The 569214-nt window shown below is 47.3% G+C and overlaps 1 protein-coding gene and 1 pseudogene across 1 annotated transcript; both read left to right on the top strand.

Moving 5' to 3' along the window:
* The first annotated feature begins 94299 nt into the window (after positions 1-94299).
* On the top strand, positions 94300-339903 carry GLI2 (GLI family zinc finger 2). The gene is made up of 14 exons (XM_054575022.1): positions 94300-94438; positions 161292-161472; positions 281322-281427; positions 299292-299494; positions 302795-302980; positions 312517-312718; positions 314112-314325; positions 316002-316124; positions 319354-319488; positions 323426-323575; positions 332428-332592; positions 333881-334162; positions 335637-335973; positions 337469-339903. The coding sequence occupies exons 2-14, from the start codon at positions 161322-161324 to the stop codon at positions 339901-339903; spliced, it is 4689 nt and encodes a 1562-aa protein (XP_054430997.1). The 5' UTR covers positions 94300-94438; positions 161292-161321.
* A 192541-nt stretch (positions 339904-532444) lies between these two features.
* Positions 532445-535607, top strand: LOC129071630 (tumor protein D54-like; annotated as a pseudogene).
* Positions 535608-569214: the final 33607 nt, after the last annotated feature.

The raw sequence follows: 569214 nt of genomic DNA on the forward strand, positions 1-569214 counted from the left end.
CTGGTGGGTGAAAACACTGCTTTGGCCCCTCCGGCCTCTCTGAATACACAGGCAAGCACACACAGAGTCTCTCACAACTATGAACACACATGTACACAGATATATGCACATAGACTTGGAAATTACAACTTCTCCGAATGCTTTTGATGGGTCCATTCTTCACACAGAGCTCTGCACAGCAAGATCAGGGAGATGACCATTAGTCATGAATGGCTCTGCCAGAAGCCATTGCCTGAAAGTGATGGGATTAAGAAGTCCTAATTGTTAGTTACAAAACAGGCACAGTGTTCTGTGTGAGGCATCCTTAGCAACTTCGTTCAACTAGCCCTTCTCAAGGCCAGGTGTATGCTCATCATCATGCTAGTCATCGGGAATCCAGAAACTCACCTGGGAGCCACCAGCCCCCCACCTGCCCATAGCCCCTAACTGCCTAGCAAAGCCCAGCCTGAAGTGTGGCAAACGCCCTGACATTTCTAAATCCTGAAGCCCTGTTCTGGGGACTCCCAGAGGCTCAAAGACCCCAGGGGGCAGGTTGCCCTCACCAAAGTACTCTCAAGAACAAACAACATGCTGATTTGGTGGCTGATGTGGGGAAGGAGCCAGGCAGGAGCGGGTGGAGGTGGGGAGGGACAGGACCAAAGCCACTTGTCCCTGTTTACTCACCACTGAGCCAGAAACTCTCCGAACTTACTGGAAAGCTCCTGGAACTTTGTTTTCCTGAAACGATATAAAAACAGGTTGGACTTCTCCAGTGTTTACTAGGGGACTTAATTGCCTAATAATGAGCTGAAGTGCCTGGCAGGTTAGCAAAGGTAAAGGCGCAGTACATGCGTCTGCTTCTCACTAGGGCCCTGATGAGTCTCGGGAGGTTGGCTGCCCAACTCAAGACAGAAGCAACCAAAAGGAGATGACGGAGTTGGGGCTGGAAGAGACCTGGATGCAGAGTAGAGAAGGCATGCTGCAGGGCTTTGAGCAGCTTACTTAACCTCTTTGATCCCACTATCTTCATCTGCTAAATGGAAATAGTAATCTTCCCTTGCTGGGTTGTTGGAGGATTAGCATGGCTGCCTGGCACTTGAGACTCAGGTGACAGTGGCTGTTGTTAGCAACAAAGTCTTCACTTGGTCAGGCTGGTGGGGACTCAGGTGAACTGGAAGCCCAGCTCCCAACCTCAGTCTCCTTCACAAGTTGATTCTATCCAAATGTATGCCCTCACTGCCCACCCCATATTTCTTCCCAGCCCTGCTGATCCTAGACATTAACAGCATTATTTCCAGATGACAGGCAAGTGATGTGAGCTGGCGGATATGAAATCGCCACTGACAGTGTGGCAACACTCCTCACTGCTGGGAGAAGATTCTCCTAGATTAGTTCTGTCATGTCGTAACTCAGTTTCCCCATTCTTGTCTTCCTGAGCTCCTGAGGAGCTATGTTTCTGCCTTGTGCCAGGATGGTATCTGACTGCCTCTTCCTCCAATCTCCCATGACCATCAAAACTGCGCAGCTTGACCCCAGAGCCATGGATTGGAAAGAAATACACACTCAAGTACCTTGAAATTCCTGGTGGGACTCAGGGCTATGCAGATGGCCCAGAACATGTTTAAGTGCATTTTCAGATTAACATTTTTAAATTCTCGAGAAGCTGCTGACCCTAGTCTGAGAAAGTCTGGATTGTAGCCATGAGAACTTGGCACAATCTTACCCAACACTCTTCCCCACAGGTAAGACCCCTTGTTTCTTACCCTCTGGGCAAACAGGAGGAACAGTGGGTATTGACCCAGAGCCCTCACTGGTGACCAGAGCTAGATTGCAAACAGCAGCCAAAACCTTTAGCCTCCCTGTCTCTGCATAACACTGCAAAGCCCCCAATAACACTGCAGCTCCTTCCTCAAGGGGATGGTGGTATGGGAGTAGCCTGTTCCCCTGCCCTTGAATCCAGGCAGTCCTGAGGTTTGCTCTGACCAGAGCCCACAGCAGAAGTAAAGGTGTCAGGTCTGAGCCAGGCCCCTAAGGTCAGTGGGCTTCTCCTGTCTTTGCGCCCCTCATTCCTCCCTTTAAACCTAGTGTCCTTAGAGTAGCAAAGTGACTCAAGAAACAGAACTCTTTCACTCCATTTGAAAAAGGAACTTGATATTGTTTCCAGTGGGGAGAGGGTATAGAGCAGGTAGGAAGGGATGCAGCAAATTTTTAGGCCTCCTGTTGAGAATGAGGGGATGCAGAGGCACACTGGGCCTCCTTCCTCACTGGAGGGGAAACTCTCGGCAAGTGGAAAAGCTGCAGCGAAGCCCTGGGACCAGGATGGTGAGCTTTGTGCCCTGCATTCTGGCCAGTGAGGAAGAGAACTCGGCTCAGGGTCCCAAGTCCCCTGTTGCTAAATTGTGTCATGCTGCAGAAGGGACATTCCTCGCCCAGAGATACTGTGTCCCATTCCCATGACACAGAGCAAGTGAAGGGCGGGCTAGGACCTTCTCCTGAGCAGACTCATTATAAGCCTCTCACCAGGAAAGGCAGGGCTCTGCAGCCAGCCCAGCCTTCTGCCTTTCCCCACAAAACCCAGAACAGCTTAGATCTGGGATTCTCTCGTGAGGGTGGGAGCTTCTTGACAGCTGGAGCCATGTTTGTTTCATTTCTCCATCTTCCTGCTGTCCAGTACTAATTTGGCCAAAGGGGCCAGAACAGGTTGCTGAAGGAGCTTTCCTGACTCCTTACCACTGGTGCAAGTTCAAAGTCTTAGGGCATAGTACATACACTTCTCTCAGCAACATTTCAAGCTTGTCTACAAGTGATGACTTACATGTGTGCACTTGTGACTGTTCACATACATATGTACATATGTGTATGCATGCCTATCTTTGTCTTTACATGTGTGTATTTCTACATGTGTGTGTATGTGTATGCATGCCCATCTTTGTCTACTGGACTGTGAGTTCCTTAATGGCATGGGCTATGAGAAAGATGATAAGTAGATAGATAGGTCTATCCATTTGTCCCTTATGACCCTAGGGTGGTGATTTGTTCATAACAAACTCAGAATATGGCAGGAAGGACAGCAGGGTCCAGGCCAGTCCTCACCCTAGAGGAACTGAATAGCAGGGAAGAAAACATTGTCACAGCAAAGGCTTGGGACTTGAAACTGGAGGTTCCAGTGGAGCCTTAGCTATTCAGTTTCTCTGATGTTCAGTTTTCTTCTCTGGGTGAAGGGCATGATGACAATAGGGTCTGCCTCTCAGGGATAAGTGGGCAGATACACATAAAAAAAAAAAAACATGCTTCAGTTTCACAGAGTAGACAGACCCAGGACCTTAAATCCAGGCAGCAGCCAATTCCAACTCTGCCACTTACGTACACTCGACCCTGAGGAAATTGCTTGATACCTCCAGGCCTCAGTTGCAAAGTCAGAAGAAGAAGTTTCTCCTTGGCAGGGGTTTGTGAACATGAAGCAAGGTCTGTGTGTGGGTGCAGGTGCTCAGTAATGATGATCTCTGCTCTGGCTGCTGTCAATATCCTTCTTTAGAAGGCCAGCTCTACTGCCTCACAGTTTGGAGGATCAGAGAACTGCATGTGGAAATGTGGCCATGGCAGAGCATGCATGCCATCTGCAGAGAAGGGCTAAGGTGACAATGGCTCTTGCAGGAGGGTGTGGGGCTCAGGGAAGATCAGAATCAAGGAGAGCCACATGGAGGAGGTGGAAAAGATAAGGAAAACCCTTCCCTGCCGACTTCCAGCAAAGGGGGCTGTGGGAAGGAAGATGTTGGCGAGGCAAAAAGAAGAGAAATATTTAAAAACCAAAGACACTTTGGGAGGAGATGCCAATATTTGCTGCCTTGTGGACACGTCCCCTTAGGAAGGGGCTGAGGGCCTGGCCTCTGGAGACGGCTGGCAACAGAAACGGGGTAGGACCTGGCTTGAGGTGTGGACAAAGACCTGGAGTGGGAACAACGTCCAAATGATAGTGGAAAAAATCAGCGTCCAGGGGCTTCTTCTGCTGCAGTTGGACAGAATACAGGTTCGTATTCATTTCACTTCCTGGGTCAAGAAATCAGCAAAGATATTTTTGCACGTGTAGAGTTGGAAAGAAAGGAGAGGATTTGCCTTGATGCACAGGAGATGATGAATGACAGTGCCCGGGCTCTGGAGGCAGGAAGGGTCCAGAAGGAGGAAGTCCTTAGGATGTGCTGAGAAGGGGGATTCATTTAAAGCAAAATGATTTGATGATTTAACTCAGTCCTTTATACAGAAACCCCTTCCAATATCAGGATCCGGGCTTCCTTGTCTCCTCAAGCCAAGTGGGCCCAGTAATGCTCTCCCCATCCAAAGGAGCACCTGGACCACACCTATGAACACTGAAACCCACTGTCTGCATCTGGAGAGTCTTGGAGACCAGTAAGTAGGAGGGAGCTGAACAAGATAGGAACATGTCACAGAGCAGCCTCCAGATAGAAGGTGATGTACAAGCTAACTAACTCCCTATAACAATGTTTTCCAGTCTGTACTTTTGTAAGTGAGCATTTGAGCATCTGGGTTCCAAAGATGGAAACCTGATTGTGTTCCCACACAATTCATGAGTTCAGAGGCTGGAATCTGCTGGTGCTGGGCATGACTGCATGGGATGTGGTCTGTACATCTAAAGGATGGGGACTCAGAAAACCCCATTAGAGGGGCGCAGAGTCCCAGTAGGGCAAGAGGGTAAGTTCAAGAGATGATCTGGATTTGGGTTCTACCCTGACATTGACTTGTTCAGTGATCATTCCCCTTACGGAGGTGATGGCCTCATAAGGGAGGCTGTGGAACTTTAGAGAGTTATGATGATCAGGGCCTTTCCCAGAGGCCCACTGGCTAGCAAGGATTTGGTTGGGAGAGCCCAAAGTGACTCAGGGCCTGGGTCGGAACACCACTCATTGGGAACACCCTCCCTTGTGCCCATTAGCACAAGTTACGCTGGCCTGATTGCAGGGCCTTGAACTCGCCAAGCCGAATCCTGCCTTGAGGCTGTTGTGGCAACTGTTCCCTCTCCTAGAACTCTCTTCCTTGATCTTCAATGATTTCTTCCTCACCATTCAGAGCTCAGGTTAAATATTACCCCCTCTGAGAGGCCTTCCTGCTCACCCAAGTTTCAGTAGTTACATCAGGTCTTTGCACAGCCTGCTGGGGTTGAGTTATGTCCTCTTAAAAAAGATACATTGAAACCTTAACTCCCAGTCCTATGTAACCTTATTTAGAAATAGTCTTTGCAGACAGAGTCAAGTTAAGATGAGGTCATATTGGACTAGGATGAACTAATCCAATTACCAATGCCACAAGAAGGAAATTTGGATAGAGATGCACAGAGAATGCCATGAGACGACAGAGATTGGAGTGATGCATCTACAAACCAAGAAACACCAAGGATTGCTGGCATCCACCAGAAGCTAAGAGAGGATTAAGGGACAGATTTTCCCTGAGATCCTCCAGCAGGAACCAATGCTGCCCACACCTTGATTCTGGACTTCTGGGCTCCAGAATGGTGGGGGAATATATGCCTGTTGTTTTAAGCCACCCCATTTGTGGTAATTTGTTACTGCAGCTCAAGAAAAATAACACACAGCCCTAATCCCAGTCTAGTGCTCTTCTAGTCTCTTTCTTTCTTAATTTGCAGTCTGCCTCTCCCAGGAGAGCGTCAGCTCTGTGTGAGCACAAACCTTGTCTGTCCTATTCATGACTACACCCTCAGTGCCTGACACACTGACATTTTTTGAATGAAGTGACAGTGTGTTAGTTCTGAAGGAAATAAATTCCTATAGGTGGGATTGCTGAGTCAAAATGTTAAGTGCATTTTAATTTTGATTGACCATCTGATTACTTTCCTCCAAATGTTGTGGCCATTGCCCTCCTCCCAGCTGGGCATGTGTGGGCCGTCTCCCATGTCCTCTTCAGTCCTAGACAGCCTGAACCTTCGTAATATACGCCTTGGGAGGGTAAACATGGCATCTCATTGCTGTTCCAACTTTCATTTCCTAGGCTACTGGGAAAAGTGGTCACCTTTTTATAAATTTATGTGCTATTTGCACTTTTCTTGAGAATTGCTTATTCAAAATGTTTGTCCATTTTTCTCTTGGTGCACATGGTAGACAAAATAATGGCCTCCCCTAAATTGTCCATGTCCTAATCCTCAGGACCTGGAGTATATTAGGTTACACAGCAAAAATGAATTAGGGTTGCAGATGGATTAAGGTTGGGAGAGCCTCTCCGGAGGTGGCCTCCTCTACCTCCACCCAGTGGGCCTCACTGCAGCTGGGTCGCCCCACGTGGCCTCGGAAGCCCTGAACTCCTGTGCCCTGACTGCCACCTCCCACCCTGCCAGCTCTTTCTCACTGACTAAGTCTGCTCTTCCATCTTGGCAAGGACACTCAGCTCATCTCTCTTTTCCATAATGAAAAATTTCAAAACCTACAGAAAAGTGTAGAGAGCAAAATAGCTCACATCCATTTACCACCTGCTCAGTAGTGATAATTTTAACAAAATTTGCTTCCAATTATTTTTAAAGACATAAAACATGACAGGTATAATTGAAGTTTCATGTGTAACTCTTCTCAGTTTTTTTTCCCCCTCCCTAAACTTAACTCTTTCACTTCTACAGAAAACCATTATCTCGATTTTGGTGTGTCCAGGATTTTTTCTTTCCGCATATGTGTGCATCCACAAATAATAGATAATACTATTCTAAATGTTTCAAAATTATATACATGATCTAAAGCTATTTATAAATTTACTGCAACCTCCATTGAAATTTCAACAGCACTTTTCACAGAAATGGAAAAGCCAATCCTCAGATTCATATTCATACCAATTGCAAAGGGCCCCAAATTGTCAAGGCAATCTTGAAAAAGAAGAGTAAGGTTGGAGGTCTCACACTTTCTGATTTCAAAACTTACTGCAAATCTACAGTAATTAAACTGGGATGGTACTGGCATAAGGACAGTCATATAGACTAACAGAATAAAATAGAAAACCCAGAAATAAACTCTCCCATATGTAGCTAACTGATTTTTGACAAGGTTGCCAAGATCATTCAGTGGGGAAAGGAGAGTCTTTTCAACAAATGGTGCTGGGAAACCTGGATCTCTACATGGAAAGGAATGAAGTTGGACACTTACCTCACACCATGAACAAAAATTAATTCAACATAGATCAAAGACACACTCAAGAGCTAAAACTTTTTAAATTCAAGAACATCGAGTGAAACCTTCTTGACACTGAATTTGTAACAATTTCAATTTGATACCAAAAGTATAGGTAACAAAAGAAAAAATAAATAAATTGAACTTCATCAAAATGTTCAAATTTCCTATAAAGTTTTTTATAATAATCTCTTTTTATCTTTTAATATCTGTGGAATCTTTTCCATTGCTGATATTGGTAATTTATATTATCTCTGTTTTTATCTTGAGGTTTATCAACCTAATTATCTTTTTAATAGCTCAACTTTTTGCTTTGCTAACTTTCTTCATTGTTTATCTGCTTTTATTTAATTGATTTTGGTTCTTATTTTTCTAACTTTTTTTTCCTACTTCTCTCCTTGGGTCTAAGTTACTATTCTTTGTGTAACTTCTTAAGATGGAAATTTAAATAACTAGGTTTAAACTATTTTCTCTTACCACACATGCCTTTGAAACTATTGCAATATAAAATTATTTCTAGCCACATTATTTCTGCTTTGAATATTGACCTCAGATATTTTATGTAGTATTTTGATCTTCATTCAATTAAAATATTTTCTAATTTTCTGTGTGATTCCTTCTTTGGTCCATGGGTTATTTACAAGTTTTCTGCTTAACATCCAAACATTTGGGGTTTCTAATAAGCTTGCATTTGTTCAAGTCTAGTTAAATTCCACTTTGCTCAGAGATCATACCCAGCATGATTTCACCTTATGGAATTTGTTAAGACTTGCCTTATGGCTCATACATGTTTTAATATGCACTTGAAGAGAATGTGTATTCTCCAGTTGCTGAGTGCAATATTCTAGAACTGTCTATTAAGTCATGGTGATTAATTCGGTTGTTCATGTTTTCCATATACTTATTTTTCTTTTTTTGTATTTTATTTATATTTTATTGATTATGCTAGTATAGTTGTCCCAATTTTTCTCACTATGCTGCCTCCACCCAGTATCCCTCTTTCCTCTAGCATTCTCTCCTACCTCCGCCACCTTAGTTCATGTCCATGGGTCATGCATGTAAGTTCTTTGGCTTCTCCATATCCTATACTGTTCTTAACATCCCCCTGTCTATTTTGTACCTACCAATTATGCTTCTTAATATCTGCACTTTTTCCTCTTTCCCCTTCCCAGCTGATAACTCTCCAAATGATCTCCATATCTGTGATTATTCCTGTTCTGGTTGTTTTCGAGATACACTTTAAGTGTAGGACATAGAAAGGTAGAAAGTAAAAAGACTGTAAAAGTTATATCAAGCAAACATTCACCAAAATAAAGTTGTGACTCCATTAATATCAGACAAAGTACATGCTAGAGCCAGAGTAGTAATGGGGTTTTTGGTTTTTGGATTCAGTTGCTAATAATTGTAAGTTTGTTGTCATTTTTATGTTCATCATTTCTGTCTTCTTCTTTTTCTTAAATAAGTCCCTTTAACATTTCATGTAATAATGGCTTCGTGGTGATGAACTCCTTTAGTTTTAGCTTGTCTGGGAAGCACTTTATCTGCCCTTCCATTCTAAATGATAGCTTTGCTGGATAGAGTAATCTAGGTTGTACGTCCTTGCTTTTCATGACTTTGAATACTTCTTGCCAGTCCCTTCTTGCCTGCAAAGTTTCTTTTGAGAAATCAGCTGATAGTCTTATGGGAACTCCTTTGTAGGTAACTCTCTGCTCTTTCTCTTGTTGCTTTTAAGATTCTCTCTTTATCTTTAACCTTTGGCATGTTAATTATGATGTGTCTTGGTGTGGTCCACTTTGGGTCCAACTTGTTTGGGACTCTCTGTGCTCCCTGGACTTGTGTGTCTATTTCCTTCACCAGATTACAGAAGTTTCCTTTCATGATTTTTTCAAATAAGTTTTTAATTCTTGCTCTTCCTCTTCTCCTTCTGGCACCCCTATGATTTGGATGTTGGTACGTTTTAAGTTGTCCTATAGGTTCATAAGCCTCCCCTTGTTTTTTTGAATTCTTATTTCTTCTTTCTGTTCTGATTTAATGTTTATTTATTCTTTTTTGTTCCAAATTGATTATTTGAATCCCGGTTTCCTTTCTTTTACTGTTGGTTCCCTGCATATTTTTCCTTATTTCATTTAGTCTGTCTTTCATTTCTTCCTTTATTTTGTGGCTATACTCAATGAGTTCTCTGAGCATCCTTTTCACCAGTGTTTTGAACTCTGCCTCTGATAGGTTGGCTATCTCTGTTTCATTTAGTTCTTTTTCTGGGGTTTTGTTATGTTCTTTCATCTGAGCTGTATTTCTTTGTCTCCTCAATTTGGAAGACTTTTTGTGTCTGTTTCTGCTTTGACTCCCTGTCTTAATAGTGTGGCCTATGCAGAAAAGGCATCTGTAAATTGTGTGGGGCAGAGTCTTATGTAATTTCCAGGGAAGAGCAACCCACTTCACTGCTTTGTGGTCCTGTGGAGTAGGGGCTCAGAGAGGGGTCAATGCTGCTGTATGGCTCCTGGAGGCCCTCCAGGCACTTGCCCCACTACCAGTCACCTTACCCACCTCCTGTATATGATTGGCACCCTTCCAGCTGCTGCCATGTAGTTTGTGTATGTTCTAAGCCCATGTAGGCTCTTTAAGTGGCAAAAGTCTGGCAGTTTCTTCAGCTGCCCCAGCCCACACTGGTTTTTACAGCCAGAGGTAATGGGGGTTTATCTTCCCAGTGCTGGAATCCTGGGCTGTGCAGCCTGGTCTGGGGCTGGGGTCACTTGCTCTCAAGATATCCTTCCTGATTTTTATCCACCACACATGAATGTGAAACCATCCATTCCACCGCTGCCACCAACTTTCTGTGCCACACTGCATCCTCTGTGTCCTGGTTCTGCAACTCTGCCCCTCCTATCTATCTGGATGAATGTGGTTCTTTAAATCCTTAGTTGTTGGGCTTCCATACAGCTCAATTTTCTGATGGTCTTGGGTGTTGTTTGTTTTTGAGATTTGGTTGTAATTCTTTCTATGGTTGTGAGAGGAAGAGAAGCATGTCTACCTATGCCTCCATCTTGACCAGAAGTCTTATTGATTTCTTTATTTGCTTTTTCTATTAGTTGCTGATAGAGATTTGTTAAAATCTCCAACTCTGACTACATTTCCCTATTTGTGCCTTCTGTCAATTTTCTGCTTGGTGTATTGTGCAGCTCTGTTATTAGGATATACACATTTATGATTGTTATGTCTTCCACTTTGAACCTCCCTGACTACTCTGGCTCTAACATGTACTTTGTCTGATATTAATAGAACCACACTTTTATTTTGTTGAGTGCATGATATAACTTTTACCATCTTTTTACCTGCTGCCTTTCTATGTCCTATTCTTAAGGTGTATCTCATAAATACCACATACCTGTTTTCTTTTTACCCAGCCTGATATTATTTGTCTTTTAATAAGAGTGTTGACTGGGGGTTTCAATGTAATATCTTGTTTCTTTTTTAAAATGTATCCCATCTCTTCTGTAAACCTTTATTTTTTCACTGTGTATGTGTGTTTGTGTAATTCATTTTACCTCTTCTGTTAAATTTTTTGTTGTATTTCTCTTAATTTTTAGCAGTTAACTCAGACATGCATCATTGACGTTTTTAAAAAAGGTTTTATTAATGTATTTATTTTTAGAAAGAGAGGAAGAGAGGGAGAAAGAGAGTGAGAAAAACATCAATTTGAGAGAGAAGCATCGATCAGTTGCCTCTCACATGCACCCTGACCAAGGGCCAAACCATCAACCCAGGCATGTTCCCTGACCAGGAATGGAAGCTGTGACCTTTCACTTTGCAAGATGATGCCTAACCACCGAGCCACATTGGTCAGCACTGTATCATTGACTTTTGAGACCTACCTTACATTGGTGCCATTACTACTTACAAGTGATAGTAGAAATTTAAAACAACATGCATTCATATATGCCCATCCTATGGTTTATACTACTGTTGTGGGATATAAATCCCACAAGTAATAGTTATTGCTCTTGCTTCCATTGTCCTCTTACATTCAGACAGAAAGGAGGGGCAGAGGCACATAGATGTGGAGTGGCACAGAGAGGTGCGGAGATGTGGAATGGGGGTCCCACATCCATGTTATAGATGAAAATTTGGAGGGACACTTTGGGAGTGAGGGATCCCAGCCCCATACCAGACCACCAAGCCCTGGATTACAGCACCAGGAAGATAAGTCCCCATAACTTCTAGTTGTAAAAACCGGTGGGTGTTGGGGCAACAGAAGAAACTACAAGATGCTCAAGAGATTCTTCTTAAAGGGCCTGCAATGGGCTTAGGACTCACACAGACCCACCACCTCTAGGATTCAGCACCAGGACACATGGGGAGAAAGTGAAGTGACTGGCAACAGGGTGAGTGCTGGCAGACAGCTTCCTCCTCGGAAAAACCCCAGAAGTCTGGCAGCGGCATTGTCCCCTCTCTGAGCCCTCCCCCACACAGATCCACAGAGTGGTGACATGGGTTGCCCTGCCCTGGTGACTACCTAAGGTACTACCTCATACAAATTACAGATGTGCTTTTCTACAATTAGCCATGCTACTAACAGGGAGTCAAAGCAGAAACAGACACAAAAAGTCTTCCAAATTGAGGAGACAAAGAAATACAGCTCAGATGAAAGAACATAACAAAACCCCAGAAAAAGAACTAAATGAAACAGAGATAGCCAACCTATCAGAGGCAGAGTTCAAAACACTGGTGAAAAGGATGCTCAGAGAACTCATTGAGTATAGCCACAAAATAAAGGAAGAAATGAAAGACAGACTAAATGAAATAAGGAAAAATATGCAGGGAACCAACAGTAAAAGAAAGGAAACCGGGATTCAAATAATCAATTTGGAACAAAAAAGAATAAATAAACATTAAATCAGAACAGAAAGAAGAAATAAGAATTCAAAAAAACAAGGGGAGGCTTATGAACCTATAGGACAACTTAAAACGTACCAACATCCAAATCATAGGGGTGCCAGAAGGAGAAGAGGAAGAGCAAGAATTAAAAACTTATTTGAAAAAATCATGAAAGGAAACTTCTGTAATCTGGTGAAGGAAATAGACACACAAGTCCAGGGAGCACAGAGAGTCCCAAACAAGTTGGACCCAAAGTGGACCACACCAAGACACATCATAATTAACATGCCAAAGGTTAAAGATAAAGAGAGAATCTTAAAAGCAACAAGAGAAAGAGCAGAGAGTTACCTACAAAGGAGTTCCCATAAGACTATCAGCTGATTTCTCAAAAGAAACTTTGCAGGCAAGAAGGGACTGGCAAGAAGTATTCAAAGTCATGAAAAGCAAGGACGTACAACCTAGATTACTCTATCCAGCAAAGCTATCATTTAGAATGGAAGGGCAGATAAAGTGCTTCCCAGACAAGCTAAAACTAAAGGAGTTCATCACCACGAAGCCATTATTACATGAAATGTTAAAGGGACTTATTTAAGAAAAAGAAGAAGACAGAAATGATGAACATAAAAAAAGCAATAAATTCACAACAGTCAATAATTGAATCTAAATAACAAACTTAGCAAACAAGCAGAACAAAAATCACAGACTTGGAGATCATTTGGAGGGCTCTCAGTTGGGAGGGGGAAGGGGAAGGTGCAGGGATTAAGAAGTACAAATTGGTAGGTACAAAAAAGACAGGGGGACGTTAAGAATAGCATAGGAAATGGAGTAGCCTAAGAACTTATATGCACAACCAATGGACATGAACTAAGGAAGGAGCATTACTGGAGAGAAGGGCGGTATTGGGCAGAAGGGGCAAAGGGGAAAAAATTGGGACAAATGTAGTAGCAGAATCAATAAAATATACAGAGTCTGGCACAAATAATGTCCTTTTTTATTACAAAATCTTTTATAAAATCATAAGCATGTAATTCTGTAACATAACAATATATCACACTCAAGCACACCATATGACATATTTCTGGAAGGAATAGGGGTATGGGGTGGAGCGGGACAAAAGTGGAAAATTAGGGCAACTGTAATAGCATAATCAATAAAATATACTTAAAAATAGCTTGGGCAGATTTGTCAATTTATCTCCAATCATAATTGACCAAAGAATCCTTTTTATTAATTTTTATTTGGAAATGTTTTTTCTCACATGAAGCCATTGATACACGAATATTTAGGGAAAACCTTTAACATAAAGATAAAATTGGCAGAAATTCAGAAAAAATCTATTTCACAGTAAATTCCAGAAATGAGAAAAAAATAAAATAAAAATGTTTAGCCTTTTAAAATTTTGAAACTATCATAAAGTTATGGGGAAGTATAAAATCCAATAAAAATAACTGTTTTCTCCTGAACCATCTGGGAGTATTTCACCAACCTGATGCTTTTATACCTCTGACTACTTTAGCGTATGTTTGCTATAAATTATTTTCTGGCATAACCACAGTACAACCTTCAAAATCAGGAAATTAATAATGTTTCATTCCCATCTTATCCTAGACCCTGTTTAAGATCTGCCAATTGTCCCAATAATGCCTTTAGGAAAGGAATCATGCTTTAGATCAGGAATTTAGGTGTCATGAGTTATCACACCTTTTTAGTCTCCTTCAGTCTGGACCAGCTTCTCAACCTTTTATAATCTTGATATTTCTGAAGATTGTATGCTAGATATTTTCTAGAATGTCCTGAAGTATGTATTTGTCTAATATCTGATTTGTCAGTATTATATGCAGATTACACATATTTCACAAGAACATCACAGAAGTGATGCTGAGTTCTCACTGTATCCCATCGGGCAGTGCTTAGCTATTTGTGCCATTACTGGTAATATTCACTTTGATCAAGTGATCAGTATTCACAGCTGACCTTGTAAACACTATAAAGTTATTTTTCCCCCTTAAAATTAACAAGTATTTTGTGGGGAAATATCTTGAAACTATGTAAATAGTCCTGGTCCTCATTGAATTTTACTATTTAACTATATCTATTTACTTATATGTGTATAGACTTGTGATTTCTTATTTTATTCACGAGTTATAGTCCATTGTTATTATTTATTTTCATTTTCAGATCATCCCTGATTTGATCAATGTGAGCCACTTCAAGGCAGCTTCTGTATCCTTTTAACATGGCCCCATCAATCCTTGAGCACTTTCTTGTATTTTGTCAAAAGAGATTCCAGAATCATTTTATACTTTTCCTGCTCTAGTCCTGGAATCAGCTATTCTTCAGGGATCCCTGACTTCTTTGTTAGAAACTGTCATTTAGAAACCAAAATCTACATGTGAGATGTGTTCATTGCTAATGAGGTATATCTGCTCTCTGACTTTTGTGAACAGAAATAAAGAATATGTGTGTATATATGTAATACATATACATATATATAATGTATCTATAGTATACATTTATTTTTATGTATTTAAATTTACGCAGATACATTCTATTCCAAACCAACATCACAAGGTTTTTCCTAGTTTTCTCCTTTTCTATTTTTGTAACTCCTCTGACTTCCCAAGCTGAACCTCCTTTCCTGAATTGGAATGCCCTCCTCACCATGCTCTGCTCAGCCTCTAGCCCTCCACATCTGGTTTCCTCTCCATGGGTATGTTCTCCTCATCCTGTTTGGGCTCTGACCTCCTTCTCTGGGCTACTATTACTTCTCCCATTCTCCCTAGCATACAAGCGCACGCACGCGCGTACACACACACACACACACACACACACACACAAACACATCACAATTTGCTCTGTCACACCTAATGGTTTTAGAATTAAATTTTTCAGGAATGAAAGAGAAGAAAGGAAGTGGAATGTGAATTGCCTTCATTTTTGAAGAAAATTTTCACAGAATGTGTAGAACTTCTCTTTCTGTGGTTAAAAATGCCATTCCATTGTCTTCTGGATTTCATAGTTGCGATTGACAAGTCAGCCATAGGTCAGTTTTTTTCTGTGAATGTAATTTGTTTTCTTTTTCCTAGCTGCTTTTAATATTATCCCATTGTCTTTGGTTTTCACAATTTGTCTATGATGTGCCTATGTGTAGGTTTTTATTCCTTTTCCTTGAGATTCATTGAGCTTTAGGATTCTGAGTTGATCCTTGTGTCTGATTTTGAAAATTCTTGCCCTTTATCTCTTCAAATATTGCTTATTATTCTCTCTCTCTCTCTCCTCTCTTTCTGAGAATCCAATTATATACATGTTGGTCCTATGGCTTCTTCATTATGTCTTATACTGTGATCTGTTACTTTCATTATTTTCTTTTTGTTCTTCAGTTTATTTTCTATACACATATCTTTGAGCTCATTAATCTTATCATTTGCTATGTTTAGGTTCACATTAAGGCTATTCAATGAATTCTTAATTTCAGATACTAAGTTTTTCAGTTATTGAATGTCTATTTGAATTTTTACACACTCCAATTCTCTAGAGAATTTTCTTCCCTCTTTTATTTTGTCCATCTTTATATATTCTTGTAATAATTTATTTGTAATAGTTATTTTTCTCTCTCAGTCATGCTAAGGAATTAATGCCCTCTTCCCAAAATGGGAGCTTTGAATTTTAAGACTATCATGACTCAAGCAATGTTTAAAATCAACAAAATAATTGTTAATAGTGATGTTTCAGCCATCTGATATTAGTTGAAGGGTGAAAAAAAGATATGTTTGGGCATGAGGTCTTGTCATACTTCAACTCTGTCTTGCTCAGCAACTACTGCCTCCATCTGCTCCTTGGCTGGCTCAGGATCTGAAGGAACAGTAGAATAACTAGGAAAGAGTAAGTCTGGAGTCAGGTAGAGCCTTGCTCTTAAACTCCTGTGTTACCGTAAGGAACTTACTTGACCTCCCCTGAGTTCTGTTTCCCTCCTCCATAAAAATAAGACAAGCAAAGGTTACTTTCCTGGGCTACTGTGAGAATTATATAAGATATAAAGTACCCCCAAACACAGGCAACACTCTCATTGTTTTCATTACTCTTCACTAATCTTCTTTCACTTTATCCCTCTGAAAAACTACAATCATGCCAGCCTTACAAAGTTTTGCTTCTGTAGTTAAGTGAAACCATGGAGGTGAAAGGATTTTCGAATGTAAAACGCCGTGGAAAAGAAAAAATTGGTGTGTGTATCAGAGGCGGCTCTTTTGGTGGCTGGGTCACCAACTGACTGATCTCATCACAAAGTCTAAAGGCCATTCTGGTTCACTGGTTCTATGGCTTCTTTACTATCAGCACCATCCTCAATTCCACCTCCCCACTGCATCTTCAAAGAGCAACCAAGCACTGTCTCTGCTGGGAAGCCTCTGGGAACTGACCAAGGTAGAACCGAGCGTGCTGGTACCTCGCACACCCTCAAGGCACAGCGGGCTGTTGTCACCACCTAGCCCCTAGGATACACACCTTAGCCCCTTTAGGCTGCACAGTGGTACAGTGCTTAGAATCACACACAACAACCATCCAATCCCACCTCTGCAACTAACTAGCTATGTGACTTTCGGCGGTCACTTTTCTCGATTGAAATAACAGACAGAAGCCTGGTGTACATGTGAGACATCTGTAAATGGCAACTGGCACTCTGAGTAGGTTCCCTGACACCTCCGTCCCCACGTGCCTAGCTCTTTGTTGGGTCAATGGCGGCATTTTAACTTTCCTGCCAGCCTAACCTTCTCCTGGGCCCTGGCAGGCGCTAAAGATGGTGCCTTCCCAGCTTCCCTGCCCGGCAGGCAACAGAGGCACCATTATAAGGGGCTGAGCCAGGGCCCGTGGGAGCCAATCAGAGCGCGAGACTGCCGCCGGGCCGCCATTGGACGAGGTGGTGGGGCCGAGCGGCCGAACGCCGCGGGCGCCTCTGGAGGGCCTGCCTGCCGGGGCTCCTGAACCGGCCTTGGCGTTCCTGGCCTGCGTGGGCAGGGCGCCAGGCCCGTCCCCGGCCTCTGCCTGCTTCCCAGCCCAGAGAGCATGAATAAATTAGGCTATTCTTAGTAGGGCCTGAAAAGGACCCCTTTCTGTCTAATAAAAAAGATGGAGTTTTGTAAGTGTCTATTTCTCAAGCCCAAACAGTACAATTAAGAGGGTCTCCCGGTTCTACAGTGGTGGGGCCTCAGAAGCCCCGGTGCTGGGTGCGCAAAGGGGCCCCACGGGCAGGAACAAGGTGGTTTCTGCTCTGCTAGGATTTGGCAAGTAGCAAAGATAATCTGCCGGGTTGGGGCACCTGGGGGAGCTGGCAGCTGGAAGAACTGCTCCCCTTGGCAGCGCCTGTGAGCCCGCCAAAGGGCCGGCCTCAGGGCCGCCAGTGGGCCCTCTCGGACCTCAGGGCTTCTGCCTTAGCCCTGCCGGGGGTCCCAGGTGCTTCAGGGCCCCTCGGGCCATCTCCGTGTGCTCCTCCCCTGCTACCTCAGCTTCTGGCCTCCTCTGTGCTCCTCACACGCACCGAGTACTTCCCCACATTCCAGCCTTGGCTGCTGCTTCTCTTCCATCCGGCCTTGGCTACCCTGATCATCCACCTGCCGGAGAGCTCTCTCTCCTCATCACACTCCATAACGTCATTCTCCATTTCCTTTGTGGAGCTTATCCCAATATGGAATCAATAATTTATCTGTTCATTGTCTACTCCCAACTACAAGTGTCACCTCCACCAGAGCAGGGACCATGCTGGCTTGTTCACCTGTGTATCCAAGCCCGCAGAGTAGATGCTCAATAAATACGTTTTGAATGAATGAATGAATGAATGAATGAATGAATGAATGAACAATCCAAAATATGGTACTTAGGTGCCAAAGACCCACTGGAACTCTTCTTGTTGCTGATTAATGACTTTAACTGACAGTTTTATTCTCTATACCCACTTGAAGAAAAACGCATCATGGGTGGTGGAGATATTGGGTGATCCTCTACTAAAAACTAGACTAAACGTGTCCGTATAGCACTCTCTCTCACCCACACACACACACTAAAAGAAGGGGCAGCTCATGGCAACACCTCAAACCTTGGGAATTTTCTAAAGCCATCATGGACTAGATGCTCAGAAATCCCTGAATATCTTACTAATATTTCATTTTCACTTGTTGACACTTGTCAAAATAATCATAAAAATGACCATTATACATTGAATTTCTATACCATGTATGTTCCAAGTCTTAACCCAGTCTGCCATAATGAAATCCCTCAGATTGTATGGTTTAAATAAGAGATATTTATTTCTCACAGTTTTAGAATCTGGGAAGTCCAAGATCAAGGTGTTAGCAGATTCAGTTCCTGGTGAGGTCTGCTTTCTGGCTTGCAGATGGCCATTTCTAACTGTGTCCCAACATGGTGGAGAGACAGATCTCTGGCATTTCTTCCTCTTCTTATAAGAGCACTAATTCCATCATGAGGGCTCCATCCTCATGACCTCATATAAACTTAGTTATCTCTCAAAGGCCTCACCTCCTAATACCATCATACTGGGGGTTAGAAATTCAGCTTATAAATTGTTTGGGGGAGGCACATACATGCAGTCCATAACATCCCCTACACCAACTATAATCTCCACAGAAATACCACAAAGTGATTAATCTCATTTCATAGGACTCCAAGGTGCAGAGAGATAATGTGACTTATTCAAGGTCACACAGTAAAACAGAAGTTCAGTGGCCTCCTCCTATAGTAAGTGGTCCCATCAAACTTGATAACTAACCCCTGTCACACTGAGATCATACAATAAGCCCTGGGACCTGGTTTGCCTGTACAGTTAATCATGGAATTTGTTGCTGAAAATAAAAATCTAAGAAAAATGACATCCTCAATTGGTTACTAACTTTTGCCATCAACATCACATTTTGGATTTGCTCATTTACTGCTTCATCCCACAAGGATTCGCTGAGTGTATAGTGGGCCTTGGGATACACCAGTGAGCTAGCATGGTCCCTGCCCTGGCAGATCTGACACTCTAGTTGGGGAATAGACAATGGACCAGTGAATTAATAATTACTTATTGGGATAAACACTGTAAAGGAAACACACAGAAGGATGGGTGTAGGGTAATGGGGAGGGCAAGCTCTCCTGCAAATGGGTGGTCAGGAGGGCTCCTCAGGGCAAGAGATAGGACAGGTACCCTTCAAGGGACATAGCCCGATGAAGGTCAGTATACTTGTTCCTGAACTTCAGAATCACACCTGTGGAGCTCAAGACCTTCTGTTCAGAAGGGAAATCCAGGTGGGGACCACATCATAAGGTTCCAGCGTTGACTGCTTCTCTGGCCACAGGACCTCCCCCTCACCTGCCCCTTCTCCACAACGGCCACTACCACCCCACACCTCGCTTTTGTTTTTTTATTGATTTTACCACATCTGAGGAGTTTTTAATGGGAGAAAGCGCCTACGAATGGGGTTGTTTGAGGACAAGGAAACGAGCCACTTGCTGTGATGAATGTTCTTGAAAAGCAATTTATTTTTCACGGGTAGCTTGCCGGGCTTGGGAACAAAAGTACTTTGGCTGCCTATCAAATATTAACAGAGGCTAACTGTTTTCTCAGCATTTCTCTTTCCCCGCACACGCTCACTCGCGCCTCTCCCTATGCATGACAGAAATGACATCAGGTTCAAGGGTTCCCTGGGGTCCTCTCCCAAGATAAAGAGGCAGCTATTTTCATGGGACCCTGAGACCCTCTCCCTCCTGCCCACCATCTCCCTTCATTCATTTGCTTCCAAACAGTGACTGCATTACAAGGGTATTTTCCCCTCTCCTGGTGTGAAGGGAAGGAGTGTGTCCCCAGGAAATGGGAGATCAAGTGGAAACCCTGAAAATACCAGTGCTGCCCTCAGAGCTAGAAGCCCATCTGTGGTCTCTGCACAGTTTAGTAAGAGGGAAAATAGCCCTACACCTTTGCCCCTAGACTCCAACGCTCCAACGACATCCCCCACTGAAGCTGCCATATGCACAGTGTAAGGCCGCTCTGCCCAGGTGTCCTCAGTTTACCCATGCAAGGTCATTGGCCCTTAAGGATGGATGCTCAGTCATTGCAGTGGGTCTGTAGGGGAGAACTCTCAGGTGGTGATGACAGAGAGGACACTGACACTCCTAATGACTCACTGGAACTCTGCTTTTCCCAAATGATAGTTGTGCCTGGCTGTCTGAAGAAGTCCTTCAAATTCCTGGGAAATATGACAGCTAAAGCAAAACAGGGGATTAGGTTTCCAGCTGGACCCTCACAGTACCGGCAAAAATTCCAGTGTCTGAAACTTACTGATACATGAACCGGAGTTTTAGCAATAATCCCAGGAAGCCGGAAGTCTCCCACTAGAGTATGTCCTGCAAGGGAAAACAGACCAAGCCCTGTGTCTCTCCCCTGCTCAACTTTGAGCTGACTCCTGCTTATACATTTGTCAAAGGGACAGTTGTCAGAAACAAGAGCCCAACTGATGGTGACCCTCAGCCCCTGGATGTCCCTGCCAAATCGTATCGAAGATGTGTCTGGAAATGTAACTAACTTCCCCAGCAGAGGCTGGAATTGGAAATTTGGGTTTGTTATCCTGATATTTCTCATCTCAGTGATTAAGGAATAGAAGACTTTATCTTTTTATCCTGAAAAAGAACTTGAGGCAAATAGCAGGAGGTGGGCTTCTTTCTGCCCACTCTGCTAGTCCCAATTCTTGAGCTTGGACAGGTCTCTGACTAAGACCCAAAATCCAGCTTCTGACAGGGCTGCAGAAGCAGGGCATGGAAGTTCAGACCTGTGTTCTCCTCCTTCCTTCTGGGACTGTGGTAGCCAGGCTCCAAAGATGCTCTCCAATGAGCTTTGCCTTCTGGTCTTTGCCTGCTTTCAGAGTCCCCTTCCCTTAAGTGTGGGTGGCCTTCGGACTCTCTTTTGACGAGTACAATGTGATGGAAATGATATTTGTACTTCCAAGGCTACATCACAAAAAGCCTTGCAACCTCTGCCAAGATCTCTTGGGTTATGCATCTGGAGGTAGCCAGGCTCCATGTAAGGAGTCTGACTGCCCAGAGACCGCCATGCTGGAAGGAAGTCTACCTAGCTAGGCCATGGGAAAAGAGAGCTACCTGCCAAGTCCCCAGATCTCCCAGCCACCCCAGCTGGGGTGCCAGACATGCCAGTGATAAAGCTTTGTTGGACAGCCTGCTCAGTTGAGCCTCAGAACTCCATCTCCGGCCACCATCTAAACTGCAACACAAGAGAGACCCCAGGTGAAAAATACCCAGTTGAGGCCCATCAATTCATGAAAAATAATAAATAAATTGCTATTGTCAGTCACTAAGTTTTGGAGTGTTTTGTGATGCAGTACAACAAACCTGGAACAGAGATTCTGGTGTGGAGAAGCAAGAGTTTTACAGGGAATTCCTCGGCCCAGCTGGTCAATGGCTTCACACAATGGTTTTAAACTCATTCAGCTAAGGAATCTTTTGTCCTTTGGAAATCACAAATAGAATGTTGATATGTAAGATAAATAAAAGCACAGCAGCTCTCTTTTTGAAAAGATGGGACCAGTCTCCTTTTCCCACAAGCCTGTGCAGCAGCCCTGGTAAATGAACAAGATCTCCACCTGATCTCCCAGGGGTCTCTCTTGCTCTCTTCCTTTTTTCAAAAAACAAACAAAAAAAAACCACCACAACAGATTTTCTTTATCCACACTCACTTCCTGAGTGTATCTTGGCCATATCCTGGAGCTGCGCCCACACTGACCCTCCAGGAGCCTCCCATACCTCCAAAAGTTACAAACTCTGAGCATATTCTGCATTTTTAGCAGGTGGAAGAGGCCCTGGGTGGCCCCAGCACCCTTATCCCTTGGTGACACCCTGACTTTCTCCCCAAGGGACGCAGGGGCCATGGTCCAGCCAGCCCCTTCTGAAATGCTAGTACACATTTTATGTCAAGAGACAATGTTATCAAGAGGCATTCTTACTAGCCTCTGCTCCCAGCTCACCTTTAAGGTAGAGAAAAGACAACTACATATAACCCCCATTGTTCTAATGGAGAAACTGAAGCCCAAAGAAGTCCAAGCTCTCAGTAAAGGAAGAGTAGAGATTGCTGCAGCACCAGTCTAAGCCTCTCCTCAGGCAGCATTGGCTGCTTCACCACCTCTGCATGCAGAAAGATGGTGGCCGTGGGCCTGCAAAGAGGGTATGCTTTTCTCTTTCAAAACTAAGCTGGGCTGGACCCCAATTCTTTTCATGGACCTCTCTGGAGTAAAGGAACCCAGCACAGCCCCAGCCCTACCTGGGTTATCCTGGGGGATGTGGAAGGCTGAGTGCCTCCAGGAGATAGTGATTACCCAATAGCCATGGGCCTCTCTGTGAAGACAGTATGTACCGCATAGATCTTGTTCCCTTTTCATTCTTATCGCCAAATCCCCCCGAACTCTTTTTTTGCTCGTCATGCTGACTTCTCCTCAGGGAGAGCAAGTACTTGCATAATAAGCACTTGACTCATCTCCAAAGCCAAGGTTTGTTCTAATGGGTTTGACTTTCAACCTCCCCGTGTCTCCTTGAAAAGATGAACCGCGCTTTTGTACCACAAGACATGCCAGGAATAGCTCACATAGAGTGCTTTGGGGAGGTGGGGATGCTCATGAGAAAGAGGCCACAGATTGGCCAGACATCTGCAAGATGATGGACGCCTTTTTCCATGGTGTCTTGGACAAGCCATTGAGCTTTATTATTCATCTCTTCTGCAGAGAGGTCATGGTGTAAGTGTCCGTGCTCCTTCAGCCAGGACATACACTCTGGAATACCCTTGCATCTTAGGAATAGAGGATGCGGGAGCAGGACCTCAGCATGCTCTTTCCCTGGGAAGCCTGACAGCCCACAACATCCCTACCTGAAAGCAGGGCTTGGGAAAAAAAGATAAAGTTCTCTTCCAGGTCACTCTGGCCATGTCACAGCCACCATCACCTTTCCCCCAAATCAGCAGAGTCTACCAACAGTCTGCAACTTCTCATTGAGGGAAACATCCAAACGGCAAAGCCAGATTTCTGCACAGTTTAGAAATGTCTGAGCACACTACACAAACAATAATAATAATAACAACCCCCAATTACCCAGTCACTATAATGACCAAGGGCTGTGCCAGGTGCCTGATGCTACCTGCAAAGCAGGTTTGGCCATCTCACTCATCCAGAGTCTTGGAGAGGTTAAGAAACTTGCTTCTTAGTAGGTAAATGGCAGAGCTGAGATTCAAATGAGCCTGTGGTTTTCCAAAACCCACCATGTTCTTCCCATTAGCAACACTGCGTGCATGAGTCAGAGGGGCAGAATCTGCTGGGACAAAAACAAGAGGATGAATTCAAGGACTGGGAGGAACCAGGTCAGCCTAAGCCAAATTACAGAGTGTAGCAGCCTCTCTCCCTCCCAGGCTCCCAAGTCCCTGACTCCCAGCCTCCCAGCCCGCTAGCCTCCCTGCATCTCAGCCTCCCAGCCTCCCAGCCTTCCAGCTTCCCAGCCTCCCACCCTTCCAGCCTCCCAGCCTCCCTGTCTCCCTGCTCCCAGCCAGCGCTCCCTGGATGGCTTCCCTGAGGCAAGGGCCAGGTAGACAGAAAGGATGTGGAGCCTACGTGGGCCCTTGGAGAGCATTCAGTACTCCGTTTAAGGACCAGTGGGGGAAGGGAATTAGGAACTGAGGACCCATGTGGTAGGGCCATCCCCACAGGACCTTGGTAATCCTTTGAGAAAGCCCATAAGATGGGTATTGCCTTGTCCATTTCACAAATGGGAAAGCTTGGTGGGGTCACTAGTACCCAAGACTTGCAAATTCCATCCCATGCCTGTGGACTCCAAGGACTCATCCAGCTTTCCCACTGCTGCCCCACACTGCGTTGTCATGGAAAGAGCCTGCTTTTGACCCTAAAGGGACTCAACTCCCTCCCTGTTTACCATCTCTGGGTATCACCCTCTTGGGACACTGACTAGACAGGACCATGTGATATTGACCTAATCACTGGTTCACCTTCAGGATAATATGGAATCACACCTGTGTGATTATTATTAAAAAGAGCAACTTTTAATTCTCTTATTTTCCAGAAATGGGTTCTGTTGTTATACTTAAAAAATTCTTTCTCTCCTTTGGTATGTTAAAGTTTACCTCCTAAAATATTATAATTGTTCTCTTTTTGGATACTTTTTAAAATTTATTGATTTTAGAGAGAGAGATAAAATGGGGGGGGAGAGGAAAATATTGATCCATTGCTTCACTTATTTATGCATTCATTGGTTGATTCTTGCACGTGCCCTGCCGGGGGATCAAACCCACAACCAGACTGACACTATTCCAATCGAGCCATCCAGCCAGGGCTACAATTATCCTTTACTCTATTGGCTAGCTTTTTAAGTTCTTCCTTTGTGACTACAGCAAAGATAAATTTCAGGTGAACGCCCATCTGAATTACTCCAAGCCTGAAAACTGAGGGGACTGTATTAATAGGCTCTGACTGGACCTTGAGTCTGGAGAGGAGGGATACATTACCCCTGGCCTTTCCAAGAGGAACTGGATAGCCAAGCCTTGTCCACTGGAAACAGTCTGATCAGGTGAGCCTTCCCACATTCCCTACCAGGCCCTGGGACCTGAGGCTCCCTCCCAGAGCCTGGAGATGACCTCATGCTCCAAAAAGGGCAGGCCCTTGGCAATGTTCACTCCTGGGTCTGTCTCGGGTTTGCAGCCCAGGGCCACAATTATCCCATCCTGCTCTCTGCCCCAGAACACAACCTGTCTAATTGGATCCAATAGGCCCCCGGGCCCCTCTGCCTTCCTATTGGTTTGGCCGTGGAAGCCCCAGCAGGAGATGGGAAAGAGCAGATTGAGATTGGGGTATTTATTTCTCTGGGGCCCTTTGCCAGCAGGTCCCTCAGGCTAGCAGTTCTCAGCACACAGTTTTCCTTGCTCCCTGGCCTCTGGGTGATCAGGGCCCCTCTGTGACGAGCCTCTGGCTGCTGCACTGGTCCCTGTCATTTCTCTACACCCTGTCCAGTGCCTCCATTAGGCTCTCTGTACATTGCATTTGTCATCTGTTTCCTGGCCCAGGTTGGCCTTAGCTGGGGAACACTGACCATAATAATAGGAGCTACCATTTGCAGACAGTCTTATGTGGCTGATCATTGTACCTGTGGGTCTTGCATAATTCTTATAGCAACCCTTTGAGGAAAGTATCCTTGTTACTCAGATGAAGGAAACCAAAGTGACAGATACTTTTACCTTGTCCGATGTGCTCACTGGTAAAAGGGGAAGCAAAAGAGAAACAGGCAGGTCCTTCTCAGAAGCCCGCAGGCTTTCTGCTGAGCTACACTGCCTCCTGGTGGAACCATGGCCATAGGCGGTAGCCTCTGTGTCCAGTAATAACCGCTGTCCCTGTAGTCCCCTCCTTACCTCAGCACCAAGGTGATACTCCTTTAAGCACTTCTGTTTCAACTCAAGACTCCCAACCACCTGGGTCTTCTACAAAGACTGGGGCCTCCATCCTTGCTCCCCATCAATGCCAAGGTTGGGACCCATCACCTGTTAAAACTCGCTGTCCGACTCAGAAGCTGGACATTTTGATCTCACTTGTATTTGAATTCAGTTGTCTCAGCCCCCGCCCCGCCTCCACCGCCCGCCCCACACTTCTGTTTCTGGATCTGCCTCTCATTTGCTTTTTTGGCCTTTTCTTTTCCTCACTAACCTCTCACCTCTTTCTCTTCCCCTCTTGTTTTCCCATTTTACAAAAATTCTCACAAGTTCCTAATAGATTAACCAAAAAAATAATAGGACTAACTGCTTTTTAGAAAATCAATCAGGAATATCACTAGGAAAAATAATCAACACAAAGTACACAAACACAAGGTTTCAGTCAGCACTTGAGGGAAAAAGTGCAACTGACTAACAAATAATGAAAAATTGAGGCTTCTTTGTGAAGTTTAGATCTGCACAATGTATCCAAGAGAAATTTGACTTGGTAGAAATAATGACCACACACACACACACACACACACACACACACACACACACCCTCGCAGCAGCAGCAGCAGCAGCAGTAAAATTTAAATGCACAAGAAAACTGGTCTATGAATTACTTATAAAATTTTGTTTTAAAATTAAACAAAAAATATCTTATTGGATAAATATAATTCAATAAAACACTGAAGAAAAAATAACAGAAATAAATATTCTGTATAAAAACCTAGAATTTAATTGGGATGGTATTTGTGTGAAAAATAGTTTCATAATAAGATTTCAACACTGTTGACATAATCCTATTAAAATGCAAATATCCAAATAGTTTTAGGGTCAAAATATCCTTAGTATTAAAGGAGTTGAGTCAAAATCTCAGAGTCATAAGACCGAGGACACAATACCCATCTCATCTGCACCGGGCACACCAGCGCCCCACACTGACACTTTCCAAACCTAACCTCCACCCCAGGCCATTTCCTACACCCCAGCCTGTTCCTGATCCAGGACCCATCCCAGTGTCTGACTTCGAGCCTCATCTCCCCTCCACAGCCTCCTCTTACCCTCTTGCCTCCTGATACCTCAGTTTTCCTGGCTCTGATTATGACTGAAGTGTACTCTTGGCGTCTCTCTGCCCAACTCCCCAGAGCCAGACGAGCCCCAGTGACCTCTAGTAATGTTAACCCAGGAAGCTTGATTCCCACCAACTTCAGCCCAGCCTGGCCACTTATCACTGCCCCTAGAAGCCTCCTGGATCTCATGCAAACAAGATCCCCAGAGACCAGTGCAGGGTGCCAAAGCTGCAATGTGGGAGCCAGGCAGACTCACTGAGAATATCAACAGCGAAGCTAAATGTCTTGAGTATCTACTAACCGTCAGGCATTCTTAAGTACATTACATAGATTATTCCTAAACCTCAAATCAATCTTGCAGGGTAGGTATTCACCCCTTCCAGAAAGATAGTGGGGCTCAGGAAGATTGAACAACTTGCCCAAGGCCATGCTTATTAAAAGGTGGATATGAAATTTGAATACTTACTTAACTGACTTTTGAAGTCCATTATGATCTCCACTTTGGTGATGACATACTTTTGCTGAGAACAACCAGCAAATAGAGAGATAGACAATATCTGTTAGAAGGCTTCAGAGAGTTTCCAAGAAGAGGAATTAGAGACTGAGAGCAGAAAGAAGCCCAGAGCAGGGATTCCAACATGAAACTACTTTCCTCCAGGAAGTCCTGAAGAAACTGAGAATGCAGATCAGAGGCTGAGTTGAGACTTGCAGGTTTCTGGGACAAATATTGGAATTCAGGATCCACTAAGGATGTCCTGGTTAACATTCCAGGCTTTCATTTGAGTCCCAAGGGGCTATGCTCTAAGAGTAAAAGTGAACCAGATACTTTTCCCATACTCACTGACTCTGAAGCCTAATATTCAATTGGATTAAAGTGATCTAGGGCTGTGGAGCCCCTGACCTCATAGGCTGCCAGAACCAAATTTAAATCTTTTCTTAAAAATTGTAACATTAGCCCTGACCGGTGTGGCTCAGTTGGTTAGGTGTCCTCTTACACACCAAAAGGTTGCCATTCGATTCCCAGTCAGGGCACATGCTTAGGCTGCAGGTTTGTTCCCCAGCTGGGGTCAGTTGGAGAGGCAACAGGTCAGTGTTTCTCTTTCTCATCTATGTTTCTGATGTTTCTCTCTCTCTCTCTCCCTCCTTTCCACTCTCTCTAAACAATACAAAACAAAAAATTCTAACATTATGTATGATAAATAAGCTCTAGAGATCTGCTATACAACACTGTAACTGTAGTCAACAATAATGTATTATACACTGAAAAATTTAAAATGATAGTGTTCTTACCACAATATAATACATTTAAAATTTTAAATACATTAAAAAATTTTAACATTATCCAGAGTCTCAAATTAACATTGTTTAAAATACAATGTCTGACATAAAAAATGTCTTTAAAAAAAATAATGAGGTATTTAAAAAGGTCAGATGACATGACCAAAAACTGGGGGGAAAATAGACAATAGAAACAATAGGCCCACAGGAGATTCAGATTGTAAAGTTGTCAAGCACAAACTTTAAGTTCCTGTTTAATATGTGCAAGGAAATAATTTATGAAAAACTTGAAATTCTAAAACTGAAAAAAATGGAAATTAAGAGCACAATGGATGGGTTTAAGAGCTAATTAGGCACAGCTGCAGAGAGGATTAATGAATTGGAAAACATAGTGAAAAAAAAATATCCAGAGGAAAGCTTAATGAAATAAAAGGATGGGATAAATGGAAGAGAGCATAGAGACATATGGAATATGGTTAAGATGCCAGGCCTATAATGGAAATGTAAGGAGAGAAGAGTGAAAATGGAACAGGAAACCCATTTGAAAAGAGAGGAACTGAGGATTTTCTCATGCGTATTCTCTTCCCATTTAATTCATTCCAAATTACTCAAGTTTGGGGTTCTTTTGTCTTTGCTTCCCCCATTCTATTTCCCATTATCTTTTGTTCCTAACTGGTAATTTTTTATTGATTTTATTTATTTATTTTCTTATTATTAATTGAATTTATTGGGATGACATTGATTCACAAAACCATACAAGTTTCAAGTGTACAACTCAATAAAATATCATCTGCACACTGCATCGTACGTCCATTGCCCTTAGCAAAGTCTCTTTCCACCCCCATTTCCCCCTTCCACCTAGCCCCCACTCCCTTTTGCAATGACTTTGGAGAGAGAAACATTAATTTGTTGTTTCACTTATTTGTGCACTCATTGGTTGATTCTTGTATGTACCCTGAATGGGATTTAACCTGCAGTCTTGGTGTATCAGGACGATGCTCTAATCAACTAAGCTACCTGACCCGGCCTAATTAGTACTATTTGAGAATGACTATGGTTCAGATATCAGCCACATGCTACATTAATCAGGAATCAGGAGGCAACATTTTCTGGGGGCTTTTGGGAACAATGGAAAGAGACAATCTCTCTTTCCTTGGATAGTAGCAGAATATAAGACCTGGAGCTGTTGCAACTATTTTGTGAGCATAAAAGAGCAGTCTTGGAAGGAAAGTGATACCACAGGCACAGAGAAAGTGGGTTCTGCTCTCCTTAGGTCATCCAATTAAGGCATGCCTATAGCCAACCACACACATACACATGCACATCTGATTAATTGGGGTAATAGTTGAATCAGTTTGTGGATACTTACAACCAAAGCTACCGTACATAATATAAAATTTTGGAAGTGCAACTACTTTTCAGAAAGTATATACCATATCTATCCTGAAATGTATGCAAGGGCTTCTATACACACTCCAACATTTAATTTTGTTATCTTAAAATTTGTTTCCGATTGGAAAAACACTAAAATGTTATCTTTAGTTCGAATTTGCTTCCCTCTGATTTCCATTAGTTGAATTTTTAATATATTAATTAACATTTGAATTTCCTGTCTTGTGTATTTTTTCTTTATACCTATGACTGACTAAGACCTTAGATATCCATTTTCCCTTTGTTTCCATTGTTCAATTTAATTCAAACAAACAAATACTTTTTTACAAGCCCCACCAGACTAAGGATCAGTCTCTATGCTCCATGAGGCAGGAGCCATGAAACTGAGTGAGCCAGATCTCTCTCCTGGAGGGGCTGACCCTGTAGCAATGGTGGACTGATAAGGAAGTAAACATCTGGGCCAAAAGGTGGATGTCCAGTATGCACAAAGACACACAACTTTGCATCTGTCAGGACTTCCTTTTTTTTTAATTTTTAATAATGACTATGTTTTTTTCTTTTTTACATTTCTCTCCATTTCCCTGCCACCACTTTCCCCTGCTCCACCCACCCCCACCTCCCTCCTTCACACCTTCCCCACTTTGGCTTTGTCTATGTGTCCTTTATACATGTTCCTTGATTTGATGCATCCCCTTCCTTTCCTCCTCCCTCTTTCCCTCTTCTTACTATCGGCTTATTTTTTCTGTCAGTGCTGCTGGTTATATTTTTCTTGCTTGTTTGTTTTGTTGATTAGGTTCCACTTATGGATGAGATCATATGGTATTTGTCTTTCGCCCCCTGGCTTATTTTGCTTAGCATAACGCTCTCCAATTCCATCCAGCTATTGTGAAGTGTAGTAGCTCTTTCTTTCTGCTGCATAGTATTCCATTGTGTAAATGTACCATAGTTTTTTGATCCATGCATTATTGATGGGCACTTAGGTTGCTTCCAGCACTTAGCTCTTGTAAAGTGTGCTGCTATGAACACTGGGGTGCATAGGTTCTTTTGAATTGGTGTTTCAGGATTCTTAGAGTATAATCCCAGCAGTGGAATTGTTGGGTCAAAAGGCAGTTCCATTTTCAGCTTTTTGAGGAAATTCCACACTGCTTTCCACAGTGTCTGTACCAGTCTGCATTCCCACCAACAGTGTACTAGGGTTCCCTTTCCTCCACAACCTTGCCAGCACTTGTTTGTTGATTTGTTTATGATGGCCATTCTGACCGATGTGAAGTGGTATCTCATTGTGGTTTTAATTTGCACTTATCTGATGGCTAGTGATGCTGAGCATCCTTTCATATGTCTCTGGGCCCTGTGTATGTCCTCCTTGGAGAAGTGTCTGCTCAGGTCCTTTTCCCATTTTTTTAATTGGATTATTTTCCTTCCTGGAGTGGAGTCATGTGAGTTCTTCATATATTTTGGAGATAAAACTCTTATCTGAGGTGTCATTGGCAAATATATTTTTTCCCATATGGTTGGCTCCCTTTTCATTTTGCTGATGTTTTCTTTAGCTGTGCAAAAGCTTCTTATTTTGATGAAGTCCCATTTGTTTATTCTTTCCTTTATGTCCCTTGCTCTAGGGGACATATCAGTGAAAATATTGCTGCATGGGATATCTGAGAGTTTCCTACCTATGTTCTCCTCTAGGACTATTATGGTGCCACAACTTATATTTAAGTCTTTTATCCATCTTGAGTTTATTTTTGTGTATGATGTTATATTTTATGATCACTGAGTTATTTGTAATTACTTCCATCTGGTTTTGTACTTTATTTATATTTGCTTTTCCTTTGCTTATTTTTTTCTCTCTCTTTCTCTGTTCTCCAATTCCACTGGTCTGAAAGTTATACGTTTTAGTCCTATTCTTCTAGTGATAACCCACTATATTTTAACATGCATATCTAAGGCTAATCAGTGTCTCTATCCTTCAGCCAAATAATAATAGTGTTTACAATTATTTAAATTCAGTCAACAACTGAACATTTATCATGTTATTGCTATATAGTATTTACATTCTATCTGACTTTTAAACCCCTACCACAGATTAGTATTTTTAAAAATAAATGCTTATGTGGACTTAGCAACATGCTTCCTGATTTCTTTGCTTACCTTGCCGCTTTTATCACACCCCTTCTTCTGGATTCAATTTCCTTGTTACTGAAGAAAAATCCTTCACTAATTTTTAACTGAGAAACTGTGAGTAATAAACTCAATCAATTTTTGTTTGGTAACTACTTAATTCATCCTCATTGACCAGTGATTGTTTAGCTGGACATCCATGATCCAGTTGGCAATTTAGTTTTCTTCAGTTCTGTGATGATTTTATTCCATTGTCTCAGGGCATCAGCTCTTGCTGCTGAGAAGTGTCCGCTTCCAGCCCAATTAAATTTCTTTTTCATTATTATGTCTCTTTTCTCTGTCTGCTGTTTACAGTTTATAATGGTGTGTCTAGGTGTTTCCATTTAACCTGTTTGGAATTTGATGTACTTCTTCAATCTTTCTTCACTATTCCGTCTTTCTGGAAAGACTATGTATCTGAACCATTTCATTCTGTCCACCAGTGTCTTAACGTTACTGTCACATTTTCCTTCTTATCTCTTTTTGTTCAAGTTCTCTGACTTATCTACCAACTCTCTACTCCTCTCTACTTATCTGATGCATTGAGTTGTTAATGTTAATTACTACATTAAAAAAAGTTTCTTGAGATCTGTATGGTTATTTTTTCAAATTTCTCCCTTATTTTATAATTTTTTTCTTTCTTATCTTTTTAAATTTTTAAAAAAGATTTTATTTATTTTTTAGAGGGAGGGGACAAGAGGGAGAGAAACATCAATGTGTGGTTGCATCTCGCACACTCCCAACTGGGGACCCGGCCTGCAACCCAGGCATGTGCCCTGACAGGGAATCAAACTGGCAACGCTTTGGTTCACAGGCCAGCGCTCAATCCACTGAGCCATACCAGCCAGGGCTAAATGTATTCATCATATTTATTTTCACAGTCTCTATTTGTTCAGTTATAGATTATTTCATTATTTCAAGTTGTTGGCATAAGAATCTTCTCTTTATTGACTCTATTTAGGACTATTTTAATTGTAAGGGACAGAAAATTCCACATAAAGCAGGTGTAAGTCCAGTAAAAGTAAGCTAATTGGCTCATATAAGAATAGTCTGGAGTTATATTGGCTTTAGTTACAATTTAGTTGGGAACTAAAACCCAGGGCCTAATTTTTCTCCTTACCTGTTGGATCCACTTTCCCTGTGTTTGCTCTATTCTCACAAATATGACTCCTCATGATGACAAGGTAGCTGCCATCTTCTCAGATTCACATCTACCCAGCAAGAGAGAATCTTTTCTCCAATAGTTCCTACAAGAATCGTAAGATTGACTCTGTTTGGTCTAGCTGAGATCATGTGCCCAGCTCTGCACCAATGGCTGTGGTAATGGGAATAAGATATATTGGTTGGTGTAGCTTGGGTGGAGCTCTACAAGCCCACCTTGAATGTAGCAAGAAAGATCACCAAATGGGCCATTGGAGGAAGAAAGAACAATGGATGATGGATGATTCATGAGTCCCTCTATACACACATGCCATGCACATATGAAGTCTGTCTAGAAAAAGTCCAACAACTGTTAATATAACAGTAATGGTTTGCATGACATCAATGTAACCTGGTAGCCAAGGAGAATAGACTGGAATATTCATGTGTGAACAATGATGACTTTACTGTACTAGTCAGTGGGTGTGGTGGACACCATTGAGTGAGCATGTGTACTATGTGGCTCTTACATTAAAAAATGACTGAGCGAGTAGAGCAACAAATCTGCATCAAATTTTGCGTTAAGCTTGAAAGCTCTTTGGGAAATTATTTGGATGATTTAGAAGGCCACAGCTACAGGCAACTGGTGTTTGGTTTCATCATGACAATACACTGGCTCATGCATCACATCTGCAGAGATTTTTGGCGAAACATCAAGTCACCCACATGACTCAGTGCCACTACAGCCCTGATTTGGTGCCCTGCAACTTCTGGCTTTTCCCAAAACTAAAATCACCTTTGAAATGGAAGAGATTTCATACCATTGATGAGACTCAGGAAAAGACAATGGGCAGCTGATGGCAATTGGGAGAGTTGTGTGAGGTCCCAAGGAGGTGCCATTGTCCTAGTGCAATATTTCTTGTATCTTCTTCAATAAATGTCTCTATTTTTTTCATAGTACATGATTGATACTTTCTGGACAGACCTCCTACATGCACAGCATGCACATACACCAAAATGACTAGTTTCCCCAATAGCTCCATCTCCTGTCTTGACAGATGAGCAAGCCCATTTCAGAAAGCTCCTTTCCCAGTGGTTCCCGCTACAGGACTAAGGGCAAGTTGTTTACTGGATTAAACACCAGCCCTTTTCCTGAACTCAACAAGTCACTTTGTCTGGCCATGCCTGAGTCACATCCTTCATCTGCAGCCAGGGACAGGACAACCCACAAAGCCACAAAGTCTGAGAGTGAAGGAGGGATGGTCCCTAAGGAGGGTGGGATTTTTACACTAGAGAAGAACATCAGACAGAAATAGTAGCTGTCCTCTTCAATGAGAAACCTATCAATTCCCAAAGCCAGACAATTCCTATTGGACAGCTCAGCCTGTCAACCCCCAATCTGCCTCCCTCTATTTCCCCCACACAGTCTCACCATGCCATGGACATGTCATGGTTTCTCTGGTATCTCCTACACAGAGATTGATTTTGAAATTCTTCTCTAATTTCAGCCTGTACCATCTTTCAGAGTAGTGATCTCCAGAATGTGTACTTAAAATAGGAATAGTAGTGTTTTGCATCATCAATTCACATTGGCGCCTCTTTGGTCTAGAATATAATGGGATTGATTCCATATTCCTCTGATCAAATGCTTCTACAATCCCAGACCTCAGGCATGTCCCTTCTTTCGAGATGGGCTCTCATCTTCTGAGTCTGTTCTCAGGACACAGACCATCCTCACTTTGCAGTCCTGTCCTCTCACTGTATTGTCAGAGAGACTACTTCTGATCTCAACCCTGCTTACCATTTAGAATGTGAGAATTTTGGTAATTTATTCAACTTCTCTGAGCCTCAGTTCCTCCCCTGTATAGTGATGCTCACCTCTCAAGGTCAGGGGAAGAACTATTAATGGAACTATTGGCAAAGCTTCCCAGGCACATCACCTAGTTCAGAGTTAGCCCCATGAGTGAGAGCTCAACCTTCTCCTCCCTTGCTGGCTGTGGCTCCTTTCTAAAGGCCTTGCCATTCCTCAACCACCACCTTCCCCTGACACTTGCTAACTGGCCAGTGCTTGGCCTCTAGGTTTTAACAGTCACAATTGGTGCCTTGATGTAACTTCCCATCTGAACTATGATCCTTAACCTATGATACCTGCTCTTCCCCTCTCCCTGCCCATCAAGATTTCACCATTGACTCATCCTCTCATGTGACCCTTGACCCCTGAACTGTAGCCCCACTGGAATGGGATAGAGAAAGAAGCAGGTGACGGGGACAGGTGATGTGAAGGAGGTGATGGAGGTCATGTCCCTCATGGTTCTCTTTCATCTTGAGAGAACATCTGTGGCTTCCATGTTGTCACAAAACAAACAGAAGGGAGTTTTATGTTTCACAATCTATGCAGGTAGTTTCATGGATCTTTGACAGTTCTTTCATGTCCCTGAGAGTGGCAAGCTTCCTCCCCTGGGAAGTTAGGGGGCATGTGCCACACCCTCATAGCCCTCCTTGCCCTGATGACGTTATGCTGGCACTCCCAGGCCGATGACACTCTGAAGTCACCTGTCATGTGTGAGCAGCTGTACCTGCATGGGTTTCCAGGTGGCCAAGCCATGTCCCTGCCACTCCCCCCTCCTGCCTCCTGAGGACCCTGGCTGCTGACTCACTGGTTCTCCACCCACAAAGGGCTTCCTGCTCTGCCTCTCTTGGGCAATCTTCCCAGTTTTGAGCAAAAGCCTTTCGCATCACAACAGCCTTTCCTGGGACCAAGGGGGAGGCAATGCGGGGCAGGGACTGGGTCATCTTCTTGCTTACCCTCTTGTTGAAACACAGCTCACAAGTCCCCAGTCTGCACTCTCCCCTGATTTGGGGCTCATTTGTGGATCCAGTGTTCACTTCCTCCCACTCTCCCACACCCCTCCTCACGATTCCTCCTCCAGAGACAAGTGCAGACATTAGCTGGGCAAGCTTAGGCTCTCATGCCCTTCTCTGAGCCTCAGTTCTTTCATTCAGAGAGTGAAGACACTAAAACCCACCCTTAAGAATGGCAGCAAGGGTTAAATGAGAAAAGGCATATAATGTGATAGTTTGTAATACGTCATTAAACCTCAAGATAATAACGGCTAACATTTACAATATGATCACTATGTGCCAGGCACACGTACACAGATTAATTTATTCAGTCCTCACTGACAGCCACCAGGAAGATCCCACAAGATTCCCATCCTGCAGATGAGGAAATCACTGCACAGAGAGGTCAAGTAACTTTCACAAGGTCACACAGCTGTTAAGTGGCACAGCTGGCTGTGAACCCAAGTGTCTACCCCACCTCCGCTCCAGAAAGAAGTCATCCCCATTCTCTGAGAGCATTCCTTCTCCAACTTGAAAGAACATGGGGGAGTCCTGCTCTCCAGAGGCTCCTGCTCCTTCCTGGCCCAGTTTCCTTGTTGCCATCACCCCCCCGGACTCCTATGGTCACTCCCCACAAACCCCTCATTTTTGTGGAGGTGGCAGCTCAGGCCTTTAGGCCTTCACTAAACCGACAGAGGGTGTCCCAGACAGAAGTGGGACGGGGTCCTCCCACTCCCCACACAGGCAGCTTTGGGCTCGGGCTCTGCCCAGGAGCCCGTGAGAGGAGCTGGTGACTGTCTCTGGGGCTGGTCTGGGCTGCAGGTGCTCAGTGGGGGACACGTGGGAAGGAGGGGCAAGATCTATGAGGGGGGCGCCTGCAGGCAAGGCAAGCAGCCCATGAAGGTGTCTGCTGTTTCCTTCTTCATCTCCAGGAACAATTCCCCTTTTGAGCTTCTTGGCTGAGAGAGTTGAGAGATACTTGACAGATTGATTTATCCGTTTCGGTAACTTGGCCTTCCTGAGAAAGGCAGGCTCCGCGCCAGGGCTGGCATTGGGACCAACCTGGGGCGAATGAGGGCCCATTCTCCCTGTCCTTTCAGACAGCGTACCCTCAGCCTGCAGTGCCGATCTGGGCCATCTCCCCGCCCCCACTAGTGACCAAGGGGAGGAGGACGGTGAGCCAGGATGTGCCTCCTGCTGCCCTCCCAGCCTTGGATCCCCAAGGTGGCTCTTCTTGGACCCATTTTATGGATGGGGACATTAACTGATGACTGACTGCCCAGGGTCGCAGTAAGCAAGAGGCAGAGACCAGATGTGAACAGGGAGCTCTGCCTCCTCTGTGCTGGACCTCCTGTGCCCGCATGTTGACACTACATGTAAGTCACCAAAGACGGACGGGAAACCAAAATGGAATACAATACTTTATAGATGAAAAACAGGTCTACAACGAAGGAAAGGGAGGGGAGAGCTCATCTAAGAAACTTCGGGAAATGGTATTTTTATTATATCCTCTAAGGCTGAAGACACAAAAACCTGTATATATCTATTATGTCCTAGTTAGCAGGTGTATTGTTCACAGGGGTATGGGAAAGCAATTCTGAAACCATTTTGTATGCATCCTAGTACTAAGCAAATGAGTTACTATACTGTGGGTAATGAGATCCAAGTTAGAGAAAGAAGTTGCAAATAAGGAAAGGGAGAAGCTAGAAGGAGCCCTGTGGAGTTGGATGTATCATCGGCATAAGCTCATGGTTTCTAATATATATACAGAAAGTACATATATTTATTTATATAAATTATATCTATATATGTATACATTATTGCAGTATCACAGTGGTTGTATCCAAGTCACCCTTGTTTTACTTCATAATGGCCCCAAAGCACCAGAGCAGTGATGCTGGCAATGCAGATATGCCAAAGAGAAGCTGTAATGTGCTTCTTTTAAGTGGAAAGGAGAGTACAGTACAACAGGATATTTGGAGACACAAAGAGAGAACAATTTCACATAACGATTTATTACAATAAGTTGTTATAATTGTTATATTTTGTTAGTAGTTATTGTTGTTAATCTGTCACTGTGTTGAATTTACAAATTAAACTTTATCATAGGAATGTATGTATAGGAAAAAAAAACACAGTATACGTAGGGTTCAGGACTATCCATGGCTTGAGGCACCCACTGGGTGTCTTAGAACATATCCCCGATGGGTAAGGAGGGAATACTGACAGATTTTTTAGCTCTATCTTCTGAGGGGCCCAGAAGAAATGAGACCCCAGAAGCCAAGGGCACCAACTGGCACCAACATCTCAGTTTCTACAAACTGTTCTCAATAAAAGAAACCAGGGCTCCTGAGAGAAATAGCTCATTCCAGGGCCAGGTCAGAGAGTACAAGATGAGCCTGGAACATCTTGCGATGTCAGAGAGCAACGAAATGCTCAAAAAATAATAAGGACATTAACACCAACTTGAAGGAGTCCCCAGTGGACAAATGGGTGACAACTTGAACAAAAAAATCAATAATGAGCCATATAATAAGATAAGAATCCATGAATTACACAGAGATAAATAGGTAAATGAGTAAATACATAAATGGGAGAGAAATGGGGGAAGTTTGTCCTCTCAGAAAAATTTCAAGTGTTAAATGTAGAAGGAATAATGGACATAGAAAATTCACTATTTAGTAAACTCCTCAGTAATAATTGTTTCAAGCAAGAGTTATGAATCAATAAATAATAAAAGTAGTAGGTAAAAATATATGAGAAATAAGACATTCACATAGTTTCAAATCATTTCCCCGCAGGTACTTATTAATGACAAAAGGGAAAAAAAGTAACTTCATAGTAGAGAAATTGGACATCTTGTGCCCCCAAACAATACACTGAAAAGGACGCAGCATCCCTCTGTGGAGTCCCTGCCAAAAAGGACAACCAAGATCCAATCATGAGGAAACAGCAGACAAGCCCAAATCCTACAAAACAAAGAAACTTTCTACAAAATTGCTCGTATTCTTCCCAAAAAATAAAATGCAGCAAGGCTGAGGAACTCTTCCAGATTAACGGAGATAATTGAATTGGCAAAATATAAATAATGTCTGTAGATGAAATAATGGTATTGTAAGCATGTTAATGTCCTTATTTTGATCATTGTACCATGGTTACATAACATGGAAACATTTGAAGAATCTGAGTAAATAGTAGGAATTCTTTGTACTATTTTTGCCACTTTCCTGTAAGTCTGAAATCATTTCAAAATGAAAAGTTTTTTGAAAGAAAGAAGGAAGGAAGGAGAAAGAGAAAGAAAGAAAAAGAAAGGAAGGAAGGGAGGGAGGGAGAGAGGGAGGGAAGGAGGAGAGAACTAGAGATTCCTCACTTAGCCACTCTGGGAGACCTCATTTGGATCTCGACTCAAGCAAACTGAAAAGGAAATTCTGCCCCGTCAGATAACTGGAGGTTGGAACCTAGGTGTTTGATGCTGCTGTGGTGGCCTTGCACCTTTGAGAGACATGTACTGAAATACTTGGAGGTGAAATGATATGACACCTTGGATTTGCTTCAACATATAGGAAGGGGGTGTAGTTGCACATGTGTTGGGCAGACTGGCTGATGCCAGAGGGGCTGATGGCTGATGATACTACAGGGTGGAATTAGGGGTTCCTTATACTCTTCTTTAGTATAAGTTTGAAATTCTCCCAAATAAGAAGTATTTTAAAATGCTGCCCCCAAACTGGTTTCAGCCTGGACAGGGGAAGGAGGATGCACGCCTGCTTCTCCCTCCAATCCCTCCCCTCTCGGTCTGGGCCCTGGTGGGGCTGCCCCAGGGCCCGTTCAGGTGCCTCCCCAGGCTGACCCCTCTGAGCCTCACCTTGGCTCCCTGCAACCTGATTTCAGAGGCTCTTCTCAGTCAGGAGTCCCACTGGCATTCCCCATCTGCCCCTGCAGGAAAGCCCATCCCAGAGCTAGCTCCCCCGACCGCATCGCCCAGAGCACCCCTTCACCTGCCCCCCGAAACATGCATGTTTCAACAACAGCTCGCACTCATCCTTTCTTTCTGGTTTTCTCTTATCAATCTGGGGAGCAACACTGCTGGGTGGGAAGCAAGTGTCCCTGGTCCTGCGAGATGGGGGCTCTATGGACACTGAGAGGAGGCATCTCTTGTGTATAGACCACCTTCTGTATTGCAGGATGTAAGCCACCCACACCCTCAAGTCACCAAAACAATTAAAATGTGCCCCCACCACAGACAGCCACATGCTTTCCTGGTCTTTGTCTTCCAAATGTCCACTGTCACGGGGCAGAGCACATTCCTGGTCAGATAAAATGCTGAAGAAGAGGTAGGGGAACAATGTTACTCTTTTGACCTGCCATGAAGATCAGAAAATGGTTGCCCAGGGCAGGTAAGGATGAAGGAAGATAGGAGCATGGATGCGAGGGTCCCAGAAGGAGAAGTCAAAGATGGCCTTTCAGGACCCTAGGGTGGGGGCACTGAGCCCACCCCATGAAGTGCTCCAGGAGGGCCAAGCTGCATCCTGAGCATCAGTGATTCCTGTGCCCTCACAGAAGCCACTTTCCAAGGGTGGCATAGAAGCTACAGGGAGACCTTACCACCCCAAGGGGCCTGAGAACAGTGACAGAGGGGCCTCACACAGCAGGGCACAGAGGGTATCCAGGACCAGATTCTCTTCTCATACACATACAATACATGCATATACACACATGCACATGCACACCCCACTCTTTCTCCCATACGCGCCCACACCACTAGTCAGTGAGGAATCAGAAGTCAGCATCCTAGTAGAACAGACACACGAAACAGAAATAAGCTGAGACCTGGCCAGTGTGGCTCAGTTGGTTAGAGTTTTGTTCCAATATGTCCCGATATGCCAAGGTTGTGGGTTCGATCCCTGGTCAGGACACATACAAGAATCAACCAATGAGGGTAAAAGTGGAACAATAAATTGATCTCTCTCTCCTCCCCTGCTAAAATCAATAAATTTAAAAAAAAAGAAAAAAGAAAAATCAAGCAAGTGACCCACTTTGCATACTTGAGTTTGTATTTTATAAAAGGTTAAAAAGCAAGAGGCAACAGCATATCATGAAATGCCAGCCATGAAGAGAGAGATACCCTGAGGGCTCAGATTTTCAGGCCCAGGCCCAGAGCCTGAGAATCAGAAAAGCAGTCAGCCTGGAAAACAGGCTGTTCCCCATGGGTCCAGCCATCCACTATCTGGCACACACCTGGTGTAAGCCATGCAGGTAGATTTTCATGTGTTAATATGTGTAAAATTCAATTGAAAGAAGGTAAAAGAGTATAAATAAGTTTTGGGGGTTTCTTTTTTCTTTTTTTTTTCTTTTTTACTATTTTCTCATATATCATATCTTTTAAGTGTCATTTAATGTGTTTGGGGTAGTATGTATGGATGAGAAGTGTGGAATGGTGAGAATCTGCTAACATATAAAACTTAAAATTAATTCTTACAAAAACAATCCCTGTTTTTAAGCCTCCCTACTGTAGATTTCCTAGAAGGTAACTAGGACATAGGCCACTACAGGCAGGCCCTCTGCACTGGATGTCTAGTCTGCACTGGCTCACCCCGCCCAAGCCTCAACTACACCTGGGTTCCTGGAGAGCAGTGAGGTCAGGTGCACAAACCCACCACCCCCTGCCCTCCCAGGTGGCCTTTGATTTTTTTCTGAAGGAAGGGCTTCAACGGGATCAGGTGTCCGTACTGTGGCATCAGGGGGCCACCTGGTGGCCAATATGCACACTACTGTTGCCCCAAACCATCTGCTGTGCATGCATGCATGCATGCATGCGTGCGTGCGTGTGTGTGTGTGTGTGTGTGTGTGTGTGTGTGTGAGAGAGAGAGAGAGAGAGAGAGAGAGAGAGAGAGAGAGGGGACAGGGGGTGGGAAAGGCACCAAACCAAGGAGTGGGTGGTCAGGGGACAGCTTGGGAAAGGGCAGTCTTTATCTGAAAAACTTAGTTTCAGATCAGAACTCTGCACTTAGTTATTGACCTTGGACAAGTCAACGAACTTGTTTCTTTACCTGGGCAATGGAAATAATCTTCCATCCCTTATGCAGCCATTGGATGAGTATATGTGCTATATAGGAGACTGGTCATAGACTGAATCTACTATTGATTCTTGTACTCATGGTCAGCCCAGCAGCTGCCCAGCCAAGAGCCACTCTCCTTACATATCACACCCCACTGAGCAATACTGAGTGCACAGTAGGGGCACAACAAATGCCTTATGGGTCCCCAACATTAGTAGCTCCTGAGCTTGGTCTAGTGTTTTCTTTGCTCCTACTTGAACTGAGAGCAGCTGTCTGTCTGGAGCTGGTTTCATATCAAATAGCACTAATGGAGGCTCACCAGGATAAAGGGCAGGGCCAGGTCAGTGTGAAGGTCAGGCCTGCTTGAGCAGGACCTGACGGGTCCTCTGTAGACACACAGAGCAAGGTGAGAAATGGGAAGCAGCATTCGGAGTAAGGCCTGGGCAGGCAGGTGGGGCTGCCGGGTGAGTCACCTCTACTTGCTGAGGAGCTTGCTGCAAGGGGATCCCCAGTTAAAACAGCCCCAGCTGCAAAGTAGGAGGTGGCGGCTCCTTTCCTGATAAGCACCAAGCACCTTCTTTCTTACACACAATTATGTCTTATTAACACTAGAGGAGCCGGCCAATTACTTTGGGCTCATGCAGAAGAGGTTTTCCTTTGGAAGTGAAAATAACTTTCCAAAGGACAGCAGGCAGGAGCCTCAGTGCACTGGCCAACTTGGCTTTATAGTTTTGGCTGCTGCTGCGACCAATTGACCCTCCACTAACTTCCCAGGGGAAAACTGAGTCCATGCTCTATCCACTGAAGGCCAGGGCACCTCAGGGACCTCACCATCTTGCATCCTCCCATACAACACCTGGTCATGTGCCCTGCTTGAAGGAAGCTGCCCCTTTATTTTTTAAATTTTCTTAGACTATTTTTTAAATTGATTTGAGGGGGGTGTATTTGGTCTACTTATTTATGCACTCATTGGTTGATTCTTGTATGTGTCCTGACTAAGGATTGCACCCGTGACCTTGGCATATAGAGACAAGACTCTCACCAACTGAGCTACCAGACCAGGGCCAGAAAGCCGCCCCTTTAAAAGACAGGTGGAATTTCAGATATTCCACTTAGTGATGTTTTTGCCAATTTATTTCCTAGGGCAAGGGAAATCAAGGGGGAAGAATAAACAAATGGGTCTACATCAAATTAAAAAGTTTCTGTGTGGCTAAAGAAAACATCAACAAAATGAAAAGGGAACCAACTGTATGGAAGAACATATTTGTCAATGATACATCAGACAAGGGTTTAATCTCCAAAGCATATAAACAACTCAATGACTCAACACCAGGAAGATACAGAAACCCCCCAAAAAGTGGGCAAAGGACCTGAATAGACACTTCTTCCAAGGAGGACACACAGGTGGCCCATAGATATGTGAAAAAGGCTCAACATCTCTAGCCATCAGAGAGATTCAAATTAAAACCACAATGAGATATCACCTCAAACGTGTCAGAATGGCTATTATTAACAAATCAACAAACAACAAGTGCTGGCAAGGTTGTGGAGAAAAGGGAACCCTAGTACACTGTTGGTGGGAATGCAGACTGGTGCAGCCACTGTGGAAACCAGTTTGGAATTTCCTCAAATAATTAAAAATGGAACTGCCTTGGACCCAGCAATTCCACGGCTGGGATTATACCCTAAGAATCCTGAAATTCCAATTCAAAAGAACTTATGCATCTTTATGTTCATATCAGCTCTATTTACAATAGCTAAGTGTTGGAAAGTGCCCATCAGTAGATAAGTGGATTAAAAAACGGTGGTACATTTACACAATGGAATACTACCAGAAGAAAGAAAGAAGTCATACCTTTTGTGACAACATGGATGGAACTGGAGACTCTTATGAAAAGTGAAAAAAGCCAGTTGGCGAAAAGACAAATGCCATATGACCTCACTTATAAATGGAATCTAATGAACAAAATAAACTAACAAGAAAAATAGAACCAAAAACATAGAAACATGGAACAGACTGACAGCTGCCAGACGGGAGGGATGGGGAGAATGGTGGAAAGAAGGGGAAGGGACTAAACAACATGTATGAATGACTCATGAACATGGACAACAGAGTGGGGATTGAACTGTAGGTGGGAGGGATGGGCTGGGTGGAGGGGGGCAAAGGGGAAAAAAGAAACTGGGACAACTGTAGTAAACAATAAAAAATTTCTAAAAACATTGTCACAATAGTCGTAGCTATAATTTTTTAAATGTTTATTAAAAGATGTTAAAAAATAAAAATTAAATAAAAGACAGGAGGAAGCTAGCTGGCTAGACAAAACCTGGACAGGCACCTGTGGCAAGGCAGGGGAGACAATGCAGACAGAAGGAAGAGCGGATGTCACAAGGGCAGGAATCACAGGAGAGCAAGGAGAGACTGCAGGTACCCCTGAGAGGATGCAAACCTTGTCGCATCTGGCATCTGCTCAGGATTTCTGCTCTCATTTGATGAGACCCCAGAGGTGAATTTGTTCTGTGAACTGGAAACACTGATCAATACCATCAGAGTATTTTGGCTATATCTTGGGTAGTGTCAAACCATGGAGAATTACAGATCGACTTACCCTCAATTCCTGATTCTTAGATTTTTTTTTTTTTGGTAAATCCTTTGGCAGCAAAGCCTGCCCTATTCCCACCTATGGCTACCTCTGGTCTTTATTGACCCACATCGTGTGAGGTCATTCCTTTGGGTGGAGAATATCAGTGAGTTTGATGAAGGGTGCTTCCCAGGCCTCACAGAGAGAGTGCTGTAGCTGGGTGTGATGTTTAGGATCTGAACGATCTGTATTATTGATCATGGTGAGCCTCAGGAGTTTTGGATCAGACATTATGGGCCTGTGTTAGAAATTGAAAACTATCGGATTGGCCAAAAATGTCATTTGTTTTTTTCCGTATGGTAGTACTAGTAGTGCCTAGTTGTCTTTAACTTCATTCAAAACAATTTTGCTAGATTTTATTGTGACAGCTACTATAGCACCATGTATTTTTTAAAAAAACTTAATAAAATTGGTGAATTTTTGTGCAGCCATTTTAATATTGAAGATGGAAGAAAATTAACAATGTTTTTGATGTGTTATGTTTTATTATTTCAAGAAAGGTAAAAATGCAACTGAAATGCAAAAAATGATTTGTGCTATGACTGATAGAATGTGTCAAAAAGTGGATGATGAAGTTTCTTGGTACTATTAACATTTTGGCCAAATAATGTTCTGCCGAGGGGCAGTCGTATGTATTGGAAGATGTTTAGCAGCACCCCTGGGCTCTACCACTAGAAGCCAATACCAGGAGATATGCGACATGCTCAAAATATCCAAACCAATGAAGTTACTGGTAAAAATGAAAAATGTGTCCTTTATTTTATGGAAAAACTAAATGGGCTTTTTGGCCAGTTCAATGTCTCCTGGTTCATCCAAAGTTTGCATCCCTTAAACTGAACATTCTAATTCACTTCTCACCTCTTTTCAAATTGTTGCACTGTAGTGTGTTCTGATTTCTAGTTGCATATTTACACATTTTTGTCAATTTTCTGGTCACTGTCAATGAGACCATGTTTCTTTAGGCTGAATCTTGGAGATCAATCTTGGGCTTAAAACAGCTCAGAATGGTCCTTTCTCTCTGTGTCCTTCACACTCCCAGGCAGGGCTGTCAGCACTTCACAGCACAGAGGTCACAGCACAGCACAGACTGCGGGTGGTCACTTTCCAGCGTCTTCTCTCTGCCTGCACCCAGGGGCCTGTAGCCTGTCCCGTTTCTTGGTCCTCCCGGCCCCTTCTGTGAGCCTGTGGAGCCCTCCTCACATCGGGTTTTTAGATACTGAAATGAGTAGGGCTGCAAGGGAAACCAAATATCCAGAAAAACGGTCATTGAAACATATAAAACTCGTGGTGTAGTATTGTATATGCAAAGTCATGGCAAAATAAAAGGGTAATTTTTCTCATCCAAGCAACAACTGTCCTGAATTGTCTCTTCAGACCCTCAGGGGCCCAGGAACCCAGATAAAGACGCCCTTGTGCTGGTGATCGCTGACTTGCCGTCAGGATAGTATTGCAAGTGCAGAAATGATAGCTTCCGCCACATCCCTGGTGAGTGACTACAAGGACAGAGCCCAGTGCTCGGAGCGTGGCAGCCTGTTCTCGCACCTCGCCAACGAGATTGCATTGCCACATGCAGCGTAGCAGCCTGTGTGGAGGGGACTTTGTGCCCTCAACATGAGGTGGAAGGGACAGCTGTAACAGGACAGGGCCCTGAGGGCCTTCTAGGTCCTGCTGATGGTGTTTCCTAATCTGTGGGCAGCACTCTTGTGATCTTTGCATTTTAATATAAGTTACACTTCTATAAAAACTTTACTTTAAAAAAAAGGAAGAAAAGGCCAGGACAGAGGGCTGATCAGCAGTGTCCGACATAGCCAAGAATGCCCTGAAACTAAGGCTGAGCACTGGTGCAGACCACTGTGAGTACTTTGGTGAGGTGGTGGAGGGGATACTGCCCAGGGGTGGAGGCAGCTATTGTGAATTATCTCCCAGGAAGCTCATCGGCCAAGAAAAAAGGAAAGGATGAAATCTAGAGGGGGATCTCCAGGTGAGCAAGGTCTTCTTTAGGGAAGAGATAAGCCTTGAGCACGGGGTCTAGGGTGTGTGTCTGGACCTGTCCTTGGAGGAAGTAAGAGGGGAAGCTGACCTGGGACAGACGGCAGAGGGTGGAGAGGGACCCAGGGAGAAGGGACAATGGCAGAAAGCGCAGGATGTAGAGCCCACGGACATGAACTGCACCCTGCCTGGGCAGTCCAGGCAGGGAGGCAGGTGGGCAGGGCCTGCCTGTTCGTGGCTGAGCCGACAGCAGCCTGCCCTGCTTTTGTGTTGCCCCCTCTGTGCTCCCGGTGCTGTGACCAGGGCTGGGGATAAAAAGTGGCGGAGACAGACACAGTCGGGGCCCTCCCAGGGCCCACGGGGCCTCACAGGGGAGAGAGGAGGGAGCACAAAGCCATAGGGCCACCTGACTCAGCCTGGACAGTCAGGGAGGCAGACGTGCAGGCTGAGTGAGATCCCAGGGATGAATTGGAAGTGGCCAAGAAGAAAAAAGAACGTGTCCAAAGCCCTCTGGTGAGAAAGCAAAACAACCTTAAAATACCATTTTACACTGTGAGTTAGAGAGCTTACCTCATCTGCCAATTTGCTTATATGGCCAAAAGCTGTTATCCATCTTAGGGACAATTTGAACAGCAAAATGATAATGGCTAAGCAAAAAGAGCCATCATAGTATAACAGAAGGCAGTGTTTAGGATTTCCCTTAGGGCGGTTGTTTAATTCTGGTTGGTTTTATGTTCTTCAACTCTTGCCCATGCTGTCAGCTCCCCTACACATCGGGGCCTGATCGTTGAACGATTCCACTGAAATCAGCTTCTCTCTGCTGTGTGGAGATGAGTGTGTTTTATTTCACAGGGGCCTGCATGACTTTCTGGAGAAACAGAAGCATTACAAAAAGGAACTGAACCTTGGCACAGCACAGTAAGAGGGGAAAATTCTCACTTTACTCAAATTCTTTCACTACCTTAATAATGACAGTTAATGAACAAAACATGGCCCAGTCATCTATTTATTTGGCTCCTATTTCTTCCACATCTGATGTGCTCCTCTTATACTGAGCTATAAATAAATCGTCATCCTTCTGGTAAAAAAAAAAATCACTTTACAAATGCTCTGTGGAATTGAACACAGGCTGCATTTTTGAAGTGAAATATTTCACTTTATAAACGGCGGTGTGTTATTCATTTGGTTGTTAGTTCATGAGAAGTTCCAGGACATTCCTCCTAAAAGGAGTGACTTTGTAGCAGAAGTGTCTGGCGGCAGCAAGTGGGATGTGGGCCTTATGGCTGGAGAGCAAAGCAGAAGCCACAGCACATGAGGCCCAGGCCTGAGCAGAGACCACGCGTGAGCCCCAGCACTGCTGCACCTTCCTGTCCCTTCCCACCTGACACTATGACAACACACAGTATTGGGGGGGTGGGAGAGGTCCTGGGAGCTTGCTGGGTCCAGGGCTTTCTTTGCCTTTGCTATTCTTGGAGCCACATCGCCAACCATGACCCCAAGCATGCCCAAGTTTAGCCCTGGGCTTTGAAAATTCCAGAAGTGGGTGAGCTGGGAGAAAGTGTAGAGGAAGGCGGGGTTCCCACCTGGGGGTTGGAGAGCAGCCTAGGTCACGGCGCTCAGAAGCACTCCAATCTGCTCATGGGGCCGATGAGCACGTTGAACAGGCTGTCCTGGAGCCAAGCCCAAGGGGCCTCTGTGCCCCTTTCTTCCAGGTCACACCAGAGTGCCCAGAACAAGGCCGGCACACTCAGTGGATCTGGTTGAGTGGATGTGGCAATGTGGGGACTTCATGGCTCCTCCCTGCAAGGAGAAATCAGCAGAGTCCCTAGAGGAGTGGGGAGGAGGCAGGGTTGAGTCCCTACTCCTCCAATGAACGATGAACGGCGGATCCCCACCGCCTCTGCTCCTCAAACCTCATCTCTAATCCCCTCAAAGGGTAAAAAATATCCTCCTGGTGCTTGGTTAGCAGTGTGGCCGGCAAAGTCTCCACTGTCCTTCCTCTGCCTGTGGGGAGGCAGGTAGCAGTTTGTGACCTCCAAGTAGGAACTTCTGCACTGGACTGTTGACTCCAACTGTGTGACTCTGAGGAAACCACCCACCTCTGGGAATTGTGTCCCGCCTACCTGCCAGGTGGTTGTGAGGTCTGGCACCAGGTGTGAAGCCTGGAGCAGAGGCTGGACTTGAGGTTGGTGGGCGCGTGGGGGATGGCAGTGGGCAGAAACAGCTCCTTCCCCATCGCTCGGCCAGCAACTGTGCACTCAGAATGCAGCCTCTCCTCTACACACATTATGTTAAGGTCATTTTATTATCTTTGTCCCCTCAGGCCCATCGTAGTGTCCACAGATCCCAGGTCTGCTCCATCCCACTCCTGCCAAGACACTACTCCACTATTGATGATGACACCCACTATGGAGCACTCATGTGCTTGGCCTGATTCTCAGCATGCGGCACATCTTAGCCCCACGCCAGCTCAGGGGGTAAATACCATTCCTCTTCCCTGTTCGCTGTTGAGAAAACTGAAACACAGAGTGGCTACTACCTTGGCCTGAGGCCTGGGCTCACAGGATTTTCACTCTGAGCCTGAGATCTTACCTTGATTGCTGCTTCCAGCCCTTGCCCCGAAGCTTGTCTCCCCAGCATGGCACTCTCTCTGATCAGCGTTTTGAGGTCTCCATCTTGTCTCTCAACCCTCATCATTGCTGCTTAAAAACAATCATTATATTTACCTTTTTATTTCCTGACAATCAAAGCAGTATGAGATCTTTTTGTGAAAAATTTGGGTAATACGAAAAATATAAAGAAGAAAATAAAACTTGCCCATTACATTCCTTCACGTGTCACTATTACTTGATTATATACATGGGTTGTATGCAGTTTCTCTTACTCTTTTCACTTACCATTATATTGAAGGCAATTTTTCACATCATTAATATTTGTGGCAACATTATTTTCATGGCTGTCAGTGCTCCATCAAAGAGCCAAATTAAATTGTGTCGAATGTTTCAGGGTTATAACTAACACACCGTTCAAGTCTGGTGAAACCACTCCTAGTGGTAAGCTCTTATGCACCTCCTGATGGGAGTGTAGAATTGTGTAACCATTTTAAGAAGTACTGGTATTTGTACATTTGATCACAGCTGAAGATGAGCCCCAGCTACTGTGTTACTACCCAGCAATGTACCTCTTTGGTACACACACCTTAGCCAAACCCCCACAGGTGCACCAGCAGATAAGTGCCCAAAAGGTTAGAGTTTCACTGTTTGTATAGCAAAATATCAGAACCAATCTAAATGACAACTATCAGTAGTCTGGATGACTCAGTTATGCTGTATTCATAGAAAACATTGCCATATAGCAATGAGAGTGAATGAACTGGATTTCTACACTCCAACAAGGCTGAGGCTCTCAAACATAACTGAGAAAGCTGGAGAATAATAAAGGCTATGCCATTCATATAAAATTTAAAAGCATGTGAAACAACAATTTTAGAGATTATGTACCTAGAAGATGCATGAAGAAATTCATATGAATGATGAGCACCACACTTAGAGTGTTGGTTGCCTTTGGAAGGAGGCAACAGAGAGAGAGATGCTTGGAAGGGTGTCAGCTATGTGAGTGGATTCATTTATGAAGTTATATTATAGGTATGTAGATGTTATATCAGCCATTTAACTTTATCTTGTAATAAATTAATCAAGAAGGAGAGAAAAGAGATTAACAAAATTGACTAGATCAACAAAATTGGCTTAGTCCATCTAGCTAGATGGACTAAAAGAAAAAATTTAAAGAAGATGAAATGAATGGAAATGCATCCTATGTTCATGGATTGGAAGATTTAATATTGTTAAGATGTCATTAATACCCAAAGCAATTTACAGACTCAAGGAAATCTCTCTCAAAATCCCAATGACTTTCTTACAGAAATAGAAAAACCCATCCTAAAATTCATATGGAATTTCAAGGGACCCTGAATAATGAAAACAATCCTGGGGTGGGGGAAGAAAGAAAGGAAAAAATACTGCTGGAGGACTCATACTTTGTACTTTTAAACTTACTACAAGGCTACTGTAATCAAAACAATGTGGTACTGGCATAAAGGCAGACATGTAGACCAATGGAAAGAAATAAAGAACTCGGAAGTAAAGTCTTACATATGTGTTCAAATGTTTTTTGATATGGCCATTCAATGGGAAAGAACAGTTATTTCAACAAATGGTGCTGGGAAAACTGGATAACCACAAAAGGATGAAGTTGGACCCTTACTTTACAACATAGACAAAAATTAATAAAAATGGATCAAAGACCTAAACATAAGAGCTAAAACTATAAACCCTTTAGAGAAAAACACAAGGCAAACCTTCACAACATTGAATTTGGCAACAATTTCTTAGATATGACACTAAAGACATAAGCAACAAAAGAAAAAATAGACAAATCGGACTTCATGAAAAATTTTGTGCATAAAAGACAACATCATCACAGTAAAAAGCACCCCAAAATGGAAGAACAAATTTGTAAAACATGTATCTGATAAAGGACTAATGTGCAGGATATGTAGAGAAATCATAAAACTTAATACTGAAAAACAAGTCAATTCAAAAATGAACACAGAAATTGAATAGATATTTCTGCAAAGAAGATATATAAATAGCCAATAAGCATATGGAAAAATGTTCAACATCACTAATATTTAGGGAAATGCAAATCAAAACTATAATGAAGAACCTTGTCATACCCATTAGACTGACTACTACCAAGAAAAAAAACCCAGAAATTATCAAATGTTGGTGAGGTTGTAAAAAAAAACTGGAACACTTGTGTGCTTTTGGTGGGATTATAAAATGGTAAAGCCATTGTGGAACATAGTATGACAGCTTCTCAAAACATTAAAAATGTAATTACCATGTGATCCAGCAAACCTACTTCTGGGTATATACCCAAAAGAACCGAAAGCAGAATTGCAAAGAGATATATGCACACCCATGTTCCCCACTGCATTACTCACAATAGTTAAAAGGTGAGAGCAACCCAAGTGTCCATTGGTGGATGAATGAATAAGCAAAATGTGCTATATATGTTCAATGGAATATTATTCAGCCTTAAAAATGAAAGAAATTCACATGCTACAACATGGATGAACATTGAAGATATCACGCTAAGTAAAATGTCAGTCATGAAAAGATAAACACTATATGATTCCACTTATATGAGGTACTTAGCAGTTTAAATCATAGAGACTGAACGTAGAACACTGGTTGCCAGTGGGCAGGGGGAAAGTGAATGGGGAGTTAGTTTTTAATGGTCCAGAGTTTCAGTTTTATAAGATGAAAAGAGTTCTGGAGGTGGATAGTAGTGATGATTGCACAACAATGTGAATAACAATGTCACTGAACTATATCTAAAAATGGTTAAGATGGAAAAATATGATTAAGATGGTAAATTTTATGTTATGTATATTTCTAACACAGTTGAAAAAGATGTAAGAAAGAGAAGAAAACTGACAGAAAGAGGGATAGTGAGATTAAAATGAAAGGGAAGGAAAGAGAGAGGAAGGGGAAGAAACCATCATCCATCAGACTGTGAGATGAGGAAGGCAATGGGCACCTGCTAGGAAGGCCTGAGGCACCTGGGACCTACGCTATGGGTCTGACTACCGGCTGGACTCCTGGGTACCCTGCTGCCCTTGCCTGATCTTGTTCTGGGTCAATCAGAGTCAGTGAAGACAAAAGAAATAATGTGTGGTCAGTGCCACTCTGCACCCTGCCCAGGGTGAAGGGCTGTTATAGACATAATCAAGGAGACCCTCCTCTAGGCCTGTCTTCTGCCCTGAGCCCCTCCCCCCACTACCAATGAGATGGAATAGAGAGGAAAAGACCCTCTGGCAAAGAAATGTTGTTGGGTGCAGGCCTGCACCTGCCACCCTGGCCTTGTCCCTGGCCTTTAAATAGAGCTGGCCTTCCTGGGCACACACCCCAGGGTATGCATTGTTCTAGAACTCCCCAGCATGCAACATCACTGCCACATTCAGCTTCTCAAAGCCCAGACCAAACTTGCCTGCTCAGCCCAGTGGTTCACAGTTTTGACTCCACATATCACCTGAAGCGCTTGGGCAGGACCACTCATGTCACACCAGCTTCAGGTCCAACCTGCTCTCACCAACCAGGCCCCAACCACCAGGCCAAGAGAAGGGAGGTAGGCAGCACCCAGAGTGGTGATGGCCTGCCTGGGTTAGAGAAAACAAGTCTATGTGAAGAAATGCTAAATATGCGGGATAGAGTCCTACCTCCTCTTCTCTCCTGCACCATTTCACTCTCTGCTTCAACTTTAGAAGAATGCGTTAGTTAGACAAAGGCTGAGTATGTTGAAAGCCACATGTAACAGTTCTGTTAGATTATTCTGCTTGTCACAGAGACCTAAAACAACAGAAGCTAAAATCAGCTAGAGGTTTCTTTCTTTTGTAAATTAAAGTCCGGTGTTGGCAAGGCAGAAGTATTCCAAGTTTTACTAACCCAAATTCTTTCTCTCTCTGTTTCATCCTTCTTAGAGTTCTACCTTATGGACCAAGTTGGCTGCTCAAGCTCCAGCCATCACATCCACATTCCAGCATGTAGAAAGAAAAAGATATCAAGAAAGGTACATTTTTTCCCTTGAAATTACTTCCTGGAAGAGGTACTTTCTGCCTCTTACATCCCATTGAGTCATGTGGCTACATCAAACTCAAAAGCAAGCTGGTTGATGGTCTGTTGTGTTTATTCTGGATTGCCATAGATCCTCTTGTACTGTTCACATCTCCTTGTGTTGCAGTTTGGGTGGGAGAGAGTGGTGGCTTAGCACTGGGCTATGGATTTGTACTCTGGCTTACCACTTGGAAATCAAGAGGAGGAGGCCACTAGGGAGAATTCACTAATACACAGTCGCCATCACACCCAAGAATGGGGTAATGTTCGAGACTGTCAGGTCCATTTGGATTCCAGCAGCAGCTGCTGCAGTGGTTCTCGTCTTTCATGGCTCTCCTTGCCGTCTCTTTTTCACTTCTGGAAACATGGCTTCTGGAGTGGCTGGCTCTGATGCCATCATCAGATGTTCAATGACATAAAGGTATGCAAGCTGTGGACCCCAGAGGATATGAATAAGGACTAGAAGCACTAGAAGGTCTGGGCAAGGACAAGAAGAGCATCATCCTGGAGGAGGGCAAGGAGATGCTGACCCTGGCTGATGTGGCTCAGTGGATTGGGTGCCAGCCTGCGAACTGAAAGTTACTAGTTCAATTCCTGTCAGGGCACATGCCAGGGTTGCAGGCCAGGTCAACGCTTGGGGACGTGCAAGGGTCAATTGATCAAAGTATCTCTTACAAGTAGAGGTTTCTCTTCCTCTTTTTCCCTCTCTTCCCCTCTCTCTAAAAATAATTAAATAAATAAATTCTCTCTCTCTCTCTCTCTCTCTCTCTCTCTTTTTTTAAAGAGGCTGCTGGACACAGTCTGTCACTTGGTTCTCAATGATGCAAACTGGGAGACTGAGGGGAACAAGAAGGGGACCTGCTGTTTCTTTCTGAGACCCTAAGTCATCACCCCTAAGATCACTGTCAGCTCCAAGGATTCCACTGAGAAGCTGACAGGGATCAAGCTAGAACTACAAGCAAGCTGCTCCGAGAAGATCAAGGGCTCTGCACCCTGGCAGAGAAGCTGGGGGCTGTGCCCTCATCTGCTGGAGGGCAAGCCTTTGTGAACCTCCCTCAGCCCCCTGTCTGGAGCATCTGGCAGCCCAGATCTGCCCACAGGGGTGGCAGGTTGCCCCTTCCATCACAGCAGAGTGTCTGGGGGATCCCAGCTGGAGAAGGCCATCCCTTCATCCCACTTGGCCCCCGCACCCTGTTGACCTTCTTCCTCCCTATATCCCTGGCAGTTATGGCCTTCCCAAACATCTTTACATCTTTTGACTCCTCTCAGATTGAAGCAGACCAAGGTTTTCCAAGACACCCCAGTTTGAGGGGCTATATTTGTTTAACCACATCCCACCTTTCCCATGCTGCCAACCTCCAGCTACAGCAGTGATCCTGCTGATCTGTTGAGTTCTTTTCATAGCTGGACTGTTGTGGAGATGATCCCTCCTCTTATTCCTAGTGTCGGCCACTCATGGAAGCAGGGCCAGTAAGGAACTGTCAAGTCAAAACTCATGCACACTGTGGGGAGGTATCCTTCCTGAGGGGCAGGGGACATCCTCAGGCTTTGACTTACCTGAACACAATCTATATGACTACCAAAATGTCCTTGACATCAAATTTGGTGCTTTTTGTAGGAGGATTTCACAATATTTAAATTTTACCTTGTCGTTTCATTAGAATATCCAGTTTTGCAAGATCATAGCAGGAGTAGCTTGGACCATATGAAATTGCTATATTTATGGGTCAAAAACAGTTGAATATCAGAGGTTCACCTAATAGTTACTAAACAAATATCTAGCCATTCAGGCATTTCTGCCTTCAGGAGAGAATGGGGATGGGCTGATACATGTGTTTTCATAGTTCACTTCAATTCCATATCATTGATTTCACACCTCTTCAGCTTTGACTTATATTTCAACACTCGTGTCAAATTTGTGATGGTTACATTGGCTCAGAATAGACTGAACTGAGACATGTTTCACCATTTACATGGCCACTGTCATGAACTTTGGATAATTTGGTCACACGTCCTACTACTATGCTCATCACCCTGGTGTACTGTAGTTTTGATCTCTGGATGAAATGGGGCAGGTAGTTTTCCTGACTACAGGACCCCACCCAGCCAGTGACTCCTCTGTTTTACATTCTCTCTCCTTTTCCTCAAGGGGTGGAGATATGAAGGGATCTATAGGATGGAGATAGTGTGACAAAAGCAAAATCAATTTGAAAGCAGATTGTAGGAATCTTTGTGGGAAACACAGTCTCTAAAAACCTGACCTAAGTCCAATTTTTAAAAATTGAGGGTACAGAACCAGGGTAGGACCAGGAAGTAGAACACATGCTACTAACTGGACTGGGAGCTCCCTGTGGACAGGAACCATATCTGATCCAGGTCCAGCATAGGGCCTGACAAAGAGCAATCTCGTTAAATCAGCCTCTGCTGAACAAATATTGAAGATCTCATTCAATACTAAATCCCATGATTGTACAAAGAAAGAGAGACGTAAGGAACACACTGGATTTTCAGGATATTTGCATTTGTGTTGCAACTCACATCAATGAAAAGTCCTGGATAGATCCGTAAGCTTCAGGTATAGCTTGATCCAGCTATGCAATGGTGTCTGGCACCAGATTCAATTCTCTCCATCTGTGGCTTCTGCTTTCTCCAAATTGCCTTTAGCCTCAGGGAAACTCTTCTCATGAGGAGTGGAGACTGACATCCCAACAACTTAGCAACCCTAATGGAAAGAAAGCTTATCTTCCATCCAGTTCCAGAATAGGTATGTATCAGGAAGTTGAAAATAAAGGAGGTCCAACTTGTAGGTTAAATAAAGAAAAAACAAGTCAACTTTCATGTAAAGCTGGACATATAGATAATTAAGAAAACTTGCCAACGCCTGTGTCTTAAACATTCTGGTCTTTTTAACACAGATGACTTGGGATCCAAAAGAGTTTGGGGAAAGTAGAGCCACAGGACTGGCTGCCACCAAGAATGGCTCACTAAACTGCTCTCTCCATAGACTACTATTAAAGGGATAGCACAACAGAATTTCTTTTCTAGGCATTTAAAATGTCGGTTCTTCCTAGCCAGGTGGCTCAGTTGGTCGAAGCATCATCTCTTCCACCAAAAGGTTGAGGGCAGATTCTGATCAGGGCACATACCTAGCTTACAGGTTCGATCCCTGGTTGGTTTGCTTGCTGGAGACAACCAATGTCTCTCTCTCTCTCTCTCTCTCTCTCTCCCTCCTCTCAATGAAACATATCCTCAGGTGAAAGTAAAAATAAATAAAATGAAATGAAATAAAATATAAGTCCTCTTTAGAAATTACACACCATCATGGATCTACCACATGATGCAAATACATAGAAAGCCCACTCCTATGTATGACTGATGTATGCCCACTCCTACCTGAGCTCAGAGGGAATTCCAACCTGGTCTCACAGAGGTCAGGAAGTGAAACTTTCCTCTATATCATCCCCTGGTGTAGCCCAGCCACTACCCTCCTTTCCCTCTGTCCCTTCTCTCTACTGAGCCTATGTGGCTCCAGGAAAGGCACTTGACTCAGGCTTAGCCAATGAGAGTTCTGCATGTCCATGGACATGGTGATTGGTTCAGAGAAGGACATGATCCAAACCAGGCTGGCCATTCAGAGGCTTCCAAGGCATGAAAGGCAGGCAGGATCTAAGGGCACAGACAGGCAAGCTGCTCAGAGGTCCCTGGGGTGCTGGCTGGTCACCAGCACCCCACAACTGCTGGTCAGAAAGAGGATTCTGTTGGTACTTGGTACTGTATGGCTCCAGAGCTCCAGGGCTTTCCCCCGAACACAGGTTTCTCCGCACCTTTCTCTCCTGGCTCAGTTTCCTTCTCGACCTGCCACCATTTGTTTGCCTCTGGGAGCATTTCATGTCTTACTGATGTCTCCACGGAAAGCACCTGACCCATCTCCTAGGGCGGGAAGAGACTCCAGCCCTCATCGAGTGTGGGGCATGCAGGGAAGGAAGGAGAAACAGCTTCAAATGGTGTGAAGAATATTTAAATGGAACGATTTTGGTTTCCATCTTGGCTGAGGCCACAAAACAGAGGTACCTCATACTAAAAGTGAGGTTCAAGAGTACCCGAAGGTCTTGCAAAGGAGGTGTGGAAAAAGTGGTTTAAAGGAAAACAAAGGTCAGTGAGGAAGGGAAGGAGATTTCTTTGGGAAATGGTGTTGGGTGATGGCCACTCCTTCCCTTACCAACAGTGGAAACCAGGGCTTTTAAGAGGTAGTGTGGAGAACCGTAGTTTGGAGACAGTAGACAGGTATCTGAGCCACACCTCGGGGACCTGAAGGAGAGAAGGCTGCTCCTGCTTAGGCAGGGAGGCGGGCAGGTCGGCGGCTGTGCTGGGCTCAGCCACACTCAGTATTTTGGGGCAAAGGTAGCTGGCATGGGGTCCTCATAGCTCCTGTCCGAGAGGGCCTCTTGGGAAGGCAAAAAATCCTCAGTCCAAGGAAGCAGGACACATGGGTGGAAGCTTGGGAGCCTGGCAGTGATGGGCACACCTAGTGCCTCCAAGTTGGATTTGCAAATACCCTTCTCCTCTCAGAGTGGCCACCTTGGAAAAATGGCTGATTCCAGGTCTGGGCTGGAAGGTGCAAAGTGAACCCAGGATATCTTGTACCAGAAACAAGGAACCTACCAAAGGCTCATCAGGATCCTGTCACAAGGCCATCAGATCTGGCATAAAGGACTTCCATTGACCAAATTTGAGGCCATGCAGGCTCAAAGACAGTGATGATGACAATGGATGATGGTAATGGATATCACGGCCATTACCATATGGCCACACTCAGCATCATAGTGGGACAACCTGGTGTCACATGTCTTCTGAAGAGATACACTAAGAAAGGCCCTCACATCCCCATATGATATTCTTACCAAACATGTTCACCCTAATTCTACTCATAGGGAAAAAAAAATCTGACAAACCCAAAATGAGAGGATTTCTACAAAACAACTTTCTGGATGCTTCCAAAATGTCAATGCCATAAAACACTAAAATAAATAAATAAATGAAAGAATAAAAGCTATGAAAGTCTTAGACATTAAGAGGAGGCAAAAGCCGTAATGTGAAAATGTAATGTGTGATCTTGATTGAATCCTGAATCAAAAATATCAGCTCTCAAGGCATTTGAGGAATAATTTTGAAAATGTGTTCATTTTTTTTAGGTATAGTGATGACATCATGGTCATATAGGAGAATGTCCTTATCCTTAGGAGATGCCTATGGAAGTGCTTGGGGGGGCTTTCTTAGCTCAGGCTGCTAGAACAGAATAGCACAGACTGGGTAGCTTATCAACAACAAAAATTTATTTTTCACAGTTCTGAAGACTGAAAGTTTGAGATCAGAGTGCCAGGAGGGATGGATTTAGGTGAGGACCCTTTTCTAGGTCTTCTAACTATATTCTCACAGGGCAGAAAGAGAGTGAGAGAGTTTTCTTGGATCCTTTTCATAGGGACACTAATGCAGTTCATGGGGGCTCTACCCTCATAACCTAAATATCCCCCAAAAGCCCACCTCCTAATACTATCACACTGGGCCTTTGGGAGTTGGGGTTTCTACATCTTAAGTTGGGAGGAACATAAACATTCAATCTAGAACACAAGTGGAATATTACAAGTCTGCAAATGACAAACTGTTCCACAGGCACAGGTGAGTGCATGTTTCTACATATCTATACCAATGTCTACATCATATATGTGGAGAGACATGGAAGGGATCCAAGTATGACAAAATATTAAGAACTGGTGAATGTGAGTGACAAGTACGTGACTGGTCATTGAATCATTGTTTCAATTCTTCTGTTTGTTAGATTTTTTCAAAATCAAAAGTATTGGGCAAAGCCCATTCTCCCTTCTATGGTTCTTAAGCAGCACTCCCAAAAAGTAATCACAATATTAGGCAATGTTGTCCTTGGCAGCGCACGTAATTTCATTAACATGACATCCTGATGGTGAGGTGCTCTCCAGGTTACCTGGAAAGGGCTTCCTACTCTGAGCAGGGTCAAGTGGGCTGAGCAGCCTCGGCTCGCCCCTCTTCCCTGGGCTGCATCAGATGCCAGGCATCTAGATCCCTCACCAGAGCTCCCCCACACACTCCACTCCCTCCAGTCCTCAGGGGAGATGGCCAGCCAATAATCTGGCTCAGGCGCAGGCATCTTCCACGGAAGGCAGGTAGGTCCAGCCTAAAGTGCAAGTGACCCTGGGACTGCAAAGGACTCCTGTCTCTGGGTCCCGACAATCAGTTCTTCTCTTCACCTGCTTCCCCAACAGAATGGTCCTAAAATACAGCAGAGAGTTGCTGGCTCAGGTCCAAACACTGCCCTCCAGGCACCCCTGAGCTCCTCAGGCTCACTAGCTAACAGCATCATAGACAAGACCCCACAATGCACCAGACAGGGTGTTTCATGACTGGCCCTTCTCTGAGTCCTGCCTGTCTCTGTTAAGGGGGGAGAGTTTCCCATTGCTCCACCAGGTGTCTAGGCCTAAGATGTCTGTTCTGGGGCTTAAAAAGCCTGGGACCCCATGAGGAGGGCGGGCAGAGCCTCTGCAGCACAAAAGAGAGCCTCCAAACCAGGCAGCTGCCTCTCCCAAGGGGAACAGGAAGGTCCTGGCAACATGTCAGCACCCAGAAGGTCCAGGTTTCTGCCTTCTCCAGACCCACCTGGCCCCTGTGTTCTCCAGACCCACCTGGCCCCTTTCCTCTTTCTTCACTCCTCCTCCTGGGTTCTGAGCACAGACAGCCCATGGAGGAAGCACACCCCTAAATGTTTTTGTATAGACACAGCCTCACAGGTGGGGGGTGTTTTCTGGGGACTTTGGGGAAGGGAAAGGCACCAGAGCAGCAACTGAAATTGAGTGGGTGGTGAGGGTGTGAGGACATAGAGCGACACTCCGCCTGCAACTGCACAATTGCTCAATCATCGGACCCCGCCTTCAAAAGTGCATCTTGAAAGACCGCCACAAGGTGGCAGGGGAGAACTAAGAATCGAGTCATTCTGCGGCTGTCCACAGCAGGACTGGTGTGATCCCAGCTTGGCATTTTGTGAAGTATTTGGGACTTGGAACCATGCGGGCCCTCTCCTGGTACAAGGGAACTAACCTGGCTCTACTGGGCCAGAATCAAAAGCCTGCCGCCTACATTAAAAGCTCTTGTTCTTCTGGTACAACATGCTGCCTCCAAAAAACAGGAAATGACAGGGACCATTGAGCTTTCCCTCCTGTGGGAGCAGAGGGGACGGAGCTGGAGCCTGGCCGGAAGTGCAGAGAGATGTGCTGAAGACACTATGAGGAAAACACCCCCAAACAGCTACAAAACCACACAATAAAAATAATGAGGCTTATGTTGTGTCTTTCTCCAGCACTTCACTTTATCTCCCTGTGTTCTCACCATCGCTTTGTACCCCACCCCACCCCACAAAGCTTATCATGACCCAGAGCATTCAGTCCCTTGGACAAATGCCCAAACTCTCACACTCAAACTCAGCCTCCAAGCCTGGCGACTGTGCTTCTGTAGCACATACTTCATTGCTTTCCCTGGGTGGTTAACTCAGGGAGATGTCACTGAGTCTTGACAGAACCTCTGTTCCACCTCTGATGGTCCATGACTTCAGGCAGGAGGATAGGCGCCCAGGTGAAATGACAGAGCTGGGAAGGGGCCAGAGGAAGGGGAATTTCCTAGAAGAACTGGAGAACTGGGAGGGATTATCAGCACCAGCTGGTCCGCACTGAAAGAGACTGGTAACGAGCAGCCCTGGGTTTAAATTCTGGCACCAGCACTTCCCAGCTTCTACACTTCTTCATTTTCTTTTTTTGTAAGACTGGGGATAATAATCATCGTTTGTATCTCAAGAGACTTTCTCAGGATTAAATACAAATAAAATGCATCTAATCACTCACACCCATTAGGTTGGCCACTATCAAAAAAACAGAAAATAACAGTTGTCGGCAAGAACGTGGAGAAATTGGAACTCTTGTGCACTGTTGGTGGCAATAATAAATTGGGCAACATTTATGTAAAACAAAATGAACTTTTCTCAAAAATATAAAAATAAAATTAGTGTACGATCTAGCACTTCCACTTCTGGGTATATCCTAAAAGAACTAAAAGGAGGTTCTTGGAGAGATACCAACATACAGGTGTTCACAGCAGCATGAGTCACAGTAGCCAGAATGTGGAAGCAATCAAAGTGTTTATTGGTAGATAAATGGACAAAATGTGGTATACGTATTTACAATGGAATATTATTCGGCCTTCAGTAGTAAGGAAATTCTGACATATGATACAATATGAATGAACCCTGAAGGCGTTATGCTCAGTGAAATAAGCCAGTCACAAAAAGACAAATATTGTGGGATGCCACTTAAATTAGGTGCCTAAGTAATCACACTCACAGAGACAGAAGTAGAACGGTGATTACCAAGGGCTGGGAAAGGGGGATAGGGAGTTTGTGTTTAATAGGTACAGAGTTTCTCTTTCATAAGATGAAAAAATTCATGACCACTTATCGCAGTTGGTTAGAGCATTTCCCAATATGCCAACGTTGTAGGTTTGATCTCCAGTCAGTCAAGGCACATGCAAGAATCAACCAATAGATCCATAAATAGGTGGAACAGCAAATCACTACCAATCAATGGTTCTCTCTCTTACCCCCTTCCTCTCGCTCTATCTCTCAAAAAAAAAAGAAAGAAAGAAAGAAAAAAAGAAAAGTGTTCTGGAGATGGATTGTGGTAATGGTTGTACAACAATGTGAACATACTTCATGCCACTGAACTGTACAGTTAAAAATGGTTAAGATGGTAATTTTTATGATATATATATTCTACCACAATTTTTAAAAATTAAAAAATGATCACATTATGAAAAGACTAAGTATGATTTTATATATTAAATATATCTATTTAATCAGCCTCTGAGTGAATTGATTCGGAGCTGTTTTTCTTCCCTTCTCTGGCTACATATTTTTTGAGATATGAGGTCTATACTTACTCCCTTCAGCTTGAGTCTGAAGGAACTTGTGACTAGCTTGTCACCAAAACAATGTGACAGAAATGGCACAGAGTGACTTCCACCTCCATCAGAGAAATCCATTCAGCTTCTACCTCATTTGCTGGGTTACTTTTGTTTAGATCCCTGGGTTTTCAAGGAAGAAGTCTGTGCAGCCCCCAAAGTCGCCATACTGTTAGAAAGCTTAGAAGTTGCAGACTGTCCATGCAGAGAAGCTTGGTTCAGCAGCACCAGCTCACGTTCTGGCCAGGAGTCCCAGGCATCATGGACTGAGACAAGCCATTGCCTCTTGTGGCCTGGAAAGATTCTTAACCCACAGAATCCATGAACATAAAGAATCAGTTGTGTCGAGGTGCTAAGTCCCTAAGTTCCTGTTATCATGCAGCAATAGTAACTGGAACACTTATACTTTAAACATATCAGGAAATGGGTATCTCTTTGAAATAGCTCAATGGATAGCACACTCTTTCCTCTCCACACCCACTTCTCCTGGACTCTTCTTCCCTCCTCCCTCTCTACAGAGACAGAGAAGTAAATCTGAAATGTTTTCTGAGGGTAACCTCAGATTGGATTACCAGGGAGCATTCCAGAATTCTCTGCTCTGGAAATATCCTCTGAGTTAGTGCTTGAAAGTAGTTAGGCTCACTCAACTTCATGGAAAGATACTTCCTCAGGAAGGTTGTAAGTAATTCAAAGTTCCGACATCAGAAGCTTCTTTTCCCACTGACTTCCATTTCAGCTGCAGAGATGAGGTCTGTTCCTTTGGCTTTTTTGGACTGAGCTCTACTGGACACGTGCCTCTGGTAGCTGAGCTTTAAGTACAACACCTCTCACATTTGTCTCTCTGTCAAGTAAGAGAAAGGGTCCCAGCCCTTCTCTGGGAGCTCAAAATCTCTCCAGGAGGCATGATGGGCTGTTAAGCCCAAGGTGCCACCATGATTTTGTCGTGGCTGTCGTGTCTCTGCAGAGTGCAGGGCACAGACAGAGCAGAGGAATTTGATGGCACAGGGGCTTCACTCCCCACCTGGCCATGCACTTGTTAAGATCACACTTTCAGTGATCTTGGGCAGGTCACTGAAGCCCTGGGCCTCCCTTCCTTTGCCCTTCCTCCTGCTGTGACCAATGCTGTGAGATGACAAACACCCGCCACTCACAGTGCCTGAAGTGTGTCATTCACTGGACAGATGTGACTGTTTAACACGTGGGCTGGTTGAAGGCAACAAAACAAGCCCAAGTCTTGCCATTTTGAAGTTTAGGTTCTCATGGGGCAAGGCAGGCAATTGAAGTCAACCAAGGAAGTAAGTAAATTTTAGAGGGACTTAAAGCGTGAGAAGCTCTGGGGAGAAAAGGAACAGGGAAGGAAGGGTGATATTTGAGCAAAGACATAGAGGCTTTAGGGAAATCAGCTATGCAGAAATCTGCAGATTTTCACTAAATTTTATCTGGCATTTTAAAATCATCACTATGAGCAGTAATAGGAACGGCCTGAGCTGACTGCCCAACATTTCTGCCAGAATCGAAGTCCTGCTTAGGGATTTAACCCTCGCCCTCTTGTCAGCTCCAATATTTTATTACTACAAAGCTTATATATTATGGTAAGAATAAAGTAGCTTCTAAATTACCTAAACCACCTAAAAAGCCATGTTGTGAATGGAGCCTGAGAGGATCTCACATTGTCATCTGTATGTGTGCTGGGGCCTGGAGGCCACCTCTCAGCCCCAAGGTGACAGAAGTGGTGGAGCCAGAGCCAGCCTCCCTATACAGGGCTCCCGTTTGGGGGATCTTCCCTCCAAACCTTGGTTCAGGCCCTTAATGTTCTGCATCTGGCCAGAGGCTGTCCTTCCCCTGCTCCACTGGCCGGTTCTTATCCTCCACACTCTCCTGTGCCTGGCCCAGGAGTGAAAGCTCTGGAAGTTCCTGAGACCTCTTGGGGACAGACTGGGATCCAAGCTCTGCAGATAGGGCTGCTGGTCTGGAGGTCTGCCTGGACTCAGGCTGCCAGACTCAGGAGCTGCTGTGTGGCAGGAACCTTTGCACACAGACTGTGCCCCACCCATGCCACTGGGCAGTAACCCTGCATTGTCCTGCTCTTACCCTCAGAGCTCCACTTTGAAACCCCTCACTCAGATGGAAATCTGGGGAGGAGGGTGGACTTTTCCCTATCTGCCATTAGCACCTCATTGTGAATGAAGTTCCCCCAAACAGATGTGACACCCCAGAGTGGGGAGGGGACAGTTTTGAAGACTCAAGAAATGCACTTTCCAATAGAATAGCCACTAGCTACCTGGAACTATTTAATTTTAATTGTAAATTAATTGCAAATAAAAAAAATGTCAACCCTCAGTCTTACTCAATAGGCACATTTAAAGTACTCAATAACTACATGTGGCTGGTGGATATCATGTTAGACAGCACAAGCATGGACTTTCGCATCATCACAGAAAGTTCTGCTGGGCAGCATTGCTCTTGAAAGAGTCCCTGACCATCCTGCAAATTGAGGGCAGGATGGTGGACACAAAGGTCCCCTCCCCCCTCCCTGCTTTCCAGCTCCTTCTCCCAGGCTCATCCCTCCTTGAAGAAACTGAAAGTGGCTTTTTTTTTCTTTTTTTTTTAGCCACAGAGGAATCTAACCCTTTCTAACTCAGGGTTTCTCAACTTGGTGCTGTTGGCGGTGAGATCATGTAATTGTTTGTCATGGGGGCTGTCTTGTGCATTGTAGGATGTCTGGCAGCATCCCTGGCTTCTACCTACCAGCTGCCAATAACCTCCTTCTCCCCACTTGTGACAACCAAGAGTATCTCCAGACAGTGTCAAATGTGCTGGAGGAGGAGAGGGGGAAGCACAAAAATTGTTCTGATTGAGAACCACTGGTTTTACTACAAAGACCTGTGCTAATCCTGAAGATGAAAGCATCCTTGGAGGGTAAGGGGGTATAGTTAGGCTGTTTCAGTCATTAGCAACCCCAGAATTAACTGCTTAGTCATTGTTTCTCCCCTCTGTCTCTAGTGTGCGTAGTTGGGTCTTGAGGCAAAGGGACCTTGTTCAGGAGAGCTCTGATTCAGGACAGGAGGATGCAAAGGGATTTCAATAGGGATGGGCTGCCTGGGGAGGAAGAGGGGAATGCCTACTGCAGAAGTAGCCCAGGGTATTGAGCTGCTTTGAGGCCCGGTGCCAGCCTTGCCAGCGTCCCCAGGTCCTGGTGGTCTGAGACCCTAGTGTACACTTCCCAAGAGGGGAGACTATGGAAGAACATCGAGCCCTCTTCTATTTCTCCCACAAGGCAGAGGCATTCTTAGGTGCTGATAAACTCGGAATGCCCACCTCACTCTGTTCCTTTGCTCAGCATGCTGGCTGCTCTGTCGTACAATATCTGCTAAAATAGAGGCGGGGAGAAGTGGTTAATGTACACCCACAATTCTCAAGGGCCCACTTTCAGCATGTGCAGGGCCATCATCAGCGGCCACCACAGCAGATGGTCCTAACAGGAGTGTCTGCAATGACCCAGGTGCCCAGCACCACCTCTGAGTTGTGGGTGAGTGAGGAATGGCTCCTTTACAGCCTAACAATTCACACAGTAATGACCTAACATCACTCCTCTGGGAACTGGGCCCAAGAAATATATTTTTGCAGGTAACGGCAAATAAGATCCAACTCCGCAAAGATGAAGACTAAATAAATCTCCTCGCCCCCAGGAGAATTCACACGTTTTGACAAAAGCAATCTATAAGCACTCTACTGAATCAGAAGTGCCTGAAATGGGGTTGGGAATGGCATTCATTGCCAGGCTCATAAAGCCCAGCAGAGCCCAAGGGAAGCAGCAGCGTGTTCCTCTCCACAGGTGACTCCGAAAGGCCAAGGCTGCCCAAGTCTGCTGCTCCAAATGGGTGGGGGCCTAATCCTGCTGGAATTTGGGTTTTCCAAAGACCTGTGTGCATTTCCCAGCTGGTGTGTGATGGGTGGAAACTTGAGAGAGCAGTTCGAATAATTTTCTTCATTTGGTTCACTGTCAAACTCCTATTTATACTTCAAAACTGCTTAAAAATAGCTTCCTCTGGGTGGCCCTCCCTGAGCTCATGCCTTTCTCACTCTGCAGCTGAGTAGATCCTGATTCCACAGCTTCTCCAGCCTAAAGGGTCGCCCTTCCCTTCTGTGCTCAAGAAGCTTGGGCTGAGACCACAGGAAGACCAGTTATTTGTCCAGTTGCTCTCCCTGCAGTATTTCGCAGGGCCTCTTCGTCTTCAGGTCCCACGCATCCAGCCCAGCTGTTACTGCTGTCCCTGCCATTGGGTGCCACACATTTCTGGAGCCACCTCTCTCTGTCCTGTCATCTCTTTTCTCCTCACTGCTCCTTTTCTCCTTGCTCAGTTGCCACCAGTTAGTGGCATGGGATCCTCTGTGATTCTACAAAGCATATACAGGACCAGAAACAAACTTTTCTAGAAAGGTTTAGGAACGGCAGAGGGAGTTACAATGCAGAGCAGAAAAGCTGCAAATTGGACAGGTACCCACTGCCCGCCCAAAGGGTACTCTCCAGGTCTGCCCTGTGTTTGGGGCCACTCAACCATTTGGTTCTCACCTCCTTGTGGCCAAGACCAGCCTCAAAGATTTAGCCCCCACTGCTGCCCCCAGCCTTCTCTGGGCCCAGGGAGGGTGATAAACTATTCCTCCTTCCCTCCTTCTGGTTTTCTCCCTCGCTGCCCTCCCTGCCACCAGGATCGCCTTCTCCAAAGCAACCCTACTCGCAGTGAGGACAACCATTTACAGCTACAAACAGGACGATTTAGCTCATAGGTGAAATTCCTGGCTTTCACTTTTAAGTATTTTCTCCACACAAAGAGCAGCCTTTTCCCAATTATGAAGCAGAAACTGTCAGAGGCTTAAAATGGGAACATCCCTGGAGCCTCCATGGCTTCAGAAAGGTGGAGTCCAGGCCTCTGCAGGATACTTGGTCCCCTCTTAGGGAGTGTGTACTACAGTGTTGTAATTGTGGGTCAGTCCCTCTTCCAAACTGTAAGTCTTTTGAGGTCAGAACAAGAATAATAATTGTTTATGTTGTTAAAAAACAAGACAACAGGCCCAAAATGGAGTTGCTTATTCCAAGCCCCACATCACTAAACCAAGACTTAATTACAGTTTGGGCTCTCCCAGAAATGGAATCTTAAATCAGTCAATCAGGAGTCCCTGACCAGCACTAATTAGGTCATCTGCCCGGTAGGCCCCTGCTATCCCCTAGAGCCGTGGACCTCCGGGCCTTGGACCAGCACTGATCCAGGCCTGTTAGGAACCAGGCCACACAGCAGGAGGTGAGCTTGAGTGTACTGTGCCTGAATCACCCCGAAACCACCCCCTATCCCGACCCGTGGAAAAACTGTTTTCCATGAAAACGGTCCCTGGTGCCAAAAATGTTGGGGACAACTGCCCTAGAGGGAGGTGACCTCGCAACAACCAGCTTGCTTATTTGCCTGGTGTAGCTTCTTTGCTCCTGTTCCCTTTTGCCTAGAAGAGTCTTGCCTTCTGCACAGCACCTTGAGCTCCTCTCTATCTGCTAGATTGGATTGGATGCTGCCCTATTTGAATCAAATATTGGCTTAAAAATTTTAATATGCCTCAGCTTATATTTTCACAATTTAAGCATGCTATACATGTTAGCTCATTTCTTCTTCACAACCCTATGAGACAGACACTAACATATCTCCATTTACTGATGGAGAAACTGAAGCTGAGTAGTAACTTATCCAAGCTCAAAGAGTTAGCCTATGGCCAGGATTTGGGCACAAAATCGTGCATTGAACCACTACATCCCCCCACCCTCCAGGTAAGCAAGCTTACGCCTCATTCTTGCATTTCTAGAATCTAGGACAGCCTGGCTGTGACTCAAAAACACAAGACTCACTTTTTCCTGGGCCACTCTGAAAAACACCAGGTAACCAGCGGTTCTGCCAAGGGTCTCTCCACAGCCCCGCAGACACTCACTGTGTTCCCCCTTCTCTGTCTGCTGTGTGTCAGGTTAGGCTCCAGAGCAGTGGGGAAAGGGGGACAGCTGAGTCAGAGCTGAGGCTGGCCTTCCAGCAGCACAGGCTCCAGTAAGGTGATCAAAGACCCCAAGTACTGCTGGGTGACAGGATCCCCTGGTGAGCAGGCATTCTGAAGGTCTTAGTGGGCTGACCAACAGGATGGTGAGTATGGGTGGCAAGGTAAGGGGCCTGAAGTTCCCACAGGTATTCTGAGGTCAAACATCTGCGATGTTTTAATGCCAAGCCTCTGAGAGACTAGAGATGGATGAGAGACTTCAATGAGACGCCTCCCCATCTTACAGCTGTGGGATCTGGGCAACTCAGCCTCTCAGAGGGCAGCTTCCTCCTCTGTACGGGGTGGAGGGTAGATCGTCCTCCGGTATGGTGGTTTGGAGTGTTAAATGAAGTGATAGACAAGGGAACCTGCTCAGTTCATGGTAGCAGATGGCTTAAGCCACTGCATTTTGAAAACTTTAGCCTACATATTTGGAAAGCCTCGGCCGTCTTTCTTGGCCTTTGGACATGGAGCATGGGAGTGGCAGTAAGGCAGAGTGAGTGTGAAAGAAACCCCTGATGCTTCAGGCTCACTATCCTGCCTGTTTGGTCATTTCAGTCTTTTCCCCCTTCTCCAGGAACTAATGGAGGAAGCAGTCCTTGCGCCCAGCATGGGTGGTGGGGGAGGGGCACTAGGAGCTAGGTAAGGCTGCCTGCCCTTCCTCCAACACTTGCCCAATTTCAAGGCCATTGTCATTTAATCCCAGCCCCAGGTCAGGAGCAAGAGAGGTATTCCAATTATCCAGAGTGGAAACCCAGTTAGTCTGCTGCCAAAGGCTGACACTGGGATCTTTCCTCCAAGCCTGCAGTCTCAGTACAAATGGAGGGATCCTTTAATATCAAAAATCAAACCTGGTGACCATTCTGGCTTAAAATTCCTTGGTGGTTTCTCATAGCTCTTGGGTTATATTTCAAAACCCACGAGGTCCAGCATCTGCCTATCCCTGAGCCTTATCTCTCTCCCCACACTGTGCACCTTCCTCTTTTGGGGCCTTTGCTGGGAACCTCCCTCTCCTTGTTGTAACCCACCCCAAACTGTATTTGTCTAATGACTCCAACATCCCAAGGGCTAGCACAGTGCCTGTCATAGGGAAAGTGCTCAGTAATTATTTTATGAATTAATGGATTGATTAACGAATGTATATGTGAGTGGAGAAATTTAAGACCACAAAGCAGCTAGTTTGGACTGCAGCCATTATTACTGACACACTGTGATCCTCACCTGCCACATCCTTTCACCCACCAGCTGATTCACATGCACATTTTCTGGACACCTGCCACTTCCAAAGCCACAGAAAGGTCTAAACAAAACCAAAAAGCACGTCAGAAACCCAGCAGGTCAATCAGCAAAACAAAGGGGTTTTTCATTAAATACTAAAGTCCTCAGAGTTCCTGTTGTAATTCCCATCACAGATGTGGCCCTGCCCCCAAAGAAATTCTGGATCCAGGAAGGCCCGAGTGCCCAACTACCGGGAGAGGGAGGGGAAAGCCTTGGGAAAACCTCTGGAAACCTCTATTTCTAGGAGACACTGCCTGCCAAATAGCTGTCTGGAAAAAATGTGCCAGGGCTCATTCCAACAGGTCGTTTCACAAGAGGTGGAAGTGCAAGCAGTCCTTTGTGTTTTGCAGAGCTCTTTGGAATTGCTTTTCAATGTTTAAAGTGTGTATATACCATCTGACCCAACAATTCTACCTTCAGATTTAGATCCTAAGAGCTTCTTCCACATCTGTACAAATGTGTGCACAAGAAAGTTCTTTACACCATTCTCTGTAATAACAAAAGTGGAAATAACCTAAGTGTCCATCAGCAGCAAAGTCATCCAATACCTCATGTACATCCTCACCATGGGGTGTTAGGTAGCTCTTAGAACAGTAGTAAAGAAAATGTTAAATCTGCGCTTGCCAGTGTGGCTCAGTTGGTCAGAGCGTCATCCCCTACACCAAAAATGTTGGGGGTTTGATTCCAGTCAGGGGACATACCTAGGCTGTGTGTTCGATCTCCAGAAAGGGTGAGTATGGGAGGCAAGCAATCAATGTTTCCCTCACCTTTCCTTTCTCTTTAAAATTAATAAACATATGTTTAAAATTTTTAAATAAAAATGTTAAAGGGGAAAATCGGGCCTTAGAAAAATATTTATACTATTATTCAGTTATGTCTATATATATATATATATATATTTTGAGAGGATGGTAATTCTAGAAAATGAAGGAGAAGGTGATGGGAAGTGGGGGCGCATTCGAGGGAATCCTTCCGGGAATGCCAGATGTCTCAGCTGACACCTGAAGGACACAGGAAGAATGGAGAAGAGGATGACTAGCCGAAAGAATGGAGGAGTGAAGGGTCTGAGGTGGGAGCTGTGTGACCTGTTCAATACAGCTGCTGCTGTGCCTGGAGAGGAGGGAGGGCAGGCAGGCACACTGAGCTCACCCAGGGCCTGTTTCAGTGTGTCCTGACAGTATGAGCAGGGCCTGGAGACATGTAAATGAAGGGATGATGGGGTAAGACGTGGAATTGCTAGTGTGTACCTAAAAAAAAAAATTAATTATAATTTCTCTCTGCTAAAAAGGAAAATTCATGGGTATCCTCAGAAGCTGAGGCAGAAGCACTTCCTCTGAGAGGCTGGAATGGAGGGTGGGAGCAGGTGGGGAGAGGGGTGGTTCCAGGCCAGTGGGACAGCCCAGTCCCGCAAAAAGCACTCATTGCTGCTGCTGGCACTGCCTGCAATCCATGGGCCTGCATTGTGGGGCGGGGGGCATCTGTGAGTGGACTTGGCAGATGGGAGAAGAGAGGAAATACAGGAAACTAGGAAAAGTAACTCAAAGGATCAGAGAAGGTTTGTCACTAAAATGAAGCAAGTGGTTTCGAGTCTAACAGTTAAGTCTTTAATCCATTTTGAGTTTATTCTTGTGTATGGTATAAGAAGGTGGTCTAGTGTCATTTCTATTTTTGGACGTCTGTCCAATGTTCCCAACACCATTTATTGAGTAGACTATCTTTACCCCATTGCATGTTCTTGTTTCCTTTGTCAAATATTAATTGACAAATATTTCTTGGTTCTCTATTCTGTTCCCTTTATCTATAGGTCTGTTTTTATGCCAGTACCATGCTGTTTTGATTACAGTAGCCTTGTAGTATAGTTTGATATCAGAGAGCATGATTCCTCCAACTTTGTTTTTCTTTTTCAAGATTGCTATTATTATTCAGGGTCTTTGTTGGTCCCATATAAATTTTTGGAATATTTGTTCTAGTTCTGTAAAATATGCCACTGGTATCTTGATAGGAATTGTGTTGAATCTGTTGATTGCTTTGGGTAGTATGGACATTTTAATGATGTTAATTCTTCCTATCTATGAGCACAGTATGTGCTTCCATTTATTTGTAACTTCTTCAATTTCTTTCTTCACTGTCATATAATTTTCTGAGTATAGATTGTTAACATCCTTGGTTAAATTTACGCCTAGGTATTTTATTTTTTGATGCAATTATAAATGGAATAGTTTTCTTAATTTCCATTTCTGATAGTTCATTATTGGTGTATAAAAATGTAATGATTTCTGGATATTTATTTTGTATCCTGACATTTTACTGAATTCATTTATCAGCTCTAGTAGGTTTTTGGTGGAATCTTTAGGGTTCCCTTTATACACAGTATCATGTCATCTGCAAATGACAGTTTGACTTCTTCCTTTCCAATCTGGATATCTTTTATTTCTTTTTCTTGTTTGATTGCTGTGGCTAGGACTTCCAATACTATGTTGAATAAGAGTGGTGAAAACAGACATCCCTTGTCATGTTCCCTATCTTAAGGGGAGCATTTTAGTTTTTCCCAGTTGAATATATGTCAGCCGTAGGTTTGTCATATATCGTTTTTATGACAAATAAAGGTATGTTCCCTCTATTCCCTCTGGGTGAGGAGAGGCATACCTACCAAACAAGGGGCAGAGGAAGCTGATTTAGATATGCTATGTAGCATCTTAGCATCAGTAAATAGCCGGGAAGTGACAGGTGCTTTCCACATATTCCTGCACACAGATGGCAGCAGTAAAGCAAATAAAAAGGCTTCAAAAGACCTATGATGTGTTAACCCCAGAAGGGCCACACTGTACCCTCCTGTGCGATTCATGAGCATGCCGAGGACAATGCTTAAGTGACTTGCTAAAATCACTCAGCAGATTCTGCACCGAAAAGGACTAGAGGTCAAGAGAGGAGAAATGAAAAAGGGAGCAAACTATGTTAAAGACCCTTTCCCTATTAGATGCTGAGACCTTGGTACTAAGACACAGAATCATGGTTACCACATGACTATTGTATAAAGGGCGATGTGACAGGGTGGGCATAGAAGAGGGTGCCTGAGGCAGAAAGGACAGGTAGGCAAGGCTGTTAGGAGCAATGGATTCTTGAGTTGAGCTTGGTTAGATGAAGAGAGCAAGGGATTACGAACAGGAGGTGTGTCCTGCCTGGAACTCTGTCCTTTGAGAGGGCCATAAGGTTTCCCATGGCCGCAGGGAAGTGGGACTGTGGAGCAACTGGCTCTCACACTAATGCTGTGGGGCTGGACCAGCACGGGCAGGGCTCACCAAGAAGAGGGCTGATGCAAGAGCGACAGATTCTTAGGAGGAAGAGGCCAGAGGACTTGGGAATTAGTTGGATATGGTACAGAAGGAAAGAAAGGGCACTAGGATAACTCTGAATCCACTAATTATTCCACTTGTATTTACCGAGCTCCTACTCAATATTAGACCCTGGATGGCAGCACTGGACTTCTGTATTGAAAGGTTCCAGAACTGCAATCTGGTCTAAGGATGTGGTTAGGGGACTCCATTTGAAGCAAACTTACTGTTTAATTTGAATTTGGGGTTGGAGGGAGCATGGGTGATGGAGACAATAGAAGCCTAAACTCTCCCAAGCCATCCCAAGTGGGTCCTACGCTAGGTCCTGGGGGTCCAAGAAGATTCGGATATTGTCACTGCCATCAAGGGTCTCTCACAATTTAGTAAAAGAGACACACAAACAGATAATTAAAATGTAACATGCTCAGCCCTTACTGGTGTGGCTCAGTTGGTTGGAGCATCATCCCATACACCAAAACCTTGCAGGTTCAATCCTCAGTCGGGGCACATATGGGAGGCAACCAATTGATATGTCTCTCATATCTCTCTCTCTCCTCCCTTCCTCTCTCTCTAAAATCATAAACATATTTTTAAAAATGTAACATGCCTAGTATGTCAAACAGATGCACAAATGATGGCATGGAAGCCTGTTGGAAAGTTATCGAATTCACTGGGAGACGGAAAGTAATCAAAGAAGGCTTCCCGGAGAAAGTGACATGAAATAGTTTTAAAGCTATCTGTCTAAGGCATCCAGATGTGGGGCTTGGCTGATGGTGGGCCCTTTACAGAGGTGGAGAATGCCAAAAGGAAGCAGGTTAGGGGAGAGAGGTATCAAGTTTAATTTTGGACAGATTGAATCTGAGGTTCCTGTACAATCCCAAGGAGTGACATCCAGTAGGTACTGGATACATGGGTCTGAACTGCTATTATTCCCATTTTATAGATGGTTAAGTTAAGGCTCAGAAATGGTTAAGGACCCTACTGACAGTGATACAGCTGATTAATGCAGATTTGAGTTTCAAATCCAAGACAAGTGGTGGCAAAGGCTGAGCAGCTGTTCCATGGCCCCTGCAGGGACAGCACTCAACAAGTGCCTGCTGGCCTAATTAGCTCTTTACCATCCAGTGCAGAAAGGCCTTTCAGAGTCCGTGAAAATAATCAACAAAAGAGAGAGGGTTTAATTGATAGGAAACAAAGGGTGAAAGATGACTTCTATTAGAATAAGCTCACATTCTCTTGTCTGATTTCCTTCCGATGATGAGGTAAGAAAAAAAAATGGCAGAATTTCAAGCTACACCCAAACCACCAGGAATCCTTCCCAGTCTCCAGCACCCACAAACTTCCCCTTAAGCCCCAAGCCTACCTTTGTTCCACTTCCCTCATCGCCCCTCCACCCTGCCCTCCCAACAACACTCCCCCTTCAGGGACCTCCCCAGCTTCACCTCCAGGGGTTGAGCCAGCAAGATCTCAGAGAAAGGCCCAGAGGCTCAGCTGCACCCAGAGCTGGTGAACAGAAAGCTTTTTAATGCCCAGTCCTCTCCAGTACATGTTCATTCGCAGAGATGGCAACTGAAGCCTGCATTATGGGAACTTAAGTTTCACCGCGCCTCCAGGCCCAACTCCAGGCCTTGCTCTTTCTCAGGTCATTAGCCCTCAATACCCAAGTAGGGCAGGCAGGTCACGCATGCCAGTAAATGGAGCCATGTGATTGCACGAGGAAAAGGGACTCGGATTGAGGAACTGGAAGCTAGGACCGTGGCAAAGTCAGAAAGATGGACACCTGTGGACTTAATTATTCCTCTCTTGATGAACACATAGTTCTCCCAAAATTAGCGTTACATTTTTAACAAAAATCAAGTTGTTGGTTCATTTTCCCATGACTCAACTATAAGATTGTTTTCTCTCTTCTTGTCAGTGGTCTCCATCGTATTAAACAGTAAAATTCTCAGGGGACCATGTTTGGGGCTAGGATGTCAGCCACCTGCCTTCAGCAGCAGGAGGCTGGTTTCTTTGCAAGAAGCTTGCAGAAACTCCTGCTCTGCACACATACAAACTTCCAAGCCCTAAGCTTGCCCCAGAGAGGGCATGAGGGCCGCCCAGCCCTTTCCCCATCAGCCAGGAGGGAAGGGTTGGTAAAGAGGGTTTAGAACAGGCAATGACCTCGACAACTGGTGTGACTACTCACCCTGATGTCCTCTAGCCGATGACACACGGGTTCATCCTGATTCAGAGGGTGGGCTAGGGCTTGGGATCTGTCCCTGTCCCCCAAGTTTTAGGGGTCATTTTAATGTAATCACTGTTGGCATCCCCCTGCCCTATGGGACTGGCTTCCTTTCCTGTCCCCTGTCCCTTAGCCTGGGTTCCTGACCCTGATACAAAAATTCAAGTGCAAATACTTTATTTGGCAAGTCTAGAAAACACCATCATGGGGGATGTATTCTTCTGCTAGCTAGGGCTGCCGTAGCAGCTCCAGCAAGTGGGTGGCTTAAACAACAGAAATGTATTTTCTCACAGTTCTGGAGGCCAGAAGTCCAAAATCAAGTCGTCAGCAGGGCTGGTTCCCAGCAGGACTACCTTCCGGTGGTTAGCTGGCCAACTGTGACATTCTTTGGCTTGTGGGTGCATCATCCTCATTTCTACCTCTGTCTTTACTTAGAGTTCTCCTGTGTCCGTGTATCTGTGTCCAGGTTTCCCCTTTTTATGACAACAGAGTCATATTGGATTAGAGCCCATCCTATTGACCTTATCTTAACTAATTATACCTGCAGCTATCTTATTTCCAAGTAAGGTCACATTCTGAGTTACTCAGTGTTACCAGTTTTGGGGGGACACAATTCAGCCTGTAATGGGGGTGCAGAAGTGAAACTGGGAAAACAAGGAAGCCAATAATGAACACATCATCTGACAGGTTTCCACTGTGGGCAACTGGAATCCCATGTGGAGTCCTGGGAGACAGTGGAGAACCCAAGGGGTGGGGGCAGGGGCACTTACCCACCAGCTCCCATTAGTCATCAGTGGAGGCTGCTCCCAAGGGACATAATTTTCTGGGACTTTCCGCTGGTGTGTAGTCAGGATGGTCCCCAGGGCAAACAGACAGGGGGCTGGTAGCTGGAAGTCAGGCCCAGTCTGGAGTGCCCTAAAAGCCAGGACACCAACATGTTACCCTACTCCTGTCCTAACTCACACAGACTTCCTGGTCCCCCAAGCCCTGTCCAAACCTGATAAATACTCACCATCTACTCTGGCCAGACCCGGTACTCTTGTTTCTTCACAGGAAACTGCATCCATAGGGCACCATAGGGTGCAGGACACAGTGGCAGAGTCCAGCCACTGGAGTGCTGGGACTTTAGAGAAGATGGGGGCCGGGGGACTTTGGTGAAGGCTGATCACAGCTACAGCAGGCCTCACTCTCCACATTGGCGTGGCCGTGATGTGGACTCCCCAGACTTCCCCATTTCTCAGCGGCCCTCAGTTCAAGCCAGCAGGGTGTCTCACGGGGCAGGCACGGGAGGGTCTCAGATTCTGCCTGCCCCACCTTTCAGATGAGGTCAGGAACCAGGCCCCTGGATGCTGTTTTCTCACAAGAGTTTCGTCTTAGCATCAGCCTGTGCTTGACACATGCCTCACCAGACTAAGAAGAGGGTGGGGAAACTGAGGTAACCCAGGATCTCAGCGAGAGGCTGCAGTCCAGAGATTGCCCGAGCCAACCTTTTCATTCTAGATGTGGAAACAGGTCCAGGGAGAAAAGTGAGTCATTTCAGCCCTCACAATGAGTTCGTCATGTTTTTATTAATGCTGTAATTACTAATAAAATAGTTAAGATTTATTGAACACCATGATATGCCAGGCCCTGTCATATTAAGTGTTCATTAAAATATTTCTGATTTTATTAACATAACAACCCTCTGAGATAAGTACTATTTACTCTCTTTCTTTGTTTGACAGCTCAGGAAACTGAGGCTCAGCAAGGAACTTGCCCACATATGGCTCCGAGCTTCTGGGAGATTTCTTTCTGAGGAAGGGGTTCGCGCTCCCTAGAGCCACTGTAGGATGAGGTGCACAGTTCTGGCAGGGTGGGGAGCCCCACACAGCACAGGCCTCCCACATTCCACCTTGGCTCCAGTGCAGGTAGAGAGAGGAAGCAGCACCCCAGGGTCTGTCTGTGGTGGATCAAAGTTCCGGGGTGGGAGGCCGTCAGCCCCAGTGCTGCAGAGGAGAGCAGTGCAGGGCAGCAGCCTCCCAGCCAGGGAGGCCCCCAAGTGCCCTACAGCGACCCACCTCATCTCCGCGGCCTCACACCAAGCCCACCCTCTCATCAGTTTCCCAGCAAAGGGTCTGGGAGAACAATAGGATGAGGCCCAGAGGCCCTAGCAGGCCTCTTCCAGGGGTTCCTCCGGGACAGTGGAAACTTACCCTCCCCGTGATTCTCCGTGTTCGCTGGCTCCAAGCCCAGGGCTGTCCACAAACTGTGGGGCAGTCAGAGAGTGTCAGGGAGCAAATGCTGACCTCTTCAGGAAGCACGAGTGCAGAGAACACAAGGCACGGCCAGAAACCTGCAGTCAGAGCTTGCTGGCAGCTCTGGGAACAGGAGGCCATGGGCTCACTCCCCGAGGAGCCCTTCACCCCACCCCCACCCCCACAACCCAGCTGAGGAAGGAAGCGAGCCCTCCTGTGCTTTAAACATTTTTTTAACTTTATTTTTCCCAAGTTTTATTGCGATATAATTGACATACAATTGTATTAGTTTAAGGTGTACAACATAATGATTTGATACATATACATGTTGTGGAATGGCCACCACAAAAAATCCAGTTAACATCCATCACCTCACATAGCTATACAATTTTTTTTCTTGTGATGAGAACTTTTAAGGTCTATCTCTGACTAACTTTCAAATATACAACACAGTGATGTTAACCACAGTCACCATGCCGTGCGTTACACCCCCAGGACTTATTTGTATTATAACTGGGAAGTTTGTACCTTTTCACCCCTTTCACTAATTTCTCCTAGCCCCCAACCCTCACCTCTGGCAGCCGCCAACCTGTTCTGTTTCTATGAGCTGGGTTTTTTTTTTTTTTTTTTAGTTTTCACATAGAAGTAAGATCATACAGTACAGGGTCTGGCAGAAGTGACACCTGCTTGAGTGTGGTTGGTAAGGTAAAAATATGGGTGTAATAATTTATAGTTTTAATTTGAATATTTCAAATGTCACATGGTGTGCTTGTGTGTGACATTGTTATGCTTCAGAATTACATGCTTATGATTTTGTAATAAAAAAGGGACGTTATTCGTGCTGGACCCTGTATTTGTCTTTCTCTGCCTGACTTACCTCACCTAATATAATGCCCCCAGGTCCACCAATATTTTTGCAAATGACAGAATTTTTTTCACTTTATGGCTGAATGATATTCAATTGTATTTACATGCCACATTATCTTTATCCATTCACCTGCTGAAGGACACTTAGGTTGTTTCCGTGCCTTGGTTATTGTAAATAATGCTGCAATGGACATGGGGGTGCAGATATCTTTTTGAGAAAGTGACTTCATTTCCTTCAGATAGCTACCCAGAACTGCAAATTGCTGTCTGGCATGACAGTTCTATTTTTAATTTTTTGAGGAACCTCCGTGGGACCCTGTGCTTTGCAGCTGGGAAAAACAACTTTCCTTTCCAAAATTCAGGGCCAATGGTGTACACGTGCAGAAGGTCAGATCAGGTAAGAGAGCTCCCCTTCCTCAGGAGGAAGGAGCAGCACAGGAGCCAACAGCTCCAGGACGCCCGCTGTGCAGCCAGGCCTGGCCCCTGGCCCGGACCCCTGCCAGCGCCCTGCCTGTGCCTATGTTCTTCTACTGTTGCCATAACAAACTATCACAAACTTAGCGGCTTAAAATGACACAAATTTATCTTCACACCTGTAGAAAATACTGTAGAGCAGAAGTAAAATCAAGGTATCAGCAGGGCTGTCTCCCATTCTGGAGGATCTAGGGGAAAGTCTATTCCCTGCTTATTAAGATTATCGGTAGAATTCAGTTCCCTGTGGTTTCAGGACCCAGGTCCCCATTTTCGTGCTGGCTGTAAACCGTGAGCATGTTCCACTGCCCTTCTTGCCTTGAGCCCCCCTTTGCTGTCTTCATAGCCAGCAGTGGCTGGCAGAGTCCTTCTCAGGGGCATCTCTCTGACCCACTCATGGGTCTCCTCTTCCAGTTTTAAGGACTCATGTGATTAGGTTGGGCTCACCCAGATAATCCAGGATAATCTCCCCACTTCATGGTCCTTAATTTAGCCGCATCTGCAAAGTCTCTTTTGCCGTGTAAAATGACACAGTCCCAGGTTCCGGGGATTAAGGCGTGGACACCTTTAGGGGCCATTATTCTGCCTACTGCGCTTCCCTGCTCACTTTCAAGAACACCAGAAACTTTGACAGCCAACCTACCAGGCTGCTTTGTGCAGCCAACCGGATAGGCAAAGCTCATGGCAGGACAGCTGCCTGTCTGGCACGCCACCCAGGCTCTGCTCACGTGCGGCTCCCTGACCTTTTCTTTGGCTGCTCACTGTGATCCAACAGATGGACTTTTCCATTATGGAAGAAGTACATGAACATTAGAGAAAGTTTGGAAAATACAAAAAAAAAAAAGGAACAAGGGCAAAAATAAGCCCCAGACACTGAAATAGCCATTGTCAATATGTTGCTGAATTTCCTTTGAATCTTTTATTCTATGCATGAGTGGACTTTTTATGAATAAGGTTATAATCATATTATAAAAATGAAATTTTATTTTGTTTTTTCATATAGCATTATATTAGACATATTTTTCACATTGAAATAAATTATTTGTAAATCCTTTTAAAATGACTATCTAATAGTCCATCATGTGGATGGATATATTATAGCTGACTTAATGATTCTCTTAATGTGGGACACTGAGGTCATGGCCATTAATAAATGACATTGTGATGGACAATTTTTATGTAAGTACTTTCCAGTTTGAGGTTCGTTACCTAGAAGAAGGGTTGTTGGATTAAGAGTATGAACATATTCTAAAGGTTTTGTAGTCTACTTGGAGGGTGACTAAATGTCCCAGCTCTTCTGGGACAGTTCCCATTTACATTTGTTGTCCCAGCATCATTATGGAAAGTGCCCCCTCTCATTCTGAGGCCAGCTCAGGTGATAAATCATGCGGTCACCCACCCACAGGCTGCCCTAAGGGTTCAAAGTGTTCCTGTCTTCTGCACCACTGTGTTCAAGTGTAAGCCCCTGGCAGAGCAGAAGCTGCACACTGTTCATATCTAGGCACCCACCAACCTCCGAGGGGCCTCCACCAGGTGCCAGCATTCTGCTGGACACTGTGGTGCAGTGGGGAGCAGCAGGGAAGACACATCACAGGGCAGCTCGGGAAACGTCACTAAATGCATAAATGAGGCTATAGGTTGTCCTATGCCACCAGGTGTTTGAAATGAACAGGGGTTCTGTTCAGGCCCCCATGGAATTAAGAAGAACCTGAATATAAAGGGCTTTTGATGGGACAAGGCTCCTTTTAAAGACAGAGTCCAGACAGGGCATCCAGGTCTGCAGAGGCAACACGGTACTTTCTACAGCTAGCCGGGAGAAACATCTGTGAACGTGCAAAGAAGCAGAAAGAATTGGCAGGTTGTCCCAGTTGCTTATAAATTGTAGACCAAGGCAAGAGGTCCAGCCCCTGCCACATCAGCAAGGGGGTTTCATAGGGACCAGGTGATGGGAGCTATGGAAATTGCTGACTTGAAAGAAAAAGTTTCTAATTCAAAAGATGGAAAATTTCTTCCACACACATAAGTAAACTCTTGGACTTCTTAGACTTTACCATTCACCGCCCCCCTCCCACCCCCTGCCCAATCACTTCAGACATCACAGTTGCCTGGGTAACTGGAAAGGGGAGCATCAGGAAGTGAGGTCCCAGCCTCTGCCAAGTTCTTAAAACCAGTAAGACTGTCCCTCAGGGTGTTGGAGGACCTGCTCCGTGGCCGGCACAGTGACAACTCTCAGAGCTTGTTCTTCTCTCTAGGGAGTTGTGTCAGGCCAGGTGTGGTCAGAAACCCCAATCTCCAGAGACTTGGACTGTGAGGACTGGGCAGTGCACTGGCTGAGGGACTCAGGCAAGGTGGGGCACTGTGATCCCTTCTAAAGGGCAGCTGGTTCTCAGCGCAAGCTCATTGTCATGTGGGGAAGGGGGGCCTAGGGTTGCCAAATCATCTGAATTTTTCAGAAGAATACAGAAATATTTATACTATATTGTATTATACATAAAACGTATTTAATGTTTTCATTTAAAAATGTTGTCAAGAAATTAAAAGTAGAAAACAATTGTTCAATGTTGTCCAGACCAAGCAACACCCACCTGTGGGCCAGGCTCAGCCTGTGGCAGACACTTTGTGACCTTTGAACTATCCTAGCGATGTGACAGATGAGGAAACTGAGGCCCAGAGGGGTGGGGACTTCTCTGATTATGCAGTGAACTGGCAGCAGAACTCACATCCCATTTCAGCACTGGCCCTTCACTGCCATCCCTTCTTGCTATCAAAGCACCCAGAAGGGGAAAGGTGGAGATCTGGAGCCAGATATGCCCATGAAGAGGGACAAGGGCAGGGAGCATAGGTTGCCTGTTTAGCCTGCACAAGGTAGGTCCTACTGCCCCGGTTGTCCTGATCAAGAGCCTTGCATTTGGAAGGCTGAAGTGACCTCAGGCTTCTGTTGGCAAATAATCTGCTCAAAATCATAGACCTAAAATGTGGCTGAGTACCTCCCTGCCCCCATCACTGAATTTTCCCTGTAGTGGGACAGAAAGTTCTCACTTCTCCCCCATCAACACTCTTCTAGCCCTGCTCTCCCAGACTGCACTGCACCCATGACAACACCCCTTCAGATACTTAGAGACAGCTGTCCAGTTCCCTAGGTCTTCCTATTCCAGGTAAAATATCTCCAGTCCCTTCAACTGTTGGCCCTGAGTTAGGGTTTATGAACTTCTTTGTTCCAGATCAGACTCAGAAGACACTCTAATTCTTTACTTTCTTCTTGGAATACAGCCCCTTGCTGAACCAAAGGCCCCTGGAGGCATGGTAGATGACTTGGAGGTGTATAGGGACAAACTTTTTTATAGCTGGTGGTTCTGCATTTATGCATACTGGTCTTACTTAGAGTTTCCTTTATGAGGGATTTAATTGACCAAAAGTTTAGCTCAAGCACAGGTCACCTACTAAAGTCACGGCAACACTATGAAGGTGGTCTGTGACAACCGAGGTTTCACTCTGGACCGCAGCCCATTAGCTTCTGTGATGGCATTTAAAAGTCTTGGCTTAATTGAACACCCTCAGATTTTTCTTTTGTTTCTCTCTCTCTTCCACAAGCATTGCTGCTGAGCCATATGTCTCCTTTCTTTCCTTATGGGGTGGGTTTTGTGAAGCTCAAAATCTTAGATTACATTTTGCCACTTTCTTCTCTTTTGAAATTTTGCTTCTACATTTCAAATATTAGCTTCCAGCTTTGTGTCATCCCCAGATTTGGTGAGATGCTTTGCTCTGTCCCCAAACATATAAGTCACTAACAGAACTGCAGAGTTGGGTAAGGCTTAGCACAGAGTATGGTGACATCTCACTAAGTTCTGGGGCAACAATTCTTTGCCCAGCACTCACCACCTACAGTTGTTAAGGCTTCTCCACTACAAATTGTTTCCCTCCTGATGGGGTTCCCAGCCAGGTGTATGGTCTCTGTGAGGGGCTTACCACCCTGGATTTGCACCAGGACTTTTTATCAAGGCATCCGGTTAGTCTTCCTCAGAATCCACCTTCCTTGTTTGAAGAAGCAGAAAATATTATACTTTTTGGCCCCTTCCTAGATGTCACACCTCTTGGAGAGTTATAAAATTGTATTCACTCCTGCAACTTCTCACAATACTCTGGGCTGTCATTTATCTGGACTTGGGGGCCAGATATTATTTAACCTGGCTCACAGTTCTCTGACTACTGCCTCAGCCACATTGTGGTCAATTGCCTCTTAACCATATTCTTTTCAGAGTGAAGATCATTAGTATTGTTTAGAGCAGTGTGACATCACATATGAGTCAACACCAGGAAGACAAACAACTCAATTAAAAAATGGGCAAAGAACCTTAACAGACACTTCTCCAAGGAGGACATACAGAGGGCCATAGACATATGAAAAAATGCTCAACATCACTAGCCATCAGAGAAATGCAAATTAAAACCACAGTGAGATATCACCTCACATCTGCCAAAATGAGCATCATTAATAGATCAACAAACAACAAGTGCTGACAAGGATGTGGAGAAAGGGGAACCCTAGTGCACTGTTGATGGGAATGCAAACTGAGACAACCACTACGGAAAACAGTATGGAGTGTCCTCACAAAATTAAAAATGGAACTGCCTTTTGACCCAGCCATTCCGCTTCTGAGAATATATCCAGAGAATCTTAAAATATCAATTCAAAAGAATATGTGCACCCTATGTTCATAGCAGCATCATTTATAATAGTCAAGATTTGGAAACAGCCCGAGTGCCCATCAGTAAATGAGTGAATTAAAAAACTGTGCTACATTTACACAATGGAATACTATGCAGCAGAAAGAAAGAAGGAACTTCTGTCCTTCGACAGCATGGATGGAACTGAATACTATTACGCTAAGTGAAATAAGCCAGTCAATGAAAGACAAACACCATATGACCTCACTTATAACTGGAATCTAATGAACAAAATAAATGAACAAGTAAAATAGAATCAGAGGCACAGAAACATAGAACAGACTGATAGCTGTAAGGGGGGATGGGAGACGTGGGGACTGGTTGAAAGTGAAAGGTTTAGTCAAAGAATGTATATGCATGACCCATGGACATTGACAGTGGTGTGGATATTGACTGTGGGAGTGGGGAGCAGGGTGAGGGAGGGGGCAAAGGGGGAAACACTGGGGCGATTTTAATGGCATAAAAAATTTTTTGAAAGACTAAAAAAAAATGGTGTAACATCAGAATCGGGTGATTTTCTGTCCCCCCCACCCAACTCTGCTTTAGTACCCATCATGGAACATACGCTGGGGTCTTTCCAGAAGGCAAAGAGACAAAGATAAATGAGGCAATGTCCCTGCCCTCAGGAGCTGCTGGCCCTGCATTGCTTCTGGCCTTTCCTTATTCTTTTTGTCACCCTGAATATACTGTAAAAAGGCACTCTTCCTTGTCTCTGGAATTTCAAACTATGGTCCTGCTTTATGCATTCAAAACTCCCAGCACAGCCAAGAGTAAAGAAAAGGAGTTTTCCAAACTGGAATGGGATTCAATATAAATGGGCTATCGCATTAAACAATGCAGCTAAAGGAGGGCACAGCTGGGTAACTGCAGTCAGGGTTGAGGGGACCGGGCCGGGTGGGCCGTCTGTTTGTTCACTGAGCACGCACGGAGAAGCTCCTGAGTGTCAGAGTTCTCCTCCGAGTTGGGGGCCTGAGCTGAATGCTAACAGGACCGCGGAGTCTGTCAGCGCCCCCTCCCCAGATCAACGGCACTGTTGGTATGGTCTCTGTAAGGAGATGGGAACTGCCTCACTTTGTCTAGGGGAGTCAGGGAGAGTAGTAGGAAGGAGGTAAAGACCAAGCAGAGTTTTGACGGGTGCATAGGAGCTTACTAGCAGAAAAAGTGGTGAAGGGACTTCCAGGGAGAGGTAGCACACACGTAAAGGTGAGGTGTCAGAGAGATCAGTGCGCTGCAAGCGGGAGCTTGGATCCCATCGCTGCTGGGCTGTAGCTTTGCCTGGCGTGGGGTCGTCCAGCAGCATCGATCAGGGAAACCAGTAGTGAGGCCGCAGGGGAGCCTCAGTTGTGCATTCCTAATTCACAACTCTGACTCATTTTCATTTCTTCTCCTTTATTTTCTTTTTGTATTTCTGTCTTTGAACTCAAGTGTGTATTTTATGTTCAACTCAGATGTTAAATTTTCATCAGAAATATTGGACCTACACTTAGATTTCACAAAATTTATTGAGGAAAATGTAGATTCACATACCTAAGTCGTTCCAAACACACTTAAAAGTTTTTCAATAACTGAACTGAGTTATGGGATTTTACACTTAAAATTAAATAAAATTTAAAATTCAGTTCCCCAGTTGAACTTGCCAAATTTGAAGTGCTCCCTAGCAATGTATGGTTAGTAGTTTCTTAATGGACAGCATAGTACAAGGAAACCAACGAGGGGAGTGTTCTTTCAAGTATCTTTCCATATGAACTGATTGAAACATTCAATGTGTTTTAACCCATTGTCTTTAGTATTGTTATTGAAATTTGAATACCACATATTTGGCCAGGGGAGTCTCTTCATTTGATCCTGAATCCTGTGACACACCTCTAAATGCCATTGACAGCTGCCTTGCTTTGTGATATGAAAACATGTTTCAAGTTTGTGTTCGACATTTTCTTCCCAAGAGCTGGCATCAATCATTTCTCCAAGGAGCCCTGGCTCCTTAGAGTGGGAAATGATGGAAATCAAATTCTAGGCCCTTGGGCTTCTCATTGCTATTAGTCTGGTCATTGTTTTTAGGACTTTTCAGCAGACAGAACCATAGATTTTACTTAACCTTATTTATTTTATGTCTATATCTCCTTTCTCCCATGCGAAATATCCCAGTTTGTCAATGATACCTGCATAGTTACTAACACATTATTTCATACTATACATACAGTGTCTCAGAAGAATACAGGCAGTCTACAAACAATATAATTATTAAAACAATGTGTTTCCCCCCAGTTCTTTTTGTGATAAAGTATATCCCTCCATAGTTGTGCAAATTATTGTTTGTAAGTCACTTGGAATATTTTGTCTCTTGTATTTACTAACTGGAAACATATTTATGCTCATTTGTTTCATTTTACTTCTCACTTTTTGGGGATTACTTTTTAAAAAGGAATTTTTGTGCTATAATAATGTAAACTATTTTCATGGTTCCAAAGTCAAGTCTAAAAAGCAAGGCATATTAAAAGACGCATAACTCTCTTTTTGGTGTTCTGAGCACCCAATTTCAAGGTGGGGAAGGGGAGACCCCTTCCCCACAAACACACACCAACAAACAATTCCCAGTCACTAGCAGTGTCCAAGAATTCAACCCAGTTCTTACACTAACCACCTGGAGACAGCAGATTCAACCCGCTAAAGTTTCAGTTCGGCAAGACTGCCCCTCCTGACCTCAGACACCAGTGGCAAGCCCAGGTTGCCACCTGTACTTCTGACTGACTGGTTATAAATCAGAGGTTCCCATGACCACCCCTTCTCAGGGGGTTCAATTAATTTACTGGCCCAGTCTACAAAACTCAAAGAAACACTTCACTTACTAGATTATCAGTTTATTATAAAAGGATATAACTCAGGAACAGCCACAGGAAAGAGATGCACAGGGAAAGGGCTGTGGGAAGGGAGGTGGAGCCTCCATGCCCTCTTCCCAAATCTCCCTGTGCTCGCCAGCCTGGAAGCTCTCTGAATCTTGTCCTTTTGGGTGTTTATAAAGGCTTCAATCAACCTCCAGCCCCTCCCCCTGCGCCAGAGGTGAGTGGGGGTACCGAAAGTTCCATCCCGCTAATCGCACGACTGGCTCCATGGGCAACCAGCTCCTATCGTTAGGGGCTTTCCAACAGTGGCTCCATTAACATAAAAGACACCCTTCTCAGTGATCTCAACACTTAGAAAATTCCAGGGGCTTCAGGAGCTGTGAGGCAGGAATTGTGGACAATGACCAAATATGTATGAGAAATATATGTTGGTCCTCTGAATGACCAAATACATGTATTTCCTATAAATCACAGTATTGCAAGCTTCTTTCCCTGTCTACTCCATCACATTCCCTACTTGCCCTCATAGATAATTTTATGGATTGTTTCCTTAAAAATAAATCTCGCCCAGGCAACTCAGATGCAAGAGCATCGTCCCCAGATGCCAGGGTTGCAGATTTAGTCCCTGGTCAGGGAACATACAAGAGACAACCAACGAATGTACAGATGAGTGGAGCAACAAACAGATATTCCTCTCTCAAAATCAATAAATAAAAATGTTTTAAAAAATAAACCTTATATAAATGCGTGTGTACATATAGTTGTATCACACTCGTTTTAAGATAAACAGTATGTGCCATACACACTTTGCCCCACCTTGCTTCTTTCAACTAACAACATGTACAACAGCTTAAAAAAATATTCCTCATTCCTTCTTACAGCTACATAATACTCCTTGAAGAGGATATACTGTAGTTGATTCAATCTGTCTTCACATACAGATCCTTGGGTTGTTTCCAGTTTTTGATATCCCGAAATACTGCTGCTATTGATAGCATTCTGCCTATGCCTTTCTGTACTGTGTTTGAAATACATACCTGGCAATGAGATGAGTAGGTGAAGAGGGAAAATGTCTATGTGATTTTTCTAGGTATTCCAAACTTCTCTCTATAGGGTGGTCCATTTTGCATTTCCACAAGCAATGTTTGAGAGTGTCTGTTTCCTTGCAGCCTCACTGTCAGACTATGTTGTCAGGCTTTGGGTTTTTATCAGTCTGATAGGTGAGAAATGATATCTTGGTCTAGTTTTGATTTCTATTAATTCCAATACAACTTAGTAAAAAGCACATCTTTCACCTATTCACTCATAATGCTACCTTTATCAAAATTAAAATTTCTGTACATAGTTAGGTCTTTCTATGGGTTTTATATTCCATTACATTGGTCTATCTTTATTCATCTATCAATTCCAATTTTTTAAATCCTCACTTGAGGATATATTGTATTTATTGACTTTAGAGAGAGGAAGGGAGAGAGAGGGTAACATCAATGTGAGAGAGAAACATCGATCAGCTGCCTCCTCTGCATGTGTCCTGAGGTATGTGCTCTGGCCAGGAATGGAACTCAGAAACTTTTGGTGCATGGGCTGAGGCTCCAATGAACTTAGCCACCTGGCCAGGGCTCAAATTGTTTTAATCAAAAGGCTTTATATTTTAATGTCTTATAGGGTTGCCTACTTCTCTTCCCTGCCACCAATTGCTTTTCTTTTTCATAGTGTTTTTGGCTATCCTTCTTTCTTTATCCAAGTGAAATTTATAATTGTTAACTTATCTAGTCCTAGTTCCCCATGTTAAGAAAAGATGGTATTTTTTATTTGGGTTGCAATAACTTACACATTTACCTAGGAAGAACTAACTCTTCTGTGATGTTGAATCTTTCTAACCAAGAACACATCTTTCCATCTGTTAGAGTCTACTACTGTATGTGTTTTGGTGTTTTATTATTTTTCAGGTTTCGGACATTTCTTTTTATGTTTAAGCCTTGATGGTTTATACTTTCTTTTTCTTTGCTGTCATATTTTTTCTTATCTTCTAACTGGTTTTGCCTATCTGTATTAAAACTTCTTATTCTTCCCTGCCTGGTGTGGCCCAGTGGATTGAGTGCTGGCCTGCCTGCACACCAAAAGGTTGCTGGTTCAATTCCCAGTCAGGACACATGCTTGGGTTGCAGGCAGGTCGCCAGCTGGGGGTGTGCAAGAGGCAGCCAATTGATGTATCTCTCACACATTGATGTTTCTCCTCCTCTCTTTCTCTCTCCCTTCCTCCTCTCTAAAGATAAATAAATAAAATGTTTTAAAAACCTTTTTATTTGTATGTTAATTTGGGGGGAGGCAATATACCTATGTGGGCTAGCATCAGCTGTTCACCAACTCCGGCCCTTGGCCTTCAAGAACTATCATATTTTGCTGCGCACTTTTTTGCCCAACTTTTGAGGGAAAAATAAAGATGTTTATTAAACATGAGTAGTACTAATTCTGTATATAAATACTGTAAATTTGTTACCAGTACATAAAATTTCTTTTACCTTGTATCTGTTCTTGTGTTTATAATTATTCATTACATAAAATTTCTTGTACCATAATATGTTAAAAAATAAATGCTAAAATTCATTTATAATACAAAAAAACCAAGTATCTAAATATAAATAAAAACTGAATTAAAAATTAAAATGAAAGATTTTTTCCCCCTGAAAGTTTGGGCCAAAAAGGTGGGCGCACATTATATATAGCAAAACACAGTAGGTTCCTGCTTCCACTTTGCTGACTCCTTCCACCTTGAGGTCTGACGGGCAGTTCCCCAAGCCATCTCTTTTCTTCTTCAAACTATTCAAAGGCAGTGGAACCTTGCCTCTCTCCAGCTGATTTCTGGCAAAATGAGGCTCACCAAGTAACCCAGGCACAAACAAACTTCTGCCACCAAACATTTTAAAAGACACATTGAAACATTAATAAAATAGATAATGAAAAGAATGTCAAAGAAGAGAAATTATCTATATGTATTTGGGGAAGATTGGAGTTAAATGGTTCTTTTAATACAGTCCACATATGACTTATGCATTTTCTTTCTTCTACTGGATACAATGAAAGGAGTGGATAGAACCCAAGGAAATGATGTCCTAGAAACTGGCCATCAGTATGGATGTACCTGGAGAACATTAGACTAAGTGAAATAAGCCAGTCAGAGAAAGACAAATGCCATCTGATTTCACTCATACGTAGAATCTAATGAACAAACTGAACTGACAAGGGAAATGGGGACAGACTCATGGAGGGAGAGCGGGATGACAGCTAGTAGGGGTGGAGGTGAGGGGGTGGAGGACTTGAGCAGAAAGGAAGAAGGACTCATGGTCATGGACAACAATGTGGTTGCTGTGGGGCGGAGTGTGAGGGGACTAAATGGTAATGGAAAATATACAATAAAGATTAAAAAAGAAAGAAACTGGCCTTCATCTCCTATACCGTCTCTCCATTGTTTCTCCATAACGCCTAAGAGAGATGACTAATTTAAGTTAAATGTAATACACTAAGGCCATGGAGGCTATCCTTAAGATCAACGTGTAGGTCAGTTCAGTATCTTACAATAATTTCATTGTATTTATTATTATTTTTTGAATACTCATCCAAGGATACATTTATTGATTTTTGAGAGGGAGGTGAGAAACATTGATGTGGGAGAGAAACAATGATTGGTTACTTCCCGCACGTGTCCTAACAGACTAGGGATTGAAAACACAACCTAGGCATGTGCCCCAGCAGGGGATGAAAACGTCAGCCCTTTGGTGCACAGATGGGGTGGCACTCCAACCACCTGAGCCATCTGGCCAGGGAGATTTTATTGTATTTTAATTAGGTGTCTGTAATAATTTCTTTTTAAACTGTTTTGAAATAAGGTTCTTTGTAATATGATTGGTGAGGATTATTGATATTTCTTAGACTCAGTAGTGGTTATGAGATGATGTTCTTTTTTTTTAATCCTCACCTAAGGGCATTTTTTTTCATTGCTTTTAGAGATGAGTGGAGAGAGGAAAGGAGAGAGAAACATCAATGCCAGAGAGAAGCATTGAATGGTTGCCTCCGGCATGTACCTGGACTGGGGAACAATCCCACAACCTAGGTATGTGCCCTGACCAGGAACTGAATTTGCAATCTTTTAGTTACAGAACAACACTGCAGCGAATGGAGCCACACCAGCCAGGGCGATGCTATCTCTTTCAAAGTTCTTGAGAGGGTTGGCCCTGAGAAAGAGAAATCCTGACAAACACCCACTGGATCTCTAAGCCCTGCTGATTTTGTCCCCTCCTCTACCCTCCTTAGGAGGGCTACACCAATATCCCATTGTCCGCTTTCAAAGCTCTTTCCTTTTCCAGTCTGACCTGTACATGGCAACCTCCTTCATAGTCCTTACTAGCCTAAGCTGACACAGGGACCTAGCAGGGACTAGCAGGTAGAGGAAGCCAAGGACTGTATCTCATTCATCTTTTTATCTCTAAAGTGTAAGGTACATGGTAGGAGCTCAACAAAGACAAATAAATGTATGAATGAGTGAATGAATGAATGCACATGTGAATGCCTGAACGAATTCATTAGCCAGAGTTTTTATCCTTCTATACTTTAATCTCTCCCAGCTATGTCCTCTACGGCGCCCCCTGCTCCCGCAAAAGGGAAACGTTTTTTAAACTGGTGGTTTCTGTGGGGAGGGATTCCTAACATCTCCCAACTGCACATACTCGGTGTGCATCTGTACATTGTATTACCCTACGATGTTTTCAGGAGGGGGTTCAAGATTTGGGCTGCAAATGAGAATTCTTCTTGGTCTTTGTCCTGCCTGGCATCTTCCCTTTGTGTTCTTGTCCCCCAGTTAGTGTCCCCTCATATACCCTTTTTATTTTTCCTACTCTTCCTACATAAACTTGTTCTTTGGGAAAAAAATGTGATAAATTTCCTCATGGCAGTAAGGAGTATCCCCTAGGAATTTTTTGTGTTAGCCCTCCCAGGTGTATCTGCACCATGACAACAGACATACCCTTAAAACCAAGGAGTCCAGACTTTACAGTTACTGATCCCAGAGAGCTTGTGGGACACACACTGGGATGGAAGGACAAGGAGATGGTTCATCTCAGGATCCCTAAAAGAATAACACACAATCAATCCAGTTGGGAGAATTGGCTCTTGTTTGACACCCGCATTGTCTCTCCTCTATGGACTCTGACTGGCTGTTTAGCCTTTCACCAGTTCCTCTTAATTACAGCCCACTCTTCACTTAGGACGTCATTTTGTGTCCTTCAATTGTCGCCAAATTTGTGTATCTCTCGATGACAGTGTGGACTCCTGGAGGGAAGGGACTGGGTATATCGCTTCTTTCTAGTGCTCCTATGTGCTTACTACTGGGCTTTGTAGCCAAGCCACAAAACACACCTCGACAATGCCGTCTAGCCTTTCCTCTGTCTCCAGTTAGCTCTGTGTGACAGACTGTGTTTCCATAGCACCATTTCTGCCCCAACATGCTATCCAGAATCTTGTCGTTCCCCATTAAGATGTAGAGTCTATTTTCCCTCCCTTTGAACCTAGAACTTTTTGTCTCAATGAATAGAATGGAGCCAAGTGATGCTGTATGACTTCCAGGCTTTCCTAAAAGGCGATAGGGCTTCCTCTCGTTATTTCTTACGAAGCTTGCCCTTGGCACCCAGTTACCACCAGGCTTGAGGAAGTCCTCACTAGTCTAAATAGAGAGAACAGATGGCAAGGCCCCCCGCCCCAGGTATTGACTACCAAGCATGCGGGTGAGCAAACATTCAGAGCTTTAATGAAACATTAGGCTTCAGGAAGAAAAGGGTCCCACAAGTTTCCCTCATTGTGTTGTGACGTCAATTTGCACAGTGTCTGGCACACAGAAAGGTGCTGCTGGAATGGACTGGGACTTGCCCGAGGTCATATATTTAGTACTAGACTTGGGACCAGGAACTGGTTGCCCAAGGCTCATGAAGGCTTTCTCTGCTATACCAGTTTTCCTCTGCTCCAAACCTTCTGTTGCTTTTTCCAGTGCCTAAACTTCTGACCATCTTGAGATTAAGGCATAGTGTCTATAGCGTTTCCTCAAACTGAAAACATTCTGTCTTCATCTCGACAGCCACCTTCTTGCCAAAATAAGCCAGGAACGGTTATGGGAGTGCCTGGATTCCAGCAGGAGTTGAGCTGGTCTGAAAAGCAAAACAGAGAAAAAGGAAATATCCAAAAATGTTGATTTGTTTAAACTTCTTCACAAACTTAACAACACAAGGAAACCAACAGAGACAAGCTTGTAATGAAGTAATCAGCCGACGCTGCTAATATTCCAGTAACATGAAATGATTCCCCACATTTCCTGGGGTAGATATGAATAGGGTCATTAAAATATGGCCAAGGAAGGGAGGGAGAGTTTACTTTTTCTGTCTCCTTAGAGTCTGTGTTCTGAAAGCTCAGCAGGAATTTAAACAAATAGCACGGAGGAATGGTGAATCTGATCATATTTAAAGAAAAAGCCCCTTTCAAATTTTGCTTCCCTTTAATAAATACATTGGCTTCTGCAATGTATTGCTTTTGAAAACCCTGCAGATTCTATCCCCACCTCCCCCTACCCCCAATCTGGAGAGCATATTAGCATCAAATTGCATATTTTTTTCTCTTGGTCAAGAAGAAACTGTTGATTCTCTCATATAAATGAAGGGAAGGAAGGAGGGTAAGAGGTAATGGGAATCATAATACTTCCCCTTTGAATAAAAAGTGAAAAATAAAATTAGAGGAGGGTCAGTGATGAAAGGAAAGAGCTACTGACAAAAAGGAAGTACATCAGTAAAATGGGCCTGTGAAGGTCACACCCTTAGGAGGGTAGCATTGGGTCTCTGAGCCTTGGTTCTCCTGCATTCCAGACTAGATACAACTGTAGGAAGAGGGTCGGAGGGAGCGATGTTCCCACCACCCTGAACTGGGTGAATTCTGTTGCACAAATGGTACAATCTACTGAAACTCATGGAGGAGGGCTTCAGTGCTCTGACCGTGGCCAAGTTTAACTTCTTTAAGCCTCAGTCTTCTCACCTTGTAAAACTGGGTATTAGAGAACCTATTTCATAGAGTTTTGTAAGTTAAATAAAATAAAGGACATAAAACATTCCACCTAGCACATAATAGGTGTTCAACAAATATTAGGAAGAAAAATAAAAAATTCTCTCAATGAAGTGCTTTTTGGGTGAGGACCTTCAGTCCTGGAGAGGTTGGTAGCTCCTGAGGCGCTGGGAGACAATTTGGCCAGCTGTCTCCGTGCTTCTCCAAGTCTGGGAGTTCAGTTCTGGACTGCAGTGAAGTTTGAGGGCCCAGGACTAGTCACCTAGTTTAAGTTCTTTAACACACACCCCCAAACTCACTTTGACCCAAAAATTCTGAGAGGTTTTTTCTTCCTTCTTCTTCTGTTGGGTTCTGATTACTTCCATCTGGTTGCGGCAGCTCGAGTGGAGTCTCTAAAAACAAAACAAAAGAAAACAAAACCAAACCAAACCAAACCAAACCCTTCCCTACAAAACACACATGCACTAACCCTAGAAGGCTGCTTCGTTTTTTGCCAACCTGCTCTCAAGTGTCTACTCACGCCAGCCGTGGCCGCGGGGGTGCAGGTAGGACCCCCGGCACCTGCCCGCGCTGAGTCAGGGACCATCCTCACCCTTTTCCTCGTCCTGGGCTTCTGCCCCGGCGCCCTAAGAAGCGGGTGCACTGGGAGCAGCCACTCGGGCATCTCCCAGAGGAGGAAAAGAGGGAGGTGGGGAGGGCGGGTGATTTCAGAGATTGAAAACAGAGCAGTCCCTGAGCCTCAGCTCCGGAGCTCATCTGACTTGAGTTAGCAACCGTCCCCCACCCCCGTCCCCCACCCCCGGCCCCCGCCCCCGGCCCCCCCCCGCGTCCCCCCCCCCGGCCCCCACCCCCGCTCTCCCCTTCCCGGCGCCAAAAAAAAAAAAAAAGTGTTGGAGACTGGTGCGTTCTTTAGTTCTCTGCTCGAACTTTCCTAGTAGGTGTGCTTTCTCTCCTTTGGGCTGGGGAGGAGCGTCCTCGGCCGTCTCCTCCCCTCTAGGTCCCCAGGGTCCTCCCGGGCGGGTGCGCGCGGCGCGGGCGGGTGCGCGGCGCGGGGTGTGCTGCAGCCGTGCGCGCGGGGGCGCTGCGCCGACCCGGCGGCGCCTGGATTGCGGGAGTGCTGGCGCTCGCCTGCCGAGGCAGCAAGGCTCCGCGGACTTTTTTTCAAACTCCCATCAATGAGACTTCGAGAAGGAGCGGGAGGAGAAGGCGGCGGCGGCCGCTGAGGCAGGGGAGGAAGAGCCAGGGTAGCCGGAGGAGCTGGAGGAAAGAGCGTGGGTCGCGAGGCGCGCCGGAGCCCCGGGGAGCTCCCCGCCCGTCGGCGGTAGGGGCAGCCCGACTCCCGCCCGTCTCTTGGTCCCCTCTACTGCCTGGCCCGCCCCGCTCCGGCCGGACTGAGCCCCGTCACACGGCAGCCCGCGGCGGGTCGCCGCGCCAGCCAAGTTGAGATGGGGGCTCGCAGTCACCGCCTGGCTCTCGAGAGGCCACCTGCGTGCTAGAGGTAAACTTTTGTCTCCCTCGGTAAAGTTGCACTAGTATTCTTTTGCTTGCTTTTTGTTGAGAAGTGCCCCCATCCTGGCCGAACCCTGGCTTGCTGGGATGCTGTGCGGTCTCGAGGGTGCTTCGGCGCGGGTATCGGGGCACCGGATTTAGAGGGGCCCTGGAGCTAATGGGGTGGCCCCGCTTCGGGCTTTGGCCAAGGCGGGCAGAGACTTAACGGGGGAATTTGGGGACTAGGAACTCAGTGGAATTTGGTGGGGGCGATTTTGCATCCTCCTTCCTACTTGGGGGAAAGAACCTCTCTTCTCCGGGTGCACAGCCGCGCCGGCCCTCGCCCCTTCTCCACCGCGTCGGAGCATGGGGCTGTTTTTGCAGGAGGTGTGCGGGGAGGCTTGGCACCGGAGGCTGGGAAGCTGCGGAGCTCCGAGAGCTGGGCAGTGAGAGTGTGCCTTAGGGGTGCTGTGTGTGAGGGGCTGCAGCCAGCCACTTGTGAACTTCTAACTGCACTTCTCCGAGTGACCCGTCCCGGAGCGCTGCCTTTCTTTCTTCCTCGCTCCTTCCTCCCCCTCATCAGGCCTTGCCGCCCCCTCCCCCTCGGTCAGGCTCTCCTCTCCGCTCTCCCTCCTTGCTTTTTCCCCTCCTCCTCCTGCCCTCCGCCCAGAGATCCGCTTGACTTCCCGAAGGGATCCGCACGTAATCCCTGGCTGGGTCCTCGGGTCCCCCCACCCTCACTTTCATCCCCTCCCCCATTCATCGTTTCCCCCCCACATCCCCCACCCCGGGCCAATCGCTCAACAAGTATATTTGCTGAGGAATTTGAAAAATCCACTACTGCAACTTGATCTGTGTGTGATGGATGGGGAGAGGCGCGGAGAGAGTTGGGCGCCAATCCTATTAAGGGTTTAGGGAGGGGAGCGTTTTCCCTGGATGGGGGCGGGGGTGTAGGGAAGGGAGGAGGAAGGAACGCGCGCGTGTGTGTGTGTGTGTGTGTGTGTGTGTGTGTGAGAGAGAGAGAGAGAGAGAGAGAGAGAGAGAGCGCGAGAGAGAAAGAGAGAGAGCGAGCGAGCGCGAGCGAGAGCGAGCGCGCCCGCAGCGCCGGGGAACTGGAAGTCCACCCAACTCGGCGTCTTTTCAGCCTGGCAGGAATTGCTGTCATATCCTAGGAAACCCGACTTTCACTGCGCGAGTGTCGAGATGGAGCCGCTTCATTCACCCTAGTGACCAGCCGCAGAGGCGTTCGCGGGCCTTGGGCACCCCCCAGGGTGCTTCCCCATACCCCTGTCTCTTTTGTAGGATTCTTATGGGGCTCTCACAGTTGATCCCGGCTGGAATAGTAGACCTTTCCCTAGCGTCTGCTGCCGGCAGTGGGGGGTCTTATTCGCTCTTCTGCCCTCCTGCCCCGGCAGTGCGCTCGGTGCACCGCCTCCTGTGCGGACTTTGCAGCCCGGTGGCCACGGCTGACTCCTGGGCCTCCCGCCCGCCGCCCTCACGGGCCATGTGAAGGTTTAATCCCGACAGCTTCAGATAAAGGGAGCAGTTGTAAAACGTTCATATACTGTTTGCAGATGAGGCTCTAGGGGATGTTGGAGAATTTGAAAGTAAACGTTTCCCTCGCAAGCGGCATAAAATAGTGTTTAAACAAATATTGTATTGGCATGCTCAGGGGGCTTGGTGCCAAAAAGTAAAGTAAATAAACTGTAAAATCCAAAATATACAGCGGTGGAAAGCGGGGGAATAGGCGAGTTCGTCACAAGTACCCTTATGAGGTGTGTTTGTTTTCGGGCACCTCACCTACAAGACACCTCCCTATCAATTCCTTACCCTTCCCTCTACCGTGTCCTGGCAGCCTCCTGGGCCTGAGGGTGGCCTTACAGTTCTTCACTGGGGAGAAAATCCATTTTGTGTGGCTACCTAAGCTGCTCTCCTAGAGGAGGGAAAGGCATCTTGGCCAAGCCAGGTTGCTTTGAGTTTTGATGCTCTCTAGGCTTTCCCAGCTCCTCTTTTGCCCTGGGGCAGTAACTCTAGACTATAGGATCTAGAACTGGCAGATGCATCTTCTCCAGGACCTTTCTCCTTTTTGGGCCTCTGACCTCTCCTTACTCTTCATCTTTCTTACTTTCGTTTTCCTAGACTTGCAGCTTCTCCCTCCTGCGGCTGAAGATTACAGGAAATTGTGGAGATGTTCTCACTCAGATTTAAATTCCACTCAAACTCAGACATAGGGAAAGTTGTCACTTGCCTGAGAGTTTCAAGTGAGTTATATTTTGTAATGTGTAGGGTGGTTTTGTATTTTTCCTCTGCTATAAGAAATACACTACTTTCATGAGGTTATTTAGTGGTTTTTGGGGGGGATGTAAAGTATGTGGAAAGATCCCATTCTAGGTGAGGAGCCTGGGGCCCAGCAGATAGCCCTTAGGTGAACTGGCCCTCCCTTGGTCTGGCATCCGAGTAAGAGACTATGGTCAGCATTCTGTTTTTAAAGTCAGTAGGCACAAATGAGAGAGAGACACTCCCAAACCAGGGCCAAGATCACCTAGAAGCAAGGTGGGACTGTTAGAGATGTTTTTATCTTTCATGGGAATTGTTTTGAGGGGATTTCACAGAAGGTTCAGACTCCTTCGGCAGAGCCTCTTAGCCTGCTTGCAAACTCTCACTGTCTCTGGCTGTGTGGCCTTGGAGGGAATTCTTGACTTGTCCCACCTTGAAGTGAGAGAGAGAGTGTGTGTGTGGCGGAATTAGGCTAGGCCCTTCTGGCCTGGTGGCCTTAGGATGGAGTGCCACTGTACTTTCTCATGGATGCTCCAGACCACATGTTGGAGAGCACTGAACAGAGGAGGTCCTCTGAGTTGCCTAGTCAGAAGCGGGGGCCACAGGGCTGTCGGTGAGCTTGCTCATTGCTTGGCTTGGGGGGCTTGGGAGCTGTGTACTGTAGCTGGCTTGTTTGCACTGTGGACTGAAAAATACACAACTACTTCATGCTTTTTGTGCTCCCACAAGTGCCCTGTACACAGTGTAGCCCCCAGGGCTGGATTAACAAACCAGGGGATTCAGCAGGCAGGCAGACAAAATTGTGTATTTGCCTAATAAACACCCTTTATCCATTGGGGCGGGGGAGGTGGGTGGTGGTGGTGGAGGAGGAATTCACCTCACAGATGCCAGCAATTCCTTTTAAATGGACCCTGGAAGTTGTCCTGTGCATTTTGAAAGCTTGTGTAACCCCTACACAGGTGGCTGGCTTGTTAAAGCTCAAAACTCAAGCCTTATGTCCGCGCGTGTGTTCTTGGGGTAGGGCAGCTTGCCGTTTCCTGGCCAAAGTGTGTGTTCAGCAGGGCTTCTTTCATTTGAGTGCTGCTCACTCATGACATTGGCCCGAGGGAGATGGAGCAAACTAGCCTTGTTCCTTCAGGTTGGGGGGTTGTTTCTACCTGAGCCAGGGCCTGTTTCCTGGTGCCTGAGGGCGCTAGGCCACGTGGACCAGGTGGACCTTGGGTGGACAGCTGCAGCTGTTCCCGCTGGGCCAGGGCCCTTTGAAAAGGAACCCCAGGATAGCAGTTCCCCTTTTGTCCTTTCAGTAGGTGTCAGAGACATGGACAAATGAAACGTGTGAAAAATGCCGAAGGGAGAAATTGTATTCTCAGATTCCAGAAAATGCAGAGAGGCAGACTAGGGGATTGTACCTGCAAGCAGAATACGCAGCGGTTTCAGTGAACAAGGCTCATGGCTTCTAAAGACCTCAGGAAGGAAAGCTGCTCTGCGACTATTTCCTCACTGCACATTCGTGTTTGGTAGTGTCTTTGATAAAGAGCAACAGCTTCATGGTTTTCAAGTAAACGCAGGTCTCCACATTCAATATTACTCATTTTCTCTGAAATTTGTGTTTGCTGTGGAATATAAAGGATTTAAGAAAACAAATCATTGATCATTGTTTTTGGATTCTGAAGGTGACAAAATATCCTTAACCTTCAAAAACTATGTTTAAAGCCGTGGGAAAGTATGCCAATGATAATAGCATATTTTCTGCGTGGTTTAATATCTTATTTTCCCTGGTTCCTTCATCAACAAAAGCATCCTCAATCCTGTGTGTGTTCTGATTCAAGTTTCTTTTATACAAATGGGGAAAATAACTCATTTCAGATGTGACCAAAGAGTACATATTAAACTGTCGTGATTTTGGTTTAAGTTGAATAAGTTAATGTGGTTTTGTGTGTGTGCATGTGTGTTGTTAAAAAAAAAACCAGGTTGCTGGGAAGAGTGTTTTAACTGAGTGCCCGGTTTCATGCATTAGCATAAGAAAAAAGTTGTACTGCATTTACTATTGTCTTGAATGAAGAGTTTAGGCAAAGAGAAGGGAAGCCCAAAAAGGGTGATGGTCTATTGAGATTCGTCAGTGGCCCCAGCTGGTCATCTGCTGAAATCGGATATCACTTTTATCTTGCTTTTCCATTCTCTGGCCTTTTTCACACGTTCACTTTTGTCAGGGTTTATTGATTATGTTTTCTTCTCTGCAAATCTGTGGAAAATTTAATGAACCAAAAACAGCAGTAAAATAAAGGGGACTTTTTATTCATTAGCACAGGATTGCTTTCCCCCTTTGGGGCTTGGGCCCCTGGCCTCCCGGAGTGAGTCGGGTGGAGGGTGGGTGGCCCTGCTGTAGGCAGAGGTAGGGCCTCCCCAGTCCGGGGCCTCACTGCTGACCAGGACCAGCTCAGCGCATGGACTCCTGTCCCGATTGAACATTCCAGCCCCGCCCCCGCCCCCCCTCCCCCCGCTCCGCCCCCCGCAACATGGCTGTTCTCAGCCAGCCTGAGTCTACCAGGCTGCGGACCCCAGCCTGGTCCTCCAGGATCCTGGCTCAGTGGGCTATATGGGGGTGGGGGGGTGGGGTGTGTGTGGGGTGTGTGTGTGTGTCACGTTTAAGTGTCTCTCTTTCCTCTAGCAGTGGGCTATATGGTGTGTGTGTGTGTGTGAGAGTGACACATTTAAGTGTCTCTCCTTCCTCCAGCAGTGCGCTCTATGGGGTGTGTGTGTGTGTGTTTGTAGGTGGGATCTTTGTGTTCTCCAAACATACAGATCATTTGAGTGCCTGGGCCTTCCCTGGGACACATTTAAGTGTCTCTCTTTGCTCCAGCCCTAGCTCTCAAACCTGTAATTAAGCAAAGCCCCTGGTGTGATTATGCTTTGCTGACTCGGCTGGGTTTGGAGCTGCTTCCCTCTATGAAACAGGGTGAACTCTTGCTCTTTCCAGAGGCTTCCTGGGGAGCCTGTGGTACAATTCCATTGTACATCTGCTTGTCCGTCTGTTTCCCCCTACTCTTCTCTCCCTTTTTCTCTCTGGTCCATTACTTCTTCCTTCCTCCCTTCCTTCCTCCCTTCCTTACCTTCTTTCCCTTCCCTTCCCTTCCCTTCCCTTTCCTTCCCTTCCCTTCCCTTTCCTTTCCTTTCTCTTCCTTCCTTCCTTTCTTTCTCCCCCTCCCTCCCTCCTTCCTTCCTCTTTCCCACCTTTCTTTCCCCTTCCCCTCCCTCTCTTTCTCTCTTCTTTTCTTTTTATTCCCCTCCTGTCTTCCCTTCCTCTATCTCCTCTTTCCTTTTGTTATCTTTTTATTTTTCTCCCTTTCTCTTCCACCCTCCACCCTCCTCCCTTCCCCCTTTGTTTCTTTCTCAGTCTTTTTCTTTCTCTCTTTGCTCCTCCACCCTCCCACCCCCAATCTGTATTTCCTTTCCCGCTTCTTTCTCTCCTTCCTCCGGTTCCCTCCATCACCTGCCTCGCGGAGGACTGGCCCTGAAGGTCTGCGGGGGCGGGTGCCCAGCCCATGAGGACCGCGCCCCAAGTGCCCGCGTGCCGGCCGCGCCGCTTTCTTCCCACCTGCCTGCCGGCCTGGTCTGTGCCGCCGAACAATGGCCACATTGTCCCGGCCGCTCACCGGCCACTCGCCACGGCCGCCTTCGGCTAGTGGCGGCTGGCCGGACCTTGCTCGTGGCGAATTGGGAAGAAAGCCAGCGGCCAGATTCAGAGCGGCCCGCGCCACCGCCTTTGTCGTCGGGGAGAGACCGGGCGCAGTCTCAGCGTCCCCCCTGGGAGCGGTCCCTGCGAGCCTGCGCCCACCTGGGTAGGGCGCCTTTTCCAAAAGGTGCTCCCACCCGTGTACTGCAGCTGACTCCCCTCCCACTGCGGATTGGCTCGCCCTCCCCCTACCCCGGAGAAGGGGTTTCGAGTTTAGTTTACAATTTGCAGAGTGAATTGAGAGCATTTCGCCAGGGCCAGGAGAGAGAGGGGCCATGTTGCGGAACTTTTCTGTGGCTCAGAAACTTTTTCTGTAAGGCACCCGTGAGACCCAGGATCAGGAACTCTTCTTTATGCCTTGTCCCCAACCTAGTGGCAGAAAAGGAATGGTGGTGTCTCAAAATAGTACCCTCCTCTCCCCGCCACTCGTCTTGACCTGTAGGGATTGGAGACCTCTTAGTGCTCAGAAAAAGAAGGATCTCTGAATGCTTAGGATGTTAAAAGAGCATCCGTCCCGGGTCCAAGCAGATGCTTAGCAATGCTTCTTTGTGTTGTGGACAATGCAATAAGTCAGCTCGACTTTTGAGCCACATTTATAAGGAACTGTAAGGGCCGCTCAAGTACACTTGTGCTAAGTTGAATTGATTGAAATTTAATGGCGGTTAGTGGTGATGAATGGTAATGATTTTCCAGAGTATCTTTGGCATACTTGACATTAATAACTGGAGAGTGTGTGTGTACGCGCACGGAGAGCCTGCCACACACGTAAGACGGCAGCATTATTCATCTTCCCAGATGCCAGTCCTTCGCCTGCTTCCTCTTCTCAAATCCTTTTCCTTCTCACCATAATTCAGTTGTTTGGATGATTTAAAAAAAAAAAAAGGGAAAGAAAGAAAGAGAAAAATCTTTCTCCATTGAGCATGTACATCATGTCAACATAATTTTGAGCTCATGATTTTTTTCAATTCCTACATAAATCAGCTTCTAATATACAGAATGTGATGAATTTGTTTTAGCTGCCATCATGAATTAATGTTATGCAAATAGAAGCTTTGCAGGTGAAATGATTTACTTAATAATTTCAACTTCTAATATTTAAACTCATTCATTATGTTGGGAGTTAAAAAAAAAAAACAAGTCCATATTTTTAAACCTGAGATGGGGAGATTAGTATGCAAGCATTTGCAGTGTAGGCAGACCTTGATGGCCAGGAAACAGCTCTTAATTTGTTGATTCTTTCTTTGAGAATCTTCAGTTCACCAAGCAGTGGTGTAGAGGCAGGGGATAGAAGTTTTACCAGGTTCCATCTGGGGGAGATCACAGATGTATTTAAATAGTTCCAACATGATCATCAAGGTATCATATCCCATGGAACTGAACTAGTTCCACTGGGGGAATGAAGGAAGGCTTGAAGGATGAGAATGACAGAGCCAGGAGGAAAGGAATGAAGGGGCTCTGATGCTTCCTGTCTCCATCTGTGTCATTTGCTAGTTAAGACTGTCCTAAGAGCCAGTCATTAGTAACTTGCCAATGAAGGTGCCAGTGGTATAGAAAGTTGGGCAGACCGCCCCCTGCCCTGACTCCCACACCCCTGCAATAACTGCTAGGAAGACTTTCATATATATCATTCTTTCAGGCTGTTTTCCTCTGGAAAAAGTTGAAGAAGAGAGTAAGAATGATGGATAAATGCACTATGAAGAGGAATGTGCCTGAATCCCTTGGGGTCGCCTTCAGGGAGAGTGAGACTGCTCACTCAAGAGCTGGGTGACCTTGTGCAAACTGATTTACCTCTCTGTGGAAGGAGGGCCTGGCTCTGCCAGGCTCTCCAGCTTCAGAATTCTGGGAGCCAGCACCCCTGACCTTTTGCAGCCCCTTCTGAGAATCAGGGTGAGAAGACCAGAGTCTGGAGGAAGTCTGGGGTCTTCTTGTTGCTTCTGTTTCTGGGGACAGAGTGGTGAAGTGCCTCTGAAGGAATATGCCCCACCTTCCCCTGCCAGTCACTCTGCTTAGCCAGCTGTAGGGCTGGAGGACCTCTGGATTTGGTCACAGCGTGAGCTTGGATGGGGGTGGACTTGGGGACACTGGAGAAGGCCGTGAAAACCCTCAGCGTGTGATGGCCTTGCAGACTCTCCCAAAGGCTGCAGACAAGTTGAAGGGAGAGCTGACACATAAATATGTCTTGAATCTCTGAAGATAAGAGTAGAGTTCTGACTTTACTTCTCCAAAAATTGAGGTCATTGCAGTCTGATGACAGGTTGAAGGCACATCATTCAGACAGTTCGACCGACAGCGGTGGCTTGTGCCGTGGTGATACATTGTATGTCCAGGCACTATTTAGGGCCGATCCTTGCTGTCTGTGGAGATCAAGGTGAACAGACTTCGCTGGTGTTCATTGGCTGAGGCATTGTGCGTGCATTGCCTGTTTATGTAGGGAAAGAAGAAATCTGACTTGGCAGTTTTGCAGCCAGGAGTTTTCAGGTATGCTGATGGTAGGATGGAACAGGGTGGTAGGGTTTGAATGTAATTCAGATTTCTTCACCTGTAAGTGTAGCACATAATATAGTATTTAGGTTAGTCTTCCTGTAAAGTGTGAATGTGGGATATGTGATATATGTATTTAGGCTGATATACATAAATATCAGTAAGAATTTTAACTACCAGATCCCTTTATGCAGTAGAAGAGTTTTTTTTTTCTTTTATGAGGCACTTACACAAAAAAGAGAATGAAGTCACAAATGGGAACGAGTTACAGAGGCACTGAGTTGAAGGCCTCAAGCATCTCTGAGTTGCTGGGCCTCCTGGTTGGGATTTGGTTGGAAAACTTGTTAAAATTCAGATTCTCAGGCTCTAGCAAAAACCTACTGGATGAGGATTCCTGTGGAGTAGGCCCTGAGGTCTGCAATTTACCAAGGAATTTTAGGGTGGGGTGATCGAGATAAGTGTTTTCTTACTGTGATGTCCCTCAGTTCCTTTGTGATGTTTGCATCAACAGAGGAATAGCACTCACATCTCTATAGCTGGATGAACACCAAGGATTGGCCTCAGCAGACTGTAAGACTTCCAGCTGCCTGGCCAGCTATTACTGGATGGAGGTTGGGGCAAAACCAAACTGGCTGAGAACTGAGCTGCTTCTGCTCCAGAACATCACAGAGAAATGGGCTCTTTCCTGGGACAGTGGCCAAGACTGTCAGGTGGCTCTGGCAGTCGCTGGCTTTGCTGTGGGAGATAGCCTTCAGGCCTGGGAGAAACCAGAGAGCTATGAGCATATGAAGCCAGCACCTTAGCTCCTGTGTTGTGAGTTCTGCCCTGAGGCTCCCTAGAAGTCCCCCTTTCTTTTTTTCTGTGTAAGAAACCTCCACATACTGAAGCAGTGATGGCTGTGTCATTGCTTCATGGCCAAAGTGGCCAGAAATTGGACCTTCTTCGGCTCCGGTTTGGTGTTTCACAGTTTGAGCAGGTCTTCTGGTAGCTTGACCCACACTGAGATTTGACTCAAGGGCCTATCTGTGATGTCTTCAGGGTTCCCTAAGAAGGGTAGGACAGAAGTACACTGGTGGGAGGGAGAGTGTGGTGGGAGGAGCTGGTGCCTGCCCTCCTGCCAGAGCTGTGATGGCCTCAAGCCCCGGAGCTGGAAGGAGCCTGCAGGGAGCAGGGAATAGGCTAGGGCAGAGTGCCTCCCTCTCTGCCCACCCCACCCAGGAGGTCAGCCTGTGGTTCATGTGGTCCACAGTCCTGGCTCACATCCTGCCCCCAGCTCATAGCACCATTCCCTGCACCTGGCCTTGGTGTCAGCATATTTCAGGAGTGTCCTGTCTCCTCACTATGACTTGAGTCTCCTTTGGAGCAAGAAAGCAGGAAAGAGCCTGGATGGGTGTGGGACAACTGGAACATCAGAACATGCATGGTTCCTCTCTGTGGCCCTTACATAACAGCTCAGAGGGAGTCCTTACAGGTGTATTGTGTGTGTGTCTGTGTGTGTGTGTATTTATTTAATGTTTTAAAAAGATACTTAATTTTAGACAGAGGGGAAGGGAGGGAGAAAGACAGGGAGAGAAACATCAATGTGTGGTTGCCTCTCACATTCCCCTTACTGGGGATTTGACCTGCAACCCAGGCATGTGCCCTGACTGGGAATCGAACTGGCAACCCTTTGGTTCACAGGCCAGAGCTCAATCAATCCACTGAGCCACACCAGCTACGGCTATTCATTTATTTTTTAAATCTTCACCCAAGGATATGTTTATTGATTTTGAGGAGGGGGGGAGAGGAAAAAAGAGAAACATTGGTGAGAGATGGAAACATCAGTTCGGATCAGATTGGTTGCCTTCTGTATGCGCCCCAACTGGGGGTGGAACCTGCAACCTAAGTATGTGCTCTGATTGGGAATTGAACCCTCAAGCTTTTGGTGTATGGGACAATGCTCTAACCAACAGAGCTACTCATCCAGGGCCTTACGAGTATGTTTTAGTATTAAATAAGGCTCTGAGTGAGAGCCGAGCATAGACCTTGCTCAAGGTCAGGGTCCTGGAAATGGTGATCTTTCCTGTCACTAAAGTCTTGCTGGCCTTGGGGAGATGGGCTCTTAAATGCCTCCAGCTGATTACGAGGTCCAGCTTTTGGTGGTTTTGTGATTTGTACTGTCCTGCACTGCAGACTTTGTTAGCTTTATGCTAATATTTCAAGTACCTGTGGGCAAGGACTTCAAGAGAGCATTAAAAATACAACTTTTGTATGTTTGAACATGGGACTTGTGGAAATGTCTCATCCACTCTGCGTTTGGTTGAGATGGTGGCCATTTGGACGACTGAGCTGAGTATTCTTGCATGCCCATGTTTCCTCACTTCCTCTGCTCAGTCCACACTGAATGCTACTCATAAAGCAGATGAGGGCATACTGCCGGCGGCTTCCCTGGCACTGGGAGACCCCTGGGAAGTGTGGGCTGGTGGCATTTCCATCTCCTCCTGGTTGCTGGTGTGCACCACATGGGTGCTGCATCTTTCGCCAGATCCAGATTCTCAGTCTGAGGACCCTCAAGCCCCCAGTGCCCAACGCATCAGTTTTTCCAAGAACAGATGAGGCCCAATGCTCTGGTGTGATGCTCCCTCATTGCCACCACATGCCCACGTTCAAGGCGCTCACTTGTCAGAAGAGCTGGATTGACATCAGGTCCCTTAGCAGTCTCAGCTGGGAGCCATGGTTTGCAGGGCTTGAGGGTCCTGACTGACATGTCCCCTTTCCATGGTGTGAGTCCAGTTTGCTATGATTTCAGTAGTGGGAATCGAGTTCTCAGACACAGGCATCAGCTAGCCGTCCTCATGCAGCTGCCTGATCTGAGTGTGCACCGTGTGTCCCTCCAAGCTGCCTTGCCACCTGCCCAGCCAGGCCTCTGGGGCACCTGTTCCCCTGCCCAGCCCTACTAACCCTGCTGAGGGTACCTCAAGTTTCTCCAGTGGCCCAGGCCCTGCTGGTCCCTCTCTTTTCTGTTTCTGTTTCCTTGGGTTTCGTTTTACGTAGGTTTAAACATCCTTTTCTTTACTTGGCTTGGGGGCTCTGCATTCAAGTTCTAAGTGCTGGTTTAGAACTTGGGGATTCAAGCAAATGAATTTTCTCTAATGATGTAAAAATAGTAAAAACAGCAACAAAGTTTTTTTTTCTACATGATCTTAAAACTAAAACATGACATTTTTTGCCCCAAAACTTGTAAAGTAGGAAGCAGCATAAAGAGGGAAATTTTATTAAATTGTCTCCCAGTTTCTTTATCTCTATTATTTTGTATGAAATATTATTTTTGCTGTATATTTTCTTTAAAAAATGAAGTTACATCATTTATATAGCCTTGTAACTGTTGATTCACTTAATATTATATCATGAGCATTTTTCCATGTTATTAGTGACTAATTTTATGTGATTTTTTAAAAAATTGGCTATATCATATTTTTTTCTGTGGGTGTCATATTTTGTTTTACCTTCTTTATATCCTTGGACATATAGATTGTTTCTAGTTTTTGTTACTATAGATAATGCTGGAGTAGACATTTTTGTGTGTAAATGTTTACCTGCAATTCTGATTATTTCCTTAGGATAGATTCTTAAAAGTGGAATAACTTGGCTAGATTGTTTGGACAGCTTTTTTGAGGCCCTGATTAGGCCTTGGTGGATTTCCAGTAGTATCTTCCTAGCTTTTGAGGAAAGATTGAAGATGTTAGCTTGAGGTTTCCAGAACAGCTCGGTACAGATCGATGTAAAGCAGTTGAGGGCCTTGTGCATGCCCATAGCGTGCAAGTCACTTGGAGAATATGGCCTCACTTTGCAGATGGGTGACTTGAGTCTCGAAGACCCTGGATGATCTCCAGGTTTGCCTAGCCCGTGGGAGACAGAGCCCTGAGCAGAGCCAGACTTGCGGACACCCAAACCAGGACTCTCTCCTGCAGTTGGCTTCTGAGTGCTGCTGTGGGAGCAGTTGGTCTGCCCTAGGCAAGGACTCCAGCAGTGATTCTCAACAGGGCTGTTTGTTCTCCAGGGGACATTTGACAATGTATGGAGACATTTTTGGTTGTCACAACTGTGAGGTTGCTACTGGCATCTAGTGGGTAGAGGCCAGGAATGCTGCTCAACATCCTGCAATGCACAGGGCAGCCCCCATGACAAAGAATTATCTAGCCTCAAATGTTACCAATGCTGCAATTGAGAAAGGTCCAACAAGGGCATCCCCCCCATCCCTCCGCGCCCCACTCCCACACACCAGGACTCTGCCAGGGGGCTTCCTCTTCTGGCTGGCGCCGTCAAAGCAGGCGGCAGTGCCTTTTTTCACGCATCATTCTCACACAAGGCTGGCAATCTTAAACCTTCTTTCCTGTGCCTTGAATTTGAAACAATGTGGCAGTTGCCATCAAGAGGAATTCCCTGTGCAATCCATCAGTCAATCAGCTAACACTTACCAGAACATCTGTTACGTGCCTGGCACTTATTAAGCTTACTGCCGCAGGTGCACACCTTGCTAACTTGGTTAACAGCTGGAGGCCTCCGAAATCCCAGCAGGTTTCTCAAATGTGCATCTTCCTTGGTTACCCTCCATGCCTGGCAGGGAGGCTACTGTAGAAAAGTCATAAATTGGCCAGCGTGACCTCAAAAGGCAGCTACCTAGGATGTTGGCCAGAAGCACGAATTGTCTGTTTTCCTGGCCCAGGCTGATATGTTCCCACTTCACAGTGAATTTTGTACCAGACTCTTCCTGGCAGCTGTTAGTCAGGGATTACAGAGTCCTGGGTCAGAATAATGAAGAGCCCTGGGGTCTGGGTCTTGGGCAGTGGCTCATTTATTCAACCAGACTGTTGTGTCTAAGTAGCTGGGAAGGTGTCCTACAGGAGTGGACCAGAACTGGATCTCCAGAGAGGGTAGGGGAAGGAAGGGTGGGTGGCCCAGGCAGAGGAATCTGGGCAAATGATGGGCAGAATGGGTCATTTCTGGAGCCTCCAGGGGATTAGTTTACTTGGAAGGCGAAGTGTGAGGAGGGGTCAAGCAGTCTGCAGAGGGGCCCTTTATGAAAGCCTGGGGATGTCTAGAAGGGGAGACTTGGTGAGTCCAAAGGATGGCTCTGCCACCTCACTGTCACTTGTGTGTGGTTTATGTTCAGATCATTGGATAGAAACATGCAGTGGACCCAAATTCCTTCTGGGGCTGGAACATTTGGAATCTTGATGTGCATCAGAGTGATCATCAGCTTTACCTTTTCATTTTTCTCACCCTGTGATTTGGGCTGACTCAATTTCTCAGGTTTTTTTTCCTGTCAGGCAGACCAGGCAAGGCTGTGAAAAAGAGGAAATTCCCAGCAAATATGCACATACCTCTCCATCCTGTTAACAACCCCTGCCCATCTGTAGGCAAGGGGTATGGTATCCGCCCCCAACCTGCTCCCTGGAGATAACTCCCTCTCAGAGTCACCCTTTGGGCTTGTGGCAGGGGATGGCTGGTGGAAAATGGAAGAGAAGATCAGTCTGGTTCTTAGGAACTCTCTACTGTGATCCTCAGGAATACCTTCAGTGACTTAAGGGTAGTAGTGATCATCCATCCATCCTCTTGTCCATCCAACATCCATCTATCTATTCATCTGTCCGTCTATCCATTACCCATCCATTTATCCATTGTCCATCCTCCATTCATTGACTATAAGGATTTTAAAGGCCTCTGCCTTTGGTCTTCGGCATACCCTTCCTCACCTGTCCATGAAACCAGCCACTCAACAGTCACCTCCTCCATGGAGTCCTGCCTGCCTCAGACATAGGTACCACTTTTCCCTGGTGTTTCCCTTGCTCGTGACACTCAGTAATACATTCTTGCCATTGTCTGTTCATTTGAGCTTAGTAAATGTTTGCTGATAAATGAATTCTGTGAAATTTTTTTCCCATTTAAAAATTTTTCAATGGGAAAAAATTTCATTTGTTCTGTTTCTTTTAACACTTCTTTAAAGAAATGAATCATCCAAGTAGTCTCCAGATTGGTTTCCTTGATTTGAGAGAGCAAGAACAATTGCTTTTTAAAATGATTAGTTTGTAATATAATAGAGTTGTATTTTTTTTTTTAAACCCTGCTCCACCCACCCCTACCTCCCTCCCTCAAGCCTTCCCCACTTTGGCTTTGTCCATGGGTCCTTTATACATGTTCCTTGACTTGACCCTTCCCCTTTCTTTCTCCATTACCCCCCTCCCTCCTTCTCTCATGCCGTTGTCGGTTTCTTTTTTCTTTCACTGTTGCTGGTTATATTTTCCTTGCTTGTCCGTTTTGCTGATTAGGTTCCACTTGTAGGTGAGATCATACAGTATTTGTCTTTCACCCTCTGGCTTATTTCACTTAGCATAATGCTCTCCAGTTCCATCCATGCTGTTTGCGAAGGGTAGTTTTCTTCCCTCTCTCTCTCTCTCTCTCTCTCTCTCTCTCCCCCTTCCTCCCTCTCTTTCTTTCTAGTATTCCTGTGTAAATGTACCATAGTTTTTTGATCCACCCATTTACTAATGGGCACTTAGGTTGTTTCCAACACTTGGCTATTGTAAATTGTGCTGCTATGAACACTGGGGATGCATAGGTTCTTTGTATTTTTATATAATCTAGGCATGTATTATAGTTTATTTGGGCCCCTCACATTAATTCTCTGTACCATATTTTATACTTTGTGGGGTTTTGAAGTGAGAGGCATGATGTTTTGATAGAAAAATCATTGAAGCCCTGGCTATTGTGGCTCAGCTGGTAAGATGTTGTCCCGCAAACTGAAACGTTGCTCCTTCACTTCCTGGTCAGGACGCGTGCCTCGGTTGTGGGTTTAGTTCCTGGTCAGAGCGTGTATGGAAGACAACCAAGTGATGTTTCTTTCTCACATGGATGTTTCTCTCCATCTCTTCCTCCCTCCCTTCCCCTCTCTCTAAAAAAATAAAAATAAAAATAAATTAAAAAAAAAAAAGAAAAAACACTGGAGTTGTGATGAGGAACCAGGGTCTAGCCTAGCTTTGCCTGGAAGTTCATAGGAGATGTTGGACAGGCCCCGTCCTGCCCTTCCCTCTCCTAATTTATTCCTTGTCTGTCGAAGGAGGCAGCTGGAATACATTGCTGCTACCACACTTTAAGCCGTGCCACTCAGTGCCTGGGATCACAGATTCTCTATTTCAGTGTTTAGAGGGCTGCATTTGGGGTTTTTAGACACACTGATGGTCATTTCACTGACTGACTTCAGTAAGGAAATAGCCTTGGCCCTATTCTCAGATGTGTTGTCGTATCACCACCATTGAGTATGGGACACCCGCCAGGATGACAACCCGATACAGCAGGAGTTATTTTCACTTTACAGGTGCTATGGAGGCTTCCTGGCTCTATCAGAGTTGCCCACGGTCCCCAAAGTAGGAGAGACAGGATCATAGCTCCCCCCTCTTCCAAAGGCGGGATCCCCATCCACAGGGGGCTCTTCCATACCCTCTGTGCACAGCGTTCATCTCAGCAGAGACCCCCTGTGCCTGGGAGGCCATCGCTGGCAGCTTGGACAGTTGGGAATGTGACCCTGCCATCAGTCACAGCCTGCCTCCTGTTTCCTGCTCCAAGAAGAGATCTGTCCACACTTTATCCCTTCTGTGGCACCCAGCTCTGTGAGGGCAGACAATAAGCATCTTTCTTGGGTTTGTTCTTTCCCAGGCTAGCGCCAGCCTCTTTTTTGACATGTTTGAGTCCTCCATGTTCCATGTGACCCAGCCTGGCATCTGCGTGGTGCCCTGGTACATAGTCAGCGCTCAGTAAATCTTGATCATTATTATTAATAATGCAGCCCTAGTGGGCACCATATATTTGCAGCTACATCACACTAGTGACTCACTGAGACTCCTGTCAACCCCGATCCTAATTCTCATTTAGAGTGTGCTGCTGGTTTAAGCCAGAGTCACCATCCTACTGGACCTTAAAACCACAGTTACTGTAGAAGGACAGACATCTCGGCAGGGCAGAGCCTGTGCTCCCCGGAACCTGGACACATTTGCTCTTGTCTCTGGCCGAGAAAGGCATTAGTCATTAGCAGGGAGAGTTTCTAAGAAGTGTCTTGATTTTGTTGCTGGTCTCAGACCAGTAAGGCAGGTATGGTACTTATCTTTGGGCTGCCAGAGGTTGCCCTGGGCCAAGGCGTGATGACACAGCCACCTTGTCCTCGCCAGACTCTGGAGGGGCCTTTCCAAAGCATGGGTCTTGGTAGCCCTGCTTTCTAGTGCTTTGACCCACTAGAGGCTGGTCAGAGAAGAGATGTATGGCTTCCTGAGGCTGCTGGTCATGTGACTCCCAGAGGGCCAGCCTTCTTCTGCATAGGACTGCGGAGTGGGAGGCCCCTAGCTCCAGATTGTCCTGTCCTCATCCTCACCCACACTGAGGGATCATATATAATCCAAATATTACAGTAACAGATTTGTTCTCCTGGATTTTAAAAAAATTTGTTTTTTGGTGTACTTTATTCTAGTCTTCATCTTTCTATTAATATTTATTCCCTTTCTCCCCATATTTTACATATTTGAGTGTATGGCTTATAGTTTGCTTCCTGTAATTTTCACTTAGTACGTTTTGGTAAGCATTCTTTAGGCCCTGTCAAAATGTGTTTTGATTCCTGTCTTTTGGGCATAAAGTTCTTTTTTTCATTATCATAAGTAATTTTTCTAAAAACATGTTTATATATAAATATTCTAAGAATTCGTATACTTAACTTTCTTCAAAAAAACAAAAACAGATCATTTGCTAAGTAATTATGAAAAAAGATTTTAAAAGAAGAAAGAAAAGCCACCATGGCCTGAGGCCAACATTCCAGTGTTCTCTGTGGGGAACCCCTTAACACCTTAGTGCATGTCCTTCTAGACCCTTCCTGTTTGTTTGCTAATGTTTTCCACTCTCTTGGGATCACATCACACGGTTGTTTTGTAATCTACTTTTTCCACTTAACTACCATGTTTGTGTGTGTATTTTCCCAGGATGTAAGTCTTCGACAGTAACTGATCACATTCTTTGGATAAATTTATGGAGGAAGAATTCACGATCAAAGGTGAGGTCATGTTTATGACTCTTTACCCATATTTCTAGGCAAGTGGTTAAAAACTATAAATGCCCCCGAGGGCAGCCCATGAATCCAGCTTTTTTTTTTTTCCTGACACAAAACTAATATAGATAAAAAACTTAAACATTTAGAGATCCACAATGTGGAGTGAGCAGGTCCCCCCAGGTCCAGCTCCCTGGAGATAACCACTGATAACTGGTATGCCTGTGTCTTCCAGCATTTCTCAGTTGACATAAACCAATATTTTTCATTTGTTTCTATGCAAGTGGGTCGTACTACCAGCTGTGTCCAGCAGCTTGCTTTCTCTGTGCTCACTTAGCGATATGGCTTGGCACTCTTTCCACATCTATCCATATAGATAAACCTTGCTTTGTTTTTCACTTATCTTAAATTTTTATTTACACTTATTTATTTATTTATTTATTGACAAGTAACATACTTACATGGTGAATAATTTCCAAAGGCATAAAGGATTGTATATACATATGTATAATGTCTTCCTGGCACCGCTGTAGTCCAGCCGCCCACATAGTTCTCCCAGAGTAGATCAGTGATGCCAGTTTTTATGTGTATCTTTCCAGAAATAAGTTTGATGCCAGTAGCATGAAAATGAATATATAGTCTTTTTTTTTCCCTTATAGTCTTGTACTGTAACTTGCCTTTTTTACTCTCCATTCTGTGTGAGCATGTAAAGAGTGTCTTCATTCTCTCTGTTAGGGAGGGTACCCAGTTGTGTGGTTATACCAGAGTTCACTTGTCTAGTCCCTAGTGATGGGCATCTGTCATTATAAACAGTGCTGCATTGAATAACCTTATACTATGTCACTTCACATGCATGAGTATATAAATTCCTAGAAATGAAATTTCTGGGCGCAAGGATGGGAGTTTTATAATTTGGATAGATAACATCAAATCACTTTTTGTAGAAGTTTACAATTCCACCAGCAACTGATGACAGTGCCTATTTCCCCATCTCCACGGCAGCAGTATTATTATCAAGCTTTTCAATCTATGCCAATCTGATAGTTGGGAAAGAACATCTCAGTGCTGAGTTTTTTTTAAATGTACATTTGATAAGTTTTGACTTATGTATGCAAACCATCACCACAGTCAAAATAGCAAACACATCCATCATCCCCAGAAGTTTTCTACTGCCTCTTGGTAATCTGTCCCTCCCACCCCTCACCTTCCCTAGACAGCCACTGATCTGCTTTCTCTCTTTGTAGGTTTGTTTACATTTTCTAACTTAAATAGAACCATACAGGATGTACTCTTTTGATATGGTGTCTTCTACTCAACTCAGCTATTCTGAGATTCATCCACATAGCTATAGCCCATCCCCTTTTTGCTGCTGAATAGTGTTCCATCAGATGGATATACCACAGCTAGTTTTTCCAGATGCCTGTTGATGGACATTTAGGTTGCTCCCAATTTTTGCTTGTTAAAATAAGGCTGCTATGAACATTTCTGTACAAGTCATTGTATGGGCATAGGTGTTCTTTCCTCTTGGGTAAACACTGAGGAGTGAAATGTCTGGCTCATAGGTGTATCTGGGTCATGAGTTTGGTGTGATTGAACTTTTAAGGAACTGCAAAATTGTTTAACAAAGAGGATTGTACCATTTTATATTCCCACTAGCAGGACATGGAAGTTTTAGTTCCACCACATTCTTGCCACACTTGGAATGGTCAATCTTTTGAATTTTAGCTATTTTTGTAGACATGTCGTGGTACCTCATTGTAGTTCTAATTTTCATTTTCCAGTGAATGATGTTGTTCTTCTGCTGTGCTTTATTGCCATTGGCATATCTTCTTTGGCGAGCTGTCTGAGCAACTCTTGTTCTCTCTGTCTCTCTCTTTTTTTTAACCTTGGATTGACTTTTTAAAATTCAATTTTGAGAATTCTTGATATATTCCGGATGCAAGTCCTTTATCAGTTATATGCTTTAAAAGTATTTTCTTCCAGTCTGTGGTTTATTTTTTCACTCTCTTAACAGTGTTTATTGTAGAATAAAAGATTTTAATTTTGCTGAACTCCATTTTATCAAATTTTTCTTTTACAGGTCATGCTTTTGGTATCGTACCTAAGATTCTTATTTGCCTAAACTGAGGTTACTGAGATTTTTCTCCTATGTTTTCTTTTTATAGAAGTATTCAAGTTTTAGGTTTTATATTTAGGTCTTTGATCCATATTGGGCTAATATGTTAATACTTACATATAGTACAAAGTATGGATCAAAGTTGCTAATTTATTTGCATATTGCTGTCTCATTGCTCTAATACCATTTGTTGCAAAGATTATTCTTTCTGTACCAGTTACTTTTACACCTTTATAAAAACAATTCTTTTTCCCATCCATTTGTAGGCCTATTTCTGGGACTTCTGTTTTGTTCATTTGATCTCCTTGTCTATGTTGACACCAACACAATACTTTCTTGTTTACTGAGCTTTATAATAAGTCTTGAAATCAGGTAGCATAAGGCTTCTAACTTTGTTATTTTTAAAAAGTTTCTTGGGCTATTTTAGGTCCTTTGCATTTCATATGATTTTAGAATCAACTTGAAAATTTCTTCAAAAACTCTACTTTATAGATTTTGATTGAAATTCTGATGAATATAGATAATTTAAAGAGAATTGACATCTTAATAATATTGAGTACTTTGACCTACAAGCAAGGTACTTAAATTTTCTCAGCAATGCTGAATTTTTTTTAGTGTACAGGTATTATCCATCTTTTTTGGATTCATCCTGAGATATTTTATGTTTTTTCAAGGTATTGGTATTTTAAAATTTCAATCTGCTAGTATTTAGAAATATAATTGATTTGTTCTTTATTAGGTTCCACTTATGGGGAAAGGGAGGAGGGTAATGGGGGAAAGAATTGGGAAGAGTCATCAAGGAACATAAAGAACTCAGAGATAAAGCCAAAAGGGGGCAGGGATTAAGGGTGGGAGGCAGGGGTCGGCAGGGCAGGGGAAAGTGGTGGCAGGAAAATGGAGACAACTGTACTTGAACAACAGTAAAAAAAATACAATTGATTTTTGTGCATTGTTCTTGTATCCTGTTTTGTAAATAGATTTGATAACATTTTGTACATGTTCACATCATCTGAGAATAAACATAGTGTCATTTCTTTACAATCTGGATGTCTTTTATTTGTTTTGCCTTATTTTACTCGCTATAAAAATATCCAGTACAGTGTTGACTAGAGAGAGAGAGTAGACATTCTTGTCTTGTTCTTTTTCCAAAATTAATTAGTTAATTAATTAATTTGATTTTAGAGAGAGGAGATGGGAGGGAGAAAGAGAGGGAGAGAAACATCAGTGTGAGAGAGAAACGTTGATTGGCTGCCTCTTGTACATGCCCCAGTCGGGGAGCAAACCCACAACCCAGTCCTGTGCCCTGACGGGGAATTGAACTGGTGACCTTTCGCTTTGCAGGGCGACACCCAACCAGCTGGGCCACACCAGTCAGGATGAGGGCCCTTGTCTTGTTTTTGGTAACAGATAGGCTAATAGGGGGAATCATGTCGCTTGGCTTTCAAATGTTAAACCAATTCTTGCAGTTTTTACTTTGTGTTTTTGAAGCTCTGATGTTAGGATTGTTATATTCTCTTGATGAATTCACTCCTTTGTCACTATGAATGACTCTTCAGTAATAATCTTTGTTCTGGCTACTTCTATGATTTTCTATACGTGTGTAGTTTTCATCAGATTTGGATCCTTCTTAGCCATTATTTTCTTAAATATTTCTTTTTTTTTACCCTCCCTCTCCCATTTTTCCTTTGGGGACTAGAGTTTCATGTATATTACCTTGGCTTGAAGTTGTTCCACAGCTTATATACTTTTTTCTTTCCTTTGGTAATTTTTTTTCTCTTTTTCATATTGAGTAGTTTCTATTGCTGTTTCTCTAAGTTCATGAATCTTTTCTCAACACTGTCTAATCTGCCATTAATCCTATCCAGTGTATTTATATTTCCAGAAGTTTGATTGGGTCTCTTTATATCTTCTGTGTCTCTACTTAATTTTTGAACATATGGAATATAATCATGATTACTGTTTTAAAGCTCTTATCTACACATTCTAACATTTATGTCAGCTCTAGCTCAGGTTTGATTAATTGATTATTTTCCTCATTATGGGTTGTATTTTTCTGCCTGTTTTTTTGCATACCTGGTAGTCTTTGATGGATGCTAGATATTGTAAATTTCATCTTGTTGGGTGTTTGACTATTTTTCTTTCTCTAGAAATATTTTTGACCTTTTTCTGGGACATGGTTGATTTACTGAGAAGGTTTAATCTTGCTATTAAGTTTAGTTAGATGGGACCAGAGCTCAGTGCTAATTATTCTTCACTATTGAGGCAAAATCCTTGAGTTCTCTACTCGATGCCCTGTGACTGTTGAGGTTCTCCAGTCTGGCTGGTGAGACTAGGCGCTGGCCCTGTCGCGTGGGGCACTGTTCTTTCAGCCTTTCAGCTGGTTCTTCCCCTGGCCCTGGGGGAAACTGCACATGCTGGTAATATTCTGCAGTGTTCCAGGGAGACCCCTGCAGGTCCCCCACGTTCTGTCTTAGTTCACCTTGCCCTCTGACACTTCGTCATGCGAGATCTGGCTGCCCTGTCTCCCTGGACTTCAGCTTCCTCTCCTCAGGTCCAGGAATTCACCAAGTCCTGTTAGGCTGCCCTCCTTGCCTTGCAGCCTGGGGCATTCTGGGGCTCATGCCCTCATTTGTTTCTGTCTTCCAGGGAACACTGTTTCTTTGTTGTGTGATGTTCAGTGTATTGAAAACCATTGTTTCAAATATTTTGTCTGGTTATTTGGTGGTTTTGGGTGGGAACCTGTCCCTGTTATTTCATCTTGGCTGAAAGCAGAAAGCTTAATTTGTATTTTTCTCCCTAGAGGGACTTTTCCCATTTTCCATAGTATAGAGAATTTTACAGTACAGATCGTCCTTACCCTAAATGTGCTCATGACCTGACAGGAAAGTCTAGCTTGTCTGGAGAGTGGCTGGGGAAGGGCCAGTGCCGAGAGAGGCAGGGGCACCTCACTGGTTACGCTGGCGGGTCCCACCTGTTGGGAACTAGGCCTCTGAGGACATTTGTGTGGGCTGGAGGTTTGGGTTTCACTTCTCGCGCCACACACGATTTCAGCAGCTTGTCCAAGTGCTGTGTGCATAGCCGAGCGTGGGAGCCGCGTCCGGGCAGAAAACCCCAGAGTGCTTGGGCTTGCCAGCAAAGGCACTCATTCAAGATGTTGTCATGGGGAGAAAGGGGAAAACGGAAGTGGGAAGGGCCTGCTGTGAGTCACTCTGGCTGGGAGGCCTGGCTGCAGGGCCTGGAGCTTCGACTCAGCCTTTCCGGTGATGGAGCGCTGGTTCCTAGTCACAGATGTTTGGCCTGGGCCTCTGGCCTACCTGTGTGCCCAGGAGACGGGACGCGGGGGCTCAGCCCAAGGCACAGACTTAGGGCTCCCTTTAATGCCTGAACTCAGCTGAGGAGGTGGAAAATGTCGGCTGGGCCTGTAGCCTTGGAAAGTGTGGCTGGAGGAGGCCATAAATCATCCAGCAGGCTGGAAGAGCTGCCTCTGTTCTCTGTCGCCTGGGGAGAGGGCAGTAGGCAGGCCCTGGGGGGCCTACTGTCTAAAGGCCAGGCCGGGCCACTCTGGGTTCCGGAAACCCAGATGGAGAGATAGAGTGAGGGTCAGGGGACCTTGGAATCCTGCCCCTCCAGTTTTCTCCCTGTACAGAAGAGGAAGCCTTTCACTGTACATAAGTGATAGTGGCTGTGCAGGGGCACACAGCCCCATCCATGTCGGGGGTACTGCTGACCCTTCCTTCTCTGAAGACAAGGAAAGAAAGGAGCACAGCTCCTGGGGACTGGGCCCTTACTGTGCATGACCTCTCGTGAATCTCCCTGTCCCCTGCCTCGTGGGCAGCTTCTCTTCTTTGTTCATAGAGATGCCGCTGTGCGAGGCCACATGTCCAGCAAGTGCAGCAGCAGGGTTGGACAGTCTAGCCTGCGTACCCTGGGGTGGGAGAGCTTGAGGGAGCCCTCGGGCGAGTGAGGGGATTCGGTCCTCAGCACTGCCCCTCATGGTCCTGTTGGTCCCCCTGTAGCACTCCTCCTCGGTTGATGTGTGGCCTGCCTCGGAAGGGCAGTGTGAGACATGCATGCTATGCAGCTTTGAGCAAGGCCCCCGCCTCTCTGGGCTTCCGTGGCTATATCTGTCAGGTGAAGGGGATGTGCTGGATTGGTCCAGGGCACAGACCAACTCTAAGACTTTCTGGAGGACCCCTTTGCACTAGAATTTGGGTCTTCTGGGGATGCCAGGCTGGGGACCTTGGGACAGGTTCTGAGGAGGGTCTAGGGACTCTCAGAGGTCATCCCTGAGCCTTTGAGAGGGTGCTTAGAAGTCTGAACTTCCCAAGAATCAGAAGAGGCAAGGCGTCTCAAGAAAGTGAGGTGGAGCAGACCCCTTCCTTGGGGTCTGGACTGACCTTGGGAGGTGGTGGTAGAAGATTTGGGGGACTTCTCTTTGTACTGTGTGAGGAGTCCTGTATTCAACTTATTTTAGGGAGGTGACTCATTTTAATCATCACCTGAGCTCCTTGGTGACTTGTCCCCAGGAACCTAACAGCACCCGCCTGCTTCCCTGCTGGCTGGTCCAGAGACACGCCCCCCTCCCCAATGCCTCTGTTGGCTCCGGGCCCACAGCAGTCAGCCTTTCCTTCTTGGTGGTTTCTCAGATCCACCCCTGTCTCTCTTACTCTGTTCTTACATGCCCTGAAGTTCTGTGTTTGCCTCCTTACAAAAATCAAAACAAAACTGCCGTAATATTTCCAGATCCTTCTGGAATCCCGCCCTTTGGTTCCTCTCCATTAGGCATACTTCTCTCCTTTAAGCCCTGTCCCGGGAAGTTCTGACCCTGAATGCCCTGTTGTATAATCCCGACGGGCGCTGTGAAGTCTGTTGTTGAGACAGCCTTGTCCGGCGCCGGGAGCACGGGTGGGAGGGTGGGGGGCGGTCTAGACTGGGCTGCACTTTGGTTCTGCGCCGGCCAGTACTGTAGCTACATATTTCTTCCCATCCGATCGCTGGCTTGTGTCTTAGTACAATGTCGTTGTTTTTCAAAATAAAGGAGAATAAGGGAACAGCAGAGAGGCAGGTGGCCCAGGAGAAAGCTCACCTTGTGTAGCAGACGTCACCAGCTTCTTTCAGGCAGGACACTGGGTGTGATGGGAAAGCTTTGAGAATAGACTTGGGGGGAGCTTTAGGCTTGTGGGCTTGTGGGGATACTGTGAGGCTCAGAATGTCCTCATCGGAGCACTTTCTCCCCTCGCCTCCCTGCCCTACCCAGGGGTGGTGCCCCCTCCTCTCTCTTTTCTCCCTCCTCAAGTAGGCTCTAGCCAGGGCAAAAGGAGCACAATGACAGTGGGCTGTGAGGGTGGGGAGGTGTGCCAGGGGTGGGCGGGGGGCTTAGGGGGTGGCGCAGAGAGGTGTGGGAGCACTTGCCTCCTTCTAGTCCCTTACCCACTGTTTCCTTTGCTCTCTTCCCCACAGAACCACTGTGGGCCCGGCCCTCAGGGATATCAGCCCCACACCTGCCTTTCCTGGGGTGTTGTCCTCACCTTGAAGAGGGTTGTCCTGCTCCCGGTGTACTAGAGTCCTTGTGGATGTCAGCTCCTCTTCTGACCAGCGATGCCTGTACCAAACTGGCAGGGTGGCATTTTGGGTGGAGCCACCGCCTGTGGGGTCTTTGGAGGGTTAAGGACAGTCTGTAATACAGTCAGCCCAGCGCCTGCTCCTTGGGGCTGTCCCTCCTCCTTCAGCCACACGGGAGGTGACATGTACATGTTGTGCAGGAGCTGGAAGTGGAGGGAGCACCTGGCGCTTGCCTGTGCTTAGGGCCACCCTCGGGAGGAGTCTGTGTGTTACCGTGCGTGGCCCAAGGCCCCCCGTTGGACACTGGTGCCAGAAAGCTGCCACTTTAACCCCGGGATTCTTCCCTCCGTCCCTAGAGGCCTGGTTCCCTGTCCCCAGGTCTGGACAGTGGTCACCATTGCGGACAGGCCAGTGCTTCCTCTTGTGCTGGAGCTCTAGTTGACCCTGCTGTTTATTCTAAAACTTGGAGCTTTTAGGGACCAGAGCGCCTGCCTTCTTGACTTTGGAATCCAGGTGGGGGCCCTAGAGAAAGTTCCAGCCCTCTGGCCACTTCTGAATCTTCACTGTCACCTCCATTGGTCTGGCACCGTCGCCCCTTTCGCGGGCACCCCTGACCTTCATGCGATGCCGTCGCCGAGGGGTGCTCTGTAAGTGAAGGAGGCACATGAAGAGCCACGACTAGAGGAGCAGGAGGAGCAGCCCTCTGCCTTCCCAGGAATGGGGGCCTTCCCTTAACGAGCCTCCGCGGTGTCCCGGTGCAGAAAAACCTCCTTCGTGTGTGACTTGGGCTGGATGCTGGGGTGGGTGCTCAGTTGAAGGAGTGGCCCCCAGAAAAGCTTTGTGTCCCCTCTCCTGAAGGAGAAAATTAGAAAATTAGGGAAAATAGCAGAGTAAGTCAGGCCCTGGTGCCATTTATTTTCAGCAAAGACCATGGCAGAGATTCAGGTAATTAGAGGTATGCAGAGTGGCACTCGCAGTGCTGTGGCACTCTGGTGTCACGCTCTGCTGGAGGCCCAAGGAGGCAGTTGTCACCTGTACCCAGGACCCTACTGAGAGCAGGCAGCCTGCGCTGGTGGAAATCTTGGCCTCTGAGGAGGGGTTTCTGGGTTAGGGAGCTCCATGGGACGGTCTGGACCCTAAGAGCAGAGGGGCTTAAGGCCTGCCTTTCTCACAGAGCTGTTTCAGCAGATGCGGGGAGCCTCCTGTTGGGTGGCTCGTTAGAGATGGAAAAACAGAGGTGCTGTGTCCCTGTAAGGAGCCTGCCAAGGCCACACAGCTTCAAGAACATCAGCTAAGAGTTGAACTCGGACCTGCTCTTGCCAGAGGCTTTGCTCTTTTCCCGCCACCGTGGTCTGTAGCTGAGAGACGAACAGGAACCAGGAGGATCACACATCGGTGGAGACCATATTCCCACTGGGGACTCCTCAGCCACTGTCTTCCTACCTCTCCACCCACCCCTTTCTGTTTCTTCTCTGTCTCCATCCATCCAATGAGCATTTATTGAGCACCACTGGGAACCAGCATTGTGCCAGGCTTGGGGACATGACATTGGATGAGACCACACCCCACTTCCCGGCCCCAGAGGTGAGGCTAGAGTGGAGGAAGATGGACAAACACACAGACCCTCAGAATATCAAGGGGCCAGGATTGCATTGGAGGTGGCATGGGCGAGGGGCAGGGATGCTTGTTCTGGGGACATAGAGGCTTCCCCATGAGGAGCTGTCGGGGCTTGTGTCTCATGCAGACTCAACGCCAAGCCAAGGCCTGCTGTCTCCTGTGTTTGCCCTGCCCCTTCATAAAAGGGAAGGCCTTCAGAGAGCAGAGCCTAGCTCCTCTTTGGGCAGTGGCTCCTCCATCTGCTAAGTGGAGATGTGGGGCTCAAGAGACATCGGAGGGCCCCTGGCTCTGACTTGGAGTTCTAAGCTGAGTGTTGTGGGGCTACAAGGATCTGAGGAGGAGAGACTTACTTGGCTGGGGTCTGGGAAGCGCTTTGAAGCCAAAGTTAAATGTTTGACTGGATGGAGAGAGGAGCAGGGCATTCCAGATGGGGGACCGCGTAAGCAGAGCCCCGGAAGGTCCTGGAGGCTCGCTAGCAGGCTTTGGGATCTGGCCCTGCCCGCTTCTCTGACCTCATTACTCACTAAGCCCTGGTGCCAACCTATTGCTCCATCTGGACTGGTCCTGGGTTCCGTGAATGTACCCCAACCGTCTGTAGTTCCAGTTGGCCACACCCTCCCTTGTTCCTTGCCCCTCACCCAGTCACACTTGTGATGGACTAGCTGGGTCTCCACTCTCTGTCTTCTTCATCCGGCAGAGCGTGTGACATCCACTGGCCATCTCCAACATTTGCTGAAGGAAGGAGGAAGGGAGGACACATTCGTTGGGTTGAGAGGAGATGAAGGCCTAGGAGGACCCACTGTGACCAGGCTGGGCTGCTGGTCGAGAAAGTGAGGGGGAGTTAAAGGAACCTTCTTTTGTCAGAGACGTTGTTTGTTTCTTTTTTAAAGATTTATTTATTTTTTAGAGAGAGGGGAAGGCAGGAAGAAAGAGAGGGAGAGAAACATCAATGTGTGAGAAAAACATCAATCGGTTCCCTCTCACACGCCCCTGCTAGGGACCGGCCCTGCAACTCAGGCACGTGCTCTGATAGGGAACCAAACCTGCGACCTTTCGCTTTGCAGGATGCCACCCAACCCACTGAGACACACCAGACGGGGTGGCATCTTGTTTGTGAAGGTCTCTGATGGCTTGTTTTGAGCAGGAGGCTCAGTGCAGCAAGGCTGGGTGTCCAGTGGGTGCTCTGGTCCCCGGAGGAGAGCTCTCCAGGAAGGATCAGGGAGGGGCTGGCTCAGAACCCCCGTGGTGCAGAACCCGCCTTTTAATTACAGCCTCCTTGACAGAATGACAGGGAGCCATGCTCTGTCCCTTGCATGTGGCTTCTTGTCCCCCGGAGGAAGTTCTGAGGGACTTTCGGGACTATCTTTACTGAAGGAGCAGAGCATGCATTTGGTGTGTCAGTAATGCGTCTGTCAGGTGGAGCCATGAAAGGCAAGTCGGAGTCAAAGCCTAAAATCATTTTAAAAGGTTTTGGGGGCTGGTTCTATTGTAGGAGTGGATTTTATCAATAAGAGAGTCTCCTATGTTTTCCCAAGTCACTGGCTGGCCAGGGCTTTGCAGAGCCATCTCCTTTGGGGAGATAATCGCATAGGCCTGCGAGGACATCTTGCTCTAAGAACTTTCCTGCCAGATCCCAAAGAAAGACATACTGGTGGCATGGACCCTCAGTGTTCCCAGACCTTTGGTGCTGGGTGGAAGTTCCTGGGTTCTCCTTTATGTGTGTCTGCCAATCTTTGGGGCTTCAGGGAGGACAGCCTCTGTGCCCTGATGTCACTGGGAATAGATGAGATGCCAGGGCCAACATGTGGCTCTGCACTGGACGCCTCCCACGGTGCTGCCAAAGGACCTGCTGGGAAGGGGACGCCATGGGTATGGGAGACTGCCCAGGGGAGGCCGAGGGTGCACCCCCCAAGTTGCCGAGAGCAGGGTTTACCTCCAGAACACACTTCCTGACAAAATGCTAGGTATATCCCAGCAATTTGCTTTTAACACAGATATACTGCAGGTGTTTATGTGAGTGTTCAAATTTTTTTAAAAGAACTGATGTCTCCAGGTTAGCCTTTCTGCAGTGTCACCCTCACTCACATGTTCCACCACCCTGAGTGGCAGTGAGGGGCTGGATCACAGCTGGGCATGGTGCTGCAGGCCCCATGGGCGGTGCCATGTGTGGTGGGAGGGAGGAGGGTGGGAAGGGTCGCGAGTTTGCTTTCTGCAACTCCCCTTTGCACAACTCCCCTTGTGCAGGCAAGAAAGGGCTGGTTAGCGCTTTTTGATGAGCTGGGGAGAGAAACCACTTACTCTGGCTTTCCAGGATCTTAAAAGTACATGGTGCTATTTTGAAAGGCTCTGAGAAGTCCTGCACCAAAGAAACTTGTTTATTGTTGACCCACCATGTCTAGAACAGAACGTGGAGTGTTCTGTCTCGAAAAATGTGTAGGTGTTTGTGCAGTAAAAGGCTTCTAAGTCAGCTTTAGTTTGTCTGCTTATATGTGTCATGAAGAAACTAAGAGCTGTGACATTTATTCATTTATTCATGTAGCAAACACCAGGTGAGATGGTTGCTATTCTGCTTTGCAATGTGTAGCAAGTGCCACCTTGGTTTTAGGCACTGTGGCCCCTGTCTTCCTAAAGGCCCCATCTAGTCCCCGACCCTCAAGGGTCTTTCCTTGAACTTCCTTCCATTCTTTCACTGGGACCAAGGGCTCCTCTTGACCAGTCGCACCCTCTCGTTAGACATACCAGCGTGGGACCTCTAGGCCTCTCCCAGGTGCCCTTGGGGTACACACCCTGAACCCAGTCCTGGATGCCACTGGGAGAAGGTGGAAGGTAATCTCCGTCAGACCTGTGCTTTTTCCCCTAGACCTCTGGGCACAGAGGCCCTCTTCTAAAAGGCCCATTGCTGACCTTGGTGGTGGCCTCTTCATATGAGGCATTGACAAGTCATTCCTCATCGCTGTTAGCCCGTGAGTGAGGCCAGTCCTGATGGCTGGATTGAGGTTTGGGGCTATGCTTCAGGGTTTTCAGGGTTTTCAGGTTTTGTATTCTGAAGTAGGGTTTGGGGATTCAGTGGCATGAATCCTCCTGGAGATAAAAAATAGAGTTCTCGCCCCTGGCTGGTGTGGCTCAGTGGATTGAACACCAGCCTGTGAACTGAAAGGTTGCCAGTTCGATTCCTGGCCAGGGCACATGCCTGGGTTGCTGGCTTGGTCCTCAGTTGGGGGTGTGTGAGAGGCAACTGATTGATGTTTCTCTTGCACATTGATCTATCTCTGAAAATAAATAAAATATAAAAAAAATAGAGTCTTCTCCTGTGGAAATATAATATTGTACACTATGCTTACAGTACCCCTAGTTCCTACCTGTCAAGACTCCTGGGGCTTGTAGACTCAGTGTCAGCAGTACCTCCTCCAGGAAGTCTTCCTCTGACAGCCCAGACAGGCTCCTGCAGTGCCCGTTCACCTACATGTCTGCCTTTTGCAGTTAATGTGTGAGCCAGACCAATGGGACTCTGGGGGGTAAGGACCCCCCCCCCCCGGGGCCTCTTGCAGCTGCCAGGGCCTGCGCCCTGGGGTGGTCTGGGCTCGGTGCTGCCCTCACACTGTCTGTGGTCTGTGCGGGGCCACATGTCTTCCTGGATCCAGTATGACTGAGGGTCAAGTGAGGGGAGGGCTGAGGATGGGAAGGAGAGTTGCTTTCAGTCATTACCCTCTAGCAGGGGTGTCCAGCCTGCGTCCCGTGACTCGTGTGGCTCCGGATGGCTGTGAATGCGGCCCAATACAAAACCGTATCTTTACTTAAAACACTATGAGATTTTTTTGTGATTATGGGTCCCAGTGTATTTAATGTGTGGCTCAAGACAACTCTTCTTCTTCCAGTGTGGCCCAGAGACACCAAAAAGCTGGACATCCCTGCACCTAGAGGGTGGGGTGGCCCTCCGGCTTTATTTGTCGTGGTTGCCCCCCTGCCTGCTAGCGTTTTCCTCCTCCCTGTCCAGACAGGGGGACAGGTCCTAAAGTATTTGTGATTCATCAGGCCTGTCTATGCCTCCCTTTGGTTTCCTTTTGGGAAAGAATAGTTAACAGACTGGGGACTGCTCGAGGCAGGAGCCTTCTAAATCTGGTAATGGGTAGTGGGCCCTGGAGGCAGGGGTGCGGGTGAGTAGGGGGTGGACGGGACAGGGTTGGTTGGGGCAGCAGGAAGCCAATGGAGAGAGAACAGGGAATGACTGAAGCCTCTGCGTCCTGGTTCAGCTTGGGCTTCTCCGCCTCAGACATCCCCTCCTCTGGGAAGTCTTTCCAGATTTTCCTCCCCAAGCTCAATTAGGTACCTAGGAATTCCAAAGCACCCCATGCTTCTTCCCACTGGTGCATTTTCTGTTTCCCCACCATCTTCCTTGTTGCTTTTCTGGCTCCCTCACTGTGCTGAGAGCTCCTGGAGGGCCAGATCACTGTGGCTTCTTCATTGTGTCCCCAGCCTTGGTGCTGGATGCACAGTAGGTGCTTAGTAAATGTGGAATGAATGAGTGGTTAGCAAGAGTGTTGGCCAGAGGAACCAAATATGGCAGCAGGGCCAAGGCAGTTGTAGAAACAAGAGGTGACAGGGGAGGTAAATGTCACATGAGTGTCGGGGCACAGGGGCACAGAGAGATGCTGAGGGAGAGGGCCTGGGTTGGCCTTGGGCCCTGGTGGGCTGCTCAGGGCTGATTGGGCAGTGGGCTGGGAGGTTGGGCCTTCTTGGGCCTTCCTGACTGCCGCGGGGTGTGGGGGTGTGGGTGTGTGTGTGTGTGTGTGTGTGTGTGTGTGTGTGTGTAAGCCCTCTGAGCTGCCTCCCCTCCACTGGGGCCCATTAGGGCTTGTTTGGGGAAGAGGCTTCAGGGAGCCAGGAGATTCTGCAGGACGAGAGGGGCCCTGTGGGGTAGCCAAAGCTCCGGTTCCATTAAGTCCACATGGGGGTCATTAGATGTCTTTGAGACCGCTGTCTCCTTTGTTTTTGAAGTTTGCTGCCTGATTTCCTTTTGGCGCGTGCCAGTGTGGGCCTGAGGAGACGCAGAGAGTGCGATAGGAGATGTTGATGTGGAGAGAGAGAATTTGGAATTTAAAAAGCAGCAGGAAAAGTACTTCTGGAATCTAGACAGCATTTGTCACAGTGATAATGTCTGTTTTCCAAACAAAAGTCCCTCTGTGGACAAGGTCTCGGGCACGTCTGGGTCTCCTGCCCAGCTCCCCTTTCGTGTGTGGCTGGGAGGTGTTTTCTTACATCAGGACCTGGAGGGTTCAGAGGCTCATTCTGACGAGGCTGGAGGCTGGGCTGGGCTGAGTTGTTCCTGCTGTTCTCTGCTTGTCTGGAGCCAGCTGACCCCTCCTGATCTCGTGGCCTTCAGTCCAGCTGTGGCGCCTGTCGGGACACCCCAGTCTCTCCGGGAAATGCAGTGGCCTATGCGTGACTTCTGCCCTCTAGGCAGCGTGAGGGTTGTCAATACACCCTCGCAGGCCCTGTGCCCACATGGACAGGATGCAGAGGGCTGCGTGCCGATTGGCCTCTGACCCCGGGCTCTGCACCCGGGGAGGAATGTGGTTCCTTGAGCATCTCCCAGCCACTCTAGAGAGGATCCAGGGAGGAGCACTGCGGTAGGAGGGCATGGAAACTGCCCTCAGCAGAGAAAAAGAGGCAGTGGCCAGGAGGGACCACACCTCAGGAACGGGAAAGTCCCTCCCCTGTAGCATAAAGTTCTACGTTTGTCATGAGGAGGCCAGGGAGGTGTGAGGGCAGTGGAGGAGTGTCTCTGTGCTGAGACTGGCCTGGTGGGATCCTGGCTCTGCTCTCAGAACCTTTGTGCTTCAGCTTCTGCTGCACCTGCAAAATGGGGGTGTTACAGTGCTCACCTGCAGGTTGATTTTTGTGAGTCACTTAGATAATATGACAGAGTTGGCATCTAAAGTACGAATGACCATTCTCATTATATTACTATGTGGATAGATTCTAAAAACTTAACAGCAAAATTCCCTTGGCTTGTCCTTGAGGCTTTACTCACAGAAGTGTGCTGTGTGGGGCCTGTTCCCAGGTCTGTGGTGTCGCTGTTCACTGGGTGGGAGCGCGGACCAAGGCATTTTCGCGTTCACCCACCCAAAAGGTTGTGGAGGTAGAGGGAGGCCCTGGTGGGAAGAACTTGGCTTTCTGAGTCAGACCAAGGCTTCAACAGTGGGAACTGGACACCTGGCTTTCGGTCTCCTTACTTGCCCAGTGAGTGTATTGCCCTTCTCTCGGGGGTCCTGCAGGAACGAGATGCAGGCTCTGCCTAAAGGGTGTCTGTCTTTTCCTTTTGTCCTCTGGGTGCATGGGGCTTGCCCACCTTCCAGGCCATGGGTCTGGGGACCTGGGGTGGTCAGGCCTGATTGCTTGGGGCTGACTTCCTCTGAGGAGCTCAGCCTGGGGCCCCTGAGGAGGTCACCATAGCATGGGGGGCCCAGAGCTTTTCCAGGTTTGAGCAGAGCCTGAGTCTGAGTCCGTGGGTGAGCTGAGCAGGGCACAGGGTGCAGAGCAGAGACTGTCAGCCCATACCCTACCTCTGTCTGGGGCCTGGGGCTGAGCACGTTCAGCAGGGATGTTTTTATCCATGATCAGCCTCTGAGGAGCCAACCCTTTCTCCCCATCTGCTGCCGGTGAGAGGGTCATACAATTACGGGTCTCCTCATTTCCAAACCAACTGGGAAATTAAGTCGCATCCCTATCAGAGCACTATTAGTAATTTTCAAGACGTAATTGAAAAGAAACTTTTTAATACCCTCACTAAATTGGCATGGGGGGCCCAGGAACTGAGGGGGCTTCTCCGTACCTCACCCACGTACCCTCTGCTGCATCTCCTGCTGGCCTTCTCGCCAGCAGCCGCAGCCTGGCTCCCACCCCTGGCCTGGCTCACCCCGCCCCGCTCAGTCTCTGTTGCTTGGCCTCAGCCCTGGCTCCGGCCTGGAGCTGCGTGACCCTCAAGTGCTTCTCAGCTCAGTGCCGCTTGGTCTTCAACTGGAAGAGGAGGTTGTCCAGTTCTATTTCACATGGGTGTTGGAAGGCGTGAGGGGAGTGGTAATACCCAGGGAGTGTGGGGCTGCGGGGCAAGCCTGGCAAAGGCTCGATGCCTGGTGGCTGTCATTCTCATGAGGCTGCCTCTGTCACGCTGCTGGGTGCTCCTTGGGGCTCAGTCTACCACGCCCACTGTGATACTCCTGGAAATTAGAACTGCCTAGACTTTTCTCCTCTAATCTTTTTTTACTTCAGCCTCCATCATGTCCTTGGCATATGTTTTTATTGAGAGCTGCAGCATCCATGGTAGTGGAATTACAGTATTACTCCTAACGCTTATACCCTCTCTGAGCACCAGCTCCTCCGGCCTCCGTGTGCAGCGCTCCCGCGCTTGCTTCCCCACACACCACTCACAGCCGCGTTTATCTCACTTCACGGAGGGAGATGCCGGGGCTCAGAGAGGTGAAGGCCCCCTGAATGGTGTGTGGGGACTCTCCGTGGGAGGGTTGGGTGCTGTTGGGCCTGTTTAACTGCATACGAGAAGACTTGTCTTCGGGCTGCTGGAGCGCAGAGACCACGAGGCCTGCGTCTTTCCCCTGCAGCCGCTGCCTTGAACAGAGGGGCTCTGTCTGCTCAGTGACATGTTGAGCAGTGAGGGAGCCTGCCCTTCCCTGCCCTTGGAGTCAGGCCCACCTGGTCACTTAGCTGTGTGGCCTGAGCACTCTGCATCCTTCTGTGCCTCAGTTTCCTTCTGTATGACATTGAGGTCCTTATTCTGGCCTTGTAGTCTTGTCATGAAGATGAAATAATAGTAGCCGCTTGGATGATACCTGGACCTAGAGAGCATCCCTAGAGGCAGCAGTCCTCAGGAGAGATGGGAGGAAACCCAGTGGCCCCTGCCTCATTCCTGTGAGGGTGGGGCTCCCCTGTTCCAGGGTGTGGATCTGTCAGCCCCTCCTCCCCTGCTGACTGCGGCTGGGTGAACTCCTCCCTTGCACAGGGCCCCGCAGGTCCTGCTCAGGCCTGTGGTCAGTGTGCCAGGACATCAGGGCCTGGGTCTGCCCGTCCCCAAAGGCCTCCCCCCACACACATGTGCCTGGCCCACCTGACCGCAGCCTCCCTCACGCCCAGCCCACCCTGCCCTGCCTGGATGGGCCCGGCTCTGGAGAGGTGGGCCAGGGACAATTGACAGGTGGGTCAGGTAAGGCACCTAGGGAGCTGAACCCTATTCTTTCAGCCATTCATTCATTCAGTTGGGAAATTTGAGGGCTTCTCCCAGGCTGGTGGGCCTTATGGTTTTTCAGTGATGAGCTGTAACAAGGTTCCTCACTGGGCAATGATCTGACAGCACGACACTCTGTGATATGAAGTACCTCCCCCCCCCACCCCAAAGACCACTGCCTGTCTGGCCCCCAGGATCCACTTTGACTTTGAGGCCCCACTTGGCACTCAGCTTGGTGTCTGGCTCTGGCACTCACTCACAACCAGTGTTGATTAAATGAACAGATGGGTCCACAGATGGAGAAATGGAGGAAAATCCGTAGAGGTTTCTGGGCCTTTGGACATTGACTTAGCCCCACAAGCTTCTTTGGTAAGGCCGGCAAAAGTTAGCATGCACTCCACTCACCGGCGCGCCTATGGGCAGTGCTGGTCAGCCAGTGCTGCCAGAGTCCAGTGGACTCTTTCTGCTGCACAGTTGAAGATTCCAGGGCTCCTTGGGTGTCTAGGGCTTGGGGGTGCCCCATAACTTCATGGCCCTGTGTATTTAGCCCCTTCTCTGGAAGATCAGCTCTGCACCAAGTCCTTTCCTTGTTCTGGAGACGTGGCCTAGCCGTCCCAGTTGCCGAGAAATCGTGCATGCCTGTCTTGGGTAACAAGTTTAACACCAGGTTCTGCTGCTGCCAAGGCAGTTGTAAACCATGGCCTCTGAGTTCTGGAGGTCACCTTCTGGGAAATGGTTTCTCTGAGATTTGCCCCTGTGGTGCTCCTGGTGTGTGTGCCTGAGCACGTACATGTGTGAGGGTATGTATTTGGCATGCATCTTGTCTGTGACTGTATTTGTGAATGTAGGAGTGTGTGTTATTGTGTGTTTGTGTGTGCATGCATTTTTGTGTGAGTGCATTTCTGATTGTGCATGGATTTTGAGTATGTGAGAATGTGTGGAAGTCTGCACAAACTGCATATATGCGCACACGTGTGTGCATGTGAGTACACAACCTCTGGCAGTCCACATGACCAGACAGGTCCTGGCTGATGAGTAGGTGTTCGTGCCTCCTGCCCCCTTGGCTCTGCAGAAGAGGGAGCTGCCTGGAGCAGCTGATTTGAAACCAGCTTGGCCAGGGTTCCTGGTGGGTGTTAGAAACCTGGGAGCAGTGGGGTGCTCAGGACTTGGCTGGAAGCCCTGAGAGCTTGGCCTTTGATATTTGATCTCTTGGTGGGGCTTGACTGATGGGAGGGAGCACTGCTGGTGTCTGTGAGTCACGGGGGCCCTGTAACCCCAAAGCCCTCTATGTAGGGGCCGTTTTTCCCCTGGGTTGGGAGCCTCTACTGTGCACTTCCAGCCCCGAGTTGTCTGAGAATGGAGGTGAGAACATTTTCCCATGCCTTTCCACCTCAAGCAGGCTCTGCTGTCTAACTCTAGACACCTCTCATGCTGTATTCCTGTTGGGGCCAAATTTGCATAGAATACATTGTTTGGTATTTTGCAACTTTATATCACCATATGAGGCTCCCTGACCCTCAGCTTCCAGGTTCCTGGCCACCTACCCTCTTGACGCTCGTCCCCTGAGCTCCTGAATTGGCAGCTTCCCATTGTCACTCACAGCTTCCTCCTCTCCAGGCCTTTGCTGGGCCACCTCCTGTTAGAATACCTCCCCACCCCTGCCACCTCCCCCTCCATGCCCCACCTCACGTCCCCCCATGTTGGCGATGGTTCACCGACCTGCTTCCCTGCCAAGCCAGGGGTACATTGAGGATGTGGAGCAGCCCTTGCCTGCGTCCCCAGTTCGTGCCTGGTTCAGACATAAGGCACTCATGAGTGTTGGTGAATGACCAAGTGACACTGGGGAATGTGCTCCATACTTGACATGTTAGTACTAGAGGGTGGCCACGTGCTTTAACGCGATTTGTGGCAAAAGTTGTTCAAGGTGGGGACCTGGGTCCCAATTCTGGCTTGCCCTCTTTCCGTTCTTTGGTCTCCAACAAGGTTGTGAACCTCTGGGACCCTGGGTTTCCTCATCTTGAAAACATGGCTGGTGACCCCCCAGAGTATTTGTTGTGTGGATCAGGAAAGGCTGCCCATGGGGTGCACTCTGCAGTGTGCTGGGTGCCTTGTGGGTGTTCTCTAACAACAACAACAACAACAACAACAACAACAACAACCTAACAACAGCAAGAGCTGGGGCTCTGCCCTCAGCGCTGACTACGTGCCTGGCAGCCAGTAGGGACTAGATGGAGAAAAGCCTCCTCTGTGAGCCTACCATATCCATCCACGCCCCTAAGGACACCCAATCTGAGTTAACTGTTTAGAGCCCAGACACTGGTTATGCCTTTCATCTCTGCCCTGCCTGCCCAGGCCCAGAGTCTACCAGGAACCTTCGTTTTGCCCAGCAACATGTGGCTCCATGGCAGCGAATCAGTCTTTTGGAAAGCACGCCCTAATGAACACAAAAGGGCAGCTGTCTGATCCTGACACAGGGTGCCCCTGTTGGGCTCTGCGTGGGTTCTGGCTCTACAAGGTGTTAAGTCTCTCCCCGCGTGCCCTGTGTGAGGAGGAGGGCTGGTGCAGAGGGTAGTGGCCTTCAGCCTCAGGGCCAGTGCTCAGGCAGGGTACCCAGTTCTACGCTGCTCTTCCTTGCATTCGTCAGCCAGTCAGCAAGTGTTAGTGGGCGCTTCAATGTTGTGTGCCCTGCTGAATTCAGGAGATAGAGCAGTGCAGTGGACAGCACTGGACTTGGGCTTAACCTTGCTTTGCCCCACCCCACCTCTGTGACCTTGGGCAAATGGCTCCGTGTTCCTGAGTCTGAGCTTTCACATTTGTAAGATGACCAGGTCAGGCTGAGCATTTTCCAAGGATCCTTCCTTCCAATTTTGAGACCTATGAGTCTAAGAGGTAAATCAAGGGCCTTTCCTTTTCTCAAAGACTTTTACAGTCTCCCAAGAAGAGAGGACATGTGCCACTGGCAGCTGTGTGTTCTGGGGGAGCAGTGAGTGTGGCTTGGACCACCAGTCTGGCTGGGAGACCGAATCTTCAGGCAGGTGCCGGGCCATCGTGCAGGCCTCCTGCCCATCTCAGCAGTAAGCAGCCTGGTGCAGACCTTCTGTGCAGTCAGCTGCTCAGCCAAGCGTCCGGTCCGCTTCCTTCCAGAGACACTGCTGGGCTTTTTGGCCAGGCCTCCTCAAAGTTAGCAGAGAGGAAGCTGGTGTAGGAGTGGGCTGTGTGGCCTGGCTCCCCTCCCTCCCTGTTCTGCGGGGGCCTTCCGAGGAGGGCCTCTGCACTGCTTAGGGACTTCAAACTTTTTATGCCTCCAGTACTTGGATCTGTACACCTGTCTCAGTCGTGGTCTCCCTGCCGACCACTGCAGTGACTGTCAAATCCTTGGTGGTCATGCCACTCCCTTGCTTAGACGCTGCATTGCCCACACGCACACACGTGGAGGGGGTGTGTGTCTTCCCTGTCAGGGCGTTTGGATTGGGAGAGGCTGTCTGATGTCCTGCATGAGAAGGACCCCAAGGACTGCTGGGAAGTGCTGTGATTGGTTAGCAATACCTGCCGCAGCCCAGGATGGAGGTGGGCACTGTTAGTCTTGTGCCATATGGGATAATGTTTAAATTCTTTGGTAACTCTTATGGCTTTCCTCCTCTAGGGAGCCTTCTCTTGTCCTCTCCACTCTTTCCCCAGCTCCCCGAGACTCACGTCCTGTTCTGCAGTTAAGTACTGTCTCTTGGTTTTTTGCTTCCACAAATCAAAGCCTTCTGAGGATACAGACCACGTGCACTTTGGTATCCATGGGCTGGTGTGACACCCAGCACCCAGGTGCACTCAGTGAATGGCAGAGTAGGTACTTGACTGGAGGTATCATATTCTGAGTCCCAGAAACACCCAGGGTGGCCAGTTCCAGGCTGAGCTGCAAGAGGGAGCTGTCCCAAGTGCTCCAAGGCCAGCCACAGGCTCAGAGGCTCCCAGCTATGGGTACCTGACATCTGGCACTGGGCAAGGAGAAGACAGCATCTTCTGCTATGAAAAATGGTGAATTTTTTGTGTTAATTATAAACAAATAATCCCTATGCTAAGTAATAATGTGGAAGGTTTAGGAATATAAATGAATATATATATATATATGAATATAAATGAAATTCAAATATAAATGAAGAAGGAAAAAGAATCCCTTGACACTACCATCAGCAGCAATTAGTGGCGACAGGTATCTTTCCTGCCAGGACCCACCACCAGTGTTCAAGCTCTGTGAAAGACATCTTGCTGCATTTGCCATTTTGCATCCTGGGTTTTTCACTTGATATTTTCACATGAGCCCTCCCCATGCTATTAAGTAAGTGTGTCAATATTGTTTTCAGTGACGAGTATTCCATCGTTTGGACATGCTGTAATTACTAAACTAGCCCCTATTGCGGGTCATTTGGAGTTGTTTTCACTATTTTGGCGGTCTGCATTTTCCCTGTGCAGTGCAAACAACTTCATAGGGACCAGCTGCTGAAGTCTGCTTGTGAATGAATAACTGGAAGTGGAACAAGTGGGTCAGAGTTAGAAGTGCCGTTATGGCCTGAATAACGTGTTTTAGGATACTTTTGGGGAAAAGGTGAGAGAGATGGCCTCAGAGTGCAGACCCATAGAGTCCGTTGCAGGGTTAGGATGCAGTGTTCCCGAGGACGGTGACCTTCTCTGACTCTGCTTTTTTGAAAAAGAAAGGCAAAGCCTGCTGCTTGAAGGGAAGCATTCTTTGCGTGGCAGCGTGTCTCCAGTGGCGACAGCTCGGACAGGGTGCTGCTTGTCAGATGGGAAAGTTGGTGTGTTCCATTCGGGCTGGTCAGCTTGACATGCCGACAGGTTCCCATCTCCTTCCTGATGCTGTGCCAGCGCCTACTGCTGTCGGCCGCTGCACTCACCCTGGCTGGGCTCCCTCTGTGCCATGCGGGGCATTCACTGATTGGTCCTAAGGACAGGCGAGAAACGTCACTCAGTCATTGTGTGTCCTCATGGAGCCTCCTAGGCCTGCCTTCAGGTGCTTCCCAGTTGGCACGGCGTGGGGGAAGTAACTGCATTAGCAGAACTGCACATGCAGGACTGTAAACACTGCATTTCAGGGCTCGGAGTGGAGCTGCTGCCTTAGAGGAGGAGGAGATGAGTTTGGACTGGGTGGGTGCGGGAGGTCCGCTGGGCCTGCTGGGGCTGGGCTCCTGACCAGAGGTGCCTACCTTCCTTCCTTCCCGGCCTCCTCCCTCCCTTCATCCCTCTTTCCCTCCCATCACCCCACCCTTCATTTACAAACATCCTGAGCAGCCTCCCTGATATAATCTGAACATTTAGGAGACCATTGGAAGCTCTGTTGATGTTGGGTGTAGGCTAAGGGCTCCCCTGTTGTCTGCCTGTCTCCTAACCTTGAGCCAGCCTATTCCAGGCCCACAAGACAGATCTGAGAGAGAGGAGTGAAAGCTGTGTTGGTAAGAAATCTGGCAGCCGTTGGATGCATTTGATGTGAAAACCATACCTTAAAAACAAACAAACAAACAAACAAAACACTGCTGTCTTGGCTGGAGTGGTTCAGTCCATTGAGCACCAGCCTGAGGACCAAAGGTGCTGGTTCCATTCTCAGTCAGGGCAATGCCTGAGTTGTGGGCAAGGTCCCCAGTTGGGGGTGTGAGAGAGGCAACTGATCACTGTTTCTCTCACACATCATGTTTCTCTCCCTCTCTTTTTCCCTCCTTTGCTCCCTCTCTAAAAATACATACATACATACATACATACATAAATCCTTTAAAAAAACTGCTTTATTGAGCTATATTTCACATACCATAAAATTTACCCCTTTAAGTGTATAATTTGGTGGGTTTTTTTTTTTTAGAATATTCACAAAGTTCTACAACCATCACCATTATGTAATTTTAGAACATCTTCGTCACCCTGAAAAGAAACTCTAGGCCCAGTGAGCAGTCAGTCCCCACCCCCTGGCAACCACTAATCTACTTTCTAAGATGATACCTTTTGGTGTGTATTTATTTGTAGAAATTCCTAGAGAAGAGGTCTAATACTGATAACCCTGAGGTGCAGTTCTATATTGTGTATTAAAACTCAGGAAACTTGAAGTGAAAAAAAAAAAACAAAACACCCCACGAAAATGTCCCTGACCCTGTTGAGGATCTATTTGCATAGAAACAGCCAGCCAGTGTGAAGCAGGGGCTGCTTGCGCTCCACAGTGGGCCTCTGTGCTCCAATTTGCCACAATTCTCACCACTCTCTATTGCCTCGGTCCCAGCCGACTCCCCTGTGTGACCCTGTACGCATGGTCATCCTCGCCGTAGACTTTTGTCTCCTCCAGTGAATGGCACGCTGTCAGCTATTCCCTGACCTTTTCACCTTGGACCTATTCTGTTGTGTCGCTCACTGCCCACAGTCAGGGCCCCCATGAGAATTCTCCTGGTTCTGCGATGCTTAAAATATCTTTTCCCAAGGGTGGATCCATGTGGGAGGTGAAGGAATCATCCTTCTCCTCCGACTTCATGCCTAGAAGCTCTCACCCCGTGCCAGGACTGGCGGGCACCAGCATGTGAATATGCCAGGCCCTAGCTGTCCTGCCAGCTTCCCTGCCTGACACCTCCCCTTTCGAGACAGGTCTTCCATTTCACACTAATTCACATTTTGTGTAGACATGAGCCCACTCAGCATCTCAAGCCGTTTAATCTGCTGTGATTGAAGTTGTGGCAATTAAATTTTAATTGAGATGCACGCTGCTTAAGCAGACATAAGACAGCTACAGCTTTTGCTAATTAATTTTCTTCCGAAATGACAACATTTAATAATTATGCTCCGTGATGCTCGTGTTATTTTTATACTTTACCTCTCCCGTGCCGTTCAGGGATTTCCCGCCAGAAGTAGTTTGATGGTGTGTCCATGCGTGCCCGCTGCATGGCTTCACACATGAGCAGACGGTTATGCCTGCAAATGGGCAAAACACAACTCATGGTGCTTGGAGGAGCTGGCAGTGTCTGCCTTGGAGATGGAAGCACCTTGCTCTTCTATGCACTCCCAGCAGAGTGCCCAGGCCTCTCACTGGCCTCTCTAGTTGAATCACCTGATTCCCTGATTCTAGTTAAATCACCTGAATCACCTGATTCTCCCTGAGGCTGGAGAGCAACGAAGTTGAGAGCCTGCAATCTGGAATATCGTGTAGATGTGTGTTGTGTCAATTTGGGCAAGTTGACTGAGCCGCCTCACCTGTAAAATGGGAGTAATAGTCCCTCCATGAGCCTGGACAGGTCATGTATGCCCCGCTGGCCGAGAACGTGCGCCCAGGGCGCACAGACTGCCCTGTGGCTGAGATGGGGCATGAAAGCCCATGAAATAGCAGACCTGATCCTCCTCTTGGGCTCCTGTCACTTAGTGTTCCGTGGCCCTTGGCCCCCAGACCTTCTTTAATGTTCTTGCCTAGGCTGGTACAAATTTCCTGTCTTTGGCTTGGGCCTGCCTGGTGGCTGGGACTGTCCTGTCAGCAAGACAGGGCCCCAGCAAGCCCTCTGAGATAGGGGCTGAACTGGGCACTGGCTTTCCAGTGATAGCAGCTCCTGAGCCCTGGCCACCCCCATCAGGTGCCCCGGCAGGTGAGGGATGGTATGGGGCACAGGGAGAGAAAGCAAAGGCATTAAGCACCTTTTGGGCACTAGTCTTGACACGTGGACACACTGAATCTTCCCAATGCAGGCTATGTTATACCCAGTTTCCAGATGGGGAAACAGGCTCATAAAGATTGGGTTACACAGCTTGTAAGAGGAACTATTAGCTTGGAATCCAGTCTGTCTGACTGCAAGCCTGACTCCTACCACTCTGTCACCTGTCATGGGAGGCCTGGAGCCTTAGGCCCTGGGGAGAGGGCTGGGTGAGGTGAGGGTTGCCTACTGTTGAGAAGGTCAGACAGGTGCATGGGATTGGGGGTCAAGGTTTCTAGAACCCAGGGCTCTGGGCCAGGACAATATGTGTGGCAGTGGGCCATGGCGATGCTGGTGAAAACTGGGGCCCCACTCTTAGGAGACATCCTGGAGGTCACGTACACATGTTCTGTCCCAGTTTTGAGGCTCCCTCACCTGCCTTCCGAAGCACCTTCTGTGCCTGAATGTTGGCCATGCTCTTTGCCCCTTTCTGGGGTGGGAGAGGCACTTGAGACCTGTGGCTGAGTCCTATGAGCTCACTTGACACAGGTGGGATGGTGAAGAGGCCTTAGGGGATTTGGGATCGGGTAGTCAGGTGCCATGGGGAATGTCTGAGTGGGCTCTAGACCCCACTCCCTTTCATTTCCTTTTCACCCCTCCGGCCCTGAGCCCTGGATATGCTGGGAAGGGAGGGCTGGGGTTGGGAGTAGGAGATGAGTTCTGGTTCTGCCCTGCTGTGCAGCATCAAGGAAGTGTCTTACCCTTTCTGGGCTATAGGTCCTCATCTGTAAGATGAGGGGTTGGGCGAGAGGCTCCACAGGTCCCTTTCATTGGAAAATATTAGCCAGTGAGCTGGGAGTATGATGCCAAAGATAGGAAGTCAGGGGGCCAGATGAAGGAGTTCCTGTGAGTCCAGGTGTGTTTTCGAATGGGAAAGAGACCCACGTATTTACTCCTCCAGGAAACTGAAGGTGGCCGCCTGTGTGAGCCCGCCCAGCCTAAGGCTCCGTGCTGAGGGTTCTGAAGTGAGCAGGATGCCGCAGTCCAGCCCGCAGGTGCTGTTCTGGGAAATTTGGTCCCTGGTCTCGCTCCAGGTGTACACTGGAGTTCTGGCCGCTGCCTGCTGGCTTTTCAGGGAAGGCTGACGGGAATGGGGGAGCCCTGGCCTTTCCGTTGACCCAGTGTGTTTGATGGCCGGAAGTTTTCCTCTGGGTTCGCAGAAGACCCCTATCCCTCTGTAGGCCCTGGGCCTGTTCTGTCTTGGAGGTGCTTACATGGGCCCAGTAGCGGGGTCTGATGGGTTCAGGAAGGGACACCACAGTGAGTCTTGATGGTGGAAGCTGGTTCCTGTGGATGGGAAGGTGGGATGCAGGGGGCCTGGCTGAGGTCCTGGACTTCTCACTGGGCTCCCGTCCTCCATCCAGCCCACCTCTATGTCAGGAGGAAGCCGTGGGGTCCCGGGGAAGTGGTTGGGTGTGGGGGCAGTGGAGACGTGGGTTTGACAGGGGGTGAAGGCATCTTGGCTGGCTGGCTCCCCACAGGCGCCCAAGGCTTTTGGCAGTGGTGTGAGGGAAGGGTTCAGCTAGTGGGGGCCTCTGGGGCCAGCCTACGAGTGAGGCGGGGCTGGGGGCCTGGGCGATTGCATCAGGAGCCCTGAGTACAGGAGGGTCTCCTCTGCCACGAGCCAGGGCCCCCATTACCTGGAAACGCCCTCCTCTCACGGCCAGAAGGCTTCTTCCTCTAGAAGGTCCCCGCTCCGCCTCCGCCCCCGCCTTGAGCAGAAGCACCGTCAGGGGGTGCCTGGGGTGTCCCGCCCTGGGAGCAGTGCTGTCAGTGGTGTGTGTGTGTGCACATGTGTGTGTAAGTGGCAATGTGGGAGCATGAATAAGTGTGTGACTTCTTGTGTGTGTGTCTCAGTATGTGAATGTGAGCCAGTGTGCGTCAATGACTGTGTGACTGAGCCTGTGTGTGTGATGGTGTGAGTGTACGAGTGTGTGAGTGATGTGGGAATTTGAGTGAATGTGAGTTGTGTGTGGAGTGTGTGAGTGAAGAGTGTGTGAGGGAGTGAGTGCGTGTGGGTGAGCGTACGCTGGAATGGGGTGAGGGAGGGAGAGGCCTCGCATAGGTGACCCCCAGACTTTGCCCAGTGTCTGTTGTGGATGTAGGGCTGCTGGTGCTTCACCAGGAGCGGGGGTCGAAGACAGGTCAGGGGCCAGGGGGCACCATGGGGCCTCCTGTGCCGCGCCCTTACACTGTGGACCCACCGGCCTGTGCCCTTCACAACCTGGGGAGGAACAGCAGGTGAGAGCAGCAGCAGCAGGAGATAAAACCTGGGGCTCTCGGCAGACTTTTCCTTCAAGTGGCCTCCCTCTTTGGGGGACCTATGGCCAGTGCATCTGGGTGTAGATTGGGGCATGTGAGTGCAGCGTGGAGAGCTTGAAGACTCTCCGGGGACAGAAGCTGCTGGGAGCTGTGGGCTTGGCCGGGTGCGCTGGTGGCGTTGAACATCAGCTTGGCTGTGAGCAGCAAGCGGCAGCCTGGTTCTAACGGTGCAGGACTGGGAGAAGGGAAGGTCTCCAGGTGCCTGCTGCAGATGGAGCTGCCACCACCACGCAGCTGACAGGCTCTCCTTCTGTACTTCCAGAGCTGGACTTCCCCAGTGGAGTGGAAAGGCCCCTCTGACAGGCTCGGTCCTCCCGGCCAGCCTGGACTAGCAAGGGCTCCTCATCCTGGCCTCTTCCTGGGTTGGGAGGTGCCCTCAGGCTTCCGGCCGCTCCTCAGTCCCTCGAACTCATGGTCATCCAGTCTCAGCACTGCCTCCCAGGGCCTCAGGCTGCTCTCTTGTTGGTCTTGATTCAATCTTCACTGCTCATGGGTCACCCACACAACCAGAGAAGATAATTAGAGGAGCAAAGTGGGTTATCTGCCAGGTACTCAGGGCAGGTGACTTAGGGGCTGGGCTGAGCCCTGGTCTCTGGTCTGTCTCAGGAGGGAGGCGGCAGGGAATGGTCTGGGCCAAGCGCTCTGCCCAGGTTCTGGAGGATCTGGGAGCAGGCAGGTGGGGACTTAGACTGTAACATGTGACCAGTGCAGTGAGACCAGGGGATAAAGTCACCTCAGGACATGTTTACCTGTGTTTAGTGGGTATGTGGCAAGCTGGTAGCATGACTAGGTGGGTGTTTTACAGGGGGCTTCCAGGTGAGATGCTGGAGAACCGGGCACCCCTGGGCGCACAAACCCGGGGCCTCTAGTCTGTTTGCCCTGCTTTTGGGAGCTGTGACAGGGAAGCCACCAGATCAGGTGGGACCCACCAGAGGTTTTGTGGGACATGATCCTCACGTGCAAGTTGAAGAGTGGGGTTGACCAGCGGAAGGACATGGCCCCAGGTATAGCACCGGGTTTGGACCACCGGCATGGCCTGAGAACATGGATGTGTCAGGGGAGATGAAGGTGGAGACCCTGAGTTAAGAGGCCCCAGAGTGGCTGCCCCAGGAGCCGGCCCTTAGGGCAGCACAGGTTACAGGGAAGAGCTTAAACTTCCCCCCTTCACACACCTGCCCTTTCCTGTGTAAAATACAAACCAGGGTGCTGACGACCGTGCTCCACCTGTGCCAGTGCCATGCTGAATGCTGTGGGCACTGGCTGTGTAAAGTGTTAATGACAGACAGATGGACATACCTCCACCCTGTGAAATCAGCACGATTTTCTTTCCATTTTACAAACCAGGGAACTGGTGCAGGAAGGTGAGCGTTTTCTCAATGTCCCATCTGGGAAGGCCAGCTGGTTCACTTGCCTCCTGAGACAAACCATGACCTGTGAAATCCTGCTGGCCAGAGATTTTGCCCAGGGGCGTGAGTGAGACCCCGGCAGCCGGGGCTGAGGAGTGGGGCCGGGACCTTTTCTGCAGCCAGTTCCTGGCTTTATAGGCCCTGTGGGCAGCGTTGGAAACTGCAAATGTTGAGGTTGAAGACAAGGACGTTGGTGCTTGGGAGAATGTGCCACAGAGTCTGAACTCCAGACTTGGAGAAGGAGTTGCAATGGACCAGCCTGGAACAAGGCATGGGGGGGATCTGGAGCCACTGCCTGCAGGGTCTGGGCCCAATGTGTCTACTGCCTTCCCTGCCCAGCAAGAGGATTTAGACTCTTGTGGTTCAATAAAACGCATGGCTGACATTTATTGAGGGCCTTCTCTGTGCTAGGCATCCCATGTCCAGTATCTAACTCACCATTTACGCAGGGGAAACTGATGCACAGGAAAGTTAACTGGCTTACCAGTGCACGCAGCAAGTCAGGGGCAGGGCTGGGTCAGGCTCTCAGGCGATCTGATCCCTAATCCTTGCTCTTAACCGCTGTGCAGCCCTGCCTCCCCAGGCTGGGACCGCCCCCCATGCTCTGTTCTCCTTTCCAAACCTGGCAGAGTTCAGGTCTGAGCTGTCTGGGGTCAGAGAGTGTATTTATGTGTGAGTATGTTTGAGTATGTGTGTTGTGTCATGGGTGTGTTTGTGTTTAGGGAAACGGGGGAAGAAAACAACACACACATCGTTTCTCAGCCCAGTAGACATCACTGCATGGTGAAAGAATGTGGATTCAACCAAACATTTTTTTTCTTCGTAGTAAGTAAATACCTTTGGGTTTTCAGTTCTCAGAAAGGCATCTATTCCTCAGGTCTCACTTAGCAGTTATCACTGAAGAGGGGGGTCTGGTGTGTGTACACAACACATGTTCACACATGCATACACACATACATGCAGACACCCTTGAATTCAGACGAGGCAGACGTGTTGAGACCAAGGTCTAATTGCTGGGCTCCGGCTAGAAAGTTGGAAGCCACGACAGTCACATACACAGTCTTCAGTTCTTTCTGATAAGCAGAGGCGGCTGTCCCTATGACGCGCAGGGCCCTGGCTGCCTGTCCCGTTGCTAGATGTGAAAGAAGGAAGGGAGGGAGGAGAAAAGAAAGAAAAAGAAAGGAACAATAGTAAGAGGGTGAGAGACAGGGGAAAAAAGAAAGGGGCAGCCAGAGAGATGACAGCCAAGGGAAGACCCTGTGGCGGAGTGCGGGGGCTGGGGAGCTGCCATTCTCCCCACTTCCTTAGGAGGACTAGGGGCTCCCCAGCAGGCAGGTTGGGTGGGATCTGAGGGCATAGCGGCTGGGCAGGCCCAGGGGCCTATGGAGTAGATGCTATCGCTGTCAACTCCAGATAGGAAACTGCAGCCTGGAGAGGTTAAGCCTTCTGCCAAGATCCCATAGCTGGTGCATGGCAGTGCTGGGCCTGGGGCCTCATCTGCCTGACCGCAGCCAAAAGGTCCCCTCCCAGTAGGAGGACGCTGTTCCCTGGGTCTGGGCATCCACAGCCCTCTTGGATGGCCCCTGTTTTGAGGGGGAAGTGAGTCTTCAGCACGCCAAGTATAGATGACCCAGACGTTACAGTGACAGGGACTTGCCCTTCAGCCCACCCTCACAGCTGATACCTCCTGCAAGGTCAGAAACTACAAGGTCAGAGGCTTGACCCAGTACAGGTAAAGTAGGGGGATGTGGGGGACCTAAGAACCATCTAGAATATGCCCTTGGTTCGCAAAGTATGGAGCATTGATGTCATGATGCAAAGCCTCCCTGTGTAAATTCATGTTGATCATATCACCCCTTTGCTCTAAGGCCTTTAGTGGCTCCCCAGTTCCTTCAGAATCAACTCAGACTCCTGGCCTGGCACACGCTCTCCCTCCATGCAGCCCTGTCCCTGGCGGGGCCCTGCCACTCTGCTCTCCTGCTGCCCAGCTGTCCCTGCCATTTGTGCTGCTCAGCGTCCCCTCTCCTTTCCTAACTGCTGCCTGTGGCCTTGCTGGGAGTGCCCCGAGGACAGGCTCTTTGGGTAGCAGTTTCCAAGGGTCCTTTTTCTGTCCCCAGGGCCTGGCCCATAGACCCAGAAATGTGCCAGGCAGGCCGTGGCTCCCTCCCTGTTCTTCCCTGGTGCCCTGTGACCTGAGCCTGTGGGGCCCGTGGTCTCGCTCCACGGGAGGCTCGTCTCTGAGGTCATAGCTTCCTTGGGCTGCTGTCAGCACTGGCTCCGTCTCCCCACTCCTGCCCTGCCCGGTGCTCCCTCTTCACTGGGGACCTTGGTTCGAGCGTGTAGACCTGATGTGCACATGTTAGAGATGTGCAAACCAAAGCCCAGAGAAGGAAGTGAATTCTCCAAGCAGTTCATGGCCGCGAGGCTCCTTGCCCAGTGAGACCCTGTGTTGAGCTCTCTGGAGGCTTTCTGGCACATTCCTGAGCAACGCACAGTTTCAGGAGGCTGGTGTGGTGACCCCTGCCCACCTCCACCCAGGGCTGTCAGGCTGTTGGCTGTGGTTGGCCCCGGCATCCCCAGCTGTCCCTGGGCCTGTCGCTGGCACCTGAATCCAAGCGGCAGGCCCAGGCACCCGAACCCTGAGTGTTTTCAACGTGTCACGCGCGCACCTCTTGTACTCCCATTGGCCTTTGTCATAAGCCTCTCTTTGCCAGTTTCCTTGGCTGGGCTGTTGCGGGGATGAGATGAGAGAACAGAAGCCAGGCATCCGGCAGGGGCCCAGCCTTGAGGGGCTGCTGCCGGCCCTGCCTCACCCAACCTGCACACCCTCACTCCCACCGAGAGTGCTGAGTAGGGAGGAATTTGGAGAAACAGCGTCCAATGAGGTGGTCGTCCAATGAGGTGGTCGTAATGACTCCCCAGGAGAACAGGGCTGGGGCTTTGGAGCCAAACCTGGCCCTGGCTCTGGACTCTGGGCAGTTGCTGTTAGCATCTAACTCAGAGCCTCCGTTTGTTAGTCTCTGAGATGGCAGTCATAATAGTGCCACACTCACAGGAGATCAGCATGCAGAGGAGGTTGGCAAAAGGTTGTGTGTGAGGGACTCCTGTATGGGAAGGGGCCCAGCAGGTATTATTCCTCCACCTCACCTCTCCTAGATACATTTTAATAAAGCCTTGTCGGACAGAACCTAGACAGCGTCTTGGTAGTGGCATTTCAGACACTGGTGAGGGGAGATCGGCCATCACGAGTTAAGGAAAGGTGGTGGCTTTCTGGAAGGGACGCTCATGCTAGCATGAGTTTGAGGCCTTGGTTTGAATGGGATGCCACGTCAGCACGTGGCCAGATCTCTCTGAGCACCTGTCTTGCAGGTGCCCAGTGGCTGTGGATGGGTGGGTGCTTGGCCACGGGGCTCTGCTTTCACCCCGAGTGGTTTTCTCATCCTGTGGAGTGGAAACGCATTTTTTCGAACTCATCCTTCTTGGGGGCCCCTTGTTGGGTTTGGGGGAGGTCATAAGGCACATCCAGTTCCCTTTGAGGGAAGAAGCAGGTGTGTTTTCTTAATGCCAGCTTCTGCCTTTTCTTCCCCCAGATCATCTCCACTCATTCTTTCTCTGAATCTTCAACTTCCTTTTCAGGCCCTTCCATGTCTGGCAGCACCTGTGGCCATTATCCCTCCTGGAAACAAGGGGGGAAGGTAGGCAGGGGCACGGGGGCCCTCCTCCGCCTTGGGGGGTTTCACGCACGCCCTCCCTGATCTGGTGGCTGCACTCCCGCCCTCGTGGGGCCTCGTTCCTAAGCAGGGGTGGTTCAGCGGGGCTGGCTTTGGTGCCCTGGGTGAGCAAAAGGGAAAATAAAACAGCTAGCACAGTTCTCAGCTTTTCAACATTTTCTGTGCGATGACTGGAGTGGGCCCTTGGCAGGGAGGGGGGTATAGAGGGAGTGGCTGTCTCTTTATGTTTTGGGGAGACAGGTTTTGAGAGTTTTTGAAAATATTTTTGATAAATTCAAAATTTATCTTGGTGCTTCCCAAGATCTGGGGCCAGTGTGGGCTGCAGCCTCACCAGGAGGGGATCCTTTAGCCCAGTTTCTTGGCCTGTGAAGGGGAGGGCCCTCACTCAGGATGGGGAGCCAGGCACCCTGGTGGATGCTAGACCCAGTGGGAGCTGTGGAAAGTCCTCAGACCCAGGGCTGCTCTCCGCTGCCTCTCTTCTCTCAATCCTGGTTTCTCCTTTGAAAAGAGGGGCCGATGACAGCGCAGAGTGAAATTATAGGCCGTGGAGCTTGCTCTCGTGCATGCTGAAGGGAGCGTCTGCTCTGTGAGCTGTGGGGTCAGGCGGGCAGACCTTCCTCCTTTGCTCTGCTGGGGTCAGAGCCCATTCGGAGGCCTGGGGTGCTTCCCGCAGAACTGGCCCAGGAGAAGGCGCCTTCTGAGATTTCTCCTGTGCTCGTTTCCTTCATGGTCAGAGGCAAGGCTAGACTTTTAGTTCCTTCTGTTATTTTTCTACAGTCATTAATCATCACATTTAAATGGAAAAAGCAGTATAACCTTTACATGAAAGAACATTGCCAAGGTCCAGCATTACCCAAAGCCCCATCATCCATGTGCACAGGATTTTTTCCTCCTTATATTGTCTCCTCCTTGCACATATGTTCACTCACCTTATTGCCGTTACGGTACGCATTCAGCATTGTTTTCATTCTCACTTACCATATGCTATTAAACATTTCTCTATTTTTATGTTGTTATAATGATGACCTAAAATAGTTGCAACAGTGTCCCATTGTGTTGCTATAATACCGATATATTAAACATGACTTTTCTCCTGTTTACATGGATGTTGCTGCCAGGTTTTGCAAGTGTAGCTAACCCTGCAGTGAGCATCCCTCTTGTTGCTTCTTACCTGTGAGAGTCAGAGAGAGACAGGCGACCTAGCAGGTATGTTACAGGTGGTGGTAGACTTTTCAGCCTTCATTGAGATAGTTGGAGTTCTGCTCTGGTGTATTCTAAAAGTAGACAGTCTCCTTGGTTTTAAGTGCCTTTTGTGTGTGAGGTGCTGTATCAGTGAACTCATTTGTAGCTCTCCTGGGCTCACGTTCCTAGCTCCATTCTCCACGGGGAGATTCTGAGGCGAGTGGAAGCTGGGTCGCTTGCCCACAGTTCCCAGCAAGAGACCCACTCAGGCTTTAAATCTAGTGTTTCATCACACTGCCCGTCCACACAGCAAAAGGTAGTGAACTCCCCACCGCTGAGCAGTATTCAAGCAGAAGTTAGATGATGAAGTGTCTAGAGTACTGTAGTTCAGAGCTTCCCAATTTTGATACCATAGGCATTTTGGCTGAATAATTCTTTGTTGTGGGGGATGTCTAGCAGCATCCCTGGCCTTACCACTAGCTACCAGTAGCACAATTTGGAAACAACCAAAAAGTTTCTAGACCAACGTCTCCGGTGGGTCAGAGTGCCCCATATCGAGAACCACTGCTGCAGAGAATTCTTGAGTCAGATGGGAGGTGGACCTCTGGATCTCTGGGACCTCGACATGGCTCCCCGCCTGGCAGGATCCCTGAGTGGGCTGTGTCCTCGTCAGCGGTGATTGATCCGAGGGCCTGGGCGTGGTGCCACTGTGGCAGGAGGCACTGGATCCCGGATCTGGAGAGGAGCCCCCTTTGCATGGACAGGCCGAAGTTAGGGAGCAAAATCTCGCAACCATCAGATGTGCCCTGGATGGAGGGAGCCCAGCATAAGTGAATAATGACTGTGAGTGACAGTTTGGTGACTAACGGACTCCTAAACCTGCTCCCCCCTCTGTGGCTTCTTGCCAGTTCATAGGACTCCCTTCACTTGAGGAAGTTCTGCGTGTCACCCTGGCCTCTCATATGAGCTGGGGACATTGGTGAGCATCTTCCCAGGGGCAGTCCTGGTCGGGCAGCCCAGAAGCCGAACTCCCCCGTGGCACTTGGACTCACAAATCAGGCTTGTGGTGGAGCTGGCGGGGAGACTGATCTGTGGGGCTGTGTGTAGACTTGGGCTCTAAAGAGCACTCTCATTTCCTCTCCGGAAGCCTTCCAGAGGCCCAGGGAACAAAAGGCCTTGATTGAATGTGCCTTGGAGAGCTTCATCGAAAGGAGGGAAGGAGAACCAGCAGCGCACACTACAAAGCCACTTAATTTTGTACATGGTGTCATGCCAAGAAACGCTGGAGTGCAGGAACAAGCAGAGAGCCGTGTTCCTTTTATCAGGAGGGTGTGGACCTGCAGTTTGAGCCAAGGACAGCCGTCAGCAAAACGGTGCAGGCTTTTTGGCACAGTTTCTCCCCACAGTTTGTCCCCTTACTCCCCGCCCTCCTCCTTCCTCTAATTAGGGAAAGGAACTTTTTATATGATAACCACTTAAGGCCTATCCTTATTCTAAGGCAGTTTGCATCTTAATAGGCTGTTCTTGAAAATTAAAAAAGTTTCAAAGAAGTGACTCGAATGGTAGAATTTCAGGAAGTGAGTTGTTTTTGTTTTGTTTTCTATTTTTTTTTTTTTTTTTTGTAGCCAATGAGTTCTGTCCAGCACCTTCTAAAGTATGAGCCACCAGCTAGGCTGCCTCTATCGGGGGTCAGTCAAATAACTAACTGTCGACTGTGTGGCAGCCGCCAGTGGGTGTTATGTGGGGGGCTGTCCAGGAGACAGCAAAGTCAGGACACCAGGGTCACTCTGATGGCTCTCACTGAATGCACACTTAGGAGACTGTGCGCCTGGTGGATGTGTCAGCGGCTGGGAGCAAAAGTCAAAGAGCTGTACCACCCAGGGTACAGATGGTCGCACGGAGTTGAGCTGTATCCGTGGGTGCCGTGCTGTGGATGCTGAGGCTGACCTGCTGGAGCACTGCGCCAGCCCGGGGTGGTGGGCTGGCAGGCACTCCTGGGGCAGGTGATACCAGTATAGCCTTACGGGTACAAGCCAGACTTAACTGGCAGGAGGGGATGATAGGGGTTTCTGGACAAAGAACATGAGCACAGAGGCCTGCAGGCAGTATGTCTGGGGTTTGTGGACTTCTGGATGCACCACCACGCAGAGGCTGAGGTCTGAGTTAGTGGCAACAAGGCCCAGGAAGCCGGGAGAGCCCAGGCCTTGGAGCTCCCTGTGCCCAGAGGTGAGTTTGGACATTTCCCTACAGGCACGGGGGAACACCAAGGGTGGGTGCTCACTCTCTGCTGGACACTGACCTCCAGGACTGAGAGCCACAGGGCTTCTCCCCGCCCTTCCTCCTGCTCACAGCCCAGACACTGCTCTCTGTCTGCTGTGGTCCCTTTGAAAATGCTATTCATCCCTTCCTCAGAGACGCCTTCCCTGACCTCCTTCAGACTAGCCAAGGCCCTCTATGGCCCCCTGAGCTTATCTCTCTATTAGGAAGCTTATTCTGGGTCATCATTGTCTGTTTCCCCTGTTGTCTGTCCCCACGCCTCCTCCCAGGCTCTCGGAGCTCTGGGGGAGTAGTACTGTGTTTAATTCACTTCTGCAGTCAAGGTGGCAGCCCCAGGCGTGGCAGACCCTCCAAGGGCTCCCCTTGAGTAGGCCCTCAAGAATGTGTGCCACCTGAATGTATCGAGCCATGGAGCCCTTCGAACTTCCCCGGCCTCCCTGAGTGGGCAGGTAGTCAGGCTGAAGCTGACCTACTCTGGGCTGGTGTGGGTGTTAGGTCACCAGGCTTGGGGGCCCAGACACCTGGTTTAGTCTGGGATGTGGAGCTGCCAGAAGGGCATGTGAGGGCACATGGGCTCCTGGGCATGAAGGAGGAAGAGTGAGGCCCGGGGCAGGCTCGAACTGCACAGGGCTGAGGCTCACCTGGGGACAGCTTAGCAGGCAGGCCTGAGGGACCTTCCTCCCACCTCATGCATGAGGAGGCCAGCTAAAGGCTGGACACTCCTGTTGGCTTTGTTTGCCAGGGTGGTGCTAGCCATTGGCTGCTGGCAGAGTTTGGGGAAAGGAGCCTGGCAGAGGCACAGACAGAAGGGCTGGGTGTGGGCATCGCCTGGAAGGTGTGGGGAGGGCCGTGGCTGGGCAAGTTAGAGCAGGTGCTGCGCAAACCCAGCCAGGATGCCAGGCCACCCACCGGCCTGGTTCTCCCCAGAGCCTTGAGGGGCAGAGCAGCTGCCCTGAATCTGTAGCCAGCCATCCCCACCCCTGCCCTGCCCCTACCCCAGGCCCAGCACCACCCATGGAGAGGGTGACCTCAGGCCTTGGAGGTTGTTGGTGCTCAGTATGCAGTTACTGGTTCACCGGTGCAGGTGGCTTGGGTCCTGTCTGTGCCCCCACATGCCAGAATTGCTGTTTCTACTGATTGTGGCATGACATGCACTCCCTGGGTGTCCAGCCTGCCCATCTCATACACGGGGCACTGGGCCCAGAGGGTGGGGGACACTTGCTCAGAGAGGTGGGGACACTTACTCAGAGTTGCACAGTGAGTCAGGGTACATGGGGCTTGGGGAGTGAGGTGGTCAGCGGAGGTGTAAACTGGTAAGGAGCTTGGGGACAGTCCCTTTGTATCATTGGCAGGGACTGCTCTGTATCTGAACTGCCTGGCCAGGGGTCTGGACGAGATGACCTCTGGAGGCCTGATTTTGGTGCCAGACTCCAGGATTGGTGGGAGAAGACTGAAGGGGTTAGGAAGAAGTGGTTTGGGTCCTAAAATGACTCCTTGCGAGGCAGCCGCATAATCTCAAGGGACCTTGCTGGAGCGGGAGCCGAGAACTCAAACCAAGGTTCCCTCACTCCTGGTGGCTCAGTGAGCCCCAGAGCGCACCCTCTGTTCCGAGGGGCAGAAGTGGAGAAGGAGGAGCCTCCTCTGCCTGAAGCTAGGCCAGAACTGTCCCCATTGCCCAAGTGGGGTCGAGGACTGCCCAGCCCCCTCCTCAGGAGGGCCTCTGTGACTTGGGTCACTCGTACCAAGATGTTCAAAGAGACGAGGTTTGGTCTGGGTCTGCCACCCTCCCTCCTCCCACCTGGGCAAAGACTTGGGTCCCCGTGATCCCTGAGTGGCTGTGGCTTGGGTGATGACTGGAAGGACAAGGAGAAGCCGTTTCTACCCTGCCTCCGACCCCCAATGCCGCTCCCTAGCCTCTATTTCCACTAGGAGAAGATGGTTCTTTTGAGTATATAGTGGCTCAAAAAGCACCTTTTAAGTAACAAATACTTTTAAAATCCATTTTGAAAACGGTGTGTGCCTGCAGCACAGAAGGTGCTCAGTAATTTATAGACTTGAGTGCTAAGTAAGCACCATGCATAACAAAGTCTTTGCTCTCGAGGAGTTTACACATTAAGAGCAGGGCTGCGTTCCCAGGCCAATAGCAGTTTTGCCCTGAAGCCCTTCTTTATGGCACTCTGGCAAGCACCGCTCCTGGATACTCTGAGCTGGTCACAGCGCTCCCCCCACCGCCCGCCCCCCACCGAGGAGGGCCAGCGCTCATCCTTCACGAGGCCCTCGGACTCCCCACCCCAGTGTGCCGATGGCTCATGGGGCCACCCTGACCTTGTGGGGATGGAGGCCTGAGGGGAGGCTAAGAGGAGAGGCTTCTTGAGGTCTTAAGTGCCAGAGAGCATTTGTGCAGAGTCAGTCATCAAATGTGGACTGAGCCTGTGCCTGGGGCAGGCATAAAAGGGAAGAGACGCAGAAAAGGTACTTAAAATAGGGTGATGTGGGAGCCGGACCCCAGGAAAGGGAGGCAGGACAGACCCCTAACCTGACGTGGTGGTGTCGGCAGGGAGGGCCTAGGGGAAGTTGTGTCGCAGGAGGAGGGCACAGTGTGCCCAGAGCTGGAGACCTGTTGAACAGAGTTCTTGGGTGGGGAACTGGGGTCAGCTTAGAATGGGGGCGTGAGCCTGGAGGGGCAGGGGAGGCAGCTCCCAAGGTGGGGCCTCGGTGCCATGGCGGGGATTTGGACCTTGTTCTGTGGGAACCTAACCCCCCTCTGGTCCCTTTTTCCCCTCGAAGAGCCTCCTTCCAGGATTTTCTCCTCTCTCTGGGCCTCTGTCAGTGCTTCTCTTCCCCCTGCCCGGTACTGGATTAAGGGGGCCCTTGCAGGGGCCTCGATGCCCTGGTTCCTGTGTGCCAGGCCTGTTCCCAGCCATGCCCTGCCCAGCCCTGGGCCCCTGAGGAGGCCTTCCCGCTGCCTGCCCAGGGCGGTCTGTTTTCCCTCCTTGGGGCAGAGGCGAAGCTTGTTTTTCCTCTCAGCTCAGGAATCGTGCCTCAGAAACACACAATGCAGCTGTTAAAATATCTGGGTCTGGCTGGGCAGCCGCACAGCGGGCCCCTTGTTCGCCTGAGGGACGGCGGCCTCCTCCAGCAGGAGCCGAGCGGGAGCAGGCCTCTGCTGGCTGTGTGTTGGTGGGGGTGGCGGGGGAGACCCCAACCCTCCTGGGCTTCTGCAGCTTCAGGGCTCTTCGTAGAGGAAAAGGACGGACAATGGGTATTTGCAATGGAGCAGGAGAGCACATTCCAAAAAGGTGCCAGCCTAAGACTTTCCACATTAGACTCCAGAAGCAAAGGCATTTGGGTGGGTGCAGGAGGCATCGGGAGGAGGGGGAGAGGAAGGGGTTGTGACAAGCTGCCTTGTCTAGGCTGGGCCAGGCCTCCTGTTGGTGGACTGGCCCCCGACACTGCCGGGGCAGGTCTTTGTGCCCCAGTGGGCAGGCGGGTGGACAGTCTTGCCCAGGCTGCAGTGATAGTGAAGTGGGAGCTTTTGAGCTGGTTACCCAAACGTGTGCCAGGCTCGTGCTTTTAATTCTATGAAGGAGGTGCTGTTGTCATGCCCATTTTACAGATGAGGAAACTGCAACTTTGGTCTGAGGAGTTGGTTTTTGTCAATAGCTCTAGGTGGTGCTGGGTTTTGAACACAGGCCTCCTTTCGCTAGAGTCTGCGCTCATCGTACTCCCTCTGAACTTGCCAGCTGCGGACGTGTGCCAGGGGTGCAGTAACGTTTCAGAAGCTGCACAGGAGCTGCAGTAGGACTCTGGGCGGGAGGACGTTAGGGCAGGTCTGCGGGTGTTAAAGCATGGCTCTCTCGGGGGGAGCAGAGATGAAACGGTATTCTGGGCAGTAGAGCACAGAGATGGAAAGGCAGGTGGGACGAAGGTGGCTTGGTATTTCCAGAAAATAAACTCCAGTGCAAGTGAGTGGAAGTGTCAAGCACAAACTAGCTCTTACCCACGGCCTTCCAGGAAAAAAGAAAGTTTCCTGCCCAGCTCCAGTCCTCCTGATACCCATCTCCTCTTATCAGAGGCTGGCTGCTGCAGGAGGGCCTGCATTTCCCAGTGTGCCGCGCTGGCTGCTGTTCTGGCCCAGCAAGTCAGTGAATTAGGGTTAATAATCTGTTTTCCTGAACACCAGCAAGCCCAGGGCTGGGCAAATGAGGGAGATTTCATACTTGAAAAAATACGTTCAGGGAGCGATAAGGTGCACCGGCTAGAAGAGTGATTTTTGCTTGGTGTCTGACCCTCGCCACAGAGGGCGAGGGCTTCGCTCTCACTTTCCAGGCTTCTGGTCCAGAGCTCCTGGAAGCAGCTTGGACTGTGGAAGGCGGGCTAGTTAGGTGATGCAGCAGAAGCGTGTCCAAGACTAAGAGGCAAGGATGTACTTTCTCCAAACCTCAGCCTCCCCTGGCCCATCGTCCCCCGTGGCTCCCCTCGTACCTGGTTTATCGTCTGCTTATTTCTCCCTGTGGGAGCAGCCTTCTTTCTTTTACTCCCTCCATAATGTGCCAAGGGCATGTGCTCATTCCATCCTTGTCCGTGGGGTGCTCTTCCTTCTCTCTGCGCCGAGTTCAAAGCCTCTCGTCCCCTGTTTTGTTTGAAGCCACAGGGCAGATCAGATGGTCATCTAGAAATCCCTTCGACCACCATAGTCACCTTTGAACTCCCTTGTAGAACTCCATGGGCATAAAGTCTCTGTTACTTATTTGATATTTAGCATATACTGTCTGAACCTTCAATGAACTCTGAGAATGGTATCTTTTGACACGCCTATAATATTCCTTGCATGCGGCAGGCATCTAAATACTCAAAGAATTTGGTTGTGATGGAAAAAGTATAAAATGTGTGGACTTCAGAATCCAGCGGCCCTGCGTTGCCACATGTTGCTCTGTGACTCCGAATGGGTTACCTACCCTCCTGCTTTATTGTAAAGTGAGGATCATAATATTGGTCCTTCAGCGGTAACCATGGTAGGCAGTGTGATACCAGGAGAGGAGCTGGCCTGGTGTGGGCACCTACAGGTGCTTACAAGTTCTGATCTGTTCTTTCTCTGCTCCAGTGCAGGGGATACCCCTCTGCAGGGGAGGGGGGTCCAAGGAATGATGGAGCCTTTCAAAGGGACCCTTCTTCTTCTGAGTCACACAGTATCGAGGGCCCCACACAGTATACCCTGGGGGGGACTTAAGAAGAATTCTCTATTCTGGAATTGTCTCCCTTCATTGTGCTCACATCCTGCCCGGCAGCAGGCGGGCAGCAGGCTGTGTACCAGGCCCACGGAGAGACAGGGATTTGAGTCTGGTAAGGAGCAGCTGCCCTGTGCCAGTGCCTCATGCGCTAGCTGCGCCTGAGGTCCTGGATCACCTCGGAAGGGAGTGTATGCCCCATCACTGTCTCTGGGGTGAGGGGAGCTGGGACCTCATGGGCTGGCCTTTTCCCCTGTATGTGACCAGGATCCCAAAGGCCTTCTGCAGGCTCTGGTTCACCTTGTGAGTTTTCCCTTTCCCCAGGGGGCTTTGGGAACCCCTGGCCGGCGTGGAGCAAGAGGGGCAGCCCAGGCAGGAGCTCTGTGGTTTCCTTCCTAGTGTTGGGTCACTGGAAGAGGGAGGAGCCGGGAGACAGGTCTGGGACAGGGCAGTTCCCTTCACCCTTTTCTGATGGTGGGGGGTCAGTTACGTCTCCATGGGCCCTGCCTGGACCCCTTGTTGGTGCTGGTGTCTGGGTTTCCTTGGAGCCAGTGTGCCGCTGGGCCTGGTGGAGCCATTTCACAGAGGCTTTGGTTTCACCTACAGACACAAACAGGTGGACAGAGAAGGTGGAAACAGGTACAGCCAAGCCTGAGGTCCCACAGGCACCCATGTGTGACCCATAGAAGCCCCTGCTTCCCACCTTGGTCCCCATTGGAAAGTGGCCTTGACTTAGGGAAAGGTGCCTTCCCTCCTGCCTGGATAACCTAGGTCAAACCCCACTGGAGACCCAATGCTTGTGGGGCTGCTACTATAATAAATGTTAATGACTGTGCTGGGAAGGTTGACTGTTTTCTCCACCACCCTGGGAGGTTGGGCGGATGCTCCATGTTGCAGAAGTGGAGGCTCAGAGAGGAGAAGTTACATGGCCAAAGACACACAGCTGACATGGACCACACTGGTCCAATTCCAAATGTGTCTCTCACTTGGGAGAATAAAATGCATGTATATTTAAAAATAGGGTTATTTGATGCTGCCACAAAAGGCCAGCCGAGCATCCCAAGCTTAGTGCAGTCCTAGGGAACCCTCACCTCACCCACTTCCCTATCTCCTACAAGATACACGAGTGAGTGTCAGCTCAGATCTGAGTGGGGCAGTAAGCTGAGCTGAAGCACGTCTGGCTCCCTCATGCCTCTGATGTGAGAAGTCAGACCCTCCTTTGCTTTTACATGCTGGCCTTTGCACTGTGGTGTTGGACCATTATCCTTTAGGTTGGGAGCACTCTTTAGAATGTCCAGTTTACAGATGGTGACATTGAGGCGATGAGAGATTAAGTGATTGGCAGTTGGCTACTCAGGGAGCATATACAATGAGTCCTTTGTGAACAGCTGTCCATTGTGAATGAATCAAAATTATACCTATTTTTTTTTGTCAGGTTGGCAAAAAATACATTTTTGGTGTGCCACAAAACTTTGGTAATTAGTTTATGTGTGCCCTGGGATGAAAAAGGTTTGAAAATCGCTGATCATTGCCTTTAATTTGTGTTGCACTGACAGTGTGTTTTTTTCTCCAGGAACTTTCACATGTTGTATCTCATTTCATCATAAAAAATAATTTTGTGATAAAGGCAGAGCAGGTATTTATTATCTCTGTGTGTGCGTATGTATCTTTGTACACATATGTGTGAATCTGTACAGCTCTTATGTAATTGCATATATGTGGCTGTGTGAATACATGTGTGTGGCATGTGACCATGTATGCATGTTGACAGTGTGCATGTGTGCCCAAGGGCACAAGTGTGACTGTGCATGTGGTTGTGGTTGTTGCTGTATGTTGTAGGGGTTTTGTGTGTGCCCATGCGTGCCTGTGCATGTGGGACTTGGGCACGCACGCCATTTGGCTGAGATCAGAGAGGAGGTGAGAACACAGTGGCCCCGATGTGGCTGCGATCGCTGGGAGACAAGGTTTCATCTCTCTCCTGGAGATTGATTTCGCCTGGGGAAGATGCTCTAATTCCTGTGACTCACTCGTTAGAGGAGTTCAAAGAAGCCAGGTGGTGGGAGGGCGTCTGGGATTGCAGGTGTCAGAGTGATTCGCTCATTCTGCTCTGATAATTAATTTATTCTTCAAGTCAGTCTTTCTTTTTTTTTAAAATCAGAGTTCTTAACCTTTTCTGTGCCGTGGACCCCTCCCCAGAATAATGCTGTAAATGCCTACAGAACAATACATAGGAAACCAATTGTACTGCTTGCGTGGAGCCAATGTTAAAGGCACCATTTCTGTGCTGTAGGCAAACATGTGCTGGCACAACTGGAAAGGTCAGGGGCTCTGATGATAACCTTTAATGCAAACCCATGGAGAGCAGGTGTAGATACATCTGTGACTTGTGCTGGTGGCAGGCTCACAGGCTCTGTGACTTGATGCTCACGTTCATGGCTAGAGGAGACACCAACTTCCAGTTCCAAGTGAACAAAGATAAAAATTTATTTTTTTCCCATTAGGTTATATAGGATTGCTTTAATTGGAACTTACAAATTATTTGGAAACTGGAAGCAACCTTATGAGCACTCAGTGCAGTTTTTTTAAACCTGTCAGTGCATCAGAAATAGCCATAGAACTTTTTTTTTTAAAATGTGGCTATTTTGTCCCCCATCCTGTACCCAGACCCATGGAACCAGGATCTCTGGAAGGCCGAGGAGTGCCCTCAGAGGTTCTTGGTGCTGCTAGTGCCCCCGGGCGGTGCTGAGGCCCCTGGGCAGGTGACCTGTGTGCAAGACCTCTGATGGAGAGGGGTCTCCTGATGGCTTCAGGTCCATGTTTCCCCTTCCCTTAGCTGAACCCCAGAAGTGCAGTTGCATTCCCTCCTGCAAGTTGTTTGGATGAGCTGCAGTAGTGTGAGTTTCTGGGGTCCCCGTTATGTGCTATGTCCTCAGCTCCTCTTGTCCTTGAGCCTTTGGTGTGGTTTGTGGGATATAACCCAGCACAGACTATTAGGCTGTCCAGCTGAGGTATGGGGGCCCTGAGCCTGGTCCCCCTGCTTTTCCCAGCGGCTTCTGGGGACCAGGTAAGGCTGTTGACAAGGCTAAGACATCTGCCTCTGATTGAAGGATCTTCAGAGAGTGAAAGTGGCTGCCTGGGACCCTGGCCGCCTGGTGTTTACCTAGAAATTGTGCTAATCCCGCTAATTCCTGTGATTTACACAGACTCTGTCTACTGCCTTCCTCTTCTGGAAGGGGAGGGGAGAGGAGGGCAGTGGGCTCACCTACAGAGGGTGAGGCCTGTTGCATGGGCTGGGCACTGCGGGGGGCCCCCCTGGCTGGGTTGGCCCCCCTCTGGCCTTCCTGGAACCCCAAGTTGCTTCCATGTGCATATGTGTTCCTAGACCCCAAAAGCAGTCTGGGTAGTGGGAATCTGAATTTACTCTTCCCTCCTTCACTTTGTTCACCTGGTCCTGTGGTGCCCTTGCCCTGAAGCTTTGGGGCAGCTTTATGGCCAGAGGACCTGGCTCTAGCCCTGGCCCTTCTACCTCCTCTATGGAAAGTGGTGCCTTGGGCGGCTCACTCCCTCCTGTGTGTGAATCAGGATGGTAACATCGCTCTGACAACACAGCAGGGCAGGGATGTTGGCATGAGGGAGCTGCTCCCCAAGGTCACCCACAGCCTTTTCCTACCCTTCTTTCCAATATCCTCATGTCCCTTAGTAGAAGTTGATGCGGTCCTTCCCGTGTTGAGTGTCCTTAGGACTTGGAGTTACTGGCCTCAGTTTCCCTATCTGCTTTGGGAGGACACCTCCCAGGAGCCTGGGTTTGGTCACATGTGCCAATGCGTGGTTGCCCTGACTCTGCTGGTTTCTCGTCCATTGAGTCTATTGGTTTCCAGGTGCAGGTCTGGTTTCCTGTGCCCTCCTCATCCCATCACTAAGGGGTCTGAGCGGCAGCTCAACTGGGGCTGGGGACCCAGTGGTGCAAGGCCTAGCCCTGCCCTGAAGGAGGTCCCAGTGGAGCATAGGCAGGTACATAGAAGATTATGACCAGGCTGTGCAAGATGGTGGGGGAGTGTCCACACCCGGGAGAAAGACACCATATTCATTTGGGGATGTGTATAGCCCAGACAGCTCAGCCTAGGGCAGTATGATAAGGCATGAAACTGATTTGTCTATAAAGAATTAGGGAGCCCTAGCGGGTGTGGCTTAGTTGAGTGCTAGATTAAAAACTGAAAGGTTGCAGGTTTGATTCCTGGTCAGGGCACGTGCCTGGGTTGCGGGCCAGCTCCCCACTTGAGGGCGTGTGAGAGGCAGCCAATCAATGTTTCTCTCACACATTGATTTTTCTCTCCCTCTTTCTCCCTCTGTTCCCCTCTGTCTAAAATAATAGATAAATCTTAAAAGAAAAAAAAGAATCAGGGAATAAAGAGTCAGTAAGTGTATAATTGCACACTCCTTCCCTGCCCTACCCTGGTCAGTTTCAGCAGACTGGTGCCACCTGCAGAGCCATGGTATTTACAGGCAGTCCTGGACAGAGCCTCAGTGTTTGCCCAGCCCTTGCTGGTGGTCCCTGTCCACAGACCTTCACCACCTTGGGTCTGGCACTTGTACAGGATTCAAGCCGAATCCTGCTTCCAGGGCTGCCTGGACCCGTGGCACAGTGCCCCCCATATCTGAAGGGTTCAACAGTCATTTACTTCAGATGCCTGCCAGGGAACTCTGGGGCAGTTCCCTTTGCCCTGCAGGATCATCGCTCAAGGGACAGCTTGCTGTGGTGCTCCAGAGTATGGCTTTAGAGCCAGACAGCTTGGGTTCAAGGCCTAGCATAGCCACTTCTAAGTTGCCTTTGAGCAAGCTGCTCCACCTCTCTGGGCATTGGTTTCTTCCTATATAAAATATTGTGAAGATTTAATGAAATCACACTTGCAAAGTGCATGGCAACTGGTAAATGCTTGTTAAAGGGTTGTTGTTTCAGCTCTTGTTTTGATTTTTGTCCTTACCTCCAAATTCAAGTTATGTTTCGAAGTTGGACCTAAATTCCATGAGCTCTTCAGAGGAAAATCCATTCTGCTTACAAAACTACTTGCATTCCTAAGAGTGCAATTAATGTCCCCCATCCTGTAACCCCCACCCCCATCCTAAGAATGTGATGCCCTGCCTCAAAGGTAGAATAGGAGTCCACCATACATGGAGAAATGGTAAAGAGTCTGGTTGGTGACATGGCTTGAGCAGAGGTCTGGTGGCATATACGAGAGCTGAGTGTGAAGGAGAGGTAGGGAGAGGAGGCTGCAGGTAGACACAGGAAGATTTTACCTGAAGACCAAGGGGGTCAGCAGGACCATTGGGTCAGGGCAGAGATATAGTGAGATTTAGTTTTGAGGAAGGTACCTGGCTTTTGGGTGGAGGATGATCCAGGGCGGGGGGAACCAGAAGTTGTGGGGAAGGTGCCACGAACGCATAATGGAAGAACACTTGGTGCAGAGCAGCCGGCTGGGAGAGGCAGTGCTGGTGAGGTGCTTTGGGCATGAAGTGATGGCAATTACAGCTGCTCAGATGTCGGCGGAGAATGGGGAGGAGGAAGGTGACTCAAAGGTTCAGCTCCAGTAGCTGGGAGGGATGGTTCCTATGGCCAGGCTAAGGGGGCAGAGGAGGTGAAGCAAGCCCAGGCCGTGCAGACAGCCAGAGCCTTAAAGAACAGATTGCACAAATAGTCTTGGAGGATTAGGTAGTGATCCCTGAATCTCAAGACCAAAGGAAACCTCACCAAAGGTAACTCACCAAAATCCTAACGGAGACTTCTCTGTTCCCCGTCTGCCTTGGGTTTTGTGGACGGGGAGATTTGAAAGTTGTGGAAGGTGGACAGGGTGCTGTGTGCAGACTGAACCAGGAGGCTCAGAAACTTTGGCTGTTTGCTGGGCTGGCCAGCAGGACTGGTGAACTGTCTTGTGTGCGTCACACCCATTGTTCTTTTGTACTCCAGCTTTTACGTAGAAACACACCTAAGTACTGTGTAGGTTTGGTAAAATGAGGTTCTGGGTCCTATAGATGTCGATTTAGCATTGATGTCGCTGGGATGGGAGGGACCACTGCCTTTGGGTCTTGCCTCGCTGCCCACCTACACGCTCTCCACCAGGATGTGCCCCCTCCACAGGTGTGCAGACCCGCCTGCCTCCCTGCCCAAACCACCACCACTGACCTCCTTGACTCCCTCCAGGTGTCGCCCATTTCTTTCTCTTCTTTTATAGCAAACCTTCCTGAGAGAGAGTTTCTGTTTCCACTCTCTTCCCAGTCTCTTCCTGACCCTGACCAAGGCCATGGTCACCACCATGTGACTGAACCTGCAGCCTTTGGGCCTCCTCTTCTCTAGTTGCTTGTGGCAGAGGCGACTGCTCCCCCTCTTTAAGGCAATTCTCTTGGTGTTTGTGTTTTTTCCTTTCTCCCCTCCCCTCACTGGCCATTCCTGCTCACTTTCTTGGCTGGCTTCTCCTCTTTTTCTTGACCTGGAAATGTTGGAATGCCCCATGCCTGCCGCACTCCCATCTCTTGCTTCCACTTCTCCCCTGAGCTGCAACCTGCATTTCCAGCAGTTTCTGTGGGTCTTAAAAGGCATCTCAAACTTCACATGGCCCTGACAGCTGCCCTGGACCTGCTTCCCACCCTCCGTGCTCCCTACCTGCAAATGGCACCACAGGTCATTTATCCAGCTGCTCCATCAAAATTAGGAACCATCTCTGACATCGGCCTCCTTTAAAAAAAATGACTTTCAGATTTCTATGCTGTGATATTTGATACAAATACTGAATTAACAAGTGATGAAGCATAGTGGTAAAATGCTTACTGTGACCCACCGCCTGCTGGAGACGAGTGTTCCCATGCCTGCGTCTGTGTGATGCTCCTCCTTAATTAACCATGACTCCTCTGTCCGTCACAGCCCACATCCAAGCCCTAGCGAGTTCTGTGGGCTCTGCCTGCAGAGCCTGTCCGTGTTCCACCACCGCCCCCTAACCCAGGCCGCCATCCTATCTCCCTGGGTCACGGTGTGCCCCGGCCCTCCAGATCTGCTCTCTACACAATGGCAGAAGGACCCCTTCACACGATGAATCACTTCATGTCCTCCCTACGGGGCCTGCACTCACTTCCTTGCTGCTCCTCAGACAAGCCAGTCCCCCCGCCCCCAGCCCTTGGCTCCTGTTCTCTGGCTTCCCTGAGCTCCCTCAGACCTGTACTTGGCCTCCCTTCCCGGCCTCTCACCCTGCTTCATCCTGTGCCTCTGCTTTTTCTTTCCATGCTACTCTCACTAACTGAAACTAAATATACATTTATTTTCCCCTTCTTTATTATTTCTCTTAAGGAGAATGTAAACTCCATGGATTGTGTCTTCAGCATCAGGCACGATGCCTGCTGTGTAGTGAGAACTTTCAAAAGTGTGTTGACTGTGTGCAAGTGAATAAATGATAAAGACTGTGTTGAATGAATGAGTGAGTGAACACACACCAGGGGGTCAATGAAAGGTGGGTGCTGGTGAGAAGAGGGGGGACAGAAAAATGAGGGCTTTTCTTTCGGGACCTCTGAGTCATTACTTGATTTTTTATTTTATTTTCTGTGATTCTGAGTTGGAGAAGCCTGTGATTCTGACTTCATTTCTCAATGCAGTTCTTGCTGCTCACCAGTCAGCAGTAGGAACTAACTTGTTGCTTCGATTTAAAAATCTGGGGTAAAAGATAACGAAAACACGCAGCTGTTGTCTGTGAGGTTGTTCAAAAGACCAGATGAATCTCAGAACTAATAATTCTCAAAATTAATTAAACCCTCCTTCCCAATTATGAGAGAAGTGAGTTGGTTGCTCTAGCTGTGAGTGGTGGCAGGGAATCTGGGTCGGTGTTGCCGGCTGGGTCTGGGGGCAGCGTTGTTGAGTTTCTTTGTCTTCTCTTCAGGGCTGCCAACCAGGACTATGAGCGGCTAAGATGGAGACGTCCGCCTCAGCTACTGCTTCGGAGAAGAAAGAAGCCAAAAGTGGAATCCTGGAGGGCGCTGCTTTCCCTGAGCCGGGTAGGAAGGCCTCTGCTCTGGCAGTGGCCACGGTGGCAGCGGCCGCGGCAGCAGCTGCCCAAGGAGGTACTTTCTATTTTGCACACTTGGTGGGCAGCAGGGGTCTTTTTCATTAGCCCGTTAGGATTTAATTGGACTGGTGGCCAATGTCATCGGGCAGGCATGCTGGGTTTATGGAGGGTGAAGAGGAGGGCACCCCTGCTCCTGGGGATCCTAGGCTCTGTGATAGATGCCTGCAGGTTTTCCCAGAGGTCTGGCCACCCCCTCCCACTGAACCCCCCCCCCAATCTGTGGTGGGTTGCAGGGTAGGGGGGGGAGCGGGTGGGAGCTCAGCTAGCTCAGACTCCAGCAGGAGGAAAGGGGAGGGAAGAGCAGGGAGGGACAGTGGCTGCTGTGCGGCCCTGGGGTGCGTTCAGTTGGCACATTTGAGATGTGCCAGAGACACTGCTTCTTGCCTCTGGCCCGCCAGGGACTATTTTAGAAAGTAATTGTCTCTTGATCCCTTCTGGCTGTAATTAGAGGGTCAGGTACAGAATTTAGTATCCTTAGGTGAATTTCTGGCCAACTTAATTATAACAGAAGGACTTAAACGAGCCACAGCCTCTCATTTTACTGCCCCGAAGAGAAATACTCTATGCTTTCCACTGGTCCGTGCCAGCATCCCGGTGGGAAAGTTTGGCGGGAAGGCGAGACCTCCCCTTGTGTCTGCGCAGTCCATCTGGAGGCCACAAAACTATTTCTGTCTCTGAGGAATGAAGAGACTTAGATTTCTTTTCTTGCCCTTTTATTCGAGTGCATTTTGTCATGCCTTGTTGCTCTCGATGTTCAAGCACAGCTCGGGAGCAGCAGGAAATTCGCCTTGGCCTGCTGGTGGGCGTGCGAGCGCGGGCATCATCTCATACTTTGATGCAAACACAGTTGGAAGTGCTGTTAGAGTGGAGAACCCCATTCAGTAAGTCAGGCGGGGCTGAGTGTCTGCATTTCTAGCCAGTAATCGGACGATATGGGTGCTACTGTTCACGGACCACGCCGGATGCAGCTTCAGGTTGGAGCCTAGGGAATCAAATGATAGGTGGGAGTCGGTGTTTCCTGGAGTGGGCTGGAGGACATCTCGGTCGTTGGTGCTACATTTATTTTTATTTTCCTTGTGATTCTCAGTTGGAGGTCACTATCAGGATGTGTGGCTCTGGTCAGGAAAAGGATATACAAGGTCAACCTTGTGCTCCCGCGGGGCGGTGGGCGTTTGGCCGCCTGCCCTAGGGGATGCAGCTTGTCCCCTGTCCTGCTTGGAGCTGCTCACTCCAGGCCCTCTCTGTGTGAGGAGGGGCCAGCAAAGTCCAGCGTGGACTCTCACGCTTGGCGGTGTCCATGAGCTAAGCTTGAGGGGAGGGGAGGGGAGGTCAGGGGCAGGAGTCCGGTAGTGGATTGGAGGCTGGCCTCTTGGTCCTGGCCTGGCTGTCTGCACATGGCCTGTTCCTTCCTCTGGGTCAGGGCCTACCTTGGCCTTTGGGGACCCTTCAGGCTGTCCCTCTGCCTGATGCCCAGAGGCATGGATGTCTGCGACCTGAGGGAGCTCCAGCAGGCTGGTTCAGTGTGTCTCTGGCCTGCTCTGGGCCCTCCGCTGTTTCTCCCTTGGCCTGGACTTGCCTCTCCAGAGCCATGAGTGGATCATGGACTGCCACAGCGTAATTTACTGCTGTGTTCTAGTAGCAAGAACAGTCTTAGGCAGTACTTAGACTGTAATTAGTCGGGGAGCCCCTCTAGCATCATACCTGTTTTTCACCAGTGGTGCAGTAACAACAGAAGCTCAAGGAGTTCTGATCTGAGGTGGGGGCGGGCAGGTGCCTATAGCTTGAGGTATAACAGCTCCGTGGGAACACCTACCCTGTTCTACCCCACCCCCACTCACCCCAAGGTTCCCCCACCCCGGCCCACCCTCAAAGGCTCCCTATCCCCTTATTGCCCAACCCCAAGGGAGCAGTCTGCTGATGAGGTTCCACCAGAGGGTGGATGTAACCTGTTAGGCCAGCTGTCCCTGGATAGGCGATTGTGTCATTGGTCACAATGATATTGTGTCATTCTTCGGATGGAGTGGAGGGGAGCGCAGGGGTGTGGCCCAGAGGGCACTTGCCTGGGTCTCAGTGTGGCAAGCTATTCCTTTTTCTGGGCCTCATTTTCCTGTTCAGGTTATCCAGTCTTTATGATCTCTCGACCTTGGATTTTTATTATATCCTACCAGAGGTGGCAGAGGTGCTGTGAGTGACTCATAGGGTCTTAAGCCTCACTCAGGTACCTTGATAGCCAACTGATCTCAAGCACAGAAGGAATGAGAAATAGTGTGGGAGTCCAGAGTGAGGAGAGGGGATGGAAGGGAGGCAGGTGTACCTAGTGGAAAGCCTGGAAAACCCAGACAGGAGCTGCTGGGTATGAAGCTGGAGCATGTCTTATTCTAGAGCACATCTCATTCTAGAGCAGTCAGAGCCTGTCCTTTAATACCTTTTGTTTCGTAGGTGAGGCTGACAAGAGGTGAGGAAGGGCCTTGTCCAAGGCCACCAGCTGCTTCAGCAGAGGGCGCCGGGTCTTGAGGGTTTTAGGGCTTGCTTGCTTGCTCTCTCGGGGCTTCTGCCTCTCACAGAGAGTCTCCTTCAGGTATTTGCTTTTAGATTGTGGTTTTAGATTGTTCATGGGTGATTTGGGCCCAGCCGAATGATGGCTGCTCTATGGTAAGCATCTGGTCCCTGCACCAGCCTTGGAGAGGTCTCCTCATCTGTCACCATGCTTCAGCTCCCTCATCTATTCAAGGGCTGACAGTGCCTGCTCTTTGCCACACAACCAGTTCTCTGGAACCATGACTTATTTTTGCAGAGGGTCCTTGAATGTCACCTGGTTCATTGCATGACCCCCTGAAGTGTCATGAGGCTAGACCTGCTGGGGCTGGGTGTTTCCACTAAGAGTCGCTACCTCTCTGAGCCGAGATGTGTGTCACAGACACCTTTACATAGCAGAGCAGGGCTGTACCAAAGGGAAAAACAGCGCTGTGGTCAAATGGGGGACTATTAGTTGAATCACCTGGCAGGCTTAGCGCGTGACAGTGGAACCTTGGCCCACAGTTTCTTTCCCAGTCTCTTTAACAGTTAAGCTAACACTTGCAGGCCATAAAGCTTTAAGAACACGTTTTGACCCAGACGGGTTTTTATTTTCTCTTTTATTTTTAAAATGGTGTAATTTTAAAGGCAATTTGATTCAGATGTTTCTCATTGCTTTACACTGAAACTGTCCAAATGCTGTTGTATTTTCCTCCTCACAGTAGTAAATAGTTTCCCCCAAAGTATTCCTGAACCTCTCTGTGTGCCTCGGCTGAGCATTAGGGACCCAGCCACTCTGAGCCTTTGGGCTGGGATGGAGCAGAAAGTCTGGAGCCATAAAACTTCGAGCTGGGTCTGAGCCAGTGAGCTGTGCTTGTCCCTGAAGTCAAGCAGCCACACAGGCTTTAAAAGCCCTGTGATGTGCCTGCAGTGGCCAAACGCCTATTTCTCACGCTGACCACGGCTGTGTGCTGGGTCAGGGCCCTGCCCCCATGGTCCCCCACCGGCAGCATCAGCATCCCTGGGAATTGTCAAAGATGCAGATTCTTGGGCCCCATTCCAGACCTTCCTGACGCAGTTTCTGGGAGCAAGCTGGGGTGAAGCTGATGCACTGGTAAGTGCTGGGCCCTCTGTTTTCTATCTGCATAAAGTAGGACAACTCTTTCCATATGTAAAGCATGAATTGTACGTGGAGCTGCTATGTAAAAGTTAGAGCAGACATATCATTGAGCTCCCACCTGCCGGGCCCAGGGCACCTTATGGATAGTAGCTGCTCCTGCTGTGTAATGTAGAGAAGTTGTGAGAAATAGATCAGGCTCTGCAGCCAGGTTGCCTGGTTAAGGCCCAGCTCTGCTGACTCTGGGCAGGTATGTGTCTCAATTCTTTCATCTGTAAAATGGACATAATAATAGAACCTACTCCATACTGTTGTTAGAGTTACTTGAGTTAGCACATGTAAAGTGCTGGGCACATCAGCTCTATGAGGAGGGACCTCCAAAAAACTGCAATTTATTTATTTAAAATTGTGTGTTTATTCTTACATGTTTAAACTTCAGTCACCTTCAAAGTACTCTTCATATGAAGCGATACACCTATTAAGACTTTTTTTCACTGCTCAAAACGGTTTTTGAACTTGCTAATTTTGATGCCTTTTAGTGCTTCTGTCATTTTTTGTTTTACCTCTTCCACATCAGCAAAACGGTTCCCTTTGAGGACTTCTTTTATCTGGAGAAACAAAAAAAAAAGTCACTCGGCAAGATCAGGTGAATAGGGAGGGTGGAGTAGGGGGGGTCATGCCGTTTGTGGTAAAAAACTGCTGAACACTCAGCGGCATGTGAGCAGGTGCTCTCCTAAGTCACCCATTATGAAATGGGCAAACATGTCGAAAGAATCTTCAAAAAAATTCACTGAAGCTAAACGCAGCGTCTCATAACAACGCCAGCTGGTACACTATACAGATGGGTTCCTAGAGCACTCACCTAGTGGGGGAAGCCTGTACTATAAGGGGCCTACCCTCCAGAAGATACTTCTGTTTTTTTGGGTGGTCGCCCCTTGTATATGATGTCCAACTAAAGTATTTGCTTTGGTAATTATTATCAGTTTTTCTTTTATAGGTCGGTAGGCTCTGACTTAGAAAGTCTCCCCTTGACTACTGACCCTTGCTAGCTGACCCACTGAGTCCGGGCATGTGGCAGGAAGCTCAGGTTTCTGGTGTCTTCCTATTCGAGAGTGGTGGATGGAGTACTGGGATGGAGATCAGACTTAGTTTCCAGTTCTTCTTTCCTCTCAGCTGCAAGCTGTCCTGGGTAGGTGAGCTTAGCAGGGCCCTGGCCTCTTTAACTTACCCTTCTCCCCTGTACCCTGGAGGGTGGGACCAGCCCAGAGGCTGCTGAAACTGGCCTCTCCCTACAGTCTCATGAGACACCTGTAATAAGTGCAGACTCCAGTCTCCCAGATCTGCTGAAACAGAATCTCCTGGGCCAGGCCCTGGCCATGTGTGTTGAACAGGCTTCCTAGGTCATTGGGTGCAGCGAGTCCAAGGCATGGACTGGATCCCTGGAAGTGGCCGTCACCCTCCTGCTAGCCCAGGGTGAGCACTGCACGACTCTCAGCACAGCACTCTTGCTGTAGGAGGTCTCCGTGCCACCTCAGCTAGCACCAGCCACCCCTTCATCTTGTTCACTGGCCCTGCTAGCTTCTTCGAACATTTCTTTGAGGTACATTTTTGCTTAGCACTTCTCACACACCAGAATATGTAAACAAGTCTGGCCATGAGCATTCCCGCTGAGATGCCCAGGGCTCGAAATCCCTCCAAATCATGGGGACCTTACCGCATTTTAAATTGATCAATAACCTCTGAGTCTTTGGTGTCTTTGCCCCCTCTCTCTCTGTTTCAGTGCTACACATGTGGGCAGGACATTGTTTGTTGACCACTGTGCCCTGCCCCCTGGCAAGGCAGACCCCCAGTAAATGGTTGTTGAACGAGAGGGTGAATCTGATGCTATCATGCCATGTGTGTGCCTGGTGGGCTGGTGCAGCCAGCTGCCTCTGCTGGCCTTGAGGTCCCCTGGGCACAAACGTCATTTAGGGCTGGCCTGATTCTTGGCCCCTTCTTCCCTCCTGAGGTCCCTGGCACTTACCAAGTGGCCAGCCTTCCTGGCTCACCTGAGCTGCTTGGCTGGGGCCACACACTTTTGCCTTGGGCCCAAAATGCACTCAGATGTGACTAAGTGGTCAATTATTCTTATCTAAGTGATTTTCAGGATTGCTGTTGATGCAGCTTGTGAGCTTGTTTCAACAACCCGGCCACATGGAACAGCCAGTTCCCATCAGACCTTGTCTGGAGAGCAGAGCTCAGCTCCCCGTGACAGCTTTGCATACCCAGGAAGCAGGGCACAGTACCATTGCCCCGAGTTTTCTCAATGGGTCTGAATGACTCTTGCCGGTACCCTGGCATGGTCTCCAGTGCTGGAGGTGTCCTGCAGGGTCAGCTTGCCTGGGTTGCAGGGTCGGGCTAGAGGCTCTTTTCAGTTCATAGCAGAGTGTACCAGGAAGGTACTGGCTCTTCCTAGCTCCCCACTTGGGAGCTGTGTGTTCTGGGGCAGGACAGTTTACTTCTCTGAAGTCTGTAAAATGGCAATAATAATTTCTGGCTATGGTGAGGTGGCCAGCAGAGTGCCTGCTTAGAGATGGAGTAAGTGTTAGTGAGAAATCTGAGTGCGTTCTGCATGTTGTGGTCTCACGCATGACACTGAGACTCCATGCCTCAAATGCCACTCAAAGCTGTCATCCAAAATCAGACTGGATGCCCTACTTGACCTAAACACAGTGGACTCCTCCTCTACCTTCCCGGGCTCTGAGAGAACCCCCTCCAGCCGCCTGGCTTCACCCCTTGATTGTGGTGGCTGGCACACTCGTTTGCTGTGTTTCTGTCTGGCACGTGCCAGCTGGTGAGCTCTGCCCACACAGAATGAAGGCATCTGAGGGCAGTGGTGTGGCTCCGCTCCCGCTCTCTCCCTGTGCCGTGGCCACGCCTCACAGACACGGCCTCATTTCTCGTGGCTCATTGTGTTGCACATGTGAAATTATTGTAGTGTTGGGAAGAGCTTTGAAGTTATTTCCACTTACAGCAACCCCCTGCCTTGTCTGTGGTTTCAACTATCGAGAGTCAACCTCAGTTTGAAAGTATTAACTGTAAAATCCCAGGAATAAAAAAACAAGGGCTAAATTGTACGCTGTTCTGAGTAGCATGATGAAATCTCATAATGCCCTGCTCCACCTTGCCCAGGACATGGATCTCCCCTCATCCAGCATCTCCACGCTGTACACGCTCCCTGCCTTTTGGTCACTTAGTAGTCGTCTGGGTGATCAGGCTGGTTGTTGGAGAGAGAGACCGCACTTCATGTAACTTTTATTACAGAATGTTGTTGTAATTGTTCTTTTATTGTTTGTTATCGTTAATCTTATTGTGCCTAACTTATAAATCAAACTTTGTCATAGGTGTAATTTATATATGTGCAGGAAAAAGCATAGTGTCTATCGGGGTCAGTGCTATCTGTGCTTTCAGGGGTCTTAGAATGTTTCCCCAGGGTGTGAGGGGGCAATGATTGTATAGAACTGAAAGAAACTTTAAAGATCGTCTAGTTTAAGTCTGTTCATTTCACAGATATGGAAACTGGGATACAGAGACGTGAAGCACAAATGGCCACTCAGCGATGCCATTGGGACTGGCATCCTTAGGGGTTGCCCATGGTGTGGGACTCAGCTGCCCCCGGCCTATCCCGCTCCTGGCCCAAAGCCCAGCTCCCCAAATTGACAGTATTTATGTCAGAAACATTTTTCTGATGTTTGGTTCTGTCAAAACTAATTTTAGCATTTCTAAAGCTTGGTAAAAATATAGGCTCATTACTTTGATGTCAGTGCATAGTTTACTATTAGTATATTCTGGGCTTTATCATTTTAGTCATGTTTAACACGGCTGCACCAGGCATGCACTATTAAATCTGGCTTATTTTACATTCCTGTCCGGAATTATTTATTTGTAACAATTTCCTCTCTATCAAAAGACACAGCTAATGCTGTGTTTTAATGTGTTATTTACACACAAAATAACCTATTTACAACTTAGTATGCGCCAGAGGGAGAATGGATGGGCCCCAGTTTCCTGCATTCTGTTATATCGGAGTTTAACAATCTGGCTTGCTAATAGAACCATTTATCATTGGTGGGGGGATAATTTATTTTATGTTTGTGGCCAGGTCTCACCGCCTCTGATCTCAGGAACATTTTGAAGATAATGAAGTCAGGCCTGGTGTTTGGGGTGGATGTGGGACACCTGGAGGCATCTGGGGACAAAAAAATACAGCACTGTGGTGGCCATTGGTAGGGGGAGCAGCAGAGGGGCGCCTGGCGAGTGCAGGGCCTTAGGGGTCAGCAAGCTGGCCCTTGAGGCTCCAAGTGGGGGTGTGCAGATGGGGGCTGAGAGGGGCACCAGCTGGGAGGCAGGTGGAGCTTCCAAAACCCCCTCCCCAATCCCCACTCGCGAGATATCAGGGAAATAGCCAAAGAGGTGTAAGGCAGATCCTGGTCCCATTGGTCAGCTTGAAAGCTCAGTTTGCAATAGGAAGGGTCCTAGGCAGAGAGGCTGGAGGTAGGGAGTCCAGAGAGAGGTCCTTGGATTCTGCGGCCATGCTCAACAGGGAGGGGCAGTGCTCTCTGGGGACCCATGGGACTGGGTGGGTGGGGAAGGTGAAGGCTTCCTGATTGCTCTGGAGTGAGGCCCAGGGGTGCCTGGGGATCCCAGGTAGTTGTGTGGCCATTTGACCATGCAGGCTGAGGTCCTGTGACTCCATCGGAACTTTCTTTCTGTGTACACCGGTGGGAAAAGCAGTGCATCTGATTGAAGCTGCTGCCTCTCTGAAGCCCTGGGCCAGCATCAGACAGGGCACTTGGGGAGGGTGAGGAGAGGCATCTGAGAAGCAGGAGCCATAATTCCTGTCCCCAAGAGCTTGTGGCCCCATGAGAGGAACCAGACACCTCCTGTTACGATGCTGATGTGGCCTTTGCCTGACGGCTGGTGTGGTCAGGGAAACTGCAGGGAAGGAACATGCCCAGAGAAGGATCTAAATGCTGAGGAGGACCCTGGTAAGGGCACTGCCTGTAGCCAGGTGCCCTCTCTGACCAGTCGGTCTCTTGCAGTGCATAGCTGCACCTTCAGATCAGGTGGTTGGGAAGAAGTTACCAGAGTGATATTTTCAAAGTACAGCAGGCCTTACAGCAAGCATGGGGGATGGTGCATGGAGCACAGCAAGCATCGGGGCAGCCAGCCAGTTCCCCTGGCCAGTGAGGCTCAGGCTTGGGCAGATGAGCTTTCAGTCTGTGCTCTGCCACTTCCCACTTGGGTATCCTTTCCTGATCTGAACCCCAGTGTCCTCATCTTAACAATGGACAAAATACTTATCTTTTGAGGGCTAGGATGACAGGAAAACAATGTGAAGAGCTTAGAGAGCACCTGGCATGTAGTAGATGTTCTGTATAAAGTAGTTGCTGCTATTAGTAGTATTATATGATTATTCTAAAACTTTCTCAAGAGTAGTGCATGTGCTTCCAGTAGATACTTCAGTGAATGAATGAATGGATGGATGGATGGATGGATGGATGGATGCACAGGACTCTGAGCTGAGTCTTGGCAAGGAGTAGCAGTTTGCTCAGGTTGTGCAAGGGGGAGCAGCATGGGCAAAAGTCTCGGGATCTGTGAATGGCTCAGGGTGGTGCGTTCTGCCATCCTTTGGGGAGGGGCCCTCTTTGCTCCCCAGGCCCAGCCTCTGTCTCGGGGCTGGGAAGCCCTGTGAGGCAGTGTCCAGAGACCCCTGCCTGCTGGGCCTGTGTCTTCTACGGATGCTGGAGGACCAGCCCGGGCCAGGCCTGGGTGAACATGACTTGTTTGGACTGCCCCATCCCGCCCCCTGTTCATACGGCCTCTCTCCTCCTGCGTGGGCATGGAGGAAGGGGGCTGGAGGGGCTCTGTCTTGAGAAACTGCCTCTGGCTTTTTCCTTGAAGTTGTGTCCTGGCTGGCCCAGTTCCCACCAGGCACAGACCAATGCCTGTGTTTGTGGGGACTGGGAAGTCTAAAACCCAGACTCCAGGCAGCAAGGCCTCTGGTCTGGGAAGGTCATTTCTGTGTCCCATTTTGAACAGTGACATTTGAGATGAGGGTTTGGGTTTGCCATGGTGCTGGGCACTGGGCACGACAAGCTTTACACCTTCCCCAGTCCCTGTCATCCTGGAAATGGAAGGACACCCAAGACATCATGTGTGGCAGAGCAGGTGGCCGTGCATAGTGCGATGACGGTCAGGGCAGGAAAGCACCCTCCCCACCAGCTGAGGGCCTGGAATCTCCCCTTTAGCTTTCACCTTGCCTCTTGATTTGCGCAGAGGCCCATGTTGTCCTCTGTCCCTCTACATGACATAGGTTACCAGATGACAGCCTGGTGGCACCAGAGTCCCTGGGGCTGGTGGAGCTGACCCAGTCAAGGAGGGGGTCACAAAGGGAAGCCCAAGTTGCCAAAGATGCACTTGGCTGCCTCTTCAAATTCTAAGGCTAGGACCTTTGTCCCTTTGCTGGTCCCCAGGGCCTACACATTCTCACTGGAGAGTGGTGTCACCCGCCTGAGAGGGCCTGCAGCAACTCCGGGCTGTGTCATTAACGGGCAGAACAGTGCAGAGCTGACCACAGTCCACAGTGGCATTACCCTGCCAGGCCCCCAGCTTTCCCAGCTGCCTGTGGGAGGGGGACAGGGCCCAGCAGCTCCACTCCTAGGTACCAAATATACCTAAGAGAATTGAGAACATATGTTCATACAAAAACTTGTGTACAAATGTTCAAAGCAACATGATTCATAATAGCTAAAAACCAGAAGTAACTCAAATGCCCACTAACTAATGAATGGATAAACAAAATGTAGTATATCCGCAAAATGGAATGTTATTTGGCCATAAAAAGGGATGAAATACTGATACATGTTTTAACATGCATGAACCTTGATAACATTATGCTTTGTGAAAGAAGCCAGACACAGAAGGCTCCTTTGTATGACTTCATTTACATGAGCTGCCCCAAACAGTCAAATCCACAGACGCAGAAAATAGATCAGTGGTTGCCAGGGGCTGAGAGGAGGAGGGAATGGGGAGTGACTGCAAAAGGGTATGGAGTTCCTTTTGGGGGTGGCGAAATGCTCTGTGATGAGATAGTGGTGATGGTTGTACAACCCTGTGAATATACTAAAAACCACTGAATTCTCTACTTTAAAAGGATGAATTTTATGGTATGTGAATTACACCTCCATTTTTAAAAAGAAGGAAGGCAGGGAAGGAGGGAGGAAGAAAGGATGAAGGGATAAAGGAAAGAGAAGGTGAGGGAGGAAGTTGCGGAAAGTGAGGGGGAGGCCAGTGTCATCTGGGCCTGGCTGTGTTGTGGCCCTGGAACCCCAGCACGAGTCCCCAGGCTTCCTGAGCATCGCTACCCCACAGGGAGGACCTGGCTTCCCCTGGCCAATGAGCAGCTTCCCCAGCCAATTCTATAGGCTCCAGAAGCTCTAAAAATAACTGGAGTGGAAGGAGGGTGTTTAATGACAAAGTAAATAATTACATTAAGGGTGCGAGTGTGGAGGGGAGCTGAGTAAATCACTTTAGAAAGAGCACCAGCCTCCAGCTAACTTTGAGTTCTTTATCACCAGATTACATCCTCCCTTGGTCTCCAAATAATTGATTGTGGCAGGCGTCGTGGGCTCTGCAGCAGCGGGGGCGGCCGGGTCAGGCGGTATGGGGAGAGATGGCCTGTCAGCCTGCCAGGGTGACCCCTCCAGGCCCACTGCTGCTCCAGGTGTGTGGGGAGGTAGGCATCTGGTTTCTCTTGCTTTGCTGGGAAGGGCCAGGGCTCAGTGATGCCCTCAGCTTGACAAGGTCAAGTTCTCCTACTCTTCTGAGTGGGGCCATCTGGGCCACTGAGGCCCAGAAATGGAAAAGGTCTTGCCTGGGCCACACTGTGAGCATATGAGGGGGCCCAGTAAGAAGCAGATCTGGGACTCCGAAGCCAGGGTGCTCTCCCTGCCCCGGTAGGTTACCAGGAGGGGTGGGCCTTAGAGCTCAGTGGTGCCTTCATCCCCCCTATGTGTGATGTCATAGGGCTGCTTCTGAGCAACATCTGCAGCGGGTAGGTGCTGGGTGGAGTGCGTCCCGTGGAAAGTAGCAGAGCTGGCACATTAGGCTGCACTTGTTGCGGTTGTCCGTGCATCCTCCCGCATCCCATTCTGACCTGAAGCCTCTGGTTTGTCCCTTCACATCACTTTCCTCCCACCCTCTACCCCATGGCCTCAACCTGTCCTCAGTGAGTCCCAGCTGGTAGCTTTAGGCGCTGCCCATCCTGTCTCCTGCCCCATGGAAGATGGACAGGCAGCAAATTTAATGCTGTGCCCCAAGAGGGCCATGTGTGATGTATGAGGATACAGGAGGACATCCGGCAGTACCTTGGCCTGAACAGACAGCTCTTCTCCAAAGAAACAGAGCCAGGATGTTTGCTGAAAGTGGCAGAAACCCATTTATACCCTCTAAAGGTACAGTGAGTTCTTAGCCTCCCTAACGGGGAAGCCATGGCTGGCTACACTTGAGGCCTTGACGATGTTGCTGGAATGCTATTTTCCGCTCTCCACGTTCTTCATTGGCTTTCCTCTCAGTGGGCAGCTAAGCAGCCTTGTCCTCACCAGGCGGTGAAGTTGTTGCTGCAGGTGAATGTGAGCTCTGATGGAGGCGACTCTTTTTTCCAGGCGATTCCCACAAAAACCCAGAGTGTCTTCTTGTTGGCCTGGCCTGGGTCCGCTGTATCCTGTGAGCCTGTGACTGAGACCAGGCCATGCGGTGTCCACATGGCCCCAAGGACATGCCTATGGTGGGGACTTGAAGCATTCCATCTGTGCAAATGAAGTATTGGTGATTCCTACTGGGTTTCTCTGCTCTTCAGAAAATCATTCCTCCTTTATTCCTTCTTCCGTGTCTCCCTCCCTGCCTCTCTTCCATCTTTCTGCAAATGCTTACTGAGGGCCTCTTGTGTGCTGGGGGGATGTTCTTATCACTAGGTCACAGCAGGGAACACACAGGAAAAGTCCCCTTTTCCTGGAATGGCCAGTCCAGTTGGGAGTTAATAGGAAAGTGAGTACCCATTTGAATGACCACGCCAGGAAGAATGTAAAGCCGGGGCGGCGGGGGGCAGCTTGAGGGGGACTGGGTAGTGTCTCTCAGGGTGTTAAGCTGCTGCCTCTCCCAGATCTGCTGGTGGGGCAGAGCGGAAAGTGCTTCCTCGGTGGGGAGAGAAGAGGCTGATGAGCTGGCTCAGACTGTCCCTGTGCCTTGGGGTGGCTGCACCTGCACGCCATGGCCCAGGCCCACCTTTCATCAGCAGGGGCTAGAGGGGAACCCCTCAGAGCCAGATGCCCTGGGTTCCAGCTGCCATGGCAGTGGTGGCCGCTCCTCGGGTCCCGTTCTTCACTCTGTCTCCATGGGCTGTGGTCAGGACTGACGCAGAGGCTCCGCCACAGTGTCATCCTTTCGATGGCCGGGAAGGGCTGGCTGCAGGGTGAGTGTGGGGGACCTCTCAGCCATTTCTCTCTGCCCTGAGGTTGTCACCCCACAGTGGGCCTCTGGGACATTGCTGGCTCTTGGGGAGACTCTAGAGGGGACCCAGAGGTCTCTGTGTGGCACAACACACTTTCCAGTCCCTCGGGCCCCTGATCACATCCCCCTCCATGACACGCAGGTCCTGTCCTCTCTTTCCGTTTCTGGAACATTCCCTCCTGGGCTATCCTGCTCAGGTCTTTGCCTCATGTCTGAGCCTCAGGTCTGGCCCAGGTGGACTGTCCCCTCCTCCCGGCTCTCTGAGAGTCCTGTTTGCCACTCTTGCGTGTCAGTGAAGGGAAGAGTCCTCTCCTAACAGCAAAAGCAGGTGAGGCTGAAAGGAATGGCCATCTTTCTTATAGTAGATCACCAGGCCCTGACCAGAGGTGTGGGAACATGTGACTGTGTCTTGGAACCTTTATGGGCCTTGTTCCTTAGGGGGAGGGGAAGAGCACCGAAGTCAAAGTGAGAGACATGAGTCTTCAGTTCGTTGGTGGTACAGTTCCCCACTGGCACTGTGAGGCCCTGAGGAGCCAGCGGGGACATCTGGGAGAGGGTTCTGGAGAATTCCCAGTGTGCCGCCATATGTAAAGCATTAGAACACTCCTTTTAGTGCCTTGGGCTTCAGTAGCACTGAGCGAGTATCCTGGCTGGGAAAGACAGTTTTGTGTTTTGTGTATATATCTCTGAGGAGGAATAAGAAGTTTCTGGGATCTTAAAAAGAAGCAAAACGAAATGAAGAGCAGAATCAGTTTTCTTGTGCTGGGGTCGCAGGCGCTTCTTTGCTTTAGGGGTGGTGGGAGGCATGAACAGCCTTTGAAAGTTCTTTGCTGGGGAGGTGGGGTAGAGTGGGCCCATCTGGAGACTCAGCCCATGTGACCTTGAGCTCCCCCATTCCAGAAACATGCCCACTGTGCACAGGGAACAGCCTGCTCCCTCAGCTGGGTTATGTCTTGGGGATAGAGAACCAAGCCCTTTGTCACACTGAGACACGGCTCTGCGTGTATGTGAGAACTCCAGCTCAGCTGGCGGCTGCCTGGCGCAGACAGATGCCCTGTCTTTACATCCCGGGCTTCTCACATCTGCTGCACCATCCTCTTGCTGTGGTTGTGTCTGTACGGCTGCCTCTGGACCTTTGTTCTCAAGTGCTCCTCCCTACCCTTGCCCGACTGCCGGTCTCTCCACTGCCTCTCCCCTTTCTTGAGTGCAGCCTCATTTCTACCAGGTCACCAGGCTGTTCCAGCCCAGTGGGCTCCTTGTCTTGAGAAGGTTGCCCGGCCGGCCATCTAGGGGAAGCCTCAGACGGTGCCCGGGTCTGAGGTCACGTGCACATGTGGCGTCTCAGTTCTAGTCTCCAGAAGCAGTCTCCAAGATGAGGGTTCCAGCACTTGCAGTTGATTTGGAGTGTGAGTAGGGGACTGGTCAGGTGAGACAGGACGGGGAAGGCCAGTTACCACCGAGAGCTGCTGGTTTGGTCCCATGGAAGCTCCACCCCACGGAAGCTCCACGGCCCTGTGCGATCTGTCCCTCCCAAGGAGGAGGGAGCCCAGGGCTTAACACCAGCTCCTGTCAGGACTTGCTAGAGGGCTGCTCTGGCACTTCCAGCTGGTCACACTGTTGGCAGAGTAGCCTTTGGAGGCAGAGAAAACCCTCAGACAGTTCACCACAGGTGCTAGTGTTTGGAAGTTGGGTGTGTGTGTACCAAAGTGGTGAGGGCACAGAACAGAGTGGGAACCAGTAGCATCTGCTACAAAGATAGCAGAGACTTATAGGTTGTGATTTCTGGGGGCTTAGAAATCCTTTTTCGTGTCCCCCTCTGTGATTTCATCATTTGAGAGCAATTGTGATGGCTTAAGGATATGAGTGTGGTACTGGGCACTTGCCAGGAGGAGGCAGACACCCTGCTGTGTCAGACATCTGTGCCTCAGTGGAAGTGAGCTTGCCAAATTCTTGGTTAAGAACAGGGTTTGATGGGGGAAGAGAACCGGACAGGACAGAAGTTGCTGCTTCGAGAAGGGGCCAGAAATGGATCTCAGGGTCCTGAAGATCCCTTCGGTACATCCTTGAGAAAAGGTCCAGTGTCCCGTCTTCTTGAGGATGGTCAGTGCCAGCAGCCCAGAGGACCAGGGCCAGGGGACCACGGATGATTCTCCCAGCCTGGCCTTCCGGAATGGAGGAGACCCTAGACCCTGAGCCCCAGGGATGAGCTTGATTTATAAGCAGTCACTAAAAATATATACAGTGAAATGAAAGCTGCTGCTGTTGAGCAGGCTCTTGCTGGCCATTGTAAAGATAAGTAACAGCAGTTAGAAGGCCACTTAAACCTTTACCTTTGGGGGATAAAGGGGTCTCTGCAGACAGTAAGTCTTTATCAGGAAATGTTTACTCATAAAAAACCACAATGAAGCCTGGGAGAGAAGGCATCTCTGCCTTTATGGAGCTGCAGCCCATCTGTAACAGGAGCTGCAAATCACCGTGTCCAAAAGTTGGGGGTGGGAACGAGAGTTAAACCTGACCGCTGCCTTCCAGACAGCCCGCCCTGGGCCGCGCACCTCCCCCCACCCCGCAGTCCCCACGCCAGCTCCCTTCCCTCTGTCAGTGGAAGGGCTGAAACTGTCTGCAGTGGCTCCCTGACACCACAGGTCGAGTCCGAGCTCTGTAGCCACATGTGGCTCCTGCCCACCTCGCCGGCTTCATAGTGTCCCTCCGATTGGTGCCTGTGCACTCTCCACTGCTGTCCTGCGTGTCTCCTGCGTGTCCTAGCAGGGCCTTGGCACATGCCTCATGGCTCCCTAGACACCCAGCCCCAAGCAGTTATGGTCCTATCATGGGAGCAGAGCCATGTGAACGACACAATACAAGGGTTGTGACGAGACCTGCCCACACCAGCTGTGGGAGTGCGAGGTGTCAGCATCAGGTGTTGGGCCAAAGCCTCTGTACATCAGTGGGTTTTCAGTGGAAGGGAAGGCTGGGGTGTGAAGCAATGGAGAGCGTGCACCAACCGGAAGCCACAGGGACAGTCAGAGCTCAGGTCTGTCTCTCTCTACTTTCTCCCAGCCTCACACAACAGAGCCGGGAGCTGCAAAAGAAGCCTTCCCTTGGAGTGGTATTTGCTCCTGGCCCAGGGGTTCTGTTGGTGCCGAAGAGCCAGCTCTGCCCACGTCGTCAGAGTGGGCACAGAGCAGCAGTGACTTGAGGGACCTGAGGGTGGCACGCCTGCTACATCAAGGGTTCCTCAACTTTTGCTCCCTTAAAAATTATTGAAGACCCCAAAGAACTCTTGTATATGTGGGTTATATCTATTGATAATTCCTTACCAGAAATTTAAAGTGAGAAAACTTTAAAATATTTTAACTAATTATTTTTTATTTATCTATTTTTTATTTTAGAGAGAGAGAGAGAGAAAGGGGGAGAGAGAGAGAAACATCGATGTGAGAGATCACATCAGTTGGTTGCCTCCTATATGCATCCCTTCTGGGGATTAAACCCACAACCTAGGTATGTGCCCTGACTGGGAATGAAACCTCTAACCTTTTGGTGCACAGGATGACGCTCCAATTAACTGAGCCACTCGGCCAAGGCTTAATTTTTCACTCACTTGAAAATAACGATAAATCCTTATTTTTATTAAAAGTAACCTTTAAAAAATCAGTGAGAAAATGGGATTACACTTTTATAAACCTCCTTAACTTTTGACTTAGTGGAAGAGAGCTGGATTCTTATATCTGCGTCTGCACTCAGTGTGTTGCAGACTGTTTTTTGGTTGAAATACAATATGTGGAGGGTTAGAAAAGGGAGGGATATTTTAAAAGCCTCTTCATCTAGTAGCTAATTCTTTGATATTACACCAAAACTTGACATGTTTGTTTCTTAAATGACTAACATGGAATCTGAAACCATATTCAAAGACCTTTGTGTAATCTGTTCTTTAAAATCCATTGGTAAAATCCCATATCTTGCACTTTGAATAAGTATTTTTTACTCCTGCATTATTTTATACCATTATGCTTTAGTCATTTGGAAATATTGGCTCTCAGAGTGGTGGTGATTTCCAAATGTACAGTGGGAGGAGGCAAATCAAGTCTTGGTATTATTATGAAAATGCTGCAACATTACCCTGCCCTAAAAGAGGACCTCTGCTTTAAACCAGTCTGACGAACCCTAACCCAGAACCACACCTAGAAGGGAGCTCTTGGAAATGAAGTTTGAGCTTAGTTCTGTTGCCACAGTACAAAGGTACAGCCAGCACCTCCACAGGGTCTCTCCCAAACCTCCGCTGGCACCCACCGGAGCCGCCGGCCCCCTGGCTGCACCTTCCCGCTCCTCTTCTTGGCTTCATTCTTCGCAAAGCTGTCAGTGCTCCCTGTCCACGAGGACCATGCCTCATCCCTTCCCAGATGGCTCTGCAAGGCCCTGTGCTCCCCGTGCTGCTCAGTCCAGGCGGTGGTCTTCTCTCCTTCCAGTCTCACTAGTGCTTGCCACCCTCCGCCCTTCCCGGACTCCTGAACATTGCAGCCCCTGTGTGTTCTCCTGCCCCTCCCCTCTCTCTTGGCTTGTCCTCAGCTCTCCTCTAGTGTCCTTGGAGCATTCTCCGCAGGCCATTTCGTGCTTTCCTGGGGCGGTGCCTGACCTTCTCAGCCATCTCTGCCTCATGACTTGCACACTCATCTCACTGGTTGCAGACCTGCTTACTCGGTGGCCTACCTGACATCTCAGCTGTCCTTGGGCTCAGTGTAACCTGGGCTGAATGCACAATGCTCCCTCCTGTTAACCTGAAAATACAAGACCTTTCAAAGTAAGAGGCAACATGCATTTATTTGAGGTCAAAGAATAGCCATTCGGGAAACACCGATTCTGGCGGAAGCCCAAATAATGTTCTGATTAGGCGACAAAGGCGAGGGGTATTTATGAGAAAGGGGGAATAATTCTATCAATAGAAGGACAGCATTTCTGTTGGTGCAGATAATATAACATAGTGATGTTAATTTCTAAGAATGCTTTTAATTTTCAGTCTGGTGGCCATCATTCTTACAGGTATAATATCTGCTTCCTTGTTATCCTTGCAAACAGTTCTTTGGGACACCCGGTTGCTTGAGGCTGCTTGTGGCATAATGCAAGCAACCATAATGCAAGGCCATTCCTCTGGCTCTGTTTATTTAATTTTTTTACATTTTCTCATTACCCTCAGACCACCAGTCCCCTTCCAGGGGCTGCATTGAGGGGACAGCATTCTTAGCCCTCACTCGTATATGACGGAAACTTAAGAGACCTATACCCCCAGATGGACCAAGATTCAGGTGCCATGGAACCTGTGACAGCTACACCTTCCTAAAGCCTTTGCCCCACTGTTCTGTATGAGGCCCAGAAGAGTCCCGGCCTTGCCCTCAGAGTCACCACGAGCAAGGGGAAGACTGGGATTTGGTGAGGTCCTGGGTCTGAAGCCTGTGCTCCTTCTCTGCCCCAGTGCCTTCCAAGACATCCTGCTTTTGGTTCAAGCGGCCATTAGACCCCATGCCAGCCCTTGACAGACGTCAGAGCTGCTTGAGCCTTAGGACCAAGCCCCTTGCAGAGAGGTGATGGGAAGGACCAGAAAACTCCAAAGAGCCCCAGCATCCATCCTTGTGGGGTGGCAGCATCTCCTCTCAGCCTAGGGTGGTGGGGGGGGCGGTGGTGGAGGGGTGGCAGCACCTACCCTGGGATGGGCAGGCCTGAGTGTGATACCAGGGCTGCCATTCGGTGCATTCAGGGTTTCTTCCCTCATCCAAGAGGAAATTAGTCCTGCCTCCCTAAGGAGCCCCCAGGAAGAGCTGTGTGGGTGCCAGGGGTCTTACGCAGAGAGGAGCTTGTGTGCGGACCTTTCCAACTGGTTGGGTCCTCATCTGGTGCTTAATGGCCTCGGGTATTTAGTGCAGATAAAGTCAAGAGCCAGGCTAGGCCTTGGCATTTGCTGACCTCTTAGAGTGGGAGCTCTAACAGCAAGACCAGTAGAGTCCACTCACAGGCTGTGTCAGTCTCTCCAGGCACCCCCCTGCCTCCCACATTCCCAGCCCAAATGCAAGCACTTCTGAGCTTCCTGAGGTTGGGCTCTCAGGCCAGTCTCTGCAGGGGCCTCTCCCACCCCATGGTCTTCCTCTAGGCCTCTGCATCTCCACAGCCCAAGGCTCCTTCAAGGCCAAATTCAATTAGTCAATTTTGTTTAATTCAGAAAGCATTTGGATGTTTATGGAAGGCCTGCTGCTTAGTATGTTGCCAAGGCTACCAGGCTATTAAGTGGTTTAGCCAGGACTTGAACTTGCGTCTGTCTGAACCCCAAGTGCAGGTCCCTCTTTCTTTATAGTGTCGTCTGCCTCCTCCTGCCTCCTGCTGATAACCTGCTTCTATAAAGCATCCCCAATCCCCTGCCCTCTTTAACTTACACCTACCTACTTCAGGTTTATGTGCTAGGAAAACATATAAATCCGTTAGAATTGTTTCTAAACCAAGAGTCCAGGGGCTCTGAGTAAGGGCCTAAGGGGCCCTTTTACTTGGTACAAGGCCTCTAAGCCATAGTTATGGACCCAGGGGTTTCTTTTTTTGGGGGGGTTCGTGGCTACACTTGGTAGAGATTGAGGGGTGAATGACTTCCAGACGGGTGAGGTTTGTGCTGCACTTTAAAAGTACTGATAGCAGATAATTCAGAGTGATAGGATGCTGGTGGTGTAGAATGCTTTTATATTCCCCATTCATTCCCTCCTGTTTTTCTCCCTTTGCCATTGTTCTGCGAGCAGCTAGGCCCCGATGGCAGACACACAGAATTCTGTGATATGAGCTTTGGTCTTAAGAAGAGTAAATCTGGAAGGACTTGTGACAGGCAGTTTCTTCATCGAGTTGCAGGCATGGTGTCAGTCACTATGCAAATACCCCACCTCCTGGACCCACAGGGAGCTCACCAGCTCGGAGTGGGGACTGACAAGCACAGGGCTAGCATCTTGGGAAGGTAAGGATTTCAAGAGAGTTAGCTTCCCATGCTTCTTCCTGCCCCTGACGGAGGTGAGGCAGGGAAGGCTCCCTGGAGGAGGCATGCCTGAACCTGTTTTTGAGGGATGACTAGGAGTTCACTAGGCAGAAAAGTGTGGCACAGAGAACAACGTGAGCACAGGTATAGGGAAGGGTGACAGCTAAGAATGTGTGAGTCTGAGAACTGCTGACTGCTTTGCTGGAGGAGACCTCCTCTGGCAGCTTCTCCTAAAGCGTCGTGCCCTAGAAACACTGGGGCTCACAAAGGCAGGTGAAAGAAAGCTTCAGGCTGGACCCGTTTGCTCTCTGTTTTTCTCAGCTCAGTGTGAGTTCTCTCTGGCTCCCTTAGAATCAGAACACTGCGATGAGAGTTGGTTTTTGGAACAGTTTCTCTTCCTCTCACACACCCAGGCCCCTCTTTCTCCTCTAATCTGAACTCTCAGCTGTTGCCCTCCTATTTGCTGAGTTCACAGCACTCGGCTGTGGGGCCCCACGTTAGAGGTGCTGTGTGCTTTCATCCCGGCTGGATGCCCTGGAAGCCTGAGAGGGTTAAACCACCAAACCAGCTGGTGAGCATTAGTCCCCCTCTCCAGGCGATAACGTCAGAGGCTAATACAGGAGAAAGAGAGGCTGGTGGCTGAAGAAGACGGAGAGCTGCCTTGAGGTTCTCTCAGGGTGGGCTCCTGGCCTGGGACCCTGCCCCAGCCACCCCCAGGTAGGCTGGCTGTGGTTGTGTGGGCCTTTAGAGGATGGTGGGGACGGTCACTGGCCAGCATACGTACGTGTGGTGCTGTGTATGTCTGCATTTCTTCTGTTTGTAAGAGTTCGCCGTTTGCAATGGCAAAAACTTCAGTGGAAAAGGAAAGGGTGTGGGTGCTGGAGGAGAGCCACTTCTCTTTCTAGTGGGGAGGGAGCTGATTTTTCTGTCAGCAAACACTTAAGTGTCCCACCGGCGAGGGGCCTGTGCCTTGTAGGCAGCGGAGTAGGTGGGGAGGATGGGCCGCCTGTGGCTTAGGGAGCTCTGAGAGGGTGCTCCCTCTGCTCGGGTGTGCAGGCCTGAGTAGCCAAAGGAGCAATTTGCTGAGGTGGCTTAAGTGCATGTTTTCTCAGTCTTTGACTAGGAGGTCTTTCGTAGGGGTTGCCCTGTGCCGACTCAGTGACTAGTGTGTGGCCTCCCATGGTTTCACATACCTTGCCAAGACCTAGGAGCCTGCCCTCCCCTTTTCGGGAAAACGGGAAAAGTATGTGCGGGGGCCCTGCCAGTCCACTCCTTCCTGACAGGCGTCCTGTCTTGGAATGGCCAGCGGAGCAGCCACCGAGACGTGATGGAGAGAGCATTTTCTGGTGGCATCTGTGCAGGGGGGCTTCACGCAGTTGCAAAGGAGCAGATGCGCCCTATGGTTCATTGGCTCCTGGACTTCATGGAATGAAGTTACTAGGCCTGGTACGTGCTGTATTTTTCATATTTTGACTGGATATTGGGAGAAAAATGTCCAAATTAGGGAGGGACCTGTGTCTGAGCCAAGCAGTACTGAGTGAACTTCCTCCGTGGAAGAAGCTAGCAGATCCAGCAGACGTTTGGGCTGACTGAAAGGGGAGTCTCAGCTCTGGGGAGGGTGCCTGGTTCCTGTTCTGGTCAGCTGCCACACGCACATCCAGTGATGCGCCCGCCAGACTCACAGGTGTGTGGTAGCGCCTGCCTGGATGCCTGCCTGAGAGCCAGGTGTGAAGATGAGGAGAAGAGGTTAGGGGTGGGCCTGGTAGGGGACGCCATCCTCATTGGGGCACCTGGCTCACTCCCCCTCCCTCATTCTTCTTCCTTAAGTTGTAGACTGTCACATCCACTTAGGTGGTTTTTCTGCTTTGCCCAACCAGCCCTTTACATGGTTATCCCGGTCTCTGCCGTGACCCCGAGAGGCAGGTGCAGCCCCCATTTTACAGATGGGAAAGCCGAGGCTCTTTACTGTTGGGTGACCTGTCTAGGGGCACCCAGCTGGACAGCTGTGGTGCTGGGTCACTCTGAGCCTTCCCAGGCTGGATTGCCATCCACAGGACCCAGTGGGTGTTCTTGTTGGGCTGTAATTCCACGGGGTCCTGGGGAGAGTGGCCTTGGAGAAACGGGCTGCTGGCCCACTGGTGTTCACAGTGTCCCATGCCTCTGATTTGGCGAGGAGGCTGTTGTGGCTGAGGCCTGGCTTAGTACATGTTCACACTCTGCCGCTGACCAGCTGGATGGCTCCTGGAGCAAGTGGCTTCCCCCGCTCTGGACCTCAGTGTCCCATTTGTAGAGCACCCACTTGGTGAGTGCATGAGTTATTGCAGGAGTTCAAAGAGTTGTCAGCAGCGAAGCACTGGGAACAGCGCCTAGCAGGGGATATGCTCACAGGAAGTATAACAGGTAAAGGCCGACTTCCAGAATGTCACTGGTCCCACACCATGCTGTGGCCCCAATACCTGCGCACAGTAGGTACTCAAGGCATCGTGGTGGGGAGTGGTGTTGACTGTGGTTCAAAGCATGTGGACAAAATGGCTTTTTGGAAGCATGGTATTAGTAAGCAGCCTAGTGGGTCACAGGGCTCCAGAACCTTTGTGTGTCCCCAAGTCCTGAGGCTGTCGCCGCTGTGGGGACTCCTTGTGCCTACTTGCTGTGATTAACACCAAGAGAGATGGTGCTCCTCACCCTGCCTCCAGGCCGCTGTTCCTTAGTACATGGTGAAGGTAATAGGGACAGAAAACAGGAACACCTATGCAAAGTATGTGTTTACCATTTTTCTGGGTAGTAAAGCAATCTGAAAATTTGATTAATGCAGAAAAGCACAGTGAACATCAGTGTATTCTTCCCTGATTCTTCCTCCCATCATTCATGTGTTAGCATATTGCTTTCCAGTTCTTTCTTACTATGCAATAATTTCTTTTTTTAATTCTAGGGTCAATTAAGGAAATTAAAAAAAAAAGCAAAACAAGACTCTGGGCTTTTCACATTCAAAACTTCAGAGGAAGTGGTACTAATGCAACCAAAATGACTAATTTTCTAATTTAATTTTATTTAAAATATAGTCCAAACCCACTGTCTTGCCTCTTATCCTGGCTCTTCGGCAGGTACCCCAATTTTCCCTCTTCCCCTGCAGGCATCTCCACCAAATGGTCTAGCAGTGCTAGGCCAAAAATGTTGGGGAGACACTGGACAGGTGTACATGGAACCTGTAGTGAGAGACAGGTGAAGGGCAAGCAGGCATCTGGGGTGGGACCCGCTCCTGTCCCCGCTGGTGGCCTTGTTTCCAAGGTGAGGCATTGCTTGACATGTATCAGGCTACACGCCGTCTTTGGTATGCCTTTTGGTCCCTGGACTTAATGAGTTCTGCAGGGACTCTCTGCTGTAGCTAAAGATCATTTACCTGAATTGCTTTTTAATTTCTGCCACGGGAAGCTGCCCCTGGCGCAGTATAATTACATTATAATTTACAGCAATCCCAAATCTATAAATTCAGTCATGCTGGTGGGGGAAGGGACTGGAGCTGTCTAGGAGCAGGGGGAGAGAGGACCTTCCCCATCATTAAATTAGCCTCTGTTTCTTGGTGCAGGTTTCAGTTACTGGGCAAGTGTAGGAGAAGCAGAGAGGGAAATACTTCTTGCCCAATGTATGCTGAGGTTGCTTTAACCCCAAGAAGCATTCAGTCTGGAGCTGGCTTGTGGGAGAGGACTCATACGTAATTTAATATCTCTCTGACCTGCCTGCTGGTGTCAGTTTTTCCGTGGGACTGGGGGAGCACACAGAAGTGGCTGGCCTGGAGACATCCAGGGGACTGGGAGGAAGGTTCAGAATTCGTTCCTGCATTCTCTCTCCCACTGTGGGCTGAGGAGAGGAGACATGAGGCTCAGGGGTCTACAGAAATGCTGATCGATGACTGAGACATTCGTCCTGGCTGGAAACTGTGGAGCCACGTGGAAGCCACACCCCGTGGGATTCTGACAGGCAGGGACCGGGGATGGGGCAGTACCAATGGTGCAGGCTGAGAGAGGCCTTCCTCTCTGCACCATCTTGCTGAGACCCACCGTCTGCACCCATGGAAGGATTTACACGCGTGGTTGCCCTCAGCTTTCCAAGTCACTGTCCCCTTCCTGTGAAACCACACACAGATCAGAACATTCATACTTTCTGTGCACAAAGACAGTTAGTAATCAGTGAAATTCCCTAGTGAATTAACTTTATATAATAAAGGAGAAATAGTCCTTTCCCATTTATTGACCATACAAATCTAAATGTTCATACCTTGGGTGATTTACATGGGATAACTTAAAAAAAAAGTTGGGAAGCCATAGCTTAGCAAAAACAGTAGTGGAGCTTTGATCAGAGAGGTTAACTCACCCCAAGTTACACAGCTGGTGGGAGGAGATAGGCAAGTGTACTGCCTATGTGAGTATAGGGCAATAGGGGGTAGAATGGGGGAGGTGGGGTGGTGGGGGCAATGGGTAAATGTTGATCTTGCTGGTTATCTGTTTACCCAGAGGTGGCCATTGAGGGTAGCAGAGCCTCACCCCCAAGGATGTGGAGTCCCTCTCCCACCCCCAAGGAAGCTGGTGGTCCTAAAGCCAACCTTCTAAGCTTTGGCTCCTACGCCCATGAGTGCTGGGGCTCAGATGGCGGAACTGTGGCTTCAGTGTGGCCCTCCAATTACTCACCTCTTGCCAGTACCCCTCACTCTCTCTCTGGCTGAAACCCTTTTCTGTCCTCCTCAGGCCTATACCTAACTAGATCTGAGGGGGTATTTGAGGCAGTCTTTGAGAATCTAAGCTCACCCTGCGGGAGCTTGCTATGAAGTGAGGTGTCCCCACAACATGATGCCTAAACCACAGTAAGGCACTGGGACTTGAACTCTCTTGTCAGCACCACCACCAGAGAGGGAAATCCCCATGGTATCTCCTGAAGTGGAGTCCACAGGCCTCTGGAACCACTCAAGTGTGATCTGGGGTTTGTGGAGAATTTAAGCCACTGCTTAGAGTCTGAAAGAATGTATTGCTTTTGAAAGAGCATGTTTATCCCTCAGGCTGTAGAAACACAGGCCCACAGGGTAAAGCCCTGTGTACCTCTGTAACCACTCCTGGCCCTACATTAAAACACCTGTCACCTGAGAATAGCTATGCAGTGGTTTCTGCCACAGCGTTCTTTCCCGATCCTTTGCCCACCTCCTCCAGGGAGCCTTCCTTGAGTACAGTCCTCCTTCACCTGCCCCTCCCTGGTGCTTCCTGCTGCCCTCCGAGCCCGGTGTGTCTTCTGTCTGATGACTTATCTCCACCTTTAGTCTGTCTGTGCTTCCCCAGACAGAGCCTGGGCTGTGTTCTGTCCACAGGGCCTAGGCCTGCCTGCCAGGAAATATTTGGATAACCAGGCGGAAGATCACAGGGACATCTCCTTCCTGTGTCTACTGGTGCACAGATGTCCCTGCACGGGCCTCAGTGGCTCAAAGCTTTGTACTCCAGCTGTGGCCCATCAGTATCCCTCTGAGGGACAGGATGCCAGGGGTGAGAATCCCACAGGCCCTCACTGCTGGGCACTATGGGAGGCGGCCGAGTGACGACTGCCTTTGTTGTGACAGAGCAGAGCTTTGGGCCGCAGCCAGGCTCTGTCCAGAGACAGCTGCGATTCTTGTAGCAAGTCCAGTGGGGTGGACTGGGAGGGAGCTGTGGCTGGCATGCACCTGCTTGCGCCCTACTTAGCAGATTCAGCTCGTGTGAGAGAGAGAGGGAGAGACTGACACAGGGGAGACCCAGTGTGTGCATTTGCGCAGTGCCTTCGCCCACCGTCCCAGTGTCTGAGTGCACCAGAGCTGGCTTGGAGTGACGGTGAGAGCAAGCATCGCTGGTCTCCGTCAGGTTATGCCTCCTCCTGCCTCACGCACCACAAGCTCCTGAGCTAGAGTTTGTACTTCTGCTGTTTCTGCCCTCGGAGTTCCATACATGGGCTTCTGAACACAGCCAGCTCCCACTGTTGCTTCTTGGATGGGGGGGCAGTGTGTGTCTCCACACAGAGGAGCCCCCAGAACTGGACTCATGAGGAAGCAAGTCCACATCCCTGTGAGGCCTCTCTGATATGTGCAAAGGTGATTTGGGTTCACAGAGATTTTTGTCTAATGCACAGATATTAGCCTATAATCCCTGCCAAAAATGAGAATACCCTGTATTTTGTTTTTACAGATTAGGGACCTGAGACTAAGATAGAGCAGGTGCTGTGGGCCACAGAGGTAGGGGGAGTGGGCTTGGACCCCATTCTATAGGATTTCAAAACGTGTGGCCACTCAACTTCAGGTCTCCCCGGGGAATGAGTTGAGAATCAAGCAGCTAAGTCTCTCTGTAATTACTGTCCCCAGTGATAACCTTTGGAGCCCATTGCAGATCATCCCGGCAACTCTCCCTTCAAATGTGGAGCACATTTCCTTCTCACTGAGCCTCCCCACACCTCGGGCACGTGAACCACTGGGGCCCCCAGGATGAGCAGAACTTCTACCATCCCGCTCTCTCATCCTGAGTCCATGAGGGAATGCGGCATCCCCAGCTCCTAGAATAGTCAGTGTCAATAAATGTGTGTTGAATGAATCATTGATCAGACCAGTGCTTCAGAGGTTTACCCAAAGCCAGCCCAGAAATGCAAACCTGCGGCTAAGTTGTCCTGGCCCCATTACCATCTTCTTTCAGGATGGTGGACTGGCCCAAATGCAAGTTTCTGCTGATACTTCTTACTAAGTAGACCCTACTTAGTAAGCCAGGGCCAGGGCCTTCACTTGGGAGCAAGTGAAGAGTCAGGGGGGTTCACACCCACTGTGATGGCCAATATCTAAACAACAGAAAAATAACAGGTATAGGAGAGAATGGAACCTTTATGATTGTGGGAATGTGAAATGGTGCAGGCACTATGGAAATAGTTTGGGGGTTCCTCAAAAAATTAAACATAGAATTACCATATGATCCATCAGTTCAACTTCTGGGTATGTACTCAAAAGGATCAAAAGCAGGGACTTGAACAGATATATGCACACCCATGTTTACAGCAACATTATTCACAGCAGCCAACGGTGGAAGGAACCCAAGTCTACATCAACAGATGAATAAGCAACAAGTGATATGGACATACAAAGGAATAGTATTCAGCCATAAAACGGCAGGACATTCTGACACATGCTACACACGGATGAACCTTGAGGACACTAGGCTAAGTTAAAGAAGCCAGTCACAAAGCAGCAAGGACTCTGTGACTCCACTTACATGAGGTATCTAGAATATCTCATAGAGACAGAAAGTAGAATGGTGACCGCGAAGGGTTGGGGGAGGGTGAACCGGATGGTTAGTGCTTAATGGGGACGGAGTTTCAGTGTGGGCTCGAGAAAGAAATCCTGTGGACGGATGGCGGTGACGGCTGCACAACAATGTGAATGTGCTTAATGCCACTGAAGTGTACGCTTAAAAATAGTTGAAATGGCAAATTTTGTTATACATATTTTATTACAGGTTTCAAATCTAAATAATTTTTTTAAAAAGTCAGTGAGGAGCAGGTCCAAAGACCCAAGGACTTTTTAAAAAAATCCTCACCCAAGGACATGCCTGTTGATTTTTAGAGAGGGGAAAGGGAGGGAGAGAGAGAAGGAGAGAAACATGATCGGTTGCCGCTCTTAGGTATGTGCCAGGTAGGTGTGTGCCCTGACTGGGGATCGAACCCACAACCTTTTGGTTTATAGGACAGTGCTCCAACCACCTGAGCCACACGAGCCAGGGTAAGACCTGTGGACTTTTAAAGCTGTGATGAGCCTTGGGGCTCTTGTCTGACCTTCCCCTTGTTTTTATAGATGAGAGGTGCACGCTGGGGCATGCCTGGGCTCTCTGAGGAAATGCTCACCTGGACCCTAGGGCATTGTTCCCTCAGAATGCATCTGTGAGGCCAGCCTTGTATCTGAATCCCTGGCCCTGAGATTTCCAGGACATTGTAGCTCTCAACTCCAGACAGATGCTGAGGATGGAACCTGGGGAAAATATGTTGGTTTGAGAAATTTAAATCTGAATTTTTTTCTTCTTTGCAAAAAGAATTAAAATCCAGCATAAGCTTATTACAAGCAGGCTGAGGTTATTTTGGGAAGTAGCAATTAAAGGTTTTATACTTTTTCTCTCCTTTTTGCCCTTGCAACCTACACAGGTCTGTGAAGCTATTAAACCTTCACCCAGCCCACAGCCCAGAGGAATCCGTCCTGCCCGCTTCTCCTCCAGTTGCATGCCTTGGGAAAGAAAAGAAAGTTAAATTCATATTAATTACAGCCAAATCCGCTCAGTAAGCACTTGCTGAACATGCTTAGAGATGAGGTTTAAAGCTCTCCTCCAAACAAAACGGTGAAATGAAAGGAATAATTTATTTGGTCAGACACTATAATTTGCCACGTTATTCCACTTCTCTTGTTACTAAAATGGATTCTCTGCTGAGACTGTGACTTCCAGCTCCCAAAAAACATTGTCCACGGTCACTTTTCATCACAGCCTTCCAAGAGGTCTGCCTTGCCCTGCTCCCCACCCCTCTTAGGCTGAGGCTGGACCCAGGTTTCTGAGAGTAGGAACACAGCACACTCCCCCACACTTACACATGGGTATGCACGCACTTATACACGCCCCTCACACATGTTCACAGTCACACACCTATGCATACTCTGGCAGTCACACACACACAAACAGCCATGGTCACACACAGCATCATGTACACACACACACACACACACACACACACACACTCTTACACATACTCCTCACACACTCTTAACAGTCACAAGTATATATGCACACACGCTCACACAGTCACACATGTGTATGTATGTGAAAAGCAGGGAATGTGTCAAAGCAGGTTAGCAGTTCTGTGAACTCCATGTGTTCCATAGAGTGGGTCCATTGTGGGAGTGTGACTCTATTTCTGACCATAGTTCGTGCCTTTGTGACGACAGTTTTCTCAAAGGCAGTTTAGTGACGAAGACCTCAGGCCCAGGAGTTGGACGTTGCTACAGTTGAGTCCTAGCCCAGACGCTGACCAGCTGTATGGCGCCCACTTGCTGAGCCCCAGCCTCAGTTTCCCACTTCTAAATGGAAATAACAAAGCGTTGACCTCCTGAGATGCTTACAAGGAATAAATCAGATTGTGCACAGTAACTGTTTTTCAGGAGGTCCTTATCTTCTTGGCTGATATCACAGTCCCATAATGCTTTGTGTCTCATCCCTCACCATGTGTGAGCCAGGGCCTGGGGTGGAGGAGGCCCCGCCCCGCCAGGGCGGCTGCAGGAGGGCCTGTGTGGGCTAGAGATCCTGCGTGCTCACCAGAACCCTTTCCTTTTGGAACTCTTTCCCTAGGGCTTGGGGGTGTCCAGAGGCAAATGTGGGGCCAAATTCCCCTAAGCCTGGCCCTGAGTCAGCACTGTGCTGGTGGTTTAGATCCAAGGGGGCTTTGGGGATGGTAGGGACGTGTCTCAGGGAAGGCGAGGCATGCCTGTGTGTGTGTACACTCATGGAACAGGTGCATGTTTACAAGAGGTGGCTGTTGAACAGATGAGCTTTGGGTAAAAATTGCAGAAGGTTTGGATCTCGTCGTTCACTGTCACCTGGGTGGGAGTCTGGTGGAGGTGGGCGCTGGCCTCTCTGACCTGCCATAAGACCCTGGGCCGGTCATGAGCCCATCTCTACCCTTGAGCTGAATACCTGCTGTCCTGAGGGCCAGTGTCTGGTGGGCTTCTTGGTGTGGCCACGTAGGCTGTGCAGTGCCACCACCAGGGTCCCTCTTTGTCATCACGCTTGTTTTATGGCTTAGGTCCTTCTGCCTGCTGAGAGTCTTCTGTGCCCTCTGCCCCTGTGCCAGGCCCAAGCTGCCAGCAGGCCCTCAGCTCCAGGGCTGGGTAGGCAGAGTGGGGCCTGCTCCTCTGGGCGGTGGGTTTGCTGAGCCTGTGCATGTGCAAGTTTGGGTTCACAGCCTGTGTATATACAGTCCCGCACAGTTATATGTGGCGCCTGCCAGGCCCCGCCCCCATCTGTGGAGAGGGCTTTGGGGTGCTGGGGACATGTGTCCCCACGTGGTGACAGTGGCAACCCTGTGTGGACCTCAGAGCCCATTTCATCCCGGCGAGGCTAGCAGAGCTCAGGGCAGATGGGGAGCAGCAGGCTTGTTTCCTGGGGTTCCTGCAGGTCAGGCAGGTACCATGCACTTTAGGAGATGCACAGGGGAGTGAGCCGGTGGTGGGAAAGTCATCTCCCCAGCAGCTTCCTGGCCAGTTGAGCCTGTGAGACAGTATCTCCCCGCCTGTCCCTGTTGCAGTCGCTTTCTGTCTGCATCCTTGGGTGGCTGCCTCTACCTCCTTTCACTGTTCCTTGCTGTCCTTCTTCGACTCTGCCTCTGTCACTGTTTGCCAGTCTGTCTGTAACCCTCTTCCTGGCACTCTGTTTCTCTCATTCAGTTACTATACATGCATCTCTCTCTCTGTTTCACTGTCTCTCTCTCTGCCTCTGCATCTGTGCCTGTCCCTCTGCCACTTTCTTCTGTTCCATCTCTCTTAGTCTCTGCTGTTCTCCCAGTTCGTGTCAGGCCTCTCTCCCCACAACTCTTTGTCTCTCCACATGGGGCTCGTCCTGGGTGGCAGCGGGCCCTGCCGCGGTGCCGGCCGCCCTCTGCTGGGTCCTGGGAGCAGACCTGAAGTTCCTGGAGGACGTTCAGTCTGGGCCCTGGTAATTGTTCTCACCTGGCAGTCAGCTAATGTTCCTCCCAGGAAAGCCTCCTGGCACAGTGACCTCCCTGAAGTGAGGGAACAGGTGTCCAGGGACCACTGTAGTGCCGACTGTCTGCTGACCTCATAGCCAGGAAAACACCTGGGTTTTCCCAAGAGAAAGCTGTGTGTATCACAAGGCAGACAGGCTCTACCCAGGAAGGAAAAGTTGGGCTTAAAGTATGTTTACTCCTTTTCTTGGTTGGAGATGTTCAGCAAAATAACAGTTTCCATTCTGAGAGCATCTTCTGTGTGCCAGAACCTGAGAAGAGAGCTTTGTCACAGCCTGACAGTCTGCGCCATCGTCCCATTGGGTCGCGGCAGTGATAGGGTGAGGAGGGAGGTGGTGTGTGCTCCAGGGGCCGGGAGTGCGGATTTGGATCCCGTTTGTACTTACTAAGGCCCTTAACTTCTCCGGCCCCATGTCTCCCTTGGTAAAAGGTGTTAATCCTGACTCCCGCCTCCTGGGGCTGTTGTGGGCATTGAATGAGGCCATGCTTACAAAGTGCCTCCATGGGGTAAGGATGTACTAAGTGCTGTTGGAATTGGACATACTCTGAATAGTATTGCCCAAAGTCTCAGCCAGTGGAGTGGCGGGCGGGACAGGCCCATGTTGGGCTGCATTTGCGAGGCACCGAGGAAAGCTTTAGGCACCACACAGGCACCATACTGAGTCCTGTAGTGGGTTCTTTCAACCACTGGTAAAAACCAGGACCATCGTGTGGCATTTGCTTGGTGATGAGAGAGTGGGAGTGGATGGGTGTGTCAGTCAGTCTGTGCCTGCCTGGTCCAGGTTAGGCCCGCTGGTGGCATAAGAGCAGGGCTCCGACATCTCCCCCTCTGTGTGGCAGGGCGAGCCCATGTCGGAGGCATGCAGCTCTGTGAGCGCCGGGAACCTGAGCCTCCATGGCCTTCTCTTCCAGGGCACTTGGGGCAGACAGCTGTGCTCAACCAGGGAACTTGGCTGTTTGGGGCTGGCTTTTGGGGCTGGCTTTTGTGTCTGCTCTGGAAGGAGACCGCGTGTCCACCTCTAGTTCCAACCTGGGCCTGAGCAGATCTTGGCCCCTGGCCACTGCCCCGCCCCTGGGCTGCGCCTGGCTGTGACTCCCGTCTTTGGAGTGTGTTTGGCCATTTGGGAAGTAAACGACTTTCTGCTTTGAAGGGAGCTGGAGCTGGGCTGGGGGGCAGCTCTGCCCCTCCTGGCTGTGTGACCTGGGGCGGTCACTTCCCTTCCTGAGCCTTGGGCTGCTGAGTCCTTGGGGGGCGACATGCTGTATTAGGTAGTGCTAGGCCCAGGGAGAAGGGCCCACCCCCGGGTAGCAGCAGGCAGGTTGGAGGCTTAGCGTCATAACCGCCTGGGACTAGGACAGCCAGAGGGATGCTGATGGAATGGTGTGTGCTCGGAAACCCGGTCACCTAAGAGGCTTTCAGCCCGGAACCTGGGTTTGCATCATGACTCCTGCTTCCTAGCTGTGTGACCTTGGGCCAGTCACCGCACCTCTGTGAGACCAGTTTCCCGTCTGCAGAACCCAGAGAGTCTGGCCACCCTGCGGGGCCAGCGTGGCATTGACTGGAAGCCTCTTCCCCCAAGTGTGGATGAGCAGAAACCCTTGAGTGCGCTGTTTCCCTTGATTCTTTGTCTCTCCCCAGACATTGGTGCTTAGATGTCACAGCAGCCACCTCCCACTTCAGAAGTCATCTCCCTCCACCCCTCTGGTCACCGATGGGGAGCTGAGGCCTGTCAGGGCTCCTAGGTTAGGAGGACCCTTCAGCTCCCCAAACCACTCATGGCAGTCAGGGAAAATGCAGGTCATTTAGGGACACTCAGCATTTGAATTTAAGATTCTCTTTGAGCAGAATCCACAAACCAAGGTTTAAAATTCAGTTGGAAACCAATCCCCAGGCCTCCCAAAGTCATCTCAGTGCAGTCCTTAAAACTCTCAACTGTGGTTGGCCGGTCTGGCCCTCCAGAAGTCAAGTGACTCATGGATGCCCCTGCACAGCTCTGGGGGTGCTCACTGCCCCATAGCATCACGCCTTGAACCCTTTGCATAATGTACAATAATGTTTTAAAAAATAGGTTCTATTATTATTATTTAAAATCCTCAGCCAAGGATATGTTTATTGATTTTTAGAGAGATAGGAAGGGAGAGGGAGAAACATCGATGTGAGAGAAAAACATTGATGGGTTGCCTCCATGTGTACCCCAACTGGGGATCAAACACAACCTAGGTATGTGCCTTAACTGGGAATCAAACCTGCAACCTTTTGGTGCACAGGACAATGCTCCAACCAATGGAGCCACCTGGCCAGAGCATTAGGTTATATTATTATACAGGTATGATGGGGCCAACAATCAGGAGGCAACTGCCACCGGAAAGACAAGTTGTTACTCACAGTTCCAAAGAGGTGGGGGAATGCCACCCAATGCCAGACCACATGTGGAAGTGCCAGGTGGTCAGAAGAGAGATGCGGGGAGGGGAGAGCGTGGGCAGGAGCCTTGATTGTGGTTTTTGTCATAAGAAGTGGACCAAGCAAGGTAAGCCAATCTAGGACTGTCTAATTCGAATAATTTCAGCGGGCTTTGGGGCACAGGGCTGTCTCTAGCTGCCTCAATACCTGGCCCTGGGGTGGTTAGGGCAAGGGAATATTGTCTCCTGTAGTATAAGAGCCAGATAGAGGAGGTGGTTTGGATTGTGGGCTTCGGATTGGTTGGTGTGTATATGGAAGGCACACTCCCCTGCTAGGTTTGCCGTCTTTAAGAATTGGGAAGGGTCGTCTCTTTCCTAGTCAGTGAGGCCCCAGATGACAGAGCATCAGGAGTACAGAAAATAAGGAAACATAATTAATACAAATAATTGGGTGCCGCGAGATGGGGTTTGGATCCCTGCAGACCCCTTTGCTAACAGGCCTTCTCCTGGCCTCCTTTGCAAGCTGTTTCAGGTGACTGTCTCTTGCCCCTCAGTCATGGCCACCAGCTACGCAAGTCTTCACCAGTTTTATGGAGGGGGTTATGCACAAGGCATTTTCTTGGCTTTGTCCTGGTTTCCAGGGCTGAGAAATCCCGTGTAGGGAAGGACTTCGCTGTGCTGTACTTCACGTGGGCATTTTAGTGACCCTGTGCCCCGGGTTTTCTTGGTTAAACCTATGCAGGTTTTCAGTGAGTTTTCCACTAGTTGCAATTGCACTGGTTATAGCTGTGACCAGGCACACTTTGTGAAGCAAACGTTTTACTTTTGATAGAGTGACTACGGATTTTGATAAACATACCACACCAATGAGAAGCAAATCTTTCAGAGGAAGGGAAGGTGATTATTGAGGGGCGGAGGGGTCTGGGGATGGCATGGGTGGGGTTGGTGGTGGTCTTTTTGCTACAGGTGGTTACGGCAGAGTGAGAGTGCTGCCTGAGGTCCGAAATGGGAGGCTGGCTTCAAGTGGTAGCTGTGACATGTGTTAGCTGGGTGACCCTCGGAAAGTGACTCGGAGCACCAGTTCCCCCATCTGTAATGTGGATAATGGCACCAACCATACAGGGTCACTGTAAAGGATAAAGGAGATCAGTGCTCCATGTATGATGGATCCAGTTGTGCCTCCTCAGTAGGTGTTTGCATGTCCCCTGAGGAGACACCCCTCCTTGGGGCAGGCCAGAGACCTCGCGCTGGGCTGGGCTGCTCCCTGCCACCACATTCTCCCTTTCACGTGTGTTCTCCACTTGATCTCCATGTTTCTGAGATGGAGAGATGTTACTGTGCCCATTTATCAGACAAAGCAGATGAGGCAAGAAAGGCAGACTGTTTTGATCTTATGCATAATGGGGCTCTGAAAGTACCTCACACTGACTTTTCTCGTCTTTAGAAAAGACAGACACTGTAGATACAGATGTAGATGTACATATAGTAGATATAGATATATGCATACACATATACATAACACACACAGTTAATTAAATATTTTAAGCACACACACAAAAATGTACCTGATACCCAGACCTCTATGCAGCTTGCCATTTTCTCCCTTGTTTTTGATGGGTTGCGTATCAAGGTGGGGGCTGGTCTACCCTGAGTGTGGACAAAAGGGAATGTGCAGGGTAGAGAATTCAGAAACAAACATCAAGTTGTCTAAAAAAATTAGTCGTCTTTTTTCTATTACCTGTCCTGGCAATTGTAAACAATGTCAGTGATAAAGCAGTCCCCCTGGACCAAGGACTGATAGCAGGGCCCTCGCCCATTTCACCACCACTTCAGACCCCTCTCTGACCCTCTGTGCCTCCGTTACCTGCCTCTCCTCCTTCCTCTACCTCAGGTAGCGTTGGCCCAGAGAATTTTGTGTTTATTATCTTCAGGCATGTTTGCATATTTTTACTATACGTATATGTATATATCCACATGCAGTGTATTTTCTTACTATGCATATAGTTTTTCTTGCACATAATATTATGTTTTTGGGGTGTATCTATGTCGCTTCCCGAAGCTCTCATTTGCTCATTGAAATCTCTGGGTTCTTTATGGAGGAATATTCCATAATCCATTTATCTGCTTTCCTGTTGAGGTTATTTAGATGGTTTGCAATTTTTTATCATTGCAAACTTTGTTGCTGTGGGTGGAACACGTATATTTCCTTGTGTACCTGTGCAAGGACCTCTTCAGGGCGGGGGGAGGGGACGGGGAGGGTGGTTATGAAATCAATTTTGTGGGTAACAAACAGCATTTGAAAAAATGAAACAAAATAACACAGTGCATCCCAAGCAGTAGAGTAAAGTTGTACCTCACTGCAGTGTAATGAATGTATTTCTCTGCATCACGTAGAGCAGACTGAGAGCCCTGGTGTATCTCCAGGAGCAGGCGTCCTGGGCTCTAGGACACCTGCGTTTTCAGCTTTATTAGATCCTGCCAAATTGCTTTCCACAGTGGTTGAACATATTTACCCCCCACTTTTCAAACAATGATTTATCTTGTTATACTTTGTTTTTGTAGTTCACCTAATAAGTATGAGTGATCATATTTTAATTTGTAATTCCTCATTTGTGCACTGGACATTTTGGTTTCTTCTCCCCTGGTTGGTCTATTTATCTCCTTTACTCACCTTTCTATTGGGTGTCTCCTTCTTTCTTATGTTTTTAAGAGATACTAATCATTTATTATTTAGATATATTATAAATAATTTTTCCCAGTCTTTGGTTGGCCATTATCTTTGTTTCTGGTATAGTTTATTAGGAAGAAGTTTTACATTTTAACATAATCAAGTGTATCATTCTTTTCCTTATAGCATGTATTTGTATTTTGTTTAAGAGGTCCCTTCCTACCTTGAGGCCATAAAGATATTTGCTACGATTTTTTTAAAAAGTTATACAATTGTAAGTTTACATATAGTTTTTAATCGAGATCAAATTGTTTTGTCATTGACCTGGCATATAGGGATCCATTGGTTTTATCTCTGTGGACAGTTAACTGTCCTCATAGCAGTTATTCCATTTCTTAATTTTTATTTTTTAGATGCCAAAATTTCACACGTCAACTTTTCTTCTACACATGTAGGTCTGTTTCTGGCCTCTCCACTCTGCTCGGTGGCCCGTTAGTTCTCCATGAGCCCCTACACACCTCTGAGTCACCATCACCTTCTTTTACTACGTGTGACTGTCTCATAGGGTGAATACCCTCATTTGTGCCTCTTTCACATTGTCTTGGCTCTTCTTTGACCTGTATTGTACCATGATATTTTAGGATCCATTTTTTAAATTTCACGATTGGAATTGAATTGATTTGTTTTGATTGGAATGGAATTGAATTGATTTGATTAATTTGGGGAAGATTGCCACCTTTGTATTGAATTTTCCCCACCTATGATAATGGTCTTTACTTAAGGCTTTTGAGTTTTATAGTATGTATCATAAAGTGCTAATATATTTTTTGTTAAATGTATTCCTGAGTACCCTTTGGGTTTGTTGCTGTTTTAAATGGTAAATATATACCCTAAAAGTAACAGTTTTGAATTCTTTATTGCTGGTGTCTAGGAATGTAGTTGTGTTTTATATGATTCTGTTCCCAGCTGGATCTTGATATCTTATTAATTAAATCTGTCTGTATGGGTTTTATAGATATTTTATTTAGTCATGTCATTTATAAATAAAAACAGCATTTTTCTTTTCCAATTCTTATACCTTTTATTTCCTTTTTGCCCCTTTCATGCCATCTAGAATAGCACTGCTCAATGGCACAAGCACAATGTGATGTAATGTGTTTAATTTAAATTTTTTCAGTAGCCACGTTTAAAAAAGTAAAAATAAATAGGTGACATTAATTTTAATAATACTCAGAAGTCTGGTGAATGGGCATCCTTTACTTGTTCTTGACTTGGGAATATTCCTGAAGTATTATCATGAGAAAAATGTTCAGCCCTGGCTGGTGGCTCAGTTGGCTGGAGTGTCATCCCATAACCCAAAAGGTTGTGGGTTTGATTTCCACTCAGGACCCACATAGGGGTTCAGTCCCTGGTCAAGGCGCGTGCAAGATGCAACCAACTGATGTTTCTCTCTCACGTGGATGTTTATCTCCCTCCCCTACCCTCTCTGTAAAAATCAGTAAACATGTAACCATGTCCTCGTGAGGACTTTAAAAAAAGAAGGTCTAATGGTTTCCTATAGTAGGTTTAAAGTTTCCTTTTTGTTCACATTTTGTTAAGGCTCCCTAATTGTTAATAGGTGTGGAATTTTATCAATGCTTTTCTGCAGTTACTGAGACAATAGTAAACTTTCTTCTTTCTCCTCTTATTAGGATGATTTTTATATTAATACATTTCTGTTATTGTCACATCATTGATTCTTGGGTTAACCCAACTGGGTTTACATTGTTGGATTTAATTCATAGTATTTTCATTAAGACCTTTGAATCCATGTTCAGCACTGAGATTAGGCTATAATTTACTCTTCCTATCCATATTTAGTTAAAGTATCCACCAGATTAGCTACATAACATGCTAAGGAATACTCTTCTCTCAGTCTTCAATTATTTGTATGTTAAGGTTTATCTTAATACTTGTATATGTTAACGTATTTGTATATGTTTGTTCACATTTATACATGTCAAATATATGTTAAAGATTGTCTTTAAATATTTGTGTATTTATTCCAAGGTTTGGAAACCCTGCTGCAAAACCACGTCAGCATGGTTTTGTTAAGAGTTGTGTCTTTTTTTTTTAATGGTTAGAGGCAATTCCAACTTATTTCTTTTTTGAGTTGTCTCATTAAATCTATCAGTCTACACCTCTCTCTTTAGGAATGTGGTTGATTCTCCTGTTATAAAATTTATTGGCAATGTTTGTACTATGTCCCTCATTTTTTTTCCTAATAATATGTGCACTTTCTCTGTTGTTTTTTTTTTTTAAATTGGTTTAGCAGAGGTTTGTTGGCTCTTTATTCCTTTCAAGTTGCTTGATTCTGTTGGTTTTTTTGTTTCTCATCTCATGATTTCTTTTCATATCCCATATCCTGTTCTTCCTTCTTTAAGTTTGGCCCCCTGTTATTTTCCAAACTCCTCGGGCTGTGCATCGATGACTGATTTCCATCCTTCGTACTCTTCTCCCCTCCTCAGCAGAAACTTGTGTCTAGGCCCTGCTTCACTTATTCCCACGGGTTCTGATATACAGCTATTTTATTATTTTTAAAATCTTAGTTTTTCCTCAGTTTTGGAAAAGTTTCATTCATTATCTTTGCAAATTATGCCTTTCCCCCTATTCTACCCATACTCTCTTTCTGAAACTTTCTCCCTCTATCCTCCATGTCTCTTCAGCTCTTTTTACACAGGGCGGGACAAAAGTAGTTTTACAGTTGTTCGTATGGAAAATAATACAATGATTAAATAAATAACAATACAAGAATAAACTCTTTTGAGTACTCAGAACTGTAAACCTACTTTTGCCCTGCCCTGTATGTATTATCCACCTTTTTAATCTTTCTGTCATACATTCATTCATCTCCTCTTAAGTTGAATTTGACATGTTCTTTGTGTCAGCTGGCAGTAAAAGAAAGACCTGCTGACTCTTGGTCATGCGTGTATTTGTATATGCATGCATATATTTTGTAATTTTGGATTGTTAATGGAGATTTATCTAGGAAACCTGTGTGGCCTGAATTGAGGCTCTTTCCCTTGAAAGTGATGTTCCCTGCCTGACTCTGCCAGGTTCCTCAGGAGTAACACAGGTGTGGGATGAACTTTGTATTTTTTCCATAGCTTGCAGGTTCCTGGATCCTGTGGGGACTGTAAATTTGAACTGTTCCTCAGTGAGAAGGCAGCCAGGTTGGTTACACACACTCAGAGGAGATTTTAAAAAATTCTTCACTCATTTCCCAGCCAGAAGTATAAACACCCAGGTGTTTTGTTGTGTCCCTGTGCAGGTGGGCATTGAAGGGTGGACGGCCTGAAACCCTCCAGTGGTCTTAACTACACGTGGGGGCTTCAGTGCCTACTCCTCTTCTTTTATAGGCTCCAGGTCCCCCCACCCTGCCCTGCTGCATGGTCCCCGAAACTGGATCACAGGGTTACAGAGAGAGGCGTACCCCTGTGTCTCCCAGCATTAGCTCAACTGGGCTGCTTTGGTCTCCACATTTCCTCTTGGCATTCTGCCCCCCCGGGTGGTCTTTCTTTTACTGCCAGCTGAAATGTACATCTAAATAGATACTCATTATATTTATTGAGCTGGAGAGTTTTTAGCTTATTTTGTCAAGTCACTGTGCTGTTGTTTTTCATATGCAAAATTAAAGGTAGAAAACAAGGTTGATGGGGAAAGAAACCTATATTTTGGAAAAGAGCTGTAATTATCATCCACTCCAGGCAAAAGACCCATGAAGTGGTCGGTTTTCAGGGAAGGAAATCCTTGGCGTCTGTCTTATTCCCAAAGCCACTGGCTAAGTCACAAGCCTTCTTGGACTGGGGCCAAGGCTCCTACAGGCCACACTGAGGCCCAGGGTTTGGGGCTGTGACTGGGCCTGGTGAAGAGACAGGAGGGCCCATTTAGTTTCATTTCTGCCTCCTCCTTGCTGAGTCATCTTTGCAGGTCATGTGATCATTCTGTGAGCTCATCTTTCTCTATGAACTAATAACTTGCTGATAGAGATTTCCTGATACTGAATTTAGGGCTTATAGTGTGACCTTAAGTGGGGAGCACTGATTTCTTGATTGTTACTTTCTGAATTTCCTCTGTGTCTTTATTTATTCAAACAGTATTTATGAGCATCAGCTGTGTGCCAGGTGCTGTTCTGGGCACTGTTTAAAACACGTTTTCATTACCTTTGGTTTGCCAGGTGCTGGGAATCCAGACAACTGACTCGCCTCCAGGCCTGTCCTGGGTGTTGTGGGTCCGGGGCCATTGCCAGAGCCCGGAGCAGAGTGGCATGCAGCAAGCGTGCAAATGGGCCAGCTGGGCTCTTCAGGCCCTTGGTGGGGAGGTCCTGTGACAAAAGCCAGTCTGTGCGTGCGAGCCCACTCCTGCCTGGCGGTGGTGCCCCTGCTGGTGGGACCTGGGAAAAGTAAAAGTAGCCCCCTCTCCCTTGCCCCAGTTCACCCTTTTATCAAGGAGTTGGAGGTATTTGGTATTTTGTTAACTTTTTATTTATTTTACTATTTTAAATAGTGTAACTTTCATGATCCAAAATTCAGGAGTTACAAAAGTCAAACAAACAAACAAACAAACAAACAAACAAACCCTCCCTCTCAACCCTTTTTCCCAGCCAGCCAACTGGTTCTGCTCCCTGGAGGCAACCGATATCTCGCGTAGCCTTTGCAAGGTATTCGTCTAGATGTATACACGTAAATAACACATATATTTGTGAATATTTATATATGTAGGCCTACCTATAAATTTACACACACACACATACATATATATGTTTTTTAATGCAATTGTTGGCATCTTGCTATTTTGGTTTGACAATGTATCTTGGAAATTGGTCCATATGAGGCCTGAAGCGCTTCTTCATCTGTTTTTATGGCTGTTTGATATTCTATTATATGGACGGACTGTAATTCATGTAACGAGTTCCCCTCTGATAGATATTTAGATTTCCAATCTTCTGCTGTTTTTGAACAATGCTGCAAGAACTTGCCTTGTGCCTGTTACTTCGTACATTTGAGAGCGTATTTGTAGGGTACAGAATGCAGCTTACAGGGAGCTCCTCACTTCTGAAGTAACAGCCCGTGTTCCCCATCAAGGCCGCCTGGGCTGGGGTAGCCTGACTCCGCCTCCTGGGCGCCCAGCGGGCTGACCCTGCAGTCAGAGGGATTTGCCTAAGACCTTCACCCACAGACATGCAATGTACAGTTTCTGAATGAGGGAATGAAAATACTTACAGCTGAGAGACATTAGTAGAAGACATAGGAAATACTTCTGTTGGTTTTAGAGATTATGTGCAAATGAATTCCAAGTAGGGTCTCCTAATTATGTTTTGCATGAATACATCCCAGCAGAGCTTCTCAATGAGACTTTCAGTGGGCCAGGTAGAAATCTGAGGAATCATCTGCTGTGTTGTAAAAGTTGGCTCACCAAATTAAAGATGAGAAATATGATGGCACTAAGGTAATGTGAGCGCCAAATTTCATAGAAAGTGCATTTCTGACCTAATATAAGACATTTTTGTTATAAGCTCCTTTGTGTACTGGAACATATCTTTAAATGGAGACTTGGCTTTCGTTCTTCTACTCCAGGACACGGTGACAGTGAATGACAGCATTTATCGAGCTTATGTTCCGGGCCAGCCTAGTCCTCTTTGCTCTTTTCTGGAATGCTCTCATCTACTCCTCCCAACAGCCCTGTCGTCACCCCTACTTTAGAATCAGACACCTGTGGCTCAGGGGATGATGCAGCTTTTCCAAGGCCCTGTGATCAGGATTTATTCCCAGGCTGCCGGCTCTGCTGTGGAGAGCTGAGTCCTTCACTGTGGCTTCCCAGGCGCATTAGGAACCGTGGCATCTGGGCAACCTGAGATGCCAGGTGGCAGGTTTGACGCGGATCTGTCTTTATTACAGCCATGCCCAGTCCATATTTTGCTGTCAATAAAAATCATTCCAAACAGGGCATCAGAAGTTTTGTTTAAGGACTTTAGCTTTCCAGTTCCTTTTAGGAGAACATTGTGAAAAGGAAAACAAATGCCCCACCCAGTTAGGGTCAGTGTAGTGAAGCGATAGGGCAGCTGTGACACCGAGGGTCCCTCGCTTGTGGACGGAGGCTGTCAGAGGGCCTTTGGGGCAGGGAGGTGGACAGCCTGGCTCTGTGGGAGCCTGCACTGTGATTTCTTGCTAGGACGGTTTCCCCCTGTGTGACAGGGGTCTTATCTGATGGCACGAAAGAGCCCGAGTCACCCCTGGCAGCGTGTGATTGCAATTTCCCCAGCTCTGAATCAGTGGTCAGCACACTTGTTCTGTCAAAAGCCAGAAAGTAAATATTTCAGTCTTTTCAGCCCATGAACACAGTCTCTGTTGCAACGATTTACCTCTGTGGATGAGGCATGAGAACAGCACAGGCAGTGAGTGATCTGGCAGGGCTATATGCCTATAGAATGGGGTGTGAAGGGGAGAATTTGGCCCTCAGGCTGGAGTTTGCTATCCGTGCTCTAATTGGCAAATGACATTAGACTGAATCTACAAAAAAAAAACAAACAAAAAAACAAACAAACAAAAAAACACCACCACCAAATCATGGTGGTTCCAGCCCTGCTTGGATACAAACCCCATTTCCTGTGTCTCTGTTGTGGGTCTCCACCCTCTGCCCAGACCCTTCCCTACCAAGTGGGAGGGCACTAGCTGGGGAGCCAGAAGGCCTTCCTCTCATTGACTTGTAGCCTGGAGCAGCTTTGTTGCACTAGCCTCACCTTCCCTGTCTGTAGAATGTGAAGATTCTCAAAGGTCTGTTTGAGCTCCGGTATGTTCTGATTTTAGTTAGAAAGGAAATGAATATTCTCTTCCCTGGAGGTTGTACTTTGAGATGGTCTGTGGCCACCAAGACAAAACAGTTAAGATAATTTTGTGCTGTAATCTGTACTCCAAGAGGCAGTTATCCTCGGGGGCACCCCATCTGAGCATACCCCTACACCTTAAGGAGCCAACTAGTAGAGACAACCTTGTGTGCCTTCTTGGTTCACATAGTGTTGTGAAAGGAGACCTTCACCTGTGAATTTCTGGGTGGTCCCTGGTGAGGGACATGTTAACCTCTCTCCTGTTCTCCACCAGGAATTGCCCTCTGCACAGCCTGGCAAGGGGAATGAGTGAGAAAAAATTAAGGGGAAAGAGGTGCTTTGGAATTGCAAACAATACAAGGCTTGATGATTCCCTTTCCCTGTCTTTTGGTTGTTTCAAGGGAAGGCCTGCTACTAGAAGGCAACATTTCACTCAAGAAGCCAGATAAATCAGGCCTGTGCGTGCGTCCCCACTCAGCTGAGGCCCAGGAACGCCCACGCCAGCCCTGCCCCTGCCGGTGCTCGCACACTGCAGCTGCCAGTTGGCCGGGGTCTCTGTCTTGTCCTCAGACACCCCACCCAGCCCTGGGTGGCCCAGGGACGGGAGGAGCACTCCCTGGGAGAGCTGAGAAGGAAACTGCACTGCATTTGGGAGCTCCGGGTGGCTCCTGGGGCTGACTTGGCCTGTGCCACCACTGATGAACTCGGGGCATTGATTGGACCCTGGGAGCTTTAGTTTCTTGAACTGAATCATGGGATGGATGATACCTGCAGGGATACGAGAGTTTTGGTGGTTTAGTAAATACTCATTACTCATTAAATTCCAGGCACTGTGCCAGGATCTATATAATAGCATGAGAGATAGTGTTACTGAAGTTTTCCTACTTGCCAGGCTATGTATTACGCAGATCAACTCATTTGGTTCTCACAACAATACTTTCCATTTAACGTAGAAGAAAATAAAGGCTTAGCAGTGTTATCTAAGGTCACACAGTCAGTTAGAGACCCAGCTGGGATCTGGGCCTTGCTGATTCCAGAGTGGGTGTCATTGGGTGACTACCCTACCCCATGTCAGCTGGGGGATGTCCTTGGCGAGGGTCCGAACATGGACTAGACCTGCCTGCGTGCTGTCATTTCAGGAGGGAACCTGGTTTCTGTTCTCTCCAGTTGGTGGTTCACTTTCTTGCTGTGGGCTGGCCTCCCTTCCACCTTCCTGAAAGCCCCTCATTTGGGTCATTCCTCTGGATCTTCGGACAAAGCCGAACTGTGGTCCTGGGCTCTGGACCCTTCATGTTGCAGACATTGGCAGAGAAAGACTGGGTTCTGGGCTCTGTTGCTGGCTGCTCTACACGGTTGGTCAGAAGAGAATTTCTGAAAACCTTTGTAGGCCTCAGTCCTTACTGGCTGGGTCCAGTAGGGGTCCTGGTTTCTGGATTAAGAGGATGCTTTCCAAGGGGTTCTCACAGCCGCTGGGCCTCTGGCCTCCAGGTGGTGTGGTGCAGGCTGAGTACATTCTCTGTGGTGGGACTGTACCAGTTCTTCAGGGGGCCCCAAGAAGCCAGCACACACCAAGGCATGTGTCCTGCCCACCCATTCCAGGCCACTCTACTGTGAGGGTCAAGAGACAGGAACAGCAGCAGAATTGGTCCCCTGAAGAGTCTGGCCCTAGCAAAGCCATGGCCCCGGCTTGGAGCCAGGCTGTCCTGGGTTTGGTCCTCAGCCCTGCCCCTTCAAAGCCCATGAGCTTGGGCGAGTTACTTTACCTACCTCGCTGAGATATGTTTTCCTTACCTAGAAAATCCACCTCCATAACTGCATCTCAGTTGCTCTGTGAGTGGAGGAGTCCATGGTCCCAGAGGAGTGACAGTGGACCGTGTCTCCACTCTAGTCCTTGCACAGGGCCAGTGCTCCAGAAGTATCTGTTTTCAGCTGTGATCCATGGCCTTGGTCCTTGGAGCAGAAGTGGGTTTCAGCTGCATCTCTGCAGCTCCTCACAGAGTCCTGGCCCATGGCCAGGGCCCAGCCTGCTTCTGTTTACTCTCCAGGTTTGGGGTGGTGATGGTTACACCAACCTGCTGTCCATGCTTCTGGGGAGCTCTAGGCCTGAAACTGAATGGTAGGTAAGGCCTGAGGGCATTCTTTGGCCAGCTGCGGGGAGCTGACTGACTACCCTAGGACAGGCTGGCCCCGGGTCAGGGTTGGCTCGTCACAGGCCCCGGGAGCACAGTGCTGAGGGCTCACAGCACTGCTAGGGGCCCACAAAAATGTTTTAATTTTTTTAAAAATGAGAAGCTTGGATTACATTTGTCTTTAAAACAAGACATTTGTCAAATAGAAATAGAAATGTTACTATGTTTTATGGAGAAAGAGGCCTAAAGAGGCTAACGTGCTGCTGAGAGTCGTAATGCTGCTGTGGGGAAGCTGCTGCCCCTAGCACCCCTGTCCCTAGGTCTCTCTGAGGGCCAGGAGGAAGAGGACATGCCAAAGAGAAGGAAGAGGAGGGGTTTACAGCCACCAGGAACCTGGCAGCGGGCCCCCCTGAGGTTCCGGCGGTGGAGAGGAAGTGGCGGCTGTGTCCTGGGCCGGCTCAGCCCAGGACCTTGATTGGGAAGCTGATGACGGGGCAACAGCTAATAGGCGTGTCAGTGTTGAGAGCCTCCGAGCCCTTCCCGGTGAGCTGGGAGATTCTGGTCCTCAGATGCTCCTGCCTTGACTGTGTGGGGGGCAGGGGTGGGAGTTCCTGTTTGGAGCCAGAGAGTTGATTTGATCCAGCTGAGGCTGGGTCCCATCTTGAAGGCTCACAAGGCAGCTGGGCCCCCCCGCCCCCGCCCCACCACCACCAACTACTCCCCCACTGCACCGCCACCACATGTGTCTGTAAAGCCCAGAACAGGGGAGATCCATGGAGGAGGGTGTAGCAGATGTCACTGTCCCTGTACTGAGCTTCTTGTTTATCTTTTATTAATGGCAGGCACTTAGGCTGGGACAGTGCTCAGAGTGGCCCTTAAGGAGTGGCCAGGGGCGGCCTCCCTCAGAAGGTGGGGGAAGAGGGGAGGCATGACTAATCCAGGCTGCATCCTGATGGAGCTAGTCAGGCAGGTGGCACAGGGCACACCTGATCAAGGCTCTGGAGCTCCTGGCCTTGGAACTTGGGAGGAGAGCTTCTCTGGGCCCCAGACCCAGACTCACAGAGCTGCCTGGGGGAACAGCCCTGGGAAGGAAAGTTTGGCCCTGGCCTGTGGTTTGTACCAGCTAGGACTGCACCCAACCTCTGACTCTGGTCTGGGTTGTCCTTCTCTCCCCAGCCTTTCATTTTATTTTGGGTAGAGGCAGGGTATTCAGGACAAAGAAGAGAAATGAGGCCTGTATTTCATTGTTCATTCCTTTCTTGGCAACTTTTGCAGAGGGATCTGGCAGGAAGAGGATATTAGGGAGGGATGAGATGAAGGACAAGGAAGTCTCCTTGGCTCCTTTGGCTTTCTGCTAAACATGGCGGCAGTTCTGCATTTCTTTTTAAAATGGTTAGTCCTCTGCCACCCACACCGATGCTCCGGGGACCGGAGAAAATGAGATGTGAGTCTCAGGTTGATCCTTGTGTGAAGAGGTGTGGATTGTGAGAGAGGGAGGGAGGCAGGGGGGGTTGAGGTGCTGCCTCTGAGGACCTGAGCAGCACACCTCCCTTCGGGTGACAGTGACAGTGCCGCGTTCGCAGCCAGGCGCCACTCTAAGTTGCTTTAAGGGTAAGTGGACCCTGCCGATTGATGTGGGGACGTTGCGCTGCCCTGGGCTGGGCCCAAGTCACGCCGATGAGGGGAAAAAGTAAATGGACAACAGATGAATGGTTACGTAAAATGTGCTCTGTCATACAATGGAATATTATTCAGCCTTATAAAGGAAGGAAATTCTGACATACACTGCAACATGAGTGACTCTTGAGGACATTGTGCTAAGTGGTGCAAAAGCCAGTCACGAAAAGACAAATATTGCATGATTCTACTTATATGAATTACTAAAAATAGTCAGATTCCTAGAAACGGAAAGTAGAATGGTGGTTTACAGGGATTGGGAAGATGGGGTAGTGGGGACTTACTGTTTAAAAGGTGTAAAGTTTCAGCTCAGGAAGTTCGAAAAAGCTCTGGAGGTGTGGAGGGTAGTGAGTGTTGCATAAGAATGTGAATGTACTTAACATTACTGAACTGTATACCTAGGAGTGGTTAAAATGATAAATTTCATGGTATGTATATTTTACAATGGTTTAAAAAAGATTAAATGGTAGATGACTCCTCTCTCTTCCTCTTGACTCCGCTATAGAGGAGGACTAGTATCAGGTGTTTATCTTTTATGCCAATAGTGTTGATGGTGATAACTGGATTCTTCTGCAGAGAAACTAAACTGACTTCCCTGGGTAACCAGGACAGACCATGTGTGTGCTGTGTCCCAGCGCCAAGCCTCAATCAGTCTGGTATTTATGGATCCCCCAGTGCAGTAGCTAAAGCTTTCACCGGACAAACCCACCTCAGCTATGCAGAACTTCCAGACAGATTTCTAGTCTCTCATCTTTAAATACCAATGGATTCCAAGGTTTAACTGACATCTAAATAAAGCCCGCTACTGGGAAGAGTGATGCCAACATAGACAATGGGCGATATAGTCCCAGAAGAAACAGAATTCCAGAAGATGTGAATTGTAAGTGGAAAAAACAACTCTCTTGTTGGTATCCTCAGAAAAATTGAGAAAGCTCTGCATCCATAAAACAAGAACAGGATACTATGAAATAAGAATCTTCAGAAAATAAATAAGATATTTACATTAAAAATATGATGGTAGAAATAAAAACTTTATTAGGATGGAAGGTGTCTCATGGAGAAACCACGGGAAAAAGAATATAAAAAGGCAAAGGCAAAGAGGAATGTGAGAGAAAAGTGAGAAAGCTTTTTTGTGTATGTGTGTATGTAATTAATGGACGTTCCAAAAACTGAAACTGAAAACAGAGAAGAGAATATTATACAAGAATTAATACAAGAAAATTGCCCATATCAGGACAAAAATCCTCACGTTAAAATAATCCCCAGTGTGCTAGCACTTAAAAAAAAAAATCTCATTTAGATGTGTTTGTAAAATTTCAGATAACCAAAGATAAACACTTCTAAAAATTTCTAGAGAATAGGAAAATAAACAAAAAGCCCAGGTGGTCTGCCAAGGTGGGAGGCATAAACCGTACCACCCTCTCCATAGACAGCAGTCTGTGCGGAACACAGTGACTGCCCTGGCAGGTACGAGGGAAATGAGCAAACTGTCAGCCTACCTGTCACTGAGTGGGGAGGGACTTTTCCAGTCATGCAGAAAGGACTCAAAACTTCTACCTCCCACACGTCTTTCTTAAACAGATACTTAAGTATTCTCTTAGGCAAAATAAGAGAGTCAATGAAGGAAGGGAATACCCTGGACCCCAGCGGGGAGACCACCAGAGGGCTACTGATGTCAAGGCTCAAACTGTGTAGCCACCTCTGGAATCAGTGCAGATGCACCTGGGTGAGGTGCCTGGGGAGCTGGGGGGAGGCACTAGCAGACTCCACACCAGGAGGAACTGAAGGTTGTGTATCACTGTACCAGGACAAAGGGGTGGCCTTCCACACACCCTGTGTGTGGCAGGGAGTCTCAAATGAATTGAGCCGTCCTGCATATAAATAACTGATAAGCTGGGAACATTGAGCTCGTAGGATTAAAGAATCAAATCAAGATGTTTTAATACCTTCCTTACATAGATCAGATCGCTGTCAGCAGAACTAAAAGTAGAAAAAGTTTTAAAAGTTAAAAGTAGGTGCCTCCAGAGTACAGGAAGGGAACTTCTGCTTTTCATTATAAGCTCATCTGTGCAATTAAAACAAAATACAAAAAACAAATGCAGAACTACTTAGCTTTTCCCCCAAAAAGCCAAAAAAGGAGTCATGACGATGCAAGTGAAACGATGTGAATGGGCCACAGCTTGCCATGGGAGCCTGTTGGGATAGATTCGGAGAGCCCAGGGCGGCTGTGGAGCTGCGGCCTTGTGCCTGTCGATGAAGGCCTGGCTGCGCTGGGGCTGGGTGACCTCCCCAGTGAGAAATTTTCAGTTCTCTTAGCTTGCTCTGTTTGGTATTACTTTTTGGAAAACAAAAATGCAAAAATAAAGGCAGTGGGCCCCAGGTGAGTTCAGAACCAGTGAAATGGTAGTGGCCCTTGGACTTGGAGAGGCAGGTGAGCACGGCCATCTGTGGTCGATGTGCCTGGCTCCTCTGAAATGCAGCCCTGCCCACAGGTGAGTTGGGCCTGGTCCCTGCACTTGGGGCCTATCTTGTGCTGAACTAAACATGAAGGGAGGAGGACCGAGAGGTCCCACATGAATGTCCTCATATAGTCCTCAAGCCAGGAGGAGGGCAGCGACTGCCGACAGGGCCGTGGGCCTCCTGTGCTCACCTGTTGCGGGGGCGTAGACGTTGACAAGTGTCATCCATGCAACAGTTTCAGTGAGGGCTGTTGGAAAGGAGATGAACCGAGTAGAGCATGAGAGAGTGACTGGGAGCCTCTCCCCACTGCATATCAGGGAAGGACTCTCTGAGGAGGTGACACTTGAGAGTGGAGAGCTGTGAGGGAACACGCCTTAGGAAGAGGGTTTGCCATGAACCCCCTTGGGGATGGGCAAAGCTGAGCAGAGGCCTCTGGGGATGCCCAGTGTAGGGGGCAGGATCATCAGGTTTCGTAGGCATCATATCACAGAGAGACACTGGTCAGTTTAAGAGTTGGCTAAACCTGGGAAGTGGAGGCCAGGGGGCCCAGAACTCCATGCTGAGAGGAGGAATCCCTAGGCCCAGAGCCGGAGGGTAGGGCTCTGCAAGGAGTCATGGCAGCGCTGAGATTTGAGCCCCATCCCCCAGGAGACTGGACAACACTATTCTGTGTGGAGGGCTCTTGATGGCAAATCCCAAGCTTGTATTCTTGCAGGGGTTCCAACAGAGAAGGACAGAGCAGAGTGTGTGGAGTCGTCCCTCCTCGCCCAGATGATGGGAAGGAGAGATAGACTCCTGGGAGCCCTTCCCTGTGCAGGGGGCACCCTCCCAGGCCCCAAATGTAGAGCCAGTTCTGCACTAGGCCTGGCTGGGGCCACTGCAGGCCAAAGGAGAGGAGGTGCTAAAATCCTACTGTGCCCCAACTCCCGCCCCTTGCCCCGGGCTGCCACTCATTGTCCAGTGGAGCCAGTCTCTCACTGGCACCCCATGTCAGAAGACATGCCTTATGGGGACCAGTGAAATCAGTCACTGGGGACTGAGGGATGAGTATGTTTCTGAAGAATGGCATTGGGAGCCAGTGCCAGTGTTCAGAGACGGAGCCACCGGTAAACACAGGCAGCAGAGGCAGCATTTCCAAGGCTGCTTTGAGGAAGACTTCTCTGCGTGCAGACACCTCTCCTGCCTCCTCAGCCCACTTGGGGCTGAAGCCTGGAAGTCCACCATTACAGGTTCATTCCTTTGGCTTGGAATACAGAAGTCCCATTGAGGACGTGACCTTTGAGTGCAGGGTATGGAGCAACTCATTGGCTTCCGCAGGGCGTCAGGGCCTTTGCCACTCCACAGAAGAGCCAGCCAGTGCTCACTGTGCCCTGTGTGCTGTGCACAGTGCATGCTCTGGGTGTGCAGAGCTGGGTCAGACTCTGAGGGGCAACGAGTGCTGGGAGAGGGACATGGCCAGCTCAGGAGGAGCAAAGAGAAGACTGGGGTGGAAAGTGCGTAGGCTGAGGGCCGCTTAGCCTGGCCTTCTCCCTCTGTGTGTCCTTGGGAAGATTGCAATTCCATTTTTGCAAGGTGATTGAGGAGCCAGCACGCAGCTGGCCTGTGGAGGATGTTGAGTAACATGTGATGATATGCCATGGCTGTCGCTTTCCATAGAGGAGGTTAAGGGCTAAGCCAAGGCTGAAAGGATGGCTGGGTGACTTTCAGGGGAACAAAGAAGGCACACGTGTGGAGACCTGGGACTGCCAAATCAGGGCAGTTTGATCCAGGACAGAAGCAGGAACTTTGAGTTCAGAAAATGACCCTCCATCTGGCCGGCAGGAACTGAGGCCTGGGAAGAGGAGGAGGGGAGGTATGAGAGTGGTGAGGCGTTCTGGAAGGAGATGGAGGAGAAATTTTGTGACTCTGTTCTACCATTGGGTCTGGGCAGAAAATCTCCCTGTAGCCTGGCTCAGGTCCTGGGCAGGCAAGGCCCAGGAGGACCGGCATGGAACGGCAATGCTGTGCTTTCTGGTTGTTTGGGCTTTTGTTTATGAAAGTGTATTGAGTCACTAGGCCTTTGTCTATCAAAGAAAAGACAAGACAGGAAAACCTTAAGATGGCGTTGTCCTGTTCTATATTTTCCAATAAAAGTTTCCTTTTTACTTCAAGTGGTTGAAATCAGGATGGAGAAGGACATGTTCTCTATGCACGTGTGCTGGGCCCTTTTTCACATGGCCCTAAGAGTTGGGTCCCTCCTGAGCCACTTGCTGAGATCCTTCCCCCCAGCACCCGTGAGGGATGCTAGGCAGCTTGGTCCCAGGCATGGCTGGCACCAGCTGGGGTCTGGGGCTCTAGTTTCGTTGGGGTGGGGGTGCGGGGGATCCACTTGCCTGTGACAGCAAAGACATATGGGCACTTCCTGTCCATGGTGGCCCATGGCTGTTCCTGAGCACATGTCTGACTACTCCTTCATGCAACCAGCATTTATTGAGTGCCTACTGTGTACCAGGAGATCCCTGGCCTCAGATTGCTCACAGTCTGGTATAGACAAACTAGTCAGGTGTGTAGACAGTTACAGAGTAGGAAAGTCAGAGCAAGGAGAGCCAAAGGGCAGCCCAGGTAGGGGTGGGGTTGAGGTGGGCAGAACCTGGAGGCAAGGAAGACTTCCTGAAGGAGGTGGAGCCCCAGCTGAGTCTCAGGTTAAAAAGGAATTTGCTGAAGGCTGAAAGGCAAAGAGACCAACAGGTATGGAGGTCCAGGCATGGGCCAGAGTCCCTGCAGGTCTGCAGGAATTATCCTTGTTTTCCTGGTCCCCCTTGGGTCCCATCTCCAGGAACTTCTGACTGCCAGCTTCTTCTGGGCCTTCTTTAAGGGATGGATGATGTGCCATACTTGCCACAGAGTCTCACTTGAGAGGGGTTCCGAGGGGTACTGTTCTCAGTCAGTATCATCACTAAGTGTGTGAGTGTCTCCCCCCCCATCCCCGTCCCGCCCACAGCCTGTGACAGTCAGCTGAAACCAAGGTCTCTGAGCAGCCCTGGGATCCTGAGGGGGCTACAGCTGCATAATGGGTCATTTTTTATGTCACCCCATTTGCTTGGTCTCCACTGTGCATGTTCTGAGTATTTTTAATGTTGAGACGCATCTGAGGATGAGAAAAAACTAGGAAGAAGGCATGTCCACCAGAATTGACTTTTTGAGTGCCTGCTGTTTGCTTAACCAGTGGGGGTGTGGGTATGGGCCTGGGGTGGGGCCAAAAGTCTGAGAAGTCCTGGATGATGCTTTGCAGCAAGCTGGGGACCACCTTGCACACTCTTGGCCTGGCGCAATGCTGCACACTGGGAAACAACTCCAGGGCCTGCGAGGGGTAAGTACTCCTCGTGGGCTGGGAGGAGCCAGGCTCAGGTCTATTTGGAGCAGGTTCTCCTCGAGGCAGTCGGAGAAGGAACCTGACTACCTCATACGAGAGGAGGTTTATTGATGCCAGAATTTTTTAAAACGCAGCACATCAGGAGAGGAAAGCACAGAACCCAGCAGACATGCACACTTGTGTAGACAAACGGTTCACAGCTGCTTAGAAAGGTCTCAGGAAAGAGTGTGTGCACCCACCGTTCTTAGGGGGAGTGGGTCCCTGGGAGCTCCTGTGGGGTCTGGGCTCCAAGCTGGCACTGGCAGCGGCTCACCCTGCTTCACTGTGGTTGTCCTCGTCCTCAGAGTTATCTTCAGAGCCCGCGAGCAAGCCACTCAAAGAAATGATCACAGCCACACTCACTTTTTACCTGAATGGTCTCTCCAGGCAGGTCACTGCCAGCACATGTCCCAGGTGAGGGCTGTGTCTCAGTGCTCCCAGATTTACAGATGGGTGGGGGGAGGGTGGTGAAAGACACCCTCGTAGTGCCACTCTTTTCCCATCACTAAGAATATTCTTAGGGTTTAGAACCAGTCCCCAGAGTGCGGGATTCCCACAGCGGTTTTCCCAGGGCAGCGCCCTGAGAAGGGATGAGGCTCCCAGGCAGACTGACATGACAGTGGTGCTGTGAGCTGGCATTTCTGTGTAAACGGGCACTGCTCTGCTTTACATTCATTTGCTTATTTAATCCTCCCCAGAGCCCTAGAAAACAGGCTCGTGATCCTCACTGGCCAGTCGAAGAAGTGGAGACCAGAGGGGTTATGTGACTGGCCTGGGGTCCCACAGCAGTAAGAGGTGGCACCAGGCTTCCAACCCATGCAACCCCAGACCGCTGCCCTTACCCTGTGCTAGAACCCCCTCTTCTCACCGAGGCGTTCCTGCATCCTGTTAAGCTCATTAAGGAAAGCCAGGTCCATTATTTAAAATAATACCAGCCACCATTTGTGCACTGCCTTCTTTGACCTGCATTATCTCAGGTCCTCTTGGTAATAGCAAGGTATTACTTGTCTTCCTTTACAAAGGGGAAAATCGAGGCTTGGGTCAGCAGGTTACTTAAGTGGTGCTGCAACTTGAGTTCAGCCCTGGGCTGCTGACTGCATTCTGTGCCTGAGCTGTACCTGCCTCCCATCCAACTTCCTTTCTGCTGCTTTAGGCTGAGCGGCTCAATGAACGCTCTCCTCCCCTTTCCGCTCCCTTGCTCCCTTTCCTTCCTTGGCTCCTCCCGTGATGCTTCCCACGAATGTTTGAAAGCCTGGGGATGCCTGCCTCAGGCATCTCAGATAGATTCTAATGCCAGCTCTGGTGGCTGCCTCCAGGAGTCAGAGCCGCAGTTGCCACCCAGCTCACCACCCACTGTTGTACCTCTCCAGCTTCTTCCCCTGAGCCCTAGGTGAGGATTTGGGCAACTGCCTATGGCAGGTTTTAGAAGGCTGTACCTGGGCCAGGCAGCAGGATGGCCCTTGGGGAGTAAGATGGGCTGGGGAGAGATTTGGATTGTCAGGGGCCTCATTCTAAAATGAACCTACTGCCTCCCCTGGTTTTCTCTTGCTCCTAGACTGGCCACTGTGTGAGGGAACTGGCTCAGCTGCCCACAGGATATTCCCAGACCCTCTGAGCTCCAGGGCACTATAGTCCTGAGCCCTGTGTTATTATACCTGCCTGTCCCCTACTCTCCCATTATTGTGCAGAGCAGTGTTTTCCCGGGCAGCTTCTGTTGGTTATCTCTGCATTTCTTAGGGGCATCCAAAGAAGCTTTGTGTGGCTGGAATAGGGATAAAAATCCAGACAGGCCCCTGATGGGTAACTTGGACCGTTGGCAGACTTGGCTAATTTTCAGGGCCAGAGGGAATAAGCTGTTTTTGAGTTGAACTGAGCCCAAGGACTCTTTGATTTGTGTTGAGGTAGAAGCTGCCTGGGCAGGCAGAGGTAATAAAGGTGTGAGCTGTGGGCTTGCTAAAGATGGGGTGTGGGAAGGCTGAGAGCAAAAGCTCATCCCTCCATGCCTTTGGCTGTGCTAGTCTGAAGACCAGCGGATGGCTTCACGATTCACTCCAAGATGTGCAGGGCTGGGAATCTTAGTCTTTGAAGCCACTGGCAATCCTCTGTGGGCACTCGCAAAAGATCCAGGAGATCAGAGCTTAATGGCTCTGGAAGAGAGGCAGGAGAAGAATGAGGTAGGGATGAGAGGTAGAGACAGAGAGAAGAGAAAATGTCCTGATGATAGAGCTTCCATTCACCCACATACCCACATACTCACCCACCTACCCATCTGTCTGCCCACTCATCCATCCATCCACTTTAGTCCTCTGCACACCCATTCATCTCTTCGTTCAGCCACCCACCCACCCAGTCTCTCATTCCTTCACCCTCTTGTTCCACCCATTTCCATCCAGTTCCCACCTTCTAAGTGTAGCCACCAGTGGACCAAACCACCCTTCGCCATTTTCTGATTTCTTTTTGGACTCAGAGCCTGATCATGACGCTTGACCCTTGCAAATCCTCCTTATTACTTGTTTCTCTTTGTGACCTACTCAGAGATTGTTAGGCTCTTTGACTTAGTCATGTTGCTTCTATTCTCTTGCACCTCTTAGAGCTGTCCTTGTAAGAGTTCCTCAGAGCACCTTTGGTGAGTCAATGGAAGGGTTACTATGGACACAAATTCCTCGAGACTGGGATTGACTGGCATCTGTCTAGAATGGTTAACATGGAAAGGGAGTTCACATTGGTGAGCACCTGCCAAGTGCCTGGGGTGGGGTCGGGGTGGAGGTGCAAGCATTGGTACCAAGCACGGTGTTGTAGGAAAAGCCCACGTTTTGGAGCCAGGTAAGGATGGGATTGATTCTTGGGACTGATAACCTTGGATAAGGCATTTAACCTCCCTGAGGTCAATGTCTTTATCTGTCAAGAAACAAGATACAAACAAATCTTTGCAATTCAATGTGCATTAAGGCACTGCAGGTGGTGCCTGACACTTAGTTGGTGGGTGATGCCTCCCCCCACCACATCCTGTCCGTAGATTCGGAGATTGCTGAAGGCCTTCTGGCACCCCCATTCTTCACCTTGTGGAGTCAGACTCGGCAGAGCCAGATGAAGCTTTCTGAGGGCACAGGACCCCTGGGCCAGGACCAAACAGTGAGCAGCATTGCCTCCTCTGACTTTTCTGCCCACTGCACTCTCTGAGCTCCACCCTTGTCTCGGCACCTCCCTCCTGCACTTCCCCCTTGGGCCCTGTCGTACCCCCCATCCTGGGCAGGACGGGCAGCAAGGAGATGCTGAGTTGCTGGAGGGCAGGATGGCTTTGGTCCAGCCTGGCACCTTCCTGCGGGCCCTCTGCACAGCCCAGTGGACAGTGGTTTGGTTCACAGTACCTGAGAAGTGGTGGAGATGAGCTGGGAGTGAGAAGACATTAAAAGGTGAGGGCAGGAGGCTCAGCTCTGGGGAAGGCACACAGTACTAGGGGCCAAAGGCACTTAATCATCTGAATTCCCTCTGCCCCCTCCCTGACTCCATTTATTACCTATTAAATAATTATCTCATTTGGAAAGTGTTTCTTAATGTAGGGCAGACTCCACCCCGAGGCACAGGTTTTGCAATGGGTTGTCTCCTGTGTGTTCCAGGCTCGGGCAGGACTGGAGCATGCTTGCCCTGCCGGTGCCTCTGCACCAGGCTCAGGCTTGAGCCAGGCTTTGCCAAGGCACAGCAGAGTGGGGCGTCACCTCCTCATGCCTCAGGATGTCCTGGCTAATAGCTTCATTACAGGGATGTTCTTCGTCAGTCTTCTAAAGGTGATTGCCCGAGGCTGGGCCTCCCAAGTTACTTGGTATTTTCTGGGACCCTGTGCCTGTATCTCCCAAACATCTGGCAACTTCAGAAATGGGAAGGACCTTTGCCCTTTTGATAGATAAGGCCATTGAGGCCCCAAGGGGCAGGGCTCACTCTGAGGTCATACATGAGAGTCCCTTCCTTTGCCTTGGAGAGTCGATGGTACCTAAATATGGCCTTCCCTTCTCATAGGAAGGGGCTCTTTCCTGAAACCAGAGCCAGGAAGCTGTGTTGGATAAATGAATGAGTGATGAATGAGGCAGCTAAGCCTCACGACAACCCCATAGATTATCACCCTTTTTGTTATTAAAATGTTATACATACTTTTTAGAACATGTGCACACAGTACTGAAGCACATACAGAAATGCAGGCCTCACCTCACCCTGTGTACTCCCAGAGGTCATTGCACCAGCCAGGCAGGCATATGCGTGCCCTCCCCCAAGCTGTGGTGTGGAGGATTGATGGGGTGGGCCAATGAGGTTTGGTCAGTATTATTAAGGTCCTCTAGGCAGGAGGCAGTGGTAAAGGACCTGGGGGGTGTCCAGACTCATCTCCTGATCCATAGCTGAGGGTGAGGCTAAGCAGTCAGTTTGCAGCCTGGAATTTCTTTCTTCAACACCACAAGATAGTATGAGACACAGCTTCAGTCCCGGTGTCACCAAGAATTGCGTGAACGTTGGTGCTTCGTGTCCCCCATGGCCTAACCTGGGTTCTTTCCCTGCACAACAGGGCCCATCTTTGCTCCACCTTCATGCAGCCCCTGCAATTTGCTTGAGCCCCTGGCCCAGCCCCTTAGAACTGCCTGTGCTCAGTATCCTTTATAGAAACTCAGAAGCCTCCTCTCGGGCTAGGCCCTCTGTTGGGATCCTGGGAGCAGCACTCAGCAGCAGGCACTGCGACCTGGAGCGATCAGGAGGCACTCTGGAGAAGTGGCCAGCTTGCAGGATGAATGGTCAAGGATGAATATGGAGGGACGAGGGGGGGCATTTCATGTGGCTGTCCTGGTGGGTCAGAGATGTGTGAGAGCCTGGTCTAACCAGCTTGCCTTGGGGAAACATCCTGTGGAAGAGGTGTGTGCAGGCAGGGCTGGCTTACCGTGGAGACTGGCCTGGTCCCACTGTTAACAGGGAGTCAACAAGGGCTCTAGAGCAGTGGGGGGCAGCAAAGATGCTGGACAAATGAGGACGAGAAAGGAGTTAGTCTCCATCACTCAGTTGCCTGAGGCTCTCAATGAACTACCCCACTTCCAGTCCTGTAGGGGGTTAACGTCCCTACCTCCAGGTCTGTCCGTGAAAATTCAAGCTGACAGGGAGTGTGCAGTGATGGTGGTGGTGATGTAACCGGTGCAAATGATGGTGACCAGGGCAGTGCACCGGATTACTGGGCCCTTAAAATCTTGGATCCCCAAGACCAGTCATCCCAATAATAACAGCCGTCATTTATTGTGCAACAACGGCACGACGGGTGATGGGTTAAAGCTGTAAATTCATCTTCTGTACACGAGAGGCTTTATCACCCATAATACAAATGAGGAGCCTGAGGCTCCCGATATCCCTTACACCACATGGCCTGTGAGTGACGCAGCCTGGATGCCTTCCCAGGGCTGTCTGTACCCCTCGGCCCCTGTCCTTCCAGGCTCTGGTGCTGCCTGTAAAACACCGCGGTGGACGTAGTGAATGTCGAAGTGAGTTGAAAACATAAAATATACTGTTAGGCCTCGGGAGAAGCCTAGGAGGCTTCCTGGAGGCATCCTCTGAGTGGGTTTCCTTGCTGGGGGCCTGGTGTCCCTGTGCTTCAGCTCTAAGCAAAAGGAGCTGGGGAGGGGGTTCCTAGTGCCAGGCCTAGGGCTGGGCACCAGCCACCCTATAGCCTTCCAGGCCCCTGTCAAGTCCTTTTGCTCACTTGCTTTTTTTAAGATGAAAAGGCAGTCATGTTGTTCACTTTCCAAGTCTAGCCAGATCTTGGGCCTCTTGAGGACATGCACACAATGGATTTTGAATGCCATGGCAGGATTAGCTCTCATACCCCTGCAACACTGTCCTGCCTCATTGACCTTGGGGGAACCTGGGTCTGCTGAGCTCAGCCCCTTTGTTAATAGAGATGAAAAAGGCATAACCTGTGGGCCCTGCATTGCCCGCCTTCGAAAGGTGACTTGCCTGCCTGCATGGTAAATACCAAGATGCTCACTAGCTGGCCCATCCACCCCACAGACTTATTACCACGGGCCCACAGAGGAATTGCCGAGCCAGGCAAGGATTGTGTCTGCGGGCCCTGGCAGCTCGGCGGATTTCAATGAAATGATCGCTTGTCATTTTTTATTGATGAACGAGTGCCTGATTCATTATACATCTGAGGGGTGAGCCACCCCAGATGGGAAGGGGAACGCAGAGACATTCAGCCACCACAGAAAGCATGATGTGGCCCCGTGTGCAATCTTTTCTTCATCTCTCTCCCTGTAGTAAATAAGAAAAGGTGCCCATCTTGGGCAGGCAAGGCCCTAGTGATCTGCTGTGTGATGGCAAAGGGGTGGTGGCCCAGTGGCCAGATGATAATCTCTTAGCCCTGCACTGCAGTGCTTGGGGAGTTTGCTGTGACTGCTCTTCCCTGTTCCCTCTTGTTCGGAATCCCTTGATCACCTTGACTTTGGGGAGTGAGCTGGGGGAAGCCAGGCCCCTGAGTCCAGGACTCTAGATGAAAGGAGGTCATGGAGAGCGCAGATGTCTGAACAGGAGGCTTCAGAGGTGACCTGGCATGAACTTTGGGGGAATCCTGGCCCCAAAGGCATTTGCTAAATGTTTGTGGAATGACCAAATGCCTACATAGGGGATGCCTCCTAACACAAAGGCATAATTTACCAGCCTCTCTGCCATTGCTCCACTGGGTGCCAAGCCTTGTGCGAGGTGCTTGGGACAAGGCAGCCCTCGCTCTCTGGGAGTTCCCAGGGGGCCTGGGTCTGTCCTGCCACGCTGCTGGCTGTAGGATTTCAGACACTCCTGTTTCCTTACTGTGTGCTCCGCAGTATCTGTCCATCTGCCTCTCCCGTGGGGTGAATTGGCAAGAGCTGAGGGAACCAGAAGCCCTGTGCAGCTGTGATGGGTCTGCCTTGAGCACTTTGCATGCAGGTACACTAGTTAAGGGCACCTTGCCTGGCAGGTGGGGTCCATCTCTTGTGTCCTTGGCTCTTTTAGGAGATGCATGCTACTTTATTCCTCATTGCTTCACCGGTGCTCATGCTGAGCAGTCACTCCACAATTCTGGGTGAGCAAGGGGGTTCTTAACAATCTAGCTGAAGTGTGAGGCTGGCCTTGGCTCAGAGAGGGGTTCCACTTGGCCGGAGAGGCCAGCAGACTCAGGCCTGACTTAGAGGTGATGAGGCACATTGTAAATTTTTTGCACTCTCTTGAGGCATGAAATCGCAGCCTCTGTCTCTGCATCCGTCCCCACACAGAGGAAAGAGGCTGCTTGGCCCCTCAGCTGCCCGTGAGTGTGACTGTAAGAGAGCTTCAGGAGGCAGCCATGGGGCTGGCTGGCTGGCTGCTCTGCCACTCCAGCTGTTCTCGTCAGTGAGTATCGGTGTTCATCAGTGTTAGTGGTATCTGCTTCCTTGGGTGATAACATGACAGGAGCCCCCAAAGCAGCCTTTGCTGTGGCTGGGCCACCAGTGGACCTTAGACCACTCATTACTGGGCCTTATTAAAGGTGAGGAACTCTCCTTACCCCAGGTCAGCAGACTGCATGAGAAGACTGTATGGCTGTGGGTGAGTTGAGAGGGGCTGTTGCGAGACACTGGAAGAACAAGGCCTGCTTTGGGTTCCCCTGACGGAGCTGTCACAGATACTTCCCCTGCCGCCACCTACCATATCTCCGCACCCCTGACTCTGCCATGGCTCCTGCCAGCACCCACCTTGTCCTGGCCCAGTGCCTGCCCCTCACCCTGAGATCACACAGCCCTGGCTGTGGAATCCAGGCCACCTCTGCTTTTATGATGAGCTTCTGCTTTGCTTCAAGTGCTAGAACTCAACATGAATAACACACAAGTCTTTATTCTGTTTTAATCAAATACTTAATGGCTTTTAGTCTGCTTAATTACTCGTATTGTATTTTTAAAATAAGGGCTTTAACTGTAAGTGTGCACTATCTTAGCCACATTGTGGATTCCCCTGGCAGTTGTGGGCTAACCTGGAAACTATTCTGTAAGGGAAAAATGTATTTGAGGTTCAAATCATTGATTTGCAGAGTGCAGAACTTTGAGAACAGAGCTTATTTGTAAGTGGGAACAGCCTGCATTCAGAATAAAATAAAGGGTCTGATGTGTCACGTTTCCTGAAGGCACACAGAAGCCATGGGAGGCCTAGCTAGGGAGGCTCATGGTCAGAGGCTCTAGGGTTAGGAGGGCCCAGGAGAAGCCAAGGGCAGGGAAGAGAGTGTGTGCAGGCCTGCAGACATATTAGGTCTGTGAAAAGGCAGGTTTGGCAGCAAAATGGCCTGTATGTCGGGGAGCAACTAGAGAATTAGACAGATTTCCAAGGGCGGTAACTAGATTTAGACGCCATCGACTGGGCTGTGGTGGAGCCAAGGTTCTAGGGTGTAGAGAGCTGGTGCTGAAGTGACAGCCTGTCGGAGAGGGTTCCGTGAGAGGGGAGTGGAGATGTGAGGCCTCCTGGCACCCTGGTGGCTGATGGGGTCCTCCTCTTCGGGCCTGCGCATGCGGGGGCAGGGGAGCTGCTTCCAGGGTACATGGCTCTGGGCAGGGAGAGAGCTCAGAGGCTGGCTGCCACCATGGCTTTGTTGCCAGGCTATGTCTGTTCTCCACCTGCTATCTCTGGTATGGACTACTCAGGCCAAAGCAGCTAGGAATGATCATTTAGGCCTGTGAATCCTGCTCTGTGCAGACCTCGGTGTGTCTGAAAGTCTGAGAGAGGGTGGGGGAGGGGGGAGGTAGGAGGAGGACTTTCTGGAGGGAGCTCTACCCTATCTTACCTGAGAAGGTCATTATGCACAGCATGGCTTTTGCTCTCTCTCTGGATCACTTGTAAGTCACAGAGGGGATTTCTTTAAAGCCCCCATATGCCTGGCTGAGAGAGAGTTGCAAGTCCTGGCTGCTGCATATGGAAGGCCTGGGCAGGGGGTCGCAAACACCTTGGGAATGGCTGTCTCTGGAGATGGTGAGAGGCCCAGGAGGCAGCCTTTTCTGTGTGGCATTCATTGTGGAGGTTGGCCAGGAACAGTCTCTTTCCTTTCAGTAATGCCTCATTCTGGGTCCTGCATATTCTCCTGAGGGGGAGGAGGGGTGAAGATGTCCAGGGATTCTGCCACCCTCACTGCTGCCTGAGTAGTATGACTGGTGGGGTTGGGAGGTAGGGAAAGTCAGACAAAGGCAGCTTGAGCTTCTAGAATGCTTGAGAGTGTGATTATAGTACTTTTGGATGTTCTAGAATGGCCACATGCCCTAAATTGAGAAGAATCTTACTAGATGAGCTCTCAGTGGGCAAATAGCTGGTAGGCCAGTTCCTAACTATGTCAAATGGCCCTTGCCTGCCCTCCCTGCCATCTCCTCCCCCCCCCCGTCAGAGGATCAGGATTCTGAATGGGAGGAGCAGGATGAAGGAGCTCCGTGGCATGCTCACCACCAGGGGGGAAGTGACCATTCTGAGCAAGGGTTCCATCAGGACGGGGACAAAGGCTCTGTTCCGCCAGCATCCCTGGGCCTTGTGTTCCCCGGAGGCTGAGGCAAAGTGTGGGTCACTTCCCTTGTTTTCTTTTTGTGGGCTTTGCGGTGCCATCTGAGGCAGTACCACCCAAGAAGGGGTCTGCTTTTTCTTTTTGCTGACTGAGGAGATTTGGGGATGAGCTGTTTGCATAATCCACCGAGACAAACCTCTGACCCTTTGCAACTCCACAAGTGGCGTCTGGTTTGCCCATCTCCTCCCCCAGCCTCCGTCCAGGAAGCAGCCTTGACTCAGCTCAAGGACTGATGCTTGGAGTAAGGAGGAAACATGCAGGGCTTCAGCCGCACTGGCCTGGGATCTGCAGGGCAGCGTCCCGCCCACTACCACTAATGTAGCCTCTTCTGTGTGGAGGGCTTTGCTGTGGGCACTGCTCCTGGTGCCGTTCGCTCACGGTGTGCCCCAAATGGCAGACCCTCTCTCTCTCTCTCTCTCTCCCCACAGAAGTGTTGAGCTGATGTACAGGCAGGCTGAGCCCAGCCCCATGCCCTGTGCCCGTGGGCAGCATAGCCTGGATTGTGAGCAGAGGGTGCATTTGGTGGGTACGGGCCTGACTCCTTGATCTTCATGCTGAGGGGGCTGCACACAGTTCCTTTGAAATCTAGGGGAGGGCACTGGGGCCCAGCCTGCTTTTGTCGCTTAGGAGGGAGACCTACTGGCTCGGCCCCTGTATAAGGAACACGTCTTGCTTCCTGGGCCTCAAGTTGTTGGGACGTGTGTGTGGGAAGGAGTGGGGAAACAGGGAGGGCTCAGTTTGGGTCCCAGTCAGAGAGAGTCTTAGCTGGGGATGTGGAATCAGGGACAAGAGTGGGACCAGGGTGTGGGAAGGGGCGGTTGGCTCTGGAGCCTTCCTCCTCCAGGTCAGAGGCTCCTCCCCACTCCACCTTTCTGTTCTCGGGTAAATCACAAAAGTCTTGTACTTATATTCATTCTATTACATTAGGCAGGATCTCCCTTTTGGGTACAGAATGGCTCTTTTTCTTATCCTTAATGCCTTGAGATCAAATGTGGGAAAGGGTACAGAATGTTTTTGAGGGTGGCAAGAGGTGAAGGCGGCAATGATATTGATCCCTCCTCACCCCGATATGCCTCTCCCCACTGTGTTTGCAGAGAATAAGCTCTCCTTCCGCGGGCTCTACACAGGGCACATGGCGGCGGGTGAAGGCTGGGTGGGAGCAGCAGTCCCGGCCGACCTCACCTGGCAAGTTCGCTAGCCACAGGGATCTGAACACTGCAAGCTGTGAAGGTTTCCACCTTCTGTTTAATAGGAACTCCTTGTCCCGAGATACTTGCCCTGTTCCCCTCAAGTGGAAGGGAGAGGACAAGGACAGGTGGGGAGTGATATCCTGCAGCCTGAAAAGGATTCCACATTCAAAACACCAAAAGTCTTAGTGGGATTTCAATGGGGCCAGACCCTCCCATGCCCTTACTCAGGAGGACCCCCCCCCACCTCCGGCTTTGTGTGTCCGGAGGAGCTGCTGACAGTGGCCTGGGGGCCAGTCATGACTTTTTCACAACCTCACTGTGCACTTTGGGCAAGTCACTGTCCCTTCCTGGGCCTCAGTTTCCCCAAGGCAGGGGGGCCCTGTTGGGGGAAGCGAGGGGGAGGCTCAAGGCGAGGCGTTGGGGAGGGCGAAGGAGGAAAAAGAGGTGGGTGGACCGAGGACTGGAGAGGAGGAGAGAAGGGACTTGGAGGGTGGACAAGGGACCCTGAAGAGAAAACAGTGTGAAAGAAGTTGGGTGACCTCTGCCTCACGATGGGGACCAAACAGGCTTTCTGGTCCAGATGGCCCCTAAGGTCCCACACAGCTTGCTCTTGGGATTGCAGAACTCTGAGCTTGGGGCGCCACACCACCCCAGCTCCGGACCCTTGCTTTGAGCAGCCCCCGCCCCTGGGGGACAAGCACAGGGGCGCTCTCCCAGCAGGAACGGTTCACGAGGCTCCCAGCCTGGGAAAGGCACCCGCCCACTGGAGCACACACCACAGAGCCAGATCCCTCAAGTCAAGCCAGCCTGTGCATTAGCATTAGCGAGCGTTCCTAAACCCTCCGCCACGGTCATAAATGATTCATGCAGCCCCGCCTCCCTCCCAGCGGCCACTTGATGTTCCCTCCTGCTGCTCCATCCAGCGGCTCCTCGGAGGCTCCCGGGCCAGGCAGTGCTCTCCCAGCCCCGCCGCCCCTCCATCCCTCCTCCCTCCGGCCATCGGGGTAAGTTAAGGAGAAAGGCAGCTTTTCCTGCGACTACTGCTTCAAGTGGAAATGAGGAGGCGGCTGCTCTTGTTTGCACAGGCCTGGCCTGCTGCTTTCTTCTCCCCTTCCCTTTCCCACGTCTGCCGCGCTCCAAGTTTGAAGCCAGGAGAATATAAGCAGGCACAAGGCAGGGGGGCCCTGTTGGGAGAGGGGAGGAGGGAGGCGCAAGGCACAGGGGAGGGCAAAGGAGGAAAAAGCTGGGTGGACTAAAGACTGGAGAGGAGGAGAGAAGGGACTTGGAGGGAGGACAGGAGGCCCTGAAGAGAAAACAGTGTGAAAGAAGTTCAGGGACTCCTGCTTCACGATGGGGATGGGCTAGGCCGCCAGAGAGAGGGTGGTGGGAAAATTCACATCCTCAGCCCTAGGGTTTCTTTCCTACTCCTGCCTGCCGACAGATATACGCAGGCAGACCGTCAAACTCTCCGGGTGCCTGTGAGAACTTTGAACCGGGAGTGTCTTCTGAGATCTGGCAAAGCTGAGCTTCTGAGAGCTCCGCCTTCACCACTTCAATTCCCGGTGGTCTTAGCAGCAAGGAGGACTCGCAGACAAGAATCTTTATTGTCTGCTGAGCTGAGCAGCTCTGAGTTACTTAGAAAAACATGTGTGTGTTAAACTGAGCTTCCCTGGGGAAGATGCTGTTTTCGCATGAGGAATGAATTTGGGGAAAGTTGAATTTAGGAGAGAAGGAAAATCATATTCAAAAAGAATGTGCTAGAGGCTTGGCAAAATCTAGAAGACACTTTTTCAAAGTTCCTTGTCTTTTTTAACATCCCCTCAATTCTCCCTCCTTTTAGCTCCCTAAAAGCCCTTACCTGGCCTGGCCATCAAGGCCCCAGGAAAGAGGACCCCAGGGGTCCTAAAGGTGGGGGGACTTGTTCTAGTGCGAGGGCAGGGGTAGGAGTGAGGGTTGCCGCCCCTGAGGCTTGCCACCTGCTCCCTGGCCTAGAGGAAGTCTCATCCTCAGGGGATGGGCGGGCAGGGGCAGAGACCTCTCAGCCCCTGTCTTTTTTGGGGCTGTTCCTTGGGATGTTTGTAGTTTCCCCTTTGTCAGTTGGAAACGAAGGTGAGGCCTTTAGAGGAAATGGTGACAGCAACTGTGTATCAAATCAGAGTGTGACTCTGCTAAAGGAGAAATGGCTGGAAACCCACATGTAGTGGACCATAGGGAGCAGCTGTCAGCTGGAAAGACCCTCCTTCATAATATAGAGGGCAGGCGTTCCCGGCAGAGGGGACAGCGCGTCGGCCTCTTTGGAGGGAGAAGGAGCACATGTGCTCAAGGGAAAGTCACTGCCCCTCAACGACAGGGGCCCGGGGGATTGGGTAGAGATGAGATGAGATGAGTGAGGAGACTGGCTGCCAGGTGTCGTAGGCTGTGAGGGTTGGGACCCGATCCCCAGAGCAGTGGGAAGGACATGACCAGGTGGCAGTGTGGGAACATCCCTCTAGCTGCCCTAGACAGGCCTGAAGGGCCAAGAGCAGAAGGCCACCGAGCAGACCGGCCTGGCGTGGGGGAAGGGAGGGGAGCAGCACTCCCTCTGTCCAGCTGTTTGTGAGGCTGGGAAGGACTGTGTTTAGGGGGCTGGCCCTGGAGGACAATGCCTGAGCATTTGAGTACAAAGTGCCATTTGGTATAATGGACATAGCTCAATCTTGGCCATTTGTGGTTTTTAAACAAATCATAATCCCCACCTTCCAAACAATTTAGTTCTTTTTTCTAGCCAGCCCCATCACAAACTTTTGAAGCATGAAATGAATTTTGCTGGCCCCCGCCAATAGGATTCTTTCCCTAGATAATGGATTTTATGAAATGGCTATAATCCTCCCAAGTAATGAGCGAAAGCTACACTCTCCAGTTGGACCCAGCATTCCTTTTCCTGATTTATGATATATTGGTTAAAATAGTAAACTGATAGCAGTTGCGAAATGGTCATCAATCACCAGGCAGTGTTGCTTAAACTATAGAAATGTTTCTAAAAGTGAGATGCTAGAAGCCAACGAAGGAACAGTTTGGCAATCCCAAAGGCATAAAGCACCAGTGAAATCAAGTCTGTGTACTGGTGTTTTGAAGTCAGAGGAATGGAGTGGCTAAGGAAGGAGGGGATGCGAGCCAGCCCGTTCTCACAGGTCAAGGGGCCTTCCCTCCTGGGCTGCACACTGCAGGGGCACACAGCGCTCTCAGCTTGCTTTAGTGTTTTGTTTCTCTCTCTAGACAGTTTTGAAAAATTTTTCAGATTTTAAAATGTGTAAGTATGGTGGGCTACCAATGTGTAGTATTGAGTTTGAAGGCCAAACCTATCGGAAGTGTAAATGGCGTGTGTGTATTTTAGCTGGGATTGGCGTGCCAAGCCGTCAATGATTGGTGCTGGAGAGACTACCATACATAGCGGAAAACTAGGTTTCACCGTTGTTTTCATAGGACTGCCTCTGTCTCAGTGAGTTGTTTCATAACTGCAGATTATTTGTATCATCAGTTCAAGAGGAAAATGTTCCTTTATTGATTCCCTGACCGAATGAATGGTGGAAAACGGCAGTGATCCTGTGCAGTGTCTAAGCAAATCTGCATTTTATAGGTGAGGAAACTGAGTCCTGTGAGAGAGGGGGCAACTTGGCTCGGGTCTCATAGGGAACCAGTGACAGTGATTTGCAATGTACTTGAACTTCAACTTCACTGGTAGCATTGACTCCCAGCTGTGTCAGCTCAGTGCCAGATTGTCATTGGAGGGCAGCTGTAGGGTCAGCAGCCTTTGATACCTGCAACAAAGGTGTGTGGGTGCCTCTGCCCCTCCAGCAGCTCAGCTGCTGAGCTGACCCACTGACCCTTGAGTCCAACAAGTGGCTGTGCCACATGTCAGCTCGAGACCCAGCCCCAGGTCCGGATCCTGCTGGAGAGCCACCCCAGCTCCCAGGAGAAGCCCATGCCTGCACCCCCAGAACCTAGGTATGATTGCTATCTCTGCCATCATGGGCGTGTGATTTTCCTCAAGTCATACAACTCCCTTGACTTCATCTTCCTCTTCTGTCACTCGAGACACCTCCTGTGGAGTCCGGTGGACAACAGACATACATGCCCACCTCTCAGTTCTGTGAGTAGCTGGCGGGCACCAGCTCCAGGCCAAGACACTGGGCCTGCATGGAAATGCAAAGTTTGACAAGAGAGGGTTGGAAAAGCAGGGCCCACTTGGGATTTTGGACAAGTTATCAACCCCTGTCCTCGGGGCCGAGATTCCCAAACTGAGGAAGGGACTTGGAGAAACACATTGGAAAGAATGAGTCATGGCTGCACCAGCCTCGAACTAGCAGGAGAACGGACAGTCCTTACCTCAGCCCGGTCCTCCTCCATGTCAGGGCCGCTGGGCTCTAACACTACCTCGGGCAGCCTGTGCTCCCAGGGCCCTTGATGTGGACACCTTCAGAGCGTTGCTTACCCCAAGGTCATGGCTTTCTTCTCAAAGCTTGAGTGCCCCTGCACTGGCTTGGTCATGGAGGGCATGCCATGAGTGTTTGCTCCGGGACGCACAGGAGTAGTCTGGCTCCTTGGAAATGAGGCGGTACTTTCACTTCCAGATCCTGGCCCACACACCCATTCTACCCCTCCCTGCCGCCTCTCTGTCTTGACACCCACCCAGGACAGAAACTTTTTTCTGTGCACCTGGGCTTTCAGAAGGTGAGTGCTAATCACGGTCGATTGTGCTCTTTTAGGTGTAGGTTTGCAAAGGACGTCTTTTGTTCTTGTTAGAGTAGCTAACCTCTAAATCTATTTAATACCCCTTCCCTAGTTGTCCATCATTATGACACATGATTTTCCAAAGGATTTACTATTAGTTAGCAGCACAGGGCTTTCTCCCTGGGGTAGCAGCTACTTGCAGTGAAGAAAATGCATGTTCAATGTAGCAATTTGTCTTTTTTTTATATATTTATTATAAGAGTAAATGAGTTATTGTTGGAGACTTCAATATTATTGCAAATTAGGTGCTGCACACAGAGCTGGGCCCATTTATTATGTTTCTCGACTCCCACAGCAAGCGCACCAGTTCAGGAATCAGTTGAGGGTTCCGGTCCTTCCCAGGGTGAGCACAGGGGGACACCCATGGCCTGGCTGCAACATCACACTGTGCCACTCACAAAAGAGATGGGAAGCCACCTGCACAGGCAGGAAAGGGGGCACAAAGTTTGTCATTGTGCCAGGTGGACAGTGGTGGGCAGGCTGATGGCTGGGGTCATCCATCTAGAGGTGTGACCCTAGGCGATGATATCTGCCCCCATGGCCTGTCCGAAGCCCACGCTGTGGTCCAGGAGTTGAAAGTGAAGATCGGTGCCCAGAGTAGCTCCTCAGCCATGACCGCACTTCCCAGGTGCTGGCAGCCGCGGCCACAGAGGCTGGGTTTGACTTCGGATTTGGGGTGAACCCCAAGAGAGTGGTATCTGGGTCCCTGCTGAAGTGCTGCTGCTGCCTGGTCCTGTCTCTGTCACCTGTCTCATCCAGGATTGGACATGGGGGGACAGGATGCATATAAGAGAGTCGGGTGCTTGTGCACCAGGGACGAAGTCCACATGGCAGAGTGAGTGGGCCATGTGCTGTCAATGCCAAGGAGGGGCAGGCGGGGGCCTCGGCACACAGCCGCTCCCTGAGACCAGAGGGCTTGGGGTGGGGCATGTAGTTTAGCTGTCAGGGACACAGGCCTCTGGTGACTGACCAGCCCAGATTGGAGTCCTGGTTCTGTGTCACTTCCTGTTTGCATGACCGTGGACAAGACGCTCAGCCTTGCTCTGACCTTCGGTTTCTTTTGTGTAACATGAGGCTGATAATCCATAGGTATCATTAGGATTAAATAAACCCACGTCCCGGAAGCACTCAGCATGGTACCCAGCCCATAGGAAGTGCTCATGAAAGTTACTTGTTCAATTACCATTCAGTGGGCATTTCAGAACAGGGTGGGCTAAACTTTAAACTTTAATTATTCACCTCATTTGATTGTAGTAATAATGCATATGCTACTTTGTGACCTTGCCTCCTGTCCACTTAATAACCCTTTGTCATTTAAGTTTTTCTACTGCTGCAGTTCTGAAACTTTTTAGTCTCGGGACTCCTTTATACTCTTAAACAGTCTTCAGAACTCCAAAGAGCTTCTTTTTTTTTTTTTTGAGGGATTATATCTATTGCTATATTTGCTATATTTACTATATTAGAGATTATAACTGATATAAAAAGATTTTAAACTCATTTAAAATAGTAATAAACCCACTTCATGTCAATGAAAATAAGCCATTTTTATGAAAAATATTTCCAAAACAACAAAAAAGTTAGAAGAATGGCACCATTTTCTGTTCTCACATCTCTTTACTTCCTGCCCTCACAGAAGGTAGTGTTCTCATCATATCGTTTCTGCTTTTGTTACACTCTGTGGGAACCTCTGGAAAACACTCATTGTCCACTAGTGAGAGACAGAGTGAAAAAGACAAACAGCATCTTAGTTTAAAGATAGTTTTGTCTTTTGGGATCCCATGAAAGGATCCTGGGATCTCCAGGGGTCCTCAGGCCACACTTTGGTTCCCCTTTTAATGCCTACCTGCCTGAGGCTGGGCCGTGAGGATCTCTTTAGGGTCGGAGGCCCACTGGGCTCCTCATCCAGAGCCTCTCCCGCCCATCACGTGACATGGGACACATGTAAAATCTCACTTGTTTGCTGAATGCGTAATCATTTCATGCCTCCTTACAGTCCCCTGTGTCATAAACTGCCCCAGGGCCCTCAGCTGGCCGAGCCCTTTGTCCTAGTAACACAGACCACTGTGTCCAGAGGCTGCTCCTGGAAGGAACTGTTGTTCCCAAGCTCTGAGGGCCTCCATTGGCCTAGCTCATGCTCTAGTCCATTGCCTGTAGACCTTGACCACAGGGGAAGCGCCCAGCTCCTGACTGTCCTCACTCCAGAGGGCTCCTGGCCACAGGCCGTGGTCCCAGGTGGGACAGCACTCAACCACGTGGTGCCTCCTTTTCAGAACTGCCCATCAGGCCAACAGAGCCCAGTTTGTGAGGGCTCAGTGGGTGTGTGCGAGAGCCCCTGTTTGCCTTGGCTTTGGCCTGATTTCTCAACTGGCTGGCCAGCCCTTTTCAAAAATTGGCTGGGGTGTTTCAAAACTTTGTTTTTTTTTCAAAGACAAAAATTCCTGGACCTGTAGCAAAGGAAAAAAATATATGATTATAATCATAAGAACCAATAGCCAAAGTGGAATGGGTGAGAGTTTGGAAATAGTGAAAGTCATCAGAAACAGTACAGCTCCTCGTCAGGAGAAAGGCTAATGGGGCAGGGGGCAGGGAGCCAGCCCCCGGATGCGTGTGCAATGCTGGCTGTGCTGACTTCTCCCTGCGTCAGCGTTTGGGGAAAGACGGATGTTCCGGGATATGGGCCTCACTCCTGTCTGTGTGAGCGGGGCCCACGCTGAACGTCTGCGGGTGGCATCTATCATCTGTGACCTGTAGCATTTGTACTTGTTGTTTATGGTCTCTTGGCATGCATTGTTTTCTCGGGGCTGAAATATAGCACGCTAATGAGGTATCTCTCTGCTTGGGAGGATGCAGGCGGCTCCAAAAGACACCCCGGCAGCATGCTGACTAGTTTGTCAACAGTTGCACACTGTGGCAGCTCCTGTCCAGGCGAAGAAGAAAAAGGAGTGGAGATGCTGGGAAAAGCTGCAGATAGGGACTGGGGACTTTGGTGCCAGGGAAGTAAGGGTCTGGCCTAGAGGTGACTGACTAGGATATTTGTTTCCAGGACTGTGGGGCCTGGGGCTAGTCATCACTAGAAGGAATGTGACTCAGGGGTGACAGGCAGCCTGAGTTTGGGACTTTTGGCCTTAAGCTCTGCTTGGAGCCTGGTGCTCCTCCGTAAAGTGGGAGGTGACACCCATTGTTGCAGGTGTTAGGAGATTTGGCAGTGGCCTGGGGTCTGTGCTAGGTAAATGGCCACAGGGTGGTGCCGGTGCCTGGCATGGTGACTAGCTTTGTGCATGCAGCCCTCCCTCCTAGGCTGGGACCTGGGAACAGGTAGACACCACACCGTCAGTACACGGTGTGTGAGCAGAGGAGGCTGATTCAGTATTGTCACCGGCCTGTGGGCCCTAACAGACCCACTGTGCACCAAGGAGCCAGGAGAAGTGGACCAACTCTAGAGGGAAAGCCCAAGGAGTGACCTCAGGGTGGACACCTTAGCCTGGGGACTCGTGCCCTGGGTGCAAGAGAGCGGCAGGACACTGCTCACTTGGAGGGAGGGTGTGTGGGGAAGGAGCTAAAGGAGCAAAGTTGTTTTGGTGGGGAAATGGCCCAGGCGGGGAAGAGGCTGGGCTTGAAAGGAATTTGAAAATAGTGTTCAGTAGAGAGAGTATTCTTAGACTAGAAGAGAAGGGAAAGATGCAGTATGTTCTTGGAGCAACATCAACAGTAATGATAACAGCTGTTCCTGTTTTTTGACCACTAGCTGTGGCCCAGGCCCTCAGCAGACATACTCTCTCTCTTGTTCTCACAACAGCCCTCCAATAGGAGTGCATTTACCTATAAATTCTATGCCATCAGTCACGATCCAAATTCTAGAAGTGTCCTAATGGAAGTCTCCAAGCTGAGGGTAAAATTTTCACGGAAAAGAAAACAATCCTAAAGAGCCAAGACTGTTTTGTGAGAGAAGACCGTGATGGTGGTGGGGCCCTCCCAGCTCCGGAGCCGCATTATAAAACTGCAGTGGTGAAAGCAGCGGCTGGAGCAGAGTGGAGAGTTCAGAAGAGGTCACAGGACAACTGGGAATTTGGTTTTAAGAAGGATGCCTGTTCAACTCAGCAGAGAAGGATGGGCCGTTCAGAGGTAGTATTAAGACAATGGGTTATAGAGACAAAAAAAAAACAAAACAAAAAACCCACACCTCATACTCTTTACAAAAATAAATTGAAAATGGATTTAAGAACTGGATTTTTAAAAAAATACAGCTTATGAAAGGAGACCTCTTCACTCACCCTGGCACTTTGACTGCCTTGGAGAACCTTAAACAAGACACAAAATGTGAAAGCCATTAAGGAAAAGATGGATACACTTCACCACATCAAAATTGCATACTTTTTTCTGACCTTTTTATTATGAAAAATTTAAAGTACTCAACAAAGGTGAAAGACATTGGAAATTCCTGGCACCTGATTCTGCCGGGAACTGTTTACTCTCCTTGACCACATATCTCTCTCTCTGGCTGTGCCTCTCTCCATCTTGTGCTTCATCTGAGTTTTGATGCATCTCAAAGTAGATTTCAGATATCAGGAAAGTTGTAAACTTTTCTTTGAAAAAGATGCCATCACCCCAGTTAAGACAAGTGACAGACTGGGAGAAGGCAGATCCCACACATGTAACACAACGGAAGAACCTTGACAAAACAAAGAAAAAGAATGTCCAGATTTTAAAAATTGGATAAAATATAAGAATCATCAATTAATAGAAAAGGAATTGTCAGTGTAATTTAAACATAAGGGAAAAACCCCTCGACCTTCTTGGTACTAAGGGAGTGTACATCAGATTGGCAAAGACTTAAAAGCCAGCTAATGTTTAATGAAGGACAGGAACAGTGGGAACAAGTCGCTGGTGGAGTGTCCGCTGAGCAGTGGGGCCTGCAGAGCACTTGGCAGCATGTAATATAAATTTCAAACCCCTTGAGCCAGCATTTCCCTTCTCCAGCACTAACTGAAGGAACATGTGCATGTGGGCCGAATGAGGCATGCATGGAAAGGTCCCTGTAACATTGTAACAAAAAATGGGAAACGACCTAAACAGTCCAGAAGTGGTTAAGCAAATGATGGCATTTTCCTTTTGAGGAATAATATGCAGCAGCCAAAAGTGAGTGAGAGCCATTCATTCTGGCATGGGATGATCTCTAAGAAACACTGTTAAATGAAGCATAAATAGAAAACATCTATTACTTGTACAATGAAGAGTACAGAAACTTGTAAAGATAAGAGCCAACATTTTTTGGTCCCTGCTGTTCCAGGCTCTTTCCATTAGTATCACTAGTCCTCAGGCTAAATCTGTGTAGTACTCTTATTCCTCCTTTACAGATGGGGAATGTATGTCTTGCTAGTATCCCATCCAAACTTCCTGCCTCCAAAGCTGTCGCTGTTTCTGTAACACATCTCCCTTGTCCAGAATGAGAAAATGCACCTGCACATATTAATTGCTCAGGGAACTTAATTCCTTCCCCACCCCCAGTTTTCAGACATTGTGATTCATTCAAATACTCTGTCTAAAAGAATATACAGTTGCAGATCAGACAAACCATTTAGTGGCAAGCTGGGAGAAGGTAGGGGAAATGTCAGGGGCAATGTACTTGGCAAAGGGGTGAGTGTTCTGTGGCTGCTCTTCCTTCCTTGGGGCTGGCTGGAAGTGGCCTAGGATGCTCTCCTGTGTCCGTGCAAGAACAGCATTTCTACCTTAGAAGACAAACTCCTCAGGACAGTGTGATGGAAGGCTGCTCTCCCTGGTGTCCTGCTGGGCGTTCTCTGACCTGAGGGGCTCACAGAACATCGAACTGGAGCAGAGCCACGTGTCTCCCAAAGCTCACTACTGCCACAAAGATGCATGTGACCAAATCTCATTGGTAGTCCCATTTGTTTTTCTCTTTTGTTCTCCTTATCCAAAAAGACATGCCCCCCAAAATATTGCTAAGATTGATGTCCAGGAATTTACCGGGTATGTTTTCTTCTAGGAGTTTTATGGTTTCAGGTCTTTAACTTCAATCTTGAATCCATTTTGAGTTTACTTTTGCATGTGGTATAAGAAAGTGGTCTAGTTTCTTTCTTTTTTGCATGTATCTGTCCAGTTTGCCAAAAAATCATTTATTGAAGAAACTGTCTTCATCCCATTGTATATTTTTCCTCCTTTGTCACAGATTAATTGACCATATAGGCATAGGTTTATTTCTGGGCTCTCTATTCTGTGCCATTCATTGATCTCTGTGTCTATTTTTATACCAGTCCCATTCTGTTTTGATTGCTAGAGTCTTGTAGTATAGTTTGATATCAGGTAGCATGGTACTTCCAGCTTTCTTCTTTCTCAAGATTGCTGTGGCTATTTGGGGGTCCATGTAAATTTTAAGATTACTTGTTCTAGTTCTGTGAAAAATGCTATCGATATTTTGATAGGGATTGCATTGAATTTGTAGATTGCTTTGGGTACTATGGACATTTTAATGATGTTTATTCTCCCCATCCATGAGCATGGTATACGTGTCCATAGATAGATGAATGGATAAAGAAGATATGGTACATACATGCAATGGAATATTGCTTAGGCATAAAAAGAATGAAATCCTACCATTTATGGCAACATGGATGGACCTAGAGGTTATTTTGCTAAGTGAAATAGATACTTATTCGTGGAATCTGAAAACCAAAATAAATGAACAAACAAACCAGGAACAAACTCATGTGCACAGAGAACAAAGTAATGGTCTCCAGACAGGAGGGGGTTTGGGAAGGTGGGTGATAAAGATAAAGGGATTAAGACTACAAATTGCCAGTTTTAAAAGCAGTCACAGGGATGTAAAGTACAGCATGAGGAGTATAGTCAATAATACTGTAATAACTATGTGCGGTGCCAGGTGGGTACCAGACTTATCAGAGTGATCACTTAGTAAGTTGTATACATGTCTGATCACTATGCTGTACACCTGAAACTAACATAATATTGTATGTCAACTCTAACTGAAAAATAAATTTAAAAAATCTCATCTACAAAGATCAGAAGGAACATTTAAAAACCCCTCCATGTGATTTAAATATTCACCAGAGAAATGAGTGGAGATGACAGGCAGGAGGGGCTTCTCTTCCGAGGGCTGTGGTTGGCTGGAGAGGACTGGGGTGGAGCGGGACGGGCGGGCCGATAGCAGAGGTGGTGCCTTTTCGGGAATGGCCTTTCTCTACGGGCCTCTGGGGGCCAGACCTGGGGGGCCAGCAGCGAGGAGCAAAGCTCTGGGACGCAGCTGAGGACAGTTGGGGGCAGGCCAGTGTCAGGGGCAGTCACCTTGCTTCCCAGCCAGGTAGTCTCCCTCAGCCAGGCTTATGCTTCAAGGCCCATGTTCATGCCCCCTTCCATGGCCTCATGCTTCACTGTAGGTGCATTGTTTGATATACTTTCTCTTAAAGAGCCCCCCTAAAATTGTATGAGCCTCAGGCCCCATGCAACCTGGACCTGTTGTTTACACAGTGGGCAGCAGTGTTTTGGAGATCAAGAGGCCTGAGAAGGCCTGGTGTGGTGCGGAGGTGCAGCCTGGGAGGCTTGACCCAGCTGCTCCTCAGTGTGTCCATGGGCTGCTTCCCCAGCAGGCCCAGGGCTCGAGGCTTGCTCCTGACCTCTGCCAGCCAGCCCTGTCCAGGCTCCTGCTGACCACGTGCCCATCCTACCATATAGCCTGAACATCCTGAGACTAGGCTGCAAACCTGGTGGACAAATCCTATGTCTTCAGGGCCTTCAACGCAGACTCTTGAGAAGACTTTTAAGTAAACTCTTTTGGTGAGGTTTAAAATTGACCATGTATCCTTCAAAAAGTAGAATATAGGCATACATGCAATAAAGTGCACACATCTTAAGTGTACAGATGGGTGAAGTTTCATTGTTTAAACACACGCATGTAACCAGTACTCAGATTAAGAAACAGACCGTGGCCAGCATCCCTGAACCACTTGTGCCCACTCCCAGTCCCCACCCACTGGGAAGCCGCGCTCTAGCCTCTGATAGCATCACTCAGCTTTTTTTCTTTCTAGCAATGGAATTGTGCAGTGTGTGCGCTTTTGTGTCTAGCTTCTGTCTTATGTTTGGAGGATTCGTTCGTGTTGTTACATGTAGTTGTGGTTTGTTCATTCTCATTGTCTAATGGTATTTATTCCTTTTTTTTTTTTTTGTGAATGCAGCACAATATACTGATCTGCCCTAGTGTTGCTGAACACTTGGGGCCATTCTGTGCTGCTGGAGATCATCCTTGTATGGTCTTGGTGAAGACGTGTGCATTTCTGCCAGGAATGTACCAGGAGTGAGACTGCGGGATCTTAGGTATGTGTGTGGTCAGCTTTAATAAATGCTGCCAGTTGTCTAAAGTCATTACACCAGTTGCCTCAGGTTTGATACTGGAATTTGCTATTTAAAGGTTACTTGTTTATTTTTTAAAAAATTCTTCTATATTATTAACATCTAGGAAAAACTGTTCATATTGAGGTGGATACATTAAAATGTTGGCTGAGCCTAGGTTCCTGATGGAAAATTAAAGAATTGTGAACTTCAGAAAAATAGACCTGGGGGAATAGTCATTTACACACTGGCTCCCCTATTTGTGCTTCCTTCAGCCACAAACACTCACTACCGCCTCGTCCCTCCAGGAGCTGGGTGAGAAAAGACAGAATCCTTTCCCCCTCTGATATTCCAGTCCAACATATTAGTTACTTTTGTGTGGCTAATAATGGCCCTAACTGAGGAAGATCACCTCTTTATACAAATAATTAGGTGCAAGAAAAGCTGCATAAGCGAAATCACAGTGTAGTAAAGTCACTTTATAGTGTTCGAAGACTTGGCTGTATAAGGAGAATGTTTAAATCAATTAATGCCCATCTATGGAATGAGACAGTATGAACCCACTAAAATGATATTTATGAAGAATTTTAATGACATAGTACAATTTAAAAACTAAAAGCAGAATAAAGAATTATATACACTGTTAAAGCTTATTTTTAAAACTCATATTCTGTAGCCCAAGGAAAAAGCAAACTAGGTTTAATTTTTCTGGTTTTAAGAATCTTTCTTCCTCTGGACGCCCTCTGAGCTTGCTCCTTCTGGCTCAGATCTACCCTGTCAGCACCACCCTCTACCCCCCAGGTCCGGGTGCAGCCACAGAAAAGGCTGTGCGTGTGCGTGTGCGTGTGCGTGTGCGTCTCCCCGGCACTATGACCTCTCAGGTCTCAGTGGTGGATCTGATTCCTGGCCCAGCAGGGACAGGGACTTCACTTTCTGTGGCTTCTGGGTGGCTTTGGTGCCCAGCCCTGTGCCTTCCCACAGCCAGCCTTGGCTTGGGAGAGAGGCCATTACCCAGGCACTGCCCAGTCTGGAGGAGACCACAGAACAATGGGGAAAATGCTCTTGTATTAGAGAAACTTAGTGGAATAGACTGAGTGTTGAGAAGGGCCAGGGGGTCTTCTGCAGCCTGGTCTGGAGGGGCTGACGTTGGCCGGGTGTGGGTAGGACCAGGTCTGGTGTTAGCATTCTCGCTCTGGTGGAGATGAGCGACAGGGCAGGAGGCTGTTGCAGGCCCTCTCCAGGTGGGAGGTGAGGGCCATCAGCAGTGTGTGGTGAGAGTCAGCAGGCTGGAAGGAGGAGGGATGCATGGACAATGAATGACACCCCAGCTAGGCCTCCCCCTAAGAAGACACACATCCACCAGTCTGCTCTGGCTGCAGCCCGGCCACGGGCTGGACGCCTGGGACATGATCTGGCTGCAGTCACTTAATGGCCAGGCTGTTACCCCACAGTCACCCACCCTTAATTACTACTTTGGAGTTTGCGGATGAAGACCAGTGGATTCCATTCAGTGTGTTCCACTCTGCGTGTTCCACTCTGATGGGGAGCCGTTACCCTGGCCTCCCATGTGAGGGGAACCCTGCAGCCAGCTGAGTCACTTTCTTCTGCATCCAGCAGAGCTTCAGCAGTGGACTCTAGTTCAGCATTTAGGATTTTAAATGGTGGTTAAAATGCATATGTGGAGGAATGGGAGTGCGTTTTCCTCTGTCTACACGTTGTGCGGGAGACAAGGGGAGGAACAAATTGGAGCTCATGGAGCTGCCGCTTCCAGCTCCCTGTCCCAGCTGTCTGCAGAGCACCCACCAGGCCGCACGCCTGCTTTTAAACGTCCATCCCGCTGGGGGCTCCTACAGGAAGGAAAGGGGTTCTTGAAGGACCTTGAGTGTGAGGAGTGGGAAAGCAGGATGTGTTTCTGTCTGCAAACAGGCAGCACTGAGTGGCTGCCAGCTTTGAGTCCTCTGACCACGTACTTGGGTCCTCCCTGTGTTTTGCATGAATTTCTAGCACCCAGCCATGGGGTTTTGCTAATTGGGAACTTTAATTAGAAAATTGGGCAAGCCTCATTATTTTCCACTCTGATTTAAAGCAAAGGGACTGATGAATTTTTCCCCTCCCATTTTTTCCAGCCTGGGCAGGGCCCCGTCTCCAGGCCCAGGCACTGCAGTGTCACCCCGTTGTCTGAAATCTCTGCTTCCCACCGCGCTTTCCCGCCCTCGCGGACTCCAGCCCTCTTTCCTCCTCCGGCTGGGCCCCCAGCGCTGCCCTCAGGAGGGGAAACCAGGTCACATATGTGGTTATTCACACACACACACACACACACACCCCACCCACCCACCCCTTGCTTGGCCCACTGAGAAGCAAAGCTTGTGGTTTTTCTGTCCAAGCTCTGGGATACCCCAGACAGCAGGGATAAACCAGGAAAAGCAGGTAGGAGCAGAGTTAGGACAATTGATTGCATCTTAGAGATTATAAAAAACTAAATTATATCTTAAAGCAGAATTCGATTTGTACTGGTTTTGAAAAATTTGGGTATATGGGGTGAAATTGAGCTTAATTTGACATTGAATTATTGTTTTCAACTGTCTTGGTACACAGGACCCAGCCATGCTTTTACCTGGTTCCATGGATGGAAATAGAGATATTTCTACCCCAGGGAGCAAAACTTGAAACTAATCTTCCTTTTTAGCTGACCTTGAAGGCAGCAGCACCTCATAGTGGAAAAGCTACTTGTGTTACCATAGTAACATGACCTGCCAGAGCCTCAGTTGCCACATCTGTAAAGTGGGGCGAGGCACTAACCTTATAGGATGTTTAGTAGGATTATCAGAGCAGGTCCATGTGTTAGATGCACAGAAGCCAGTTTCTCTCTGAAGACCTTGAATGTGATGTTTTCAGGAAAGGCTGCTCAAATTCAGAGCCTCTAAGCCCTATTCCCCAATGCCTTCTTGTCAGAGTCACGCATGTCACACCCAGAAGTGCTGAGGTCGGGGCAGGGTCCAGCCTGAGGAAGTCCAACCCTCCCCTCTTCCCCGGAGCCCCTGGAATGTGTGTGGTGGGGGGGGAGAAGGGAGAGAGGAGTAGGGCGGGGAGGGCTGGAGAGAGCTGGAGCTTCCCATGCCCCCGCTCCCAAAGACAGCGTGCGGTGCCAGGTCCTTGGGGATGGAATGTAACAAGGGGCCTGTAAAGCCCTACGGGTTGACTTCATAACACACTACAGTAAACGTACAGGGAAGGGGAGATACAGCTTGGAAATCAAACAAATCAACCTACTTCCAGGCTTTTACCTGACTGAGTTTACAGCCAGTCTCTGGATGAATGTGGCTGCCCATAGTTAGTTTGACGCTGCAAAGCACGTTCCTCTGGAAGGAGGAAGGTGAGACTGCCTGGACTTTACAGCAGGAGCCACGGCCTCAGAGGAACCCAGACTGGGATGGGGGTGGGCAGGGGCCGCCCTCCGAGGCCCAGAGCGCTCGGCAGGCCCGTCTCCAGGCTGCTTCATCTGCAGGGAAGGGGTGGACAAGAAGGAAGAGGATGGTGTGAAGGGTGGAGGACACCCAGCTGGGAGGCAAGGGGTACCTCGCCCCGCTCCAGGCTGACTTGTGGAATGCAGGTATCCCTGAAAGTCCTGGACGTTCTGTGAACTTGGGAAGTCCAGCTGGGGGGAAGAAGAGCAAGCCAGAGAGAGGGCAGTGGCTTCAGCCCCAGTGCAGAGCCGACTGGGCTAAGCGGGAAGACCTGGCTGGCTGTCTCTGAGGGCGCAGGGTCTGGGCCGTCCCTACTTGCTGTTATGCCCCTCAGTCGTCCATCCCATGTCGGACAGTGGGCTCCCTCTGCCTTCCGAGGTGTTCCCTGTGAGCCCTGCTGACATTCTTTGCTTTACGCTAGGTCTTTCTCACAACCAGGAGAAAGAAGTGTCACCTGGTCTGGCCTCATACCTAGTCTCATACCTGGTCTTAATGGCTCTTTGTTTCCTTATTTTTCTTTTTCCAAGTGAGGTTTATTAAGATACACTCTTCACATGGTACAATTTTCCCGTTTGAGGTGTACCATTCCATAAATTTTAACAAATACGTACAGTCTTGTAACAACCACCACACCAAGATGTATACAACAGTTTCCTCTCCCCACAGTGCGCATCCTACCCTTTGCAGTCTCCTCCCACTCCTCACCCATAGCCCTTGGCAACCTCTATTGTGTTTTTTTTTGTTCCTGTAATCTTGCCTTTTCCAGAATATCACATAAATGGTCTCATAAAAGTATGCTTTGCTGAGGCTTCTGAGGGAGAAAGACGAGGGTGCCTTCAGTTCCTGTGGGGGGGGGGGGGTCATCCAGCTCTAATGAAAAAGTTCACACTCCTGTCAGGCCTAGAGGAAGATAATCTTGAATGCCAGCCTCACTGTAGAGGGGGTTGTGAGGTTTGCAGATATTTGGTGAACACTTGTTACATTTACTCCTTAAATCCCCACAACCCTCTGAGGAGGAGGCATCATTGTGCTCCCATTGCACAGATCCAAGAAACAGGGGCACAGAGATGTTCAATAATTCACTAAGGTTGCACAGCTGAGCGTTAAGCCCAATTCTGTTATCTTCACCATTTTGTGTGGTTCTCGAGCTGAGTCTTAGCAAATGTTACTTCTTAGTGGCAGGTATGGCCCTTGTACCTGATGGGTGGGGGGCGGGTAGAAAAGGCCCCTGGACCTATGTCTCCAGTCCCTGTCTCTCAACGCGGCTCCCTTCCAAGTAAAATAGTCTGTGCTTTGGACCGCCCCTAGGAGAGGCATGATTTTAGGAGCAGGGATTCGCACCTTCTGCAGGGTCTCAGCAAGCACCCAGAGCGGGGCTCACGCCACCTATCACGAACATTCCTGACTGGCATCACACTTGCCCCCAAGACCACTGCCTGGGTCCCACTGAGCCCCACCAGGCAGGGGAGAGAGCACCCACCTGGTCGGGCGCGGGAGGCAGGGGCCAGGGCTGCATGGACAGCGCTGCCGTGCGCACAGATGGTGGAGTTGACAGACCAGCTTGACCGCCACACATGCTGGCCAGAGGGAGGGCTCAGGTAAAGGACAGTATTGCAGTCCTGGGACCAAGTGCCACTAAACCTTATGGGTAATGGGTTTTTCATCCCCTGGGTAATAGGAGACACCAAAAAATGAGGACATTACTTAGTGAGTCCCTCACCTCCCTGGCCCCATTCAGCAGACTCGGAGAAGGACATTGCCCAGCGTCTCGTCGTGTGTGGATTTAATGGGGTTTCCAGCTAAACCTTCCATCAAATTTACGGCTGTGCCTGTCTCCTGACCTTCCCCCTCTCACACATTCTTTTCGGAAATGAAGCTGTGTGCAGGCTGTGAGGTGTCACTTCCCCCACTTTGGAGATATACAGCTATGGGCCCTGGTTGAGATGGTGGATTTAATCAGGCTGGTCGCCGCAGTTCACCCACCCCTAAGCCAAGTGACGTTAGAATAGTCATCAGGGTCCCACTGGAGTGGGCTGCGCAGTCAGCGGGTGCTTACCCTGCCAGCCTCATGCCGAGGCCCAAACCTTGTCCCGCCTCCCTGCTGGAGTGAGGCTCCGCTCCCCCAACCAGGTCAGAGGGTGGGGTCCCTCCACCGTGTTCTCCCAGCCCACACCCCCCTGTTGCTGCTGTCAACCCGTCCCCGGACACCAGGCCCCGTGCGGCTCCTCAACGCTCTCTACCCATTTCTGGCTCTCTTCTCTGAACGTCCCCTCCCACCTCTCTGATCATCTAAATCTGACTGCCCTTCAAGGTCCAGCTTAAGGTCACTACCTCCAGGGAGCCATCCCTGATTCCCCTCTCCCCAGCAGGAAAAATCTCCCTCTGAGAGTGGTGAGGACACCAGAAATAAAAACCATGGGTACTGCGCCTGTGGAGCCTACTGCCTGTGAGAGTTTGCAGCCCCAAGTGGATGGTGGTCCTTGAGGGCAAGCCTGCCTGTATGTCCATTTGCTACTGAGCCTGGTCCACAGAAGGCACCTATTATTGTGGGTCCCATCCTTGTCGTTGCCATAGGCCCATGTCGCCAGACCCCTGCCCCAGAGAGTGAGGATGTGGTCACGTTGCCACCCCCACTGGGCTTTGTGAACAGTGCCGCCACGAACAGGGCAGGCTGGAGCCTCCCGGGCAGCCCCTCAGAGCCAGGGCACCGGCCTCAGCATGTCTGCTCGAGCCTCAGTCTTGCTGGCCAGGCCTTTCCAACCTGTCTGCTCCCTCTTGCCCCTGGGCTGGGCAGGTGGCTTCTCCTGCTCCTCTCCATTGCCTTTGGGGCAGGGGGAGCATGTGTTCTCCTGGCCCTTCCCTTCCTGGCCCGTGCTTGTCCCACTGGCCGCCTCAAAGGGCTGTGTTGGAGACCATAGCAACAGGCAGTGCCCAGTGCCCACTTGGACAGACAGAGCACATGAGGTGGCTGCTGGCACTGGAGGGTGTCTAGCAGGTGGGCGGTGACTCAGGCGTGAGGCCTCTGGGGACGATTAAAAATAAAATTTCCTGCTCCTTGGAGCCGAGGGTTTTTGTGCTTTGAGTTGGAGGAGGAAAAATTAGGTAGCACTGAGCTTCACCCAATCATGTGAGAGAGCAGTGCTTCAGTTGTGGACCAATGCCATTAACATTCAAGTCATTGTTGTTTTCACAGAGGACCATGAGCTAAGAAAATGAAACAAGGAAACCACTCTGTTTATTGAGCACCTGTTAGCTGCCAGATCTTTTTATACCATTTAGCATGTGCTCCTCACACTGATCTCAGGAGGAAGGAATTCCTATTCCCACTTTGCCAAAGAGTTTACGAAGGAGAGTGACAGGGTCAGACCTGCACTTGGAAAGCTCTCACTGGGCTTCCTGGGGGGCATGGGAGGGCGTGGGCAGAAGTGGTGAGGCAAGGGGGCTGCTTAGGAGGCAGCTAGGACTTAGACAAGGATGAAGAGGCCTGGAGTAGGGCCGTGGCGGCGGAAGTGCTGGCCCTGCGCCACGTCTGCCATGTGGACGAGGGCCAGGAGGGAGCCAGAATGTGCTGGCTGAGTGGATGGCAGTGCCCCCCTGCAGGGGAGGAGCTGTGTGGAGGAGATGCCAACATCTTTTTAAATGTGTCACATCCAGGGTGCCTAGGACTTATGCAGGGGACGGACAGAGCAATCCAGCGCTTAGTAGAGAGATCTGGACCCAAGAAACACATGGTAAAATATATGCACCCGACACGTCCATGTTTTTTCTCTGTAGGCGCCAGTGACACTCTAGGAAGAGGCCTGGCTTCTCAAATGAACCTCAGAAGCTGGCCCCAGCGGATTCCTGTGGTCATTGGAAGCAGGTGGCTGGATGTTGTCTGAGAATGCCCACACTGCCAGTGCAAGTGGTGGCCAGTGCAAGCTGCGGGCCCCTCCATGTGCTCCACGCGCCAGTGTGAGGGACAGCCCATTCTGTAAACATGTAGCTTAGGAGTGACCTGGGAACATCCCCCCAGTGAACCTGAATTGATGCCCAAATAAGATCAGTTCCAGCCAGAACATCTAGCCTGTGATTATCACCCTCTTGAAGTGCTCTTTTCCTTTCCAGGCTGGGTGTTGCATTTCCAAAAGGCTTGTGATCAACACCAGGGCAAGCTCTGCGCAGCCAGCTCCCCTGTGCTGGGCAGCCCAGGAAGGCCGCTGTTTGAGGTTAGCCTTGAGTCAACTTGTGCCATGTACTTGGGAGCATTTCAAAGGAGGCGGGTGCACACACAAATCATTATGAGGCTAATCAGAAGTGTGGTTATTTAGTGAGATGTGTACACAGCAATCATTGTTGCAAGGGCCCTTCTCCCACAGAGGCCATTATCCGGAGCAGGGTGCTGTTTGCTTGGTTTTGTCTGGGCCACAATTTGCATTCACTTGATGGATTGTCAGGGTCGGGGGTCTCCTCCTTGGGAAACAGTGGAGTGGCTGGAGCAAACCCTTAAGAAGAAGGGGAGCACTAATACCAGAGTTTGCCCAGGTCCTTGAGAGGGCCAGATCCTAGCGCAGTGCTAGATCAATATGACAGGCGGCTAAGCAGCTTTAAAAGTTCTTTCAAAGAGCCCTTTTATTGCTCACTCAGACAGGGACCCAGCAATTCCATTCCGAGGCAGCTTAGACACGGCTAGCAGGACCTGGCCTACAGACTCCTGGTTCTTTGCCAGCTACGGTGGCCTGTGGCTCAGTTCGTTTGCCACAGAGATTTGGAGTGGCCTTCTTCTGGTCCAGCCTGCGTGGGCCCCCTTAAGCCGCTGCCCTGTCTCCTGCCTTCCTTTGTCTGGCTGAATGCTGAAAGGAAAGCTCCAGAGGGAGGAGGGAGTGGGTCAGGAATGGGAGCGGTGGTGTTTGCCTGTTGGGTAGGAAGAAGGCCCCCCCCTTTGCCCGAGTAAACACTCTCAGCTGCCAAAATGCCTGCAATCCAGTGTTGTTGCTGTCTTTTTTTTGACAAGGTGGGAGATGTTTTGGTTTTATTTTTGGTGTTTTCTGGGACGTCAGTGACACCTGGTGACTCCATTTGCTCCCTTGGTGAGCCATCGCTACTGAGCGTTAGGAATAAGACCCAAGGTTCCAAATCTGTCCCTTGGAGTAGCATCACCATCACTTTTATCTTATTTTTTGTTGCTTTTTTTCTTTAGACACAAAAGACCTGTGCTATGTGATTTAGGGAAGGTGGTCACGGAGACGCACAGACCAGGAGGCCACGCTGTCCTGAAAAGCCTGCAGTTCATTATAGATGTGTTCCTGCACTTGGGGTTTGGTTCAGGTGTGTGGGATGGTGGGGTTTTGGGATTATAATCTATATTCCAAACCATCAGGGGATTTCTTTTGTCACGGCCAGAACTGCGTGATACACGTTGACTACCATCAGTGGTTACCCGTGTTTTCTCTGATGGGTGCCTATTCAGAGCTTCCACTTGTAGGGTCCAGTTCAGATCCAGGAGTCACAGCAAGGGGTGCGGCTCCACTGAGAGGTACTCAGAGTGACCCAGATAAGCCAGTGCTGGCCAAGACCTCAGCAGCGAGCCCGCTTTTCCAAGAGAGCCCCACAATTCATAGCCTTGTCAGTTAGCAGTGACTTCATGTTCATCTTTCTCTCAGTTCACACTTAAAATGGAGATGGCGAATCTGCCAACTCAGCACCAGGCAAAGACCAAGACCCCCTTCTCCCCAGGGTGGGGAGGGTACAGGCAAGAGGGCCCAGGCTGAATGGCTGTAAGGACTTGGTCTAACAAAGCGATGCTCCGTGAGTGAGATCAGTAGATCAGACGCCGTGGGACCCCAGGGGAACAGGACACATTTTGTACCTGGTCCTCAGGGAGGAGGAAAATGGAGGTCCATAGATAATAAGACTCTCTCTTTTGGCCCTTTAGTCCTGCCTGTCAGAAAGACTGTTGAAAGTGGTTGGAAGGCATGTGGAGGTAGTAAAGCCTTCTGTTCTAAGGAAGCTTAAATGGCAGTTTCTTTTCATCTTTCACCTTTAGCTAATCCTCAGTCAGTGGTTGGGAGGTAAAGGGGGAAGAAGGAAACCTCCCATCTCAGAGAGTACATGAGCCTGCACCCTAGGAAGGCACGAGAAATCGAAACTCAGTGTGGATGTAAAACCTGAAACAACACAAACGTTTAGAAAAATGGTCTTCAAGATATAGGGCCAGGCACCGGATTTTGACACCAAAAACATGACCCACAGAAAGAAAAATTGATAAATTGGGCCCTACCAAAATCTTACAATTTGCTCTTCAAAAGACCCTGTTTAAAGGATGAAAACACAGGCCACAGACTGAGAGAAAATATATACAAACCACATATCTGACAAGGGGCTAGGACCTAGAACCTGTGAAGTACTCTCAAAACTCATCAGTGCAAAAAGAAACAAGCCAGTTAGAAAATGGACAACAGACATGAAAGAGACATCTCACCAGAGAGGATGTATTTAGATGGTGAACAAGCACATGAAATGATGTTTGACTTCATTAACTATTAAGGAACATAAGCTAAAACCATAGTGAGATACTGCTACACACCTATCCAAACAGTTAAAATAAAAAATTAGTGACAACACCAAATGCTGGAGAGGATATGCAATAACTGAATCACTCATACTTTGATAGTAGAAATGTAAAATGGTGTGACCATTCTAGAAAACATTCTGGCAGTTTTTTACTGAATTAATCATGCAAATACCATATGATCCGGCACTTGCATTCTTGGACATTTATCCCAAAGAAATGAAAATTTAGGTTCACACAAAAACCTGTACACGAATGTTTATAGCAGCTTTATTTGTAATAACCACAAACCAGAAACCATCCAGATGCCCTTCAGTGGTTGAGTGGTTATACAAACTGTGGCCCACCTATACTGTGGGCTACTGGTCATCAATAGAAAGGAACAAACTCTTAGCACACACACCAGCTTTGGTGAATCACTAAGAAATTATGCTGAGTGAAAAAGCCAACCCCAAAAGGTTATAGACTATAACCTTAGATAAATTTTTCAAATGACAAAATTTTAGAAATAGAGAATAGACTACTAGGGGTCAAAGACAGTTGGGTGGTAGGTGGGGTGGCAGCAGGAGCAGATGGATGTGGTTATAAACGGGCACAGGAAGTGTCCCTGTGCTGATGGAACTCTTCTGTATCTCCACTGAGGTGGTGGGTACAGAGCTTGTGCATGCACACACTTGAGTACAGGCAGCCTCAAAGATATTGCAGGTTCGCTTTCAGACCACCAATAAAGCGAGTGGTAATCTTTTTGCTCTTGGAGGGCCTTGCCTTCAATTTGTAGAAAACGCAACATCTGTGGAGCACAATAAAGGAATGGCAATCAGGTGATACATACCTGTTCAAGTAAAACTGGGGCAATCAGAACAAGATGGGATTGTGTCAATGTCAGTATCTTGGTGCTGATGCTACCTTCAGAGTTTCGCAAGATACTAGGGAAATCTGGGTAAAGGGTATACAGGATCTCTGTTATTTCTTACAACTGCATTTGAATCTAAAATAATCGCAACATAAGATAAACTAGTTAGAAAAGTGCAATGTGGATTAGGTCATATATCTTCACTAGATCCTCCCCAAATAATCAAACCGTATGTTTCACAAGGGATCAGGCCTCCCTGGGGGCATCTGTGCTTTCAGGAGTCTGGTGAGGAGTAGAACTGGGGTCAGGGGTCCCAAAGGCTTGGCTTCCCAAGGCCGGCAGCCGGGCAGGAGGGAGGAGCAAGGATGGGCAGCCCCTGCTTCATTCCCCTCTAGCTATTTTCACGTGGTATTTATTTCTTGGGGATGGCTTTCTCTTACAGTCCTGCCAGGATTGTGTCCATTTGTTCATTCATTGATAATCCATTTGTCAGCAGAAATTTCTGGAGGACCCACTAGGCACCCGGCATGGGGCCCCAGAAATGAAAAGGTAGGCTCCCTGGTTGCAGGCTGCTGATAGGGTGGTTGGACGAGTGGGTGAGACAGCACCAAGGCTGCACAGTAAGGAGCTGACATAAGAGGAGCAGGCAACCTCAACCTGGAGCAGGGTGCAGGGTTGAGGTCAAGGGGAAAGGGAGGACATAAGGAGGGCTTTCTGGAGAAGGTGAGGTAGCCTAGTGGGTAAGAGTTGACTGCCTGGATTTGAATTTTGGCTCTGCCTAACCTCTCTTCCTCATCTGTGAAATGAGGAGAAGGAGGCCTATCTTGCAGGGATGGTTCTGAGGATAGAATGAAGAATCACCATTGTCAGGTGTCTGGTCTGTAGTGAGTCCTATGCAAGTGTTTGAGAAATTAAATAGAACAGTAGATGAAGCCACTTACAGAGTGTGATTGGAGCTTGGGCCAGAGGGATGGGGGAAATTAGGGCTGGAGAGGGGTGGAGGGCAGGTCCCAGATGGCTTTGCAGCAGTGGGCAGGGTTCCTTGCCTTCCCCCAGGGAGCCAGGTCACATTCCTGAGTTGGCTCTGGTGGAGGCACAGAGTGGCTTTCTTTACTGGGGAGATCCACTGCTCTTTTCTCTTTCCTTGTGACTGGCCCCTCCTCCGTGCCCCCTGACTCCATTTGGAAAGTAGCAGAAGGGCACTTTTCCCACCAGACAGTACTCATTTGCTGGAGACAGAGACCTCGGGGAATTGGGAGGAACTGGGCTGACAAGACTCCTGGAATAGGGACCTCTTTTTCCATGGCATTCCTCCATGTGTGACCCCACTGAGGCACGGTGGGTGAAGCCCCTCCCCTCCAGACCCCGCAGGACTGCTGTGACTTCGTGTTTGGCTTTGCAGATTGTTGTCACCCCCTTGGGTGCAACACTCTGAACCAGTGTTCACTAAAATCATCTTTCTGTTGTCCCCTATCTCCCGCCCACCAGTAATGGGGGAAGGGGGGAAGGGCAGACGTGCTTTCTTTGCATGTTTTTCACCTGGGTCATAAGGGGGAAATTTGCTTCCAGAGGGGTTCCTGCAGGTTGGTGGTCGAGAGTGCCCCCAGGTCTGGGAGGGCTGAGGTGTGGGCCGTGGAACCACATGGTCCATTCAGAGTTGGTTTGCTCGGTAGGGTCCAGGGCTCTATTTGCACCCCATGAAAGTGGCTACATGAAGCCTACTCTCTGCCTCACAGCGAGCGAAGGGCCCCAGCAAGAGGAGAATTCTAGTTCTACCAGCTTGGTGCCTTTAGTGTTTGCAGCAGAGGACATGGTGTCCTGCGCTTACTACCGCCTCCTGACCATGTCACTGGGTCCTGGCACCCACATGTTTATGCCTGAGGGCTTTCCTTTGCTGCTGTCCTCATGGCAGACCCGGGTGCCAGGAATTAATGCCCTAAATCAACAACCCTACTTAACAAATGGCTCTGGCAGAATTGATGTATCAATACCCCAGCCTCTTTCCCTACAGTTGAGTGTCAGGTCTACACAGACTTCTCAGAGTGTCTCTGAGGTGTTAAGCCTAGTTGCCCAGAGTGGTAGGGAGGATGCTGGTGTCCCTGGTGCTTAGCCACCTTCCTTCCTTGCATGTCCCTGATGTCATGTCCTACAGCTGGCCTGTTGCCTCCAAAATAAACCCCTTGCACTCACATCCTTGTCTTTGGGTCTGCTTATGGGGCACCCAGACCAGCTAGAGCTGCTGCCCCTTCTCTGGCAGACACTGTGGACTTGAAGTCAGGTGGGTTGGCCCCAGCCCATGCAGCAAGCTTGTCTCCATGCTTCAGTCCCTTCCTGTGCAAAATGAGAATGATGACCCTGCTAGACGAGCTTCTGCCACCTGGCACACAGCTTTTTCGATTCAGGTGTCTCAGAGTGACCACCATAGCCATGTCAGTAGCCTAGCCTGTCACCTCAAGAAGTTTGGGAAGGAGGCTGAGTTGCACCGCTAGTTGAGGCTGTTATTTGTTGCTTCTAATTAAGTTTGCTCTTGCTTATGGACAGAGTAGGGGGATAAGGGTGGGCTCAAGGTGAAAAACCAAACTCAGCTCCCCAAGAAAGGGAGAGTTGTTTCCGAAATCCGGTGTCCTTACCCTTGGCTGTCCTCCCCCACCTTGGGCATGTGGGTGGCTCTGGGACAATTATGATTCTTGCTGGGTGCTCACAGTCCCCACAGCCCCTGCTGCAGAGCCTGTCTTGAAGGATCTTCTGAGAACTGATTCCTTTTTGGGAGCGTTTATAAGAGATTTCTCATGGCTCAGTTCCCCCATAGAAAAGTGGGAATTGTAAGTCTTACGTAGCCCAAGAATGAAAGTGAAGGGAGTGAGTCAGCAGCAGACAAGAATAGGTTAACAGTATTCATAGCAGTGTCTTGGGAGGAATTACCAAAAATGAAAGAAGAAAAGCTAAACACAAAACCAACCAAAAAGAAAAAAAGGAAACTTTAAAGCAGACTAAGAAAAGATAGACAGGACCCATCCAAACTCACCCGACCAAGCAGCTGAAAAAGCAGGCAGCCGGTTTTCTGGGTCCCTGGGTGTATTCGGCTCCCTCAGTCCAAGTCTTTGTGGGCCCTTCTGGGGGAATAGTTAGCAAAGCTGTTTATTTTGCATAAGCCCAAGTAATGACCGAGCCTGAAGGGAGAGGAATTGTATGGGGCTGACAGCAGCATGATTTAACGATGAGCCACCTGACCCCCTGCACCCCTCAGCCTCCCCTGCAGAATAAATTCACATTCCTCTGCAGCCCTCTGCATGTTAATCATTAGGGAAGGCTGAGGCCTGAAGGAGGCCCCTGGTGGGGACAGAAGTCTTGAAAGGGGTGGCAGGGGTCCTTCTGGGGCATTGTGGCAGCTGGAGCTGAGTTTGGGACACTTAAACTCAGCTTTACTGCTTCTCTGAAAATCTGACTCACCGAAAGGGGGAAGGCGGATCTTATTCTTGGGCTTAACTTGCCTGCCTGGTTCTTCCCAGCCATTTGCCTGTCTCCAAATTTGTGCAGTTTTTGAATGCAAAACTCATTGGTTTATTTTTTTTTTTTAATGCAGTTTTGGTGGTAGATGCCTATTGCCTCCAAAAGCAGAGCTCCCCAGGGCCACACCTAGCTGCAGCCAGGTTGACAGGGGAGCTCGGTTTTAACTGTGCCCTGCAGGCCTGCACCCTCTCTTTCTCAGAAGTGCCTGCTCTCCGGGTGCACTCCCTCGCCACTCCCTCGTACGTTCTGTTGCCTTGCCACTCCCTGGAGTGGTAGTGCTGCTGGGGCGTGGGGGCCAGGGCTCCACTGATGATTATTGTGGTGATTCTGAATCTACGCCTGGTGAGCCCTGGCGAGGGAGGAATCAGCATTGTCAAGAGAGCAGCAAATGAGAGAAGGCAGGGGGGTGCAGCAGCTGGTTTCAGGTACACACACAAATAAATCTTCACTCCATTTTGCTTCTTTCCTTCAGAATAAGCAGTTTTCCTGCTTTCTAGTGCCTGCTGGGCACCTCCATAGGGACATGGTTGATAGTGAGGAAAGTGCCTCCCCAGTGGGGGCTTCTGCTGCGAGTCTGTGGACACGTCACAGACACCCCCCAGGCCAGCCCGAGCTCTCTGCTACACACACCAGTTCTCCCTCCTGGGAAACTGGGAGGAAAGAGACAATGATGATGAAAAAAAGCAAGAACTGGAAATGCAAGTTGGCTCTAACTGTGGACCAGAAGAATTTTGCTTGGACTTAGTGCTGAGTGGATTTATGGAAGGAACAGTCAGATGGTCAGAGGGGAGGAAGGGGAAGTTAAGCATTTCCTTTTCAAAATTGGGGTGAAAATTTGATCAATGAGAAACACGTGTTTCCCACCCAGTTTCCACAAGAAAGGATGGGCCTCCTGGAAGCTGATCGTAGGGGAACTGCTTCTAATTACTTGTCTTCCCCATTCACGTACCCCTGCCTGTCCTCCGTTTAAAACAAAGGATTTGGTCCCCCTGTAGCTAAGGTTTTGCAATTGTGACACCTCCTTGATGTTTGCAAAGGACTCTGAAGTCACTGTCACTCCTCGTTCACCACAAATGGGGCTCTTCCCTCCCACTATACAGGTGAGGAAACTGAGATCAGGAGAATGAACACAGTGAACACAAGGTTGAATTGTGTGCAGGTTCTAAGGTTGTGGTTCATGTCAAGCTAAGAGGTACCACTTCAAATTTTTCTGGTCTCCATGGTCTCTATCTCTCCCTCCCTGTGCAAGTCAGGACAGGTTGGATCTCTCAGCATTAGGTGTGGCTCAGATTTCTCTCTCCCTTCCTCTCTTCCTCTTCCCCACTTTCTCTTTCTGTCCCCAACTGAGGACTGCCGGGAGGCAGCCCTCCCCTCCTCCACCCCAGGCCTGGGCCCAGACCTCACTGAGCGAAGGTTCAGTGGAAGAGTTCTGTGGAAGTCACAGGGTCAAGATGCCAGAAGGCTCTTCGGGGTCCAGAGGGCACCCAGAGGGGCCATATCCTCCCTACCTCAGATCGGGTGAGGCCAGGCAGGGCCCAAACAGAGGATCAGTGGAGTCGTGAGATGTGTTAGCCAGGCCCACCAAGCTGGGTGGGGCATGTGTTTACATGGCAGGGAGGTGGCCTTCCCTGTGGAAAAAGGATGAAACTCAGTGGGAGATGCAACGCCAGGGTTACAGCAGTCAAAGTTTCCGAGGCACATTTCACCACCAACAATTGGAATTTTGTTGCGGAGGTGGGAGTGTCAAGCAGGTCTCTAGTTCCTCCGAAACACGTGTATGCAAACTCTTTTGAGGCCTTGTCCCTTTTCTCCTCTTAAGGAATCCCCAGCTTGGATATTAATCACTCAAGAGTGACCAAAAGTTAACTCTTCATGAGGTTTGTACATTTATTTTTACCCTATATGATTCTAGATGCAGCCTCCGTAAATGCATGTTGTTTAATAGGGTCAACAAAAAAAAGGTGATCAGAGTAAAGAAAAAGGGCCATAAAGTAAACATTAACAAATCAAAGTTAATGCTGGAGTGGGGGAGCAGGAAAGTGTGTAGGAAGATGTCTCTCCTTTCCATCCTAGGTGGCCTGTGTGAGGGAGAGGGAGGGCAGGGGGCTGGGGGAGGGTCTCCACCCACTGTCCTGTGAGTAGAGGTCCCAGAAACACTCTGAGAGAGGAGAACCCTTCCGCTTTAGGTTACCCTAGATACGGGCGCTCTCTCCCCAAACACTCCCCACGGACACTCCAGGACACACTGCGCAATCACAATACTTCCGGACCTCCTCATCCTGTCTGCCAGTCTCCGGGTGCGGGAACTCTGAGTTTATATCCTGGAAGAGTAAAAAGGGCTCCGTGTCTGGAAATTGTGTGGCCTCTGCTCCCTCACTCTGCCCAGATTCCTCACGATTTCAGCAAATCATGTCTTTTCTCAGCTTTGCTTCTTCACACTGAGGAACCTGAATGCCTCCACTTTTCTAATAAGAGGTAAAAATAAAGGTAAAAAAAAAGTGCCAATCAAAGTATTTTTTGTTGTTGTCAGGAAGTCACCAGGACTGTGGACACAGGGTTTGGGGTGTCTGCTGCTGGGTTTCCATGTGGATGACACTCGTTTAGCATTTCGTGAGCTTTTCTCAGCCAAGCTGCTGGCTTCCCTTGTCTTCAGGGAACAGCCCCCACCAGCCCAAATTCCCTTACCTGATTCATAACTTCAGACACTTTATTTTACATGCTGAGACACACACATCTCACTACTCTCTTTATTTTTTTGGGGGGGGGGATGCAAAACACAGGTAATTTGCTGTTGTGGGTTTTGTCATTAATATCTGTGATCTCAGGAAGACAGGTGACCTCTTGGAGCCTCAGTTTCCCTGTCAGTACAATGGTGGGTTTGATTGATAATCCCTTAGGTTGAACTGATACTGTCTTTGATCCTATACATGTATAACTTGATCATCTCTTTAGGGCCTTAAAGTTTTGAGATTTTCTCACCCCATTATGACATCGTCCAATAATTACACTCAGTGGAGTGACATCTTACTGTGCATTTAATGCGAATGTGATGTCCTGTTAGACTGTGCTTGGTGCTAATCCTTGGGAATTCCACCTTTCCAGCTTCTGTCATTCAGAGGAGTAAATGTGACATTGTTTTCCCAATGAGGATCTTTTAAACTGTCATCTTTTCTTATTGTTATTGTGACTTGGTTTCCCATCCACAACCCCCTCTTCCAGATTAGAGTAAAATACCATGGCATAATGTACTGCTATAGCAGATTTTAAAAATGAAAACACAATGATTGTTATAAAGAAAATTATTCCAATGCTGTGAGTTTGGGATTCTGTTTTCCCCAGACATTTGCTGTGTTTATGGATAAAAATAAATTCCTCTGTAAACATGTTGTATTTACAGTGAGAAATAAATACCCAAATAAATATCATGCTTTTTAAAATTGAAGCACTTGCAGAGAAGTCAATGCAAATGGATGTAAACGAGGGCTTCCCTCACTTGAAGCGTGCCTTCCCATATTCGCTCTTAACTGTGGGCTGTTTTTTTCTCTTCCTGCAGAGCACAGGCCCGGCTCTAGGGAGGGGAAATGAACATTTATGGGGCACCCACTGAGGGCTGACACTTCACACAGAGAGCCTCACTTTATCACCGCTCAACCCTGGGTGGTAAGAATTGCTATTACCAGTTTTTAGATGAGGAAGCTAAGGCTCTTGTCCCAAGTGATTCCAGCACCACTTGGTGTAGTGGGACCTCTCCTGGAGCAAGGCAGGCAAGCACACCGTAGACCTTTCGAAGCCCAGAGCCTGGGCGGTCGTGGCTTGTGGCACCTCCAGATGCAGGTGGACTAGAAGGGTCTGTGGTGAGAAGGGTGAGGGTCCTCTCATTCCCTCCGTAGACTGACGCTCACATTGACACCCTCCACCAACCACTGGGCCTCTGCTGGCACCTCTTCCAGACACAAGCCTTCCACCCCCAGGACAACTCTCTCCCTGGGCTCATTGTGAGTGAAACTGCAGCTGGGCCTCACGTGTGCATTGGAATTTTACAAGCGGGTATCTCAGTGGGAGATGGCTTTTGCAGATCCCTGTAATACAGAAGCAAACACCCCAGGCTAGGGGGAGAGAAAACACATTTCTCACTCTAGGGCATTGCTTCTGAGGGCTGCCTTTTTTGGAAATGTGAGATCTCTCTCTCTCTCTCTCTCACACACACACACACACACACACACACCCCCCCCCCCCAACAATGCCATAGCTTCACTACTCCTTAGGCTGCGGCTGTGGAAGGCGAGTGCTGGAGGATGGGTGGATGGATGGCCTAAGCATGCTCCTGGCTGGGCCGGGGGGCGGGGATCCCCACCGCTCCTTGGGCCTGGAAGTAACTTACAGTGAAGCTGAGGGGGTGTGTGTGAGCTAGAGCAGAGACTTGGAGGCCTGGGAACTTGCAGCCTGTGGTCCTGCTTTCTTTTCAGGTCAGCCTGGATGTCTAACTGATGGGGCCTCAGTTTCCCATCTACTGAGTAGGAAAGCTGGTGCCCAGCCTGCCTCTCTCTTGTGGCTTCTGTGAGGGTTAAATGAGGTACTAGGTAAAAATATGCTTTAGAAATGAGGTTGGCACAGTAAGTACAAATGCAGGCTGTTTTCTTACCAGTGTCCAAGCCAGGTGTGGGCCTGCAGTAAAATGTCAGTGGCCCTGGGACGGGACAGTGGCCCTTTGTAGGAGTGTGTACCGTGGCTCTCCAGCACCTCTGCTTGTGGAACACAGACTCTTGAGCTCCATTCCTAGCTCCTGACGCCAGAGGTCTGGGCAGGACCATTAGCATTTTTAACCTGCTCTGTGGGGCTACACTGAGAACTGCTGTGGGGAGTTTGCTTTGCTTTCAGTTCTGAGTTGAGCAGGTTCTCCAGGGCCCCTAGCTTGCTTGTCCTCCCCTGCCCCCCCACCCCCACTTTTCTCATTCTTTCTTTAGAAGAATTATCCTTTAAACCAGTGCTTCCCAAACTTCTATGTACAAAATAATCACCCCAGCATCGGACTAAAATTCAACTTCTGAATCCCATCGGTTGTGTGGGGCCCAGATTCTTCATTTTAAACACGTCCCAGTAGATGCCAAGACTGTTGGTACTGGGACCACTTTTGAGTAATAAAGCCTAGATAGGCAGTTTCCAAACACACTTCTGTTTGGCAAACCCAACTGTCTCTCTTCTCTGTGAACTCTCAAAGAAACTCACCAACCATTTTGGTGACCCTTCGCACAGGATCTGAGCACTGACTGCCCCCTCCTTCCCCTCTGTACAGTAGGGACGAAAAACTTTGCCACATGAGGGGTGTGTGTGGATTAAACAAGGTGAGGGGACAATCCCCACTTTCTTCGAGGCTCTGGATAAATATTACTTCTTGTCCCTCCTCCAACTGTCTTTTACTCTCACAGCTTCTATGTAAAAGAGCCAAGGGGTGCCTGGGCCATCCATAGTTGTAGCAAAAGAATGGAAGGTGGCGCTGTTGAGTGGATTGCTCAGGGTGTTGGAAGAGACCCAGGGTTATCCCTCATCTACTGATCCCCAAGTTTAGGTTCAGCATTGTGCCTTAAGAGTGGTGAATAAAGACTCATCAGAGCATCTCTATGGTCATCACTTACATGCCTTTGGACTTTTCAAGAATTTGAAATCATTTTTGCCTTTCTTTTCTTTTTTCTTTCTTTCTTTTTTTTTTTAGGTAAAAAGGGGAAAACAGAGCCCTTTTTTCTGATACACATAAATCTTAGCTCTGGGGTTATATACCAGCACGGATTTCTACACACCCACGCACTTACCCTCATCCCTCTCAAATCAGTAAACATTTTTTAAATGTGTATTTTCTTTCAAAATAAAGCCACTTAAGCTTTACCAAAATGACCTGCTGACATGAAATTCACATTTGGCAAGCCTCTGTCATCCGTGTTTTACTGAGTATGGACTATTGTAAATTACGTGAAGTCACTGTGGGTTTTTTCCCCCTCAAATGGTTATGGAAGTAGAGCTGCTCCTGAGTAAAAGATAAATTATGGCCGGATGTAAAGAGGCATCATTTAAAAAGTGTCAGGATACAATTGGGTTCTTAAAAACCATGCAGAGCTGCTAAATTCACATGAAAATTGAGTGGCTTGGGATTGCCCTGGGTGACAGTGTCCTTGGCATTGATTTATCCCATCTGTTTGGCCAACCCATTACTTCAGGCCTCTGGTAGAACGGCTGCATTTGCCGGGGAGGGTCTTCATGTCCCCAGCACCTAGCTAGACCTCTGGTGAGCCCAGGAGAGCGAGGCATCTGCACAGGCCCCTGGGAGAAAGAGAATGCATGCGGAACCCAATTTCAAAAGGCGAGCGCACCCTCTTTCCTATTATTTATGGTAAAATCTTTGTGGTATCATCTTGAAGGTTGACTTTAGGCTTAATGTAACCACTTCTCCCTTGTGTTAGGTTGTCCAAAATCATTGGGAAGGATAAGTTCTACTATGATAGATTTCTGTGCCAGCATTTTTCTCCATTTAGATTTTGACGCTGTGGTTAAGATTGAAAAATGAGATTATTGAGTCAAAGTTATGACCCTTAAGTGATATCACCAAATTATTTCCAACAGGGTGCTTCACCACTCCCTTTCCACCAGTAGCTATTCTCATTAAGAGAAAAGTCCTGTTAATTGTTTTAAGGTAGAAAATGGTATTTAATTTTCAGGAAATCAAGATGTTTTTGTCTTTACAAAAGACAAAAGAAAGAAGTCCTTGCTTTAAAGAAGCATTCATTCATTGGGGTTTGTCAAGACCTGGATTGGCAGTGCCATGGTGGAGCCAGCTCACACTAGCTCACGACGGCCAGATCTCTAACCTCCCACCTCCAGGTTCAGTGATTGCTGGTTGGTGACTTGAAATCAGCCCTGCTGAGGGTGAGAGGATTTACACCATGGAAACTGGCAAATGCCACAAACTAGGGCTCTCCCCTTCCCCGAAGAATTGGCATTGACATCTATCAGCACACCACTGCAGCCATTTAACACTTGGTTATAGAGGGCTTGCTGAGAAACACAGAGTACTGAGAAAAGCCTGTAGTCAAAGGAAGCAGTGCTGGTTAATAGTCACTAATGCTCTGTGATCAAGGACTGCACCTTTGCAGTGTTCCTAGTCCCTAAGTTGGAGAGTAAGCCTTCCCTTCAGGCTTGAGTATTCCAGGAAGACTTTGAAGGAGAATTAGAGCTTAGCCAGATTTCTACAAGTGTGCAAAATAAGGAGGAAGGAGGAGTGAAGGCTAGAAGACTGGGCATTCATGGACCTGTCAGGAGGCCCTCATTTCTTGTCCTAGATGATGGCTAAGATTACAGTTCTAGCTGGTGCTGTGAACCTGGACTGTGACATTAGCCAGAGCCCCTCCAGGGTCTGTGCGACCCTCCCCACATCCCTCTTGGCGATGGGCTGTGGTGGCAGGATGCTGTGCACCTCCAAGTCCCGGCATCTGGTTCCTATTTTATCAGAGGTTGGAGTTCACCCTCAGCAACCTACAGCACGCATGCATTTCAAAGGAAATGCTTAATTGGTCCCCAATGCTGGACTTTTTTTCATCTCTCAAGAAGAAATGAATTTTGTTGTCTTGATGGATGAGGGAGGACAGGTGGAGCTTGTGAATATATTTGGCAGTTGCAGAAGTTGTTCATTTCGAGACTCTGTAATAAATGATTCAAGCTGAGACAAGGGAGGGAAGTGAGACTCAAGAAATGGATGGCAAAGGAGGGATTTATTGAGGTCAGTTTTCCATGGCAGAATTAGGAGCCAGACAGCCACGGGAGAAATGTTCAGGTTTTGTTTTGGTTTGGTTTGGTTTAAAAAGGCAATTCAGATCATTTCTTTAAATGACCCACCGGCCTCAGCCCTTTCCTCAGTAAAAGTGCTGGTATCCATCTCTTGGTTCTGACAGACTGCTCCCAGAGACCTTTGACTTCGGCACAACCCGAGAAGACAGGTTGGCTGAAGATGCATGAGGAAATACCAGCTGTCCTTTTGAGAGTCAGACTCAGCTCTGATTGGTGCTTTGTTTCGTGTCATGTCATCATTTCTGCAGTAGGTGCTGTACAGGGTACAACAGAGTCTCTATCCACCCTTGAGACACACAGAGACCCACACAGCAGGCACCAGCCCAGCTAGCTGGCAGTGATGACCAAGTGAAGGTGAGCCTCCAGGACCCCTGGACACTCCTTATCCCCTGTTCATTGATGCCATGTTTACTCCTCCAAAGGGATCCAGAGGGATTATGACAGGAGAAGCTATGTGAGAGGGCTGGTAGGAGATGTACAGAAGAGACAGAGTCTGGCTGGGGAGACGTCACAGCGTCTGACTGGGACATTGAAGCCAGGGGCCCGCTGAAGCAGGTGGTGCTCAGGGGTTGGTAGGGGATGAGGTTGGTGAGGTGAATGGGTGGTGGGAGAGCACTGGGGGCCATGGCAAGCTTGGAGCGTGATACGGGGTGGACAGGAAGTTGTCCTTCCCAGCTCACGTCAGTCCAAGGAGCATGTTCAGCCCACGGGTCCGACCGTGGGCAATAGGCACGGCTCTGTGTGTGGTACCAGGAGTGGCCGGGAGGACAGATGGAAGCCCTGCCTGCCTTGAGTTCGGGAACCTGCTAGGGTCTCCTGGTAAGTGAGCATTTCAGGACCACCAAGCACCATCTTTACCTATATGATACTTAAATGCTGAGTAAGTTTCCTATAGGTAGAAGCCATTCATTCATTCATTTATCAGTTCAGTCTTTCTTCTTCATCCCACGAACACTAACCTTGCCTGCTGGGTGGCAGCCTCAGACAGTTCTTCCACCCATTTCAAGCGTGAATCCCACAGATGGCAATGGCGGGGACTGGGCCCTGAGGACATGTCGGTTCCTGGTTCCCTTTGTGACCTTGTGATCTCTAGGTTCTGGTTCTCTCACCATCAGCTAGAGAACCACACACCTGCCTGGCATCGCCTGGGTACAGGACGGCGTGTCCGTGTGCATGTGCATAAGCAAGGGAGTGGCCTCCTAGGGAAGCCACGTCTGTGACCAGGACGTGCCTTCTGGGAGGAACTGCAGCTGTTCTCAGTGCCCACTGCCCATTGCAATCCCCTGGGAAGCTTTTAAAAATGCCAGTGTCCCAGAGTCCACCTCAGAGATTCTGCCTCAGTTTGTCAGAGCTGGGCAGGGTACTGGCATTTTTAATTCCCTGGTGTTTCTTACATGCTTCCAGGGTCTGTGAGCCCCAAAGCTGAGAAGCAGGGAGTATTGGGGGGATGGTGGACGATGGCACTCCCTCCGTCTGCCCTTCTGCTTGGGCCTCTGGCCCTGCAGGGAGAGGAGGGAGTCTGATGGTGGCAGGGGGCAGAGATGTGGAAGGACAGAGAGCGCCTGAGCGGCAGGCTTTCCCTCAGCCATTAAAGTTTATTGTTGCCACGGACAGTGATTGAAAAAGGCTTTTTGCAGGACTGAAATGTGAGCAATGAAACTTGCCAGTTGATACCGACACAGGGCACTTATCTCATAAAAATATCCTCCATGTCAAAAGGTTTCAGTAAATGTGCCTGGAAGTATTAGCAGTCATTTCTGCCCGCCTGGGCTCCCTGGGGCCTGCATGAGGGGCTGTAAAAGAGGGCTCTTAGTTCCTGCAAAGGAGGAGGGAGGTGGGAGGGAAAAGAGGACGAGGGGAGGGAAGCTCAAACCTGCTGCTGCTAGTGGGGAAAGTGCTGTCCTCTTTGTGTGGCACGCCACAGTTTAAGGGGGGGGGGGTGCCTGTCTATCACGTCTCCTCCATTCTCCAACTTGCCACCTTCGAGGGTGGGAAGGCTGCTTACTGAGAGGCAGGTGTGCTGACAGCCAGCTAACACATGAGATTACATTTCTGTGATCTTGCTGACTGCTCTCAATGGTGCTCTGAGGGCAGAGGGAAGTTCTATAGGAGAAAGCTGAGGCTCAGAGAAGTTAAATGACTTGTCCAAGGTCACACAGCCAGTACATGGCAAAGCCAGGATTAGGAAACTAAACCCACCCCTATTCGGGACACTTAGAGCCTGGGAAGGCTTTTCACTCTGTTTGGGACTTGGGTCACTGCCACAGCCCATGCTGATCTGGGCGGGCCACTTTCTGCCTACCACCCTGGCTGCTCCAGGGCTGGGCTTGGGTTCTGCACCTGGAGGGCTCTTCAGTGGGAACCTGGGCCTTCAAGATACATTCAGGCTTCTGTTGTCCTTTCCATTCCACTCAAGACCCAATAAACACCTGAACACACAGTATGTGCTTGTTAATTAGGTGTCAGCCGCCTTCCCTGAGGGGTTGCCAGGGCCTGATGAGAGGGTGGGCTGTACCACCCCTGTGCTGGTCCAAGTTTCTATGCTGGTAGTCACTTCACCCAGCTCATCCTGCCCCTGCCTGCTGCTGGGCTCTGATTACCAAACGAGCCCATTGTCGGCCTGGATGGAGGCGTGCCAGCCAGAGGAGGGCTGACCCTTCCCTGAGAAGGCACACCGTGGTGACCTTGGGCAGAGCCACCTGCCTGCTCAGCCTCCTGCAGCAGCATCCGCTTGGGGGCCAGGTCAGGGCCCTGGCTCCGGCAGCACAGTGAGAACAGATGAGCCCTGGGTGGTGTCCAACAGGAAGTCAGGGGGTTCAGCATGACTTGGGCTCCTACACTTTGACCTGGGAGGGCAAGTCACGTCTCCGTGGCCGTTTCCCCTCTCCCTGCCCATACCCATGTGTGGTGATGAGGCTCGCTGCATAATCAGAACTGAGCCCAGGGGTGGTGGGTGTAGACTTGGAGGAGGGTCACCCCTTCTCCTGCACTGGATGCCCGGAAGGCTGGACCTGCGGCAGAGTGCCCAGGCCACATCAGTGTTGGAAGGCCCGAGGGGCCAGGTGAGCCCAAGACAGCTCTGACAGGAGCCCTGCTTTCCAGGCTCCGGCTCCCCCTGTCTCTTTGCACAGTCGCCTTATATAATCCTTCTCACTTGGGGTGCTAGCCACCACCCAGTGTCTCCCAGACCACAGACTCCCCCCAAAAGCCGTCTCCCGCTCTGGCCTCGCTTCTACAACTGGTCCCTGGACGTGGCTGGCCACCGATGCTCTGCAGGTGTCTCAAACTCAGCAGGCCTGAAAACCCCCATTTTCAGACCCTCAAAACAGCCTTCCTCTCCTGTGTCTCTCTCCTAGTTGGGGACATCACCACCCACCTAAGTCCCAAGTTAGCACCCTCCCCCGATGCTTGAGTGGGCCGGCCTCACTCTTTACTCACCCGCACACCCGCTCAGCGCTGGATCCTGCTGGCCCTGCAGCCTGCATGGCTGTGACCCATGCAGCGGGCGGGGCCCTTCAGCTCTCATTCCATCACTTCAAGGTAGGATCTGCTCTTTATTCACATCCTCACCCTGGCCTCATCCACATACCTCACCCCTGGATATAAAATGTGATCCTGACTGTGTCACCCCCTTGCATAAAACCTCCTGATGCCTCTCCATCACCAGTAGGCTAATGCTGTCTGGCATCCTAAATGTTATGTATAATGCAGGACACCCAGTCTCACCCATTGCTCCAACCTTACCCACCACCCTAGCCCTACCCTTCACCGCTGACTGCCAGTGGTGCTGGGACAGCATGGAGCACTCTGCTCTTTTTCATCTACGCCTTCCCAGCTCTTTCCTCTGCTCACCTGTCACCCATTCAGCTGGTGTCTCCTGTCGGCTGGGAGAGAACAGAGCCAAAGTATTTTCCCTCCTGCAACTTCAGAGCAGAATCTGGGCCTGGGAACTGAAGACTGGGCTGTAGCAGTGGGGAGGACTGAGCCAGGAGCTCGGTGACCTCCAAGGGCCCTGAGCAGAAAAGGCCCCTCCTGGGAAGACCCCATGATGCTGACATACATAACCATGGGGAGTGCATTTCCCACAGCCTGCAACTTGCACTTGTCCATTTTTCCAGCCAGTCACTTTGTAATAAAGACAGCAGTCATCAGGATGGGCAGGATGGGAAGGTGGTTAAGCCTCAGGCTCTAGAATCATAGATGAGAGTTCAAATCCTGCCTTGCCAGGTACTTGCTGTGTGATCTTGGACAAGTTACATACTGTTCAAGCCTTGGTTTCCTCATCTGTAAAATGGGGGTAGTGACAGTGCCCCCCACATAGGATTGATGTGAAGAGCAAATAAACATGAATAGTAAGTGCTCAGGATTCTTCCTGGCATGAGCACTGAGAACAAGTCTCATCACTGTGTATCATTCAGTAGACACTCTGCCCTTGTCACTGCAGGACTCCTGGGCATGGACAGTGTTATTACTGTAGTGGAGAATATGGACATGGAGGTGGCTGCCCTCCTGGGGGTATGTGTGGATTCTCTTTCGTGTCGTGGGGTGGGGAGGGGCCGGAAGGGTGGTGTGGACAGCATATCACGGTCTCCTGTTTGCATGAGACCCCGCCATCACAGGTTTAGTAGGTCATTAAACCTGTCCCACTGCCCTGTGGGGTAAGCAGGGACCAGCTCTCCAGTGGTGATGAGGGAGGCCTTTCAAGCCCTGGTCTGGTGGTCTGTCCACTCAGCCTCCACTCAGCTTCAGCCTAAGGGGTTGGGCAGGGGAGCAGGGATGCCCAGGACCAGCCAGAGCATGGAGCATGGGCATGGGTTTCAGGGTGACATCCATGTGTGTTTGGGTAAAACAAAGCAGTGACATTCCACCTTCCCTCCAGTTGACAACTCTGTTGGGACACCTTTCCAGAGCCCTTGCATTGCAGGTGCCTTGGCTTTGGAGCATTTGTTCTGCTCCACTCTGTGGATTGTTCACTGTGGGTCCCTCCCAGCACCTGGAAAGGGAAAAGAAGCCAAGGCCCCTGGGTGAAGGCTCCACATGTTCCAGAACTGTGAGTCAGGATGGCCCTGTGGATTTGGAAGAAGGCACTGTTTCTGCTTCCAGGGAGGGACCATCCCCTGACCCAGATCTGGCCACTGCTATGGCCCCCTGGGCCCAGCTCCTCTCCACCAATGGGCTGCACGTGGCATCGGCCCTGAAGCTGTGGTTCAGAAGAAACCAATGTTATGGGAACATCTCTTGGCTCTTGCTGGTGTCGCTCCAGCCCAGAGGCAGATTCTGGGTGGGTGGTTTGGTTTGGGAATCTTCCCTTGCCCGGAAAGGAAGGTAGAATCAACCAGTGGGTAGGGCACTGCGTGGCCTATGGCTGGTGGGCAGACTGTTGGCAGGAGGGAAATGCAGGCCAGCAAGGGTTTCAGGTTCGTGCCAACTAATCCTGCTCCTCTGCCCTGAAAGTGTTTCTCATCCACAGCTTGTGCTGAAATTCTAACCCCAAAAGAGCCGTGAAGGTCCCCCAGCTCAGGTCCCCTGAGTCATCAGAAGATGCAGGATTGCAGCATGATCATTGTCATTCCTTCTTGGCGATGAGGGTCCCATAGAGGAAATCCTGGAGGTACCTCCCATACTTGAGGAGCCCACCTGCTCCTCCCAATGTGGCTGGGCCCTGCCAGCCTCTTCCCAAATGTGGCCCACGGTTCCCTCACTCTAAGTTCAGCTCCACTTCCGGTGGTCACTGTCTCCAGGCAGCCCTGCCAGGAGGTCCACCTCCACTTCATGTGTCTCTGTTCATTTCCGCAATTGTCTCTTCCCACGTGCCATCTGGAGGAAAAGAGTGTGAAACACTCAAGGGGCCTGGAGTACGGTCATGGATTTCGTGGCCCCAGACCGGGAAACTCAGTGCTAGAGGTGTTAGATTGTGCACAACGCTTCATTGAAACCCATTTCATACGTGGGGTTCCTGGCTTGTCCCAGGCTACCAGCTAGTCCCACAATCCTGTGGACAGCAGAACCTTGTGAAGTAGCTCATGACTTTAGTGACAGCAACAGCTTCCCCACATAGCGCATGCTGAGGCGTGCGTGAGTGCCAGGCTGGCTGCCTGTGGGGCTGTCCATCCCATTTCCCTCTGAGTCTCCTCAGGGCCCCTGGTGGCATCTGTGCTTTCCCTATGCTGTCGTTTCTTCCCTCCAGCTGTCCGGTCCCAACCTCGATCCCCATGGGGCCCTGCCTCTGGGGCCTTTGCACATGTCAGAATTGCGTGATGCTAACAGGCAGTTTGGGGTTCCCAGTGGCCCACAGGTCTGAAACAGGGTGATTGCAGGACCCTCAGCCACCCCTTCCCTTCGCAGGGTTTGCAGGGTTTCTCCTCCTAATCAAGGACTGCATTATGCAAATGGGGGAGGTATGGTGGCAGGGAGTCACAGACATCCATCACCCCATTTCCCAGCACTAGTCATTCGTCAGCGGGGCCTTAAAGATAATACACTTTTTGTTTAAGGCAATTACTTAATCTTGACAAACTCCTGTGTTAAGCAGGGCTATTAGTGGGACCCATCATTAATCAGCACAAAACCAGGTGGGTGCTTTTTCTGAACTGCTATCGCTCTTGGGGACCTGGGGTGGGCCCTTTGCCATCCTCACCGCCCTAATTACACAAGCAGCATGCTAACAAGGAGCACCCCGCATGTGCTGGGGGGGCGCTGAGCCACGGGTGGGAAAGGGGCCCATTTTTAATGCCAGTCAGCACGTTTTCCAAGCCAGGCAGAATGATCCATGGGGGTTATTAGCAGGCACCAGGAACACAGCTGGGGAAAACAGATAACCCCCTCCCTTGGGTCTCTTCTGGACTTGCTTCCAACTTGCTGAATCCCTGGGCAGCACTTAGAAGCTGTCGTGTGAAATACCCTTTTATTTGGCCGGGGGGGGGGGGCAGGGCGGGGGTTGTAATCACTTTTGGAAAGGCCATGAACAAAGTGGAAATGCGGAGTCCAGCCTTGTGTCTCCTGGAGTGTGTTGGCTCTGCCACTCCCACTTGCCAGGCCACCTGTACTTCTCCCTCGTCCATCACACACCTGCGGCTCTGATCACACTGAAGCTTGCCCCAGGCTGTCTGGAGAGGGAGCTGGGCACCCTAGGCCTCTTCTTTGGCCTCGTGTTTTATTTTCATGGTCCTAGAAGAGCTCTGCGTGCCCTGTCCCACCTGTGAGAACCTGCCTGGGATTTCCAGGGATGGCTGTGAGGCCCAGTAACAACACTGATTAGACAGTTTACTGTCATCTCTAACATCAGGATGATAATAATAATGCATTCTCCATCAAGTGCTGGAAGGGTTGATTCGGTTAACAAATGTCACATGTTAGGAAAGCTCAGCATGTAGGAAGCCTGGTGCATTTGCTGTTAGAAATATTTCTGTTGTCTCTGAGGAGGGTCCCGGCTGATGAGCAGAGGAATCTGCACTGCTCTGTCTACTACTCTGCAGCAGGACTTTCTCTCCTGGGTCTTAAATGAACGTGTACAGAATGTCAGCAGCTGTTGGTCATCTTTGTTATCCTCAAGGTCTCTTTTCCAGTAGTGAGAAGATCCATTCACTCATTCCCCCACTCATTCACTTACTCACTGGGCACATACTCCTCACTCGCTCCAGACCAGACACTGACTCTGGCTTTGAGGAAATGGGGTCAGAGGGCAGATCTTCTGCCTGATTTGGAGACTGGGCAGAAGAAAGGTCCAGAAAGTGTCCTGCAGGAGGCATAGGTGAACTAGACTTGCTTATGAGTTGGTGTGATAAGAAAGGGATGGGCAGGGGTGGGGATAGGCTTTCTGGGCAGGGCGAGTGCTGGTAGCAGGCTGAGAGGCCTCAAGAAGGAGGGCTTTCCAGGGTCTGATCGTGGGGGTCAGTTCATGGACAGGATCAGAGGGGAGCTAGGGCAAGGCTAGGCTTTGTATTCCATTCTCCAGGCAGTGATAGGACCTGGGGGCTGCCTGTCAGGGAATTAGCTCCCTCCTCTGGGTCCCGTTTTGCTGGGGTAGAACTGGACCACAGAGCCCAGTCGTTGCCTACGACACCTTGAATAGGCAAATGGGCCAGGCTGCTCTTGGGTTTGGAAGGAAGGACAGCTCTGGTTTCTCTGGCCCCAAAACACATTGTGTGTAAGTTTGCCCCTATATTTTAAACTGTTTATTTTAAAGGAAGTAGATTCCGTCTGCTTTTAATTCACACTTAGCTCATCAAAATATTGTTTTGCAAGAGGTTTTTTTGATGTCCAGGAAGCCTTTGGAGTTTTTTTCCCTCTTGCTCTCCCCGCCTACGCAGTCTTAATTCTAGGAAACAAGATTCTGGGTCCTGCTCAGCGCCAGTGGGCTGGGTCACGCAGCCGTGTTTTCTGTGTCTGTTCTGCTGCTAGCGAAAGAGGGGGAATGGGCTTTTCCCAGGGGTTCTGTGGACTGGCCTCCAGTCTGTCCATGTGGGCCTTCAGTGTCCTGGTACAGGGAAGCACTGTTTCTACCAGCAGCCGTGGGAGGGGGTGGGCTGGAGTGTGGTGGGAATGGCATGTTTGGGATTCAGAATTCCATAGAGCCAGTGCTGCCCAGGGAGCCAGGCTTCCAGAAGTGTCACATGGCTTGGCCAGTGTTTCTCCACCTCCCTGCCCTCCACAATTCTCACATGTGCTTTGCTTTCTGGTTTCAACCGATGGCCATTGGCACCGATATAGATGCCAACAGGAACGCCCAATTTGGGGTATGGTGAAGAAGGAAAATTTATTAGTGCAGACGGCTCGATGGTAATCTACACTCCACGATGGTCTGCTCCACTCCGCCTCGCTCTGAGCTGGTCTGTGCCAGTCTTTTCCGCTCTGCTATGCTCCAGCGAGATGTTTTCAGCTACAGTTCCAGCTCCAGCCCCAGCCAACACAGTCTTCAGTCTTGGTGGAAAGTGCATCCTCCCAAGTCAAAGGGGAGATGGCTTACCGACAGAAGTCCCTGCCCATGGTCCCTGATTGGTCAGAATAGAGCCACTCTGATTGGTCAGAGCTTCACAGCTTCACTTGGATGGGGAAAGCTTCAGTCCTGTTGGTTGAACTAGGACTCCAGGAACTCCTTTATAAAGGCTAGTTTAGGTGGCAGAAACACAGTGCAGGGAGGCAGTTTAGCACAGAGGCCTCTCTATAAAGTTTCATGAGGGGCCCCTGCACATAAATGGTTCCGTTGTTTGTTTGTTTGTTTGTTTTATTGGAGCCCAGGTAGCCACCAGGAGCCTTTCTTAGGCCTCAGGGTTCACTCCGGAATCTCTCTTTTTTGTCAGAAGTTATCAGGAGTCTGCACGCCCATAGACTTGTTGGGGAGCACCTGCTTGTAGGGGAGGCAGTGGGCAGCATGCAGGGCAGAGTCAGAGTGACGTTGCTGACACACACTGCTCCGCCCTGATGGACCAAGGGTGCAAGAAAGAGCAACCCGATTGTAAGTCAGTTAATTTAAATGACCAAATAGAAGTTTGCAGAGAGCTGAGACTCAGAAGTAAGGAAGAATTGCCTTTGGGAAGAATGCTCATCCCCATATTTTTTGTATTGATGGGACTTTCTTTATTAATCTAGAAGAGAAGACTATAAACAGTCAGAGTTCAATAATCATAACTGGTTAGGTCTATGTTGTCAGTGTGGCAGCCACTTGCTTCATGTTGCTTTGGAGCTCTTGAAATGTAGCCTCTTTAAACTGAGATGCACTGTAGATGTCAACCAAACAAACGATTTTAAATACTTAGTACAAATTTAAAAATATAAAACACCTTGTTGATAATTTTTGTATTGGTCATATGCTGAAATGATAATATTTTTCATATGCTGGTTCAATGAAATCATGTTATTTAAATTGTTACCAGTTTCTTTTTTAGTTTTTTTCTTTCTTTAATGTGACTACTAGAAATTTTAAGGTAACATATGTGGCCCACATTGTATGTCATAGGCCAGGGCTGCATTTGACAGGTGGGCACTAAGAGAAGAGACTAGTTTTTGGTAGAGAATGTTTTAAAGAATAGATAGTTCCCTTTGAGTTACACATCATCACTGGACCACACTGACAAGGGGCTCTGAGAAGTGGTCCTTAAGAGGCCTGCTTCAGTGAAGAGATAAAAGGCGTTTTGTAATTAGCTGTCTACTGCAAGAAAGCAAGTAAGTGCAGCCTGAGCACAGTGTTCAGAAATGCTTGAAGACTGTTCTCATGGCAGATTCCATGCACGGTTTTGAATCTCATGGACTGGCTTTGACAGACTCTGCCTCAGAGCACACCCTGCAAGTAAGGGCTGTCTTAGGCAGCCAGCTAAAGCTTGGCGGGGAATGAATGCACTGGTCCCCTCCAGAACTACAGCAGAGCGACCACAGGGTCTCCTGGAACTCTTGGGAGGACATGAGGCAGGAGGACCGAAGCACCAGGCTGGGGAAACCTCTTGCTAAAGCTCTGCAGGAAAGGGGCCAGATGCTGCAGAAGGGAGCAGAGCAGCAGGTGATCCCTTGGACCCATGGGAAGGCCAGGATCAGACATCCTCTTGACAGGGCTGAATGCTCCCCATCCCCCATGACAAATAGGCTTTTTGGACAGTGACAGGACAACATTGAAGCTGCCAGCTGACAGGGTTGCTGGTGTAGGTTGGCAGGTGGATCTGTCAAGGGCAACGAAACTCAGGGGAGTGTTTGTGCAGGTGAATGGTGCAGTGTTGGTCCTCACTGGAATGCCTGCATCCATCCCAGGACACCTGTCCTGCCTGCCTCGGTAACAGGTGGAGTGAGCACTGGGACAAAGGTGCTAGCTCACAGGCCACTCTTCTCCAGGCCCTTGGCCTGGATTTGTGTTTTCTGCAAGGTTCTTTGGAGGTCTGCAGGGAAGACCTTTGGAGCCGCAGTCCCTTGGGCCTCGAATATATTGTAGGTCTGGGGTCCTGCACACTACTTTTTTTGGAACAGATTCTGTGGCCAAGACACCTTTTAAACTTAATCAGGCTTAGCCTTCTCTCAGGTTTCTTCTGGTCCTAAGATTTTTTAATGTGGGACCCCATCGTTCTACCCTGACCATTGGGCAACCTGTCTCATTCCCTATGATGGCAGGTGTCTCCCCAGGGTCTTTTTGGAGCGCCTTCTCATCTTCTACACCTCGCTGAAGGGGCAGGAGGTCTGTAGACATGGCCGCATCGGCACCCCCAGGGCCCTCTTACGTGTCTGGCTCTGTGCAAGCCCTTGACACATGTTAGCTTGTCTCTGTTTTATAGTCTCTGTCTGGTGTGGGTCTTGTCACAACCTTCATTGCACAGATGAGGGGACCAAGGCACAGGAAGGTTAAGTGAATCAGCAGCGGGGCCAGGCTTGGCTACTGTGTCAGCTGCAACCTCAGTACTGTCCACCACAACCTTGTGGCATCTGGCCCAGGTCCCATCTGCTTCTTGTGGCCTCTTCCCCTTACGCTTCTTGTGGCTTCATGACCTAGGGGTGTCTCAGTCAGATAAGGTTGTATAACAAAAATACTACAGACTGGAGGGCTTAAATGACAGACATTATTTCTTACAGTTCTGAAGGCTGGGAAGGCTGAGATTAAGGCATCAGCAGATTTGCTGTGTGGTTGCTGGTCATTCATAGAAGGCTGTCTTCTCTCTGTGCCCTCACATGGTGGAATGGACAAGGGAGCTCTCTGGAAAAGGGGGTCCCTTTCATAAGGGCACTAAGCTCATTTATGAGGGCTCCTTCCAAATGTCCTAATCATTTCCATCAGGCCCCACCTCCAAACATCATCACATCAGACATTATGATTGCAACATAAATTTGGGGTGGGAGAACATAAACATTCAGTCTGTAGCACAGTGGCCTGGTCCCAGGACCGCCCAGGTTCCTGCGTGGTGAGGGCCATGTAGCGCTCGAGTCTGGCCTCTCCCTGTAACATTTGGTCAAGCATGTTGCTAGCCCTTGCAGTGAGCATTTCTCTCCTCTCTGCATCCCTGCCCACCCCGCCTGGAGACCAGCCTCAGGGCCCTGCCCCTGTGTGGAGTGGTCTGCACTGGCCTCCACTTCTTGAGCTCTCCCTTTCCAGCAGCTATTTTGTCATATTTTGTCAAGCAACACCTTTTGGAAAGGCCAGCCTATGGCTCTGGAGTGGGCGTTGTGCACTGGCGGGCCCAGCCCGAGGCCCTGGTCCTGCCAAGCTCTGTGTGGGGGCAGGTCTGACTGAGAGTAAGCAGCCTGGGCCTCAGCCCACCGGACACCAGCCAGCTTGGGGTGTTGGAATTTCCTGTCTGATTTTCATGTCCCCCTCCTCCAACCAAGTGAGACAGAAACACTTTTTAATTGCACACTGTGGAGTGCCATTCAGGATATTATTATTCTTATTAAGTGCTTCCTGTGGAGTGGTGCCTGGGTATCAGGAGAGGCCTCTGGAAGCAGCCTGTCCTGGGCTTATTGTTTGGAGTAATAGTGCCATTTGCAGAAGGCCTGAACGCAGACTTGCCTGGCCACTGGGAAGGAGGCTTTCCTGGACTTCTCTGCACTGTCATGCCCCCAGGCTCTGATATTTGGGCCAGTGACTTCATTCCCACTGGGAGAGGCCTTGGCCATCTGAGTCAACATGTCTGGAGGGTTGGCCTTTGAAATCATCCAAGTTTCAGAGTTGGCTGAGGCCAGCCCAAGCCAGGGAGGTATGCATGTATGCCGTCCCTCATTGATTCTCCCAGCCCGGCATGCACCTTTGCTCCTGTGGCATGGAAAAGCATAGGTATCGTGACGCCTTCAAAGCCTGCGTTCTTCGCAGTGTCCACACTCCTTGAGTCCGCTACGCAGAAGCCCTGGTGCATGGGACAGCATGATAGTCACATTTGAATGTCACACCCAGGGCTCTCTCATCAACCGTGTTGAATTTCTTCAGCTGCAACCACTCTCTTTCTAGTACAGGGCATCCATCAGAGGCACAAATATGAGAAATAATCTCCTCTCATTTACTGTTCCAAGTGGGAACTCTGATGCCACAGCAGGTGCTAGAAATGTACAAAGAGTAATAGGCCAATGCTTCTCCAAGTGCTGGTCCTAAAAAGAGTTGCACTTGTTATAAATGCAGATTCTCAGGCCTACTGAAACGGGAAATCTGGGCCCAACAATAGTATTTTAGCAAAGCCTGCAGGTGATTCTTGGGTCTGCGAAACACTGATGATAGTGTCTTAGGTGTCCATGGTGCCTCTTGCTACGTGTACACATTATTTAATCCCCTGGAGGACCCCAGGAAGAGGCTTTCCTAGTCCCATGTGCACAGGAGGGGCCACAGAGTTTAGCCTAGGATTCACACTCCACACAGCTCCGTGCAGAACACCATTGACTCTTCTGGACTCTGTCCACACTGCCTGAGCCTGAAGAACTCATCATCTCTCCCTCCCCTCCACGTCTCCCTGTACTGGCCCCTTCATGGCCCAGCTCCAAACACTACCTTTTCCAGAGAGCCTCCCTGGCTGCTCTGGGCTCCATGGAAATCTCCATTCCCTGAGTCCAAGACCATTCTGGCAGCCTGTACTGCGTGGACCCCATCAGTCACAGGGGGGTCAGATGCTGCAACTTTGCAGATGGCTTCTGCACAGCCACCCCTGGTGCAGGAATTGTGCCTCTTATTTTCTGGGACCTCCAAGGCATCCACGCAGGGTCCTTATCCAGAGACGGAGTTGGGAAGCCTTAGGTGGGCCTGGAGCCCAGGGTTGAGAGCTATGCCCTGAGTGGTAGGCAGCTCCATTGTAGATTCTGGAGAATGCTAAGGAGCTGGACCTGGTGAGATCCCACAGCCTGTGCCAGTCAAGGCCATATTAGAGGGACCATATGTCTGAACGTCATCATCTCCCTCTGTTCGACTGATGGAGAGAGAGAGGGTCTTGCCCAGTCTCTTCTTTGTAGCTAGTATTGCCATCTCTGGTTTCTTCTGGAAAGACTGAGCTCCAGCTTCTTTGAGGAGTGTGCTTGGGATCCTCACACGACTGGGAGAGAGCGAGGTGTGTGCTGCCCTGTGTAATTTGTGATGAGCCAGCTTCAGTGGCTGAAAAAGAGACCTTAACCAAGCAGGCAGCCAGCCAGTATCCCGCAGAAGGGCTGCCTGATTTTCCAGGTCATGGGGGCACAAGATAAAGGTGCCGATCGCCATCTCTTCCCCACACAATTGGCATTTTCCATTTTGCAGAGCATCTTAACATTCCCATCCCCTGTGGGTTAAATGGTTTAATTGGCGAACGGGCTCCCAGGGTGGGATGGAGAGCAGCCATCTCTCTCTGCTGGGATGGGAGAGTCCTCCCAGAGGCACACTTGTCCACACCATTGACCTCTCTTGCTCCCTGAAGGGGAGAGCTGGGTTTGCCTTAAGGGAACTGGGTCATTAAAAGGATCTCACCCTCTGAACTGCCACTCTCTAGCTCAATGGCAGGGGTCACCCTCCTGGGACCTGGTCACACCCTTTACTGCCTTGAGCTTCTTTGCTGCTGACTTTCCCAAGAGACCCGAGTCACTGCTACACAACAGGTGATATGACTGAAGGCAGATGAGACAGGGTTATGTGGGTTTTTTTCAAAATCCTTTCAAACAAAATTCACAATGATGTTTACTCGCTGGAACTACCAGGCCACGTGTGAGTCCCTTCCCCTGGGAAACGCTGCAGTCAGGGTAGCTGTCCTGAGCCTCCTGTGGGATGGGCCCAGTGGGAACAGGGGTGGCGGGCAGCAGGGATTGATTTGTAGGAGACGTTTCATGCAGCGCCCAAAGCCACGATTGGCGTTCCTGCTTGGCCCCACTCTGTACCACAGTGAGTCAGGAGCACTGAGTGTGCATGGAATGAACGTCTAACCCTGGGTGCCACGTCTGAGTTCCCATCCGATGCATTGTGGTGTCCCGTACACCAGGGCTCAGGGAAAAGCTCTGGTCATGACCAGAGACTGGAGCCTTGTTCACATCTCCTCTGAGGTTCACAGTGACGGGGAAGGGAGCTACCCATTCCTGAGTCCCTGCTCTGTGCTAGAGACTGCGGATGTGCTGCTCAGTACTTGGGTGGGTGTCCTACCTCCTTTACAGATGAAGACACTGACACTCAGAGAGCTTGTCACTTGTGAGGAAGTGACAAAACCAGGGTTCACTCGCAGGTCTGTGTGGTTCATGGCTCACATGCCTCTTATTCCTATCCCAACTCCTCAGACCATGGAGAGAGATCATCCTCCTCAGGACTGTCATTTGACTGATGTGCAACTCAGGAACAAGCCACTTTTAATCTAGCTTTCTGCCATTTTTCCTTTCAACACTCACACCTTCCTTCTTCAAAGATGCGGGTGTCTCTTGCTGCCTGAGTCCTTCCGTGTAGGGGGGGAAGTCACCTGGTGAGTCATATACACTTTAGTGTGAGTTTGTTTCTATGACTTTCCCACAGTCTGTTTGCTTTTAATAAAAATGATGAAACAATTGCCCTGCATATTTAGATGCAAGGAATTGTAAGGGAAAGGGACATGATCAAATTAGTCTTTAATGGGGAATCCCTAGCAGAGTTCCCCATGGTGTGAGAGAAATTAGGGGCCAAGAAGTCTTTCTGTGGTCCCCATTTCAGCTTATCAGGGGCCACCTGGAGCCCATCAGAGTATCCATGATGCAGGCACAGCACTGGCTTCCTGCAGGGTGACCCTGGAGCATGGGCCAGCTGCCCAAGAAGGACGGGGTCCGTGACCTGCTCTGGTCCCTGGTCCCCCTGCCAGAGTCTGAGAGGCTGCACTGAGATGAGTCTGTGCTCCATCATAACTCAGACCTGTACTGTGCCAGGACCAGGCCTCCTTCCAGAGATACCTACCTGTACTGTCCCTCAGTCAGTGACAAGGCAAAGCAGCTCTTCCTCCCTGGTCCTCTGTGTTGTAGCAACACATGACATCATCTGAGGAGAATTCCTGCAGCTGCGTCAGCTGCCCGGTCATGTTTGATGACCCAGTTTTCCTGACTCTTTGTCTGAGCCCTCTGTTGACCCTGCCCCATCCTTTGCTGCAGAAATTCACCATAGTCATCATTAATGGGGCATTAACTAGAGCTGTGCTTCCAGGGGAGCCCCCTGCCCTGTCCCTTCCCAGTGCCCTGCCCACTCACACAGTGAGATCCTTAAACCAGGGACACTGCGGATGCACATGTTGCCTCCCCCGGGACCGCCAGCCAAGGAGTGCTTGGCATTTAAACCTTAGCACAGAAAAATTCTGGGGTTAAAAAAAAAAAAAGCCATCATGCCACCATCCACAGCTTCTCAGACTATTATTGGTCTTTCCGTGTAGGATCAAAAACAAATGTGTGTTTTTTTTCAGAGGGGGTTGGGCAATCCATAGAAAATTCCCATCTCAGAGTTTCTTCCTCAGAAACTTAAAAAGAGAGCCATTTCTTTGAAATAGCATATGGTGTGTGTGTGTGTTTTTCCCTCTGCCGGAAGGACATGATTTAGTTTGGATTTTTGTTTAACTTGAAGAAAGAGCCCACAATGAAAACAGTGTGTGGAAGGGTCTCCTTCAACATGTTATTGAAGGCAGCTCTTGTTCTTCTTGTTCATCTTCGTGTTCCCTGGGTGCTGCTGACGGCCTCTTGATGGAAGGGTATCTCACAGCGGTCCACGGTGGAGTTTCCTCCTCCCTGGGCTTGGCCAAGGGACCCCAGGCTAAGCGACTCCCTCTGAAAGTTGCCTTCAGAGTGTGGGTCAGTCCTTGCTGGCCTGAAAGGTCCTAAATCCTCAGATGATCCAGGCTCAGCCTTCATCCTCAGTTTACCTGCAAAGCTGGTCCCAGAGACAGTTTAGGGTGGTGTCCTACAAGTGGGCTCAGGTGACTGGGCTTGTGGCTGGTAGCTGAGTGGGTGAAGAGGACCACTGGCTCAGGGAGCTGTACAGATGGGCCATTAAACAGAACAGTGCATGTGGCTAAAGGCCCCTCCTTAAGGCTCTGCTCAGGGACCCTTCCAGAAGCTCATTGTGTCACCAGCTGAGACCAGCATGGCCCTTTCTCAGAGGCGTGGGGAACCATTCACAAGTATCAAGATAGTTCTGGTGGGAGGAAATAAGAGCTCACTTAATCCTCATTGTACAAATGGGTAATGCGAGGCCCAGAAAGGGGACGTAACTTCCGCACAGTCCCATGGTCACTAGTGGCAGGGCCAGTCTGGGATTCCTGTCCAACACACACCTCTTCACCATGCCACCGCCGCGCCACCTGGCCCTACTCACTCATCTGGCCTTCTGAAACGTTTCATCAAAGCACGTGACTCCCTGTCCAGAACCCCTGTCCCACTAGCTTCCCAAATTGCCCCTCCAAAAAACCCCAAAGTCCTTCCAACAACCTCTTCAGGCTTATGGGACCTTCTTCCCTGTCTCTTCCACTTCCACCCTCTGCTCCAACCAGGTTAACCTTGGTGCTGAAATGACCAGGTGCTTCCATGTGCACTTGCCATTTCCCCCTGCCTGGTGCACCCTCTCCTGCAGGGAGTCCTTACACCCTCCCACTCTGCATCCAGGCCTCCTCTCTGTTCCCTGGCCCAGCCCAGTTTCATCTTAGCCTCACCATCCTCTGACATTATGTTAGAAATACATTTACTACTTCGGTCACTGCCTGTTAGCTCTTAGGGAAGCCCTACGGCTCTTTGAAGGTGAGAGTGTGGGCTGCTGTCACTACACTGCTCCCAGGACCTAGAATGTTGCCTGCTGCATAGCATGCCCTTGATACAAGACAGATGAATGAATGAGTGAAGGAGGGAATGAAGGAACAAACGAATGAATGACATTATTCTTACAGTGACTGCTGCCGAGACTTAGCCCTACTGATGGGAGTAGACTGGGCCACCTCTGTGAAGGTGGCCAGAGGGGTCTGGACATCACATGCCAGCTGATCACAGGTAGTTCCGTTTGTCCTGGGACCACACCAGGTACATTCTGTGTTGGATGTAAATTCCCTATTGCTGAGGACCTGCTGTGTGCTGGATGCCGGGAAACCACATGAGGCTTCGTGGCGGAGAGAGAATAAAGCCACAAACTGACTAAGTGTTGCTCTCCTAGAAGCAGGCCCACCACTCAGAACCTCAGTGTTCTCTCCTGAGAAACAAGGGTAAGAAAGGGTTGATGGTAACCCTAAATGAGGTGCAATAAACAAAGGACCATAAGGCAGGAGGCTTCATTGAAGATGAGCACCTGTAGCCCTTCCCCTCCCTGACCCAGTGGGGACTTGGCCACACTCAGGCTGCTGGCTGACCTAACACATCAACACCTGCATGCGAGGAACCTCTAAAGTGTGTTCCCAGCCTCCTCCTGAGGACTCCAAAGGCGTAAGCATGAGGGGTGCAGAACGGTGACCTGAGCTCCTGCTCTCTGCTCATTCCATGGCTGTCAGTTGCCTGAAGGGCAGCAGGGGCTGCTGGAGGTCCTGACCTGCCACTTGGCCTTGAGAAAGAGAGAGCTGCTTCTCCAGAGACTGAGCAGAAAGGAGGGAGCAGCCCAGCTGCAGCGGAACTCTGCTAATGGCTATCCTTTATGCTTCCCAGGCTCCTCCTCCCCCAACACACATACACACACACACCCCCACGCCTGGCCTTCTGAAGCAGCTGGGTCAGCCTCAGCACCCTTGCATGTCATGTTTGCCTAGGAAACTAGCATGAACACTTCATTCCTGTAAATGTTACAGCTCTTTAGACCCTGGAGAAGTTGCACTAATCCTGTGCAGAGAAACATCTCTGCTCACAGCTGATTAGGCAGGGACCTGGTTGGAAGAGTGGGGGGAATCTGGTGTTGCATCACAGGACCCCCGTTCAATTTTGTAGTGAAAGAATGGGGAGAAGAGCACACAGGGTGCTGGGGGATGGCCGCGGGAAGACCAGGAATCCTGTGATGCTTCTAGCTCAAGGTCGCTGTGAAGACCTGGGAGTTGATATTTACAGCGTGCTTATAGAAGGGCCCAGGGCTGTGTGCGCATTTGTTAAACACAGGAGGACCCAGGCATGCCCCTTGCACCAGGGGCTGCCTCTGAGTGTTCATTCATGCTGGGCAGAGGAAAAGGTCATGGCCAGGGCCCTTGGATTCTCCTGGCTCTGTCAGTTTTCAGCTCCCTGACTTTGAGCTGAAATCACCCCAGCTCATCTGTGAAATGGGTGTAGTAACACCTACCCTGGCTGCCTCAGGGGGCTTTTGGATGTACAGGGAAATGTTCAGAAATACACAGAAACAAAGCATATTTGTTAACAAAAAAGCAAATTTGTTAACCATACTGTGATCTGGTCTGCCTGGCCACATTAAAGAAGCATAAAAGCCCTTTCCTGCACCTCTGGGGAGGTGAGCATTGCTTCCCTACTTGAGTTCCCTGGGGTTCTAGAAGGCTGGTGTGTCTCCTGTGTGGAAGTAGGACAGCACTGGCCCTCCCTTCTTGGAGGCCAATTTCCCTTTGATCCCAAGATTTCTGGAGTCTAGGTTTGACAAATTGATTTAATCGGGGTGAGAAGATTACTTTCTTTGTTCCCAGTCCCCATGAAAGATGCCAGTATTATGGAATTATGAAGACAAAATTGAATATTTAAAAATTAAACTTAGCCCTGGCCAGGTTTCTCAGTTGGTTGGAGTGTCATCTTGTCCACAGAAAAGGTTGTGGGTTCGATTCCTAGTCAGGGCACATACCTAGGTTTGCTGGTTTGATCCATGGTCGGGGCACATACGGGAGACAACCGATCGATGTTTCTGTTTCACATCGATGCCTCCCTTTCCTTCTCTCTCCCCTCCTCCTTCCTCTCTCTAAAAATCATTTAAAAACATATCCTTGGGTGAGAATTTTAAAAAAATAAGTTTAATATGTCAGGAGAAAAATTCCTCTCGTTAAGAGTTCGAAGAATTCAAAGCACATGTCCATCAAGAGATAAATGGGTAACCAAAATGTGGTATATTCATCAGACACATGGTATAATGAATGAACCTTGGGGACATGATGCTAAGTGAAGTAAGCCAGTCATAAAAGGACAAATACTGTGTGATTCCACTCATATGAGGTATCTAGAATAGTCAAATTCATAGAGACAGAAAATAGAACAGTGGTCGCCAGGGGTCAGGGGAGAGATGGGCAGTTGTTTGAAAGGTACAGGGTTTCAGTTTGGGAAGATGAAAAAGTCCTCTGGATGGATGGATGGTGGTCATGGTTGTACAACAATGTGAATGTGCTTAACTGTACTGTACACTTAAAAATGATTAAAATGGTAAATTTTCTAATATATGTATTTTACCACAATAAAAAAAAAATCATAGTGTTTACAATATGGTACCAGAATCTGCACAGAAACAGCAGCATTATTTGTATGCATTTATTACAGTAGGCCTGGCAGGCTGCTGACCTGTGTGCCCGTAAAACTAACCCTCCGCATTTCTGTAACTAGTCAGCAGTTCAGCAGTTCAGACTCACCGCTGATTCCCACTGGCCCACGGCCTTCTGCCTGAGTGAGAGTTGACTGAGAAATCTCCACTTCTTAGCCCTTTTCCCAGTCTAACTACTTTTTAAAGAGCCTTGTTTTCCTAGCACCTATAATTATGTTTGCCTCCAGGGTACCCAGGAATTTTTTTTTTAATAAGCAAAGAGCATCCTACAATTATCATGATGATTTGTTGAGGGCAGGCCAAGTGCAGATGGGCTGACTCACCTCTAGAAACCGAGGCTCACGAGTTGGCATTTGCATCTTGGAGGCACCGCCAGCACACTTAGGGTCAGTAATTAATATTAAGAGCTGGAGAATTAACATACCCACATAGGTGTCTGCTGGCTGCAGCTGGAGTGGGCCCTGGCTTCACAGATGGTTCTAGGTAAATATTGCCAGCCTGTGTGGATGCCATAACCCAGGACTGCTGGAGCCACACGCAGCCAAAGGCCGGGATGGGCAGAAGCCTGTCGGCTCTGTCAGCCCTGATTTGCGGCAGAGCCTGTAATCTCCCCGAGTTCAAAGAGTGCTTAGCTGCTTGCCTTTGTCGAGAGCGCAGTTGGGGATCTTTTATGTGAAAGATGTAGGATTCTCGGGCTGACTTTGATTATTTATTCATACCCCTTCATGGGTGTGTGATAGCCAGGGCACCTCAGAGCCCCTTGTCCTGACTGCTCTTGCTCTGAAATTCATTGAGCTTTAAAGCCCTTTGAAAATTGCTTTTTGAGGGTGGGGAAAAGGTTTTGAAGTCCTGTCTCTCTCTCCCCTTGTACAGTGCCGCAGCACCTTTTGCCACCGTTCCATGCTCCCTTACCGATTGACATGAGACACCAGGAGGGACGGTACCATTACGAGCCTCACTCTGTCCACGGTGTGCACGGGTAAGTTCTGCCCTCCACCTGCCGTCCCAGCATGCAGTCGTCTGCCATTGGGGAAGCCAGGCTGCCAGCGTCAGCCACCTCTCCTGTTTCTATCTTTGGGGAGTTCCTGATTCACATCGTCCTGAGCAGACAGCCTCCTTTGCCACCCACGGGGGCACTGACCTGGGACCCTGAGTGAATGTATGGGTGGGATATGAACACCCAGCACCCGTCTGGTCACCTGAGAAGGAAGCACTGCCATCTCACACCTAATCACTTCTAAGGCTGCAGATATCCATGCCATATCCAGAAGCACCTTGGGGCTCTTTATCCACCCAGTGCAGTGGGAATCCACTTTAGGCCAAAGCTCCTGTATATATGGGTATGGTGGTCTTGGTTATAGGTTGTCCCAGCGTAATAGTTCATGACGGCCCTTTTACTCTCTCAAGTGTACCAGCTTGGACATTAAATTATAGGGTCACCCTCCTTATAAGGACAAGCTCAAAGTTATACTTTGGGGCTCTTCCTGCTCTCTGCTTTGAGACCCGCAGGCTGTGAGGCACCAGTGCTGTCTCACTGTACCTCTTGAAGCCCATAGGTGATGTCCCTCTTCTTGGTCTTTATTATTTGAAGACCCACACCCATGCTATCTGCATCTGTCTGCTTTCAGAAGAGAGGCCAGAATCTTCCCCTCACCCCCAGCATTTCTGCTGATCCCACACCTGCCTTCAAGGGGACCTATTGCACAGGATCAGCTGCCCTGTGGCCCCTCTTGGCCCAGGCACCTCACCTGTCCAAGTTGCAGTTCGTGGTTCCAGCACAGACAACCCTGTGGCATGTTCCTGTGCCTTGGGTCCTGCTGCCCAGCCGGGCCATCTCTGACAGAACTTCCTCCTGGGATCCCACACACTGAGTGGGCCCCTTCCCCCAGATTCCCACCGCACTGCCGCACCAGAGTGATCTGTTTTACACCTGCATCGCAGCAGGCTCTGTGCTGCTGCTCTCTCATTTCCACATAGACAATGGCTGACACGTAATAGGTACACGATCATTGTTTGCTGAGTGCGCAACCTTCTCCACATATTCCACCCACTGAAGATAAACCCTCCCGCTCTCCCAGATCCCGTTCGAATGAAGTCAGTAAATACTTGATGAGCACTCACTAAGTTTAGAGCAAGCCCTGTGCCATGTGAGGAGGCCAATGGCTGAGGAGGCAACCCAGCCTTCAGGTGACTCCTATTTCTGGGCACCCATTGCCTCTGCAAGACAGATGAAATCTGGGATTTTTATTTTCTTTTTAAGATTATCTTTTACTTTGAAATAATTTCAGACATATTAAAGCAGTTGCAAAAATAGCACAAAGATTTCTACTATACTCTTCATCCAATTCCTCAAATGTTAACAGTGCTTTAACCTGGCTTCTAAATCTTACCCAGGTCTGGCCAGTTGCCTGCTAATGTTTTTTCCTCTGGTTCAGAATCCAGCCTTTGCATTTAGTTGTCGTATCTCCTTAGTTATCTTTAATCTGGGACAATTGCTCAGGCTCTTTCATGACCTTGACACTATTGAAGAGGACACACCAGTGACTGTATAAAATGTCCTCTATCTGGGTTTGCCTGATGCTGCCACATGATTAAATTCAGAATATGTGTTTTGGGGAATAACAAGAAAAGATGGGTTATGCCCTTCCTGTCAGGAGGCACATCATAGCAATACTTGTCATCACTAGAGATTGATTTTGATTAGTTGGTTCAGGTTGAGTTTCTCCACTTTAAAGTTGGTCCCTTTGTACTTACTAAGTGTGGGGTGATACTTTGGTAATGTGCAAAATCCTGTTTGTGATCATATTGTCACCCACAAACATTAACATCTATTAACGACTCTTGTCAAAAACAGAAACAGGAATCACTAGTCTTCCTTTTCCATCATTCCTTCCACTTTTATCTGTACTGTAAGGAACAGCTATCCCTTCTCCCGCATTTCTTTATTTCTTTAGTTCAATAAATGCATTGATATTTGTGACATTCTATGATTCTATGAATTATAGTCTCTGGTTATCATTGTTTATTGTGTTGTTCAAAGTGTCCCAGACTTGGACATTGTCTCCTATGTCTTTTGACATGTTGGGAACTTTTCATTTTATTTCAGTGCAGGTAACTGGGTCTCACTTGACTAGGACCTGCTACTGCTGGCAGCCCTGGACCCACTTTAGCTCTCTGCTCACCTCCCAGGGCCCTCTAGCTACAGTGACTGAGGCCACAGTTCCAGAAGCTTCTGGGAAACTCATACATTTGGAGCTAGCAGATCACCCGAAAATTAATTGCTCAGTTGGTGGCATCTGAGAATCTTAATCCTATTAAAGGAGCTGAGTCCCTATCTAGAAGGGGATTGGAATGAGTGATTTCCTGCTCCTGAGAAAGGTTGGCTAGTTCAGCAACACAGATCTGGGGCCCAGCAGACTGCACTGAAGTGCTCCCTGCCAGAGGGCCCAGTGCTCGCCATGGATGTGGTCCCTGCTGAGAGCGCCCTGGAGGGGGAGTCTGTGCCCATTTTCATTGCTCTGCAGGGAAACATCCAGGCTCACATCTCCCCACCTACCTAGCGGGGGACGACAGAGGTAGAAGACAACCCCAACATTGGCAAATGCTATTTCCCAAATTATCTCTGACCTTGTGACTGTTGTAAACACTTTGAGTTTCATCTCACTTAATACCCTCAACAACCCTGTAAGATGTGCATTTTGCGTCATCCCATTTTACAGATGAAGAAATTGAAGCAACACAGGTTAAATAACTAAGCATCAGGGCCACCAACTTAGGAATTGGGAGAGTTAGAAATCTAATTACAGCCCCCTGAGTCCAGATGCTCAGTCACACACTGGCCTCTCTGGGAGCCACATGGGTGACCCCAGGACCCCTGGGCAGGCTTGGCTGAATCCTTCTTGGAAGCCTTTACTGCCCTTTGTTAGAGTGCTGCACCTAGGTTAGTGGTTCCTCAGCCTGTTAGGAATGCAGGTTCTCAGACCCCAGCTCGGACCTGCTGAGTCAGAGACTCCAGGGTGAGGCCCATGATAGGGTTTAACGCACCCTTCTGCAGGCTCAGGTCTGACACACTCCGTGCGAGCAGGGCCTCATCGCTGAATGAGTGGTGTCCCTCCCTGTGCTAGTGGGGAGCTATGGCCAGGAGGTCGCCTCGAGTGTTCTCTAGGCTTTGCCACTCACCAGCTCTGGGCGGGACCCAGCCCACATCCTGCTCTGGGCCTGCTTCCTTCCTGGCCAGGAAGGGGCAGAGTGTGGGCCAAACACCTGGAAAAGTAGAAGGTGACGATGGCAGGGAGCAGGGGAAGTCGTACCGGGCAAGTGGACCTATGGAAATGGTCTTGGCACTCACTAGCCCACGTGGCTCTTTCACTTTACTTGATAACTGAAGGGTGGTGTGTTAGTTTCCTGTTGCTGCTATAACGAATTACCTCAAACTTAGGAGGTTAAAACAGTACAAATTTGTTCTCATAGTTCTGGAGGCCAGAAGTCTGATGTAAGTCTTATGGTCCCAACATCAAGGTGTTGGCAGAACTGGTTCCTTCTAGAGGCTCCAGGAGAGAATCCATTTCCTTGGCTCACAACCCCAAGCTCTTATCACGTTGCCTTTTCTTCCCCTGTTTTGTGTCCTCACGTGGCCTTCCACCTCTTCTGTGGTAGTTTTCTCCCTCTGCTGCTTTCAGAAGGACACCTGGGATTGCTTAAAGGGCCCACTGGCTAATCCAGGACAATCCTTAATTCAACATCTGCAATGTCCCTTTTCCCATACAAGGTACCACTCACAGGTCCCAGGGGTTAAGAGCTGGACCTCTCTGGGGATCATTGTTTGCTCATTTGGGATCACCAAGCCCCAGTGGCGAGTCTGGCATCACACAGTGGAATACAATAAAGGGTGTCAATAATTTGTGTGGGGCCTGCAGCGGGCCTGGATCTGCCCTGCAGCCTGGTGTGCTGTGTTAGATCACTTTCCAATTCCTCTGTCAGATGGGGTTATAATCTGCATCTTACAGATGCAGGCACAGAGGCTCAGAGAGGTGTAGCGACTTCCATAGGTCATCCCCTGCAAGGTGGGCGTGCTTGCTTCCTCTATTCAAGGGTCGAGGGAGCGATGGCTCCCCTTCCCAGCCAAGGGGGTCTCGTCTGGTTCCCACCCCCGCTGTGGGCAGCAGCAATGTTTCCCGCATCCTGCTGGGCTGGGCTTCCAGTGGCTCCATCTTATCCTCAGGACAGTTGGTCCCCAGCCAGGCCACAGGGGGGCAAGGCGAGAGCTGAAAAGTCTGCTCCTTTAACCCCTGCCCTCAGTGTTCCAGGTAAGAAACAAGAGGAAAATGGCCCCTCTGGCTCTGGCTTCTGTGATTAATGTGGTCGGAGCCCGGTGGAGCGCCCGATCCATCAAGCCCCTGTTGTAGCCTGCTCCTCCTTGCCGACGACACCAAATGTGTCTAATTACACAAACATTGCTCAGCAAATGAGGTGCAGTGTTGTCTCCTGTCAGCCTGAGCCAAAGCCCCTGTCTGCGGCTCCCTGCACAGGGCCTCTGCTCAGGCGTCCAGGACCCCAGGCCCCTGGCTCCCATGGTTCTATGGGTTCTGTGATCGAGTGCCAGTGCCGTGGCCCGGTGTGGGGGGCTCCACCGTGGCCCTCCTCGGCCCTGCCCTGGCCCACGGGGACACTGCTGCTGCTGGCTCTGCCAGGCTACCTGGCCTTGAACCCCAGTGCTGACCAACCTGAAGGAATAAACCTGTTTTCTCATCTGTAAAAGGGCATAGGACATGATAAGGATACCTATGCCATCTACTGAGTTACTTTGAGAATTAAGTGGGTTAATTTAAGTGAAGCAGTTAGGAACGTTTGGAAACATTCAGTAGATACTAACAGTGATTATCATTACTTCTGCTATTCCATTTGCCTATCAGAGAAGGAGTTCACCGCAGGCCAAGAGACCTGAGGCAGGCCATGGCATGTCCTTGGAAGAGGCTGCTGTTAGGTGGCTATGACGTAGGAAGGGTGGGAAATTGGGCTAAAGAAGTACCGCTGGGGATGAAGAGAGGAGGGGTGTTTTTCCCCCTGGTAGAGGAATTTGGACTTTATACTTTTGGCAACCAGGAGCAGAAGGGATGGTGAGGTTTATTTTCAGGGTAACTGGAGGATAGTTAAAGGAAGGACAGAAGTGGGGACCACAGCTATCATCATGGTCCTGGGCAAGAGGGGAGCAGGGCCAGTGCTGACCGCACATCACTGCAAACAGGCAACTGCACATAGGAGGGTCGGGGATGCAGCTCAGCATGTGGACACCCAACCAGCACACCCCCTCTTCCATAGAGCCACCTTCCCAGTAGTCCCCTGCAGGTACAAACCCACGACAGGACTTGTAGAACTTACTGATGCTCAGATGGTTCCAGAAGGGTCAGTGGCTCTGCCCGTGGGATCCTGGTGCCCCATGTGTTTTATCTGTGTAAACCACAGGTGAAGGGGAGACAAATGGGTCAGGGGTTACTCTTGCTGGTCAGGTGGCATTCTCTTGTGACCCCCGGCCCCCCACCCCCGCCCCATGGGGACATGCTCCTGAGGCTCCAAGGGTCCTTTTTTCAAGGGTGAGAGGGAAAGGCCCTGCTGTCTCTCCATCGCCTTGTGACTGCCAGCAGGAAAGAGGAGCACTTTGGATCTCTCCCTGGCCCTGGAAAATGGCTCGTATGGGTCTCATGGGGATTTAGGCGGAGACATGGCAGGGCCCTAACTGAAACTTCCCACTTCTCAGTGTCATACAAACAGGAGTGTGAGATGCCTGGGGCTGAGATAAACTCATGTCCTGGTGGGTAAGTTAGAAGCTCATGTCCCTGGTTCAGGAGGCCAGGGTTGACCTTCGACTCACCATGTTCTTGGGGTCCTTCCCATCCCATCCCAGCCCTGCCCTGGGGCTTCAGAGAGGACTGATTCCAGCTGTTTCCAGCCCCAAAGGGCTACAGAGACCATCTCGTGCAGCAGTTCTCAAACCTGGCGTCATATCTGAACTGGGGTGTGTCTTAAAGATGCACATTCTTGGGCCCCGATCCCAGAAGTTCTGGTTCTTTCAGGCTAGGGTGAGGCCTTGGAATCTGCTTATTTATAGGCACCCACAGGCCAGAGTCAGGAACCACCACAGGCCATCCTGATTATTTTATACCCAAGAAAGTAGGCCCAGAGATGTGTGTTGGCTTTCTAGAGTCATAGAGCCAACAGGGTAGAGGGCCTTTTCTCTAAATGATGAGGACTCTGAAATATGGGGTGTTAAAAATCCCCTGGCTCCCTTTCATCACCTATGCACAGATCCAGTGCCCACAAGTTGACCAAAATCATTCATATTCCCAGCTTGCAGAAGGAGGTGCGCATATTGGGGTGGAGGCTGGGCAGTGAACAGCTACACCTCAACCATGGGAAGGACAGTCTCCTCCTCTCTCCTGTGGCCTGGCTCCATGCCTGACCACTGCCATCTATGACCCCTAGTACCTGCCTGGATCCTGGACCTGACCACCACTGATCGTTCCCCTGCAGGTCACTGGATCCTGAGCTGTAGTCGCCTCAGCGGTCACAGCCCAAGGCCCCCCTGCACAGGGAAGGAGAGAGGAGGTGGCTATTGTTAGGGACAGATGGCTCTGGGGCTTAGCTATCAATTCATGTAAAGTCAACATGCTGGCTCAGGTACTTTAAGGAAAGAGAGGGAAGCCAGCTGGTGGGTGGGAGGACCTCCACCTCCCACCATCATCTGCACACTTTGTCACATGTACAAATTACCCAGAGCCCCCTGAGAGAGCTGTTAAGGGTGGCCGGACCCCACCTCATCCCAGTGACTGCATATTAATGGGGATATTTAGCCCCTCTGCTGGTGTGCTTCACTGAAGAAAGTAGTTTCTTTACTGTCTCTGGCTGAGCTCATGAACTTCCGAGTCCGGGGGGATTTGAAGATGGCTTTTTCCAAGGTCAGTGTTCCATAAAGATTGCCCGCTTGTCGTGAGATTAATAAACATGTCTGCTCAGCTGCGGCTCACCTGCATTGTCCTGGACCCCAGCAGCTCTGTCCTCAGCCAGTCACCGAGGAAGGGGGGGTGGTCAGAAACATGTATTTTCTTCTTGATTGTTGGCACAACACACCAAGTTCACGGTTCATAGAGGAGTGACTTTGTTTGTATTTCACAAAAAATGTTCTCCTCCCTCAGCAAATGTGTGTGTTTTTCAGCAATTTGTAGGCAGCCGAGGTTTCCGGAGGGCAAGTCTGCCTGGCTTCTGGGCCGAGAGGCTGGGTGGGCCTGGAGTCACCCACCAGGGCCTTTTGCCTCCTTCCCTCAATCTCTTGGCTCCTCAATCTCTTTCTGTCTCCCAGGAGAGCTCCTTAAAACCCACTGTGGCTGACCACTTCTTCAGAGCACCTGGGCAGCAGGTGGACAACAGAACCCAGAAAACCCTGGGACCAGGCTATTTGTAGGGCCAGCTTGTCCACCTCCCATGGCTGTTTGAGGACTGTGTGACAAACAGATGTGGAGCCTTGGCTCACAGTGATGTGAGTGGCCCTGAGAGACCCCTCCAGGCAGGTCCCTTCTCCTGTCTGGGCAGTCACAGAAGTCTGCGTTCAGCCTTTTGGATTATTTCATCTAACCCATGTCAATACCCTACATTAGGAAGGCAGCATTGTCACTGCCCCTGGTTACTTGGGGAAACCAAGGCACAGGGAGATTGGCTTCCTTTTCCAGTGACCTTCTCCTAGTACGTAGCACAGCTGGGATTTGAACCTGGGCAGTTTGACCCTAGAGGCCCACTCTTCACCTTGACCACTCTGCTGAAGACTCTCCCAGCTCCAAGAGCCTCAGATTCTCAGTTCCAGGAAGGTGCTCTGCAGCGTGGCACAGACAGCTCATTTATAATGGAGTCTGGCCTGTAAAAGTTTAATGAGGACTGTGTCTGATAAGGCGGCCTGCTCTTTGATCTTGGATGAATGCTGGCCTCTCGCAGAAGAGGAGCTGCCTGGCTCTGGGCTTTGGAGAGAGCCCATGTGGTCAGCTGAGGGCAGAAGGGGCCTAGGAGGAAAGCACAATCTTGATGTACAGAAATGAGGCAGGTCTGCCACCGGGGTGGTGTGCAGGGCAGGCATGGGAGGAGCTCCTCCTTGGAAAGGTCCTGCAAGGATGGAGGTGACTGCTGGACCCTCTCCTGCCCTGCTGGACCCGCATCATCTTGGCCATTTCCCATCCCACACCTCCCAGAAGTACGCAGAACAGGGTGGGGCACAGTTCAAATCCTATCTCTGCCGCTCACGCCCTTTGTGTCCTATGACTGGCTGTAAAATGGGGGTGCAGCAGCACCCCAAATGGGTGGATGTGTGAGGATTAGATGAGTGAGTGAATCCCATAGAACAGCTTCTTGTTCAGAGTGAGCACTGGACAATCGTGCTTTTCTTGCTCTTGTGTGGACACCAAAAGGAAATCTACATTTCAGGCCAGAACTCAATCCACTGGGCCGCACCAGCCAGGGTTAGAAAATCTACATTCCTTTCCAGGCACTCTACTGGGTTCAGGGCAGATGGCATTATATCCAGTCCTCCCAACACCCTATAGGGTGGGTAGTATTCTCCCCGAGGCCTAGAGGAAAAAACTGGAGATTTTAGGAATTTAAGAGCTTCCCACAATCACTCAGCTAGTAAGTGCACTGGGACGCCCATGCTTGCGCTCTTCTCTATGCCATGATTATCACCAGAAAGGAAGGGGCATTGAAGTGCAGGTCTTAGGGCTGCAGTGTCTTATCTCTGCTGGAAAGCATGGAAACAGAACAGTAACTAACCCAAAAGAATTAATCACTAATAGTAAAATTTCAGGTGTTGGTGAGGTAGATCGCCTGTTGAGATAGGGGGGTTCCTCTCCCACCGCACATGCTCAGGCTGTCCACTCTGGGTAAAAGCTGATGCCAGTGCCCAATGCATTAGTTTATTCACCTCAGTCACTGTTGCTGGATTTATCTGTGCCCCAGGTACTGTCCACGCAGGGTCACTCTTGCCAGCTGGAGCCGTTTGTGGAGAGAGTGCAAGAGCAATGCCCTGTGTGAGCCCTGCTGCTGCCACTCTGCAAGCCTCTGTCACTGCAGCCAGCACTTATGCATCAATAATGTGTCCTGGTGCCCATGGAGAAGAAAGATGTTGGGCATAGGAGCTGCATTTCTGAAGTGTGAATTTGACCTGTCCTGCCCAAGCAAAGGAGAAAGAGATTAGTTGTTGCTTAACTTGTGGGGGAAGTTCATTTGGCCATACTCACCCAACGCCCACACGTGCCAGCCTTGTGCCAGGTGTTGGGGAGACAGACCCAAGGGGGCATAGTCTATCTCATGGTCTGGGAGGGGAACAGGGAGACTTTGGACCATCACAGGGTCGTGCGCTTGGAGGGGGACCAGGGAGGGCCCAGAGCCCCAGGCAACAAGAAATGGACAGCATTCATCAGCAGAAAGGCCCAGGAGGCCCGCCTCTCCCCATCCCCCCCACAGCCCTCCTGGGGCTCCACTGCCATCGTGGGCTTGCCCCTGTTCTGGTGAGGGGCCCGCACTCCCATGCCTTTTTAGAGCACGTTCTAATGGACTCAAAAGCTTGGTAAAAATCGGCAGCACACCCACCTCTAAGAAGACGTTTATCTAAACTATTTGGGATTATCCATCTAGCTTTGACAGGAGTCCAGGAAAGGAAATTCCACACACCACTTTGGCAGGCCGGGCAGAGCTGAGGAATTCTCACTGGGGGGAGTGTCCCTGCCTGTAGCCCTCCTTCCCCCGAGGCCTTTGCCAATGGCTTAAACCCAAACCCCTAGTGAAGTCTAATGAAACTGCCCCTTTTACTAAAGACTCCCTCCAACCCCCAAGACCCCATGACTCATTCCTACCCAGGGATCCCCTTTCAGCCCCCTCACATTTGCTCCCAGTAAGCCATGACTTTCTGGAAGATTCCGCTCAGCTGTGCTCAGACAAGGGATGCTCTTCTTACAAAGGCCCCTCATGCCTGGACGTTAACGCATGCCACAGGTCACCCGCAGAGGGCTAATCCTGACCAGCTCCCCCAGAGCCCTTCCCTGGGGCCAGCTGTGTTCCTGCCCGCCCCGCCCCCCACCCCTGACACATGGATCAAGTCCAAGGCCTCCCACCCACCCCAGCTCTGCACTAGCTATCACTTTGGTAGGGAAAAAGGTTTGATACTTCCTTCTAGTTTTTTATGCTTTTTGAGTTTTATGTTTGAAAAACTGATAACCTTCCTATCTTCCTGCTCCGAGGGGGGAAAAATGTGATAAAGGGTAGGCAATTGAATTAACCCCTGTTGCCTTTGTGGCTAGATCTTAACCAAGTCCATCTGTATGGCCTCCTTTGTAGGCGCAATTTTATAACCTAATTTCCCTACCAAAACATCAGTGTTTACTTAGTAAGAAATCTGCTCTTTGTCAACTGAAAACAGTGATTTCTTTATTATAGCTCTGTGTAGGGAGTGACAGCTGAAAGCTGGCGCTCAGCTAGGTCTGGCGGAGTGTGCGGGTCTGTAACGGGAACAGGGTGAGCGGAGGGTCGAACGGATTGCATGTGTAATCAGATGTGTGTCAGGCGCAGAGCAGGCCTGTTGGGCGGGCTGGGACTGGCCAGAGCGAACCGTGGCGGCAGACAGATGGAGCGGCCAAGGTGGACCCACTGGGTGACCAGGGAGACAACCACTGAACCTGCACACGCTTTCCAGCAGCCCACACAAGTTCACTACCAGCCGTGTGGCCACTCCATTCCCAACCCCAGCAAACTGCTAGCCCAAAGCTTCCACCTCGCTAAGCCTTAAAATTTTTTTTTTATTTTATTAAGTATGGAAGACATATGAAAGAAGAGCAAAAGCATCGTTAAAATATAAAGACATACATCCTCGTACCCTGCCCAGGTTAGGGCCTAGGGATAGGGCAGCACCTTTGGAGTCCCATGTGCCCCTTTGCTGCCCTGCCCCAGCCTCTTCGCCCCACACGCTCTGGGGTTTGCAGTTTGTCATCCCCAACATCTGTAGCATCTACCTTGGAGGTGACACCTTCCCCCAAACAGTTCACTGTTCAGTTTTTCTTTGTGTGCTCTATGTACATGGAATCATTGCAGGTGTATTGCTGGGGAACTTGCTTTTCACAACACGTTTCCACATGCAGATGCACCCATTATTGCAAGGGCTCTTAATTCATTAGTTCTCGCTGCTCTGTGTTGACAGGCATCTGGGATGTGTCTGTGTCTTTGCTGTTTTGAACATCATTGCAGTGGATCCTCCTGCACCATCCTCCAGGCCCTGTGAGCAGCCTATTCTTTAGAATGAATGTGTGTCTGGGAATAAGACTGCTGAGTCAGAGGGTGTTCACGTTTTAACCCTCCTTGATGTTGTCAGACTTTTGTTGGGTGGTTTTGCTGACCTCACTCCCATCAGCAGGGTTTGAAGGCTCAGCTTGCACCACCTCCTTGTTAGCAGCATGATGTCATCAACATTTAAATTTTTGCCAAAATGTCATCTCCCTGTGACTTAATTTCTTTTCCGATTCCTGATGAAGCTGAGTATTCTTTATTTATTGGCCAATAATATTTCCTTTTTATGAAATACCTGTTCAGCAACTTTGAAAATTTTTCTATGGGATTGTCATTTTCCTATAGATTTGAATGAGCATTTTATGTTGTAAGGCTACAGTTACATGTGTTGCAAATAACCTTCCACAGTTTGTGCCTCTTCTCTTCATTCCCTGGATGAAGAGAAGTTCCTACTGTAACATGTTATCAACATTTCCTTTATGATTACCTCCATATAATCTCCTCCCACCCAGCTGTCTGGTGAGAGCTTCAGGCCCTGGACTCTGTTAGCTGTTCCCCAATGTGACCTACCTTTTGTTCAGCTATTCTCCTATCTCAGGACACCAGACCTTCACTACTCATTGGTCTCTTTCCATTTCCTGAAAGACTCTAGGCCTAGCTCAGATGCCACCTCTTGCAGGAATCCTCAGATTGCCCTAGTAGAGTGGGTGAATTCTTTCCTTCTTACCCTTCTCTCTGCTCCAGTACCTTGTGTTCTATTTGCAGGCTACAGTCAGTGTCCACGCTGTTTCCATAACCCTGCAGGTCCCAGCATTGTGATTTTCATTCAGGCACCCTGTGAACTATAGGTTTGGGGGTCTGTAATTTCCTGAGCTCATGGCTGGATCTGGTGGACCTGCTCAGCAGCATCACCCTGGCAGCCTGTCATTGCCATAGCCTCAGGGACACTCATGTGCCCTGCTGAGTTCTGGCACATGTAGCTTTAGAGTGGACCTTGGGAATGTTGGGGTCAATCAGATCTGGTCTTGCACTTGTCAGTCAGTTTGTGACCACGTGCCCCACCTTCTGAGTGTGGGGTCCTAGCTGAGTCTTCCGCAGACCTCCGGCTTGCCACCGAGTGCCATCAGAGGCCCATGCTCAGTGAGTGTTGGCTGACAAAGGGAATAATGCATGAACATACAAACAAATTGCTGAATGGCTGGATGTGGTGGGTGTAGCCCTATTTATGGTTGTCCTGCTTACTGGTTTACAGAGCCTCCTCTACATGGACAGGTGTAGCCCAGACACAGAGGAACGTGCAGATTGGCAAAAAAAAAAAAGAGAATTAGCCTCTGGTTTGGGCAGGAGCATTTCTCTCGTGCTTTCTAAAAGAATTCATTGTATATCTTACTATTGTAAACCCCCTTAAGTGTATTTTGAAAAGAACTTGATTTCTGCAACTTTTTAAATTAATCTCTGGAAAATGTGGAAGCAAATTTGCCAATGTATAGTTTCACGTACCAAAAACAAAACCCCCAAAAAACAGAAAAACAAAAATAACAAAACCCAAACCCTTGAAGAGGAGATTGAACTCCACCCAGAGGAGCCCGACAGAGCTGTCTGTCTGATGGTAGGCCTAAGGGAGCAGGCGTGCCCTGCTGCGAGCAGGCAAACGCCTGCCCAGCCCACCCAGCCCTGGCGTTGAGGAGCCCTGGTTTGGGGCTGAGAGTAGCTTAGTGTGGCAAGGCCGTCTTTAGGGAATCTGCTTTCCTTCCAGCAGATCAGGGGGCCTAAGGCCACCTGCCCAGTGTTTCTGAGAAAGTGGGTGCCTGGCCCCGAGCAGTGTGGCTGTAGCAGAGGGGTCATGGCCTGCACACTCTGACCCTGCCGGCCTCTTCCGTGGCTTTATCATCCTGGTGGGTGGCGGCATATCAGCCCAAAGGCAGGACTCGTGTGTGAGAGCAAGCTGTCCTTAGGGCAGGGGGGTTGGCGTGTCGGGGCTGTTTGCAGGGTACATTCACCTATGGGGAGTCAGTGACTGTGTAATCCAGGCAGCGGGCAGGAAGGCACGTTCCAGAGCCCTGTGTGCACGGGAGTTAGAGTGCAGCTTTCAGATGCCCTCACAGCAGGGCCATTGATGGAACACCTTGGTGGCTGGGCTATCCCAAGAAATATACACGCACCCTGCTCTCTGAGAGCTGACAGTGTCAGAAGAAAGGGGACAGTAATAATGATGGCAATGTTGGAGGCTCCCGAGGGTCTACTCCACACCAGACTCTATGCTGACGTATTATAGCCATTCCTAACAAGTTACAGCAAACTTGGTGACTTAAAACAATAGAAAATTACTCTTTCACAGTTCTCTTGGTTACGAACCTAAAATCAGTATCACCAAGCCAAAATGGGACACAAAGAACCCTCTCCTGCCAGTACCTGGCCCTGCTAACCTGCCCAGGAGAAAGCCCTTGCACAAAGCCATCAGAAGGGGCATCCCTGGGTTACCAGGGCCCTTCCTTCAGCTCCTGACCCCGAGCGGCTCCTGCTGTGTCTGCGTGACTCAGCACCCCTCAGCTCTGCATTGTCTGCCTCTCCAAACAGGCTCCATGGGTGGGGTGCAGGGGCCCCGATCCCTGCCCTTCCGTCCCCTCCTCTCATTGCATTAAGGAGCACGTTGGTTCCTGCCCTTGTGCCTTGGTTCTGGCTGTGCTGTGGGTCAGACACCCTCCTTTCTCTACCCACCAGGCGAAGTCTTCCTCTTACTCTTCCAGCCCTGTGGAAGCCACACATCCTCTAGGAACGGGTCCCCATCATTCCGTCTTCCAGAGATGGCTCTGTCTCTGCGGGTCTAGGCCCAGCCAATGTGGCACTGAGAGTTCCATGAAGGCATGCCCGGCTCTCATCACTTATGCCTTCCCTTTCATCTCCTTTCAAAACTCTTGAGCCAGCACATGGGGAAGGGTCCTAGGACCTGATATTGGAAGATATAGGCTGGGTACATCCTTCCACCCTGTGAGTTTCTTCCGTTTACTCATTGTTAAATCTAAGAAGAGAGATGCCGAGACTGGCCGAACACCTACCAAGCACCCAAGGGCCACACTGCACGCTTTTCACACCAGTTCAGCCCATCCCACAGCTGCCCTTCAGGTAGGTTCCATTGCTACGTCCTGCAGGCATGGACACAGAGGCTCGGGGGCAGATAGCACCACCAAGGTCCATAATAAGTGGCAGAGTCATAATTCTGGCCCAGAAAGTCCATACTTTACCCACATGTGTGAAGGTTCCCCTCAGCCTGCACCCCACCCCCAGGGTCAGCATGAGGACCAACTAAGGTGAGGTCTGGAAGGGGATACCAAGCTGAACTTCTCAAGGGCAGAGACAGCAGAGGCAGAAGCTTGGCTCTTGGTGGCCTGTTGGAGATGTCACAGTACCAAGTCTGACTTCAGAGAGTCAGAAAGGCCAGTGTCCATTCCAGCTTTGTCACTAGGCAAGTCTCATTACTATCCTGAGCTGCAGTTTCCTTCTCTTTTAAATCGAACTTACATCCTACTTGCTAACAATCCCTATGGACAGAGAGCACTTCCTTCTCAAAGGGTCCAGCCAAAGCTGCTGTCTTAAATACACATGCACATCTCTGAACCAGTCACGGTGCCTGGGGATAGGGGATGCCCTGATCAACTGATCTTGGGTCACGTGCCATCCTACCTGCCTTCCTCAGCAGAAGAATGGACATGGTCCCATACAGATCCAGCCCAATGCAGGTCCAGCCCGAAGTGTTCCATGGGTATGGTCCAACCCCCCAGCATAACCTCTCTGTCTCTCTGTCTCTGTCTCTGTCTCTCTCTCTCTCTCTCTCTCTCTCTCTCTCTCTCAGCCCAATGCAGGTCCAGCCCGAAGTGTTCCATGGGTATGGTCCAACCCCCCAGCATAACCTCTCTGTCTCTCTCTCTGTCTCTGTCTCTGTCTCTCTCTCTCTCTCTCTCTCTCTCTCTCTCTCTCTCTCACACACACACACACACACACACACACACACACACACACACACACACACACACACACACCCCCCCCCCCCGTTATACTCCATCCTTTTTTGGACATGCTGATACTCATAAACTCCTATTCATCTTTCAGAATCCAACCCAAATTTCCCGTTCTTTGAGAAGCCTTTCCCCATACTTACAGGCACTTAGAGAATTTTTTCCTATGCTGAAGCCTTTATCAGATTTCCCACTGCTTACCTGATAAGCAGGTCTGTCCACTTGGGCTCAGAGCTCACCACAGTGCAAATGCTTGGGAGTATGAGCAAATATATGAAGAAACACCTGGCAGACCCAGGCTCAGATGAGTTCAGAACTGGACCGAGGGGAGAAGGCAATGCATAAGGGTAGTGTCCAGACTACATGGCTTGCAAAAAGGCTGACTCTGCAGTCCTGTTGACCGTGGCCTGCAGGTGTATGAGTGTGTGTGCATGCGTATCTGCCACATAGGAGACTACAACCATCTTTCAAAATGAGCTCCCGCAGCTGGCCCCTTCTCCCACCCTCAAGGCCACCTCCTTGAGTCTCTGCTCAGTTACCAGAAATTCAAGTCCTGGACAGGGCACAACTGAGACCAGGGCCAGGCCCCCACAGTGAGTGGCAGGGCAATAGAAGAAAGAAAGGGAGATTGCAGCTGGGGGTTAGCCTAAAGCAGCGGCTCTAGATTTCCCTTGCAGATGTCTTTCCTGATGAGGCCCCATGGCATGGTCCTCAGTTCACCAGGACTGGCAGCACCCTGCCTGCCTGGGGACTCTTAGTGAGGCCCTGGGATGGGACCAAGCTTCCAAGAAAAAGGAGGTCTGTTCCCTGAAGGACCGGCTTTGTAGGTTGGCAATTTTGATGTCATTTCAGTGCTGCTGGGAAGCCCCCTCATCCCCCAAATGCATTAATAATGCTTGGAATTCTGCCATTTGAAATTTATTCCTTTGGCTTTCTTTGGTCTGTGCAAATGACATCTCTTGGAACATTTCTGCCCCTGGATCCTTATCAGTCATTCACAACAGTGTAGGGGAGAGGTTCCAGCTCCCTCCTGAGGACGGGACTGGATTGTGTGTGGTGATGGGGTGGGATGGGATGAAGACAAAAAGGGAGCTGAACCGGGGTGGGGGGAGAGAATGCCTCCCATTCTCAGATGCTGCCCCTCCCCGATCATGCCCTCCCTAAGCCCCTCTCACAAAGAACCCCAGTCATCAGGAGCACCCATTTCTCTGCGGAGGAGATGGGCTGAGGCCCACCTAGATTGGTTGTGGCTCCACTACCTGCTATCTGAATGACCTTAGGCAATGGACCTAGCCTTTCTGGCTGTGTTCCTGTCTGTAAAATGGACATAAATGACTTAGTGAAATTTTTATTTGGATTAAAAAAGGAAATACACCCATGTGGCCCATGATGCTGACACTCAGGCAGCCTGTCTTGAGATGCCAGGTAAGGGCACAACGAAGGGCTGCTGAGTTGAGGGACATCTTGGGAGGTTTCCTGGAGGAGGTCTCTGGACGGGCATCCTCGGCTGTGTTGGCTGATGGGCCTGTGGTCTCGGCTACTGAATACCCAGGTTATACTGAGCTGTTAAGAGACTGAGATTCTAACCCAGGTTTGCCTGATTGTAACACATATTATTTCTTTGCACTCTGCCAAGTCATAGAGGGACCCTATTTTCTGAAAAAATGTGAAAATTAAATGTTGGTAAATTTCATTCCCAGTGACTTAATTGTGATTTTTCTTCAACGGGGATGTTTTGGAGTAGATGATCTTGAAACACCCCTGCAGCTAACATGCTAGCAACTGCTTAGAGGCCCCAGATGAGCGCCTGAACCAGAGAGACCAAGGCAGGCTCATGCCTGATCATTGATGGGCATCTGAGAAGGGAGGCTTTGTTAGCATTAGGAAGAATTTCATGTAAGGGAAGCTAAAAAATATATTAAACTTTTAGTTATGGCTTACGATTTCAAAACTCTTCTTGAATCCTGATCTTTTCCTTCATAGCTTCTCCTGTGCTGAGTACTTCACAGCAGTGACTGTCCAACTGAAGCCAAAAATTCTCCACCTTCAGGTTATCTCCTGATTCCCCTTTTTCTCATTTCTGTTAGGAATGTGAGTTCTTCGTATATTTCCATATTCTATTTTTTCATACATTTGCAAATCCATGCCTTCATTCATTTCTCAAGAATTGATTTGTTATCACGACGTGTTCAGCCCTGAGCCAGGCACTGGGGAAGCAATGGTGACAGGTTGCACAGGTGTGTGACCTGCTGAGCCTGTGGTCCAACAAGTACAGTCATGTGTGCAGAGAATTCCATCCCCAACACAAGACTGGTGGGTGGACAGCCTCACCAGGAGCTTTCAACCTGCATCCACTGGCTGACGTATGAGATTTCAGACTGTATGAAGGGTGACCAAAGGATACTGGCATACAAAGTGCAAAGTGCAGCTTGCTTGTTTGGTTCAGCTGCTTGGCAGCATTCCCTGCGTGTCCTCCTCAGCAGGCCATGCCTTCTTAGAAAGCTCCCCTTTGTCTCTGCAGGCCTCCTGTCCTGAGTGGCAGCCCCGTCATCTCTGACATCTCATTGATCCGGCTTTCCCCACATCCTGCCGGCCCTGGAGAGTCCCCTTTCAACGCCCCCCACCCATACGTGAGCCCCCATATGGAGCATTACCTCCGTGCTGTGCACAGCAGCCCCACGCTCCCCACCATCTCTGCGGCCAGGGGTCTCAGCCCTGCTGACGGTGAGTACTAACTGTGTGGTGTCCGGTGGGTACCAGACTTATCAGGGTGATCACTTAGTAAGTTATATACATGTCTAATCACTATGTTGTACACCTAAAACTAATGTAATGTTGTGTGTCAACTTTAGTTGAAAATAAAAAGAAAAGTTAAAAAAAATAAGCAACTGGCCCTGGCTGGTATGAGCGCCAGCCCATGAACCGAAAGGTTGCCAGTTCAGTTCCCAGTCGGGGCACATGCCTGGGTTGTGGGTTCAGTTTTTGGTTGGGGGCCTGAGAAGAGGCAACCAATTGATGTTTTTCTCTCACATCGATGTTTCATTCCCTCTCTTTCTCCCTCCTCCACTCTCTAAAAATAAATAAATAAATAAATAAATAATCTAAAAAAAACAACAACTAGTGCTCTGATATAGATAACTTAAAAATAAAATAAAATAGGTAAAAAGAAAAAGGAATCAGGTGAATCTTCTCAAAATCTGCCCACTGAAACTTTCCCTCTTAGCCAAGTCAGTGCCAAACTGGAGGACCCTTGCTGTGTGCACTTCTGAGCCTATGGTCAGAGGCTCCGGAAACACAGTCCCCATGGATACTTCCTCACTACCACCTGCATCGCCGCCAAGAGGAGTGTGTCCCCTTCCAGCTCCTGATGTGACCATGACATGAAACTGAGCTCTAGAGCTGAGAAGACTCAGGCTGTAGTTTCACAATGAAAAGGGTTCCAGTCTCCAAATGTCCAGAAAGGCTCCCTGAAGCATCAGGCCTGTCTCCCTGGCCATGAGGTTTGCCCTTTGCCTGGTTGTCATCAAAGAGAAAATAGACAAGGCAAATGGTTGCACCCACAGTACCTGAAAATGACCGGGCACCATTCAGAATGTGGCACCATTCTGAAATGGCCCCTTGGGGTTAAAACACAGCTCGGAACATTGCGTGGGTCCCCTGAATGGCCTTGACCTAGCTGAGGTGTGCTTAAAGGTTATGCTGCCTCCACATCGAGCCACTGTGTCCAGGAAAGTGTGCCAGTGCTTCCCCATGCCTCTGCTGAGGACCCAGCCAGTGACGGGCTGGCCTGGAGCATGAGGATGCAGACCAGGTTCTAAGTGCTGCCTCGGCCTTGACATTCACACGGGGTGTAGTGGGCTGAGTGGTGCCCCAAGAGGATTAATCCATGTCTTAATCCCCAAACCCGACAGCACTACTTGGTTGAACAAAAGAGCCTTGGAAGATGTGATTACACTAGAAATTTTGAATTGAGGACATCATCCTGGATTCTCCACTTGGGGCCTTAAATCCAATGACAAGTGTCCCTATATGACACACAGATGAGAAAACAACACAAAGATGGGACTGATGTGGCCAGAAGCCAGGGAAGCCAGCCACCCCCAGAAGCTGGAAGCAGCAAGGAACAGATTCTCCACTAAAACCATTGGAGGGAGGGAGTGGGGCTCTGCCGACACCTTGACTGTGGACTTTAGTCTCCAGAATTGTGAGGGAATAAAATTCTGTTTTATGAACAGCAGTGAACACCAAGGCTGTACTAACTTGTTATAGCAAATTTAGGAAACCGATATACATTAGTTTAGGGAGGAGGCAGAAACCAGCAGTTCCTGGGCCTGGGCCAGAGCGGGCCCTGCGGCATGTCTGTAGGAAGCACAAGGAACAGCGCACTCTCCCAGAGATCTTACAAATATTAAGGACTCAGCTGACAGCGATACAGCCTATGAAGAGTTAAGTGACGAAACAGGGCTGCCCTTGAAGACTTTGAGTTGACTGAGCTCTGATCTTATGCCGGATTTTGATATAAAACTTGATGTGGCTCCTACCACACCCACTTTTCCAGGCCCCAAACACACGAAACCACAAGGATGGGTTCAGCACCAAAGAGGATATGGCTAATTTGCAAGACCCTACCCCCTCGGATACCCAGAGGTCGCACAGTCCCTGGCCCAAGCTTACGGGTGACTGGAGATAGCATGTCAGGTTCAGAGGGCAGGGATGTCGGCTGTGCCAGCCCCAGTGCCTGCTGCTTGCAGGAGGCCTGGGAAGTTCACCAGTGATCTGAGGCAGCATTGGCCAGACCGTGCGTGCCCTTAGGATGAATGGGCACTCTGGGGAAGGCTTCAGGGAGGAGGGTGTTTCTGTCATGGACAGGGCAGGCAGAGGCCTTGGAGCATCAGAGTGCCTGGAGGCCAGGGCTCTCTAGAGGACGGAACAGGAAGAGGAGGAGGAAGAAAACAGGCTCTCCTACCTCTTGGCTTCCTTTCTCTGACCAGTGCACATGAGATTTTGGTATTTGCAAGACCACTAGCAGAGAATCTGTGGAGTACAGTGGCTAGGAACTTGAGCTCTAGAGTCTAACTACCTGCTGTGTGGCTTTGGGCAAGATCTTCAGCTCTCTAAGTGCTGAGGTCTCATCTGCCAAGGGGAGGGAAGTGGCCCCTCAGCTCACTGTGTTGTGGTGATAGCAAAATTAGAGAATGCCTGATTCCCTCAGCACTGTGCCTGCACAGACACAGCGGCACTCTGCATACACTGGCTGCTCCTGTCATTTGTAATGGTAATTGAAGTCGTGGGTATTAATACCCCATTTTACAAAGGGAGGACCAAGCCAGCTCAGAGAGGTGGAATCTTCCCATTTTGCACAGCTGGTAAATGGTAGCACTTGTGATGGGTACCTGTGGTCTTCAAGCTCCCCGTCCTTTCCCTGGCACCACAGCCCTGAGGGCCCCTGGAGAGCGTGAGTCTGCCCTCCCTGCCTGCTGAGGCCCAGGCAGGGCTGAGCAAGGGTGGGGGCAGCCAGCTGGGGGACGGGGAGCTGGCGGACTGTGGCAGATGGGGAGCTCTACCTGGACAGACCGGGCCAGCTCTCCACTGTGATCTCACCTTGCATTTCAGTGCGACTGACAGGGCCCAGCTGTCTGGCTTCTGTGTTCACATCCTTTTCCTTTGAAGCCTCTGCTGGACCATGGACCCTGTTGGCTTGGAGCTATGGGCTTCCGTGTGGTTTGGAGGGGAAGGAAAGAATGGGGTTTATGGCTTTGACAAAATGGAAGAATGTGGAGAGGAGGCCAGAGTCTGGTCCTCCACCCCATCAGCAGAATCACACTCATCCTACTCGTCTGCTCAGTGGGGACATGGACTGGGGAGCAGGGGGACACAGGGCTCAGGAGCAGAGGATAGACTAGACAGTACAAGGGGGACTGCCCAGGCCAGAGAGGGAGGTAGGGAGGGGGAGAGAGAGAGAGAGAGAGAGAGAGAGTTTGCCAGATTCTAACGGCTTCTTTCTTTCTTCCTTTCTGCCCACAGTGGCCCATGAGCACCTTAAGGAGAGAGGACTGTTTGGCCTCCCCCCACCAGGCACCAATCCCTCAGACTATTACCACCAGATGACCCTCATGGCAGGCCACCCCACGCCATATGGGGACCTGCTGATGCAGACTGGGGGGGCCACTGGCACACCCCATCTCCACGACTACCTCAATCCAGTGGACGGTGAGTGCTGGGCCAGGCAGTAGCAGGGAGCAGGACTGGGGATGGGGTGACAGTACCCTCTCGAGCCGAGAAGGGTGCTTACTGCTCCTTGGGGGTGAGGAGCCCTCAGGAGGGGTCTGGGATTTATCCCAATCCCTGCCAGGACTGCTGTCCACAGGGGCCATGTCTGAACCACACACACAGACTTCATGGGCCAGGAAGTGTTTGAGGAATTGCAGACACTCCAGGGAACAATACGACTCACCTCTGCCTTCATGAAACTTCTAGCATACTGAGAGAGACAAACAACGCTGGGAAGGGGCAGGGAGAACCGGGGTCGGGGGGGGGGGGTGCCATCTTAAATGAGGACATTGAGAAATCTTCTGTGGAAAAATGATGTTTGAACAAAGAATTGAAAGCCATGAGCTGTGCAGAAATAGGCAGGAAGAGTAATCCAGTTAGGTAAGCAGACAGTGGTATGCCTTCCGAGCTCAAGAAATGCCCAGAAGGCCCGTGGGCCTGGCAGCCGTGAGTCAGAGCAGGAGTCGGGTGCCAGAGTTCTGGGACCGGTCCTGTGGGCCAGTCTTAGTGAGGCTGGCTTTCGTGGGGAGTGGGGTGGGGCCTTTGGAGGCAGTTGGACAGAGGAGTAATGAGATCTGACTTATTTTTAAAAGTAGCCTCACCCTGACTGCTGATCTGAGAAGAGATTTAGGAGCAGTGTGGAAGCAGGGGTCTGGTTAGTAGAAGTGGTCATGTTTTGGACAGATTTTGAGGCTAGAGCTCAATTTGTTGCCAGACTGAATGTGGAGTTAAGGAGAAAGAAAGGCTTCAAGGACAGCCCCAGGGTCTTGGGCCTAAGTACTGGAGGACAGAGGTGTTAGTAACTGAGCCAGGCAGATTTGGCAAGCAGCAGATCAGGTGTTCATAGATAAAGGTCTTGGTGCCCGTTATATACCAAGTTCTTCCCCCTCCCACCAAATGCCAGTCACACAGCTGCTCTCGCAGGAGCACCATCAGCCCCTGACTGTATGCCCTGGGGTCAGGATGGAGCTGCTGTTGGGTCAGTGCCACTCTCCCTGCTGCTCTGGGAGCCCAGCCCAGAGATACCTGGGATCCAGGCCAGACAATAGAGCTGGAAACCACAGCAAGAGCCTGGCAGGTGGCTCCTGCAGATTTGTTCTCCTCAATCTCTGCCTGGGATGGCACGTTCACTCCCTGGTGACAGGGAACAGACAGGAGCCTGCAGGAGACCTGCCACACAGGGAAGTCCTGGTACCTGCTGGCCTGCAGGCAGTCCTGTGGGGCTAGGCAGAGCTGCAAGGCTCAAGATGGGCCCCTGCACCCCACAGGCCCCTCCCACCCCCAGTACTGTGCCCTGAACATCCTGCCCTCACCAGCTGGGGCAAAGCAGGACCCCTCACTTCCCAGGGCCTGGCTGAGATTGCACCTCCTCCAGGAAGTCTCTTCGGATGACTTCTCACCCCCACCTCTACTGGCTCCTTCTCTTTCTCTCTGCTCTGTTCAGTGCACACGTGCCAGAACCATCGTGTATGGTTCCTGAGCTCCTGACAAGAGTGTTCCCTCACAAGAGTGTTGCTGGGGAAGAGCACTTCCATCTTCCCAATGCAGCTCTCTTGGGTATTGTCCCATGTCACTCTCGACATGCCCTGAGGAACGTGACTAGAATTTGCTCTCTGGGTCTTTCTCTCCCCCTCCCTGTGCCTTCCCCAGGGTGGTGTTTAGCTCAGCACCAGGTACCTGGTATAGAGTGTGAAATCCAGCCTGCTGGCCCCTGAGCACACATACATCCACACGTTCCCCTTCTCTCCTCCTAACGGCCCTGTGGGTGCTCCCTCAGGGAGCAGGAGGGGTATTGGCAGATGGTGAGGTTGTGTACACATGACTTGTCAAAGAGAGAAGTCAGGCAACCACAATCTAGTGCATAAAAGTTGATACTGTGTTCCAACAGCCATGTCCTAATGTCAGATGACCCCAAATGGGTCCCACCTTCCAGGGTCCCCAGGTGGATGGCACTAGGCCAACTGGACAATGGGCAGCCCCAGAGAAACCATGGCTGCAGGGTCTGGTCAGGCATGCAGAGGGCAGGAGAGGCCAAATCAGCAAACACAAGCACCTGCTGTGTGAGAATGAGAATTGCCTCTGTTCTGTGCTTTTACGTACATCCCTGCATGTGACTCCCCTCAGCCATTTGCTAAGGCTGGAATTACTGTCCCTGCTTTAAAATGAAGCAAACTGGACTTCCCAATAACAAGTAACTTGCCTGGGTTGTGAGTCATGATTCCAAGCCCAGCTCTCTTGTCACTAGTGCCGTTGGCTGTTTCCTGAGCATGCCGCCTCCAGGCAGCACAGCACTGCACACATGACCAGCCAGGTGAGCCATGGCCTCCGGGAGGGTGTGTTCCAGCCCAGCCCAGAGCAGCTGGACCCAAGCCGGGGTGCTCGTAGAGGTGGTGGTGAGCAGAGTGGTTGCGTGGTAAGCTGTGGGCAGGTCTAGACCGGTGCTGGTCTGTGACATGTCCTCACTGTCTGTGACATGTCCTCGCTGTGACAGCTGGGGCCTGGAGTGGTGGTGGGACGGAGCAGGGTCTTGACGGTGATGCCCAGCCCTGCGCGCTGTGTGAACTAGCCACACTGAATGAGAGCTCCTGTGTGAACTTAGCTCAGTGCCCGGCATACAGTAGGTGCTCAGTTAATGCTAGTTTCAATCTCTTTCCACAAGTATCCTTTCCTGACTTCCTAATCCACCACTTCCTGCAGGATTTTGTCTCTTGGTTGTTGGCATCACTGTCTACCCCCTGCTTAAGCCTGGTGCCGCAGTCCTCCTGGGCACCTTTTCCTCAGCCCTGCCCCACCCACCCACCCCATCCATACCCTTCCCCAGGGCAGCCTAGTCTGCCTCATCTACCCTCCCTCCAGTCTTCCACTTACCACCCTCCTAGCACGGCCTCTCACCATCACTTTTCCCCTGGCCATTCCGCAGTCAGTCCCTGGGGCTCCCATCGCCCTCAGGGTAAAATTCAAACTGAATAACGTGGTTCGAGAGGCCTCCCTCTCAGCCTCTTCCTTCCCCATTTGCATGTGGCATTCCTACTAGTTCCTGCATCTGTGGGCTCCCCCTGCTCCTGCCTGCAGTGCCCTTCCTTGCAGGCTGGCCTGGCTCAATCCCGCACTGTGCCCTAGGACTCGGGTCAGTCGGCATGTCTCCTAGGACACTTCCCCAGTCGTGCCTCAGCCCAGCTGCTCCTCCCTCCTGGGGCTTCTGCGCCTCTCCCAGTGTCCACCTTTGGGACCTGAGGTGCTCAGACTGTATTGGCTGGCACTTCTCTATCTATATTCTAAGTCTGGAAGTGTGGCTGCCAAGGAGCAGGCCTCTGTGTAGGGGGGTGAGCACATGAGTGAGTGGCAGTCACATAAGAACCTGGGGTAGAAAGATGCAAACCCATTAGGAAAGAAACTGTGCTGGGGCAAGCAGCTTGCCACTTACAGGGAGCCTGGAAGAGGGCTGGGAACAGGGCAGCTCTGTGTTCTGGAGTGCTCAGCATTAGGCCATGTGTGGGGGCTGAGCATCTGAGAACCAGGGAGTGAGGAGGTGAGTTCATCAGTTGGCATGAGAGCGCCCTTCTCACATCAGCTGCTGCTGATTAACTCATCACCCCCACCGCAATCCTTTCTGCACTTCTGTCTTGAGAATGCCATTGGCTTCAAGGTGCAGAAGGAGGTACTGCCAGGTTCGCCACTGGCCTGAGTGGCATATCAGCTTTTCAGGCTGAGTGAGGCACGGGATCGGGGTGGGGGCAGGTGATTCTGAACCCTGATGGATTCCAGTTACAGATGATTTCTTTTCCTTTGTTCCCAGTAAGTTACAACCCAAGGAAATCAGAGCAGTTGAGTGGTCTCCTGCATTTGTCATTACTTAATACAGATTTTTTTTCCAACTAGCTGAAACTAGATCCAGAACCTTTGCTTCTGCTTTTTAAAATGATTTAGGTATTTCTGTTCAGGTTCAATGTGGATGTGCTGCTCACATGCAGCCCTGAGACACTCCAGTGCTCCCTACCCCGGCCCGTACCTCGCTTAGCCCAGACCTGCTCTGGGGTGTCCTGGCCCTGCCCCTTCTAGGATCCATGGGAGGCCAGAAAGCCCTCCCACTGCAGTGTTCTCTGCTGGCCTGGCTGCACAGATCCGGGAAGAGACCTCCTAGGAATCTTCAGTCCACTCACTGAGGGAGTGAGTGGATCTTCCCATCGAGTTTCTTTTTGTTCAGACCCTGGCAGGGAAAATTGTGCAGGCCTGCAACTCAGACAGCACAGCTCAGGAGACCACCTGTGGAAGGGCCTTGTGACTCTCTGAGGACATGTGTGTTCATGTTAGGAGCTATCCATAAACATGCCATGACACATAAGCTCTCTGCAGGTGCAAGGGGCCTCAAGAGCTTGCGGACAGTCAGGAAGTCTGGGCCAGGAAGTCTGGGCCCTCTCTCTCTGTGTGTTTGCGTGCATGTGTCTATCTAGTTCATTCTGAGGGTATTTGTTGAGCATTTACTATGTGCCAGGCATCTAGATTCCAGGGACACAGCAGCGCACTGCCTGCTGAGTCCTGCCCTCATGGTGCTGGTCCGCTTAGGCTCCTTGGCAGGACAAAGGATAACGTCCTAGGGCCACCCCTGCCTCCTCTCTCAGTATCTTCCCCTTCACATTCCAAGAGGAGGCAGAATTCTGGGACAGACAGGACTTTCCAGAGGCTTTGAGTGTCAAGCCAGAGTGTGGAGGTGGGTCTGCCAGGCTGAGGCATCCTGGGGCGAGGGTGTATAGGAAGGCTACCTGGGTCAGCATCCAGCAGAGCAGCATCCCCAGTCCACTTGTTGGCAAAGCACCAGCCCAATTTTTACCGTAGGCAAGTTCCATCTGCACAATTCTTTATTTAATACTACATTTTCAATAGACTTGCCTTTGGGGGTTAAATAAATGGATCTTAAAATGGAGCTTTGTATTTGTTTTCTGAAATGGGAACCTGATAATATCGGAAGAAGGCGTCTCTGTCTCCATCAAGCCTGTAATAATAACCTTGCTTGGGTCACATACACATCCTATGTTGGGGAAAACATCGTGGTGGCAGAGAAAAGGCCAGGAAGTGGAGAAAGAAGCCTGTGATGGGGCTCCCGTTGACTTGAAAAACCAGCCCTGCCATCCTCCCAGGGAGGGAGGCCAGGCTGCGGGCAGGACAAAGGACATTTCCCGTGGAAGCCTGTCCTCCCTCCACTGGGAGCTGTTTGGCCTCCTGGTGGTTGATGAAGGCCCACTGCCTCTTGTTCTTAAAGGAGTCTGATTTATAGCAGGAAATGTGAGGGGTGATGCTACATTGGAAGGTGATAGATAACCAGTCAGGGAATCCAAGGTTATCATTCTGCCTAGTGGTTCTCTGGAGAGTGGGGGATTCTCAGGGTGTCACCAGAGCCCTAAAATGGAATTTTCTCGTGTTATGCTGTTGAGTATTAGTGATTTAACAGCAGCACAGCAGCAGCTGCACCCCCTCCCACTCCCACCACATTGAGAAGATTGAAATGTTTCCGATTGAAATGTTGTTTGTTTACAGCCCGTATTTCCTCGAGCTGTATATTTTATTGTCGTATTGACACTAATTTGACTCGGATGTCACCTTCGTTCTGACGCCTGTTCTTTATGCTGCCTGTGGGTCCAGGGGGGTTTTCAGAAACCAATTACATTGATCACACCACAGAGAGGCAGGAGGAGCTGATGGAGGGACAGCAGAGGCCCCAGTCAGGCGGGAAGTCTGTGCCCAGCTGCCAACAAGAGGAGAGACTGAGGCAGAGGAGACCTGCCTGCAGGTTCTGGAGGGGCAGGGCTGCTGAATACATGCAGAAGCTAATGGTGCATACAGGTCATCTGGTAAACCTGCACAAACATTTCTACAAGACAAACTCTATGAAGACACTTTACAGATGAGGAAGCTGAGCCTGGAGTCCTAAGTATCTCTATCCACATCACAGAAATAGGAAGTGGTTCTGGTCAGCCTCAACCCCAAGCCTGTGGGCTCTGAAGCCCAGGTTGTCTCTATGAGGGAGATGAGGGGGCTCTGGATGGCCAAGTGTGGAGTGGGTTAAGATCTTCAAGCTGAATGTCCTTGAAACTTTGCCTCAGTGAGTCCAGAAAATAACGATGAGGGGTTGGGCCATGTAGGATTGTTCCCTGATCACTAAGGGGTCGGGGCCCATGAGCCTTGCCACAAAGTTGTGTCTCACTGTCCCCAAGGAAGGTGTGTTCCCTTTCCACCAGCCCTGTGCTCAGGACAGTTAACATCGGGCAAAAAAATGGCTCCTGGAAGTTCCTTCAGAGCCAAGTTCCCTGCATCCCTCTGGCTGCCCTCAACTCAGGTTCTTGGGTCCACAGTAGTCCATCCAGAGCTGTGGATGATATGCTGGTCAGTAGCCCATAGCAACCCAGAGGCGGGTGCTGTTGGCCCATCTTACAGGTAGGGAACCAGCTCTAAGAGTTTCAGGAACTTGCCCAAAGCCACCCAGTTCAAAGCTATTGAATAGGATTAGAACCTTGGTTGGCCTGGGCCCAGGACCTGTCCTCGCATCCCCTGCCCTTCCTGGCTATCCCAGGGAAAGCAACCCCCCTGAGCACTCTGGGGTTGCCTAGGGTCGTCCAGCATAGGTGGCACGTAACGAATGCTGCTGGTGTGGCCTCCGTTATTCTCATTTGTCACCCAGAAGGTGAGCTCTGGGAGTACAGGACCAAGGGTCCTCCTCGCTTGCAGTCCCCGCAGTGCCCAGCCCAGTGCCTGGCATACTGTCAGTGCTGCACAGGGATCTAATGGGTGAATGAACAAACACATGAATGAGCAAAAGAAAGAACTTGTGGGTGAAATGGGGCCTATATGTGGGTGGCAACAGAAATGGGTAGTGCCAGACATCTTTCTAGGTAAGGGTGGACTGGTGGCTAGTCACCCGGAGGCTGTCGGGCATAGGAACAGGCGCATCCACAGATGAATAGATACAACGGCTCCACCAATCCTGGTCATAAATCACAGGAGAAGCCACGGGAAATGAGTGCCAGGCTTTTCTTTCTATTTAGTAATTTATCAAGGGATGAGGCACATTAATAAACATATTTCCCTTGAGGGGGTGGAAATAACAGAGATGAATATCACTGTCAGATTTGGCCTGTTTCCTCTTGTTAAGGGCGAAAGAGAGGGTGGGAATCCAAATATTAGCAAAATCTTTTTGTAAAATTTATCATAAAGATGCATGTATTTCTGACTTTCCGTGATGTTAGATCTCCCCCCTCCCCTGCCCCCATGCAGCTCATAAGTAAGGAACAGGAGTCTTTTGGCAGATTCATTTTTGTATCTTACTTTGAATTTCCTTTAAAGTGAGAATTGACGAGGTGTGAACTCAGTATTTAAGAACGAAGAGGCTTAGAGGACGTCTGAATGGACAGATGAGTGACTGTGTAGTGACAGATGTACTGTTGTGTGGCCCAGGGATTTTTTTTCTAGACTTGCTGTCCTTTATTCCGGTATTAACTCTAGGCTAGTCAGTCATTCTGGCCCCTGAAGAAGCTATGTCACTTTACAGTTTCATTGTGGAAGCTCTGCTGGTCTTAGGCACCGTCCTTCATACTTCCCATGTGTCCTCACGACAACACTGCAAGCCAAGCCGCACTGCCCCTGTTGTACAGATGGGCAAAGAGAGGCTCAGGAGGGCTAAGTAACATGCTCTGTGGCAGCCACTAAGTGTCAGGTTTCTGTGGCTGGCAGACACAGCCCGTGGGCCCCAACATGGTGCGTGTGTATGTGTGTATATGTGTGTGATTCCCCCAGGGGCACCCTCCCCAAGATACCGCTCCTCCTCAACCTGAGCAGAAGCTGTGAGGTAGGTGGTTTTGGCAGCCATCTGTCTGCCTTCCAGTCTGTTTCTCTTCCAAAGCTGTCTGGCCTTGGACGAGCTACTTGTTCTGTCACTTGTACAAAGAGGCAAATAATAGCCCCTTCCTTATAGGACAGTTATGAAGGTTCAAATACCTAATACTTTAACATGCTTAGAATAGCACCTAGCACCTGTAAGGCATATACTGACATGAAAAGATATATATGTGTGTACAGGAAAAAACATCTATCTGTCCGTCCATCCATATCTGTATAGGGTTTGCTACTATCTGAGATTTCAAGTATCCACTGGGATTCTTGGAATGGATCTCCCGAGAGTAGGGGGAGCCTACTGCTCTTATGTGACTGCAGGAAAGGAGGAGGACCTGCCCCAGTCTGGGGCTCCCTGCCCCTTCAGGCTCTCCTGCCATGGCTCTAGACAGCTCGTCCTACAGCCCCCGCCCCAATCAGTGCTCTGGGTCTGCTGGATAAAACAGTGGCCTAGAAATGGTCTGACAGCATCACTGGATAACTCTCCACATGCCAAGGTTTCCACCCTGTCCAGTCCCTCCCTGAACCCTGTTTCCTCTTTGTAAAAGGGGTATGCTAGTGCAGATGTCCAGGGCTGTGGTGAGGAGGAAGTGAAGGGAAGTGTGAGAAACGCCTGGCACACAGCTGGGGCATGTTAGTTCTCTGCCAGCCATGCCCTGCATTTCACATACCTGGAATAGCCTCTTCCTGTACCCTGCTGGCTCCCTTTAGTGGCTTCCAGATTCCTTTCAGGCTGGAGGAGTTCCCTGTAAACAAACAACTCTAGTGCTGCTTGAACATACACTCTGCCTCTCTGCTCCCCACGACCTAGCCCAGCCCACCCCCATGCCTGTGCTCGCTGTTCCCAGGCTCTTGACGCCCAGCCTTCCCGCTTCTGCCTGCTCAGGCCTGCTCAGCCCCCATAGGACCCCTCCTCCAGGGAGACGGCAGGCTACCCTGGCCACAGAGTCACCCGGTGGAACTTTCTACAAGAGCCCGTTATTACCACACAGCAGCATGGAGAACTTTCACAAACTATAGTGTTGAATGAAAAATATGAATCAGAAAGCATTTATAATTTCATTTACATAAACAGGCAGCTACTCAAAAATAGGAAGACTGAGCTGCGTGTTAGAAGCCAGGATAGTGGCTGCCCTCGGGGTGGGTCTGGAAGGACAGAGGGGCTTCTGGGCACTAACCAGGCCGTTTCCTGACCTGGTGCTGGTTTCATGGGTGGGTTCACTTATGTTGTGCAGTCTGCTGTCATGCCTTACACATTGCTGGATCCAGCTCTGGTCTCTGCATACCAAATAAGAAGGGCACTAATGTATATTCAGTGATCCTATTCACTCACTCAAGCACCTGTACTGTGCTTTTGTGCTTCTTAAATTCTCACCACACCATGTGTGGATCAGTCCCATTTTATAGGTCAGCCAGCTAAGGCTGAGAAAGGCTACGTTCTCTTGCCCAAGAGTCCACATCTGAAAAGTGGCAGAACTGCATCTCCCTGTAGATCATCCTCACAGGCTCTTCCTGTCCCCGACCTGCCAGTCCCCCATTTCCCACTTCCCCCCAAACACATGATGCTGACATGCCTCGGGTTGGCTGTCCCACAGTGTCACGTTTCTCCAGCCCACGGGTGACGCCCCGCCTGAGCCGCAAGCGGGCGCTGTCCATCTCCCCGCTCTCAGACGCCAGCCTGGACCTGCAGCGGATGATCCGGACCTCCCCCAACTCCCTGGTGGCCTACATCAACAACTCGCGCAGCAGCTCAGCAGCCAGTGGCTCCTACGGGCACCTGTCAGCGGGCACCCTCAGGTGAGCCCAGCCTGCAAGCAGAGGGCCAAGCATTGGGAGCTGGATGGGGCTTGGGGGAGGCAAGTAGAGAGGGTCATCGCTTTCAACCCGAGAACAAAGACAGGACTTTGTGCCCCAAACACATTTCTGATGTGGAAAGTAAGATGGACCTGTCTCCAAAAATCGATCATGAAATCAAACGTGATTTTCCTAGTATTTCAGTGGGTGTCATGGAGCAGCCAGATCATTGACCAGCATGGGGGCCACACAAGGCAGGAGTGACACTGACTTGGGACATGACAGTCTCTGGCTAGCAACAGGCTTCCCACTTGGTCACAACAAGTCACCCCCAAACTACATCAGCACCATTATCCCTCTGTGCAGCCCTTGATATTTTCAGGACACAGACTCCAACCTACTTGACTGAAACCCATGTGCATCCCCTGACCATCCTGAGAGAGGCCAGAGGGTTAGGAATGTCAGAGCTCAGCCCAAAGACCCAGAAATAGAAGTGATAACAAATATGTTAGTTATCTTTTGCTGCATGACAAATTACTTCTAAACTTAGCACTTTAAAACAACAACAAGCATTTTTCATCTCACAGCACCTCTGAGGGTCAGGAACATGAGCCCAGCTTTGTTTTGGGCCTCCCTTGACCTGCCATCAAGATGTCAGCCAGGGCTGGAGTCACCTGAACTACTGGGCCTCAGGCTGTTTCCAAGATGACCACACTCAGGGCTGTTGGCAGGAGCTTTAGTTTCTCGTAACTGGAGCCTCTTACAACATAGCAGCTGATTCCTACTCCTCCCGCCACCCTCCACCCCGGCCATCATCAGAGCCAGTGATCTGAGAGAGCAAGGAGGTAGCCACAGCATCCTTTGTGGCTTAGCCATAGAGGTCACCATTCTTTCCTCAGTATCCTGTTCTGGAAAGAGTGGCACATATGCAGGTGGCGTGATAGAGCCTAGAAGTGCAGGAGATGTCAAAGAAGAGCTGGAGGGCTCAGGGCACACTTCCAGGATGAGGGGCATTGGAACAGGCTTCAGAGGCCAAATGGGGTTCAACTAGAGAGCAGTGATGCAGGGGTACATCTCAGGTATAAGAGTGAGGAAGGGCCAGGGTGTGGGGTGAGACAGAATCTGGCACCTCCTGGAGGTCAGCCTGTGGGTGAAGGCTGCATCCTGGGGCAGGGCCTGAGAGCTAAACAGAGAAGGTGAGGCCTGAGATGGCAGGCAATGGGGAGCCACTGCTGGTTCTTGAGTGAAGTAAAGCCGTGGTGATGGTGAGGTTAGCACATGCCCATCCTGATCCCTAAGCAAGGTCTTCTCTGCCCAGAAGTATTAGCTGAACAGAGCCCTGCCACCACCCCTACTCCCACCTCTGCTCCGTCACCTTGTCTGCTCTTCTTTGTAGTCCAGCCTTCACGTTCCCCCATCCCATCAACCCCGTGGCTTACCAGCAGATCTTGAGCCAGCAGAGGGGCCTGGGCTCAGCCTTCGGACACACACCGCCCCTGATCCAGCCCTCGCCCACCTTCCTGGCCCAGCAGCCCATGGCTCTCACCTCCATCAACACCACACCCACCCAGCTCAGCAGCAGCAGCAACTGTCTGAGTGATGCCAACCAGGTAGGTGGGTGCAGAAGCAGGGCTTGGGCCGCTGTGTACTCTTCTGGACTCCACGAGGGCTGATGATTGCATTGCTCACTGGGAACTTGTGGAAAGACTCTGGGTGCAGGTCTAGCGGGTGCAGAGGCCACATGAGTGAATACGCCTTTGGCTGGATGCGGGATGGCAGGCCTGGGTGGGGTCCTAACATTGCCTGCACTCACGTGGTCAAAGTGCCCAGCTTCAGTTCTGCAGTTGCCCCCGCCCCCCTGCCAATAAACACAATAAGTAGATGGAGAAATCCTAGAGTTCACAGAGTCTGACATAATACAGGTACTCTATGTGCAGCATGTGAAATGGATGATGTAATGGATAATAATTAATATCGTGCAGTTTAGTTTTGGAGGATGGGTTTACCAAAAGCCATCTTTTTTTTTTTTTTATTTTTCAGTTATAGCTTACATTCAATATTTTGTATTTCAGGTGTACAGCATAGTAATTAGATAACCATATACTTTACAAAGTATTCCTCTCAATGTTTCCAGTACTCACCTGGCACCATACATAATTATTACAATATTATTGACTGTATTCCCTAAGCTGTACTTTACCTCCCTGTGACTGTTTTGTAACTACCAATCTATACTTCTTAATTCCGTCACCTTTTTCATCAGTCCCCTCAACCTGTCCCCCATCTGGCAACCTCAGTCTGATCTCTGTATCTGTGAGTTTCAATTTTGTTTGTTGATTTATTTCGTTCACCAAAGGTCATCTTATTTGACATTTCCTGTGGGCCTTTGCCATGCCTGGGTATGTTCATACAGTGCCTGGCACACAGTTGGAGCCATTAGTATTTGGTGAATGAATGGAGTCCTATTTTGTAAATGAGGAAATGGAGCTATAGAGACAGCATTGGTTAACAGAAAGGGCACAGGCTTTGGAATCAGTTAGACCATGTTTTGAATCCTGACTTGCCTGAAACCTCTTTCAGCCTAAACTAATACATTTGCAAAGTGGGGCCTGCTACCTACATTGGGTCATTGTGCAAATACAAGGTCGTGTGCACAGAGCCCCATGTAGACCTAGGTCCTGCTTAGCACATACAATAACAATTCTTGGGGTGAAGTGATTGCCCAGGCCGCCCACCTGGCAGAACCTGGATGTAGCCATGTGCTGGGGAGGAAGGCCAGACACCACAACATTCTAGAGGGCCCTTTTCTAGGATGTCCTTCCTCTCTACCCCAGGGCTCCATGTGGCCACCTAGCAGGTCCCTCTGGCATTAGCTTTCAGTTTTTGTCACAACTCCTGATACTATTGCGCTAGCTTCCTTGTCCTGAGGAACCAGCCCTTTGGTCCTGCTCCCTGGGCTAGCCAGGTCCTGTTCTCAGACCCAGAGCCGCTGCTGCTCTGGGGGGCTGAGATATTGGAGCTGCGGGTCAGGAGGGAGGGTGCCCAGCATTTCCCAAAGAGAGGGCCTCTGTTCCACTTTCATGGACAGTGGTGGGGGGTGCGGGGTGCTCGCTGATAAGCTGAGCTCTGGGCTGTCTCCTGGCCATGCCCATGGCCAGAGAACCGAGCTGGGAGAACTGTTTCTCAAACTTCAGACACAAGGGTTGGCGCAAATAGTCTATGTGGGAAGGGTCTCAGAAGTTTGAGCTGTCCCTGTGTGACAAGTTTGCCTGTGTACCCCCTTCAGAACAAGCAGAACAGTGAGTCAGCTGTGAGCAGCACCGTCAATCCCATCGTCATTCATAAGCGCAGCAAGGTCAAGACGGAGGCTGAGGGCCTTCGACCAGCCTCCCCACTGACCCCGACACAGGTAATCTACTGGCCAGCCTCACTGTCTTCAGGCTGGCGCCAGGCCCCGCCTCCTCCGGGTAGGCTGACTCGGGACTGAAACATGCTGGTGAATGGATGAATGGAGGATGGGCTGCCCGCGTGAATGAACAAGCAAATGCATGATCCAGGGAGGGCAGGGTGGACGTGTCATGAACCCAGGGAGGGCCAGGGAGAGCTGTGTCTCCAGCACCCTGAACATTACATGCTCATCAAACACATTCTGAATAAAAAAAAAATGAACGAATGAATGAATGAATGTATGTATGTATGTATGTATGTATGTCTGGGGCTACAGCTCCCTCTTCTCCCACCACACAGACACCTCACCCACATGCAGCACAAACCCCAGTCAAACTGAGTTGCTCATATCCCCTGAATGGCTCAGGCTCCTGTCCAGTTACGCCCTCTCCCTGGAACTCTGTCCCCCAGCCTGCCCCTTGCTGCCACTTCAGCCTTTTCTGACCCTTCTAGATAATAGGACCTGTAGCTGCTCAGATGCCCATTGTAGCCTCTGCGACACTGTCTGCCTCCTACACTGTACTGGGAGCTTTGAAGAGGTGGCACTTTAGGACAAGTGCATGGTTTGGTTCTACGTCACCAGGCCTGGTGCACAGTCATGTGAAATCTCATTTTCTAAGGACTCAGTACACATCTGAGGAAATGAGTGGTGAGAGGAAAGGGAAGGGAAGATGATTCTTCGCAGGAAGGCGAGAAACGGAGCAGCCCACAGCCCGAGACAGCCCAGTTGTGGGCTGAGACCCTTGTGCAGGTCTCTGTGGAGATCTGGCCACTTACTGTAACACTCCAAGATGACAGGGAGACAGTCCCAGCTCTTGGAGCAGAGGCTGTCGTGGGAAGGGTTTGGTGTGAGTGCTGACCTCGCAAACAAGCCTCCCCCGCCCCGGGCTCTCACGGTGGCCTGGTTTCCATCCGTTACTACACAGTCACCAGCTTGACACCAACGATGCTTGGGGCCTCCTGTCCCTGTCTCCCCTGCATCTGTCACACCATCCTTTATCAAACCTGTAAACCATAGGGCATGCTCTGGGCACTTAATTTTTATGAAATATTAGGTTCTGTTATTGTCAGGCAAACAGAGGGGCTGGTGACAAATTCTTCTCCCCTCGCTGACGCCAAAGCATCTCAGCATGATGCATGGTTTCCATGAGGCTGGCCATCATCGGGGGCTGTTGGAATTGATGAGGATGGCACATATCCTGGGGAGATAAACACGCAGGAGCAGTGAGGATGGGCTGGAGGCCTGCTGAGTACCGGGGAGTGTCTGGCCCCTCCCTCTCCAGTCTAGGGTCCCTAAAAAGTTTTCCTGCCCAGCTTGGCTCCTCATCTGTGTCAGGGGAAAGAAAGCCATTTATCACGAAGAGGCTATCATCGTGCCACTCAGTGTCCTGATTCAGTGGCCAGCCTTTTGCAAGGTGGATGGGCATGCTTTCTCGGCAGAAAATGCAGCACAGTGACTCCCCTCTCTGCCTGACTAAAGCCCTTAAACTTGTGGGCTGGATGATGCCTAGCTCCATTGGGAAGCCCCAAGACACCCACTGCTCCTGCACCATCCTCCACTCACATGTCATTCTGGCAGTGTCTTCAGGTCTTTGGAATCAGCACTGCATGCACCTTACGAAAATAACAAGTCCATATCCGGTTTTCCTGAGAGCGCATAGTGGGCATCAGGAGGCTCCAGCCCCAGCCCTCCCATTTCTAAGGATTTGGGCAGGGGCACTTTTCTGCACTTCAGTTTAATGTGACAGTGCTGCCTGGGAACCTCTTGGACAACACGTCATTGTTTTCCTTTTCAGAACATGTGCATTAATTGAAAAGTGCGCTCAGGAACAAGCAGAGGTCCCTCCTGCAGGAGCCCTTTGCAGCTGCAGGGGAAGTCAGTCAGGAGTGCGAGTCTGGCCAGCCGCCAGGGTGGTGATGCTGGTGTCCGCCCCTAGAAACGGGCTGAGTGTTAGGAGTGAGGCCTGACGTGGGAGCTGTGGCCTCTGCTTTATGAGTGTCTGGAACCTGTGGGGGCTTCTAACTATAGGGAGAGGTTGTCCCCTTAACCTGAGCTATAAATGTTTGCCCCAGAGGCTGTTTGGAAAGACAGAACATTTCTGCCATTTGTAGACAGTCTGAAATGTAAAGCAAGTCATTCTGATATCTTCTGCCTCTTTGCCTGGCTTTGCTCCGAGCCTACCTAGTAGGCCAGTGGATTATTGGAGAGTTCTCCACATCCTCTGGAGGTCCTTTCTGGGCTTTTTGCCCAACTTGGGGCATCTGTGCTTCTCCCTTCCCCCAGCTCCTGCTACCTCCCAACCTGTCCCCATGTCCCCTGCTTAGAGGCTGCCCCTGGCCAGCTCTGTGTCAGCACTACCTGGGACAAGGTGGCCCTGATTTATTCTTAGTCTGTTGCTGGTTTTGGCATTTCAAGCACCTGTGATCAATGAAGGCCTGTCTTGGGCTTTTCCTTTGCCACCTTGCAGTGGCCACGTGTGGGCTCTGTCATGGTGGGAGACTGGAGTCCAGATCTAGGCCTTTACAGATCCACTGTGTACACAGTGGGGAGGGCAAGCCAGGCCCTCTCTGAACCTGTTTTTCTGGGTGTCTTGCAAGAATATAAGTGCCCATGTTGTAGGGCTGCTGGGAGGATATGCCAAGCGTGTTCACCCTGCAGAGTGCTCTCCTGGGTGTGGATCCAGGCATGCTATGTGCCCTGCAAGGAGGGGACAGTACAAGAGTGAGAGGTCTGAAGGACCAAACCAGATGCCTATTGCGTTTCCTCTGCCTCCATGGAGGAGCAGACCCTAGACATACCGTGACTAAAAAAATGCCCATCCCCGAACCTGTGGGGCTCATCCCAGCTGCTATAAGGGGAAACCAAACCGAATAGCAAAAGTCACTGCCCTCCTCTCTACTATCCTCTTTGCCACATCAGTTGACTCAGGGTGTGACAAAACACCTTGGTGATAACAAGTTGAGAGGAGGGAGGGGCCCCAGGACAGCTGTGTGATGGGAGAATGATGGGCAGGAGCCAGCTGAGGAAAAGGGTTGAGAAAGCTGATGAGCATGTGTGTGCACGTGTGCATGTGTGTGTCCCCCTGCACAGCCCAGGTCCTTGGCACAGACTCCCCAGGGCTAACAGAAGCCTTTCCTCAGGGCTGGGATGCTGGAGAGGCTCACGTGGGTATGCTCTGCCCCTGCCCCAGGAACAGCTGGCTGACCTCAAGGAAGACCTGGACAGGGACGACTGTAAACAGGAGGCCGAGGTGGTCATCTACGAGACCAACTGCCACTGGGAAGACTGCACGAAGGAGTATGACACCCAGGAGCAGCTGGTGCATGTAAGCCTCTGAACCCCAGTAGCCTGCCCAGCCAGGAGCAGAGCTCAGACCACACGGAGCCTCCAGCCTTCCAGGCCCTCTGATGAGAGAAGGAGCTGGAGGAGGAGGCTCCAGGAGATGCCTGGGCCACATCCTCTGCCAATGGAAAGCGTGATTATTTATCTATGCCCTGCTCGTTCCTAAAAGAGGGCTAACAAGCACATATGTAGTACAGGGGATTAAAAGAAAAAATAAGAAAATTGGGGGGAAAATGAACAATAAAATGAAGTCAGGAGTCAAGTTAGTATGAAAAACCAAGTCTTCTGAGCTATAGTTCACATATACATTTTTTTTCTGAGATTCCTAGCAATCATCACAAAGAGGGAAATAAGGTGACTTAAACAAGTGAGCACCCACAGGATAACAATAACAAATCTGTCCCTGAAACCTGGAAGAAGTTTCTTCTGAGGAAGACAGAGTTGGTAATTCCCTCTTGGAGAACGTTCACAGAGCCCCAGTATACACAAGTACCGATGGGTCTTTACACCCAGATCAGAGAGGGAACTGCTTAAAAATGCCTGGGACTGACAGGTCAGGAGACCAGAAAAGGCCATGGGCACTGGGTGTGCCCCTTCCCTTAGTCCCTACTGTGAACTCCTGCAGCGGCATCCCTTATGGCAGCCGTCAGCTGCAGTTTGTGCAGTGGGAGGAGCAGGAACAGGGCTCACCATGGGAAGCACAGCTTCAAACCTGGCTCCACCACAGCTAGCTGAGTTCTGAAAAGTGACTTCACCTACATGGGCCTCAGTTTTCCCTCCTGTATAGAAGGGTGAATCCTAGTCCACAGGGGTTATGGAGGTTGAGTAGGTTCACAACAGAAGAACTTAGCAGAGAGCATCATTCAGGGGTGTCCAACCTTTTGGCGTCTCTGGGCCACACTGGAAGAAGAAAAGATGTCTTGGGCCACACATTAAATACACAAACACTAACGAAAACTGATGAGCAAAAAAAAAAAAAAAAAGGTTTTAAGTAAATTTACAGTTTTGTCTTGGGCCTCATTCATAACCATCCTGAACTGCGGGTTGGACACCCTTGCATGGTTGCTTCTTTTACCTCCTTCTCGCCGTTCTTCTAGCCAGCCCTGAGCATTTCTCTCTTCTCCATCCAGAAAAGAACTTAAATTCAAGAACAAGCCCCCTCACACACCTGTCCCATCACACACTCCTCAGTGAATTAGTATCTGTAAAGATGAACCCCATGCTGACCTGGCAGCTCGGGCGCCGGGAGACACGGGTGCACTGCTCCCTCCCAGAAGCCATCCCGACTGTGCTCCCTTCTCCCCAGCTCCCTGAACTCAGCATTCAGAGCCCAGCTCACTCTCTCTGCTTCCTCCATTTGTGTGACTTGCTTTCAGATACTGTAGGTTTCTCTTGTGTTTGGGTTTTTCTCCCCAAATTCTCAGCCAGGGGATGAATTTCCTAGCAAACTGTTACTGCAGCTGACAGAACCTGTGAAGCAAGGTCTTCTTATCTAATACCTCTTTGGGAGAAGGGGCACTGAAGCTATGAGTTATCGGACCAATCAGATTCGATCAGAGGAGGAGAAAGGGGACAGCATCTGGGCCTGGGAGAGGGCCCAGGCAGAGGGTGGGGACCAAGATTTAAAAGGTGTGCTCAGTACTGAGTGTGTCAGCCCCAAATGGCAGGAAGGGAATTCCTCAAATGAAGGCAGAGGGGTCCAGATGTAGGAAGGAGGGCTTCAGCAGCAGGCCCCCACCTGTGCCCAGGGCTGTCCCTGCGGCCGTAGGTGATCTCCTCCACTTGGCTGTGGAAAGAGCAGGCTCCTGTGGGAGGGGAGCCAGGCTCCTCAGCCCAGCTCTGTCTCTCTGTTCCCTGGGAAGAGAGATGGATGGCAGCAGGCACACAGGCAAACTGGAGCCCCCAGTCGATTATTAACAATTTGTTGCAAAGTAACCCAACAGGAAAAAATGAAAGGCATTGTCAGAATGCATTTCTATCATTTCAATGGCTTTAAAAATGGAAAGTGAGGCTAATACAATAAGATTTCCCTGGAAGTTCCAAGTGCTGTGGATTTTGCTTATGTCAATATTGGCATTTGTATGCAGGACAATTGGGCCTGTTACTCAGGGTTTGAGTAACTCTTGAGTGAGGTGCAGCAGAGCCTAGATGCCCAGCTCTTGGACAGCCATGTAGGTTGCAAAGGTCTTCAGCAGTGCTGTCCAGTAAAAAGACACTGCAAGCCACAAGTGCCAGCCACATGTGTAATTTTACATTATGTAAAGGAACACGTAAGAAAGAGTAAAAGGAAACAGGTGAAATTAGTTTTATTTATATATATTATTTAACCTAATACATCTAAAATGTTATCTTTTCAACATGTAATCAATATAAAACAAAATTATTGAAATATTTGACATCCCTTCTGTTTTCATTCTCAGTGTTTGAAACAGCTGTGTTCATACTTACAGTCCATCCCAGGTGGACAGCCACATTTCAAGGGCTCAAAGCACAAGTGGCAAGTGGCTGCTGCACTGGCCAGTGTGGGTCCAGAGGCTGTGGGAGGGGTGGGTGCGAGGAAGTGAAAGCGCAGAGGGAGCTGAGAACAGAGAGAAGAAATGGGATGGGGCTGGAGAAAATGGGCCTCCAAAACCTGAGCGTTGCACCCTCCCCACCTCCCTGTGGGGAAGAAGGCCTGGCCTGACTCACATACAGGCAAGGCATGACCTTGAACCAAGAGGGAGATAGAAGGGGAAGGGTGGGACCTGAGGAGGCTCCCTGGTGGCCTTCAGAGAGAAGCCCCAGAGGGAGAGGAAACAGGAGGACCAGTGTACTCTCTCACTGTACTGTGTGAGTGGCTAATACTACCTATTTCTATTCCCCAGGTAAATAAGCACCTCAAAAGTTTGGGGGTCATAAAAACGCTGGAGGCCCCACACACATCAACACATCCCAAACTCAGAGGTAGTAGTTTCTCTGCTTCAGTGAGGACTGTAGCTTTCAGTTAAATAATCAAAGCAAAGGGCTAAAATCCCAAGGGTCTACCCAGGCTGCCTGTTCTGTTACCTGTGACAGAAAGCCTCAGTGGCCTATGGCTGCACATCCCAGGAGAAGCTACGCTGAGAGTCATACAGGTGACAAGTCCAGGGCAGAGGCCAGAAGGTGTAGGTGCAGGGACTGGGAGAAAAAGTTAACCCATGTTCCTGTCCAGGGCAGCGCTGGCTAAGGTGGGTGTGAGGACCACCCCTCCGGAGAAGGCTGCTTGCCCTGCACTGCCAGGATCCAACCAAGATGGACCTGCTTGCCTGACAAGCTGGGCTCCCAGGGCCACGCTGCCAAATCATTGCTCTCTGTAGCTGTTCTGCTCACTCTCCTGGGCTATTCTGTCCCAGGGGCAATGTCACACAGGCCCCAGGGCCCTTCAACAGGATCAGAATCTCACTCCTCTTGGGCCACACTTACCTCAGGCCACTTAACAAGCTGGGCCTTTGAGGAAAGGGGGCAGAGCTGCCATCTTATGGGTTATTATCAGAAACAGAGACAAACATGCATTTACATTTCCATTATAATAAAAAATATCTGGAACAATGGGGGCAAGTTCGGGAGAGGCTTCTCATGTACCCACCATGTGCATGGCCACCTCACTGCAGTGAATTAATGCTGATGGTTTGCAGCCCAGAGCATCATCATAACCACCAGTTCTCTTTAGACCAGAGTCTGGTGCCCAGTCTGGGTGAGCAGGATACCTTTGACCATCTGAGGTGGTCACTGTGACGACTAACTGGAAAATGCAGATTATAAATTAGCACACAGTGTATCTTTACTTAATGGCTGCTGCTGACAACTCATGAGGAGGCGTGGCTGGGTGGTTGATCTGCATAGAGTGACAGTGGTCTGTAAGGGTGGCTGGGCTCACCTGCTCCGTGGGCCTGTTTCTGCAGCACATCAATAACGAGCACATCCACGGGGAGAAGAAGGAGTTCGTGTGCCGCTGGCAGGCCTGCACACGGGAACAGAAGCCCTTCAAAGCACAGTACATGCTGGTGGTGCACATGCGCCGACACACAGGCGAGAAACCCCACAAGTGCACGGTGAGTGAGCCCGCAATATGGCCCCTCCCTTCAGTGGTGTCTGTAGGGCCAGCCTTGTTGGCCAGGTGGCATGGGTCATGTTGGACCTGGCTGACCTCAGGGAACCTGGAGGAACCGGCCACAGCAGCCGCGCTGGGACAGGCCTTGCCAACGAGTCATCCTGTCTGCTCCTGCCCCTGACCTTCTGCCTGTCTTGGTCCTGGAGGCTCCTCGCTTATCTGCCGTTCAAGAACTTTGATTTACTCTCTCTCAGGAGTTGAACTGTCGGTGTGTGCTGGTGTCTCAAAGCACAGCTATACCCTCCCAGTTCCCGTGTCTGGGTGACCTTGGACAGAGGGGCTGGCATGGTAGCACACAGAAAACTTTCATTGGTGATTCACAGCTTGAGCAATGATGGGTTAAAAATCTGTTTGTTTGTTGTTTTTTTTTTAAGTGAACACAAAGACACCTTTTATTTATTTTTTTGATCTAAGTAATTTTATTTATTTTTTTTAGTATTTCATTATTTTTTATTCCCATCTTTTTAAAATTAATTTATTAATTTTTCCAAATACATTTGTCTCCGCCTTCCCCCACCACTTTCCCTTGCGCCCCTCCCCCAATTCCCTCCCTCAATCTTTCCCCGCTTTGGCTTTGTCCATGAGTCCTTGCTATAGGTTCCTTGACTTGCCCCTTCCCATCCTTCCCCCCCCCCCCGTCCCTCCCCCCTCCTTCCCGTTTGTTTCTGTTGGTTTCTTTTTCTTTCAGTGTTGCTGGGCTTATTTTCCTTGCATCTTTGTTTTTGGTTAGGTTCTGCTTATACATGAGATCATATGGTGTGTCTTTCGCCCCCTGGTTTATTTCGCTTAGCATAATGCTCTCCAGTTCCATCCATGCTGTCGCAAAGTTTAGTAGTTCTTTTTTTCTTTCTGCTGCGTAGTACTCCATTGTGTAAATGTACCATAATTTTCTGATCCAATCATCTACTGATGGGCATTTTGTTTCCAACACTTCGCTATTGTAAGTTGTGCTGCTATGAACATTGGGGTGCATAGGTTCTTTTGAATTGTCGTTTTGGGGTTCTTGGGGTATAGTCCCAGCAGGGGAATCACTGGATCAAAAGGCAGTTCCATTTTCAGCTTTTTGAGGAAATTCCACACTGCTTTCCACAATGGCTGCACCAGTCTGCATTCCCTCCAACAACATACTAGCGTTCCCTTTTCTCCACAGCCTCGCCAGCACCTGTTGTTTGTTGATCTGTTTATGATGGCCACTCTGACTGGTGTGATGTGGTATCTCATTGTGGTTTTGATCTGCATTTCTCTGATGGCTACTGATGCCGAACATCCTTTCAAATGTCTCTGGGCACTCTGTATCTATTCCTTGGAAAAGCGTCTGCCCAGGTCCTTTGCCCATTTTTTGACTGGATCATTTGTCTTCTTGGAGTGGAGTCATGTGAGTTCTTTATATATCTTGGAGATCAAACCTCTATCTGATGTATCATTAGCAAATATATTTTCCCAAACGGTTGGCTCCCTTTTCATTTTGCTGATGTTTTCTTTAGCTGTGCAGAAGTTTCTTATTTTGATGAGGTCCCACTTGTTTATTCTTTCCTTTATGTCCCTTGCTTTAGGAGACACATCGGTGAAAAAATCGCTGCATGGGATATCTGAGTGTTTCCTGCCAATGTTCTTCTCTAGGACTTTTATGGTGTTGTGACTTATATTTAAGTCTTTCATCCATCTTGAGTTTATTTTTGTGTATGGTATCAGCTGATGATCAAATTTCAATTTTTTTGCATGTAGCTGTCCAGGTCTCCCAACAGCATTTGTTGAAGAGGCTATTATTACTCCACTTTATGCTTCTGCCCACTTTGTCAAATATTACTTGCCCATATAGACCTGGGCTTATTTCTGGGCTTTCTATTCTGTTCCACTGGTCTATGGGTCTGTTCTTGTGCCAGTACCAGATTGTTTTGAGTATACTGGCTTTGTAATTAGTTTGATGTCCGGTATTGTGATCCCTCCTACTTTGTTTTTCTTTCACAAAATTGCTGTGGCTATTCGGGGTCGTTTATGGTTCCATATAAATTTTTGAAATGTCTGTTCTATTTCTGTGAAATATGTCATTGGCATTTTAATAAGGATTGTGTCGAATCTATAAATTGCTTTGGGTAGTATGGACATTTTGATGATATTAATTCTTCCAATCCATGAGCACGGTATATGCTTCCATTTATTTGTGTCTTCCTTAATTTCTTTCTTCAATGTTGTATAGTTTTCTGTGTACAGGTCTTTTACCTCCTTGGTTAAATTTATTCCTAGGTACTTTATTTTTCTTGTTGCTATATTGAATTTTTTTTTTTCTGATTTCTTCTTCTTCTGTTTCATTGCTGGTGTACAAAAATGCCTTTGATTTCTGAATATTGACTTTGTATCCCGCTGTTTTGCCAAATTCGCTTATTACGTTGAGTAGTTTTTTGGTGGAGTCTACAGGGTTTTCTATGTACACTATCATGTCATCTGCAAACAATGATAGGTTTACTCCCTCCTTTCCTATTTAGATGTCTCTTATTTCTTTATCTTGTCTGACCGCTGTGGCTAGGACTTCCAATACTATGTTGAATAGAAGTGGTGAAAGCGGACATCCTTGTCATGTTCCCAATCTTAGTGGGAAAGCTTTTACTTTTTGCCCGTTGAGTATGATGTTGGCTGTAGGTTTTTCATGTATGGTCTTTATTACGTTGAGGAATGCCCCATTTATTCCCATTTTGCTGAGTGTTTTGATCATAAATGGGTGCTGTGCCTTATCGAATGCTTTTTCTGCATCTATCGAGATGATCATGTGGTTTTTGTCTTTTATTTATGTGATGTATCATGTTTACTGATTTGCATATATTGAACCATCCCTGCATGCCTGGGATGAATCCCACTTGATCGTGGTGCATAATCTTTTGAATTTATTGCTGGATGCGGTTTGCCAATATTTTGTTGAGGATTTTAGCATCTACGTTCATCAGCGAAATTAGCCTGTAGTTTTCTTTCTTTGTAGGGTCTTTATCTGGTTTTGGGATTAGGGTGATACTGGCGTCATAAAAAGAGTCTGGGAGTCTCCCCTCCTCTTGGATTTTTTGGAATATTCTGAGAAGGACAGGGGTTAGCTCTTCCTTAAATGTTTTGTAAAATTCTCTTGTGAAACTGTCCGGCCCTGGGCTTTTGTGTGCCGGGAGTTTCTTGATGACAGCTTCAATTTCCCCAGCTGTTATCGGTCTGTTCAGGCTTTCTGTTTCTTCCTCCTTCAGTGTTGGAAGATTATACTTTTCTAGAAATGTGCCCATTTCGTCAAGGTTTTCAAACTTCTTGGCATATAATTGTTCATAGTAGTTTCTTACAATCCTTTGTATTTCTGTGGCATCAGTTGTTATTTCTCCTCTTTCATTTCTGATATTATTTATTTGAGTCCTCTCCCTTTTTTTCTTGATGAATCTGCTTAAAGGCTTGTCGATTTTATTTATCTTTTCAAAGGATGAGCTCCTGGATTGGTTGATCCTTTGAATTGTTCTTTTCATCTCTATGTCATTCAGTTCTGCTCTAATCTTGATTATTTCCTTCCTTCTACTTGCTCTGGGATTTATTTGTTGTTGTTTCTCCAGTTCTTGAAGTTGTAGTGTTAGGTCTTTTATTTGAAATGTTTCTATCTTTTTTAGGTAGGCCTGTATTGCTATGAACTTCCCTCTCAGGACTGCCTTTGCTGTGTCCCCTAGATTTTGGACTGTTGTCTGTTCATTTTCATTCATTTCCAGAAACTTTTTTATTTCTTCTCTTATCTCATTATTGACCCATTCATTCTTTAATAGTCTACTATTCAGTCTCCATGAGTTTGCAAGTTTTTGAGGTTTCTCTTTGAGGTTGATTTCCAGTTTCAAGCCCTTGTGGTCTGAGAAAAAGCTTGGTATTATTTCAGTTTTCCTGAATTTGCTGAGGCTTGCTTAGTGTCCTATCATGTGGTCTATTTTTGAGAAAGTTCCATGAGCATTTGAAAAGGATGTGTATTTTTCTTCTTTGGGATGTAAGGTTCTATATATGTCAGTTAAGTCTCTTTGATTCAGTGTGTCATTCAGCACCACAATATGTTTATTAATGTTTTGTTTGGAAGATCTGTCCATCTTTGACAGTGGGGTGTTAAAATCCCCTACTATCAGTGTGTTACTGTCTATTTCTTTTTTGAAGTCCTCCAAGATTTTCCTTATATATTTGGGTGCTCCTATGTTGGGTGCATATAAGTTTACAATGTTTATGTCTTCTTGATAGATTCTTCCTTTAAGTATTACAAAGTGCCCCTCTGGGCCTCTTTTTATGACCTTTGCTTTGAAATCTATTTTGTCTTGATATAAGTATTGCTACCCCTGCTTTCTTCTCTTGCTCGTTTGCTTGGAATATTTTTTTTCCATCCCTTTACTTTCAATCTGTGTAGGTCTTTTGCTCTGAGGTAGGTCTCTTGTAGGCAGCATATGTGTGGGTCATGTTTTCTTATCCATTCAGCTACCCTGTGTCTTTTGATTGGGGCATTTAGTCCATTTACATTGAGAGTTATTATTGATAAAAAACCTGTTCATTTTTTCTCTTTGTACCTGTGTTTTTCTCTTTCTCACTCTTTTCCTTCATCTTCTTAAACCAGTCCCTTTAGCATATCTTGTAGTGCTGGTTTGGTGGAGGTGTATTCTTTTAGCCTTCTTTTGTCTGGGAAACTCCTTATTTCCCCTTCTATTTTAATTGAGTGCCTTGCTGGATAGAGTTGCCTTTGTTGTAGGCCTATACTTTTCATGACTTGGAATATTTGTTGCCATTCCCTTCTGGCTTGTAGTGTTTCTGTTGAGAAGTCAGCTCCTAGCCGTATCGGGGCCCCCTTGTATGTTACTACCTGTTTATCCCTTGCTGCCTTTAGGATTCTTTCTTTGTCTTTGATATTTGCCATTTTAATGATGATGTATCTTGGAGTGGGCCTCATGGGTTCCTCTTGAATGGGACCCTCTGTGCTTCCTGGACCTGTGAGACCTTTTCTCTTCTCAAATTGGGGAAATTTTCCATCATTACTTTTTCAAAGAGGTTCTCTATCCCTTGCTCCTCTTCTCCTCCTTCTGGTATCCCTATTATGTGGATATTATTGTGTTTCAGGTTGTCCTGCATTTCCCTAAATGCCTCTTCATTCTTTTTTGAGACTTTTTCCCCTTTCTTGTTATTTCCGGGAGCTTTTTTCTACCTTATCCTCTATCTCACTGATTTAATCTTCTGCTTCATCTAGGCTGCTTTTGTTTCCTTCTACTGTGTTCTTCAATTCAGAAATGGTATTCTTCATATCCTCTTGTGTCTTCTTGATAGTTTCTATGTCCTTTTCCAGGTTGATATAGTTTGTTGTAAGTTCCTGATAGTTTCCCAAAGATACCTTTTAGACTGCCTCCATTATGGAGTCAACAGGATCTGTAACAATAACTGGTGAGACATCTTTTTTTAAACACAGAAATTGCTCCCTCTTTAAGAGGGGAGTTGATCCGGGAGGCACTGATGGAATTCCTCTTTGTGAATTGCCCTGTTCCATAGATTCTGAGACATGCATTTATTCTCATTTATTACCTCTGAAATTAGACTGTCTTAAAATTGGTGGTGTCCAGGATTCAATTAAATATGTTACCTTTATTAACAATTATGTTTTTAATTGAAATAAAACTCACTATAAAGTTTACCATTTTTTAAAATGTACAATTCAGTGATTTTTAGTAAATTCACAAGTTGTGAATTACCTATTAATTCGAGAACATTTTCATCACCCCAAATCAAAACTCTATACCTGTTAGCAGTCACTTTCTGTTCTCTTTCCCTCATTCTCTGACAACCACTAATCTGCTTCCTGTCTTTGAATTTGCTGATTCCAGACAGTTCATAAAAATGAAATCATACAATGTGTAGCCTTTATATCTGGCTTTGTTTACTTACCATGTTTTTAAGGTTCATCCCTGTTGTAGCATGTATTAGTACTTCATTTCTTTATATTATGGCTAAATAATATTCCATTGTATGGCTAGATCCTAGTTTTTAATCTGTTCATCAATTGATGGATATTTTCATTGTTTTTACTTTTTGGCTATTATGCATATGCTGCTTTGAGCATTTGTATACAAGTTTTTGTGTGGATCTGTTTTCAGTTCTCTCATATATATGCCTAAAGTCAAAAAGGAGTTCATATTCCGTTTCTGGGAATTGCTGGGTCATTGGTAACTCTATGTTTAACTTTTCAAAGACCAGCCAGACTGATTTCCATAAAGGCTGTCTGCACTACTTTACATTCCCACCAGCAGTGTGTGAGGGTTCTGAAATCTCCACATCCTTGTCAGCGTGTGTTACCTGTCTTTCGATTACACTCATCACAGTGGATTTGAAGTGGCATCTCATTATGGTTTTGAATAGCATTTCCCTAATGACTGATGATGTTCAGTGTCTTTTCATGTGCTTACTGGCCTTTTACTATACCTTTTTTGGAGAAATGTCTACTCAAATATTTTGCCTATTTTTTAATTATTTGTCTTTTTTCAAGTATATGTTATTGATTATGCTATTACAGTTGTCCCATTTTTTCCTTCCCTTTATCCCCCTCTGCCCTGCACCTCCCTCCCCACAGCATCCCACCCTTAGTCCATGTCCATATAACTTATATACATATAAGTTCTTTGGCTTCTCCATTTCCTATATTATTCTTGCCCTGTCTATTTTGTGCCTGCCAATTATGCTTTTTTATTTCCTGTACCATTTCCTCCATTCTCCCTCTCCCCTCTCTCCACTAACAACCCTCCATAGTTCTACTGGACCTTTATCCGATATATGATTTACAAATATTTTCTCCTGTCCTGTGAGTTTTCTTTTATTTTCCTCATAGTTTTCTTTGAAGCACAATTTTTAATTTTAACAAAGTCCAATTTTTTTAATTTCTTGTGTTTTTGGTGTCATATCTAAGAAACCATGGCCTAATCCAAGGTCACTAAGATTTACCCCTATGTTTTCTTCTTTAAGTTGTATAGTTTGATTTATATACATATACATGTTATATGTGTATATGTGTGTGTGTGTATAAATATATATATATATATATATAGTGAGGCTAAATGATATTTACAGTTGTGAGTACATGAAACTGTTTATTCTTGTATTATTACTTATTAATTATTGTATTATTTTCCATGTAACTAACTGTAAATCTACTTTTGCCCCACCCTGTATATAGTTTTATAGGGTAGCTCTTCCATTTAGGTCTGTAATCCATTCTGAGTTAATTTTTATATGTAGTGTGAGGTAAGGGTCCAACTTCATTCTCCTGCATGTGATTATGCAGTTGTCCCAGTCACATTTGTTGAAGAGACTGTTCTTTCCCCATTGAACGGTCTTGGCACCCTGGCCAAAAATCCATTGGCCCTAAACCCATGAGTTTATTTCTGAACTCTCACTTCTATTCCATTAATCTGTATGTCCTCAGGCCAGTACCACAGAGCCTTGATTATTTTCATTTCATATTAAGTTTTGAAATTGAGAAGTGTCAGTGCTCCAAATTTGTCCTCCTTTTGTAAGATTGGTTGGCTCTTACGGGTCCTTTGCAGGAAGTTATTTTCTTAACATCTTGAGTGGCAGCAAACCATAGCCCTCTGATATGAGCCGTGAACTGCAGACACAGATAAAAGGCATTTGGAGCCAAGTGTGCTCAGTCAGACTGGTCAGAAATTAAGGGGAAGATGAGGAGAATGAGACAGATCCTGCTGGAGTTTGTGTGTCATTCTGAGCTTAGTTTTCACAGGTACAGTGGACACAACTGCAGTGTTTTTTAAGTACACCTGGGTTCAGAACCTCCTGGAATGATCCCCTCTCCCTCCCTCCCTGCCAGTCTCTCCTGCTCCTACCTCCCTCCCTCCCTCCCTCCCTCCTTCCCTCCCTTCCTTCCTTTCTTTCCTTCCTTTCCTTCCTTCCCTTCCTTCCTTTGCAGAAGTGTTCCTTTTCATCTGGCACTAAATACTAGGAACACAGAAATGAACAAGACCTAAGAGGTGCCTGCTCTCATGTAGCTTGTACCCCAGTGGAAAGGCCAGATAATGAAATGATTAAGATCATTAGAGACTGTGTCAGGGAACATAAAGAGGGAAGGGTAGTTACAATTAGGAACATCAGAGGAATGTTCTTGGAGGAGATGACCTAAAAGATTAGAAGGGAGTGAGCCAGGCCAGGGCCAGGGTGGGTGGGGGCAGGGGAAGGTTCTGGTCAAATGGGACTGTGCATGCAAAGGCCCCACACCTAGAGAATTCAGTGGATTAAGGAACTGAAAGGAGATCGGGCGGCCAGAGGGAGGGTGAGGGTGGCCAGCTCAGCACAGTTTGATGCACAGAAAACTTCTAATCGGGGAGGGGCACTGGAAAATAGTTAAAAATAACATTTCAAACATATTTTAATGATATTTTCACAATATGCTATTGATTTTAACAAGCAGAATATATAACTAAGTAATTGATATATTCCCAATTTTGGTTTAAAAAAGAATATGTGGAGATGAATTGCAAAGTCGCCAGAATGAGACTTAACCAGATGTCAGTGGTGGCTGGGCAGCAATGTTGTCATTGCCCTCCTTGTACTTTTCAGTCCTTCCCAAGTTCTTCAGAAATGCCATATGCCAATTTTCTAATCACAAAGGGAAGGTGAATGTTATTGTGAAAGCACACACTCCTGAGTGCACTGGCGGGGTGGAGCAGACAAGGTGCTAGGGAGGAGGCCGTGTCTGGCCTAAGGTCAGGCTTCCCCATTGGGTCTAGGGCACCCTCACTGACCAAACCTGCCTCTTCCCAGTTCGAGGGCTGCTCGAAAGCCTACTCTCGCCTGGAGAACCTGAAGACACACCTGCGGTCCCACACCGGGGAGAAGCCATATGTGTGTGAGCACGAGGGCTGCAACAAGGCCTTCTCCAATGCCTCCGACCGCGCCAAGCACCAGAACCGCACCCACTCCAATGAGGTACCCCACAGGGGTGTGCACATGGGCCCCACTAGCACATGTGTAAATGCATCACCCCATGGCTTCTAGACATCTGGAGGCCAGGTAGTCGGGTGCCAGGTGCCCCTCCCCACGACTGACCCACTGTCTGAACTCAGCACATAGCAGCAGGCCTCAGTCCCCACAGCCCAGGCAGCTGGTAAAGATATGGTATGCCCACTGATGCTGTCTGGTCCTGTTGCATCTGTGAGCCCCCTGCTGATGGGACACAGAGCAGCCTTTGTCTCCCCAGGTAGCCAGAATCCCTGGCAGGGCTGAGAATGCCCAGGGATCGAAGTTGGCAGGAGCCCATGGTGTCCACTGTCCTCACATCCTGCCCCTGCCCAGCTGATCAAATACTGTCACACAGAGAGACTCAGGAAAGAATATTTCTAATAGTGTATATACACTTGGACCCCAAAGGAACTTGCTCCAGTGCCAAGTTAAGAAGTTAGAGGCATCTGAACCCCTCAGTCTCTATGGACAAGCTGGCCTTGAAGAGGGATGTGTGCCTCTGTGTGTGTGTGTGTGTGTGAATATATGTAGGTATATGGGTGTGGATGTACATGTGTATGAACTATATGGGGAGTATGGCTATGCGTGTGTGTATGTATTTTATGTATTGAGTGTGTGCATGTAGATATGTGCATCAGTGTGTGTACTCATGTACATGTGTGTGCCTGTGTGCACTGGGCACTGTCTGCATGTAGACGTGTACACATGTGAATGTGCATGTATGTATTTGAGTGTGGGCTGTGTATGTATATGAGCTCAGGAAAGGTTCAAAAACCCTGGGTTTTCATTGCATTCCTGGACAACTTTGAGCCAGTTTATTAGCCTCTCTGTACCTCTTTCCCTATATGAGAGTTCAGGGTTCTAGTACTGTCTCACATGTATAACAAGATATAACACTCACTGCTGACATAAAACACCCCAGTGCTCTGGTCACAGGAGAGGTTACACCAGGCCCTGTGTCCCCCTGTCCCTCCACAGTCTCTGATCTATGTCCCCAGCTTGTGGGGGTTCCCTTGACCACATGCTTACCTGCAGGAAAAGGTAGCAGACAGGCTAGTAGGACGGACCCTTGCAGGCCTGGAGCTGGTGTGGCTCTGTCCAGAGGCCATGGCTGCAAAGAGGTGGGACACCTTCCCATTATGCCAGTTAGGCTCTGTGAAAGGAAGCGGCATGGCTTTAGGGGGAACGGGCTGTGCCCATTCCGAGCTTGTCATCGTGGCCCATCCATAAAGCCGCCACCTGCTTCTCTTCCCAGAAACCATATATCTGCAAGATCCCAGGCTGCACCAAGCGATACACGGACCCCAGCTCTCTCCGGAAGCACGTGAAAACAGTGCATGGCCCAGATGCTCACGTCACCAAGAAGCAGCGCAACGACGTGCACCTCCGTGCCCCATTGCTCAAGGAGAATGGGGACAATGAGGCCAACACCGAGCCTGGTGGCCAGGGCTCTGAGGAGACTGTGGAGGCCAGCAGCACCAGCCAGGCCATGGAGGACTGCCTGCACGTCAAAGCTATCAAGACTGAGAGCTCTGGGGTAAGCAGAGTTGGGCAGTGGAGGCCCCCTTCCCCCAGGAAGCCAAGCCCAGCAGGCCAGGGCCATTCCATAGCACCGCCAGGGATCCAGAGGTCCAATTGCAGTTGTGGGCTCTGCCCTAGGGTCCCCACTCTAAGCATACAATGTTGTCCCTCCTCTCCAGTTTGACTTTCTTCCCCTTGCCACCTTGAGCCTCTCATAGAAGCTCTCTTGTTGTGCCAGGTCCCATTCTGCTGGGCAGGCTGTGGGTGATGGGAGTGCCTGCCCCCATGTGGTCAGTCTTCAAGGGGGTGGGGTTGGTTCCTCATTTTAAGCCTTTCTAACCGGCACTGGGTGCCACAGCGGGTTCCCTCCCCTCTGTCCTGCTTTGTTTTGCATCCTCGCCCTTCTGGCTTCCACTCCTTTTGTTCTAACCACCTGTTCTTTGTCTCCACCTCTTTTTCCTGACTGTACCTCCCCTAAGGATAGACGTTACTGAGGTGAGCAGAGAGGCTGGTGAGGGTGTGGGTGGGCTGGCATGAGTGAGGGTGGGCTGGGTGCCTATCCATGACACGGGAAGGTGTGTTTGGATAGGTAGACAACAGACACTGTAAGTGGGACCATCAGGACAGGCAAACACTGGCAGTAAGAATCAAACTGACAGATACAGGAGCAAGTGGTGGGGACCAAGCCTGCACAAGGGAGAGGGCAGGTGGACACGGGTGAGGGCTGCAGAGGACAGAAGGACTGATCTACAGCAGGCCTTGAGTGTCAGAACAAAGAACGTGGGTGGTACCATGGACAGGATGGAGTATTTGGGGCATTCAGCTTTGAAATGAGCCTAGAGGTGCCATTGGGCTCAGTTCCAGGTTCCATGGAGTTCTGCACAGTACACACATGCCATGAGCTCTCAGCCCCGACTACTGTAACCCAGAAGAAGAGCTAACTTGATGACCATTTAGACAAGGTCTGCATCCAACAGTTCCACATCCCTGTTCTTTCTTCCCCTTTCTAACCATCTACCTCTGGCCTGTTGAAAAGGCACAGAGTCAGCAGGCTTTTTCATTGTTCCTTGCTTCATTGTGGGCACATCGCAGTTGTTGGGAATGCTTGAGTATCCTCTTTCATATCAACTTCATGTGACTTCGGCAGGCTCTGTGGGGCACAGCTTCCAAGTGTCCACATGTTGAAAGCTCAACAGGCATGGTTCTGGCCCAGGCACCGGCTGGGAGAGCTTAGTAGCATGAGATCGGGTCCAGGGGGCTGACAGTTACTGGGTGTCTTCTATATGCCAATATTCACTAGCACTGCCTTGCAGGCAGTTCAGATCCTTCTTATAGTTAGGGAAGCCAGGGCTCAGGGAAGATATGATTTGTATGCTTTTCCACAGGGCAGCTTCCTTCCCACTCCTGGGTGTGCAAGGGTACATTGTAGGTGTAGGTCCAGCTGGGTTCTCACACCTCTGAGTCTGTGCCTTCTCACATGTCCCCTACAGCTGTGTCAGTCCAGCCCTGGGGCCCAGTCGTCCTGCAGCAGCGAGCCCTCTCCCTTGGGCAGTGCCCCCAACAATGACAGCGGTGTGGATATGCCGGGGACAGGGCCTGGAAGCCTGGGAGACCTGACAGCTCTGGATGACATGCCCCCGGGGGCTGATGCCTCAGCCCTGGCCGCCCCCTCCACGGGCAGCCTGCAGCTGCGCCAACACATGACCACCATGCACCGGTTAGAGCAGCTCAAGAAGGAGAAGCTCAAGTCACTCAAAGATTCCTGCTCATGGGCCGGGCCAGCCCCACACACCCGGAACACCAAACTGCCTCCCCTCCCAGGAAGTGGTGAGTAGAGGTCCTGGTGTGTGGGCTGGGGAGGGGTAGAGCCTGGGGCAGCATCCAGTAGGTTCATGCCCATCAAGCACCATGTGTCCTCTCACTGGATGCCCACAATAGGATGGGTCTTACTGGCCCATTGCACAGATTAGGAAACTGAGGCTCAGAGCGGTAAAAATGCCTCACTTAAATCAATGGCAGAACTGAGACCTAGCCCAGGCCTGAGTAGCTACAAAGTCTGTGCTCTTTGAATGACACCGTGCTGCACCCTCTGACTCTCTAAAAACAGATAGTTCCTGCTCACATCATCCTCTTCCTCATGAGTCATTCAGTCACTTATCAGGTACCTACTGTGGGCACCATGGCAAGGCTTCAGGCAGGAGTGATATCATCCTGGTCCCTGTGGTTAAAAGGAGCACACGAGTTAGAAGTCCATGCCACCAGGTGCATAGTCACCTGCAGAATGAGCCATACACACTGAGATAGAGCTATACAGAGGAGGGAGAAAGCATGTCAGCTGGGGAAGGGCAAGGAGGACTTCATGTAGGAGGCAGCCCTGTGTTCAACGTCAGGAGGTGTTGGCCACGCTTTGAGATGGAAGGCAGCTTCACCAAGCATTTATTGAGTGCTGACTCTGTGCCAGGCAGTGTCCCAGACACACTGGGGCACTTATCCTATAAGCTGCCCTCCAGGGACTGATGGCCCAGTGTGGACCATAGGACCAGGTCTTTGAGAAGTGAACACTGAGATGCACCACCCAGCTTGCCCCTAATGGGAGGAATTGTTGACTCAGCTGTTGAGGGAACTGCTGGCAGATGGCCTTTAACTCTCAGCCTCACAGAGATCGCCTGGGTTGCTGACAGCTGCCTCACCCAAGGTCACCCCTTCCCAGAGTGGCCTACATCCAATGACTGATCCCTGCCAGAGTGTAAAGGCTGCTTGGGCCCAGGGCTCCCCATGAAGTCAGCCGAGGCTGTTGTGGGGTCTGCATTACTGCTCATTTCTCCCTGCGCCCTTGGCTGCCTTCCCTCCCCTTCCACAGGCGTGGGTCTCTGGGCCTTCCCTATAAGCAGCCAGCTCAGTAAACTCAGTCCTGGGAGCCCAACTGGCAGCGTCCATCCACGGAGAATGAGGGTGCTAGGAGGCTGTGACCAGGGCCCTCCTGGGCTCTTTTCAATAACTCAGTCCTATGGAGAGGACATTGTATCCACAGCTGGAGAAACAGCACCAGATGTAATGAGAATGCAGGTCCAGCCAGGCAGTGGGAGAGCAAGACTGGGATCTGGCTTCCTGACTTCTGCCTGCCCACCCTTAGTAATAAGTGCCACCATTGGCTCACTTACTGTTCCTTCCTTCTCCTTTCCATTCAGAAATCACTGATTGAGTGCCTCCTGTGTACCAGGCCGTGTCTGAGGGCTCCAGGGGTGCAGACTGGGCCTCATCACAGCAGGCAGAGCACCCCCCACCTCCCATTACCTATGCTGATCCTTCTCCTTTCCCACAGGCTCCATCCTGGAAAACTTCAGTGGCAGTGGGGGTGGCAGGCCGGTGGGGCTGCTGCCCAACCCGCGGCTGTCTGAGCTGTCTGCCAGCGAGGTGACCATGCTAAGCCACCTGCAGGAGCGCCGGGATAGCTCCACCAGCACGGTCAGCTCGGCCTACACCGTGAGCCGCCGTTCCTCCGGCATTTCTCCGTACTTCTCCAGCCGCCGCTCCAGCGAGGCCTCGCCCCTGGGCGCCGGCCTCCCTCACCATGCCAGTTCTGCCGACTCCTATGACCCCATCTCCACTGACGCGTCCCGGCGCTCGAGCGAGGCCAGCCAGTGCAGCGGTGTCGGCATGGGGCCTCTCAGCCTGACTCCTGCGCAGCAGTACAGCCTTCGGGCCAAGTACGCAGCAGCCACAGGTGGGCCACCTCCCACGCCACTGCCAGGCCTGGAACGCGGGAACCTGCGGGCCCGACTGGCACTGCTGGACACATCTGAGCGTGTGTTGGGCCCCCGGCGGGGCAGTGGCGGGCCAGCCTATGGCCACGCAGGACCTGCACCTGCCTTCCCCCACGAGGCACCGGGCAGCGGAGCACGTCGGGCCAGCGACCCGGTGAGGCGGCCTGACACCCTTGCCCTCCCTCGGGTGCAGCGCTTCCACAGTGCCCACGACGTGAACCCGGGCCCACTGCCACCTTGTGCCGCTGAGAGGTGTGGCCTCCGCCTGCAGGGTCCTGCCAGCGCTGATGGCAGCCTGGCCCGCAGCACCTACTCGCCCCGACCACCCAGCATCAGCGAGAATGCGGTGATGGAAGCCATGGCAGCTGGGGCGGATGGTGCAGGGCCTGAGGGCAACCTTATGCTGCCTGAGGACGACCTTGTGCTGCCTGATGATGTGGTACAGTACATCAAGGCACATGCCAGCGGGGCTCTGGATGAGAGCACCCAGCAGGTCTATCCCCCGGAAAGCACCTGCTTCTCTGAACACCCCAAACTGCCCAGCCCAGGGCTGCACGGGCAGCGCAGGATGGCGGCCGCGGACTCCAATGTGGCCCCCTCTGCCCCTGTGCTGGGAGGTTGCCAGCTGGGCTATGGAGCCCCCACTAGCCTGAACAAAAACAGCATGCCTGTGCAGTGGAATGAGGTGAGCTCTGGCACCATGGATGCCCTGAGCAGCCAGGTGAAGCATCCGCCTGTTCCGCAAAGCAACCTGGCTGTAGTGCAACAGAAGCTGGCCTTTGGCCAGTACCCAGGCTATAGTTCACAAGGTCTGCAGATGAGCCCGGGCAGCCTGGACAACACACAGCCACACCTTCAGCCCTGCAGTGGAGCCCCCTCTGTGCCCAGGATAAATTATATGCAGCAGCTGCGGCAGGCAGGAACAGGTAGCCAGTGTCCCAGCATGACCACCACAGTGAGCCCCCACACCAGCTACGGCCAAGCCCACCCCCAGCTGGGCTCCAGTACCAGGGGTGGGTCCCTGAATCAGTTCCCCGCATCCTGCAGCAACCTGGCAGCCAAGCCAGGCCACCTGGGGCTCCCCCAGCAAATGGAAGTGGCTCCCAACCCCTCCATGATGGGTAGCAGCCGCAGGGAACTTGGGGTCCCCAATTCCACCCTGGCCGGGATAGCACCACCTCAGGCAGCCCAGAGCTACCCACAGCAGAGCCTTCACCAGGCAAACCCCATGAGCCAGGAGGTCTTCCACCAGGGCCCCAGCCTTCTGCCTCCCCACCAGCCTGGCTTCATGGAGCTCCAGCAGGGCACAGTGGGGCTGGCTGGACCAAGCTTTGGCCTAGTGCAGCCCCGGCCACCTCCTGATCCCAACCCTAATGGCCGCCACCGAGGGGTACGTGCTGGGCAACAGCTGGCCTATGCCAGGGCCACTGGCCATGCAGTGGCTGCTGTGTCAACCAACCAGGAGATGACAGAGTCTATGCCCAAGGGAGCGATGGGCACAATGGTGTCCCTGGCTCCACAGCTGCCCCCACAGGACACAGGTGGGGCCCAGGACCACAACATGCTCTACTATTATGGCCAAATCCACATGTATGAACAGAATGGAGGCCTGGAGAACCACGCGGGCTGCCAGGTCATGAGGCCCCAGCCACCGCAGCCACAGGCCTGCCCGGAGAGCGTCCAGCCCCAGCCCTTGCCGTCACCAGGGGTCAACCAGGTGTCCAGCACTGTGGACTCCCAGCTGCTGGAGGCCCCCCAGATTGATTTCGATGCCATCATGGATGACGGCGATCACTCGAGCTTGCTCTCGGGTGCTCTGAGCCCCAGCCTCCTCCACAGTCTCTCCCAGAACTCCTCCCGCCTCACAACCCCCCAGAACTCACTGACTCTGCCCTCCATCCCTACGGGCATCAGCAACATGGCCGTGGGGGACATGAGCTCCATGCTCACCAGCCTGGCTGAGGAGAACAAGTTCCTGAACATGATGACCTAACTCGCCAGCTGAGCAGACCCAAAGAAGCCATCCATTTCCAGAGTGGTGGGGCTGTCATCCTTTCTGGCTTTTTCCAAAAAAGTATTAATAAGTCTGAGGGAGTTTCCCAGTGGCTGGTTCAGACCACAAATGCTTTAAGGGCAAGTTTATGTGCATCATGTCCGGTCTTGTTTTGGATTATTTTTCAGAACACTAAAAATATCTCAACAGGAAAGACTCATTTACACAGTGCTTCCCGCCTTTGGTGTTTATAGGACCACTCTGCTCTGGCTTCTTTGCCTCCATCATTTGGCTAATGAGGGATTACGTTGGCCAGTGCTTCCCAAGTACATGAGGAAAAGGGTAGAGGAACCACATTTGGGTTTGAATCTGTAAGTCATGCTGGATATTCTAATCCAGGAAGGTAAGCTTCTCACTCTAATACCTGCAAGGGAAAGGAATTGCTGGCCCACTGGAATTCTTCTGTGAAGTTTAATTCATGAGGTTGCTAATGTCCCTTGCCACAGAGAAAAAGATTTTACCTAGATGATTCAGAAGCACATCTTGATTTCATATTTGGTAGAGCTGGCATCTCTACCCTACAAAGCCAAGTTTCCAGCTGGCAGACTGTCCAAGTGTATATGAATGAATAAAGTATGGAAGTGTTGCCAGAAAAAGGAAAGAAAAAATTGTAATGCTCGGGGCATGCCCAGAAGCCTGGGCCTCTCCAGACCATGTTTACAGTATTCCTGCATGTAGAATGTAACCCTTCCTGAAAAGAACACTTACTTCTAAATACCTCGGGGCTGCTGAAGCTTCTGTGGGTTAGGCATGGACTAAGGGGAGCCAAGCTTGGGATGGAACTTTAGAAAATGAGAGTGCACGGGGCTCAGCCTCAGGCCACCCTGGAGATTTCCAGTAGGAAGAGGAAGTCACATGTTTACCCAATCCTGTTTCTCCAGTGCACTGTTCGCCCACTTTACGCCAGGGCCTGATGGCAGCCTCTGTCCAGGTCCCTCCAGGCCATACTGTCCCCTCACCAGCAGCCCAGTGGTCTGTGCCAAGCCACAACGAGCAGTTCTGATATCTTCTGGATTCCCTCCCCTCTTCCCACTCATTCATTTCAGAGAACAATGACATGCATGGTGTTTTGGGTAGGGGCGGGAGGGTAAAGGAGTAGATTCCTGGAACTCTGAGGGGCCGACATAGTTCTTTGTGACCAAGCCACAATCCCAAATGGAATTTGGAACTGATGGCAGGAGATTTTCCTGAACATACTATAGGATGAATTTGTGCATCCTCCCCAGCACATACACATACACACGCTTCACCTTCCCCATGTTGAATTTGTGGTAACCTTGCCAAAACCAACTGCATCACTGTGAGTTTGATACTGACTATGACCCTGGCTTCAGGCAGGGCAGAGCCAACACCTTACTTGGGCCTCCTGCGTCCCAGAACATCAAATGCTTTGTTAAGGTCCAAAGTAAAAGTCAAGTCCAAATAACAGCCCTGGGAAAGGTCCAGGAGTCTGGGCTCTGTGGTGGTCATTCATTCCCTGAGCTAGGATTTCACTAGCCATTCCCACCTTGTATATAGTCTGTACAGAAGACATCATCCCTGAAAATACTGTAGGTGAGTCATCCAGCCAAATTTATATCTCCAAAACATTTTTAGCTTTTTCTACATGCTATGAATTGAGATGACATGTTCAACTTGTAAATAAGTCTTTTTGTATATTAAAAAAGTAATTTTTTCATAATTTATTTTGTTTATCTGCGTCTTCCTTGACAGTAGTTAATGAGAACCTAGGCAGTAAATTTGGTGCACCTGAGCGGAAATCAGGCTGTATTTTTTTTTTTCTCAACAGTGTCAAAATTAACTATCCCACATTTGCCAAGAAATGTTTAATGCTGAGGCATTTACTGGCTGTTTGTTGTCTCACTGGAGGTGGGAGGTGGCAGGATTTAGCGTTTTACAGTCAATAGCTGGCTCTCCTTCCAGTGAGCTGGTCTGAACATCAAAGCTGATTTGCTGAGAGCCATTCATACCGGATCCAGGTATAGTTCCAAGCACTCCTCATGTCAGAATCTCTTCTTTCAGGGACAGTCTGATGACACATTTGAGTTGGAGAGGGGCTGGGGAGAAGGCAGGCGGACCCTCTGTGCTCTAGGACAGGCAAAAGGAGAGCTAGGGCAGGCAGCTGGAGCCCAGGATACCCAGCAGACAGCCTGGCGCAAAGGAGCCCCTGGGAAGCAGCCATCAGCAGGATTCAGTCCCAAGGGGCAAACCTGGCAGGCACACGGAGGGCTCAAGTCTAGTAAGAGACCAGTCAACCAATAGCAAAATTTGGGCCACTGCAGTGGGGCCAGTGGGTAGGGCATGGGCCTAAGATGAATTCTGGATCGGACAGGAAAACAGGGGAGAAGTTTGCCAGGACCAGAGTTGGGGCAGGCAGGGTTAGGGGGATGGGGTTAGAAGGAACCTCTGTACTCCCTCCTCTCCCTGAGAAAACTTTGTTTGTTTTTAAAGATTCTATTTATTTATTTACTCATTTTAGAGAGGGAGCAGGGAGAAAAACACGGACGTGAGAAACATCAATTGGTTGCTTCTCGTATGCGTAAACCCACAACCCAGGCATGTGCCCTGACCAGGAACCAAACTTGCAACATTTCACTTTGCAGGATAATGCCCAACCAACTAAGCCACACCGGTCAGGGCCCTGAGAAAACTTTGGCACCCAGGATGGAGCATTTGGAGGCAAGCTACGTGGAGGGTGGTTAAACTCAAGACTAGTTCTGTGGACTGTAATCAAGTGGACAGAGGAAAGGTTCCCTGGTTGAATAAATGTAGGGAACACCCAAGCACAATGGAATGTAGCCGATTTTCTTTCTGCAGAGCATCCCAGAGGCTTTGTTGTGTGTCAGGGGAGCCATGACTTTTCTGGTAGTAGTTTCCTGGCAGGAAACCAGAGTCCCACTCCAGGCCTTGTTCCTCCTGTGGGGAGGACTCACTTAGCTGCTTGCATTCAGGAGGAGGATCTGAGTGTGCCTGGCTCGCCCTTTCCTCTACCCCTTTCAAAGCCCATCTCCAGGATTTGCATCTTCTCTCCTATGCCATGTTACAGCTTTGGAAGCAGCATTGCTCTGCTTTGGGGACAAGTTGTTCAGTGTTATCTGAGGCTGGATGAGCCACAGTATTAAGAAACCCACTGCGGCCATTCAAGTCAGCCATATCCTCTGTATCAGTTAACTATGGTCACAATCATGCTGTATAACAATATCCATAAAGTCTCAGCATGTAACAGTAAGCATTTATTTAGCTCATGGATCTAAGTCAACTGAATATTGATCTATCCAGCCTGGGCTGGGCTGGGCAGCTCTGCGGGTCATCTGGGGGCAGCTAATCTAGCTGGCTTGGCTGGGGTACCTTGGATCTCTTCCATGTGATTCTCATTTTCCTTCAGGACCAGGACACTGGCTTGAGCATTGCTTTCTTGTGGCAATGGCAGAAGTACCAGAAATAAGCAGAAAAATGCAGGCCCTCTTGAGGTCTCTGCTCAGAACCAGTGCACCATCAGCTTTACCTCATTCTTTTGGCCAAAGCAACTCACATGGCCAAACAAATCATTGCTAAGGTGAGGAAGTATACACCTTCCATCAAGTGAAATATAGAGAGCATTTGTGAACAATAACCCATAGAGACAAGATTTATTTCTCTCCTAATTATAGGATATAATTATTCATGCCAGATCCCAAGTCTATTCAGTGAATCATCAGTGTCCAAGTCCAGGATGTTGTGTGGTGTGCATTCCTTCTGATGTGTCTCTTGACTCAGAGACTTAGGAACTAAAAAAGAATTTCTCCACCCCTAAGCACACACACCCAATATGCAGTTGTGGAACAGGGCTAGAGTCACTGCCCTCTCAGTCAGTGTTCGCAGCATCTGAAATTCTGCTGGGCAGATGTTGCCAGGGCCTCTGCTCTGCAAAAGTTCCCTTGAGTGGCTCCCCAGTCCCTTGTGCTCTGCAACTGTCATTGGGGTGGTCTTCGTCGTCCATCATACTTTTGACTTCTAAAAAGAGCAGTGGAAAGTGTGCGCTCTTTGGCAGTGGAGTAACTCTTTCAGCTTCTTCCTGTCTAAAGGACGTTGGAGCATTGAGGTCCTTTACATTTCAAACAGCCTCAATCCCTTTTACTCCACACTTACTATGCATTTGCCCATTCAGCTGTCTCAGACATTGTGGATTCTCTATTGGGTTGGCCAAAAAGTCTGTTTAGATTTTTTCTGTAAAATAAAAGACACTTCTTTCATTTTCACTAATAAGTTTACTGATTTGGAAATTTTGAGTATATCTACTGTCCCCACATAGTATAATGCTGATTGTTCTCAATGTCTCAATTTGATCGCTATCAACTTCAGCAGGTCTACCTGGCTGTGCAGCACCATCATCCAGCAAGAAATCTCCAGCATGAAACTTTGCGAACCATTTTTGACATGTTCAGTCGGTCACAGCACCTTCTCCATACACTGCACAAAGCTTTTGTTGCATTTCAGCTGCACTTTTACCTTTCTTGAAATAATAAAGTATAATAAGCTAAAAATGTTGCGTATTTTCTTCCATCTTCAATATTAATGGCTGCACAACAATTCACCAGTTTTAATTTTAAGCACACTGATATGACAGCTGTCACAATACAATCTAATAAAATTGTTTCAAATGAAGTTAAAGACAGCTAAGTGGTACTAGAGCCATCTTGAACTTTTTGGCCAACCCAATACATATGATTCCAAATCACTCTGGGCCAAAACCACACCCACAGTTCTTTGGGTGACTGCTTATCTTTCCATCTGATTACTGGTACCTGTATCAGGTTCTGTAGGTCCTGCCCTGAAGGTTGCTAGGCACCCTGTTACCACTGAGGATATTCTGGAGCCACCTTTCTCCTTTCAGAGACCTTAAGACAATCAGCATTCTAATCAAGGGGACACTTCCCTGATTTCATCTCTAATTGTAGACTGCATTTCACCAACACTGCCTTGGATTGGGTCTTTGCACCTCAGACCAAATCTTAATTTGAAGATCTTTTTAGTGGCTGGAGTGACCAAAAATAAATAATTTCATATTCCTGATTTTGCATGTAAACTGGCTTTTTCATTTCTGAACTCATCTTTTATTTGTAGTACCATATCTTTTATAGCCTAAAGAAGTTCACATTCACAATACTGTGCCTGGAAATTAGTCTGCCCAATTCCATAAATTCATAGGTACATTTCTTCCCTCCCAAACTACCATAGGCAATAATCATACTGAATTTTCTTCACCATATAGCATAGGTCACCGTCTTTCTTGCCATCTTCATAACTTTCTCTAAATCTCCTCATTGTCCAATTTCAAACCTGTGCTACATGTTTTAGGGCTTTGTTACAACAGCCTCCCATGCCAGGTACCATTTTCTGAATAAGTTAACTATAGTCCAGTAATGCCATCTAATAAAAACCACAAGAGCCCAGAAGTATACCACAATGAACATTTGTTTAGCTCAGGCACCTATGAGTCTGCTGAGGTGAGCTGGCCTAGGCCAGGGCTGCTGAGCATCTCTGTTCCGCTCCTATGCCTCCTCCCCGGGACCTCTTCTCAGGGACCTATGCCTCCCCCACCCTCCCTGCCTGGGACCAGGGCTAGAACATCAAATAGTGATGGCTCAAGTACAAAAAGAAACAAAACACAGGAAGCCTCCTTGGGCCTAGGCTTGGAACAAAGCAAATCACATAACTGAGCCCCAAATAAAGGAAGTATACTCTAGAATTAGAGGAGATAGATATCTGAACTTTAATGTAATCTAGCACACCCTATAACCCAGCTTTGGTCATAAGACTGACATTGTAGCCTCCATTCATCCCCAGAGAGGGAAACCAGTGGGGTAATTAACTGGTACCCTGTCACCAGTGATTTGCCAAAGCCAGCCCTTGCCCCTATTATGTGTTTCTCTTCCCAGTCTCTGCATTCAGAGACTTCATATCAATAACTTGAAATTGATCATGTTGGGAGAACTGACACCACAGGAATCAGCAAACATTACAAATCAGGGTGTCCCCCTCCTTACCTGCAGAGAGCCTATTGTTAACCATTTGCCAGTGTGCCTAATAGCAACTCAAATTCTGTGAGTTGCCAATAGCCTGATATGTCTACAGGTCTTTTCCAAATTTATGTGTCCACACACCCATTTTGTGGAGATTTCGTGTGTCCAGAATGTCATGGCACAGCTATCTTTGTCATCTAGTGGCTTTCAAATTTTAAAAAGTCATGCATTTGTTTTTTTAAATTAAATTTGCTATATAAGGTCAAGAATACAGTTAAAAGTGGAGCTGATCTGGCTGAAGTTGGGAACAGGAGATTCAGAACCCCCACACATTCCATATCCTCCCTTCCCCAATCAGCCAACCAGAGGCAGCACAGACATAGGTCCACAGAGTGAAATTTGAAAACCAAGCATCTAGTTCAGCAGTTTTCAACCTGTGCGCTGCAAGAGGCACACTGATGTGCCATGAGAAATTTCAAAACATGCAATACCTGCCTATTTAGTCAGGGGCACTGACCTCTTTTCCCTTACATGGTCAAATTTTAAAAAAGACAACAGTCAACACAACCATAGTCTATGGTGTTAATGAATCAAAATTATACCTATTTTTTGTTAGGTTGGCAAAATAATGTAATATATTTTGGGTGTGCCACCGAATTTTCATAAGTAATTTATGTGTGCCATACAATGAAAAAGGTTGAAAATCGCTGATCTAGTTCAACACCAAATTAACTGAGGCTCACTCGTAGAAAAGTTGTGAGCACATTTTGAAAGAATTAAAGCCCAGCCGTATAGAATCCCAGAAGTAAGCTGGCTCCCCCAGCACTCTGATAAACACAGGGCACAGCCCCTCTGAGCTACCCATTCTTTCACTCTGTCTTGGAAAGGCCCTGAGGTCTTCAAGGACAGGAGCTATGTCTGATTTACTTGATCTCCATGTCCAGCACCTGGAACCCCTCAGTAATTTTCATTAATTTTGCTCAATTTATTTCCACTCGTGTGGTTCTGGAAGGCTGCATGGAGGAGGGGGAAGTGAACAAAGCATTGAGAGATATAAAGAAATTGGATCTTGTGAATTGCGCTTTCAGAATGTATTTGAACAGGAAGCCATTTGGCATGCTGAGATGGAGCTACAGAATCTTAGAGGCTGCCCTTAAGAGGTACTGGGTATTGTTTCACTTTGTTTTTACTGGATAAAGTGAGGGAAAGAGGGAGGGAGGAAGAAGAAATAGAGTAAGAGGAGGAAGGCTGTGTCTGGCAGGCTGGGGCTGAACAGAGACCAAGGCTTTCAGGCAGACTCTTATGGTGGAACCCACAGCTGTCTTGTCACTGAGCTGAAGGCCTCTGGTGGGACGTTCCTGCTCCAAAATGCACTCTTCCGTCTGCTGTGATTCCAGAAGATTTATCATTAACACATGTTTCCTTTGGGTGCAAACATTGAAATCCATTGAAAATAATGCCAATGTTACCCAGGATCTTCAAACTTGAAGAATGAATGAATGAGTCAACAAATAAATGAATGAGCCCACAGTAACATAAATCCTCATCAACTGTTTCCTGAACCACCTGTGAATTTCCTGAAATTGAGTGGGTATGGAAGAGCCACCTATGTGGTAGCACACTGGCTTTCTTCCATATGTGGGATCCTCATTTACTAATCACTGCAATTCTGGAAACATTCCTGGAACTCAGAGGTTATCTGAGGTTCCTGAAAAGTTATCAGTCTTTAGCTGCTTCTTATTATCTTCTCCTTCTTCTTCTCTCTCTCTCTCTCTCTCTCTGCTTCAGCTGGTGGGCACAACAAAAAAACAAGAGGGTGAACCTCAGCATGTAACTGAATTGCTGCTGCATGGAGTGACATGTGCAGTGATGTAATGCATAGAAAACAACGATCAGCTTATGGTGAGGAGGGGTGGTGGGAAGGGGCATGCAAGATTAGCAGAGTTGTAATAGGAAATAAGACCTGACCCAGATTTTGAAGATGAATAGAAGGTTATCTGAGGAGATTGGAGATTTCTCAGGAGAAACCATGGAGGCTAGCAACACGTGAAATATTTTTTAAATGCTAAGAGAAAAGGACTGTCCACCCAGAATTTTGTATTCATGAAAATATCCTTCAAAGATGAAAGTAAAATAGACACTCTCAAATAAATACATGCCTGCAGGTGGAGGAAAATGAAGAGAAATTATTGCTAGCAGATCTACTCCACAAGCAGAAAGGAAATGATACCAGAAGGAAACTTGGAGCATCAGGAATGAGGGAAGATCAACAGAAATAGCAAGCATCTGGGTAAATATAGTAGATTTCCCTCTTGAGTTCTTGAATATACTTTTAACAGTTGAAAACAGGAAGTATAACATTGTCTCATGGGCCTTTCAATGTATGTAGATGTCATAACCCAAAGACGACATGGAAGGGGAGGGCCAAGGGGCCCATAAGGGGCCAGATAACAACATTCTCCTCTTGAAGTGGCAAGGTATTGACTCTTAGTAGACTGAGAAAAGTTCAGCACTTTTATTATAAACCCTAGTGCAATCAGGAAACAAACTGTACACAGCAGTGTAGGCAAAAATAGAATAGAAAAGTTGAAATGGAATACTAAAATAATAAAAGTTCAGATAACGCAAAGGAAAACAGGAAAGGGAAAACAGGAACAAACAAACAAACAAACAAAACATTAAAAAAAAAACACAAAGAATAAAATGATAGACCTAAATCCGAACATATGAATAATTACATAAAATGAAAATGGTTTAAAAGCACCAATTAAAAGAGAGTAAATTTGGAGCACTCACCCTGCCTGATTTTAAGACTTACTATAAAGCTGCTGTGATCAAGACAGCAAAGACAATCAATGGAACAGAACAGAGCAGGGTCATCAAACTAAGGCCAAAGATCAACTCTGGTCCATGGCCTATTTTTGTATGACTCCGAGCTAAGAATTTTTTTTTTACATTTTTAAAGCAGTTAAAAAAAAATATGAGACAGAGACAATATTGCCCACAAATTCTAAACATTTAATAACTGGCCCATCACAGAAAATGTTTACCAACTCCTGGAATAGAGTTCAGAAAAAGACAGACACAAGTAGGACTAACTGATTTTGACAAAGCTGCAAAAGTTATTCAGTGGAAAAAGGATAGTTTTTTCAACCAATGAGGCTAGAACAACTAGATATCCATAGGCCAAAAAATAAACAAAACCCCAAAAGCCTTCCACTTAAACTTTGCACCTCATACAAAAATAACCTCAAAGCAGAGCATAGGTCTAATATAAAATATAAAACCTCAAAACTTGTAGAAGAAAACTAAGGAGAAAATTTTTGTGACCAGAGCTTAAACAAAGAGTTCTTATACACGATATCAAAAACATAACTCATAAAAGAAAAAAGTGAGAAATGAGACTTCATCAAAATGAAAAATGTGTTTCCTGCAAAAGACACTGTTAAGAGAATGAAAAGACAAAAAAAGATTGGAGAAATTATTTTTTTTAATTACGTATCTAACAAAGGACTTGTACCCAGTATAGATAAAGCACTCCTAAAATTAAAAAATAAGAAAACAAATGATCCAATTTAAAAATGGGCAAAAGACAGATTCTTCACTGATAGGAAATATAGATGGTAAATAGGCACATGAAAAGATGTTCAACATCATTAGCTATTAAGGCAACGTAAATTTAAGCAAAACTAAGTACAATTACACAACCACTAGAATGGCTAAAATTTAAAAATACCAAGTGTTGGCCAAGATTTGGTGTAAAGAACCCATGTACTCCTGGCAGGATGCAGAATGGCACAGCTGTTCTCAAATACAGCTTGGCAGTTTCTTGTAAAGCTAAGCATAGAGTTACTATACAACTCAGCAATCCCACTCTTCATTTACCCTAGAGAAATGAAAATGTATGTTCATCCAAAACCTTATGCATGAGTATTTATAGAAGGTCTACTCATAATCATCAAAAGCTGGAAACAACTCAAATGTCCCTAAGCAGATAAATGGGTAAATAAACTGTGGTCCTTCCATACAAGGAATTATTCAACAGTAAAAACTACTGAAACAACTAGAATGAATCTCAAGGGCATTGTGCTGAGTCACAACAGGTTACATACTAAATGATTATTTTTATATGACATTCTTGAAAGAACAAATCCATCATGATGGAAAACAGTGGTTGTCAAGGGTTGGGATGGGGGAATGGTATCATTACAGAGAGGCAGTGCAAGGTGGGTATTTTTAGAATGAGGGAGCTGTTTTGATTGCTTTGTTAAAATTCATATAATTCTTTTAACTATACACCAGAAAGAAAAAGGGATGGAGGGAGGGATGGAGGAAGGGAGGGAAGGAGAAGAGGAAGAAGAAGAGGAAGGAGGAGGAGGAGGATGAGAAAAGGAAGGAAGGAGAAGGAAGGAAGGGAGAGAGGGAGGGAGGGAGAAAGGAATGTTGGTTCATTCTTGAAAAAGTTGGAAACAATTACCCTACATTCTATTCTTAGACTAGATCTGAAGGGGTTGGTTAAACTGAAGCCAGAGGCCAGCTGGGAAGCTATGGTCTTGGAAACAGAATAGGGAAGGTGGAAAAGAACCAGGGAATGAAATAAAGATGCAAGTGAGAGGCCCTGCCTTCAAAAGCCTGGTGACCTTGTAGGGGAAATCTGCCCAGTTGGGAAAACCAGTGCACAAACAAATAATGACCAAGACAACCAGTGTGGCAGACCATCTGGGTGTCCAATAGGAGCCACAGACATCATGTGCTCTGAGACCTTCCAGGGGTGGGAGATACACACATCTATCCTTGTAGGGTTAGATAAGAAATGTCCCTTCCCCTGGTTTCTCCTCTGTGGAATGAACTGTTGGCCTTACCAGGGCTTCCAGCCCCATCAGTTTGTGTGATACTCAACATTATGATCTGTTCTTGTCAGCATCCTCAGAGGTAACAGATGGAGATTGTTCCAAAGAAGCCCAGACGCCAACCCAGGATCCCAGCCTACCATACTCTCTACCTAGCCTCAGTCTGGGGCTGTTGGCTTTTGCAGTCTATATGGATGCTTTTCAGCAACTGAGGCTTCTAGATCCTCTAGTTGCAACTCAACAAAAAGAACCACAAAAATCCCTTTGCTCCTCACTCCCCAGCTATATCAGTGGCACAGATGGCTGACTTCTTCCCCAAGCCATCACCCCTTTCCCTCCTAACAGAATCCTGATTTTGCTGGGGCCACAGCCTGCCACTGAATCTCCACACTGCACTTTCTTCTCCCTGCTACTCACCTCATGTGGGGCCTCCTTCCTGCCCAGGAACCAGCCTTTTACTTTTCACTTGCTCTTCTCTGTACAGTGAGAATAAATCTTCACTCCCCTTAAGCTCCATCCCACTTGTGAGAAGTGGGAGAGGCCATGGACCCTGACTTCCTCATCTGTTAGATAGGTGTGATAAATTTCCCACCTCAAAAATTGTTTTGAGGATCAAATGAGACCAAATATATAAAACACCTGACCCTTAGTGGGTGCTCAGCTAGTCTCCTTCCTTCTCCACACCCCCAAGACATCATGATCACAGACAGTCTGTTGGCCAACAGGCTCCATTACACTTTGTCTCACCTTTGCAAGAATTCATTTAGTCAATTAGTTCTGTCCTAAGAATCAGTCTGAGGAGTACATATGAGGTGTGGTGTCAATGATGTGTCAGCTTGGCTAGGTTTAACTACACTTCCTTTTCTGGGGTTTCTGGTTCAGGTGGGTCATAGAGAAATTCAGGTGAAAGATGGGGTAGGGGGAGCAGCAAGCATTTGGCAACACAGACCAGAGGCAGCAAGAACATACACAAGCTTTGTCCTCATGGCTCCAGCTTGTCTTTGTTCTCCCCACTCTACTTCCACCTTTCCTTCTTGACCACCTATCCTCTGGGCTTCCGATGTTGATGTGAGACAAGATCCACACAGCCTGCCTGACCAGCCCCCACCACTGGGTAAGTAAGACCAGATCTCTGTAACAGATCTATTTTTATCTCTCTCTGTCTGTCTATGTCTATTTATCACCTTTCATCAATCAATCAATCATCATCATCATCAAGCTATCTAGCCCTCTATATCTCTTTCCATATATATTTATATCTACTGATTTATGTCAATATATATTTACCATTATCTATCAATCTATTTCTCTCCATCTCTCTGTATATCTATTTTTACTTGTTTATCTATGTATCTACCGGTATACCTATTGTTTAATCATTTAGCATCTATCTATCACAGTGGTTCTGCATCTCAGGTTGAGCCCTGGCTGATACAGGACACATTATGGGAAGAGGGCTCCGAAGTTCGGGCACATCTCTCAAGTGCTAGTCAGGGCACATGCCACGGCTACTGTGGACAGAGAATTATGACAGTAGTGTTTACTGTGTCAAAGGCACTCTGCCAAGCACATGGCATTTATTGGGACAGGTTATCTACTATCACAAAATGCTGAAAGCAAACCATCCCAAACCTTGTAAGCTAAAAACAATGGTCACTTATTCTCACAGGTACAGGTGGGCTATGTGTGGGAGACCCAGGCTGAAGCGGCAGCAGTGACCCAGGAAAGGCTCTTTTTATGGCAATGGCAGAAGCCCAAGAGGACAAATGAGGATTTGCAAGGTCTTTGAAAGCCTAGACTTGGAATTAGCATACTTTCACTTTCATACCATTTAATGGACCAAAGCAAGTCACATGGCCAGGCTCAAAGTCAAAGGGGCAAGGAAGTTCACTTCACCCACAGGGAGTCCAGGGCCTAGGCATGGATGCTGGTCAAGGCAAAGAACTGAGGCCAATGATTCTATCTCCTCCACATGGCGTTTACTCTGTGACAGGCAGTTTACAGTATTTGAATTCTGTAACTCTCACAATAACCTTATAAGTTAGGTTCCACCATTATCACTAGTTAAATGAAATAAGTCATCCAAGAGTACACTGCCACTAAGTGACAGATCGTGACTCAAACTCGGTCTAACTCCAGTGCCCTTACTTCACCACAATGAGATGGTGGTGAGCAAGATAGGGCCTACAGACAAATGGGGGAACTGGCATTAATCAATAATTGCACAAATAAAAGGACAACTGCAGGTCTCCAGATCATGAGGGAGAGGTACATTGTATTATGAAACAACTTAATAGACATATTTGACCAAGCTGGAGAGGCTGGGAAAGACTTCTCTGAGAAACCGATGACAGCCTCCATCTGAAGGATGACTCACAAAAAGGCAGTGGCAGATGTTCTGGGTAAAGATGAACAAGGGCGGCCCTGAGGTGAGAGGGTAGAGCACAGAACAAAGGAAGCAAGATGGGGAGGCTGGCGGAGTGGGAGCCCCTTGTGAGAGGCCTGAAGGGAGGAGGTCAGCAGTGCAAAGCCTTGGACCTGGAGTGACACATGACCGTTGTTGGAGCATCAGAAAGCACTAGAGAGGTTTTCAAGGCAATAACACAATAAGATTGCATGTTAGAAACTTCTACCTAGCTGCAGAATGTACAAACGAATGCAAGGAGCCCAGGCATGAGGCCATGAGAGGCAACCAGGGAAAGACAGTGGTGGAAATGAACAGTGGTGTGTGCACAGTAGCTGCTTAGGAGGTGAAATCCACAGGACTCGGTAAAGGGTTCCACGTGAGAAAAAAGAACAAGAGGAGGTAGGGAGCAGACCAGGTGTCTAACTTACCTGACTCTGAGGTGGAGAATAATGAGCAAGGACCACAGTGGCTAGTGGGAACACTGTGAGGCTAGGAGGAGTAGGGCATCAGGAGTTCAGGTTTGCACATGTTAACAGAATTTAATGTGTTTTTGAGCTGTCCAGGAAGAGAGGCCTAAGAACTGTTAGGGCTTGTGGGTCTGGAGCTCAGAGAAGAACAGGGGCCCTGATGCCGGACCGCGCGTCAGCAGCACGTGGGAGGCCATGGGAGCTGTGGGTGAGATCATCTGGGCACAGTGGAGCCTCAGAGAGCAGAGGGCCTGGAAAGGGATTTTGAGAAATCCCAGCTATTGTAGGCTAGAACCAGGAGGTGAGGCTTGCTTGGAGTACAGAAGGACTGGCAAGTGACAGAGAGCAGCAGCAGAGAGAAGTGCCCTGGAATCCAGAGAAGGAGCAGTTCCAGGAGGGGTGGCAACAGCAGCCAATGCACCTGATCACCATTAGGGCCTTGCAGTCACCTTGGCCCTTGCCTCTCTCTCATCCTGCAACCCACTTGTCAGGAAATCCTTTTGGCTCAAACTTTAGAGAAAATCAAGAATCTTTTTACTTTTCACAATAAGTAACTCCCAGGGCACCTATGGTGTGCTGGAACCCACTCGTACCAACTCACAAGAAATTTGCTAGCCAGCTGTTAGACCACTGGCCTTGGGATGCTGCCATGGAGGGAGCGCTTCACTGTGGTGATCAGAGCAGGGCTTTCTTTGATCCCCCCCAGAGACTGGTTTATTAGTGCTCCACTCCACTGCTATATCCCCATCCTATCCCAGGCCTTCTTACTGGTCCTCCCTCCCTTGACTCCTACAGCTTATTCTCATTCTCCATGGAGTGTCATTCAAACTGCGTCACTTCTCTGCTCTCATGGCACCAACCTGGTGCTCCCCTTCTACCCAGCCCAAATCCTACGCCCCAAAGGCTCTCTCAGACCTCGTATTTCCTCCCTACATTGCACCATTTCATCCACTCCAGCTTCCTTGTTGTCCCATATATGCTCCCAGCCCACTCTGCTTCAGAGCCTTTGCACTGGCTGTTCCCACTGCCTGGAATGTTCTTCTCCAGATATACACATGAGTCATGCCTTGTCTCCTTCAGGTCTTTGATGTCCTGACCACTCTATTTAAAATTATAACCTCCTCCTTAACCCCATCTCCTTATCTCCTGTATTTTTTTACTCTACAGTACAAATGTGCTTCCAACTCATCGGGTCCTTTGCACTTGCTATATGAGCTCATTGGCAACAGAAGCAGGAGGTGTGTTGGTGTGTGTGGAGCAGAAGCCAGGTTGCAGGTGGACATGGAGAGTGGAAGCTGTGAAATGAAGAAAGGAATTAAAGACAAGTTTTCAAGAATTTTGCCAGCAGAGGGGAATGTGAAAGAGAGAACAATAGCTGGAAAGGGTTCATTTGTGATTTTTTTTTATAGGAAAAACTTAAGTGTGAGTTGCTGAGAGGGATCCATTTGAGAGGGAGAGGTCAAAAAAACAAGGTGGAGTGGGGCTAACCAAAGTGCCTAGGGAGGCCAAGATGCAGAAGGAGAGGCAAGCAGGGTGAGGAGGCCTGGCCTTGGACAGCAAGATGGCAATGACTCTGCTGGAATAAGAGGGAAGGAAACAGGGTAGTAGCCAATGGGGGGTAGGCTTGTATATTTGGCACTGGGAAGAAAAAGGACTCTACACTTTCCCCTGGCTTGGTTGATGTGGTCTGCTGGGAGAAGGGACATCAGAGGCTCAAGGAAAGTAGAGCAGGTTGGGGATAGTTAGTCATTGGTGAGTGGGTTGTCCCTGCGGACCCTCTGGGATGATTGCCCATTGACGGGAGAACTGTCTGCCCCTGGGGGTCTCGTTGCAGCCTTGCTGTGCTGCTCAGGGGTCTGGAGAGCTGTGCCAGGGTCATCCACATGGGTGCTGGCTAAGCAGGTCTGACGATGGAGCTGACGGCCAGAGGTTGGTGCCTGCCATGAGCCTTCTGGAAATGTGCCCCAGCTACACATTGTGGGGAGATACCAAAGACTCAAAGATGTCACTTCCCTATTGTTTGGACATTTTACATTCTAATCCCAGGTTGGGATTTTGGAACAGCGCCTCTTTCAGGGAGCTGCCTCTTTCCCTGAAAGAAATTGTTCTGGGGTGAAGGAGGAATTGTGTTTAAGTGGAATGCTTTACAAGGTGGCAAAGGGTGGGAGGGACCCATTAGGCCTGTTGCCACGTCCCTTGGTGCAGCCAGCTGCTGGAGCGCCAGGTAATCCCCTAGGCCCTTTATTGCCTCTGCACTGTGGGAGTGACACCGGGCCCTGCTTTACGACCTGGCAGCTCTGCTTCTACGAGCAGCCCTGCTGTCAATAAAGGCTGTGTTTTTTATTATGGGCAGGACAATTTATGGGCTGCCCCAGCACTCGGCAGACAGCCATTTGGCCAGGGAGGAAAATGACCTAACACTTAAGAAATTTGGGAGCCAGAGAAGACCTTGTGTGTGTGCGCATGTGCATGCATGGGGTGCACACACACATGTAGCAATGTCTGTTTTCACTCAGTTTTGTCTGCCTGACCTACCAGGTATTAGAAATAGGAATAGCTCTGTTACATTTGTTGTTTATGAAAATGAAATGAAATAAAATGACTTATTTCCTTCTGGGGAGAGTGTTTGCATCACACACTGACAATGAAGGCTTTGGGAGAGAGGCAGTTAACCAGAGATGGTCGGCTTCTGCCAGATCAACCTTGATCCCTTTCTCCCCAGAGATATCTAGCTTTCAGAAGATTATGATAAAGTCTCTCAGGAGAGGCTTTGTCATATTTTACTGAAATATGTGTTTTAGGTCTGCCTTTTCAGTAGACTATAAGCTCCTAGAAAGCAGAGCCATGTCTCATTTGACTTTGCATTCTTAGTTCTTTCAGTTGCACCTGGCACCATAGTAGTTCAATCAGTGATCATGAAATAAGAGGGAGCTATCTCCTGGACACTGAAGGGGTCTACCACAAGTCATTTCCCCCTCAGAGAGCGAGCCTCTTACTGGCGGGTGCCCTGTCTTTGTCAGCACTGGCCCTGGCACATAGGAGGCACTCAGAAATGTGTAATGGACTAGGATGGACCAAACAAGCCAGAGAACTCTGGGTCAGATGACTGTCCAGTTAAATAGATTTGCAATGGTTACACCCCATCTCAGACAGTGCTGAAAACAAGAACAGGTGTGCAGCCTCAGGACCATTCCTTCCTGGACTTGTTCATGCCCTTCCTCAACCCACTGACTTCTGAATAGTGCGGGTCTCAGGCTCAGTCAGTCCTTAGCACTTTCCGCTACTTTTGCTTATAGGCTGTGCTCATGCCTCTCAAGGCTTTAATGCACAGAGCACTCTCAAATGCCTACCTCACTCATGAACTCTAGACTTTTAAAGTTAATTATCTTTTGTCATTCCCTTAGAGGTCTCATAAGCTTCTCTAATTTTTGTCCCCAAACATTTTTCTCCTTCTGTCTTCCTCATCTCAGGAAATGGCACCACAACTTACCAGTTGACTAAACCGAAAATCCAAGAGCCATCTGAGAAGGTTCATATTGTGTATCAACTTGACTGGGCCGTGGGGTGTCCAGATATTTGACCGAGCATTATTCTGGATGTGTCAGTGACAGTGTTTCTGGAGGATATTAACACTGAAATTGGTAGAATGAGTGTAGCAGATTGCCCTCTCCAATGTGATGGGCCTCATCCAATCAACTGAAGGTTTGAAAAGAACAAAAAGGCAGAGCAAGGACTGCCTGACTGTCTTCAAGCTGGGGCATTAGTCATCTCCTGCCTTCGGACTTGGACTCAAATTACAACTACACCATTAGCTTTACTGGGTTTCCAGATTGTCACCTGCAGACCTTGTGACTTCATATGTGTGTATGTGTTCTCTCTTTTTTTCCTACATTTACTAATGGAATTGTACTGTAAGGAAGAGCCACCTCTTCCTTCCTTCCTTCCTTCCTTCCTTCCTTCCTTCCTTCCTTCCTTCCTTCCTTCCTTCCTTCCTTCCTTCCTTTCTTTCTTTCTTTCTTTCTTTCCTTCCTTCCTTCTTTCTTTCTTTCATTTTTCTTTCCTTTCTTTCTGTTTATTTATATCAGTATGACATGTGGCTATTTATTTTATAGGGTTAAAATCTAATAAAATCTAGTGTTTTTTTGTTGCTCATATTGTTTAGCTTTGACCATTGGGCGTTCCTGTAGGGTGGCTCCTATGTTCTTTTCAGATTCCCCACTTCTTGCTTTGTTTGTTTTGAGGATTTCTTAGTTTCTGGTACCACCAGACTCACATAGAATTTTTTCTGTCTCGATCCTGGAATCAACTATTTCCTCCATGGATTCCTGGTTCTTTTTAACTGGAGAATGGTTTTAGAAATGAAGATCTAGGCACTAGGTTTGCTCATTTCTCCTGACTGCCATTGCTTCTAGACCTCTCATCAGATAGAGCCAAGAAATATCTGTATGTATAATCACACACACATCTGTGCTGACCATGAGTTCATACTGATAGATTTTAATCCAAACAGTAGAGTTTATTTTAGCCTCCCCCCTTGCTTATTTGTAACTTCTTCAATATTGAGAAACCAGCTTTCATTATTTATAATTACTTATTTGTTCTAGTGTACACATAAAGAATTTCAGAATTGCTAATCATACCCTTGAAAGCAACACATTTAATAACTAGGTTACAACATTTATGTACACTTTGTCTTTAGCTTTACAATACTCAATAAGATTCTCTTTCCATAGTTACTTAGATTATTTCTTTTCTTTCCCACATCCTACAATGTGGTTATGCTATTAGTTTATTACAGCTAAATTCATGCTGTTTGCATTTCATCCCAGGTTAACCTCTTATTCGAGCTGGCTTCAATTATTTGTTTGTTTGGTGGTATGTGAAGGGTCTATAAAACATTACTATCGTTCTAAGAGCTAATAAAAAAGATATACTCAAGAAAATATCACCCTTCTCAATACCTGATACGCTTTTCCCATTTCACCCTTCTTTCTGTCCATACTCAAACCCCTTCCTTCCACCCCTAATCAACCTCTTTAATTTTGGTTTATTTCCCTATATTTCTTTTGCATATATAAGTGGATGTTTGTGTATTTTCTTATTTATCTTTGTTCTTCAGTGAAGGGTGACTTACTATAGACATTCTTCTGCACTACCCTGACATGGGCCAGGCATATTCCCAGATCCAGAGAGTGTTCTGGAAATAGTGTGTCCTGAAAAGGACTCCAGATCAGTCTATGGAGATCTTTCTCATTTTTAACAGTTACTTAGTACTCCATTGTGTGAATATACCATAGTTTATTCACAAACCTAACTTCTTTCTGTTGTTCAAACAAGCCAAACTTATTTCTGCTTTGGGACATTAATACGTGTTCCTTCTTCCTGAAACACTTTTGCTAGAATTTCCCATTGCTCCCTCTGTGGAGCTCTCAGTTCAAATTTCCCTATTCAGAAAGAGTGTCCCACCACTATTCTAAAGTGGCCACAGCTCCAGTCCTCCCAGTTATTGTATCTCATACTCTTTGTCTATTTTCTTTGTAGCCTTCATCACTACATAATGCCATCTGCCTTACTTGCTTGCTGGCTTACTTTATGGCCTGTCATCCTTGTCCCCACAAGAGGGTAAACTGTTATGTCCTAGGCACCACTACATCTCTATCCTGGCACATAGTAGGAGTTCCATAACATTTGTGAAGTGAATCAGATACTCTCGGGTCTCATTCATGGCCTGTTGGTCTTCCCCGGATGTCCCAAGTAGATAGGTCCTGCACAAACCAGTGGCTTCCTATGTCTATCTGAAGGAATCTCTGGTCGTGGGTGTGTTCTAGGTCCATGATAGGGTAATCCAGAAGTTAGTGTCTCGGAAGTGTCTCTCAATCAATGACAGACAGATTCTTCAACCCTTTTGAACAATTCTAATGTGTGGTTTATAAAATGAACCAAGGTCCCAGAGCAATGGCCCAGTTTCCCATAACTGACCAATCCATGAACATGCTCTCTACAGTCCCCTTCCCCCTCTCATTTCCCCACACCATCACTGAGTTTCCTGGCATTGCTGCCTGCATATACTGCTTGTATCCATATCCTTGCTCAAGCTCTGCTTTTAGGGCAACCCACCCAAGACTCTTGGTGAGGCCATTTGGTCCTCTCATCATGTACTGCAGAGCTCTGACCTTGGCCCTTCTTTGGTCAGCATTTTTAACCTCTCAGATGAAAGACAGGAAAAGCAAACTATTTCAAGTGTTTGGCTTTAATAAGCCAATTCCATAGGGTGGTAGGATTTACCTTGACAGTAACCCACATGAAAAATCCCTAAGCATTGTGCAGGGTCACCTGCTGAGACGATCATCACCTGAGACCATTACAGCTGCCTTGGGTTTCCTGACAAAGGTCAAAGGAGGGAGAGCTATTCTATGGCCAAGCCATAGCAGGGTGTGATGGTAAGCCTTCAGAACCATGTATAAAGAGGGATATTAAAAATTTTTAAAAACGTTGAGAATATTGCCCATGAAGAGCAGAGATCTGGAAACCACATTATTAAATGTGTGCTTGGGTAAGAGAGACCACGAGAAGCTGGGCAAGTGGGGGTGCCTGGGATGAATACCATGGAATATGTTCCCCAGGCCTCATTGATGGTAGGAATGGCCTGAGGATCTTTTTAAAACAAACTGGCCTAAGAGTGACAGCACTGAAAATAACAACGTGAGAAACTCCAGAGCTCCACCTGTCCACAAAAGCAACTAATCACCTGGCAAGAACTGTAAGAATGAACTTTTGGAGAATTCTGGAATCTAGTCCAAAACCTACAATGACCAGGAGTAGGTCTGAGGAGGGAAATAAGCTGCTGCTTTTCAGTAAATGAGCATCATCACAATCAAAATTGACCACCTATCATCCCTCACTCCCCACATAGGCTGTGATCATGAAGACAGCAATCCTCACTCCAGGTGCAGGTTGCTAGTGCCAGAGGGAGCAATATGGACCTTATCCTGAAAGAGTTATGGTTGCTTTTTGTCCTGTCTGGTGGTGGCTCTCTGAAGGACTGGGGCAAGGATTTATCTTTGTTTCTACGAACTCAAAGCATTCCCACGCGTAGGGAGGCTTCCTAGGTGGTGTTTGCCAATTGCACTTAAAAGCATATTAGTACAATTGTCTGGGGCAAGAAATAACAGTATGGATAAGCAATAGACAGACCCAAAAACCTGGGAAGGAAGGAGGTGGGAAAGGAGGTACATGGAGGAATAGGAGTTTTTTTTTTTTCTCCTTCAAACTAGATTGGTTTACTTTTTTATTTTTTTGTAAACATATTTTTATTTATTTTTTATTTATAAATCATGTTTATTCTATTACAGTTGCCTCAATCTTTACCGCTTTACCGCCCTCCACGCATCCCACCCCCACCCCTGCTCCCACCGTCAGTTCCCACTCTGTTGTCCATGTCCATGGGTCATTCATACATGTTCTTTGTCTAGTCCCTTCCCCTTCTTTCCACCATTGTCCTCCTTCCCCATCCCCTCTGGTCACTTTCACTCTGCTCCATGTTTCCGTGCCTGTGGTTTCTTTTGTTTGTTAGTTTATTTTGTTGAATAGAGTCCACTTATAGGTAAGATCATATGGTATTTGTCTTTCATCAACTGGCTTATTTCACTTAGTTTAATATCCTCCAGTTCCATCCATGTTGTCACAAAAGGTAGAAGTTCCATCTCTCTCTCTCTTTCTTTCTTTCTTAAATGCAGATTGATTTTATTTATTTTTTAAATGTCAAAGTTAATTATAAAATATTTTAAAAATTTAAAACCATTATAAAGTCTCAGCAATTAAACCAATATGACAGCACAGAAATAATCAATTAGATCAATGGAATATAATGAGCATTCTAGAGACAAACATATATACCTGTCTAACAATATAATATATGATTAAGTTGATAGTTCAAATCAATGGGTAAAATAAGGCTTATTCAACAAATAAGGTGCATGGATCACTATTACTTGAAATAAAACAAATATAGAGCCCTATTGCACACATTATACAAGAAATATTCAGGTGAGTTAAAAATCAATATGTAGAATCTAAGGAGTTTTAAAAGAAAATAGAACAAATATTTTTCATGACCTGAAATAAAATATTCAAACCCAGAAATTATAAATATTGACAATATGACTATATTAAACATTTAACTATATAGTAATATACATATAAAAAAGTTAAAGGACAAGGAATAGAATAGAAAAGTATTTGCAAAACATCTAAAACATGGTTAATAGGCTTTTGTGTGTGTTTTTTTTTTTTTAGGGAAAAAAGTTCTATAAACGTTTAATCAGTAAGTGGATAAAGAAAACCAAAAAGTCATTTAAAGCTTTTTTTTTAATAATAGAAATAGGCAAGAAATACACTAAAACAGGTTTAGTTTTAACAAATAGTAAAGGAAAAATTAAAATAACATCATTGTCACAATCAGATTAATGAGTATTAAAAATATTGGTAATATCAAGTATTGGCAACTGTGAAAGGAACTGAATATTCATAGAAACTTTTTCTTCACTTTAAAGCAGTCCCTTTAGCATATTTTGCAGTGCTGGTTTGGTGGAGGTGTAGTCTTTTAGCCCGCTTTTGTCTGGGAAATTCCTTATTTTGCCTTCCATTTTAATTGAGAGCCTTGCTGGGTAAAGCAGTCTTGGTTACAGGCCTTTGCTTTTCATTACTTGGAATATTTCTTGCCAGTCCCTTCTGGCTTGCAGGGTTTCTGTTGAGAAGTCAGATGCTAGCAATATTGGGGCTCCCTTATATGTTACTACCTCTTTCTCCCTTGCTTACTTTAGAGTTCTCTGTTTGTCCTTGATATTTGCCATTTTAATGATCATGTGTCTTGGAGTGGGCCTCATTGGGTTCCTCTTAAATGGGACCCTCTGTGCTTCCTGGACTTGTGTGACTTTTCCTCTCCTCCAATTAGGGAAGTTTTCCATCATTACTTTTTCAAACAAGTTCTCTATCCCTACCTCATCCTCTTCTCTTTCTGGTATCCCTATTATATGGACATTATTATGTTTCAGGTTGTCCTGCATTTCCTTCAATGCCTCTTCATGCTTTTTGAATCTTTTTTCATTTTCTTGCTCTTTCTGGGAGATGTTTTCTACCTTGACCTCCAGCTTACTGATTTGGTCCTCAGCTTCATGGAGCCTGCTTTTGATTCCTTCTACTGTGTTCTTCAATTCAGAAATTGTATTCTTCATTTCCTCTTGTCTCTTATTGATAGTTTCTTTGTCCTTTTTCATGTTGATATAGTTTGTAGTTAGTTTCTCATAGTTTCCCTGTAGTTTTTGGTAATTCTCTCTGAGCTCCCTGAGCTCATTGAGCTCCCTTAGAACCATTGTTTGGAACTCTGTATCTGATAGTTTACTTGCCTCTATTTCATTTAGTTTTCTTTCTGGGGATTGCTCCTTTCCCTTCAAGTGGGGCATATTTCTTTGTCTTCCCATTATTTGTAAGATTCTTCTCCTTTGCTTCTGATTCTAAGGTTGATCTGTCTTGATTTCCTGACTTTGTGGTGTGAACTTCTATGGTTGGAGACTGCTGCTTTTACTTTCTGGATCTGCCTCTGATGACGTCAGATGTTGACCCCATTTGACCTTAGACAGTCTGTTCAAGACTTTCAGTAATCTACTGTTTGTGGCTGTCTCCTTCAGCTGTTAATCTGCACTCAGCAGGGCACGTTACACAGCTCAGGATGGAGCAGAGTCCCTCCTGGGGGCGAGGTTATTGGGTCCACTCACGCTGCTGCCCTATGAGGGAGGAATCCACACTGGGATCCCCCCAGCTACTCTCCGTTCTCTCCCCAAAGCCTCTGTCCCCAGTCTCTCCTCAAGAGTCGCCAGATGTCTCTGTGCCTTTAGCCAGGGATCTAGTGTCTGTGGCTGCCACTCTGCACTCAGCAGGCAGCTTAGACAGCACAGGGTGGGGTGGAATCTCACCTGGGGGTGGGGCTATTGGGTCCTTTGACGCTGGTGCTGCTTAGGGGGAGTGGTCTCCGCCTGAGCAAGATGGCTGCTGCTGCTTGGGGGATGAGTCAGCACTGAGATCCCGCCGGCTACTCTCTCAGTTCTCTCCCCAAAGTCTCCTTCCCCAGTCTCTCCTCAGGTATCTCTAGCCCACTCTGTCCCCACCTTTGCCAGAGACCAGGGTAAGTGGCTGCAAATAAAAATTTATGTGTTGGCCCTTTAACCAGTTCTTTGCATCTCCAGCCACCTGTCTCTGGCAGAGAGCAACCCTGCCGCTTTCGCAGCTGGCTGATTTCTGTGTACTTTTTGGGCTCTGGTGCTGTGGGCTAGAGATCCTCACTTTTGGTTTAGACCCTGCTGCTCTTCTCTAGGGGGATCCAGTTGGCTGTTCCAATGTCGTTCTGGTGCTGCTGCCTGTGGGCTCCCCGCCCTTCTCAGGTCTGTACCACACTCCTTACCAGTTAGATTGCGCTAAAGCCATTCTTCTGTCTCCAAGGTTACAAGGCTCCTCTCTCGCTATTGTTCAGTTGTTTGTTCCAGGTGATTTTTCCACAGTTTAGTTGTAATTCCCGGTTGGTCCCGGGAGGATGTCACTGTGACTTCCACTCACTCATCCACCATCTTGATTCTCGGAATAGGAGCTTTTAAAAGCTCAGACATAACCAGAGTTATCAACAAGTTCATACATAACCAGGGATGGATTCATGCTCAAGAAAGACCTAAGAAACCTTAAGCTTTCATCTCTGGATGAGCTTCAGGTTCTAAAAGCAAAACATGGGGGCTAAGACAGGCTGGTAAATGGCTCTTATACAGATCCAGTTCTCAAAGACTGAGGGAATAGTTCCTCCCTCTCCTTTCCCCTCCCCTTCCCTCTTCTCCCACTTCCTCTCCTCTCCTCCCCTCCCCCTCCTTCTCTTCCTCCTCCTTCTTCTTCCAGTTTTAAGAGAGTCCCAACAGCCATTTTTTAGACTGTCAAAACATCAGTTGTCCACTTAGTTAATGGAACACAGACCTCAGTTCTGACACATGACAAAGAATATAAACTTTACAAAAAATAGTTGAGAACACTAAACATGCACACAGCAACAACCTGACAACCAACAAAACCAAACCCTTGATGGGGACCTAATTTCTAAATTTGCCAATCAGCTTTCAACAGCAACAAAAAAATTATAAGATGTACAAAAACAAGGAAATACAGTGTATTCACATGAAAAAAATAAATTAATAGAAACTGTCTATCAGGAGATTCAGGCATTGAATTTACTGAAAAAAGATTTTAAATCAATTGTTTGAAAAATGTTCAAAGAATTAAAAGAAACATGAACACAGAACTAAAGGAAACCAGGAGATTAACATCTCACCAAATAGAGAATATAGACAAAGAGATAGAAATTACAATAAAAACCAAATAGAAATTCAGGAGTTGAAAGTAGAATTATTAAAATGAAAAATTCACTAGAGGGCATAAACAGCATATTAGAGCAGGCAGCAGAAAAAATCAGTGAACTTAAACATAGATCAATTATGATTGTCTAGTTTGAGGAGCATAAAGAAAAAAATAATTAAAAATGTGAGCAGGGCCTAGGAGACCTGTGGGGCACCATCAGTCATACAAACATATACATAATGGGAGTCCCAAAGAAAGAGAAAAGAGAGAACAGGGAAGGAAGAATATTTGAATAAATTATGGCCAAAAATTTCCAGAATTTGATAAAACACATGAATCTACCTATCCAAGAATCTAAACAAATTCCAAGCAGATTACACTCAAAAAGACACACATTGAAACACAGTACAGTCAAAATGTCAAAATCCAAAGATAAAGAGACCACCCTGAAGGCAGTAAGAGAGAAGTGACTCATAACGTAACAAAGAACCCATAGTAAGGTTAATAGCAGTGTCCTCATCAGAGACTGTGTTAGCCAAAATATGACATGTTTAAAGTGCTGAAAGAGGAAAATAATATCAAACAATTATTCTATATCCAACAAAACTATCCTTAAAGAATAAAGGAGGAAGTTAAGATATTCCTAGATAAAGAAAACCTGAGGAAATTTGTCACTAACAGATTTGCCCTATAACAAATGCTGTAGGGAGTCCTCCAAGCTGAAATAAAAGGATACTAGGCAGTAATGCAAAGACATATGAAGAAACAAAGAACATCAGTAAAGATAGCTACATAGATTATATATGAATATAATATCTAATCACACTGCAAATTTTTTGGTAAAAGACTAAAGATTTATTTTCTCCAAAGAGAAACAAGAATGTGTAATTGTGGTTTTTAACCTCTTCCCTATATGATTTAAAATTCAAATTCATAAATTAATAATTATAAACCTGTGTTATCAGGTACACACTACATAAAGATAAAATGTGTAACAATAACAACATGGAAAAGACGGTGCTGTGAAGGATCAGAGTTATCATGAACTACTGAAACTAAATTGATCTTAATTCAAACTGAATTGTAATACAATTAAGATGTTAATTATATTCCCCAGGATAACTACTAAGATCAAAAGCTATGCATACATGGGAGGACCCTCCCCAAAAAATGAATTACTTTCTGGAGGGCAGGCCCCCTGCAAGGTAAGCGTTCTAGGAACCCATCTGTATCAGTGTACCAGCTGGTGGTGTTGTGAGAGGCTGTTTGGCTTCAGTGAATTTTTTTTGAAGACTCTTTTAATATGTTTGCCCATTTCATGATGGGAGATTTACAAGCTCACCTGCCCACATCATTCTGGGTGTTCATCAGTTTTTGACCAAAAATGGCATGACCCCCATGCCCCACCCTCCCTAATCACCCAATTTCACCCTGAGTGACTATTTTTTTTGTTTCCCCAGATGGAAAAAAAAAACCTCAAAGGGAAACATTTTGCTGATGCAGAAAAAGAGAAACAAAAAAGGCAGAAGCACTGAAAGGCATCAAAATCAGTGAGTTCAAAAACTGTTTTGAGCTGTGGAAAAACATCTCAATAGGTGTGTTGCATCAAATGGAGAGCACTTTGAAGGTGACTGAGGTTTAAGCATATAAGAATATACAATTTTTTATAAATAAATTCTGATTTTGGGTCCCCCCATATACAACTTCACATATATAAATAAATGAGAAGGAAATCAAAATGTCACACTAGTAAAAAAATCAATCACAACAGAGAAGAGAATTGAAGAGAGAATGGAAGAATTGAGTAGCAAAAAAGTTATGAGACACATAGAAAACAGTTAGCAAAATGACAGAAGCAAGTCTTTCCTTGGTTATAATTACTTTAAATATAAAAGGGTTAAACTCTCCAATCAAAAATTGGCAGAATGGATTAAAAAAATATGATCCAAGTATATGCTGTTTGCAAAAGACTCCCTTTAGATCTAAAAACAGAAGCCAAAAATGAAAGCATGGGAGTGGCTCATTGTGTTGAGCACTGGCCTGAAACCTGAAGGATCGCTGTTTGATTCCCGGTCAGACCACATGCCTGGGTTGTGGGCCAGGTCCCCGGTTAGGGGCATATGAGAGGCAACTGATAGATGTATCTCTCACACATTGATGTTTCTCTCTCTTTCTCCCTCCCTCCCCCTCTCTCTAAGGTAAAAATTAATAAAATCTTTGAAAAAATAAAGTCAAAAAAATATACAGTGACCAAAAGAGAGCTTGGTTGCAATACCAATATCAGACAAAATAGACTGTGAGACAAAAAGTATTTCAAGACAATAAAGGACATTATATATTGATAAAATAATCAAACCATTACCTTGATCCGTGTGGCTCAGTTGGGTGAGCGTCATCCCACAATGTGAAAGGTCACAAGTTTGATTCCCATTCAAGGAGCATGCCTGGGTTTCATGTAGGTTTGGTCCCCATATGATAGGCAACCGATCACTCTTTCTCACTTTGATGTTTCCCTCCCTCTCTTTCTCCTTCCATTCTCCTCTTTCTAAAAATAAATAAATAAAATCTTTAAAAACAACCCCAGCCAATCCATCAAGAAGTATCCAGCCATATAATATGAAAAATAGAGATGTTTATTGAAGAAGATACAAGATACAAGAAACATTGTACATAGGACAATGATGCCTCAGTCCCCTTCAGAGTAGGCACCTTGGGACCTCACACAGTTTTCCAGTCTTTATTGATTGCATCCCATACATGTTCAACATTCTCAGGTGTTCTGCTTGTTGCAGGCCTTCCAGAATGTGGATCACTTTCAGCAGATTCTTGACCATCTTTAAAGTGTTTGTGCCACACTTTGTATGTGCCCCTGAAAGGCTTCTGAATCATCCAAATAGTTTCTGTGGAGGGATGTTCAAGCTTAATGCAAAATTTGATGCAGATTTATTGCTCTACTCACTCAGTTATTTTGAATGTGACAGACATAGTACACATGATCACTCAGTGGCATCTACTGCTGCCACTAGTACAAAGAAGTTGTCATTGTTCACACATACACATTCCAGTCTACTCTTCTTGGCTGCCAGGTTACATTGATGTCATGTAAACCACTCTTATTATATTAACAGTGGCTGGACTTTTTTCAGGCAGAACTCGTATAAATATACATAGTACCCAGCAACAGTTTCAAAATATATGAAGATCAATAAGGAAAAAGAGAAACAGATCAATTAAGAAATTAGACAGAAGGCCAAAAAGAAAATAATATATTTAAACAACAAACACAATAAATCAACTAGCCCCAATAGATAAAAATAGAACATTCCACCCAACAGGAGAAGAATATACATTCTTCTCAGATACAGTTGTAATATTTTCCAGTATACACCAAATGTAAGACCACAAAACAAGGCTCAATAAAGTATAAATAATTTAAGTTGTACAAAGAATCTTCTCTGACTACAATGAAATGAAAGTAGAAACCAATAAAAGAAGGAAAACTGAAAAGTTCACAATATGTGGAAATGAAACAACACACTCTTAACCAACAGGTCAAAGAAGAAATCACAAGTGAAGTCAGAAGATAGTTTGACATAAATTAAAATGAAAAAACACTTATAAAAACCTAATGGATGCAGAAAGCAACAATAAGAGGGAAATTTATAACTATAAATGCATACACTTAAAAAGGAAAAAATCCCAAGTTAATAACTTAACTTATACCTTCGGGAACTACAAAAAGAAGGCAAGCTAAACTCAAGACTACTAAAAGGAAGGAAATAATAAAGATTAGAGCATAGATATATGAAATAAGAAATAGTAAAACAGTGGAGAGAATTAAGAGAACAAAAAGTTTGTTCTTTGAAAAAAAACATCAAATGGAAAAACTTTTAGCTAAACTAAGAAAAAAAACAGAAAACTCAAATTACTTAAATTCACAATGAAAGTGGGAAAAGATGAAAGAGCTGATCTTAAAATTCATATGGAATTTGAAGTGTCCCCAAATAGCCAAAATAATCTTGAAAAAGAAAAATGAAGTTGGGGTCTCCTATTTTCCAATATTAATAATTATTACAAAGCTATAATAGTCAGAACAGTGTACTACTGGCATAAGGATAGAAGGATAGACCTATAGACCAATGGAATAGAATTGAGAGTCTAGAAATAAACCCACACAGATGTCGTCCATTGATTTTTGACAAAGGTGCCAATGCCATTCAATGGGGGAAAGAATAGTTTCTTTAAAAAATGATGGTAGTATATGGGGATATCTACATGCAAAAATAAAATAATATAAAATAAAATTGGACCCCTATTTCATACAATGCACAAAACTTGATTCAAGGTGAATCAAAGACCTAGGTGTGAGAGTTAAAATGACACAACTCTTAAAGGAAACAGAATGAATCTTCACGACCTTGGATTTGTCAATGGATTCTCAGATATTGACACTCAAAGCACACACAGCCAAAGAAGAAAAAAAAAACTTCATTAAAATGTAAAACTTTAGTGTTTCAAAGGACACTATTAGGGAAGTGAAAAGATGACCCACAGAATGGGAAAAAGTATTTGCAAATCATCTATCTGGTAAGAGTCCTTTATATAAAATATATGAAGAGCTCTTGCAACTCAACAGCAAAAAGACAAGAACCCAATTTTTTAAAATGGGCAAATGACTTGAATAGACATTTCCCCAAAGAAGATATACAAATGACCAATAAGCACATGAAAAGATGTTCAACATTATTAGTCATTGGGAAAGTGTATATCAAAGTCACAATGAGATGCTACTTCATACTCACTAGGATGATAAAAATTTAAAAGATTGACAATAACAAGTGTTGGTGAAGTTGTAGAGAAATTGGAACCCTTTTGCTTTGCTAGTGGGAATGTAAAATAATGCAGCCACTATGGAAAACAATTTGGCAGTTCCTTAAAATGTTGAACAAAGAGTTACCATATGACCTAGCAATTCCAATCCTAGATACATACACAGAAGAACTGAAGACAGATATTCAAACAAAATTTATGCATTATACATGGATGTTCACAGCAGCACTATTCACAAGGGCCCAAAGGTAGAAATAACCCAAATGTCCACCTACTGATGAATATATAGAAAATTGGTATATTCATACAATAGAGTATTTTTCACCATAAAAAAGAATAAAGTACTCATTTGTGTTCAACATAGATGAACCTCGAAATCATTATGTTAAGTGCAAAAAGCCAGACATTATTGTATAGTTCCTATAGTTCCAATTATATGAAATTTCAAACTACGTAATCCCATAATGATAGAAAACATATTAGTAGTTGGTGAAGAGTGAGTGCTTAATGGGTATGGCTTCTTTTTTAGGTGCTAAAGATATTTTGGAACAGCATAGCGGTTATGGTCACACAGTGTTGTCAGTGCCACTGAATAGTATGCTTTAAAATAGTTAATTTTATGGTACCTTAATTTTAAGGTATCTTAATTTTACTTTAATTAAAAAAACAAAAAAAACCTGACAAGGTTCCCAACTCATACCTATGGAATTAGAATCCTTAGGGGCGGAGCCCAGGAATCTGAATTATTTGAAAGCCGCCCACGTGATTCCGATGGCCAGCAGGTTTGGGATGTGCTCCCTTGGAGGTTGGCTGGGCCTGGAGCGCAGTGGGAAGAGTGGGAGGTGAACTTGATGGGGCCAGTGCCATCAGCACCTGGAAGGAGTTGGTTGTCCTTTTCCCTCAGTCCTGCCCTGGCTTCTCCTTCCCTTCAGAAATCAGATCCTCCTCCTCCTTGACACTCCTCCAGCCCCCCAAACACTCTCATCACTCTTCAAGAGGTAGCTTCTCTCCGAAAAGTATGTGATTCCATAGATACCAATTTGTCCTGACAGAATACTCGCCGCAGCCCTGGGGCTGGGTCAGGCTTTGGGTGTGTGTTATTCCGTTTAACCCTAGCCACAGACTTCAAAGAGAGCTATTATGATCTCTTCTTACAGCTGAGAAAACTGAGGCTCAGAAAAGACAAATATTTACCCAAGGTCTTGTGGGTAGAGTGGAGAAAGCTGGTCTGCCTTATGCTCCAGCTGAAGCCTCTGGTGCCACAGGTCTCCCAGCAAGGCCTGATTTCCAGGGGCTCCCAGAAGCCTTGTGAGAGTGGTTATTTCCATTCTTAGACGGAGAGACTAAGGCACAGAAAAGTCCCGCCATGTACCCGAGGCCACACGGAGAGCACAGCCTGACTGTAAAGCAGGTGTCCTGACAGGGCTGCCATCCCAGGGTCTCTGCAGGGCGGGCGCCTGCCTGGCTGGCGTGCTGAGCCAGACGGCGGCCAGTCGTCCGTAACCCTCTCCCGGAACAAAACATTTTCAGTAACAATCATGGAATGGGAAAGGATTCATGATCAGAAAAAAGCATTGACAGTAAAATTTTTTCCTTATCGAACATCTCACATACACACTCAATCATCAAGTAAATTATGAAAAAGTTAAAAGGAAAAGAAAAGAAATCAAATATTACAGTACTTTAAAGGAAAAGTTCAACTGTTTATTCAATACTTTTTGTGTCTACCTAGTAGTTTGAACTTTGATCCTTTAGTTATAAGCTGAGGTAATAATATTTTATATAAGTAATTGTCTGGAAACTAATAAGTGACTTTTAATAAAGAAAAAACACCTGCAAAGTGTGCAATTTAGGCAATTAATGAATCATACGATGATGCAATATTTTATTTTCTTGATTTATTATTGCATTCTAAAATCACTAATGAACACTGAATATTATAAATTTAGATTTTAAAGGTTCTATTCAAACTCTGCCAGATATTTCATATATGAACTAAAATCTGCACTTACCAAATAAAACATTACACCTCATAGTTTGCACTGTTACACTGTTTCCAATTTTGAATGCTAATTAACACTTTAAGTTCTGATTTTCTCCTTTCAAAGGCTGTACTTGAGCAGTTTATTCCAGTAGAAGATGGAAACATGGACTGTGTCTGAAAGGAGCACGAATGACATGAACTTAGCCTTGCAACACCTGCAGTTGAGTCTGTGTGTTGGGGGCTGGTTGTGCAGTAGGGAGTTCTCATCTTATCTTCCAAGTAGAAGCCAATGTTTATGAAAGGAGAAGCAATGAAAGTGTGCTTATTTGAAGCTTATAAATATATTGTGAAAACTAACTGGAGCAATTATTTAGAATTTAAATCAACAAAGATTTCTCTTTTGGGGGCAGAGAAAATGTCATCACTGACATTGTTTAGAATTGCTGGTGCAGGGTGACAGTGAAAAGCAAATCAGATCTTTTCACTATTATTCACTATATAGGCTCCTGTGGTCCCACCTGGCCTTGCACCAGAATGAGGCCCCAGGAAGGGGCAGCATGCAGACTTGTCTCATTATTGCTTTTACACTTCCCATAGACCACATACCTCTGTGCTGCCTGTACCCTGAGCACACTCACCGCACTGCCTATTCTTCATGGTCCCGAGGAGGCCTCACTGAACTTCTAAGCTGCTGAGGAGCTAAGATGAAGGCGAGGCCCATTCCTGGTCTTCTAGCAGCACGAACAAGTCATTTCCAGGACCCAAAGGCCCTCAGTTCAGCCACATGCCTCTCCTGTTTTTTAAGACTCAGCCCACTCCACCCTTTTTCCAAGACACTTGCCTCACCTTATTCTGCTCTACAATATGGACACCTAAGGCCCAGTTACCCTGCACCTACGTACAGGTCATGCTGGGCTCCACCAGGGTCCTTGTTCAGCACCGAGACACCAAGGTTCATCTACGCTGGTGTTTGGTGTCTGGCTCTGTTCCAACTGTGCCTGACATCAATAACATTGTCTGATAGTGCTGCTGACTGAGAGCGGATGGCAGGGGAAGGGTGGTCAACTCTTTAGGAGGGGATTACAGCCAAGCAACTGGAGGGCCACAAAATGGCTAGACATCTGGATGGACTGGGGGGTTGCCCTCAGTGTTTCCAGGCTTGTAAGATCTGTTGTCCGCCCCTCTTCACAGGAAGGCCATTTGGGTAAGAGATGGGGAGGGATCAGTACTCTGTGCCATATCACTTGCCAAACCACATGTTAAGCCAGCACACTTTGGTTCAGAGGGGCAGTCACCTTACTCCACCAGCCAGGTAATAAGGAGGCCATTGTAAGGAACAGAAGGTTCTCTAAGGACAAGTGGACAAGCAGCTGCAACTTGAGGGGCCTGGGACCCACAGTGGTGGTGTTTTGGGAGCCTTCTCTTTGGTCCTCGTCCCCTGCAGCTTACCAGCCTGCTAGTCTCCCATGTACAGCTCCAACTGAACTTCTCCATCTCAAGCACTGTCCCCAGCAGCTCTGCCCCCTCAAACTGATTGTCTCTCTGGCCATTGTGGCCAGACAATTGTCCTGGTTGGGGGCTAAGAGCCCCACTGACATGGAACTGTCTTGTCTCACACAGGGAGGTCCTGTTATTGTTGTCCCTCGTTTTACAAATGAGGACAATATAGAGAGAGGTTTAATAACTTGAACAAGGGTCTACTGAAGGTGGCTCCTGAGACCAAGCTCAGGCCAGGGCTCCTGTGGTCCCACCTGGCCTTGCACCAGAATGAGGCCCCAGGAAGGGGCAGCATGCAGCTTTCTGGTCTCCCATATCGACCTACTACCATGATGTACTGCCTTTGAGGGAAACCAGCGAGGTGTAAATGTTAACTCTGTTTAGCAGAATAACTAGAGGGGAACTTTATTTCTGCTGAGCATTATTATGGGAATTGATCTGAGAATATTAAAATTCAAAAAAACAGATTAAATCTCCCAAAAATGAGTGCAGACAATCAACTCATATGCCACGGGTCATGAGAGCAAGGTGAGTGGGACCAAGAATCCAGGGCTATGGCCAGCTGAGCAGCTTGCCTGCAAGCCCAGCTCAGTGGAAGCCCCTTCCCCATGGGGCCTCCCACCAGCTCATACCCCTTTGCTGCTAAGTCCTGTTCCTGCCCTGGGCATGAGGACACAGGTAGCAGGAACACAGTTTTTCCTTCCACAGGACTCCTGACCTGGCTCTGCAGGAAGTTGACATCATGGAAAAAGAAAAGGGGAGGATTTGGGGATTCTTTTTTTTTTAAAGTTTTTGATTATTTTTATTGATGTATAATTCACATATAACATAATTTGCAAAGATTTCCATACATTTAGTAGGTTGCCTTTTCATTTGTTAATAGTTTTCTTTGCTGTGCAGAACTTTTTAGTTTGATGTAGTCCCAATTCTTTATTTTACTTTTGTCCCTTTTGCTTTTAGTGTCAGATTCAAAACATCACCAAGATCGATGTCAAGGAGCTTACAGCCTATGTTATCTTCTAGGAGTTTTATGGTTTCGGGTCTTTAATCCATGTGATTCTTAATTAAAAAAGATCCAGTGAACAAGTGTCAGTCATGACTGCATCCTAGTTCAGAATTTTTAAAAAATCTATACAGGATAACCTTGGGACAATCAGTGAAAATGGAATAGAGACTGGGTATTAGAGAATTATTGTAATATTTTAGGCATGATAGTAGTTTTATAGGAGAATATCCTTTCCTAGGAGACACATGCCAAAGTATTTAAATAAAAAATGTCATGAGCTCTGCAACTTACTTTCAAACGGTAAGTAAAAAAAACAAATCTAGCACAGACCAGTGTGGCTCAGTTGGTTGGAGCTTCGTCCCGCAAAATTAAAGTTTGCAGGTTCTGATTCTTAGTCAGGGCAAATGCCTAGGTTGCAGGTTCAGTCTCCAATCAGGGAGCATGCGAGAGGTGACCAACTGATGTTTGTCTCCCTTTCTCTTTCTTTCTCTGTTCCTCTCTCTCTAAAATAAATAAATATGTCCTCAGGTGAAGATAAAATACAATTCAAAATAAGATGAAAAAAATCTATTGATGTATGTGCATATGTTGACAAAGCAAATAGGGCAAAATATGAACAATTATTGAATCTAAATGGAAGTTTGAAGAAGTCCATTGTACTATTCTTTAAACTTTTTTCTATGTAATTTTTAATAATGAAAAATTGGGGAAATAAAAAGAGTTTTTGTCTTCAAGAAACACAAAGCCTAGAGAGTTCAGCTCTCTAATTACCTATATGACCAGGGCCAAGTGAAACCAGCCCTGGGGACATGCTGCTGACAGGCCAGGAGTCCCCTCCTGTGACAGTTGGTTATGACTTGTGACACAGCACTTGCCTTAGAATACAGAATAGCAGCTTCCATGGCTGGATCTTATTGAGTTGGCCAGTTGGCTGGGAGGAAGAGAAGCGGATGGTCACTGAATGGTGCTGAGGGAACTACCACAGGGCATAGGAGTCTTCTCATGGTATAGACTCCTCACTGTGTTGAGGGTACAGTTAGCTCTGAGGGCCTTTGCACCAGCCCGAGGAAGCCAAAGTCCAGTTAGCAGAGCCGAATTCTTGCAGGGGGCTGGGAGCCCAGAGAGTGGTAAAATGGGTTCTTGTCCTCAGAACACTAAAATAATAATAATAATAATAATAATAATAATAAATAACAATTAATACTATCCCACCAAAATGTCCCAACTGGGAAAAAAATGGCAATAGGCTGGAGTGGAAGGTGCAGGGCAGAGACTGGACATGGGGAGGGCAGATGCGAGCCAGGCTGAGGCATGACATACATTCAGGAAGAGAGGAAACATCAGGGATACTGGAACATTGCTGGATGCAGCTTATAGTTCTCGATTTTACATTTAGGTGCAGCTTTGTTAACAAAGCTGAGTCAAAACAACTGTGTTAGGCAAATTGGAGGAAGAGTTGATGCCAAGGCTGAGGAAGGGAAGGGGCAAGCTGAGCCTGGTATATCTTGTTGTGGCAGAAAGTGTTGAGGTCCTTGGAAAATTGAAGGGTACAGGCCACCAGGACACAGAAACCATGCTGAAGGGGTTCCCACTGGCCAAATCTGGGACAATTAGAGACCCAAAGGAATATAAACCGTTAGAAAAAATAGGGATCTACAAATCTGTACCAGCAATTCTCAACTGGGGGTAATTTTGCTCCCCAGCATCATTTGACTGTTTGCAGACATGTTTGTGATCAGAACAGGGAGGCCACTGGCACCCATTGAGAAGAGGCCAGGGATGCTGCTCAACATTGCAGAATGCAGAGGATGGCCCCTAACACAGAGAATGATCTGGAGCAAAATTTCAACTGTGCCCTAGTTGAGAACCCTTGGTTTATACCAATAGTATAAAGATAAAGAAAGAAATAACTAAATGGGGAGAATGAGCCTCATGTTTATAGTAGACCTCTGAGTGCTTACTGGTGACTCTACAGGGGGTGCCTTGGGTGGAAAATCATCATTTCAACTGTGACATTTATGACAATAAAGATCAGTTCAGGTAAGAATCATCAATGGGTGTTAAATCCAGGGAGGAAACTAGCAAGGAATGAGAGATTTGCATGGTCTAAAGAACCTCCCATAGATGGCATATTCACTGCAAAACAGGAAACAATCCTATAATGTAGAGAATTTGGGACATATCTTTATTAAAATTAATGTGATCAAAATTAATGTCACCATGAAGGGCAGATGTGCAACATGTGCCTCCAGATGTGTGGCATCCTGAGAACACGTCATTGTGTAGTATTCCAGCAGGAACTGCATGACCTGAATCTAACCTAAAATGAGCAACATTCTTTTTTGTAAAAGGCCTGTATTTTTTAAAATGTCAACATCATAAAAAGCAAATGAAAAGCTGAGAATATATTCCAGATAAAATGAGATAAGAAAATATGACAATTTAAGGCAACATGGGACCCTAGAATGGATCACATATTGAAGGAAAAATAAAGCTATAATGAACATTCCTGAATCAATTGATAGAATTAGAATATGACTGCATATTAAAGTATTGTAGCTATTTAAAGTTTTCTGATGTTGCTAATGATATTATAGTTATGTAAGAGAAAGTCTTTATTCTTAGGAACTACATACTGAAGTATTTAAGGATAAAGGAGCATGATATGTGCAATTTACTCTCCAGTGGCTCACAAAAATTCTGTATATCTATATATGTGTGTAAACATACACACACATACACATACTGCAGTAGACTGAATAATGAGCCCTCAAAAGGATCCACATACTAATCCCTGAAACCTGTGGATATTATCTTCTATTTAAAAAGGACGTTGCCAATGTAATTATGTTTTAAAAGCCTTGAGAACTTCCAGCCAAGATGGAGACACTTTCCCTCCTCGCACAACCAAAAGAACAACAACAAATTTAATAACAAAAAATAACCAGAACTGCCAGAAAATCAAACTGTATGGAAGCCCAACAACCAAGGAGTTAAAGAAACAATCATCCAGACTGGTAGGAGGGGTGGAAACAGTCAGCTGGGGTGGAGACAACACGTGGTAAGGCAACACCTGGTGGACCAGGTAGTCCCACATTTGTGTGTGGATAAACTGGGAGTACCAGCTGGGGAGCAAGACAAACTATGCAATCCAGGGTTCCAGCTCATGGAAATAAAGCCTCAAAACCTCTGGCTATAAAAACCTGTGGGGGGATGCAGCAGCAGTGGGAGAAACTTCCAGCCTCACAGGGGAGTTCATTGAAGAGATTCACAGGGTCCTAGAACATACAAAAACCCACCAACCTGGGAATCAGCACCAGAAGGGACCAATTTGCTTGTGGGTAGCAGGGGAAGTGACTGAAAGCTGGGTGAGAGTCAAGCAAGTGGCATTGTTCCATCTCAGACCCCTCCAGACAGAACCACAATGCAGTGACCTGGGTTGCTCCACGCTGGTGAATACCTAAGGCTCTGAGCCTTCCAATGTAACAGGTGTGCTGAGACAAAAAATATGGCCCAAATGAAAGAACAGATCAAAGCTCCAAAAACAGAACTAAGCAATGAACAGATAGCCAACCTATCAGATGCACAGTTCAAAACACTGGTAACCTGGATGTTCACAGAAATGGTTGAGCATGGTTGCAAAATTGAGAAAAAAGTGAAGGTTATGCAAAGTGAAATAAAGAAAAATATACAGGGAACCAGCAGTAAAGGGAAGGAAACAGGGAATCACATCAATGATTTGCAGCAGAAGGAAGAGATAAACACCCAACCAGAACACAGTGAAGAAACAAGAATTCAAAAAAATGAGGAGAGGCTTAGGAACCTCTGGGACAACTTTAAACGTTCTAACATCTGAATCATAGGGGTGCCAGGAAAAGAGGAGGAAGAGCAAGAAATAGAAAACTTATTTGAAAAAAGAATGGAGGAGAACTTCCCCAATCTGGCCAAGGAAATAGACTTCCAGGAGATCCAGGAAGCTCAGAGAGTCCCAAGAACTTGGACCCAAGGAAACACACACCAAGGCATGTCATAATTCCATTACCCAAGATTAAAGAAAAGGAGAGAATCTTAAAAGCAGCAAGAGTTACCTAAAAATGAGTTTCCATAAGACTATCAGCAGATTCTCAAAATAAACCTTATAGGCAAGAAGGGACTGGAAAGAAGTATTCAAAATCATGAAAGGCAAGGACTTACATCCAAGATGACTCTAACCAGCAAAGCTATCATTTAGGATGGAAGGGCAGATAAAGTGCCTCCCAGATAAGGTCAAGTTAAAGGAGTTCATCATCACCAAACCTTTATTATATGAATTGTTAAAGGGACTTATCTAAGAAAAAGATCAAAAACTATGAATAGCAAAATGACGACAAACTCACACCTATCAACAACTGAGCCTAACAAAAACAAAAACAAACTAAGCAAACAACTTAAACAGGAACAGAATCACAGAAATGGAGATCAGAGGGGAGGGGAAGTACAGGGGGAGGAGGGAGAATGGGGGAAAAGGTACAGGGAATAAGAAGCATAAATAGTAGGTACAAAATAGACAAGGGGAGGTTAAGAATAGTTAGGAAATGGAGAAGCCAAAGAGCTTATATATACGACCCATGGACATGAAATAAGGAGTGGGGAATGCTGGTGGGGGTAGTGCAGGGTGGAGGGGAATAAAGGAGAGAAAAATATGGGACACTGTAATAGCATAATCAATAATATATATATATATTTTTAAAAACCTTGAGATGGGTATTCTTTGTATTATTTTTGCAACTTTTCTGGTGCCCTAGTGTAATCAAAAGGGTCATTGTAAGAGGGAGGCAGAAGGTCAGAATGAGTAGCAGGCGATGTGATGACAGCAGTAAGAGAATATTGTGATGTGAGGAAGGGACCACAAGCCAAGGAATGCAGGCAGCCTCCATAAGCTGGAAAAGCAAGAAACAGATTTTCCCCTGGAGCCTCGAGAAGAAACCAGCTTTTGGAGACCTTGACTTTAGCCCACTGAAACTGATGTTGGACTTCTGGATTTCAGAACTGTAAAAGAATAAATTTGTGTTGTTTTAAGGCACTAAGTTTGCCGTAATTGGTTGTAACAGCCCTAGGACACACACACACACACACACACACACACACACACACACACACACACACACACTCACACACGCACATTGAGTAAATCTTCATTATTCATAATTCTGTATTTGTAAATATGCCTACTCACTAACATTTATTTGTAACCCCCAAAATCAATACTCACACTCACAGTACTTTTCAATCATTTGCAGACATACAAAGAGTGGTAAAAAAAATTGAGTCACCTGACGTGTATATTCCTAGCTGAAGTCAAACAAGGTGATTTTCTGCTTTCTTCTTTCAGCTCTTATACTGAAAACAAGTGTCCTTTTCCAGACCTATTTAAGCTGCTTAACGTGGCTCCCAAGTGTAGTCCTGAAGTGCTGTCCAGTGTTCCTAAGTGAAAGAAGACCTACAGAAAAAACATGTGTTAGATAAGCTTCATTCAGTCATGAGTTGACAGTACTGTTTGCTGTGATTTCAACATTATTGAATCAACAATATATATTAAATAAAGTGTCTTTAAACAGAAATACACATAAACAAGCTTATATGTTGATCAGCTGATGAAAGTGTTGTAACCAGAGGGTCCCAGGAACTTAACCCTGTGTTTCCCTAGGAGCCTTGGTTCCATATTCACCAATTCAGTATTCACAGCAACATTGTAAACCATAACTCATGGGAATAATGAGAATCGACTACATATACACATACATCTAAATATGTGTGTGTGTGTGTGTATTGTATGTGTATATTGAGAGAGAGAGCGAGAGAGAGAGAGCATGAATGATAAATCAAAGGGAGCACAATATTAAAAAAAAGGTGAATCTGGGTTAAGGGTACATGGATATTCTTTGCACTGTTCTTGTAACTTTTCTGTAAGTTTTAAGTTTTTTCCAAATAAAATGTTAAAAGAAAGAGTGGCTGTATCAGGCAGTTTCATCCAAATATCTCCTGTAAAATCAGGTGCCAGCACTCCATGTTTGAAGCTCAGAAAGGCATTTGTCAGGGAAAGGCCTATGGTGGCACCAGGGAGGGCTCCACAGGGAGGCCGACCCAGTGGGAAGAAGCAGAGTGCCCACCGTGGAAGCCACAGTGTCGGGGTGTCAGCAGCCTCGGGTGAGAGGGGAGCCCTGGGGTTCCTGGTGCAGCAGGCCAGCGGGCCACCCAGAGCCGCATCTCTGCTAAAAGCAGCCTTGACAGTGACAAGAGGAGGAGCAGTGCAACTCTGTCCTGTCCCTCCTTTCCCAGGGCCAGGAGAGGTGGGCAGGTGGTCACTGTCCTTCTAAGGTCCCACCAACGTGGAGGCCCCCTCTAGTTACCCAGTCACCCAAGCTTAACACCTGGCCCCAACCTTGTCCCCTCCTGCTCCCTGTCCCCACATCCAACCACAAGCTCATCAGCCCCTCTCATTTTCCCCACATGCAGCTGCCTGGTTGACATCTTTCCTTGCCTACCTCATCACAAACATCCTCCAAATCTGGCTCTCTCTTGTGTCTCCTCATTGATGCTCAGGCCCACAATTTTGGAATGATTCTCTGGCCTCTGAGGTTTTTGTTTTGTTTTGTTTTTATTATTTTGCTTTGTTCTTTTTCTGGTAAAGCTTAAAATAAGTTACACAGACCATAAATGTTAAATATGATATATTTTGACACATGCATACAGCTGTATAACCAGCATCTCAGTCATGGTAGCAAATATTTCCATCATCCTAAGAAGTTCCTCCATTGCCCGTTCCACTACATTGTTTGATTTTCAAATGTTAAACCATTTCTCTGGTAAATTACACTTAATCATGATTACTACCTTTTTATATATTATGGGATTTGGTTTGATAACTGTTTTTTAAGGATTATGGTAGGCTGAAGAATGGCCCCTAAACATGCCCATGTTCTCATTCCTGGAACCTGTGAATGTAACCTCATATGGCAAAGAGGACTTTGAAGGTTTATTAAATTAAAGATTCTGAGATGGGAATATTATCCTGGGTTATCTGGGCAGGCCCATAATGCAATCACACATGTTCTTATAACAGGGAGGGAGAGGGAGGGTTGACTACAGAAGAGAAGGTGATCTGACCACTGAAGCAAAATGCTATAGGGCTGGGTGACTTTGGAAATGGAGGAAGTCACCTCCAGAAGCTGAGAAGGAGAGGAAACCGATTTTTCCCTGTAGCCTCTGGAAGGGGTTTAGTTCTGCTGACACCTTGATTTCAGCTAAGTGACACTGATTTTCTATTTGTGAATTCCAGAACTATAAGATAATAATCATAAATGTGTATTGTTTCAAGCCACCAAGTCTGTGTGACTTGTTAACAGCAGCAATAAGAAGCAAATACAAGGATTTGGGGGTCAAAATTCTTCAGGAATATTGATCTGTAATTTTCATTTCCTTTCATGTCTTTGTCAGGTTTTGTATTAGGGTTATTCTGGCTTCACAAGATAAATCAGAATATATTTCCTGTTACCCTATTTTCTGAAAAACTTTTCATCCAATTAGTATTATTTCTTCCTTAATTGTTTAATAGAATTCACCAGTGAAACCATATTGACCGAAAGTTTTCTTTGTAGAGCGATGTTTAGATTTTGAATATAATTTCTTTAATAGATATAAGGCTATTCAGAGTTTCTATTTTTTAATGAGTCAGTTCCTATAAGACATAGTTTTCAAGGAATTTATTAATTTCATCTGATTTTTAAATTTATTTAAAATTTTTGGCACAAAGTTGTTCATAACATTTTCCTTTTTATTCTTATGTCTGTAGGTCACACAGTAGCATTTCCTTTTCCATTTCTCAGAATGGTCATTCCATTTGCTCTCTTTTTCACTTGGTCATTCTTGCTAGTGACTTATCAATTTTATTTATCTGGTCAAAGAACCAACGTTTTTTTCCTAGTTTCTTAAAGTGAAAATTTAGATGATTGAGTTTAAACCTTTCTTCTTTTAGAATATATGTTTCTGGTTTAGTTCCATTCCATGATTTTTTATTTTATTTGTTCATTAATTCAATTTTAAAAGTTTTTAGATTTCTCTCATGATTTTTTATTTGGCCAATAGGCCATCAGATATTTACAAACATGTTCATATCCAATATTTGGGGGATGGTCTAGCATTTTGTTTGTTTTTTTTTGTTTTGTTTTGCTTCCTCATTAAATTTTAATGTCAGAAAACATTCTATAAGATTTCAATCTTTGAAATTAATTAATTAATGTATGGTCTAGCAACTAGGCCTATCTTTGTGAACATTTCCTATGCACTGAGGAAGAACACGTATTTTGCAGACTACTCAGGCCTGACTCTAGGTCTGCTGCTTATTAGCCATGTGAGTAAGCAAGCATACACTAGAAGCTCTCTGAGCCTCAGGTTCTCCAAGTTTAAAATGGGAATAAATGATGATATTACTGATCTGAACAGGTTGCTGTGATCATGAAATAAAAGCTCTCAGCACACTGAAGGCCCATCAATGTTCACTGTTCTCCATTTCTTCCCCCTTCTTCTTCTCATTATTATTACCATTATGACCATAATTACTACTGGTACTATTGTTGTTATTACATGGTTGCAATCATCTTTAATTGAACTTCTGAGGTTGTTATTAAACCCTGCCCCCAGGAGAAACGTATCCAGTGGATTATTTTATGGTTGGTTACAGAGTTATTGCACCATGATGATTTTTCTCACCTTCCTAACTAAACTGTGAGCTTTACTCTTCACCCGGAGATGGCTGTGGGAGGAGGCTCCAGCCCCGCCATATTCTCGGAGTTACAATGGTGTGTCCGGCTCAGACTGGTGAGATTTGCTAAGAGGACCAGCCTTCTGAGGACGCCTGGTTGTTTGACCACATAACTTTCTCATTCTTGAATTCTCTGATTTGCTATTTTGGAGTAGCCTAGAGGGCAAGACTTTGGCTAATTAGAGCGCATGGCCTGAAGGTCTGGCTCTCTTGCTTGTTAGAAGGCATATTTAAGTTGTCTTTACTTTGCCAGGTTATCTATCTGTAACATCTCAAGCTGTGAACCTTCTCTTTCAAAACTGCTTAACCACAGCTCTAGTGCCTTCTGGTATTTGAAGGAACAAGAGAGAACTCTAAGGTTAGCCAAATTCTTGTTCCTTGAGATCTAACTCTTATTTTTGTGCCAAGTGGCTTAAGGATTTTTTTCTTCATAATGTAATTCCAAAAGCTTTGCAAGCTGTGAGTATAAATATCTATCTTGATTGGTTTTGCTTTAAGTGATCTTTTTGATCCAGGCACACAGCTCTTTAGCTGGGAAGTCCTTTTTTTTTTTTTTTTTTTTTTTTACAATATAGTATATTTGATCAGTACTTCTACACTTTCATTTATTCTAAAAGTACTTATTAAGAACTTCTGTTCCAGGCACTGGGAATACACCAGTGAGTAAGATAACATTTCTGCCCTGGGGAGTTTACAGATTAGTAAAGGAAACAGTCAATAAACAAGTGAAAACATTTAAACAAGAGCCCCAGGCAGCAGTAGTCCAGCTATGGAGAATAATAAAACAGTGTTGAGGGGATGAAGAATATGGTGGACAGGAAAGATCTGACTTGGGGATGGGGTAGGGGTGTAATTTCAGCAGAAACTTCTTCCTTCCTCAGGAATACCTACTCTAGTTCATGATGAAATTGAGTCTGTTCTCTGCCCTTAATGGGCAGTTTATTAATTTTCATCATTTGCATTTATTTTTTCCTCTTTTCAGCAACCTGGGAGAACCTGCCAAGTTTGTCCTCCACATCAGCAATTCAATTTTTCCCAGGCCCTGTTCTCCTCACTGCCTCGTGTCAGTCCCTTCCCATCACCTCCATCTCCCCTGCACCTGGCTGCATCTTCTCACTTTCTTGAGGTTGCCTAACAGTTTGCTGACATTTCATCCTGACTCTTGCAATGAACCATTTCAGGAGTCTTTCCCCTCTGAGTCATTAGAATGATTTTGGCTTTCTCTTGCTCTGCAGTATTTTGCACAGTCTCGTATAGAAGTCCGCTTTTCTCAGCTCACCCTTTGATGTGCATTATAAAGTCCCTCTGAGTCCCCTTCAGTGATAGTCAGTGGCAGGATGGAAGCACTGCCCTGGCCCTGCCCTGTCCAGTGGGCGATGGTTCTGGATAAATCCCCCGGGATGACTAGCTGCTGTGGGTCGGTGGACACGGTGCCCAGTGTCAGCCCTGAGAGCAGGGGCAGTAGGGCAGCTCTGTCTGGAGACTCTCTGCTGCCTTGGGCAGTTGCACCAAACAGATGGAGCCCATGGAAACTTCTGGTGTCCAGAGTGCTGCCACCACGGTTCCTACGCTACTGTGAGTCCACCACTTGACTTATGGGAGAGAATTCAGAGGGGCCGATAATTGCACATAACCACAGACAGTTCTGCCTGGAAATTTCTCTTCTCAGAGCCCCCAGAAGCCCCACAGCTGGAGAGTTTATTTATGTTAACCTCCTATTTAGAAATTAAGCTCTGATTTGGAAATTAAGGATTGTAATTTAGCATTAACCCAGATGTCAAGACATAATGAGACACACTGTGGGAGAAATTGAATTCCATATTGCCAAAGACCCATTTTATTTCTAATAACCAGCCACTCACATCATGCCAATATTGATGGATCATATGTTTAAAATTTTGATAGCTCATTCATTTCTATAATTACATTTATTTCAAATTAAATAAGTCTCGCACACCCTTGATATACAAAGAGACAAAATTAATTTGTGGATCAGAATTAACTTGCCATTCAACCCTGGGAACTGTCCTTTCTGGAAGCCCTTGGAAAGCAACATTCTGCCATTTCACAGAAGATGATTTGCATATGAACAACTTTTAGCCAGGAAGGGGTTTTATCTGTGGGCTTGGAGGGAAGTTCACTGCAAAGGGGACAGGGTAGGAGTGGACTTGCTCACCAATAGGCTCAGAGACAAGACAGACCATTTGCCAATAGAACTGATCTCCCTGGAAAACAGTAAGACCAACACAGGGCAGCCACCTGGTGTTGCCAGGGAAGGTGTGAGTGTTGGCATTTGTCCCCAGTCCAGTAGTTACTGGTGAGCGACCTTAGGCAGGATTCATACAATGGCCCTTTCTTGAGCAGAGTGGTAGGAATTCCCACAACTTCCTGCCTGCCCACACCACTTGCTGGGGCGCCATCTGCCAGCCACAACTGGCTTGACCAAGAGTGGCAGCATAGACAAATCAGGGGCATGGAGACCCTGAACAGTCAGGCAGTATAGGTGAGGTTGAGGGATTTTCACAGAACTTCTATGGGTCAGCCAGAATCAACCCCATGCCTGCTATGGGAAAGCCGATCAGCAAGAGAACATAGTCCTTGCAGAGCTGGGCAGACAATGAGAAAGGGGGAATGGGGTTTGCCCTTGACTCCGTAGTGCTGGTTCCCCTGCACTTCAGCTACTCTTGGCTTCCTGTCCTCGGAAGGGCTGAGCTTGCCCCTGCATTTGCTTAGTACTCCCTGTTATAAGCCAGGAGACATGACAGACTTCTACGCTGTGCCAAGCCCCAGATTCAGGATGAGTTCCCTGCTTCCTTGAACTCAATGAGTGCCAGGCATTCCGGGCCTGTGGCCCCAGGTGTCCTCACATCGTCTGCGGGGATTACATAGCTCTCCCAGCTTCAGTGCTGTGGTCTGCAATGTGGACCTAACACTCGCAAGGAGCTGTATGAAGACAAGGGTAATTGGTATGGAACCTCAGCCCAGTCCTAGTGCATAATACATGCTCTGCAATGACAAAAAAGGGTTGATAGTGTAAACAGTAGTATAAATGGACCCACTTTAAAATGGAGTGGAACTGCCAGGCCAAAGGAACTGTCTGCCTTGCGTAAGACTGTAACTCAAATTTTTGGGTGTTAAAACAGGACAAAATAACCCTTGGACTAGGCCTTAAAAAAATCTGTTTTCAAGAAAGTAGACGTTATGACTACTGGACTGAAAATTAGAAACATTGTTTAGAATTAATATCACTATATTACATTATTTGCAACAATAGGAATACCTTCCTTCTACTGATGTAGCTGTTCCCCTTCCCTTTCTCATAAATACCCCTTGTCTTTGTCTTCTAATCCGAACATTGTTTGGGCTTCTACTTGCGTTAGTGATTCGAAGTAGCTCTTCTTATTGATTTCAAATACATGCTTGTTTGCCTCTCACTTTGAAAGAACTTTTTATTTTTAAGTTAACAATAGTAATTTTAAAATATAGATAAGGCAGTTCACAAAGAACACTTGGGAATGGAGGACCATGACAGAGTCCCCTGAATTGCTGAGAGTGGGAAAGTGAGATGATTCCTCAATGCAGCCAAGTCCCAGTGTGACAGTACCCAGTGTGACAGTAGGTAAGAGCAGCAAGGTGGCATGTAGGCCTGAGAGGTCCCTGGAGAATGTCTTGACTGTGGAGTGGCATGGGAGGCCCCACAAGCTTCCCAGAGCCTGGAGTGGGAGCTGAGGGGATGCTGAAAGGCAAGCCCGTGACACGGGCCAGGAGCCTCAGGTCCGGGAACAGCACAGAGGTGCCCCAACAATGAGGTCTTGGCTCTGTTCCAGGACCACTGTTGGGGGTTCATCTGGGCAAGGGGGCACTAGCAGTGGTCCGAGCCTGGACAGAGCCAGTGACCACCTAGGATTGAAAACCCTCTCCCTTAGGACATTTGCTTAGCATCCAATCCCCATTCCCATCCTGAATTGATGGAGTCTTAAACCCACAATAGCTAAGAAATCATTGACTTTGACTCAGTCTACATGTGTATAACTAAGATCTGTTTCACAAAATAGGGACTCAGCATCAGAAATTAAATTAAGTGATGCCAAAATGGAGATTGGCTTCTATTGAAAATATGTACTTGAATCTGTAAGCACAGAGTTAGCTTCTAGAACTGCATTTCACAGGCTCCTGGGGGGATAAGAAAAGTCCCCAGGCAGAACTTGGGAACAATACTTAACAGAAGAACACCCAATGGTGCACATGATTGTCTTCAAAGCATTGGAGAGGTGGTGCATGGCAAAGGGATTGGGGGCTACCTGTTCAGAGGATCAAGGTTAGGGACTGTTTTCAGCTCAGGCTGAGAGGGGGGAAAAAAGCTTCCCGACCACTGTGCTCTCTGCTGCTGGGTGGGTGACCCCCCCACAGAAAGGGGATGACCGTGTGTTAGGGACCGCCAAGAAGAGGCAAATCATTAGGTTGGAGGTGGGGCAAAAGGATTTTTGAGGTTCTTTCTAACTTAGAGATGCGCAGCTGCTTATGCTGAGCTGCTGTCCTTCATATAGTTCTAGAAGGAAGAGTGGAAAAACCCAAGGCCAAACCCTGGGGACCCCCGCCTACAAGTATGAAAAAGTGAAAATCCCCTCCAGACCCTGAGCCGCTGCAGGGTTTAGCACAGCGGCGGAGCGGCACTCCTTCATTAGCTCATACAAGCTTCACGGCAAGCCAGTGCTATCTGGAATTACCATCCTGATTTCAGACGATGAAACCAATTCAGTGAGAGTAATTAACCTGCCCAAGGTAATGCAGTTAATCAGAGGCAGAGTGAAAATGAAGTCCCATCCTGTGTGTCCTTCCCAAACATTCCAGAACTCTTTAAACTACTTTTCTCTCTGAGGGAAAATTTCAGAAAATCCAATTTTTTAAATCTGTCAGTTGCATCTGGTGGACTTCAGAGAGAATTGTGTGTATATATCAGCTCCAATAAAGCCTCAACTGGTGACAGGAAAATGCTCAATTGTTTCGGCATATTTCTGCACCTGGAATCCAGCTCTCCTTACCGTCTCTCCCAGAAGCCTGCTGCTCCTGGTAGCATATAAATATTTCAGAACAGTTGGGCCTGTGGAAGGAAGAGGGAGAGAGCCCCCTTTATGTGTTTCCCTTCGCAAGTTCTGGGCACTGGGGACTTCTCGCCTGGTGCACGCTACCAGGCAAGAGAACAACCTCCGACAGAGATTGATCTGGGCCTCCTGCCCTGTCTCCCAGGGAGGCCAGCCAGCGTGGAGAAGGTCCAGCAGCGCTGAACTAGGCTGGTTTACTTACCTGCTAGCAGCACTTTGTGTCTGTGCTTAGAGATGCTATTTAAAATTCAGTACTCACAGAGGCTCCATGCACTGCAGACTCGGGGTGAATGTTGCTTGTGAATTAGGGAGGGAAAGAAGCGGTAGAATCCAGAATGTATTGCCCACAGGCATCAGATGCAGAGAGCCCCGGGCAGAGCCACAGAGGCCACGGGTTCTGACTCTGGCCTGCCTTCTGGCCACCCCTCTGTTAAATGGGGCTGCCAATCCTCAGGCTGCAGACTCACAGGGATTGTCAGCACTGTGGGGAAAGAGAGGAGTTTCCAGATTGGGGGACTCTGCAGATCCGGTACCTATCAAGGTCACCCAGACCCAGCGCTTTGGTCAGTTCTTCAGGGAAAGAGCTGTGGTTTCAAAATATTAAATGGTAAAACCCTTCTTCAGTTTCTATAGGTATGAGCTACTTAAAGTGATAAAGAAGTAGACCTTGAGGATGCCCACCCCCCGCCCCAGCCCAGAAGGGAGCATCAGAACAGTTCTGTGAGCCCAGATCCTCAGATCGGGTAGAAGGAGAGTTTTGCCCCCACATTACAGGCCTGGGCAGCTGGCAGCCCTGGGGAGCAGCCCTCCTCCACTGCGCCAGTGCTATTGATGCTGGAGCAGACTGGCATCTGCCTGAGTGCTTGGCTCCAGCACCTTCCCCAAAGACAGTGCTTTGGAAAGTCAGTGACAGTGTACTGTCAGCTGTGAGTGAGAGAAACATCAGCCCCATCTGGGTGAAACCACAAAGTGAAACTCATTGGCTCCTATAACTGAAAAGCCCCAGTGGGCTGACTTCAGGTGTCGGGTGGTCTAGGCATGGAGACCCCAGCTATTCCCATGAGGATGCTTTGTGACTCACGGTAGCAGCTTCATCCTTGATTGTGTGTCTCTTTCTTAGGGCTGCTGTAACAAATGGCCTCAACCAGGTGGCTGAAAATAACAAAGATTTATTCTCTCACATGTTGGAGGCTAGGAGTCCAAAGTCAGGGTGTCGGCATGCCCGTGCTCCCTGAGACTCTAGGTAAAATCCTTCCTTGTCTCTTCCAGCTTCTGGGGGTTCCTGATAATTCTTGCTGTTCCTTGGCTTGTTCCTTGGCTTGTTCCTCCAATCTCTGCCTCCATTTGCCTTCTGTGCATGTCCCTGTGTCTGTTCTTTTCTTTAAGGACATCACTAATATTGGATTTAGGGCTCATATTAATCACATATGATCTCATCTCAGCTTATTACATCTACAAAAACACTATTTTCCAATATTTCTCAACAACATTCTGAAGTTCTGTGTAGACAGGAATTTGGGGGAGACACTGCTCACCCCACTTTAGTGGCATGCCCTTTCAGATATGGACAGCTTTAATAGAAAGTGGGGGTCTAGGTCCTGGCTGGCATGCAAGTTTCTTTCCCAGCTTGAACAAAAGTTTTAGGGTGGATACTCTGTGTGCTCTGCCCAGACTTCTTGATCCTTCTCACCGATTCTGGGTGCCTTTGCCTTTAATTGCCCACACCTAACACTTTGTGGAGGCTTGCCTTTGGGTCCCTGGAGAAGCGCATGCAGAGAACTGGAGATCCAGGAGAGTTCACATTCCTGGGGCAGTGCTTTGAGGAAAGGTGCTAGGGTGAGTTGGAGAAAGCCCAGCTCCTTTGCTTCAGGCGAGATGTAACTTAACACTCCTGAGCTCCCCTGCAGGAGCAGCCCCCTTCTGCAGCGCCTCCCCTGAAACCGCTGTGGGTAGGCTTCTCCTCCGGGAGCGCTTCCTTAATGAGGCACTTGCACCGGAATCTTCTTTCAGAGTTTGCATCTGGGTAAGGTTGCCAGATTCAGCAAATAAAAATGCAGTAATACTAACAAAATAAATATTGATAATAATTAATAAACAAAATACAAATAAATAAGACCTAGTTATATTTGAATTTCACATAATTAACCAATAATTAGTAGTATAAGTTTGTCCCTTGAAATATTTGGGCCATTATTAGACTAAAAATTATTGCTTATTTTTTGAAATTTGTATTTAATTGTGTGTCCTTTATTTGGCAATCCTACTTCTGAGGAAGCTAACTTTAGACAAACTTTACTCTGGTTGGAGCAACTTAGATTATGATTTTGTTCCTGAACCAAATCACTGTGATAAGAGGAAAATAAAAGGACAGAGTAGCAAGGATCTGCGTAGACCCATCAGGATCCAACCCTGGACCTGGGAGTGAAGTGAGTGCACCCCAACTTCAGGGTTGGCTGCCCCTCGCAGGTAGTATTGTGGGGAGGTTGGGGAGGCAACCACAGCTATTACTAAATAAAACTAACTAGAGTGTGTCTCCTCATGTATGGTGGTTATGGTCTATCACGTCACGGTGATCACTGAATGATTGAATACTGAACCACTGCTCCTAGGGGAAAATACAGTCTTAGGCTCCTGAGAACCTCTAGTCACAATGTTTCTGTCAACCGATCAATATATAACATTGTTCTATGAGCGTTTTGGTTTAAAGACACCTTATTTAATAAACACTGTCAATTCATTAACATTCAACTCAGAGCCAACAACACAATGACTCATTCTGAACAAAGCTTATTAACTCACAAACGCATTTTCTGTTAGACACATCACGGCCTTCTTGTACTTAGGCAGACAGCACATCAGCATTAAGCTGGGGAACCATTTTAAAACAGCAAAATCACCAATAAAAAGCATAAAAATGTGAAAAACCAGGCACTAAGGACCACAAAGAGGACCCCTGTTGTTTACAGTGTGAGAGCTGGAACAAGAAAGCAGGATGTTGCCTGGTCATCTTTAGCTGGGAATGTACAGATGGGTGAATCGAAGTTTTACAGCTCTGCACATCTGCAAATGACCACAAACGAGAGCTGTGAGTGTTGATTTGGGGGGTTCCTAATAAATTTTAACAAGTAGTTAAATTCACAAAAACGAGATCCTCAAATAACTAGGATGGATTGTCCCTGCAAATGGCCGTCAACGTCTGTGTTTGCCGAGGTACCAGTGCTGGCTTCAAGGAAACTGCTATTGCGTTTCCATTTCAGAGGATTCCCTACCACTGAAAGAGAGGAGCTAGCTAAACAAATACGGAACTTGGACAAACAGCCTCTCACAGGGAACTGTTTGCATAGCTATCAACAGGCACCCGTTACTTGCTACGTAACTATAGCAGCTAGCCGTGTATTTACAGTGTTAACACAAATAGCTTAGTACAAGGCACCATGTTTGCCTGGCTATTTAGTACCTGCATGATGTGAAATTCCTGAACTCAGCCCCATAGCTGCAGTAATCTGTAAACAGAGCCGCTTGCTTTTTAAAGCGAGGGGAAGCCGTGCACTGAGCCACTTTACAAGTTCGGCTACTGTTTACACTGCCATCGGCTATCAGCTCTTCTCACACACCCGAGGCCCTAGCAGCACCGTTTAACCTAAGGTCATTATTTTAAACCTTTGAAAGGGATCATCCACCAAAGCCTTTATCTCTTGAAAAGTTTTTTGTTCAGATTGACTGTTTGCCCAAAACAATCGAAACATCAGAAAGTTTTCCTTGGCTAGGGCTGGTGCTCCCCTCCCCAGAGGGCTCCAGGCACTGCCCGTCCACTTCCCCGGCACCGGCACCGGAAGGGCAGGCTGGCAGAGGTGCGCTGGGCGGCGGGCGTGGCATGATCTGATACTGGCATAGCAGACCTCCCACAGTATAGTGTTCCAAATTTTCATTGTCTCTGGTTTTTAAATTGATTTCATCTTTTTAAAATTAATTTTATCTTTTAACAAAATTATGTGCATATAGTTTTTGAAAAACCTATTATTAAAACACATATAGCAAGCAGCTCCTTCACCCTCATCCCTTCTCCTACAAGACGGCTGCTTTTGATTTTTGACTTCTTTAGCAGTTCCTTCTGGTGCTGACTACTTTATTGTTAATAACATGCTTCTATCTAGTTTCTTGATTGTTCCAGTTTAGCATTACCTGACGGTTTCCTGTTAGAATAGCTGAGGTTTGGCTCCCTTCCATGTACTTTCTCGCCCCACCTCCTCAGTATAAATAGATCATTATTCCTGGTTAAGTCAACAGTCTTCATTTACATTGCTATATCATATAAATATTGTTTGCTGCTGAGCAGTGGTTTTGTTTCTCTTCTTGAATGTCTTTTATTTTTCTTTAATAATTGACATATTTTTCAGTAGCTTAATTTTCTACGGGCTTGTGTTTTCTTTTTTCAAATGTCCCACAGCCCAGCCATATTAGTAAATGTAGCTTTTCAAACCTCAAGCCCAGTTCCAGCAGTGCCTTTCTCCCTGGACTGGGCCTCCTCCCAGTGTCCACTCTGCTGTCACCCCAGGACACTCCCTCCCCACCCCTTGTTCTGTAGAGCCCATGGCCTCCTCATGCTCAGTCCTGATGCTTCTTTTGCTAAAGCATCTCCTCTGGTAGTTGCCTTTGAAAAGGTGGATGGGAAAAGATTGTCTGAGGTTTTCAGGGTTGACAATAATTCCATTCTACCTTCACATTCAGATGATCATTTGGGAAGGTGTAGAATTGTCAGCGGAGAATAACTTTCCTTCAGAAGGTTGAAGCCATTGCTCCATTTCTTCTAGCATCAAGTGTTGCACAGAACAGACCCATGTCACTGTGATTCTCGTTGCTGGGTATCTAAGCAGGTATTTTTAATCTGGATGTTCCAAGGATCTTCTCTCTTGTCCTTAAGGATAATGGATTCCCATACTTCACTGTGCTGGTGAGTAAGCTGGGGCCCATAGAGGCAGACTTGCCATCCATATTCAAGCCTGGATTAATGGGGCTTCCATCCCAGCCAGTGGTCTGGACCAGACTGCTCCTCCCTTGGCACCTCCCTGCCTTGGTCTTACCTGCTGGCATTTGCAGCCTGGGTTCCACTGTTGGGGACAAAATCTTGCCCCTTTGGAGTCTATTTTATAAGACATGAGGCCAGGACAGTAGGTATATCCCAAAGAACAAACCATGAAAGCTATGGCAGCAGGAGGGCACAGGTGCCCCAGCTTGTGCCCCAGGTAGGGCCTGATCTGCGTCTCTCGAAGGCTGGGAAACTGCAGGTTCTGTGACCTGTCAGTATGGCCAGGCTGGGCTGCAGTGCCCCAAATGCCCTGTCTGGCATGCTTCTGGTTGCACTGAACCACAAGGGGTCTCTTCTTGGAGCTTGGATGGGGGCAGTGGCCATTTACAGCATATACACACCTCCTCCCAATTATTCAGTCACACAGTCACCTAGGTGCTGTGGTGAAGGAATTTTACAGATGCGATTAAATTGTAAGACAGTGGACCTTAAAATAGTCAAAAGGAAGATTTTCCTGGGTGTGCCCGACTTCATCAGTGAGAAGCCCTTTGGGAGGACTTAGGCCTTCCCTGTGCCCAGAGACTCCAAACTGCAGTGAGGGCTACAGTTGCTCTCCCTTCCCCTGGTGCCCCCTCCTGACCACTGCCTGGGACCACAGGCTTCAGCTGGCGCCTGTGGGGTCCAGCTGTTCCTCATCGACCCTTCCTGTCTGCCTGTCTCTGGACTTCGCGGTTGCTTAGCCGGCCCCCGGATAGAGTAAGCTGACAACTTGCAATAACTCCCTTAATATATATACATTTCTGCTTCTTGAACCCTGATGATACTCCAGCAAAGGACGCAGCTTCCCCTGGGATTCTGCTGCCCTCAGACTCCAGGCCTGGTGCTCAGAAAGGGAGCTTCAGAAAGGGAGACTCCCTGGGACTTGGCATGGCCCCGGGCAGTGCTACTCAAACTGGGACCCCAGAAAGAGCCCCAGCACCACCTGGGAACTTGTTAAAAATGCAATTGCTATGCCTGGCCCCAGAAGCTCACATTCCAGAACTATTGTTCTTGGGAAACCTGGGTGCTTTGCCCTCTGCTGATTTTTGTTCAGGTGCCCAGGGAAAAGTCTTACTGAGCCCATGTGGAACAAGGTGGAATAAGCTAGCTAAACTGGCCAGGCCAGATGCACTCTGGGCCCTTCTTCCTATCTGGAAACCAGCCCAGGGATCAGCCCCCAGCCTTGTCCCTAAAGGCACAAAATTGTAAACAGAGTTCAGGCTCTGGCATTCAAGTCTAACTGTGTATGAGCAGGTCCATCTGATGGCTGGCTGGTTCTCAGAATAAGGCTGTGGACCCCAAGATAAAAGCTTCATTTGATGTAAATGCTGAAAAGGAATTTGTGTGCTGAGATGGCCTCTCTCCATGGTTAACCGAAGATACATGTTTTACGACTAGTAAGAGCCTAGTGGCCATTTGCTGACAAGGCTCCTCATGTACTCTGTCTACAGGGAAGATCCTCAGCCTGAACTCTCAGCGTCCCACACTATGCCTGGCATGTTTATGCCTCTGGTAAACTCCGTGGTATCGTCTTTCTACCAATGGACTGAGACCTGCCCCCATCCAATAAGAACTGCACAATTTGGTACCTCATTTACCTCAAACGGACCTAACTGAGGACCCGGGCAGGAAATTTCACCGTAAAGACAACCTCTCCTCTTCTCAGTGGAACACAATTTAAGCTGCTACTTGAATCTGTATTCCAGGCTACAGCTCCTTTTTGCTCAGATAAATGCCTTTTATTCTTTATTACAGTCTAAAGTTAATTTGGGTTTACAAGGCCACAGAGCCTGAGGCTCCCCTGTCACTTTCTTCACCTGGGCACATCCGCTCACCCTTCACTCTCAGTCCAAGTATCACCGCCCCCTCCCCAAGGCAGTTCACCATCGTGGATTCTCGCAGCATCCTATATGTTTTCATTCATCACAGCTTGGGATTACATATTAATCATATATTTCCATATGTATGATGTGTATTAACAGCTATTTTCCCCCATCAAGCCTCATTACGAGGACCGAGACAGTATCTGTCGGCTCACTGTGATTCTTCCGTGCCCAGTACAGATCCTGGCGCCCCAGGAGGTTCTTCTTGATAAAAGTTTGTTAAATAAATAAATGTTCCTGGGTGAGTCAACATCTCTGAGATTCAGTGTTTTTATGAGAGTGATGGGGCTGATGACATCCACCTTGCAGGGCTACTGTGAGGATTAAGTGAGATGGGCAATCCCTGGCCTGGTTTTGGTCTGCGGTGGGTGCTCAAGTGTGACAGGCCATGCAGTGGGCAGTTGACCCTGATCGACTAATCGCCACTAAAGGCTGAATGTGCTCTTCCCCCTCATGCCTGCCTCTCAGTTCTCTAAATTGGCTGCTCCCTCATTTGTCTCCACCACTTGTCCATAAGCTTCCCATGCACAGGATCTGTTGTTCTTCATCATTCTTCATTCCCATCTCTGGACAAGGAAGGGAGGAAGGGGAGGAGGTCAAGCCAGCCTGGAGAACTGGCCTGACCCTCTGAAGACCCTGATTTGTGAGCTATGCCTCAGATGTGTCCCAACCTGAGGCCAGGGCTGGGCTTCCATTCATCTGTTGATTAACAGGGGGGTGGGGGGGAGAGGAGGGAGGGGTTAGCTTCTAGGCACTTTAACTTTCTGCAAGGGGCTGGAAGACTCCCGTGTCAAAGGGCAGGAAGTCCTCCCAAGAAGAGTTGCAGATGTGGGTGTAAGTGTAAAGGTGCATGGCAGCGGCAGACAGGGGAGAGCACACCAATGGTGAGGGGACCTGGAGGGGGCTGGCTGAGTGCCACACACCCACTCTGCTCTGCAAAGACTCCTCACACTTTCCCCAATGGGCCTGAACTCAAGCAGGGGTCTCTTAGAGACTGCCAGGCAAGGACTCTATATTTTTTAAAATTTATTTTTATTGCAGTAACATTGGTTTACGACATTATATAAATTTCAGGTATACCACATTATAATTCAGCATCTGTATATTCTATTGTGTGCTCACCACCAAAAGTTAATTTCCATTTTTACCATATATTTAACCCCCTTTACCTATTTCATCCTCCCTGACCCTCGGTCCCCTCTGGTAACCGGTGTTCTCTGTTTCTGATGCTTCTGCCAGTGTGGTCAGCAGAAAAGGGGAGCAAGTCAGCCTGGAGCCCTCGAAACCTCCTGTGGAGACAACTGCAAACTCTGCGGGCCCCTGAGGCTCAGCTTGGCTTCCTGCAGCTCTGAGACCCCTGGCAGGTGGGTGGGGGAAGGACTCAGAAGCCGGGCCTCCCCCGTGCAGCTTGGGAAGGCCCCGCTACTTAGGTTGAGGGGAGCTTGGCAGACCTTCTCCAAGGAGAGGGTGGAAAAAGCCAGATGGAAAATCCTGACTTGGCCAATTAATGAGAGCAGCAGGAAAATCCCTAAATTGGTTCCATAACAACCAATCTCTGTTCCCAGGTCCATGAGAAGGCAGCAAAAATGTATCCCACGTGAAGGAAAATTGAAGTGTGCCCAAAAGTTCATCAATAGTTTTCTGTCTTCCCTCTCCAGGTTCCTGGCTAAAGTTGTTAGAACAAGCCTCCCTGTTTAATCGAGGTAATTTGATCCGGCAATAATCATTATAAATATTCATGGTTTTGCCTTAACATTAGGATAACATCTGTTTCCAAACATCTGCAATCTGTTTTCAATGCTTCGGTAAAATGTAAATTAGCTATAACTAATACAATAAAGCACTAATGGGGATAATGATAATGAAAGACGCCCATTAGGGCAGGAGTCCAGCTATGCCTCCAATGGCCAGTTTTCTGAAGCAGTCCAGAACTTTGCCTTCCATCTCAAACTTTTCTCAAGTGAAGGGGCTTTGAAAAGCGTCTACTGGCTTCCAAGCACTTCACCAGCAAGCATTTCACCTGCCAGGCCCTCTTTGTGCCTGACCCTTCTCCCTTGGATGCACACAGATCTTCCAAGAGTCAGGTGCACCTGGGAAGGTCCCATTTATGGAGGAACCCTCCTCTTCCTGCACAACTAGGTCCAACCTCTCAGCCTGTAAACCAGACCTGTGCTCCTGCCAGTTCCCCCAGCCCTATCATACCCATCACCCTCAGTTCCTCAAAGGCTCCCAAACACTCCTTTCATTTGCCCTTTACTGCTCAGTTGTTGGCGCTATACAGAGAACACCCACAACTTGGTGAGGAAAAGAAAAACTGACCAATCATAAAAAGGAACTGGAGATATGAATAGGGCAGTCACAGAAGAAATACTAACAGTCAATAACTTCACTCTCACTAGTCGTAATTAAAAACAAATTAAAACAGTGATGAACAATAAATAATACTATGATTTTATGTTGTTAGGCAAAATGGTTAAGATTCAAAAACAATTTGTATAAAATACTACTCTTATTTATTTAAAAATCTGTATATATTTGTAAAAACTCTGGAGGAAATTTAGATACAAATGAATCTCTTTAGAGATGCAATTTTTTCTTATCCTCACCCAAAGATATGTTAATTGATTTTAGAGAGAAAGGAAGGAGGTGAAAGAGAAAGACAAGGGGAGAGAGAAACTTTGATGTGAGAGGAAAATATCTATCAGTTGCCTTTGGTAAGTGCCCTGACCAGGGATCACACCCACAACCCAGGTATGTGCCCTTTCTGGGAATTGAACCCACAAACTTTTGGTGTATGGGACAACACTCCAACCAACTGAGCCACACGGCCAGGGCATAGTGATGTAACTCTTAACCAAGTTGTTAAGAGTTACCTTTGAGATACCTGATTGAAGAAGGTACATTTGTTTTATTATTTGAATTTGTTGTAGAAATGTGTATTATATTGCGTTGTTTTTTTAACACACACACTTATTAATCCCAAAGGGGGAAAATATTAATTTTAAGTGGACAAATCTGGAGAATACCATCTTAACCAAGTTATCAAAACAAATGTCACCATCAATGGAACAAATTGACGTCACGTGCCTCCTGATAATGATGCACTGAGGAGGATACAATGTTCCTCCTGTGAGGTCCCTGACAAAATGCAGAGCTGGGGTTGAAGCATGCAGAAGCATCATACAAGGCCATGGTAAGGAGCATTCTAGAGAATAAGTGGCCTATGTTCTTCAGAGATGATATTTGCTTCAATGGCATTGAATGCAAAAGCAGACTGCATAACTGGCCCAGGTTCAAGTAGACTAAAGGGATGGGACACATGATTTTCATTGCTTAAAGGGACATTATTGATACAATGGTGGACTCTGGATGAGCTCTATGGACTAAGTAATAATATTTTATCCAAGTTAATTTCCTAATTTTGATAATGATACTGTGATTATGCAAAAGAACATTCTTGTTTGTAGGAATTTACATGATGCATGTAATTGGAGAGAGAGAGACAGAGATAGAGAAAGAGAGAAAAAGAGAGAGAGAGAGAGAGAGAGAGAGAGAGAGAGAGAGTGCCTTAGCCTTAATGGCATGGTAGAGAGCAGTGGTAGACATGCAAGGCCACCAAAACTGTTAGGTCCACACTGGACTCCAGTGGAGCAGGTTTGATTATTCCTCCACCCAATGAGAACATGAAGAAGAAGGGTTGAAGACCCAGAAGGGAAGAGGCACAGAGAGAACCAAGGACATGAGGGCATAAAGAGAGAAGGGGAAGGGGCTGGGAGAAAGAGGTTTTGGCGGACAGTCCACCCTAGCCCAGGAGCACTAGCAGAGCAGCTTCCACACTGACCTAGCCCAAAGACGAAACTTCAGAGTTTGGAACAGCTTTGGCTCAGTCCTCTAGGCATTTAGGGAAATGCACAAGGCAGCACTCCGAATAGGCAGTGGAGAACTACCCCCAACCTGGGCAGAGCAGGACAGTACCTGACCTTCCTCAGGGAGGACAACCACCCAGACATTACATGACCCTCATGCCCTGCAAGAAGGTAAAGATCCTACTCAAAAGACAAGAAAAAGAGGACCCCCCCACAACCCTGCACCATGCACAAACACCCAGGCCATACAGGCAGTGGTGGAGGGGACACCTGGGCATGTGAGCTTTGACCCCAATGAGTGTGAAAGTTCTCATGATGACTGGAAAACAGTAGTGCCTGGAAGAAGTCACTGCTTTGTTGTTGGATTGTTTGCAAAATGTTTGCGGCACTGCAGCTAGAGTTTCCCAGGGTGAAAGGAGGAATACTCCTCTATTTTCCTCCCTTATTGGAAAGAAAGGCGGTCACCCACCTGGCCTGTTTCCCCCAGGTTTGCTTCCTCCCTGCTCTTAAGGGCAGCCTCCCAGTGGCTGCCTGAGCTGCAGGCCCCAGCCTACTGAGGGCTCCTCCCACTGTGTTGGTTAGTGAGGATCCATGAACCTAATAGGACAGGGCCACAGAGCCCTGGCCCTCCCTATGTGCCCTGTCCAAGGCAGTAATGCACCATGGACAGGGGCAGAGCCACTCAGAGGTGTAGGGCCTCTTTTACTGCTTGGATGCTGTCTGCAAAATACTCTTGCCCCATAAATATTCTGTTAAAGTTTATAGAGAAGCAGTGTGGCCAAAGGGAGTCAGCAATCCTGGCCCCGGACCCAGTTCTATGGACAGCCACCTCTGTTACATGGATGCTGACTCTCTGTGCTTGGATTTAACCTTTGGACAATGGGGACTGAAAAATAAATAACTCCTCAACTCATCCAGTGGCACTGCTGTGAGGATTTTGAAAGGCCACAGCATCCCAGAATGTCAAGGTGGCCTTGAGATCTGTCTTTATAGCCAATTGAAAGTCAACTTCATGGCCCGTTGTTGACTCTCTAGACTCCCAGGTGCGGGATCTGAGATTTATTCCTGAGTCACAGGATTTCCCACACAGGGGTTACCTGCTGGTTAGCACTCTGGGTCACTGGAGCCCTCAGGCTGTGGATCCAACCCCCTGTGCTGGGACAGTGCTGTCTCTAACAGGCATTAACAGGGCCCCTCCTGCCTTTCCATTTTCGCCTTGTGGGGTCACTCTGGCCCCCTTGGTATGGGATTGCCTGATAACCACACATGCTCAACCCATGGACCACTCTGTAAATGGTTAAATTAAGATCCAGCTTTCCTCACTAAGAAGTTCCATGTCTGACCATGGACATCCTTTCTCAGTGTCTCCTGGGGGCACCACAAGTCACCACCTGCAAAAAGGGCTGAGCAAGCAGGAGGCAGGGGCCACTTGGAGCCCTGCCCTAGCACTGTCTTCCCAGAGTCCTCTGGGAGGGGCTTCTACTCTAACCCTGGCACTGGGGAGCCTGGAGGCTGAGGGACCTTGGCCAGCCAGCTTCTAAGCATCAGCTGGAGTGGGGTCAGAGCTGCCAGGGGCGGGTAGAGGCTAAGGAGGAACCAGTCCAGCTATGTGGTATATTGGCTGTGGCGCAGCAGCTGTGTGACTAGGAGCAAGTTCCAGAGCCTCTTGGGCCTCATGTTCCTCACAGACTCACCTGGGATAAGGTCTCAAGGTGCCCAGCATCAAGGTCGCTGGCACATTCTGAAAGCTCAGTAACCCATTATCAAGCCCTTATTTCACCTCCTTCTCTGGTAATTCCACAAAGCAGTGAAGGTGAGGTTGGGAAGAGACAGCTCTTTCCCTCAATGTGAGTGGTTAGTAAATGAAAATATGTTTGTATTTTGTCAAGCACATGTGTTAGAATTTTAGATGACTTAAATCATTGCTAAAATCTGTCACTAAGGAGTTTTTTTTATTTTTAATTATATTTTATTGTTTATGCTATTACAGTTGTTCCAAATTTCCCCCTTTGTCTCCCACTACCCAGCTTCCCCTCACTCCCTCAGGCCATCTCCACACCATTGTCTATGTCCATAGGTCCTGCATATGTGTTCCTTGGCTACTCTATTCCCTATGCTGTACTTTACATCCCCATTACTATTCTGTGACAACCAACTTGTACTTCTTAATCCCTTCACCTTTTTCACCCATCCCCCCACCCCCACTTTCATCTAGCAACCATCAAAACATTCTCTGTATCTATGATTCTGTTTCTGTTCTGCTTGTTTATTTTGTTTTTTAGATTCAATTGTTGATAAATATGTGTTCATTGCCATTTTATTGTTCTGATATAGTTTTGATCTTCTTCTTCCTCTTAAAGAAGACCCTTTAACATTTCATATAATGCTGGTTTGGGGATGATGAACTCCTTTAGCTTTTTCTTGTCTGGGAAGCTCTTATTTGTCCTTTGATTCTAAATGATAGCTTTGCTGGATAGAGTAACTTAGGTTGTAGGTCCTTGATTTTTATCACTTTGAATATTTCTTCCCTGACTCTTCTAGCCTGCAAAGTTTCTTCTGAGAAATCCACTGACAGTCTTATGAGAACTCCCTTGTAGGTAACTAACTGCTTTTCTCTTGCTGCTTTTAAGATTCTCTTTTTGTATTTAACCTTTACCATTTTAGTTATGATGTAACTTGGAGTGGGCTTCTTTGGGTCCATCTAATTTGGGACTCTCTGTGCTTCTTGGACTTGTATGTCTATTTCCTTCACCAAGTTAAGGAAATTTTCTTTCATTATTTTTCCAAATAGATTTCCAATTTCTTGCTCTTTCTCTTCTCCTTCCAGCATTCCTATGATGACAATGTGGGTCCACTCGAAGTTGTCCTAGAGTCTCCCTACGCTATACTTATTTTTTTTGGATTCTTTTTTTCTTTTTTCTGTTCTGATTGTTTTTTGTTTCCTTATGTTCTAAATTGCGATTTTATTCTCAGCTTCATCCATTCTACTATTGATTCCCTGTAACTTGTTCTTCATTTCAGTTAGTGTATCCTTTGTTTCTGACAGGATCTTTTTTATGCTGTTGAGGTCCTCACCAAGTTTCTTGAACATCCTCATAACCAGTGCTTTGAACTCTGCATGTGATAGATTCCTTTTTTCCATTTTGTTTAGCTCTTTTTCCAGAGTTTTGATGTGTTCTTTCATTTGGGCCATGTTTTCTGTCTCCTCATTTTTGCAGCCTCCTGTGTTTGTTTCTATGTATTAGGTAGATCTCCCAGACTTGACAGAGTGGCCTAATGTAGTAGGTGTCCTGTAGTGCCCAGTGACACAGCTTCCCCATCACCCAAGCTTAGTACTCAATGTACACACTTTCTGTGGGCTGAGCATACCCTCCTCTTGTAGCTTAGCCTTGATTGCTGTTGGTATGTCCAAGGTCAGCCAACACCTGTGTTCTGCCCAAGGTCACACATCATAAGCTACAAAGCAATCTGCAGATGGCTAGTACTTGTGTTGGGCTTGGAGGTGCCTAGGAGTTGCCAAGCTGTGAACCAAAGCTGGCTGCTGCTAGTGTTGGGCCTGGGGCAATTTAACAAGGGATACAGGGCTCACTGAAGCCAGATGCTGCTTGTTTGAGAGAATTTTGGAAATTCTGAATCACGAGCCAAGATATGTCATTGATATGGAAAAGCCACTAGAAACAGCTTGCAGGGGGTGGGGGTCAGGGGTGGCCTGAGAGCTGGGTGTGGTGGAGTTTCAGGGAATCACCAGGGCAGGGCAAAGTGTGAGCCAGGTTGATGGAGTCTCAGATATGGCACTTTGGGAAGAGGGCTCTAAAAAGGAACAATGGACTTTGCAAGTACTTCTCTCTGGGAGAAAGCTGCCCCTCAGCTATCACTCCAATGCTGGACAATTAATTTCCTCCCTCTATATCTCTGATGCCTCTCAACCTTCTGCCCCTAGGCTGGAGCTCAGGGGGAGTGAGTCTGAATAAGTACATGCACAGGCCCTTTAAGAGGAACTGCCTGGGACTCCAGGAGTTACTGTCTTCCACAGTTTCAATCTCCACTGGTTTTTATAGCCAGAAGTTATGAAGACATCTTCCTGGCACTAGAACCCTGGGCTGGTTTTATCCATTGTGGGGCTGGGCCCCTTGCTCATGAGATATACCTCCTGATTTTTACCTACCACATGTGGGTGTGGGATGAGCCAGTTCTGCATCTCTGCCCCTCCTACTAGTTTCAATGTGGTTCCTTCTTTAATTCTATAGTTGTAGGACTTCCATTCAGCTCAGTTTCTGATGGTTCTGAGTGATGATTGTTCTATAATTCAGCCGTAATGTTGATGTGGTTATGCAAAGAGGTAAGCTGTGTTTACTTACACAGCCATCTTGACTGGAAGTCAAGGATAGTTTTTTAAATGGCAGAAAGAAGTGTTAAGTGAATCCTCACTGTAATAATTACCACCATGTCACATGGTACATAGACCTAAGTCTGTCACATGATACATAGACCTAAGTCTGTCACGTGATACATAGACCTAAGTCAGTCACGTTACCTGAATATCCCACAACATTAGCTTTTGGTTTATATTTAGGTACAGTATAAATAAAATATAACTCCTGTATCGAAACTTAATTTCTATTTAGGGCCTTTATGCCTCTGTTGATGTAAACTTGAGTTCAGTCCATTCAGAATTCCCTGCCTTTTTCCTGGGGGCATGTGGTCACCTCCAGCTCTCTATGGCCTCTCTTGGCAGGGACATCCTAGTTCTGGCATTGAGTTTCCAGGCTGGCTCTTGTCCAGACTCTTCAAATTCCCTCTCCACAGCTACTGCCTGTCCCTCTCCAACACCAGGGAACACCACTGCTCTCTTGTTACCTGGGCTCAGGACACTTCTGTGGGCTCATGCAAGGCCCAGCTGCCTGCACAGACCTCGAGTAGCCACTCCCCGGGGGTCTTGCCACCTCCCTGGAACTCTGCCAGTGGAAAGAACCTTTGTGGTCATTAGCTCTTCTGGCCAAATCTTTCCAGTTCTTCTTACAGGCATGGGGCAGGGTTGTACTTCTCTGTCCCCTTGAAGTGAGATGTGGTCTGTGACCTACTTTGGCCAATTGAAAGTGAGAAATGACAGTGGCATCTCTGGCAGAAGCTTGTCAGGGTGGGGGGCTTGGCAGGGATGGACCAAGCAAAAAAGAGCTCATGGACACACATAACTCTGTGGTGATTGTAGAGGGGAAGGGAATGGGTGGAGGTGGAAGAGAGTACAAGGGAAATAAATGGTAATGGAAAGAAATACAATTTAAAAAACTATTAGAAAAAAGAAGCCAGTCTGCAATTTGTCACATGTCTCTTTTCCTCTGCTATGAAGACTAAAGTGATGCTTTGGATGGTACCGGCTTCATTAGCCCAGATCCCTGCAGTGAGCAGATGTAAGTGGGAGCTCCCGCTACAAAACAAATTAACCTTATTTGTTAAGCCAATGAGATTGGGGTTGTTTGTTATTGCAGCCAAGCCTACCCATCCTGACTCCTATAGAGATACAAGTTTCCTCTGCTTTTGACCTTCCAAGTCCACTTACAGTCTTACTTGTCAGTTTCCCCTCCCTGGCCTGTTGTCCATACCTGTAAGGCAAGTCTTTTGAAACTTCAAAAGCAAAAAATAACTCATATTTTTTTACTATTCTGCTGTCCTCCTCTGAGGCAAAAAATTCAAGCTGACTGGGAAAGAGAGAGAGAGGAAGGCCAAGAGCGACAGTGGAATGAGAATGGGGAATGGGATGGAATGGGAATAGAAAATGTCATAGGATGAAAAACAGCCAGAACAGCGCCCTCCAAAGATATCCATGTCCTAATCCTTGGAACATGTAAATATGTTGCCTTAGAAAAAAGGGCCTTTGCAGATGTGATTAAGTTAAGGATTTTGAGACAGGAAGATTATCCTGGGTTACCAGGGTGGGCCCAATGCAGTCACTAGGGTTCTTGTAAAAGGGAGGCAGAAAGGCAGAGTAGGAGTTGTGATGACAGGCACAAAGGTCGTAGTGATGGACTCTGAAGATGGAAGATGGGACCATGAACCAAGGAGTGCAGGTAGCCAATAGAAGCTGGAAAAGGCAAGGATATAGATTCTGCCCTAGAACCTCCAGAAGGCGTGCAGTCCTGCAGACACTTTGGCATTAGCCCAGTGAGATCCAAATTGGATATCTAACTGACATAACTATAAGATAATAAATTTATGTTGTCTAAGCTGCCTAGTTTGTGGTAATTTATTATAGCAGCAATAGGAAACTAATAGTCTTGGTTTCTATTTTAAAATATTCTTGTCACATATGCAGGCCATGTGGGTCACCAGGGTTGCTTAAAGTAAATCCTTTCTCTACTCTGGTGCTTGGCTTTATCCAAGCCCAGCTGTGGTTGTCCCAGCACCGATCCCGCAAGGCCACTTCACTCCCTCTTCCCTGATTTGTTCTACCAACACTCCAGCCTTCCGGACCCTTGAATGTGCTTCAGACTGACACCTACTTTTTTAAAATCTGAATGGCCTCCTTCTTGGCTTCGGCTTCCCATCTGGGGTGAACCCTTGTCTCTGCTTCCTCCTTTAGTTCCAACACACCAGTCACCCTAGAATGAGAGGCCCTTCCTGCCACCCCTGCCTCAGGAATGCTGTCCCTCACTCAGGTGTGGCCCCACCCCTGCTGTTCTTTACCCGTGAGCCTTTCCAAAGCCCGCCAATCTGACCTCTATCAGAGTGGGAAGGTCAGGGTCCCGAGCTTCGTTTTTCTGGGCACCTGTAAGAATGCACTGTCCAATATGGCAGCCACTACCTTATGTGGTGATGTACATTTACATCTAAATTAACCAAAAGTAAAACCTCAGTTACCCAGTTACATTAGCCACATTTCAAGTGCTCAATAGCCAGCCACATGGGGTCAGTGGCTACTGTATTGGATCATACTGATATGAAAATTTCCATTATTGCAAATAATTCATGGCACAGCCCTGCCATAAGATGCTCTTTCCCTTTAATTCCTTTAAAGCCCTCCTAGCTTAGAAAAGAAGCACCTATTTTCATTTATGCCTGGCTGTGAGGAAGCTTTGGTATTGCCTCTCCTTGGATCACATGTGTATTCTGCCTCCTCCTTATCTAGAGAATAGATATTTCTGGCCCACGATAAAAAGAATTCCGATATGTAGCATGTGGCCATGGGCCTCAGCATCTGTCTTCCTCATCTAGAGTGCCTTCCCCTGCTGCAGAGATTTGAAATCTTACACTCCACTTCCCAGAGTCCCTTGCTGTTAGAGTCTTAGATTTAAAATGTTTTGCCAATTAGAAGCATTTACATGAGGGTAGAAGACAGAAGGGAGATAGAAACAATCTTCCTAAAACTTTGGGGCTGTTCTCTGGTGACAGACAAGAAAAACCAGGGTCCAGCCTCCTGCCTGACATAGTTGAGAGGTGGTTGCAGCAGCACCTGGATTCAATGTTTCAATGTCCATCCACCAGCTTCATGGGGCACAAGGCAGCAGCTGTCTCTGTGAGCAGCTGTCTCTGTCTCTGTGTGTTCAGGCTGTAGGGGCAGTGGCACCTCCCTGCTCCCAGCTTCCTGGTCTCTGGGCCTCAGCTATGGCAATATGCTCCTGGAATTAAATTCCTTTTCTGTAGTGTTCTGGTAGTGATTCCTGGAGACTCAGACTAGAACCTATTCCTGTACCTCTTCAAACGATGTTGTAAATCGGCAATTCCCTGCATTAAATCTGCTTAAAATACATAGCATGGTTTCTGTTCCCTGCAAGAATTCAGAGAACAGCTGGGACAGGTAAATTCTAAAGCAGAGGCACTGCCTGGGCATCTCTAAAATGTAAGTTTGCCCATGGTTCAAATGATTCGTCCTGGAAGTAGCAGTTCCTGACCTCAGTCCCCATCTGCAGAGCTGGGCTCCCTGGCACATGCCTTCACTTTATGTACTGGTTTTGTGCCCCAGCTGTTTCCAGGTCTAGAACCCCAGAGCAAAGGCTCCAAGGATCCTCGACATCTTCAAACACTGGCTAAAACAACAGGTGTTTTATTATGGCTAGGTTCAAAACAGTGAAATTACAAGGTCAAATATGTCCAAAACGTGACTGAACTGTTGTACCAATTTCATAAAATTGTGAAACACAAGTCACACTCATTTTGTTCTGCAGAAGTATAAAGTACAACAATTTTTTCATCAAGATGAAAAATAACAAAAGGACTGTGAGTGCTGTGGTCTCATGAGCCTCTGCAACTCCTCTGACCTCAGTGTCCTGCTTACCTGTCCCCACAATTTCATTCGCTCCTGTTGTTACTGGCATAGCTTTTCCTCCCTTGATTCACATGTGCTTTACTTACCATTCATGATTCAATAATTCCAGTACAGTATATTGTGGTTTCTTCCCAGGCAGCAGCAATTACTTGAAAAACATATCCCAGTAAGCTTACTTTTATCTCCTTGGCAATCTCTTCATTGTAAAATTGCCAAGAACCACTGCCCACTCGTTCCCCAAATATTTATTGGACACTGTTGTGAATTGAATAGTGAACCTCTCAAAAAAAGATATGTTGAAGTCCTAACTTTCAATACCTCAGAATGTGACCTCACTTGGGAATAGGGTCATTGCAGATGTAATTAGTTAAGATGAGGTGATACTGGAGCAAGGGGGGTCCCTCATCCAATATGGCCAGTGTCTGTACAAGAAGACGGCTGTGTGAGGACAAACACCCAGGGAGAATGCAATGGGAAGCAGAGCCAGAGATGGGAGTAATGAAACTGTAAGCTGAGGACACCAGAAATTGTCAGCAGCCGTCAGAGCCTAGAAGAAGCAAGGAAGGATTTTGGACTTCCAGCCTCCAGAACTTGAAGAAGATAATAAATTTCTGTTGTTTTAAACCCCTTAATTTATGATCTCTGTTGCAGCAGCTCTGGCAAACTAATACAGGTACCTGCTTTGCACCAAGCCATTGTCTAGGAACCAGGGTTGCAATGCATAAGGCAGTGACATGATTTCTGTCCTCCAGAAACTCAGAGCTTCCCCTGCTTCCCCTCCTCTCTCAGGGCTTTCTTCCTCCTGTCTTCCTACAGCCTCTTTCTTCAACCCTCTGAGGGAAGAATGGGCAGCAGTTTTCATTGCCCTGGGGTTAAGAAAATAACCAACAAGCTAATTGTGGCCATTGTCACTGGTGATTTAAGACCTGGGGATGTAGTCTCTGCCTTTTTAACTATGAGCCTGATATTTTAGTCATGCTCTAATTCCAACCAAGCCTCTTAACTTTGTATGTGGGGAAACTGAGAGCTGGGGAACTGAAGTGAGTTGCTCAAGATCAGGTTAGCCCAATGAGAACTGGAGGCAAAGCCCCCCTTCTCCTGGGTAGCATTTGTCTTCACTCAGCAGCTCCATCTCCCTAGAGTGTTCCTTTCAGAGCTGTAGCTCGCCTGTGGCAAGGCCTGCCTTCTTCCCAGCCCCCACACCCAAATTTCACTGGCCCCTACCAGCAGCTACCAGTCCATTGATTCTCCATGACCACCCATTTTAGGGCTTCTCCTTCTGGGCCGGACATCCACACCCTGAGCCAGGTCAGTCATACCTGGAACTGCTGGGTGTGTGGGGGGTGGCTAGAGGCCGGGTCAGCTGCAGCACTTGGGTGAAGCATGGGTGCCTTTGTTTATACAGAGTATGGCCTGGCATGGACACCTGCATTCAGAGCGTGATTGTCTCCTGGCCTGTGTGGGTCACAGGCCCTTTCAGAATCTCATGAAAGTTAAATATTCTCTATGAAACTTGACATTCAGACATACACAGAAAACTTTGTAAATTTTCAGAGGGTCTGCTAGCCACTGAAGCCCACCTATATCCTCTTTAGAGGTCATAGACTCCAGATTAAGACCCAGGTAACAGTACACAGGTATGTGAGTACAGATGTATGTATGACATGTTGACACAGTCACATATAAAATATGTAGTATGTGCTATCTTATGAAGAAGGCAGATATCAGTGAGGTTATAAATGTGCATTAAGTGTGAAGAACGCTGGCTCTGGAGTTCCGCAGACCTGTGGTACAGGTCCCCTTTGCTGCTATCCTCGCTGAATGACCTTGGGCACATGAGTTTGCTTCTCTGAGCCTCAGATTCCCAATGTGTAAAATGTACATTTGTGTCAAGTTGAGAAATAAATTTAAAATACCTAGTAAAACAATCAATAACTAGTAATTTGAAAATTAACAAAAAGTTCAGTATATCTTGATCCCTTTTCTCTCCCTCCTTGTCTATGTATAATATACCATATATTATATCTTGAAAGATATTCAAGCTATGTTACCAGTACAGGGACTTGGGTAGAGTTTTGGGTGATTGAATGTATTTTTCTGTATTCAACAAAGGACATTTACTCTTTTGGCATACAGAAGAAAAAAAATAAACACTATTTTTTCAAATTAAGTGCCTAATACAGTGTTTGTAAGAGAGTAGATGGCCAATAAATAACAAGTTATTATGTTTATGTGTTGCATGAAATATGTTTCCATATCATATAAATTACAGTATTAAGGAATCACTGGTATTCACTCATTCATAAAACATCTGTGGAACACCTACAAACATGCACACAATTGTTTTGTCCCCAAGGGAGGGGGAGGGTACGGAAAAGAAAGAATCTTACAAGATGGGAAGGGGATGAGAGCAGACAGATAACTGCTGTACCCAACACAAAGCCGTGTGTGTGTGTGTGTGTGTGTGTGTGTGTGTGTGTGTGTGAGAGAGAGAGAGAGAGAGAGAGAGAGGGAGAGAGAGGGGGAGAGAGAGAGAGAGAATGATTGAGAGAGAGAGAGAGAGCTGGGGACCGGCGGAATGCTGCATGGACACCCACCATTTCAGCTGGCCTGGAAGGCTGGGCAGGAGTAGGGATTTTTGAGGAGGAGATGGAAGAACAGAGGAGCTGGGGGTGGGAGGAGAAAGTGCCAGGTATAACTAGGGATAGGGAGGGGTCAGCAACAAGTAAAACTCTGTGATCTGGGGACACAGGGAAATGGGAACAGACCACAAAAGGCCATGAGTTTCAAGCTAATGCATTTTTACTTCATTTGACAGAAGATGGGAGTCCCTGTGCTGCCTCTTGAGCAGGAAAGTGGCCTAATCAGAGCTTCAGTTTATGTTTTCAGTTCAGACTGCAGTCATTTGCAAGTAACAGAAACCAGACCACAGTGATTCAACCAAATAGGGTTTTTCTTATTTGTTTTGTTTTGTTTTTTCATGTAACATGTAATCTGGATGTAGAAAGTCCAGATTTAGCCTGCAGGCTATACTATGTTATACATGAGATAGGCTCCTTCTAACTTTCTGTTCTACTGTCCCCTGAGTGTGGCTTTCATCCTGAGGTTGCCTCATGGTCATAAAATGGCTGCTGCCACTCCAGCCTCATGTCCACATTCTAGGCAGACAGGCAGGAGGAGGAGGAAAAGAGAGGGGAAGAATGTGGAGAAGGAACAGGTAGAGGAGGAGGAGGTAAATCTTATTTATATGACAATTTGTAACTGGGAAATCTATAGAAATAGAAAATATTTTAGTGGCTGTCAGGGGCAGGCAGGGAATGGGGATTGGAGAGATAGAGAGCGATGACTAACGGGTATAGAGTGACTTTCTGAGGTAGTGAAACGTTCTAAGATTGGCTGTAGCAATGGTTATACACAACCTGTGACTGTACTAAAAGCCATTGCACTGAAGTACACACTGTAAGTGGAAGAACTGTATGGTATATGAATCTCAATAAAGCCCCTCCCTACTGCCTCCCAAGGTGCAGAAAGTCTGGTGAACAGACCCAGACCCTTCCTGAGAGTCAGCAGGAGAAAGCGGCAGGAGGCCCACGGGATTGGGAAGAGAACAGTGTGGAGGGGTGGAGAGGACCAGATGGGTCTGGGACAGCAGGCAGATGCGGACCCCAGAGGGTGTCTGGGCCCCGGTCCAAGCCAGGCAGGCTGCAGCCTCATGTTTCAGGTGAGATCTGGAGGGGACAGGCACCTTGCTCCCACCTGCCTCAATTCATGCTCCCAGGGGCCCTGAATAGTCTTCCGTTCACTTGTTCATGTAGTTGCTCATTCATTCAATGACTCATTAGTTTGTCAAATAGTCACAAGATATATACTTTGTGCTTCCAAAATTCCAGTCCTCCATCCACATAGATACTCTCTTTGTTACCACTTCATCCCTTCATCTCACAGATATTCAGTGAGTTAAACACCTACTATGTGCCAGGCACTGAAGTAGGTGCCAGGGGACAGGTGGACAGGACAAATGAAATCCCTGCCTTCTCAATAATGAAGAGACTCACTTAGAAAATTCTAGTACCTTAATTATATTTACCATAATTTTTCTTAAATAGGGACACATAAAACTAGGAATAAACTCCTTATAGTCCTTTTGGAACTATAGAAGCCAATGAATTCATAAATGTAATACAAATATTACTGTAAAACCACTAACAATGTGAATGTTTTTCTGCACCTGCATTTTGAATTGCAGAGTAAAGGTGAACCCTGTGAAGTCAGCCCTTCCTCCACATTTTCTGTCAAAAATCCTGCTTCATGAAGTCAACTGGGAAGAAGCCTGAGCAGTGCAAGAATCAGAGGCTCACCTTTCCTGGCTGGACAGGGGTGCGTGGAGGCCGCGACCATGAGTAAGAGCTCGGCTTAGTGGCTGGCACGGGGAGAAGATACCAAATCCAGTCCAGAGAGAGGGCGTGAGATCACAGGGTGGGTATGTACCAGGCATGGCTGGGGAAGGAGGGTCTGGCAGTGGGAGGAGAGGGAGAGACCATGGCTAGTCCCTGCAGAGCCAAAAAGACTGACTATGAGGAGCTTGGATATTGTCCTATGGACGATGTGGGGTCCCTGGAGTGCAGTGACCACATTCCTGTTTAGTGGGTCCACATGAGCAATGATGCAGAGGGCAGATGGGAGGACAAAAGACGTGAGATCAGCGCTATGGTAGAAGTCTGGGTGTGAGAGCGTGGACACCAGGCTGAACCCAGGAGAGAGGCCTGGGCTGGAGACAGACGTGGGCATCAGTGGTGGTGGCCAGGGGCAACTGGGGCCCAAGTTTGGGTGCAGAGAAAAAGAGAGGAGGCCTCAGGAAATCAGTGCAAAGGGGCTCCTGACAGAGAAACCCCTGTGGATGAGTCGCCCCAAAGAGGAAAGGGGAGGGCCTCAGTAGAGTCTCAGAGGGGGGCACTCAGGGCTGGGTGGGGTACTGGGGCCTCAGAAGTGGTGAGCGGACCAGCCCTGATGCCCTCATGGGCAGCCTTTGCTTCTTGGGCAGGGGCCTTGGGATGAGGGCTGTCCCCCGTGTCAGGGATGGGCTCAGGCCTGGAGGAAGCAGATGCCACCTTCCTCAGCCTGCTTTTCATTCCAGTGCCACCATCAATTGCCAGGAGCAGCCCCCACTCCCCTGGCTGCTGTTTTGCAGTCGGGGTGTATCAGTCATGATAAGACATTACTTAAAGCAGTGGTGACAGGGCCTAATCAGTCTTGTGAAATATAGACCTCTCCCCACACTGCAGGCAGGGCCGACATTAATACACATTTATGCAAAGCAAGAGCAGTAGCTGTCGGGGGCTAATCTTTACAAGTATGATAAATGATGTTTATTCTCCATGATGGAACGAAACACCCTAGCCGACAGTAATTGTAATAAAAAGGACAGATCAACTTCTATAAAGTGATTGAATTACCCTTCGATTGCATTAATGTCCACACTCCGTGTGTCACCGGCTTCCTCGAAGTTCCGAGGACAGTGAGCAGGATAATTTCCCCTTCAAGTCAATGGCTGCCCTTCACCTGGCTGGTAGGGCAAAGGGGTTGCCTGCTGGGGGTGAAGGGGTTGGTCTCCACAGCCCAGGTCTTCCTCTCCTGTGTGTGAGAACCCTTAGCTGGGTGAGCACAGTGAGGAACATCAGCCTGGACAGCCTGGAAATGGCCAAGAACTGGGATAGGTGGGAAGCAGGAAGGGGCAAACCTGAATGATAGGGTTTCTGGAACAGGAAACAAGGTATTTTGTCTAATTTTCCCCATAACCCCAGGGGGCAGGTGCCATTATTATTTCATCTTTGCAGGTGAAGAAGTGGGGGCTCAGAAAGGTTATGTGGCTTGGCCAAGGTCGCACAGCTGGTATGTGTCAAAATGGGGTTCACACCCAAAGGTGTTTAACAGACTGCTATTGAAGGGCTTGAGGGGACCCTTAGCTCCCTGATCTTCCTCTGATGTGTGGCCAGGTACCTGCTCATCTCCACAGCGACCCAGGAACTGGAGTGCCAGGCTGTCCCACTTTTGAGGCAGAGCCTGCTATATCATGGGGCCTGGACCAGGGTTCCTGGGTGCCATCTTCCAATGTCACTGCACAGGGCAGCGTGCTAGCAGGGAAGCACATGGGGTAAGCAGGCAGATCGGTGGGACTCTGTCTCTTGAGATCTCAGTCTTCTCATCTGTAGAATGGAGATAAGACAGCACCTGCCTCACAAAGTCGGTGGCCAGATCAGTGAGAACAGGACCCATGAGGGTCTCATTTGGGTTGTTCCCTAGACTCAGACTCTTGGGAGGTCCAATGACACTGCAGGGATGAGGGCTGCCAGTGGAGGAAAAGGGAGTGGCATATCTGACAGATTATCCCCACAGAAGCCAAAGGGTCTTCTAATAAAATGTATCAGCTCTTGTCACTCGTTTGCCTAAAGCCCTCCCATGGCTCCCAGTGAATTCAGAACAAAATGCCAGTCCCCCAACACACACAGCTTTGTCCCCAGGTATATTCAACTTTGTTCAATCTACAAAAATGGTGATTTCACAGGGGTTCATCAAATAACAGTTTCTCTTCACTAAGCCAGGTTTTGGGTGTCCTTGCCTTACCCTCAGCACAACCCTTCGAGGCTTAGAGAGGGTAGAACACTTGCTAGAGTCGCCCAGAGCTGCTAATGACAGAGTCAGGCTTCAAACGCAGAGCAGTGGCACAAAAGCCTGGGAGTTGCCCACTCCTGCTGCCTTGTCCCGGAACCTCCCTGCCTACCTGGTTTTGGGGAAAAGACAGTCACCACCCTGAGCTAACAAGCAGTATGACCAGGGAGAACATTTCCAAATGATGCATTTTTACTACTTTTAAGCTCAAATCATAACCCATCTGAAATGTCCGTGAGCACAGCCCTGCAGGAATGCCGAGTGGGTGTGTAGATCGGGATCCCATGTCCTTGGCACCGAGGGAAACCTCTGCAGGTGTCTGGTATGTGGATGCAGGTAGGCTGGAGCAGCGCGCTCGGGAGAGAATGCTCGCCAGGGGACTCCGTCCCCAGTACTGCTGGGTGGTGTTTCTCCAACTTGAGGGTAATCAGAATCACCTGAAGGGTTGTTAAAACACAGATTCATATGGTCCATCTATACCATGGAACATTATTTAACCACATGAAGGAATCCAGTACCAGTGTAAGCTACAACGCTGGATGAGCTCCACAGACATCATGCTGAGTGAAAGAAGCCAGACATGGAAGGCCACACAGTGTGTGATTCCACTTGTATAAAATATCCAGAATGAGCAAATCCATAGAGACAGAACGTAGATTGGTGGTTGCCAGGGGCTGAGGGAGGGAGAATGGGGAGTAACTGCTAAACAGATACAGGTTTCCTTTGGGGTGATGAAACTGTTTTGGAACTAGAGAGAGGAGGTGGTTGCAAACACTGTTAGCTCACTAAATATTACTGAGTTGTTCACTTTAAAACTGTTAATTTAATGTTCTATGAATTCACCTCAATAAAATGCACAGAGCTTGCTGGGCCCTACCCCCACTCTGATTCAGCAGGTCCGGTTTGGGGCCCAGAATTATCATTTGTAACAGGCTTACAGGTGCTGCTGATCAGGGACCACACTTTGAGAACTCCCTAGGAGGTAAGCCAGAGCCCCTGGAGGCCCCGGGCCTGGACAGGCCTCAGACGGGAGCCATCTGCTACTTGGAGTCCACAGGAGCGCCTCCTAACATTACATTCACGGGGGGTTATCAGCTGCCTCACATGAATAATTTTGGGCGTGTGTTCATTCCCTTGCAGGTTCTCATTTCATGTTTATATTTATAGTTTGTTACTTATTTTGAATATCCTCATATCCTCATATTTTAGCTAAAAAAGGATCATCCTTCCTATAAGAGTACTAAAATCAAGACTGCTTGTTTTCAGAGTAGGTTTGGGGTAGGCTCCTCTCCCCTCAGAAATCAGTGAGAGGTAGGGACGGTGTCGAAGACATGGACCGAGTAAGAGCTGGGGAACCGTGTTCCTGGAGCCCAGCCAGACTGAGGAGTGGTGGCAGCTGACTCCGTCTCTCCATTACCCTGCCTGCTTTCTCTCCCCATCTCCGCCTTCCCCCCCAACCCCCCTCAGCCCTCGCCAATTCCCAGCTGCAAAGCTGGTGACTCCAGGCGGTAGGTACCACGGCCCTGCCCCTCCGCCTAGAGAACACTCAGTCTACCCACGCCCCCACCCCACCCCCTGCCGCCCCATGACCTGGGTCGGTGTTGCCTTCCCCTCAACGCTTTATGTAAGTCAGACAGACAGGGGCATTCCTGACTCCACCTTTTCTTGACCATCCCTTGCCAGCCCACCACCCACTACTGGCAACAGCACTGTTGGCAAGTTTCTTTAATGCCACCCTTACCTCTCACCAGAACTGACGTAGAGAGGGTCCTAACTTGTCCTCTGCATGTGCTCTTGCCCCTTCCTATGGCCCCCTGCTCCATAGCCAGAGGCCTGATCATCGCGCCCATAGTAACCACCCACATTCTGTCATCACCCAGATCCCTCTCCTGGCCACCCCCCACCACGCTTCCCAGCCCACTGGCCTTCTCCATTCCATCAGGCTGCAGCCCCGGGGCCTCAGCCCAGACAGTGCCCTCTTCCTGGAGTCTTGCTTCTTCCTGGTACCACCGCCCAGGTAACTGCACACCTTTCAGCCCTTTCTTCAAATGTCACTTTGCCAGGGACACCTGCGCAGACTCCAACAAGGCCAGGCCCCTGCCGAGCATCTTATGACACTGGCATTTCCCTTTCACTGCACTTGTCCTGGTTTGTAATTACACTCTGACTTGTATGTTTGTCATAGGTCTATCTCTCTTTCCACCTAGACAGTGGCAGTTTGTTTAGAGTTGCATCAGCCCCTGGGCCTGGGGCAAATGCTTAGAAAATGCCTGCTGGGCCACTGAATGAATGACGTTCTTGTCTTCTGGGAGGGTAGGTACTTTGCTACAGAATAATATTGAGTGTTTAAAATGGTTTTAGCTCCTGGGGTTTTGCTGAGTGTGTGTACTTGTGTGTGTACCTACACTTGTGTGTGCCTACACTTTTATGTGCCTCTCCTGACCTTGCACAGGGGTGAGAGAGCAGGGACATCTGCCCTGGATGCACCATCCTGCGGAAGAGAAAAGGGATGAGGGTTCCTGCCACTCCTGGCATTCCAAGTGGAGAGCCCCCTGGTTTCCTGGGGTTAGCCTGGCCTCTGGCACCGGGGGTGGGGGGCAACCATTCAGCCTGGTTGTTGAAAGCACTATCATTCTGAGTACTGGCTACCAACACCCAGACAGAGCAAACTCGCCCCCCCGCCTTCCTCCTCTTGGACAGGAAAAGGAAAGGTTTAAATCTTACCCCCTTCAAATGAGAGGGGGGTTCTCACCCCATCCCACCACGTCCTGTCATCAGACAGGCCTCCAAATAGTTTTCAAAGACCACACAGACACAGAAATTCCACAGAAAGCATGGTTGTTTTGCCCCACCCATGCCGCTGCCCCACGCCCGCAATACCATCAGCCTTTGGCTGTAGCAATGACCTTGGGCAGTGGCCATCATCATGGCAGCACTAAGCCTTTGGCTGTGTCTCTCTTGTGAATAAAGGCAGAACACAGCTAATGTCTTCAGGAAGCAGAGCATCAGTGACCTCCCTTGAGCCTGCCAACTCTAGGAGCTGAACTTAGAACCTGTGAACATTTAGCCAAAGGGAAGACATTAAGATATTAGCATTTTGTTTATTTCTGAAATCCCTTCTCCAAGAGTCCTATACCTCACACAGATTCCTTCAACCAACTAGTGTAAGACTGACTTGACGCCTGGCATTGAGCCCTTGGCCTTGGAGGCAAACAAGGAGCAGATGATGAGAAAGAACTCCATGAGAGGCCATGATAGGGAGTGCAGGGAGGGGCCTGCCTGGCAACTAGGGCTGTTAGGAAAGGCATCCAGATGAGGGTGCACAGAGCTGAGTGTCAGAGCCAGGTGGGCTTGGCAGAGTGAATAGGCGAGCGGCAAGGGTGTTCCCAGAGGAAAAACATGGACCCAAAAGCACAGAGGGAGGGTTCATTTGTGGCTTTCCAGAGTAGTAGCGGTGTTTGGTTTCTCATTGCCCCACCTCCAAGCTGCCTCCCCAAGTCCTTGAACTTCCAGGAACCATCAGCAGATGTTCGTTAGTGGGAGGGAGCAGGATTGGCGCCATTTGCTGGGGCGGCATGCTCGGAATAAATCTGGGGCATCGCCGTAGGGCCCAGTACTCCTGGTCCTGAGCCAGTTTGGACGGGCTGCAACGATTGTGGGGGTGGGGGGCTGCGGAGGCGGGGAGCAGGGGAGGTGCACAGAGGCAGGGAGCAAGGGGCCTAATAGGCTATTCTTAATTCTTATTATTATTTTTGATTAGGCGCCCCGGCTGCCCAGACCATAAGGATGTGGGCTCCCACCTCTGCTGGAGCATCATTAGGGGAACACATTTGGGTGAGACTAATGAGGTTGGCTTAGGTAAGGACAGGAAATAAACCGGGGCGCCACTGCTTGGCTTCAGGACGCACTTTTATTTTGTAGCAACATATTGCTGCTAGCTGAGGGCCTTGTTAATGTGCCCCAGTCACCTCTGGACTTTGGGCTCTGAGATGCTACAATTTATTATGATTATCAGGGCTGTGATGTGGGGAACCTGGTTGGAATTTCTATGCTGCTAATGAGGAAGGCGGGCAGTGCCACTCTCAGACCACTCCCCTCAGCAGTGCCGGAGGACGGCGGCCCTGGCCTCTGGCACCCTCCTTGGATATCCCACATGGAATGCAGGTGTTACCGTGGTGGGGCCCAGCCCCATCTTTGAACTTGGCCAGAATCTCCTCTCTTCTCTATTCAGCTGAGCCCTGGACATGGATCCAAACAGGACATGACCCAGCCCAGGTCAGCCCATGCAGAGAAAAGAAACTATTGTCCTAAATGACCACTCAAGTAGCTATAAAATAAGACCATTACCTTCACTTGAAAACCCTGCTATACCCTCACCTCCTACAAGAAGCTGTCCCGGATACAGATACACATTAACACCTATCCCCTCTGCTCCGTCTGTATACCTACTTTAGGGCTTCTCTTGGCACATTCATTCTAGTGTCATTTACTTGTCACATTCCATCTCTCTAGCTGGATATGAGGACCAGAGAGCAGGGACGATGTCCTGGTCCCCTTGATACTTCCAGTGCCGAGGATAGACCATTCACATACCAGATTCTCAAGATGTTTCTTAAGTAGAGTTGGCCAGAGCTGGGAGCACTCATGTTCTGCTGGTAGAGCCAGCTGTCCAAAGACAGGTTATAGGGACAGAGGCAGGGAGGCAGAGCCAAAGAAGAGGTTAAGGGTCAGGCAGACTTCCAGAGGCCTAAGTGAGCACACTGGATAAATGCCTAGGAAGAGGTCAATTGGTTTCAGAGTGTCTCACCCAGAGCCAAGGGCACTTACACACCCAGATGTGGCTACAGGCCATTCTGTGATTTATCTCTGACCAAGTGGGACAGGTCCTGAAAAGGCAACAGAGGAAAGTGATCCTTGGGGCCTGCTGCAAGTCTGCCTGCAAGGCAGCAAGGGCGTCTCTCTAACCCACTCTCCTGAACCGGGTCTGGGGTCAGTGGGCGAATGTGGGCTGGGATTGAGTGGAGGTATGCCCACCAGCCGGATAGTTACAAGAGGAGGCCAGGGAGAGTCTGCAGTTTCTGTAGCACAAAATTGCGGGACATTAAACCATTCTTTTAAAACAAAGACAGACATGTTATGGAGAATAATGCAAGTTTTGACTATTTTTTAGATAAAGTATGAAACAACCAAAAAACATCACACTTCTGATGCCTTCACTCAACTGACAGTATACATCTGGGTCTCTCTCTCCTTTGCTCCTTTGGAGCAAGAATGGTTGGGAGGCCAAGCAGGGAGAGAAAGGAAATTAGAGACTTGGCCAACAACGGAGGTGAGTTTCTGTGTAGAGGATACGGGGTCAGAAACACCCTCTCAGTTTTTAGGTCCTTGTCCGACAAATGGGAGCGATGGCCCCACCTTTCCCGTGGTGCAGTGCTCCCTTCCCCAGACGTCTGCCTGGAGTGGGGACCTGGAAGAAAAACAATGAGCTCAGCTCTGGGAGCACTGGCAGGTGAGCTGGTAGGGCAGTCACCCTGGCAGATAGAACTGCATGGGCAGAGACATAGGGGGTTGGGACAAAGCACACATGGAGGCCCCCCCTCAAGCCTTGCCAGCTCCATCTCTCTTCTCCATGGGGCTGAGCAGAGTGCCCTCCTGTGGGCTGGAATCTTCCCCTGCCCCACCAGGTCCACCCTAAGCCCTGCTCTGCCCTGTGTGGTCAGCTGCGGTGGATTCTCTAGCCCTCCAGCTTTATTGGACTTCAAGCAGCAGGGAACCCAGGCATGTGACATGAGGGAGGCAGGAGAACAAGGCCAGGGTGCTTATTCCTCCATCTCCCTCCATGTGGGGTCACTTACCATTAACTATGGTCTTCAACCAAAGGTCACCATTCAATGCCTCTAGGAGAAGGGATGGTAGCAAGCCCTCTTGTTGAGAGTCCTGGAGAATGCGCTATCCCTTATGGTTACCCTTTAACTGCCCACACCTGTGTGGCTAGTCCCACTATCCCTGATTATCCCTATGTGAGTGCACCAAGACTTTCCACGGGGCTGAGCAGGGGGAAAATGGGGTGGACGAGAGAGAGAGAGAAGCAGAGACCACTGGGTGAGGAGGGACTCGAGATGGTCAATTGTGATCAGTTGTTTTGGTGTAACTGATACCTTGTCCTGAAGACAGCCCGGAAGCCACATCCTGGATTAGCAGAGGGGGTGCGCTGTGATTAACTAGTCGTGTCTGCCACGGAAGCAGGCGCTGACTCTGCCATCCCAGGACTGATTGCAGAGGGCTCTGAGCTTCAGAAAAAGGGACTTGGATTGTATCACACAAGCTTTGGTGGGAGGGAAGGACAGTGTCATCAAAGTCCTTTGGAACAGAGAAACACAACCCTGGTACCTTTCACCTCTGCGGCATGGCCCTGTGGGAGGTGGCCGGAGGAGAGGCAGGGAGCCCACAGAGGAGCACTGCAGTGAGCATGAGCAGGAAACAAATAGAAAAGTGCAGGGGACGGAGAGCCAGGGAAGTATGTGGGAAGGTGAGAGATTCTGAGGTCGAATTCTTAGGACTTGCTGGTTTGTAGACTGTCAGGATTGGAAAAGGAGACTAGAACAAATTCTGTCATCAGGACAGTGGCGGGGAGGTAGGTGCCATTGTGGGAAGAGTAGACCCTAAAGGAGAAGCAGGTTGGGAAAGAGATGGAAGAAAGGAGTGAAAAAAGTATAGAAAGTTCTTATTGTCTTAGAAAAAACCTGAACTGTAAACACACTGTGATGAATGGGGTCTGAGGTAGACTGGTGGGCATTGAACAATCCCCACGTCCCCTTCAGCTGGCCAGTGAAGAGGGCACTTCTAATTGGAAACACGGTGGCAGCACTATCTGGCCTCCAGGAGTGGGGGACAGCAGGGGGAGAGGGTGGCAGCTGGTCAGGAAAGGGTGAGGGGTGTGCAAATGTCATACAGGTGCCTCAGGCCTCTCTGCTTTGGGGACAGTGTAGAAGCCACCCTGAAAGCAGGGCCCTCCAGCAAAACCACTCTGTCCTTTACCTCTTAAGCCTGGCCTCCCCAAGGCTAGTTTTCCTGACTGGGTTAATTTTCTTCTAATTTTAAAATTCACATCTGTTTATTATAGAAAATTAGAAAGACATATTTCACTATTAAGAAGAAAAGAAAAATCACTATAATCCCACTGCAGAAAGAGTTTCTGGTAAGAGTTGGTATATTCTCTCTAGGCTACCTTTTCCCTTCCCTTCTCTTCCATTCCCTTCCCTTTCCTTCCCGTCCCTTCCTTTCCCTTCCCTTCCTGTCCTGTCCCTTCCCTTCCCGTCCCTTCCCTTCCCTTCCCTTCCCTTCCCTTTCCTTTCCTTTCTCTTCCCATGTCTGATGGAGAAACCTCTTGGGCCACCAACTTGGGTCTATAGGATGTAGCATGTTACTTGGGACTGTAAATCAGCTACTAAGTGAGCTACCTCCACCCCTGGATGGTGCCTCTGGGTCTCACACAGTGCAAAGTGTTAAGAGTGGGGAGGGCTGTTGCAGGGCCCTGGGTCACCTGTCTGCCACCTATGTATGTCCACATGAGTAATGTTGGAGTGAGGCTGTGGCTCTGCAGCAACGTGTGCATCTCTCTTGGATTTGGGGGTCTCGGGAGTTTGAAAACTGATACCTATGGAGCAAGCCCTAGAGGCTTCTGTAACATCTGGGAACTTTCCTGGGGCCCTGGGACTCCACCCCACCCCCCACAGATGTCCTCCAATGCAGCCCAGTCCCAGAGAATACCCCCTCGTTTGAGAAATCCCCTCCAACCCCTGCTTCTCCCTGCCCCCTCCCCCCTCCCCATTGTCCTTTCCCAATGAACTTGGATGGCCAGAAAATCCAAAGGCTAAATCATTTGTAATGCGAAACTAGCCTCTCTTACCCCAGTTACCCCCAGGGCAGGAGAGGCTAGGGCAGAAATTCTCCCAAGAGGTGAAAGCAGATGTTTAGCAAAGAAAGAGAAAAGGGGGGGCAACATAAACACATCTTCATCATAAAACAATCTGAGCAGTTATGTCTCAGCACACACACACACACACACACACACACACACAACACACACTTTTCTTACAAAAGAGACTATAGTTTCTCAAAAGCTTCTAGGTTTTTCATTCAGATTTGCACCGTAGGCATTTTCTTGTGTCATTTGAAAATGCGATTTTTGATGATAGCTTCTAAAGTTAATTTAGTAAATGAACTGGAACCAGGGGGTCAGTGTGTTAAAGATCTGCCATGGGTGTGTGCAGAGACTCGGGTCAATGACCCCCTCCTTCATCTCACTCCCTGCCCTGAGCCCTCCCCGACCCCAGGACCCGTCGTCGTTGTTGCCACTCCCTTGCTCAAGTAGCTATGGTTCCCTGCTTTTATCACATTAGGTCTAAAGTCTGGCTTCAGACCTCTTCATGGCCTTCCAGGCTCCTTCTCTTCTCTGTGAGCTAATGTCCCCACCCCCCAGCTCCTGCCACAGGTACCCATCCCTCTCTCTGGGCCATCGGTCTCCTGAGTTTTACTGTCTCCACACCCTCCAATCCTGCTCATCCTTGACATCAAGCCTGCATTCCCTTCAAGCTGCCCTCTGTGCCCTCCCCATCTCCCTCTCAGCTGAGGCATCTCCGAAGGGAGTGAATTGCTACCATCCTTGGTGAAATGCTGAATTCCTTGGCTTCACCCCTCCTCTCCTTAAGCTGTTTAGGGTCTGGTAGGTTTGGGGTGATGCAGCGGGCTCTGAGGAAGGGCTCTGCCCCTGTGGCCCGCAGGCGGCCTGTCCCGTGCCAGCCAGGAGCCAGCCCTTGCACACCTTCCCCTCAGGGGTGCTTGCTGGCAGGCTGTGAGGCTCGGCCATAGGCTCTAACTTCTCTCCTCAAAGGAGACTGTGCCAGCGTGGACAATGCTGAGGCAGGGCCATGGAACTCAGAGGCATGCTCCTGCCCTGGTGGGTCTGGCTCCTCCCTTCTCCCAGCTGTGCTACCTCCAGAGCAAGAAGCAAAGAGTGAAGAAGGTGTCCTCACACCATGCTGAGCGTCCGCGCTCCAGAGAACAGTCGAAATTTGTCGCCAAAGCTCACTAAATCTTTTTACCAAAAGTACTCTTTCAGTTCTGGCTCTGCTGGGATTCAGTCCAGCCCATGGGGCAGGGTGGAGGAGGGGTGTTCAAAGCTGACCGAGAGATGGCTGTGGAGGGTCCAGTCCACAGGGAGCCTGAGGACCACAGCTCTCCCCACCATGTGGCTGCATACACGGCAGGACCCGGTTGGTTGGCCCTATTCCCAACTTAGTCCTGAAACCCAGTAGTAAAGCTACATGGAACTTCTCAAAGAGACACTTCCAAAATCTGTTTGCAAATAGGAGAGAAGAATGTTTAATCCAAAAGTGTCCCACAGCCATGGGAGGGGTGGGGAGATGGGGGCCAGCAGCTGGGCCAGCAGTGTCCCCTGGTGAGAGGAGGGGTGCGGTGCCCCGCATGGGTCCTGTGACACAGTGGGGTCCAGTCCGAGTGACAGTGCCGCCCCAGCCCTGGATTTCATCCCAGAGACATACAAAACCCACTACCCATTCGTAGTCATTCATCCATTCTCCCCCACCACAAATGAGAACAAGGATGTGTGGCAGGAAAAGTGGTTTGTCATAGGTTATAGGACTCTTCCAGTGCAGACACTTCCCAAGTATTCAGACTGCGTGACCAAGGATGAAACCGACCCCAGCTGCCAATTCAGGGAGAGTGCAGCATCCAGAGCAGGCTTCCTGGAGGAGGGTGGCTGATCTGTGCCTGGTAGAACAGGAAGCATCCAGAGATCAGGGAGAACATTCTGGCAGGGGACCTAGAAAAGGGCCTGAAGAAGAAATGTCTTTCTGGGTCTTTAGAGAAGGTAATGGCTCTTCAGAGAAAGTCAGTACTAAGCCATAGGTTTTCTTTTTAAAATGTTAATAGAAAGTTTTACGTAACCCATTTGTGTTGGGGTTCCCCAGACCACCTGCCCCAACCCCCCCCCCGCCCACATCTTAGATGAATTGCTAGGAGAACTCAGGATACAGAGCAAACCAACAAAGGGAAAAAGTGTGAGGTAAAGTCAAGAGGAAACCGGTCAGAAGCTTCCCGGAGCGTCCTCCACGGCAGTCACACAGGACTCACTTCATTCCCTCAGCAGTAAGTGGTGACAATGCATTTGAAATGCTGTCTATCAGGGAAGCTTGTTATCGACTCAGGGTTTTTATTGGGGCTGGTCACATAGGCACCCCTGCCAGGCGCAGACCCAAACTGCAGACTCGCCGGAAAGGGGAAAGCAGGTGTTCCACATAAACCGCTGTGTTATACAGTCTAGGCACAGTAAGCTGCTCTTGTCATTTAGGGGATGGTAGGAACTCTCCTAGGTCACAGGTTTTTAACAGTTGCTTTTTACTCACATTATTTCAGATTATTGGCCTTTGGACAGAGAGCAAGCCTGCATGCAAGGAACATGCGCTTTTCTGACCTCCCTCCTCTTCACGGGCTGTTCATTTTAAGGTTCCCTTCCCCCGTTCCTCTGGTCCCCTTGACCTTAAATATGCCCCCCACCCTGGCTCAGCCGCCCCACCTGCCCTCCTGTCACTCTCACGTCCATCCTGGGGCCTTTAAGTACCATCCTTCATGTGGAGACCCTCTCTGTTCAGCCCTTTCAATATGCACACATGGATGTCAAGTTGGTATCTGGAACTTCATATGACTTTATATCATTGCTTCCATCCCCCGACCCGCAGGTCCCCAGCTCCATTAATGGAACATGGTACCAAGGTACCCAGGTACCAGGCCATACACCGCGGTCATCCTGGCATCTCTTCTTGCCTCTCATTGACACCACTAGCAAGACCTCTCAGTGTTACCCTGTGGTGTGCCCTTCTCTGCCCACTCCTCAGTCCCCTCCATCCTAGCCCCAGCCACCACTGCTGGCCTGGATGGCTATAGTGACATTTCTGGTCCATCTGTGTGCTAGGTTGTCTTCTTACCGACCACGGGCTGCAGGGAGCTCTCTGAGATGTGTATCAGCTATGCTCCCTCTTTCCTTCCCCCCACGGCCACAGAGCTCTGCAGGGTCCAGCCCTGCCTGCCTCCCTTGAGCACCCCTTGACGAATCTCCCCTCACTGCTTCTGATTCTATCAACTGGACCTTCTTTCACAAACACTGAGTTCACCCCACCCTAGTGCCTGGGCACTTGCTGTTTCCTTTCTCTGAAAATGTCAGCTCTTAGCCTTCACACGTGAGTGTGAGAGCACACTGACCAGCCTCAGGAAAGCCATGGCTTCTTGTATCTGGTGCTCGGAGCCAACAGCACAGGTATCTAGGACCTTCTTTTCCGGAACATGGGTTGAATGGCGCACAAGAAGGAGGTGTGTGACAGGCAGGCTTTGGGCTGGGACCAGACAGGGAGAATGCTATTGTACAACTGGCTTCCAGGGTGAACTTTGACCTTGGTGAGCCTCACATTCCCATCTGAACATGGGGTTGTTGGAAGAATGCAAGACAATATGTGTACAAATATTGCACTATGCCCAACCTCCCTGTCCTAGAGTGGGCTCTTTCTAAAACTGATGTTATTCAATCCCGAAAAGTCCAGGAGCTAGATGAGATTTGCTGCGTCTTCCCAAACAGTCACAGCCTCTCCTGAACTTGGGAATTGCCTCAAAGTGCAGGCAGGCGGAGGTCAAGGTCTGCAGGGACACAAACAGGATGCCACAAACTGGGCTTTCCTTCCGGGGACTCCTCCGATCCCTACCCATGCTGCCAGCAGTTCCTCATTTCCCAGGAGGGCCTGTAGCTGCCTCCTGCCATCTGCCCTGATTTATTGAAAAGAGGCCGTGATTAATCAGCCAGTCAGCATCGAGTGCAGCCGTTTTCTTTCATTTACCTGCCCCCTGACCCCCAGCACAGTCCCAGGCAGCACTGGGCAACTGTATTAATCATGCACTTTAAAAATATTTAAAGGAGGAGCTGGGCCTGGAGCGGAGTCTCCTTTAATGGACTCGTTTCAGCAGAGGGTAAGTATGCTAATTAGGAGATAAAACAAACTGGCTGTTTGAAATGCAAATGAGCCCGTGGAAGTGCTTCTGGTCTCTTCCTTCCTTGCTGCCTGCTTGGAAGGCTAAATCTTACTTCTCCCAGCCACTTCTGGCCATGGATGCTTAACCAAAAAAGATAGTGACTAATTCTGAAACTGAGAGGCGCTCGGTCTTGCTTTTTCCCCCGTCTGCTTCTTCTTTCATTAGACACAGGAGGACAAAAGTCTCCCACACTCCTGTGTTTGGGAAACCCAAGCCAGGAAGACACTAGCTCTGGCTCTTGCACTGTCTCTGGCCCCCACCCAGGCTCTCCCTGCATCTAGGCACCCCTGCCCGTTCCTTTCTCTTTACTCCTTTTCCTGTGCCTCAGCCCAGGTCTAGGTTTCCAGCTGTCTCCTGCCTGCCTGCCTCTTGCCCAGTTAAAACCTCTTCATTTTGCAGGCTGCCAGTAAGAGACACGCCCCCCCCCAACGCCACACAAATCAAAACATTTTCCAGCTTTCAGCCTTTGCAATGACCTCAGTCACCTCCTACCTGCCACCCACCATCTAAGTCCAGCTCCTTCACCAGCTATGTCCCTCAGCCCACTCTACCCCATCTTGGCCCTGACATGCTGGGCCCTCCTCTGGCATCCCAGCTGCCTCCCCCTGGCTTCGCAGGACTCAGGGCCAGCGCGCCTCCTCAGGGAAGACCTCTCAAGCCTTCTCTTTTGCATCCCCATGGTCCCTGGATTTGGTGCCCATGTGTGGTGCGACAAACCACCTGTGTTTGTCACTTGTCATTCCTCCTTGGTGCAGGAGCTGTTTTCCGCCCCACACCTGCAGGCACAAAGCTTGCTTTGAGATGGATCCTGGGGAGGTCCACGAGCTCCCTTTACCCAGTGACAGGAGCTCTGTCAGCCCAGCGATGACCACGTGCTGTGAGACAGGTCCCGGAGAAACAGAAAGACACATTTCAGCCAGGAGTCACCTCATTTAAGACACAAAGTGTTTCACCTGCAGAGACCTGCACTCTGGGTCTAGCCCTACCGATCAGCTAAGTCCTATCACAGTACCTGTTTTTCTGTAAGAGCGTGGAGCGACTCTGCACCCCCAGGCACGATCTAGCCAGAGACTTTGTTGGCAGGTGCAGCCCTGCCTGCCTCCCTCCCACCCCTGGTGTCCGTTCAACACACCCAAATCCCAGCTGCTCAAAGTGGCCTCTGTCTTTTCTGGGCACACCTGGATGGGTGACCCATAAGAATATGAGGACATTAAATGTCATCTTCAGCCACTCCCCTTTCACCATCCCTGTCTAAACTCTCTCACCCCACTTTGCCCAGTTCACTCTCCCCTCAACTCCTTATCGAACTGTCTCAGGTTGGGTCAGGGAAGGCAGATGCTGAGAAGTTGGGTACAAATGTTTGTTGGGCAGTCTCACTTATGAAAGGGGAGGAAGCTTCCCGCTGGGTGGGGGAGCCTCAGGCGATGATGCAGACCCAAAAGAGCCTTGCCCCCACCCCGCCTGGCCCTGCCATGAGCATTGGAGAAATGTGTGCCTGTTATGGGAGACCTACCTGTTCAGTTGTCTCTGGGGCTACCCCAGAACAGTATGACTTTAGCTCGAAAGCCGCTAACAGCTGGAGGCTATGGGCTAAACATGCTGTTCCTGGGTGGGCAGCAGGCCTTTCTCAAAGGAGGTTCTGAGGGACTCCTGCCCTTGGGTCTTAGCTTGTGTTCCCCTGAGAACAGAACCCAAGACAACAACTTATGCAGGGAGGAGAGAAGAAAGCTGAGAGGCAAGAAGGTCAATATTGGGATTCAACATCATTGGCCACCCCATGTGACTGGCACTTGAGTCTGAGAGATGTAGTGAAGAGTGATCGTCATGAGCTGCATCTCAGAACAATCACTTGGGGGATAGAGGAGGGAGGGTGCAAGAGCCTCTCCTGCCCCACCAGACAAGGTGTTGTGAACTTCCCTCACACTACCAGGGGCTCAGGTCTGAGTGCTGAGCAGTTTCGCCCATACCCTCTGCCCCATGTGGACAGAGGCAAGAGGGTGTCCAGCTGTGCCTGTGTAAAGGTGGCCAGAGCCTCATGGAACTGGTCACTACAGCAGACAGGAATGGGAGACAGCAGGTTGACTTGGGTGGGGGCAGAAACAGTTTGCATGGGGACCCTATTAAATTCGAGGGGCGTATGTATACCTCCAAGAGAAGTCACAGAGGATGCGTATTTACCAATCTGTAGTTCAGGGGAGATGCCAGGCCTGGAGGCATAAATGTGGGAGGCACCAGTTCATGGACCACAGGAAACGCTATTAGGGACTGGATGCCCTCAGCTAAGGAGAGAAAAGAGGCAGCACCAAGAGCAGAGGCAGCGGCAGCCTCAACTCCTTGCCAGAGGCTTCCCAGCTCCTGGAGGCAGCACACCTGCCAGGTAACCACTCGCTCTCCTGGGAGGGACATGGCCAGTCCTGACTGGCCAACTGTTTGTCTGATTAACTCCAATATTGGAAAAGACAACTTCAGGCTGCACACTGCATTGGCTTCCTGCTGCTCGCAGCTCTGGTGGGAGGTTATCCAGTGCTGTTTGTTGAATGTTGGTGTAGCCCAGTGGAAGGCATATGATGGGGTTCAGTGCCCATCTGCCAAAGGACTAACTAAGGTCAGGATGTCTGGGTGGCAACTCCATGTAACTCCTGACTTTGTTCCTTTTCTTTTCTCTTCTTCTCAGCCTCTCTGGTGTTTGCAAGAATATCTGCCCCGTCTGTCTGATAGGTGGCCAGACCCCTGGTGCAGAAGGAGGGGCATTTTCAGGGACTTGCAGGGAGTTGTGTAAGACCTTGTTCTGCCTGACACCTTTATTAATTACTGGGCCAGGAAGATAAACAGCTTGCTAATTAAATGTGCAGATGTTGCTAAATTGGGAGGTGTTCTGACTGTTCAGTCCCAGGAAGATAGAATGGTCCCACGCTGGGCTTTGGAGAGGTCAGCCTGGGCTAAGGCCAGAATAAGGGGTGATTACTAACAGTATTCATAACGGCTACCACCTATCGAGCACTTAGTGCCAGGCACCGCGAGAATCAGGAACTGGAGGCCTGGGTTCCAGCTATTCACATCCTGGAGGCCTTGAGCAAGTTTCTTCTAGGCCTTTATCTCCTCAGTTTTGCAAGACAGAATCCCTCACAGCTGTGGAATTCATGAGCCTGGGTGGTATGACTCACCACGTGAGGGAGCGTTCAGAGGATGGTCAGCACCACCTGCCCCAGGACAAAGCTCCACCAGAGAACCTCTGTTGGGAAGTGGGGGATGGCCAGGACACCTGGATCTTGGTGTGAGAACCTGATGGATCTGATAGGTTTGGAAACTGGACAGTCAGGAGCTGTTTGTGGCAGTATGGAGGTCCAGAGGTCTATGGGTCTAGGAGACTGTGGGATGGGGGTCTAGAGCATCAGACACTTCTGAGGAATATCAGGTCTAAGAAGTCTAGAAGGGTCTGAAGCCAGAGGGGGTTCTTTAAGGGTTGGTAGAATCTGGGGGGTCTGAGGATTGGGGTTTCTAGATGCTGGAGGGGCTGGAGAATCTGGGACATTTGAGGGCCTGGGGAATCTGGGTCTGAAAGTTTGGGGAGTTTGGAAATTATGGAGCCTGGGCTGCCTGAGGCTCAGAGTCGTGAGGGTCTGAGACTCTTGGAAGATTTGAAATTTGGGACTCCAGCTCCCTTGGAGTCAGAGGATGGGGAGGGTCCGGAATTCAAGGATGTGAGGGTCTAGGGAGACTGGGACTCTGGGATCTGAGATCTAGGGGTATCTGGGAATTGGGGGTGTGGGGTCTCAGATAGTCTGGGGGCTCTTGGGAAATCCAAGGCTCTGAAAGAGTTTGAAGGTGGGGTTCTGGAATGAAGAGAGGCAGCAGGAGTGGAAGCTGAATGTGGCCCAATGTTGCCACCTACTGTACCTTTCTCCACATTACAGCCAGTGAGTCGTGGGGATCAGAGCTCCCAAGCCCTCCTGGAGTCTTCTGTTCCCTCTCAAGGCCTGGAACCTCCCAGGCGCTGAGCACCTCTGTCGGGGGAGGAGGGCAGTGAGCAGACTCTCTAGTTTTACAAGCACACAGCAAGCGAGGCGTGTGTCTGTCTGGTGCACTACTGTGACTCCCATACCAAGAATAGCACTTGGTGTGTAGTGGACATGCAATTCATGTTTGTTGAACAAGGAAAATGGCATAAAACTAGTCCATGACAAGGGCACTGCTTAACACACGCCCTGTCACGAAAGTCGGTTGCCATGCATTTGCTGATTTGGAAAGGGACCTTGGAGATATTGCCCTATGATTCTGCCTAATTTAGGACTGCCCTGGTGGTAATGCCTGCTCTTATGTCACCAAGGTATTTGTGTCCACTGAGTACAGACTCTGTGGCCCCAGGTTTGGCTCCTGTGACAAGAGGGCCACTTTCCAAGCACCCTTCATGGGCAGGATCTGGGCCACCACCATCTAAACACCAGGAGAAAGGTCAACCTTGGCCCTGTCTCCAGAGAGCTTTCCAGCCAATAGCAGAAACAGGACCTGCAAGAGGGGGCTGTCCCATCGTGTGAGCTGGTCAGGGGCAGGGTCACACTTAGCGCACACAGATTGATTGGAAGAGAGGGGTTGGGACTTGTGGACATGTCAAGGGAGGCGTTCCCTCGCAGGAGAGGCAATAGCAGAGAAAGTAGGTATGAGTCAGAGAGAAGTTGAATAGAGTGAACGACACAAGCAGAGACCAACTTTGAATCGCACCTCAGAGCAGCTGGATATTTGGAAAGACCTGCCTGTGAGGTGGGGGGAGGCGAGAGGTTGGAGGGGCCATTGGAGGGAGGCAGGTGCCAAGTCAAGGGGGCAAGACTCAAGGCAGTGGGGCAGGACATGGTCAGATTGCCCCTCACAAAGAGTCCTGGTTACAGGGTAGGAAATGGATGGGCAGGGAGGCTGGAGGCGGGGGCTGCCTGGAGGTGGCAGCATTTGTTCTGGGGAGAGGTGACAAGTATTAAACTCTGACTGTGTTCAATGTTATTAACTCATTCAATGCTTCCAACACCCCATATTCTTATATCAGAAGCACAGAGAGTAACCAACTTGCTCCAAGTCACCCAACTTGTAAAGACAATGTTCAAACCCACACGAGAGCCCCGGGATCCCTCTGGTCCATGGAGGAGAAGAGGAAAGGAAGCTTGGGGCCACCTGGGGTGGCCCTGGGGCTCTTCAGCACACAGGCGTCCTCGGGTCTTGGCCACCTGTGAGTTTCCATCCACAAATTGGCTTCCCAGGCCCGCACACAGATATGTGTTTAGAAGGGCCTGCTCTCCTCAACGCTCACAGCTCTGCCCTCCTAGACCCTGGGGCCAGAGGGGAGGCATATTTTATAGAACACTGGGACCACAGCCATTTCTCTGTCATGCAAGACAGAGGGGGATGGTGGATGATTAAATTTCTATGGGTATGAAGTGTAAAATGCAAGTTAATTTCCTCCAGGAAAGGGAATCCTTGACACTTCAGCCAGATGATGAGTAGGGCTCTAAATCCCAGGGAGAAGCGGCAGGGAGCGTGAGCTATGGCCGGAGGCGCAGCGGCAGCCCGACCCGTGGGAAGCTGTTGCTGCCTCAGCACTTGGTCATGGCCCAAAACAGACTTTAAAAAGTGGCACACGTGGGCAGATCAGCAGAAGGAGATCCTGGTGTCAGAGACCCCTTGCCTCAGCCCTTCTTTTGACCGATGACAGCCCTCATTGGCTTGGCCTCCTTGAGATGAAGTAACTTATCCAAGACACTATTTTGGCTCTATAGGGTGGAAAGAAAAATGCTTGATTTTCCAGTAGGTAACAAGTGTGAAGGTATAACAGCACACTGATTTTCCATGAAAGTATTTTATTAAAAAAAAAATCAAAGTTAAAAACTGTGTCAATGTGCATGTAATGCAAATGTTTTTAAAAATATTTTCAGAGGAAAACATATTATTTTTTCATGTAGATATGGTATACAGCATTCTTAAGTCGGGGAAGAAATCATGGTTTTTTGTTACACATGTAAGCGTTCAGAGACTTCCCAAGGACGTGAAATGTTCATCTTCACTGTCATGGTATGTGTTGCTAGGCCCTGCCACTAGAGGGCAGCAGCAGCATGGTTTTAACCCCAGTACCTGGGCAGGTGGCAGGATATTTGGGAGATTTTTGAAGGGAGACCAAGAGGATGGTAACATCTTGATTACCAACCAAGGTGGCAGCAGTTGTACTTCTGTGTACCAGAAACTTCAGTATCTCATTTAAGCATCATTATAAACCTATGAGTAAGGTATTTTGAGGCTCAGAAAAATTAAGCAGTTTCCTAAATTCACTCAGCTTAGTAACGGACAGAGCTGGGATTTGAACCTAGGTCTGTCCAACCCTAAGGCTGTTCATCACAGAGGGCACTCTGCCTCCATGGTCATGTTCAATATAAAGATTTCTGGACCCTCATCTTTCTGAAATTTTTCTTTTTCCATAATTTAGTGCAACTGTGTGTTTCATCGCTCCTCCCCCACCCTCAGTCAGGGCCCAGCTCCCAGCATCAGTAGGATGCCTGAGGAAAATAGAAGCCAAAGCAAAATGCAATGAGCAAATGCAGTTCCCAGTCTTCTCCCCTAGCAAACCAGCCAGAGCTCTGCTGACCATGCAGGCTGTGTGGGGACCGCTCAGAGTGGACGCCTTACTCTGACATTCATCTCATTAAAGGGCCAAGGCTCGACCTCCTGTCTATGGGGCTGAGATAAGAGCAGGTGATAGTTTCCCCTCATGAAATAAGGAAATGACATCAGAACAGAGGGAATTCCTTTGCAAGTCCTCTTAGGATTCCTCGGTGAGTGCCCGGCTTCTGTTAAATGCAGCTTCACCCTGCTGCTGAGTCGGATTGACCAGGTGGCCTTGGGGTGAGGAACAGAAGGGGGTGGGAGGATCTGGGGAAGGTGTTGTGCTCTGAGCAAAAGCTATTCTGCTCCAGAGTTTGGAACCATGTGACGCAGGGAAGTGGAGTAGGTGAAAGGGAAGCCAGAAGGAAGGAAAGGGACAGGAAAACGAAAACGTTTTTTCCACTCCTGGCATGACAACAGCCACCACTTAGCGACCTGCTGTGGCTGGCCCTGTGCTGGGCTCTGGGTCTGTGCTGATAACCTCTCCCCAAAACTTGAGATGTATTATCCTCGTTTTATAGATTTATAGACCAAGATGCAAGAAGATAAGCTTAAGAAACTTGCTCAAGGTCACACAGCTGGCAAACAGCAGAGGTGGGGTTCACACATAGTTCCATGTGAGGCCCATGTCAGTGCACGGGACATGCCCATGGCCTCTCTCATCCTTGAGACCCCTGGGTGGGGCGGCCCCCCGGGACGGCCCAGCCCCCACCGTTATGCCTTCCCTCCTCCCAGGCATTGCCGCGCCCTGGGGACCTGATGATGGCCTAGGCTTGGGAATCAGCCAGACCCGGTTGACTGTGATGACCTTTTGTCAGTTGTGGTCTCTGGATGTAGCACTTCAGTTACCTGGGGAGCAGTGTCCTCATTGGAGAAATGGGAGCAATAGTGCACCTGCCTCAGAGGGTGGGAGCAAGGATAAGATGGCAAAGAGCAGGATTTCCCACACTTGTGGGGACACCTGTAAAAAATGCTGGCCAGCCCCAACCTTTTGGTGTCTGGGATGGGCCTGAGAACCTGAATTCACCATGTCCCCTGATGGCCCTTAGATGAAGCAGGTCCGGGATAGAAGTGAGGGTGCTGGTCCAGGAGAGGTTGGTCCCCTCCTCTGTCCCACTCCTCTGTCCCAGGCCCCTCCTATGGGAGGCCACCCCCTGAGGGCTGTTCCCCTGGTCATAGCTGGGGCCACCCTTAAAGAGGGCATGCCATTTTCCAACACATTAATGTCCATGGGGCATTTCAATAGGATGCAACCTCCAAGGCCACGCAGGGGGACCATGCTTCAGTGCCCCATGGCATGTGCAGGTGGGGGCAAGGCCTGAGGCCCTCCGAGGGTGCATGTGTCAAGGGACCCCTGCTGACCACTCTCTCAGGTGAGCATCACACAGGAGGGGCAGATGAAGCAGGGTGACACAAGCAAGGTCAGAAAGCCATCATCTCCCTTCTCTACTCTCCTACCTGCCCAACCTGTTGTCCTGAACCAAGCCAAGGTGTGAAACTCTTTCCTTATAGGGTCAGTTCTTTCCACAAAACTCCTCAGTTCTTTATGCAAACTAATCATTGTTGGGTATAACCCACCCCAGAACATCCTGAAAGCCAAGCTAGGACTCCGGTTAGAAACTTCTCTTACCACCATCCCCTCCCTCCTGGGAGCAAGTGGTCATTAGACAATCTGAACTGCTTCCCACCAGGGGGTGAGCTGCCAGGGGGGCCCTTCCCAGCTCAGGAAACCCCAGGTCTCACCAGCTCTGTCCTGTGACTGGAGCAGCAGGGCCAAGAAAGGAGCATTCCACAGTGCTGAAGGGCTCAGACAGACTTGGGCATCAAGACGGCGGGCACATTTTGACTGTCATGAGCCCAGAAGAGCGCCATGGAGCTGCACTCCTCCAGAGCTGTGTAGGGGGCATTTCCTACCCTCTCTGAGCCTCCTTATTTTGTGAAACACAATGCATTATGCCTACTGGACAGATTAGGGTGGAGATGACAGGAGGGGCCAAGGACAGGGGCCACAGTGCTGGGTACACAGGCAGGCTCACACATTCTAGAGCCTCTCGTCTCTCCCCAGCAGAGGAGGAACGCGGGGCTGATGGCAAGAACACTCTTTGCCCTGCCTGACATGGCGAGCTCAGATGAGGGAGAAAGAATCCTGGCAGGGTAGACAGACACACATCAGGCCCTGTCAGCGCCCCCCAACCCCAAACCTGGGGCTGGCAGTGGCTGTGCCCTCCACAGATGTCTGAGCAGCTGCTTGTCCTGCCTGGCCACCCCTCAGCAGCTCTCCAGGGGCTCTCTGGAGTCGGCCCAGTTCTTGGCTAGATTTCAGGCCCCTGCAGCTGCATTCATCATGCTGCTCAGTGACACAGGCCCTCAGGGCTGCCCAGGCTAACAGCCCTCGGTCAGGCCTGCGCGAGAGGCTGAGACAGGCTTGAGTGCTGCCTCCCCGGGGGCTGGTCTTTGGTGCTGGCAGGCCAGGTTCAGGGATCCATTCCCACCTGGGTCACTCCTGCACAGGCCAGGAGTCGCCCGTCCCTTGCCAGAAAACTGAGCCTGGGCAGAGTGATGCTGACAGCAGTGTTACAAGGCAGGCAGGGACAGAGACTAAGAAGGAAGGGGTGTTCTTCCAGGCACTGCAGTAAGAACCTGCCTGAGAGAGGATGAGACAGCTGTGGGGGTGACAGGAGTGGGTCCCCACAGGCCCAGGCTCTGGCCCGGAGGGCCTGTGCCAGCCTCAGGGAAAGCCTCTGGGCAGCTGGAGATGGCACTGGGGTACACGAAGCAGGGTCACTGCCCTTCCCAGGTTGATGGACAGGCAAAAGTTGAGGACAGAATGAACCAGTGGCAAGAAATCAGTGTCCAAGCAGCCAATAAGCTAATAGTAATAGTTATTATTTATTCATTGTGTATTATGTGCCAGGCCGCGGTACTAGCTCTGTGCATGTTTCCTCTCCTTTAGTCCTGTTGATAACCCCACGAAGAGGAAACTGAGTTGGTGGAGGCTACTTAACTTTGCATCAAACAACTTGTAAATGTTGTGTACACTCCCGAACCCAACCACACCCCCATGGTCTCCACCCACACTCTGAGAATCCACAGAGGAGGAGGGAGAGGAACAGGAAGGAAAGGAGAAGAGGAAAGGGAAAGGGAAAGATAAAGGGGAAGAACCAGAGAGTCCAGCTGGCTTAGGGAGGAGGGGGTGGCATATTAGCAGATGCTGCAAAGGAACCCAGAAGAGTGACTCCAAGAGAAGGTTTAGGTGTCTGTGAGGGCACTGGTGCCCCTGGCTCATCATCCCTGACCAGCTTCCAACTCAAGGTTGATAAACTCAGGTGGGAGGGGGAGGGATGATGTTCACAGGTGAGAATGCAGAGGAGAAAGACAGAATAAATCTTGGCCTTGGACAATCCCAGCTGACTCCCCACTCCTTTCTAAAGTGTCACAGGTAGTGGCATGATAGCCACATGTAAAACAATGAAGCTGGATCCTTATCTAATACCACGTAAAGAAATGAACTCAAAATGGATCAAAGACATACATGTAAGACCTAAAACTAGAAAACTCTTAGAAAAAAACATAGGGAAAAATCTCCATAACATTGGATTTGGTAATGATTTCTTGGATGACACCAAAGCTAGAGTAAACAAAAGAAAAAAATAGACAAACTGGACTTCATGAAAATTAAAATATTTTATGCATCAAAAGAAAATATCTCGGGGACACCCAAGGTGGTGGAGGAGTAAGTGGAAGCTACACTAACATCCCAGGACCAAACTGGAATTACAACTAAATTATAGAAAAATCATCCTGAATAACCAACTGAACACTAGCTGGAGAGAATCCTTAGAACAACAGACAGAAGAAGCCACATCACCACAACATGACTGCCACTTACTCTGGGCTGCAGCAGAGGAGGGGATAGTGGACTCAAGACACTTGAAGAGAGTCTGGGGCCAGTGGCTCTGGGGAGAGAGCTGAAGGTACAGCCACCAGGAAACCTGCACTGAGTCATTTCCCATACTGCAGGAGCCATCGTTCTCAGGCAGAACAATCTCCTCCAAGTGGCATCCTCCTGAATGGAAGCAATAGCCCCATGTGCAGAAATTAATTTGCCCCATCCTGTGGTGCTTAAGCCCTGCTGCTAAGGAGTACAGATGGAAGACATTCACTGATTAACCATACAGAAAGCCTGCAGGCCGAGGCAGGTTGTTGGGAGCTCTGAGGCTTCAGCTGACCCACCCCTCAGCCTGGTGCTGGTAAAAGCTGGCCTTTGTACCCAGCCTGGTTCTTTCTGTACACACCCAGGCCCAGCAGAAGGAGCCACATACTGAGGATTGCTGATAGCTCCAAACAGGTTGCCCAGGGCCAGTCATGGGCAGGGTTTGACTTAGGTGTACACCAGAGTCTTGAAGATCTACTTAATACATAGAAACAAATACAAAGAAGCAGCCAAGAGGGAAGACTAAGAAACAGCCCTCAAATGAAAGAATAAGATAATTCTCCAGAAGAAGAACCAGATTAAATGGAGGCAAACAATTTATCAGATAGAGAGTTTAATGATCATAAGGACACTCACCAACATGAAAAAGAGACATAGAACCCATAGAAAAGAAGCAGTCAGAAATAAAGAATGAAGTATCTGAAACAAATAATATACTGGAAGGAATAAATAGTAGGTTAGATGAAGCAAAGGATTAAAAGGAGTCATTTGGAAGACAAAGTAGAATAAAACACCCAGGCAGAGCAGCAAAAAGAAGGAATTTTTTTAAAATGAGGAGAGCTTAAGAAACATTTTGGACAACATGATGCATAACATCTGTATCATGGGAATACAAGGAGAAGAAGAGAGTGAGCAAGGGATCTGGAATCTATTTGAGAAAATAATGACTTCCCTAATCTGGTGAAGGAAAAAGACACACAAGCCCAGGAAGCTCAGGGTCCCAAACAAATTGGACCCAAAGAGGCCTGCACCAAGACGCATTATAATGTTAAGGTTTAAAGACAAGGAGAGAATCCTAAAAGCCACAAGAGAAAAGCAGGTAGTTACATACAATGGAGCACCAATGAGGCTGTCATCTCATTTCTCAACAGAACATTTCAGTGAGTGGTGTGAAATATTCAAGGTGATGAAAAGCAAGGACCTACAACCAAGGTTACTTTACCCAGCAAGGCTATCATTTAAAATCAGAGGAGAAATAAATAGTTTCCCAGACAAGAAAAAGCTAAAGGAGTTTGTTAACACCAAACCAGTACTGCAACAAATATTAAAGACCTTGCTTGAAGAAAGAAAAAGAAGAAGAAGGAGGAGGAGGAGGAGGAGGAGGAAGAGGAGGAGGGGGAGGAGGAGGAGGTGGAAAAAAAGAGAAAGGAAAAAAAAAACAGAGAAAACAGTCTAACAATAAAATGGCACTAAATACATATCTATCAATAAATAACTTAAATATAAATTGCTTAAATGCTCCAAGCAAGAGAAGTAGGGTAGCTGACTGGGTAAGAAAACAGGACCCATATATATGCTGCCTCCAAGAGGCTCCCCTTGATTGAAAGATATACACAGATTAAAAGTAAAAGGATGGAAAAAGATACTTAATGCAAATGGAAGGAAAAAGAAAGCTGGGCTAGAAAGACTTATATCTGATAAAATAGATTTTAAAACCAAGGCTACTGTAAGAGACAAAGAAGAACACTACATAAAGATAAAGGGAATAATCCAATAAGAGGATATAACCTTAGTAAACATTTATGCACCTAACATAGGAGCACTTAACTATGTGAAGCAAATCTGGATGAACATAAAGGGAGAGATAGGTACAAATACAGTTTTAGTCAGAGATTTTAATACCCTAATGACTTCAATGGATAGATCTTCCCAGTAAAAAATCAACAAGGAGACAGTGGCCTTAAACGACACAAGAGATCAAGTGGATTTGATTGATATCTTCAGAGAATTTCATCCCAAAGCAGCAGAATATACATATTTTTCAAGTCCAAATGGAATGTTTCCTAAGAGACCACATGTTAGAACACAAAACAAGTCTCAGTAAATTTAATAAGATTGAAATTGTATCAAGCATCTTCTCTGACCACAAGGCTATGAAACTAGAAATCAACCACAAGAAGAACACTGAGAAACATGCAAGGACATGGAAGCTAAATAACATGTTACTAAACAATGAATGGGTCAAGAAAATCAAGGAAAAAATTAAAAGATAACTTCAAATAAATGAAAATGAGGACACAACAATCCAAAATCTGTGGGACACTGGGAAAGCAATCCTAAGAGGGAAATTCATAACATTACAGGTTTATCTCAAAAAGAAAAAGAAAAAAAAACAAGAAAAAGCTCAAATAAATGGTCTAACTTTACACTTAAAGGAACTTGAAAAAGAACAACAGAGTCCAAAATGAATAGAAGGAAGGAAATAATAAAGATCAGAGCAAAAATAAATGAAATAGAGTTTTTAAAAAAATGATAAAAAAAATCAATGAATCCAAGAGCTGGTTCTTTGAAAAAATAAACAAGATTGACATACCTTTAACCAGATTCATCAGGTATATATTTCTGCCAAATACATAAAAGCAGAAATAAAAGAGGAGAAATAACAACTGACACCAAAGAAATGCAAAGGATTGAAAGAAAATATGAAAACTATATGCCAACAAACTGGACAACCTGGATGAAATGGATAAATTCCTAGAAACATACAATCTTCCAAAACTAAACCAGGTCCAAAACTAAATCAGGAAGGATCAGAGAATCTGAATAGACAGATTACACCTAGTAAAATTGAAGCAGTAATAAAAAAACTCCCAACAAACAAAAACCCTAGACCAGATGGCTTCATGGGTGAATTTTACCAAACATTCCAAGAAGAACTAACATTTTCCCTCTCAAACTATTTCAAAAAATTCAAGAAGAGGGAAGGCTCCCAAACTCATTTTACAAGGCCAGCATTATCCTAATTCCAAAACCAGATAAAGACACTACAAAAAGGAAAATTATAGGCCAATATCTTTGATAAACATACATGCTAAAATCCTCAACAAAATATTAGCAAACTGAATACAGCAATGCATCAAAAATATCATACATCATGATCAAGTGGGATTTATCCTGGTCATGCCAGGTTGGTACAACAATCACAAATCAATAAATGTGATTCACCACATAAACAAAATGCAAGATAAAAATCATGTGATCATATCAATAGATGCAGAAAAAGCCTTTGATAAAGCACGTTCAGCAAAGTGGGAACATAACTAAACATAATAAAGGCCATATATGACAAACCTACGGCCAGTATTATACGCAATGTGGCAAGAACTACAAGTGTTCCCCTTAAGACTGGGAAAAGATAAGGATGTCCACTTTCCCCTCTCTTATTCAACATAGTACTAGAAGTCCTAGCCACAGCAATCAGATAAGAAGAAGAAATGAAAGGTAACCAAATTGGAAAGGAAGAAATAAAGTTGTCTTTATTTGCAGATAACATGATACTGTACATACAGAACCCCAAAGACCACCAAGAAACCACTAGGGCTGATAAATGAATTCAGAAAAGTAGCAGGATACAAAATTAACATCTAAAAATCAGTTGCATTTTTACATGACAATAATGAACTAACAGAAAGGAAATTTTTAAAAAAGAAATCCCATTTACAATTGCTTCATAAATAATAAGATACCTAGGAATAAATCTTACCAAGGATGTAAAAGACCTATACTTGGAAAATTCCAAGACACCGAAGAAAGAAATTGAAGAAGATACAAATACGTGGAAGCACATACCGCGTTCATGGATAGAAAGAATTAACATCATTAAAATGTCCATACTACCTAAAGCAATCTATAGATTTAATGCAATTCCTATTAAGATTCCAATGATGTATTTCACAGAACTAGAACAAATATTTATACGGAACTACAATAGGTCAGCATAGCAATAGTGGTCCTGAGAAAGAAGAACAAAATTGGAGGAATCATGCTACCTAATATCAAACTACACTATAAGGCCATACTAATCAAAGCAGCTTGGTACTGGCACAAACAGACACACCTATCAATGGAACAGAATGGAGAGCCCAGAAATAAACCCACAACTTTATAGTCAACTAATATTCAATAGAGGAAGTAAGGACATACAATGGGCTAAAAATAGTTTATTCAATAAATGGTGTTGGGAAAATTTGACAGATATGTGCAGGAAAATGAAACTAGACTACCTTCTTACACCACACACAAGAATAAAGTCAAAATGGATTAAAGAATTAAATGTTAGACCCTGAACCATAAAATTCATAGAAGAAAACATAGGTAGCAAAATCTTGGACATAGCTCATAGCAATATTTTATCAGATATAACTCCCCAGGCGAGGGAAACAAAAGAAAAAAATAAACAAATGGGACTGTATCAAACTAAAAAGTTTTTGCACAACAAAGGAAACCATCAACAAAGTAAAAAGACAACCCACAGAATGGGAGAACATATTCATGGATACATCTGATAAGGGGTTAATATCCAAAATTTATAAAGTACTTACAAAATTCAACACCAAAAAAACAAACAACTCAGTTAAAAAATGGGCAAAGGACCTGAAGAGACATTTCTCCAAAAAAGGACATATAGAAAGCCAATAAACATATGAAAAAATGCTCAATGTCACTAATCACCAGAGTGATGCAAATGAAAACATAATGAGATACAATCTCACTCCTGTCAGAGTGGCCATCATCAATATGTCAACAAACAACAAGTGCTGGTGAGGATGTGAAGAAAGGGGAACACTTCTGCACTGTTGGTGGGAATGCAGACTGGTGCAGCTACTGTGGAAAGCAATATGGAGACACCTTAAAAAATTAAAAATGAATCTGTCTTTTGATCCAGTGATCCCACTTCTGGGAATATATCCAAAGGATCCCAAAACCCTGATTTGAAAGAATGTAAGCACCCCTCTATGTTCATTGCAGCATTATTTATAATTGCTAAGATATGGAAGCAGTCCAAGTGTCCATCACTAGATTAATGGATAAAACAACTATGGGACATTTACAAAATGAAATAGTGCTTGCCTATAAAAAAGAAGAAAATTTTATCCTTTGCAATAGTATAAATGGACCTGGAAAACATTATGCTAAGTGAAATGAGCCAGTCAGAGAAAGACAAATACCATATAATTTCATTCATATATGGAATCTAATGAACAAACTAAATTAACAAGCAAAACAGAGAGAGAAAGACTCATAGATGGCAGGATAGCAGTTAAGGGGGGGTGGGGGAGTGTCAGGGTACAGGGATTGAGCAAAAAGGAAAAAGGATTCACGGACATGGACCACAGTGTGGTGATTTTAGAGGGAGAGGGGGTATATGAGGACTAAATGGTAATGAAAAAAATACAATAAAAATTACCTAAAAAAAGACTATCTAAACAGAATAAAAAGACAACCCACAGAATGTGAGAAAATATCTGCAAATCCTGTATCTGATAAGGAATTGACAACCTGAATATATAGAAAACTCGTAAAACTCAACAATCACCACAAAAAAAAAAACCCAACCAATTAAAAAATGGGCAAAAAATTTGAATAGATGTTTCTCCAAGGTGATATACAAACAGCCAATAAGCACATGAAAAGATGCTCAACATCATTAATCCTTAGAGAAATGCAAATCAAAACTACATTGATTTACCTCCTTATACCATTAGGATGGCTACTATCAAAAAACCCCAAATAAATAGAAAATAACAGGAGTTTGTGAGGATGTAGAGAAGTTGGAATCAGTGTGCACTGTTGGTAGGGATGTAAAATGGTGCAGTCCCTCTAGAAAACAGCATGATGGTTCCTCAATAAATCAAAAGTGGAATTACCACATGATCCAGGTATTCTACTGCTGGGTATATATCCAAAAGAATTGAAAGCAGGGTCTTGAAGAGATATTTATACACCCATGTTCATAGCAGCATTAATCACAACAGCAAGCAATGGACACAACCCAAGAGTCTATCATCAGATGAATGGATGAGCAAAATGTGATCTATGTATACAGTGGATTATTCAGCCTTACAAAAGAAGGAAATTCTGACACATGCTACAACAAGGATGAACATTAAGGATGTTAGTGGAATAACTCACTCACAAAGGACAAATACTGTATGGCTCCACTTGCATGAGGTACTTAGAGCAGTCAAACTCAGAGAGACAGAAGTGGAATGGTGGCTGCCAGGGGCTGGAGTTGGGGTAGAATGGGGAGTTTGTGTTTGCTGGGGATAATCTTAGTTTTCCAAGATGAATGCAGTTATGAAGATGGATCGTGGGGTAGTTGCACATTACATATGTATTTAATAGCACTGAACTGCAACTTAAAAATGATTAAGATGGTAAATTTTACGTTGTGTGTATTTTACCACAATAGAAAAAAAATTGGAGGAAAAAATAGTCATACCGGAGGGTGGAAAAGGCACAAATCACTTGTTATTAAAAAATGGAAAGAGAACAGATTCAAGAGCATAAGCAAAAAAAACAAAAACAAAAAACAAAAAACAACAACAACAACACAGAAATACACATCAGGGGAGCAATTCCACCCAGAGGATCCCTGGGGAATGAGGTCAAGGAGAAATCAGTAAGTATTTTTTCATATCAAAAAATTAAAGATAACATGGCTTCTTAGGGGAAAAAAAGGCTTTAAGTAGATATGAAAGAGACTGGAGCAGAGATATATAAAAGTATGTCAGAAAGAGGGGAAAAGTGAACTGAGAGCTCAAGAAAGAAAAAGAAAAGAAAAAGGAAATTGTTAAAGCAATTAAAGCAGCATTGGAAGCTATAAATGGGGATTGTACAAGACAAAGTGGAGAAGAACAGTGAAACAGAGTGATTATGGGAAGATAAACACAAAAGAAGGATTCTTCTGAGAGAGGAAATAGAGTAAACGGATTTTAAAACCAATAAAATGATAATAGAAGAAAACCTTCCTGAAACGTGGAAAGGTTGAAATTTACATAGCAAAAATATTACTATGTAAAAGTTTGCTGAACATCAGGAAAGGAGCCCAGGTGTATTGGGGCAGAAGGCCCAACTCTTCACCACGGGACGGTGAAAGGGGCCGGGAGCTGGCCAGCCTCACTCCCAGAGCAGCGTCCAGGGCCTGAAGTTCGGACAGGTAAAATGGGATCAAGAACTTTACACTCTGCCAAAGGACAGGCAGATTCTGCCCATCTAGGAGAATGCAGCACCCAGGAGTCTCCTTGTACAAGAAAGAGGGCTGGATTGAAAATTCTGCCATCTAACAGATGAATTGAAATGAAGAATTCCAGGATAGAGAAGCTTGGAGGAAATGCTGTGGTGTGTAGTGAAGAATTTAACTTTGCCCCTAGAGAATCTGGCTTTTGCTCTTAGTCCCCGAGAGGTGATCCCTAAGCCAGAATAAGAGGCCTGATAGGAATGTCTTTGCCTCAGAGCTTTGGGTCACACTGGATAGTCTAACTGTGTGATTTTATTAGGAAAAGGCTGACTTATTGGGAAGACCAGCAGTATGATCTAGTGGAGGGCTTTGGGGCCCCAGGGGAGCTGAAGGCAGAGGTCAGCAACAGGGATCATCAATTGTTTCTAATTATGGAGCCCCAGTACAAACCGGACACCAAGGCTGGGGAGCTGCCCTGCTTGTCAGCACTCATGCGTGTTGTCACATGTCCTGATGCTGGGGAAGCAAGGCATCCTGAGTCTTCAGGGAGGGGACAACAGGAGCCTCATATGTGGCTCTTCCAACTCTGCCTAAGCTGCTTCTCTCTTGGCTGATGTTCATATGTCCTTGAATATAATACAAGGATAACAGGTTTCCACAAGTTCTGTGGGTCTTTCTAGCAAATCATCAAACCTGAGGGTGGTTTTAGGGAACAGCCCCCAAAGCTTGTAATTGGTGTCAGGAGTACAGATGGTCTCATGAGTGGACTGTGATCCCTCCAACGTCACAGTTGTTGTGACTGGGTAACTCTTCACATGTAGCAAACATTTAAGCCCTTCAATATGACAATTAGGACTTCCACTTCCAGACTGGATATTCTGGGGCAAAAATTCCAATGAAATGCCTACACATGTTGATTAAAATACAACAAACATTATTTTAAATGTCTATCAGAAAATGTACAAATCAAAGGAAGCCACAAGGATCAAAAAGCTAAGAGGGGGCTGAAAGCAGAGTAGCAAATGACCCCCCAAGGCTGCAGGCTGCCCTGGAAGCATCTGGAAACACCTGAAAGCCAAAGTCACTGGTTTGGAACAGCCATGCAGAAGAGAAGGCCAGGCCTTGAGCACATGTAGGCAAGACAGAGTATCAGACAGGGACCCTTGAGAAGGCTGGATATGCCCCCAGTGAGAGCTGGGCTAGAAAAAACAGCTAACAAGAAAACACTTATATCCTGTCCTCAGCTTTATGTAAAGAAGATAAAATGGCTTAAACATCAGAATGGGCAGGTCTGTAAAAGAATAAGTAAACTGGAAAAAAAAGAGTTGAAGGAATTACTCATAATGCAGTGCAAAGAGAAAAGGAGATGGAAAATAAGTCGAAATTTCTTTCAGTCCCCCACTTGGAGAAAAGCTGGGAGCTGGGTCATGTAGAACAGGCACGTATGGACTAAACTAGAGGAGTGGGGAAGGGCCCCCCACCCCCAGCCCCAAAGAGACCTCCTCCTGCCAGCCCTGGAGTCATTTTGGTGAGGGGGTTAAATAATTCGGAGGAAGGGTGAGATTGGTCTCTGTGATTTGAACCTCAAACTTTCCCATAAAATCCTAGGCATATTTATTTCCAGGAATTCACCAAAACCTAAGCCTTTTGGGATGAGATTCTGTTTCCAGTCTGTTCCATAAGGGCAAATCTCTTACCATTGTGGGATTTATCTGTATAATGACCAGCTCTCTTAGGGCCCTTACAACTTTAATATTCATTACATCCTGAGATGATGGACTCCAGATGTGTCCTATTCACTAGATTTCCCTACATTCAGGGTGAATCAGAGGTCAAGGGATACTTAGAAAGAACTCTGCTCATTTCTGCCTGTCCAAAACACCACCACAGAGAAATTTTGCCACTAGAGAATCATTTATTTAGAGGCAAATATTGCTCCACTTCAATTCCAATTAAAAAAAATTTTTTTTTTCCTCCAATGGCCTGGGGAAGAGAGAGATAACAAAGCCAAAATCAATTATAACACTTCAATGTGAGTTATTTTAGCAGATCCTTTCAATAAAACCATATTTTCTGAAATTGATTTGATGGTGGAAAGGAGGGGAAATGTGGTGGGTCAGTCACACCTCAAGGATGAGGGTCTGGTCTGGTCCTGTGGTACAAGAGAAGCAAGGTCTGAAGGTAAGTGTTCCATAGCCTGGCTGCTGCTTGCACGCCCTCACCCCTCATTCTGAATGATCCCGTCTACCTGGCCTGCAGGTGGCAGTGCAGAGTTGAGAATGAGCGTAACTGCTCGATTTCACAGCACGTCTGAGTTCAGCTGACTGCTTTTTAGCAGAAGGGTACCACAGGCGCCAGAGGCCGCTGGATGTGCGACACTCTGCCCACACCTCTGTAACCCTGACTTTCAGCTCTTGGGAGGAGCGTGCGGTGAGGGGCTCGCAAGCCAGGGTGCCAGCTTGGCAGAGCCATGTCTATAGGAGGGGCCCACAAGGCATGTCCTGCCTGACTTGAGGGTGGCTCATTTTGAGGGTAAAAGGAGAAGTATTCTGTAAGTTTCTTAGGCTACAGCTGGTGAGATGGAGGTTGGGGGGCACTGCGGGGGGCTAACAGCTTCACATGTAGGAGAACTGGGCTGAGACAGAAGGGGCTAGAGTCACCCCTGGACCTCAGCTCAGGGGACAAAGAGGTGGGGTAGAGGGTGAGCATATTGGATGGGCAATGAGCCTGAGGCTGATGAACTATCGAAGCCTTATTTCTGAGATCTGTCAAATGGATGTAAGCTGTGCCCATTCTATTTGGAAGGCTTGTAAATGTTTCTCTCAAAGGGTCCTGGGGCCTTGGGTAGCCTCCACAGTCCATGTCCTGACTCTGGAGCTACACACATGGCAGCTTCCCTTTTCTTCACCAGGAAGACCCAGAGTGCAAGTGAGGGCACAGGGTGCTGACTGGCTGGACTCCACGGGGGGCAGGAGACCTGCGTTCCTCTGCTCCTGCTCCTCTGAGGCCTTCTTAAGGATTCCCACCCCACTCTGCCTCAAGGAGTTATGCAGCAACCCTTTGATCTAATGCAGTGTCTCCCATACATTATGTCCTCATGAGGCTCTCTGAGTGCATGTGAAACAGCCTTTCCCAGGCCCTTCCCTGCATGGGCTGAAGTTCACACTACATTCCCGGGGAGGGCTGGGTGTCAGTGTGTTGCAAGCCCCAGGTGACACTTAGACTCTTGTAAATTAGGATGTTCACATCCAGCCAGGAGATGGAGCTGTGGGGAAGGGAGGACAGCTTTCAGGCTCACCTCATCTAAAGCAAGACTGGGAATGAAGGCTAAGAGAGCCCAGGAAAGAAGGAGGTGGGTGTTGGCAAACAAGCAGCCAGTTTCAGCCCCAGAGCTCTTCCACCTCTGGACATGCCCACTCTCCACCTTTTCCATCCCCCTGAGAGGGGACCCAAACTTGCCAAGCTCTGGGGACTTTCCTAACCCTGATGGTCAAGGTACTTGCCCAGGGCCTTTTTCTGACACAAAGGGCAGAATAATGGGCCCTAAAATGTCCATGTCTCAATTCCCAGAACCTGGAATATGTTACCTCATGTGGCAAAAGGCACAGTGGGCACTGGGGTGTGATTAAATTCAGGGTCTTGAGAGGGGAAGATTATCCTGGATCCTGTGGGTGGGACCAATGTAATCACAAAGGTCTTTGTAAGAAGGAAGCAAGAGGGTTAGAATCAGAGAAAGACAAAAAGAGATGGGGAGAGGGAGGGAGGGCAGGAGGGAGAGATGAAGGGATCATGCTGCTGGCTTTGAAGATGGAAGAGGAGCCATGGGCCAAGGACTGTGTGCAGCCTCTAGAAGCTGGAAGAATGTGCAAGGAAATGGAGAGTCTTCCTGAGAGCTTCTGGAAGGAATGCAACCCTACAGATGCCTGGATTTAGCCTAGTGGGACTTCTGATCTACAGAGCTGTGTTCTACAGAACATTTGTGTTGTTTTAAGCCAATAGGTTTGTGGTAATTTGTTGCAACAGCCATAGGAACTAATTATAACTATCTAGTGGGAAGCAGTTGCTTTCATCATGGCTCCTGCCCCACGTGTGAGCACCCAGAGGAGAGGTCAGAGGAGCAGCTTAGAAGCTGCAGACCCTCCTATCTGTGTGACAACAAGTAAGTCCCTATCTTTCTGAGTCTCCATTGTGCCATTTGTAAAATGGGGTGGTCATTACGCCAGGTGGCCTCCTGTTCGGTCACAGGTGAGACTCTTTGGGAAGGTCATCGCCGGGAAGAGCCAGGCAGACAAGCGTGAGCTAAGTGAGCACCCTCTGCTGGCTCTGTCAGGAAAGAGGCTGCGGGCTGGCAGTTAAAGATGCAGAAATTCCCACAGCTTGACTACAGGGACTGGGGCATTGCCCAGCGCTCCTTACCCTGGGCAGAAGCCTGAGATGACTGACTGGGGTAAGATATATGGATCTAGACTCTGCTGACACCCACCACATCCCACCTCCCCCAGAGCAGGGGCCCTGCCCTCTTCCTACACCAGGCCTCTCTCCCCTGTCTTCTTTCCACATCCTTTCTTGAAACATCTTAATGTGGTTTGCAGAAATGCACACACCAGGAGGAGGGGGTGTGGCACAGGGTGGGGCGTGCCCTTTTTATCCCTCCAATCTCAGTGTCCTGTAATCATCAGCATGGCCCTTCGGCCCCCCTTCAACCAGGCACTGGCCAGGCTCTATCTTGAGGGAGGCTGCTATTCAGAAGGAAGTGATTTGAAAATCAAATCGGTGGAGCTGAAGCCTTCCATTCCTGAACTGAGCAGTTTGCAACCAGGACATGCCTATGAGTCATCTACAGCATCATGGAGGGATTGTCTGGGGCACTGCTTGGGGGATAGACCGGCCTCGGCAGGAACACTTACCTAATGTTTCCCACTTGTGAGAAGTGTTGAAGGTCCGGGTCTTTTGCTCGACCGGAACAAGCATTTATGGAGTATCAACTGTGTACTGAGCACCTTCCATACATTTATGTCACTTACTTTTGCTGATCAAGCTGTGACAAGACCATTTTTCTTTCATTTTACAGATAAATACGTGATGCTTAAAGAGGTTTAGTTAACGGTTCAAGGTTACGCCAGTCTGGTCTAAGCCCATGATGTGTGACATTGAAGGCCACATCCTTCTTGTTCCCGCAGTAGTCCATCACCCTGCCCGCTTTTCGCTCTCTTCACCATCCTGCTATTTCTAACCTCTAACACTCCCAGATGTTCCTGTCTCTCAGTCCTAGTCTCCCTTGCTCTCAGACCCAACACATGCCCCCCATTTCTCCCCCAGCAAAGCCTTCCTGGCAGACAGGTGTGGCGGCCACCCTCTCCAGTGCTCAGTGCTCTCACTTGCTGCTAAGCCCTGACTGCTCATCAGTGAGAGGATGCATGCATCCCAGCCTGTGAGATGTTCACCAGGATCGAATTGCCTAAAGCTTCTCACTGGAACTGCATGTGGAAGGTCCTCTGCAAACACTGGCACTGTTTCCTGAGGAGGCCGTGACCACCAACGCTGGGCTGGGAGCAGGGGCTTTGGGGTGCAGGGCTGTTAACTGTGGGTTCAGCCTCTCCTCCCAAGTCCAGTCTCCAGCCAGAGCATTCACGTATGCTACTGAGCAGCTGTGATGGGCCATAGCATTGGGCAGTGTTCTAGATAGAAGGTCTAGGCTGCCTCAAGAGGCCTTATCTGGAGCAGCCTATTCTTCTGGAGAGGCCCCGGGGACCCCAGGGATAGAGTATGCTGGTATCTCTTGCCCTAGCAGCCCTGAAGTACTGTGGGTCTATGGGAAGTGAGGCTTTTAAAATCTGTACTTGGAGAGTCACTGGGCAAACTGAGAAGGAGCTCATTTTTTCCAACAAGTTTACAACCTAGGCTTCCTCCTTCTCTGCCTGCCCCTCATCTGGTACAGGCCTGAGGCCCTGCAGCAGCTCTTCCTGGGCCTTGGCCGGCCCTAAGGCAACACTCACAGATCTATATCTCTGAACAAAGCTTTCCACCCCTGCCTATTTACCAATATGAAAATGAGGGAGTTGCATGGAGAGAGGAGGGTGGGGAGCATCAATGCCAGAGATGCCACTGTGCAGACTGGAGCATGCTGGGCAGAAGGGTGGCAGGTGCGTGAGGGTCGGGTTCTCTGGGCCTGCTGCGGTGGGGAGGGTTTGGGTCAAGGTGCAGCTGATGTCCCATGGGGCTGCCGTCCCGGAGCATCAGCTTGTGTTGTCATTTGCTGCTTTGTCCCACACAGCAGAACAGAAACAATGCAAAGATGTACTCAGCCACTGTAGCACCAACAATGTGCTTTCCTAGGCTCTAGGTTTATCCAGGTTTTTCTGAGTTTGTTCAGTATTTTGGGGAATGCAGAGCAGAGGGGTGAGGATGCCTTGCTGACTCTGGGTCACCAGACACAGAGGTGAACGTATGGTGAGATGGAGAAGGAATTGGCTCCCTGCAGGTCACCGTGGCTGCCCACGGCAATGGCTTTTGTTTGCTTTCTGCACCTAAGTTTCCCAAGCTGTCAAGTTTGACCACATGGTCTTGAAGGTTTATGTTTTGTGACTTGGGAAATTACTCAGAAATAAGAAAAAAATGTGATAGGAATTACCCAGGGGCTATAACCAACACAATTGGGATCAAATTCTGGTGTTTCCCATCTCAATCCATGTGCTCTATAGAAAGCCCAACAATAATACCCTCTAACCAGAGAATTTTTTTTATATCTTATTGTGGGAGCAAGAAATAGACCCTACCTGGAAGTATGTGAATGACTGTGGGTGGATCAGCCTTATTGGGTCTCAGACAGGAAGCTGGAGCCCAAGCCTCTTGCAATGTTGGGGGATGCAGGGCAGGGCTGGGGGACACAGGGCAAAGTCTTTAGTTTTGGAAGGTATCCAGAGGCTTGAAGGCCAGGAATAGTCATATTCCTGATCATGCCAAGAGACCTTAGCATGATGGAGTGTTCTACTTATAATAAAAAAAAAATTACGGTATCAGTAGCTTTAACCAAGATACAATTTGAACGCCTAGACCATCCTCAAAGCTCTTGGTTTATTTGAGGCTATTCTACCTTGTCAGGTGTTTTTCATAAGGTGGTATTGACAACTTCTCTTTGAGCCTCTCTTCTGCCACCCCTGTCCTCCCACAGCCTGTCCATGGCAAATGCAAACACACCAGAAAACAGATGAAGGTCTGAATTTTCCACTGAATGTTCTAAATTACTGAGATTTCTTTCCTATCAAAATTACCCAAATAATTAAATTAGCTATGGTAAATATATTAATTCCTCTGCCAAGTGAAAGACTTAGCAAATTATCTATGGGAGCTAATAAAACTTGCAAAAGGGTACCCTGGAGTGATGCTTTGGAGATAATTAGGGGTAAGTGACAGGGAACCCAAAGATGAATACTTTGGAATATGTTCTTCTACATTGTTTGATGAAAGAAAACTTGGTCTTGTTCCTTTTTCATTTTGCTTTTCTTTTTTCAAAAATTATTATAAGATAGCTCGCAGCCCCAACTTTGGGTTCTCTTCCTCTATCACTCAAAATGTGTGTGTGAGAGGGGACACGAGCGGATGTGTGCATGTGCTTTAACTTCCTCATGATTTTAAGTCATGGACCATTAATAATGTCTGACTGCAAAACTAAGGAGCTGCTAAATATTATACTACTTATAAGTAATCTGTTGCCCAAGGCATTGAGCTACTTAATAGAGCCTTGAATTAATGTGTAACTTAAGAAATAGATCATTCTACAAATATAGGCTACCAAAAGCATAATTTAAGCTGTTCTATTTACTTCACTTCTTGGATGGGTGAAAAAGAAGTAATAAGTACAAATACTAATAAATAAAGTGTATTGACCCAGGCATTGTGCAAATTACTTTACATGTGTTATCTCGTTCGGCTATCCCATTTTACAGATAAAGAAACTGAGGCTTTGAAAGGTTTATGTAACTAGTTCAAAGTCATACTTTGAACTTCCAAGTTCAAATCCAATTTGGAATTCAAATCCAAGTACATATGATTCAACTGCTAGGTACTGCATCTCTTTGGTAGATAGAACGAAACAAAGATTGAGTATGTGTGTTTGGAGGCCAATTAATGCACCTAAATGCAAACATAGAGCTTGTTTGCTTAACAGGCTGATATTGATTGGAAAACACAATTGTAAAGGTGAAATTGAGGAGAAACATGCAGGTTTTATGGCAAAGACTTCAGGAGAGAGAGATAGATCACTGAGTACTTAGAAAGGAGCAACTGATGACTGACTTTTCTAAACCTTGAGCCTGGTAGCTGGGATGACATAGTCACTAACCATTGGTAATGCAAGGAGAGCCCAGTTCAGGAGGTTCTAGGTGAGTGTGTATTTCTAGAATGGTCTTTGGACTTTTATTCAGGGAGATCCTCCCAGGTTCAGCTGGGCTGGGTTTCTCAGGGTCCCATGATGAGGCTGACCCTGTGCTGAGCTTTGTTCAGGAAAGGTCAAGTCCCACCTCACAGTCTCTCCCATAGCCTGGGATAACACAAGTAGAGGCTCTGCTCTGTGGGCCTCAGATGCTTCCTGAGTACCACAGTCACATACACAGGTGGGAGTGAGTTCTGCCCAGCTATCTGCCTCGCACACTACTTGGGTCTTGAAAGGTATTGCATGGAGATGAACTGAGAAACTTCACAGGGGCTGATGGATGGGCAGTGGAGTGTCAGGGACATGCCTGGTGGATGGGGAGGGTGAGAGGCTGGTCCAGCATTCAGTATGTCCATGCCTCTTTCCTCTGCAGTTCATGGACTCCTCCAGGAGAGCCGGCATGAATCTTCGAGATGCAAGTCCCTCAAGGAATCTGGGCCTACAAACATCCCCTCATGCTCCTGGCTGGTGACAGAGAAGGCAAAGTCTAGCTCTTTCCATTCTCGTCATATGAGCCTTCTACTCCATTTGACATATTTAGCAAAACCCTTGCCATGTAGTTAGCACCGTACTTTTATTTCATGAGGTTGGGAGTTGAAGTGAAACATCCCCCAAGACTGAGAAGTTCCATTAGTGGAGGGCTCAGAGGAGACCCTTGTGTGTTTAGGACCAGGGTTGCAGACTAACTTCTGGAGCCTGGAGGAGGGAGAAAACTTAGGTAAAAGGGGCTGGCTCCCTGATGGGGTTGTCCCACCCTGTGCCTTTCTTTGGAAAGATGTGCCCCGCACTGCCCTTAGCTGCTGGTAGCTTTTTCAGGCTGGGCAAGAGCCTTGGAACTGTCCAACTAACAATCTGCTGAATTGCAGGGGCAGCCTTCTCATCTCAGTCAGTGGGGCCAGAGAAAGACCTGTAGTTAGTGAGCTGGTGACCTGCACAGGGAGTAGGGCGTGTGTGGCTGGGCAAGGGGGGGGGGGGCGCAGGCTGCAGGCATTGGAGGGGAGATACTGCCCATCATCATGTTTGATCTGTAAGCAGTTGCATTCCTGACAGTTGGTTAATTAAAAATAAGCCTGAGGGCCTAAGGAGGCCCGCAGTGAGGTGTAAAAGTCTAGCTGCAGAGATTCCAGGTTTCATATTAAAGTAATACAAAAGATATAGATTGTTCAAGCACCTTCTGTTACAGATGTAAACTTGGAGGCTCTGAAAGGGACAGTGACTAACTGATGGTCACAAAGCTAATTAAGAGTTTGGCCAGGGACCTGATCTTGTCCCTACCATAGCCCACTTTCAGCATACAGTAGTTAGTATATATTTACACCCAGATATTTTCACAACAGCTGCTAACAACTCAGGAGACCCAGAGATCTTTGCCAGGTTCCTTAGCTGCCAGGTCTCATGCCTCTTTCCCTGCAGCAAGGGACTCTTAAGTGTCACTCGACTGGCTGCCCTCCCAGAACAGTGCCCCCAACTTAGCATAGGTTTCAGGAGAGGAAAAGAGACTCCTCTTTGCCTTCAGATGAAAATTTGCCAAATATTAACTGCAACAGTGGATTGTTCTCTTTCCACTGTTCTCTTTACTTTTCTACTTACGTGTTTGAAAATTTCCACAATGAAAGGTTTCTTAAAATATAATAAAAGAGCCCTTACCAGTGGCTCAGTTGATTGGAGCATTGTCCTGTAACAGAAAGGCTGTGGGTTCCATCCCCAGTCCAGGCCCATATGATCCCCAGTCAGGTGCGTACCATCCCTGGTCTTCTGGTCCGGACGCATACGAGAGACAATCAATCGATGCTTCTCTGTCGCATAGATGTTTGTCTCTCTCCCTTCCTCTCTCTCTAAAAGCAGTGAAAAAAATGTCCTCAGGTGATGATTAAAAAAATAAAAAATATGTAATAAAAGATGACCTTTCCTCAAGAAAATGCCAATGAATTGAGTGTAGTTTAGGAGTAGGAAGGACTGCATGACCAGCGAATGGGGAGGCCGATTCAGGCAGTGTCAGTTAGGATGCTTTCCGATGCAAGACACTAAAAGTTCTCTTAACTCATGTCCACTTAACCAACCAGTGTTCTTCCTCCATTTCTCCCCAAAGCATGCTGACGATGCCCACTGTACACTGAATGCTCATAGCTAATAGGCTAATTAGGAGTCAGCAAACTGTGGCCCACAGACCAAATCTGAGCAGCCGCCTGATTTTGTAGATAAACTTTCCTGGAATACATCCAAGCCTATCAATTTACATATTGTCTAAGGCTGCTTTCTTACTACAGGGCAGAGGTAAGGAGTGGCTATAGAGACTGCGTGGCCTGCAAAAGCTGGAAATATTTAATCTGTGGCCCTTACAGAAAAAGAGTCCCCATCTGTTCCAGAACAGCAGGTATTCCAGCTCCTACTGGCTAAGCTGTATGCTCACCAGTCAGTTGTATCTGGTTCCAAACGTGTTGTGTCAGTTGTATTTATTGTTGTAAATATATAACTTAATTAACATTGTATAGGTCAGTGAAATAAGAGTGTAAAAAGAAAGTGTTAATTCTGTGTAAATTAGGTTAAATACCTTGGAAAGACTCAGTAAATGCAAATCACTAAAAACAATTGCTATTATATCAAATATAGGCAAGGGCATTGTATAAAGTAAGGTTGAGGGCATTGTACAAATCTAGAGTACTTTTGCAGTTAAAGAGCTTTGTGAACATCTTTAAGGATCACAATAAAGACATTGAAATTGCATATTGTGAACAATATTCTATAGGTGTGGTTTATGTATGAAAGATGACCCATATTGAAGAGAAGACCTTACTTTGCCTTACATAAAAATATTGGAAAATAAAGTTTCATCTATGATTTGAAAGGAAAGCAAAAGGTTTAAGGAATACACACACATCTGTAGTTTTTGAAATGTGTTTTATGGGTTTCCGCTTGAACCAACTTTTCCAAAATGGTCCAATTACTATCTCCAGAGTGTCAAGGTATGCAGGCTTTTCCTACAACAGAAAGCCCACCCTAAAACTGATTTTTAAAAAGGCAGTTTCCCTTCATGTCACTGTGTTCTTCTCTATGTTCCCCTTGCTTCCTCTCCCAGCATGGAAATGTCTGCACCCAAGGAAGCGGAAGGGGAGGGAAGGGGTGCATCGTGGATGCCGGCCTTGGCTCCAATCACTGGGACAGAGGTGGCTGGTTGTGGAGGTAGCTGAAGTGCCCAGATAAGTAACAGTGAGAAAATAGTTAATTGATTGAGAAAATAAGTAAACATATTGAGGATAATAGGAACCAGTTTTCTCACTATTTGAGGAAGCATTTAGGAAAACAAGCACAGGGAAGTCTAGGAGGAATCTGTGGCATTAGGGTGGAATTGGAAGTATCATATGAACTCCTGGGATTTTAAATATATTTACCCAGATATATACAGAAATAGTTATAAATATATGTGTATGTGTATATTGGTGTTCACATATGTTCACTTAGAGAACTGAGAAACAATGACATCTGAGAAGCAATGAACACACTTAACATACAGCCTTTGGAGTACAACCTATGAAATAAAATAAGAATCCATGAGTCCATGTTGATGCAAATAAATAAATGCATACATGAATAAATAGGGAGAAAGGGAAAGGTATTCCTTACAAAAGAATGCAACTGTTGAAAGAGAAGAACTCATAGAAATAATCACCATCTGGCTAGTATCCCAGTTATAGAAGCAGTAAGTCGATCCTCCTACAGGCAGGAGATGTAAGTGGACCTGAAGGTTGGTCAGTAAAAGTTTGATGAAGAGCAGAATATGGCATATCAGACTATCTCCTCACAAAATGCTAATCAAATACAGAGAGAAAGATGACAACTTTCTTATGGAGAATCCCTGCAGACACAAGCCTGACGAGATGATAAAGGTTAATGTTGCTTGGTGTGGGGTGGGTCTGTATTAGGTGGTCAGATTGGTATGAGCAGAGCAGGAAGGATGGGCCAGTGCAGAGGGTTACCAGGGAAGAGAGTCCCAGGTGCCTAGCAATAAGCAAAACTATAAGCCTTTGCATGACCGCTCCTTTAAACATTAACCCCTGGAGATGACATCCAGGCCTCAGCTGTGTTTCAGCTCCAGGCCCATAAAAGCAGCAAAACCAGGCAGAATAACGTCATGGCTGACATCAGCATTAGCTGCATTGGTTAGTGATCCCTGCTCTGGTGCCAACCAATCAGTGGAGACGACAACCCTGAGGGGGCACACCTGAAAATCTGATGAATATTCTACTGAGATCCTTCCCTGAGACCTCAGATAAGAGCCCTTAAGACAGGGGACTCTGGGTATGTATTCTCTCTCTCTCTCTCCTCCCCTCCGCCAGGAGCATGTCCACACCTTTCCTCACTCTTTTGTCTCTCAAGTCTTCTCTCTCTCATTTCCCCCAAGCTCCAAGGGCCCTTCTTGACCTCTGCAACTTGTTTCCTGAGCCCATATCTTCCACAGCTCACTTTTTCTATCTCTGTGACTTTCTAAATAAAATTTCTCTTAGAGTTTCAGTCTTGTTTCTGAATTTTTTCTTAACCAGAACGCAAGTAACAAAGTTGCTGAATCAAGGACTAACACTTGGTGCCATTTCATTACCAACAGGTGCACATAATGTGCCTTCTGATGAGGGGATTGAGAAGAGCTCAGCATCCACTCTGTAGCTCCTACCAAGAACATAGTGCCAGGGTCTACACATATGCAAACACTGGGCATACTGAGGTTTGACATCATCCTATGAGATGAGAAGACCTGTATCGTCAAACTCTCAAGGCAAAGGAGAGAGGGAACTGTTCCAGCTGAAAGGAGACTGAAGAGACAGGGCAACTAAACACAGTGTATGATCTTGAATTGGATCCTGGGCCACAAGAGAAAAACAGACATTTGTGGGAGAATTGGTGAAATTTAAAGACAACCTGTGGATTGAATAGGATATTTGTATCAATGTTAATTTCCTGATTGGAGGAATCATTCTAATCTAAGGGACTGTCTTTATGTTGGCAGAGCTACACACGAGAGTATTTAGAGTTTATGAAGGAGGCAAAGACAGAGAAAGAAGAGATAGAGATAAAGCTGTGCAATAAAGTGTTAACAGCGGAGAATCTGAATGAAGAATGTGAAGGAGTTCTTTGTATTATTCTTGCAAATTTTATGAAGGTGGCAGACTTTCAAAATTAAAAAATAAATTAGCAAAAAATTTAAATGGAATAAAATTAAATCAAAGAGCTGGCAAAAACGGAAAATTCCTGAGTCATACAGACTCAGGCATGGTTTATCCAGGACCCCAGTTCTCTCTCTGCACTCTCAGCTTGTGCTTCTCTGTGAATTTTATACTCAGACTGGTTTCCTTGTGATTTCAAGGCAGCTGCCAGGGACTATAATGCCTCCAAACTTCAGGTAGAGGACAAGTTACATTATTTGGATTAATTCAATTGGGTCCTTTCAGATTCTGAATGTGTGTGAATCCCACCCAAACTATAGAGTTGTTGCATGATGGTGAAAGAGCTCTCCAGAGGAAAATAGGAATATTGTTGGGAAATAACCTAAGCACTCAACCAATAAAAGTCCACACACAGCTGTGTGTAGAGCAGATGCTCAAGAAGGTGAATTTAATGCAGATACAGAAGAGGTAAAAAAACACTTTTACCAAATAATTGAAATTATTTTCTAGGAGAATATATATTATTGAAGAGAATATGAAGACAAGCCAAAGTGGAAAAAAATATTTACAAAAGACATATCTGATAAAGGGATGTTAACCAAAATATACAAAGAACACTTAAAACTCAGCAACAAGAAAATTAAACAGCTCAGTTAAAAAGCAGGCCAAAGACTTTAACAGATATGTCATCAAGGAAGATATACAGATGGCAATTCAATATGTGAGAAGGTGCTCTACATCATAGGTCATTAGGAAAATGCAAATTAAAACAACAATGAGATATCACTGCACAGCTATTAGCATGGCCAAAATCCAGAACACTGACAACACCAGATGCTGATAAAGACATGGAGCAAACGAAGTCTCATTCACTGCTGGTAAGAATGCAGAATGGCACCGCCATTATGAAAGACAGCTTGGTCGTTTCTTAAAAGCAAAACTTACATTTACCATGTGGACCAACAATCATACTCTTTAGTTTTACTCAAATGAGTTAAAAACTTGTGTCCACACAAACCCTACACATGGATATTTATAGCAGCTTTATCCATGATTGCCAAAACTTGGAACCAACAAGGTGTTCTTCAGGAGGTGAATTTATCTCCATATGCAGGAGATAAGTAAACTGTGATACATCATCTACACAATGGAATGTTATTCAGGACTAAATAACACTCTAGATATCAAGACATGAAAACAATGGAGGAACTTTAAAGACATATTAGTAAGTGAAAAAGCCAATCTAAAAAGTCTATATGATTTCAATGATATGATAGTCTGGAAAAGGTGAAACTATGAAAACAGTAAAAAGATCAGTGGTTTCTAGGAATTAGGGAGGAAGGAATGACTAGGCAGAGCACAGAAGCTTCTTTGGGAAGTGAAACTACTCTGTATAATACTGTAATGGTAGGTACGTGTCATTTGTCAAAACCCAAAGACTATATAACACCAAGAGTGACTCTAATGTAAACTATGAAATTTGGGTAATAATGACATATCATTGTAGGCTCATTGATTGTAACAAATGTACCAATGCGGTGCTGGGATGCTGATGGGGGAGGCTGTGCCTGTGTGTGGGCATGGAGGTATATACAAGCTATCTGTGTTTTCTGCTCAATTTTGCTGTGAACCTAAAACTGCTCTAAAAAACAAAATCTATTAATGTATATAAAACTAAAAAGCAGTTAAAAAGGTAGTCAAAGATCTATCCTCAAAACACAACAGGCCCCAGCAATGGTGTAGGCAAGTTTTACCAAATTTTCAAGGAAGACACAATTTCTGTGTAATACAAACTGTTTCACAACTTAAAAAAAATAAAGATCTTTCTGCCTCTTTTTATAACCCTGACATGCATATATCTTAAATTATACATTAGCACAGTGAATTTACTAATGAATTTAAAGAAAAAATGCTTCATGATCGATAGAATTTTTCTCAGAAATGCAAGGAATGTGCAAGATTGCTATAAAGGAAACTGAACTAAAGGATGTAAAACCCTTGATAAATGGAGAAACATTAAATATTCTAGTACAGGAAGGCTTGATTAGGTAAAGATGTCATTTCCTCCCAAATCAATCCATAAGTCTATAGATCTAATTCCAATCAAAACACCAACATTATTTTTAGTGAGGCTTGATTACTCTTTTACAGTTCATCTGAGTTAGAAATGCATGCAGATAGTAAAATCAATCTTGAAATAATAATAATCAGGAGGTATATGAACTACCATTTAGCAAACACTTTATTTTTTTAATTTTTTATTGTTATGCTATTACAGTTGTCCCAAATTTTCCCCCTTTGCCCTCCTCTGCCCATCTCACCTCCCACCCGCACAGTCAGTCCCCACTCTGTTGTCCGTGTCTGTGGGTCACTCATACCTGTTCTTTGACTAGTCTCTTCCCCGTCTTTCCACCATTATTTCCTTTTGCCCTTCCCTCTGGTCACTGTCAGTCTGTTTCATGTTTTATGCCTCTTGTTCTATTTTGCTCGTTTGTTTATTTTGTTCATTAAATTCCTCTTATAGGTGAGATCATATGGTATTTTTCTTTCACCAGGTGGCTTATTTCTCTTAGCATAATACACTCCAATTCTATCCATACTGTCACAAAAGATAAGATGTTCCTTCATTTTTACTGCTGCATAGTATTCCATTGTATAAATGTACCACAGTTTTTTATCCATTCATCTACTGATGGGCACTTATGCTGTTTCCAGCACTTGGCTATTGTAAATAACACTGCAATGAACATAGGCATGCGTAAGTTCTTTTGAATTGGTGATCAGGAGTAGAATTCCCAGCAGTAGAATTGCTGGGTCAAAGGCAGTTCCATTTTTATTTCTTTGAGGAAATTCCAAACTGGTTTCCACAGTGGCTGCACCAGTCTGCATTCCCACCAACAATGTACTAGGGTTCCCTTTTCTCCACAACCTCACCAGCACTTGTTTGTTGATTCATTAATGATGACCATTCTGACCGATATGAGGTGATATCTCATTATGGTTTTAATGATGCTCAAATTATGGTGATAATGATGCTCAATATCACTAGCCATCAGAAAGATGTAAATTAAACAATTTATATTTAAGTTGTTTATCCATTTTGAGTTTATCTGGTGTATGGTGTAAGTTGGTGGTCTAGTTTCATTTTTTTGCATGTACCAGTCCAGTTCTCCCAAGACTGTTTATTGAAGAGGCTTTTTTTTTTTTTACTTCATTGTATGCTCATGCCCCCTTTGTCAAATATTAATTGACCATAAAGACATGGGTTTATTTCTGGGTTCTCTATTCTGTTCTATTGATTTACGTCTGTTCTTATGCCAGTACCAAACTGTTTTGATTACAGTGGGCTTATACAGTGGACTTATATATTACAGTGTAGTATAGTTTGATATCAGGTATTGTGATCCCTCCTACTTTGTTCTTTCTCAAGATTGCTGATGCTATTCAGGCAGTCTTTTGCGGGAATCCATAAAAATTTTTGAAATATTTGTTCTAGACCTTTGAAATATTCCATTGATATTTTAGTAGGTACTGCATTGAATCTATAGATTGCTTTGGTAGTAGGGACATTTTGATGATGTTAATTCTTCCAATCCTTGAACACAGTATATGCTTCTATTTATTTGTATATTCCTTAATTTCTTTCTTCAGTGCTCTGTAGTTTTTCAAGTACAGATCTTTTACCTCCTTGGTTAAATTTAATCCTAGATACTCTATTTTTATTGTTGCTCTGGTAAGTGGGATTTTCTCCCCTAGTTTCTTTTCATTTAGTAAACATTTTAAAGTAACTATAATACTGAGGAATTGGTGCATAAACAGATAAATCAGTCAATGAAACTAAGACGTACAGAAATAAACCTGATGAGTAAAATATTTTTTTATCTAACAAAGATTTATTAAGTACTTATTATATGCCAATACCATTTTCCATGCAGGTAATATGAGAATAAAAAACATAGATAATGTCCTTGTCCTTTGGAACTTAGATTCTAGTGGGGGAAGATGAAAAATAAATGAACAAGTACTTTGTTTTTTAGGGTTTTTTTTTTTAATTGTTCAAATACATTTGTCTCCGTTTTCCTGCCACCACTTTCCCCTGCCCCACCCACCCCCACCTCCCACCCTCAACCCTTCCCCACTTTGGCTTTGTCCATGGGTCCTTTATAGGTTGAACGAGTACTTTGATTATATGGCAGGTGGTGAGAGGTACACCTTGGATGCAGACAGCAGCAGAGGAGTGGTGAGAAGTGGTCAAATTCTGGATATTTTGAAGGCAGATCAGAATTTGCTAACTGACATTAATGTGTGAAATGTGAGAGAGCAGGGTAAGAATAAGACCATAATTTAGGACTCAGGCAGTAGAAGAATGGAGTGTTCCTGTACTAAGATGGAGGAGCTATAGGGAGGGGTAGGAGGAAGGAAGCTCATGGGTGTTTCTGGTCCTTCGGTTAGAAATGCTCACCAGACATCTGAGTGATGTGTCCAATAAGTAGTTGGCATGAGTGTAGAATTAAGTAAAACACTGGGCTAGAAATATGAATTTAGATGTCAGTCCACATATAAGTAGCATCAAAATCCAGTCACTGGAGGGTCATTGAGAGGGTGTTGACAGAGATGAGAAGGACAGAGCCCTGGGCCCTCCACGAGCAGGCAGTTGGGAATGTGTGGGTAACTAGTGAAGGAGACTGGGAAGAAACAGCTAGTAAAGTAGGAGGAGAGCCAGGAGAGTGAGGTGTCCTGGAAGTGAGAGAAAGCTGTATCTCAAGGAGGAGAGAGAGGTCCACTAGGTCAAATACAACGAAGTCCATGACCATGGCATTTAGCCTAGAGTTTGTGGTCTACACACAAATGTGCTTGGGAGTAAAGTAAATTGGGAGCAATTTCAGAGCAGTAAGAGAGGGGGGAAAAACATTGGGAGGAGTGAGCTTTATACACCACATTCTACTTCTCTTATTCAACAAAGAAGAGGTTTGAAGCAAATATCATTACTATTAATTATGGACATTGAATTCATATGTGTTTGTTACATCATTTCCTTGATTCTTTCTGTGTGCTTAAAATGTTTCAAAATAAAAATCATTTATAAGTATTTAAAACTTATATGTAAAATAATTTTAGAATGATGCCCAAGAAAATGGTCAGTGTTTGTGACTGGTAGTTCTGCATACAGGGTGGGCCTGAGGCACTTTTGCCTCCTTAAAAAATATTTAAAATTGTATTATGTTTTATAAATGCCCTGATATAAAGAAAAATATGAGCCAGACTGGATTCCTTATTATCTGTTCATCACCATTATATGCCTTTTTCTTCTGATTGTAAAAGAAATCAAAACGAACGCTTTCTGGAGGAGGCCCTGAAAGTCTGTGCTGTGTGCCCTGAACTCTGGTCAGGGACTAGGACCAGGGCTGGGAGGGAGGCTTCCTTTTTCCTCTGTAACAGTTTTTTATTTGAACTTTTAAAATCATGCACATTGATCCATTATTAAAAAGAAGACAAAACCTATGCATAAATAAGGAAAGGATAATTAACCGAATGGAAGATTGAACAAGGATAGAATGAGGCAATTCACAGCGATAGAAATGGCCAGTAGCCCTGAAAAAATGCTCAACTGTACGTAAGCAGAAAAATGCAAATCAGACGATAAAGAGCTTTTAACTGACAAAAATGAAAAATACTGATGCTATCAAGTCCTGACATGGGTGTGGAGAAATGAGCTCTCTCCCCATGTCATGCGAATGGTAATCAGTTTAGTCTTCCAGGAAAGCAATTTATCGTTATTTATCCACACATATTATGCAAATACCCTTTGATCAGGCATGTTTTTTTCCCCAAGACATCTAACATATAGAAATACTCTCGTGTACAAAAAGGATTCAGGCACAGGTATATGCATTGCAGCACTGTTTGATTAAAAAATTAGAAATAATCCAAACATCCACAAATAGATACATAGAATGTTCAATAAACCTAAACATAAAATGCCCATAAATCTAGATATATACCATAATCATAAATTATGGTGTGTGTGTATATTACATATATATATATCTCCTGCAAAAATGTTAATTACTGTTAAAATAATGAGATAATCAACATGCAGCAACACAGGAAGTCTACCATATCATTATGTGAAAGAAACGACTTGCACAACAGTGAGTATGAGCCAATCTGTCTGAGATGTGCATGCGTGTGTGTGTGAGTGGCAGATCCATGCTCAGCTGTGGACAATGCTTATCTCTGGAAGTTGGGTGGGGAAGGAGGCTTTTACTCTTTATTTTGTATACTTTCACAGTGCTGAATTTTCTTACAAACAGAACATATTTATATAATACGTATATAAAATTTTAAACATTTAAACAATTCAACAGGCAGTTGCTGGGTGAGGCTGGAAACAGTTCTTGCTTCACAGGCCATGGGGAGTGAGGGGTAGGAGAAGCCAGATCTATGGGGCCTGGGGAAGCTTCAGTTTGGAAACTTGAAGCTTCAGGGTTTCAGAGATGGAAAGGCCTGGGGTTCTTTTTCTAGACAGGAATTATGTGGCCAGGCCTGTGCCAGGCAGTTTCACAGACTCCAGATGGTGCAATTTTAAGCCCTGCCCAGTCCAGTGGGGGAGGTGCTGTCATTCCCACCTTCAAGATAAAGGTCCTGAGGCTCAGAGATCACCTGGCGGGAAGTGGCAGAGTCCCCTGGAGCCAGTCTCAGGCTGGGAGGAGAGAGGGCTGCAGACCTTCCGAGGATGGTGGTCTTGCCAAGCTCTGGGGAGATGAGGTTGGAGGCTGCTGACATTGGCCCCAGTGGCATGGAAGTGGGAGCAGCAGAGTGTTGACAAGTGCCAGTCTGGGGCACTCATGTCGTGTGTAGGGAGAGAGGTCTGGATATCCTGGGGTCACTTTTGTCCTCAGGACCTGATGAGGACTTGAGCACTGTCAGTGTTGGATTGTGTCAAGGATGAATGGGTAAGGCCAGAGCAGCCTCAAACCACTGCAAACCAGAATGGAACAAAGGATGAAGAATGAAAGATCAAAGACAGCGCCAGGCTACCAGCCACAGTCCTGGGAAAGCAGCCAGGGGTGTTCAGACCCTCCAAGAGAACAGCCTGTGTCTGGGGTCCTTCCCTCCCAAGATTCTGCCCCAAAGAGGCAACTGACACATCCCTAGATATCACCAATACCGGCAAACCTCTAGCAAGCTAGAACCTGAATCTGGGGCTTTCCTTCTAACCCTGCTCCCACTGCAGCTCCCGTATCCCCGATTAATCAGCCTCTGCAAATTCCCTGCATGAGTTGGCATCCTTTCTGGGGCCATGGGTCAAGAGCAGAGGCCATGAAACCAGGACACTCAGGACTGAACCCTCTCTACTTACCAGCTCAGCCTCAGTTTCCTCATGCATAACATGGAGTTAAGTAGCAGCTTCCCGGAAGGCTAGAATGGGATTGAGCTGGTTTATTGTTGCAGAAAGAGAATTTAGAGTGCACCTGTCATACCTTTGTGCTTGATTAACATGCACCCATTGTTCCCACAGGATGGGTTTGGGCAGGGACGTCAAGCTGTGTATTCAGATCCAGTTGTGCACCCTGGAGCCCCAGCTCACCCAGTTTGTCTTTGAAGTGAAGCCCGCCCTCCTCCGGGTGGTGGTGGGTGGGGAAGCAGGATCATGGCTGCTGACTGGAGATTAGGAAACATACCGGGCTCCCGGCACCGCCATCTCTGGGTCCTGGGCAGGCCGCCTTCCAGCAGCACCCACGTCCCTGAACTGGGTGACAGTCCCACAGAAGGTATGTCTTTCTCATCCATGCTTCTCATCCAAGCAAGGACCTGGGGACCCCTCCTTTGACGCTTCTAATTTTGCTCTGAGGAAATGGGGCCAAGATCATCTGGCTCTGGGGGCTGATCAGTCTCATGGGCAGATCCAGAGAGGAAGGGGCCCAGCCACCCAGGAAGATGGAATCGCGAACCCACACGTCTCTCCTGCCAGGGACACCCACTTCTGGCAGCAGTGCCAGTCAGTTTTCTGGCCTCTGTGAAGCTCTAACCTTGAGCTGCCTTAATGGTCAAATGAAGGCCCTGGGGTAGTTTAAGTTTACTCTCTCTCTCTCCTACCCCCCCCACTCCCACCCCCGCAGCTGCTTGGAAAATGAATGCAGACCTCAACACAAAATGAGGATAGATGCTTCTAACCACCTGGAAAGATTCTGGCCATAAACTGATAGCCCCAAATTGGCAAACTGTGTATGGTGTTACACAGGTTTCCTTGTCTGGATACAGCAAAGTGTCTTCCAGACCCTTTTTACAATGCTTTGGTGTTTATGAGTGAAATGTCAGGATATATGTGGTTGACTTGAAAATATTCCAGAAAAAGAAAAGTTGGTGGAAAGAGGAATACATGAAACAAGCAGACTGTTGGTTGATGGCAACACTGGGGTCTGGTACATGGGCTCCTTGTGATTCTCTCCACCTGTGGCTGCATTTGAACTTTTCCATAACAAAATACTGATGTGCTTTTGAATCACCTTTCAGTGATGTTTGTTTTTCATTGATGGACTGCTTTTGTTTGTTTGTCTGTACTTCCCAACATTTCTATAATGAACATATATTACTTGTATAATCAGAAAAATAATCCATATTAAGATGTTTGAAGTATAATTGTGCTAAATCAAACAGTTGGAGCAGGAGATGCTAAGGGCATTGAGCAGGGAGGGGACAGTGAAGCTGGGGGTCCTGGCAGCCACCTGGCTGATCCTAGGCCAGGCAGGGCGAGGATGGGAGAAAGTTGGGTGCACCTGCTCCCTCAGAGGAGGACGGGGCAGCCAGACAGGTACCACTGCATCTCCAGGTCTCTCCGGTTCCTTTCCCACTGTGGGTGCCAGTCCCAGGAAGCCCAGCCCCTGTGAGCCCCGCCACCTGCATGAGGCTGGGCCCAGCCCTGCCCAGCTTCGTTGGCCCTGCCTCAAGGGTCAGGCGCCAGGAGAGGTAAACCAGGTGTCACAGAGCCACAGCCTGTGTCTGGGGGAGGGTGGCAGAGAGACACACCGTCCTGCTTCTCTGGGCTGGAACCTGGTCTCATCACCTGACCCTACCCCCGGGGGTTCCAGGGCAGGAGGTGGTGGCAGGCTGCCTCAGCCAGGCGCAGCTGTGAGGCATCCTACTCCTGCCCTGGCTGGGAGGGCAGGAACAGGGGCTGCCCTCTTACTGAGAACTTACCATGCGCTAACTCCTTCCCACTGGAGAAGTAGGATTGCTGTGCTCACTCTACCGCTGAGGGAGGGAAGTTAAGAGTTCTACACAGTTGGTTAAAATCCTCCAGTGCTTCTCCATTGCCTTCAGGGTGAGTATCAGCACCTTGCCCTGGGTCCCCTGTGTTTCTGTCACTCTGAAATAGTCACAGCCACTCCATGCACTGTGCACCCACTTGCCTTCAGCCCTGCACTTTGGGTTTCCCCTCGCTGCCAGCCCTCCTCTCATTCTGCACCATCATGCCTCTGTGGCCATGCCACTGCCTGAGGAATCCTTCTCTGATAGCCTCCAGCTACTGGTGAAACTTCTATGAAATCAGTGACACAGCCTTGATTGAGCTGTGCTATAAACACATTTTCATGTTACTGCCCTTTACTGCCCTTCACTGTGGTGAAGGCCTGAGGGCAGGGTGGGGGTCAGGGCCACCACATATAATCCTTTTTCCAGGGAACTCAGCCTCATAACCCCCAGGGGTAAGGGCTTGGTGGGCAGAGCGCTTGTTCCCTTGACTGGTGTCCTCATGCAGAATTCAACCTGCACAACGGTGCACAGCATCCTAGCCTGGGTCTTACTCATCTCACGGCCCAGGGCAGAGGTTTGTTGGAATAAATGAGTGAATGAGTGGGTGGGTAACAGAGTTGCCCAGGGCTTCCCAGTGGTAATGGAATGGCCCGGGTTCAATTCCTGATTTGAGTGAGTGCAGATCTCATGCCTGACATGTCACTAGAGGGGTGGAGAGTTTGGGGTACATCCAGGTGCCGAGCCAAGTGAGGTCCAGAGAACTGAGCCTGCCCAGGAAGGGCCTCCCAGGGGGTAGGCATCAAGATGAGAGGGATGAGCTATTGGACAAAGAGCCCCTTGGCTCGCCAAGGATGATGCCCAAATGGTCTCTTACCTGTAGGGCAGATACCACCTCTACACCAGCCTCCTTGTGCCCTGGACAAGGGAGCCCATTGGTGCTGGTCCAAGGCTACACGTGCCCCTGAGGCCTGGATGGAAACACTGAGAAGGGCCTCTTGCGTCTCATCGGGATGCCATAGGACATCTGTGTGCCTAACAAGTTGCCCAGCAGGTCATAAGGAAGCTGTTGGAGGTGGTAGGCATGTTCATTATCTTGAGTGTGATGATGTTCCATGAGTGTGTACATATGTTAAAACATAAGTAGTACACTCTACATCTGTGTGGTTTAGCATATTTTAATTGTACCTCAATAATGCTGTTGAAGAAAACAAAATCACTTCCAACCTCAAAAAGTTTTTAAAACCTCCATGTCTTCTTTCTGGGGAGGAGTTACTTAAGGTTTAAGTAACTCTTGAAGAGTACATGAATCTAGCATTGTGGTTACTTTCTTCCCATCCTTACATCATCAAGATGATTATTCCTTTATACACTTACTGAATACATGTCTTCTGAGTCCCAACAAGGCTCCAGACCAACAGACCAGGACAGACCTCCAGATGGAGACCATGCTGTGGAGTTAGGTCTGTCTGGAGGGGAGCCCAGGGGAGCCCAGGGCAATTCATAACTTGGCCTGGGAGCCCAGAAACCAAGGTGGCAATGCCGTTCGCTCTGTTTGGAGCCTTGGTCAGCTTTGGACGCTCATCTGGGCATCCTTGGTAGCCAACCAGAGGAAGGCACAGTTCAGAGCTCCCTTCCTGTACCCTTAACTGTTCACATGTTAATGAGTTTGGTGCACCACTGGCCTTTCAATCTTTTGTGTATGTATAAGCAAGCATCATTGTCAGATCTAGATTACTGCTTTTCTTTTTTGTTCTGATTCATTTTTAGCCAATTATTCCTAGTCTGAGTTGTAATTGCAAAAAGTTCAAAACATGAATGTCCAGCAATATGGATTTGTTTTAAATAATTAGATTGAGTTTCAAATCAGCATGCAGGATATTTTGGGGGATGTGTGTGTGTGTGTGTGTGTGTATGTGTGTGTGTGTATGCTCATGGGCTGCAGGGATGAACAGTAATTTCTCTGGGCAGCTGCATCCCTTATGCTCTGTTTGCTGGATATTTTCTGTTTTCAGAAATGATCATGTATCACTCTAATATTGAGAAAAATAATAAATGAAACCGTAAAAGAAGTATATAGAATCACGTCTATCCAGCCATCATCTCTTCCCTGACCTGAGGCTGTCCTGGTCTCCAGCTGGCTCCTCTCCTCTATTCTGTACCCCGAGCAACCTTCACAAAATGCAGATCTGATTATGTCTTGCTTCTGCTTTAATGTTCTCCACAGGCTCTTCAGCCCACAGAGCAAAGCCTACCCCCTCCTGACTTTGTGGTAGACAAGCTTTTTATAGGACATCCCTTCACACCTCTCAAGCTCAAGATCTCATGTCACCCCTCACCTCAAGCCCAGGCTCCATTCCAGGCTCTTTCTGCCACTAGGTATTTTGTACGTGGGAATGGAGCTGCTTTCCTGCTCTTGCACTTGCCCTCCATCTGTCCTCAGCAACCAACTCCTGCTCCCGCAGGTTCCAGTCAAGGCTTCCACAGCCTGTCCATGTGAGCATGTGTAACCCTGATCTCTTATCCCTGCTTCCACATGCCCACTACCCACACCTGCCACAAAGCCTGCACTAAAATGAAGCTCAACCAAGTGTTGTTGCTGAATTAGTAACACATTCCTAGAATGCGTTGTCCCAAATCCAGCCCAAATCAAGAGTCCCTCTACCTTACAGAGATTTTCTCATCTCTTTCAGTGAGATCTTATCATCTTCTGGGCTTTTATAGGCTCTACTGAAAAAACTGCCTACTTGATTTGCCTACACTACGTGGCATTCTTTATTTCTTTATTTAGTCTCCAATATTTGCTTTTATCTTACTATATCCCTAAAAAATTGGTGTTGCCTATACTAATTAAAAAATAAATCTTAAAACTTAGGTTCATCAAAGGACACTATCAAGAAAGTGAAAAGATAATCCACAGAATGGGAGACAATATTTGCTAATAATATATCTGATAAAGTTCTAGTATCAAGCATATATAATGAACTCTTAAAATTCAATAATAAAAGAACAAATAACCCAAGGACAAAAAAAGGACAAAGGATCTAAAAAGAGATTTCTCCAAAAAATACACAAATAGCCAATAAGCACATGAAAAAAAATGGTCAACATCATTAATCATTAGGGAAATACAAATCAAACCCACAATGAGATTTTACTTCATATCCACTAGGGCACTATAAGCAAAAAGTGGATAAAAACAAGTGTTGGTGAGGATGTAGAGAAATTGGAATCCTTGTATATTGCTGGTGAGAATATAAAATCGTGTGCTGTCTGTAGAAAAAGGTTCATAGGTTCTTTAAAAATTAAGCATTTGATTACCATGTGACCCAGAGATTCCACTTGTATGTATATATTCAGGAAAAATGGTAACTGTACAAACCAAACAAGTACATGAATGTTTATAGCAGCATTATTCATAATAACCAAAAAGTGGAAACAACACAAGTGTCCATCCACTGTTGAATGCACACAATAGAATACCATAAAAAAAAAAAGAAACACTGATCATGCTACATGGATGAAACTTGAAGACAGTATGCAAAGTGAAAGAAGCCAGGCAGGAAAGCCCACACATGTGTAATTACATTCATACCACTGTTCAGAATATGCAAATCTATAGAGACAGAGAACAGACTCATAGTTGCCAAGAGAAAATGTTGTGGAGGGAGTGGAGAATGAATGCTTAATACAATCTTTTTAGGGTGATAGTGTTCTGGAATTAGATAGTAATAAAAGTTGCACAATATTATGATGTACTAATTACCACTCAGTGGTAGGTACACTTTTAAATGTTTTAAATGGTAAATTTTATGTTATGTGACTGTTACTTTAAAAATATATTGAGAAAAAAATTAATGAATTTAAAAATAAAAATCTAAACAATACAGTCAGGTGTAGAAAGTCAGGGCCTGAGGGAGGATGGCATGCTTAGCAGAACGGAGATGTAAAGCAACAGAGTGGAATATAGCACTGGGAATAAGTCCATGCCTACCTGGGAAGTGGGTGGTGACAGAGGCTTTCACACCATGAGGGACCAGGTGGACATGTGAGTGAATGGTGCTGGGACAGCCAACTACCCAAGGCATAAAAACAAGGTCACATTCCAAACTCCCACCATGAGAAAACTAAATTCAGATATACAAATGAGCTAAACAAGATAAATACAGCTTCTAAATAAATAGAACAAAATATAAGACTATATATTCATGTTCTTGAAGCAAAGAAAGCCTTTGTCAAGAAGGCATGGAAAGTTCTGGCTGGTGGCTCCTTTGGTTGGAGCATCGTCCTGTACACCAAAAGGCTGCAGATTCAATCCCCAGTTGTGGGAGGCAACTGTTTAATGTTTCTCTCTCTCTCTTCCCTCCACCCCCATTCCTCTCTCTCTAAAATAATAAACATATCCTTGGGGGAAGATTAAAAAAAAGTCATACAAAATAAAAGCCACAAGGAAAAGATGGGCACATTTCACTGCATTAAAATTAAAATTTCCACGAGCCAGAAAACCACCATAACCTAAGTTTAATAACTTGTAAAACATTTTAAAAGACTGGGAGCAAATAGTTTATATATAAAGATTAATATTCAGAATACATGAAGGACTCCTACAAATCAACAACAGTTACAGAAGACCAACAACCCAATAAAAAATGAACAAAAAAAATGAACCACAGTTAGCAAAATAAGACATACAAATGGCCAATAAATATTTGCCAAAAGGCTTGTCCCCACTGACAAGGAAATGTACGTAAACATCACGATGCTTTTCTCTTGTACAAGGCAGGAAGAACTTAGAGAGTGCAAGGGCCTTAAGTATGGAGAGGGTGTGAAAATGGACCTTCTCCTGTCTAGCTGTGAACTATGTAAAAAGATATAACCATATGAAAGGGCAACTTGGCAATATGAATTTAAAAATTTGAATCTCACATGTCATGCCCCAACTATCCCATGTGTGGTAGATATCCATAAACACTTATACAGCAAGCAAGGAGACACGTACAGCCTTGTTTTCCGCAGCATTATCTGTAACAGCGAAAGCAGGAGACAGCCTCAATGTCATGAGTAGGGAACTGGCCTAGTAACCTGTGAGGAAGTATGCAATGAAAAATATTTGTTTTAAAAGCAATAAGGTAATACACCTTAAATGTCTTAAACTTTTATTTGTCAGCTATACTTCAATAAAGCTAAAAAAAAAATACTGAGTTGTTTCCTCTGACTGGACAAGAGCAGGGCTCCAGATCTTATTGTTGGATTAAAAAAACAAGTCCTGAGTAATATAGTGAAAGCTCTGGTGTGACAACCTGTTGAAAGCATACAGTTACCCATGACAACAATGCAGCACACTTTCTCAGACCTGTGTGTGTCAAAACAATGGTTGCCCCCTGGTAGAAGAGTGGGCCCAGGGTTGGTGAACAGAGAACCAAAGAGGTGATTTCCTTGTACCATTTCAATTTTTTTTCAAGTAAAATATATTTATGTACTATTTGTATGATTTAAATGCATGAATTAGAAAAACAAATCAAAACCAGGAAAATAGAAATTTGAGTAAAAAGTCAGGGCTGTGAGGGAGAGAAAAGAAATAGTAACAAAAATCCAGGCTATGATGAATGAGAATTGAAACTTATATTTGGTTGTGAGCTTTCTGGTGGCGCAGGGGAGAATGGAGCTGTGACCTGGCCTATTCCTGATTGTCAGAAAGGAGAAAGCTGCCTTGCATGGTTAGGAATTTTCTTATGTGGTAAATTCTAGATTTCTAATTAAACTAAGACCCAGTACCACAAGTTTAGCCCCTTGGTACCTGCGGTGGGCTGAGCACCCATTGATGTACCACGCGTGCCTGGTGAGCATGGGTTACTTCAGGGTGGGGGTAGAGTGGGGCAAAGCTACCACAGGCCCTGTGGGATGAAACAGAACTCTAAAATCCTGTGACTTGCTGTGGGCTAAGGTTAGAGAGATTACATCACTCAGATCCTGACCCAGAGGTATAACTCTGACCCCATGGTCCAATCCAAACCCCAGGGTCACAGGCTAGGTAAACCAACCTGTGATTTTATTTCAAATAATGGTGGTCTCATGGGATGAGAGGCAATGTCCTGACAACAACCCTACAATTGTGAGCTTCCAGGGCTCCTTCCAGCCCTTCCATACCATCAATGATAATTTTTTAAAATCCCATGTAAGCTGTTTAAATAAGGTTTAGGATCAGGTTTGCATTCCTATGTCAGTGGTGCACAGCGCAGAGAGGTGAAGTGATTTCTGCCCTGTCACGCAGCTGGCTAGCACCAGAGTGAAGATGATAAACCCAGTGTCCTGACTTATGCTACTGCTCAAGCCAACCCTGAATATGAGATGTGACTATAAACTGAGCAAAGTCCTAAGAAATCTCTCACCCACGTGTGTGTTTTCCCATGGCGGGCAGGGCGCTTATTCTAGATTGAGGTTTTTGGATTAACAGTGGAACTGACTTTTGGAAATGACCCAAACATCCAAAGCCTTGTCTGGTAAATGACACAGACAATCAATCATAGCTTGCTGTTCATTTTTACCCTGTTCTCATTACAAATGGATTTGAGGTGATTTTTAAAAGTAAAAGGGTGGGGAGGGAGAAATGAAAGTTTAAGATGAAACAAGACATAGTCAGTACATCAAAATTATGCACTAGGGTGCTAGAAGCTAGAAGTGGCTACAAGTGTGATCCTGAGCTTCCTTGTGGCTCAAGCAAAGAGGAAAAATGGTCAACCTCAGGGTTCTCAGATTCATAGACTTTCCTGAATTTGAAATCTGAAGGTAATTTCTCTTGTAGTTTCAAATAAAGGTGGTCTCATCAGATGAGGGGCCATGTCCTGACCACATCCCAACAACAGTGAGCTTCTGGGGCTCCTTTATGAATAGCATCCTCAAAGCACCCAGCTGGCATCCCACCAAAATGTAATTCAGTATACTCACCCATCCAGGGTGGGGGTCAGTGTGGGCAATACTGGTTTGCCACAATCAAGGTGTGGCGGTAAAGGAACAAGCTCAGAGGTGGATGTGGAAATTTAGTCCCAAAGAAGGCCAGGCAGGTGCTGACAGCAAGCATGACAGACACTGCTGGAGACGATATTGTCCTACCCCGCCCTGGAGGAGACAACAAGGAGAAAGGGTAGTGTGCATTTGGATGAGAAGGTTCTATTGTGATTCTTTTTTTTTTTTTTTTTCAAGTCTTAGATTATGATCCTGTGTTTTGCGTCTGGGCAAGTGTCTGTCATGGTCACTGACACTGAGGAACTTCAGGCCTTGTTGACCAGGCAGCCTGAAGTGGTGAAAAGCCCAGGTCTGGGAGACCAGCCGACCTGGGCATGAACCCTAGCACTGCAATTTTGTGGCTTGGGCAAGTTGCATTGCCACTTTGAACCTGAATCTCATCCTCTGTAGCATGCAGACTGATAAAGAGTTCTGGCTGTTCAGCTTGCCTGGGAGGCATAGAGACAGAGCAGGTGACAGACTGGGCACTGGAGAGATGCGAAGTTTCTCACAAGAGGACAGGAGGTTGCCATGCGAGCCTGGTGGAAGAGCTCTGGCTTGTGTCCCTGGCGTGGGCACAGCACACTTTCTCTGAACTGGGATCCTAAACGCTGTCCCCAAGATTCCTCGGGTCCTCCCAGGCCCTGCAAAAACCAGCCCTTTCATACCAGCAGGTTTTCCTGTGCAGGTCAGGGGCCTGCCTGCCCAGACTGACAAGCCTGGGAAGAAATTTTAACTGAAGTTCATTAACATTTTGCTTTCACTTCTTGAGGATTTGCTTTGAAAGTTGAGAGGAGTGTTCTCTGACAAGATGGAAGTGGGGCCCCTGGACGAGCCGAGCCCCTGGCTCTGAGGGATCCCTGACACAGGCCCGCTTGCCCTCACATACCTGGCCAGTCCCTGCACTCCACTTCCAGGCCCAACACGTTGGAGCCACTGGCTCAGGTCCCCAAACTGTTCCCCTTGGTGCCTCTGTGAGCTAGAGTGGTGGATTTGTCTTGCAGGGCCTGTGGTTATGTGGCCATGCATTTGTTCACTTTAATACACCTGCTCAGAGCTCACCTGCTGGCTAATACTCAGGGCACTTATTAGGTCACTAATACTCAGGGCACTGCCCTATAAAGTCAGCACCCCACTCTCCTTGATTTTACAGAAGAGGAAATGAGGCACGTCCTCAGCCCAGCCAGGTGACGGAGGGCCTTTGCTCTGGATCTGTACCCTTATGAGCAGGGGCCAGCCTGGCATTCACACTAGCAGTGCTGGCTGCTGCGCAGGGTCCTGTGGCATAAGTGGGTCATAGCCATTGAGTGGGTGAGCTGGGACTCAAGCCTCACTCTGCCCCAAAGCTCAGGCCCTCTGTCGCTCCCAGCTGCTGCTGTCTAGCGCTGCACTGTCTAAGTGGTAGCCACTACCTCGTGTGGCTATTTCCATGCCAATTAAATTACATCAGATTAGAAATTCAATTCCTTAGTCACACCAGTTACATTTCCAGTGCTCTGTAGCCACATCTGGCTACCTTACTGGACAGAGCAGATGCAGACCATTGCCATTATTCTAGAAAATTCTGTTGAATAGCACTAGCTAGAATTTAGCCCTTGCCATTTGCTGCAGGAAGTTGGGGGGACAGTGGGCTTGGTGGAGAAAGTACTGGGAATGAGGGAGGTGACACGCATGGCCAGGAGTCCACAGGTTGGGGCTGTTGAGTCCTGGGTGCATCTGGACCTGTCTGAGCTGCTTCTGAGTCCCTGCCCTGACCCAGGCTCATTCCCTAAGCCCCATGCTTGCCCTCCTGCCCTCAGGAGGTCAGAGCTGAGCAACTGGTTTCAAGAATATAAGGTCAGCAGTTTCCAGCAAATCTGTGCTGGGTCTCCTGTCTGCAGAGCTTGGCGGCCCCTGAGGCCCCGTGGCCAGCTGAGCCTCCACTCTCTTCAGGCAGCTGGATACCCCAGGTGCTTGACACTGTCCACCTGTCTGGGACCCTCCTGCCCCCTCCCAGCCACAGGTGGGCAGCTGACAGCAAGGACAGTGGGTCTCCATGCCCTGTCCATATAGCATCGGCTTTCACCTGTGTGAGAGCCTGGCAGGACCCCCTGCTTCTGTGAAGGCCTTTATCTTCCATGAGCATGTATGTGCATGTGTGTGTGTGCATGAATGCATGCATGCATTTACATGTGTGGGGGCATGTGTGCCTGTGTTATCCCGGACTGAGGCTGGGAGGGCCAAGGACATCCTCCTCTCACTCCCCAGTGTGCACTGATGGTGGGGGAAGGGCACATGCATCCCAGTCCTGCCCAGCAAGCAAGAGCTGCTTCTGGAACTTTAAAGGCCCCAGCACATGAAAGGTAATTCTCGGCTCAGGTCCAGCTTGGCAGCTTACTAAGACTTAGTTTTCCCTTCTGCAGAATGGGAACAGTAAGGCTCCTACCACACAGTGCCACAGGACCTGGCATATGGTATGTGCTCAGTAACTCTTAGCTAGTGTTACTGATACATAAGATAATGTATCTAACAGTGGAACACTACCATTGTTGAACTCCTGCTGGCAGCTGGGACTCTGTTGAGCACTTCATGCATGTTATCTCTTTGAATGCTCCCTGTGCCGTAAAGGGTGACACACTATTAGTCCTATCAGGTGGTGAGGAGTTGGAAGCTCAGAGAGGCTAACTGTGTGATTTCCCAGCCTCAGCACTGCCTGTCTGGCTTCCCAAAAGCATCAGAGGCCCTGTGGGAAGGAAGAAACCTGAGAGTGAGGAAACCTGGTTGTTGATTGCCACAGAGCAGACAGGAGGAGGAAGCATGCAAGGGTTCTTTCTCAGTTCTGTGAGCACCATGGAGCACCTCCTGGGTACCAGGCTCCTGGGCTGCCCTCAGGGGTGGAGAACAAATCCTCAGGGGGTAGCAAATGCTCCAGGATGCCACCAATGAGTAGAGAAGGCAGTGGGAGCTGGCCAGGACGGTCCTGTGCATGAGGGGCTTCCAAGCAAGAACAAAGGACATCTGGCCCGCCGGCCATGGAAGAGGAAGGAACAGTAGGAAGGTGAGGGCCAGGCAGAGGGAGTGACCTGCATGACTCCAGGGCTCCAAATGCTTTTCCTCTAGAAAACTTTTTGCCCACCTGCTACCCAGGACCCAAATTCCACAACTTGAGATGCACATAAGCCTTAAGGTTGGGGAATTCCATCCCCCATGCCACCTCTCTCTAAAAAGCAACTCTCTTATAAGATTGGAGCTACCAATGACAGACAGTGCCTTGGGGACCCTTGGCTCATTCTGTTAGCAGAGAAATGGACCCTGAGAAAATGAGGGACCAGGTGGATGAGATACAGGAGGAAATGACAGCTAACTCTGGAGTGGGGGTCCGATCTGGGAGCGGAACCCCAGTGAGGTGAGCCCCAAGGCCCCACCAGACAGCTGCCTCCTGCAGACACACACCCAGCACTCAGGTAGGCAATGCTGGCAGGCCTATAGTGATCACAATGACTTCATTTTCAGATTATTATTATTTAAACACGGAAAAATGAAGAAAGACAAAAGAAGTTTGTTTTGGCAACTTGACTTTCAGCTTCAGGAAAGTCATGGCCAAGGGTTTTCCCCCAGTGTTTTGTTCTCCTGGGTCTTGGATGTGTCAGGCTGTCTGGGAGCAGGGGGAGTGGGAGGGGGAGGGTGGTAGGTGGGGCAGAAGCAGGGAGGGAAAAGGAGTCAGGTGGGATTGGTGGGGTGCCTAGGGACAGGTGAAGTCACATGGCCCCTTGTTTTGCCTACAAGACACCAAATGACTGGGTGGGTGATTTTTATGTTTTAACTGCACTACCTGGTGGACTGAAATATTGTTTCGGGTTTTTCCTTTGTTTTGGTTTTGTTTTGTTTGCTATGGTTCTTGGTGTAAGAACATTGGTTCTGGCCCTGGATCTGCCATCACTGTGCAGTGTGACCTTAAGCAACGCACTTTCCTCTCTGAGCCTCATCTCAGAGCATGTGTACAGCGATGGCCAGCTTCTATAACCTCAGTCAGTCACTGCAGCACCGTCCAGCACCTGCCCAGGCTCAGCCCAGCCCCCCACCATGGAGCAGGTGGTGCTCTCACCTAAAACGCCCTCCCTCCCACCTCCCTGCCTTCAGTTCAGATGGACACATTTCCCAAAGCTTGACCCCTGTCCTCCTTTCCTCAGAAAGCTGGCCTGGTCCCTCCATCCTTGCTACTCTATGTAATATCTCCTGGCTCCATATTCTGCAAACAACAGAGGAGAGGGTTCAAATCCTGGTGCTGTGCCCTACCTGCTGTAGCATCTCTCTTGTCATTGGTCCCTTTGTCTGAAGACTGGGGGAATCATCATCACTGTGAAACAGTATGAGGGACCCACAAGGTGGTCTGGGACAGCCCCAGCACAGCATCAATGTGTAGATGTCAGTTCCCGTGAGCGTCCCTCTGCCTGTCACTGCTCTGAGGAGCCTGCTACGTCCCACACTGAGGCAGAAGGTCCCAGGCAGCACCTGCATCTCCTCATGGCCCCAGGGCAGTGAGAATCCTTGGTGAGGCCCAGTGTCTTCTTCAGAGGCTGCAGGAGCCAGGGCCCTGGGCACAACATTTAAGGAGAGCCCACTCCCAGGTTCATGTAAAGACAGGGCTGGTTTTACTTGTCTCCTTCCAGCCCCAGCCCTGCATTTGGGAACAGAACAAGAAGATGCAGCCCTCTGCCACAGTCGTTCACTCTAGCTCTGTCCCTGGAAGAGCAGAGCTTTCTGTAGGGACATGGAGGTGGGGCACCAGAGTCCCCTTCCTCCCTCTGTTCATTTATCCGTCAGTGGGACTGGTGGACCTTGGAGAGCAGGTGCAATGCAGCCTTGCTCTCTACCTCCCTGATGGAACCTGGAGTGGAGCCTGCACACAGTAGGTGCTAAAGAAACAGAGGCTCAGCAATGCATGAATGAATATATACTCAACTGTCTTGCACCATTTGCCTATCCATCCATCTGCTCACTCAGAGCACATACATAAATGCCCTATTATGTGTCAAGCATTGTGCTAGGTTCTGGGAACACACACACAGTGAAGGGAGAGCCTCTGAATCCCTCACAGTGAATGCGAGTGTGTGTACATGTGTATGTTTGTGTGTCTTGGCCTACCTCCCACCCTGCCCCAAAGAAGGGTGACCTGACGGTAAGGAACCCTGCCATTGGCTGGCCCAGCAGACACCAGCAGGAAACGGTGCAAGGACACATCCCACAAGGTGGCATTTCTCCATAAATCAGGAGTGCCCTTAGCAGTGGGGAGCAGACCGCAGGCGCTTTGTCTGTCCTGAGCATGTGTGAGTAAAGCCTCCATGTGAGTGCATAGTTCTCAGCCTCCCAAAACTTATAGGCTGTGGTGGGGACTGCAGTCACTCCCCATGGGTGTGGGAAAGCTTCAATCCAGGCCTGGCCCTGGCCAGCCTTCAACACCGTGAGCGCAGTCTCTGCAAAGCCACACAGAGGCTGACTAAAGGCCAAGGACTGCCTTAGCCTATAAATGGGCTGCATTTTTACACTCGAAATTCCCTGAGGTGATAAAGCAGACATCTGACATGGCCAGTGAAAAGCTTTATTTAATATTAACAAATTATAGCACCAGTTACATTGATTGAGTGCTTACTATGGCTTGAGGCTGGGCTAAAGTTTGCCAGTAGGTTATCTCATTTAATCCAATAACAATTGTATGAAGCAGGTGTTATTCTCATTCCCATTTTACAGAAAAAGAGACTGAAGATCAGAGCTTCAGTTTCCTTGTCTGGAAAGAAAGGATGTGGTACCGACTCAGAAGGGCTAATAGGAGACTCCGGGAAGACTGTGGCACTTTAAGATGCCCTTAGTCCGGCAGCAACTGCTGCAAAGCCAGAGTAAGTCACAGGGTTACTACGTAGTGAGTGCCTGCTCTGGGCCAGGCAGCCAGCAGCCCTCGCTACCACCCTGTATAGTAGGTGCTGCTATGGTCACCAGCACCAGAGGCGGGAACTGAAGCTCAGAGGCACTGAATAGCTTCCCCAGGTCACATAACCAGCAAGTGGCCAGTCAGGATTTAGACCCACAGTGAGCTCTGTGACTATGGTTGCAATGAACTGTTAGAGTTACAATGTTGGGGGTGGGCTGTGCAGCACTTGGGATCAGCTCTGTGTTCATAGCCCAACTCTAGCACTTATTACCTAAAAAATTGCAAGAGGGACCTTTCTGAGCCTCAATTTCATCATCTGTCAAATGAGGCTCATATGTGACTCTCACAGGAAGGCTGTGAGGACTGAGGGAAACAGGATTCCCGGCTCAGGGTCTGAAACACACTACACAGTACGTCAGCGTCAAGCTTGACTGAACGGGATTGACTTTTTCTCACAGAGCAGGCAGCCCAGAGGTGGGCAATCAGGGCCATCACAGGGACCCTCGTGCTTATCAGTGGCCAGACCAGGTCACTCGATCACTTGTAGGGGTAGGTGTGCCTGGGAAGTGGAGAATGCCCCAAATGAAATCCAGGCTCTGATGGGGAGCAAGAGGGAGCAGCCCGACTCCCCAGGCACTTGGTCAGTGCAGGGCCCTGCCCCCCACCCCCGTTCACAGGGGCTCCTCTCCCCACCGCTCTGACCTTCTCCCTCACACCTCTGAGTGATTTATCCTCTGGCAGGAGCCTGGTTATTATGAACACCCAGACTTGGCCATCTCAGTTGGCCTTGATTTGCATTCAGAAAATGCCTGCTTTTCCAAAACCCAAGTATGTGGGAAACATTTCCTTTTTTGAGGATATTCCAGTTATCACATAACTGTGTTTGAATTTTCTGAGATGTTATAAACATGCCCCCAGGTGCTGGAATCCTGGATGTGCCTTTATCTCCTGACACTTAGGTCCACAGGGAAAGTCATTTAAATCTCAGGATTGAAAAAAAACTTGGGGAGACTTCTGAATAGCCAAGGAAGCTGTAGTCGGGGTCATCACAGCACTAGGACTGATAGTGTGTACCCAGGCTTCTGGGCTCTGCACAAGGCCCTCTCATAGTCAGGACCCCAGGACCTGGGAGGTCTGAGTGGTGCAGAGGAGAGGGCCTCAGGGCACTTCCTCCAGCCTCAAGAGGGTGGTTTGGGAAAAACTGAGGCTCAGAGAGGTGCACACAATTTTTTGCCACTATTTTGTTAGAAAATGGTAGGGCCGTCACTCAAACCCAGGTTGGGCAACACCACACCCCTTTTCCCCCAACCCAGAAAAGCTCCTGAGCAGCTGCACTGATGGGGCAAATGGGAAAACAGAGACCTGGAGGCAGGAGGTGACTTGGCCAGGTTTTGGGGAAGAATACTTTTGAGAGAGGTCCCTTGAATTTAACAATCTCAGTTTTGTTTTGTTTTGTTTTAGTATGAGGGTACATTTATTAAAGCTGGAGACAGTGAAACAAGGAAGGGTTTAACATAAAAAAAGCAACAGGAGAGCCCAAACTGGGCTCACTGAAAAGTCAGAGAAAAAGGGGCGCTGGGGACAGGTTCAGGGGGTTAGCCCAGGATGAACTGTCTCCGCCCATTGCCCCCTGGTTGCAAGTCTCTGGGTCCCTTAGCGTTTAGGAGATACATGCTTGTGGGAGAAGAAGTAGGAGGAGGGAATGGTGCGGGCTGCTCCCCAGGGGAAAAGCACTCAGTTGGTTTTCTTAAAAGAAAGGAGAGAAAGAAGGGCAGGGTAAAGAGAATATGTAAATTCTTCGTATTCAAGGTAAGTTCTTCATATTCTTGCATAATATTGCCGCACAGAAAGAAAAACTGCTTTTCTGCTGCCCGACTGTTCTCCAAACCTTCACAGACTCACGTCTTCACAATCCTCAGTCGCTGTCCAAATGCCACCTAATGGTATTCGCCAACTGAAATGGCTGCTCACTCAAAGTCTTCCCTGTTTTCTTTCTTCCTAGCCCCTGTAACTGACATGTTTATATTATATACTTACGTATTTAAATATTTATCATTTTCTCTCACACTAGGATTTTTCTTGTTTTCTGCTGTGTCTCCAGTGCCTAGGACAATGCCTGGCCCATAGCAGATGCTCAAAAAGTATTTTTCAAGTGAAAGCAGGGAATTTTGTCAACACAATGAAGATCCTGTGCCTTTACTGGAATAAGCAGTGACCAACACAACGATGTCTGCAGTTCCTTAAATTTTTCTCTCCTGGCTCATTGGTTCTAAAGCTGTGAGCAATTACACTAAATAGCCCCAAACTTGCAAAATTAACTTCCAAGTTATACTTAGCTGCAAATATGTAGATGCAATTCAACTGTTTTGATACAATTTGGTGTTTCTGTTATTTTATATTAATTTCTGCACTTCACACATTCTTCTGAGAATTGCTGTGACAGGGCGGGCACTCCAGGCTGTCCTCTCTATATCGGGGCTGGGGTGGTGACTTGGCAATGTCTGCAGGCAGTTTTAGCTGTCAGAGCTGGGGAAGGGGTACTACTTGCACCTAGTAGGCAGAGGCAAGGAATACTGCCCAACACCCTACAGTACACAGGACAGCCCCTAAAACATGATTAGACTCCAGGTATCATTACTACAAAAGTTAGGAAACCCTGTTTGTTCTACATAAACTCATGGCAGTCTTACTGAGTCTGTAGCAAGAAAAGGCTGACTCAGATGAATACACGAAGATTTATTTGGCCATAGTTCTGTGCCAGGAATGGTGCCAGCCAGGCATTGGAGAAGATGCATAAAATAATAATACACAAGCTTTACCCTTGAGAAGTTCGTCTACTTACTATGGGCAAAGATCTAATGTCAAGTCTTCCTGTTTCTGCATTAGCTTTCTGCCTGGGTGGGCTAGTGGTATTTTGCTTTTTGGATGAAGAAGTCTCAACATTTTTCCTGTTAAAAAGCTTTCTGCATACATGATGCATGACTTCTACCCTACACACATTATCATGTCTCTGCTGTGTTGGAAAGTGGCAGTGGCAATGGTGATACCCCAATATAGCTGCAGTATATTGTGTCATTGCACCCAATTTTTCACACCTTCCTATACCCACCCTATTTGCCACATGACTTGCAGTTGCTCCCACTGCAGAAAGAATATATTTCCCCACCCCACTGATGCTGGATTTGGTTAAGTGCCTTGGCCAATGGCATGTTACTACACAGGATGCAAGCAGAGGTTTCAAATACGTTTATGAAATTGGGGTTGTTCTCTTGCACTTCTGCCATTGCCATGAAGTGATGGTCCAAGATGATGGGAGATGTGAAGACCTCAATTCAGCCCTCAGCCTAGAACCAAGTCCAGCCAGCCTACAGAAAGGGACAGGGCCATAGTAAGGTTCAGCATAAGTCAGCCAAAACTTGGTCAACTGCAGAACTGTGGCCACAAAAGTGAGTGTTTGCTGTTGTAAGTTTGGGGTTTTGTTTTTGTCTGTTTCTCAGAAAAGAGTCTAGGGGCAGGCAGTCCAGAACTAACCTGTTGATATCACGATGCCATCATGGATCCGGGCTTCTGAGTTTCTGTTCTCATGTTTGGTTTATATTTGTTTTCCAAATTTATTTTATTTATTTTAATTACATTTTATTGATTATACTATTACAGTCTTCCTGATATTTCCACTTTTGCCCTCCTCCACCCAGCACCCCCCACTCCCTCAGGCCATCCCCATGCCATTGTTCATGTCCATGGGTCATACGTAGGTTTTTTGGCTACTCCAGTTCCTATCCTGTACTTTACATTTCCATGGCTTTTCTGTAACTACCTGTTTGTACTTCTTAATTCCCTTACCTCTCCACCCATTCCCACATACCCTCCTCCCATTGGACAACCATCAAAACACTCCCTGTATCCATGATTCTGTCTCTATTCTTTGTATTTGCTTAGTGTGGTTTTTAGATTCAATTGTTGATAGATATGTATTTATTGCCATTTTATTGTTCATAATATTGATCTTTTTTTCTTATAGAAGACCCTTTAACATTTCATATAATAATGGCTTGGTGACAATGAACTCCTTTAGCTTTTTCTTATCTGGGAAGCTGTTTTTCTGCCCTTCATTTGTAAATGGTAACTTTGCTGGGTACAGCAATCTTGGCTCTAGGTCCCTGCTTTTCATGACTTTGAATATTCCTTGCCAATCCCGTCCAGCCAGCAAATTTTCTTTTGTGAAATCAGTTGACAGTCTTATGGGAGCTCCCCTGTAGGTAATTAACTTCTTTTTTCTTGCTGCTTTTAGGATTCTCTCTTTATCTTTAAACTTTGGTGTTTTAATTGTGATGTGTCTTTGTGTGAGCCTCTTTGCATCCATCTTGTTTGGGGTTCTCTGTGCTTCCTGGATGTGTATGTTTATTTCCTTCAGCAAATTAGGAAAGTTTTCTTTTATTAGTTTTTCAAATAGATTTCCAATTTCTTTCTCTTCTTCTGGCACCCCTATGATGCAAATTTTGGACCTCTTGAAATTGTCCCAGAGGCTGCTTACGCTGCCCTCATATTTTTGGATTCTTTTTTCTTCTTGTTGTTTCTGATTGGTTCTTTTTGCTTTCTTTTGTTTCAAACCATTGATTTGATTATCAGCTTAATCTACTCTACTGTTGTTTCCCTGTAAATTGTTCTTTATTTTAATTAGTGTACCCTTTGTTTCTGACTGGATCTTTTTTACACTGTCGAGGTCCTCACTAAGTTCCATGAGCATCCTTAGAACCAGTGTTTTGAACTCTCCATCTGATAGATTGCTTATCTCCATTTTGTTTAGTTCTTTTTGGGGATTTTTGATCTGTTCTTTCATTTGGGTCATGTTTCTTTGTTTCCTCATTTTGGCAGCCTCCCTGTGTTTGTTTCTATGTATTAGGTAGAGTTGCTATGACTCCCTGACTTGATAGTGTGGGCTAATGTAGTAAGTGTCCTGTAGTGTCCAGTGGCACAGTTTTCCCTATCATCTAAACTGGGTACTTGAGGTGCACCCTTCATGTGGCCTGAGTAAACCCTCCTATTGTAGTTGAGACTTGATAGCTTTTGGCAGGTCATTGGGAGGGATTTATCCAGGCCAGTCAGCTGCAAGGACTGGCTGTGACTACTGACCACAAACCTGCACCCTCTGTGAGGATCAGCTATGCAGGAGCAGGGTCATGGTGTTCTGATGTAGTCTGTAATTGTCCATTGGGTGCTCAGGCTCTGGGGTTTCCTGGGTGGTGCAGGTCAAGGTCAGCCCCAACTTGTGGGCACCCTGCCTGAGCTACAAAGCAGTCTGAGATGGCTTCTACTTGTGCTGGGCATGGAGGTTCCCAGGCAAAGCCAAGCTATGAATCTAGGCTGGTTGCTGCTGGTTCTGAGCTTGTGGCCACTTAACAAGTGGTACAGGAGCTGGGGTCTCACTGAGGCCTGCCATTGCTTGTTTGAGAGGATTCAGGAAGTTGTGAAGTAGGAGCCAACACCAGCCATTCATGTGGAAAAACAGCTTGGGTTGGCCCATAAGTTGTGTGGGATGGAGCCTCAGGGGATCTTCAGGACAGGGCCAACATTTTTAAAGCATATATAATTCTTATTATTTACCTTATATTGTGTGACCCTCCTAAACTTACTTAAAAGTTCTGGGAAATATTTTGTTAATTCCTTGTTGTTTTCTGTGCAGACAATAAAGTTGGCTGCAAAAACAGAAAATTTTATTTTTTCCTTCTTGATATATGTGTTTCATATTTCTTTTTCCTGATATTGCACTGTGTTGCACTTTCATTGTAATGTTAAATAGTGGTGACAACAGATATTGTTGCTTTGGTTCCAGTTTTAGAGGGTAGTTAATTCTTTCACTATTAAGAATGGCCATAGCTATAAAAGTATTTGTAGATGATCTTTTATCAGGTTAAGGAGGTACGTTTTGATTGCTGTTTACTGATAAATTTCATCATTATGTGTTAAAATATGTTAAATGCATTTTCTGCATTTTATGAAATAATTGTTATTCTTTTTAGTCTGTTAATATTATAACATGTTTATTTGCATCTCTCTGATTAGTAATGTTGAACATTTTTTATATGTGTATATGACATTTGTATGTCCTCTTTGGAAAAGTGTCTCTTCCAGTCCTTTGCCCATTTTTTGTTGTTGTTATATACAGTATTAATATTTATTTATTTGTTTGTTTGTTTATTGTTGAAATACATTTGTCTCCATTTTCCCACCACCACTATTCCCTGCCACACTGACCACCACCTTCCACCCTCAATACTTCCCCACTGTGGCTTTGTCCATGGGTCCTTCATACATATTTCTTGATTTGATCTTCCCCTTTTTTTCCTCATTACCTTCCTCTCTCCTCTCTCTTTACTGTCAGTTTCTTTTTTCTTTCACTGTTGCCGGTTATATTTTTCTTGCTTGTTTGTATTGTTGATTAGGTTCCACTTATAGGTGAGATCATATGGTACTTGTCTTTCATCGTCTAGCTTATTTCACTTAGCTTAATGCTCTCCAGTTCCATCCATGCTGTCATGAAGGGTAGCAGCTCTTTATTTTTTTCTGCTGCATAATATTCAATTGTGTAAATGTACCATAGTTTTTTGATCCACTCATTTATTGATGGGCACTTAGGTTGCTTCCAGCACTTGGCTACTGTAAATTGTGCTGCTATGAATATTAGGGTGCATAGGTTCTTTTGAATTGGTGTTTCGGGATTCTTAGGATATAATCCCAGCAGTGGAATCACTGGGTCAAAAGGCAGTTCCATTTTTAGATTTTTGAGGAAATTCCAAACTGCTTTCCACAGTGGCTGCACCAGTCTGCATTCCCACCAACAGTGTACTAGGGTTCCCTTTTCTCCACAACCTCGCCAGCACCCATTGTTTGTTGATTTGTTTATGATGGCCATTCTGACAGGTGTGAAGTGGTATCTCATTGTGGTTTTAATCTGCATTTCTCTGATAGCTAGTGATAGTGAGCATCTTTTCATATGTCTCCTGGCCCTGTGTATGTCCTCCTTGGAGAAGTGTCTGTTCATGTCCTTTGCCCATTTTTTAACTGGATTGTTTGTCTTCTTGGAGTGGAGTTGTATGAGTTATTTATGTATTTTGGCGATCAAACTCTTGTCTGAGGTATCATTGGCAAATATATTTTCCCATATGGTTGGTTCCCTTTTCATTTTGCTGATGTTTTCTTTAGCCATGATGAAGCTTCTTATTTTGATGAAGTCCCATTTGTTTATTCTTTCCTTTATGTCCCTTGCTCTAGGGGACATATCAGTGAAAATATTGCTGTGTGGAACATCTGAGAGTTTTCTGCCTATGTTCTCCTCTAGGACCTTTATGGTGTTGAGACTTATATCTAAGTCTTTTATCCATCTTGAGTTTATTTTTGTGTATGGTGTAAGTTGGTGGTTGAAATTCAATTTTTTGCATGTAGCTGTCCATCTCTCCCAACACCATTTGTTAAAGAGGCTATTTTTACTCCATTTTGTGCTTCTGCCCCTTTTGTCAATTATTAATTGACCATAGAGACATGGTTTTATTTCTGGGCTCTCTATTCTATTCCATTGATCTATATATCTGTTCTTATGCCAGTGCCAGACTGTTTTGATTACAGTGGGCTTGTAATATAGTTTGATGTCAGGTATTGTGATCCCTCCTACTTCATTCTTCTGGCTCTGTAGTCCTGTGGTTCTGTTGGAGAAGGATTCAGAAAAAGGACAATGGCATCTTCCTGCCTTTCTGTCCCTCAGTTCTCACCTTGATGTCAGACACTTTGGTTCTTCCCTGTATGCCACTGTTGCCTTTCAAGCTGCTATGCCAGTGCTGAAGCTCAGGGTAGGTGAGTCTGAGTAAGTGCGAGTGCGGGTTCTTTGAGAGGACTGCTTGGGACTCTAGAATTTTCTTCTATTGGCTCAATCCCTGCTATTTTTGCAGCTAGAAGTTATGGGGACTTACTTCTTGGTACTGGAATTCTGGGCTGGGGGTCTTGCTGTGGGGCTGGGACTCCTTGCTCCAGAGATATCCCTCCCGAGTTTTTATCCATCACACATGCATGTGAGACCAGCCTGCTCCACATCTCTGTGCCTCCTACTAGTCTGGATGGATGGTTTCTTTAATTCCATAGTTGTCAGACTTCCATTCAACTCAGTTTGTGATGGTTTTGAGTAATGCTTGTCCTGTATTTTAGTTGTAATTTTGATGTTGTTGTGTGAGGAGGCGAGTCACGTTTACCTATGCTGCCATCTAGACTGGAATTTCTCCTTGGTTTATATTTTTAAGATCACTCCATAACCCAAAAACACTCCTGGAGATATGACCCAAAAGTCTGCATTCCAGACAGAAGGAAGAAGAGAAAAAGGGCATGCCTCATTCCTGTTCTGGAAGACCTTCTTGAAGTCCCATAGAACACTTCTGCTTGTAACTCATTGGCCAGAGCTTAGCATATGTGTACATCTACTTACAAGGGAGAATGGGTAATACGGTATTTTACCAGAGTTCAGTGTCTTCATCTATAACGGGGGCATGATTACACCTACACTGATGTTTGTGGGGGGGACTAGAGATCAGACATGCAATATTCCAGTAATGACATTGGTTCAACATTGGGAAAGCTAAGTATGTATATGGTGTAACACTTAATTCCTTCAGCAACCATGTTTTAAGTCCATTTTTTTACATGATAGAGCTGAAAATTAGAGTGAATAATCAAGTTAGGATTTGAACTCAGGTGATTTGACTCCAGAACCCTGTTTCCCACCCACATTTCAATACTGCCTGCAATGACTGGGAACTACTGATGAACAGATAAAAAACTTCACAGTGCACACCTTTTAGAATGACTAAAATGAGAAACAAAACAAAACCAAGTGCTGGCAAAGATGCAGAGAAACTAGAGCTCACATACATTACTGGTGGGAATGCAAAACAGCGCAGCCTCTGTGGAAAGCAGTTGGACAGTTTCTTTAAAAGTTAGACATACATTTACCTTAGAACCCAGTTGTCATATTCCTGGGCATTTACCCCAGAAAAATGAAAACTTAGGTTCACCCCAAAACCTGTCCAGCAGTTCTTTTTATAGAATTCTGGAAACAACCAAATATTCTTCAATGGGCAAGTGACAAATTGTGGTGAGGCCACATAATAAATTCTGCTCAGCAGTAAAAAAGGAACAAACTATTGATAAATGCAAAAATATGGGTGAATCTTAAAGGAATTATGTTAGAAAGATGAGAGAAGCCAGACTCAAAAGGCTACAAATTGGATGACTCCATTTATATGACATTCTGCTTAAATTATAGGCTCAGAAATCATATGGGCTGTTAGGGGTATGAGTGGGGGAAGGGTTTGACTACAGAGGGGCATGAGGGAACTTTTGGAGGTAACGAAACTAATCTATATATTGATTGTGGTGGTGGTGGTTACATAAAACTTATACAACTATATGTAAAAAGGGTGAATTTTACTGTTTGTAAATTATACCCCAATTAAATAATAAAAACTTCATAAATACTGTTTCATTCAAATACCCCAGTGACCATGTGCATCAGTTACCGTACTGTTTCAATTCATAAAAAGGAAGCAGGCTCGGGCGGATGGAGGCTAGGATCCCTCAGCTGGCCATGGGCCAGGTCCTCTGACTCCCAGGGCGGAATTCATCCCTGCTCTGTCCCTCACTATGTCTGAGAAAGTGGCTGCAGCCACTCTCATCAGACACTGTACCAAGGCCAGCAGAGGACACACAGGTCTGCAGAGCAGCCCCAGGCTGGGTGGGCTCCTGCCAGGCTGGCCTGCGCCCAGCTGTGTCTGACCTGCCAGTTCAGACCTGGCCCAGAAGATGGACCACAACCCACTAGAGCTCCGGTGCTAGGACCTGGGACCCCCAGCCACAACCATCCTCTGTGGTTAACTGTTCATCAGTCCTCTGGCTCTCTGAACACTAAAACAAGGCTCATTTTGTGCGTAAAAGCAGCATTTCTAAGCCCAGGCGCAGGGCCAGTTCTTTTAAGCACTTTATTTGGTGGCAACAGGGAACCTGCACGAGAGGTCCCTGATGTCAGACCCAGAGACCAAAGTGAAGTAATGGAAATGGAAGGGGCTCCAGGCCTGAAGCCAAATACAGAAATTATAGATGTCACTAGGAAAACTGGTTGGAGTTGCTATAAATGGAAGAAAATGCTTTAAGAGAGGGGAGACAGCATATCAAGCCCTATGTGTGTTCGGGCACTGTTCAGAGCATAGGTTTGGGGATGGCAGACCTGATGCATTTCTGCTCTGCCCTCACCTGCTCTGAGCCAGGCACACAGGCTGGTCTCTGGGGTGGCTCTGAGGAATGCACCTCTGGGCACAGGTGAGGTGCTCAATGCAGACTCATTTCTTGAGAGTCTCCTATATGCCAAGCACTCATCTATGGTGTTAATATATTAGGGAACAAAACATAAAGCATTTACATTGCCATGGGGAGAGTGAATCCTTGAAAAAAAATCAATCCTGTAAATATCAGGTGGAGATGTCTACTCTGAGGACAGGTGACAGGGAGGTGGTGTTTTAGGTGAGGGGCGTGGGAAGACTTTTCTGAGACGATGCTGGAACAAGGCCCTGAATGCAGCAGAGAAACCCCACCGTAAGCTCTGAGCCAGCGCATTCCAGGATGAGAGAGGAGGCAGCGCACCGGTGGGGTGTGCTCAGCGTGTTTGAGGATGAGCACAGAGTGCAGCGAAGTTGGGGCAGAGAGGTGGGAGAGATGAGGTCAGAGGTCGTAGTAGACCTTATTGGTCATGGGAAGGTTTTGGATTTTATGCCAAAAGAGCTGAGAAGTCACTGAAGGGTTTTGAGCAGAACAACACTCCAGCAGTTGTGTAGAGATGAGACACTAACCAGGGTTCCTCAGCCTCAGCACTGTGCACATCTTGGACCAGTTACATCTCTGTCACATGGGCAGTCATGTGCACTGGACAATACTTAAAAGCGCCCAGGCTTCTAGATGCTGGTAGCACCCTTTCCCCCAGATTGTAATGGCCAGAAATGTCCCCCGACATCTCCCAATGTCCCTGGTGGGCATGGCACCTGGTTGAGAAGCACTGCAACAGAGGGACACAGATATGGGGGAAGCAGACAAAAGGGAAGAGAGCCTGTAGTTTTCCAGACAGAAGATGATGACGCCCAAACCAGGGCGGCAGTAGGTCAGGCAGTAAGAAATGGTAGATGTTTAGGTGTTTGATGCCAGAAAGGAGGGCATAGCTCACTGCTTCAATGTCACCATTCTAAGTTGTATCTAAATGGAATTTAAGGGACAGAATTGGGGGTATTCTGTAGTTTTGCAAAAAAAGAGTTTTGTGTTTGTATGTGTAGAAAAAGTTTTAAAAGGAACACAAGAAACCGTAAATAATGGTTGCCTTAAGGGAAGGACTAGAGGAGAGGAAATGAAGTATGAAGTATATATACACACACACGAAGTAAAGAATTTCTCAAAAGTTTACTTACTGTATGATTTCATTTATATAAGATTTTCAAAATGGCAAAATTACAGTCATGGGGAGCAGGCTGGTGGTTGCCTGGGGTTAGGGACACAGAGGGAAGGAGGCAGGTGATGTGTGACCATAAAGGGGTGATGGATAGTCCTGGATCTTTGGGGGGTGGTTGCATGAACCTATAGTTGTGATAAAATTACATAGACACACACCCACATATGCACACAGGAAAAATGGTGCAGTCTGCACGAGGGGGCAAATTGTACCAATGTCGGTTTCCTGGTTTTGATATTATTCTTCAGTTATGTAAAATGTTAGTATGGGGGAAAACTGTGTGAAGAGTACACAGATGTCTCTGTACTACATTTGCAACTTTCTATGAATCTGGGCTTACTTAAAATAAAAAGTTTTTAAAAGGCAATAGGAAAGGTCTTTGGAGAGAGAGGCCTTGTCTCATTGATCTGAGTGCGAGCTTCCGGAGGTCAGAAGCGTAAAGCCCAAGTTCCCGGCCTCGGCTCACACAGGGCTGGCCACCCCGGAGAAGCCTGTCAGGCCTGGAGAAGAGCTCAGCTGAGTTCAGGGCCACAACCACCTCCGATGTCCTCAGGGAATGTCACTGGCATGGGAGATGAGAGTGGGGGAGGTAGAATTGGGTAAAATGAACAAATAGGGATCCAAATCCCTCTGAAATAAGCATGCAAACTGCTGCCCATGTTTCTGTGTTAACAGCCAAGGGCGTTTTTGATGATAGGGACTTAGTTCTGGTCTGAAAAGCAATGTGAATGAGGCCGGGGTACAGAGAGGATGATGACAGAGGAAGACAATGACCAGCACGTCCCTGCCCCATCAGCTGTGATCGTCATGGGAGCAGCTGAAACTCCCCAAAGATGATCAAGAACTGGTAGGGGTGGGAGCACTGTGCATGTGGTCATGCATGGCAGGGCCAAGGACTCTCCCTCAGCTCTTTCTCAAGCTTAGGTAGTAAAGTGCAACAAGGTTGTGTAAGTCACAGAGGAGTGGGCGTGGAGTCGGGATGACCCTGGATGGCCCCTCAGAGCGGGGCTAATTTCACACTCTCCCAAGGCGGCTGGGAAAGCTGGAAGAAGAGCCAGTCCCACTTGTCAAAAAGTCAGAGCAGGAAGGGAGGTGAACTATACCAAGGGCAGAAAGGAGAATCGGATAGCATGCCCCAGCCTTCTTTGGGGTGCCGAGAGTCCCCTGAGCTCCCTTGCAAGGGAAGAGACCAGAGGCCATTGCCAGCGGTGCCCTCCCAGCTTGGCAGCCCCTGCAGCAGGGGCACTCGGTCACCCCAGGTCATGGCTGAGACATTAACCACTGACCTGTGTCTTCCCTGAGGTCTCCTGACCCTGAAGAGATGCAGGATTTTTCAATGATCTTAAGGGAAGTTAAGTGTGCCTACATCAGGGAGTAGGAGCTACAGTAACTGCTGTCCTAGGACAGCCTCAGCTCATTGCCACCAGGACCAGACCCGTCTGGGTCCTGCCACCTTTCCCTGTGTGCTCCCCAGGGTCTTCATGCAAAGTGGGCACCAAAGAGGGGTTAATTTAGGAACAATGGGGCCCCAGATGGGTCAGGCTACCCCTCTGAGCCTGTGGAAATGTCAGTGATATCCACCTGCATTTCTCTCACATGACCCTGTGAATGGCTGTCAATAAATTCTCATGTCATTCTTGTTTTGCCCATGGTTCACAAGAGGGCATATGTGGGCTGCACATCTTCCTGCAGCCATAGAGGTGGCCAGGATTCTGGCATGGGCCTGTCTGATTCCAGCATTCCTGTCCTCCCTGCCCCACAGTATTGTTCTGAGAGCGACTATGGATGATACCAGAACTCCAAGGAATCAGAAGCACACATCTGGACCTCCAGACCACTGTCATACCATATCACTTTGGGAATGTTTCTCAAGTCTCCACACTTGCAGAGAATGAAGCCCTTTCCATCCTTCAAGGTCAGGTTCAATCCCACCTCTTCCAGGAAGCTTTCCTTGACTTTTCTAGCGCAGTTGCCTGTGCCTTTCTCTTGCCTCCAGAAAACCTGCTCCCCTGACCCTCCACCGAATGCCTTATGCCCTCATCAGAGAGGCAGGACAGAGTGGAAGTGAGGGCTACCCCCAGATCCAACCTGCTTCAAATGGGATAATGCCTAACATATCGAAGCACAGTGCCTGGCAGAGGAGGACTCAATAAATGCTAAACATTAGACGTTATTCTCTCTCTCTCTCTCTCTCTCTCTCTCTCTCTCTCTCTCTCAAGAAAGCAGGCACTACCCTAGAAAACAACCTGATATAGGATTACATATAACTTGTTCCTACTTCCCTGTATTTTCTAAATTATTAAGCCAAAGATATTACTTTGATGTTCTGGGGGGAAAGGAAATAAAGATGCATTTAAAAAATTAAAGCAATGTAATCTTTGAAACAAACAAGCGCTTCCCTAAGGAATGCAAGTGTACTCACTGAACACCCCCCCATGGGCCCCTGGCAGGTGTCAGGACCAGAACTGAGGAAGACTGGCCCTTACCCGGGCAGCCCAGCATGGGAGCCCTGCCTGACCAACCTCAGAGTGGCTGTTCCCAGGGCCACACATCCTGCAAGGTGTTCGGAGAGTCCCAAGGGGTGCAAAGGTTTATAAAACACAGTTCTTGCTCCAAATAAACTCTCAATTGAAAAGCACCTGAAAATTTTGTATGCTAGCTCTCAGAACAGCCCAGACCTTAACCAGGAAACAGAAACATGTCAGATGCTCTGTCCCTAGCTCTCCGCCTCACAGCAGTCTCTGGCTTTCACTATTTAAACCTTCATTAGGCACCTACTATTAGCCAAATACACAGCTGAGCCCTTTAGGATTTCCTCTTGAACCCACTGAAACAGCATTCTTCCCTTCTACGGATGGTGTCACTGAGGCTCGGAGAGAAAGTAAGGGCAGAGCTGGGACTGACATGTACATGGCGGTTGCCTGGCCAGTCCAGCAGTCACCAGCCAAAAAGAAGTGGGCTCACCCCCTGGGGGCCTTCTGGCTCTCCTGGTAAAATAAGTGGAATGAAGAGGCAACCTCCTCCTTTGCCCTCTCTTCTCCTCACAAACATGTTAACATGTTCTTTCCCCTCTAGGAATGTAGTCCAACTGCCCCCTTGCTCTGCCTCTTAATCTTTCTTTACAAGGATTCCCAGGTTAATTAACAGCCCTGAGTTAGCTATGCCAGGAAAACAATGGAAAGTTTTTTAAAAGACTAGATAGAAAAAGAACAAAGTGTAAATGATTTTAGAGTCCAAGATTAGACTTTGGAAAACCCCTTTGGAATAAAGAAAACTGGACTGCTTATGTTCTCTTGGTCTACAGAAATAGGAAGGGAAAGGAGAGACCCCCCGCAAAATGCTGACTTCACCACACTATCTCCTATTGCTCAAGAACCAGCAATGGCTCTCTATTACTTGGTTATGAAAAGGTAAGTAAGCCTGGCATTTGTTTCTTCTACCTACTTCCCCCAGCTCTTCAGTTCAACTTCCCTGAGTCCTTTGGCAGGTGCAGATGCAAACCAGGCAGCCTGTGTGTTACCACCATGTGCCATCAATTCTCAACAATGTCAGCAACAAAATACCCCTCCCTCCTGGGGCAGACCAGACCCACCCATGCCCTCTTGGTATTTGCAATTGCCTGTCCCTTTATTTAAGAATACTGCCCCCAAGCCACTGCCTTGGGCCGTTTTTCCACCACTCTAACCCTTTAGAGCTGTTTCGATGGACAAGTGCTTCAGAATCCCTTTGCAGGGGGTGGTGATAGGGATCAAAATGCAAACTCCTGGGCCCAATAATTTCTTCCCAGAAAGCTAGTGAAAGCTAACTTGTTTTTGAGCAAAATAGCTTGGTTTCTAAGAAAAATATATTGCTGTTTGTTGTTCAAATAAACCTGACCATTTTGGTGATGGGAATGGAGGAGTGCGTGTCAGCAAGAGGAAAAGTGAGAAACAGAGAAGGTGACAGAGAAAAGACTGCAGGGAGAGAAAAAATCAAGGAGGGGAAAAAAACAACAGAAGGGAAGAAAAATGCAGAGTGGGGGGCAAAGAGGCAGCTTGGAGGCCAAAAAGCAGGAGAGAGAAAAGACAGGGAGGCACAGAGACAGACCCCAGGCAGACCTGAAGCAGATGCGGTCAGAAATGTGGGGCAGCAAGCCTGGATTCACACTGGGCCAGTTTGGTCCAGTGCAGCCCCATGGGACCTCTGCCCTATGGAAGCTGCCTGTCTGTGGCCAGGGGAGTGGAAGGGAAATGAGCCTCGAACATGCCATTCTGGGTAGAAACAAGCACCCTTTCAGGCAGCCTGTTCTATGAGGGTGGCAGGCAGGGTCTGCCCAAGCATTAGGGTAGAGCTCTGCCACCAGAGTGCTCCCTGTGATTAGGGCTGATTCCGCAGGCAGGTCTAGGACCCAGGAGAGCCTCTGTTGTCAAAGCTGTGGAGTTTCAGACCCAGGGTATGGAAAACAAAAAACAAAAAACCATGGCCTGATCCATGCTGGGCGTGAACCTCCACCTGGAGCCAGCAGGACCCGGCTGGAGAGTAGGCTGACAGTACCACCACCCCGGTGACCCACTGGGGGCCCCAGGGCCTTTAGCCCATCATCCTGACTGTAAAACAGACTTTTTTCTTTATTATGCCAGGACTGTATTCCTACAGATGATAAAAAAAAAAAGAAGCATTTTAGTCTGAAAACAAACATAAGCACTTCTCTCTTGAGCTGTACTGAAGACACTTTGAAAAACAGCCTCCAAAACCCCTGTTCTCTCCTCTATGGCTTTCCCAGGCTTTTCCCAAGTTTTTTTCAAATTTCTCGGTTTGCGTTCTCCAGGTCACCTCTGGCTTCAAACACCCGCTCCCACTATGTCAGTTCTAGTTTGTGATCATCTACCTCCCATCTCGTCACCCAGGAGATGCACATGGACCCTGAGGTCAGGCTAAGCCCACGCCACACCAGACAGGAGCCAGCTCTCCCCTGAAGCTCCTTGGAGAAGAAGCATCATTCTGTATGCAGGGAGGGGAACTGAACAGCCCAGAATATTTGCTGCTTCACAGGGCTCAATCTCTTCTTAAGAGCCTGCAAGCCCCTTCTCTACTGGGGATTATAAATGGGTGTGAGAACACTACCAGAGGATCGTCATGCTTATTGTCTGGATTGCGATGATGATTTTAGGGATGTCTGCATATGTCAACATTTATCATATTGCTGACTCTAAATACATGCAGTTTATTGTCTGTCGATTATACCTCTATAAATCTGTTAAACAGTTAGGAGAGGGGGTGCCGCAGGCAAGGCTTGGAGATTATGATAGGAGAGAGCCTATGGGATGCAGAGAAGTTCTGTTCCTCGACTTGAGTGCAGGTCACACAGTTTGATTTATCAAAACTCACAAAGCTTGGTATGGCTCTTTTATATTTTATTTAATTTTTCTGTGATTGGTATACAATATTTCACATTTTTAATTATTGTATTTATTGTTTATGCTATTAGAGTTGTCCCAAATTTTCCCCCTTTGTCCCCCTCCACCCAGCACCTCCCCCACTCCTTCAGACCATCCCCACACTATTGTCCATGTCCGTGGGTCCTCCATACATGTTCTTTGGTTACTCTATTCCCTATGCTGTACTTTAGTCAGCAATAGTCATCCCCATGACTATTCTTTAACTACCAATTTATATTTCTTAATCCCTTCACCTTTTTCTCCCATCCCCCTAACACTAGTCCCATCTGGCAACCATCAAAACATTCTCTGTATCTATGATTATGTTTCTGTTCTGCTCATGTGTTTATTTTGTTTTGTAGATTCAGTTGTTGATAGGTATGTATTTATTGCCATTTTATTGTTCATATTTTTGATCTTCTTCTTAAAGAAGACCCTTTAACATTTCACATAGCACTGGTTTGGTAATTATGAACTCCTTTAGCTTTTTCTTGTCTGAGAAGCTCTTTTTCTGTCCTTTGATTGTAAATGATAGCTTTGCTGGATAGAGTAATCTTGGTTATAGGTCCCTGTTTTTCATGACTTTGCATATTTCTTGCCAATCCCTTCTAGTCTGCAAAGTTTCTTGTGAGAAATCAGCTGAAAGTCTTATAGGGTCTCCCTTGTCGGTAACTAACTGCTTTTCTCTTGCTGCTTTTAAGATTAGATTCTCTCTTTACTTTTTAAAAAAAGTCTTTAACTTTTGGCATTTTAATTATGATGTTTTTTAAGTGGGCCTCTTTGGGTCCCTCTTGTTTGAGACTCTGTGCTTCCTGGACTTGTATGTCTTTTTCCTTTACCAAGTCATGGAAGTTCTCTCATTATTTTTTCAAATGGGTTTTCAATTTCTTGCTCTTCCTCTTCTCTTTACGGCACCCCATAATGTGAATATTGGTACACTTAAAGCTGTCCCAGAGGCTCCTTGCAGTATCTTCATTTTTAAAATTCTTTTCTCTTCTTTGTATTCTGATTGGTTGGTTTTTTTTGTGTCTTTATGTTCCAAATTGCTGATATGATTCCCAGATTATCCACTCTACTGCTGATTCCCTGTAAGTTATTCTTTATTTCAATTAGTGTATCCTTCATTTCTGACTGGGTCTTTTTAATGCTGTCGAAGTCCTCGCTAAGTTTCTTGGTCATCTTTGTAACTAGTTTTTAACTCTGCATCTGATAGATTGCTTTTCTCCATTTTATTTAGTTCTTTTTCTGGAGGTTTGTTCTGTTTTTTCATTTGAATTTCACTTTTTAATTTCATTCTTTGTCTCCTCATTTTGGCAGCCTCCTTGTGTTTGTTTTTCTGTATAAGGTAGAGCTGCTACATCTTTGTGTTGTGACCTTTAAAGGCATGACAGGCTCATGAGATTTGTGCAGATGGAAGGACATTCATAGAGCCTTTGGGATGTCTGACATGCCTTGATTCAAAGGTGTACGATCCACACATCCTTCAAGCTTCATGTCACCTGTCCCCCTGTGTGACACCCAGGGGGGAGTCCCTACTCCCTAAAATACTAGAAACAAACAAAGCCACCAGGGTGCCAACAGATCTCATGTAACAGGGCTTCATACTATGCATGCAAGCCCAATTAAGGAACAGTTTATTGAACCCAGACTCAAGGCTATGAGATCCAGTCTCAAGACTATGGGAACACTACTTTAACAAGCCCTTTCAAGATTGTGAGAAACTGCTTCCCTTAGTTACCCAGAAAAGTAGATGAGGAAATCAGACTGCCTCCATTTACCCTACAATCTTCCAGGGTTGATAGAGTGGCTTAGTGTAGTAGGTGTCCCATAAGGTCCAGTGGCACAGCCTCCCCTTATTACCCAAGCTTGATACTCAAGATGTGTTTACTGTGTAGGTTGTGTACACTCTCTTCTTGTAGTTGAGCCTTGATTGCTGTTGACACATCTAAGGCCAGCCACTACCAGTGTTCTGTCCAGGATCACATGACATTGGGCAAAAAAGCAATTTGCAAATGGATGCTACTTGAGCTGGGCTCGGAGGTGCCCAGGAAAAGACAAGTTGTAAACTAAGGCCAGCTGCTACTAGTGCTGGGCCTGAGGAAACTTAGCAAGAGAGTATGGGGCTGACTGAAGCCAGATGCTGCCTGTTGACAGAATTTAAGAAAATCTGAAGCATTGTCCAAGACAAGCCATTCCTACGTAAAAGCCTTGGGAGACAGCTTGGATGAGCCTGAAAGATGGGTGGGGCAGGGTCTCAAGGAATCACCAGGGTGGGGCAAACTGTGAACCATGTCGATGGAATCTCAGATTTGGTGCCTGCCTGCTGGCTCTGTGGCAAGAGGGCACAGAGCAGGAAAAAATGGCTTCTTCCAATATTTCTGCCTGGGAGAAAGCTGCCCCCCACCCCAGCTCTCACCCTGATGCCAGAAAATTCAGTTCCTCCTCATATGTCTCTGATGCCTTTCAATCTGCTGCCCCCACATTGGAGCTCAGAGAGCTCCAAGTAACTCTGTGCACGAGCCCTCTAAAATGAACTGCCTGAGATTCCAGCAGTCTTTGTCTTCCACAGCCTCAATCTCTGCTAGTTTTTATAGCCAAAAGTTATGGAGACTTATCTTCCTGGCAGTGGAACCCTGGGCTGGGGAACCTGGTGTGGGGCTGGAACACATTGCTCCTGAGATATACATCCCAATTTTTATCTGCCACACGTGGTTGTGGCACCAGTCCATTCTGTGTCTCCACCTCTGCTATCAGTCTCAAGGTGATTTCTTTTTTAATTCCATAGTGGTAGAACTTCCATTCAGTGCAATTTCTGATGGTTCTGAATGACAGTTGTTTTATAGTGTAGTTATAATTTTGATGTCATGATATTTCACATATTTAACAGCTTTATCTAGACATAATTTACATGCCATCCATTCACCCAATTAAAGTGCACAAATCAGGCTTTTAATACATTCACAGACACATGTAATTACCACCACAGGCAATTTTAAAACATTTTCATCATCTAAGAAGTAACCTCATACTCTTTAGTGATCCAACAGTATTTATCCATCCCTACCCGACACACTTCTCACTCCCAGCTCTAAGTAACCACTGATCTACTTTCTGTCTCTATAGATTACTCTGTTCTGGACATTTTTTTATTAATGGAATCAGATAAATAAATATGTGTTATTTGGGGACTGACATCTTTCACTTAACAATGTGTTCAAGTTTCATTCATGTTACAGCATTCATCACTACTTTATACAGTTTTATGGTTGAATAATATCTCCGTGTATTGATAATATTACATTTTGTTTGTTCATCAGTTGATAGACATTTGGTTTGTTTCTACCTTTTCGCTATTGAGAAATACCCTGCTATAAATGTTCATGTACAAGTTTTTTTAATAAAAGTATGTTATATTTCTCTTGGATATGTGCCTAGGAGTGGAATAGCTGGGTTGTATGATAACTTTATGTTTATTTGTTTGAGAAACTGACAGACTGTTTTTCCAAAATAGATGCACCATTTCACATACCCACCAGCAGTGTAATAAGGTCCCAATTTCTCCACATTCCTGTGAACTGACTTCTTCATTCCAGCTGCCCTAGTGGTTGTGAGATGGAATTTCATTGTGATTTTGATGTGTATTTCCCTGATGACCAATGAGGTTGAGTATCTTTTTATATGCTTGCTCAACATTTGTATATCTTTCTAGAACAAGTATATATTCAGATCCTTTGCCCACTTTAAAAATTTGGTTATTTGTCTATTTATTATTAAGTTGTAAGAGTTCTTTACATATTCTGTGTATTAGTCCCTTATTAGTTATGTGTTCTGTAAATATTTCCGCCCATTCTATGTCTTTTCAATATTTTAATTATTTCCTTAGAAATGCAGAAGTTTTTAGTTTTAATGAAGTTTGATCTGTTTACCCTTTTCTTTTATTGCTTGTGCTTTTATTGTCATATTCAGAATCTTGCTAAATCCAAGGTTATGAATTACCACTCATGTTTTTTTCCTGAGTTTTTATAGTTTTAGCTCTTACATTTAGTTCTCTGATCCGCTTACAGTTACTTTTTATATATGATGTAAGGTTAAGGTAAGAATAAATGTAAGAACTTTATTCGTTTGCATGTTGATATCATTTATCCCAGTACCATTTGTTGAAAAGACTATTATTTCCCCCATTGGATTGCCATAGCACCAAAGATGAAAATCAGTTGATGATAGATGTGTAGATACATTTCTGGACTCTCAATTCTGTTCTATTGATCTATGACTTTCCTTGTGCCAGTACCACAGTACCTTGATTGTTATTGCTTTGTAGTCAAATTGTGAAATAAGGAAGTTAGAGTCCTCATACTTCAGAGTTTTTTTTCCCAAGATTTTATGGCTATTCTGAGTTTATTGAATTTCCATATGAATATTAGAGTCTGCTTGTCAACTTCTACAAAGAAGTCAGCTAGAATCTTTGCAGAAAATTATGTTGAATCTGTAGATTAGTTCTGTAAGTACTGCCATCTTAACAATGTCAAGTTTTTCAATTCATGAATGAAAGATATTTTAAAATTATTTAGATCCTTTTCAATTTATTTCAACAGTTTTGTAGTTTTCAGTACGTTTTGTACTTCTTTTCTTAAATTTACTCCTGCCCTGGCTGGTGTGGCTCAACGGATTGAACACTGGCATGTGAACCAAAGGGTTGCCGGTTCGATTCCTGGTATAGGGCACATGTCTGGGTTGCAGGCCAGGTCCCCAGTAGAGGGCATGTGAAAAGCAACCACACACGGATGTTTCTCTCCTTCTCTTTCTCCCTCCCTTCCCCTGTCTAAAAATAAATAAATAATCTTTAAAAAAAATTTACTCTTAAGTATTTCATTTTTTTACTCTATTGTAAATGGCATTGTTTTCTTAATTTCATTTTCAGATTGTTTATTGAAGTTGCATAAAATACAATTGATTTTTGTATGTTGATCTGGTATCCTGCAATCTTCTAAACTCATTTATTAGTTCTAATAGTTTTTTCATGGATTCCTTAGTTCTTCTGTTTACAAGATCATGTCATCTGTGAAAATCAATGATTTTATTTCTTCATTTCCAATACAGATGCCTTTTATTGTTGGGAAAAGCCCTGTCCGGTTTCAGGAACTGTAGCCCAACAACAAGTGAGAGGGCCCCAAGGCTTGAACTAATCAAGGAGGCCTTGGGAAAACAGGCCACTGAGGAAACAAAACCTGTCCCCCATGCAGTGGTGCAGCCCTTGCCTCCCTCACATCACCCTGCTTGGCCCTTGGAAATGGCTGGTAGTTAATGATGGGTAAGATCACTCAATGGAAGGCACAGCTGAAATGGGCATCAGGGACAAAAACTTGGGGAACATGGAGAAAGGGCAAAAAGACCTGCACCCCTCAGCTCAGTTTGGATATGGCCAGGGTCCTCATTCTATCTGAAAGAAGTCTCCTTACCTCTTGGCAGCTCCCTCTCCCTGCCTGGCTCAGGCTTGAAACAATACTGGAGACAGCCCTAAACTGGTGGTTCCCAGGGGAAATCAGGCCTAGAGGTAAATTCTTTAAAGCATGCTTTGTTCTTCCCTCAAAAGTTATGATAGCTAGCTCATGCTAGAAAGGAAATTTACATTATTTCACAGACTCTAACCCTAAACCCTTTGGCGCTCTTATGTTTACTACACTCTCATGTCTCCTCTAGAACCCATGTAAATCGGTGTGTTCCTGCCATTTGTTTTCTTCAAAACATCATCTATTCTCTGTAAACATTAACATACTGATGTAATGAGATCATCTGTACATTGCTATTACCTGGCCCCATTGATAACTTTTTCAATAAAAACCTTTGGAAAAAGGGGCTTGGGTGCCTTCTCCACTAGATGAAAAAGTCATGCCCCATCTCCTGGCAGAGAGAGGAGTGTTTGCGGCAACACATGTTTATGACCCCCATCCATGGTAACCGTGAGATGGGCTCTGTGGGAATCAGAGCCCGCACTCCCAGCTCAGCTGGCCTAGACAATGATCCTCAGATCCAGGAGCCTGAGCATCCCTGCAACATTTTCTTTCTTTCTTTCTTTCTTTTTTTCCCTTAGTTGTCCTGGCTAGAACCTCCAGTACAATGTTGAGTAGAAGTAATAATAGCCAAAATCTTTGTCTGGTTTCTCGCCTTAGACAGAATGCATCCAGCCTTTCACTGTCGATGTTAGCTGTGGGTTTTTTAAATAATTATCTTCTATCAGGTTGAGGAAGTTCCCTTTAATTTCTGGTTAGTTGTGTGCTTTTATTTTTATAAGAGTGGATTTTGTCAAATATGTTTCTGCATTTGTTAAGATGATCATTCAATATTTTAATTATTGAAATGATGTATTACATTAATTGATTTTCAGATGTTGAACAAATCTTGCATTCATGTCCTAAATCTTGCATGTATTTCCTTTTATATGTTGCTGGATTCAATTTGCTAGCATTTTCTTGAGGATTTACATAAATAATTATAAAAGGTATTGTTCCGTAATTTTCTTTTCTTATCATGTCTTTGTATTGTTTAAGTATCAGGATAATACTGGCCTTTTAGAATGAGGTGGGAAGTGTTCCTTCCTCTTCTATTTTAGGCAAGAGCTTGCAAAGAATGGTGTTAATTCTTCTTTATATGTTTGGTAGAATATGGAGGAGAAGGTATCTGGTCCTGGACATTTATTGGTGGTTAGTTTTTTTTTTTTTCTTTTTATTATACCTTCAGAGAACTGGAATGGAGAAGAGAGTTCTCTTAATTCAAACACCACAGACTCTCATTTTTCTTATGGAGTTTTCATAAATGTTCATATATGTTATCAAGTTTTCACAGATATTTCCTTATTTGCTGATCACACTTAGGACCATTTCCCAAGACTTTAAATGTTTTGTTGCCTTGTTGGACTTTTTAAAACAATTTTTACCAGACCCACTGAAGAGCAGGTGAGCAGAGCTCCTCATACTGTCATGCTGGAAGTTTATCTATATTTTACATTTTTAAAAGTTTCAGTTTTAAAAATGTATACATTTATATATATATAATGGTAGAAGTAATGAACATTTTAGAGAATCTATATTATCTAAAAGAGATGTAATAATTCTTCAAATTCATTCCCCCTTAATATCAGACAGGTAAGATTTGAGTTGCAATATACATACTCCCTTACTTAACTTTAGAAATTGTGTGTCCCTTTAAATTTCTCTTAGGAACTGAGATCAGTTTCTACTTCATTCAAAGGCTCATCTTTATTCCATGCTTATAGATGATAACACAAAAAAACTACAGTTAAATTTTATTGCTTTGAGCCTCATTGGTGGCCCATACATTATAGAATTGTCCTTTTGTTCTGGTAGTGCTAACAATGTTTGGGTGGTCGGGGGCGGTATTGGTAATATCGCATCATTTTATTTTATCTACATAACATTGTTATTCCCGGAGACTTCAAGATGGTGAAGGAGTGAATGGAAGTCACACTGACCTCTTCCCAGGATCAATCTGGAATTACAACTAAATTGTGGAGAAATCACCTGGAACAAACAACTAAACAATAACAAGAGAGGAGCCTTATAACCTCAGACAGACAGAGGAACAGGCTTTAGCACAACTTAACTGGTAAGGAGTGTGGTAGAGACTTGAGAAGAAGGGCTGGGTGCCCAGGGGCTGCAGCTCCAGAGGGATATTTAAATGCCCAGTTGAATCCCCCTGAGAAGAGTGGAGTCTGAACTATAGGTGGTGATCTCCAGCCTATGGCACCAGAGCCCCCAAAATACACAGATCACAGCCATCTGTGAAAAGCAGCAGGGTTGTTTTCTGCCAGAGACAGGTGGCTAGAGATGCAAATAGTCGTGTAAAGGGCCAGCACATATTTTTGTTTGGGCCACGTACCCTGGGCTCTGGCAAAGGCGGGGGCAGAGTGGACTGGAGATGCCTGAGGAGAGACTGTGGAAGGGGGTTTTGGGGAAAGAACTGAGAGAGTAGCCAATGGCATCCCAGTGCTGACGCCTCCCCCATATGGCAGGAGACATGTTGCTCAGGTAAACCACTCCTTTGAGCGGCAACAGCCTGAGAGAACACAATAGCCCCACCCCGAAGAGGAACTCTGCTCCTCCCTGCGGTGCCTCAGCCTGACTACTGACTGCAGAGTCACTAGATTAACAACAGAAAGAGAGAACCACAGACAGTAGATTCTTGGAAGTCTTGAAGAGACTGCCTAAGTTCAGACAGGGTCAACAGCTGACATCAGAGGCAGATCCAGAAAGAATAAACAGCAGTCTCCTACCATAGAAGTTCACACATTAAAGTCAGGAAATCAAGACAGATCAACATAAGAAGCAAAAGCAAAAAAGAAGAGTCTCAAAAATAGTGGGAAGACAAAGAAACACCCCCCAAATTAAAGGAAAGGTGAAATCCCCAGAAAGAGAAATAAATGAAATAGAAGAAAGTAAAATATCAGACATTGAGTTAAAAAAAAATGGTTCTAAGGAAGCTCAATGAACTCAGTGAGCTCAGAGAGAATTGCCAAAGACTGCAGGGAAAATACAAGGAACTTACAGAAAACTATATCAGCATGAAAAAGGACATAGAAACTATCAATAAGAGGCAAGAGGAAATGAAGAATACAATTTGTGAATTGAAGAATACAGTAGAAGGAATCAAAAGCAGGCTTGATGAAGCTGAGGACCGAATCAGCGAGCTGTAGGAAAAGGAAGAAAAAAAGCTCCCAGAAAGAGCAAGAAAATGAAAAAAGACTCCACAACAAAGAAGAGGCATTGAGGGAAATGCAGGACAATCTGAAACATAATAGTGTCCTTATAATAGAGATAACAGAGGGAGAAAAAGAAGAGGAAGGAATAGAGAATCTGTTTGAAAAAGTAATGATGGAAAACTTCCCTAATTTGAGGAGAGTAAAAGTCCTGGAAGCACAGAGGGTCCCATTCAAGAGGAACCCAACGAGACCCACTGCAAGACTCATCATCATTAAAATGGCAAATACCAAAGATGAACTGAGAATCCTAAAGGCAGCAATAGAGAAAGATGTAGTAACTTACAAGGGGGCCCCGGTACAGCTAACATATGACTTCTCAACAGAAACACTGCAACCAGGAGGGAATGGCAAGAAATATTCCAAGTCATGAAAAGCAAAGATCTGCAACCATGACTGCTCTACCCAACAAGGCTCTTAATTCAAAAGGAAGACAAAATAAGGAGTTTTCTAGACAAAAGAAAGCTAAAAGAATACACCTCCACCAAACAGCACTGCAAAATATGCTAAAGGGGATGCTCTAAGAAGATGAAGAAAAAGAGAACAAGAGGAACACAGGTACAAAGGGAAAAAATGAATAACTACCTATCAATAATACTTTTAAATGTAAATGGATTATATGCTCCAAACAAAAGACATAGGGTAGGTAAATGGATAAGAAAACATGACCCACACATATGCTGCCTTCAAGAGACCCACCTCAGAAAAAGGACCTACAAATACTGAAAGTAAAGGGATGGGAAAAAATATTCCAAGCAAATAAACAGGAAAAAAAAGCAGGGTTAGCAATACTTATATCAGACAAAATCGATTTCAAAACAAAGGCCATAAAAAAGGACCCAGAAGGAAAGTTCATAATACTCAAAACAGGAATCCATCAAGAAGACACAAACATTGTAAACAATTATGAACCCAACCTAGGAGCACCAAAATATATAAGGAAAATCTTAGAGGACTTCAAGAAAGATATAGACAGCAGCACACTGATAGTAGGGAATTTTAACACCCCACTGTCAACAACAGATTAATCTTCCAAACAAAACATCAACAAGGATATTGTGGAACTGAATGATGCATTAGATCAAATGGACTTAAGTGACCTATATAGAACCTTTCATCTCAAAGAAGCTAAATACACATTCTTTTCAAATGCACATGGAATATTTTCAAAGATAGATCACATGATAGGACAAGAACAAGCCTCAACAAATTCAGGAAAATTGAAATCATAACAGGCATTTTCTTGGACCACAATGGCTTGAAACTAGAAATCAACCTCAAGGAAAAAACTCAAAAATATTCAAACTCATACAGACTGAATAGCATGCTATTAAACAATGAATGGGTCAATAGGAGGTCAAAGAAGAAATCAAAAATTTTCTCAAAACCAATAATAATGAACACACAACAGTCCAAAACCTATGGGATACATCAAAGGCTGTCCTGAGAGGGAAGTTCATAGCAATACAGACCTACCTAAAAAAGATAGAAACATTTCAAGTAAATGGCCTAACCTTACATCTTCAAGAACTGGAGAAAAAACAAAAAACAGAGCCCAGAGCAAGTAGATGGAAGCAGATAATCAAGAGCAGAGCAGAACTGAATGATATAGAGACAAAAAGAACAATTCACAGGATCAACCAATCCAGGAACTGGTTCTTTGATAAGACAAACAAAATCAACAAGCCTTTGAGTTAACTGATCAAGAAAAAAAGGGAGAAGACCCAAATAAATAATATCAGAAATGAAAGAAAAGAAGTAACAAGTGATGCCACAGAAATACAAAGGATTGTAAGAAATTACTATGAACAATTATATGTCAAGAAATTTGAAATCCTCGATGAAATGGACAAATTTCCAGAAAACATATAACCTTCCAACACTGATTGAAGAAGCAGAAAGACTGAACAGACCAGTAACAGCTGGGGAATTGAAGCAGTAATCAAAAAAACTCGCAGTACACGAAAGCCCTGGACTGGGTGATTTCCCAGAATTTTACAAAACATTTAAGGAAGAGCTAACCCCTGTCCTTCTCAGACTATTCCAAAAAACCCAAGAAGAGGGAAGACTCCCAAATTCTTTGTATGAGGCCAGCATCATCCTAATCTCAAACCCAGATAAAGACACAAGAAAGAAAACTACAAGCCAATATCCCTGATGAACATAGACACTACTAAAATCCTCAACAAAATATTGGCAGCTGCATTCAGCAATACATTAAAAAGATCATCTACAATGATCAAATGGGATTCGTCCCAGGGATCCAAGAATGATTCAATATTCACAAATCAATAAACACACATCACAGAAAAAAAAGGAAAGACAAAAATCACATGATCATACCAATAGATGCATAAAAAGCTTTTGATAAGGTACAGCATCCATTTGTGATAAAAAACACTCAGCAAAGTGGGAATAAAAGGGGCATACCTCAACACAATAAAGGCCATATATGAAAAACATACAGCAAACATCATAATCAATGGACAAAACTAAAAGTTTTCCCACTGAGATCAGAAACAAGACAAGGTTGTCTGCTTTCACCATTTCTATTCAACATATTATTTGAAGTCCTAGCAGCAGCAATCAGATAAGAAGAAGAAATAAAAGGAATTCAAATTGGTAAGGAGGAAGTAAAACTATCATTGTTTGCAGATGACATGATAGTGTACATGGAAAACCCTGTAGACTCCACTAAAAAACTACTCAACCTAACAAGTGAATTTGGCAAAACAATGGGATACAAAGTCAATATTCAGAAGTCAAAGGCATTTTTGTACACCAACAATGAAATATCTGAATCAGAAATGAGGGAGAAAAAGCCATTTGCTATATCAACAAGAAAAATAAAGTACCCAGGAATAAACTTAACCAATGAGGTAAAAGACCTGTATGCAGAAAAGTATACAACACTGAAGAAAGAAATTAAGGAAGACACAAAAAATGAAAGTATATACCTTGTTCATGGATTGGAAGAATTAACATCATCAAAATGTCCATACTACCCAAAGCAATTTATAGATTCAATGTAATCACTACTAAAATACCAATGATGTGTTTCACAGATATAGAACAAACATTTCAAAAATTTATATGGCATCATAAATGATCCCGAATAGCTGCAGCAATTTTGAGAAAGAAGAACAAAGTAGGAGGGATCAAAATACCTGACATCAAACTATATTACAAGGCCACTGTAATCAAAAAAGTCTGGTACTGGCATAAGAACAGATGCATAGATCAATGGAACAGAATAGAGACCCCAGAAATAAAACCATGTCTCTATGGTCAACTAATATTTGAAAAAGGGGGCAGAAGTGTAAGATGGAGGAAAAATAGCCTTTTCAACAAATGGTATTGGGAGAGCTGGAGATCTACATGCAAAAAATTGAAATTTGACCACCAACTCACACCATACACAAAAATAAACTCAGGATGGATAAAAGACTTAAATATAAGTCTTGACACCATAAAAGTCCTGGAGGAGAACATAGGCAGGAGAATCTCAGATATTCCATGCAGATATCAGTGAATATTTTCACCGATATGTCCCCTAGAGCAAGGGACATGAAGGAAAGAATAAACAAGTGGAACTTCATCAAAATAAGAAGCTTCATCACAGCTAAAGAAAACATCAGCAAAATGAAAAGGGAACCAACCATATGGGAAAATATATTTGCCAATGATACCTCAGACAAGGGTTTGATCCCCAAAATACATAAAGAACTCACATGACTCCACTCCAGAAAGACAAACAATCCAGTTAAAAAATGGGCAAAGGACCTGAACAGATACTTCTCCAAGGAGGACATACCCAGGGCCCAGAGACATATGAAAAGATGCTCACTATCACTAGCTATCAGAGAAATGCAGATTAAAACCACAATAAGATACCACTTCACACCTGTCAGAATGGCCATCATAAACAAACCAACAAACAATGGGTGCTGGCGGGGTTGTGGAGAAAAGGGAACCCTAGTACACTGTTGGTGGGAATGCAGACTGGTGCAGCCACTGTGGAAAGCAGTTTGGAATTTCCTCAAAAAGCTAAAAATGAAACTGCCTTTTGACCCAGTGATTTCACTGTTGGGATTATACCCTAAGAATCCCAAAACACCAATTCAAAAGAACCTATGCACCCCAATGTTCATAGCAGCACAATTTACAATAGCCAAGTCCTGGAAGCAACATAAGTGCCCATCAATAAATGAGTGGATCAAAAAACTATGGTACATTTACACAATGAAATACTATGCAGCAGAAAGAAAGAAAGAGCTACTATTCTCCACGACAGTTGGATGGAACTGGAGAGCATTATGCTAAGTGAAATAAGCTAGGTGATAAAAGACAAATACCATATGATCTCACCTATAAGTGGTACCTAACCAACAAAACAAACAAAGAAGGAAAATATAACCAGCAACATTGAAAGAAAAAGGAAACCAACAGTAACAAAAGGGAAGGAGGGAGGGTGGTAATGAGGAAAAGAAGAAGAGGGGTCAAATCAAGGAACATGTATGAAGGACCCATGGACAAAGTGAAAGTGAGGAAGGATTGAGGGTGGAAGGTGGGTGTGGCAGGGAATAGTGGTGGTGGAAAAATGGAGACAAATGCATTTGAACAATAAAAAAAAATTTAATAAAAAAATAAAATGAAAATTAAAAAACAAACAAACAAAAGAAAAAACTTTGTGATTCCCTGTAGTCATTAGGTATAGTATCTGTGTCACCTTTTTGGGTACATTATTATATTTATTTTATTTACTAATTGTGTCTGAGGTAGTTCATTTTTTTCATAGGTGGTAAATTTCTTTTTTTGCCTTTCAAGCTCATCCAGAAATCCTTCTCCTCTTCTCTGGAACTCTGATCACATGGATGTTAAGTCTTTTGTTATAGTTTCAAAATTTCCTGATGCTCAGTTCTTTTTTATTTTCACTTTATTTTCTCTGTTGTTCAGACTGAATTATTTCTGTCACTCTGTCTTATGGTTCACTGGTCCTTTTCTCTATCCTATCTATTCTGTTGTTGAGTCCATCCAGTAGGTTGTTCACTTCAGTTATTTTAATTTTTACTTAAAAAATTATGACTTTGTTCTTCTTTATTTCTTCCATTTCTGTGCTAAAGTTTTTTTGTTTTTGTTTTTTGCTGAGGCTTTTTTCATTTGTTTCAAATGTGTTTATCATTGCTTGTTGAAGTATTTTTTTATGATGCTTGTTATTAAAATCTTCTTCAGATAATTCCAGCATCTATGTTGTCTCAGTTTTGGTGTCTGATGATCATCTTCTCTCATTCAATATGAGATTCTGTTTCCTAAATTTTGACATAACAAGTCATGTTTTATTGTATCCTCAGCATTTGGGGCATTATGAAACTCTGGTTCTTATTTAAATTTTCTTTTTTAGAAGACCTCCTATGATGCTGCTTCCATGGAAAAAACTGTCAGGGGAGGTGTGCCACCTTATTACTGCCAGGTGTGGGTGGAAGTCCAACTTTCCCACTTTTAGTCTCTTCTGGGATCCTCTGAGAGGAAAAGTACCATGTTACTCTAGATGGGGGTGGAAGCTTAGGCTTCCCACTTAGTCTCCTCTGACAACCACCCTGGCTGGGAGGGTAGGAGCAAAGCATTGCTGTTCCCTACATGGTCTGCACTGACACTGTAGTGCAGGGAGAACCTCCGTACTGCCAAAGAGGGATGAAAGTCCTAGATCCCCTCTTGGCCTTCCCTTGGGGTGTTAGGGTACCTCATGACAGCCTAGATGGAAATCTCTGCTCCTACTTGGCCTTTGCTGAAGTTAATGAGAGGTGGGGCACAGTTTTTTCTGGTGTTCGACTGGAGTTTGGAGTTGGATGAGTTCTGTCTAAAAGTTTTCTCTCTGCTAGGCTCCCCTTCTCCCCCTTTTCTAGTCCTTGGACTAAAGAGAGCAGGCATTTGGTGGAGGGTTTTTGTATGTGCTTCTTGGAATTTTGGGTTGCTGGACTGACAGCAGCCAATCCAGGATATAATAGATAAACAAATAACAAACCTGGGGACTCATCACTCTCATTTCTTGGGCCCAAGATCCCCAGACAGTCTACCTTCTTCTCTCTACCTTTCAGAGTCTTCTTAAGTTTATTTTACGTATAATGCCCAGGGTTTTCAGCTATGCTTAGTGGGAAGAGTAGGAAGAAATGCCTAGCTAAGGTGTATTCTACATGCAAGATAACATTTTTCTTGCCTCATCCTAGCTATCCTGTATAATTAAATGTTTTCCAGTTCTCTTTCCCATGTTGTACTTTGACACATTTCTTGCCTCACCAGTCCACAGTGAAGATGATAGGAAGCAAGGACAGGAAGAATTTGTTTGCAGTTTGTTTTTAAAGAAAAAAAAAGGCACCTGCACCCAAACACCTCAGCCTTTCAGTGCCACCAAGTTTCCTTGGAGAAAGCAAATCCTAAATCCACATGAGTGGTAACTCCATGGCATGCATTTGTTTTTGTCTCAAAATCTACTGTCCACTTTCTGTTTGTCCAAGGCACTACGCAAATCCAAAAATATTATCCTGCTTGAAGCAGGAGGCTATACAGAAACACTCAATGGTGTAATTAAATCTTGAAGAAAATAGGTCAATGAAAAGATTTTCTTTAGCATGCTCAGCCAAATCTGTAGCCCAGTCAATCTTCAGAGGTCTTCAGATTGTCTGGCACAGAGAAGTGATTCCATTGGAGAACATCTCCCCAGATTAGCTTTTGAACTCCAGCTGGCCCAGTTAAGCAATCTTCAGAGTAAGATGCTGGGGTCTGCTCAGATCTCTCCTCCATTCTCCATTCCTCGTCTCAGCTTGCCCTGGTGTGAGAGAGACAGATCTTGCTTTGACTTCACACTGGCCTGGGTGTAAAACCCCATTTGGGCAATTACTACTTAGTGTTACTTTGGACACATTCCCTAAACTCTAAAACTCTGTTACTTCCTCTATAAAACTGGAACAGTGTAAGATAATTTATGGAATTTTTGTAAGCAATAAAAATGGTATATAAAGGTTCTGGTGTGTAATTTCTATGTGATATGTCAGTTATTATTATCATGGTTAAAGAACTCTAGTATAAGTGATAGGCTTCCAGTGTAAATATTTTAGATATGATGAGAAGTGTGTGTGTGCACGCACGTGTGTTTGCATGTGTGTGTGTTTTTATATTTGCCAGTTTAGGAGACTTGAAGTACATCTTGCATACAACTATTAAGTTCAAGTAAACCCTATTCCTCAGCTATTAACGGGCCCCCTACCTTCCATAAAACCTTGAGCCAGCCAGTTTAATGACAAGGTTATATTGTCCTTGTTTTTTTCACATTACATATTTAAGATGCTTAAAATTTCCTGTGCCAAAGGAACATTCTAATCTCCCAGTTCACAGCCAAGCACAGAGACACAGAGGAATGTTAAAAGGACTTCTTTAAGCTAAGAGTAAACATTAACGGACCACAGTTCCTAACTAATCGCGGATTAAATGGTGTGTGGGGTGGAAGGAGGATTAGCATAGAAATAAAACTTCTTTGTCTTCATGATCATATTAATGTCACTTTTCCATTCATTTTTCTTAGGTGAATTGTAAGATTCCTGGACATTGCTACTCTGCTTAATCAGTTAACCTAAGTTTAACTGTCAATAGTCCTTCGAGTCTATGTCATTTAGCCTTGAGAAGATTGCATTATTTAGCCATATCCAGAAGTGTAAGGATGGCAAATACGTATCATCCCACATGCCACCGCCCATTGATTAGGAATGGCTGCCTGGTAAGGTTTACAGAGACAGATTCTGTGTCCTAATTCAGGCTTAGCTAAAGAAAGAGAGCTGTAATTGATTAGCCATGTCTGCAATGGAATTAAAAATGGGGGAGTGCTATGTGTGCTAAGTATTTGCCATTTCTGCAAACTCCTGTCTAAGGCCAAACAGTAAAGTAAAATTTTAAGTTTGTTGGCTAAATACAGTCTCTGTCACACATTCTTCCTCTTCTTTTTATAATATTCACTTAAAAATGTAAAAACCATTCTAAACTTGTGGGCCATACAATAACTGACCAAATGCTGGATTTGGTTGTAATTTGCCAATCTCTATAAAAGAGGCTCTAACATTGTACTGTGATTATTTGCCCCCACCTCTACAAATATGACTATCTTCTTGCCATATATTCTGGTCAGAGTTGCTTTCATATAAACATATCATCTGATAAAAAAACAATGAAAATATCTAATATCTAACTTGTTTTTCATACAAAGCAATTATTTAATATTAAAGAACTGATGTCAATAATAAAAAGATGGAGTTATAGAGTAAATCTTAAAGAAATATAGCACTCACATCCAATACCATTCAGTTAATGTAAATTTTAATCAATTTCCTCTATTTATGAATTTAGTATGTGTCTTTCTTTGATGCCAAAAACACCCCCAAAAACAAAATTATACTTCTCCACTCATTCTTGTGGAGAAGTCCACAAAGGCTTGTCCACAGTGGACCATGGTTGGCTCTGCTTGTTCTTGGTTGCAGCTTTACAACTCCTTTGTCCAAACTGCAACAATTGGCTGATATGAGATGTCATTTGAAAAACCCCATTAACTCAAAGATGTTTTTTTCCAAAGGAGCTACTCTATTTTTAATTTTTTTTTATTTATTGATTTGAGAGAAAGAGATTTGTTTGATTTGTTTTTCCACTTATTGGTCCATTCCTTGGTTGATTCTTGCATGTGCCCTGACTGGGGATCAAACCCACAACTTTGGCATATCAGGACAACTGAGCTGCGTGGCCAGGGCATCTTTGCTTTTTTAAAATCTCTCCTAACTTCTTCATAAGAAGCCTTTCTTTCTTTTCTTTTTCACTCATAATTAGAATAGAAAAAAGAAATGCTATGGTTTGAGAATGACAGTCCACAATTTACAATTCTCCATGGCTCTCACTTTTCAATCACCATAATGAAAATAATATAAATATGTAACTGACATTTAAATAAATAATTTCTCAGATGAGCAAATTCCTGGATATAGAGTAAACCTGTTCCTTCCCCTCTAACCTGCTACCTGTTGACCCTTAACCTTGTTCTGTGATCAAACTCTGAGCTACATAGAAAGATATCTCTGGGTAAGTTACCTTCAGTTTTATTTGCATCTCCCCCCACAAAAAATTTTCTGCTCCGATTTTTAGTGAACTTTTTTTGCTTTTCAATCTTGAACTGTAAACTGGTCTTTCCACTTTTCTTGAACAAATGAGTTCTGGAGAGTAGAATCAAATTCTGGAGGCCCTTGAATGTATAATAAGAAGCATGGAAGTCTACACAAATTTTTGTTCAGAATAACAGCTGGTTGAGGTCTAATCAACATAAAATAAACTGCATATATTTAAAATAAAAATATAAGTTTTGACATATGTATTCTCAGAAACCACTAACAACAAAATAAACAGACATATCCATCAATCATAGAAGTTTGCATCTGCCCCTTTTCAAACCCTTCTCTTTGCTCCTTCCTTTCCATGGCAACCACTGATCTGCTACCTGTCACTATAGCTGAGTGTGTATTTTTAAAAGTTTTATCTAGATGTAATTACCCAACAGTATGTATGTGTTTTATTCTGCTTCTTTCATTCAGCATAATTAATTGAGATTTATCTGTAAAGTAGCATGCTATTAATAGTTTTTTTTTTACTGAGTAGTATTTCATTATATTGATATACCACATTTATTTATCTATTCTTTTTTGCAGATAATCAAACCTTTATTGAGAAATGACACCTAACTAGATCACTGCTGTATACCTCACAAAATTAAACACAGTTATATTTTCTTGGTAGATTAACTAGAATTACTGAACTGACAAGGCTTTCTGGAATAAAACACAAATTCAGAAACTTCTGTGAATCATTGTGCTGCCTTCTTCTAAATGCACGCCCTCCTGTGAATCATGCCACCCTTCTCTTGGCTGGCACAGCACTAATGAACAACTACAGAAAGAACCATTATCTGACCATTGCTGGATATTTTACATTCATAAAATAAGAATTTGGACTTTGAAGTAGCCATTTTTAAAATTTTTTCCCCCCTTTCAAGGATAGATATAGTAACTCTCTAACCAAAGGCAAGTTGATCTTTTGATAAACCATCCAAATCTCTCTGTATTCATCTTTTGGTGGACTTATGACTTCTTTCTGGTTTTTGGCTGGAACTAAAAGCAGTTTACAAATTAAACTACTATAAAAACTTGTGTACAGACCTTTGTATGAATATATTCTTTTTTCCCTTTAGTATAAACCTAGGAGTGGGAATAGCTAGATTATATACCAGGTGTGTGTTTATTGATTTAATTTTTTAAAATTAATAAATTGATTAATAAAATAACATCGGTGTCAAGTGCACAATTCTATAATATATCATCAGTATATTGTATTGTGTGTTCCCTGCCTAAAGTCAAGTCTCCTCTTGTCACCATATATTGGGTCCCATTTACCCTTTATTACCACCCCCCACTACCCTTCTTCTCTCTTAACCACCATACTGTTTTCTGTATTTATGAGTTTTTGTTTTTTTGTCTTGTTTGTTCATGTGTTTCTTTCAATTTTATGTCCCACATATGAGTATCATATAGTTCTTCACTTTTTCTGTCTTATTTCGCTTAGCATGATATTCTCAACATCCATCCATATTGTTGCAAATGACAGAATATCATCTTTTCTTATGGCTGAATAGTAGTATTCCATTGTGTACAGTGTTTATCTTTTTAAGCAACTGCCAATCTGCTTCCCAATTTTCAATTTGAGATTCTCTTCAACAGTGCATAGAAGTTGCATTCTGCTACCTCCTCACCAACACTTGATATAGTCAGTGCTTTTAATATTTAGCCATTTGGATAGGTGGTATCTCATTGTGGTTTTAATTTGCATTTCCCTAATAATTAATGATATGGAGCATCTATTCACATGATTATTTGCCATTCATGACTCTTCTTTGGTAAAGTGGCTAAATCTTTTTCCTATCTTTTTTAATTGAGTTGTTTGCTTTCTTATTATTAAGTTTCTTAATATAGTTATCCATTTTTCAATAGATAGTTTTGTATATCCAAGGTCCAATCCTTTATTAAATATATGTTCTTGCAAAGATTTTTCTCTCAGTCAATGGCTTGTCTTTTCATTCTCTGAAAGTGCCTTACAAAAAGAACTTTTTAAATGTAGTGCAATTTAACATATTAATTTGCTTTTTCATGGCTCATACTTCTGGTGTCATATCAAAGAAATCTTTGTATAAATTAATGTCACAAATATTTTCTTTTATTTCTTCTAGAAGTTTTATAGTTTTAACAATTTTACATTTAGGTCTATCATATATCTTAAGTCAATTTTATTTTTTAATTCTTTTCTACAATCCTTGCCTGAGGATATGTTCATCAATTTTAGAAAGAGAGGAAGGGAGAGAAAGAAACATTGATTGCAAAACTGCAATCTAGGTATGTGCTCTAAATGGGAATCAAACCCACAAACTTTTGGTGTAAGGGAGGGCACTCCAACCAACTGAGCCACCTGGCCAGGGCTATCTTAAGTTAATTTTAAATGTGGTTTAAGAATATGACTCATCCTGAGTTAATTTTTATATATAGTGTGAGGTATGAGTCAAAGTTTATTTTTTCACATATGAACATCTAATATTTACAATACCATTTGATGAAAAAACTATCCTTTCTGTGCTAAACTGCCTTTGCATATTTGTCAAAAATCAGTTGTCCATATATGTATGGACACATATATGTTTCCTCTCTTCTGTTCCATTTATCTATTTGTCTATCCTGACAGCAATGCCACAATGTCTTGATCAGAGGTTTGCAAATTACAGACTGCAGATCAGCTGTTTATTGTGTAAATAAAGTTTCACTTGAACAGAACACTGCACTCATTTATATATTGTCTATGCCAGCTTGCACACCATAATAGCAGAACTGAGTGCTAATAACAGAAACCACATGGCCCACAAGTCTAAAATATTTATTATTTGATCCTTTTTAAAAAAATTTGCTCACCTTTGGTCTTCATTACTGTCACTTCATAATAGCAGCATTTGTGCACCTTTTATTCTTGCTTTACAAACTTCTTTCAGCTATCCTAGGTTTTTTGTATTCCCATATGAATTTTAGAATCAGTTTATCAATTTCTAAAAAAAAAAAAAAAAATGCCTCAGGGGTTTAAACTGAGATTACATTGAATCCATAGGAGAAGAACAGGGGTCACATCTGAGATTCCATCAACCTTTCTCAAATGAGGATTCCCTGAGGCTCTGCCTCACCCAACATCATGGCCCACCCAAGCTGTTAATAGTGGTTTTTCCATAGGAATGGCTGGTCTCGGGTTAGGCTTCCATCTTTATAAATCCTCTCAAACAAGCAACAACCAGCTTCAGTGAGCCCCTCACCTGTATGTCTAGCTAAGCCATCCCAGGCTTCGCACTAGCAGCAGCCAGCTCTCGATCAGAGTTTGGCTTTGCCTGGGAACCTCCAAGCCCAGCACAAGTAGCAGCCATTTGCAGATAGCTTTGAGCTTATACTGGGTGGCCCCGGGCAGAACAGAGGTGGTGGATGACCCTGGTTTGCACCACCAAGAAAACACCAGATCCTGTGCACCCAGTGGACAGCCACAGACCACCACCTTGCCACTGAACAGTTGATTCTCCATGGAGGGTAGAGGTTGGTGGTCATGGTCACAACCAGTCCTTGCAGCTGACTGGCCTGGGAAAATCCCTCCCATTAACCTGCTAAGAGCAATCAAGGCTCAACTACAAGAGGGAAATGTACTCAGTCCACATGGAGAGCGCACCTTGAGTACCCAGCTTGTGTGAAAGGGGAGGCTATGCCACTGGACACTACAGGACACTTACTACATTAGTCCAAGATGGGGAGTCATAGCAGCTCTGCCTAATGCATAGAAACAAACACAGGGCGGAGAAAAAGAAACATGGCCCAAATGAAAAACAGATCAAATCTCCAGAAAAAGAACTAAACAAAATGGAGATGAGCAATTTATTAGATGCACAATTCAAAACACTGGTTATAAGGATGTTCAAGGAACTTAGTGAGGACCTCAACAGCATAAAAAAGACCCAGGCAGAAATGAAGTATATACTAATGGAAATAAAGAACAATTTCCAGGGAATCAACAGTAGAATGGATAAAGCTGAAAATCAAAGCAATGATATGGATCATGAGAAAACAGAAAACAACCAATCAGAACAAGAAGAATAAAGAATCCCCCCAAAAAAGGGGATAGTATAAGCAGCCTCTGGACAGCTTCAAGCACTTCAACATTCGTACCATAGGTGCGCCAAAAGAGAAGAGAAAGAGCGAGAAATTGGAAATCTATCTGAAAAAAATAATGAAAGAAAACTTGCCTAATTTGGTGAAGGAAATAGATATGCAAGGCCAGGAATCACAGACAGTCCCAATTATGATGGCTACAAAGTGGCCCACTCCAAGACATATCATAATTAAAATGCCAAAGGTTAAATACAAAGAGAGAATCCTATAAGCAGCAAGAGAAAAGCAGTTGTTACTTACAGGGTAGTCCCCATAAACTGTCAGCTGATTTCTCAAAAGAAATTTTTCAGGCTAGAAAGGATCAGTAAGAAATATTTAAAGTCATGAAAAGCAGTGACCTACAGTCAAGATTGCTCTACTAGCCCAGATTTCTACGGTCAAGATTTCTAGCAAAGCTATCATTTAGAATCAAAGGGCAGATAAGAATGTGAGATTTTCTCTTTCACATCATTGTTTCTCTCTCTCCCTTCCTTTCTCTTTGAAATTAATGAATTCATCATTACCAAACCATTATTATATGAAATGTTAAATGGATTTATTAAGAAAAAGATCAAAACTATGAACAATAAAATGGCAATAAACACATACCTATTAACAACTGAATCTAAAAAACACACAAAGCAAACAAGAAAAACAGAGACAGAAATCATGAATACGGAGAATGTTTTGATGGTTGTCAGATGGGAGGGGGATTTAGGGTAATGGGTGAAGAGGTGAGGGGATTAAGAAGTACAAATAGGTAATCACAAAATAGCTGTGGAATGCAAAGTACAGTACAAGAAATGGAGTAGCCAAAGAACTATACGTATGACCCCATGGTCATGAACAAAGGGGTGGAGATTGCCTGAGAGAGTGCAGGCTGATGGATGTGGGTGGGCAAAGGGGGAAAATTGGGACAACTGTAATAGTATAATTAATAAAATATAATTTAAAAGAAAAAAATAAAATAAAAATCACTTTGAAAAAAATTTTTCTAAAATAAAAACACTTTACTTCTTGTTTTCCAGTATGAATGACATTTATTTATTTATTTTTAATTTTTATTTAGCTTATGGCACTAGTTAGACTCTACTTGAAAAGACATGGTGAGAGTAGGCAGCTCTTTCTTGTTCCTGACTTTAGGGAGAAAGCATTCAGTCTCTCATACTTAAACATGGTAGTAGCTTTAGGTTTTTTCAAGTGCCCTTTATCAGGTTGAGGAAGTGTCTTTCTAGACCTAATTTGCTAAAATTTTTAAATTAGAAATAAATGGTGAACTTTCCAAAATATTTTCACTGCATCTGTTTAAATTATTATGTATATTTTTTCTTTTTAAGTTTGTTAATATAATGAGCTATTCTGGTTGATTTGAAATGTTAAGTTAACCTTGGAGTAAACCCTACTTGTATTACCTGTTATATAGTCAGATTTACTTTGCTATATGTTCATTTAAAATTTTTGCATCTGTATGAGGGATATTTGTCTTTAACTTTCTTTCATTGCAATGTTTTTATATTTTTTATAAAAGGGTAATGCTGGCCTCATAGAATGAATCATTATTTTTGGAACAATGTGAAGTGGTATCATTTCTGAAATGTTTGATGGAATTCAGCAGTGAAGCCATCTGGGCCTGGAGATTTTTTGTTTGATAGTTTTGTTTTGTTTTTGTTTTTTGTGTAAGGGTTTTTAACCAAAAATTCAAATTCTTTTATGGGTATGAGGCTATTCTGTTTATTTCTTTTTCAGTGAGCTTTGATCATACATGTCTTTCAAGCAATTTATCCAATTTATCTAGGTAGTTGAATTTATAAGTTTGTTCTTAATTTTTTTACCTTTTTAATATTTGTAGAAACCAAAGTAATGACACCTCACCTCACTCATTCCTAATATGGATCTTCTTTTATTCCTGGTCAGTCTGGCTAGAGATTAATCAATTTTATTGATTTTCTCAGAGAATATCTTTTCTTTATTTTTCTATTTTTTATTTTATTGAATTATGTTCTGATCTTTATTATTTCCTGTGTTTTTCTTATTCTGGTTTCTAGTTTTTAAAAGTAGAAGATGATGTTATTGATTTGCTACCCTCCTTCTTTTCTAACATAATTGCTTAGTCCTATACATATCCTTCTCAGTACTGCTTTCTCAGAATCCTACACATTTTATGTTATGTTTTCAGTTTTATTCATTTAAGAAAACTTTCCAGAGACTTTTAATTTATTCTTTAATTCATAAATTTTGTTATTTAGTTTCCAAATATTGAGGGGTTTCTGTTATTGGTTTATAATTTAATTCCAAATGTTTGTATAATGTACTAGTTTTCTATTACTGCTGTAACAAATTACCACAAACTTAGTGGCTTAAAACAAAACATTTATTATCATACAGTTCTGTAGTTCAGAAGTCTGGCATGGATCTCACTGGGCTAAAATAAAGGTGTCAGCAGGGTTACATTCCTTTTTTGAGGCTCTAGGGGATAATCTGTTTCCTTGCCCTTTCTAGCTTCTAAGGGCTGCTGCATACCTTGGATCATGGTCCTCTTCACCCACCTCCAAAACCAGAAATGTTGGGCCAAGTCTTTCTCATGCTGCCATACCTCTGGTTCTCTTTCCCCCTTTCTTCTTTCACTTACTTATAAGTAGGCCAGGATAGTTACAGTGTGGTGACATTGAGCCAGGATACTCCCCCATTTCAAGAATAACTGATTAGCAACCTTAATTCCCTTTTTCCATGTATCCTAACATGCACAGATTCCAAGAATTAAGACATAGATGTCTTTGGGGAGTCATTATTCTGCTTACTACATATAACTTGAATCCTTTTCATTTATTGAGACCTGTGGCCCAGAAAATTCTCTGATTTGTTGAATGTTTCATGTGCACTTGAAAGCAGTGTGTATTCTGTTGTTGTGTGGAGCATTCTATAAATGTCAATTAGATCAAGTTGATTGATAGTGTTACTTGAGTTCTCTATAAACTTACTGTTTTTCTGTCCACTTTTGCTATAAATTATTGAGAGAGGGGTATTGAAATCTCTGACTGTTTTGTCTATTTCTGATTGCAGTCCATCAGTTTTTGCTTTGTGTTTTGAATCTCTATTACTAAATACATAAGCATTAGGACCATCAAGTCATTTTGGTGAATTGACTCCATAATTATGAAATGATCTTCTTTATCCACTGCAATATTCTTTGCTCTGAAATATGTCTTGCCTGATATTAATATAGCCACTCCAGGTTTCTTGAATCCAGTTTTAGCATGGCAAGTCTTTTCCATCCTTTTTATTTTATTTTATTTATAAATCATTTTTATTCTATTACAGTTGCCTCAATCTTTACCCCTTTACCACCCTCCACCCATCCCACCCACACCCCTGCTCCCACAGTCAATTCCCACTCTGTTCTCCATGTCCATGGGTCATTCATACATGTTCTTTGTCTAGTCCCTTTCCCTTCTTTCCACCATTGTCTTCTTTCCCCCTCCCCTCCGGTCACTTTCAGTCTGCTCCATGTTTCCACACCTGTGGTTTATTTTGTTCATTAGTTTATTTTGTTGAAGAGAGTCCAGTTATAGGTGAGATCATATGGTAACTCTCTTTCATCAACTGCCTTATTTCACTTAGCTTAATATTCTCCACTTCCATCCATGTTATCACAAAAAGTAGGAGTTCCATCTCTCTCTCTTTCTTTCTATCTTAAATGTAGATTAATTTTATTTATTTTTTTAAATGTTGAAGTTAATTATAAAATATTTAAAAAATTTAAAACCATTATAAAGTCTCAGCAATTAAACCAACATGACATCAGCACAGAAATAATCAAGTAGATCAATGAAATATAATGAACATTCTAGAGACAAACATATATATCTGATTAATATATGTATGGTTAAATTGATATTTCAAATCAATGGGTAAAATAAGGCTTAGTCAACAAATAAGGTGCATGGACCACTATTACTTGAAATAAAACAAATAAAGAGCCCTATTTCACACATCATACAAGAAACATTCAGGTGTGTTCAAAATCAATATGTATAATCTAAGGAGTTTTAGAAGAAAATAGAACTAATATTTTTCATGACCTGAAGTAAAATATTCAAACCCAGAAGCTATAAACATTGACAATATGACTATATTAAACATTTAACTATATAGTAATATATATATATATAAATTAAAAGACAAGGAATAGAATAGAAAAGTATTTACAACGCATCTAAAACATGGTTAATAGGTTTTTGTTTTTCTTTTCTTTTTTTTTAGGGAAAAAGTTTCTATAAACCTTTAATCAATAAATGGATAAAGAATACCAAAAAGTCATTTAAAGCTTTTTTTAAAAAAATAGAAATAGACAAGAACTATACTAAAACAGGTTTAGTTTCTACAAATAGTAAAGGAACAATTCTAAAAAACATCATTGTCACAATCAGATTAATGAGTATTAAAAATATTGGTAATATCAAGTATTGGCAACTCTGAAAGGAACTGGGTATTCATTGAAATTTTTTCTTCATCTTAAAGCAGTCCCTTTAGCATATTTTGCAGTGCTGGTTTGGTGGAGATGTAGTCTTTCAACCTTTTGTCTGGGAAACTCCTTATTTCACCTTCCATTTTAATTGAGAGTTTTGTTGGGTAGAGCAGTCTTGGTTGCAGACCTTTGCTTTTCATTACTTGGAATATTTCTTGACATTCCCTTCCATCTTGCAGTTTTTCTGTTGAGAATTGAGCTGCTAGCTGTATCAGGGCTCCCTTATATGTTACTACCTCTTTCTCCCTTACTTGTTTTAGAGTTCTCTGTTTGTCCTTGATATTTGCCATTTTAATGATCATGTGTCTTGGGGTGGGCCTCATTGGGTTCCTCTTAAATGGGACCCTCTGTGCTTCCTGGACTTGTGTGGCTTTTTCTCTTCTCCAATTAGGAAAGTTTTCCATCATCACTTTTTCGAACAGGCTCCCTATCCCTTCCTCATCCTCTTCTCCTTCTGGAATCCCTATTATCCGGATATTATTATGTTTCAGGTTGTCCTGCATTTCTATCAATGCCTCTTCATTCTTTTTGAGTCTTTTTTCATTTTCTTGCTCTTTCTAGAGCTTTTCTCTACCTTGTCCTCCAGCTCGCTGATTTGATCCTTGGCTTCATCTAGCCTGCTTTTGATTCCTTCTACTGTGATCTTCAATTCAGAAATTGTATTCTTCATTTTTTCTTGTCTCTTATTGGTATTTTCTATGTCCTTTTTCATGCTGATATAGTTTGCAGTAAGTTCCTCATAGTTTCCCTGTAGTTTTTTGTAATTCTCTCTGAGCTCACTGAGCTCATTGAGCTTCCTTAGAACCGTTGTTTGAAACTCAGTATCTGATAGTTTACTTACCTGTATATAATTCATTTCTCTTTGTGGGGATTCCTCCTTTTCGAGTGTGGCTTATTTCTTTGTCTTCCCATTATTTGTGAGACTCTTCTCTTTTGCGTCTGCTTCTTAAATTGATCTGTCTTGATTTCCTGATTTTGTGGTGTGAACTTCTATGGTTGGAGACTGGTGTTTTTACTTTCTGGATCTGCCTCTGATGACGCCAGATGTTGACCCTGTCTGACCTTAGGCAGTCTGTTCGAGACTTCCAGTAATCTACTGTTTGTGGCTGTCTCCTTCAGCTGTTAATCTATTCACTGTGCACTCAGCAGGCCGCCTTAGACAGCTCAGGGCCAGGCAGAGTCCCTCCTGGGGGCAGGGTTATTGGGTCCTTTCACACTGCCACTGCATGGGGGGAGGAGTCCGTACTGGGAACCCGCCGGCTACTCTCTCCGTTCTCTCCCCAAAGCCTCCATCCACAGTCTTTCCTCAAGGGTCGCCAGACCTCTTTGTGCCCCCTTTAGCCAGGAATCTACTGTCTGTGGCTTCCACCCTGCACTCAGCAGGCAGCTTAGACAGCACAGGGCGGGGTGGAATCCCATCTGGGGGTGGGGCTACTGGATCCTCTGACACTGGTGCCGCTCAGGGCGGGGTGCTCTCTGGCTGAGCAGAATGGCTGCTGCTCATGGAGGATGAGTCAACACCGAGATCCCACCCTGGCTACTCTCCCAGTTGTCTCCCCAAAGCCTCCTTCCCCAGTCTTTCCTCAGGCACCTCCAGCTCACTCTGCCCCCGCCTTTGCCAGAGACCAGGGTAAGTGGCTGCAAATAAAAATTTTGCATTGGCCTTTTGGAAGGCTGTTTGCGGTTTGCAGCCGCCTGTCTCTGGTAGAGAGCAACCCTGCCGCTTTTTGCATCTGGCTGTTTTCTGTGTACTTTCTGGTCTGGTGCTGTGGGCTAGAGATCCCCGCTTTTGGTTTAGACCTCGCTCTTCTCAGGGGGATCCAACTGGCCGTTTCAGTATACTTCTGGTGCTGCCACCCATGGGCACCCTGCCCACCTTCTCAGGTCTGTACCTCACTCCTTATCAGTTAGATTGCCCCAAAGCCAATTCTTCTGTCTCTGAGGTTACAAGGCTCCTCTCTCGCCTTGTTCAGTTGTTTGTTCTGGGTGATTTCTCTACAATTTAGTTGTAATTCCAGGTTGGTCCTGGGAGGAGGTCAGTGTGACTTCCACTTACTCCTCCGCCATCCTGATTCTGAGCTATCTCCATCCTTTTTAAACTGTCAGTATCTTTAAGTTTAAGGTGCATTTTTTATATGCAGTATATTTAGGTCATTCTTTTTTAGACAATCTGGCAATGTGTTTGTTTCATTTAAATATTTTATTGTTTATGTTAGTACAGTTGTCTCAATTTTCCCCCTTTTTAATTGGAATGTTTAAACTAGTTACATTTAGTGTTATTATTGATATGTTTTTGTTTAAATATAGTGTATAAGTTATTTTCTATTTGTCTCATCTGTTTTTGTTCATCCTTAGTCCTTTCTGATCTCTTTAAAGTTAATTATTTTTTATCATTTTATTTTATATTATTTCTTGGCTTATTAGCAATAACTCTTTGTTTTACTATTTTGGTGTTTGCTTCAGAGAGTATAGTATGCATTTTTTAACTTATAACACCTAGCTGCACGTAATTTTATATTACTTCACATATAGTATAAGAGCCTGGAGTTAGTATATTTCCAGACTATGCAATTATAGTCACACATTTTACTTATGAATATGTTATAGCATCCACAATATATTATTATTTTATTTATTAATATTTTATTTTAGTTAGCTTTTAACGATATTTAAATAAGACAAATGTCTTATTTATCCATGTAATTAACATTTTTAATGCTTTTCATTCTGTTATGTGGATTCATATTTCCAACTAATATCACTTTTCTTCTGCCTAAAGTACTTTAATATTTTGTGTGTAGGTTTGCTGATAGTGATTTTTTTCAGCTTTTGTATGTCTGAAAAATCCTTTATTTTGCTTTAACCTTTTAAAACTATTTTTGCTTGGTATAGAATTCTGCATTTTTTTTATTTTTATTTTTTGCTTCTCAGTATTCCAAATATTTTGTTCAACTGACTGTGTGCATTTTTTTCTGAAGAGAAATTTACCATATTTTTATCCTTGTTCATATATAGGATAACTTGTTTTATGGCTGCTTTTAAGACTTATTTTTATAGATGATTTTAATCAGTTTGATTATTATATGCCTTAGTGTGGTTTTATTTGTTTCTTGTACTTGGGGTTTATTAACAATCTTCATTTGGTGTGCTTACAGTTTTAATCAAACTTGAAAAATCCCTGGCCAATATTTTTAAAATATTTCTTTCATTATCTTCTCTCCTTTAGAAATTTCAATTACACTCATGATATACTACCTAAAGTTGTTCCATCCATCGCAGATATTCTTTCCACTTTGTAAATTTTTTTCTTTCTTTTTTATTTTGTATAGTTTTGATTGTTATGTCTCCAAGTTTGCTAATTTTTTTCTGTTATGTCTAATGTGTTGCTAATGCCATTCATTGTATTTTTCACTCAAACATTACAGGTTTATTCTAGCAGCTCAGTTTGGGTCTTTTTATATTCTCTATAGCTCTAATTCACTTTTAAAAACATATTGAAGATAGTTATAATGACAATCTTAATATCTTTGTTGATTCTTTTTTTAAAAAATATTTTATTTATTTTTAGAGACAGGGAAGGGAGGAAGAAAGAGAGGAAGAGAAATATCAACGTGTGGTTGTCTCTCGAGTGCCCCCTATTGGGGATCTGGCCTGCAATCCTGACTGGGAATAGAACCAACAACCCTTTGGTTTGCAGGCTGGCGCTCAATCCACTGAGCTATGCCAGCCAGGGATATTGTTGATTCTAACATTTGTGTCAGTTCTAGGTTGACTTCACAGCTTATTAATTTTTCTCCTTATTTTGAGTTGTATTTTCTAGCACCTTTAAATGCCTAATAATCTTTGACTGATTTTTAGATGGTGTTCATTTTTGTCTTGTTGGGTGATGGGTGTTTTAGTATGTCAGTAAATATTCTTGAGATTTGTTCGAAGATACAGCTTAGCTACTTGGGAACAGTTTGATTTTTAAGGTTTTGCTTTTTATGATTTCTTAGGTGGAGCCATGTGTAACCTAAGGCTAATTATTGCCTAACTACTGATACAATTCTCTTCTGAGTACTATACCCAATGTGTTGTGAATTGTAAAGTTTCCCAGTCTGCCTGATAGGCAGAGGCACTATTCCTGACCCTGTGTGCATGCAGAGCACTGTTAGTTATCATTCTTTCCCTGAAGTTGGGTAGTTTTCCTCACAAGCATTTAGTACTCTGCTGAATACTTAAGTAAGACTCTCTGCACACTTCTGGGGTTCTCTCTCTGGACAGCTCTCTCTTCTGTGGCACTCTGTCCTATGAACTCTAGCTGCCTTGATCTCCCTGGAATCTTGGCCCCATCCCAACTCTGGGAGTCTGCCACCGTCTTCCTTGGGTTCTCCCTCTCTGCATCATGGCCTGGGCACTCTCTTAAGGCAGTAAACAAGCACAGTTGTAGGGCTTGTTTCTCATTTGCTCTCATTTATCAGAAATCACTGTCCTTTGCTACCTGATACTCATTGTCTTTAAAGATGTTGTTTCAAATATTTTACTTGCCTTTTTTCAGGTGATTTGATAAATCTGGTTCTTGTTTCTTCATCTTGGCCTGAAACAAAAGTACTGCAAAGCTTTTTCTTGAGCAGAAGAATGGCATGATAAATGCCCTCTTTGAAAAAATTCCAACTGGTGACTTGTAGGATAGCAAAAAGAGTGCAAATTAGGAAAGAGGGGGAGCCTCCAAGATCATAAACTGTTTTAAAGCCATTCTGTTCCCACTGGTAGCCTTCCACCTGTGTTTCTGAGAAAGTAAATTACAAGGGGCCATGGCCCACTTGCTATAAGCTGAAGAATTGTGGTTTCTGTGTGCTCTGAACTTGGGGTTTTAACTTGGGTAGTATTCCCATGTGAAACAAAACCATACTGCAGAGGAGCTCCCTATTGATGAGAAAACCCTCCTGCCAGCTGCGTTTCCAGCCTGCCCCTCCTGCACCCATGTCCTGAACCCTAGTCCTCCTTTATGGTGATCTCCATAGTCATTTCCACCAGGAAGTCCTCTCTGATTTAGAACTGGTTGAGGTGCCCCGCCTTTGCAACCCCAGTTTCTGTACCTCGCTTGATAATAGCACTTATGTACTGTATTACAATAAGCTATGGGCATATCTTGATCCTCAACTAAAAAGAAAACTCTATGCCAACAGGAACAGATCTTCAAATACTTTGCAACCTGTACACCTAGCATATAGCCAGCCCAGAACAAGCAGCAGGAAAGATTTACTGGGTAGCTTGATAATGGAATCAATGGAGAAATAAAAAGGTGAGGTTGGTCACAGGTCTCCTGCTTCATCCTATAGCTCCATCACTTTCCCATGGTTTTGGTCAACTTACCTATTTAATCTTATCATGCCCCTGGAACTTGATCCACCCCTTTGTAAAGTAGAGGGGAAAACAAAACAGTCCTTAGTTTCAGAAAGATGACCAAGTCCATGACTGACTTTCTCCATGATTAAGTTCTCCTGGGAAAATTGAGGTGGGAACATCCTGGCCATTAAGCCTCCTCATGCAGTAGCCTTTGTTTTATTCCCTGCCCTTCTAAGTCTGAAGGTTTAAAAATGACAGGAAAAAAAAGGACGTATTTGTTCCCATCTGCAACAATAAGTTAGAAAGAGCTTATGAAGCCACAGGCTTGTTTCTTCCCAGCCACATGCTTTATGGCCAGTATCCATTCTATCCCTGTACCTCTGTCAATAGGTGAAAAAGAGAAAACTGCAGCCTGTAGGAGTCAAGTCATTTACCTAAGACTACACAGGAGCCCAGGGGAAGATGTCATTAGAACCCACCTCTGTAGGACTCTTGGCCTGTAGACCATGGGCTTGGGGGTGGTTTGGTGTAGGAGGACACCCCACAACACAGGGGAAGGCTTTCCTTATGGAGGGGAGCTCAGAGTAATTGCAAGTTGTCTAAGAATTTATATTCATTCCAGGAACTGTCTCTATTCTGAATAAATAACATCACACACATCCACTCATTGTTAATTTTTCCAACCAAAGTAGTTGAATGTCATTTTGGTGAAGAGGTATAAATTCCTTTTAAAAAAAACACATATCATGTTTTTTATTTTATCATATATTTATCAAACCATGTATATCCAGACCTGAGACTATGCCCTGTGTTTCATAGCTCACTTTTCCTCAATCCTTAAGCATTAGGTGTGCTGGAACTGAGACAGGGTTTAGCCACTCCTAGTTTTGCTCTCCATGGTAGGGGTAGAAGTGAATTCCAAGGGCACAGGGTGGTTAGGAAGGAGGGAGAACTGCCATCCCTCCCCTGAGCGTCAGGACAGTTCTGCCCAGGTGCTGCTTACCTCCCCTACCCTGCCCATTCATGCACCAGGAAAACCACAGGCTTGAGTCCTTTCCATCTTCTGGTGGTTTGAGCACCTTGGCTAAGGGCCTATTCTCCAAGTTTCTTGACTGTTTCCACGAGGTTATCTTTGAACACCTGGGGAGCTGAAAGAATGCCTCACACTTGACACTTGAATGCTTCCTGCAGAAATTTCTGACTTTTGCTTCAAGGGTGAAAGGGTAAGGATGGATAGAGCCCAGGCCATGAAAAACATTCATAGATTGCCCCAAGAACAACAGGGAGCCTTCTGTCACACCATCCCTAGATCTGGACCCTCTGGGACCCCAGAGCACACAGCAAGGCAGCAGGGTGTGGCAGAAGAGGGGTTTGATGTCTGACAGAAATCTAATTGCGCTAAAATGAATGAATCCCTTAACCTCTCTGGATCCTAATTTCCTTATGTTTAAAATGGGGATAATAATATACTTACTTTAATGAGCCTTGGTAAGGATTAAAGAAAAACATTTCAAGTGTCTGGCCTCATGTCTGCTGCATGGCTGCCTCTTAACTGGCATTTATTCCCTGTGTCTGTTTCTGTAAACACACTCTGCAAGTTACCTGGTGTCCTGGGTCCATTCAGACACATTTCTGCTAGTGGGAGGAAGGCTTCCAGAGGGGAGTAGGGAAATAGAGGCAACTGCAGAGTGGAAATGAGGCCGACAGGTGTGCCTGTGTGTGAGTGTGCACATGTGTACACAGAAGAGGGTAGGCCTGCATGATGCCAATTAAAGGCCTCAAGAAAGTGTCTGCTTAATCTAATAGCTCAGATTCCGCCACCTTTTTTGGGTTCTTCTGACTTACGCAATCTTTTCAAATGCAAATGTTCCTGGAAGTGCTAACAAATCAAGTCCTTTAGCTTTACTGTGAAAGTGTTGTTCATTGTTTCATCACCCTCAGAGTGATGAAAATGGAGGGCGGCAGCAGGACGGCAGGGCTGGGGTCAGGGGAGGAAAGGCCCAATGTGAGGTTGCGGGGGAGCAGAAGACCAGCTCAGGTGGTGCTTGGGTGTAGGGGTCAGAGTCTGGGATCTTTTTTCCTTAGTGGTCAGGAGGAGTTTTGAGGGGAAAGACCCACCTCCCAGAGTCAGAAAAAAATGAGCAACAACACATGGATTGAAGCTGTGTGTAAACTGAACTGCTCTCTAAACTTCTAGCACTTCTCTGGTGTGGATCGCCACAGGATGGCCACAGAGCACAGAGCAGCCGCTCCCTGGGAGTCAGAGCCACCCTCAGGGGACGGAACGCTGGCTGGACGGACCCTGATGAACTCAGAGGGTGGCTGGTCCGGCTGCTTCCACACCAGCTGCCCCAGGCCTTTGGATCATGGCTCTTGTCCTACCTTCGAGCCTTCACACAGGCTCTTGTTTCCTTTGCCCACTTGATCCTTCCAGGTCTTCCCTGGACTTTTTTAGGTCTCAGCTCAAATGTCACCTCCTCAGACAGAACTTCCTGGTTTGTCCCCATCTGAAACATCTCCCGCTCCCATCAAAGTGTCCTCTTCCTCCCCTTCAGGGCTCTGATATAATTTGTAAGTAAGGATTTGTTGGTTTTGAGGAAATTTTCTCCTGGGATATTCACCAAGGCCCAGTGAAGAACAGGTCCAGGGGAGGTCTCGGAGTGAACCTCCTGCCCGGCTTTCTGAACAGAGCTGAAGAGGCAGAGAACCCAAGACAGGGACTCTGTGCAGAGCCCCAGCTAGGAGCCAGGACTGCTGGGCCGTGGGCTGCACCCAGGAACCCCACAGCATGGGTTGTCTGTGGAGCCACATGAGTCTCCCAGAACCTAGACATAATCCTAGAAAATGAAAGGAACCCCAAACTAACTGTGATCCATTAAGGATTTGCTCTCTGGTCAAAAAGAAGTCTCAAATGAGAAATTAATATGAATTATGTAAAACTAAAGGTGCATTTTTAGCACACCTGGAATTACAAATATGAAATTCCTGCCCATTTCAATTCCTTACCTCAGTTACACACTTGACCATATGTTCCATTAAGGGCAGGGAAGTTGCTCCCTTCCTAATCACTTTATTTCCAGGGCAAGCACTGCACCTGCACATAGTATACACTCAATAAATGTTTTTGGGGGGCATCTGTGTGGAATAGATGGGCAGCAATGGGTTCCCACCTCCACAAGCCCACCACCCCAGAGCAGATCTCCTTGTCCATTGGAACATGGGCCAGGCATGTCTGAACCCCTCTCTGGACCAGTCTTCTGGGAAGCTGCCACAGGGACTTGCCCCAGCAATCGTGCCTGAGGCCTCTGTGAGGCAGGTGACAGCTTGGGTAACTAGTCTCTTTGTTCCTAGAATCAAGGAAAGCTGAGCAGATACTTTGCAGTTACTGTGGCCAGGCTGGGCCTGCCAGAACAGGGGACCAAAGCCAAGGCAAGGAATGTGTCAGGAGACATTCTAGAGGTGGTGGGGGTGAGGGCAGCACAAAGAGAGCACTGCAGGGCTCCTGGAAGCGGGTAGAGCTACAGGTCCACATGTGTTGCCCATTAACTCCTGCCAAGGGCAGGGAAATGACAAAAGGAGGTTAGGTTGGCCCCAGTGCCACCTCAGAAATGAGCAAAGTGGTCATAAAAGCAGCCAGGATGTGCAAAAAGCTGGGTGGTGAAGTGAAGTATGCATGGTTTACCATCCCTGAGACTCGGCCTTGGTTTGCAGCTTGACCTCTCACAGGAACCCCCAAGCCCAGGGCAAGTAACAGCCATCTGTAGATTGCTTTGTAGGTCATGTTGGGTGGCCTCCAGCAGGGCACAAGTGGCAGCTGACCTTGGTCTGAACCTCCAAAGAGGCCCCAGAGCCAGCACACCTGGTGGACAGCTTCAGACCATGCTGGAGTACCATCCAACCACCTCCACAAGTGACGAACATACTCAGGGGGCAGGCACGGCAGGCATGAGTGTCCCACTGAAGTAAGTCTTGCTCTGTGGGGTGGGCCCCTGCACAGCAGCTCTTCTAAGCTATAGTCATATGGTCTTCCAGAAAATTGGCCTAAGGGTCAATTCCTCTCATGGTTGTGCCAACAGTAATTAAGGGTCAACTACAGCAGAAGGGTGCACATGGTCCACAAGGAGCATCCCACTCAGGTGACCAGAAAGGCTGTGCCACTAGACCTCTCAAGACATGTACTACATAAGGCCACTCTACTTAGTTAGTTAAAGAAGCCCCACCTAATAAATATAAACAAACACATGGAGGCAGCCAAGATGAGGAGAGAAAGAAACATTCCTCAAATGAAAAGATAGAACAAAACTTCAAAAAAAAAAAAAAAAAAGAGGTAAACAAAATGGAGACAAGAAATCTACCAGATGCAGAGTTCAAAATACTAGTTATCAGGATGCTAAGAAACTAAGGGGAAGAATAGATCAACTAAGTGAGAACTTCAACAAAGAGATATGAAACATAAAAATGGAAATATAAAACATAAAAAAGGACCAGGCAGAAATGAAGATTATAATAACTGAGATGAAGACTACACTAGGAATAATCAACATTAGACTAGATGAAACAAAGGATTGCATCAGTGATATGGAAGATAAAATAGCCCAAAACATTGAATCAGAACAACAAAAATAATACTCTTCAAATGAATATAGTCTAGAGGGCCTCTGGGATATCAGACATACCAACATATGGGAGCATCGGAAGGAAAAGAGAAAGAGGAAGGAACTGAAAACCCATTTGAAAAAAATGACAGAAAACGTCCTTAACTTGGTAAAGGAAATAGACATAGAAGTCCAGGAAACACAAAGAGTCCCAAAGAAGATTAATTCATAGAGGCCCATACCAGGATACATCATAATTAACATGCTAAAGGTTAAAGACAAAGAGAGAATCTGAAAAGCAGCAAGAGAAAAGAAGTTAGTTACCTACAAGGGAGCTCTTGGCTGATTTCTCAAAAGAAACTTTGCATGCTAGAGGGGATTGGCAAGAGATATTCAAAGTGAGGAAAAGCAAAGACCTGCAACAAATATGGTACCCAGAAAAGCTAGCATTTAGCATTGAAAGACAGATAAAGAGCTTCCTAGACAAGAACAAGTTAAAGGAGTTCATCATCACCAAACCAGTATTATAAGAAATGTTAAAAGTTCTTTAAGAAGAAGAAGAAAAAAGATAACAAATATGAATAATAAAATCCCAATAAATACATACATATCAATAATTACTTTAAATGCAAATGGATTAAATGCTTCAATCAAAAGACACATGGAAACTGAATGGATAAGAAAATAAGACCCATACATGTGCTGTTTACAGAGATTCACTTCAGATAGAAAGACATACATAGGCTGAAAGTAAAGAGATGGAAAAAGATATTTCATGAAAATGGAAATGTAAAAAAAGCTAGAGTAGCAATACTTATACCAAACAAAACAGACTTTAAAACAAAGACTATAACAAGAGACAAAGAAGAACCCAACAATTCCACTTCTGGGTATTTATCAAAAGAAACCCAAACCACTAATTTGAACAGACATATGCATCCATACGTTCATTGCAGCATTGTTTACAGTAGCCAAGATGTGGAGGTAACCTAAATGCCCATCAATAGACAAATGAATAAAGAAGATGTGTACATATATACAATGGAATATTAGTCATAAAAAAGAATGAAATCTTACTATTTGTGACAACATGGATGGACATAGAGGGTATTGTTCTGAGTAAAATAAGTCAGAAAGAGAAAGACAAACACCGTGTGATTTTACTTACATGTAGAATCTAAAGAACAAAATAAATGAACAAAACAAAAACAGATTCATAGATACAGAGAACTTTTTAATGATTTCCAGAGGGGAGGGGATTTGGAGCTAGGTGAAAAAGATGAAGGGATTATGAAGCACAATTGATATTTACAGAACAGTCATGGGAATGTAAAGTGTAGCATAGGGAATATAGTGAATAAAATCGTAATAATTATGTATGGTGCCAGGTGGATTCTGGAAATGTTGGGGGACAAAGGATATACTACCTTGAATGTTCCCAATCTCATTTGAAAATATTAGGGGACCACTGTGTAAAGTACATGATTGTCTAACTACTATGCTGTACACCTGAAACTAATAAAAATAATATTGAATGTAAACTGTAATTGAAAAGTAGAGAACTATTAATCAAAAATGAAATAAACATACACAAATTAAAAATACACTCACACACCAACTAATGAGAAGATACAATAGAATTAAAATTTTACTTAAAATAGCTATAAGGAGGGTTCTGCTGGCTGATGTGTACACAGTGAGTGACTCTCAGCGTGGCCCACTGGGCTCCTATCTATACCCATGACCCTCGCCCTGATGCCCTCTGTGGCCCAGCCGCTGAGGATCTGACCAAAACTGAGGAGATCAGGGTTGAGCTCACAATGGTGGAAGAGGAAATTTTCACTGTGTGTCACGTCCTGGCAGCTAAGGAAAGGCACTGTGGAGAGCTGAGGAGGAAACCAGGCTTCTCTGCCTTGGAGGGCCTGCAGGAGAACCTGCCCAAGAGGTGGCATGATGTGCAGGTCTCTAATGCCTATGTGGAAACTTCTGAGAAACTCAGAGGGTGAGATGAGAGCGTGACCCGGTCGGACCTCTACAGGAAGACTTAGGAAACTCTCTCCCAGGCGGGACAGAAGACTTCAGCTGCCCTTTCCACCATGAACTCTGCCATCAACAGGAAGCTCGGGGACATGAAGAATTCTGCCACCTTCAAGTCATTTGAAGATCAAGTTGGGACCATAAAGTCTAAGGTGGTAGATGGCACAGAGAATGGCAGTGACAGCCTTCCCTCCCCAGCTGGGAGGGGTGACAAGCCCCTGCCAGGTCCAGGCCTTTCTAAGCCTGTAGCAGCACTGCTGCCACTGAACAAGTGCAGGCACACCCTCCTCATCACCACGGCCACTCTGGGCCTTGGAGCAGCCAGCCAGTTTCGGGAGGATGCACAGAGCGGTTTGAGGGCAGCCGTACTATCCACATGTCGACGTGGATGCGGCACGCACATGGCTTAGAGAGAGGTTTTATACGCAGATGCTTCACACTGAAGTCAGTAGATGCAACAGGTCACTGTGTCATCCCTCCTGGGGGCAGGAAGTGCACGGGGTGGAGGGCAGAGTCATGCTTTCTTTGGCAACCTTGTTAGTTCATCAGAATGTTGAAAGAATGGGAAGAGAGACAGGTATAAAATAAGCGGTATTTTCTAAACTCCTCCTTCCCTACGTCACAGAAGGGAGGTAGTGACAATTTTCTCTTCTGCTCTCCAGAAAATTTGGTTGCTCTCTGACACATGGGACATTTCCAATGTGAGAAATTATAAGCAACCATAAAATATTCTTTAAATTCAAGCAATAACCATCTCTTTTGTATATACATGCCAGGAAGAAAAATCATTGCCTTGGGACCCTGGCTGTAAAATCCAGGACTACACCCAGCTCTACCCAGTTCTTTCGCCTGCCCAAGCTCCTGTGAAGTACTCTGGCTTTGTCATGCACTAAGACTTTATCGGAATGACTCAGATTCCTATCCCTTGCCTAGAACTGTAAGTACTTAAAGGTTCAAGTTCTCACCCTTGAGCCCAACTGAACTGAAAATAATTATTTACCTACCTGATGCTGGGAAAATCCAAAACACCAAGTTCTTTCATCTGCCATGTGCAGATGTTTTCTTTTTGCCCCAAATCAAGGTGGATGGAAATCCAAATACAGGGAAAAATCATCTTCTGTCTTAAATAACTCAGCTGCCAAGGGGTACCCATAACTCTAGCCTTACCTCTTCCCACACTACACCTGCCCACACTTTACACTCTACAAGACCCTCTACCAGTGGATGCCCCAAGACACCGCATAGCTTGACAATCCCAGGCTCCACCAGGCATCTCTCCCTCCACTCCACTTCATTCCTTAAAAATTTAGTTCATACTTTGTTTACTTTGATGGTTGTTTGAAAATATCCATTAAAAAGTAGGGTTAAAATGTTTTTTTAGTTCAAGTAGTATCATTTCCAGGAAAACTTCCTTGACTTCTCTAGCCAATTTAAGTGTCCTATTCCTCCTCTAGGTTTCCATAACACCCAGTTTTCTCTATCAAAACCTCACAAAGCAGTGCTTAAGGACATGGATTTGGGAATCAGAGGCCCCGGGATTCAAATCCTAACTCCATTTGTACTTGATACATGACCTTGGGCAGGTTCCTAAGTCCCAAATTCCACTTTTATAAAATCAGGTTTAGAATAACACTGGCCTCCTAAAATTTTTGTGAAAATTAAATGAGAGAACACATTTAGAGCACTTAGCATTTAGCAGCCCCCAACACACACACACACACACACACACACGCGCGCGCGCGCGCGCGCATGCGCAGTCTGCAACAGGAGGCATTTGATGGAATTTACAATTTACACCAGAGTATGAGGGAGCATTCCTGCCCCCTGGGGGGTGTCCAGTTGGGGAAATATTATTTGCTTCCCTGGAACAGTGGGTCTCATGCAAAAGGCAAATGCGTGTGTTGAGTGTGAACAACAGTAACCCAGCTCTGGTTGCCAGGGAGTTCAGCAGCTAAAGGGAGAACAAAGTTCAGGAAATGAGCAGGAGCCAAGGGAGGCCAGGAGCAGAAAGCAAGCCCAAGCCACACCCCCAAGTCCTCTGGGGAAGGTCCACCCCCAAAATGGCTGGGCCTGGGGACTGCTGCTCTCACCTGTGGACAGTTCCATACGGAATGAAGTTCAGCTCTCCCTTTGCATGATGTCACCGCTGAAGATTCTAGACCCTCTGTGGAAGTGTCCTTTTGGCCAAACCCGGGCCCATTTGTCCAGGAACTGGGTGAGATAATGTCTGCCCCTTTGAGCTCCCACAGAAGGTGGCTTATCTCCTGCAAATACTCACAAAAAGGGGTGGTAAGTGTGCTGGGTGGTCCCCTCCCCACCCCAATAACAAATACAGCCTGCAGTGCTTAAGAGCTAAAAGAGAAGAATAGATGGAATCTAGAAACCTAGAGAAGGGCTTGCAATGAGGGCTGCAAGAACTCAAGGAGGCTTGGAGAGGCGTGTCTTGACATCAACTTTTGAGCACAAAAAGGATGTGGTCAGCTGACCTGCAGGTGGTCCTCTGAGAGCTAACCGTGCCTGGGTTGTTGCATCAACATCACAATTTCCCTGGCCACTGTGCTTAGAGCTAGGCATGCACACTCTCTAACCCTCCAATATTGCAGGCTAGCTTCACTGGTTCCATTTTACAGATGAGGAAACAGATACAGACATACCTAGTACCACGGAAGCCAGTGTGAGAACCCAGGCCAGTCAACCATGACACCCACACTCCCGCAGGACTGGAGAAGTAACAGGAACACTTTGCACTTTACTCCTGCTGGATGATTTTTCCAGGAATTTTCATATCTTTCCTGCCAACCCTATGAGACAACAGGGGCCACATATGATATCCCCTTGAGTAGTCGAGGAACCCAAGGCCAAGGTCAGCCAGCTTTCAAGGACTGGAGTCTACCTGGGCCAGAGCCAGCTCTCTGCCCTGATCCAGCCAGTAGCTACCTTCATCCTGTGACACTGCAGTGGGTGGAGGAATTTGGGGAACAGATCCCATTAAACTATGTCAGTCCACCTGTTGTAAGCGCACACCTAGCCATTCTCTGGAACAGAGTGGTAGAAAGTGCAGAAGGAACATTTGTCTAAGAGAACAATGGGCATTGATTACTCTGGCAACTGCAGTTGGCAAACATAGAAAGTGGTTTGATCGAGGGTTTGGGGTGGATTTTACTTGGATGCCAAAGCCCAGTTACTCATCATCCTTGCTCTACCCCTGGGCTGCCCTAGGCTCAAAGGGAAGAGCCACACAGCCCAAGACATGTGCTGTCCCGCTGTTCCCTTCCCCCCTGGGAGTGACCAGTGTTACTGCACTGGCTGGGGGCTGCGTTGACCTGACACTCCTCTGAAGGCTGAGACAGGGACCTGGACCCTCTAGGCTGGAGGCAAAGGGGTATCCTTACCAGGGGTGTTCAACCCACAACTCATGGGCCACATGTGGCCCAGGATGTCTATTAATACAGCCCAACACAAAATTGTACATTTACTCAAAACATTATGAGATATTTTTGTGATTATGTGTCACAATATATTTAACGTGTGGCCCAAGACAACTTCTCTTCCAGTGTGGCCCAGAGATGCCAAAATTTTGGACACATCTACTTTATACTGAGGCACATGCACTTTAGAACTTTCTAGAGAGTTTTGTATTTATGCTTCATTTTCTAGCCACCCACGTGTCACTCCAAATTCTCTCTAACACACACATATAGCCTCTACATATATATATAGTATATAGATATAATATATACTGTACTGTATATATATTATATATACTGTACTGTATCTATTATATATACTGTACTGTATATATATTATATATACTGTATATTATATATACAGTAATATATATCTATATATTAAATGCCACTTTCTGCTTCTTACCATTGCAATCTGCTCAGTGGTCTGGGAGTCAGGTAACCTCAAGCAGGTCCTGGTTCAGACACCAGAGCATGACCTTTCTCATCCCTACTCTATGACTCAGTGTCTCGAACTGTATTATGAGGAGAGTGGCATCAGCCACTTTGCTCCATATCAAATTCTCTGGAACATACCTGTCTCCTGCTCCCGACACCTCTGTACCTCTGCGGGGACCAGTTCTGGGTTCTTGCCCATCCAGCACACCTGGCCTGCTGGATGTCACACAGTCAAAACTTGAAAGAGAGGGAGTCAGCAGGATAAATTCTCCTCCTTTCCTCCCCAGGGGGAGTTGGCAACTCCTCAGAGCTAGGGCCTGGGGTCTGTCATCAATCCCACCCTGACATCAGTTCTCTGTCCTTCTCTGCTTCACTCCCCAACCCATCGCTCCATCTTGGGGTCACACTCCCTAGAAAGGCCTCAGACTCTGCTTAGAAGAACCCAGGTCAAGGTAATAGGTGTAAGAATTTCTCAGGCCTTTCTTCTGTGACATAGGAAAGGTATTCTTTTAAGAAACAATGCCAAGGTCTGGGTCTTGCTCATCTCACACTGCTGGGTAATTAATTCTCTCCAACACTTCCTTCTTTCCTCTGTGAAATATGGCTGACCTCTGGCAGAACTGCTCCAAGAATGAAGTGAAATGATGCATATGCTGCACTCTGCACAAGGCCCGGTGTCCAGCAGGTGCTTCATAATTAAAAACAAATGAACAAAAACAACCCTAGGCTCAAACAAGCAGAGAGAGGCGGTGGCTGGGAGCAGAACCCAGGAGGCTCTCCCTCACTGGCTGGCCATGGTGACAGAGGAGCCCACATCACCCCGAGTCCCTCCAGCTTTGTCCCCCTCCCCGACCAGCTCAGATCCAGCGCTCGCAGGTTGGATAGTGCACACCCTAGGGAGTGAGCTCAGAACCAGGGCCAAGATTCCAATAGAAGCTTCAAGATCAACAAGCTTCAGGTTTCCTGGTTGAGGTCATGCACGTACGACACGTTCCCTCTTTCCAAAAGACGGGAGAAGCCCCAGAACCCAGGCCTCAGGCTCCTCTTGTCACCCCCTGCCCTCAGTTTCCCCTCAGCTGCCTTGGACATCTACCCGAACAAAGGCGTGGAGGCCCCTTTCAGTGCAGCAGTGTGAGGAGCTCCAGAGAGAACTGCCCCCAGTGCCTCTACTACACCCTGAGACAGCTTTTAATCCTGAGATCACATAGCCCTGTGGGACTTGGCTTTGACAGGACCTCTGACAACATCGCCATTCATCTGTGGCTGCTCTGTGGGTCAAGGCAGGGTTGAGGGGTGGGGGTGAGAACCAGGGACTGCTCACCTACTCTATAGGAGGCAGGTGTGCCCCGCCAAGTTGTCATGCACCAGCCCCACTCCTGGCCTGAAGCTACAGGTTTGCCCAACACAACACTCTAGAGCCGTTGACTAGGCAGTCCCCTGAGTCAGCTACAATGCTGCTCAGCCTATTCAGGTGGTCCCCCACCCCACCAGCCCTTCTGGCTCTTTCCCCTGACTGTTCAGTACTCTGAGGACCACACATCCTGTGGGACATTAGGGTTAGAGCTCCTATTTATTGCATCATCAGGAGCATCCTGCTTTTTCGACAGGAGTGCCAAGCCCAGATCCTCCCACCCTTAAAAGTCTCCAGAGTGATGGTTCCACTACATACATAACTCACATTAGGTTGATCCTTTGATCAAAATCCTTTTGTGGTTCCCCAGGCTTTTAACATAAAGTCTTCCAAGACCTCTTGCTTTCCCTGCAACCTTGTGAGTACTCTGCCCCCCAAAGGCTGCCTCATGCTCTCTTGCCATGGGCCTCAGCACATCCTGTTTCCTCTCACTGGGCTGCTCTTGTTTGACAGGTGATCACCTTCGTACCTTTCAAGACTCAGGCTTCATCCTCAGGAAACCTCCCTGGGTGCCTCCAGGCTGGGCTGGGTATCTCCCTCTGAGTCACACAGAACTTGGGCTCCTCCCATTACCTACTCATGTCCCTATTCCATTGATTGGCTGACTTCTTTGAAGACAGTCCTCATGTCTCCTTCATCTCCTGTCGGCTCAGCAAAGTCTCACAACACGGTAGACATTAAAAAACATTTATTAGAGGGATGGAGGGAGGGAGGAATGGATGGATGGATGGATGAGGAGATAGGTGAATGAATGGATGAAAGATGGGTACACTTCAAAGCAGCAAAAAGATTCTGAATTTCCCAACATCCTCCACAATTAATTAAAACTTTGAAAATAACTAGGTAAGACTGAATTGAAAAATTCCCACCAGAGGGAGAGCTTTGCCCTTGGGGTGCTGACTTTATTCCCCTTATTCATGCAGTCAGCATTTACTGCAAGCTTCCTGTGGGCTCAAAAGAGAAAGAAAGCCCAGTCAGTGGAAGGCCAGGGCCCTGCTTGCAGGAAGGTGATGCAATCACAGAACAGACTGGACACATCTGGGAGTACCTCACAAGATCTCATTAGCCTTTACTGAATAGGTATACCGGGAGCCAAGGAAAGGGGGTTAGGGTAGGTCAAAAAGGGTCAGAGTGTCACCACTTTTTGTGCTTACCTTGATGGTGAGCACTGCAGTTCTGTGAAACTGACTCCAAACTCCACATCCCATGAGATGGACAAAACATGATCCAAAACTTTGTAGTTGACTTCTTGGTTCTGGCTCTAATATTGATATGAATCTAAACCTGAACCTTATCCAGGAAATCAAATCTGATCCTGACCTGAACCTGGATCCAAACCTTAACAAAGTCAGAATTTGAACCCAGCCCTCAATCTTTACCCACATGGAGGGCTTGAGAAACCCTTGTATGACAAGTAACCAAAATGAACTCAGAAACCCTCTGAAAGGAAGATTGGCAAAGTCAAAGCAGATTCAGAGAAGCTCTGGTGTAGAAAATGCACCTGCAGCCTGGTCCCCAGCTCCAGGCCTTTGTCAGAGACTCAGGGGTCTGGGTGACACCCATCTCTTCAACACCTCTGGAAAAGGGCAGAGAGGCTCCAGGGGCACCTGGGGTCAGTTAAGGTGTCTGGGAGCAGTGGAGAGGAACATCTGGACTTCTGTCCTCCAGGCACCTCCTCCCCACTTTGCTAAGACTCGCTGTCCACCCTCTCCCAGCCACTGATCCTCGACATGCACTTGAAGACCTCCTGAAAGTGCCAGGCCCGGCACAGGGGACTTGGGGATAAAGCACATACAGACCTTGCCCTCAGGAACTCAGTTCCAGTGGGTAAGGCAAGATGTATTCCCTCATTCGTTCAACAGGTATTGTACATCTGTAGTTCCCAAGCTCAAAAAGAAAGTGTCCCACAGTCCAAGGGTTTGGAAATCCAATTTAAGGAATGCTCCAGTTACAGCTCTGCCTCTCAGGATGAACTCCCGCATGCACACCTTCAGGCTGGTGCCTGTGTTTATAATGAGCAGCCCTGAGACATGATGGAAACTACTCTTGACCTATGACTGATGCCTTCTCCCCTACAGTAGAACTATATCAGAAGAGCGACAACCATTTATTGGTTGCTCAGAGAGCATTAACCTGGGACAGAGGGAGTTGGATACACTGAACAGTGCTGCCCACGGGTCCAGGATTCTGAAATCCCTCTCTTGAACATCACTAGCTTGGGCACTATCAGTGTTGGCCTTTCTGACACTCCCTTTCTGAGTGGCCATGACAGAAACTTTCTGGCTTAAGATGTACCACAGATAGAAATACATCTGGCTTCAGATACTTCAAGAGCCTTTTCTTCCATGTTTATTGACTCATGGTGACAAGATGGCTGCTACCCCTCAAAGCTTCACAATGACATTCCAGTCAGAAAAAGGGAAGAGCAAAGGGGCCAAAAGATTTCTTCATGGCAAAACTTTGCCCTTCCCTAGGGACTTTTGCCTATATACTAGTATCCAGACCTTGTCATATGTATGCTCCTAGCAGCAAGAGAGATTGAACAATTGACTAATTTCATTTTCTGGCCTCTGTAGCAGAGGAAGGCAAGGAGAAGGGGTAGTGGATAGAGGCTGGCCAAAGAGCCTGTCATGTCTGTCATGGATGAGTTGTAACTTTTGGTCAGGATGCAGCACAGCCTGGCTTGCCTGGGAGCTGCGTGTCCTCTACAAGGGGCTATGCTCTCCTCTCTGACTAATGTTATTGACCTTGATTTAAGTGCTCAGAGACTGGTCTTTGTTGAGGTATCTCACTATGGATCTCATATACTTAAGACCCTCTCCTCTGTGTAGGTTCCTTGCCCTACAGGTCACAGTCCGCACCCTCTCGGAGCTGTCTCCAATGTTCTCCAGGAATGGGTGTCTCTGGTCCAAATGCCAGCCTGCAATGTGCCAGCATGCAATGGCCCCCTCCCACCCTGCCTGGGCACCATCCTCTTCTACTCACCCCAGCCTGCCTCCTCCATGAAGCCTTCTGGGATGGCTCCCTTCCTTCTTCAAACTCCTTCTCATGATCCCTCCCAGCTCCACCTGCTCTCAAGTAAGAAACAGCCCATCAGCCTCCACAGCCCTTAGTCTCACTTTCGCAGAACTCCCTAAGTAGACTGGGAATTGTGAGCAGAATCAAAGGCCCCACAATAGACTGTTCTTTCCCCACGTGTCACCTGCACTGCAGGCATTTCTTTCAACATCTCCTTTGGCACAGACCAAGCCTGCCAGCGCTGCCCTAACCAGCTCCCTTGTGCCTGTCCCTGTGCAGCATGTGTCCCCACCTCAGGGTGATGTCTAAAAGTCAGCCCAAGTCTTCAGACCTTCTCCTCTCCCTCTGGCCCCGAGGAGATCCCACCCATGACACCACAGTGCAGGTCCAGCCATCCCTTAGCCTGGATGGCCACAGCCAGCCCCTGCTGGCAGCCCCAAGGGACCAGGAGTGCTGACCAAAGCCAAGCGTGAGCTCATTCTCCTCTCTTTCTTTCCTTCCATCCTTCTTCTATCAGGGAAGAAAACCTGCTTACACATGTGTTGAACCAGAGCCCAAGAAACGTGGTGAAGTGTTCAAGGAAGCCACAGTGATACAGTGAAGTCGCAGGAGGGGAAGAGGGCCAGCGTCGGGATGGGTAGCTGGATCCCAGAAAAGCTGTGATCAGTGAACTTTGGGAACCATGTCTCTCATCCCTTCCATAGCAGTTTGTCCTCTACCCCCATCACACTTCACAGAAGCTCCTACTGAGCATCTCTGCCTACAGAGTGACCACCTAGGTCCAAAGACAGTCTAGACCCCTGAGGAGCAGCCTCCCTCCTGTCTCTGTGCCGGAGCTGTAGTTCCCTGTTCCTCCTTCCAAGTAGATGGCTACCTTCCTTGGCCTCTAACTCAGATTCTCAGATTAAAGGAGCAATTCCCAAAGTGTCTTCCATGGTGCACTGGTGTCCATGAGTTGCCAATGGGGGAAATTAACTTGGGAAATGTTGGATAAAACAAGGTGAAATGAAAGAGTCTCTTCACAGCAGACATTCTCAGAGCCTATGAGGTCTAGCGTGGAGCTGGTTCTTGGTGCTAGCCTCTCTCTGACAGGAAGATACCATGTGCAGCATTTCCCAGACTTATCTGGACACTGATAAAGTTCTAAGGACATCTGTGAACTAGTTTGGAAAACTCATTAGCTGTTCATCCAACAAACATGCCAGGCCCTATGCTAGGCGCTAGATGGAACAATGAAAAGGGCACACGTGGCCCTGCTCTTATGGAGCTTACATGTCAATGGGGACAGACCTAACTCATCTTTCTTTCATTTATTTACTTACTTAGTGCATGTAAGTCCAAACCCAGTTCCAGACCCTGGAGACAAATGCTTCGGCTGTGATTGGTGCCCTCAGGAGTGTTAGGATTAGCTGATCTAAGAGATTCTCTCTCTGGTGTCAAGTAGAGGAGGCATGGCTTTTGCAAAAGAAGCTCCAGGTCCCCTAATCCAAGCAACTCCCATATCTTCTCCTTGTCATTCCTGAGTTAGCCCATCCTTCACCTATTCTTTGAGCTCCTTTCTCCATGTGTGGAAGGCACCCAGTGGTCTGGGGACAATGTGGCGGACACCTGGTGTCCAGCCTCGGGCCCAGCCACAGTGGGAAGCGGGTGTTCACCTGCACCATCTTGGGTAGCCTGGCAGTGCTTCCTGCCTTGTAGCCACAAGCTGTCCATCCTGGGTTCTGAGAAATCCCTCATCCCCCTAACCAGGATTTAGGCAGTTGCCACCAAGAACATGCTGCAGGCTGGGCCTTCTGAAGCAGTCTCTGGGTCAGAATTATATGCAGGACCTTTATCAGGAAACCCTTTGAGGATCATTATGGGGTGGAGAAGGGGAGAAAGCAGGATTGGACAGAAGGAGAAGTTGTCATGTGACCAGTCTCTGTGGAGCCTGAGCCAATTCCACGGGCAGCTTGGGGGTCTCCTTAGCCAAGGTGATGCCAGGAGAGGCTGGCAGGCCACCTTCCAGCAGCCAGGGACTGAGCCCCTCAGCCTTGATGCAGGACCTGGGTGTCTCCTGCCAGCACACCCCACAAACCCGGATGGCGAGGAGCAGTGTGGTGAGAGAGAAGAGCACCAACTTCATAGCTAGCCAAGCCTGAAGCCAGGTCCAGCTCTCCACTCCTGCAGCTTCACATGGACAAGAAACCTCCTCTCAGAACCTCAGCTTCTTTAAACCTGCAGGCTTTGGTGAGGTTAGCAGGTCATTGTGATAAGTGGAAGGCTTCCTGGAAGAGGGGATGACTGAACTGAGAGATAAGGCTGCGTGGTGGCTGGGACTGGATCACAAAGGCCTGGAGGGTCCAGCAAGGAGAGGCTGACCTCACTCCATGCCTAGGAAGGGATCTCTGTAGGGTGTTTCTGCACCACGGTTGAAATGGTTCATGTTTGTACATTACTCACAACAAGTTGGGGCTGCTCTGAGAAGTTTACCTGTATGAACTCATTAACCTCTATTACAGATGAGAAAACTGAGACATTAAGACGCCTACATATCCAAGATCACACAGTGAGTAAATGGCACACAGGTTGCCTGGCCCCAGAGCACAAGCTCTTAACTAACCTCTACACCACTCATCACAGAAGCACCTTTGGGTGGCCGGGGCCTGGATGGCAGCTGCTCAAAGCTGTGTCCTCTGACAACCTGAATTCTGCTCAGCCCTCAGGCAGGCACTGCCCCGATGCCAGTCAGGTGGATATGCTGCTGACCTGGCCCTTCAAATCAAAGCCCTCAGAACTCCAAAGCCTCAAAGGTAGTGTCTTCCAGGGACAATGTAGTTGATGCCAAGCCCATGGAGGGTGGGCCGCAGTCCAGGAACATGGTTTGGCTCCAGAATGTCATAGAGCAATTTGCAACACCTTCAAATCTCCTGGAGCAGCCAAAAGAGGCAGGTAATGTGCAGGCCTGCAGGACAATGGCCAGGTGCTGGGTTACCTGGAGGTCAGAGGAAAGGCCCCAGCAGGATTGAGGGCTGCAGTCCAGCCTTCCCACCAGCATGCCCACATTCTCCCCTATGTGGAGCATTGCCCCCAGGGCCCGCGCACCCAGGTGCACAGTGTACAGCATGGCCAGCCTCTGCAGTCCTGTCTACCAGCTCCTTTATCACGCTAAGTGGGTGCCCTGGCTGCAGCTTTCACCTCTCTCCTCCTCAGCCTCAATAATTCCATGTGCAGGGATCTTCTCCATCCAAACGGAGCACACACTCAGGAGCGGGAGCTGGCATAGCTTGACCAGCCATGAGCCACCATCAACCTCACATAGTGGGCTCATTGACCCGTTTCCTGTCTCTGAGCAGATGCTGTGGATCATAACTATGAATGGCTTCCAGACCTCACATAAGACAATTCGTTCTTCCCAAGGACATGGGTTTCTCTCTCTCATAGATTTTACAAACACCTACTGAACACTTACTAAATGCCATGCACCCTGGCAACAGTGACCAGGTGAGGCAGATGCAGGCCTGCTCTCAAAGTACTCACTGGCAATTGAGGGCCCACCTTAGAGCAGGGGCAGTTGAGAGGTGCTCCTGGGCGCTGTGGGGCATCACCCACAATGAGATTTTACATAGCCACAAGTGGTGCAGCAAGGCATTCATGGGAGTCTGTTTTGTCACCTTCCATCACCTTCCATCACCTTCCATCACCTTCCAAACTCATGAATTCCCAATACAACCTGTAAGTGTGGACTATGATTCCCACTCCAGAGGAGTGAAGCTGAGGCTCAGAAAGGTCACGCAACTTGCCGGAGCTCACGCAGCAGCCACAGTGGGATTTGAACTTGGTTCCTAATAATTCTAAGTCCATGTGCTCAGCCCAGGAATATGGAGACCTGAGAGGGGTGCAGGGCCAGTAGCTGGCACAGGAAATGCGGCTAGGCAGTGGACATAGAAAAAGCACATCCCCTGAGAAGAGCTGTGAGTCCAGGAGACATTGTCAAGGTTACAAATCAGGCCAGGCTCATGCCAGACATTCTTGTTTCCATTTCTTCCATGCCCTTCCACTCCCTGTTCCTTTGGCTCCTTGAGTACATTCTGTTCCTACTGAACTTTTTACTGAGCCTGTTACCATGTCCCAACCTGATTCTCCCGTGGACTGAGGGCCTTGGCTGTCTGAGGTCATCAGCTTCAGGCCTGGGCCTCATGCAGAACCCAAGAGAGATGGGCTAAAGGGCATGCCTACAAATGTACAGGGTGCCCCAGTGCTTTCTGGGTCAAGTACAACCCTCCACTTAGCCCCAGGCCTGTTCGACCAATCAGGGCTGCCTGCTCTGCATTCTGGTGTCTGCCACCCCTCCCAGGTACTCAGCACAGAAGCACTCACAGGTGTCTACCACCCAGCTCTGCTCATACTGCTCCCCCAGTTTCCTAGTGTTGACCATGTACTATATTATGTCAAAGAATGCCCTTGCATTTGGGAAACACTCAATGAACTGTTTAGAGGTGAAAAAGGTACCATATCTGCAACTTACTCAGAAATATTTAAGAAAAGTTATTGATAGATAGACAATAGATAGGTGGACAAATATGGGGGAAGAGAGAAGAAGAGAAAAAGCAAATGTGATAAAATGTTAACATTTTAAGAAACTTGAGTGAAGGCTATTAGAAATTCTTGTACTATTTTTGCAACTTTTTTCTAAGTTTGAAATAATTTCTTTTCTAAAAATGCCAAAAGTTAGGGAGAAGAAATAAATTTTAAAACCCAATAACCTCAAGCTTCATTTCCAGAGAGTACCTCCAACCCCAGATTCTGGGTGTGGGCCACTTCCAGGTACTGCCCAGCCCTAGTCCCTCCCCCACCTCTTCACGTCTCCTGCCCCACTTCATGTTAATGGTTTGTTTCCCACATTAGACAATGAGTGCCTGGAGGACAGGGACGAAGTCTGATTCAAATCTCTAATCCAAATAATGTGTATGTCTCCAGCTCTGGGCTCAGTGCCCTGAAAATACTACAGCAAGACGAGACGGCACCCCATCTTTAGGAGCTCACAATCAACTAGGAAAAAAAAGTTGAGAGCATATTGAATCATGAGCCTATGAGCAATGTGAACGCCCCCCATGGCCGACGGTGCTCGCCCTAGCCAGGGCCATAGTCCTGGGCCACCCAGACGCTCGCCCCTGCCATCAGACCTGCTGGCAACTGACTTTCATGAGCTTGGGGCCAGGATTTTCTGAGAGCCTGATGTCCCTCTAGGGAATTTGAAAGGAAACATGCAGACAATGAAGGCCAGGGAGCAGAAGGCCAAGGACTGATGGTGGGAGGGTCAGGGCTGAGCCATCCAGGTCTCTTTAAGGTAGAGTGACAGCTAGTACTTGTGACACAAGAGGCTAGTAGCTGGAGAGAGTGAGTGTCAGGAACATGCAGAGAGGCCCAGCCTGGTCACCCTTTCACATAGTCCTTGCTGTTCATTGAGTACCTACTTGTCTGGGATCTGCCCCAAGTACAGGAGCACAACAAAGCCCACTTCCCATGGATCTGATGCCCTGCTGCAGGAGACAGTCAATCTCACACAGCCATGGGGTTCTGTAGCATATCTGGTCCTCCTTGTTATTATAAAGCAAAATAAAGCAGGGAGAGTGAGGGACGGGAGGGGGTCCTACAAGAAGTGACGGGGAACCTTCTCTGCTCAATGACCTGCAGGGAGTGCCATTCGCAAGAGGAGGTGTGCAGAGAGGAAGGAAGATCTTCTCAGGCAGAGAACTGCAAGTGCAGGGGGCCTGAGGCGGGGCACAAACAGAGCGTTCCAGAAACGGCAAGGAGGTCAGTGTAGCTGGAGTCGGTAAATGGGGAAGAAAGGGAGGATGCTGAGATCAGAGAGACCATAAGCCTGATGATATGAATTTCAGTGACGTGATCAGTCTTACATTTTCAAAGGACAATTCTGGCTGCTTCGTGGAGGATAGAGTGTAGCAGGGTGAGGAGGCAGGGCCAGGTTGGAGGCCAGGCGACCAGCGAGGAGGTGACTGCAGTGACCCAGGGAGAGATGATGCGGTCCTGACCCCATCATGACTCTCTGGACCTGAGGTACTTTCATCTTTGTGGTCCCCCTCCTCCACTTAAAAAAATTTTTAAATTATATTTTACAGCCACTTTGGTGTAAAAATAAATACATATTCTTTGTTATTATTATGTTCATCTTTTCTTCTGATTTCAGAAGAAATTAAACTTAAAACATTTTTGTGGGCCCCGAAAAATGTGCGGGCCCTCAGCCCTGTGCTCACCACACCCAGTGGAGAAATCTGCCTGAGCAGGAAGTGGTCGGGTTCGGGAGGCAGAAAAGCCCTGATGAAGAGGCCAGGCAACCTCGTTCTGACCGTGTGCTTGTCCCCAACTCCAAGTTCTCCTGGAACATCAGCTGCATGAACACAGGAAAAGGTGTGTTTCCACGCTTGCACTCCCAGGCCCAAGACAGCACCTGGCGCCCAGAGGACCCATCCTTTTCTGCATGAATGACCCTGCTCTGCCGGGTTACAACTACCCACATTTCTAGGGCTGCTCTGAGTGAGTGCTTGTCATCGATGGACTTTGCAAATTGCCTAAGACAGGGTACAAAATTTAAAGAAGGGGCAATTGGACCAGAGTTGACAAGGACCACTTCATGAAAGAGGCGACCTTGAACTAGGCCTTGAAGGAGAAGGAGGATGTGGACAGGTGACATGAAAGAGGACTGTGCTGCAGCAAAAGAAGTTGCCCAATGAAGAATGTTGCTAGGGAAACACTCAGCATACCCTACCAGCAGAGAGAAAATGACTCTGACTAGAGAGCTCCAGGGAGCAGCTGTAGGTGCCAGCCCAGCCTTAAGAAGCTGAGCACGCAGTGGAACAACAGCCTCCAGCAGGGACACTGGGCCAGACCCTGTTCTCAAGTTGCTGTAAGGGAACTGCTACTGGGAGGCCCTCCTCGACTCCTTCTCAAGGCACTTACATGCTTGTATATAGGGAAATCACACAGGCTTCTGCTGCCAGGCTAATTTGACATTCCAGCTCCCATGAAGGAGCAGTGGCCTTGGGTATGGGCCAAGGCAATCTCTGCTGTGAGAGTGGATCTCAAATTCAGCCCCTTTACCTCCCTTGTCTAGACATTACCATCTCCTTCCCCAAGTCACTCCCCTCAGCAGAAGATCTCTGGTCTTCCCCAAGGTTATAGACAAGGTCACCTATGGGCAAGGTGCTTTCCTTGGTGGATTTGGGCCTCCCCCCTTGCCTGGCACTGGCATAAGTCACCTCAGGGAATCATCATCTGGGGATTACAGGCCAAAGGTGGGAGGAAAGAAGCAAGTCAAAGAGACCTATGTTCCAATCCTGACCCTCATGATTGGCGGCCTGCAGCAACCTCAGAACGTAGTCATCACCCTTGTAAAGGTGGGCCTGAACAGGTCTGCCCAGTAGGGTCACCAGTGAGCATGCTCCATAATGACGCCACATGCCTCGCTTGGTTCCTGGCTCAGGGAGCCTCTTGGCAGATGTCAGCCACTTCACTTTCACAGCATTTGTTGTAGTCATGTGCAGCTGTTTGGTTTCCATCATTATCTCCCACTAGCCCAGGAGCTCCTTCAGCCAGTATGACACCTTACTTTCCCAGCACCCAGTGCCAAGTACTGGTCCTGGCACCATTCAAAGGTCCAGTGTCTGTTGAACAGCTGTCCTTATAGGCCAGTGTGTCTACTACCTTCAGGTCTGTAAGTTGGTACTTGCATGGGGCAGTTTCCAGAGGAGCCTACCTGACTCTGTCCATCTGACCCTGATCCAACTTGAAAACTAGGCTGTAACATAACCTTTCCTTGGCCCGGGGCCTGGCCTTGCCCTGCCCTGCCCTGGATCCCTTGCTGGGCCCTTGACCCCGGTGGCCAGCCTCACGGGGCTTCACCCCAGGCTCAACTGCTCATTTGCCAGGAGGACATTTGAATGCTGGCTGGTGGGGAGGCATCTTCCTGGACCTGAAAAGACCCCATCTCTGAACAAGCTGCAGACCTAGAGCTAGTCACAGGGCAGGGGAGTGGGGGGATGGAGAGGACAGACAGATGAAGTGGGAGTGTGCCTGGCAGAGAGTTCCGCGGCAGCAGAAGAGTGGGGAGTGAAGTTCTGACACTGTCCTGTTGACTTATGTTCTTTCTCTTCCCTCTTCTCATCTGGAAAACTGAAATAATAGCATCTACCTTGTAAAGCCATTGAGAGGGTTTTCTTAAAGAATGAATATAAAGCACCTAGCACAGGGCCTAGCACAAAGTAGGCCCTTCAGAAACAGCAGATCCCTTATTTCCTTTGTAAAAGTTTCATGTGATAAGGTATGGTGTATTCTGACAAGCCTCTAGAGTCCCCTTCAGGGGTGAGGGACTTACACCCAGGCTGCTGGGAGAGATGCCGGCAGTCAGCCCTCTGACGTCCCTACAACGGTTGATTGCCTCCTTCAAGGTGATGCCCATCCCGAGGTGGTAGGCACCCTGCAACTGACTGACACGGGTATAAAGGTCTGAAACGTGGCCCAGCTGCAAGCTCCTCGTGGGTGATGGAGGCCTCACTCCGAGACTACATTGCAGCAGAACTTCTTCATTGGCCCTCTCTTGCTTCCTCCACTTCCCTGCCCTGTTGACCTCAAGAGCAGTGTATAAAATGTCCTGCATACTCACCACTGCCCCAGAGTCTGCTTCCTGGGGAACCCAGGTCCCCACAAGTCCAAAATCTGAACTTAAAAATTAGGTAGTCTTTGTTGTGTTATAAATAACCCTTTACTCTCCCTAAGACCTACTCATCATAGGCTTTCCTTAAATGGTGAGTCCCACTGGTGCATTTAAACTAGCACCTAATTGACTGGCACTCCACCTGACCTCAGCAATGTGGCTACTGTTTGAATGGCGCTGTATCCTCATTAATCTCCAGAAGCAAAGACATTGGACTGAAGATTGAGGATGCCCTAGACAGCTGGTTAGCTGCCTTTAACTCAGTGGGGCTTCTGGAGCCCCAGGGCTCTCTTATGGAGATCCATGGATCATTCTCCTGCTGTGTCCAGGCCTTGGCTACTGCTGGAGCACCTGGAATGTGAAGCTCAAAAGACAGATCTCAGTGCTCCAAGAGCTCTTGGCCCAGTGGAAGGACAGGGCAGAGCTGAGCACCATTGCTGGGGCAAGCCCAGGGCCGCAGGAACTGAAGAAGGAGGACACCTGAAGAATGTGAAGCCAGAGAGCAGCATGGTGAGAGTAGGATTCAAACACATCCTAGGCGCCTAGGAAGAGAAGGCAGTCCTGGTTGAGGAAGCCTTGTGGTTATATGCTCTCCGTGCAAATAAAAGGCCATGAGCTTTTCCTGTGTCGTTGCATTGAAACCAGGCAACTGCCCTGGGGAGGAAAGTGTGATTGTCTTTACTCTATGGACCCAGACCCTGGGGCACAGAGAGCTGGTCGGGGGCGGATCTGCCTGAGCCCCTGCATGCACCAGCTGACCAGGTATGAACTGAAATGTCTCAGGGTGAACAGCGAAGGGCTTGCTCCTGAGGGCTGGGCTTCTGACACAGGTGGCAGCAAGTGGAGGGGGAGGGCAAAGGTCCCCTTCTGCTCCCACCCACTAAGAGGTTTCCTCTTTCTTTGGAGTTTTCAGCCAGAGGACAACGGAGAATCACACTGGCCTTTGCCTGGTGTGATTACCAGGGTGTGAGGTGGAGATGGGCCGGGCCCCTGCATCTCCTGAAACTGGCCAAGCCAGCACTAGGAACAGACCTGAAACTGGGGAAGAAACTGGAGGAAAGGTAGGCACATAAAGAGGAGGCTCTTCAGATCCACAGGAACTGCCCACTCCACCTGGACCAGGGGTGGGTCCTTCTTTTGCAGAATGATGTTTCCTTTACTTTGTTTTTAAAACCAATTTTATTGTGAAATGTAACATGCATGGGATAAGGTCACAAAACAGACACACATCTCAATGACTTATCACAAAGCAAACACTCATTAAGTTACCCCCTGGGGCAGGATATGAGACGTTTCAGCGTTTCATCCCCCAGAACCTCCCTCTACCTTGAATTCTCCCCCAGTGCCTTTCCCTTCCCTTCAAAGTTAACCACGAGCCTGGTCTTCATGGCAATCATTTTCCTTGCCTTTCCGGGCAACTTTCACCACAAAATGCCCCTAAACACTACTCGGTGTGCCTGCTCGATCCAGCTGTGAAATCGGGCAGCTTGCCTTCTCCCTGGCTTCTTTCACTCACTGCCTGTCAGAGACACATCCATGGGTGCGGTCACGTGCTGTTCACTTTATTGACCTTCACATCTAGAGTTCTGCTCAAGCCTTGTCCCAGGGGCGCACTGGCTGGCTTCTGCTCCCAGCCCCACCACGTTCTCATTGCAGGGCCCCAAGCAGGTTCCTACCTCTCCGCACCTGTGTGTGAACATCGTGAATGCACTCGAGGTGTCCAGGGTATTGGCCTGGCATGGGAAGCTGTCACCCAACTGAAGATTTCTGAGTTTGAATAGAGGCTCCATTGCTTTCTAACTGTATTGTTTGAACAAGGTACTCATTTTCTCTGAGCCTTCATTTTCTCCTTGTAAAACAGTGATGATATGCACCTTGCAGGGTGGTTTGAAGAATTACGAATGTTTGGGTAAATGCAGGTGCATGATAGACCATTTCTGTAAACTACTAACATCTACAACCTACTGTTACATGTTCATGTTACTTACAAAGGGACCCCCTGTAAGAAGAGTGTCTTTTCTCTTTTATGTTTGAAAATGTTAAGGTATCTAGGAAACACCACCACAACACCTAGCTCAAAGGACACCTTCTCCGAGTGCTGTCTGCCCCTGGCTCATTTTCTGGGATGCAAGCAAGTAGGAAAGAAAAGGCCTGCTGCCCTGGGGGAGCCTGAGAGCCCAGCAGACTCCCAGATCCTGCACCAGCAGGAGCCTCCGGGACCTCAGGGTTTGCCTTTCCCCCCGGATTCCTCTACCGGGACTGAAAGGGCATCCACTGAGAATGTGACAGACTCTTTTTGCTCCACAAGTTTTGCCATTTCAGACCATCCCAGTAGCACCAGAGAGGGCATCTCTTAGAAAGCAAATGCTCAGTGTTGGAAAGAAATAACGGACAGAAGGTGGCCTCTCCAGACAAGGCTGGCGTGCCAGCAGTTGCAGGCCCCAGCTGGCCTGTGGGCTGTGCGGCAGAGCCCTGGAGTCACTCTCAGGCTTCCTCTGGGCGGCCTCCCTGGCCCACCAGGTCAGCCTGCCACAACCAAGGCCCCTCCTGATCAGGATGCTGCCACCTGGGGATGCTGCCTCCCCACCTACTGGCCCAGCCCTTCTGCCAAGGCTGTCCTGGCCATGATGCCCCTTTCACATCCAAGTGGCAAGAGTCCTGGCCAGGTGGAAGTCAATTTTAAGATACAAAGGACAGTGGCATAAAAAATTAAATGAATACAATGAAATTGAACATATTCATTTTCACATGAACTCTCCCTAATTGTATTGTTGAGTCTGTTTGCATTTTCACCCGTAGATGAAGATGTCCCACTGACTTAGAGAAATGAAATTCACACTTAGGTCTCCAAATGTCCCTCTTGGTCCCCAAAGGGGATGGGCTGGAGAAAGAGGACTTGGTTAACTTTCCTTAAACTGGAGACAAGCAACACAGGCCCCAGATGGGGAAAAACTAACCTCTGCAGCAGTATTTTCTACCCAAATCACTTTTTGGGGGTGGGCCGGGGGAGGGAGGAACCAAGCAAAGGCGTTTATTACAGGACTGTTCTCAGGCACACGGGGCGGGGGGAGGTGACCACACCGTGGCGGGCGGTGGGGTGGGGGGGTGGGCAGGCGATCCAACTGGAGCGGGCCCCACACTCCCAGGGCTGCCCCTTCCAGCTCCTCAGGCTCCCGGGCAGCGGCGACAGCTGCTTCCACAGCAAGGGCAGCCCCCCTACCGCTGCAGAGTCCCCCGGCACCCTGCGAGTCCGGCCGGCAGGCTGCTAGGTGAGGACGTCGTGCGTCTGGTGCTCCACCAGCATCTCCATGCTCCTGACATCCGCGCACCACACCTCCAGGCGGTCCTTCATCCCCCGGATCTGCTGCAGGTCCAGCAGGCGGGGCTGCACCCAGGCCATGTGGACACGCCCGTCCCCCTTGTCGATGCTGCCCTCCACCAGCCCCACCGAGAGCGCCTTCATCACCAGCAGCTCGACCTCGTTCACACTGATCTTAGCACTTTTGGCAATTTCTTCAAAAGTGAGTTGTCAGTGATTGGAAGGTCATGTGAAAGTCATCTCCATGAGGCACAAGAGCTGGATTTTCCTCAGAAGCTGAGCTTCGTTGGTGGCTAGATCAGGCTGCTGGCCTCAGGTGGCCTTCAGAGCCTGGAATCGCTCAACGTTGCCGTTGCCGCTGTTGAAGGTGTAAAGGGTGTCGATCGGCCACTGCGGGTTGGTGCCCCGCAGGGACTCCAGCACGGGGTGCATGAGGAGCTTGCCGAAGCTGAACACTCCCCTGCCGAGAAGTCCCACCAGGCCCAACGTTTACTTTACCAAAGTAAAGGTCACCACACAGTTAGTCAAGCCACTGGTCTTGTGCAGGTGGTGCCCCTAGTGGGAAAGATGGTGTGAAAATATGGAAACCTGGCTGTGCAGCCAGAAAACCCACATTCAGGATGTCAGGCCTCACTTTCGGGCCGAGCCAGCATCTTACCACAAGATAATTGTCACTTTCCTTGGAGAACAAAGACAGTTGAGGGGTTTAAATGGCCAATGTCTACCGAGTGCTCAGCCTGAACCAACAGTGTATGCTTTCGGGAAGTGATGGTGATGAATGTCTGTGGCAATGACTCTCCCAACCCCACTACTCCTGTCACCCCTCATAGCGGGTAGAGGCTCAGCTGCCACCTGGCAGAGGGAAACTGACAGCCTGACCCCTCCAACCCAGACAGCCAATATCCACATGTGTTAGCCACCATCCTCTGGGTGGGAGCACTAGTCGCCTAGAGGCCCCCAATGACATTCAACTTCCGGCTCCACCATCTTTGCCCCCTCCAGCTTCTTCTAGCACCTGTTTCTGGAAGGCAGCCACACCAGCCCACCCCCACCCCATGCCAACCCAGCACCCTCGGTAGCCCCTCCATCCCTGGAGCCATCCATACCCAGGTGCATCCTCACATCTCTGGTGAGGGAGGGCCTGAGTTTGAGGGCAGAGCCTGGCTGAGGACATGGGCACCTGGGTTGTTTCTTGGCCTGAATGGACCGCAACTCTCCAGGGGATCTCACATAGTGCTTCTTTTCTGTGGGCCTCAATTTCCACAGCAGCAGTAGCAGCAAAAGAATTTAAAGAAGCTCAGTTTTTCACACCCTGCCTCACACAGTCCTGGGTGTCCTCAGAGCCCCTCTCGTAAGTCTGTGACCTCTTCCTACCCCGATCTGGTCCCTCCTCGGTTTGCCTCTTGGTTTGGAGTGCACTGCCATGTGCTGTCTCCTTTAATGAAGGGGTTGGGAGACAAGTGTGAAGACGCCTGGCCTGGGCAATGTCTAGGGTCCATATAGTGTTGATTCTAGGACTGTATTATACAGGCTCTGGCTGAAAGTTGGCCCCAAAGTGCCACAGCCATTTCACAGTAGAGCAGTGCCCTCCCTCTCACGTCTCCTCCATCGTCTTCTGTGCCAGAGATGTTCTGAACTAAAACAAGCTGGAGCCTCACACTGGGTCCTGTGTGCCACTTCCCAACCCTGCCACCCCTGGCCTGGCCTCTGTCTTATACACAAACACCCATTTGGGGGCATTGGAAACCTACAGCTGACTTTTGTCTTTCCAACCACAATGGCCTTTTTTCCTTAAGGCACCAGGGCACGCTGCTGGGTGCAAGAGACACACAGAGGCCATTAGACGAGTCTGGAGGCAAGGTGGATGGGGAGACTACAGTTACTCTCTTAACTGCAGCTTCTCCCCCACTGCCTACACTGCGTGGGGCTCCCCCTGCAGGACCCCTAAAGATCAGTCTACTTTTAACCCCCCTTTTTTTCGAGTCTGTATCTCTATTAAGAGAGAGTTGAGGAGTGAAATATTGTACAGCCTTGAGCCAAAACAGTCAAGTTCAAATTGTTTCTTTGGCAAGTTAATGAATGACTCCAGGCTTCAGTCTCCACCTTCCTAAAACAGGGCTTATGACAGAGCTTAACGAGGACTGTAGCGAGCGCTGGCATATACAGACTTCAGACAGTGCCTGACACCACAGGCTGACACCATATATATTGATTTTTTTTTCATTCATGCTGATGGTTTTAAAAAAGTTATTTATTAAATGCCATGGTGGCAGAAAATGCTGGACCTACAGCTAGAATGCATTTCCCAACCACTCCACCAAGTTGCTGGGTGGGGCCTTGAGAGTGCTCCGCCCACTGTCTTGTGAAGGGAACTAATGGGCAAGACTTTCAGGCTTGGTCTCTAAACCTCTCCTTCTGTCCTCCAGGTTCTCCCTCATCTCTCCCTCTGCCTACAGCAAAGGGTCAAGTGAAGGACTCTGAGAACCTAGAAAAACTCTCAATGGAGGGAACGCGGACCCCTGGATGACCATGTAGAGTGCAGCCCTGGCAACCCAGATTGACCTGAGACACGAAGGAGGAATAAACCTTTACTGTGTAAAGCCACTAAAGTTTAGGTGTTGTTTTACAGTACCTAATATTATTTACCTAATATGGGCATAGTGTGAGACTATTCACCTCAGGGTATTTCCAACTTAATATATTTGTCTAATAACTATTAGCATAATGGTACTGTTTTATATTCTGGAGAGTCTTCTTTTTAGTGTTACCTTATGATTACTTTACAAAAAGTTTAGTTGGTCTATAGACCCATTCTTCAAACTTTTAAGTCACTAGCAGCAATTAAAACATGGCATCTAACACACTGCTCAGAACACAGGGCTTTGCCCGGGGCCCTCATGACCACTTTTTTAGAATCATTAATGGCAGCATACAGAGACCGCTCTCATCGAGGGCAGCAGGGGTACAGGGAGCAGCAGGCTTCCAAACGGGCAATTCAGTCAAGGCTGGAAGGCCCAGGAGTTCGATGGGTCCCTCAGAACCCCCGGCAGAGCTCCGTGCTTCCCCCCTCAGTGGGTAGTTTGGGGCCTCCACTCTCTGGGCTATGACACCACTGAGATGCTCTTACAACCCAAAGGAAAATGCCAAATTCTCCCTGAAGCTCATGGCCAGCAGGCCAGCAGCAGTGGTTTGCCAGAGTGACACTTTCATAACAGGGCACACCCAGGCCCAACTGCTCCTAACACAGGAGACTTTCAGATGGCCTGACTCATTCTTTAACACCTACCAGTTTATGTGAACAAAGAACTGACTCAGCAAAAGGTGCCATCTCTGAGGTCTACCCAGGGCCACACAGAAAACACCCTGGGCAGGTGGGGTGCTGAGATAACTCTGGAGATCAGGAGCCCCTGAGGGCCCAGAGGAAGAGCTGCACATGCAGGGACCTGGGGACAGGCTTCTTTTCCTGGGCACATATTCCAGAGGGCAGCAGAAAGACATTTGCAGTTGCAGGAAAGAAGCCCACTCAGTGACCATGAATGGGCCTGGGGACACCAGGATGCCCAGGCTGGGGCTGGGCTCCAAACTGAAGACTAACCAAGCTAGCTCCCTGGCTGCACCCCTACCCACCCCCACCACCACCTTTGTTCTACCAGGGAAGCCAATGGCATGTGGGGACTGTGGTGCTATGCTGGAAACGAGGAGGTAGTTCTGGCTCGCCCTTTGCATGGCCCCAAGGGCACAGTCGGGACATGGCTGAGATGGGGATGATCATGGGAAGTAGCATGTCCCAAAGGCATACTGCCCTGAGGGTGTAAAGAACTGGTAGGGAGGCTGAGGGGCAACCCACAACCTACCTACCTCATCCTGATCTTTCTTCCCAGCTCTGAGCAGCGCCTTACCCAGGATGCATTTTCTTACTGCTGGCCCACTAGCCCCTCCTCAGAGCTGCCGGGCACAGTCCTTGGAGGCCATGGCAGTCCTAGTTGCTGACAGACCCAGGGCAGAAGCCCAGTTCTGCCCCATGACCAGCTGTGTGCCCTTGAGTAGGATACCCAGCCTCTCTGAGCCTCAGTCTCCTCACAGGCAACATGGAGACTTCAACATCTGCTTCAAATGGTGCTTCAGGCACTGGATGAGATATTGAAATGTCAGGGGTGAAAAATTCTTCCTCTACTCTCTATGTTCACTTTCTAGGGGCCAGAGAATTAAACTGACAGAAGACAGATTAGCAAGAGTAAAAACAGATTTCTATTCACCTATGTATGCAGTTCACAGAAAAATAAGACTCAAGGAGGTGATTAGAATTTGAGACTTAACAATATATACCATCTTGATAGGGGAAGTGGAGGGGGAGAAGGGCACTTATGGGAAAACAAAGGATGTTTAGGAAAGATAAATGGGCCCAAGAAGGAGGAATGAGAGAGATGATAGTTTGTCACTACACCTGCCTGGTGATTTCTTATCCTGATGTCGCCTTCCCGTCTCCTCTCTGCTGATAAGAGTTAATCTTCCCTGTTGTGAAACTCCAGGGTAGAGAATTTATGACAGTTGAATTCTTTGGGGAGGCTCTGCTTTTGTGCAGATAAGAAGAGTTCAAAACAAAACAAAAACCTCTTCGTAAGGGTATATTTTGGATCTCTTCAGAAATCCGTAAGACCCTTGGCACATGGTAGGTACCTGACAGGTCGGGGGAGCCCTTCCAAGGCCCTATCCATACTGACCCACCTGACACTTTTTGCTCCATGCTTAGTATTTCTCGCAAACCCCTACTCCCCCTTCCGAATTTGCCTGTCCTCTATAGCCCTGTTCCTGGTGCTTGAAGCTAATAAACTCACCTGCTAAGGCACACCAGCTGGCTTCCAGTCCAGTACAGGTACTTTTTCATTAGGGCCTTTGGGTCCCATTCCCTCATTTGTTAATCACCATATTGTTGTCATTTACTCATTCAACAAACACCCCTGGAGAGGGTTTTCCCCGCCAGGCCCTGGGCTGGACTCCAGAGTGGCATTGATTGGGCAGACCATCCCCATTTTCCAGGAGATCTGCCCAGCTCAAGGGGCAGACAGACAAACCGACAGTTCAACCTAAGCACAGGATCCCTGGGAGCTCAGAGGAAGGGCAGGACCGGCAAGCTCTAGGACTGGGAGGCAAAAAAGAAAGAGCTGGGTGCCCAGAGGGAAAGGAGGGAGTGGAGAAGGAAGGAGGGGATGGAGGAAGTTTGCTGGTTTCTCTCATCCCTGACCTCTACTTGGCACATACTTGGGGCCACTCGGGATGTGTTTCGGACCTGGCCCCTTTTCCCACTCCATGTCAGCCTTTCAGATTATCAGATATTCCAACCGTTGCTCTTGCCCAGTAAGCCCTCTCCAGATAATCCCTTTCCTTTGTAATTGAGTTTAAATATTTATCCACCCAATAAAGGAAGTTTAATAATTCAACCCAGCTGAGAGCTCTGGAAACCACCCACCACCAGTTGGGGCTGAGGGAGGGGCAGCCCCGGGGCACAGGCTTCCTTGGAAAGCCTGTTCTTCTGGGGCCTTGGGCTGGGGGCTGTCTAGGCCTGGCTGTGTCCCTTGCAGATCCAAGAATCCTCTCCAAAATGGAGCCTCAGTGCCTGTTCCTGCCTGTGCCCACAGCACACAAGCCCCAGCATGTCTTTCCCAGTGTGAGACCAGGTGTGGGCAGGACAGGGCGCTTTGGAAAGTGCACACTGCTCTGGCCAGAGAAAGATGCAGAGGGAAAACCAGTTTTCTAGTCGCTGTGCTCAACTGGGAGAACATGCCCACACACCTCTCCTTCAGAGACTCCACTTTGCTGGCCCTCAGTTGATTCCCTCCAGCTCCTGAGGGTTTGGTCCTCCTGACTTAGCCCCCTAGGGCCCATCTTGTCTGACAGTGGAATCTCAAGCCTAAAGGACAGAAGCCCAGGCTGTTCCCCAGCCACTGCCGCCACCACCACTGGTGACTTTCTGTCTTCCACGTGAACTATCACAGCCATTGGGGGCCACTGCAGCCCACGACCTCCCAGAACCTAGAAGCGCCGAGAGTGTGGCCGCTGTGCCTGGCCCAGAGCAGGCAGTGGGTGGAGAGGCGGCAGCCTCCATGCCTGTACCCAGGAGGCCCCTTGACCTCTCCAGTGGGGGTCCCATAACCAGGTTTCACAACTGAAATCAGCTTTCCCTAATAGAAAGATCCCACAGGTGCTCCTCTGGTCTGGGTGACCATCTCCGCTGACCCTAACATTGTCCAGTGCCCTCCACCCACACCCCACTCTTAGCTCATATCCAGGCCTGCGACTTGAGGGACTCATTTCCCTCTTGGATGCTTCTTCAAGAAAAAGAGCACGTTCCTCCAGGTCAATGGTTCTCAAAGTGTGGTCCCTGCCAAAAAACAGCGCATTCTTGGCTCCCTACTGAATGGAAGACCCCGTGTGTGGGGCCCAGCCCTGTGTTCTACCAGCCCTTCCAGTGATACCCAGGACACTGGTTCTCAGCAGGGACCACAAAGGCACCACCCCCCGTGAACTACAAACCATGAATGAAACCCTCTCACCCACTGGCCTACTGTGTGCCAGGGCCATTCTGCACTCTTTAAATTCAACCCATTTAACTGTAACATCCTATGGAGCAGGTATAAATGTTATCCCCACATGGATGAGGCAAGCTGGGCTTAGAAGAGTTAAGTAACCTTGCCCAGGTCACAGAGCTGGAAGCTGAGTTTGGAACAAGGCACTGTCAATCTACCGTACCAGGGGTTCTCAACGCATGCTCTCTGGACCAGTAGCATCAGCATCACCAGGGAACTTTTTAGAAATACATATTCTTGGGCCCTAGCTCAGACCTACTGAGCCAGAAACTGAGCGTGGGGCCCAGCAGTCTCTTGAACAAGCCCTTCAGGTGATCCTGATGCAGTTTGAGGATCACCCACCCCAACGACCTGAAAATGGGGCATCATGGGAAATTCATCTTGAAAGCTTCATGCCCACATTGTGACTGGAAATAGATCATTTCACAGTGTGGCTCTGTTCCTGCTCCAGCGGGACTCACCTGCCTGGGCAGCCCATTCTCCTGAAGACTGGTGGAAGGAGCAGCTGTAGGCCCCTGCTGGGAGGGCCTGCCTGAGGTGGACTGAGTATGCTTCCGGGTGCACACCTTTGGGCTTGTGAGTGTCCTATTCATACCTGAGTTCCTCACTGGGGCAGAGGCCAGACAGGCAGGCAGGGCAGCCAGCACCAAACCAGACGAAAGGCAGGGGGGGTGATGCAAGGCAGCTCCCAGGCTCCAGCCCCTAATGGCTCAAGCAGCCTCGACCAGCTCCCTAGCTCAACTCTGAGCTTTTGAACCCAATCCCATCTTGTCCCTTCTTAGTGTAAGGACCTCTGCTGCTATTTCCCACCGCACTTAGAGCGAATGAGAGCCTCCTCCCTGCCATGTTCTGTGAGACCCTGCATCAGTGTGGTCGAACTGCAGGGCACAGCTTACCAGTGGGCCAAAAAGTCAACTTGGCAGGTCCGGGCCAGCATTTCTAAAGAAAACATGAAATGGAATTGTTCAAGCATAGTTTTGTGAAACTGAGAATCACTGTTACCTGACCAAACACCCAGGTGTCTACTCCGACCCCCCAAGGTGTCACTCTCTTTTGGATCCTGGAAAACACTAAGTTGTTTCCCGTCTCAGAGCCCCACCCAAGTGGCTTCTGTGTGAGGCCACCCTCACTGCTTCCCACGTATAGTTTCATGTCAGCTTCACAAGCTGGAAAGGCATGTGGCACTCCCACTGCACAAAGACGGAGGTTCAGGGAGGTTAAGGAGCTTGCTCTAGATCCACTGGTGCCAGGACCCCAACCTAAGACCCGGCCCCTCACCCCTGTGCACGCCCTCTGCCCTTCTCACAGGAGCACAGGTAAGTTGAGGGGAGAGGTGGACTTTACCAGAGTGCTGTGGGGAGCGGGCTCCACTGGACTCGGGAGGGTGGGGAGAACGTGTGCAGGAGACACAGAGGAGTGGCAGCCCTGAGCAAGCACAGACATTTGACTGGAACAGAGTATTGGGGGCAGAGAACCTTGGAAAGTGTCATCTCAGTAGTAAGGTTTCTGAGCAAAGCCAAGAGGTCCACGGTACTCAACAGAACGCCAGCTGGTTTAGGGAGGCCAGTGGGTGTCTCACAAGACTGCAGCCTTGGCCTTAGATAATGACAAGGACCTGGGGTGACAGCAATGCAAATGTGTCTAGCGCAGGGTTCAGGACAGCGCTCTCGATAATAGAGCTTTGAAGACCCGAGGACTCTCGTAAGAATAGCTACTACCAATGAAGAGGGACAGGGAGAGGGGGAAAGGGAGAGGGAGAAGAAGTGTTGGCGAGGATGTGGAGAAACTGGAACCCTTGTGTACCACTGATGGGAATGTAAAATGGTGCAGCCACTGTGGAGAGCAGTATTAACTTATGGACCCAGCAATCCCACTTCTGGATATATATCCAAGAGAAGGCAGAGACTCCCACACAGAGAACACCCATGTTCATGGCAGCATTATTCATAACAGCCAGTGGAAGCAACCCAGTGTTCACGAATGAATGAACAAAATGTCGTACTATACATAAATGATGGAATATTATTCAGCCTTAAAAAGGGAGAAAATTCTGACACATGCTACAATATGGATGGACCTTGAAAACATTAGGCTATGTGAAATAAGCCAGTCACAGAACATGAGGTACCTAGAGCAGTCACATTCATAGAGACACAAAGCAGATGGTGGTGGCTAAGGCCTGGCGGAGGGGAATGAGGAGACAGTGTTTAATGGGGACAGAGTCTCAGCGCGGGATGAGTTCTGAAGATGGGTGGTGGTGATGATCATGCAACGTGAATGCACTTGATGCCACTGAGGTTGATACACCTAAAAATGGTTAAGAAGGTACATTTCACATTATGTGTATTTTACCACAATTTAAAAAAAATAACAAAAGCCTGGAGGTTTGAGCCACAGGGGCTTCTTACAAACGAGTTTTATTTGCATTCTGACCTGAGCACAGATCCCACATACAGGTTTCCCATCTGCACAAAGAGGGGAGTAGCAACTGCAAATAGGCCTTATTTCAGGTACAAAAACAACGTGGCAGTACAACTTCCGTCTTGATGCTCACCTCCCCATGACCGTCACTTCCACCTGACCCATCCAAGGGCCACACCACCCCAAGAGAGGCTCCCGCCACCTTTAGGAAAAGCCATCCAATCTGGGAAAAGGTGGGGAAGTTACATTTTAATAAGGAAATCGTTTTAAATACATGAACATTAGAGAACACAGTAACCAAGTTTATACCCAGCAAGGGAAGGGTAGGGGAAGGCACGCAAAACAAACTCTTCTCCATCTTTGTCTTTAGCAAGCCCCACTGTTTCCCCATTGGGTTCACCAAGCCCAGCGATGAATGACACACTGCACAAAAGCCAGCGCTGCAGAGGAACTCGTCAGTGTATTCGGGGAGAGCACGTGCTCTGGATGTGGGATCGGAACCCCGGCTCCTGGCTTCTCACCCTGGCTCAGTCCGTCAGTAGGTGCAGGACCCTGGGCTCACATCTCATTTCTCAGTCTTGATTTCCTCCCCTGGAAAACTGAGTTACGGGAGCCTCTCAGCACTGCAGGAAGGGCCAACTGAAACAATGGCAAAAGCACTGAGTGCAAAACCTGGCCCACAAGAGGCCAGTCAGCATCAACGACTGCTGGTTGGTGTTGGTACCGATGGAAGACTGGATGCAGTGTCCCATGGAAGGGCAAAGCGAGGGGCCCAACACGGCTGGCCAAGCCACAGGAATGGGGGATTACCCCAGCTGAGAGCTGGACAGCATGTGTGGTCATCCCCTGTGAGGCTGGCCTTCGGGCAGAACCTGAAACCTGGGCTCATGAAAACCTTACAGAAAGCAGCCCTTCCCAATCACCAAGCTGAGGCCACCACGAGTGGTTTCTTTTGTAGGAGGAAGAAGAGCAGGACACTCGGGAGGCATGTGCAGGCATCCAGAGAAGCCAAGGGGTCCACGGTCCTCAAGGTGCTGGCTGGAAGTGAAGGTCAGGCCGCACCCTCCGGGATAGGAATGTTCCGGAGACCTCAGTCCAGACACCACCATCCAGTATGGCTGAGCGACGTGTTAATACCAGCGCAGAACCCTTCCCATACACAGACCTCTTACACAGCCCCTAGCACTGCGACCTTGAGATCCAAGGACCCATCAGGTCTGCAGGAACAGGCCAGCTGGCAGGAGGAGGGGGAAAGGAAAGGGCTTGCACCTGCTGACTGAGAGGCTGGGGTGGACCCCATGAGGGCAAGAGGGCTCGCTGGACACAGGGGAAGTGGGACCACGTGGCAGGGGAGACCCAAAGGCTGCTCCACTGAATGCTTCTCTTGCTTCAAAGCTCAAAACAAAATATTTTATTATTTTTTAAAAAATCCTTTCAGGATTTTCTTTAAAATAACCTATTGTGGGTAGACAGTAATGAAGGTCTAGCTCAATGGCTGGCAAACTTTCTCTGTACAGAATTAGTTTATGTTTTCATCTTTAAGAGCCAAGTAGCAAATCAATATTATGCAGACATGAGACAGTGAATTACCACAATTTTTTTGACAAAATTCAAAATATGATAAAGGAGTACTTTTTTGTAATGCTGGTCTACTAATAAGAAAAATGGATTTTTTAAAGGAGTGTGGAAAATAATTCACTTAAGTGGGTTCAAAGATAGTGCTCCATATCATCAAGTCGATCACAAACCAGGCAATAAACTGGGTTTAGGCCGCAGTTGGCGAGCCCCTGATGAGTGGGTGTATGCTGATCGATGCTGGATGCTGCGGTTAATTATATTGTTTTCTCATGGATGAAGATTCGAAGACTTTTCTATGATAAAAGGCTCCCCTGTGCCCTGGTGGCTCCCTGCAGCCCATCCCTTGGGGCCTCTAGGGTGAAGGGTGTGAGGGAGGCTCAGACAGTCCTCCTCTGGAGGGGGACTGGTTTGCCTATCCAAATGGCAGGGCTGGTCAGCCCCAGACTCCCCCGACCTCATCCCATCAGCAGCCTGCACAGAGGAGCAAATCCACCAGTCAGGGCTAACTTCTTGGGGACATTACCTTTAGGTCTCTACATGGCGAGAGGCGGATGGGATGGCAATTCCAGTCCTGGGCCATTGGCAAGAAAACCACCACTGAGACCAGTAACTTTCTCCTCCTGGGCTTTCTTGTCACCCATGGAGTAGAGAAAGAAAATCCATGAGGAGCCTTTGCAGAGGTCTGGAGAACTTAGTTCAGGCTTCAAGGAGCTCTGTGTGCCCCTGGCCGGGTCCCTGGAAGGACGCCTGGTGACCTGACCAGGAGCTTACCCCCCAGGCTCACTGAGGGCTTCATTGCAACATTCACGTCTCCAGGCTGGGTTGTCTTGAAAACCCCCTCACCCTGGTCCCATAGGGTGAAAGGGAAGGGGGCTGGGAGGTAATTAGCAAGGATGTACAAATATTTCCTATCAGCCAGTCAAACTGACATCACACCCACAATACAAAACAGAGGAGAAAAATGGACACGAGGTGGTTGTGTAGAAGACAGACTCCATGGGCCTTGCTCAAAGGGGCCTCGTAGGACGGCAACTGCCAGCACTGCTCCCCTCCCCAGAAGAGCTGGACTCGGGGTGTGGATTCCTCCCAAATACAGCAGCTTGACCTTAACCAGCTTCAGCAACAGAGTGAGAACCCGGAGAGTCATGTAAGATCTAAAGGGAACAGCAATAATCACATCTAGCGAAGCTGAGAGTATTCAGGGCTGCACTCATGCCAGACGCAGCAGCATGGAAAAGGATGCAGGTGCGCACACACTCATCTGTAGCTGCAGAGCAGGCTGACACTGCGCCCTTTGCAGGGGAACACCTGATGGCCACTCTAAAGTGCTGAAGGAGCAGCCAGCCCAAATATGAGCTGGACTTGATTCTTAGAGGCATGGCTGAGACACTATGCCTCACATCCATGTGCTTGTAACCTTGCAGTGCACGCAGCAGCCTGAGCGTGCAGTAGCGGCTATGTATAACCAGGATGCCCATCCTTACTCGGCACCTGGTCATGGTATGACTCTGATGGAGGGAAAAATAGAAAAGACCCACCACCCTAGTTTCACCATGTGACTGAGCCAGCCACAACTCCAGAGGTCTCCCAGCTCTTATTTTTAAAGGGTGGTCACAGGGACCCAGAGAGGCAAAGAGACTCAGGAAAGTGACAGTTTTGGGGCCTAGGACTCCTGACTTGGTCCCCTGTCCTTTCCTACTCTCCACCCCCACCCCCTCTCAGCCTCTGCTTTTCCAGCTTTTCTGAAAGCCTCAGGGCTTCCTTCCTCTGCTCCAATGACAACAGCAAAAGAAGCTTTTCCATGTTTTTCACCAACCTGTTAATCATTTTCTGACCTTAAGTTACTCGGTCCAGCCCCTGAAGCCACACTGGACTTGGAAACTTGTGACACACCGCTCAACCAGTTTCAATCTGCTCTCATTAAGCACTACCCCCTCCCACCCCCCAAAAGCTCTTTCTAGTGGCCTGAGGCTGCCTGGCAAGAGGTCCCCAGGGCAATGTTTGACCTTTGCTTAGGACCCCAAGTCAAGACTTCAAAGTCCCCACCGCATCCTGCTTTTTCCAGACACAAAGCCCCAACCCCCAGCAAATCCTATTGTTTCCCCATGCAAAAGCCTCTGTGTTTTTACTTTAAGGTGCAACCTAGTAAACAGAGAAAGGTTATCACAACCTTGCAAACAGACACTTGCCCAGCAAAGAAACATGATGGCCTGAGAAGAACAAACACAGCTTTGGGATCCTGGTTAAAGATGGTGGCCTGAGCATATGGATATCTTTTCCCCCCCGGAGGTCGCTTTTCAAAACTGCTCCTTCCAAAGTGAAGCCACAACCTAGAACACGTGGGGGAGAGGGCGCGGCCCTGGGACAGCTGCCCTACCCAGCGGGTCTAGACTCTGGACCCAGAGCTCACAGGACAGTGCACAAGAGTGGAAAGTGTTACAGCTTTTCTGTACTTAATAAAATGAAAACAATAAAACCTATACTTTTAGCTCATCTGACTCCTGTGGAAGGGTCAAGCTGCTGAATTAGGTGGCTAAAACATTTTGTTAACAAATTGCTCTGTGTTCTTTCTTGGTATTTATTACTTTCTACTCCTTTGTAAGCTACAAGATTTAACTATAACCATTAGGAGAGGGTAAGGGGAGGAGAAAGCAGTGGGCATTTCAGAGAATGAAAGATTCTACTAACAGCAAACTTAAAGTAACAGATCTTTATTAGGTCCTCTTTTGGAATTAAGAAATAAAAATATTAGCTTACCATATTTTTAGAATTAAAATTGGGCCCGCCATCACTTGGTCTCGGTAGGAGCAACACTCAAGTATAGGTGACTACAGACACCTTGAAAAGGGCTGGACGTCAGAAGACCAAAGGTCTAGCCCTGGCTCTATGTAAACTTTGGCAAGTTATTTCACTTCTGCATGACTCAGTTTCCTCAAAAAACAAAATGACTGGTATTGACCTTCCCCAAGGAATAGTGTGTGAGACTAGAACATGTACCAAGAAAGACTGCAGAACATCAGAGAGTGATATGACCCAGTATTGTTGAGATAGGTAAAGGGGGAGACAGC

Source organism: Pteronotus mesoamericanus, unplaced genomic scaffold (assembly GCF_021234165.1).
Source record: "Pteronotus mesoamericanus isolate MK-2021 breed Mesoamerican mustached bat unplaced genomic scaffold, CSHL_Meso_final contig_27, whole genome shotgun sequence".
In the NCBI taxonomy this organism is placed as follows: domain Eukaryota; kingdom Metazoa; phylum Chordata; class Mammalia; order Chiroptera; family Mormoopidae; genus Pteronotus; species Pteronotus mesoamericanus.

What these genes read in the sequence shown, in the direction of transcription:
- GLI2 (XM_054575022.1), top strand. Translation starts at nt 161,322, where the DNA reads ATGGAGACGTCCGCCTCAGCTACTGCTTCGGAGAAGAAAGAAGCCAAA. An exon ending in GGGTCTCAGCCCTGCTGACG is followed by an intron (nt 299,495 to 302,794) that starts GTGAGTACTAAC and finishes TTCTGCCCACAG; the next exon opens with TGGCCCATGAGCACCTTAAG. An exon ending in CTACCTCAATCCAGTGGACG is followed by an intron (nt 302,981 to 312,516) that starts GTGAGTGCTGGG and finishes GCTGTCCCACAG; the next exon opens with TGTCACGTTTCTCCAGCCCA.